Source organism: Phasianus colchicus, chromosome 24, assembly GCF_987193195.1.
Source record: "Phasianus colchicus chromosome 24, bPhaCol1.hap1.1, whole genome shotgun sequence".
Classification (NCBI taxonomy): domain Eukaryota; kingdom Metazoa; phylum Chordata; class Aves; order Galliformes; family Phasianidae; genus Phasianus; species Phasianus colchicus.
The window spans coordinates 2,657,338-3,158,361 of record NC_143459.1 but is presented as its reverse complement, the minus strand read 5'-3'; the positions used below and the strand labels follow the sequence as shown (position 1 = coordinate 3,158,361).

At 55.9% G+C, this 501,024-nt stretch overlaps 34 protein-coding genes, 4 long non-coding RNA genes and 1 other non-coding gene across 97 annotated transcripts; 20 read left to right on the top strand and 19 right to left on the bottom strand.

The window, feature by feature from the left end:
- Positions 1 to 9,896: 9,896 nt before the first annotated feature.
- Positions 9,897 to 11,907, bottom strand: LOC149915126 (uncharacterized). Its single transcript, XR_016459813.1, has 3 exons — positions 11,797 to 11,907; positions 11,167 to 11,213; positions 9,897 to 10,048 (listed from the first exon to the last, which is right to left on the bottom strand). It is a non-coding gene; the product is annotated as an uncharacterized LOC149915126 (long non-coding RNA).
- A 459-nt stretch (positions 11,908 to 12,366) lies between these two features.
- ID3 (inhibitor of DNA binding 3) lies at positions 12,367 to 14,036 on the top strand. The gene is made up of 3 exons (XM_031594675.2): positions 12,367 to 12,867; positions 12,976 to 13,047; positions 13,324 to 14,036. The coding sequence occupies exons 1-2, from the start codon at positions 12,547 to 12,549 to the stop codon at positions 13,030 to 13,032; spliced, it is 378 nt and encodes a 125-aa protein (XP_031450535.1). The 5' UTR covers positions 12,367 to 12,546; the 3' UTR covers positions 13,033 to 13,047; positions 13,324 to 14,036.
- A 6,489-nt stretch (positions 14,037 to 20,525) lies between these two features.
- On the top strand, positions 20,526 to 28,069 carry E2F2 (E2F transcription factor 2). The gene is made up of 6 exons (XM_031594985.2): positions 20,526 to 21,174; positions 24,873 to 24,960; positions 25,257 to 25,476; positions 25,562 to 25,720; positions 25,883 to 25,997; positions 26,258 to 28,069. The coding sequence occupies exons 1-6, from the start codon at positions 20,920 to 20,922 to the stop codon at positions 26,726 to 26,728; spliced, it is 1,308 nt and encodes a 435-aa protein (XP_031450845.1). The 5' UTR covers positions 20,526 to 20,919; the 3' UTR covers positions 26,729 to 28,069.
- Positions 28,070 to 29,418: 1,349 nt separating this feature from the next.
- On the top strand, positions 29,419 to 46,047 carry ASAP3 (ArfGAP with SH3 domain, ankyrin repeat and PH domain 3). The gene is given in 27 exon segments (XM_031594986.2): positions 29,419 to 30,211; positions 32,948 to 33,020; positions 33,324 to 33,469; positions 35,434 to 35,508; positions 35,689 to 35,738; positions 35,978 to 36,104; positions 37,529 to 37,614; positions 38,278 to 38,353; positions 38,443 to 38,529; positions 39,236 to 39,345; positions 39,622 to 39,691; positions 40,322 to 40,409; positions 40,634 to 40,682; positions 40,776 to 40,963; positions 41,038 to 41,171; positions 41,582 to 41,676; positions 41,892 to 42,072; positions 42,341 to 42,429; positions 42,514 to 42,629; positions 42,714 to 42,781; positions 42,878 to 42,985; positions 43,402 to 43,642; positions 43,766 to 44,075; positions 44,528 to 44,577; positions 44,580 to 44,656; positions 44,837 to 44,959; positions 45,127 to 46,047. Coding segments are annotated over 27 exon segments (3,018 nt in total). The 5' UTR covers positions 29,419 to 30,085; the 3' UTR covers positions 45,202 to 46,047.
- Positions 46,048 to 46,233: 186 nt separating this feature from the next.
- TCEA3 (transcription elongation factor A3) lies at positions 46,234 to 52,497 on the top strand. Of its 2 annotated transcripts, XM_090123786.1 has the most exons (14): positions 46,236 to 46,893; positions 48,321 to 48,383; positions 48,475 to 48,580; positions 48,703 to 48,868; positions 48,974 to 49,042; positions 49,186 to 49,254; positions 49,344 to 49,418; positions 49,607 to 49,684; positions 49,768 to 49,922; positions 50,317 to 50,378; positions 50,860 to 51,009; positions 51,464 to 51,610; positions 51,708 to 51,779; positions 52,014 to 52,497. In XM_090123786.1, exons 1-14 carry the CDS (start codon positions 46,825 to 46,827, stop codon positions 52,020 to 52,022), a joined length of 1,290 nt encoding a protein of 429 aa, XP_089979912.1. In that variant the 5' UTR covers positions 46,236 to 46,824; the 3' UTR covers positions 52,023 to 52,497. The 2 variants fall into 2 exon arrangements, with proteins under 2 accessions (XP_089979913.1, XP_089979912.1); XM_090123787.1 differs by lacking the exon at positions 48,974 to 49,042 and having other exon boundaries at positions 46,234 to 46,893.
- Positions 52,498 to 59,501: 7,004 nt separating this feature from the next.
- Positions 59,502 to 67,277, top strand: OPRD1 (opioid receptor delta 1). Of its 4 annotated transcripts, none has more exons than XM_090124203.1 (3): positions 59,502 to 59,826; positions 63,115 to 63,464; positions 64,065 to 67,277. In XM_090124203.1, the coding sequence occupies exons 1-3, from the start codon at positions 59,621 to 59,623 to the stop codon at positions 64,595 to 64,597; spliced, it is 1,089 nt and encodes a 362-aa protein (XP_089980329.1). In that variant the 5' UTR covers positions 59,502 to 59,620; the 3' UTR covers positions 64,598 to 67,277. The 4 variants fall into 4 exon arrangements, with proteins under 4 accessions (XP_089980329.1, XP_089980328.1, XP_089980327.1 ...); XM_090124202.1 differs by having other exon boundaries at positions 64,062 to 67,277; XM_090124201.1 differs by having other exon boundaries at positions 59,502 to 59,841.
- A 373-nt stretch (positions 67,278 to 67,650) lies between these two features.
- On the bottom strand, positions 67,651 to 70,119 carry LOC149915125 (uncharacterized). Its single transcript, XR_016459793.1, has 3 exons — positions 69,975 to 70,119; positions 68,814 to 68,881; positions 67,651 to 67,737 (listed from the first exon to the last, which is right to left on the bottom strand). It is a non-coding gene; the product is annotated as an uncharacterized LOC149915125 (long non-coding RNA).
- Positions 70,120 to 70,931: 812 nt separating this feature from the next.
- On the bottom strand, positions 70,932 to 76,228 carry RCC1 (regulator of chromosome condensation 1). Its single transcript, XM_031595005.2, has 10 exons — positions 75,788 to 76,228; positions 74,937 to 75,176; positions 74,673 to 74,860; positions 74,213 to 74,392; positions 74,022 to 74,118; positions 73,370 to 73,492; positions 72,997 to 73,143; positions 72,589 to 72,708; positions 72,003 to 72,155; positions 70,932 to 71,468 (listed from the first exon to the last, which is right to left on the bottom strand). Exons 2-10 carry the CDS (start codon positions 75,004 to 75,006, stop codon positions 71,293 to 71,295), a joined length of 1,254 nt encoding a protein of 417 aa, XP_031450865.1. The 5' UTR covers positions 75,007 to 75,176; positions 75,788 to 76,228; the 3' UTR covers positions 70,932 to 71,292.
- A 396-nt stretch (positions 76,229 to 76,624) lies between these two features.
- On the bottom strand, positions 76,625 to 118,335 carry PHACTR4 (phosphatase and actin regulator 4). 10 transcript variants are annotated; one of them, XM_090124196.1, is made up of 17 exons: positions 118,235 to 118,335; positions 109,059 to 109,105; positions 107,454 to 107,524; positions 90,946 to 91,122; positions 90,461 to 90,541; positions 87,697 to 87,861; positions 87,224 to 87,580; positions 84,225 to 84,804; positions 83,407 to 83,633; positions 82,811 to 82,961; positions 82,220 to 82,275; positions 81,402 to 81,463; positions 80,701 to 80,838; positions 79,986 to 80,062; positions 77,999 to 79,621; positions 77,785 to 77,827; positions 76,625 to 77,198 (listed from the first exon to the last, which is right to left on the bottom strand). In XM_090124196.1, exons 4-15 carry the CDS (start codon positions 91,085 to 91,087, stop codon positions 79,606 to 79,608), a joined length of 2,052 nt encoding a protein of 683 aa, XP_089980322.1. In that variant the 5' UTR covers positions 91,088 to 91,122; positions 107,454 to 107,524; positions 109,059 to 109,105; positions 118,235 to 118,335; the 3' UTR covers positions 76,625 to 77,198; positions 77,785 to 77,827; positions 77,999 to 79,605. The 10 variants fall into 10 exon arrangements, with proteins under 10 accessions (XP_089980322.1, XP_089980324.1, XP_089980323.1 ...); XM_090124198.1 differs by having other exon boundaries at positions 107,454 to 107,508; positions 118,235 to 118,310; XM_090124197.1 differs by lacking the exon at positions 118,235 to 118,335 and adding an exon at positions 112,712 to 113,616.
- Positions 77,505 to 77,709, bottom strand: LOC116230172 (small nucleolar RNA SNORA73 family). Its single transcript, XR_004167174.1, has one exon. It is a non-coding gene; the product is annotated as a small nucleolar RNA SNORA73 family (small nucleolar RNA).
- Positions 118,336 to 121,139: 2,804 nt separating the features above from the next.
- Positions 121,140 to 128,927, bottom strand: SESN2 (sestrin 2). 2 transcript variants are annotated; one of them, XM_031594997.2, is made up of 10 exons: positions 128,720 to 128,927; positions 126,449 to 126,514; positions 124,695 to 124,892; positions 124,296 to 124,478; positions 123,835 to 124,044; positions 123,501 to 123,651; positions 123,287 to 123,402; positions 122,959 to 123,149; positions 122,672 to 122,816; positions 121,140 to 122,562 (listed from the first exon to the last, which is right to left on the bottom strand). In XM_031594997.2, the coding sequence occupies exons 1-10, from the start codon at positions 128,795 to 128,797 to the stop codon at positions 122,476 to 122,478; spliced, it is 1,425 nt and encodes a 474-aa protein (XP_031450857.1). In that variant the 5' UTR covers positions 128,798 to 128,927; the 3' UTR covers positions 121,140 to 122,475. The 2 variants fall into 2 exon arrangements, with proteins under 2 accessions (XP_031450857.1, XP_089980060.1); XM_090123934.1 differs by lacking the exons at positions 126,449 to 126,514; positions 128,720 to 128,927 and adding an exon at positions 125,966 to 126,321.
- Positions 128,928 to 132,979: 4,052 nt separating this feature from the next.
- Positions 132,980 to 149,370, bottom strand: FAM76A (family with sequence similarity 76 member A). 5 transcript variants are annotated; one of them, XM_090123882.1, is made up of 10 exons: positions 149,058 to 149,362; positions 146,136 to 146,200; positions 145,281 to 145,335; positions 144,562 to 144,714; positions 143,578 to 143,771; positions 142,980 to 143,066; positions 142,201 to 142,332; positions 138,001 to 138,136; positions 137,422 to 137,523; positions 132,980 to 135,016 (listed from the first exon to the last, which is right to left on the bottom strand). In XM_090123882.1, the coding sequence occupies exons 1-10, from the start codon at positions 149,226 to 149,228 to the stop codon at positions 134,930 to 134,932; spliced, it is 1,182 nt and encodes a 393-aa protein (XP_089980008.1). In that variant the 5' UTR covers positions 149,229 to 149,362; the 3' UTR covers positions 132,980 to 134,929. The 5 variants fall into 5 exon arrangements, with proteins under 5 accessions (XP_089980008.1, XP_089980004.1, XP_089980006.1 ...); XM_090123878.1 differs by having other exon boundaries at positions 143,578 to 143,735; XM_090123879.1 differs by lacking the exon at positions 132,980 to 135,016 and adding an exon at positions 135,992 to 136,203 and having other exon boundaries at positions 149,058 to 149,370.
- A 1,823-nt stretch (positions 149,371 to 151,193) lies between these two features.
- On the bottom strand, positions 151,194 to 158,146 carry LOC116230088 (digestive cysteine proteinase 1-like). Of its 3 annotated transcripts, none has more exons than XM_090123773.1 (11): positions 157,404 to 158,146; positions 156,738 to 156,797; positions 156,553 to 156,645; positions 156,296 to 156,468; positions 155,842 to 156,082; positions 155,166 to 155,367; positions 154,893 to 155,086; positions 154,706 to 154,797; positions 154,475 to 154,636; positions 154,092 to 154,281; positions 151,194 to 153,921 (listed from the first exon to the last, which is right to left on the bottom strand). In XM_090123773.1, the coding sequence occupies exons 4-11, from the start codon at positions 156,437 to 156,439 to the stop codon at positions 153,734 to 153,736; spliced, it is 1,413 nt and encodes a 470-aa protein (XP_089979899.1). In that variant the 5' UTR covers positions 156,440 to 156,468; positions 156,553 to 156,645; positions 156,738 to 156,797; positions 157,404 to 158,146; the 3' UTR covers positions 151,194 to 153,733. The 3 variants fall into 3 exon arrangements, with proteins under 3 accessions (XP_089979899.1, XP_031450853.2, XP_089979900.1); XM_031594993.2 differs by lacking the exon at positions 157,404 to 158,146 and adding an exon at positions 157,120 to 157,349; XM_090123774.1 differs by lacking the exons at positions 154,092 to 154,281; positions 157,404 to 158,146 and adding an exon at positions 157,120 to 157,352.
- A 93-nt stretch (positions 158,147 to 158,239) lies between these two features.
- On the bottom strand, positions 158,240 to 162,580 carry LOC116230087 (digestive cysteine proteinase 1-like). The gene is made up of 11 exons (XM_031594992.2): positions 162,484 to 162,580; positions 161,849 to 161,908; positions 161,513 to 161,605; positions 161,225 to 161,397; positions 160,440 to 160,683; positions 160,170 to 160,365; positions 159,892 to 160,085; positions 159,705 to 159,796; positions 159,474 to 159,635; positions 158,812 to 159,001; positions 158,240 to 158,583 (listed from the first exon to the last, which is right to left on the bottom strand). Exons 1-11 carry the CDS (start codon positions 162,536 to 162,538, stop codon positions 158,396 to 158,398), a joined length of 1,647 nt encoding a protein of 548 aa, XP_031450852.2. The 5' UTR covers positions 162,539 to 162,580; the 3' UTR covers positions 158,240 to 158,395.
- Positions 162,581 to 164,212: 1,632 nt separating this feature from the next.
- FGR (FGR proto-oncogene, Src family tyrosine kinase) lies at positions 164,213 to 173,377 on the top strand. 3 transcript variants are annotated; one of them, XM_031594994.2, is made up of 13 exons: positions 164,213 to 164,386; positions 167,658 to 167,715; positions 167,829 to 168,077; positions 168,174 to 168,276; positions 168,414 to 168,512; positions 168,633 to 168,736; positions 168,806 to 168,955; positions 169,277 to 169,441; positions 170,139 to 170,318; positions 170,449 to 170,525; positions 170,614 to 170,767; positions 171,959 to 172,090; positions 172,175 to 173,377. In XM_031594994.2, exons 3-13 carry the CDS (start codon positions 167,840 to 167,842, stop codon positions 172,381 to 172,383), a joined length of 1,611 nt encoding a protein of 536 aa, XP_031450854.1. In that variant the 5' UTR covers positions 164,213 to 164,386; positions 167,658 to 167,715; positions 167,829 to 167,839; the 3' UTR covers positions 172,384 to 173,377. The 3 variants fall into 3 exon arrangements, with proteins under 3 accessions (XP_031450854.1, XP_031450856.1, XP_089979901.1); XM_031594996.2 differs by lacking the exon at positions 169,277 to 169,441 and adding an exon at positions 169,546 to 169,701 and having other exon boundaries at positions 164,214 to 164,386; XM_090123775.1 differs by lacking the exon at positions 164,213 to 164,386 and adding an exon at positions 165,024 to 165,745.
- A 2,540-nt stretch (positions 173,378 to 175,917) lies between these two features.
- Positions 175,918 to 180,429, bottom strand: LOC149915124 (uncharacterized). The gene is made up of 3 exons (XR_016459805.1): positions 180,159 to 180,429; positions 176,649 to 176,831; positions 175,918 to 176,577 (listed from the first exon to the last, which is right to left on the bottom strand). It is a non-coding gene; the product is annotated as an uncharacterized LOC149915124 (long non-coding RNA).
- AHDC1 (AT-hook DNA binding motif containing 1) lies at positions 178,038 to 221,346 on the top strand. Of its 7 annotated transcripts, none has more exons than XM_090124233.1 (6): positions 178,038 to 178,226; positions 178,714 to 178,807; positions 214,392 to 214,554; positions 215,930 to 215,970; positions 216,083 to 221,130; positions 221,248 to 221,346. In XM_090124233.1, the coding sequence occupies exon 5, from the start codon at positions 216,160 to 216,162 to the stop codon at positions 221,086 to 221,088; it is 4,929 nt and encodes a 1,642-aa protein (XP_089980359.1). In that variant the 5' UTR covers positions 178,038 to 178,226; positions 178,714 to 178,807; positions 214,392 to 214,554; positions 215,930 to 215,970; positions 216,083 to 216,159; the 3' UTR covers positions 221,089 to 221,130; positions 221,248 to 221,346. The 7 variants fall into 7 exon arrangements, with proteins under 7 accessions (XP_089980359.1, XP_031450870.2, XP_031450868.2 ...); XM_031595010.2 differs by lacking the exon at positions 178,038 to 178,226 and adding an exon at positions 178,233 to 178,372; XM_090124231.1 differs by lacking the exon at positions 178,038 to 178,226 and adding an exon at positions 204,955 to 205,064.
- An 11,034-nt stretch (positions 221,347 to 232,380) lies between these two features.
- On the top strand, positions 232,381 to 261,291 carry WASF2 (WASP family member 2). Of its 5 annotated transcripts, none has more exons than XM_031595012.2 (9): positions 232,381 to 232,516; positions 245,778 to 245,931; positions 249,758 to 249,892; positions 250,405 to 250,558; positions 251,644 to 251,761; positions 252,903 to 253,033; positions 254,466 to 254,621; positions 256,352 to 256,872; positions 257,357 to 261,291. In XM_031595012.2, the coding sequence occupies exons 2-9, from the start codon at positions 245,802 to 245,804 to the stop codon at positions 257,512 to 257,514; spliced, it is 1,503 nt and encodes a 500-aa protein (XP_031450872.1). In that variant the 5' UTR covers positions 232,381 to 232,516; positions 245,778 to 245,801; the 3' UTR covers positions 257,515 to 261,291. The 5 variants fall into 5 exon arrangements, with proteins under 5 accessions (XP_031450872.1, XP_089980466.1, XP_031450874.1 ...); XM_090124340.1 differs by having other exon boundaries at positions 232,393 to 232,516; positions 245,783 to 245,931; XM_031595014.2 differs by having other exon boundaries at positions 232,396 to 232,531.
- Positions 261,292 to 265,382: 4,091 nt separating this feature from the next.
- Positions 265,383 to 267,978, bottom strand: GPR3 (G protein-coupled receptor 3). The gene is made up of 2 exons (XM_031595015.2): positions 267,871 to 267,978; positions 265,383 to 266,711 (listed from the first exon to the last, which is right to left on the bottom strand). The coding sequence occupies exon 2, from the start codon at positions 266,689 to 266,691 to the stop codon at positions 265,717 to 265,719; it is 975 nt and encodes a 324-aa protein (XP_031450875.2). The 5' UTR covers positions 266,692 to 266,711; positions 267,871 to 267,978; the 3' UTR covers positions 265,383 to 265,716.
- An 899-nt stretch (positions 267,979 to 268,877) lies between these two features.
- CD164L2 (CD164 molecule like 2) lies at positions 268,878 to 273,296 on the top strand. 3 transcript variants are annotated; one of them, XM_090124234.1, is made up of 6 exons: positions 268,880 to 269,067; positions 269,920 to 270,012; positions 270,149 to 270,226; positions 270,327 to 270,392; positions 271,447 to 271,612; positions 272,881 to 273,296. In XM_090124234.1, the coding sequence occupies exons 1-6, from the start codon at positions 268,983 to 268,985 to the stop codon at positions 272,885 to 272,887; spliced, it is 495 nt and encodes a 164-aa protein (XP_089980360.1). In that variant the 5' UTR covers positions 268,880 to 268,982; the 3' UTR covers positions 272,888 to 273,296. The 3 variants fall into 3 exon arrangements, with proteins under 3 accessions (XP_089980361.1, XP_089980360.1, XP_031450876.2); XM_031595016.2 differs by having other exon boundaries at positions 270,324 to 270,392; XM_090124235.1 differs by lacking the exon at positions 272,881 to 273,296 and having other exon boundaries at positions 268,878 to 269,067; positions 270,324 to 270,392; positions 271,447 to 271,616.
- A 1,724-nt stretch (positions 273,297 to 275,020) lies between these two features.
- MAP3K6 (mitogen-activated protein kinase kinase kinase 6) lies at positions 275,021 to 284,574 on the top strand. 8 transcript variants are annotated; one of them, XM_031595023.2, is made up of 28 exons: positions 275,098 to 276,385; positions 276,912 to 277,051; positions 277,527 to 277,550; positions 277,866 to 278,050; positions 278,144 to 278,312; positions 278,430 to 278,536; positions 278,626 to 278,796; positions 279,056 to 279,168; positions 279,254 to 279,413; positions 279,513 to 279,663; positions 279,733 to 279,840; positions 279,911 to 279,960; positions 280,052 to 280,147; positions 280,360 to 280,438; positions 280,509 to 280,642; positions 280,715 to 280,842; positions 280,920 to 281,056; positions 281,151 to 281,256; positions 281,329 to 281,486; positions 281,570 to 281,750; positions 281,828 to 281,975; positions 282,352 to 282,505; positions 282,579 to 282,764; positions 283,580 to 283,685; positions 283,777 to 283,885; positions 283,972 to 284,221; positions 284,308 to 284,384; positions 284,471 to 284,574. In XM_031595023.2, the coding sequence occupies exons 1-28, from the start codon at positions 276,130 to 276,132 to the stop codon at positions 284,556 to 284,558; spliced, it is 3,771 nt and encodes a 1,256-aa protein (XP_031450883.2). In that variant the 5' UTR covers positions 275,098 to 276,129; the 3' UTR covers positions 284,559 to 284,574. The 8 variants fall into 8 exon arrangements, 3 of the variants coding, with proteins under 3 accessions (XP_089979950.1, XP_089979949.1, XP_031450883.2); XM_090123823.1 differs by having other exon boundaries at positions 275,095 to 276,385; positions 281,180 to 281,256; positions 281,329 to 281,750; XR_016459682.1 differs by adding an exon at positions 275,021 to 275,080 and having other exon boundaries at positions 276,052 to 276,385; positions 281,180 to 281,256; positions 281,329 to 281,750; ... (1 more) ...; positions 283,580 to 283,885; positions 284,471 to 284,532.
- Positions 284,565 to 293,278, bottom strand: SYTL1 (synaptotagmin like 1). 4 transcript variants are annotated; one of them, XM_031595026.2, is made up of 15 exons: positions 293,096 to 293,276; positions 291,343 to 291,494; positions 290,333 to 290,478; positions 289,577 to 289,679; positions 289,455 to 289,494; positions 289,294 to 289,387; positions 289,085 to 289,179; positions 288,471 to 288,578; positions 288,216 to 288,382; positions 288,017 to 288,119; positions 287,765 to 287,926; positions 286,794 to 286,872; positions 286,623 to 286,722; positions 286,316 to 286,521; positions 284,565 to 284,834 (listed from the first exon to the last, which is right to left on the bottom strand). In XM_031595026.2, exons 2-15 carry the CDS (start codon positions 291,468 to 291,470, stop codon positions 284,689 to 284,691), a joined length of 1,677 nt encoding a protein of 558 aa, XP_031450886.2. In that variant the 5' UTR covers positions 291,471 to 291,494; positions 293,096 to 293,276; the 3' UTR covers positions 284,565 to 284,688. The 4 variants fall into 4 exon arrangements, with proteins under 4 accessions (XP_031450886.2, XP_031450884.2, XP_031450885.2 ...); XM_031595024.2 differs by having other exon boundaries at positions 289,294 to 289,494; positions 290,370 to 290,478; positions 293,096 to 293,278; XM_031595025.2 differs by having other exon boundaries at positions 289,294 to 289,494; positions 290,370 to 290,478; positions 291,343 to 291,475; positions 293,096 to 293,278.
- A 2,046-nt stretch (positions 293,279 to 295,324) lies between these two features.
- TMEM222 (transmembrane protein 222) lies at positions 295,325 to 301,869 on the bottom strand. The gene is made up of 6 exons (XM_031595030.2): positions 301,716 to 301,869; positions 300,063 to 300,147; positions 299,639 to 299,670; positions 299,352 to 299,448; positions 299,095 to 299,225; positions 295,325 to 298,171 (listed from the first exon to the last, which is right to left on the bottom strand). The coding sequence occupies exons 1-6, from the start codon at positions 301,829 to 301,831 to the stop codon at positions 298,084 to 298,086; spliced, it is 549 nt and encodes a 182-aa protein (XP_031450890.1). The 5' UTR covers positions 301,832 to 301,869; the 3' UTR covers positions 295,325 to 298,083.
- A 4,691-nt stretch (positions 301,870 to 306,560) lies between these two features.
- Positions 306,561 to 329,629, bottom strand: WDTC1 (WD and tetratricopeptide repeats 1). Of its 2 annotated transcripts, none has more exons than XM_031595034.2 (16): positions 329,422 to 329,629; positions 324,507 to 324,654; positions 322,221 to 322,304; positions 321,310 to 321,356; positions 320,000 to 320,111; positions 319,431 to 319,618; positions 318,880 to 319,062; positions 318,486 to 318,580; positions 317,309 to 317,424; positions 316,819 to 316,894; positions 315,251 to 315,347; positions 313,895 to 314,068; positions 310,986 to 311,221; positions 310,476 to 310,644; positions 309,864 to 310,056; positions 306,561 to 309,709 (listed from the first exon to the last, which is right to left on the bottom strand). In XM_031595034.2, the coding sequence occupies exons 2-16, from the start codon at positions 324,612 to 324,614 to the stop codon at positions 309,512 to 309,514; spliced, it is 2,076 nt and encodes a 691-aa protein (XP_031450894.1). In that variant the 5' UTR covers positions 324,615 to 324,654; positions 329,422 to 329,629; the 3' UTR covers positions 306,561 to 309,511. The 2 variants fall into 2 exon arrangements, with proteins under 2 accessions (XP_031450894.1, XP_031450891.1); XM_031595031.2 differs by lacking the exon at positions 329,422 to 329,629 and adding an exon at positions 328,756 to 328,828.
- LOC149915123 (uncharacterized) lies at positions 328,828 to 335,786 on the top strand. Of its 5 annotated transcripts, none has more exons than XM_090123999.1 (4): positions 329,670 to 329,753; positions 330,494 to 330,600; positions 331,998 to 332,082; positions 333,747 to 335,786. In XM_090123999.1, exons 1-4 carry the CDS (start codon positions 329,687 to 329,689, stop codon positions 333,965 to 333,967), a joined length of 480 nt encoding a protein of 159 aa, XP_089980125.1. In that variant the 5' UTR covers positions 329,670 to 329,686; the 3' UTR covers positions 333,968 to 335,786. The 5 variants fall into 5 exon arrangements, 3 of the variants coding, with proteins under 3 accessions (XP_089980125.1, XP_089980127.1, XP_089980126.1); XM_090124001.1 differs by having other exon boundaries at positions 332,677 to 335,786; XM_090124000.1 differs by having other exon boundaries at positions 332,295 to 335,786.
- Positions 335,787 to 335,958: 172 nt separating this feature from the next.
- On the top strand, positions 335,959 to 354,493 carry SLC9A1 (solute carrier family 9 member A1). The gene is made up of 12 exons (XM_031595036.2): positions 335,959 to 336,356; positions 347,356 to 347,816; positions 349,060 to 349,310; positions 349,712 to 349,929; positions 350,217 to 350,419; positions 350,627 to 350,716; positions 351,083 to 351,153; positions 351,506 to 351,679; positions 351,782 to 351,896; positions 352,266 to 352,367; positions 352,677 to 352,746; positions 353,341 to 354,493. Exons 1-12 carry the CDS (start codon positions 336,041 to 336,043, stop codon positions 353,661 to 353,663), a joined length of 2,394 nt encoding a protein of 797 aa, XP_031450896.2. The 5' UTR covers positions 335,959 to 336,040; the 3' UTR covers positions 353,664 to 354,493.
- Positions 354,494 to 361,321: 6,828 nt separating this feature from the next.
- On the top strand, positions 361,322 to 366,596 carry TENT5B (terminal nucleotidyltransferase 5B). Its single transcript, XM_031595037.2, has 2 exons — positions 361,322 to 361,717; positions 364,233 to 366,596. Exons 1-2 carry the CDS (start codon positions 361,547 to 361,549, stop codon positions 365,250 to 365,252), a joined length of 1,191 nt encoding a protein of 396 aa, XP_031450897.1. The 5' UTR covers positions 361,322 to 361,546; the 3' UTR covers positions 365,253 to 366,596.
- Positions 366,597 to 380,298: 13,702 nt separating this feature from the next.
- Positions 380,299 to 382,405, bottom strand: TRNP1 (TMF1 regulated nuclear protein 1). The gene has a single exon (XM_031594676.2). It carries the CDS (start codon positions 382,309 to 382,311, stop codon positions 381,772 to 381,774), a length of 540 nt encoding a protein of 179 aa, XP_031450536.1. The 5' UTR covers positions 382,312 to 382,405; the 3' UTR covers positions 380,299 to 381,771.
- A 3,691-nt stretch (positions 382,406 to 386,096) lies between these two features.
- KDF1 (keratinocyte differentiation factor 1) lies at positions 386,097 to 394,253 on the top strand. 3 transcript variants are annotated; one of them, XM_031595040.2, is made up of 5 exons: positions 386,097 to 386,175; positions 386,753 to 386,916; positions 388,700 to 389,806; positions 390,705 to 390,779; positions 391,431 to 394,253. In XM_031595040.2, exons 3-5 carry the CDS (start codon positions 388,711 to 388,713, stop codon positions 391,511 to 391,513), a joined length of 1,254 nt encoding a protein of 417 aa, XP_031450900.2. In that variant the 5' UTR covers positions 386,097 to 386,175; positions 386,753 to 386,916; positions 388,700 to 388,710; the 3' UTR covers positions 391,514 to 394,253. The 3 variants fall into 3 exon arrangements, with proteins under 3 accessions (XP_031450900.2, XP_089979895.1, XP_089979896.1); XM_090123769.1 differs by lacking the exon at positions 386,097 to 386,175 and adding an exon at positions 386,188 to 386,271; XM_090123770.1 differs by lacking the exon at positions 386,097 to 386,175 and adding an exon at positions 386,286 to 386,386.
- A 3,162-nt stretch (positions 394,254 to 397,415) lies between these two features.
- NUDC (nuclear distribution C, dynein complex regulator) lies at positions 397,416 to 406,488 on the bottom strand. The gene is made up of 9 exons (XM_031595041.2): positions 406,323 to 406,488; positions 405,121 to 405,198; positions 403,020 to 403,214; positions 402,598 to 402,681; positions 402,135 to 402,248; positions 401,546 to 401,740; positions 400,673 to 400,756; positions 400,249 to 400,367; positions 397,416 to 398,515 (listed from the first exon to the last, which is right to left on the bottom strand). Exons 1-9 carry the CDS (start codon positions 406,416 to 406,418, stop codon positions 398,464 to 398,466), a joined length of 1,017 nt encoding a protein of 338 aa, XP_031450901.1. The 5' UTR covers positions 406,419 to 406,488; the 3' UTR covers positions 397,416 to 398,463.
- On the top strand, positions 406,485 to 410,304 carry NR0B2 (nuclear receptor subfamily 0 group B member 2). The gene is made up of 3 exons (XM_090123772.1): positions 406,485 to 406,911; positions 407,428 to 408,517; positions 408,956 to 410,304. Exons 2-3 carry the CDS (start codon positions 407,992 to 407,994, stop codon positions 409,234 to 409,236), a joined length of 807 nt encoding a protein of 268 aa, XP_089979898.1. The 5' UTR covers positions 406,485 to 406,911; positions 407,428 to 407,991; the 3' UTR covers positions 409,237 to 410,304.
- Positions 410,305 to 411,462: 1,158 nt separating this feature from the next.
- On the top strand, positions 411,463 to 415,960 carry GPATCH3 (G-patch domain containing 3). The gene is made up of 7 exons (XM_031595038.2): positions 411,463 to 411,855; positions 412,089 to 412,528; positions 413,846 to 414,020; positions 414,368 to 414,427; positions 414,689 to 414,810; positions 414,952 to 415,079; positions 415,621 to 415,960. Exons 1-7 carry the CDS (start codon positions 411,498 to 411,500, stop codon positions 415,838 to 415,840), a joined length of 1,503 nt encoding a protein of 500 aa, XP_031450898.2. The 5' UTR covers positions 411,463 to 411,497; the 3' UTR covers positions 415,841 to 415,960.
- A 657-nt stretch (positions 415,961 to 416,617) lies between these two features.
- Positions 416,618 to 421,633, top strand: GPN2 (GPN-loop GTPase 2). Of its 2 annotated transcripts, none has more exons than XM_031595043.2 (6): positions 416,618 to 416,788; positions 417,120 to 417,555; positions 419,107 to 419,263; positions 419,461 to 419,621; positions 420,374 to 420,504; positions 421,002 to 421,633. In XM_031595043.2, exons 2-6 carry the CDS (start codon positions 417,139 to 417,141, stop codon positions 421,072 to 421,074), a joined length of 939 nt encoding a protein of 312 aa, XP_031450903.1. In that variant the 5' UTR covers positions 416,618 to 416,788; positions 417,120 to 417,138; the 3' UTR covers positions 421,075 to 421,633. The 2 variants fall into 2 exon arrangements, with proteins under 2 accessions (XP_031450903.1, XP_031450902.1); XM_031595042.2 differs by having other exon boundaries at positions 416,775 to 416,814.
- A 3,698-nt stretch (positions 421,634 to 425,331) lies between these two features.
- SFN (stratifin) lies at positions 425,332 to 426,333 on the bottom strand. Its single transcript, XM_031594677.2, has one exon. The coding sequence runs from the start codon at positions 426,149 to 426,151 to the stop codon at positions 425,411 to 425,413; it is 741 nt and encodes a 246-aa protein (XP_031450537.1). The 5' UTR covers positions 426,152 to 426,333; the 3' UTR covers positions 425,332 to 425,410.
- A 1,932-nt stretch (positions 426,334 to 428,265) lies between these two features.
- ZDHHC18 (zDHHC palmitoyltransferase 18) lies at positions 428,266 to 440,038 on the bottom strand. 5 transcript variants are annotated; one of them, XR_016459698.1, is made up of 10 exons: positions 439,752 to 440,038; positions 438,957 to 439,117; positions 436,267 to 436,416; positions 434,884 to 435,021; positions 434,348 to 434,396; positions 433,787 to 433,889; positions 432,283 to 432,392; positions 431,555 to 431,654; positions 429,209 to 429,311; positions 428,281 to 429,009 (listed from the first exon to the last, which is right to left on the bottom strand). XR_016459698.1 is itself a non-coding variant. In XM_090123896.1 (9 exons), the coding sequence occupies exons 1-9, from the start codon at positions 439,994 to 439,996 to the stop codon at positions 429,273 to 429,275; spliced, it is 1,095 nt and encodes a 364-aa protein (XP_089980022.1). In that variant the 5' UTR covers positions 439,997 to 440,038; the 3' UTR covers positions 428,266 to 429,272. The 5 variants fall into 5 exon arrangements, 2 of the variants coding, with proteins under 2 accessions (XP_089980022.1, XP_031450905.2); XR_016459699.1 differs by having other exon boundaries at positions 428,297 to 428,921; XR_016459697.1 differs by lacking the exon at positions 429,209 to 429,311 and adding an exon at positions 429,342 to 429,434 and having other exon boundaries at positions 428,298 to 428,921.
- A 1,264-nt stretch (positions 440,039 to 441,302) lies between these two features.
- Positions 441,303 to 446,112, bottom strand: LOC149915122 (uncharacterized). The gene is made up of 3 exons (XR_016459709.1): positions 446,007 to 446,112; positions 445,289 to 445,630; positions 441,303 to 444,225 (listed from the first exon to the last, which is right to left on the bottom strand). It is a non-coding gene; the product is annotated as an uncharacterized LOC149915122 (long non-coding RNA).
- On the top strand, positions 445,857 to 452,212 carry C2 (complement C2). Of its 2 annotated transcripts, XM_031595046.2 has the most exons (16): positions 445,859 to 446,079; positions 446,336 to 446,521; positions 447,471 to 447,644; positions 447,992 to 448,087; positions 448,162 to 448,298; positions 448,587 to 448,725; positions 448,801 to 448,947; positions 449,022 to 449,111; positions 449,843 to 450,063; positions 450,443 to 450,554; positions 450,682 to 450,832; positions 450,921 to 450,997; positions 451,306 to 451,397; positions 451,528 to 451,663; positions 451,779 to 451,828; positions 451,916 to 452,212. In XM_031595046.2, the coding sequence occupies exons 1-16, from the start codon at positions 445,914 to 445,916 to the stop codon at positions 452,099 to 452,101; spliced, it is 2,160 nt and encodes a 719-aa protein (XP_031450906.2). In that variant the 5' UTR covers positions 445,859 to 445,913; the 3' UTR covers positions 452,102 to 452,212. The 2 variants fall into 2 exon arrangements, with proteins under 2 accessions (XP_089980031.1, XP_031450906.2); XM_090123905.1 differs by lacking the exons at positions 449,843 to 450,063; positions 450,443 to 450,554 and having other exon boundaries at positions 445,857 to 446,079.
- Positions 452,213 to 452,772: 560 nt separating this feature from the next.
- On the top strand, positions 452,773 to 481,896 carry RLF (RLF zinc finger). Of its 2 annotated transcripts, XM_031595048.2 has the most exons (8): positions 452,773 to 453,924; positions 459,044 to 459,198; positions 464,963 to 465,044; positions 471,177 to 471,309; positions 472,656 to 472,858; positions 473,577 to 473,713; positions 474,641 to 474,782; positions 476,779 to 481,896. In XM_031595048.2, the coding sequence occupies exons 1-8, from the start codon at positions 453,772 to 453,774 to the stop codon at positions 481,474 to 481,476; spliced, it is 5,703 nt and encodes a 1,900-aa protein (XP_031450908.2). In that variant the 5' UTR covers positions 452,773 to 453,771; the 3' UTR covers positions 481,477 to 481,896. The 2 variants fall into 2 exon arrangements, with proteins under 2 accessions (XP_031450908.2, XP_089980028.1); XM_090123902.1 differs by lacking the exons at positions 452,773 to 453,924; positions 459,044 to 459,198 and adding an exon at positions 459,205 to 462,765.
- Positions 481,897 to 485,477: 3,581 nt separating this feature from the next.
- ZMPSTE24 (zinc metallopeptidase STE24) lies at positions 485,478 to 499,717 on the top strand. Its single transcript, XM_031595051.2, has 10 exons — positions 485,478 to 485,643; positions 487,469 to 487,615; positions 488,242 to 488,328; positions 489,996 to 490,112; positions 492,872 to 493,024; positions 494,414 to 494,555; positions 495,792 to 495,952; positions 496,650 to 496,754; positions 498,478 to 498,621; positions 498,949 to 499,717. The coding sequence occupies exons 1-10, from the start codon at positions 485,527 to 485,529 to the stop codon at positions 499,171 to 499,173; spliced, it is 1,398 nt and encodes a 465-aa protein (XP_031450911.1). The 5' UTR covers positions 485,478 to 485,526; the 3' UTR covers positions 499,174 to 499,717.
- Positions 499,718 to 501,024: the final 1,307 nt, after the last annotated feature.

The window sequence follows — 501,024 nt, the reverse complement described above, 5'->3', positions numbered from 1 at the left end:
GGGCTGTGCACCAACTGCACTGCTCTGTGGTCTTTGACATGGCCTTTGACACGGTCCCCCACCACATCCTTCTCTCCAAACCGGAGGGATGTGGATTTGATGGGTGGACCACTTGATGGATAAGAAACTGGTTGAAAGGCCGCAGACAGAGGGTGGTCATCAATGGCTCCATGTCCAGGTGGAGGCTGGTAACGAGTGGCGTCCCCCAGGGGTCTGTCTTGGGACCGGTGCTCTGTAACATCATTATCAGTGACATCAATGATGGAATTGAGTGCACCCTCAGCAAGTTTGCTGACGACACCAAGCTGAGTGGTGTGGTTGACACGGTGGAAGGACGGGATGCCATTCAGAGGGACCTCGAGAGGCTGGAAAGGTGGGCTGGGTGAACCTGATGAGGTTCAACACGGCAAAGTGCAGAGTTTTGCACTTGGGCTGGAGGAATCCCAGGCATCCCTACAGACTGGAAGGAGCGGTCCTTGAGAGCAGCCCTGTGGAGAAGGACCTGGGGGTCTTGGTAGACGAAAAACTTAACATGAGCCAGCAGTGTGCTCCTGTAGCTCGGAAAGCAAATGGGATCCTGGGCTCCATCAGAAGAGGGGTGGCCAGCAGGGCCAGAGAGGTGATTGTTCCCCTCTACTCTGCTCTTGTGAGGCCCCATCTGGAATACTGCGTCCAAGTGTGGAGCCCCCAGTACAAGACAGACAGGGAGCTGTTGGAGAGGGTCCAGAGGAGGGCCACGAAGATGATCAGGGGACTGGAGCACCTCCCCTATGAGGACAGGCTGAGGGAGCTGGGCTTGTTCAGCCTGGAGAAGAGAAGGCTGCAGGGTGAATCATTGCAGCCTTTCAGTACCTAAAGGGAGTCTACAGACAGGAGGGGAATCAACTCTTGGAAAGGGTGAGTGACAGCAGGACAAGGGGAAATGGTTTTAAGTTGGGGGAAGGGAGATTTAGGTTGGATGTCAGGGGGAAGTTCTTTACAGAGAGAGCGGTGAGGTGCTGGAACAGCTGCCCAGGGAGGCTGTGGATGCCCCGTCCCTGGAGGTGTTTAAGGCCAGGTTGGATGGGGCCCTGGGCAGCCTGGTTTAGCATTAGGTGGGATGGTTGGTGGCCCTGCGTGTGGCAGGGAGGTTGGAGATTCATCATCCTTGAGGTCCCTTCCAACCCTGGCAATTCTGTGATTCTGTGGTGTCGTGCATTGCTGTGCATGGTTGTGTACCACTCTGCAACTGCTCTGGGAGGTTGTGCATTGCTGTGCAGGGTTGTGCATTGCTGCCCACTGCTGTGTGTACTCGTGCATGACTGTGCACTGCCCTGCGTGGCTGTGCATCACTCTGCACTGCTCCCCGTGGTCGTGCATTGCCGTGCACTGCTTTGCAAGGTTGTGCATCGCTCTGCAGGGCTGTGCATTGCTGTGCTCTGCGCTGCTGCATGGGATTGTGCGAAGTTTTGTATCTCTGTGCAATGTTCTGTGAGCCTCTCCCACCTGCTTTGGGGCTGCAGAGCCTTGTGCTGGATTTTGGGGTCCCTTCTGCCTCCTGTCATTCCCCCCCCCCCCCCCCTTCCCCAGTGTGTGCAGCCTCCAGCTTGGGAACCAGGGGTTTCAAAGGGCCCTGGGTGCATCCCTTTACCATGGTGTGCCATAGGGCTGCTCCTTCTGGCCGTGGTTTTAGCATCTCCCAGCAGTGGGCTGCCCCCCACTTCGTCATTCTTAATGGTGTGACATGAAATCAAGGTCTGCAGTGAACACAAAATGCTGGGGCTGATGGCTGGGGGAGCACAGTGCTGTTGGGGGGGGGGGTCCTGGGGTGTCTGGAAGAGGGGGAGATTTGGGGCTGCTGCTTCCTTTGTGCTCTCCCCTTGGGGGGTGATTTGCTGTGGACCTCCTGTCCCTGAGGATGCCATGCGAGGTGGGATGGGGACATGGGGGAGGGGGACAGAACACAATGGTGAGGGGTCTGTGGGGATCCATGGGCAGTAGGAGACCCCCAGAGGTAGGGAAACGTGGGGATGGGGGATCATGGAGATGTGACCCATAGGGATAGGGGTGCACGGGGATGGGAACCTGCAGGGATGAGGACCCGTGGGGATGCAGGGTCCATGGGGACGGACCTACAGGAACGTGGGGAATACAGGACGCACGTTGGGGACCCATGGGGACAGGGATGATGTGTGTAGGGGTCACAGCAGCACGCCTTTCCTTTCTCCTTCCATGGTGGGAGCTGGGGGCACTGACTGATGATGTGGGCTCCAGCCCCCAATCCTGCATGAAGTGCAGGGCACTGGGTCTGTCCCACGGTGACCCCAGGGCGCATTAATGGTTGACAAAGGACCCGGTTTGGGTCCACTGCCCCACGCAGTGGATTCTCTGCTGTCTGTAGGGGTTGTGCAACAGCCACTGTGCTGCATCCAACCGGGCACAAAAACCCCATTGTCCCCAAAAGGAAGGAGAGCCACAGCAGCCCCGTGCACACAAGACATGCACGCTGTCCCCATCTCCATCCCCCTGTCACACATCAGCCCTTTTTGTAGCCCCGTGTGCTCACACAGCTCCTGGCTTTGCCTGCGATGCCCTGCTCCCTCCCAGTGCTCCCAGTGCTGCCAGGGCTCAGCCCAGTCCAAAGTCACAGCGGTGGCACAGCACAGCTCTGGGGTGGCCATGCTGGATCTCCAGGCGCTCCCCGGCCCCAGCGAGGCTCTGCCAGGCAGAGCAGAGCGGCTGCACGTGGAAGGTACCCAGAGGGTTCCTTGGGGTTGGGGGGGGGTCCCAGATCCCAAATCCCAGGGAGAGGGGATGCAACCCCTCTGGGGTTTGCATCCCCTGACCCCCATCCCCATGCAGCCACTCACGCTGTCACTGGGAATCCCACGCTGCCTCCATTCCCCCCTGAGATGCAGACGGCGATTTTTGGTGAGTGCTGCCCCCCAGCCCCAAACCAGGAACCCCAATGCCCTCTATAGGGTCACCCCACTGCCTTCCTCCCCCCAGGCATGGGTTGCTTCTGGGGAGTGGAGAGGCTCTTCTGGGAGATGCCGGGGGTCTTCTCTACCCAGGTGGGATATGCGGGGGGCTTCACCCCCAATCCCACCTATGAGGAAGTGCGCTCAGGTACCCAGGGGGATTCTGTCCCCAAAATGTCCCCATTGTGGCTGTCATTTACCTTGGGTGTGCCCCCGTGATTTGGGTGTGGGGTTTGGGTGGGCAGGGGCGTTCCATGGGGTGGGGAGGTTTGTCCCTCTGTCCTCTCTGTCCCCAGAAGGGAGGGACTTTGGGGGCTGTGGGGTGGAGGGGACTGGAGTGTCCCTGCAGGGCAGACGGGGCACGCTGAGGTGGTGCGGGTGGTGTTCAACCCCAACAAGATCAGCTATGAGGAACTGCTGAAGGCTTTCTGGGAGAACCACGACCCCACACAGGGTATGGGGAGAAGGTTGGGATGGGGTGGGATAGAATGGGGGTGGGGGTGGGGATGGGATTGGGACGGGATAGGAATGGGAGTGAAATGTGATGGGATAGGGATGGAATAAAATGGGAATGGGATGGGGATTGGTGTGGGATGGAAATGGAAATGGGATGTGTTGGGATGGGGGTGGGGATGGGGATGGGGATGGGGATGGGGATGGGATGGGGATGAGGATGGAATTTCAGCCCTGGTGGCATCTCTGGAACCCTGACCAACCTGGTTCAACCCCAAACACCACACCAGCCCCATCTGAGCTCCTTTGCATCCCCATCCCTCAGTGCTCACATAAACCCATTTAGCAGCCTCCGCCTTCCCCGTGCCTCGGTTTCCCCATCTCCATCACCATAGGCTGAGGCCACACAGTGCCTGTCAGGGTCATTGGTGCCCCATAACCCCCAGGGATGCAGCAGCAGGAGGACGTGGGCACCCAGTACCGCTCTGTCATCCTCACACTGAACCCCCAGCAGCAGGCAGCTGCACTCCGCAGCAGGGATGCTTACCAGAGGGTAAGTGGGACTTGGGGACCCCCTTTGGGGGCACCAGATCCTTCCTTGGAGACAGCTGCTTGGGGACAGCAGGACTCTCTTGGGGACATTGGGACCCCTCTCTGGGAACACAGGCTGCCATCCCCTGTCTCAAGTGTGGGGCAAAGCCCCGCTATGGCAATGCCACGCTATGGGGTGGTGGGATGGGGAGGTCTGTCCTGGTGTCCCCAACTTGTCCCCACCGTGGGGCTGTGCCAGGAGCTGAGCCAGCAGCACCGAGGGGGCATCACCACCACCATCGAGCCAGCAGGTGATTTCTACTACGCCGAGGACCACCACCAGCAATACCTGCACAAAGTGCCCGGGGGGTACTGCGGCCTGAAGGGCACCGGGGTCCCCTGCCCTGTTGTGCCCTGAATTCACCATGCATCCCCAGCACGACGTCCCCACATCCCCGCAGTGCCACCCAAGGTCCTTGCCGGGAGATTAAAGCTGCATCCCCTCCATCACCCGGTCCTGTGCTGTCCCACGTGTGCCTGGGGGCGAGGAGACAGATCTGGGGGTCCATGTCTATAGGGTCGGGGGGGGGGAATACGTGGTTGTAGGGCTGATGCTGGGGGATCCGTGCCTATAGGGCTGATGCTGGGGGGCGGTGGGTCTGTGGGGTTGGGTTCCGTATGGTGCAGTTCCGATGTTCGCCACCAGAGGGCAGCACCAGCGCGGGTTCGGAGCGGGTGGGAGATGCGGGGGTCTCGGCTCCGTTGTCGCCGCGGTTCTCACGCGCAGGGGGACGCGGGGCTGCGAGCGGGGGGGACACGAGTGTCCACAACACACGGAGCCGTCGGGACGGCGAGGGGATGAGAAAGGACGGTGGTAACGTCCTGTGTTGGTGGGGGGTGGACACCGATGTGACTCGGACGCACGGACACACGGACGCACAGACACACGGCCGGGCTGCTGTCCCCACGCTGTCCCACGTCGCAGGGTTGGAATTGAGCCCAGCATGGGGGGCAGCTGAGTATTATATCCCCAAAAAAGGGGGGTGGAGGCGGGGGGAGGGAGGAGGGGGGGTGCGGTACCACCTCTTGTTTAGAAAGTGAAGTTCCCGGGTCAGTGGAGAATGAACAAAAAAACAAAATAAAAGAGGAGAGAAAGCGAGGGCAGGTCGGCATCCGGCCCCGGCACCTGGCCTGCAGCTGTGGCACCGCGTGTGTGTGCTGAGAGCTGAGCTGGGCACCGGGGGGCGACGGGGGGACAGGGAGGGGATGGGGACAGAACATGGATAGGGAGGGAGATGGGGACAGGGATGGGGACAGAATGGATACAGGGGTGGGGATGGGAAAAGAGGTAGGGATGGGGACAGGGATGGGAATGGGGACAGGGTTGGGGGCAGAGATGGGGACCAGATGGGGACAGGGATGGGGATGGGAACAGGGATGGGAACAGGATGGGGACAGGGATGGGGACAGAATGGAGACAGGGATGGCGATGGGAACAAGGGTAGGGATGGGGACAAGGAAAAGGATGGGAATGGGGGCAGGGATGGGGACAGAGAGGGGGACAGAACATGGATAGGGATGGGGACAGGGACAGAGACGAGGATGGAGATGGGGATGGGGGCAGGGATAGGGATGTGGACAGGACAGGACCTCCAGCCTATATGAGCCCCCGGCTCGTGATGGGGTTTGGCACACGGGGTGACGGATGGGGCTGAGCACTCAAACGTGAGGATCTCCATCCCCTGCGCTGTTCAGGGGGCCAAAGGGACTCAGCCCCCACCCCGCTGCCCCTCACCTGGCACCTGCTGGGCCGGATGGAAATTCTGCGTCAGAGGAAGCGGGGAGGGGGGACAAAACCCACTGCCCCCCCCCCCCTCCCCATCCCTGCACCCCCATCAGCCCCCACCCCATGCTTTGCTGCCCGTTGTACCCTTGCTGCATCCACCATCTCTGCCTCAGGGGGTTTGGGGTGATGGGGTGTATGGGGGGAGGGGGGGTTGGGGATGAATGCAGCTCTGGGAGGGGCTGCAGCGTTATTTATACTGAGATGCGAAGGGTTCTCTGTGCCGAGTGAAAGAAATAACAATTCAGGTTCGAAAAGAGCCGAAAACCACACGACAGGAAACCCAAATTGTACAAATGCAGATGCGAGTGGAAAATGCTTCGCGCCGGGCGAGCTGCCTTTCACCTCTGCTAAAAATAAAGCTGCCTCATTAGGGTCGATGGGGCCGCGATAAAGCCGTGCCTTCGCCCCATCTTTTTCCATGGGACGCAGCTTTCTGCAGGGGGGGGGGGGGGTTCAGCCCTTTTTGGGGTGGATTCGGGTGATACGGAGGGGTGAGTTTGGAGGTGGGGTTTGTGTGGGTGCTCCCCTCCCTCACCCGTGCTGGGGTTGGTGTGATTTTGGGTGGGCAGCGTGAGCCAAAGGGGTGTTGGGGTGGGGTGGGGGGGGTGGGGGTGGGGGTGAGTTTTAAGGGTGTCTGTGGGTGGAACGAGGCAAAGCCACATCCTGCGGCTGTGTGGGATGCGGGGGGAGGAAGGTGGGAGCTGAGCATGGTGGGGATGTGGGGGGTACAAGCAGAGCCCCCCCCCCCCCAGAGCTGCCCACCCCCTCGTCATGCCCATCCCCCTCAGCCTCAGTTTCCCCAATCAGAGCTGCAGTGCCCCGCATGCATGGGGATGGGGGGGGGGTTTATGGGGCAGGCCGTGCCCCCCCCCCGCCTCCCTCACCACCTCCCTGGGAGGATATCGTGGGAGGAGGGTGGCAGCGAGGCCTGTGAGTCACCCATGTCCTCACCCCACACCTGCAGACCCCACTGAGTGCACCTGCATCACCAACCCCCCCGAATCCCCCCACTATTGCAATGGGGAACGATGGGCAAGAGAAAAAGGAAGAGAGATCCATGGGATGCAGGTGGGGGGGGGGGTGAAGGGATGCTGAGTTTTGGGTGCACCCCAAAGGGTGGTGGATGTGGTTTGAGGATGTGCTGAGATGGGGATATAGGTGCCCAGGAAGGGGGGAAGGGGGGGGATTCTGCTTTTCCCTGTGTGCCACAGTGCTGTGGGACCCCCATGTGGGGCTGCATCGGGGTGGGTTGGGTGGCACAATGGGCCCCATTGGGTCCAGCTCCAGCCCCCCTGTGGCACTGGGGAGCTCCAAAAGGGTGGAGGATGGGGGAGGAGGAGAAGGGGGGGGGGTGGGTAGGAATAAAACAGCCCAGGGGATGCAGCTGGGAGGTGGGAAGGCTGCAGCAGGGTCAGGCTCAGGGTGGGCATCTTGGAGGGGAAGCAGGACCCCGGGGGGCTCCGGTTGGCCTTGGGGGCTGCCGTGAGAACAGTGGCCAGGGCTGGGGGGAAAACAGCGCAGGAAGCGGCTGTGTGGGGGGGGGCTGCTCCCGGCTCCCCCAGATGTGCCCGTGAGATAGGGAGGCAGGAAGCAGCTGTGGGGAATCCCGGTGCTGGGAACGGCTGCTGAGGCCCTGCAGGGCTGTGAGAACCCCCCCAAAGAACCACCCCCCCCCCCAGCCTGGTGTGATGCTGAGGGGGGGGGTGGGTGGACAAGGCTGCCTCATGCAGTTGTCGTCCCCCCACCCCCACCCTGGGAGAGCCTGCACTCCTCTCCCTGCCTGTAAAGGTGATGCATCTCCGTGTTCACTCTGAACCCTAATGATGGCTCAGTGCTGTGCTCCAGCTTGGGCTTTCCTTGGGGAGGAGAGCCCCCAGTTTGAGGCACTGTTGTCCCAAGGAAATGGGGGTGAGCCCCCAGCCCCATCCCTGTGGTTTTCCCTCCTGGCAGCCCCACGGCTCGTGCCTCAGTTTCCCTTGAGCTGGGGAGAGGTGGGGTGGATCCCTCCTGCTCATGCTGCAGGGAAACTTGCACCCTGCCAAAATAATGGGGTGTTCCAGCATGGGAATAATACAGAGAGAGGAAACTGAGGCACAGCACGGAGAGGAGGAGCAAATCACTCTTCATAAGAGGGTTTTGGTGCTGGAAGAGGTGTGGATTTGAGCCCTGTGTGTTCACAGTGCTGAGCTCAGGTCTGAGCCCCTCCCAGGTGAGGTCAGAAAGGTTCACTTTGGGATTTGGGGCTGCTCAGCACTGGGTGCTGCATGGGATCCCAATGTCCTGCAGGAGCCCAACCCCAAACCTGGGAACCCCCATGACCTCTATGAGCAGCCCCCCCCTCCAGCAGCACCACGGCTCACTATGGGGAAGGCTGGGGAAACGGGGGGGGGGCTGGGCTTTGGCTGGCTATGGGAGGGAATAATGCTCCAACAGGGGGTCAAGGTGGGGGCTGGGGGTAATCCCTGCACAAACTGTGCTCCCAGTGATGGGGTTGGGGGACTCGCTGCTCATTTTGGGGCGCTGGGGAGCACAGCCCCAATGGGAACACTCAGGAATTGGGGCATTTGGAGCCCAGTGCCCCAGGGAGGAGCGCGGTTACCAAACCTCACCGGCGTGGCACCGGGTTGGGTCCAGCCCTCGGGACAAGGTGGGTCGGAGATTATGGAGGTTAAGAAGTAAAAATCCTTTTTTCCCCTTTAGCATCCATCTGCATTTCTCCTCCGACCTTCTTCTGGTTGCAGCAGTCCAGGGTGAAGGACCTGAGAGCTCAGTTTTGCTCAAAGCATCCCCAAAACTCAATGGATGGATGGACGGATGGGTGGGTGGGTGGGTGGAGGGATAGGGGGATGGAGGGGGGGATGGATGGACGGATGGACAGATGGAGAGATGGATGGATGGGTGGATGGAGAGATGGAAGGACGGACAGAAGGATGGATGGGTGGATTGAAGGGGAAAGGGAGGGAGGGAGGGATGGATGGACAGATTGAGGGATGGCTGTTGGAGGGAGGGAGCAAGGGAGGGATAGAAGGATGGATGGATGGATGGATGGATGGATGGATGGATGGATGGATGGATGGATGGATGGATGGATGGATGGAGCAATGGATGGATGGAGCAATGGATGGATGGAGCAATGGATGGATGGAGCAATGGATGGATGGACGGACGGACAGCTAGACGGCTGGATGTGGTCACTTTGGGTGCTGCTGGTTTGTGTCCCCTCCAGCCCCTACTCATGAATTAGGGCTGGTTAAAAAGGCCCTCTGAAGATCACAGAAGGGATTTATGCCCCGTCCTTGTCCCAAAAGTGAATCCAGATGACCACTGGGGAAGAGCTGCTCTTCCTTTGTAGCTCACTTGGGTTCTTGCCACGTCTCTGTCCCCCCCTCTCCCATCCAAATCACTTCCCTGGGTGGATGCAGCACTTCCAGGCAGCTCTGCCATACAGAACTCCAGAAATTCTCCCAAAAGTGCCAGCGTTGCCCCCAAATTTGGGCCCCCCCCCCATCGTATCCCTCCATTTCCACCCCGCTCTGCATCCTCTGCCTCCTGCCACCTGCGTGGGCTTCTTTAGGGAGGAATCACCTCCATCAATATCCTAAAGAACAGCAGCAGGAGGCGACGGCTGGGATGTGGGGAGGGGGTTATGGGCGTCCCCTGCGACACTCCCACAGCACCCTACAGCTGCGGGGCCGAAATTGTATGGGATGAACGAGATGTCCTGTGCTGGGAATGGGAACGAGGGGGGAAGGTGCTGTAGGGGAGAATGGGGGGGGGTTACATGGGTGCCCCCCAGCTCTGCATTGGACCCACGCTGGGGGGGGGGGGGTGTTTGAACCCCTCTCTCTGAGCTTCCAACTCTATTTTTTCCCCTTTTTGGTTTTTTTTTCTTTTAATAAAACACACAGTGTGGGCCCTTTTCAACATGAAATCATTGCACTCTGGAGCATTCCCTCTCCCTTCCCGCCCCCCCCCCCTTTACACACACACACACACTTTTCCCTCCTCCGAGCCAAGAATTCCTCCTCCCATCCAAAGGAGGGCAGGGCTGGGGGTCGGAGAGGGGGAGGACGCATCGATAACCCTTCCCCCCCCCCTAAAAAAAAAAAAAGATCCACCCCCCCACCCCCTCTTTCTCCTTCCCGACCTCCCCCGCTATCTGGGGGGCCCATCGGACGACGGAAACGTCCCCTCGCTGCCGGCTGGGCTCGCACGCTCCGTGGCCATGGCGCGGGGAGGTTGCCTTGGCCACGCATCCCTGTGTGAATGCATGACGTGCACAGGGCTGGCGCCAGGCTGTCTGGGGCCGGGAGTTAGATCAACACAGCTGGAGGGCCCGAGCCACAGCTGGGCAAAGGCAGCGGGTCCCGCCGCCCCGTTCGGGCCTGTGGGAACGGCCGCCAACAAAACCCCCTGCAAACAAAAGCACCCCCCCACCCCCACCCCCCACCCCATCATCCCCTCCTCCCATCCCATCCCGCCCCCCAACCCCCTTCAACCTCTGGTTCTGCCCTGTCAGCCTGGTGGGAAATAGGGGTGTCACCCCGCCCCCCCCCATCATCATCATCATCATCATCATCATCATCACACTGCGGGGATGGGAACAGAGTGGGGACCCCAAATTTCCCCTCTCCCCCCCCCTCATCCCCCATCATCATCATCATCATCATCATCACACCCCGGGGATGGGAACAGAACCCCACATCCTCCCCCCCCCCCCACCAATCTCCCCATCATCATCATCATGCTGCAGGGATGGGAACAGAGTGGGGACCCCACATTTGCCCCCCCTCCCCCATCCCCCATCATCATCATCATCACACTCCGGGGATGAGAACAGAACCCCACATCTGCCCCAATCCACACCCCCTCCTCCCCATTGGGAACAGAGTGGGGACCCCACATTTGCCCCCCCCCCCCATCCCCCATCATCATCATCATCATCATCATCGCACCCCGGGGATGGGAACAGAACCCCATATCTGCCCCCCCCCCCCCATCTCCCCATCATCATCATCATCATTAACACACCCCCACCTATGGGAACACAGTGGGGACCCCACATTTGCCCCCCCGTCCCCCATCCCTCGTCCCCTCCCCATCATCATCATCATCATCATCATCATCACACCCCAGCTACGGGAACGCAGTGGGGACCCACATCTGCCCCCAGCCCCTCCCTCCTCCCCCCACCCCCAGGAAACGGTTTGGGCTATCTCAGCTATTTGATTGTGTTCTGTTTTATTCTGCTTCGATTTTGTTGTTTCGATGGGGTGGTTCCTACGTGACCCCCCCCTCCCTCACGGCCCCCCCCCCCCCCCCCCCCCATCCCAAGCACATTCAAGAGAGGTTTAGGGAGCTGGGGGGGCTGCTTACCCCTATGCTGCACACTGAGGTGATTTCCCAGGGAATTTGTAACGAGGCTGAGATGGGGAAGAAGAAAAATAGAAAAAATGCGTCCCCCCCCCCCGCTCTCTCCATTCCCCCCCCACAAGCGCTGCTCTGAGGGGTTGGAAAGAGGGAAACAAAACCCTGCACTGCTGTCCTGGGATTGGGGCAGCTCCGGAACAAATCCCTGTTGCTTGGGGGGGGGGGGGGAGGCAGTGATTTGCTCCAGGTGCTGCTGCTCCCCCCCCCTCCATTTATCTGGATCCCAAGCAACCGAAGCCTACGAAAGTTCCCCCAAACGCCCCATAGATGCACGGGGGGGGGGGGGGGGCACTGCCCATTGATTTCAATGTTGGGGGGGGGGGTTGGAATCACCCCTCACAGCCATCCACAATGCGGCTCTCACGGGAAGCTTTGCTCCCCCCCCCAGTGCCACCCACTGCGGGCACACACGTGGGGTCCGCCCCCCCCCCCACGGCCATACACCTTTGGACTTCAAGGTTCGGGGGGGTCCTGCTGCTGAAATCAGCCCCGTGCCCATAAATCTCACTCCCCCCCCCCCCGTCACCCCCCCCCCCGAAATCCCTCCCGCCCGCTCGCAGGAGCGCCGTCGCTGACCTAAATCTGGTTTCTCCATCGTAACCTCAGCTTTACCGCAATTAATTTTTTTCTTCTGGTCACAAGATAATTCCTGACGCCAGAAAGTCTGGAGGTCATATGAGAAGCGAATTGAGGAACAGGGCGGCACTAATTTCCTACGAGATCGCCCGGCAGAAAGTTGATGGGGGGGGGGGGGGGGGGCGGATAACACATCGCCCTCCCCAAAAGCTGGGGGCCAAACCACTCCGAGATGGGGGGCACAGATTGAAGGGGGGGGAAGGGGGTCTAATGGAGGGGGGAGAGGGGTCTGCGGTGTTGGGGTGGGGGGAGCGGGGTGACGCTGTGATGCGGGGGGGTTTGGGGGTGATGCTGTGGGGTGGGATGGGATCAGCGTGGCTGTGTCCCCTTGTCCCCATGGGGCCACCAAGGGTCATCGGGGAGGGGGGTGAGGGGGGGGGAGCGGAGTTCCTTTTGCTTCATTTACATGAGTGGGTGGGACTTAGGGGTTCGTTTGCATAAAAGAGGGTGTGGTTTGGGGTTATTTGCATACAATGGGGGCGTGGTGAATAGGGTGCCCATATAGACGGCAGCGCTGGGCCGTCCCATCCCCAGTGCGCCAGCGAGGTTCGGGTGCTCGGAGCAGGAGGGGTCGGAGGAACCGGGAGCGAAGGAACCGGGAACGAAGATCCGAAGGGTGAAGAAATTCTCGGTGGTCCCACGCTCAGCCCCATCAGATTCAACATCCCCCCGCCCCGACCACCCCCCACCATGAAAGCCATCAGCCCGGTGCGGTCGGTTAGGAGCTGTTACGAGGCCGTTTGCTGCCTTTCGGAGCAAAGTTTGGCCATCGCTCGCAGCAGCAACAACAAGAGCCCGGCGTTGGAGGAACCCATGAATCTGCTGTACGATATGAACGACTGCTACTCCAAATTGAGGGAGTTGGTGCCGGGCATCCCGCAGGGCACCAAGCTGAGCCAGGTGGAAATCCTCCAGCACGTCATCGATTATATCTTCGACCTGCAGATCGTGCTGGAAGAGGGGGCCAAGGGGCGAGACCACTCCTCGGAAGCCACCCTGCTGTCCCTTAAGGTACGGGGGTGTTTTTTCTTATTGGGGATTGGGTTGAAGGGGGGGTTCGGATAGGAAGGGGCTGCCTGGGTGCTGCGGTAGCCCTGACCCTGTGCCCGCTTTCTGCAGGCAGCTGAGCTGGCCTCCGAGCTGTGCTCCAAAGACGAAAGAAGTTTGTGTCACTAACGCCTCCTCCATCAGGTGAGTGCCACCCCCATCCTGGGAACCCCAAAACCCTCAGCACGACACCGCCGTACCCCAAAAATACCCGCACACCTCTTCCCCCTTTGGTACCCCTGTACCCAAAACCCATCCCGTACCGCTTCTCCCTCCCCCCCCCTTTGGCACCACTGTACCCCAAACCCACCCCGCACTGATTTCCCCCCTTGGCAGCGCCGTACCCCAAACCCGCACCGCTTCCCCCCCGCCCCCATCTCCCCGAATTCTCCCTATAATCGCTCTTTTCTTCTTTCCCAGTGCCAATTAGCAAACACGCACCGACCGTCGGTTCCCGATTCGTTATCAGCCGGAGGCAACGAGCCGCTTCCTGCACGGCGCCGGGCGGCTGCGGCCCCCCCCCCCCAACCTCCCCCGGCCCCCCGCTTCGTGCTGTGCTATGGGGCTGCGGACCCCCCCGTGCTGTGCTATGGGGCTGCACCCACCTCCCCTCACCTCGGGGGTGCCTTCGATACCCGACGATATCCAGAAATCGGGAGAGATGCGGCTGCTGAATCCCAACCGGAGCGACTTTTTGGAGCGGCGCTCCCCGAATCCCGGCTTTCTTTTAGGACTTTTTTTTTTTTCCCTTTTTCTTTAGGACTTTTATGATGATTATTTTTTTTTTTCTTTTCCAACCCGCTGATAAAAACGAGACACTTTCTTCGACAGACTGGTGAAGATGCGGTTGTCTGTATATTTTTGGATTATAGTGAGCGAGTCCTTTGTAAAGGTGTTTAATGGGGGGGGTGGGGGGAGGGGTGGGTATGGGGTGGGGGGGATTGAGGGCGGTGTTTTGTGGGGAGGGGTCCTCAGATGCGAACCAAACTCTGGGGCCACGGCCTCGTGTATTGTGGAGCTCTATACTAGAGTATACCGTTTGTACCTTTTGTGCAGGAAGGTGAATTTCTGCGGACGTGCCTTGTACTTGCTTTATAAACTTTTTATAAAAGTTACCGTTTTTATGTAATAAACCTCGTCTCGGTGCCTGTGCTTTTAACCCTGCCCCCCCAAATCCCCTCCTTGGCCAAACCCCGCTGCCACAGGATCGTAACTTCTAGGGTTACGTTAGGAATCTCATTAATTGTTTAATAGCTTTGAAATGTCAGCTCAGGTATGGGAGGAATTAACCCCCGGCTGCCGTCTCCCAGCAGAGGTGTCTGCCAGCTATTTTGGGTGCTGCTCTCCTTATCTGATATGGAAGCTGTGGAGGTTCCCCCCCCAACCCCCCTGAGCATTGCTGAGCCCTGAGGAGCAGTAGAGGGGGGGGCTTTTCTGTGTCTTTTGCCTCATCTCAGAGCGGTGCTGCTGCATCTCCCTGCTGGGGTATTCTGGGGATGCTGCTCTGGGGTGAGGGGACTGTGTGACATCCCCCCCCCCCCCCCCAAAGGAAGGGATGCTCATGGGATGCAGCTGCTTCTGATTAGAGCTGCTCAGAGCTGTGCCATTCCATGGGGGGGGGAAGCAAGCTGGGGGTGCCCCACATCTGTCCTGGTCCCTCAGGAGGTGATGGGGGATGCTGGGAGCCAAAATGCCTCCACTCCCTGGATTAATTCCCTCCAGCCTCCCCCCCCCCCCCCCCCCCCCGAAGCAGATGTGACCCAAGCCTGGGGCTGGCTCAGCTGTGGGGCGGCTGCAGCACAGCTGGGCTCAATCCTAAATCCTGCTCTCTGGGGAGTGCTCAGGCTCTGCTGCCCAAATATCCCCTCACCCCCCCCCCCCCCCTCCTTGCACGGCAATGTCATCCTCTGCTCATGGGAACAGTGCTGGCATTCTCTTAGTGGCACCTGGGTGTCCTGGTGGCCTCCAGGTGAGCTGGAGCGAGGAAGAGGAGGAGGAAGGCACAGAGGTTGGGGGAGGCACAGAGCTCTTCCCACGAGCTTTAATGTCCCCCAGCAGCATCTTGCCGGCGGCAGCTATGGGTGGGGTGATGCAGGGTGACACGGGGTGACACAGAGCTGCGGGTGTCCCACTGAAAACCACTGCTGGGAACTGGGCTGGCCTTGTGCTGACAGCTAAATATAGGCTCCAACCATCCCTGCTCACTTCGGGCTGGGAGGAAAAGCTGAGTGAAGGTGGTGGTTGAAGGGGGGGGGGATGTCCCTGTGTTCCCCCCCCCCTTCCCCTTGGCACTGGGGATGGAAAGGTTGGGCTGGGTGGGAGAAGCACGCTGGAAATGGGATGGGGATGGGTGTCACACACAGCTCCTGAGGGGTACTGGTGTGCCCCAGAGCTCTGGGTGCACTGGAGTGTTGAAGGAGGGGAATTGGGGGCTCAGGACACCCCTATGCCACTGTAGCTGGAGGCACAGCGGGCCCTCATTTCTGATGGTGCAGCTGGAAAACAGCAACGAGCAATCAGCAACGAGCGGGATGGGAGAGAAACCCCCCACCCCCCCTCCAGCTCTGAGCCCTGGACACAGAAGGACGGCGGTGAAGGATGGGGGCCGGATCGCAGCTCCCCCCCCCCACCAAGCAGTGGCGACAAACGCTGTGCCGGGTCCCCAGCCACACGCCGGGCTGTGCCGCGGTGCTTTCCATGGAAAAGCATCATGATTTATTTTTTTTTTCCCCTCAATTTTTTAAAATAAAATACTCAAAACAGCCCCCATCCCAACTCCCCCCAAATCGCGGGGGGCTGAGACGGACCGGAGGAGCACATTTCTGGCCAACCCCCCCCCAAACCCCAACAACAACAACTCGCGGGTGCTGCGATGCGCACCGCTTTCATCTCGAGGATGGGAACGGAGCAAGAAAATATATGAAAAAAAGGGGGGGTGGGGGGTGGGAGGGGGGGGGTTCTGGGAACACGGCCCCGAGCGGTGCCGTGGCCGGGCCGGCTCCTGGCAGCCTGCAGTCTGATGCAATCGGCGGCGTGACGGGGCCGCTCCGGCGGTTCCCCACCTGTATTTGCCATTGTGTGCCCGGAGCTGTTTGCAGGTGTTTGCTGGCGCCGCGCTGTCTGAGCCGCACTTCCCTCCTCCTCCTCCCTCTGCCGGCCCGGCCAAGGCCTCCCGGCCCGCAGCCAGCCAGCCCAGCAGAGCTGGGAAACGGCACACGCGTGGCCTCGTGAACGGCTGCACGGCTCGGGGTGCAACGCGCGTGGGTTTGCACGAGGGGTTGGGGTTGCGGGGGTGGTGTGTGTGCGCGTGTGACTTTAATGCAGGCGTGTTTTTGTGTGTGCTTGCGTGCACTTTTCCCCGTGCAAATGCGTGCGGCCACCAGCGTGCTCTGCTGGCACACACGTGTGCACGAACGCAGCTGCGGGACAGCACGTATGTGTGCACGCCCCTGTCATAGGAACACAGACACCACACACGTGTGCACACACCGTAGGAGCAACACCAGCACCACACACGTGTGCACACACCGTGGGAGAAACACCAACACCACACACGTGTGCACACACCGTAGGAGCAACACCAGCACCACACACGTGTGCACACACCGTGGGAGCAACACCAGCACCACACACGTGTGCACACACCATGGGAGAAACACCAACACCACACACGTGTGCACACACCGTAGGAGCAACACCAGCACCACACACGTGTGCAAACACCATAGGAGCAACACCAACACCACACACGTGTGCACACACCATAGGAGCAACACCAACACCACACACATGTGCACACACCGTGGGAGAAACACCAACACCACACACGTGTGCACACAGCATGGGAGCAATACCACCACCACACATGTGTGCACACACCGTAGGAGAAACACCAACACCACACACGTGTGCACACACCGTGGGAGCAACACCACCACCACACACGTGTGCACACACTGTGGGAGCAACACCAACACCACACACGTGTGCACACACCATAGGAGCAACACCACCACACACGTGTGCACATGCCATGAATAGGGGCACACGCACCCTACAAGCGTGCACACCCCTTTAATAGGGGCACAAACACCACGCACGTGTGCACGCCCTGGGAATAGGGGCTCACACACCCCACAAGTGTGCACCCCTCCACGTGCACCCCTCCCCACGCATGCAGCCCTATGCATTCATGCACGCGTGCATACATACGTGTGCACACACACACGTGTGCACATCCAGCAGGGGCAGCTATACTCCCATAAGCATTTGTGGCCACTGCTGTATTTTGGGTTCCAGCTCTGCCCCAAAGCTGCCCCTTCCCCTCAGCCCCCCACCCCAAGACCAAATGGACCCTATGTGCAGCCCCAATGTTCACAGAGGTAACAGGGAAGCAAAGGCTGGAACAGAGAAAGGAAGGTTCATTACTGCTAATTAATGGAGTTAATTGCACATGGAGCTTTGTGGTGGGCTCAAGCCTCCTTGGTCACACAGGGTAACCCAAACTGCCCCCCTCCATGATCATCCTGGGGGTGGGAACCATGCGGGGCCCTGTTGGACATGGGGATGGGGAGCACTCAGGATGGGGGGGGGGATGTGGGGAAGGTTGGCCCCATGGTGGGGCTGGGGATGGCCACAAAAGGGCTTTGTGTCCCTCAGCTCCCCCGTGCCTCAGTTTCCCCATCTGCAGCTTCAGGAAGCACACTGGGACGGGGGAGGGATGCTGCTGGGATAGCTGGGAATGTTCCTGGTGACACTGGAGCAGCACAGCTCTAGGAGTGCTGGTGCATGTCTCACATCCCCTGTCCTTTTCCACCAGTGTCCCTCTGGCTCCAGACTGGAACCTGACCAGTTTGAGACTCCACATTAACCCCTTCACCTCCGTGATGCTGCTCTGCCTCTTCCAACTCTCACCCCTCCTCCTGTCCCCACTGCAGCCACCACTGATGGGGTTGAGTGTGGGACCACGTCTGCAGCCCGTTGGATGTGGGGACACCCCCAGGCTTCCTGCCATGTCCCCCCTCCAGGACCCCTGGGACAACTGGGAATACATCTACAAAATAAGCCCAGACTGTTTGCTTAACCACCCCAGCATCAAGTTCACCACGTCTGTGCTCATCACCACTGACATGGGGATGATCCTGATCAATACCTTGAAGCCCATGGAGGTGGTGACCCCCACAGCTCTTTCCCTCACCTTCACCTTTTCCCCATCTCTTTTGGGGCTGTAAAACCCCACAGCTCCATTTGCAGGAGTAGCATTGCCCCAACGAGCACCACGTTCCCATCTGGGCAGGGAGGCTGTGCATATCAGCTGCTGGAGAACCCACCAGGTGTCCTGGTTTGAACTCTTGGGGACCCTGCTGGTGCCCTGGGGTGGTGGCCCTCGGTCCTACCCTGTGTCCACTGGCACAGAGGTTTCTTTCTGGTTGTTCTGGAAGGTGAGGGTTGTGATGAGCCAGGCAGGAGGGAGGCCTTCAGCATGTCTCCATCCCCGTGTCCCTCCATCCTTCCATGTGTGCACCCCCTGTCCCTGCCCCTCCCTGACTGCCTCCTCGTGTCTCTGCATTTATGAGTCCCTTAATCCCCCCATCCCTCTATGTGTCCCCCCATCCCTGTGTCCCCCCATCCCTGTGTCACCACATCTTTATGTCCCTCGGTCCTTCCATCTCTCCTTCCTTCCATCCCTCTATTATTGTGTCTCTGCGTCCCTGCATCCCTCCATCCCTCTATCCTTCCATCCCAGTGTCCCTGCATCCCTCTGTCCCTCTGTCCCTCTATCCTTCCATCTCCATGTCCTGCATCTTTATGTCCCTTTGTCCTTCCATCTCTCTGTCCTTCCATCCCTCTATCATTGCGTCCCTGCATCCCTTTGTCCCTGTGTCCCTCTGTCCTTCCATCTCCACGTCCCTCTGTCCCTCATCCTTCTGTCCCTCCATCCCCACATCCCCGCGTTCCTCCATCCCTCTGTCCTTCCATCTCTATGTCCTTCTGCCCCTCCCTTCTTCTGCCCCTCCATCCATGCATCCTTCTGTCCCTCCGTCCCTCCGTCCTTCCTTTGCTATCTCCTTCCATCCCTCCATCCTTTCGTCCTTCTGTCCTTCCATGTCTGTGTCCCTCTATCTCTCCATCCTTCCGTCCCTCTGTCTGTCCATCGCTGCATCCTTCTGTCCATCCATCCCTCCCCGCTTCCCCGCCGTTCCGAAGCGGTTCTCAGCCCTCTGCTGCCGTCTCCAGGACAGAGAGGGAAGAGCCGCTCTCGGACACGGTTTAAATTTTGGATGGTGCTGCGTATGGATCCAGGAGCTGCACTGAAAGATCCCAGTGGATCCCACTCGGGATATTCTGTGGTTCTTTGCTGACCCTCACATGGGGTGGCACTCAGCCCCCCTCCTCACCCCGCAGCACTGCTGGAACATCTTCCACTTCTTCCTGGTGGCTTTCCTTGTGCTGATCCTTCCCTGCATCATCTTTATGGCAGGGAAGGCACCGACATTTATCACCTCGCCGTTGTCCATGATGATGATGGTCCTAAATGAACAACTGAAGGTGAGATGGAGCAGGAACCCAGGGCTGGAGGGGTTCCTCTGTAGAGTACAGAGGTGGGGGCACAGCCTGCCAGCTTCAGCATCTTCCACACTCCAAATCCCCCATCCCAAGGGTTGACACCTTCCCAAACGGCCCCGATTTGGCTGAAGTTGGCATCAGTTGCCACCTCCCCATGGTGGGACGATGGAGGTCTGGCTGAGCTGAGCTGCCAAGCCGTGCCGTGCTGCTGCCAAAGGGACGTGGTGTCCTGCAGTGCTGGCAGCTTGGTGCCTTTGTGTGCTGCCCCAAAGTCCCAGGGCTGCTGTAGACAAATATCTGCTCCGGGTTGGAGGATCAGGGCAAGATGTTGGACCCTGAGCTGGGTCCCCTGTCTGTAGCAGGGGCTGTGGGGCTGGTGGGTGCTTGTGTCCGTCTGTTGGGTTTGTAGGTGGCTTATTTGCAAGAAGGATCTTCAGTGGACGTGAATGATAGCAGCCAAAGACTGGGAGAGTGGGGTGAGAGCAATGAAAAGGATGACAGCGATGAGGAGGGGAAGGAGGAGGAATAAGAGGATGAGGAGGAGAACGTGTCCCACAAAAGGAATCTAGCTGTTGAGTGGCCTCAGGATTATACCGTGGGTCAGTTGTGGGTAAAACTACCGAGATTTGGGATCTTGGGGTCAGATCTGATGCTGAGTGCCCCCCTCAGGCTCCTGTTCAGCACAGAGCATCGGTTCCCCTCAATCCCTGCGCTGCGTTTGGGGCGGGCGAGGGGTGCGCAGCCCCCGGGTAGGAACTCACCGGAGTTCGGGGTGGGGGGGGGGCCTTAAAACAAAGGAAAAAACAGATAATTCAGTCGCGGTTCCGATCCCGATCCCTTCCGCGGATCCCGAGCAGGTGGTGCCAACGAGGCCCCGCCCCCTGATTTGCATACGACGTTTCCCCGCCCCTCCCTCTCCGCGCGGCCCCTTTAAGGCCCCTCCCCGCCGGGCGCCGCGGGCTGCCGGGGGGCGGAGCTCCGGAAGTGGCAGCCAATCAGCGCGCGGCATTTTCCGCGGGAAATCCGAATTTCGCGGCACGGCGTTTGGCGCTTAAAGGGAGGAAGGGAAAAAAAAAAAAAAAAAAAAAGAAAGCGAAGGAAAAGGACAAGGAAGGAGGGGACCGGGAAGGGGGGGGGACAGCGAACCGCGCCTCCCCCGGGCCGCTCCCGTTGCTTCTGGTCCTACCGGCCCCATCCGGGCCGAGCGCGGGCGATTTTGGGGCAGAACGCGCCTTTTCCGTCCGGTTCTGCCGCCGGCCCCCCCGCCCCGCCTCCCTCCCTTTTGACTTTCCGGGCTGCTCTTTTTCCGCGTCCAGCTGCCCCCCCCAGCCCCAAAATGCAGCCGGAGAGGTTGTGACCCCCCTCCCCCCCCCCAACCTCCAGCAGTGCTTTGTCGTGTTCCTTCCCCCCCCCCACCCCGGGGGCCGGGCTCTCGGCACGCACCTCGCCATGCTGCGGCTGCCCCGGGGGCTGTCACCCGCTGCGGGGGGGGGCACGGCCGTCCTGCCCCCCGCTCTCCACCATCACCGCCTTCCGAAGAAAACGGCGATGGGATCGGCGGAGCCGGGGGGGGCTGCGGTTTTGGGCAGCCCCCCGGTGCCCAACGCCTGCTGTAGCCGTCCGTACCCCCCCCGGCTCTACGCCACCCCTCAGGGACCCCCCCAGCTCAGGACGCTCCGATCGGCTTCTGCGGGACGGCTGCCGGTAAGGTGCCCCCCCCCTCCCCACCTCCATCCCCTCGTTCCCTCTTGCAGCTTTAGAGGGCTGTTGGGAAGGGTCCATAGGGCTGTGCATGGAGGGAAGCGTGGGGGGGAGGTCGGGCCGCGCAGCCCCCCCAGATGGGCTGTGCTTGGGGTTATGCACCCCCCGGGGGTCCCCTCGCAGTGCTGGGTGGGGGTGGGTGCGGCTGGAAATCAGAAGTGGCCGCGAAATGGTGCGGGTGTTGCTCAACTTCCCCCCTTCCCCCCCCCCCCCCGCCCCGTCCCGGCTTCCTCTTTGCGCCTTTATCTGCCCTTTTCTCTCTCTTGTTGCGCCCCCAAACCCATCCGAGCTCCCCACGTGCTAAGGGATATCACCCCCTGGGTGCACCCCGACCCCCCATGGGATGAGGGACCGTGAATGCTGGCAGGGGGGAGCTGGGCTGGCTGGAGGCATAGGGGCTTTCTGGGGTGGGGGTGCTGGTGACAGCTGTGTCACCACGTCCCCGAGCTCCGGGCTGTGCTGTCAGCCCTGTGCCCCATATCGGGGTGGGTTCTCTCGGGGGCCCCGCTGGCAGCTGGGGTTGGCATTTAATCCCGTCGGTCCCCGGGCGTTCGTCCAGCCTTCTCTGTGCTCCTCTGTTCTCCTGGAGCCATCCCAGGCCCCGCTGCTGCCGTCGGGTTTGCAGGGCTTGGGGTCGGTATTCATCCCCCTCCTGCGGCCGCTGCTGCTCGGTGCCAGCTGGGGAATAAGGGAGGGGGATTCTCTTCCCGCTGTGCTGTGCGTGGTCCCATTGGGGGGGGGCTGTAGGGCAGCCCGTTCCTTCCCCTCCCCTCCCAACACTTGGTTGCCTTTGTTTGCAAACAGCATGGGATATTGAGAGACACACGGTGCTCCCCCCTCCCCAAAAACACCCCCAAGTGCAATGCATGCAGTCCCATGTGCTGCTGCAGAGCTTGGTTTGGGTCACGTCCCACCACGCACACCGTGCCCCATAGGCAGGAGATGCTCAGGGTGCTCCTGTCCCTTGTGTGGGGGTTTGGGTGATGTTTAGGGACCCTGATGCTGGCTGGTGGCTGTGATGACATGGCTGTGCTCCTGGGTGCAACCTTTGTGTGCAGAGCTGGGGCAATTGGATAAGAAGCTTTTCCACCCCATTCCCCAATGGGGCCATTGCAGCCTCTCCTACTTCCTTATGGGGTTGGTTCCACGTCCATGGGGACCCCATAATTGGGGTCCCACCCTGGGCTGTCCCACCCCCATGTCCTGCTAGGGGAGACCAGCACAGTGTCTCATGATGTCTGATTTGGAGACCCTGGGGTGGATAAATGCATCTTCCCCCCATGAACGAGTTTATCCCAGAGCCATTCAAGCTGTTGCCAATCCCATCTGCAGTATTTGCCATATGGGATCTCTATAGGGTCTCTATAGAGGAGAGTGGCCCTTCTCTGGTGGGGGGGTCCCGGCCTCCCCTCCCCCTCTATGCTGGGAAAAGGGGGTTCAGAGTCCATTGAGGTTTCAGTGCCGCCCGTGCAAAGAGCAAATAGGGGTGGGGGGGAAGGCAGCCCTGGGGCCCTTTCCCTGCTGGGGGGGGGGGGGGGGGGGGGTGGGGAATGCTCAGCTTTGTGCTGGGAGCAGCTGGGGGACCCCATCTCACCGAGAGATCCTGGGAACGGCTTTTCCCTCTTTATGGGATGTGGGGCTTTCAGAAGGGACCCCAGATACGCCTGTAGCTGGGGGCGGAGGGGGGGGGGTGACCCCAATGTCACCCCAGCACTGCATCCCTGGCATGTGCAGAAAGGCTGTGAGCCAGCACGGTGCCAGGACCCCGGGGTACAGCCCCCCAAACCCCCACCAGCACCACGTTCCCACGCCTCCGGGAGCACCGGGGGTCGGTGGGGTTGGGCTGGGCTGGGGGGGGAGGTACCGGGTTGGCGGTGCAGGGCAGAGCCCGGGCAAGCCCTGGGAAGGCAGGAGGTGTTGGAACGCAGCACGGGCAGGAGGAGCACCCACAGCCCCCGGGGGGGTTGCTGTGATGTTGGGCTGGGCGTTGGGTGCAGCTCTGGCAGGAGGAGCTGGCGGGGGGCCCGACCCCCTCCCCGACATCTCGCCCCCACGTCGGGCTCTGGATGGAGCTCCTTTTCCCACCTCTAGCATTGGGGTGTAGATATACAACCCCCCCCCCCTTCCCCAGGCAGCAGTGGGTGCTGTGGGGGGGCACTCTGCCCCAGATGGGGGTGGGCGCAGGGTTTTGTTGGCTGCTTTGCTTCATCCTTTTCCCCCCTGCTCCCCTCCCCGCTGTGCCCAGCTCAGCTGTCGTGTGCTTAATCCTGCCCGGCCAGGAGGGAGCAGCTGGGATGCAGGAGGGACCCCCTTGTCCATTGTCCTTTATGGTCATGTCCCTTGTAGACAGGGAAGCAGCAGGTCCTCATTGCCCCCCCACCCCACAGCCCCCCAGGTTGTCCCTCTTTGCTGTTTGAGAGGGAATGGGGAGCCCTGGGTGGCTCTGTGCCTCAGTTTCCCCATTACTGATGGTGACACTGACACACGATGGCCCCATCTGGGAGTGTACAGAGTAGGATGGCCCAGGATATACCCCTCCCCCCCCAAAAAAAATCTCTGGCAGATGCTTGAGGTCTGATGTGGGGCAGGTGTTTCCCATGCACCCAGCTTTAACCGTTGGGGGGGCAGAGCTTTGGTGAGGTGCTGGGGGGAAGGACAGAGGGAGGGAGGGAAGGAAGGAGTGCATTCCCACAGGAGCTCGGGATCAACCTGGCTCCCTGGGGGGGCTGGAAAACAGCCCCCAGCGTTCTCCCGCCGGCCCCCTCGGGTGGGCACAGTGCCCAGCAGCCCAACCCCTCCCTGCAATGCTGGGTGAGCTCTGAGCAGGAGCTGTGCTGAGCTGCTGCTGTGGGACCCCACTGCCATGAGGGACGTGCTGGGGGGGGCCCTGTGGGACAGGGAACAGGTATTGATTTGGTTGGGGGGGATGACAGGGTGAAGGGGAGGTGCTGGGGGGGGTTGCTTTGTGCTGTTGGGTTATGTGACCCCCCTTTCTTTCCCAACAAATTGCCTTGCTTGTGTTTAGGGATGTGGGGGAAGGGTACCATGGTGGGGTGGGGGGGTGGTTTGCTGACACCCCCAGCTTCTCTCTGTGTCTTTCTGCTGTGCCCCCTTCCCCCAATTCTGGGGGTCTCTCATCCACAAATGATGCTGGGGGTGGTATTTCAAGGAGCTGCTTGGTGAGGCGTCCCCTCTCCAATGACCTCCATGGTGGGGTGAAGGAAGGGGATGAACCCTGGGGACCCAGTGGGGCTATGAGAGGGGAAAGGGGGGGGGTCAAGGATCCAGCCTTGCTGTCCCATCCTGGGAATCCCCCATTCCTACAGCTCAGCCCCACAGAGCTGTGCCAGCAGCTGGGGGTGAGGGGAAATCCCTGCTGCTTCCCCACGTGGGCTCTGGGGCTGGAACAGTGGGCAGGAAGCAATTGTAGGGCTGGGATCCCCCCCCCATTTCCCCTTCAGTTCACCCCATCACAAGCACAGCAGTGTCACTGTGGGAACCCTTCCCAATAAAACCCCAAAAGTGGTTTTGCAGAGCGAGCATCTCTCGGTCTGTGGTCTGGGACCATGCAGTGCTGCTTTTGGGGTTGGGGGGGGATGGCTGGGGCTGTCCCCACATGGGGTTATTCTCTCTTTCTCCAGGCCAAGCGCAAACTGGACCTGGAGGGCCCTGAGCTCCACACACCAAAGGGGAAGGGCAGGACTCTGGTACAGGTCCCCAGCCCCAGGAGTAAGTTTGGGGCTTTGGAGGGCAACGGGAAGGGTGTGGGGTGGGGGGGAGGGGGGAGCAAAACCCATTTCCCTGCGCTGTGTCCCTTCCAGCACTGCCTGAGGTGACCCCAGGAGCAGCACTCACTGCAGCTCTGTGTGCTGTTTCAGTTCATGGGCGCAGAGCTCCTGGGGCAGGGGGAGGCAGGGCATGTCTGGGGTATTTCTCCACCAGTGGAGGGATTACGCTGGGTTTAAAGGCCCCAGCATCCCATGCTAAGGAGGCGTTTTGGTGGGGGGGGGGTCCTCTCCTTGCAGCCCCCAAGTCCCCAGGTGAGAAGACACGCTATGACACCTCGCTGGGGCTGCTCACCAAGAAGTTCACCCTCCTGCTGAGCGAGTCACCCGATGGAGTGCTGGACCTCAACCGTGCCGCTGAGCTCCTGGAGGTGCAGAAACGCCGCATCTACGACATCACCAACGTCCTGGAGGGCATCCAGCTCATCCGCAAGAAGTCCAAGAACCACATCCAGTGGATGTAGGCAGAGCTGGGGAGCGGGGGGAAGGGATGATGGGGTGATGGAGGGGGTGTGGGGTGCTCAGGGGACCGTCTCTGCTTGCAGGGGGACGGGGATCTTTGAGGATGCGGCGGTGGCAGCCAGGCAGCAGGTGCTGCGTGGGGAGCTGGCTGAGCTGGGCAGAGCAGAGAGGGCTCTGGATCAGGTCCTGCAGGAGTGCAGCCTGCAGCTGCGGCAGCTGACAGATGATGGAGCCAACCAGAGATATCCTTTTGCTGTGGGAGATGGGGCTGGAGGGCTTGGGTACAGCCCTCTGAGTTCCTCTCCATCCCTGGGTGGGTGTCTGTGTGTTTCTGAGGTTGATGTTTGGGTGGGGAATTGAGCTGTCCTGCTCGTGGCCTTGTTTTTTCCTATGCCTCGTCCCACGCTGGCATACGTCACCTACCAGGACCTCCGTGCCATCAGCAGCTTCCAGGAGCAGACAGTGATTGCTGTGAAAGCCCCCCCGGAGACGCAGCTGGAAGTGCCTGACCTCAGCGAGGTGTGCATGGGGTCAGGAAATGGGGTTGGTGCTGGGATGCTGCCATACAATCCCAACCCTGGGCCCCGTGGGTGCTGCCGTAACGCCCTGAGCAGTGTTGGGGTTTCTCAGTGGGTTTTGGGGTTGGGTGGTGCTGCGTGGGGCTGGGGGATGGACTTGGTGATCCATGTGAGTCCTTTCCAAGTGGGGATGTTCTGTGATAGTCTAAGGGTGTGGGGTGGGCTCTGGGCACCCGCTGAGCCCCCGCTCTGCCCACCCAGGACAACCTGCAGCTGCACCTGAAGAGCACCAATGGTCCCATCGAGGTCTACCTGTGCCCAGAGGAGATCCCGGAGGACAGCCCTACCAAGGACCATGATGTCCCCTCCAGCCCTGTGCTGCGGGACAGCAGCACCCGCCCCTCCCTTCAGAACAGCCCAGAGCCTCCCATATCCCTACAGCCGCCCGATGGCCACCGTGCCCCATCCTTATCCCCATCCCCTCCCCTCTCCAGCCCTGAGGAGCCCCACTCGCTGCTGGAGGTGGGCACGGGGCTGCTGGACTCCCCCCATCACCTCTTGCAGCAGACAGAGGACCAGCTGCCCTGCGCCCCTTCCTACCTGGACTCGGTGCCCTTCATCCCCTTCTCACCCCCCCTGGAGCAGGATGAATACCTCTGGGGGCTGGAGGGTGGCGAGGGGGTCAGCGACCTCTTTGAGGCATATGACCTGAGTGAGCTGCTGAAGGACTGAGCCTCCTCCGTTCCCCGCTGCTCCATCCCTGTCCCCACAGATGGGGAAGGGGGCACAGTGCCCTGGGTGGCTTTGCTGGGGGTTTGGGGGTCTCCACCCCAACTGCTCCATGGGTTGCTGGCAGACCTTTGGGTGCTTGGGTACCCCAGGCCTTTGGGTATGGGGTTGGGGGCACCCACCTAGCAGTAATGGGGCCCCTGCCAGAAGGAGCTGTGCTGGGGAGTGGGGAGAGGGTCACGTTTTGGGGGCACTCCAGTTGCTCCCCAGTTAGAGTGGTGCTTTGGGGTGATGGATGCTCGTTTGGAACCGTGTGGGGCACCTCCAACTGTGTGGGTTGGAGCTGATGGTCAAGAGGCACTGAGCAGGCACTCCCCCTTGCTGTCACTGAAATATCAATAAGGAATAATGAGCCGAGATGGAGGCAACTTTTCTTCAAGAGGGGGATGCTCAACTTGGGGGTGGGGGCACTTCGCCTGCAGCCTCTTAAAACAGAGCCATGGGCAAATGGGGGCATCCATGTGCCGTGATGGTGCTTGGGGGGGATGGACACTGGGGCTTAATGGGGCAGAAAGGTGGCAGCTGGTACCTGTGGGGGGGGGGGGGGAATCAGGAGCAGTGTGGGACAGATCAGCTTTTCCCAAACTGCATCACTTTCCCCTCCTCACTGTGGAGGCTTTAGCATTGCTGGGGCTGTGCAGAGGTTTTCCCCTGGATGGCATCAGGCTGGGTATGGCCGTGTGGGTTTTCTCCATCTTGGTGATGTGGGGTCAGCATGGCCCCACCAGCACAAAGGATACACCCCAGGGAAGTCCTCCCCGTGGAAAAACATGTGTTAATTATTGCACTGTATTTATACAGGACCCACCTCTGACACAGTGCTGTTGGGGGCTCGGGATTCAGTTTTTGAGCGTATTTAAGTTGTCCTTTTTGGGTTTGCTCTGCTGCGGTTTGGTTGGGATGCGGTGTGGGTGAGAAATGTGTGGCATGTGGTGTTCTCTGCCTGGGAGGGGATGAAAGGAGATGAAATAAAACTTATGAGTTGTCAGCCAAATACTGATGTTGTTCATGGTGTGTTTTGGGTGTTCGATGTCTGGTGGTACCCAGTGATGTTGGGTGGTACCCAGTGATGTTCAATGTCTGGTGATGTCCAGTGGTGTCCAGTGATATCTAGTGATATCTGATGGTACCCTGTGTTTTCCAGTGATACTCAACATCTGGTGATGCCCCATAATGTTGAGTGGTATCCCGTAATGCCCAGTGATGCTCAGTGTCTGATGATACCCATTGATGTTAGGTGGTACCCAGACATGCCTGCTGATGTCCAGTGGTATCCAATGGTACTCAGTGATACCCAGTGATACTCAGCATCTGGTGATGCCCAGTGATGTTGAGTGGTACCCAGTGATGCCCAACGGTGCTCAGAGTCTGATGATGCCCAGCAATACCCAATGATGTTGGGTGGTACCCAATGATGTCTGGTGGTACCCAGTGATGTCCAGTGATACTCAACATCTGGTGATGCCCAATGATGTTGAGTGGTACCCAGTGATGCTCAGTATCTGATGATGCCCAGCAGTACCCCATGATGTTGGGTGGTACCCAGTGGTACCCAATGATGTCTGGTTGTAACCAGTGATGTCCAGTGATACTCAGCATCTGGTGATGTGCACTGATGTCTAGTGCTGATATCCATTGGCACCCAGTGATGCCTGCTGGTATCTGGAGCCACAACACTGGGGTTGCATTGCTCATCCGGAGGAGGAAGACGAAGATGAAGTGGGCTGGGTGAGTGGCACAGAGCGCTGTGCCCACGGCCCCATCCCCGTATCCCCGATGCTGGGCAGTCCCCGTACCGGCCGGGAGGTGGCGGGGCCATCCCAGGATAGGGATGCTGCGCTTGGGGTCCAGCCTCCCTCCACGCCCTGAGGATGCCCGTGTTTGGTGGGGGATTCCCAGCCAGGACCCGCCAGCAGCCCCCACATGTCTTCCAACGCGGCAGCCCCACTGGACCCGAAATCTCTTAACCCTGTGCCTGCCAGAGCCCTGCCGAGGGAAACGTTACCCAGTGAGCAGTGTGAGCTGCCGGGAACGGTCCTGCCAGTGCCAAAATCTGCAGCAGAACCGGTCTGAATGTTTGTTTGCAGGACCGGATGTTTGCAGGACGCTGCAGGTGCAAGAAATAAAAGGAGCGGGGGGTTGGGGGGTGGTAGGCGGGTTTAGGGGCTGCGTGGTTTGGGGAACTGAATGGGGCCCAGGGTAACTTGGAGAGAAGGGAAGAAAGCAGATGGGGGTCTGACCTTCCCCCCCCCCAAACCTGCCCTAGGGGAAGGGGCTCCCATAGAGCAGCCTTATGCTCGTGAGCCCCCCCGTTCCTGGAAAACCAAAGAGACTGGGGGCTTTTTGCCCTCTGCAGTATATTGCCAGCAGAAGTGAACCCAGAAACAGAGCAGTGGAGGACTTGGGGAATGTCCATTAGTGTGTCCCCCCGTGCCCCCTCCCTTCTGCTTCTCCTTATTTCCCAGCAGCTTCTCCTTTTTCTTCCTCCCCCCCCCACCCCCAGTTATTATTCCCACTCTTCCTCAGCTCTCACTTCCCTGCGGGGATTTTTTTTTTTTTTTGGAGCGAAGCCACAGGGGCAGCATTGTAAACACGGGGCAGGGTTCAGCCCTGGAAGGTGGTGGTGGGGGGGGGGTTGCACAACGTGCCCCCTGCTCCAGGTCCGAGCAGAGGAGGGCAGGATGGGGACAGCGCTGTGCTTGGGGAGCGGGGCTGGGATTTAATATGGATTTAAACCCAAACCCTCATGCGCTGGGGCTGATCTACAGGGGAAACTTTGCCCTCCAGGTCTCCAACTCACGATATCCACAAGTGGGGAGGGTGCCCCTCCCCACACTGCCCACCGCCCCCCCCCGCCTTGCTTCCAGGATGAAGTTTCCACGCTTCGGACCCCGGCTGCGTGCGGCGCGGCGCATGGAACCCCCGATACTCCGAGTTACATCGGGGTCGGGACGGAGGGGAAAGGGAAGGGGGTGAGGAGGGGGGCGAACAGCGGAGCGCTTCGCCTTTAACCAACGCGGGGCGGGGGGGGGAACGGGCGGCACCGCCCCCACGATGGCGGCAGGGAAGGAACGAGCGAGCGGGCGGGCAGAGGGAGAACCTCTCCGGTGCAACCCGACCGGTGTGCGGGGCGTGGGGTGCTGAGCCGGGGTCCGGGACCCCCCCGGTCCCCACCCGTCCCCACCGGCACCGGGGCGCTCCGTAGGTTCCGGGCGTTTTCCCGGCTCAGCCCCCGCTGCTCTCCCGGTGCGCTCCCGGCTCAGCCCCGCACCAACCAACCCCCCCTTCCATCATCTCACCATGCCCGAGCAGCTCAGCGTGGCCGAGTTTTTGGCCGTGACCGGCGAGGATCTGAGCTCCCCCTCAGCCGCCGCCTTCGCATCCAAGTTACAGAAATGCCGGGGGGCCGTGGGGGCTCTGGAGGAGGTGAGTGGAGCTGGGTTGGGTTGGGGGGTGGGTTTGGGCTGCGCTCCCTTCTGAGTGCACTCCTTGATTCTTTATCCCGAGCGCTGCTGGATGCTGCTGTGGGAAAGCAGAGCTGAAGGAATTTGGGGATGGGGGGCTTCTGTTTGTGTTGCTCTGAGCGCTCGGGGATTCCCCCCCCCCCCCCCGCAGAGCTGCTTTGGGACCCTTGAACTGTTGGCATCCTCCAGCCCACTGGGTGACATCTTGAGGCCAAGGGCTGCGGTTTGGGGCCAAACTTCCCCGTTTTACAGCCCGACGGGTCCTCCAGCTCTGGGCGCTGCCCGGGGGGCTGGCTCTGCCCCCAGCATGATGGCTCAGGGCTGAGAGCTGCTACACCCCGATGGGCTGCAGGGCCTCACTGCTCTCAGAGCCAGGGGAGGATCTTTAGCCCCCTCTCTCCCCCTCCCCAAAAGACCCATCAGTATTGGTGGAGCTCAGGCGGGGTGCATTCATCCCCCTCTCCCCACTCCTGTCTCCAATAGAGGCTGTTCCCAGCTGGTCCCGTATCCTCTGCCAACTTCTCTTAGCAAAGGAATGGCTTTGAAGGGCAGCCAGGCCTTACAGCCCCCTCCTCCCCCTGCAGCCCCCAGGCTGGGAACCCAGGGCTGGATGGTGGGATGGTGTGGGGCATCCCGAATTCTGCCAGCATGTGCTCTTGGCTGGCAAGGGGGAGGCAGCTTCGGGCAGGAGGAAGCAGCAGGAATTTCACTTGGCTGCTCAGCTTCCCCAAGGAGGCTGTGATTTAGGGGAAGGGGGTTTGTTTGGGGGACTGAGTGCTGGCACTGGTGACAGTGGCTCTGGGGTCTTTGGGGACAGAGGCTGCAGGGAAGGATGCGTCCAGCTGAACTCTGATCCACCTCATCAGCACCCCATATTATTGCTGGTGCTTTGGGATGCAGGAGGGAGTGAGGATGCCCACTATGGTGCTGCCAGGTCTGAGCCCAGGATGTCCCGTTGGGAGGGGACAGCGTGTCCCACCAGCACCCCAGTGTGCTGAGAGCTGAGGTCTGTGGGGCTGCTGAGCCCCCCCCCCCCCACCCTTCTGCTTGGTTTCTGGAGCTGTGCCGTGCCTCAGTTTCCCTCATGGGCTTACAGTGGGCTGTCCTGTCCCCTCCTGAGGGTCTCGCGTGTGGTTTTGGGGTGATGGGGGCAGAAGGTGCATCCCATAGGGGCTTGGACTTGGAGGGAAGAGTGGATGCAAGGCATGGGGGCCAGGAGGCCAGGTCTCTGTAGGGTGGCTGTGACCACGGAGCTGGTGGCTGCATCCTGCGGTGCCCATCACAGTGTCAGGGCTGCATCCTGCCCCACTCTGCCCCTCGCAGCCGGGGGGGGATGCACCCAGCACCCAGCACTGCTCCTTCTCCGGGCGGCACGGAGAGGGGGGGGACCAAAGAATGACCCCATTGAGCAGTGTGTGCTGGGTGAGGGTGGCTGTGCTGCAGGTGCAGGTCCGTCCCTCCCTCCATCCCCATAGGGAATCCCTTGTCACCGATGTGGCTTCATTCCCTTCCCCACACTGTCCTTGATTCTTGCTCTGTGCCACCCTATGTGCCCCGTGTGGGGGGGTTGCCCCCATCCCAAAGCACTGGAGAGGTTCTGTCCCCCAGATACGCAGTGCCTGTGTGCACCCCCAGCCTCCGGCACTGCCTCAGTTTCCCCTCCCTGAGGCTGTGCTGGGATGCTGTGTGGTTGAGGGCAGAGCTGTGCCTGGGGACTCACAGGCATCACTGATGGTGTCCCCCCCCCAAACCCTGGGCTGCTCTGCACTACTCCGTGGTACAATAATGAGGAGCACAGAGGCAGCTGCCAGCTTCCCCCCAATGATGTCCCTATGAGAACCCTGGGGGGGCTTCTGCCTTCTGCTTCTCCCTGCTCCTCCCTCCCCCCTCCCCATCCTGGCAAGGAGGGGCCTCTGTGCTTCCCAGGAGTGGAGCCAGGCTGACCCTGCTGTCAGGAAACGGACCTTGACATCAGCCCCAAAACCTTCACAGAGAGCAAGAAAGGGGAGAGAGAGCTCTTTATTGCAATTCCTCCGCGGTTTCATCCCTCGCCCTTCTCGCTGTTCCACGCCCTCCAAATATTTCCAGCCTGTTATCATGCCTCTGCTACCTGCAGTGCAGCCAAGCCACCCTTAACCCTTTCCTGCTGGCTGGAGCTGCTTGCACGGCTCTGCCTGCCTCTGAGCAGCGCTGTGGGGCTGGGGTTGGTGTTGGGTTTTGTTTGCAGCGAGGTATGGGGCTGGAGGAGGTGAGGGGGGGATGCATCTGAACCCTCGCACCAGGGGATGGCAGAAAACTGCATCCCATCCCGTGGGATCTGCGTTGCTTCTGTCCCATCAGCAGGATGTGGGGCTGGGGTTTGCTCTGCCCCAGGTCCCTGCATGGAGCTGGGAGCCTTGGTGTGCCCCTTGTGCTGTGCCTGACCCCTATGGGTATGTGTGCTGCTGTGGCAGGGACAGCCTGATGCAGCTGTGCTCCTTGGTGGGATACCTTCATTTTCCCCCTCGGTTGGAGTGAGCCCCTGTGGGAGCTCTGGAGGCATTTTCACAGCTGTTGGGAGCTTGGATCCAAACAAATTGGGGCTGCAGCATCCTCAGCACTGATCCTGCCCTGCTGGGTGCCTCCTGTCCCCGTACTGCGCCCACCCTGCTTGGCAGCACCCCCCAGACTGACAGGGTTTGGTACTTTGCTTTCTCAGAGCCTGGATGGGGACCAAGCCATACTGCAGAGGATCAGGAAATATGTGAAAGCCATCCACGTCTCCGGGCTCAGTAAGTGGTGCTTTGAGGGTTGTTGGGCATCCCTGCTGTGGGACAGTGCCATCCTCCAGCCATGCCACAGGTGGTGGCCCTGGGGACGTGGGGTCTTGTCCCATGCAGCCTGACCTCGTGTTTGGCTAAAAAGGGCTTTGCAAAGGAAATCTTGGGACAGTGGTTCAAGGGAGCTGCCATCCTCTGCTCCAACCCCTCTGGGATGTGGTGATGGTGCTGGTGGCACCTCGCAGCGCGGTCTCCTGGGGTCAACCTATGGCCATCCCAGCCTCACTGTGTCCCCTACCCCCAACCCTGGCACAGCCCATGTGGAGAACGAGGAGCAGTACAGTGAAGCCCTGGAGAACTTTGGCAACAATCACCTCTCACAGAACAACCACGAACTCTCCACTGGCTTCCTCAACCTGGCCGTCTTCACCCGTGAGGTCACTGCGCTCTTCAAGAACCTGGTGAGCACAGGGGGGGGAACCATGCATCCCTACATGGCCCTCCCCATCCCACCATGGTGAAGTGACCCCATACATCCCACCTTGGCCCTCCCCATCCCACCTTGGCCCTCCCCATCCCACCATGGTGAGCTGACCCCATACATCCCACCATGGCCCTCCCCATCCCACCATGGTGAGCTGACCCCATACATCCCACCTTGGCCCTCCCCATCCCACCATGGTGAGGTGACCCCATGCATCCCACCTTGGCCCTCCCCATCCCACCATGGTGAGGTGACCCCATGCATCCCACCTTGGCCCTCCCCATCCCACCATGGTGAGGTGACCCCATGCATCCCACCATGGCTCTCCCCATCCCACCATGGTGAAGTGACCCTATGCATCCCACCATGGCCCTCCCCATCCCACCTTGGCTCTCCCCATCCCACCATGGTGAAGTGACCCCATGCATCCCACCTTGGCCCTCCCCATCCCACCATGGTGAGCTGACCCCATGCATCCCATCATAGCCCTCCCCATCCCACCATGGTGAAGTGACCCCATGCATCCCACCTTGGCCCTCCCCATCCCATCCTACACTCAGGGTCACACTTACAGGACACCCCGTTCCCCCTTTGCTGCATTTTCCATCTCCGTCTCAGGGCACCAACGCTGCGCTTTGCCATGCGGTTGGAACTGGGGTTTTTTTGTGTGTTTTTTTTTCCCCTTTTTCTTTCTGTTTTTATTTTTTTCACATCTCTGATCTCGCTTGCCAAGAAATAAATCAAAGCCACGCCGAGCCGCGCAGTGGGGCCGTGGGGAGCAGCAGAGGCAGCTGGAGGGGGCTGTGCTCTGCCTGGCGTCTCTTTGCTCCAAACCAACTTCTTATTTCACTTTTCCCCAGCACTATGAGCTCAAGATCTGGGATCCTGTTTTTGTGCTGGGTGGGATCTGGAGGGAGCTGGCTCTGCCTTGGGGCACCCCGTGCTGCGTTCCTGCTGCTCTCCTCTCCAACCCCTTTTCTGAACACCCCCCCCCCTCTCCTAAAATGGGGTCTGTAGCCTTTGGCTCTGCTTAAGGAACAGATTTGTTGTTGCTGCCCTTCCCCCAGCAGGAATTTCAGATTTCGGCATCCTCCTCTCCCAGTTACCCCAGCATGGGCCTCTCTGCTCCTCTCCTTCTCCATCCCATCCCATCCATCCCAGCCGGAGCCCCGCGATCCCTGGGCTCCATGGGGAACCCATTCAGGGAAGGAGCTGAACCGGTTCCCTGGCTGAGGGCAGTGCAGCATCACACCCCACGTGCTGCAGCCATGGGAGCAGCTGCCCACAACCCCAACCCCTCCTGGGGCTGTGAGGTCCATATCCCTGCACACCTGGAAGGATGCACCCCATTCCCCATCCTTCGGGGACAGATCCTGCTCCCAGAGCTGGGCTTCTCTTGTGAGCAAAACCCCACTGGGAATTCTTTATAAGGGCGAGCAGGATTGTTTTGTGGCATTGGAGCTTCCTATGTGATGCCACCACTGTGCAAAAGGACGTCAGCATTGCGCTGAGCCCTGCTGGGTCATCTGAGCTGCTCTGACAGCCCCCACGTTGGTGCAGCCCCATGGGCTCGATGTCAGAGATGGGCACTGAGACAGCCCTGTCCCCCTGCCCAAGGAGGGGATACCTTGGGAAGCCGTGTGACATCAGGAGGGCTCTGGGACCGGTGGCACTGCGGGATGCGGGGGGACGGGGCGGTGATGGGGGGGAGCAGCTCTGGTTCTGGCAGCCACAGCGCTGATGTGGTTTGTGGGAAGGGCTGCACGTCAGACATCTTGCAGCCAGCTCCAGCAAGCCCCAGCCTGCTCCGCCAGCAGCTCCCAGCCTGCTTAACCCTTCCTGGGGCAGCCCTGAGCTGGGAGGGTCCCAGCTAGAAAGGACCCTGCATTCTGGTGTGGGGACACTTTGGGGTAACCCTGTGCCCATCTCTCCCCTTGCCAGGTGCAGAACCTGAACAACATCGTCTCCTTCCCCCTGGACAGCCTGCTGAAGGGGCAGCTGAAGGACAGCCGCATGGTGGGCCCCCATTGCATGCTCCTTGGTGTGGGGAAGGCACAGCCCTTGAGGATCTTTTGGGAGATGCAGTGATGCAAAGCAAAGTGTCCACACCTGGGGCACTGCTTGGGTGCCACCGGGTCACTGCCTGTCCCTTCGTCACCTCTAAGGGCTGCCGTCCCCTCTCTCCTTTTGCCACAGGACTCCAAGAAGCAGATTGAAAAGGCCTGGAAGGATTACGAAACCAAAGTGTAAGCGACCCAATTCCTCCAGCAAAATCCACCTAATCCCCCTCTGCACAAAGGTGTTTTGTCCCCTACGGGTTCTGCTCCAGCCTTGCTCAGCTGGAGAGGCTGGGGATGCTTTTAGTCTATCCCTGCCCCATCCCAACCCCTCTGCAGCTCCGCAGGGATCCCCCTGGTGCAGGGCCATCCCCAAGGTCCCCTCTGGTGCAGGGCTGCCCCCAACCCAGCTTGGTGTCACCCTGCAGGGGGAAGATGGAGAAGGAGAAGGAACGTGCCCGCTTGGCGGGGGTCATCCAGGCTGAACCGTCGGCAGCAGAGGTGGCAGAGGACACACAGAAGGAGCGGAGGCTCTTCCAGCTCCACATGTGTGAGGTGGGGGCTGCGCCGGGGGGGTCGGGGAGCGCTGTGATCAGAGTGCTGTAGGGAAGCTGGAGGCATTTCCCATCCCCACCATGGATGCGGTCCCATGTAGACACGGCGCGGGATGCTCATCTGTCCCCATCCATAATGTTTCCTTACGGGGTCCTGGCTCAGGGACCCTCCTGTCCCTTCCTTGGGGATGTGGGTCCAAATGCCACCATTGAGTCATCCAGTAGCAAACTGCTGGGGATTGCCCCCACATCCCATGCAAAGCCACAGGCTGGCGTTTGGGGCAAAAAGTGATCCTTATTGTTAAACCCCCCCCAAAAGAAGCACTTTAACTTTGCTGTTTGCACTGTTTGCCCAAGCAGGGAGGCTCACGAGTGTCCCCAGGTACCGATGTAGCACAGAGACTCAGTGCCACCCGTCCTCCCCAGCACTGTCCCCTCCCCTCGGGGAGCACAGGGCAGGGTGCACGGGGAGGAGGCTGCACTCGGGTCGGGGCTGCTGCTGGGGCTGGGCCTGATGAGTCACTGCTTTGAATAGCACCACTGTGAAATAAATAACAGCACATGGAAACGCAGCCTGGCTGGGGAGGGGCTGCTTGCAGAGAGTGGCTGCGTGGAAGTGGGGTGCAGCTTTACTGGGGGCTGGCGTGTGGGTGCTGTGCTGTGTATGGGGGTTTGGTGCAGCTGGGGGTGCATCTGCACGCACTGCAGGTGGGAGCATCCTCGTGTGGGTCTCAGCCTGCTGTCCCCATTAACTTGGGATGTGGGGAGTCCCCACGAGGGTGCTGTCACCCGTGTGCTTCTCCAGCCATGGGGAATTGTCACCATCCCTCCTGCTCCCTGCTGATGGGACGTGGGGTGCCCCCAGGGGCTCCATCCCACTGCTGTTCCCCCATGGAAGCTCCCACAGCTGGTGCTGGCTGCCTTCTCCTCCACTCACCTCTGAAATCACAGCACAGGGAGTGGGGGGAGCCCGGCTCCACAGCTGTGTAGGGCTGCAGCCCAGCTCACAGCAGGAAAGCTCTGCTTTTGGGGCTTGTGTGCCCCATTGGCTCAGGGTCTGTCTGCCTGCAGGTGATGGCAGGGTTTGATGCACAAAAACATCATTATTTTTTTTTTTTTCTTTTCTTTTTTTTTTTTTCCCCTCCTTGAACCGAGTTGTGTTTGGGTTATTTATTAACTCCAGAAGCAATAAGCAGTGAGAGCAGCCTGCTCAGCTGCAAGCACTGGGGCCCGCCTCGCTCCTTCAGCTTCCCAGGGCTTGGAGGTTTTCCAAAGCCAGGTTTCTGGGGGTGGTCCCTGCCTACAAACCCACCTCGTGGCTCCGCTCCTTGAAGCCCAGCCAGCAATCTAACCCTCCTGCCTGCAGGGTGAGGGCTGCTCCTCATCCCATTGCCTACAACCCGCTGCCTTCTGCCCCCCCCCCAGTACCTGCTGAAAGCCAGCGAGAGCCAGATGAAGCAAGGGCCAGATTTCCTGCAGAGCCTCATCAAGTTTTTCCATGCTCAGCACAAGTAGGTGCTCATCCCTGGGAGCGTCGGTGGGGCTCTGGGGATGCTCCTGTCCCCATTGTGGGGACTGAGCAACCCCACAGAGTCGTGGGGAGGATTCTGGGCAGGGCTCGTTGCTGTCTGGTTGGGATTGTTGGCTCGGGGAGCTGCAGATGTGTCTGTAAGGGCTGGGGGAAGGGGCTTGGCTGGGGATGTATCCGATGATTTGGTTTCTGGATGGGTTTCCAGGGATGAGTTCAGCTGTGCTGTTAGCTCAGAGCTCGCAGCGTTTGGGGCACGGGAATGTCTCCTTTTTTTTTCCTGCTGTACCCTGGGGCTGGGGGGTGCTGGTGCCGTGTCGACTTCTCCAGTGGGGAAACTGAGGCAGAGAAGGAGTGGTGGCAATGCCCTCAGCTGCGATGCCAGGCTCAGGATCTGAACTCTAGCAGAGAGAGATCAGCTTGAGGCCAATGCTGTCCCAAACACCCCAGCTATTTGGGGTACCTGAGCTCCACAGGCCTGGATTTGGGCTTCAGCAGCATCTCTCCATCTCCCATTCGTAGAGGAGCTGCAAACAAGAGCAGCTTCCCCAGGCGGCTGCAGCCATCCCTGCCATGTCCTCACTAAATAACCTCTTTTTCTCCGTTCTCCCCATTTGCATCTTAATTGCATGAAATAAATGCCCAGTTTCTTCCAAGACGGCTGGAAGGCTGCCCAGAACCTCTACCCCTTCATCGAGAAGCTGGCTGTGTCCCTCCACTCGGTGAGTCCCCCCCCACCTCCCATCCATAGGGGGACGCGTCCCTGAGCTGCCACCACCCCCCCAGTGACAGCAGCCACCTCCCATTCCAGCTCCACCAAGCACAAGAGGAGGAGGTGAAGCAGCTGACGCAGACCCGTGATGCACTCCGCAGCATCCTGCAGCTGGAGAGCAAGGAGGTGAGAGCCAGCTGGTGGGGCCATGGGGTGCCAAATGAGTGCCCTTATCTTGGGGACAGGGAAACGAGAGCTGGGGGACATCCTTGGAGGAGCGGAGCAGGAGGGAGACATCTGTGGGAGGAGGACATCCATAGGAGGATGTCACAGGGAGGAGGATGTCCACGGTAACAGAGCAGAAGGGATGCTTGGAGGAGAGTATCCATGGGAGGATATCCACAGGGAAGGACAACATCCATACGAAAATATCACTGGGGAGAGCATCCATGGGTGCAGAGCAGAAGGGATGCTTGGAGGAGGATGTCCATGGGAAGACATCCCCAGTGAGGAGAGCACCCATACATGGGAACAGAGCAAGAGGGATGCTTGGATGAGGACACTGATAGGGAAGAGGATGTCCTTGGGAGCAGAGCAGGAGAGATGCTTGGAGGAGGACATCCGTGGTCCTCCTGAGTAGCAGGAAATACGTGTGGAGAACGTGGAAAGGAATCCACGGGGAGGAAGGCATCTATAGGAGGACACTGTTGGGAGGAGGCTATTTATGGGAGCAGTGCAGGAGGGATGCTTGGAGGGGGTGGGGATCTCTGCCCTCCAGAATGAGATCCCCCAGGAGTTTGGCCACCTCTACCTCCCTCACAGTGCTTTTTAAATGAGTCTTTTTGCTTTTTTTTCTTTCTTTCTTTTTTTTTCTTTTTCCTGATGAGCTCAGGAAAACCTGAGCAGGAAGAACTCTGGCAGTGGCTACAGCATCCACCAGCACCAAGGGAACAAGCAGTATGGGACAGAGAAGTCAGGATTCCTGTACAAGAAGAGTGATGGGTGAGGATGAGTGTTATTTACCCTGGCTGTTCTAATGGGATGCCCCAGAGCTGGGAGACCCCAAAGTGGACTTATTTGGATGAGGGTTTCAGTGTTGCCAGACCCTCAGGAGCAGTTGGTCCTGTCTGGTCTGAAGCTGTGCGCTCTGTTAGAAGCACAACCCCAGATCCAGAAAGCCATCAAGCCTCTACTGGGGGGCTGCTGCGTGTCGTGTGGGGGCAGATGGATGTGGTTGGGGTTGCGTGATGAGTCCTCACTCCTTCTCTTCTGCCTCAGGATCCGCAAAGTGTGGCAGAAGAGGAAATGCGGTGTGAAGTACGGCTGTCTGACCATCTCCCACAGCACAGTGAGCATCCAACCCCATGTAAACCACAGGGGGGAAATCTGGGGTGCTGTCAGCAGGCACAGGCCCCGGGATGATGCATAGTGGTGCATCCCAAGAGAGCCCAGTTTGCATCATCTTCTGCTGAGTACTGGTGGGAGTTGTGCAGTGTGGGGCTGGAGGATGCCCAAAAGCCACGCAGCACTCACTGCTCTTTGGGAACGTGACTCCGGGTCTGGGGCTTTTCTCTATTCAGTCCAAGTGTCCCGTTTGCACCCCGTGTGTCCCAGCAGCCAGTCGAGCCACCAGCCTGTGCTGCACATCGCTGCAGCTTGGTGGGAGGGAATGATGTTCTCCATAGGAGCAATGAGACGGGCGTTGAGCGTCCAGAGGGGCCCAAAGAAACTGGGGTGATTTGGGGGGCGTGCTGCCCTCTGGCGGTGGAGGCTGCGAACTGCAGCAGGGACAGGGGATTCCGTGTCCCATTGACGCGTTCCCATCTCCCATCCTACAAAGGGAGAGGGACCGAGCCTCTGCTTGTCCCAAGAGGGCCCAGCGGGGACGGTTGCGCATGGTTGGTGATACACAGCACGTCCCTCATCAGCTCCCTTCCCCCCACATCCTTTAACCCGCTTCTGTCCTGGTGCCTGGCAGATAAACCGTCCCCCTGTAAAGCTGAACCTGCTCACCTGCCAGGTGCGGCCCCACGCAGAGGAGAAGAAGTGCTTCGACCTGGTGACACGTGAGTGCCACCGCTCCATCCCTGTGTGTGTCCACTTGTGGGTCCCTGCAACAGACCTGTGGCCTGGGACACGAGGGCACGTGAATGGTTGTGAGAAGAGAGGTTGGGTGGTGGTGATGGTAGAGGGACGTGCAGTGATTTTTCTATAGCGGCCCTTTGCAGTCTCTTCTTGCAATTTTGTCCTTTTCTAAACGCCCTGCTCCCCTCTTTCCCCGGCCCTGCAGACAACAGGACGTATCACTTCCAAGCAGAGGATGAGCAGGAGTGCGTTGTGTAAGTATTGCAAGCGTGCAAAAGCATTGCAGGGCTGCAGCCTTTGCTCCGAGCAGTGCCCTCCTGCATCCCCGCTCTGCTCCCCCTGCTCAGGTGGGTCTCGGTGCTGCAGAACAGCAAAGATGAAGCCCTGAGCAATGCTTTCAAGGGTGAACCAAATGGCGGGGCGGCCTCAGCAGGCAGTGGGGCAGATGGCAGCGTGCAGGAGCTGACCAAGCTGGTCATCAGCGAGGTGAAGAACATGCCAGGCAACAAGCAGTGCTGTGACTGCGGGGCGCCGGGTAGGTTGGGGCTCTGGGATGCAGGGAGGGGTGGGGGGGGCCAGGAGGTGATGCTGAGCCCCCCAACCCCACAGACCCCACGTGGCTCTCCACCAACCTGGGCATCCTGACGTGCATTGAGTGCTCTGGCATCCACCGGGAGCTGGGTGTGCACTACTCCCGTATCCAGTCCCTCACCCTGGACGTCCTCAGCACCTCTGAGCTGCTGGTAAGGGGCTCCCTGCACCTGGGGGGGGGCCTTGCATCCGCTGGGTATCATCCTCTGCTTGGGGTCTGGGTGCAGATTTTGACCTTCCCCCTCCCCCTGCTCTGCACCTGCTGCTCACAGCTGCCCTCATTTTGCCCAGCTGTGACTTACAGTCCCCCATGTGGTGCTGCAGGGGTGCAGAGAGCCCTGGGAAGTGATGAGGGAATGTTGGCAGCACCCCCAGGGCCCCCTCCCTCCTCTAACAGACTTCTATGAGAGAGGCTCATCCCTGGGGGTGGCAGATGGGAAGATCCTATATGGACCTGGTCAACTCCCCTCTCCGGGATGAGGAAGGGCAGGGGGGCAGGATTTGGGGACGTGGGGAGGTCCCTCCATGCCTTGTGCTCACTCCCTCTGCCCTATCACCCCAGCTGGCTGTCAGCGTTGGGAACACACGCTTTAATGAAATCATGGAGGCCACGCTGCCCACACAGGACTGCCCCAAGCCCTCAGCTGGCAGCGATATGTGAGTCTGGGGGAGCACAGGGTGGGTGGATGGGAAGCTTCCCGCTTTGTCTCCCCCCCCCCAAATCCCTGTGAGCAAGCTCAAGGATGGGTCACCCTGCTGTCCCCACTGCTCTTTGGATCCTGCACCTTTTGCAGAAGTCTCTCCCTGCTATGACACTATGGGAGGAGGCAGGAAGGTGTGGGGGTCCCACGCTGATGCTGCCCTCCCTGCAGGAGCGCACGCAAGGAGTTCATCGTGGCCAAATACATGGAGAGGCGCTTTGTGCAGCGGGGGGGGGCCAGCGAGCCCCACCGCCTCCGGGATGCCATCCACAACCGTGACCTCCTGGCCCTGCTGCAGGCCTTTGCTGAAGGACACGACCTGGCCAAACCCTTGGCCAGCCCTGAGGGCCAGGTGAGCTGTGTGCATCCCAAACATCTCCCCAAAGCCCAGCTCTGGGGGTTCTGCGGGCTGGGAGCATCCTTGGGTTTGGGGTTCTGCCCACCCTGCGGGCTGCGAGCATCCTTGGGTTTGGGGTTCTGCCCACCCTGCGGGCTGCGAGCATCCTTGGGTTTGGGGTTCTGCCCACCCTGCGGGCTGCGAGCATCCTTGGGTTTGGGGTTCTGCCCACCCTGCGGGCTGCGAGCATCCTTGGGGTCAGCCATCCCCTCCCTCCTCGCAGCAGGACACAGGTGAGCTGGCACTGCACATGGCCGTGCGCTGCGCGGACCGGTCGTCCCTCCCGCTGGTGGATTTCATCATCCAGAATGGGTGCGTCCCATCGTGTCCCACTGCCACCCTGCATGGCACTGGAGCATCCCCACGAGGTGCTGAGCTGCTCCTGGCTCTGTGCAGGGGGATGCTGGACCGGGTGACGCAGGATGGGAACACGGCGCTGCATTACGGAGCGCTCTACAACCAACCCAACTGCATCAAGCTGCTGCTGAAGGGCAAAGCTGCCTTTGGGATGGGTATGGGGCTGGGATATGGGGGGTTTGGGGGTTGGGGGGCAGCAGGGTGCTCTCCAGGCTGCAGCCCCCATCCCCTCTGTGTAGTGAACGCAGCGGGTGAGACGGCGCTGGATGTGGCACGGAGGCTGAAGCACAGCGAGTGCGAGGAGCTGGTAGGGAGGGCGTGGGGATGGGGCTGGTGCAGGGGTAGGGGGCACCCTGGACCCCCCCACCTCCCACCCTGTGCTGAGACCCATGCTGTGGTGCAGCTGGAGCAGGCGCAGGCGGGGAAGCTCTCCCTGCAGGTCCACGTGGACTACGACTGGGAACCACCCCAGGAGTACACCTATGACAGCGAGGATGAGCTGGAGGAGAAGGTGGCAGTGATGGGGGGGCAGGGAGGGGAGACCCTGTGGGCACAGCAGTGGGATGGGGTGGGGGGCAGGAAGGGGTGTGGGTGGGATGGGGAGAAGTGGGAGGGTGTGGGGGTACAGAATTGGGATGAAACAGTGCAGGTGGGTTGGGGGGGCTGTAGGGATGCAGAATTGGGATGCAGTGGTGCAGGTGGGCTGGGGGGACTGGAGGGGTGCTGAATTGGGGTGCAGTGGTGTGGGTGGGTTGCGGGGGCTGCGGGGGTGCAGAATTGGGGTGCAGTGATGCGGGTGGGTTGGGGGGGCTGGAGGGGTGCAGAATTGGGGTGCAGTGGTGCAGGTGGTTTGGGGGGGTTGTAGGGGTGCAGAATTGGGGTGCAGTGATGCAAGAAGCCCACCAGCATCTCTGGGTCTGGCTGTAGGTGAGCCCCCTGCAGCGTTCATTCAAGGGCCCCTCATCACTGGCTGCCAGCCCCCCACCCGCCTGCCCCCCACCACCACGCTGGAGCTGCACAGGGATGGACATCACCAACCAGACCTACGAGAGCATCCTGGTGGCTTCACGTCCCGCACCACGCCGGGCTCACAGCGAGGAGCTGCCCCCTCCTCTGCCCCTTAAAAACCCCACACGGGGCGGCCCCCGCTCTAAGCACAGCCCCACGGGTGAGTCTGAACGGGGGGGAACGGAGGAACCCGTGGGATGCTGACGGTGCTCGGTGCCGTGCCGCCGGCCTCGCTGTCTCCATCACGTCCCCATCATGTCCCCGTTGTGTCCCCCCACCCCAGAGCGCCCCGAGCTCCCCCGGCAGACGTCAGAGCCGCACTTTGCCGGTTTGACGGAGACCCCCGCGCCGCGCAGTCTCTCCTCTTCCTCCTCCTCATCCTCCTGCAGCGCGGGGGCTCTGGAGGGCACAGCCGTGCCCCCCCCGCCTGCCAGCACCCGCAGCCCCCCCGAAGCCCGACGGGCGGCGTATTGGGAGACGCGTTCGGAGACGGAGAGCGGAGGCTCGCGGAGGGGGACGGAGCTGAGTGGCCCCTCCCCCGGGCAGCCCCCGCCGGGTGTTGTGACCCCCGATGTCACCCCCGTCAAGTTTGGGTATGGGGGGCACGTATGGGGGGTGTTGGGTGGGGGTGCAGTCGTTGCATGGGGTTCAGGATCCCACATTGCGGTGTGGAACCCCAAATTGTGCATGGGGGGGCTGGAACAAAGAGGTCACCGTTCCACTGCCAGGGGTTGAGGACGTGGGAGGGGACAGGGGCAGCGTGGGGGTGGGGGGGGTTGTGTCCCTAGAGGTGCTTAAGGGGGGGACACCAATAGGGCCAGGTGGGAAGTTACCAACATTTTATTCTATTCCTTTTTGGGAAGGTCTATTCCTTTGAGGGAGAGTGGGGGCTGCTGGTGGCTGTCAGTGTCCCCCCCCTCCTACAATAAAAGTCCTTCTCCGTCACCACCTCAAGTGACACTTTACTCCCTTGGGTCCCATCGTGGTGGGGGGCAGACAGGGGATGGGGGGGGAGGGACTGATGCGGTCCCCAATGTCCCCTCAGCTCTGAGAGCACCCGCTCGTACCGGCGCATCAGCAGCGTGGTGGGCAAAGCCACCCCCCCCCCCAGAGCCCTGAGGACCCCACACCCAGCAAGGTGCCCCCCGTGCCCATGCCACGACGCTTCGCTCCGGTAGGTGTCACAACCTTGTGGGGGAGGGAAAGGGCTCAGAGGGGGTACAATACATGGGGGAGCATCCTTGCTGCTCTCTTTTTGTGGGTGGAGGGACTGGGGGATCACATCTAATGTAGATGTGGGGTGGGGGTGCTGCTGCCCCAACCCCCCCCCTCACCGATCCCATTCCTGGTGCAGGCCAAGGGGAGGCAGAAGCGGGTGAAGGCGGTGGTGGACTGCAAGGGGGACAAGGCACGGGAGCTGACCTTCTCCAAAGGGGAGGTGATCGTGGTGACACGGGAGGAGGATGAGCAGAGCTGGGTGAGCGCTGTGTGCCACTGCCCCCACCCCCCACCCTGCTGGCCTTGCATTCCCTTCCTTCTGGAGCATGCTGCTGGGTGATGCCTCATCTAGGGGGGGTCACCTGGTGACATTATGATGCACAACGTGACCCCCCCACCCACTGACCCCCTTCTCTGCACCCCCAGGTTGGCTTCATTGAAGGTGACGGCTCCCGCACCGGTGTCTTCCCCGCCAGCTTCGTGCACCTCCTGCAGGACTGACTGCATCCCCATCGCCTGCTCCATCCCCACGGGGTTGGTGGCACACGGGGTGGGCTGTGGCCATCCTCAGTCCCCTCTCTGCTGCCATCCTCTCCACCTGGCATCGGGTCCATGACATGGCACCGTGCTGGATGCTGCCCTCCAGGGGGACTTGGGGACCCCTGTGTTGGGAAAATCCCCCCTGGATGGTGGTGTTGGAGAGCCCAAGGGCTGTCATCCCCCCTGTGGCTGTCGGGCAGAAAATGGACACGCTTGCTGCACTGGTGGCATAAGGTTTGTGGGCTCAGCCCATCCCAGGGCTGCAGGGATTTGGGGCTGGGGGCTGCCCTTCACTCTCCTTTCCCCGAGGGGGGAGATGGAATGCAGCCCCCAGTCCCCATCCTGCTGGGATCAGCTGCCGTGTGTCACCTCTACCACAACTGTGAATTGGTTGCAATTGGTAGGAAACAAGATAAGGCTTTTCTCCATCATTTTAGGGATTTGAGGGGGAGGGTGCAGCTACAGCCTGCCCCCACCTCCTCTCCTATCTCTGAGAGCCCTCCAGGGCAGCAGGGCTGGGAAATGCCTTAACACCTCTCCAAAACCCCCAACCATCCTTTAGGTGGGTGCTGGTCACCGCCTGGCCGTGGGGATTTCAAGGTTTGGGGAGAATGAGGGGTGCTCCATGAGGGCCTTCTGCAGCTGCTTTCTGGGACCAACATTCCCCCATCCCTGTGATTTATCCTCACCCACATCGTCGTGCGTCGGACGTTTCATCTCAAAGAAAGAAAACTTTGTGTTTGTTTGTTTGTTTGTTTTTCACGTTCTCTCTCTCTCATTTCTAATAAAACCATCATTTTGTAATAAGTGCCCGGTGCGCAGCCCTCACCCCTCACCCCACCCCATTGGGTGATATCCCTCCATCCTGATGCTGGGGTCCCTATTGGGGTGGCAGCAGGGCGCTGGGGTGCACCAGCAGCACCAATGGCTGGCTGTGTGTCTCCATTGCAGCAGCATCCTTCCCTCCCAGCTCCCTGCTCTACCTTCGCTCAGTGGATGGACTCTGGGCTGCGGAAACACCAACAGCACCTCCGCCCCAGCGCCGTGCTGGGGTATCCCTGCAGCTCAGCCCCAGCCATGGGGACGTCGGTGCCTCAGGACAGCGCTGCCACGGGGTGAAGTCCAGGCTCTCCCCACCATGCAATGTTTGCAGCAAGTTGCATCAAGCCCGCGTGGCTGCGGGCAGCACAGAAGCCACGTCCCAGCACCCTCCCAATGCCAACCCTGTGCTCCAGCACCTCCTGGAGCCCCCTGAACCTCTCGGCCCCAAAGGGCGCAGCGTCCCCATTGCATTGCCTCCCCCAGCACTGCAATCTTTGTCCTGCTCTTGCTCTGGGCTATATTTAGCCCTGCCCCGTGCTATTTCGCTTGCCTGGCAGGAGTTTATAACTGGCCGGGACAGCCACACCTCCTTTCTGCTTTCCTCCCTTGCCTTCCTTCCTTTTCTTTTCCCCTTTTCCTCTCCTTGCTCCGCTCCGTGCCGCTGCCCCATGCCAGCTGCGCCCACCTCGCACCCACACCGCAGCCACCAGCTGCAATTTGCTCCTGCGACCACCAAAGCCTGGAACATTGCAAGCTGCCAGCATGGGGCCTGCTGAGGAGCTGGTCCGGATTGCCAAGAAATTGGATAAGATGGTGGCCAGGAAGAGCACGGTAAGGCAAGGCAGGGCTGCGAGTGCAATGTTTGCACGAGCGTGCAGTCGCTGTGCGTATTGCAACGATTTTTGCACGGGTGTGCAATATTTGCACCTTTGTGCCTGTTTGCATATGGGTGCAAGATTTGCTCGCCTTGCCTATTTGGACACGTGTGCAATCTTTGCAGGCTTGTGCGAGCGTGTTTGGAGGGTGCAGCAAGGCTTGGGATGGGGAAGGGAGGAAAAGCACAGGTTTCCCTAAGGTGGGGCGGGAGGAGGAGGAGGAGGAGGGAGCTTTGCTCTGCCTCCACTGCTGTTGCTCACAGCACAGGGAGTGCTGAGCACCCCGGGGTGCTGCCCAGCCTGGGGCTGTGGATTTGGAGCAGGCATCCGTGGGTGCACCCCATCGCTTGAGGTCATGGGGATGGGGTGTTGTGGGGGGGGTCCTGGGTGAGGGCTGGTGGCTCTGAGCACCCCTTGGTGTGGGAGCAGTGTGGGTGACAGGTGCTTGGAGCCCAGCCACCAGCACCCAGTGTGGGTTAGGGCTGGCACCACAAGCTCAGCAACGTGCAAAGGAAAAACAGGGGGTGGGAGCAGCACCCCCAGCACCCCAAGTGCAGCTGTGCCTTTTGTAACCATGCAAAAGGATGGGGCTCCCCTGCAGCCCAGGGGGTTTGGTGCCATGACCCAGCCCTGCTCCCTGTGCTCCAGGTAAGGACCCATGGTGATCTGGTTCCATGGGGGGGGGGGAGGAATGGAGGAGAGCCTAGCCCTCAAGGTTAATATTTGACTTCCAACAGGACTTTGCCCTGGCAAGGCACAGGCTGCCCTGTGGGGCTCATGGCAGTGCCATCCCCCCAAACCCTGTGCTTTTGGGGATGCTAAAAGTGCACCAACTCAGACTCCTTAGCAGCCATGTGGGCAGTTTGCTCTTCCCTTTGCAATTACCCTTCTCTGCAGTTTCCCTTGCTGGGAATGACCCCATGGCTCACAGGGTGACCCTGCCCAGCCTCAGGCTGTGGTTTCGGCCCCCCAGCACTCCTGCTTTACCCCAGTTTGGGGAGGGAATGGAGCTGGAGGACAGCGTGGGGATGTCCCCTGAGCTGGGAGCTCTGAGCAATACAACTCTGCCATACTACCTGCACCCTCCATCTGTTCCTGCAGCTCTAAAAATACCAGGGAGGAAGATGACCCCATGCAGAGCCATGCTGGGATATATATAACCCCACAGGCACTGTGTGCCCGAGGGCCAGGCTGGGAACCTGGTGCCATGTGGCCCTTGGGGACACACTGCTATCCCCAGCCCTTCCCCTGGGTGCAGGTTTGGGTTTGATGGGAGCATCATTGGTGGTGGACACGTGGTCCTGACCACTCCAGGGGCCCCTCGGGTGTCTTCACTTTGGTGGTAGATCCTCTATGGGTCTTGTGTTCCTTCCCCTGCCATAGGAAGGGGCTCTGGACCTGCTCAAGTCTCTCACTGGTTACACCATGACCATCCAGCTGCTTCAGGTGAGAGGGGTCGGGGGGATCCTGGAGGGATGGTGGTGCTCATCCCAGCCCCCCCACCTGGGGAAGGTGACCCTATAACGCCCATCCCCAGACCACGCGCATCGGGGTGGCCGTCAACTCGGTGCGGAAGCACTGCTCGGATGAAGAGGTGGTGGCCTCGGCCAAGATCCTCATCAAGAACTGGAAGAGACTGCTGGGTGAGAGGGGCAGAGCCTCCCCCAAAATGCCCGTAGTGGGGTCTTGGTGCCCCCAGCTCCACACCCCACACTGGGGTGAGGTTCGGTGCGTGCCGTGCCTGTGACCCCCACTCCATCCCCAGAGTCCTCTGCCCCCCCAAAGAAGGAGAAGGACACGGATGGGGAGAAGGAGAAGAAGGAGAAAGAGAAGAGGTTGGATGTCCCCAGTCCCAATGAAGGGGCGAACCCCCATCCAGCGAAGCACCCCAAGAACCCGACCGAGAAGCACAGAGAGAAGCACAAGGAGAGGTGTGGGATTCAGTGCACGGTGCAGTGCCATTTCCCTTTCCTTGTGCCAAAGTGGGGGCTGTTCTGGGGCTGCTTGCTGAGCCACCCCACTCTCTCTGTCTGCAGGAAGCCCAGCAAGTCCAGCTCCCACGCAGCCCCCACAAAAGGCCACCCCACTGACCCCAACCCAGAGAGGTACCTACCAACCCCCCCCGACTGCAGGGCACTCCGGGGGGGCTGGGGAGCACTTTGCTGATGGGGCTGGGCAGGACCTGATGACACGGGGGTGCTGGGAGCTGAGAGCATCTCCCAATTTCCTTTTGTGCTTTGCCATGAAGGGAGCCCAGCGCCGGGCGGAGCCCCACTGCGCCCTCGAAGAAATCACCTCTGGATGGCAAGAAGGAGAGGTGGGGGCCCTGGGTTGGGCTGGGGGGGGACTCCAGACCCACCACTCGGTCACTATTGCTGTGCACTGACACTGGGCTGCTCCTGCCAGGAGGGACTCTGCCGACTCGCGGTCCTCAGCCGCATCCTCCTCTTCCTCCCCGCAGAAGAGACCCTCAGGAGAGAGGTACGGAGGGGGCACCCCCAGCTCTGCATCTCCCAGAGATGGGCTCAGGGATGGGCGCTGTGGTGGTGGTGGCTGCCTGTGCCAACCTCCCCATCCCTGGCGCTGCTGGGGATGCTCTGCCCATGGGGCAGGCTTTGCGTGCCCCACTGCTGGTGTTACAGCTGCCGTCCCCCCCATGTCACCCCCAGGAGACCCTCAGTGGGTGCCAACCCCTCACCAGCTCCCAACAGCTCCCGGCGCAGCTCCAGCGACAGCAACGGGGACAGGTAGGACCCATCTGTCCCCCCATTAAGAGACTGCCATGCCCCCAAACTGTGCGGGATCCCAAAACCTCCCCATGTCTCCACAGAGCCAACAGCAGCAAGGGCAAAGCGGAGACACCGCGGACCCCCAGCAGCCCCTCCTTCTCACCCAGCATCTGCCTCCTGCCCCCCTGCTACCTGACCGGGGACTCCGTGAGGGACAAATGCATTGAGATGCTGACAGCTGCGCTGCGCATGGATGGTGAGTGGGGTGGGGGGGTGAGGGGTGTTTGGTCCCAAAGGGGAGGAAAAGGAGATGCAGGGGGGTCTTGGGTGAGGGGTCTGGGTGTGGTCATTAGAAGGGGTTAAGTTTTTGGAAGGACAAGTTTGGGGGCAGAGCCCCCAGGAAGTTTACATTGAGTTTCTATTGACTTTCCCACTGGATGTCCCATTGGGTACCTGTTGGGTGCCCTATTGTGTGTCCCATTGGGTGTCCCATTGGGTGCCTCATTGAGTTTCCCATTGGGTTTCCCATTGGGTTTCCCATTGGGTTTCCATTGGAGATGCTCCATTGGCTGCTTTGTTGGAGCTCTGTGGGTGCAGGATGAGGCCCTTCTGCTTCCAACCCCATCGCCACCCCTCTCCTCTCCCTACAGATGACTACAAGGAGTTCGGTGTCAACTGTGAGAAGATGGCATCCGAGATAGAAGACCATATCCTTTGTGGTCCCCGGGCTGCTTCTGCTGCGGGGTCCTGGGGTGGGGGACGGGGACAAGGTGGTGGAAACAGGGACAGGGACGGGGACAGGGGGTGAGGAGCGCAGCCAAGGCCTGCCTGGCCGCGCTGCCTGCAGAGGGAGCCCGGAGCCCGTACTAAAGGCTGATGCTGAGCATCCCCAGCCGGCTCCATCCCGTATGATCCCGCCCCGGTGCTGCGCGTCCTCAGTCCTTCTGCGTGGGGACCTGTCTTTCTCCTTAGGGAATGAAATAAGAGCCCCTTCCCAAGCCCGAGGCATCCTTACTGCTGTGGGTGCCGGGTTCTGGTCCAGCGCAGCGCCTGGGCTGTTCCATTCCACTGGGACAGGACCACCTCCTGATCACCCCCAACTTCATGCTTTGGGGTCTCCACCTCGGCCACGATCAGCCCCAGAAACCATTCCTCCTCCAGAAATTTGATTTCCTTGACTGGCCCCACATATCTTCCAGGAGTTGAAGAGCACGGACATGAAGTATCGCAACCGGGTGCGGAGCAGGATCAGCAACCTGAAGGACCCCAAGAACCCCAACCTGCGGAGGAACGTGCTGTGCGGGGCCATCGCGCCCGCCCTCATTGCCCGTATGACCGCCGAGGTGCACAGAGCTGTAGGGTTGAGGATGGGGTGCTCGATTCCCTGGGTGGGTTTGAGTCCTTTAGCAAGCACAGAGAACGGGATGGGGTTGGATATTAGGAAAAAACCCAATGGCAGCGCACTGGAATAGGATGCTCAGGGAGGCGGTCACTCTGGAGGTGTTCAAGAACTGTGGAGATGATGTGGAAGTTGGGGGTATGGTTAATGGGTATGGTGGTGGGCTTGGGTTGGGTTGGACTTGGTCATCTTGGAGGTCTTTTCCAACCTGAATGCTTCTACGAGTGGCCACGGTGGGGATGGACTGACGGTTGGACTTGATGACCTTAGAGCTCTTCTCCAACGGTGGTGGCCCTCTGGTCACCCCAAATCCTGCAGAGATAGGAAGATGAAGTCCTACAGGGGTTGGCGCTCACGGATGGTGACCAAACGGGTGCTGACTGGTCCCCTTATGGCAGGAGATGGCCAGCGATGAGCTGAAGGAGCTGCGCAATGCCATGACCCAGGAGGCCATCCGTGAGCACCAGATGGCCAAAACGGGCGGCACCGTCACCGACCTCTTCCAGTGCGGCAAGTGCAAGAAGAAGAACTGCACCTACAACCAGGTGAGCCCCGGAGCTCCACGCACCCAGGGAAACCCCAACCCATAATTTAGGGGAATCATCAATGCCTGCTGACACGGCTGCCCGCTCCCTCTCCCAGGTGCAGACACGCAGTGCTGATGAGCCCATGACGACCTTCGTGCTGTGCAATGAATGTGGGAACCGCTGGAAGGTGCGTAGTGGGTGGGGAGGAGGGCTCAGCATCCCCCCAAAACTTCCCCTGCCTCATTTTAGGATGCTGGTCCCCCTCGCTGCCCCCATACCCCATTGTGGGCACTGATGTGGCGCAGCCACCGTGTGCTCATAGTTGCTCCAGGACCCCAAAGTGGGGGTGGCAGGGCCCCCCCAGCACCTTCCAGCAATGGGACTGGCTGCCCCCCAACCCTGGGCTCTGCTTCCCTTGCAGTTCTGCTGATGACACCCAGTGGGGCTGAAGGGGACGCGGCAAGGATGGGACGTGGTGACAGAACACTGGGGTGGGAATGAGAAGCGATGGGGTGGCCTCAGCCCCTCCTGCTCCCCATCCCATTGCACTGCGTTCCCTAGAGCCTCCCACTGGTTTGCTTGGGAAGAACCCAGTGAATTTGAGCCTTTTGTACTGGGAACCTGGATTGGTGCGGTTTGGTTTGGGGGCAGGAGGAATGCTGCCCCATGGATGTAGGGCTGGGAAAGGGCCCCAAGCCCTTCCTTCCCCTTGTCCTATGGAGTGCAATGGGAGGACATGGAGGTTGGTGGCAGCGGTGTCTGGATGCTGGTGCCATGCTGCTGCATCCCTCTGCTCCGTGCCATATGGACTGTCCACCCTGCACCTTGGGAAAGAAGAAAGGATGGGAAGAGAGGAGTGGAAAGAAAGACTCCAGCTATGGCAATAAAAGCATGAGCTGTCTCTAGCACTGAGTGCTTTCTGAAGGGAAAATCAGTGCCTGTGCCTCAGTTTCCCCCAGGTTGCTCCTCTGCCATGGGGAGGTGACGTGGGATTTAGCTCTGCATTGGGTTTGCGCAGCCAGGGGTGGGGGACTCCATGGGCAGAGTGTTTGGGGGAGAGAAAGCACATCCCTAAAGGCTCAAGGATGTTTATTCCCAGATTTGGATGCTCTTACCCCATTCTCCTACACCCTGGTGGTTCTGAGAGGGGCCACGAACCTTCACACCCCTGGGAAAACACCTTGGGCTTTGGTACTTGTTAGCATCCCAAGGTCATTAGCGAGCCAAGAAAGCAATTAGTTCCACTTGTGAAATGTGGCTGCAATTAAGGAATACGGTGGATGATAAAACGTCGGTGCAGCTAACAGCACTGCAGAAAGGCCCAATCAAGAGCAGAGAAAGCACAGCCCCACATCGTTGTGCCGTGGGTAGCAAAGCCCCAGCACCCACCTGTGTCTGTCTGTCCCAAAGCAACGTGAGCGTATGTCCTGCCAGCACCAGGAGGTTGGGAACAGGTGATGGATTTATTGCTCTGCTCAGAATTCTTGTGCAGGGCTGTAAATAGCCACGGGCAGCTGCTGTGGGAGCTGATGGGTGCAGGGGTGTCGTTGGGCAGGGGGCAGTGAGGGTCCCTCTGGCCACGTGCAGGGGTTGACATGGGCTATGGGCAGCTCTAGGGGGTGGTCCCAGGGTTGAGCCTCCAACCCATCCCATGGGAGGCTGTGCACACCTGTGTGTGCTGGAAAACCCAGTGCCCAACTGCGGGTCTCCAAAGCAATGGCATTTGGGATCTGATGTTTGGGGTCTGTGTCACCCCCTGAGGCCATGCAGGTGACATTCCCAGGGCTGTGCCCACGCAGCTGGCAGCCCCCTGACCTGCTCAGCATCCCCCAGCCTACTCAGGAGGAGACTAAAATGTGTTGATTCCCCCCTCAGGGCTGCACCTGCAGCATCTCACTGCTATGTACATCAAGGCCCTGTGGTTCCCAAAAAGAACCTCTACAGCATCTCTCCCTCCCCCCTCCCTCCTTCCACCCATTCCTCCTTCCATCCCTCCCTTGACCCATCCCTCCATTCCTCCATCCCTCCACCCTACCCTCCACACCACCCTCCATCCCTTCGACCATCCATCTCCCCATCCATCCATCCCTCTATTCATCTCTCCATCCCTCTACCCATCCCTCCACTCATCCACCCACCCATCATCCGTCTGTCCATCCATCCATCCATCCTTCCATCCATCCATCCATCCATCCATCCTTCCATCCATCCATCCATCCATCCATCCTTCCATCCATCCATCCATCCATCCATCCATCCATCCATCCTTCTATCCATCCACCCATGCATCCCTCCATCCACCCACCCATCATCTGTCCATCCATCCATCCATCCATCCATCCCTTCATCCATCTCTCCATCCCTCCACCCATCCATCCTGGCAGTGATGCTGCCCTTCTCTCCCACTCCTCCATCCTTTTTTTTCCCCCCCCACTCTTGACAAAAATAAGCAAATAAATAAATAAATAAATAAATAAATAAATAAATAAATAAATAAAAATCAGTGCTGGCAGTTCATTGGTTTCCATGACAACCCCATTTCCTGGTCCTTTCCCCTGCGGTCCCCAAGGCTCTGCAGGGATGGGTGCCCATCCGCGGGCTTGGAGCAGAGGAGGGGAAATCCATTCTGTGGGATTCTTGGGAATGAGGTGAAGCAGTGGGGGCTGCGTTGTGTCTGCATGTCCCTGCTCTCCCCCCAGGGATGTCCCCCATCCCCCCCTTTTGTTTTTTCATCCCTTTCTGTGGATGGGTCGTGCTTTCATTTGCAGCTTGAGGTTGGGGACTCAGCACGGCCATAGGGCTGCATTAATGCACACTGCCAGGTTGGGCACTGTGGGGGTTTAGGAGGGAGTGAGGACCTGGGGGTGGCACTGAGCTGGGGGGGGTTGCATGCTGTGCAGTGCAGGGACACAGCTGCTGTTTGCCCACACCTCCATCAGCACTTTTTTCTCTGTCCTTTAATGTCAGGAGGCTCTGACTTTGGGGGAGAGCAGACCCCAAAGCGCCCATCCCTCATCCCAGTGCAGCGATGCTCCTTGTCCTCCCAAGGAGTTGTCCTCCACCTGGAGCTCATAGGCATCATTTCCACACTGCATCCCCTCTCGCACCCCCCCACTCCCCCCCCCCAAGCACATCCCCATCCCCGTGCTGCACTGTCAGAGATTGGGATTCACACCTCTGGAGGGGACAAAGGCACTGTGCCCATCTTTGCGGCGTGTGATGTCTCCTTTTCTTTTCTCCTGTTTGAAAATCACGGGGGGAAAAAAAATAATCAGTTTGTCACCTGCAACCTTTGTGAGGCGCCGGGGGGGGGGGGGGGGGGAGCGGGCTGAGCTGCAGGGATGCCATCCTGCAGTGCCACACTGTCACCCCCCCCACCCCTCCCTGGATGATAAAAATGCATCTGCTCAGATAACCCCGACCCAAAGCTTTGCTTGGAAGGGTGAAACGCATTGCATGGAAAATTACAGGATTTACACGATTACAGAAGGTTTTCTTTCCCAAAAGTAGACCCGGTGTGTGGTGATTCCCCTGCTTTGCTGACTCCACACAGCCTTCCCAAAATCTCAGCGTTGGCTCTGCCTCCAAATCCTGACACAAAGCAGCCACCTCCCCCCTCCCCCAATTGGGTTAACCCCCATCCCTGTGCTTTGCATAGGGGTTAGGCGACCTAAATAATAATGGGAGAAAGATTGCAGCAGCGTTGGCTTCTCCACCTGACGCTGTGCTCCTCCCCACCAGGAGCTCTCAGGCACTCAGCAATTAAGAGCAGCAGATTGATCTGTAGTGATCTCATGAAGCACCAGCACTTGAGGGAGCCGGGCTGAGCGTGCACCCATTTATTTATCGGGGTTTGCCTTGCTCTGGGCTGGGAGCTCACCCTGATGTCCAGTCCCCACATCCTCTGCATCCCATCCATGCCATCCACACAACGGGACAGGATTTGTGCTGCATAAGGGAAACGTTTGTATGTTTTCCAGCCTGCCTGCATTGCCCCCAAAGCAGTATCTCAGGATGCCCTGGCCGTGCACAGCCAGCACAGCACGGCCCATGCTGACCCTACAGCTTTGTTTTGCTCCCTCTGCACCTCTACTCCATTCCCCCGAGCTCCGGATGAACCCCAACACGGGGCTGCACCATCCAGCAGCCACCCTGCCTTCCGAATCCAGCTCAGAAACAGCTCGTCCTGCAGCAAACCCATTACCCGCAGCAGCCGATTTGCTCCGAGTCTGGCAGGGTCAGCAAGCGCCAAGGCTGCAAACGTTAATTAATTGCACTCTGCAAAGCAGCCTGGCCTTGCAGGGTGTGTAATTAGGGAGTTAACCGCCGCTGCTAGAGGGTTGTGGAGCTGAGCTCCTGCTTTTGGTGGGGGGGGGTGGGGGTGGGGTTGGTTTGGGGTTGCTGCCCTGCGGTCCCAATGTCACCTGCTGGGCCGGCACCACCTCGCTGCCCCCCACCTGGCAGCAGGACGTGGCATTTCCCGAGGGCAGAGAGCTGAGTGCGTGCGGAGCGGAACTGCTGGCGAAGGGCGATGAGGAGCCGCGGAGCCTCGGGGGGAATCGTGCGCTGATGCTCTTACAGCGCTGCCGCCGCCGCCGTGACTCATCCCGGCCCGCCGAGGATGCGCTTGGATACGGAGGAAAGGAGAAGCACAAGGAGAGAGAATAATTGCTCTGCTCCGAAGGCACCTCCGCTATGGAGAGGGAAATTCGACCCCCTGTCGAATTCCCGTGGCTCCAACCCCACGGCCACGTGCTGCCGGCCCAGAGCCACCTCCCCCAGTGCCACCACCCCTCCTCCTGGCACAGACACGCTGCCCCAGAGCAGCATCCAGAGCCTGAGCCCTCTGTGTGAAGACTCTTTTCCCAGTGTCCAACCTGCAGTCTGCCCCGCTGCAACTGGAGACAGTTCATCCAGGAGATGGGTTGGTAGAACTGTCCTGCATCCATGGACACTGCTCTGCACCTACATCTGTGGGTACTGCTCCTGTATCAATGGGTTCCACCCCTACATGTGTGGATACAAATCCTACATCCATGGGTAACGTCCCTACATCCCTGGGTACCATCCCTATGTCCATGGGTACCACCCCTACATCTATGGGTACCACCTCTACATCCCTGGGTACCACCCCTACATCCCTGGGTACCACCTCTACATCCATGGGTACCACCTCTACATCCCTGGGTACCACCCCTATGTCCATGGGTGCCACCCTACATCCTTAGGTGTCACTCCTACATCTATAGATACCACTCCTGCATCCATGGGTACAGCTCTTACATCCATGGGAATCACCCCTACATCCATGGGCATCACTCTTGCATCCACAGGTGTCACTCCTGCATCCATGGGTATCATTCCTACACCTATAGGTACCACTCCTATATCTGTGGGTACAGCTCCTGTATCTATGGGTACCACTCCTGCATTGCATCCATTCATCTGCCCACACCCGAGCTTGGCCTTTTTGCTGCACACTGGTCATGCAACCACAGAGCCATGGAATGGGTTGGGCTGGTAGGCACCCAGCTACCTTTCTGCAGGAGGAAGGGCTAAAAAAAAAAAAGGATGAAAACCCTTGAATCAGCATCATTGCAGCTAAGCCTGTGGGTTCCCATGGCTCGCCTGTGTTGCTGGATGCATTGGAGCTACAAGAAGGGCTTTGCACATCCAACACAACCTCCCCAAACTGCTGCTGCTGTTAAAGCCAACCGGGACTGCTGGTGCTCCACATTTCTGCCCAAACACAAATCACAGCCAAACACTCCCGTGCTCTGACTTCCCCTTCTCCCAAAGCCAACCCCATCAGTGCAGGGCGAACAGCTGCAGGCACATGAATAAGTAAAGGGGAGAGCCTGGAGTGTGGGGTGGGAAATGGGATGGGAACAGAGCGCAGCTCGACGGGAGAGCAGTGGGGATGGATCTGGGTTAGTGCTGACCTGAATTCCCCACATCAAAGCCCACATCCTTTCCTTCCCCGGGGGAGGTGGGTGCGTGGGCTGAGGATGCGGGGACGGAGGAGCCACAGCTGAGCATCCTCGTGTCTGGGCATTGGGGTGGGGAAGCAAAAAGAAAAAGGGAATGCTGTGTATGCCTTCCCATGTGAGCAGGAGAGGGGTGAGCCGGGGGTCTGACGGGTCCCCCAGGCAATGCACGGACATACAAACCGTGTGCAGCCGTAGGGAGACAGGCACACAGCTGCGGTGATGTCCTTTGGAAGCTGTGCCTCTGCCCCCCCCCTCTGGATGTCTCGCTGCCCGATGACTCACTCCATGTGAATGCTGCAACGCATGGAAGCAGTGCAGGGGGAGAGCAGCTCCCCAAATCCGGGCAGCCTCTGCCAGTGTGCAATCAGAGCTCCATTGTCAGCCTGAGGGGAGGGAAAGGGGGGTGTGAAAATACCAAAATAAGCGACAACCAGAGAAAAACAAATCTCCCATAGGGGCTGATGGGTGCGCGGTGCTGGCGGTGCCCTGCGCCCTTCCCCGCTACGGGGCCAGGCACGATGTTGGGAGGGGTGGGGAGGGGTTTGATACCCCCTCTCTGAAGCAACCACCTTCAATTCAGACTGATTCTTACGTGTTTTTCATGGGGATGGGTTGTAGGGCAGAACCACCGATGCGTCCTGCCTCGGGGCAGGCTGGCGCTGCCTCTAGGAGGTGAGAACACCTCGGGGACACCGGCGGCATCGGTGACACCAACGCCATCTGCAACACCAATGCACCGGCAACGGGTTCCCCATGCAACCCCCCGACCCCACCGGAGGGGTAACGATGCCCAAAGCCACCGAGCGACACAGGGAAGGAGCTCAGCTGCTTTGGTTTCCCCTGACGCCGGGCTTTGTTCTCTCCCAGCAGCTGCCCCGAGAGGTAGGAGAACACTCAGAGCTGTTGACGTAGGAAAACAAACGGCGGAGCTCAGCCCGCGTTCCTCTTCAAGGCTGAGTGCCGGTGTGGGAAAGGCTCAGCGGCTGCGGAGCTCCTCAACCTCTTTCCTGCAAACCCCAAAGCATCCCGAGAGCTGAGGGGTGTGGGGTGATGTGCTGCTCCCAGCCCGGCTCCGACCCACAGCCAGAAGAGCTCTGGGGGAAGCAAATATCCCCACCAAAACGAGCTGGGCGGTGTGGGGTGCCTCCATCCCGCTGATCTCCGGGGTTCCTTACACCCCACGAGAGGAGCAGAGGTCCCCCAGCACAACCCATTGGGTTTCCAGACGTGGTGGAGCACCGATCCCATTTGGAGCCCTGATTCCATTCAGAGCTCTGACACCATTTGGAGCCCCGATCCCACGTGCAGCCCCATTCCTATGTGGAATCCCGATCCCTTTTGCAGCCCCGATCCAATTCAGATCTCCAACACCATTTGGAGCCCTGTTCCCACGTGCAGCCCCGATCCCATATGGGAAGCCCCAGCTGTTTGCCCTCCCCACCCCATTCCTTCTGCTTTCCCTTCTGCCCCCCTCCCCCCCGCCCTTCTTCCAAACAAAAGAAAACCGCATCAGTATCGCCGTGTGCACCGAACCCGATGTCCCCCAGCCCTGAAACCCCCCCGGGATGTTCGGAGCCCCTCAATGACTTCGGAGGAAGGCAGCAGGGAGTGGGATGGGGCAACAGGGAGCGGGTGTGGGGGTTCTGTAGGAAGATGGGGAGATGCTGCAGGAACCGGGGGAGGTCCGGGAGGGACGAGATGATGTAGGGACCGGGGTCGGAGGCAGCAGGGACACGGTGTGGGGGCGCAGCGGGAATCGAGGTGGGGGCGGCGGGGACCGGAATGGGGCAGGGACCGGGAGGAGGGATGGGCTGCGGCACAGGGCAATAAGATTCGTGCTGGGAGGGGTCTAGGATGCAGGTAGGGACCGAGGGGGGGTGCTGGGGGAGGCGGCAGAAGGCGGCAGGGCCGCCCCCGGCCCCACGTGGCTCGGGACACACGGCGGCCCTATAAGGAAACCGCGGGAGGCGGCGGAGCCGGGCGGGAGCGGGACTCGAACCCGCGGCGTTGGGTCTGAGCGGTGCGGGAGCTGCGGGGCATGGAGCTGAACACGGAACTGCCCACGGAGCCGCTCGCGGTGTGGGATAACCGCACAGCGTGGGATGTCCTGCCCAGCGGAACCGGCGGCAATGAGACGGGACCGCCGAGGACCAAAAACGCCACGTCCATCCTGATCGCCATCGTCATCACCGCGCTGTACTCGGTGGTGTGCGTGGTGGGGCTGCTGGGCAACGTGTTGGTGATGTACGGCATCGTGCGGTGAGAGCGGGCACGGGGCTGCGGGAGGGCGTGCAACGTCGTGAGCGTGGGGTACGAGCGTGTAAAAGGTGTAAGAGCGCGCGGGGGGTGAGCGTGCGCTGAGTGTGAGAGCAGCACGGCTGTGTGTTGTGCTCGAGGTGACCGCAGGAGTGCGGCTGGGTGTGCGCCGGGTGCGGTGAGCCCAGCGGGAGCTCTGAGCTGGGTGTGATGCGGCCACGTGTGAGCACACACGTGTGTGCAAGGCGCAGGGGTGAGAGGGGATGCAGAGATAGAGCAGCTGTGTGCGTGTGAAGCAGCACGGGGGTGCGGGAGGTGGTATCCGGGGGTCCCATTCCCGTCCCTCCTGCAGGCACGCTGTAGGATCCTCTTGCTGCCCTTCATGGCTGGGTGGGACCACAGAGAGCCATGCGTGTCCCCCCCTGTTCATGCAGAACGGGGCAGCTCTGTGGACCACAGGAGCCCTGCCAGCAGCTGGGGGTTGTGTGGGATTCCCCATTTTGTCCCATTTCCCCTCCAATCCCAACACTTCCATCGCACGGGGTCAGCGGCGTGACCTTCCCACCTGGCTCCTGGGGCCCCCAAAATCAGTGGTGTGAGAAGGAACGGCATGCAAACAATACGCCAAAGCTCAGAGGAGGGACAGCATCACCCTGTGGATGATGTGGAACAAAGGCAGCTCCTTCCTGCAGCCCTGTGCCGGGCAGGGGGCACAGACACAGCACCAGCAGGAGTTTTTCACCCACTCAAAGCAGCTGTACAGTTGACCCTGGAAAGAAAAAAGCAGAAATCAAGGGGAAGCACGCAGTGAGGGATGCACATGGTCAGCCCCCTTCTGCTGCCTGAGGCAGGGACGGCATTTTGAGATAGAAAAAGCCTGAATGTGCAAACAGCATCCTTGTCAGCAAACTCATATGGTCACCTAATTGCTGCCCGTGCTTAACGAACGCAGCCTGGTGCAGCAGCCAGAGCACATAGCCACGGTTTCAGGGCCCCCACTCCCTGACCCAGATGCTGTATCTCTGGGGGATGGGTGTGCATTGTCCTCTGAGCCCCTCTGATGGTTCTTGGAGGGCTTCTCTGGGGTTTGTTGCATGAGGTGGGGGCTCAGGCTCGCAAAACTGAAGGTCTCAAAGCTTTTGGCATCTGTGTGCATTCAGCAGAATGCAGGCTAAGGACAGAGCAGTTTGCTATATGGGTGGGTTGCTCTGTGTTGGGTAGGATTTGTAGGGGGAAAGCTGCACGGGATGGGGCTGTCAGTGGGATTGCAAGCACAGTTTGGATCCAGATCCCTCTGCAGGGGTGTTAGTGGCTGGAGTGCACCAGCAGGACTTGGGGACATGGGGACCCAGGGACATGGAAACACGGGGACCCCATTCCCCAGTGTGCTGTGGATGCTGGTGAGTGAGCCCATGGACCCTGTGCACAGCCCAACACCTCCACCCCTCCACCCTGGAGCCCATCCAAGCCAAAACCCAAAGCCCAGTGCAGCCAAAACGGGAGCCCACATCCAGCACCCGGCCACCCCCCAACAGATCGCATTGTCTGCAGTGTTTAAGCCCCCCTCCAGAAGCACTGGTGGCACTGGCAGCCTGGAGGGGATGCTCACCACACTGGACCCCCACCCTGGGCTGAATCCTTCCCCAAAACCCTCTGGAGGAGGGGGCACATCTGGCAGCAGCTGCAGAAGCGCTTACCCAGCACTGTGCTGCGCAGCCCGAGTCACACATTTGTCCTCTTTGTGCAAAAAAAGCAGAGATCAAAGAAGTGTGAATCTACCTGGAATGGCTATTTTTAACCTGGGTGAGGCAAAACAAAAACTGACAGCAAACAGAAATCCTCGGGTTTTTGTTTAACCCAGAAGGAGATGTGGCTGAAACGTGCGTTCACCTAAGAGCAATGGCACGGGAAAGGGAAATGTCTCAAGGAAATTTCAAATTCATTTTGTGCTTAAAGAGCAAATTCAAATTAGATGTTCTTCTCCCCCGCCCTCCCCCAGGCAAGGGGCTGCAGCAGGAATGTGCTCCCTGCTGTGCAGAGCCCCATTTCTGCAGCTCCATCTCTGACAGCGCAAACCTGGGGCTGCACCCCCCCTCCCAGTGGGGTCTTGTGGTGGATGGTTGAGAAAGCCAAAGGAAACAGAGCCCTGTCTCGCCCCAATTTGCTCCTTGCATGATGGAGTCATTCTCTAAGCTGAGCCCCAACAACCCAAGGATCATCTCCCCCCACGCCCCAGAGCCAAATCCATCATCCACAGTGCAGCACCCTCCCCCAGTTCTCAGCCTGACCCCCTATGGATGCTTTATCCACTCACAGAGATGCTTTGCTAATCAATTAGGGGGCACCTCAATGAGCTGGGGGCTGCAGAGGATGCTCTGAGGTATGGGGCTGCCTGGAAAGGAGCACATGGAGGGGATGGAGCTGCAAGCACAGCCCTGACCCCAGCACCCCACAAACAACCCAGTGGCCTCCCTGAGCACTGAGACCTTTGGGGACCTTCAGCTCTCAGCACCGGGTCCAGGCACTGCTCCTATCACGATGTGATGAGGACCAGAGCTGGCGTGCTAGCAGCAGAGCCAATGTCCCCACGTCCCTGTGCCATGCGTGGGGCCAGGCTTCCCCAAAGGCTCCCGTGGAGCAGCTCTGGCCATGCTGATGCTGCTGCTCCCAGCTGGGCTCTTTCCGGGGTAATCGATCCAATTTCTGCAAGGAAACTCGACAGGGAAGCAGGCTGGATAATCACGATTTACTGGGTGGAAAATCAGATAGAGGAGGTTTCAGGAGGTAAAGGACATTGTGCAACCGATTCGGGGAAATGGAGTAAATCGATTTAATTGGAAAAGAGACTTATTTGAAAAAGCTCTTCGGAGTTGCTTTGATCTCCAAGTAGAGGCAGGCAGATGAATGAGTGTTGTTTCCCTGGCCAGGCATGTGGGAGAGGCTCCTTTGGCTTCACCCAACGCAGCAGCAAGTCCCCAGCCCTTCCCCACATGAGCACATAGAATCGTTACAGTTGGAAAAGATCCACTAAGATCATCCAGTCCGATCTCAGCCCATCCCACCGTGCCCACTCATAGAATCATGGAGTCATTCAGGTTGGAAAAGACCTCCAAGATCCCCAACTCCAACCCCAACCCAACCCCACCACCGTCCCCCTCAGTGCCACGTTTGCTCAGCAACTCACTCCACCCCGCTCAAATTCAATAGGAAACCAAACCAGAAGGATTTCTGGTTCCCTGAGCACCCGCCAGCCCCCACCTCTGCCCTCCCCTTCAGGTACACCAAGATGAAGACGGCCACCAACATCTACATCTTCAACCTGGCGCTGGCCGACGCGTTGGCCACCAGCACGCTGCCCTTCCAGAGCGCCAAGTACCTGATGGAGACCTGGCCTTTTGGGGAGCTGCTCTGCAAGCTCGTGCTCTCCATCGACTACTACAACATGTTCACCAGCATCTTCACCCTCACCATGATGAGCGTGGACCGTTACGTGGCCGTGTGTCACCCGGTCAAGGCGCTGGATTTCCGCACACCGGCCAAAGCCAAGGTCATCAACGTCTGCATCTGGGTGCTCTCCTCTGTCATTGGGGTGCCCATCATGGTCATGGCAGTCACCAAGTCGAAAGGCAAGTGGGCTTTTGAGGAAAGGTCCCATCTGTGCTTCCTGGGGTGACCCTACTGAGCCACTTGGTCCTGTCCGTGTTTGTGCTCCGTTGGTGGTCATCCCTCAATCGTGATCATGGTGGAAAACCAGCATGGTGCTGTTTTCCACTTTGGTTGCAGAGGTTGGAAACAGTCCCAGGTGTTCACTGTTGGGGTGCAGAACAGGTGCCAATGCCCAGTGCTTGGGGTATAATGGGTATACTGGTTATATCGTGAGGTCCCCAGTGAGTCTGCAGCTCCCGTTTGGTGGCTGCTGGCAGAAATCTGGGCATCCTGCAGAAGCAATCAGCTTCAATGGAAGGTGACATGGGGATGTGCCCGCCGCAGGGGCTGGGATGCTGCAGAAGGCCCTGCAGGGAACGATCCCCTGTTTGGTGGCACCTCCTGCATCCCACAGGCACCCCAAAAAGCTCCAGGGGAATGAGCAATGAGATGGCACGTGGGCATGCATCTCCTGGTGGTTTTAGCACGGATGGAGATGCTCTGCCACCACGGAGCAGAAGCATTCAGTTCCCAGCAGACCCTCCATCTGCTCTCCCTTGTTTTAATCCCTCTTCTAGCAGATGGAACGGTGCTGTGCACGCTGCAGTTCCCCGACCCTCCCATCTACTGGGACACGGTGACCAAAATCTGCGTCTTCATCTTCGCCTTCATGGTGCCCATCCTGGTCATCACCATCTGCTATGGGCTGATGATCCTGCGCCTGAAAAGCGTCCGTCTGCTCTCAGGCTCCAAGGAGAAGGACCGCAACCTGCGGCGCATCACCCGCATGGTGCTGGTGGTGGTGGCAGCCTTCATCATCTGCTGGACGCCCATCCACATCTTCGTCATCGTCTGGACGCTGGTGGACATCGACAAGAAGAATCCCTACGTGGTGGCCAGCCTGCACTTCTGCATCGCTCTGGGTTACACCAACAGCAGCCTCAACCCCGTCCTCTACGCTTTCCTGGATGAAAACTTCAAGAGGTGTTTCCGTGAGTTCTGCCTGCCCTTCCGAGCCCGTGTGGAGCAGAACAGCTTCTCCAGAGCTCGGAACACCACGCGGGAGCGCGTCTCCACCTGCGCCCCATCGGACGGCCGCGGCCAGCCGGCATGACTAGGCGTGGGGGAGCAGCGGGGTGCTGGGGATGAGCCACGCTCAGAGGTCACCCAGGAGACCACCACAGAGCTTTAGCCCTGCTGGGACTGAATGCAGACAGACTGCACAGAGTTTTCTTTTTGGTGAGGCTCATTGAGCCATAAGAGGACGCCCATTGCGCACGTAGGGTTTGGGCTGTCTTTCTGCCTGTGGAAAACACATTTGTGAGCAGTGGTTTACTGGAGACCTCCAAGCCAACTCTGGCCCCAGAGAGGACTTTTGAGTTGATATTATTGCTGTGTTATTGGGATCTCACTGGCAACCCTGCCCACGGGTGCAAAGCTGGCGATGCAGGCGCAGCATCCCCAGCCCAACCCCATAGCAACGCTGCATTCCTGCATCCCACAGGGCAGCTCCCATCCGTCTGCTGCCAGAGACAGCCAGCCCGAGGAAGATCTCATTACGGAGCAATTGGTGGGGACTTGAGGAGTTTCTCGCAGCGCTAACGCGATTAGGGCGGCGCATCCATCCCTCGTCCTCTCCAGCACTGACAGTTTATGCACTCGCAGCCATGCGAGGCAGAGCCCAGCCCAGGGTTGGGGTTTTGTGCTCAGCCCAGCCCAGGGTTGGGGTTTTGTGCTCAGCACCACATGGATGGACGCCCCCATTCCCCAGCAGCACCTCGATGGCAGCGCATCCTGCAGCAGCCATCAGCCCCGGGGCTCTGCACTGCATTACCACCGCTAAACAGGGACAGATGCATCCCTGGTGTCTCTGACCTTCCGTCCCCTCCACCTCCTGCAGCAGCTCTGTGCCCATGAAGTCACACAGCCCACGGAGGATGGGGCTCAGAAGGAGCACTAATGGCTTTTATTGGACAAATTGATGGTGCTGGAGGAAGCAGGCGGGCGCGCGGGTGCACCTGGGGCACGTGGGCTGGAAGGAGAGGCTGCCTCCTGGCTCTGGTTTTTTTCCAGTTGCATCAATTGAGCCTAATGAAGGTCATTACCTCTCCACACCAGCCTTACCTTGCTGCAGAGCTGCTGGGAATTGCAGCCTGCCCTTTTGCAAGGCAGAGCTGACGAGGCAACAGAGACCAATTCCTTCTTCAAAGGGCCAAATGGAGCAAAATTTTGGATCTCAAACCAAGGACCATTGGGGCACCCTCGCAATCTGTCTGCAGTGCATCCCTCCCACCTGAGCAACACCTCAGCACTGCAATGCTTTGTCTGCTTGTGCCTCCCTCTGGGCTGGGCGTCAGCCCCGTGTGGGATTTGGGGTGTCCTGAAGGTTGTGCCTGTATGGTTGGGCTGTCCTTGTATGGTTGGGCTGTCCCTGTAGGGTTGGGGCATCCTGGAGGGTTGGGATGTCCCTGTAGGGTTGGGGTGTCCGAGTAGGATTGGGATGTTTCTGTAGGATTGGGCTGTCCCTGTAGGGTTAGAATGTCCCTGTAGGATTGGGGTGTTCTACAGGATTGGGATGTCCTGCAGGATGGGGATGTGCCTGTATGATTGGGCTGTTCTTGTGCCGTTGGGATGTCCCTGTAGGGTTAGAATGCCCCTGTAGGATTGGCGTGTTCTACAGGATTGGGATGTCCTGCAGGGTTGGGGTGTCCATGTAAGACTGGGGTGTCTCTGCAGGGTTAGAATGCCCCTGTAGGATTGGGGTATCCTACAGGATTGGGATGTCCTGCAGGGTTGGGATATCTCTGTAGAACTGGGATGTCCTGTGTGGTTGGGGCATCCTGCAGGCTTGTGATGTCCTGCAGGGTTAGAATGTCCCTGTAGGATTGGGATGTCCTGTGGGATTGTAATATCCCTGTAGGGTTGAAGTATCCCTGTAGAATTGGGATGTCTTGTTGGGCTGGGATGTCCTGGTGTGGTATCCCTGAAGGACTGGGATGTCCCATAGGGTTGGGATGTCTCTGTAGGTTTGAGATGTCCTGTGGGGTTGCAGTGACACAGGACTGGGGTGTCCCTGCAGGGTTAGAATGTCCATATAGGATTGGTGTGTTCCTGGAGTGCTGGGATGTTCCTGCAGACTTGGAATGCCCCTGTAGGATTGAGATGTCCTGTAGGGTTGGGGTGTCCCTGTGAGGTTGAGGATCCCCTGTAGGATTGGGGTGTGCTGTAGGGTTGGGGTGTCCCTGTGTGGTTGGGATGTCCCGGATGATTGGGGTGACCCTGTGTGATTGAGGAGCCCTGGGTACTGCAGCACAAGGGACACAGGGGGGGGGAGGTGACCCCACCACCACAGCTCCATCCACGAGGCCACAGTGCTGAGGACCATTTCCCACCCCACAGGGCCCCGCCGTTCTCTCAGCCTGCTGGAAAATGTGCTGCAGTGCCCTTAAAGTGGGTTAAAAGGCTCTTGGTCATTATTTTTTAAACTCACCCACGCTTGGAGCCCAAGGATGCAAGAGGAGAAACAGAAAGCAGAGGAGAAAACTTAACCCTGCTTCCACCCCCAGCCAGGATGCTCACGGGGAGGGCACTCTGCACACTTATACATTATATATATGTACATGGCTCTATCTATAGGCAGACCCCACGTCCCCATCCCTGTCCCCACTGCTGTGTTCCCAGGGATGGCACCGCTGCCCCCAGCCCTCATCACTCGGTGGCATCGCTGTACCTTCGGGGAAATAAGAGAGCCAAGAGCTTCCAGCGCTGCTTCCATTCCCCAGAGCTGAAAACGAGAGGGGATGCTTTGGGGGGGAGGGAAGGAAGGGGGGGGATGGGGAGGGTCTGTGCCCCCCCAGGGCTGCCGTATGGGGGGGATCTGAGCGCACGGTGGCACCGACGGGTCCCTCTGTGCTCATTATTGCAGCGCAGCACCCAGCCCCGGCCCGAGTAATCTAAATGCAAATGAGGATTTAGCGCAGAAGCGAATGGAAACGGGCGTCGGAGCCCGCACTGAACGAGACGTTGGGTTTGTTTGTTTTTTTTTCCAAGCCTTTATCGCTTTCTGTCACCTCAGTGGGCTCAGAGGTGGGGAGCAGCAGAGCCCGGCGGTCCCGCAGCCCTATGGGGGGGATCGGGGGGTGCGGAGGTGTTGATGGAGGAGCAGAAGCAGAAGGGATGCAGCGATGCCACAGCCCTGAACGGTGCTTCCCCACGTGCACCCAGAAGGCAATTCCAGAGAACAGCATCTGCAACCTGAGGAGACGTTTGCTATTAAAAAGCTTCCTTTTTTTTTTTTCTTTTTTTTTTTTTTGCTGTTTTGTTAATTAATCCATTAAATAACGAGCCCTCATGCAGCACACTTGACTCCAACGTGTGTGATTGATGACGCGGCCGCTGGGTTCTTTGTCTGCAGCAATGCCATAATTGCATTATTACGCACGTGGCCATGACTTCGTGGTGCGGATGCAGAGCTCTCCCACCCCCCGCAGCAGCCCAGGATGCATTCCGGCTCTCAGAGACACTCCTGGCTTCACTTAGAAACCCAAATCGTCGTGAATAATGACTGAGGTTTTCCATTTCGTCTCCCTCTCTTTTCCCAGCTGCAAACCCCGCACAGCCCCAGCGAACGATGGCACAGCCGTGTGCTGGGTGTGGTGGCTGCATTCTCCCCGCTGATGCCATGCAGAGGGCTCAGGGGGGCGCTGCTGGCTGTGCACCTTCTGCTAAAACCCCTCGGTGCAATGGATGCACGTTTTGCTTTTGGATGCAAGCCCCAGCCGTGCACCAAACCCAGACCCCATGTCCACTATGGGGATGGAGAAAGGCTCACCCCCCTCTATCCTACCCCAGCGCCCAAATTCCTCCTCCTTCACCCCCCCACACAGCAAAGCCACGTTAATGAGACGTTTCCCTTTCCTCAGTTATGCTGTTTTCCTTCACCCTCCCCATCCTCGGAGGCACATCCTTCCCCAAATCCCACACGGCATCCCATTGAAGTGTCGCTCCTGCTCCCAAGACAACGCGAGTTGATTCATCGCTGCTGATAAATTTAAACCCTTTTGTTTGTGCCATTGTTCTCCCCATCCGTGTTTTCCTCTCTTTCTCAATAAAGCCCCCTCACTCTGATGAGCTCAGGCTCCTCGCTGGCTGGGGGACGTTCCCTGCCAGGAACAGGATGGGAAATGCTGGGGTTTGTTCCCAAATGACTGCAGCAGCTCTGGACTTGGGGACCACGTAGGGCAGTGGCACCAGCCCAGTGCTGCATGTGCTGCAGTTTGGCCCCAAACAGGAGCTTGGGGTGTCCAAGATGCCGAGCTCAAAGCCCTCACCTTTCATCTTTCCTAAGAACATTTGCCAACTTGTCAAGATGCAGCACCTTCACAGGGCATTATCCTCTCTGGGAGGCATTCACACCACCAAGGAATGCATCAGGAATCCAAACCCAGGCTTATTGGTGACTTAACCCAACCCAACCCCATCCCAATCCCCAAACCAAATCCCATACAACCCCATTCCATCCCAACCCCAACCCAAATCCCACCAGACCCCATTCCAATCCCAATCTCAACCCCAACCTCCTCCCATCCCAACTCAAATTCCATTCAACCGCATCCCAATCCCACTCCCAACCCAAATCCCATCTGATCCCATCCCAATTCCGACCCCAACCCATCCAGACTCCATCCCATCCCCACCCTAAATCCCACCCAAACCCACCCCAATCTCACCCCTAACCCATCCCCAACCTAAATCCCATCCAAACTCAATCCCAACTCCAATCTCATCCCATCGAACCCAAATCCATTCAACCCAATCTCACTCTGAACCCAAACCCGTCCCAATCTCCAATGTAAATCTCATTCCATCCCATCCCAATCCCATTTGATCCCATCCCAATTCCAACCCCAACCCATCCAGACTCCATTGCATCCCCACCCAAAATCCCATCCAAACTCAATCCCAACCCCTATCTCATCCCATTGAACTGAAATCCCATTCAATCTCATTTCAATCCCAACCCCAAACCCATCCCAATCTCCAACCTACATCTCATTCTATCCCATCCCAATCCTAACTCAAATCCCATTCAATCCCATCTGATCCCATCCCAATTCCGACCCCAACCCACCCAGACTCCATCCCATCTCCAACCTAAATCCCATCCAAACTCAATCCCAACCCCAACCTCATCCCATCGAACCAAAATCCCATTCAATCTCATTTCAATCCCAACCCCAACCTCATCCCATTGAACCAAAATCTCAATTCAATCTCATTTCAATCCCAACCCCAACCTCATCCCATTGAACCAAAATCCCAATTCAATCTCAATTCAATCCCAACCCCAAACCCATCCCAATCTCCAACCTAAATCTCATCCCATCTCACCCCAATCCCAATTCAAATCCCATCTGACCTAATTCCAACCCCAATCCCATCCCAACCCCATCAGACTGGAGCTGCATCCTTCCACCCCTGCTTCCACGCACCCTCCTTCCCAGCACAGCCCCGGAGGATCCCCACGTCTCCCTCGATTACATCCCTCCACATCTCTGAGCTATTAATAGGGGCAGTGAGGTGACGCAGGCAGACGCACATGGGAAGGAGCCACCCCAGCCCTGTGTCACAGCAGCATTGGCGGGCGCAGAGAAGGGCTGCAAAGCATAAAGGGGGAAGGGGGGGGGGGTTGCTATTTTTGTTGGAAGGGGTATAAAAATAACAGTGCTTTTCACCCACCAGGTCGTGCTGGGTGATGGAGGAGCACTAAATGGAGGGTGATGGTCCCCAGGAGCAGTGTTAGGTTGGGGTGAGCGCCGCTGGCTCAGCCTGCTGATGGTGATTTGCAGGGAATGGGCTCCTTGCAGGGCAATGAGGGATGATGCGTGGGTCCAGACACAAACCTGCTCTGTGGTGGTGGGAGAGGAGGAGCAGAGCTTCGTGCTCAGCCCCTAATTGCACCTCCAAGCTCATCCCTCCCAGCCCAAAACGTGCAGAGCAAAAGGCCATGGGCAGCGAGCCCCCCATAGCATCCCACCGAACTCCCACCCCCAGCTGGAGCCTCATTAAGGAACCTGCTCCCTAACTTAATTAACACCAAACAGACACCAGAGGTTGGGGCCACGCCACGATGCAACCCATCAGCTTCGACACTCAGCTCCAGCCTCTACCAGGATCCATTCAGCCCCAGCTCCCTGTGGTGTCAGGGACAGCGCGGGGTGAGCAGGACCCCATGGGGACCCTTCCCCTCCTCACTGCCATCCCCAGCGCTCCTCCCACTGCTGCCATCCTGCGGCCGAATCCCACAGCTGCACACATGAGCTGCGTGCAGCACCGTGTGAGGTGGCACTGCCCCCCACAGCACCCTGCCCTGCTCAACACAGAGGGAAACCCAGCACTTATCAAAACTCAATTTATTCCAAACGTTTAGAGATTTTTTTTTTACCCCCCCCCCTTCCCCTCCCTCTTCCTCAATCAACCAAAATACTTTACATTTTCTTTAAAAAAATTCAACGTTAGCCACTGTACAGCTCCCAGGCTCCTGACCAGCCCCAAGCACACACAGCTTCCCTCCCCCTATTGCTATAACTTAATGTATAAAATCCATCCTCGCGGTGCCTCCCTTCCTAATGCAGGGAAGGCAACACGGAAACAGAAGACGGGGCACCTGAGAAGGCTCTGGGAGCCCTCTGCCTTCCCCCACTGTGGTTTGGGAGACAGCAGAGCTGGGAAGCAGCTCCCCAATGTGGGGCTGGTGGCAGGAGGAGACGCCCGTGGGCCCCGCGATCCCACTGCGCCCCAACGGAGTGATCAGCTCCGTGCCTTGTCCTGGACCAGCAGGACTGTGTGTTGGCCTCCGCTGGACACAGCCAGGACCAGGCGGTTCTCCAGCTGTTTCCCTGTCATCTCCACGGGGCTCCAGACATCCTCCTCTTCGCCAGTTCCCAGCTGGTGGTTGGTGCCCATTCCCCACGCGAATGCCCGTCCTGCAAAGGAGGTGATTGGGCTCTGGGTAAAAACAGCATCTGGAGCTGGGCAAAGGGGGTAACCAAAGGGTTCCAGAGGGGCAGGCAGGGGGGGGAGAGGAGGGAGGAGGCATTTGGGCCTCTCACGGAGCAGTATTTCATTGCATGGACTGCCTTAAAGCCAGCACTTCGCCCCCAAGGAGCAATGCCAACGCACCAACGTGCTGCCTGTTCTCACACCACAACAAATCCTTCCTGCAGCTGCAGATGCTGCATACAGCCCACCAAGAGCTCCCACAGCAGCAAGTTCACAGCTCAGTTCTCTGACCAGCCCCACTGGGTCAGCACGCTGTGACAAACCCCGCTGTCAAGTGCCCACAAAAACACGTGAGCAGCTGCTGCCCCTGGGCTGGGTGCTACCTGGGGGCTGCAGGAATGGGCTGAGTCCCAACCCAGTGTGTGATGGAGCTCTGGGAAGGGATGGGCTGGGAGGGGTGAGGAAAGGGTACAGGGCAGCTCCTGAGCCCCCCATGGCAGGGAGGCCCCAGCACTCACCATCACTGCTGACAGCGTAGCCGACCGATGCGCCACACGCGACAGAAGAGATGCTGGGGAGGTCTGGGATGACAGTGGGTGTGCTCTTCTCTTCTGCCCCTTCCCCGAGGCCCAGCCGGCCGTACTCAGCCCTGCCCAGGCTGTAAGCTTTACCTAGGGCACAACAGAGAGCAGAGAGGTGAAGTGAGGAGGGCAGAGAACACAGGAAGCTGGAGCCAGACCCTTCCTGCCCCAGGTCTGACCCTGGAGGAGCTGGGAGCATCACTCCTCCCTCCCACATCCCTCAGCAAACCCTCGATCCTACCCTGGGCTCCCCAGTGGGATACAGGACTCTAGGAGGGGGGTTTCTGTCATCATCCCTGCTTTTTGTTTCAAATCTGAGCCACCTTTTCAACAAGAGTACATTTCTGCAAAAGCCAAACAGCCCCTCCAACAGCTCACCCACAGACAACCACCACGCTGCCTCGGACACGAAGGACTCAGCACATTTCAGCATTTCACCTTCACCCCAACATCTCCCCAAAGGGATTGGGATCCCCGGGAGCCCTGCTCTGCTTGGCAGCCCCTCCATCCCACTGGTGCTCACCCTCTGAGTCCACGCAGACGGTGTGGTGCTGCCCACCAGAGAACCCGACCCAGGACTTGGTGGAGTTCTTGAAGGATGTCAGGTTCTGCGGGGAGAAGCAGGGCTCGGTGCCCTGGGTCCCTGCAGGGCGAGATGCACAAAGCCCAGCACATCAGGCACCAGCACTGAGCCATCCTCACAGGGCTGACCCCACTGATGCAGCCCAGCCCAGCCCAGCCCTGCTCCCCCAGTCCCAGTTAGCAAATTTCTCCTCACATCCACCAGCTGAAGGGGTTGGGAACTAAACCCCAAGTGTAATTTCCAGCTCCCACACGTCCTGCAATGGGCACTGGGTGTGCAATGTGGGCTCAGGGCATTTTGGAACCCCAGCAAAGGCAGGAGATCTGCAGGGATGCAAACAAAACTCACCCAGCTGGTGGTAGTTGGAGAGGCCGAAGCCATAGATGTGTCCTTCCCGTGTGATGGCAAAGGTGAAATAAGCCCCACAGAAAGCATCCTGGAAGCGCATCTTGCCTTTGCCTCTGACAGGGACACGCTGGGGGACCAGCAGGCGCTCTGGGGACAAGAAACAAAGCATCATATGAGAGCTTATGATTTACAACCTTTTCCTCTCCTCTCAGTTGCAAATCATTGAATTTAAGCAACCGATTTGCAAACAAGCCCTCGAGTAGCCAAGGAAGAGACAGAGTGCCTCTGCTCCTCAGCAAAGCTCTGCACAGAGCCCAAGGACACAGCCTGCTCGCCACAGCCCCCAATGTTTCTGAGCACCAAAGCCACTCACGCAGCCCCTTGCGTCCTCCTCTGTTGGAAAAGAGTGCTGGCACCCTGCCCAGCTGGCCCTGCTCGCCACAGCCACACGTGAACAGGTCGCCATCCACCGTCAGCATCACCAAATGGTCGTTCCCTGCAAAGAGACACTGGAGGTGAGAGCAGCAGTCACCCTCCAGATCTCACCTTGAAGCCCTATCCAAGCTTTCCAGGATTCTGTGACCTTTGGCAGCTTTAGGATCGTTTGACACACCTAAGATCTCTTCTTGGCAGAGGTTCCCCATTGGAAAGTTTCAGTGCATGGTTCAGAGGCACAGGAGCCCCCCAACCTCACCTGGATCCTGGACAAACTCCCTGGCTGCTCTGCTTGGCTTCCCCAGATCTAGAGAGGGCGAGTGCCCTGACCCTGTGGAGTGACGGGGCACTGCAAAGCGTTTTCAACCAACTGTTAAGCTAAACTGTAGAATAACTCTTAACTAACTGTCAAACATGTTAATATTTGACCCAATCTGAGTTTAAACCACCCCTAAGGCTAGAAGACACAGCGAAGCCCATCCTTGCACCCAGCTCAGTGCAGCTAAAAGTGGAAATAGGAAAGGAACTCACTGGACCTTCACCCCTTGCCCAAGGCTGAACAACCTGCCCTGCGAGCAGCCCTTGCTGACCTGAGACAATTTTAACAACGGGTACATTGAGCTGAAGCAGCGCAGGAACGGTGCTCTTCTTCATGGGCTCCAGCAGCCCGATCACCCCGTTGTTATCCTGGATGGAGAGACGGGTGCACAGAAATGAGTCACTGACACCACCCAGCAACCACCAGCAGAGCTTCCAGTGATTTTCCAAACAGCCAACGCACCCGGAAAGAACCCCAGATGAAAACCCTGCCGTCATCCGTCAGCGCGGCCGTGTGGCTGTCCCCTGCAGAGACCTGCACCACCTTCTCCTGCAGCTCCACGGGTCCTGGGGTGCACTCTGACCCTTCCTCCGAGGTGTCGCGCCCGAGGGCGCCTTCGTCATTGCAGCCAAAGGTGTAGATCTGTAACGAGAGAGCTGTGGTTAGGATGGGACGCAGAAGCTCCACGGGATGCATGCGAAGCCACGGGACAGGGACCCACCAGGCTGAGTTATCCCTCATCACCCCAAAAATCCCGAGGTCCAAAGAGGAGCCGGGGGGGGACAGACTGCAGCCCCAGCCACACTTGTGCAGAGCGAGGTGTGATTCAAACCCTGCTTCGGGACACAGCCAGGCTCCCTGTGCTTGCAGGGGGAGCTCAGCCCCCCACCCAGCCCCCCAGCAGCCCCCGAAGCGCACTCACCTTGCCCGTCTCGCTGAGGCACACGGTGTGCATCCCTCCTGCCTCCACCTGCACCATCAGCTCCGGCAGCTGCACCAGGGCCGGCTTCTTCCTCTCCATCACATCCTGCCCCAGGCCCAGCTGTCCCACGTCCCCCTGACCCAACACGAGCACCAGGCCGGGCTGCGTGCGGTGCGACGGGTGGCTGACTGAGGGCAGAAAGGACGGATGGAGCAGGAGGGAAAAGCACAGGGAATTATAAACCTACCCAAGGAGTTCTCTTACTTTTAAGTTTCTTCCTTTCGGGAGACTGCTCCAACACGGGGCTTTTCTTGGCAGCACGTTTTCCAGACATGTCGGTTGGGATCTGAGCAATGAAAGCTGCTCTGTTCGGGCTTTGCCCAGCCGGCAGAGTGCAGCTGTTGGTTGGCCTTCCTGGAGACAACCCCTGCGTGCCCCCTCCGCTGCAGTCCGGCTCCCGCTGACGGCACTGCCTTAGCACTCACACACCGACCCGTCCTCCCGCTTTGAGAAAACACAGATCGCCTTTTCACATTCGATCCCATTGCACTCGTGCGGAAATGAACCCCCTGCACTTCTTTGCACCGCGGAAAAGCTGCAGAGCCAGGCTGCGCCCCAAGCTTTGGGACTTCGAGTGCTCTGCCCAAAGCCCCCCCAGCACGCAGCGGCATCCCGCCCGGCCCCGCTGCACGGCTCGGGAGGTGGAACGGCCCCGGGAGGTGGAACGGCCCCCGGTGCGCCGCGCATCCCGTCAACCACGCCGCCCCCATCACGCGGGTTGGGGAAGGGGCCGGGGGGGCTGCGCGGCTTTTTGCTGCCAACCACGCAGCGCCCACACGGCAGGAAGGACCGAGGGCTCCGCTCCCAGCCCAGGAACACGCGCGGAGCCGCGGATTCGAACTTCCCGCTCGCCCTCCCCCCCCCCACCCCAAACTCCGCCGCTTCCCCTCCCCACGTGGGGCAGCGCAGGCCCGGCCTTTCCCGAACGCGAGCGGACGGCACGGCCACGGGAGCGGCACGGCCACGCGGAGCCCTCCCCCACCCCCACCCTATTCGACCCCCTCCTGCAGCCCCGCTCCGCGCCCCGACCCCCCGCCCCGTAGCCGCGCACCCACCTCCGCCGCTCCGCCGCCGCCGCTCCCGGCCCCGCGCTCCCCGCCCGGAGCATGCGCCGGGGCACGGCGGGCGTCACAGCGCCCCCTGGCGGCCGCGGAGGTCCGGGACCGCCTGCGCAGGGCACGGGAGGCTCCGTCCCTCCCATCCCGGGCCGATCGTCGCAGGAGGAGCCTAAAAATCCCCCAACACCCCGCGCTAAGACGGTCAACGTCCGTACGGCGATTCTCCCGGCTCTCACCTGATCGCGCTTTTCCCCCCGGAACGATCCGAAGAACCGCAGCGCACCGCTCCCCATCCTCCCCCACCCCAACAGCGAGAAGCCCTCGAGTTCTTTCTCCCCACCCTCGGCCATTCTCCCCTCGTTTCGCTCACCCCAAGCCCACCGCGTCCCCCTTTCCCAGCACCACAGCCGGGTGCTGCTCCCCGAACCACGCGGGGAAGCGATCCCACCAAGCAGAGCTACTTACAGTCCGGTTCCGAACGTTCAAAGGTCCAATAAAAGCAGCCAGCGGGTATAAAAGCAGCCGTTAAGTCCTTCGTTTAACAGAGGGAAACAACGCCTAAGTACGCTTACCAGGAATTACAACTTCTATCCCTAAAATAGGTCTAACGCTCCCCTCCCACCGCCAATGACCCGCTCAGCTCTACAGCACGGTACCAGAACACGTGGAGCATAACGACAGCAGGGCTGTGAGCTCCCTCTGCCAGCTCCAAAGAGGGGTGGGCAACCCAACCACACAGAGCCTCGAAATTTGAGAGGTTTTGTTGGTTTCTTGAGCTTCAGAGGATGACCCAGCAGCTCGCAGTCACACCACAGAAAATAACCACACAGCAGCGTTTCAAAGTCATTTATTTGTCAGGCACTGATGCAGATACATCTCAGAACACTCGCAGAAGAAATTCAGACCTCCCCAAATGGACACGCAGCACCTGCTGTGCCCATCTTACACAGCACGTTCCCACTGCAGCCCTCCTCCCCCAGCACCGGTTCTTCCTCAGCAGCTGCCTCTGCTTCTCAGCCTCCTGGTTGGGTGGAGGAGCACACAGTGCTGCTCAAAGATCTGCTTCTCCCAGCCGGTTTAACGAGGCACCCACCGAGCCCAGCGGCTCCCGTATGCTCTCATCACAAGGGCTCAAAACCCGCTGTGTTGGACCACGCAAACCCCAGGTGCAACAAGGGCCACCTCTGTACCAGCACTGCTTGGAGTGGGGGCAAGGAGCAGCGTGAAGCACGTGGTCTGAGAGCACCCCAACAGCCCCTCCCACACCGCTCCCAACTGCGCAGACCAGGTTGGATCGCACACTTCCGACATTCGGTTTTTTTTGCCACCACTCACACCGCTGTGCTCACTACATACTCACCGTCACGGCAGACAGAGCTGCTGACATTCAACTACAAACCTTCAGCGTCTGCAACAACAAAAGCATCAAGCAAACTTAATTACTTCACGGATTTTACTCCTTTTTTTGCGTGGCAGGAAACATACGATCCGTTCTGCTATCCCATTAGAGATGTGCTCATCAATTACAGCACAGCCACGTGCTCCCAGTGCACGCCCACCATCCCCCCCACCCCTGCACAGCACCCATATCCCAGCACTACACTCCATTCAGAGCACACAGCGCTGTGGGGCTGACCCACAACCTCAACAGCGGCTATCTTTAATCCTATCAGCACAGGAGGAACTCTACAGACCCCAAACCCGTTCGGCAAGGATGTGTTTCCTGCATGGTTTATCTCCTCTGTCACTGCCCGAGGGCTCAGAGAAGCAGTAGGAATATGCAGGCTGCAGGCACGAGGCCCGGCTTGTTCTCCAACGATGTGGAAGGGGAATATACGTCTCAGGCCCGAAGGCCTACGCTCCCGTGCGCCACACGGACAGAGCCGAGAGAGAGCTACTTCTCCGGGTGTCCTCGTTGGGTCATGGCCATATGGCGCCTCCTCCCCCCTCCGGCCCCATTCCCCTGCAGACAAACGGAACGCAGCGATACTCACAGCGGCAGCGGGCGGGGTTGGGCCGCGGGGCAGCACGACAGGCCTGGGGGAGAGGAGAAATGCTTGTGAGGGCCGGCGGGGCCTGGAGCATGGGCCCCCAGCAACCCTTATAGCCACCACAGTACACACAGGTAGAAACTAAAGCAGAAAATACGAACAATAAAAGCAAAGCCATAACAGGCCGCGCCCTGCCCTCCTTCCCACTACTGCCTACCTGCTCACGCCGCCGCTCACCGCCAAAAGAGAGCGAGCGCTGCTCCGCGCCGGTATTTATAGAACCAGTGGGGGCGGAGCCTGATCGCGCAGGCGCAATGAGCAGAACGCAGCGGGCCGTGTGCAAAGCGGCACGGCGGAAGGGAGCGGGCGGATTACGCGTGCGCAGTGCGAAAGCGGGAACGGCGGGCGCGCATGCGCAATAGGAAGGCGGGAACGGCGGGCGCGCATGCGCAATAGGAAGGCGGGAACGGCGGGCTCCTCCGTGAGGGGCGGTAGCGCTCCTGAGGCAGCCCCACACGCGTACACAAAGAAAGTCATCCGAAACGCAACCGGGGCAGCAGTTTAAAAAAAATATATAAAAAATAAAAAAAAAAATCCTAAAATACTTTTATTCAATAATTAAAATCTGTTGAGGAGACAGATATACAACGCAAATGATTGTAGGCTACAGCCGTGCTGTATGTGGGGAAGCTGTGAGGGCTCAGCAGGGGCAGAGCCAGGCCAGGCCTTCCCCTCCCCACAGCCCTGCAGTGCTGCGATCCTCCCTTCATGCTCAGTGCCATCATGTTTGTTTTGTGCACGATAACAACTATTTTTAAGGTCACTTTTCAAACCTCCTGCCCACACAGTGATATCATCAAGTTTCCAGTAGGTTTTGCTGTAAAAAATGAGACAAGGCAAGTTCAACCCTGATTTGGGAGAGTAAAAAAGAAACATCTGAGAGGAAGCAGCAATAAAAAGCACTGGCTGCTATCACAGCTTCCCCAAATTAAAGAGTTCATAAAAGGCAACAGTCATTTCCTGCTTCTGTCGTTTGTTAAATGAGCACAATTATCTCAGTACGATCCATCAGCATCACAGCGAGTGTGAGAGAGGAGGGAGGGAATGTTTTATGTCTTTGTGTTTTCATTTTGCTTGGGTTTGGTTTTTTTTTGTAGATTTTTTTGTGTTTTTTTTACAAAAAAAAAAAAAAAAAAAAAAAAAGACGCAGCATATGTTAATATCTATACAATTCCCTTCCAGGACAACAAACCGTTGGTCAGTAGTGATTCAGGACATGAAAGATAATGACAGACGTAAGCAAAGCCAAAAAAAAAACAACGAGTCTGATGTCAGTCGTCTGCCAGGACAGCGCCTGCACACAGCAAATACACACACGTGTCTCCTAGCACATCTCCATTCCTCAGCACTCCAGCACCAGAGCTGCTTTTTCTCCTCTTGGTAAGGAGGACACAAAGGGGTTGCTCCTAAAAGGAGTACGTGCAGCTGAGAGCTGGGCCTGGCACCACAGGAAGGGAGCTGGGGAAGGAACTGTTTGCCCATGTGTGCACGGTCTGGCAGGGATGCTGGAGCCAGAAGAGAGGCGTATTGCTGAGCTGCACGAGGTATAGTGTTCAGTTCCAGCCTGATGGCACTCGAGACGTGTTTGTTCCAGTGAAATGCTACATTCAGACAGGATCCCCCTTCCCTGGCTGAAAGCCCTTTTCTGGATTCGTTTTGAAGGCAAATCTTGGAAGAGTCGAGGTTCTGCCCTCGCTGTATTGCCTGGGAGAGGGATGCAGAGAACTTCCAGTCCTCTTGGGTCTCTTGTTCCCTCTTGGAAGATTATGGTCGGTGGTACCTAAAAGCCAAGTGAAAAAGCCAAGTGTCATCCTTGGAACTTGGGTTAAGCAGTTACTGAAGCATTACAGATCGCTGATAAGAATAAACTGAATGAGCTCTGAACTTTCAGCCCTCAGTGAAGCTGTTAACATCCAAAGTTTTCACCTCTGCCTTAGAAAGCTCTTGTGCTCTGCAAACGCAGCTCAGCCACGGGGGGCCACGATACACAGGTTACTTCTGTCTAGGGAATGTTGTTTTTCCTAGATAAGCAGGCAATGTGGAGCCTAAAAGCAGGATCTCAGCATTCCGTGATCCTTGTGGAGGTACAGTGCACCCTGCTAGGGTTGATACTATAGGCACCATAATGGTATGTGCTCACTCACCGTGTGAACTGCTTGCTCTCCTCATGGACTTCCATTTCACAGCTCTTAAACTCATTTAGCTCCTTCCGGATGGCAGCCTGCATGAGAAGAGAGAGAGCTGTTATCTCCTGCTAGAGCATACCACCCTCTCTCACCATTTTAAGGGAGCTTTAGACATGGGAAGAAGGCACTGTGGCTCCAGCATTCCTGCTCTGGGCTGATATCATCTTTTGGTGGTAAAGTGAAGAGTAACAGCAGATTTTAAACATAAGCCTGAATCCCTCAGCATCTTTAAGTAGAGGAAGAAGCTCAGATTGCAGCAGCCACCCCCACCTTTCACAGTCACTTCACACCAGGCTGTTTAACCTGCCCCACCTCCTCCGCACCCAGGGCTGGGCAGTCCCACAAGAGGCCAGGGAAGGTGACAACAGGTATCTTCCCTGCCAGCTTGCCTTAGCCTGCTTCAGCCTGTGAGGAACCACACTCCTCCAACCAACACCCTGCACCCTGCATCCTCAGAAGCCAGTGCAGGGCAGACGTGCAGGTTCCGTGTCCCCTTGGAGGGGACAGGAAGCAGGGCTGAGTCCAGCACACAAGGGCGAACGGGCACTGCTGGTAGTGGGTGGGGTGCCAGAGGTGGAAAGAACAAAGCAATTCACCTTGGCTCTCACCCTTTTGTTTGGGACATCCGATCTGACTCCCTGCCCCTCCCTGGGGCCAGGGCACTCCCTGTTACCTTGTCAGCAGGTGTAAGCTTTGTCCACGGCTTATCTGCTCTCCGGTCGTAGTCTTGAGCATCTGTTACTTCCACATACTCGTTGAACCTCAGGATCTTCCTGGCCTGCAGCTCTGCCACTGTAGGCCTTTGGCTAAGCTGAACACAAGAATGAAAGCAGTTTGTGCCTTGTCCCCAGAGCAGCTCAGGACCAGTCACTCCATGCACAGCAAAGAGCGGTTCCCTCACTGGTCCTGAACCACAGATACTGAGCTCCTACTGGCATTCATGGGAAGCTTTTCCCCAGCAATGAGTCACAGCAGAGTGTAACCTGGGCACCATAGCTAAAGCAGCCGTTGCTCTGCACAACTTCTCTCAAGCTGCTGTTACTTTGGAAATGGATTTGAGGAGCCTGATGTGAACATTGTAGCCACTGAATTACGGTTCTACAGGCAGGCCAGCATCCCTTTCAAGTGCCAGGTGCCAAGTTTAGTTCCCATCTAGCTTGTTACACTTGATACCAGCTCAAATCTGTCAGTGCCAAACCTGTTTGTGGTGCCAAGAGCTCTGACAACCCACATTCCAAAGTCACCGCGGTCAGAGGGCGCTGGGGACAATGGCACAACAGCCCCGTGACTTCACCCACAGCCAGGCACCTCACGGCCACCGCCAACCCCCACAGCTCTGCCAGATGGCCATGGCAGCACGGCAGCCTGCAGTACCTTTCTGGTGAGCCTGCGTTTGATCTCTCGCTTCTCAGCCTGACGATCAGCTTCATTTTTCGCTGCCAAGTGGAAAAAACAAACAAACGTTTTTTTCCCCCCCCTCTGTAAGCATCGCAAGCTTTGAGAAGTGCCTTCTGTCAATACCCTTCCTCACCAGCAGCCCACTGAATGACAGTGGTCCTGTGGGCCTTAACGCAGTGTGAATGAGTCATTCTCTCCAGCTTTCTGTGTATTTAAGATTAATGGCCATTCCCTCAAAACCACTTTGCAGATTACTCCTCCCCCAAGCTATTATAGTAATAGTTTTGAAGAGAAAAGCAGTGCAGATAAATATTTAAAACTTCCTGAACTAACATTTCCCTTTCCCCAATATGTTTATTTAAAACTTTTGCAGAACAAGGTATGGCCAAAAGAAACAGCGCTCACTGAACAATGAACTTTTTGGATCATGCAGGACAATGCTGTAATGTCTGGGCCACAAAGAGAAGTCTAGTCCAAACAAAAACTTTGCTGTGCAACTTCAGAGCAGTCTTAACCAAATTTGCACACCTTTCCCTGAGCTATCAGGCAGGGGATGGGCAGCCTTTCCATAATGTGGTGCTCTGAGCTGTACTGTGTGCTGTGCCTGCTACGGTCTGATTTTCACCAGTCAGTAAAAATCAGCAGAACTGCTTTACCACAGTGATATAACCAAAGCACAAGCCTCCATCGCTACGTTTCAAGCAGAATCCACGTAGACTTGGACTAAAATGTCAGATGAAAAACAAGGCAGCTTTTACTTCACTACTTAGAGCCACTAGAGAAGTGCTACTCACGCTGAAGTATGTTCCTCTGCTCCAGTTCTTCTGCTGTGGGCCTCTGACTCAGTCGCCTAAAGAAAAGCATGGCAAGAGCATCGTGTGTTATCTGCTCATCCATCAGCAGGGCACAAAGACCACAGCCTCTGCTCTCCTGCTCTCGGCTCTCCTCCCCTCCATTCCATCAGCAGCTCACCCACAAGCCCAAGACAGGAAGGCACTACAACCTGTCAGAAGCTCATGGATAACTTCTAGTGCTGTCAAGCAGACAGGCTGGAATATCAACAGCCTGAGCATCAGCAGCCTCCAGCTGTTCACATCTTTATATGCCAACTGTATTTTACAGCAGTAATGCTTCTGTAGTCCTTGAGATTCTCCCTTCCCAAGACATTTAACATCTGTAAACAGCACTGTTAGGAGACATTGCTCAACTGCTCTGCTCCAGGAGAGACTTCCAGCCTTGGTAACTGAGGGGAAAGCAGTGCTGAGCCTCCAGCCCTGACCCAGAAGCCCTGCCCAACCACCTGCCATGCTGCAGCAGAGGCTGCTTGGACAAGCAGCAGCTTGTGCCCACGGTTCAGACACACCACCCTCCTCCATTCCTTGTACCTGATCAGGGTCGTCCCGATCTGCTGCCGAATTTCATTCCACTCCTCTTTGCTTTTCCGAGGGAAGACAATCTTTTCCTCCTGCACTGTGGTGGTGTTCCCCAGTTTTATTGCCAGCGTGTCTTTCCTCTTCACTTTGTTAGCCAGCGTGCCTGCGGGGAGGGAGAGGGATGGGATGGGACTGAAGACTGCAGTGCCTGAGAGCAGTGAAATGAGCCACTGGCAGTTGTGCTTCCCCTAGGGCTTGCTTTCCCAGCTCACTACAGCTCCCAGCTTGCTGGGTCTGATCACTACAGCAACAGCCAGCATCCCTGTGCCGTGCCCCTCCAGCTGAAGGGGTGGGACAGCACAGGCCACCTGCAGCTGGAGGGGGATCAGCAACCTGCAGCCAGAGGGGCAGCATCTTGTCAGATGAGCATCCAGGTTTGGCTGCCGTAGCCTTTGAAAAGGTAGGGGAGAGGACACGTGGTGCATCATGAAACCAAGAGCCAGCTGCTTTGAAGCGCTGTGTGAACTGCTCTTTGATACCGAGCTCAATACAGCCAGGCACAAGCTCAGCAGAGAAAAAAAAGGACAGCTGCAATGTCAAAGCCTTACTGTTATGGCTTTCATCTTCTTCCTCATCCTCCTCCTCATCTTTGTACAGGATGGGCCCTTCGGAGTCAGAGTCACTCATCCCTTCCTCTCCCTCCTGCTCCTCCGGCAGGACCTGGGGCACCAGCATTGGGATGATGGTGATGGATGGCACGTCCCCGATATACACACGTGGGCCTGAATTCTGCTCCTCTTCCTGGTCCTCCTCTTCCTCTTCCTCATCGTCTGGACTAACGAGAAGCACACTATTACATCTCTTTGCACACCCCACAGATGATGCCCTGTTGGCTCCACTCAGCCCACTGAAGGCGGGACGATGAGGAGCCCAGGAGCAGGAAGAGCAGCCCCAGCCTTGTGATCCCCCAGCATCCCCTCTCCTCAGAGCACAGAGTAAAAGACAGAGACACTGCAGAAAAACCCAGCCCTGAGACTTTCGAGTTCAACTCCGTTATAACACAGGACAGTCCTTCTCCCACTTCTGTTTTGCAAAAGGGAAGACTAAGCAGGCCACAAATGGATGAAATCCAGGATCTTGTTTTGTCTTAGCGCAATTAAAGCCAGCCCAGATCCCTGGCACCAGCCTACATTTGTACTCTGGAATACATTTCCCTTTGTGAGTGATGAAATACCAGAATCAGGGTTAATTTCCTGAGAAGATGTATCAGGTTCCTAAGAGGCTGAAACGGATTCAGCCAACAGGCAAAATGGCTGCAGACAAAGCACCCAGCCCAGCACACGGTCTCTCACCATCACAGCCCTGCGGTGCCAGCACTGTGCCTTGCTGTGAACCACCACCACCACCACGCACCACAGCTACTCACACTTTCAGCATCTCGATGGTGACCGGCAGGGACCTCGTCCTGCCCAGCGTGCCGTTGTCCTCCCCAAGGCCATCGTTCTCAAAGAGCAGAGAGTGAGCTCTGTGCGAGCCTTCGGCAGGGGGGGTGACGGGCAGGGGACTGGCCAAGGCCTGCTGGATCCGGATGTGCAGAGGGATTTGGGGCAGACGGGGCAGCCCAGGAGGTTCACCAAAGCCTTGCTCTGCCGTCCGCTTCGATGCCTCCAGGGACCTGAAGTCTTTGGGAGGAGGGGGGGTCTCCTTGGGCAGGTCCAGGGAGCGCGGGGCATCCACGATAGGGGTGGAGTTGGGCAAGGGCATGCGTGGAGGTTCTGGAGGGATGTGTGTGGGCAGCGGTGGGGATGGTGAGGGCGGTGGGTACGTGGGTGCCATGTGCAGTGGGAGCAGTGAGGGACGGCTCGCTGTCACTGTCCAGTCACCTGGGGGCTTGGAGGGGAGGGCTGTCTCCGGTGGGTTGGTAGGCAGGAGGCCTCTCTTCGGTGGGAGAGGAGGGGAAGGCTTGGACAAGCCTGTGCCACTGTTTATTGCTTGAGAAAGTTCCGCTGAAAACAAAACAAAACAAAATACACAAAGGGTGTTTGCCAGATTCCCTTTGCTAGCATGGAACAAGCATAGCGAAGTGCACAGGTGCCAGAAATAAACAGATTGCAAGCCTCTACTGCAGCAAAGGTGAGACTTGGGAGAGCAGCCAGAATCAAGCAGGCTGGGAGAGGTCTGGGCATCCTGCTGCTTCGGGGAGAACAGCAGCAGCCCTCCAGTGACAGCAGATGGAGCTCGACCTGATCCAGCTCTGCCTCAGCCAAGGTATGCAAAGCACTTTGTGGCTGTATTCACAGTTTTGTTTGCAAAGGGATCAGAGACAACCATGGCAACCCAGACTCCAGCTGTATTAACAACTCCCTCGCACATTCAACAGCTTTGGGGAAATCTCACCTGAAGGCAAAAGTCAGCAGAACTGAAGGCAGCAAGATGCTCTCCACCTTTCCCCTCACCTGCCAGCCCCAGCCCACGGACACCGTGCCACCTGCAGGTGATGGTCACAGAGTGGTGGCCCTAAGCAGGAGCTGGAGGAACCTGCAGCCCCCGGCACCACGAGAGGGTGCTGTGAGCAGGGAGAGCTGCGCTGAGATAAGACTGCATAGCTGCAGAGAGGTGAGCACATTTTTGGGATGTTTTGCATTTTTAGACTTCCCTTTTGTAGATTAAGAGTCAGATTGTGCAAAACACCGAGTGCCCTCAGCTCCCATCAGCCTCAGCCCAGAGAGTTTCAGGATCCTCTCAGCAGTGCTCCAAGCTGGTGGGACCAGGCTCGAGTCACTCTTAGGAAAGGGCAGACAGATTTTGAAAGGGACCAGATGGTTGGCAGAAGGAAGAGGAGATGGAGAAGGGTCAGGTGCCACTCAAAGCATGCCCTCCATGAGAAGAGCCCCCTGTACGGCACAGCTGCTGCCCCAGCCCTCAGCCTTGCTTTCAGCTCCTGCATGCCTGGAGTCAGAGCGTGCATCAGAGACCGGCAGAGAGCTCACAAAGCCAATTCCACTGCTGCTGTTTATCCACAGCAACATAACAAGGCTTACACAGCAGTGACAGCACGCATGCTGCAGTTACAGCCCATCATGCAGGGAATGCGCAGCCCTGCAGAGAGAAGCAAAACCTCTCTGCATCTGCATTTGCACCCAGGCAACACTGCAGGTCCAGCTGCTCCCCTCCACATCCCTGCACCCAGTGTGTGGGAGAGGGCTGGGGCCGAGCACAGGTTTGACAGACTGCTGTCTTCAGCCACGTTTTTTGTACCACAAGTACCTCCTGCAATTAGCATCGGGGCATTTCAAATACCACCTCTGATGTGTGCAAGCAGCTTAAAGAAAACAAGAAAGTATTTCATCAAGCGCTCAGGCATGGTCAGACTAATCAAGCTGGTCTGGCATACGGGAGTGTTTAATACCATAGCAAAGTTGCTTGCAAAACCTGCTAGAGCAAGAAGCCCCAAACAGAACGGAGGGATGCAGCCCGTGCTCCAAGCAGTGGCTCAGGCTGCTTCACACAGTGTAGGCTCCCAGCACTGCCTCCCCAACCACACCTGGGTAACGCCTCCAGTTTCTGTGATAACAATGCAGATGTGTCTCACTGATTGGCTCAGGAACCTCCCTCCTGACCTGCACTAACTGACCCAACCCAAAGGTCAGCAGGGCTGTGCCACACAGCAGCTTATCACATGGACTGAAGTTGTCTCATTTATCCCAGCAGTGCTGCACCTTTAAGGCCTATAAAGATCTTGAGCAGAGCAGGACCTCGCTCTGCTTTAAGAAGCTCTCTCCAAATCACCTCCTTGGAAAGCTGAAGAATTAAATATCTCAAAGTGTGAAGATTCATCTCGAATTACACAAGAGCATTCACCCGTGGGACTGGTCATAGGACTCGTGACTAACATGGCAATATCCTGTACAGACCTCAGAGGAGGTGCCTGACTATAACCAGTAAGTTTGAACCACCCCTGCCAGCACCTGGCACACCAGCCATAGCACACATTGCTCAGCATGATGTGGATTTTTGTTTAATTGATGCTAAATGCATTGATTCTCATTGACTACAGCTCTGCACAGCAAAAATCTCACACGCCATCTACCACTCCCAGCTGTTCACAGATGAATCCCAGCTCTGAGTGAAGCATCAGCATTTAAAGACAGTCTTAAAACTCCTTGCACTACTGCAAAGCAGGCAGGGATTCCCTCCTGCAGGTAATGCTGGAGGAGTGCATGTCTGACACACTGGATGGCTTATGGCAGGTAATGACACTGTCCCAGCACACGTGTGCCTGGGCTAAAACATTTCAAGTGCAGGCTGGGCTGCTCTGGGGAAAAACTGCCCGACATTCACGATAAATCCACACCGTAATAAAGGAAGAGATTCTCAGAGGGAGAGCTTGAGAACGCCCACTGCAGCAGCTTTGGAGGCACTTACCTATCACGGAGCTGCTGTTCCTGTTGGTGGGTTTGGGTGGGGGGACAGGGGGCTGTTTGGCAGGGGCTGTGCTGGTTGTACTCGTAGGAGCAGTAGTGTTGGCACTGGTGAGAACAGGGGGCAGAGTCCTGGGGGCTGGGGAGGGGGCAGCTGTGGAAACGACTGTCTTTGCCACGGCGGGAGCTGCAGTGGAGGGGTCAGTTTTTGCAGTGCTGCTGGCAGGTGGGGGATCCTTTCCCTGCGGCTCATTTGCCTCCTGGGAAGTGGAGGGAGGTCTTTTGGGAGGAAGCAGAGGCTGGCGGAGCTGTGGCTCCTGAGGCGGCTCTGATTCGGAACCAGGATGGCTGCTGGACGAACCTGCAAAGAGATGCAGTATAAGAGACCAGAAGGCAGCGAAGGAGACGAAAAGAATCAGATGAGAGTTCAAAGCCAGCGCTGTAAGAATCCCATTTTGCATGCAGCTGGTTTCTTACTGTGTCTTTTCTTCGGTTCCTCAACCAGAACAGACTTCCTAAGGCTGGAGGACCTCGTGGCCTCCTCTTCCTGGCTGTGCAGGTTACCGACCCCAGGACCACCAATGGGCACCGTGTGGCCATTCTTCAGTGCAGACGGATTCACCTTGTCTGGTTCTTCACCATCTGCGAGGGGTGGGAGGAGAGAAGCAAACAGAAAACATTCAGAAAGCGCAAGACAGAGGGGACACGGCTGAGGTGAGCTGCTATCGATCTGCACCACTTTCTCCCTGGATTCAGGAACAGCAGATCTTCAGTCTGCCTTCTGCAGAGGAGAGCACAGCAACGCCAACTGGAGCTTGAGCTGAGAGCTCTTTGTTTCATTAGCAGCAAGCAGAATAGTACAGTACTGTACCCCATCAAGCAGGGCTTTCTTCAGCAGCTCCTTAATCTCCCACCTTATTTAGAAAGAATGCTACCACACTTAAAAACCAATGGACTAGGAAGCTGCCATCACACCTCCAGCAGCTTCCACACCAACTCACCTCAGCAGAAATCACACATTCTGTGCTGCAATGCAAAATCCAGCACTAGCCAAGTCACACACTGCACATGAAACAACAGATGCTCACAGTGCCTTAACGTGTGTTGAACCACCTCTATTTTCCTTACAATTCCAACCCTGAATTCGGCACAAAGATCACGTTTTGCTCTATGCAAAACATCCCACATCCACTCTAATGGGGCAGTGCCTGTTCTGACTGTTGGGTGCCTGTCTGGGTGTTGTACTGAGGGATGGGGGTTAGTGAGGAAATATTTGTGGTAGGTGGACGATTGGATGGGATGATCTTGGAGGTCCTTTCCAACCTTGGAGCTTCTATGATTCTGTGACTAGTTTCCTTCTTAAAGTAAAAAGAACCTTGGCATTTTCAGCCTGCCATCTCTCAGACAATTACAGCTCAGCATTAAGTGCCTGCCAGGTGTCAGACCTACTATGTGCTATTCCAGCTTCGGACTGATTCCCCAGACCTCCTTCCCCACACCAGGGAGCTGAACACAAAGCACCAAGCTGAAAGCTCGCCAGGTTTTCTTTTCTGCAGCAAAACAGCATTGGTTCCTGCGAGGAGATGCAGAGCAGCTCTGCCCTGAAATGCAGGAAGCGCAGACAGCAGCAAGAGGGAGTTTCCTCCCCAGCCAGGGCTGAAACTCAAGAGATGAGCTGCAGCTTTTTATAGCAGTAATTGCCTCTGGCAAGCTGAAGCTTTCAGCAGAGGAGGCAGACCAGCACGATCTTGCTTCCCCTTAGTCATTCACACCTGGCATGCCCTTCTCAAGCAGAGCAGGGTGTTCCTGCTGCCCTCCTCACACCATTTCACCCTGCACTCCACTTCCAGGGCCACCACCAGGCTCAGGAGCAGCAGCTCGGGTCTCCTCCCTAAAAGCTTCTGGATTTTTTGGCACTACCAACTTGCCTAAGAAAATTAACCGACCTCGTAAGAGCGGGTTTTGAAACTGCAAATAGAATAACCTACCTCCATCATCTTAATGACTGCCCCGCTGTCTAAAAATCATGGAAGTGAGGGATTAAGATAATGAGCTTTCTAATCTAACCCTCCTGACAATATTGATTGCTCCCTCATACCTTGGGTTTATGCTTTATTCAGATTATAATCATCTTCTGTTTCTTAAGCCCGATCAGATGACTGAAAGCAGAAAGCAACCCCCCCCTGCAGCCACGCTTCTGTTACACCCTCACAGTTTGGAAGACCTCTCTTCTGCCACCACTGCTTGGAAGTTTGTTGCACAAAGCCTTTGATCTCTCTTCCAGTTTCACCCCATGACCTCACATGCTTTTGCACCACAGTGAATCCTTCCTGCAGCCCATCACTTACACCCTCGGGTTGCTGTGGGTGGCTTTTATTAGAGGGCAGCTGCAAGCAACCCTGTTAGTTTTAACTCCAGCATTCAGTAGCTTGGACTGAAAACCACTTTTTCACTTCCACTTTTGTATCTTCCTTAGAAGAACCCTAACATTTGCATTAGGTTAAGTCTGCAGCATGGCTTTCGAGGTAGCTATACACTGCTCTACTCCACAGGCCACGCTGCCACCCAAAGCAGTGCCCAACACCTCCCAGCACAGCCAGGTGAGCAGATCTGCTTGAAAAGGTCTCTTGACAGCATGGCCCCAACTCAGCCATCGAGGATGGCAGAAAGCAGGGAAGGTTTCTCTGAAGGCAGGGAAAGCTTAGCTGTGATCAGCTGTAACACCATACCACGAAGGTTCCCATCTTCAGCCCCTGGAGGAAAACCAGGCAGCCTGAAGACATCAGATGGTTTCTTTTTCCAAACCCGGAGCCTTCAAACCTGAACTCTGAGGTTTGCCTCTCCTGCAATGGATGGAGTGCAGCTTGGAGCACGGACAGAACAAACCAGAGAGGGTGAGCCCGTGGTGATGGGGGGCTTGGCAGGATGGGGCAGGGCGGCTGGAGCAGGACAGGCACGAGAGGACAGGATGGGGTGACACAAGGGACGGCCCTGCCCTCCCCACTGGCAGCAGGACAGGTGCTGCACTCCCTTGGGAACATCCTCCTAACTGAGCACACTGCCTTCCCTACCAGGACAGTCAGATGAGAGAGCATATTGAAAAGGGTAAGACAGACAGACAGGAACCACACCAGCAAAGATCCCTTAAATTCATCTCCCAGAAGGGCTGAAGAGTTTTCCCAGTGGAAGGTGAGCTACACAGAACACAGACAGGTGAGGATAAGTTTGTTTGCAGACTCACCCTGCTCAGGGTCTTCCAACAGAACCCCTCTTTTTACCAGCTCCTCTCTTGGCTTTCGCATCGAAATCTTTCGTTCTAAAACTGGTATTAAATTGGAAAAAAAAAAAAAAAAAGCACTCAGAAAACAGGGCAGGATAGAAGTTCAAGAAGATACGTTGGTTTTTTTTTTAAAGGATAGGTCCTGCAGAGGAAATAAAAGGGCTTCAGAATTCATTGTATGGTACAGATTAATGAGAGGGCGGAGGGACTGCGCGCTCAGGCCTGAGCAATCCCTCCCTCCCCACAGCAGCCTGGGGAGGTTCCTTCCAGGAAGGAATTTGTTTGTCTGAAACTGCAGCTCCATGGCAAGGTGTTCTGGAGAGATTGCAGGTGCCGGCCCACCACCGATTCCTGCTCTGCTTCTCACACGTGCCAGCCCTCAGGCCTCCCCTCACTAGCTGCAGGTCTCCCAGGTGGAAAAAGGGACCCTCCCACCCCCCCTTTACCTTCTGAAGTCTCTTTAAATTTATCACTGCTTTTCTTTTTCCTCCACTTCCAAGGTTTGAAGATCTTGCCGAAGCCTGAGAACTTGCTTTTCCTCTTGGTAGGAGGTGTGGTGTCACCCGATTCCAGCACGTCGACCCCCATACCCGCATCACTCGGGGGGTGATCCACCTCTTCAGCTGCAGGGAAAGGAGCACAGCAGTTACCCCAGTGCTGCACACAGCTGCTGCCAGCTCCCAGCCCTTGTGCACGGGGAAACGGCGCCGCACGCTCATGCAAAGAAGGTAGCGAGGTTCCATGCCTTCACATAACCATCAGCAATTGGCATTAGCTTGGGGAGACAAGGGGGGTTTCCCAAGTTAACGGCACAGGGGTGACTGAAAGGCAGCTTCCTACCAAACCAAGGACCTGTGTCAGTCAGCAGTGTGACAGCTTCGCCCGCGTTGCTTTGCTGCAGTTGCAAACCTGGTGCAAGACACGCTGAACAACACGAGCACGGATGCCTTGAAGCCCACCTCTATCTGCACACAGGGAAGCTAGCAGCCCCGTTGCACCAGCTGCTGGTGTTGGACTGAGCCTCGCTGCTTTTTTCCTCTAGAAACACAGCCAGCATCGCTGGCCAAAAGCAACAGCTCCACAGGAAAGCAGCACAATGCAGCCTGCACTCCACCTATGGCGCTCGAGGTCTCTGGAGAGCACCACGAGAAGGACACACAGGCAGGAAGGGATGCACACAAAGGAAAAGCCCAACTCACTGCAGCAGAAAGCTCCTAAAGAAACAACCTGCGAAGCAGAACCAGAGCACAAACCCCTGTGCTGGTGGCTGTTCGTGGGGTGTTTGATGTACCGTAGGAGACTGCTTGCCATCAGCACAACCCAGAGCTGCCTGCAGCAGACATCACAGTGCACACAAGCAAAGCGAAGCCAGCTGGTGGCCTCAGTTTGCAGAGTGAGAACCCCACAGCTTCAGCACTGCAGAAGCACAATGCTCCATCCAGGAGCGCTCGTGGTGTGCAGAACAGACTGGGACTGACTGCACTTGTGCATCTCGTTTCGGAGCCTTCCAGCCAAATGCTCTGCAGTTTGCAAGCCTTCTGGGATCACAAAAGCCCTTTCAGTCGGTCTCAGGCAAAGCCTGCACGGAGTGCTGCAGAAAAGACAACACCCCCTGGGCCACACGGCGAGGTCAGCCAAGAATCCCTTCTCCCAGGGCTAAGAGATTGGGAAAGGAATTCTAGGGGAAAGCCATGCTGCATGCAGAACAAAGAGCTCAAAACGTATTGTTATATCACATAAATACCCACCATGGAGGTAGGCTCCAATGTAAAAAGGCAGCTCCCTGTCAGCACAGGGAAGAGCAGGCCAAGGACAGGAAAGAAATCAGGAAAGCCCCAGAGCTGACGTTTGCTGGAGCCCTACGTGCAGCTCTGCCCAATGTGGGATTCTGGGCCCTGGAGCAGACCCTATGCACACCATGCTCTGAGCACTGCTGAAATGAAGATGGGGAGCAGAGGAACAGCACAAGGAAAACCAGAGGGAATTTCAACACTGGGGATCCAGATCCTGTGTGAGTAGCACAGTATTGAACCAAACGACGGAGCAGAAGAGGAAATCCAGCCCAGGATGCAGGTTGGCAAGGAAAGGATCCACTGCTGTGCAGACTGGAGGGGAAAAACGACCTTCAGAGCCAACTGCGGCCATTTCAGACTTTACCTACAGCACTCAATGCTGCCCAGGTTCCTTTCCTCCAGCTCCACATTTCCCACAGCCGAGGGTGCCTGGGGGAGAACTTTTCCTTTTCTAATTTTTTCTCCCCTTTTATTACGTTGTTTTCTTTTTTCCCAACCAACCCCTAACAGAACTCACTGAGAGGTGGTAAAAATCCAACGCCAGCCAACTTTTCCTCAAAGAAAGATGACCAACGTGATGCCTGAGCTGAGACTTAAGAGAGAATTGAGATGGAAAGCAGCACGCATGATGTCAGCCCCAACCCAGCATGTCCTGCAGCTCTACCCTGCAATTTTTCTGCTGGGACAGAGGGTGGGAAGGAGGAAGGACACAAAAAACACACCCAAGAGGAACCGTCCAGATGCTCAGAGGCCCAAGTACCACCCAACAGGTTGCTGAGCCTACAGCCTGCGCCCCAAACCTCCCCAAAGTGCAGAAGACACAAATTCCTGCACCAGGAGCAGCTGAACAGAGGGGAAAAGCCCCCGAGTAAGATTAATCCCAAGGGGAGGAACCTGCTGCTGAATGCCATCTCAGGGTGGAGCTTCGTGCCAGGCGTGCAGGTGAATCCAACAGCCAGGTTTTGCTGTGATGTTCAGCACCGACATCCAGCGCAGCAGCTCTGCCTGCCATGCTGCCCCACCAGCCTGTGGGACTGCACTCAGAACCAGCTCCCAAACAACATGAAAACAGTGGGTTTTGGTGCTTTGTGCTCAGCTCTGTGCCTAACAGCAGCGGTGCAGGAGGAGCAGAGGGGCAGACACTGTGCCAGCGTAAGATCACAACCATTGTTTTCAGCATCCCCTTCACCCTGGGCACAATGAAGTCCAACACAGTGTGACCACCTTATGGCACCTCCAGCCCATGGGGTGACACTGATGCCCCCAAAACCACCCCCCTAAGTCTATATGGATGCATTCTGCCCCGTGCCAGGGCCAGGCTGCTTCCAGGAGGACCCACAACCCACCATCCCTTCCACTCTTCCTTCTACCATCCCTTAATTACCACGCGGACACGGGCATTTAAAATAGCCTGTTATGATGCAATTATGAATTAACATTCGCTGCTAATTAGCAGGCAGATCAGCTGCTGTAGGTGTGCTTTTAGCGATCTGCGTTTTAAATACCCTCATTGTTCAGTGATTGCTCATGATAGTGCTCACACTGCCCTGGAAAAGGACTTTTGTGCCAACCACAGCCCATTTCCAGCTCAGATTTCCACCAAGGGATGTGGTGGGCCTGGCTGTGCTCAGCACCCAGGCTGAAGGAACCTGCCCCACTGCTGTCCCAGGCTGGTAAACCTGTTTTAAATTTCTTACAAAGGTTAAATGAGGTCTTGGAGGCCTGGGTGAAGCTGGCAGTCCTCATTAGAAGGTCAAGAGCTTTCCAATAAGCAGGTCTCAGTGTGTCCCCGTGCTGCAGAACGACCCACTTTAGCCATTCTGCAAAAGCTACAGGGAAATGCCCACTGCAGGAACACAGCCCTGGAGCTGGGGGAGCCCCCAGACACCCCCCCTCCTGCACAGGAAAACCTTGGAATAAAGCCTGCTGCAGCAGTGCATCAGGCCCAGCACTGCCAGCGAGCGAGAGGAGGGGACTGTTCACTGCTTCCAGCCATTGGTGGTGCTGTGTGGGGCAGGCATTGGGTTTGGGGGGCCACGGGGGTCCCTTCCAAGCTGGGGGAGCCTGTGGTTCCACGCCTGCCTCAGCCCATGCCTCACGGAGCAGCAGGTGAAGGAAGCTGTGCCCTGGGGGCTGTGCCCTACCTCCCTATCCGAAAACAACCTGCACCTTCTCCCAGCAAAACAGACAGGTGAATGGGAGCTGTCCAAACAGCAGATCTGTGTTAACCAAAACTCTGAAACTGAAGCAAGCTCGAGATCCATCACAAAATTGGCAGCTTTCTGCCTCTTCCTGCATCCCCGGGCCGTGCCGACAAGGAGGGATGCAGCTCTCCTCGGGCATGGAGGGGTCCAAGAGCTGCCAGCTGCCAACCCTCCCCTCTGCAAACTGCCACTCGTTTGTGCTCCACTCCTGCAATTAAAATGCCATCAGAGAAAAGCTCTCCTCCTGCTGCACCCCGAGCTAGGTGTGAGCTCTTGTGCAAGGCCGCCCTGCTGCAATGTTTTTCCTGTGTCAGCGGGAGCAGCTGGAGCCTCGCAGGTGGGCTGCAACACGTCATGGTCAGCAAGGGGCTGCGTGCCATCCGTTCCCAAAGCTGCCATCAGGCTCAGGACTGCGTCACCACTGAGGAGAGCGAAGCTTTTCCTCCTGCCATGGCACAGTCAGCTCTCATTGGCTCAGAGTGGCAGAGCTGTGATCTGCGGGGCAGTTGGAAGCACTGTGTTGTTCACAGCAAGCAGTGATGGGGCCAGCCTTTAGGAAACGTGAACCTTTGTGTGATGGTTTGATGGCCTCACCGCCATCCCAGGCAGGAGGAGCTGCTGTGAGCAGGCAGAGCTGACCCTCAGCTTTCAAATCAAGCTCCAGAAGACACTTTGGTACAGTGCCCAGCACAAGGCATGGCACCAACCTCTGGAAAGGGCTGCAGCTCGGAGGGAAGGTACCTGCAGCGCTGGTGGAGAGCATGAGAACAGTTACAATGAGAAGCAAGCTGTGCTGAAGGGCGGTCAGCACAGGGAGGGTCCTGGGGAGTTTTCAAACTGCTTCAATTTGGGCCACACAGCACCACGAGCAGCACAGGCAGGAAGGAGTTGGTGTTGTTTTCGGCTGGCACACCATGACACGAGCTGCAAATCACTTCAAGACCCGAACAAAGCACAGCTGAAGGATGGGAGGAAACCAAAGCATCCCTAAACAGATGCTGACAATTCATCCTGACAATTCATCCGACATTCCCAAATGACCCAAGGGGAAGCTGCTCATCTCACGAACAAAGTGGCACAATCCTCCTTCAAGGAGGAAGGGTTGGCAAGGCCTGGGACAGAGCTGCAGGATGAAGCTGTTAGGAGGAGGCTGAGAACACACTGCTTTCCTTCCCCAAACCCCTGCAGAGCCCTGAGCTGCTCTGCCCCCATCATCTCAGCACACATTTCTGATGGAAATACTGTTAAGGCTGAATATAAAGAAGCTCTTTGGGTACATGTTGCTAGCTTCCGAGAGCAGCCTGAAAAGCTTTGTGTCCACTGCCTGAATGGCCCAGGGAAGAGGAGAACCCCGACCTTAAACCACTACAACTGCACTCACAGAGCAGCTTCAGGCAGCCCACGAGCAGAACCCCAACCCACAGTCCTACACCAGGAGAGCCCCTTCCCCCAGGAATCACCAATATCTGGTGCTTGGGGTGGGAGAAAGAGCAGATGGGGCTCCTGATGGCCCCCAGACCCAAGGGGATGCTGTTAATGGCTCCTGATGGTACGGAGGAGGCTGAAGTCCTATTTCTCCCTTCCACTCTCCCTCAGCACCACTTATTTTTAGCAGCTCTTGAACACAACCAGCCGGAGCGACCCGGGGGTGGCAAAGAAAAGCCACCAGTTTCATCTGTGCCCTAACAGCACTTGGGAGGCTCAAAGTTCCAAAAGTGAAAAAGAAAAAAAAGTAGTCCCTTGTTGGGCTGGGGGGGGGGGGGGGTGTCAGCTGTTTCACTACAAATATCAGCAAATTCCATGCTAGGGATCGGGGAGAGCAAGCAGCTCAGTGTGAGGTGACAGCATCGTCCTCATTTCTGTGCATCACAGCCCTGGAAATAGCAGTGCTGCATCCAGCACAGGTCAGCAATCCGTGTCCAATAGCTCTCATCCCCTAAAACTCAGACTCTGAGATGCAGAAAGCAGCAGGCAGGTGGCTGTCGAGGCCTTTCTCCCCCCAGCACTGTCACAGCTGCCCCCCAAGGGCTGGGAGAGCCTGCACTGAAGGAAGCAGCCCTTGGAAGCCCTTGGGGCTGAATCCCAGCGCAGCACCGGGGGAGTTTCACCGCAGCACCGGCGCTGGGCGAACCCTGAGCCACGCAGGTGAGGGATGAGCCATCCCAAAAACGCAGCCTGCAGCCCAGCGCTGGGGGAAAGAGCGAAAGGAAGCAGAGCTGTTGCTGTGGGCTCTTCCCAGCTCCGCATCCCCCCAGCTCCCACCACCCCGACCCACCTGCCTGCCCCACGTCTCCGCCGTTCCCTCGCCCTCCATTACTCACCCGCAGCAGCTGGATGGACCGGTCTGGAGAAGCGCGGCTGCCCCATGAGATCCCTTCCCAAGCCGCTCTCCGGGAGGCGGCGGGAGGAGAAAGGAAGGAATCCAAACCCTGGGAGAGCACCGGGCTTCTCCAAATGGGTCACTCCACACCCGAGGGGTCCGACACGGCGTGAGCGGAGCTGCCTGAGGACAAGCAGCCGTGGGGCGGCCCGTGGGCCACGCGGGTCCCGCTCCCTGTTCCCCAGGCACTTGATTCTCATAAATAGGCGCCCATGCCAGCTCCCCTGGCGCAGGAATGCCTGTCATTCCAGAGCTGTGCTGGCTGGGGCTGAAGCTCAGGAAGGGGAGGAGACAGCCACGCTCCAGCCACTTAGCTGCACAACCCAAAGCATCAACACCCCTCGCTCCTTCCTCACCGGGAGCGAGGAGAGCTGGGGCTTCACTACAGCACAAACCCAAACTGCACCATCCTGAGTGAGAAAGCTTGGCACTCCGAGCAACGGAGAGGTTGCACTGCTCTGAGGTTAAAGGGGATCTCAAAAAGAGCGCTGGAGCTGACGCGCATCGAGGTAGATATGCAATAAAACGCAGTTTAGTGTCAATTCTCTCTCTGCTAAAGTTCCCAGGAGGAAGGAGGAGCAGGGAGGGCACCTTTTCTTTCAATCTCACAGAGGAAAACTGCTCTTTAAGAAGGAAAATAGGAGGGTTTCTTTTTAATTCGTGCCGTGTCTCGACAGCTCCAGCTGCAAGCATCCCCTGACCCTTCGCATCGCAGCAGAGCTCAAGCACAGCCACTTGGATTCTTTTTGGTTTTCCATCAGAATTTGTTAGGATCCCAGCGACCTACAGCTGGGAGCAAGCAGAGGAACCCAAAGGAGCACCTGACCCACGTGTGGGCTGGGAGCTGGTCCCAAAAGGAAGAAGGAAGGGGACAGCTGTGACATCTGAGATCTCCACCTGAGTGACAAACACACCTGGGAAACACCGGTGCCTTCAGCCCCTCTGCTGCCATGCAACGTGCCAGCACACAGCCTGCTCCACTGCCTGCTGAAGCACAGCTGCAAGCACATGGGAGGAAGCAGGAGTGCCCCACATCTCTGCCAGCAGCAGGGCAGCAGCAGCAGGTGGAAGAGCGATGGATCAGTGCACAGAGGTGGGCGGACCAGCAAATTCCACCGCCTCCATCGGCTTCCCAGCACGGCTGCTCTTCTCACCCACCCACCTCCGGCCCCATCTCTGTGCTCAGATAGCAGCTTGCCCTGTCACAGCAGCCCGATGGGGACAGACGGACTCGCATGCTCTCTCCACCTCATTTCAAGGCTCTCTGCTTTGTCACAAAGGAAAAAAAGCCATTTTAAGGTCATTTAAATCCACTGCCAGCTGGTGAAGGCCCATAAAGCTCAGAGATGGGAGGCTGGATGCCTTCTCCAAACTGTGCATCAGCTGCACACCCTGGGAGGAGGTGGGAAGAACCTCCCTGCTGCAGAGCAGTACACTCACTCTGTAGTTGCCCAACTTCCAGAGAGCCTCAGTGCATTTTCTGCTGCATTTGTAGCAACCAAAGAGCACACGGCTTGCTAAAGCACAGCAGCGTATCAACACCCAACCCTTACTTCTACATCAGTAGAACACCATTAGGTTTCAAGGGAAGGTTTCCATTTGCAGTGGGGCAGCCCACAAGCTGGCACAGCCACAGAGATTCAGTGCTTCAGTGACTCTCAGGGCTGGGAGGGCACAAAAGCAGGCAGCAAACCACTGCCACAGCCCTGCATCACTGATGAGGTCTCATGAACCATCAGTGAGACTTCACCAGCGTTGCCCACTGATGCTTGCAGGGCTGTGCTGCTCAAGGAGCAAAGATCTGCAGATCTGCAGCTTTGGGCTTCAGGCACTCGAAGAATAGCAGCTGCAACTCTTCTTTCAGGGGGAGGAACACCAGGAGGAGCACAGCAGAGCACAGAACAGCAGAAATTTGACCCAAAAGCAACATCAGCTTTTAATGTGGACACCTGCCTCAGCACAGCATGGGAGCAGCCCACTGCTCCCCCATAGGGCATGGGACAAACCTGTGGCTGCCCACAGACAGAACCACGCCAGGGCTGCACAGCTCAGCCCCCAGCCAACCACATCCAGGTGAAAGAAGAGCCAAGCTTGGAGCGAGGATACGTCACATAGGTGCTCCCCTCTCAAGTTTCCTTTCCTCTCCACCCAGAGCAGCATCCCATTAAGACCCAGCACTGCAGCACTCCCAGTCTGTCCATACACACTGCAGGAGGAACTCTTCCTGATTGTTTCACTTTAAAAATCGAATGAAACCTGTAATGAGCACAAGTATTATTAGCTGCTCTAATAGAGACACTGTTGTTCACATTTCGGTTCGCACCGACGTGAAACACCGCATTCATCTCCAGTGACTCAGGCACTGACATCCCATGATTCAGCCATGGGCACATTAAGGACTTTTGCATTACCCAACCCTGCAGATGGAGCCGGTGGTGTGAGCCCAGCAATACTGGGCGTTTTCCTTCCCAGCCCATCAGCAGTCACTGCAGGAAGCCCAAAAATGCTCCTGCTTGAAATACCAATGGGAATTCCCAATGCCCAGGGGAGCATCTCACCGGGGCTGAAGGGAGGAGAAGAGGGGACAGCCAACTCTGGACGTCCTCCATCGCAATCTGTTCACCAAGCCAAGCTCAGCAGGTTGGCAGAATGAGGAATGAGGGTGAAAACAACACGTAGCTGCCCACGGAGGTGAGCATTCCTGGACTGTGCTCGGGAGATGTGGAGGAGTTATCCATTACAGCCCGATGGTTCGGGCTCAAAGGTCACAAGCCGACAACGTGACGCTCTTCCTTTCCCCTCATGTGGTATTAAAGCCATCCTGGTGTGGAAACGGAAGCACGTTTATTTATAAGCCAGCTGGCACTGCATTGTTCAGGTCCTGCATGCTTTGATGAAAGCTGCTGCGTTGGATGAGACAGAGCAGTGAGGTAAGTGCTCCCAAGCCACGTGATTTCCTCCGTGCTTCCTGAGACTTTTCCAAATGGGACACTCCCATGTCGCAGAACATTCCCACCCCCTCATCCCCACCAGTGGGTCGGTGAGGTGGTGATGGGGCTGGCACACCAGGCACCCTGATGCCATGTGCTCCCTGCTGGAGATGTCAGCATCCCACAGCCAATGTGGTCCTGTGCAGCCCAGGAGCTGAGCGTGGCCATCTCATACTGGAGAAGAAGCCCAGCTGGAATCCTCACAGTGCAGAGGAACAGAAGGAGCACCCACCTGTCCCAGGGAGCAGGGAAATGCTCTGTAACAGCTCTATGACAAGGATGTGAGGTCAAGGCACCCCCTGGCCTTGTATCCCAATGGAAGACGTGGGACTTGCAATGGGAGCACTGAAAAAACATACCTTCAATGCCTCCTCACCATTCGCCCTAATTACTTACCACATATGCTAAATATTTTCCTGTTTACAGATGAGGGAATGCTAAGGAATGTAATCCTGAAAATTAAAGATTCGGTCCCATCTCAGCTAACTCGAGGGCTGCGGTGATTCACAGCCAGGCTGTCCTTCAGCAAGGGAACCTCCAAAGCCAACAAATGACTTTTTGGAGCACCTTGAAGCAGCATGAACAGGAGCACTGGTCAGAAGCCAAAGGAAGCACAGATACAGGACGCATTCCAGCAAAGCATCAGGCATCAGCAAAGCAACAGCATATTCCCAACAGCGAAGCACTCGGAGGCGAGATGCCCATCTGTCACTTGCAGCTATATTATTAGGAAAACGTTAAGCAAAAACATGGAGAACATTACATTCATTATTCTGTTGCTTAAGGAAGAAACAGCATTTAGCTTAACTCCCATTTTACCCATTAAAACCCTTAGACAACAAAAAAACAAAGAGAAGAACCCACCAACCATCGTCACCCAAGGCTTCGTATTGCACAGCACTGGAAGCAGACAGACAGAACTCCACAGCTCTGGCACAAACACAGCACATCCCTCTCCTTTCAGAGGTTGTATGGGGTCTGCTCTGGCTCAACACCTCTCCCACTGACTGGGATGAGTGCACACACTCAGCTGGTTGCCCTCCTGGGCAAACCCAATGCAGTCAGCATGCCCTGCTCCAACACCTCTTGGCTTTACACTGATGTTATGGCAAGCAACCGAGCCCTCTGGCAAAGGGTCACCTGTAAAGCAATGGGACAGGACAGGCTCAGCAAAGCACTGCAGGCTGCAGATGAACAGCAGGAGGGAGCTCTGCCCACGTTCATCTCAAGACTCGCCATCCCAAAGCTCTTCTCCTACCCCCAATCCTTGCAGAAGTGCCAGTGAGCAGGGCAGGAGGATCAGCAGCAGCCTCATTTCCTCCTTTTAAGGTCTGGTAGAAGCCCCAGAAAGCACACACACCCCTCATCCCCCAAAATCCAAACTGCAGCACGGCGTTTCAGCACGTCCTCCGCCTCACAGGGCTCGCTGCAGGCACCAATTACCCTTCAACACCTCCAAGCCACGCTCTGAAGTCACATTTTTTCCCAATTACCAGCAGGCAGCACCGGTGCCAGGGCATCCCACCGCCCCTCGCTTGGCTCTGCCCAGGGAGGCTCACAAAAGCCCCATGGTTCTGCTGCTGGGGAACACCCAACTTCCACCGCACCTGCTCTGCCCTCATTATCGACCGGGCCAGAAACTCCTCATTAAAATGCAAGGCGAGTTTGGCACACAATCTCAGCTTCTGATCATCTCGAGCAGATTCGTTTGGAAGAGAAAACCAAGTTTCCTGCCACGGCGCAGGAACTGGAGGGCACAGCAGAAGATTTGGCTTCGGTCCCTTCGAGCCAACTAGAAAAATACTACTTTTTTTTTTTTTTTTGCACCCATGCAACTCAGAGCTCACATACAGTTGGCATTTCTTCCTAAGTGCTGCTTTAGATGCACACGCCGGGCACAGCAGCTCCTTCCAAGCACGCTGCGCCTTGTAACGACAGGCCTCACCTCTGACTTGCACAAATCTGCCTTCTGAAACAATGCGGATAAATATTTGCTCCATACGAGAAGACAGCTCTGAGAGGAACCATTCCAGTTTATCAACTTTGTGATTCACGTTGATACAAGCTTTGTTCTCTATTTAAGCACCGAGATAACGATGGGGAGCTCAGTCCCATGGGGCTCCCAGGGAGCAGTGGCCCATCACAGCAGTCCCACCCCTCCAGCACCCTGCAGGGCAGCAAAACCCAGCCCCACACTGCTCTCATGCAGCACCCGAGCTGTCAGCTGAAGTTTGAAACGTGCCAAGCAAATGCTTTTGTGCCAGCAGGATTGCAGCGTGGTTCGGGGCTGCAGATCATCACCTTCCTCACCCCCTTTTGAACTCGATTGCCTGGGAGAGGGCAGTGAGGGGGTTTCACCCAGAGGTGAAGCTGGACGTGAGCTCTGTGTGCCCTCCAGCAGCACAGCCCCACGGCCTCAGCTTTGTGGCAGCACAGGGCAGGGCTGGCAGCACGGAGCACACAGCCCATGGAGCATCCTCTGCTTTACTGCGTCCAAGTGTGGAGCCCCCAGTACAAGAAAGACAGGGAGCTGTTGGAGAGGGTCCAGAGGAGGGCCACGAAGATGATCAGGGGACTGGAGCACCTCCACTATGAAGACAGGCTGAGGGAGCTGGGCTTGTTCAGCCTGGAGAAAAGAAGGCTGCGGGGTGAATCATTGCAGCCTTTCAGTACCTAAAGGGAGCCTACAGACAGGAGAGGAATCAACTCTTTGAAAGGGTGAGTGACAGCAGGACAAGGGGAAATGGTTTTAAGTTGAGAGAAGGGAGATTTAGGTTGGACGTCAGGGGGAAATTCTTTACAGACAGAGTGGTGAGGTGCTGGAACAGCTGCCCAGAGAGGTTGTGGATGCCCCATCCCTGGAGGTGTTCAGGGCCAGATTGGATGGGGCCCTGGGCAGTCTGGTCTAGCATTAGGTGGGATGGTTGGTGGCCCTGCGTGTAGCAGGAGGTTGGAGATTCATGATCCTTGAGGTCCCTTCCAACCCTGGCCATTCTGTGATTCTGTGAGCACACAGCCCAGCTCTGGTCCCCAAACCCAACACTGCTCACACATCATCTTTGACTCACAGTGCTGCACAGACAATGCCATGGCAATTGTTTACAGTGTCAAGGACATTTCATATAATTAAAGGAAACGGCCCAGGATTAGATAATACCAACAGCCTGGGAGGCACAGCTCGTCATCACCTTGCAGCAAGCTCTCCCCCTGAGGTTGTTACCACAATGTGAGTAGGACCCCCCCTCACATCTCCCACACCAATTCCTCCGCCCTGATGCTGCTTTTGGGGGCCAACACAAAAGCATCACGATCCCAAAACAGCAGCTAAAAATCCCAAACTGAGACCACCAAACACTGCAGGTGGGACATATGGATAAATGCAAACAGGGCTGTTTATCACAGCCCGCTGGGACCGCCTTTGGTACAGCCAGCTCCAACTGCAGCCTGAGCCACGAGCTCTGCAAATATTTGCTCACCTTCTCAACTGGTGCAGCGTTAAGAGTTACAGCGTGCTGCTATTCCAGGTATGTGAGCTAGCAAGCTCACAGCCAAGCCAAGCAGGCTTGCTCATTAGGGCCTTCCTCTCCTCGCTGCCGGATCACCTTGGTTCTCGTGCTCTCCTGACACAGCAGTGGATCACACAGATGGCTTAGGGACCCTCAGCACAATCCTTCTGAAGACCCACCAGCAATTGGTGCCCAGAACATCCCCGCCTCCCGCAGCCCTTCCCCATAGCAGAGGGCTCCATCCTCACAGCATCCTCGTGGCTCCTCAGCACTTCTCACCCTGCGACCCGATGCTCTGGGGACGCAGTGCCAGGAAGGAGTGACAAACGGATGCCTCGTTTCATCCTCGTCCTTCAGGTCTCTGCCTTAGAGATGAGCTCCAGGGATCTCTGCTGCAGAGGAGGGAATGGCTTCTCAAGATGAGAGGATGCTCTGCGTCAAAGCTGCTTTTTCCTCCAAAAGAAATACTGCAGTGCAAAGCACCCAAGGGAAGGCTGCTCAGTGCTGATCAATGCTTCACCCCGAGCAGGCAGGGAATGTCAGGGGTGCCACTCACTGCAATAATCCCATTACAGAGCTATCTGGAGCAAGCAGTTTCCTCCATATTTGCAAGATAACGGGATTAGCCTCGTGTTCAACATCATTTCAGCCTAATAATTGCAGCATCATTCCTTAGGCCCCGCTGCCATCGACTCAACAGGGGATTTCCCCCCCACCCCAAACAGACCCAGCTTTGAAAGCCCTTCATTAGCATCGGCATCTTAAGTTAATTACTCGGAGAGATTTTCCATTCCTCCCCAAAGTGAAATGCAACTCAACCAATGCATCTCACAGCGCTCAGACAGAGCCGGCCGCTGTGCTCCTCACAAGAAGACACACTGCATCCCCTAAAGCCTCCCCTTATTATTCCCGACCTCCCCAGCTCCTCGCAGCCCCATTTCCCCATTATTTCCCCCATTATTCCCCCAAATATCACCCGGAGCTCCGCCGGCCGCCCCCCCCCCCACGGCCGACTCACGGTCGCCCCCTGGCGGCCGCGCCGCCGCACTGCAGCGCCCAGCCGGGAGGAACGGCGCTGTGCCACCCGCAGGAGGCAGAAGGGAGCTGAGGCGCTCAGCGTTTGTAAGGCACAGAGGAACGAAACATCCCCGTAACCCCGCTGCCAAGTCCTTCAGAAAGCCAGCAAGGACAGCCAGGATGGAAGGCTGCTTTTCCTAAGCTCTCCTCACACCCATTAACCTGTGGTTATCACCTGCCTGTCTCAGCCCCGCACTGCACGAAGCCAGCCCAGGACGTGGGCTTCATGCTGTGTGTGAGGAGACAAAAGCCACCTCCAGAAAACAAGAGCCGGGCTCCTTCCCAACGCTGTGCCAAAAGCAGTTTTGTTCAGCTAACCCCACCTGCGAGGGCAGCAGCATCACTGACAGCATCCCTCCCCAAGGGCTGGGTTTGCCATTCATCCACAGGCACTGCTGCTGTGTGACCCAAAAAATGCTAACAACAATGGCTCCATCTAAAACGAGCATCCATACCTCTGCTTCCAGACAGGCTTCTCTCCCAGCCCCAATGAGATCCACTACTGAAATCAGGTGGCAAATGACACAGAACAGCACTGCAGAGGGCGATGCGAGCGTCAGGTCTGAGCTGAGGCCCTCCAGCAGTGCCCTACTTACAGCCACGTCCCAGAGAGTCAGCCTGGATTGATTACACGTCCTATAGAGCCTTATCTCTCAGTACAAGGAAACTGTTCAACTCAATCTGAGCGCTGCAGCAGGTGCAACACCTCTCACTCAGTGCCAGCCTCCTCCCTTTACCTGGCTCCTGCCAGCCCATCACGCCAGGTATCACATTCCCACAGCAGAGCCACCAGAGCACAACGAGCTCTGCTCTCTTCCAGGCAGCACAAACTGAGCACCCACAGCTTTACAATAGCCCAGAAAGGGGTGCTGCAATGCCAAGGTCACCTGCAGAGGCAGAGCAGCGCAGGCATCCCACGAACCACCCCATGCACCCTGGGAACTGCAAGCTGAAGAACAAAAGAACATCAGGGTTGTGTCCCAAAGGCTTTTGCTAACCTGCCAAATGCACTCACCTACTTACAGTAATGCTTTCAGGCAGGTCAGCCAGTGCTCTGTGCCGCACCTCGTTTAAAAGTCAAATGGTCCCAAATGAGATCAGCACAACCCTGCAGGAAATGTGTCTCAGGCACATTTGGCCTCTCGCAGCACAGCACACTTCAGCCATAATTAAACGTTTAATCTCAGGCACTTTGGCCACTTTGGCTCTTCTATTGTATTGCACTAAACAGTTACACTGCTGTATACATAATATATTGCATCTCATGAGGGAACTGTGGCTCGTGCCTTCCTGGAGGACAAACCTTCCCTGCAGGGCATTACCCAAAGGAGCAGCGTGGCTGTGCTTTGAATCAGAGGCGATCTGCAAATCCATCTGCTCGTGTGATGATCGTGCACTCATTTCCCAAACTCTGGGGCATCTGCTGGCATTTGTTCAGCCACGCATCCTGCTGGGAGCAGTGCTGGTAGCACAGCAGCATTCCCAGCCCCTTCCTCTCCTCGGACTCCATTTGGAGGCCCAGTGTCCAAAAGCAGCAGATCCATATCACGCTGGTTTCCTTACGAGGCACGCAGCCCAGCAGCCAGCACAGATGATGAAACAAACTGCTGCTTTGTCTACACAGAGCTTAAGAACTCAAGGAGTATTTCCTTTTTTTTTAGCTGGAAAAGAACTGGCAAAAAAAGTAGCACAGCAGGAGACGGAGGGGATGAAAGTCGGTCTTGAATAAAGAAATAACTGCAGAATATCCTTCAAGCATCCATAAACTCCAAGTGTTATTCTAGAACAGCGTGTGCAAGAGGCTGCTCACGTTTTCCCAGTTCTCTCAGCAGATGCCTTCAGCTGCCCAAAGGGTCACCCCAGTGCCACCAGCAGAACCGTAAGTAGAGCACTGAAGGTTGAAGGAGAGCAAAACCTTCCTTGGAGGAAGGCTCAGAGCCTGCTGGACCAGCAAGCTGCTCGTTCTGGAGCCCTTGGCCTGTGTCCTCATGAGGTCACAGCACCACCACTGCATCACTTCCCTGAAGGAAAGGGCTGAAATACAGTTTGTGCCACCTTGAGAGGGGAGCAGCTCATGGGAGAGGGCAGCAAACGTGGTGCAAACACCCTGAAAATAGAATGTGATGCTGCACCTCCCTGCAGCAACAGGAGGATCTGAACGGGGTGAGATGCTGCAGTGCCATTTCCCTTCAGCAGATAGCTGTGTAGGTGGGACCCTGGGATGAAGGGAAGCTCAGCCCTGCACCACGTGTGTATTTAGAACCCAAGTGTTGCTCTCACCACCTCCATCCTCACGCCGATGGCTCAGCTCGGGCAGTGCTCAGCTTCACACAGACCCCAAATCACTGCCAGCTCACAGTGCCATCGCACAGCACAGCCTGCTGTTAAATAACACGACTTTGCTCCATCCATCCACCCCAGAGAACAGCAGCCATCCCACGCTGCTGTGGCTGCAACGCACGCACGTCCGGATCACCACGGAGCAGCTGTAACCACCTACAGACACTCACTCAGGGCCACAGCCCAAAAAGTTCCTGGATGCTCTTCTCTGTACTTGGAAAAATAACCCAGGGTAGACTCGAGAGCAAATTTGAAGCTGCATACCTGCTCTGAAATGTGCACCAACAAGCTTGAAGCCTCCCTGTAGCCGCACGGAGACCGTGCTTCCACCAGCCCTGGGGGGCGAGCACGAATTGAAGTCTGAAGACAACAGCACGCTTCATTTTTAATTAGCTGGGGCATCCAGCCAAGAGGAGCTCCCCCACCCACTGTGGCCAGCGAAGCCTGACAGCTAAAAAGGATTTCTGCTCGACTGTGCAGTCCCAGTGGCCATTCGAAGCACACCAGCTCTGAACACGCGCCAATGCGGTTAAAACAAAAGCCAGCCATGCAGCATTGGGAGGGCAGTTAATATACAACCAGGTTAAGGACAGCATCAAAAAGCACCAGGCTCTGCAGGAGCAAAGGGCACGGGCTTCAGCTCCTGCACGCAGCTCTGCCTTACCTCATCTCCAGCCCCAGTGCCCGGAGCAACCCTGGAGTCCTGAGCTTAGCAGCACCTGCAGAATGAGCGTCCTTAAAAGCAAAGTAATTAAAAAAAAAATAGCAATGAGAGACCTATTTGTTTACTCTGCTTTGAGTACGGGGCTTTCAGCTCCCAGCATCAAGGACACAAAGCTTCACGGTCAGCTCTGGGGGCTCTGAGCGTGCAAAGGTTGAGCCCAGGTTCTCCATCCTGAGGTGGAAGCAGTTCTACTTCAGCTGATGTGAGCAGAACGTAAGGCCTCTCACATCCCAGGCCCCAGCACTGCTCCCATCAGCAAACAGAGCTCCTGGCAGCCCGACAGGCTCCAGCACACCGACACGAGGAGCAGGGAGGGATGTGAAGCTTTGTGACACGAACGCAGCCAGCCACGGGCAGCCCCAGCAGAGCCCACAGTGCTGCTCAAAGCCATGAAGGCTGGAGGGATGGAACAACTCGCCCTGCTGCTGCCTGCGCCCCAGGGCCGAGCAGGGAGCTGCCATCTGCACAACCACTGCTCCCACCTCCCCAGGAAGGCTTCATCTGGGATCAGTTTGCCACAAGCAAAAAACTGCAGGGGAAACACCACCGCCAATTAAATGGGCACCTTGCACCAACAATTAGAGGGCACGGCAGCAATGCTTGCCACCAGGATTATAAGCCTGATGTGACTTCAGGAATGTGCACTTGGCTCTCTCCAAGCAGGCCACTGGGTTCCAGCCAAGCAGCTTTGCACGAAGGCGAGACCTGGCACCCTGAGCACACCATGCTGCTGTCACACACACTGCTCCTTGAGCTCAAAGGATGGCATCACCTGATTGCACAGGAAGAGTCTGGAAATCACATTTGTGGTCACAGAGCTGCACAAGGCAGGAGTCATCGGCTGCCACAGTGTGGTCCAAAGATGCCTGTGGACGTGGGCTGCCCACCATGCAAGCCCCATCTCAATGGGGATGGAAAAAAGGGTAATGGAAGGCACTGTTTTTTTCCACGACCCTTTTTGGCACGTGGTTGGAACACTCACTCAAGAACACTGAGTCAAAAAACTGCTAGATTTAGAGAAAACCAAATTCTTGCATTGGTTAAAGCTGAAAGGAAGGAGCGTGCTCGCCTCAGGGCAAGTGGTAAGTAGTGCCTAAAGGAAGAGCTTTAAAGCCAAATTTCAATTAAAAACTTCACATCTTCTGCAAGACAGAGCAGCCCAGGGAAATTAATACAGCAAAATCAGGAGCTTCCAGGAGCTGATTCCTCCTTCTGACTTGTCACTGCCTTGCTCCAATCACACACCAGCTCAATGCTCCTGGCCTCCTCCCTGTTAAGAAAAGGGATGCTGCTTGTTTCCAAGAGCTTGGGATACTCAAGAGCCCAATTCCAGCTTGCAGGGAAGGGAGATTTCAGAAGAGATCCATCGGCTCCAGCCCACACCATTTGTGCAGCAGAGTTGCAGCTGATACAAACCATCTCATTTGCTAATCATCTGCCTCAAATTAAAGACGTGAGGCTCAAAATAACGAGGTTCACTTGCAGTGCTTATCCAAGGAAGAAGGAACAGGCTCACAGCCTGTGGTACAGCATCACAGTACTCACCAGAGCTCTCCTCCATTCCTCCCAACCACTGATGCTCTGAGCAATTCCTACGAAAACAGGAAACAAAAGTGACACACAGATTAGAATTCCAAGTGTGACCCAAGCCCACGTTTAATTTCACTTCTTCACCAGCACAGCACAGCTGTTGTGCAGAGAACACAGAGCACAAATCCTCCCCAAAACACCCAGACAAGAGAGTGGCACCATTCCTCTGAGATGCACACGGTGCTTGGGGAGGAAAAGTGAGACAAAGCAGAGGTGCAGCACTCACAAAGCTTTGGTCCTTCACGTCTGCATCTCCAGCAGGACACCACATGCCTGCTGCAAAGGGAACAATGGAGCAATGAGAGCAGCACGTGCACAGCTCTCACACATGGCAGGGCTGAACGTGCTGGGGAAAGAGGACCACAAGGAGGAACTGGGATCTCAGTAGGAAGCCCAGCTGTTGTCTGGGGAGAGTTCTGCAACGAGGTGTGAGAGGAACTGAGTTTGGGGAAACGGGGACACGCCTGGATTCCAACAGAAACACACTCAGCAGTTTGGAAATGCTCTGCATGGATCAGCCAGGAACAACGCAGGCTGCTCCTGCTGCTGCCAGAACACTGCTGCAGGACTCCCAGATAGGGAGAACTCCCAGATAAAGACATCAGTGCTCAGAGCATGGCTGGGAACCACAGCTTGTAAACAGCTTAGCAAGGGGAAGTGTGATCCGTGAGGACTGTGCACAGCAGGTCACCACCCAGAGCATCCCGTGGTGCTCATTTCAGAGGCAGCTTATCCTGAAGTCACTTGAGAAACACCCCGAGAGCCCCCCCACTTTAATCCACGTAACACACGCGTGTTTCAGAGCTGTGATTTTAGCACATGCGTTCAATAAAATCTGCTCTAAATGCTTCCATGAGCAAGGACACCACGTGCAGAAGCCACAATTAGTGCTCCTTGTTGAGGGGTCTGTATCTCCAGGCACCAACTCAGCACCTGCACACAAACCCCCCCTTAGCAGCAGCCCCACAGCACAGCACGTCTGCAGCCTCACATCTTTTGGGAAAGGGAAGCAGAAGAGAAGCAAAATCAGACACCTCAAAACCTACTTCATCCTTAGCAGAGATGACAGCAGCCCTGCTGCTGCCCAAAGCCACCGGGGAGTTTGGCTTAATTTGCCTTTCAAGGGCATTCCTGCACAGTGCCGAGCTCTGCATGTTACCAGGGCTGTGCTTGTGCCTGGAATACTGATGCAGGCAGCATGCTCAGGGCCAGACAGCAGCTGTGTGCACCAAGATGTGTCACCAGGGGACAGCAAGGCTGGAAGCATCTCCACCCCAACCAGAAGGGATCCCTCCAGCTCAAGGCTAAACCCCAGCACCCAGTTATTAACCTGGTTAGAGCAGAGGGAGCAACATCAGCACTGCTGGTGCTCCCACCAGGATGCCAAAGCAGGCACACACGTCCCTGCCTTGCTGGGAAGGTTCTCAGCAAGGCAGTGGTGATGCAGTGCCAGCTGGGAGCTGCTGATTTGGCAGCTGCTCTGCACTGGACAATGGATAACCTGCCCTGCAGGATGGAACTTACTGCCACCTCCCACTGTCAGATGCTCCATCTTCCCTGCAGCCAGCAGATGTGCAGGCCTGAGAAAACCTGGATGTCACTGCTTTTAGCACAGCACACACTGCAGGTCCATCACACATCCTTGTATGAGCATTCAGATGTGAGATCTCTCTGCACCATGAGCCACGTGCCAGCACTGCCCTGGGATGCTCACAACCCTCTGCTGTGCCACCACCCATCCTCGGCTGCTGCCATCACAGCCTTGGCCCACTGAGTTCAAATGTTGCTTTTTTGTACCTTTTTTCAGCTTTCTGTACCAATCTAAGAATACATCTTTTTCCACTGACCCTGCTCTGATCTCGTGGTGAGGTGACAGCTTTTTTCCAGCTCTGCAGCAGAAATGAGGCACTGCCACGCTGAGTTCTCAGCACTATTCTTGTAGCTCAGAGCCTGCAGCAACCAGACACAACACAGCCCAGCCCTGCACACCTGCCTGGTGCAGCCCTGCAGCAGCACAGGATGGGCTGCAGCCTCCCTCCTCACTCCTGCAGCAGTCAGAAGAATGAGCCAGGTGCACAGCAAGCAGTTGCAAGAGGCACAGTGCGGGCTGGGGGGGACAGGACCTGGTCTTGGTGCTGCTTTCCCCCAGCCCCAGGCTTTGCTGTACCACCTTCATTGCTTTTTCACATCCCCATTTGCAGCAGCCCATGCCTGGAGCACTTGGATGCTCCATAGGCCATCACAGTGCAGCTCATTAGCTGTGCCACTCTGCCCTCATGCAGGTTCTGATCTCAGGCTGCTCATCTCTGCTCCAACACCAAACAGCATCTTTCAAAAGACTGAGGGATGCTTTCAAGTCCAGCCAGAAGCAAAGCAGTGCAGGGCTCGTTTTTATTCCCAGCTGATGTACAGCTGTGACACCCCCAGGTGGGAGTGGGGCATCACCACCTGCACCCCCAGCTGCCCTCTGCCAGCCCAGCTCCTGTCCCCATTCCCAACACGTGCCTGACAGCATGGTGAGGCTCTGCTCTAGCGAGCTAAAAGTGTGCTTTCCTCCCTGCTTTAGGAGAAAATCACACAGAAGAGAGCCAGGATGTCCTTATAATGGTCCCAAACTACACCTGCTGTGTCCCCATAGCAGGGCAGAGGACTGACCCACACCCAGCAGCCCAAGGAACAGAGTCCAGCACTGATGCACACCAGAAGCACCCACAAAATGAAAGAAAACAACTCGAGGCACAGAGCAGCTCCTGAGGGCAGCTCAGAGCTCAGCTGCAGATAAGAGTTTAAACCCCACGAGAGAAACCCCTCTGGGCTGCAGTTGCTGCAGTGTGCTTTGCTCACATCCTTCACTTATCACCGTTCCATCATCATCTGCTGCACTACGGTGGAACTGCCTCCACCCAGGACACAGTTTGCAGCTCTGCAGCTGCTGAGATGGAAGGGCTTTGTGGAAGAAAGGACAAACACAGAAACAGAGCTGCAAATGACAACTGCACATGCAACTTGCACAGCCAACAACCAGGTGGAAGAAATCCTCATAGAGCAGCTAAGGAAACCAGCAGCTCCTCGTTGCAGATACAGCACTTGATAGGGGCTCCCTGAGAAAGCAGCAGTTATCTTTCTGTGCTGTGGCAGCTGCCTGTGGGTGGCACAGCGATCCAACACTGCCAGCATGGAGCTGGGAAACCTTTTAGATTAGAGGAAGACATACATGAGTCACTGCAATGGACTGAATGAGATAACTTGCTTGCAGAGATCAGAGATGAAGCAAAGCAAAAGATGAAAACAATGCCAAGGATTACAGCTGATAGAATTAAAAACAGGATGTTAACGAGGTTCTGGTCATCCATAGAATGAGAACACAGCACTTTATCAACACATAACATCACCAAGATGTGTGTTAATGAAGTGAGATAGCAAAGAGTGTGACTTCATGTTGTCACCCCAACAAACCAACCTGCCCACCCCCCTGTACCCCCAGCAGGCAGCACAGCACCAACACAACCCATAACGTTCCTGAATGAGAACTTCCCCTGGAGAAAAAACCCCAACCCTTTGCTCTTTCCATTGCAGCACACTGATGCTGTGCACACCTCAGACCCAACCTGCACTGCTGGGCCTTCCGTGGGGCTTCAACACAAGCAGATGGCACTGCGAGCTCTGACTTTCTGCTCAGCTCTCCCCCGTTCCACTGCTGTGTCCTTGGCCAGGAGAGCAGCTTTGCTGACCTCCCCCTCCCCCCCCAGCACATCAAAGCTGGTGTTCTGCTTGGCACAGGCAGCCCCCTGATAGGTGCCAGCACCACTTACAGATGTACCCAATCCCCCCCGCCCACAGCGCTGATCCCAGCCAGCAGCACACTGAAAGGCTCCTGGATGTGGCAGCCAACCCCAGCAGGACCCCAAACCACAGCAATAAGAACCAGAAACAAAGGGAAAGCACTGCACTTTTTCAGACTCCGGAGGCAGAGCTGCCTCCTTTGGGAACGCAGGGCTATTTGCTGGGAGCTGTGGCTCTCCATCCCCTGGGAGGGGGCAGAGCTCGGGGCGCTCAGCTGCAGCACTTCCATTGCTCCATCTGCATGTCTGCAACCAAAGGGAACAAAGCAACCACTTCTTCACCTGGCTCCCAGTCACTAAGGCTCCCTGCAGGCTGGGCTAGCTCTGGGCATGGGTTATCTTACTGCAGAAAGAGCAGCAGGGGGCTTTTATCACAGCCTTAACTAACGAGGTCTGTGTCCCTCATGCATGCACAGCAAAGAGCTGCGACAGGAATCAAAGCACCTCCACTTCTCTGCTGCCTTGCAGTACCATCACACTAATAAATCTGTGTGAGCTTTGTGATGCATCCACCTGGGTGAGCCAAAGCAAGGAGCAGCTGCCCATAAGAATTAAGAGGTGAAGAAGAGCCCCATAGCAATACAAGGGACAGCACACAGCCCAAAGCCAGACCCAAGGAACCCCAGATCCTTGCTCAGAAGGAAGCAGAGCCACGGGATCCCTGAGCCCTTCCACAGCCAGCCCAGGGCAGCAGCAGCAGCTGGTTTCAATCCAGTCCAGTTCCTCAATCTGTTGGCCACGTGGCCATGAACAAACACTTGCTCAGTGTATGAGAAGGGAGTGAAGGCACACAGTGCTCCTCCAGCACACGTAGTGCTTGGAGGTGTCGTACAGAGCCCTGCACTGGAGGGAGCACCATCTGCAGCCACACTGGGGTTACCAGTGTAACCCACAGCCTCACCTCTGCCTGAGCTGCTCCAAGATCCCCCAGCATCCCAGATTTGGGTGAGACAGGGCTTCCTTCCTCACGTCTATAGGATGATTTCGGGTCTCTACTTCCAAACTGTTATTCAAACCCCTCCAATGTGCTCAGGAGCAAAACCTGCAGTGTCAACAAACGCCAGCCCAGCACTGTGCACCCCCTGCAGCCTGGCATTCCAGTTCTACCAGTTCCCTCTGCCCCTCGTTGCTCCCATTATTCCCCGAGAACCAACAGCTCTGTGAGCCGTGCCACAGCAAACCACCTGCTCCCTGCACAATTAAAAGCATTTCCAAACTGCAGCTCCCATCAATGGCACAGACAGATGGGCAACGCAGAGCAGCTCTGCTCCCAGCACTGCTTTTGTGCTGCAGGGATGCAGAGCAGAGCACAGCCTGAGCAACAGCTGTGCTGCCAAGGGACCTGCAGCCACCAGAACTGCTCCAGCTCACTCACAGACCAACTAAACTCACAGTCTGCTCAAGCACACGCACTGACTTCTGAGGACAGCCCCTCTCCCCCAACAGAGCACATCCTGCCATCATCTCCTACAGGCACTCACTGCCCTGGACAGTGCAGCAGTGAATCTCAAAATGCAATGATGCACCAACGCTGCTGCAGCTGCTGTGTGGCCTGCCTTGCTTGCACACCCTCCTCCTGCTCCACACTGCACTGCAGGAAGGAAATAACCCTTTTACAAAGGAAGCAATAGCCTGGAGAGCGGGCAATAAAACACTCAAACCCACCTTGTGGGACCTGCAGCCCTGTGGTCTGTGGGCACCTGGGGGCAGGTCTGACTCTCAGCACTGTGCAAGCAGCGCCTGACTGCCCACCTTCCAAACAGACACAATCTGCTGGTGCTGCCAAGGCAGAAAACCAATGCAGGAGGTGATCCCTGCCATGCTTTGCAACATGCACTGAGTGCAACGAGCATCAGGAGCCACGAATCCCCCCTGCTCTGCCTAGCCACCCCTTATTACTTCTGCCCATCCAAATGAGTCTCACCCCACTGAACAGCCCCTCTGGTTGCCCAGGCTCACAAAACCTATAAAACCATCCCACAAAACCCACCTGATCTGCTCAAAAGGCAGAAGGGCACTGAAGGAAGCTACCTGCCATGCAGCTGCTTTGCACACAGCCAAACAGCAATTGCAATGCATCACAGCCCTTTGGTCGGCTCATTCCAGCAGGTCATTCCTGAAGGTAGGGGATACCAATCTGAGGACCTGCACTGTGACAATGGTGCAGAAACAGAGCTTTAGGAGAGCTCACACCATCTCCAAAGCAACTGCAGTGCTATTTGCTTGGCAGGGCAGCCACCTCGAGGTACTGACACTGCTCTCCAGCACTCATGTGGTGCTCTGAGGTCAGGCTGTGCTCTGACAGGGTGTGAGAGCAAGAAGACAGGAGGCTGGAAAGGCACGGAGCTGCTGTGCTATCTCCTTCATGCAAATCAAACCCCTCACTGCTGGCATGGAGATGGGAGGTTCTGATGGTTGCTGCGAAGGTCACCTTGGGAGCAGCAAACAGGAGGGGTTGCAGCGAGGTGGGGTTTGAAGCAGCCTTGCTGTGGCCAACAGAAGGGGCTGCGTGAAGGCAAAACCCACCAGGGTGAGCAGCAGGGAGAGCTGGAAGGACACAGCACCATCCATCCATGTGTGATCACACAGCTCTGCTGTCCTACCTGGCAATGGGAAGGCAGGGAGCTCACACCCACGTGAGGAATCCTGCTCCTTAGATAAGCAGGGCAGTAAAACAAGCAAACAGCCCTCACGCTCGTGCTGAGCTGCCACAAACGCAGCAGCCCCACTGCCAGCAGCTCCCTGCAGGAATAGCTGGTGTATAAAACTGATCCATGTAACCACAGGCATTGGATGCTGGAGGTGCTGCACTCCTTCCTCCTGCTTTCCTGACCCGATGTGCTCACATCGCTCCCTCCCCACCTCACAGGCAGGTGGCCATGCACAGAGTTTGCCAAACCAGGCACCTCTCTCCATCATCAGAAAAGAAAACAGCCCAGTATTTATAAGACAAGTGAAATGGAACAAGAACAGCAGCCAAAACCATTGCTGGTGATGCTGGGTGCCAGGCTCAGTTAGCAGCTGTGAGTTTCCCCATGTCACCCCTCCATCCTCACTGCATGCTGAACAGGTGACCAAAAATCAGATGGCCTCGAGTCATGGATAACTGCTGAACTGCTGGAAAACAGCACAAGCCCAGACAGCCTGACAGCACTCATCTGACAGCTCCACCCCAAAGGTGGAGATTGCTCTGAGATGGTGCAGCTGAGCTGAGAAATGGCCTTTAAAGAAGCCTGCAATCTCATCAGTGCCTTTTGGGGTTGGTTTTGGCTTTTTCTTGGTTGATAATTAAAGGGCTGCACGTTCAAAATGGATTTGGAATAGAAGGTTAAATCAATCAGTAAGCCTGTGACCTCGCTCAGCCTGGAGCAGGATGCTCTCAGTGCCAAATAGATGAAGCCCACAGATGTGCCACTTCTCTCCTGCCTCTAATCAGAGATCTAAGGGACAACGACTCAGCTTCTCATTAGTCCTCTTCTGGCATCATGCAAGCACCATCCAGGGGAAGAAACCCTGGTGGAATAACAGGCCAGCAGGAAATGACACCGTGCAACAGATGGACCACACTTAACATCCCAGCAGCAACACAGCAACCTCATAATGCACTCAGCCCAGCCCTCCTTTCACTGATGACTATTTCCCCTCAGTCCCCACAGCACAAAGGCAGCTGGAATCTCACAGCTCTGTCACTTTGCCACCAGCAGTGCTGCTGTGGTGCATCAGTTCATGGTCTGAACTTCACTGTGCAGCAGCTCCAGGCTGCTCTGCCATCAGCACACTGCAAGAACAGAAGGACTGAGTTAATCTGCTTTCTCTCCTCCTCCAATGGATTGGGAAAAGCAGATCCTATCTCCAGGACACCCGTTTGGACTGCCTTCCATTTTCTTACCTCTGCCACAGCCACTTTACTTTTCACACAACCAATCCAGAATCATAGAGCAGCCCGGGTTGGAAGGGACCTCAAGGACCACGAACCTCCAACCCCCCTGCCACACGCAGGGCCACCAAACTCCACATTTCACACCAGCCCAGGCTGCCCAGGGCCCCATCCAACCTGGCCTTGAACACCTCCAGGGATGGATGAGCATCCACAGCCTCTCTGGGCAGCTGTTCCAGTACCTCACCACTCATAGCAAAGAACTTCCCCCTGACATCCAACCTCAATCTCCCCTCCCTCAACTTCAAACCATTTCCCCTTGTCCTGCTGTTATCTCCCCTTTCCAAGAGTTGATTCCCCTCCTGTTTATAGGCTCCCTTGAGGCACTGAAAGGCTGCAATGATTCACCCTGCAGCCTTCTTTTCTCCAGGCTGAACAAGCCCAGCTCCCTCAGCCTGTCTTCATAGCGGAGGTGCTGCAGCCCTCGATCACCCATTCAAGCCTCCCTCTGGAGGTCATCATCCCTCCCACCCCTTCCCAGTGAATAAATGCAACCAGGGATGTGCAGCTGCAGTTGGAGGGCTGATAACTGGGGCAGCAGCAGAGCAGCACCTTCACACTGTTGATGCCTTCCTGCACCCCCGCACGGCCACCACCACCCCGATGGCTGTCAGCGTGAGACAGCAGCACCAGCACAGCTCCCACCACAATTTACTCCCAGCCCCAACACCAGACTCGGGTTTTGTTGAGCACCACCTAACAGAGCCACCTCAACAGCACCAAACGCAGCAGAACCCGATGGAAACAGGAGCTGCATGCAGGCACAGCCCCGCCCGGACAGACGATGCTCTGTAGCAGTGCAGGAGTGCAGCTCAGCACCCAGCAGAGCCCCTGGGACGCGGTGACACAGAGCCCCGCCGCCGGGCACCCGCACGCCTCAATTCCGGCCGGATGGGCAGCTTTCATCCCCTGCGTTACAACGGGGGGATGCTGAGCGTTAAACCAAACCGGCGCACCGACAAAATCCCACCCCCAGCGGCCCCGCCGCCCCCCTCTCTGCTCTCCCACCGCTCGGAAAAGGAACCCGAGCTCCGCAGAGCCGCGGCTTTGGCTCTCACCGACAACGTGAGGCAGCTCAGAGTCAACCAAAGGGCACGGAGCGGCCCGGGGAGCGCGGCCCCACACAAAGGCCGAGCGGACGGGAGGAGCCGGCGGACAAAGCGAACCGAGAGCCGAGCGCGGGGGGGGGACGGAGCGGAGCGGAGCGGCCCCGGGGGCGGAGGGGCGCGGCGGGGCCCGGGCACGGAGCTCGGAGCCGCCCTGCGCTTGGCTGCCCCGCAACCCCGCACGGCTCCGCTCCTCGCCCAGCTCCCAGCGCAGCACCGAGCGCAGCGCCGCCCGCCCGCCCTCACCTGCCGCCCGCCGCCGCCTGAGCTCCGCCGCTCCCCAGGGCCGGCCCGACGGAAACCGGGCGGCGCGCGGGGCATGCCGGGAGCTGTAGTCCGCCGGGCGGACAGACCACGCCCCTTCCGGGTTAGACCGCGCCCCTTCCGGGGTCAGAGAGTCCCACCCCCTGCATCAGACCACGCCCTCATCTATGCTAGGCCACGCCCCTGCCACGATCCCAGAACATGGCCCTGTACGAGGCCACGCCCACATTTGTGCTAGGCCACGCCCCCGCTGCGGGACCCAGACCACGCCCCTGCGTGAGACCACGCCCTCAATACATGTTAGGCCACGCCCACCGCGCGGTTAGGCCCCGCCTTCGAGCCAGCTTTAAGCCACGCCCCCACGATTAGGCCACGCCCCCTGCGTGGGGTGAGGGTTGTGGGAAGGGGATGGAAATTGGGGTGGGGGGGAGGTTGGGTTTGAAGTGGGGCTCGTGGAGGGGTTATGGGGTTTGGGTTAAGGGGAGCCGGGGGTTTGGGTGGGGGTGGTTGAGGCCGTGGGTGCTTGGGGGGCTGTGGGGTTTGGGTCAGGGGGTCTGGGGGTGGGAGGTATGGAAGGGGGGTATGGGGTTTGGGGGTTCTAGAGGGATTATGGGGATAGAGTGGGGATAAGGGGAGCTGTGGGGCATTGGGTCAGGGGGTTTGGGAGATGTGGAAGGGGATATGGGGTGTGGGGGGATTCGTGCTGGAATGGGGGGTGAGGGGTCTGTGAGGTTTGGGGGATGGGTTAAAGGGGGTCTGGGCTTTGGAGGTGGATAAGGCGGGCTGTGAGTCTGGGGGGGATGATGAGAGGCGTTGGGAGTGGGTCAGGGGGGTGAGAGCAGTGTTTTGGGGGCTGGGATTTGGGGTTCAGCCGGGATGCTGGGCGACTGTGGGGTTTGGGGGTGGGGAGGCTGTGTGGTTGGGGGGTTGGGGCAGGGGATGGAGGGGGTGCTGTGCCCCACTCGGATCCTCCATCTGCTGCTGCTGCCCCCCCACCTCCCAACCCCTCCGTGCAAAATTTCCCTCGTGTTGCATTCCTTTCCACGGCAGCCTCGTTAATCGCTGCCCTCCGTCTCCCAATGAAGCTCTGGGAGGGGCTTCCGTGGCTTTGCGACGGAGATGCGGGGCAGCTTTGCGGCAGGGCAGGATGCAGCAGCCGGGTTGCAGCATTCAGGGTGCAATGCAACGCTCCGGTTGCAGCAGGGCAGCCTGCAGCTCTGCTGTCCGCCTCCAGCGAGTGTCGCTGCCGGCCCAGCAAAGCCCCGATCCTCCGGGAGCAGCGCTGCCCCATAGCAGCTCAGCGAACCCCCCTCCCCCCCACCCCCCTCCATCACCCCCTGATGCCAACCAGCGATGCTGCGAGCTTTGGGTGCGAAGCTCTCCCTCTGTCCACTGATAGAGCTGATTTTGACCCGTAGGATGCTGACACCCCCCCTCCTTCCCACCTCCTGCTACCCATGGATGCCCCCCCCCTCCCCAAGCTGCACCCTGCTGGGGGCAAAGCTGCTGCTCTGGGCAAAATGCAACAGCAGCACTCGCTGTGCTGTGAATGCAATGCCACACGTGCAGCCCACAGCACCAACCCACCAACACAGCACCCAGCTCTGCTCCCGTCGTTGCACCGCAGTTTTACAGAGCCCTCCCCCATCGGCGCCCATTATTTTCCCATCGCATCGCTGCGTCGGAAGCTCCTTGCATGCACTCCGTGTTAATTGGAGGGCAGTTTTTGCTCGGCCTCTGCTTTCTGCTGCAGGAATAGGGAAATGGGGAGGGGGGAGGAAGGGGTGGGTGCAGCACCGTGTGCATCTCTGTGCGCTCTGACCTTGGGCTGAGGCGCAGGAATTGCTGGGACTCACAGCAAAGCCCTTGGGGTTGCAATAAAGCGGTGCTTGGCAGATGGAGGGGGGAAATTCAGAGGTCAAACCCCAGCATTGCAGGAACGGAAGGGATGTGGATGTGCAACAGGGGGAGAGGGGCAGCGGGGAGGTGGGGTGCAGAGCTGGGACTGCACTGCATAGGAGCTCTGTGCTGGGAGCAATGCGAGATGCAGCAGGGATCTGCAGGGAGAAAAGGGGAGCTCTGGGGTTGGACACAACCAGAGGGAGGTGGGGACATCAGGGTTCAGCTGCAGCCCCATCAGCAAAGACAAACCTGGGGGTGCTGGCTCCCCCCAGCTCGGTGTCACCCCATGGGGTTCCATAGAGAAACGCAGCCCTAAAGCAGCTGTCAGTGTTTGTAGGGCTGGAAAAGCGCCGGGAACTATTTGGGGGCTGTGAGTCAGTGCAGAACAGCGTGGCCCCATACGCAGCCCTGTGCCCCCCCCCCACCCAATTTCCCTCTGCAATCCCCATTCCTGCAGTCTCCACTCCCCCTGGACCCCCATTCCCACAGCCCTACTCCTTCAGGACCCCCATTCCTGCAATCCCAACCCCCCAGGGCCCCCATTCCCACAACCCCACTCCTTCAGGATCCCCATTCCTGCAATCCCAAACCCCCAGGATCCCCATTCCCGCAACCCCACTCCTTCAGGATCCCCATTCCTGCAATCCCAACCCCCCAGGACCCCCATTCCCACAACCCCACTCCCCCGGGACCCCCACCCCTTTGGGATTCCCATTGCTCCCCCCCATTACTGCAGCCTGGTACCCCAGCAGCACGCAGCCCTCCCCATCTCACAGGGCTTCCCCTGCACCCACAGCACCACAGGAGGTGTGCAGCTGCTCAGTGCCCCCCCAGGCTCTTATCTGCAGCTCCCAGGGGCTGCTGTGTGCTGATAAGCACCGGGTGCTGCTGCACGCTGTCCCCTATATCGCAGCATGGGGGGGTTGGAGAACGAAGCTGAGCTCGTGGGGGCAGTTGGGCAAAAGAACGACAACCACCCAATAATAAATAATAATAAAAAAAGAATTTATTTTCTTTTTCCAGATGAGATCCGTAGTGAAGTCCCACTGTCGGCTGGGGGCCCACGTAGGAGCGCATACACTCAACAACCAGAAATAAGTTAAAGTGGAGCTGTGGTGCAGCAGAGCCAAACCCAGGGTGGTGCTGCAGCATTGGGGGGGGGGGCTCCCCATGGCTCCCCCAGCGACCCGCACTGAGGGAAAAGGCACATGGGGGGGGGGTGCCATGGGTACCCCATATCCCAGCACAGCAGTGCTCCGAGGGAACCCCCCCTGGGCAGCATGCTGTGCAATAAAGTGCAGTGAGGGATGGGGGGGGACATCAGGGGACCCTCGTGCTGCAGGATGAGGGCAGCTGAGCCCCCTTCCCAACAGCCCCCCCCCCCAGCATTGACACGCTTTGGAGTGATGGGCAGGGAAAGAAGTGCTGCCCTTCTCTTGGTGCTGAGCCCCACAGCCCCAGAGGGACCTGGGGCAGGGGGGGGGGGGGCAGCAGCAACCCCCCTTGTCCTCAATACAGGCAGGAGAGCAGAGCCAAGAGCACCATGCATGGCATGGGGGGAGTTTGGCACTGGGGGTTGGTTGGCTATGGGGCACCCAGAGGGAGGTGGGCAATGGGGGTATGGAGATACAGAAGGAGGGAGTGAAGCCTCACCTCAGCAGCAGGCAGGGAGAGATGGCACAGGATGTGTGGATGCAACACAGACCCCCCCCTCTTCCCCCCTCCCCAGTGGCACAGAGCAGGCAGGGGGTGCATAGGGGGGAGGCAGGGGGGAAAAAGGCACTGCAGGTGCTGCAGCCCCCACCCCAATCCCTGCCCAGGGCACAGGTTCAAGGCACTTCCAGTCCCCAATTGCAGGGAGCTCAGGCTGAGCCCTGGGGTGGGGGGGGTGCAGAGGGGGACACCGGCACCTCTGTGCCTTCAGCCCCCTCCAGTCCATGTGCAGGAGGACATACCTGAGGGTCAGGATGGGGCTGGGGGGGAAGCACAGCAGCATCATTGCTAACGTCACCCCAGGAAAAGGGGCTCAGCTCCACAGGGCTCCCCCCAAACAAGGCACACAGCAGCCCCACTTCCACCCACCCCACAGGGACACGGGGGGGGGGGGGGGGGGGGAGGGGCACTCAAAGACCCCCCCCATCCCAGCATAAGGGGCACAAATACCCCATTTTCCCCCCCATATCTCTACATCCATAAGGCAGGAGGCAACATCCCAGTCCTCACAATGTCAGCTCCCCCCAGGTCCCAGCCCCCCACCCCCATCCCTCCAGTAGGAGGAGGAGGAGGATGACCGGGGGGGGGGGGGGGGACTGGGGGGGCTGTCAGGTCATGTAGCGTGTGACAGCACGCAGGGCATACAGCAGGGCAGCCTGCAGCCGGGCCTCCAGCAACAGCAGGTTGACGTGGACCTACAGCAGAACAGCGGGGTCAGCACATGGGGTGGGGGGGGGGTCAACCCCAGAACCCCAAAGGAGGGGGGAAAGCGGGAGGGGGCAGGGGGGGGGAGGGGGACAGCACCTTTTCTGAGTGCTTGAAGTGCCTCCAGAACTGTGCATACATCCTCTTGGTGGTCTTTTCTGGGTAGCAAGCCACTGTTTTGATGTACACCTTCAGGCTGCGCTCCAGCAGCTGGTTCACCTCTCCGTAGTCGTAGTCGTCATAGCTGGAGGGGGTGATGGAGAAGGGGGGGGACATCAACCCTGTGCCACAACCCCTCACCCATCGGGGCACCCATTTCCAGACCCACATCCCCTCAGCTGAACCCAGGGGCTGCTGCAGGGTTTGTGGAGCACGCAGGGACGCACCGGATGCCGAAGACGCAGTGCACGTAATTCCAGATGGCGCGGCGCAGCATGGAGGTGTCGACCCCGCAGTGCATGGCAATGGTGTTGTAGGTCAGGTTGTAAACAACCTGGAACTTCTCATCCAGCAGCTGCCCCACGTCGGGGTACAGCCGGTTGATGAGGGAGAAGCCGTGGTCCTCCCAGGTGTAGTCCTGAAGGGAGAGAGCGCACAGGGAAGATGGTCACCCCTCCATCCCCCCTAAACCCCCAGCTACCAACGCTGCTGCTTTGGCTCCAGCCCAGCCCTCAGCCCCCGTGCTGCCCCGTGTTTGGGGTGAGTGGGACCCACCTGAGCACGGAAGGTGGGGGGTGCCTGCTCGCCGCGCCGCGTGAAGTCCTTATAGCCAAACTCGGGGTCCTCCACGAAGCACAGCACGCCGGATTGCAGGGCGTGCTCTGTGACATCTGCAACGTGCAGCTGTGAGCACCACCGGGATGGGGCCGCCCCGCAGCCCAGCAATAGGGCCAGCATCCCCTGCTGGGATCCCTCCCCCTCCTCCTACCCGATGGGGCCACCAGCAAACTCTCTGTCTTCTCCATCTCAAAGCGCGTGGCCATCTCCTCCTGCGTGACGCCCTCCTCCTCCCTCTGGCTGTCCCGCAGCAGCTGCATCCTCTCCATCAGTGCCTCCACCTCACGCACAGCATCCCTACCCTGGGGGAAGCAGAGGGGCAGGCTCAGTGCCACTGGGGGGCTGCAAACACTGTGCCCTCCCCCCCCCCAAAAACCTTTGTACAAGGGGCCGGCCTGCTCCCCATCCCTTGGGGTTTATGGGGGAAGACCCCAGCAGGATGGCACCACCCTGAATTGTGGGAATCCCCCCCCCACACCTCTTACCCCTGAGCACCCCGTGCTGTCCTCAGCTGTGGGGCTGCTGTCGCTGTGGGGTGAGGGGGGTCTGCAGCCGTGCCCCCCATCCTGCCCTGCCTCGGGGTTGATGCCGCAGCCGAACACGAAGGAGGCAAGAGAGTGGTAATGGGTGAGCAGCACCAGCGCCTGCACCAGCTCTGCCAGCGACCAGCTGTGCTCCCCTGTCTTCAGCAGCGCCTGGGGGGGGGGAGGTGGGGGAGACAACCAGGGTCAGGCTTTGTGCCCTCACATCCCACGGTGGAGGTGGGATGGAATTCGGGACGCTTCCCCCTACAAACACCACGTGCTCCCAGCCACCACCCCTTCCTCACCCACCCACCCGACTTACAGCCCTGAAAGGGTTAAACCCAAAGAGCAACGTGACCCCCCCCAGGACCACCAACTCCCCCCTCCTTCCCACAATATGACTGCATTTTGGGGTCTCCCACCTCGATGTGCTCCTTGGTGATGAGCCAGGGGCGGTGTGCCAGCAGCTTGTTGATCTCGTTCAGGTTCCTGAGCTTCTGGGGGGCACAGTGCAGCCCCTGCAGCCACGCCGGGTTGCCCCCCGCCTGCAGGAACTCCCCCATGTGCAGCCCCACCAGGTAGGTGCACTGGTGCCGGGCTGCTGCCTGCAGGGACAGCAGGATGATCAGCCCCAACCCCAATGCGAGCCTTTGGAGAAGCCACACAGGGACCCCACCACCACCCAGAGGGGTTTCCCTGGTGACAAAGCTCAGACACAGGGGGGGGAAAGCTCTACATCTCTGGCTGTAAAGGAAGCTGGGAAGCCCCAAAAGTGGCTTTTGAGGGATGGCATCGCCTGCAGCTGGGGGTCCCACGCTCACCATGATGGCGATGTAGTGACGTTTGTGGTAGGGGAGGGGTCCGTCCATGCGCAGCAGGAGGTACTGAGTCTTCCAGAAGCTGCTCAGGTACTGGGGGTGCAGCCCCATCACCATCGTGATGTTGTCCACGCGGCCGGCAGAGACGAAGGCTTCGATCAGCAGCTGCCGCCGACTGCTCTCAATGCCCTCCTGCAGGATCTGGATCCCCCAGGCCCCATTTAGGGCTGCTGCTTCCCCCAAAGAATGCCCCCCCCCTCCCTCCCTCCAATATAAGACCACTCACCCCAAAGGATGTTCCCTCCATCCCCCATATAGGGACACTCACCCCCAAAGATCCCCTCCAGCCCCCATTTAAAGCCCCTCACCCTAAAGGATGCTCCCCCCAAGCCCCCATTTAAGGTTGCTTCCCCCAAAGGATGCCCCCTCCCCCCAGCCCCCATATAGGGCCACTCACCCCAAAAGATGTTCCCTCCCAGCCCCCATTTAAACCCCTCACCCCAAAGAACAACCTCTAGCCCCTATATAGGGCTGCTCACCCCAAAAGATGCCCCCCCAGCCCCCATATAGGGCCACTCACCCCAAAGGATGCCCTCCAGCCCCCATTTAAAGCTCCTCACCCCAAAGAACACCCTCTAGCCCCTATATAGGGCTGCTCACCCCAAAAGATTCCCTCCAGCCCCCATTTAGAGACACTCACCCCAGAAGATGCCCCCCCCAGCCCCCATTCAAAGCCCCTCACTCCAAAGGATGCCCCCCCCCAACCCCCATATAGGGCCACTCACCCCAAAGGATGCCCTTCAGCCCCCATTTAGAGACACTCACCCCAAAATATGCCCCCCCCCAGCCCCCATTCAAAGCCCCTCACCCCAAAGGATGCCCCCCCCAGCCCCCATATAGGGCCACTCACCCCAAAGGATGCCCTTCAACCCCCATTTAAAGCCCCTCACCCCAAAGGACACCCCGCAGCCCCAATATAGGGCTGCTCACCCCAAAAGATTCCCTCCAGCCCCCATATCAGGCCACTCACCCCAAAAGACACCCCTCAGCCCACACAGGGCCACTCACCCCAAAGGATGCCCTCCAGCCCCCATTTAAACCCCTCACCCCAAAAGATTCCCTCCAGCCCCCATTTAGAGACACTCACCCCAAAATATGCCCCCCCCCAGCCCCCATTCAAAGCCCCTCACCCCAAAGGATGCCCCCCCCAGCCCCCATATAGAGACACTCACCCCAAAATATCCCCACCCCAACCCCCATATAGGGCTGCTCACCCCAAAGGCTGCGCCCAGCCGCCCGCCTGCTGCCCTGAACGGACACCTCCGGCCATTCCCACCACCTGACCCCCCACCCCCATGGGGTGAGCTGGGTTCGGGGGACCCCATGCCAGCCCCACGCAGCCCCTCTCAGCACCGGGTTGTTTATGCAGTGGGGAGGAGCCGACGCTCAGCCTCCCCCCCCCCCGGCAGGGTGACGAAAGCACAGCCCTATCTCTGCCCGAGGAGGAACCATCTGTGTGTCGGCACCCCGTGCTGCGATAGGGCTGCGGGGATCCCAGCTTTGGGGTGGGAGGAGGGCACAGCCCCAATAGCACACAGGGAAGCACCGTTTGGGCGAGCAGCGACGCTCCAGCCCCGCATCCCACCCCTCTCTAAGCCAGGTATCACCACTAAGAGCCCCCACCCCAATAGGGCCGCGTCCCCATCACCCATACGGGATGCCCCCCCTGCTGGCAGCGATGCCCTTTCCCCTCTTACCTCCTCTGCAGGGATGAAGGCGCTGGGTCCCCTCCCCAGCTGCGGGGGCACCGCGATCCCTCTGTCCTATAGGGAGGAAAGGGCAGCGGTGTCAGCCAGCCCTGGCAGTGCTGGAATGGGGGGGGTGACGTGGGGTTGTCACCGGATGGGTGACTCAGGGTCGGATCCCCCCCCCCGCAGCCGTGGCCATCACTGATGGGTGTTGCATCAGGCTGATGAAATCACAGCTGGGTGTTGCTGGGAGGTGTGACAGCAGGACGGGGCCAGGAAGAGCTGCAGGCTGCACGGCCATGTGTGCACCATCGGGTGCCTCAATGGGGAAAAGCAAAATTCAGAGCCTGGGGGGGCTGTGGGGGTGCTGGCTGTGTCACGTCACCCCACATCCATGCCCACCTGCGCTGTGGGACTGGGAATCCCACACCCTCCTGTGGGTTCGCAGTGCTGGAACACAGGGATGCAGCAGAGTCTGAACCCCCCCATGCAGCCCCACACTGCTGGGCTGCCCCCACAGCCCCCATCCCATTTTTGAACCGGTGGCAGAGGTGCACAGCGCTGCTGCTGCATGAGGGGGAGCACACCCAGCAATCCCCCAGTGCACTCTGTCAGTGGGGCAGCAGTGGGACAGCGGGACCAGCAATAGGGTCAGGCTGTGCTCCACCACCTCTGCAGGGACTCCTGCAAGCAGAGGACGCAGTGGGATTCCTCACACAACAGATCCACACCTCGTGGGGCTGAGAAGGGTGGGATGCAGCCCATACAGAGATCCCACATCCCCTGCCCTGAATGGGATCCCTGCAGCATCGATCAGAGCGAGCGCCTCTCCCAGCTCTCCAAAACCACCCTAAAAGCACAGCTGTGCTCCTTCAGCCCACTGGCACAAAGCTCTGCCCCACGCCTGCGCCCCACACGCCTGCAGCCCTACACCTCCCCAGCAGCAGCACATCCACCTGCAGGACCCGGGACGTGGCACAGCAGCACCCAGGGCTCACCAGCAGCGTCACGGCGCCGCTGTGCCAGCTGTCCCCATAGCACTGCAGGGAGGCAGGGGGGCACAGCACCCATCCCAAATAGGATGATGGGATGGGATTGGGGGGGGTGACACGAGGTGGCCAGGTGGCAGCTGTCAGTGCAGCCACGCGCTCCCGGCGTGATGGGCAGGGTGTCACCATGGGGCAGCACAGCCCCACATCCCACAGCCCCAAGTGCGTGGGGCACTCCTGCCCTGAGTCACGGCGGAAGCAACACGGGGTGACAGAAGGGTGACAGCGAGGTGACAGCAGAGCCAGGCTCGTGCCATTAGTGCTGAGCACCGCTCTGACTCACAGCAGCCAAACCGGTGGTGAAGGAGCAGCTCAGCGGGCCGGCGAGCAACGGAGAAACCCCATAAAACAAAGCTGCAACCCCCCGAAAGCAGCCGGGGCTGAGCACAGCTCTCCCTGCTGTGACAGCTCAGGGTGACCTTTGGAGGTGCATTTTAATCATTGCTGTAATGTTTTGCTGCGTGAAGCAATCCTGAGCTTAACCCCTGCCGTGCTGCTGTGGGGCAGCACTGCGTTCTTCAGGGGGGGGAAACTGAGGCACGGCGGTGATGTGCTGAGCTGCAGCAGCCCCAAAGTGCACAGCCAGGCTGCGGGGGGAAGCAAGGGGGGGGCAGGGGAGGCTCAGCCCCAAATGGAACACCCATGGGAAGGATGGAATGCCCACAGAGCAGTGCCAAGCATTGCCCCGTGCTGCTGCCAGGGCTCGGTCAGGTGTTGGAAAAATCGCTCCTGATAAGGAGAGGTTAAACAAACAGCCTGCAGAGACCCTCTGAAAACCATCCCACGTCTCCGGGTTGGGGGCTCGGCGCAGCCCCGCTGATTGCTGCCCTCACCTACAGACAGAGGCAACTCCCAAACGCGGGGAGATGCAGCAGGACGGCCCCGCAAACTGCGTGGACACCCCAGGACTCCCAGTGCAAACGGCCCTGAGTTCCGTGGGACCTTTCCCAGCCCTTCGAGCGGCCCCAAACCTCACGTGGGACCTGGCGGGCTGCTGCCCTACACCTGTATGGTGACCCAGACCCACCGGGATGGGGATCGAGAGCCGTGGGGACTCAACTGGGGGTCGCACCGCCCCGCTGCCCCACGCAGCCCCGGCACAGCGGAGCACCCGCACACAGCCCGGCACCGGGGCGATGCAAAGAGACGCACAGTGGGCGGGGATCCCAAACCCCAAAACTGCGCACGGCCCCGCGGGTCGGGCAGTGGGGCGGCGGCGCTCCTTCCTTACCTCCTCGCCCCGCAGAGCCCCGCATCCCAAACGCTCCTCCAGCCCCGGAGGGCAACACTGCGAACCGGCCACCAGCATGACGCCGCAACGGGGACACCGTGAGGGCGCCTACGGAGCGCTCATAGCCACAACACCGCGAGCCGGGGCCGCTTTTTGGGGCCGCAGCGCTTTTTGGGGCCGCAGCGCTTCTTAGGGCCGTGGGACCCGGAGCGCTCTTTCATAGAGGGTGTGAATGGGCGCCGGCCACGCCCCCTCCCGTCGTCTCCACCAATGGCGTTGCGGGGGCGTGATCGACGCTTGCCCGCCCGCCAATCAGCGATAGGCGCGCGGGGCATGCTGGGAGCTGTAGTTTGTTTTGCTCCTCTCGCAGCCCCTTCCCCTCCCATCCCCCAGCCGAGCAGGAGGGCACGGAACGGCTGGGATGCGGCGAGGAGCTGCGGGACGAGCCGAAATAATACGAAACTCATTAAGCAAGAAGGACAAAAGAATACGGTATAACGAAAATAATGGTACCGACAGCCCCCCGGCAGCCCCAGACAGAAGCGCTGATAACAATCTGCTGCTCCTCGGCGGCAAAGTCCAGCAAACAGCTCTGGCTGCACAAACAACTCCGGCTTTGCCTGGTAACAGCCTCCTCCTCCTCCTCCTCCCGCTCCTCCAGGCGCTGCCAATTAGCGGCAGGCAGCCCGGCTCGTTGGCGCCCTGCCGGCTTCGGGAGGGGTGAAATGCAGAGCGGGCGGCTGCTCCGCTGCCCCTTTCCTTTCACGGTGCTTTGGGGTCTGCCGACGGCCCCACAAAGGCGTTTGGGGTTTGGAGGTGGGCATCCCTGCGTCTGGCAGCCCCGGTGGTGAGGGGGGAATTTGGGGATCGGATCCTGAGCCGGTTCAGCTCTGCTGGGAGCGGCGGCGACTGCTTGGGATGCGATGTAATTAACGGGCTGAGCAATTAGAGGGCTCTGTGGGGCTGCACGCAGCCCGGGGCGCTCCCAAGCTCTGCCCAATGATGAACACCTGGAGCTGCGGGTGTCCAAAGTCCCCCTTCTTTCCCCAAACTGCTGGGATCCCGACCCTCCCCGTGCTGGAGATCCCTCCGTTCCCAGCCCCAAATCTGCAGGATGGAAGCAAGGAAGGGAACAGAGAGGCTGCAGCCCGAGGTGACCCCACGCTAGAAGCATTTGGGTTTGTCCCATTTTGGAGGGGAGGGGGCTGCCTCTCCTTCCCCCTTCCCCAAAGCCCCGGACACAAACTGGAGCACAGCGGGGCCGTGGGCACACACCAAGCAGGGCCGGCTGTGCTGCCAAGCATTAAACCCAAAAATATCCCCTCTGAGGGCCACGAGGGCTGCACCAGCAGGACGCTGAGCCAGCGCTGGGCTGTGCCCTGCTGCGTGCTGTGCTGCTGTGCACTCACTCAGCAATAAGGAGCTGCACACCGTTCCCCATCTGCTCCCCAGCTCCGGGTCAGGCGACCCCAGCCTTCCCTGCAGCCTCAGCATTTTTCCTGTTCTGTTTGTGCTGCTCCTTCCCACGCAGCAGCCGGTGTGGGCCGGCAGCAGCTTCACACCCTCGAGAGCAGCCTGGCACAGTGAGCTGCCCTGTGGGCACCTCCAGCCCTGGGGGTTTCTCTGGCCCCATCCCATGGGGTCCTGCTCCTCCCCCAGGATCACACTGGCAGCATCCTAGGGATAACACCCACGGGTCCCTCACTGCCCACCCCGTGAGCTGCTGTGGAAAACCCAGGTGGGGTTTTGCCCCGTTTTGAGCTTGCTAGGAAATAAAATGGGATGGTGTGGCATTAGCCCTGTGCTGGCTGATCCTGCTGCATTCGCTGTGCAGAAGCAGCTCGGCTCCTTGTGGTGCTGATTGGAAGCAGGGTGGCAATGAGGAGCAATGTTTTCTCGAGGGGAAAACCCAGCATGGGACTGAACACCCCGCTTCCAGATACACAGCTCACTAATTACACAGGGCCTGAGAATGCCCTAGTTAACAAGATGCTGACTGTACAAGTCTGTTGATTTAGTTTAACAGCATGCTGTAAGAAAGCTAAACAGGAAGGCGAGCCTGATTGCCTCAGATAAGTCAGCTGAGAGCAAACAGAGGGCGGTGTGGGGTGAGCTGCTGCCCCCTGGGACCCCGAGGATGGGGAGGGCAGAAGTGGGGCTGCCCAAGGAGCAGGGAATTGCTGTGCAGGAGCACCCAGAGGGGACCTCACCCAAAAGGCAGAGCTCAGCTCTGCAGCAGCACAAGGATTCACATGGGAGCCTTTGGACTCGTGCACCTCCTGAGGCTTCCTTTGGAAGAAGGCAAAGGGCAGCAGAAGGAGAAGCAGAGTGCTGGTGCTCGCCTCCCTGCGTCAGGAACAACACAACTTTCTGATGCTTTAAAGGCTGTGAAGAGCCCGAGTTATGTGTTTTAAGACACAAACTTGCTGCCCTCAGGGCATGCCACAAAGCCAACGCTCCCAGAAAGCCCCAGCAATTAGGCAAGGAGTGGAAGGGAGCGTGTTTGGGGCTAATTACTGGCTGGGGAAGGCAGTTTGCTTCTGCTGCGGGTTCACTCCTGCTGCAGGTACGTGTTGTCAGGCTGCAAAACTGTTTATTCATTCCTGTATACAAGTTGCAGAACTTTGCCAAGGGGCCTGCAAGGTTGGAAAGCAGTTTGCTGCAAGTAATTACTTGAAAACCAAACACACAGCACTAATCCTCTTGGTTAGATCTCCAGAAACGCTTTGCAAGAGGTTTTTGTCTTGTCCTGAAGTCCCACCTCCAGCTGCACAGGTCAGCACTGCTGAAACTGCAGCCCTTGGGCTTCGAGGTCTCTGGGACAGGAGACTGGGAGCAGCCAGGGCAGCTAAATGCCTGCCCACCTGAAACCGGGCTGAAATGGAGCAGCACTGCTCCAGAAGTCTCATTTTTGCCCCCAGTTTCATTGGCAGGGATCAGTATGTAATACCCCTTTCAAGTGCATTCAGCCGCTGTCAAAACCCCCTTTTTCCTGAGGCTTTGAAATAGAAATGGAGCTATCACAGCCCCAAATAATAAATATACGTGCACAGATGCCCTTCTGCAAGCATTCAAAGTGCTTCAGAAGGAGTGGATGAGCTGCAGCGAGGAGGAAACGCGTGCTGGCAGATAGATAAAGGCAGGAGCCACTCGTTGCTCAGCCAGGCATTGCTGGGCATTGCACACATTGCCCCTTTGAAACCCTCTGCTGGAGGTGCAGAGCTGGGGGCACGGAGGCTGCAAGTGCTGAGCCTTGGGTAAATCAAATCTTATCTGCCTCCCTGCCTGCTATAAACGGGGCTAAGTGGGCAGGCTCAAGGATACGGCCGGGTTTGCGCTGCGCTCAGCAGAGATAAGGTGAAGCCCTACTGGCACACTTCTGTGGTGCTGCCTGGTATGGAAACGAGCCCAGATTGCTCTGCGAGCTCACATCCTCCAAAGCTGGAGAGAAAACCCTGAGGAAATGGGAAAACGGCCATGGAAACAGCTCAAGCCTTCCCCAGAGAGAGGAGAAGAGAGCTTGTATCCAACCCTGCCACGAGCCTCGTTACACCCATAGGGGTAGGAGCAGGTGGGGGCACTTCCAGGTTGGAATCACCTTTGGCTATTGCATTTCTACTGGACACTGCTGAACAGAAAGAGACCTGTTTTCCTCTCAGAACAGCCCCACGTGTGGCTGAGAGAAGGGCAAGGCCTCAGGAGCAGCACTCTCACATAGAATCACAGAATGGCCTGGGTTGAAAAGGATCAAAATATCATCCAGTTCCAACCCCCTGCTGTGTGCAGGTCGCCAACCAGCAGCCCAGGCTGCCCAGAGCCACATCCAACCTGGCCTTGAATGCCTGCAGGGATGGGGCATCCACAGCCTCCTTGGGCAATTCACATCTGTACCTTAAAAGAACCACAAACCCTTCTCCTCTCGGTTTCCTATGGAGAAGATATTGTGCCTGTGCTCTGTCTCTGTCGGTGTGGTTGGGGAATGAAGCAGAGATGTGGTCTGATAGCAGCAGGTTGGTCCTGGGAAGCGGGACGTAACCAAGTAACGCGGATCCTAGCAACAGCCCTGATTGGGATTTAAAGATAGAAACAAAAGTAGGAGAGGAGCAAACAATGGAGAGCAGCATCTCCTTCCCAGGCACCCAAAGCCTCGAGGCGTGGGGCTGAACCTCAACCTGCAGGGGATGGAGCAGCGCCCGACCTCGGTGCTTTGCTTTAAGGCAAAGAGAAAGCATCAGAGAAAGCATCAGACACACAGCTGAGCATTTTGGAAAACGCTTTAACATTTGTCAGAGTTTGGTACAAATCAAAGCATCCCTTTTTTAAAATCTCCGTTATTACAAACATACAAAGAAAACGATGTTGTTACTACAAATCAGCCGCTACTCAACTTTTTTTTTTTTTTTGTCACCATTAAAAAAAAAACAAAACAACAGAAAACCTCAATAGTGTACACAGGGCCTCCCTCTCCCCCCCACCCCCCCGTGGGTCTGATTGGGGAGGGAAGCAGGAAAAAAAGCAGAGCCCCCGTTTAAAAAAAATCCCACCCATGCACCTCATTTTCTAAAAACATGTGAAGTATAAAATTAGATGAGGATTTTCCAGCTGTTGCACTCTGGCAAAGCATAACAACCCTTTTTTTTTTTTTTTTTTCTTCCCTTTCCCTCACATCAGAAATCTCTTGGAAAAGAAAAAGAGAACAAAAAACAAAAGATGTGGCAGTGTCTGATGCTGCAGCGTGTGCTCCTTCCATGCCGGAAGCCAACATCATCAAAAAGTGCCTTTAAGTAAAGTCATCTTTAATAACAACAAAAAGCAGGAAAAAAAAACAACAACAACAAAAAAAAACACCCTATCACAAAATCTAGTTAAAAGCTGAATAAAAAGCCCAGCAGAGCAAGCAGCCCTGCCTCGGAGGGCAGCTTCTCCTTTTCACTACCTACCCTCAGTGCTGCTCCACACTAAGGGGTCTCCCCCTCCTCCTCTGCCCCGAGGGGCTCCGAGCCCTGAGCTGTTTCTTCATGCCCTGCATGGGGCTGGGATGCCATGGAGCAAACTGCTGGTTCCTCCCATTGCCAAGTGCTTCTGTGCCCCCCCCTGAGGTGCCTGGGGAGCACCCACCCCCACCAGGCTCAGCAGAAGGGGCTGTGGGCTCCGCTCATCCTGTTTCTGAGAAGCACAGGGAGCTTTCGTAGCCCTTTTATTCTGCTGGCTTTGGGTTGGCAGTGAGAAACGTCCCTGGAGAGCCCCAAGAAATGCTTCCTGGCTTGGGATGCTGCCTCAGTAAGCACTTTCCTAGAGCCAAGCTGGCCCCTGCTTCTGCATCTGGAAGGGAGCAGAGGGGCAGGGGAAAGGGGGGGGGAGGGTGAACTCAGTGCGGGGTCTGAAGGAGTGCAGGAAACAGCCAAGCCTTGAACTGTCCTCATGTAAAGAGATGGAGTAAATGCTCGATCACATCAAGCCCCAGAGGCCACGAAGTGACCGGGGTGCTGGGGGATGAAGTGGGTCTGGGGAGGTACTGTTACCCTCTGGCTCATAACCCAAAAGCTATCGTAACCAAAACCAAAACCAAGCAGTCAAGTTTGTCAAGCTGACGTCGGAAAAATAAAAGAGGGGGGAAAAAAATAAAGAAAAAACACCAAAAAAAACCCCCCAACCCTCCAAGATAAATACACAGCCCCCATCTTGGAAGCATTCTCAAAAGGATGGACGAACCGTTCTCAGCAGTGGCACAACCTTCCATAACAGCTGTTGGGCTGGTGATGTATCGGCTTCCTTTCCAAGAGGGAACAGTTCAGAGAAATCAAGCTCCCACCACACAGCTCCTGTCTCATCTGCAGAACAACTGGCCATGGCTATTGCCTCACAGCAGCAGGTCTGAAACCAGCAAGCAGTCTGTAATGCAGCAGGTTCCTGTTTGCTATTACAAAGAGTTGGCAGTGGTAGTAACTGGTCAGTTCTTCCAGTCAGCAGTACTTCGGGGGGATTTGGGGTGCTGGGACCTCTCCCCATGGATCGCCATGATACAGAACAGAATTCAGAGACCAGACACACTCAAGCATGCTGTCGAAAGGCAACACACCCCAGGCGTTTCCATCGAGTCCACAGCAGTGGGATAGTGACAACACTGAGGTTTTGGCTTCCAGCGATCAGGCAGGCCTCCTAGACTCCTTGGCTAATGCTGGGGAAAGCTCCCACACTGGGGGTTTGGTTTTAAGGGGAGGTTATTGCTCCCGACTTCTCAGGTTTTTTGCCCTTGGATAGGGCAGCTGCTTGCTTCAGGAGTTCTCTGTTCTTGGCCTGAAAACACAGTGAAAATGGGTATTTAATCGAAGGGATCACCATCAGTTCTCAGGGTCCACGCAGTGCCTGGACAGAACTGCTGGCAGAGGAGGAAGGAGCGAGGTGTTGCTGTGTGGCACCACAGCACACGTCAAGAACCTCACTGCTACCACTTAGAAAGGGCTCTTCCCACCCCCTCCCCCTCACATCCCCCCGCTGTAACTGAGACGTGGGCTGGACCTTAACAGCTTCCACAGAGAAATGTGCCAAACGCACCGAGCCAGCCAAGGACACTCAGCAAGGTCAGCAGGGCTGGCTTTCCTTCCTTCCCTTCCCTTTCCATCAGCCACTGCGCTTTGGCAGCACAAGAAGTGGTGGAGAAAAGTTCCTAGTGACTCAAGCTCCCATCTCGACTCTTGTTTCAGCAAGTCAGAGGCAAATGTCTCCTATCTCACACACACATCCAGAGGGCAGGGAGGAAGAGCTCACTCTGCTCTCCCTTATTTCACCCTCAGATGCTGCCAATGTTTTACCAGGATTCAGCACTGCACTGACTGCATGCCCACAAGAACCTTCTGTGCACATCAGACAACCAAAACACGACCCTGCCTCATCTGAAACAAATTAAAAACGATGGCAACTTAGAAGCAAGGCTCTTCAGCCTCTTTGACCAAACTTCTGAGCTCACTCACCTGCAGCCTATACAGTAATTTATGCTATTTCAGCAGGATAAAGGGAGAACCCATGCAAAACCAGATACAGCCCCTCTGCACTGGTATGCAGTGAATGATTGGACGTGCAAACGTTATTAGAGCAATTAAACCCTCAGCTCTAGTGCTGCGTGTGGTAAAGCAGCTTCTTTTGCCTCCTACATACTGGAGAACACAGTCCCCCTGCTTCCCCCCCATGAAAAATAAACCAGGACAGAATAAACCAGGAGCACATTCAAAAAGTGAATGATATGAACACTTTGAGGCACCTACAGCACACCAAGATGATTCGAACTTTTATTTTGGAATCAGTGAGGAAAGTTTCCAGAGCCTCAGTCAATAGCAGCTGAAGTAGCAGCATTCAGACAGCAGAAAGGAGGAGGTCAGGGCAGTCCCACTGAGCTAAGGACAGGACAGCACCATGGGGACAGACACTCAGCAGAGCAGGGTGGCAAATCCACTTGTGGATCTGATGCTTCCTCTTTCTGTTCAGAACTGAGCAAGTTTAAAGCTGTTGGAAGGTGTCTGACAGCTTTCAAGACAGATATGCTCTTCTAACTGCAGCAATCAGGATGTACTCCTCACATACACAGAGTGACCAGCCTGCCCTGTCTTGGGAAACTGCAGCATGGATGGAGGTCATCTCCCAGTTGGGGAGGCAATCAGAACGTGGAGGTTTGTGCTAGTGGAGAAGTGTCTGTTCAGAACAGCAAGTCACCCTTTGCAGGCCACCCAAAGATCTGAGATAGGAGCAGCTCAAGGCTGAAGCAGGCAGTGCAGGATCATGGAAACAGAACACAGACCCAAGGCTTTGGCTGCCATCAGTCCCTGAATTACAACCCAACCGTGCTGCCCTGGGTAGCACACCCAGCCCCCTGCACACCTTGCAGACATCCCAGCTTTCAGACAGGCTTCACAGTGTGCAGTGTGATGGACACCTGCTTTCTGACAAAAACTGTAGCCTCCAAAACCAGTCATCTTCTCTAATCATTAACTTGGGTGTGTGCTGACGGAGGAGGGGCAGCAGGAGCATAAGTCTTTTGTCTCATCCCCTCCCACCTCTCATTGCTAGGGCTTTAGATCATTATAAACCCCGGGGTAATTAAAGGGGTGCAAAGTTCATTTCTAAGTCTGACTTCTTCCCTGTAACCAGCTCCCCTTTGACCCCATCTCTTCAGTGCCTCGCAGTGTATTCATGCTGATAGTCTGGCTAGTGTTTCCATGGCCGTGACAAGAATCCTGCTCTCCCTGTTCCCTCCAGCTCAGGGACTTCTTTATTTGGACTACAGATACAGCACTGAAGAAACTGCCAGTTGTTTCTCGATCTTTGTTCCCTTTGGTTACTGGTCACATAAATCACACTGAGAGCTACGTGGTATGAGGAGCTGACAAAGGTTCTACAGTCTGGAGGAACAGGTTTAAACCTGATTTTGGCAATAAGTCAAAGGAGTTTGACAGTTCCCATCTAGCCCCTAGGGGACACAACACAGCGCTTTACAATGCAGTGAAGGATGTAAGTAGGGGGTACAAGGCACTGCAGCCTGGTGCAGAGCTGGGGGATGGCTTGCCAGGCAGAGCAGAGACTGGAGGACAGGGCTGAGAAGCATTAGCAGAGCTGCGTGTGCAAAGGTTCATGGCTTGTTCCCATAGGAGTGTCCTCAGTCACTCCTGGGTGCAGCACAGCTCAGCAAATTAAAACAAAAATGCTGTCACCTGTAACTGCTCCATGACCTCCTTGTGAGTCTTCTCCATTTGGTTCATCTTTGCTCTCATCTGTGACTCCTGGTACTGCAAGTCAGCCTTCAGCTCCGTGATCTGCAGACACACCAACAAAGAGTGCATGAGATGGAAGAAGTGGCTGCTCTCACCCCACACCCACTCTGCCACAGAAAAGTGCCTCTAGAAGTTGAGACCAGATGAGTTTGGAAACACACTGATATAGTAGGGGGAGAGCAACAGGACCAACATTGCATCTCAGAGCTGCACAGAGCAGCAGAAACACCCTGGGTGCTGCTCTTGTTCTGTGCAGAGCTGTAGGTTTTCTCTGGGTCTTGCCCCCACGTGGAGGGATGAGAGAGAGAGAGTGGCTGGAAAATGACCCTTTATGAAATGAGTTTCCCCCAGGTGGGTCCCAAAAGCCTCTTCAGCTTTGGAAAGGAGGCAGCCTGGAAGCAGCCAGAAAGGCTTCTGCTGGCTAAGGTATGAAAAGCTAGACTTGGTTTGAGTGTGATCTGTGTGAACATGCCAGCTGTCAGCATGCTGGGGGTGGGGGAAGCAAGCCAAGGGCTGTACCTTCTTCTCCTTCTCCAAAATCATCTGATCTTTCTGGTGCAGCATCTTCTTTAAAGTAGCCACCTCCTCCTTCAGCTGGGCAATGATAACAAAGTGGTCAGTGCCAGGAGAGTCCAGGGCGAGGTCCGGGGAAAAACTGCAGCAAAAACAGGGAATGGCTCTCATCACAACCCCTTCTCTTCACTGAGGCACAGGAATTCCCACAGACGGCACTCAAAGAAGAAAGGGAATTGCTCCAGGACACGTATTGTGCCCTGCAACCATGGTCTGGAGTGTTACCTGCACACCTGCCCTGAATGCCACAGGGAATTCGGGAAGCACAACAAAAATGAGCAACAGTGTGATAAACTGAGTTGTATTCTTGCACAATCAGCGGGGACACAGGGCTGCTACGGGTACACATCAGTTGGCATCTGCAGCAATCAAATGGTAATGATCTATTTTCAAACCAAAGAGCTGAGGACAGCAATCAGAGAGCTCATGAAACTTTACGTAACCACTCTGGAACTCTCTTTGCTCACAGGCAGCCCTTGGATGTCCAGCAAAACTTCTCACTCAATGTAAACAAACATGTTGGCAAGGAGGGAACAAGAAAGAGAAACAAACAACCTCCAAGTTAAACAAACAAAGCCAAAACAGACACCTAGATTAAAGTCAGTGCTGTCCTCAGCAAGGAGAAGGGGAGAAAGACACACTGGACTTTTGTATTTTGATTCCTCCATGATACAGCAATGTAGGAAGAAGCTTTGTTACCACTGCAGAGCAGAAAGGACTCTCTCCAGGAAGACAGAAATAGCTGAGGACCTGCTCAGAAACAGCCTAGGCTAAACCAAAGCAACAGCTGAAAAGCCATCTGGATGTAAATCATCCTGCAAAGGTAATCCACACATCTCCCTGTCAGACACCCAGCAATCAGGGCAGCCATCCACAGCATCGCGCTACAGCTGCATTTCAGATCATAAGATATGATAAGCTGCAGCCACAGGTCCAGAGAGCTCACCTGATCTTTGGCTGCCTTTTGTTCCCCACCGCTGTAATGGTAAGCCTGATTTTTATCTCGTGGTGCTAAAAGGGCAGCACGCTCCCAGCCCCACACACTTGAAATTGCTGTGTATAAAAATGTAACAGTAATAAAAGCGACAACAAAGTTCCACCTAAAAGGTGACTTCAGGTCTGCCCGTTATCAGACAGTACCACTGCTGTAAGCAGCCCCGGATACCTGAATGCTGCCATTTTCTGAAAACCTCCAGAGCAGATCAACACACGTCCTGAAGCTCACGTTCAGCACTAAGACTGGGAGCTGCAGCACCTGGAGGAAGGCACTGCAGGTCTGAAGGCAAACACAGCTCCCCCAGTGCTGCCTCTCAAGCACCTCCAGGCTCCCAGTTCCCAGCTACACACAGAGCCTGGAAATAATCCATTTTCTAATTAAAAGCGTAGCCTATGCTGATTGGATTGGAAAGCAAGAATGTAGCAGAAAACCTCTTTCCACCACTGTGCTGGGGGTTTACAGAGGGGAACTAAGCACAGGCAGCAGCTTCACCCACCTGAAAGCCACAGGTCAGACCTGCAGCACTGAGAGAAAGCTTGGCAAAGAGAAAGCCAGAGCTGGGGAGAGATGTCTGCAGAGGACAGCTTGCTTTGCAAGGCTGCAGCATGCTGGCAGCAGAGTCTGCTCCATGAGGATGTTGCAGGTCTCTGGGTTTGCTATTGGCTTGTCACACTGCAGCTCTTGAGTGCAGATGTCCATACGTGCAGACTGCACCTCTGTTTTGAAACCACACCTGAGTGCAGCTCCCTGAAAGCAGAGCTCTGCGATATGATGTGGGTTTTCCAGTGCCTTTCTAACAGTAGCTTTTATGTCCCACTCAGTGCAAAGGGAGAAGAAAAAGGAGGGAAAGACAAAAAAAACCAAAAACTAGAGGCTGCCATCAACTCTTCCTCACTGAATTCTTCTGGCCCAAAACAAACTCTGGCTTGCACCAATCCCTTGCCCAGGCAAGCTTCCCTGCTGCCATGCCCTGGGGTGACGCAGAGTGCTGGGAGATGCTCACGTTTCCCTGAGCAGCTCAGGCAGGAACAGTTCATTCCCGGGCAGCTTCCATTGCAGCAGCCATGGAGTGAGAGTGGCCCTGCCACCCAGTGGAGAGAAGGGACAGAAAGGCCACCAGCCTCCTGCAGAGCAGGAGGAAAAACGCCAAAGGCACATCTCTCCCCTCTTTTAACTATCAGATTAAAAATTACATCAACTAACAGACCCCAAACATGTTCTCTCTATAGCTAAACTCCATCACCAGGGCTGCAGCCCTTTGGGAGAGGTCAGAGGGATGTGTGCTCTCCACGTGTGAGCAGCCTAAAATTCATGCCTCTAATTAAAGCAAATTGATGAGCTCCCATTGCTTCCGTTGGAGATGGAGTTAAAAATGGAGCCCTTCCAACAGCACCTGCCTCTTTCCATTGAGTGGAACAGAATGCAAACTGGCTGCCTTACACTCAGCACCTGTTAAATGAATGAAATTAGGCAAAATAAATGCCAAGCTTAAAGGTTCTGCTATTCAAGGGGCACAATGTGAGCTGACCAAAGCAGCATCCAAATATCACCTGTGACAAAAATACACTCAGTTCTCAAAAGTCCATTCAGGGGACGAGGGGCTGAGGTGAAGCCAGGGTGATTGTGCATGTATGGGGATGGGCAGAACAGTGAGGTTTGTAAGGCAGGATCTGCTGGGAGCTGCACCCAGAGCTGCTGCTGGGGAAATATTGCTCTGTGTGAGGCAGTGCTGCTGCTGACTCCTCTCAGAGCCCACCCAGAATCACACAAAGCTGCCCATTAAACGACTGCTGAAAAATGCTCAGCCCCCTTGAATGCAGGCACTGAGAGCATCCTCTGCTCAGCAACATGAGAACGCAAATGCACAGAGCTCAGAGGCAGTTCAGTAGGACACAGAACAGAAATTCCCATTGCATCCACGAAGAAGCAACAATTTTGGGTAAGCTGGACCTCGCTGAGGGCATTACCATAGGAAAGAGTCCAGGCATGCCCAAATTTTGCCTGGCTGAAGGCTGCACAAGTTTGGCTGGAGCCAGAAGCTGAGACACACTGTAAGAAAGGTGCAGCGACCTCAGCAGGGAGAGGTGCTGTTAACAAGGCCAGCTCCAAGCTCCATACCCAGCCTGCAGCTCCAGGAGGGCTGTGGGGTGGAAACCATCACAGAAAGTGGTGCAGGGATGGGGGCTGCTGGGGGCTTCGTCCTCTGCAGCTCCACAAACACAGTGAAGCACCATTATTTTGCACTCAAGAAATCCAGCCGCTGGTCTATTTAAGGCAGTTGCAGCATCTTCCACAGCACGATGCTGGAGCTCTTTAGGAGCTGCTAAAATTACACATAGTTTGTTACTGGGATTCATCAAAAAAAGTTTGTGGCAAAGAGCACAGCCTTGGCAGAAGCCACGCTGACAGCATCTGACACAAGCAAATAGAAATAAAGGCATTTGATTCTTCTAATGCACGCTCCTGATTGCAAACAAATGACTGAGCAACTGATGACAGAACACAGAACTTTTTGCTCCCTGGATATTTTCAAGCCAGAGGTGGATTTGTCTCACCCCAGGCTTTAGCAAGCAGGTGAAATCACCTGGTCCTGTCCTACAGCCCGGACTGCAGCCTCAGGAGGGGTGCAGGGGGATAAAAGGGCTCCAGAGGGAAAGCAGTACAGATGGGCTACACCTTGCTGCACAGATCTGCCTCCAGTCTCTCCTCCAGCTCCACCAGCATTAAAAGCAGTCAGATGAATTCTCTGAACATTTCATGCTCAACTGGAGCTCCTAAGCCACAGTTAAGTCTGATTTTTTTCCAACTTTTAACTGAAAATTCTGTTCAGGTGATAAACGGTCTCGCTGACTGCTCTGTGGGAATCACTGCCTTCTAAAATTATTCTATTTCACATAACAGCATTTTGTATATTAACAAACATTGACTAGATATCAACAGTGTCTACAGGAGAGATGTAATGTGTGACTGTGAAGAAAAGACCTCCAGTTACCAGCGGTTTAACAGACCCCTGGGCACTGAGAAGCCTGCACCACGCTCCCATCTCACTGCTGTTTGGAAGCAGATCCATCGAGAGGGACAGGTTCCATGTGTGAGACAGTTCCCAGGGAGGGAGGGCAAGAGGGGGAGAAAACAACAGGTGATCTCACTTCAGGATGTCAGTGCCTTGAGAAACAGGACAATGGTGGGCACCGAGACTCTGTTGGGAAGCAGCCCACTGCGCCAACGTGGACGGGGCACTCTGGATAGGGGGGCAAAGCATCTCGGGAGAGGAAGGAACGCTGAGAATCAGAGAGGAAAGGGAGGAATGAAAATATGCATGTACAAGACCATTAAAAAAAAAAAAATCCATCTCAATTTCCTGTTTTTTTGCTAGTGCCTCCCATTCTGCTGCACGTGCAGTCAGCAAAGACAGCATAAAGTGTGACAGCAGAATGGGACTGGCTGCTTTCAAGCAGAGCCTGATTGCTTGCCCCACCCCCAGAAGGCAGGAGGGGAAGTAGGAGGTGGGCTTTGATCCTCTCCTCTGAGGCTATCTCCTGTCAGTTGGTCTGAGAGCCCAGAAAGCACGAAAACCACACAATTCAACTGTACAGTGCAGCCAACAGCCAGCCTTCCCCTGCAGCTGCACGGGGAGGATACAGTTGATCGGGTTGCAGTTTTTGTAACTGCTGGGGAGCTCAGCCAACAAGCAGCTTCTGTTCTAACAGGTACAGGCACTGGGTATTATTTTCCTTTCCAAAGCTGTCTAAGTGCTCACTAACGCTGTCCTGTTGGATTCTGGAAGCTGCTAAAGCAGCCCCTTGAGGTCCCAGAGCCCCAAATCCCTGCTCTAAGCATCAAGTTTCCCACTGTTCACACAGAACTCATAAAACTTAACAAGCAAGACCACCCACCCACCCCCAATTTCCCCAGATAACAGGCTCACCTGTCACCATTGGCAGATATGGCATCAAACTTGGCTTTCTTCTTTGGGATTTCATTCTGAATAGAAGAGGTGGATAAGGTTTTCTGGCTAGAAAAACAAGGAAATTGTATGTCAAAGCCTGGATGACTTGAAGTCAGAGACAGAGGAGCAAATACATATTCCCACCCACTTTCAGCCTATTAAAACAAGATTTCTTCGTGCAAGAAAGAACAATAAAAAATTCACTCCTTGAAGAGCAGCTGGAGACTGAAAATAAACAGAAACCAACGTGTCAGTCCAATCAGTAGATAGGAACTCATGCTTAAAATCCGTATTTCAATCATCAGATTTTACAAACCCAACTTAGCTTTAACTGCATACAAGTCCAGTAAGTTGAATCACTAAGAACCGTCAGATCACAAGTCTGCACCACAACAAGTGTTTGTAAAGGAGGAGGCCTGACTTAGCCACATTCACCCCAACAACAACCAACTGCCAAACTGCTGCTGATGGCCAAGGTGCTGCTCCACGTTACTTGGAGGTGTGTGGAGCAGCCTGGCATTCCCTTTGCTCACCCCAGAGGAAAGCCCTACACAAAAGAACAGCCTGTGCAGGCTACCTGTTGTAATGGCTGCCGCTGCTCAGCCTGCTGTACTGTTCCTTCTCTTGCAGGCTGGCTCGGGAGGAGCTGCTCAGGTGCTTGCACTGCTCTTTGGTCTTCTGTAGGACCCGTTTGTAGGACAGTGTGCATAACCAGCAGAGCAGCTTTCCGTCCACCTGGAGGGCACGAAAGAGACATTTTTGTCTTGCTTCCTGCCCACAAATAAAGCAGAGAAGACAAGAAGCACCTTCAGGCTTTAAGATGACATACAAATGAGCAGCAATTCAAAAAGGATCCCTTGAGTGCTTAGAAAACCACTTGGCTGTGCAATGCTCTCATTAACAGCAGCTAACTCATCCTAACTTCAGTCTCTTTCAAGCTTTGCTTACAGATTGTCTTTTAACACCCAGGACATCATCAGGACAGACCAATTCCACTGGGATTTCTGTCAAAGGAAAGCCAAGGAATGGCAGATGACAGGGCAGTCACTGGAGAGCACAAGAGCCACAGTTTCTGCTCAAGGAGGACCAGCAGGAGGACAGGATTCCAAAGAAACAATAGATCTTTATAGCCTGCAGAAAGCAGGCTTTAGAAATACACAAGTAAGAAGCTCTTATGTTATTTAAATAAAGGATGTGCAGGAGCTGGGACAGCTGGGAAGGAACACATTTCCAGCACCTCAGGCTACAGCACCAGTACTGCTTCCATCCCTCCCCCCTGTAGGCACCTCACACTTTGCTGAGAGGCCCCACCTCCTTTGCTCCCTCACCTACCCTCATGCCAAATTCAAGAGATCTTTCTCAGAAGATCTGGCAAAGGAGCAAAGGGGCACAAAGGCTAAACAGCTCCAAAATACGGCTCCCAAAGCAAAATTCAACTCCAAAAACTATTTTACACTCAAGAGGCATCCCCTTCAGAAACACTAGAGATCTGTGAAAGGAAGGTAGAGCCATTGCAATCAGCCCCTTTACCTTTTCAGCCTCCTTTAACAGAGATACTGACCTTCTTTCTGTCATCCTTCCTGTCAAAAGCACACTGCTGCTTGCACTGCTCACAGGAGTGTGGAGGTCCATACTTCTTTTCTGAGTTTGTGCAACGCTGACACTTGTTGCCAATAAACGCTGCAATGATGTTGCAGTACTGGCAAGGTTTTGGCTTAAAGAAACAAGAAAGATTAATATAGCAGTGCTTTCTAGTGACATTATTGCACTGCTTTTTCCCCTTCCCCCCAGCACTCCTAAACATCTATTTCCCTATACCCAGCTAACTGTAACACTGATCCAGGAGACATAACTACGTTTGGACCCCTGGTCTCTAGCTGAGTTTATTTAGGCACAAAACCTTCACCCTTGATCAAGTGTTAGGAAATCTTCAGAAATAATTATCACCAAAACAGAAACAATCCAAGTCTCTGTTTCGGATTTCACACAAGCAGGAAAACAGATTTATCACTGCTTCCAGTAAGCAACCTCAGTTTGTACGACCGTGTTCTTGTTTCAATTGGATATGGAATGGTTCATTTCCTGACCTAAAACGATGTGGAGTTGCTCTTTTTCATACTAAAAGAAAAGGTAAAAGCCTCATGCTTGAGAGACCTGCATATTATTGATCAAACATGCTATTACAACAGAGTCAGCCCATAAACTGCTCTGGGACTCAGCAGGATAAAGGCAAGAAAGACGAAAGGAAAAAGAGGCTGAGAATGAGCCCCACTCACTTACTGTGCCATAGAGCTTCACATTCTGAGCACACTTCTTGCATATTGTGTTGGTTTTGCTGTGAAGAAGGACAGACCATGTCATTAACACCTCCCCAAAGAAAACTACACCACTGTGATCAGGATCCCAGGCTCCCCCAGGCTCTGCCTCTAGTGGCAAGACTGCATTCATCTTCACTATGGACCCTGATATCAAAGTGCATTTCCTATTCCTATCTGGTTGAGGATAACCTGGCAAAAAGTGGTATTACTAGGAGGTATCTTTTAATTAAGGCATCCCCAAATGACACCAGTTTTTAGTCCTGACAAATGCAGGCTTCTGATCTCTGGCTAATTGGCAGCAGGCATGATTCAGCACTGGTGACAGCCTCACTTCTGGAGGAGGTCTGTGCTCGATTACAAGGTTAAGGCAGGTCAGGCACAGAGGTATATTTGTCCAACAAACACAGGAAAGAACACCCCCATGAAATGTCTGCACAAGTTATGCTCATCAGCTCCTGGGTTCACCTATCCTTCCTCTGAATCTACACAACTCGCACAAGGTAGAACCACAGCTACAGAAAGCATACCAAACAATTTTTAAATACCAGAATCAGGTAGGAGAAAACTCATGGGAAGATTCCCCCAGATCCTCCACTGGAAGATGCTGGTGAGTGCTGACCAAACCAAAACAACAAGCAATAGGTGTAAATCTAAGCACACTGCACAGGCACACCGACTCGCCCAGCAGACATTTAAGGGCAAAGGTCTCCCACAACAACAACCAGGCTCAGCCATCAAAGGTGTGGAAACATCACGGTTTGCCAGGTGCATCCGTCCTAAGGAAAACATCAGCCTGCCCAGCATATCAGTCATTTACCTTTCCTGCTGGAATTCAGTCCTGCAGTAAGTGCATTTAACAATGGGATGTGCAATCCGGCACTCCTGCAACAATACAGCATGCTGTGAGGTGCAGTGCTTCTCCCACACGTCGTTTCCCCAGACCCCAGGTCTCCTGCTGACCTCCACCCCCACCACACACACTCACACTCATCAAACTCCAAACGTTTCCTCCCTGTACAGTCAGGGCTGCTCTTAGAAGGGCTGAGAGCAGAGGAAGGGTGACAGGAAAGGCATGTGTCACGGGTGACCCAGAAGTAAACCGTGATTTGTAACAAGGGCTATTTGTGCCCAACGCCCACAGACAAGGCTCACGGCTGGCCTCACCTCCGGTGCAGAACACGCAGTCCTATCACAGTTATTCACCTCCCTGCTCTCCAAAGCTTCCTGTGCCCAGAGTGTCTCCAGCTCAGCTCTCTTCTCTCCCCGGCACACTCAGGAGGTTTTCCTCCATCTGCCTGCATTGCCCCATTCCTGTCACCCACCCTAGGGTGCTCCATTTCATCCCTGATCTCATTCTTCACAACTCAGGTTGCCTCCCAAGATTCATCTCCCCCCTTCAAGATACCATAAAACTGCTCCTAAATGTCCCCAGACTCCCCTCAAACACCTTGGAACCCCCAGCTGCCCCACGCCTCTAGTCTTGCTATGAGCCACCCTTTCAAGCAGTCCTTCTGATGTCCCCAGGCCTTCTGACTCAAGTGCCCACTCAGTACTCCCAAGGCCACTTGTCTCAAACCTGTCCCGAGATGCCACAAGGAGCCCGCAGTGACCCACAGCTCCCAGCCTCCCCCTCCCCCCCCCCCCAAATAAGCCTAAAACATCCTCCCAACAGCTTTGTGACTCCCTCTCAAATGCCCCCCCACTCCTACACAGCCTTCAGTGCTTTCCAGTCTCCCCAAGGAACAGCCCCTCATAATCCCTCAACACCACACCCCTAAGTCCCAGGCTCTCCCAACTGCCCCCTTACCCCTATCTTTCCCCAAATGCCCCCAGGACCCCATCCCCACAGCCCTCACCCACCCATCCACCCCCTTCTATTCACCCCAAGCCCCCCCAACTACACTTCTTCTTGATGAGTCCCAAAAAGCCCCCAGTCTAAGACTTCAGCCACCCTAGACACCCAGGGCCTTCCCCCAAGCAGCTCTCTAAACGTCCCCAAGCCCCCAACTCCCCTCCAAGCTGCCCTCACTCAAACACAGCATCCCTGCTGCCCCACCCCCTCCCCACTTTCCCTCAAGACCCCCCAACTCTCCTCAAGAACCACCCCCCACAGGCCTCCCACCTTAACACCAAGAACCACTTTCCCTCAGGATCCCCCCATTACCTCTGCACTCCCCACTTTCCCTCATAGGCACCTCCATTACCCCCTAAGACTCCCAGTTTACCTCAGCACCTCCTCTTTGCTTCATTACTGTCCCACTTCACCTCAAGACCCCCCACTTCACCTCAGGATGCCCCACGTCCCCTTAGAACCCTCCCAGTTTTACACCTGAACCACCCCCCACTTCACCTCAGATCTCTCCACCCCAATTTACCTCAGGAACCTCTCTTCAACTCAGGGACTCCCCTCCTCTCCCTCAGAGGTGCCTCTCTATCCTCAGTACCCCCCCAGTTCACCTCAGGATCCCACCCCTGCTTCACCTCAGGACCCTCCCCCCCCTTTGCCTCAGGACTCCCAATGCACTTCAGGGCCCCCCTTCCCTTTACCTAAGGACCCCTCACCTTACCTCAGGACCCCCCAATTCACCTCAGGATCCCCCCCCCCCCTTCGCCTCAGGACTCCCAATTCACTTCAAGGCCCCCCTTACCTCCACCTCAAGGCCCCCCCTCCCTTTACCTAAGGACCCCCCATCTTACCTCAAGACCCCCTAATGCACCTCAGGACCACTCCCAATTCACCTCAGGACCCCCCACCTTCACCTCAAGACTCCCAATTCACCTCAGGGCCCCCCTCACCTTCACCTCAAGGTTCCCCCCCCTTATCTCAGGACCCCCCCCCCATTACCTCAGGACTCCGCAATTCACCTCAGGACCCCCCTCACCTTCACCTCAGGACCCCCCGCCTCCATATAACCTCGGGACCCCCCAATTCACCTCAGGACCCCCCTCACTTTCACCTCAAGGGCCCCCCCTTTACCTCAGGACCCCCCAATTCACCTCAGGATTCCCAATTTACCTCAGGGTCCCCCTCACTTTCACCTCAAGGCTCCCCCCTCCCCTTATCTCAGGACTCCCCCCTATTATCTCAGGACCCCCCAATTCACCTCAGGATCCCCCTCACCTTCACTTCAAGGCCCCCCCCTTACCTCAGGACCCCCCAATTCACCTCAGGACCCCCCAATTCACCTCAGGACCCCCTAATTTACCTCAGGGTCCCCCTCACTTTCACCTCAAGGCTCCCCCCTCCCCTTATCTCAGGACTCCCCCCTATTATCTCAGGACCCCCCAATTCACCTCAGGATCCCCCTCACCTTCACTTCAAGGCCCCCCCCTTACCTCAGGACCCCCCAATTCACCTCAGGACCCCCCAATTCACCTCAGGACCCCCTAATTCACTTCAGGACCCCCAGTTCACCTCAGGACATCCCCATTTCCCTCCCAGAACCCCCTCCACCAAAAAATCACACCCGCTTTACCTCAGGACCCCCCTTTTCCTTCAGTACCCCCCGACTTCACCTCAGAGGCCTCCCACGTCCTTACCTCACAGTCTTCACACCTCCCCCCCTCACCTCAGTCCTCCCACCCCCATTTCACCTCAGGATCCCCTTTTACCTCACCCCCCCCCTCCCCCAAACACGCCTTTCCCTCAGAGGCCCCCCAGCCTTTAACTCCGTCACCCCCCGGCCTCCCCCTCCCCTCAGCCCCAGCCGCTCCCCCCGCTGCCGGCCGCCCCCCGGACCTTGCAGAGCTGCTGGCCCTGGCTGAGCGCCTCGAAGGGGAAGCGCTGGTGGCACTTGGTGCAGGCGTACAGCGCCGCCATCCCGCCGCCGCGCTGACAGGCGCAGCCCAAACCGCCGCGGCCACCCGCCCTCTGGCTCCGCCCCCCCACCGGCCGTCCCGCCTCTCTCATTGGCTGCTTTCCGCATCGCTCACAGCGATGCGGGTTTTCATTGGTTCGCGCGGACGTCGCTCTAGAAATGGGGCGGGGCGGAGCCGCCGCCGCCTCCTCCCCTCCGCCCTTTCCCCTCCGCGGGCGTTGGGGAAAGGGAGAGGAACGCTGACGTCACGCGGGGCGCGTTACTGTGATGTAACCGCCGCGGGGGCGCGCGCGGGGCGACGGGGAGGTCGCGCGAGACCGAGACGGGCGGGGGAGGCCCAGAAGGCATTGCGCGGGGTTGGGGTGGGGGAGGGGAACCGGAAGCGGAAGTGGGGCGGGATGGGGCTGGGGGCTGAGGGCAGTGGGAGGGGAGGGGAGGGCAGGGCAGGGCAGGGCAAGGCAAGGCAGGGCAGGGCAGGGCCTGCGTGAGTGCAGGGGTGCGGGAAGGACTGAGCTGGGGCTGGGGCTGAGGCTGAGGCTGAGTGCAAGAGCTGAGTGCAGGAGCTGAGCTGAGTCTGAGTCTGAGTCTGAGTGCAGGAGCTGAGCTAGGCCGGGTCTGGGTGCAGAGCTGAGCTAGGCCGGACCTGACCAGGGGCCAGTATGTGCCAAAGGTGGAGGAAGATGAGGGCAGGAAACAGGGCCTGGTTCTCAACCTGGGTCTGTCCAAAAACGAGAGCAGGGCCAAGACTGGACCAAGGACTGAAGGATGGGGAAAGGCATCGCTAAGCTCAGTGAGAGCCATAGCCGTCCTGTGTGAGGGTGGGAGCGGAGGGCTCAGGGCATGGGGTGCTGAGGGGCAGTGAGGGCTGGGGGAAGAAAGAGCAGGAGGCTGCAGGGTTGCTCAGCCTGAAAGTAGAGGCGGGAGATGGCTGATGGATGCTGTAGTGCAGCCACAGCTGTGCCTAAAGGGTGGGATGTATGAATTGGAGGAAAAGGAAGGGAGAGTGAGGCAGGAGGTGGCATCTGCAGCAAAAGGAGAACTTCCTCGCGGGGTTGTTTCCCTTTTTGCACCAACTGCAGAAGTTGGTGGTTGCTGTGAGGGCAGTTGCACGTCTGCAAGCCCCAGGAGCAGCCAAGGCAAGCTGTGATCTGCAGGGGTGGATCTCCTCACGTTTGGGGCAGAATAAGCAATGCAAATTGCAGCTTGCTGTGTTTACACCCCGGGTTGGGTGCTGCAGTTTGCAGCTTGTGCCGTTGGGAAAATTGCCTCTGTTTTGCTATGGGTGTGAGGTGAGGGCAAACCATCTGCTGTGCAAATAGTGGGGAATTGCTCTGTGTTTTAAATGGAGCCTTTGTCATTTTTACAGTGTGACATTCACAGGTGCTGCGAACGCACAGCCCTGCTGCCTGCCCAAACAAATGAGGGAATTAAAGCACTTTGGAGTTAAAAGTTCACTCTGTAAATCCAAGACAAAGCAAATGCATAAAGCAGCAACTACTGGTGGTGTGTTCATAAAGGCACAGCAGCGTGATCCGGTTGCTCTGTGTCTGTGTTGTCTGACATTCCTGAGTTCTCAAACCCCTCTCACTGTTGGGCCGTCGGGGATACCTTGAAATCTTTGGGAAACTTTATTTTCCCACCTTTTTGTTTTTTTGAACAGTGGATTACAGAGTATTCCCAGTCGTGGTTTGTGCAAGTGGTGAAGCTGAAATAGGAGATGCTCACCGCAGTGCTCAGCCTTTCCCGAGAAGGACCGGGGGAGTGTCTTGGGTTTTTAGTAAGGCTGCGTGGGTGTGCATATTAAACTGAAATTCTGCTGTGCTTGGCTACCTCGGGGACTAGTTATAATCACTGGGCAAATATGCTGTGTGTAGGAGAAATACTTAATTTCATGAAATTTGTTGCACTGTGCTGCGTGCTGGATGGTGATTGGGAAATAGCGGTGGGTGAGAGCAGAAGGCAGAGCTTGGCAGAGGCGGTGGGTAGCGTTAAACAAAACCCTCCCCGTTGCCCAGGGGGCTGGGATGCTGTGAGAATGGTTTCTTAGGGAAATGGGGTGGAGGTGGAGGACTTTCGGAGGGGTTTGACAGCACACCTGGAAAACGTAAACGCCGCGAGCGGTTCGTTACAACGAATGAAACCTCCAAAAAGTCCGGGGGGAGGGGGGGGTGGGTTGCAAATCTCTCGAGCTGAGCAAGAAGAGCAGTTCATTTTAGAACAACAAACCTGCCAGAGCAGACACAGTCGCCAAGGGAAGGACGTTTGGCTAAGGAAGAGCGTTTGTAAAGCAGCTACTGAGGGAAGTGTAAGAAGAAACGTTTAAAAAGCCACTGCCTCAGTGATTTTCCAGGATATCCTCGTTAGCAACAAAGCAGCTTTGAGCAAACTATCTTGCAGAGGTCTTGCAATCACTTAGGTCTTTCTGGATGTGATCACTTGTGCCCCCAAATGCTGTGGTTTGTGTGGTAAAAAGCAAGCTTTCCTGCCCCGAATCGTACTCTTTGTCCTCATGAAGCCAAAGGGCTGTGCAACACATGTCCTGCTGTCCGCAGAGCGACCCGAGGAGCCCTGACCCCAACTGGGAGTTCAAGACAGCCCCGTTCAGATGGAGCATCTGGGAGCCAAGGAATTGCCAAACCTGCTTTGATCCAGCTGCTGTTCTCCGACTCTGTCTGTGGTTCTCTAAATCACTCACAGATAATATTTTCAGATGCTGGCTCTCTCCGTGTCCCCCTGCTTTCTGAATAATTACCTTGTTTTGTGTGAGCCACCAGAGGTTTTCACAGATAATTCATCCAGCGCTGAAAGGCAGCCAGCTTTGGGGCTGGAGAGTGTTTTGTGGCCACCTGGCATTGCTGCACAGAGGTCTGTGCCGGAGCACAGCTGTCTCTGGAGGGAAATGCAGCATCCAGCACAGCCCAGGGCAGGGCGCAAAGCAAACCCAGTTGAAATCCCCACCACCCTCCCTCAGGGGATCGTTTACCTTGGCAAACGCAGCCCGCCCCGAGTTTCTGGACGTGTGGACAGATTGATCCTGCAGATCTGGATGCTCTCACCCGCAGAATGCACATTTTGCTGGAACAAAACAGCCTCGGAGTGTGGGAGGGGTGTTGTTTGAGGGCTGTGCTGTTTCATCTCGCTCCATGTCTCAGCCAGCTCAGGAATCGGAGCGTGTGGGTCAGAGCCCAGCATGGAGCCAGGATCATCCCCCCCAGGTTTGTGTCATCATCATGGGGACACTGTGGTGGCACACGGCCTGGGGTCACAGAGGGGCAGCCAGGAGGCTGCCAGCCCTACTGGAAGTGTACCACAAAGTCCTGCTCTGCCTCTTCTGGCTTGGCAGAGTGGAAACAGTCCTTGCTGAGATGAGAGGAGAAGCTCAGAGCCGTCTGCTCCCCAGCCATGCATGCTCACGTGGCCGGGCATGTGAGGACCCACCGTGCCAAAGGACAGCCTGCCATCCCCAAATCTCACCTTTTTCTTCTGCAGCAGTGTGGTTCCAGGTACCAGGTAATGATGTGGGGCTGGATGGGGGAGGGAGGGAGTGAAATCACGTTTCACGCACAGGGCAGCGCTCGCTGCCTTCAAAGCACACCAAGCTCAGCTCTGTTTCCCCATCCAGTACCAAATCCAGGGTGTTTCCCCCAGAACTACTCTGGGATGGCAGTTCTGCAGCAGCAGACCTCTTCTCAGACACCTCCATCCCTAAATCCTTTTCCAAAGAAAACAAACCGACCTTAATTTAAAGTCCCATCCCTGCTCAACAACCCCCGCTTGGAGCTTCTGCTTTCCCCAACGCCACAAATGCAAAATTTTCAGCTCCTGATAAATGCTTCTGGGGGTGCACAGCCTGCAGCTCCCAGAGCCTCCTGCGTGTTCAGCAGCAAATTCACAGCATCACCCATCCAAAGGGAGCCTGAAAGTCACGGTTCTCTGAAAGTCAAAGCGTGTTTTATTGACTGCAGCCGAGAGAATCAAAGATCTGGAGACCCAGACTCCCACAGAATAAACCACATTATTCCTACACGGTGATCGTTTCTCTCCCAGATGTGAATTCGAGTCAGCACCCCTGCTGGGAATGATTAAAGACCACTTCAGAAATCAGTGCAGCAAATTGTAAAATAAGCAGGTGAACAAGGGAAGGAAAACAAGAAAATATTATGACCTGCCACCCTCAATCGGGAGCAATCAGGGAAGGACGTGGCTCCGTGGTGAGGGAGCACAGCAGCTCCCCGGGCCATTTGCTGGGCACAATAAGGGTGTAGCTGTTGGGCAGGGCTGCTCTCTGCCACCACAGCCCATTTTTGGGAGGATGCAGCCCATGCACACGCACAGATACAAGGGGATGCCATCAGGTGTAGGGGGTGGGCATTGCAGGTGGGTTAAGGGTGACAGAGCACACCCAGCAGGATGGATGGGATCACTTCTCTATAGATGCTTATTGCTGTATTGATAAAATACCTCAACAGAGCATCGTCTGCCCTCCCAGTAGGGCTGCCCTCCTTCACCCCACAGCCCCGTATCCCTCTGCTATCCCCTCAACTGCATAGAGGGACACAGTGGGGACAGTGCCTGCAGGGGCTGTCCCGTCGTCCCATCAAGCCAGGATGGGGAAGGAGGCAGCAGTGGCCACGCCACAGTTGTTGTCCTTCATGGCCATGAGGATGTAGCCATCGTTGCCCCAATAGGTGGACCAGGAGTTCTTGATGAGCCAGTAGCTCTTGCCATGCAGGACACCGTAGCCCACAGCCAGCACTGCATGGTCCAGCTCTGATGTCTCATTCCCTAGCAGGAAAACAGAAAGAAGACATCCCCATGCCCATCTCCACCCATCCCCATCGCCACCCATCCACTGACCCCCGTCATCCCCCTCTCCATCCCCATCATCCACCATCCCTACCTCCATCTCCATCCCCATTTCCATCATCTCCACCAGGTTCCACCACCCCCCTCACCACAGTGGGGCTCCTCGTAGACCCCGTTGGCATAGAAGGTGAAGGACTTGTGTGAGGCATCAATGTTGACAGCCACAGGGCCGTGCTTGAACAGTGCAGCTTTCAGAGCTTCAGCATTGCCTGGCTCCACGGTGACGTAGCCGGTGAGCGGGGCCACCAGCTCTGACTGGTTGTAGTGACAGTAGCCATTCTGGGGGTGGGGGACATTGAGGTGACATCATGGTCCAGGGCAGGTTTGTAGGGGATCCAAACCAACCCAGCAAAGGATAACCAAACCAAAGGGGAGCGGCTGACAAAGAGATGATGGCAGATTTGGAGGAGCCTCTCCCTGCACCCCATATCCTGGATGGGAGGATGGGGTGTGCGGACCCCCAGCTCCTCACCTGTCCCAGGTAGGGCCCGTAGGACTCGGTGCTGGCGATGCCGCCGTGCTTCTTGATCCACTCGTAGGCTCTCCACTCCTCACCCCCATCACACGCGTAGTTCCCAAAGCCCCAGGAGCAGTCGATGAGGACTTGTTGGGACAGCGGGGTCAGCACACCGGTCTGCGGGGGGACACGTTGTAGGGACAGGAACCCTCTGGCCACCCCAAAGCGTTGGGTCCCCGCTCCCACCTTGAGGAAGAGGGCCCCCTCCATGGCACCCGTGGTGGCGAAGCTCCAGCAGGACCCACAGACAGCCTGGTCCTTCACGGGGGTCACGGCACCTGGGGACAGCGGGACAAGCGATGGGGTGTGAAGGGAAACTGAGGCAGGAGGTGAGGGCTCCCCATGCTCCCAGCCAAGCCGGGTCCCTCCTCACCATACAGCCTCCAGTCCAGGCTCTCAGGCAGGATGAGACCGGCGTAGAGCTGCATGGAGAAGGGCAGCCCATGGTTGGGGTCCCCGCTCCGGCGCCGTCCCCGCATTGCAGCCATCTCCTGGGGCGTGCGGTCGGCCAGGTGGTTCAGCGCCAGCGAGTAGGAGAGCGCGGCACGGTTCTTGGAGTGCACAAACCTGGGCATGGGGAGAGATGCTGTGAGTCCAGGGGAGCCCCTCTGAGCCCCCAGCTCTCCACCCGCCGCCCCATATGCACCGCATGTTGTGGATGAAGGTTCTCTTGCGGTGCTCGTGCTCCTCCTCGCTGCTGTAGCGCTTCCCAAACCTCTCCTTATAGTGATGGAAGAGGTGGTGGTGGACATGCTCCGTGTCTGGGGCAGTCCCCACAAACTCCTGCATGGGGTTGGCCATGATGCGGTGCTCGGGGCCGGCTGTGGGCCACTGCTCACACTGCACACCTATGGGGCACAGAACGGGGCTGCAGCCTCGGGGCATGGACAGCAAGCAGCTCCTGACCCCGCAGCAGGGTGTATGGCACCTGCAGACCATGGGGTGCCCACCCTATATAGATATCTGCATGCAGGGGCTGCACCCAGTGCCTGCCCTCTATAGGGGTCTGCGTGCAGGGGCTGCACCCAGTGCCCTCTCTCTATAGGGGTGTGCATGCAGGGGCTGCACCTGGTGCCCACCCTCCATAGGGGTCTGCATGGGGGATCTGCATCTGCAACCAGAGCTGCAGCATCCCCTCACTGCACCAAAACAGGGCTCCCCAATGCTGACATCACTGCAGTTATCATTTTCACATATTTTCCCACCTATTGACCCAAATTAGAGGGTGCACGCAACTTCATTAAAGCAAGTTAAAGAGGAGGACACAGAGTTCCATGCAGGCACATCCCCAGCAGGGCTGCGGGGTGGCAGCAGCGACTCACCTTGTGGGAGCTGGAAGATGCTGGGGTCGAAGCGGTGCCCGAAGGCGCTGTACTCGATCTCGTATTTGTCATAGTGGGAACCCAGCAGGCTGTTGTAGCCCTGCACCTCAAAATGCAGGGGCACAGAGCCGTGCATGGAGCTGCCCACCCGCAGCGTGTAGACGTTCTTCTTATGGCCCCAATAGGAGATGTTCTGCCATACGGTGCAGTGCTGTCCATGGAACTGCTCCTCCCGCAGCCTCTGGGCACGGAATGTCAGCAACACCTCGCTGCCACCGCGTCCCCAGCTGCGCACTGTGCCCCTCAGAATGCCAAGCCTGGACCTGGCCTCGCCTTTGTCCCGTTCCCAATCACTTCTGCCCTCTCACTGGGAGCTCCGGTGGCACCCACCATCGCCCATCGCCGTCCCATCCCCTGCCCTGTCTCGCCCCCAGTCACCATGCCCAGGGCTCACCCTGAAGTGCTCCAGGCTGGGGAATACACTCTGTGGGATGATGAGATCCCCGTCGGTGCCGTTGATGCGGAAACATTTGCGGACGTTCAGCTCCGTCTCCGTGGTCTCTGGTGTCACCTTGAAGCTGGCACCAAAAGGTCCCATGGAGCCGAACTGGAAGGTGAGCACTTGGCCTGGGGATGGGACAGCACTGGGTTCCAGCCGTGGTGCTGCCATGGGGTGGCTGCGTGGGGTGGCCACGAGCTCTGTGCACCCACCATTGTAATAATCGATGCGGCTCTTCTCCCCGGTGAGGTTGTACCAGGCTTCAAAGGGCTCCCTGATCTCGGCGTAGGGCAGGCTGATGGCTCCTGTGGGCACCCCATGATGTCACCCCACTGATGCCACCCACAGCAGCCAAGCACTCAGCAGCACCCAGAGGTGCCAGACCCCCTAGCAGTACCTTTGACATGGTAGACATCTCCAAACGTGGGTTTCTCTGGAGGAGCTTCGCTCTCTGCTCCTGGAAGGGAAAAAGGGAAGCAATAATTTTTAAAGCCATTTAAAATGCTCCAAAGGCAGGGCTGGCAGCTGAGCTGGTCCATGGCTCAATGCCTGCATAAAACCCCAGGAAGAAGAGACAGAGCAGGGGGGGTGCAGAGGAGGGCTCCCACTCTGCCCATCCAGGACAGAAGCAGAGGATTCTGAAGCTGGGGGTCTGTAGGGAAGGGGTCCCCACTCCTCCCTGGCATGGGGACAGAGCAGAGCTCAGCACCACCCGGGGGGCATCTCCCCATGAAGAGAGCACAGCCATCACCCCTTCCCCCCCCACACTGGGCACTCACCCAGCAGCACTGCAGCCTTAAGCACCAGCAACCACCCCCAGCCCTCCATCCTGCACCCACCCACCCTCACCCACTGCCCTGCTTAAATAGGACCACTGGGTGGGCAGGAAGCTGTTGGCAGCCAACAGGCACAGCCCTCCCAGAGCAAGGATGGGACCATGGGAGGGGGGGAGAGGTGTGGCTTTGGGTTGCCCCACCATGAGCACCCAGGGGTTGGGGGGGTTGGGGAGACCTCAGTGCTCCCTCCCAAGGCTCTGCTGCCTGTAGCTTGCAGCAGCACTTACAGCAGTGCAGGAGCTGCAGATGAACGTCATCAGCTGCCCTAGGAGAGCAAGAAAGCAAAGCACCCTCGGGTGCTCCCACCCTCCTGGCAGAATGTCCCCACCGAAGCCATGGGGACTTTGCATTCCTGCATCCCTCTGGATAAACCAGCAGCACAAACCCAGGGGCTGCAGTTATGGGAGTTAACTGGGGAAAAAAAAAAAAAAGAAAAGAAAAAAAAGGAGGAAAATACAGATCCCATCTCAGGAGCTACATGGAAAAGAAAGTCCCAGCAAGGAGAGCAGCACTGTCCCTGCAGTGATGGCCTTCACCCCTCCTGCCTGCAGCACATCCAGCTGGAGCCCTGCCCAAGGTGACAGCAAACCCCAAACAAGGCAGATAGGAGCTGGGTGCTGGGGACATGTGTGGGTGGTGCCCTCCGTGCTGCAGCATTCCCCAAAAGCCCCAGCCCTATGAGAGCAAAGGCTCTCCCTTTGCACACCAATGAGCAACGGTCTGAGGGTATAGCAGAGACCCCCAGAGAGGGGAGCAGCCCCCCCAGGGTGTGGAAAACACAGTGCTGCCTCGAGTGCCACCATCTCGCTGGGCCCCAGCACAGCCCAGGCATTGGGGCAGAGGGTGGCTGCTCCCCCCGTGCATCAAGAATGTCTCTGCTCAGCAGAAATCCTGGAGTTGTTTGTGCTCCACCTCAAGATAAGGCTCCCCATGGGGAGCTGAGATGCTGCAAATGCCACTGTCCCCTCCCCAGGACGGCCCTGCGGTCCCACAGGGCTGGGAACAAGGAACTGTGCTGAGCCAGACAGCCACCAACTGAATCCCTCCCATAGAAACCAAATGGTGTTTTTCCAGGGTCTTTATTGGCAAGCCCATGGCTGCTTTTCCAGCACCCCGCTGTCCTGTCCCACCATGTCCCCATCTTCTTCCTTCACCATGAGGTCCCACTAAAGGTTCCGATCCAGAGCACCACCAAAGGCTCTGCCCTCAGGGAGGTGTTTTAGGCCAGGATGGGGTAGGTGGCCTCGGTGGCCACGCCGCAGTTGTTGTCCTTCATGGCCATGAGGATGTAGCCATCGTTGCCCCAGTAGGTGGACCAGGAGTTCTTGATGAGCCAGTAGGTCTCTCCCTGCAGGACGCCGTAGCCCACAGCCAGCACTGCGTGGTCCAGCTGTCCTGGCTTGTTTGCTGCAGGGACAACAGGGGAAATGGTCTTTGGGGGAGAGCAGTCCTGGGGATGCTTATCATTTATGTGATCTGTGATCGCAGAATTTCTCCTAATATCCAACCTGACCTTCCCATATGGGGCCGCTCACCTCCTCCAGCCCTGCCAAAGCCTCTCAACAGCAAGGCGGGGGACCTGGGAGTCTTGGCATCACCCCCAGAACCCCAATCCCTGCATGCCACCCCACTCACCGCACTTGGGCTCATAGTAGATCCCGTTGGAATAGAAGGAGAAGGTCTTGTGCGAGGCATCGATGCTGACAGCCACGGGGCCGTGCTTGTAGATGGCAGTTTTGACAGCTGTGATGTTGCCCGAGGTGACATTGACATAGCCTGTGATCTTGGCCAGCATCTCAGACTGGTTGTAGTGGCACAAGCCATTCTGCAACACCAGGGGGGGGCTGCATCATGAGGGGCACCCACGTCCCCTCGCTGTGCCCCTGGCTGCCCCTTGCTCTGACACAGGGGCTGATGTGGGGTTGGGGCTGTGCCAGCATCCCTGCTCCAGCTCCTCCTGCCCAATGTCCCAGACACTGCACCCAGCCCCCTTGCTCTGCCCTGTCCCTGTCCCCAGGCAGCCCTGCTCTGTCCCTGCGCCGCAGGGATGCAACACTCCCATGGGCGGAGGAGCATCGTGCCTGTTTTGCAAGAAGAGAAACTGAGGCAGTGATGAAACCTGGCTGAGCCGCAGGGCTTGGCTTCAGCCTGCATGGAACCATGGGGACTCTCGTGCCCTCAGGTAGTTTCCCCAGCACCAGAGCCTGTGAACATCTGATGGGGACCGTCTTCAAGCAGGGCTCACAGGGCACATCCCAAAAGCAGGGGACCCAACCAGGATGTGGGGCCACCCTCACCTGCCCCTTGTAGGTGCCGTAGGACTCGGTGCTGGCGATGCCGCCGTGCTTCTTGATCCACTCGTAGGCTCTCCACTCCTCACCCCCATCACACGCGTAGTTCCCAAAGCCCCAGGAGCAGTCGATGAGGACTTGTTGGGACAGCGGGGTCAGCACGCCGGTCTGCGGGGGGACATGTTGTAGGGACAGGAACCCTCTGGCCACCCCAAAGCGTTGGGTCCCCGCTCCCACCTTGAGGAAGAGGGCCCCCTCCATGGCACCCGTGGTGGCGAAGCTCCAGCAGGACCCACAGACAGCCTGGTCCTTCACGGGGGTCACGGCACCTGGGGACAGCGGGACAAGCGATGGGGTGTGAAGGGAAACTGAGGCAGGAGGTGAGGGCTCCCCATGCTCCCAGCCAAGCCGGGTCCCTCCTCACCATACAGCCTCCAGTCCAGGCTTTCAGGCAGGATGATTCCAGCGTAGTGCTCAGTAGGGAAGGGCAGCCCATGGTTGGGGTCCCCGCTCCGGCGCCGTCCCCGCATTGCAGCCATCTCCTGGGGCGTGCGGTCGGCCAGGTGGTTCAGTGCCAGCGAGTAGGAGAGCGCGGCACGGTTCTTGGAGTGCACAAACCTGGGCATGGGGGTGGCACCTCACAGCCCACCATGTCCCCAGAAGGGTGGGGGTCTCCCCCGTGGGTCCCCCCTGTGCCCGTACCTCATGTTGTGCACGAAGATGTGCTGCCGGTGCTCCAGCTCCCGTGCTGAGCCGTAGTGCCGCCCGAAGCGCCGGCGGTAGTGGTGGAACACCGCATGTGCCCACGGTCGGTGCCGCCCCACCAGGTCCTCCATGGGGTTTGCCAGCACACGGTGCTCCGCCACGCTACCCGGCAGCAGCCCACATTTCTTCGTCTCTGGGGTGCAATGAGGGAAATGCCGTCAGCCCAAGTTCCCCCCAGCACTGAGGTGGGGTCTCAGCCCCACTCACCGTTCACCGGGATGTCGAAGATGGACGGAGGGAAGCTGTTGTCAAAGTCGGTGTAGGAGATCTCGTATTTGTCGTAGTGGGAGCCCAGCAGGCTATTGTAGCCACGCATCTCGTAGTGCACCGGGGCCACCCCACAGCTGGAGTTGGTCACCCACAGTGTGTAGATGTTCTTCTTCTGCTCCCAGTGGGTGATGTTCTGCCACACGGCGCAGTACCGGCCCTGGTAATACTCCTCCCGCAGGAACTGGGGGGATGAGGATGGGTGTTTGGGGTGCCAAGCTTGCATGGACCCTGAACTCATGACTCCATGGACACCCGACATCTTTTGGGGTAGCCATCATCGCTTTGGGCACCCATCATTGTTTTGGGTTCCCATCATTGTTTTGGGCACCCATCATCGCTTTGGGCACCCAACCCATGCCAGACTCCTGGGACAGATCCAGCAGCTGAGTCTGTTATGTTCCCCACACAGGATGCTGTTGGTGCTGCCCCAGAGCCTGCGGACATCAGGAGCAGAGCCTCCATGCAGCGACTTGCCCAGGCCATCCCAACATGCCAGCATTTGTGTGGGCTGTGGCACGTCCCAGCATTTCTCAGGGTTGGGAAAGGAGTCGTGCGTCCAGCCCCGATGAGGGTGGGGAAATGACCCTCCCTGAGCCCGTGGGTGCAGGATGTGCCGCAGCCTGCCCAGCACCCTGCAGGGATTGGTGCACTGCACAGCGCCCATCCCAAGGGATGCTCCAGGCAGCGGCCGGCTCCAGGCTCCAGCACCTCCCACCCCTCACCTTGAAGCCATCCAAGCTGGGGAAGACGCTCTGAGCTTTGACCACATCCTCCTTGGATCCGGGCAGCTGGAAGCATTTCCGAACGTTCACCTCCTTCTCGGTGGTCTCAGGGGTGATCTTGTAGCGCATCCCGTAGGGCTTCACCCCAGCCAGCTGGTAGGTGATCACCTGCCCTGCGCCAGGCAGGGGAAACTGAGGCACGGCGATCCCACCTCAGCCTTGTGCACAGGGACAGGCACAGCATGGACAGGCACAGCATGGACAGATGGGTGCACCCAGAGCACTTACCCCCGTAATACTGGATCCGGCTCTTGTTCCCCGTCAGGTTGTACCAAGCTTCAAAGGGCTCCTCGATTTCAGCATAGGGCAGACTGATAACCCCTGCAGGACATTCAGCTCAGCCCCAACACCCGGCGTCCTTCCCCAAGCCCTGACTGCACCTCATGCACTCGAGGACGTGGAGGATGCAGTCCTGCAGCCAAACCCAGCTGCAGATCCCTGCAGTCCCCCCACCAACACATGCAGTGAACCACCCCCATTTTGGCACTGGGACGGCTCAGCTCTGAGCACCCTGCTCTCCCCCCGCAGAGCAGGGTGCTGTGGGTCCTGCTGTGGGGCCGTTACCTCGCACGTGGTAGACGGAGCCAAAGTGTGGGTGCGGATGGGAGAGCGCATCGTCGTGCCCTGCAAGGCAGAGCGGTGGGGTGAGCGCAGTCTGTGGGGTTGTTTGGGGCCGTGCTTGGGGCTCAGGGCTTGTGCAACCCCACACCAACACACCCCGCTGCCTTCCCCTTCACAACACCTTCTCCAGGATCTGTTAAGGCTCTGCTGCTGCTGCACCCAAATTCTGGGGCTCCCCACTGCGCCCTGGGCAGGCGGTGCTGGGGATGTTGGGAGCAGCAATGGAGCCAGCAATCCTATGAGCTGTTCCAAGCACCTGGGCAGCACAGTCCCTCTCAGAGGGGCATGGACCCTTCCACTCTCCCCTCTCCCCTCCCTTTGCTTCCGGCAGCAACCTGCCTGCCTCACTGCAAAACAGGGAACCATCCAGTTACAGCAGCCTGCCTCAATGCAGCCCTATTTTCACACTTCCCCCTTACCAAAGCACTTTGCCACCCCGCAGCTCTCCTCCCTTAAGGGCTTTGAATTTAGGAAACCCCACAATGCACGCAGGAAAAACCCCTTTCTCCCCTCCCAACAACGAGGAGATGTCACCCCCAGCTCCCACCCATGGGTGTCCCCAAAGGGCACCGACTCACCCTGCACAGAGCTGCCAAGTGCGGCAGCCACGAGCCAGCCCAGCACACCCATCATCACAGCTCCTCGCTGGGATGAGCTCGGCTTTAAGCCCAAACCTGGGCCCTCCCCGGGGGAGGGAAAGAACTGAAATCATGTGGTGCACGGGGCCGGCTGGCAGCGGGGTGCTGTGTGTTGGGAGAGATGCAGGGTGCTGGCTGGGGATGGGCAGCACGGCCAAAACAAGGTGCAGCTGGGGGACCAGAGAGCACTGGGGATGCCTCTTATGGGGTGGCTTGCAGGGCTGGGGGCTGTGGGGCAGAGGGAAATGCTGGCATCCTGGACCCCACAGTTTGGGAATTGGGCTGGAAGGGGGGGAAACTGAGGCACCATTCTGCAGGTGGAGTGGGAGATGCTCTTCCAGCAGCATGCAGAAGCCCCTCATCTTCCTGTGCGCCTACCTGCCCCCAAGGGCTCTGAGGTCCCCATGTGCTGCTGGGAACTCCCACAGCTGCCCCATCCCCCTGTGCTGGCTGCACTTATCCTGCACCAGAGCACCGGAGCTCCCTCATGGGCACAGTGTTAAGGACAGCACCTGGGGCTGCAGTGTGATGCCCAGGTGCAGTCTGGAAGCTCGTGGTGCTGCACCACTGTGAGCAGTCACCATCCTGTGGTGTCTCGTCCCCACTGGGGGCTGAGCCCCTCAGGACAGCAGTGATGGGGCCACATCTCCGTCCCGGTGGGGGCCTGTGACCCAGTGTGAGAACAGGAAGAGCTTTGAGGCTGGACTTGGTGTCACACAGGAAAGCAGCCATCCTGCAAAGGCCACCGTGAGCTGCACTGGGGGGAGGTGGGGGTAGAAAGGAGGGGGAGGAAGGCTCTAGAGGGACAGCAAAGGGCCTCCATCCTCCAAAGCAGCCCAACTGGGATGCAGCAGCTCTGGGCTGAAGCTCCATCCCCTCCCCATGCACCATCACCCCTTGGAAGCACAGCCCCATGGCAGGAAACTGCGGCGGGGGTAAAAATACCAGCAGCCCCTCGTCCCGTCCCTGGGGTCAGACCCAGGCAGAGCTGCACTCCAACCACAGAGGTTATTTATTTCTAGCTGGGGAGGTTTTGCTTTTGGCAGGCGGCCTTCCTCCAGGTCAGCTGTGCAGCCCACCGGGACCCCACTGCTCCAGGGCTCGGATTGCCAAAACTCACGAGTTGTCTCTGTAAGGAGGATGCCAAACTCAATCCTCATGGGGAGCCTGGAGTGGGTGTGGGCAGGGTAAGGGGTCTGGGAGGGCTGTGGGGATCTGGATAGGATGTGGGGGTCTGGGCAGGGTGTGGGGGACTGAATAAGGCGTGGGGTCCCAGCGGGGTGTAAAGGTCTCAGCCGAGGTTTGTGCTGTTGCATGGTTGGTGCCAAATGTTGAGTTCCTCCCACTGGCACCTTCATCCCACAGATAAGGATCTGGTGTCGGGTGCACCACCCGCAGGGGACTTTTTATCCCAGCCCGTGGCCCCGGTGTCCCCATGCTGTCCCAGAGGGTCGCAGTTTCCCGATTCTACGCACGCCTCCTTTGGGATGGGAGCGGGAGGGCGACCATCCCACCCAAACCTCTATAAGCATTAAACAGCCCCCGAAACAGCGTGGGACAACCCGGTGCCACCACCCCGCGTCCCCCCGGACCGGCGCTGCACTGTTATAACGAAGCATCATCTCGGAGAAGGGGGGTGGGGGGGGGCGAGGGGAGGGGAGGGGAAGGGAGAGGAGGGGAGGGGAAGCTCGGCGCGGCGGATAGAGCCGCTCAGAGGCACCGGGGGAACCGCACGCACCGCTCCGCCTCTCCCCGCACTGTGCCCCGCAGCGCTGTGCCCGGCCCCGGTGTGGGGGGGGGTCGGGGTGCAGCCCCGGGGGGCTCCATGCGAAGAGGGCTGAAGGTAAGAAGGGAGCGCGGGGGGAGGGGAGGAGGGCAGGTGGGGGGCACGGCCGCCTCTTGTGTTATGGGAAGGGGGGGGGGTCTGTATCCTCTCGCTGTGTGTTTTAGGGGGAGGCTGTGAGCTGCCCCCCATCCGAACGGTGAGAGGTGGGGGCTTTGTTGCCACTGTGTGTGTGTGTCGGGGGGGGGTCAGTGCTCCCGCAGTCCTGCGGTGAGGATGGAGGTGTGTGTTTGAGGGGGTCAGGAGACCCCCGACTTCTGCTGTCTGCGGGGGGGGGGGGGGGCGATCAGCCGCAGCTCACCCATCCGCAATGATCGGCCGCGGGACAACCGTGCATTGGAGGGGGCATGGGGAGCCCCCCCCCCAATCTAAGGACACCCGCTTCCCCCATACGGTTCCGCAATGCTGAGCCCCCCCCTCCCCAATAGCCGGGCTGGGAGCAGGGGGTGCACGCAGCCTTCACACGTGGGGTGCCCCAACCCCCCGCCCCCCCCCCACCCCCCCCAATCCCGCGGTGTGTCCCGGGCAGGAACTGGCCGTTTCCTGCCCGCACAATTCCCTCCCCGCCCTGCTCCTCCCGGGACATTGTATTTGCAGCCCTGGCAGGGCCTTCCCCCCCCCCTGCAGCCCCCTCGGATCCGGGAATTGCTCTTCTTCCAGCGGAAATCCTGCCCTCATTGCCAGCGGTGGGGCTGGGAGGTGGGGGGCACAGCTGTGAGACGGGCATCACCTCTGGGGAGGGGGGCGAGGGGCAGCCCCAGCTATGGGGCAGGGCAGGTGGGTCTGCTCAGGGCCGAAGGCTTTGGGGTGATTCTCATTGCTCCCGCCCCCAGGGTATTTGTGGGGGGGCAATGCAATGCCCCACTGCTACCTGGGGAGCACACTGGCTGAGTGGGGGGCCAGCAGCCCCCATAGCCCTCACAAAGGGACGGGCAGGGGAAGGGACTGCTTGGCTGGAAAGTATTGCATCCAACCATGTCCCCATTGTGCCCTACCATATCCCCATTTGGGTGTCACCACGTCCCCATTGGGTACCACCACGTCCCCATTGCCACCACCCCGCTGGGATGGCTGATCTTGGGCGATGCTCTCGTGCTGTTCCATCCTGGCTGCATCCCACCCCACCATCTCTACTGCTCTCCCCACATCTTCTCATCCCCTCCCCTCCTTCACATCCACCTGCCCCACAGTGCTGGTCCCACAGCTGGGATTGGGGTTGGGAGCTGTGAGATCTGGCCCTGTGGGTGCTGTGTGTGCTGTAGTGTTGGTTCCTCTTCTCCAGGCTGGGCTGCACCACGGTGCCCAACACCTCTGGGGTTGTAGGGCCACGCAGGAGGACGTGAGAGTGTGGATATGGAGGTAGCATGCAGCTTGGGGTGCTGCCTCTCAGCCCTGCTGGGATCCCTGCTTTATTTCCCAACCCAAAGCCTGGGTCCATGCCTGCCAGGAGGTTCCTTTAGAGGCTGCAGCTCCTTCCCCTTCCTCCCCTCCTCCTCCTCATTGCTGCACTTGCCGGCTGCTTCCTCCTGCCCCGCTGGAGGTGCTTGTGGGGCTGACGTGGTTCCTCCTGCTGCTGCCCACACGTTCCCAGGAGCTGAGGCCACCACGCTGTGCACCTTTGGCCCCATTCCCTCTCCCAGTGCAGCCTGTGGTCATGGCTGAGCTCTGCGTGTTGATCACCATGGAGTCCCCAGGGCGCATGGGGTGACCCCACTGTGGGTCCCCCCTGTTCAGGATGTGCCACGATCCCACAATTCTGTGATCAAACCGTGGGGCCGAGGCTGGCACTGCACCCCATGTGTGCCCCCACTGCTGGTGGCCGTGTGGCTGAGCAGCTTTGGGACCACAGCCATCCGACACCAGAACCTCCCCGTGCCATCAGGCCCTGGAAATCGGAGCAGATGGATGGGAAGTGGTGACGATGCTGGACCCGTGGTGCTGGGGGTGATGGAGGGCACGGCGCTGGCAGCACGATGGCACTGGGGCAGGTGGGGCCGCCAGGAAGGGCTCGGTGGCCATCTGCTGTAGGGCCAGGTGCCAACACGTGGCTGTGGGGCACGGGGATGAGCGCATCCCCTCCCCAAGGATGGGAGCAGGGAGCTGTTTGGGGGGCTGAGCTTTGGGGTGGGTGCGATGCTGTGGGGCAGCCCTGTGAGTGCGGGGATTTTTGGGGGTTGGTGCTTTCCTGGAAGTTTGCCCTTTGCCTCCGCTGACCCTGGAATCTGTCAGTTCAGTGCAGACATGGAGTGAAATGGGAAGCTGCTGTGAAGGGGAGGGTGCTTCCCATGGTGGGGGTTTGTCAGTTGGAACGCTGACCCCATGTCTGCAGGAGGAAGCCCCAAAGAGCAGCCAAGCACTTTGGGTTTGGCAACGCTGCCCCGTCAGCAGCAGCCCCCGTTGGTTTAGGAAGTGGATGAGGAGAGCCAGCTCTGCTTCTGCTTGGTGTTCTGAAACCCTCTGCCAAGAGAGGGAAGGGAGAATCAGATACCATGATGGGGAACCCCCCTCCCCTCCACCACCGCTCCAGGCTCTCCCACCCCTGCAGCAGGACCGCAGCCCCCACCCCCCCGTGGCACTGCCGTGCTGCAGGCTGTGAGCCCCCATCCCCAACCCCGTGCACCTGGGGGAGGTGGTGCCAGTGCTGGGGACACAGCTGTCCCCACCAGGAGCCTTCCTCCTCCTCGCTGGAGGCTCAGCATGGAGAAGCACGGCCACAACCACAGGGAGCCCTTCCTCCCACGGCCACCAGACCCATGGCAGCTCTGGGGACAGAGCTGGGGGCTCTGTGTCACCCTGCCCTGCTCCCTCCGGCCCCTCTGCTCGGACGGAGGTGGTCGGTTCATTGGGGACACGACGGGATGTGGTTTCAGCACACACACAAGTGCTTCAGCTCCTGCAGGGCTGTTGCAGAGACCTTGCAGCCTTTGCAGGAGGATTGCATCCTGTGCAGGGCTCCTGGAGACACAGCAGAGCCCTTGTGGGGGTATTGCAGCCTACCTGAGGTTTTGTGTCGGGTTCTGTTAACCCACGCAGGGATGTTTTAGGCTGTGGAAGGGTATGGAAGTCCGTGCAGAGTGTTGCAGCCCATGCGGTGTTGTTGCAGCCCATGCAATGGTGCTGCACAGATATTGCAGCCAGCGTGGGGGTATTTCAGCCGTGCAGGGTTGGGTTGGGCTATGCAGGGGCACTGCAGCCCCGTGTAGGGGTAGTGCAGCCCCCCACACAGGGGCATTGCAGGGCTCTGCCCCCCACCTGATGCCTCTCCCTGCAGGTGCCTCTCTTCCCCGAGCTGACATGGAGCAGCTGAAGTGACCCGAGGAGCCGTCACAGTGAGTGGAGACACCACGGGTGGCAGCACCAGTGGGTGCTGGGGGGGGACACAAAGCCCCCCACCAGGGCTGGGCAGGGGTTGGTGGATACACTGTGTCCATCTGTCCCACAGGCCGTGCCAGGATGGGCTGTGTGCACTGCAAGGAGAAGATGTCCGGCAAGGGGCAGGGGGGGAGCAGCACGGTGACCCCTGCACACCCCCCCTCCCAGTACGACCCCGACCCCACACAGCTCAGCGGTGCCTTCACCCACATCCCTGACTTCAACAACTTCCATGCTGCAGCCGTGCCCTCCTCTGCACCCTTCTCAGGGCCGAGCTTCTACCCCTGCAACACGCTGCAGGCACACAGCAGCATCACAGGTCAGCGGGGTGTGTTTTAGGGGGGGGTGGGCTGCACCCATGGGTGCTGGGGTGGGCTGGGCTCAGCCTCAACCTTCCCCCCACTGTGTCCTATAGGTGGGGGTGTGACGCTCTTCATTGCCCTGTATGACTACGAGGCCAGGACGGAGGATGACCTGAGTTTCCAGAAAGGGGAGAAATTTCACATCATCAACAACACGTGAGCTCCCAACACGTGTCACGAGCTGGCCGGTCTCAGCAGAGCAGGGTTGGGGGATGGGGTTGTGGTGCTGCGTGTGGGGAAGGGATGGTCTGTCTGTCCATCCCTCCTCCTCACTGTCTGTCCCTCTGTCCCAGCGAGGGTGACTGGTGGGAGGCACGATCGCTGAGCTCGGGTGCCACGGGTTACATCCCCAGCAACTACGTGGCCCCCGTGGACTCCATCCAGGCAGAAGAGTGAGTATTTGGGGATGGGGGCGGTGGGCACCCCTGGCAGTGCTGCAGTGATGGCAAAGTGGGGCTGCGGTGCTGGTAAGGGGACCCGAAGCACCCTTGGGTGACAGCAGCCCCTGACAGGTGGTACTTCGGAAAGATCGGGCGCAAGGATGCAGAGCGGCAGCTCCTGTGCCATGGCAACTGCAGGGGCACCTTCCTCATCCGTGAGAGTGAGACAACAAAAGGTATGGGGACAGCAATGGGGCTGGGCCTGCGTCCCCCCCTGCCCCACTCCTGATTTCTGCCCTCTGTAGGTGCCTACTCCCTCTCCATCCGGGACTGGGATGAGGCCAAGGGTGACCACGTGAAGCACTATAAGATCCGTAAGCTGGACAGCGGGGGGTACTACATCACCACACGGGCACAGTTTGACACCATCCAGCAGCTGGTGCAGCACTACATAGGTATATGTAGGTGGGGAGGGGAGGGGGGGTGGGTAGGAGGGGTGATGGAACCCCCAGCTGGTTGACTGACTGGGTGTAACTGGAGAAGGAGGGGGACCCCCAGGTGTGCCCAAACCTCTGTTGGGAAGGAGCACCCAACCTCTCCGGAGCAGGTAAATGGCCCCCGGGTCTGGGTGGGTGTCGGTGGGGTTGGTAGGGATGCAGGGCTGGCCCTGCTGGGGGGAGCACCCCGTGCACATCACAGAGGTGAGTGCAGCTCTATGGGGGGCTGATGGCACGGACCCCCCTTCCCTTGCTGATGCCTGCCCCCTCGGTGCGCAGAGCGGGCGGCCGGGCTGTGCTGCCGCCTGGCCGTGCCGTGCCCCAAAGGGACCCCAAAGCTGGCCGACCTGTCGGTCAAAACCAAAGACGTGTGGGAGATCCCCCGCGAGTCCCTGCAGCTGCTCCAGAAGCTGGGCAACGGGCAGTTCGGGGAAGTGTGGATGGGTAGGGCCCGCGTTCCCCCCGCTCGGTGTGCATGCTGCCTTCATCCCATGGCATCCCCTCCCTCCCTCCTCCCTCCCCTCCCCCCCTTCCCTGCGCCCCTGCAGAGTGCAACGATGGGTTGTGCCATCTGCTAACCCGAGCGTGCCCCGCTATGAAGCCTCAGACCCTGGGATTAGCTAAGGACGCCTGGGAGATAGAGCGGGAGTCCATCAGCCTGGACAAGAAGCTCGGCATGGGATGTTTTGGAGACGTGTGGATGGGTAAGGGGGGGCTGGGGGCAGGCAGAGCCCGGTGCCACGGCAGGTGCCCACCATAGGGGAGACCCCCGCATCACTGAGGTGTGGATGGATGGGGAATGGGATAAGGCTGCTGTTAGCTGAGCCCGTGGGGTGCCTTGTGCGGCAGTGAGGAAGACTCCTTGCCCTGGGTTGGGTATGATGATAGCATGGACCTTTCTTGCCCTGCCCTGATGCCCTCAAGTCGTCCCTCCATCCATGCATCCATGCACCCATCCCTCCATCCATCCATGCACCCATCCCTCCATCCATCCATGCACCCACCCACCCATCCATCCATCCATCCATCCATGCAACCATGCATGCCCCCATGCACTGCTGCATCCTTGCACCCCTCCATCCTGGCCCCATCGGGGCCGGCTGTCCCCGGGGCTCCAGGTGACCCCGTGTCCCCAACTCAGGGACGTGGAACGGCACCACCAAGGTGGCAGTGAAGACGCTGAAGCCAGGCACCATGTCCCCCGAGGCCTTCCTGGAGGAGGCTCAGATCATGAAGCGGCTGCGGCACGACAAGCTGGTGCAGCTCTACGCCGTGGTGTCAGAGGAACCCATCTACATCGTCACCGAGTTCATGAGCCAAGGTGAGGGACAGCAGAGCTGCTCTCCCATGGGCATCACCCAGCATGGCTGAGGTGTGCAGGGACCTGGTCCCTATGGGGGTGGGCATCCCCAGGGGGGCACAGCACTCCCAGTGCCACCCTCTGCCCACAGGCAGCTTGCTGGACTTCCTAAAGGATGGAGACGGTCGCTACTTGAAGCTGCCCCAGCTGGTGGACATGGCTGCACAGGTATTGGGGTGGCTGGCGTGGGGTGGGGTGACCCATAGGGACTGTGCCCAGTGCAGGGGGGGGGTCCTCAAGGTTTCCCCACCTGCAGATCGCCGCGGGAATGGCTTACATTGAGCGGATGAACTACATCCACCGGGACCTGCGTGCTGCCAACATCCTGGTGGGTGACAACCTGGTGTGCAAGATTGCTGACTTCGGCCTCGCCCGCCTCATCGAGGACAACGAGTACACGGCACGCCAAGGTCAGCCCCACGGCTGGGCTGCTGGTGTGGGGATGGCTGTCCTGTCCCCGCTGTGCTGTGTCCTACCCCGGATCTGCAGCTGGTCACAGCCGGTGCTGGGAGCCTTGGTTGATGATGGGTAGTCCAAGTGATGGGTACCCAAAGCTATGGGTACCCAAGGCTATGGGTACCCCAAGTGATGGGTAGTCCAAGTGATGGGTACCCCAAGCTCTGGGTACCCCAAGTGATGGGTAGTCCAAGTGATGGGTACCCAAAGCTATGGGTAGTCCAAGTGATGGGTACCCAAAGCTCAGGGTACCCAAGGCTATGGGTACCCCAAGTGATGGGTACCCAAAGCTATGGGTAGTCTAAGTGATGAGTACTCCAGTTTATAGGTACCCCAAATGACTGCTATCCTGGTTTACAGATACCCTGGGTTATAGATATCCCAAGTGTTGGGTTGCCCAAGTGATGGGCGCACTGGGTTATAGATACCCCAATTTATGGGTGCCCTAAGTTAGGAGTATCTGAGTTTATGGGTACCTCAAGCGATTGGTATCCTGGGTTACAGGTTGTGGATATCCCAAGTAATGGGTTGTCCAAGTTTTGGGTACTCTGGGTTATAGGTACCCCTGTTTGTGGGTATCCCAAGTGATGGGTATCTTAAGTGATGGGTACCCCAGGTTGTGGGTACCATTATGGGAACTATGGCTGATGGGGACCCCAGGTGAAGAGTACCCAAAGTGATGGGTATACCTCAAGTGATTGGCCCCCTGTGTTACAGGGACCATGGGTTATGGCTATCCCAAGTGATGGGTTGTCCAAGTGTTGGGTACCCTGGGTTATGGGGGACCTTAAATTATGGGTACCCCAAGTGATTGGTACCCTGTGTTATGGGTACCCCAGGTTATGAGGACCCCAAGTGATGGCTTGCCCAAGTGATGGATATCCCTGGTTATAGGGACCCCACGTGAAGGGTATACCCTGGGTTATGGGAACTATGGATGATGGGTACCCCGGGTTATGAGTAGCCTGGGTTGTGTGCACGGATGATGGATACCCTGAGTGATGGGTTACCTGGGTGCTGGGTATCAAGATCCTCTCAGTGCACAGTTCCCCATATGTTGGCTATCCCAGTGCTGGTGCAGGGTACCCCAGGTGCCGGTGCCGTGAGGTGCCCAGCCAGGACTCACCTGCCTCCCACCCCTGCAGGTGCCAAATTCCCCATTAAGTGGACAGCCCCAGAGGCAGCCCTTTTTGGGAAGTTCACCATCAAGTCAGACGTCTGGTCCTTCGGCATCCTGCTGACGGAGCTGGTGACCAAAGGCCGGGTGCCCTACCCAGGTACAGCCCCATCCACACCCCCACGTGCCTCAGTTTCCCCCACTGCTGCTCACTGATGGCGACGGGGCGTCCATTGTCTCACAGGGATGAACAACAGGGAGGTGCTGGAGCAGGTGGAGCGGGGGTACCGCATGCAGTGCCCGGGTGGCTGCCCCCCATCCCTGCATGATGTGATGATGCAGTGCTGGAAGAGAGAACCCGAGGAACGTCCCACCTTTGAGTACCTTCAGTCCTTCCTCGAGGACTACTTCACAGCCACCGAGCCCCAGTACCAGCCTGGGGATAACCAGTGACCCCACGCTGGGAGGGCTGGGGGGGGGGCGCCAATCCTCCCCTTTCTGCAGGGGGTTTGTTGCTCTCATCGCCTTCATCCTCTGTGAGTGCCTTTGAGGCTGTGCAGGGGGTGCCCCTGGGGGGCTTTGCACAAGGATTTTGGACTCAGGGGGCTGCGCTGTGCCCAGCTGTGCCCCCCCTCCCCCAGCATCTCTCTCATTGCCTTCACAGCCAGCTTTGAACCTGAGAAGTGCTTTGGATAGGGGAGGACCCCCCCCCCTTCCTCCCCCCCCCCCACCTCCAGCACACAGGTGTGCTAAGGATGCCCCCTCCCCATCTCATCACCCAGCTCAGCTCTGTGCAGCTGAGGGGTTCGGACCCCAAATCCTAGGGAAGGTCATCTCACCCCCTCTTCGTATTGTCATTAATTTATAACCCCCCCCCCAGCAGCTATCTCCCCCTCAGAGACCCCTATACTGGGGGAAGGGGGAGAGGGGGTTGGGGGGGGTTCTCCTTGCCTCACCCGCTGCTTTTTTCTCTTCTCCTTAAAGCAGAACCAAAATCTTGAAAGCCATAAACTGCTGCTGCACTGAAAGAGGGACGTAAGGGGGGCAGGGGGGGACCCAGGGCAGCTCTGTCTCAGGGGCCGTTTGTTGTGGCCCCATTGCCTTATTTGGGAAGAAGGAGGAGGGGAGCATGGGGCAGGTTTTCACCCCCATAGTGCCTACAGGGGCTCATCTCAAATCCCTGCAGTGAGCATTAATTGGGGAGGGGGGGTGGGTGGAGGGAGCAGTGGGGGAACACAGGGCACAAAGTGAATGTGATGGCACTGGGGGGTTTGGGGGGCCCTCCTCATGGCCAGGAGCCCCTTAGGATGTGGGGCAGAGCTGTGCACTCAGGCTGTGCCCCCCCTTGCCCCCCCCCCCTCAGGAGTGCTGGGGGGAGGGGATGGGAAAGTTTTGTTGTTAATTTTTTAAAAAAAATTCCATTTGTAAATAGAGAGAAATAAAAACCTTTCTAACAAACGTGGGGGGGGGGGGCTGGGTCCTTCTGACCCTACCTGGGGGGGAACCCCTATGTGAGGGCGGGGGGGGGGGGGGGGGGTTATATATGTGCGAGTCTGGGGAGGAAGGGGTTAATTTCCCCTGCAGCTCAGCCCCCCCACAGGGCCCAGCTGTGGCTGCTAATGAATTCCCCAGCACTGATGGAAGGGGCCTGGGCTCAGCCCCACATGGGGGGGCTCAGGGCTGGGGGTTGGGGACGTGCTGCCATCTCCGTGCACCTCTCATCTCCTGGGTCAGCACATCACACCCAGGGGGGTGTCTGCACCCTGCGGGCATCGCGGTGCCTCCATCACCCCCCCCTGCTGCCTGCTTTGCCCCCCGGCTCTCACTGCCTGCACTGTGCACGTGTGATGCCGTGCACGCGTGCTGCCTGGCCCTGGGTGTGCAGAGCACAGTCGGTGTGCACGTGCGTGTGCAAGGTGCAATCCTGCCTTACCTCTCTGTGCGCACGCCTGCGTGTGTCTGCATGTTTGCACGCCCTGCCACTCGCTGCGTGCGTGTGCACGCACACCCATCATCCCTAAACTGCTTGCTGGGAGCACATGGCACACCCAAAGGATGTGTCCCTCATCCCCATAGCGACAGCTGGGTTGTCCTTTTCTAATCCTGCTGCAGGCCCTGCTTGCAAGGAGGGCTGGTGCACCCCTAAATGAAGCAAGGTGCCCGCAGCACCCAGGCAGTGCTGGGCAGGGCACATCTGCAGCTCAGCCCCAGCAGAAGCAGCCTCACTTGGCAGCGAAGGGGTTAAAGGGCGCAGTGTGGCCCAGCGTGGCTGCAGGCTGTGGGGAGGGCATCGATTTGATGTTAATGCCATGCTCCATCGACCAGTGAGCAGTGGGTGGAGGGACAGCCACCAGCCCCCGGGGTGGGGAGGGCAGAGCACAGCACCCAGATGGGGGCTCTATGAGGTGGCCCCTCCCCGCTGCCCAAATCCCCACGGCATCTTTGGGAGGGGAAGGAAAAGAGCTCAGCATCACCTCCTGTGCCCACATCCCATGGAAGCGTGGCATTGTGTCTCCCCACTGCTCCCCTGGACCCCCATCTCCCCTGTTCCTCCTAGATGTGCCACCCTGCTCTGGGTTGGGGGGGGGATGTTGGGTTGGACCAAGGCTGCCCACGCCGTGCCAAGAGATGGGCGCAGGTGTGAGATGGCTGCAGATGGCCAACACTGCAGCCCTGGCACCACGGAGCTGCCACCAACCCCCACCATGGGGACCCTCACCCAAAGCTGCCACCACCGAGAGCCGCTGGGACGGACCATCCCCACCCAGCACAGCACTGGGGGGTGGCTTCGTCCCCTTAGAGCTGAGCTCCCCAGGGATGGCAGCACGTGATGCTCCCAGGTCGTGCAGCAGATCCGCGTCCCTGCGGAGGCGATGACCAGACAACAGTGGAGAGTGGCCAAGAACGCAACGCGAGGCTTGGCTGGGTGCAGCAGCTCTGCTCCAGCAGCACGGGAGCCGTGCCCATAGGGGAAACCGAGGCACGGAGGGACCCATCTGCAGTCACCCCACGGCTCAGCAGCAGGCGCTGGGAGGGGACGTGTTTTTCCATGGATGGAGTGGAGGAACAGCCACGCACCGGCCTGTGACCGCAGCTGGGGAGCACGCCAGGCTGTGCACAGCTGCTCGCCTCCTGCCTGCGTTAATGACGTGGCCTCCCTGTCCCCACCTCTCCCCGCAGCTTCGGCTCTCCGGCTTCACGGCCCCATTGATGGGGGTGTGAGGTGGGATTTGGGAGCGAAGCGAAGCGCGGGGCCGTTTGGGGCTGCGGGGCGTCACGGGGGGAGCGGCGCCCGGCCGGGTGACGCTCAGCAATGTTGGCAGCTGAGCCAAACCCGGGGTGGTTTCGCTGCCTGGGGAACGCCCTGCTCTGCCATTTCGGGGGTGGTTGAGTCTCTTCCGCTGTGGTGATGGGGACAAAATCAGGACGGCCGCACGGCCGGAAGCCCCCAGCCTCAACTGGAGCTGCAGAACCAGCAGTGCTCCCCAAAGGCAGCTCCCACATCCCTGCAAGCCCCTCTCGCCGTCCCCTCTTGCGCCCACCTCGCCGTCCCCAAACCTCCCCCGACTCCCAGGGTCCCCCCTCGGCGACCTGGCGCTGGCTTTGGGGGTCCCAAGCGCTGCCACCGGCCACAAACTGCGGGAGGACCAACACTGCACGGGGATAAGGGCTCACCGGCCCCCCGATGTCCTATAGGGCTGGGATGGGGGTTCGGAAACCGGGACAGCCGCCCACCGCCACGACACGAGGACACCCCCACGGCGCGGGGACGCGGGGACAGCGGTGGCCCCGCGCGGCGCAGCAGCCGCTAGATGGTAGCGTAAGCCCAAGGCACCGCTGCTGACACAGCACCGTCTGCGGGAGGGACAACGCGTCCGGGTGACCCGGGTGGCCCTGGGGAGGCGGCTCCCTCCCCCGCTCCGCAGCCAGGAGGAGCCACGCGCGACGCTGCGACACGAGCGGCGCGGGCGCTGCTCTCCTCCCCGACGACCCCCAGCACGGCCCACATCCGCGGCTCTGGACCCCACTCCGCGCTCCCCCCCCTCCAGCATCTTCCCTCCTTTCAGCCCAACCCCAACCACAGACCCCCGGGCGACCCCACCCGCATGGACATGGGGGTGCTGCCCCCCCCCGCGGATCCGGGCAGAGCCCACCCGTGGGGACCCCCTGCCTTCCCCCCCTCCACTCCCAGCCCAGTGAGGAATCCGTGCCAGACTGATATCTATATATATTTTATGATAACTATAGAGATGCACTTCAAACCTGACAAAGGACTTTGACAGTTTTAAGCATCTCTTTGATTAATACATGACCTTTTAATGCTTCGGATTAAATTAATAAATCTTTTACATTCCAACCCATCCTTGCTCGCAACGTTTTCCATGCGACCTTCTGTGCAAAGCCGCCGACCTGACCCTCCGTCCCAATGCACGTGCAGGGCAGCTGCAGCAGCACATGAGGCAGGTACAGCAGTACAGATAGGGGCAGGTATAGCAATATTTATGGGGCAGGTATAGCAATATACATGGGGTGGGTACAGCACTATATATAGGGGCAGGTGCAGCGATAGACGGCCTTGCAATATTCACGTGGCGCAAAACCCGGCGAGGTGAGGACGGAGGGATCCTCCTCGTGTCGGAATCATCCCTAAAAATAGCAAGAAAATTCAAAGCTGACATTCAGGGCGAGGGGATGAGGAAGCCTGCAAAGTTGCTCACTCAGCCACCAGCGATTGCAGCGATCCTGTCTGCGTGTGCAGATTCCTCTGCTGACCGGGCTGGAGCGCAGGGCTGCTCCTCTCCGCGTGGTTTCCAGGAGGTGGCAACGATGCGTGCGGGTCTCTGTCCTCTTTCTGTCCCTCATCCCTGTGACTCCCATCCCGTTGGGGTGCAGGGATGGAGCTGATGGATTTAGAGGTGTGATAATTCCGTGCTGGAGGGCTCGACCCCAGCAGCTGACCCCCTTCCCCTGCCTGGATTTGGGGTCAATGCACGCGGCAAACCCCGACCCTGAAGGCAGAGGGCTGCTGTGCAGTTGGGTGCTGTGTCTCTCCCTGCACCCATGTGTTATTCCGGCGGTGACTCACATGTTATTAGCAGCCAGGCAATATTCCCAATTCCCTGGAGTTAACCCTTTGCTTCTCACTCACACAAACAGTGTCACAACAAACAGCAGCAGCATTATCTGCTTTAATGAGATTGGATCTACTGGGCTCTGGGCACGTCAGTGCTGGAGGGGAAGCAATAGGGAGATGCTTGGGGGATGGAGATCAAGGGAGTGAGGGGCGGGAGGGGGGGCTGGGGGACAGCCCAGTGCTCTGCCACTGCCATCCTGGGGCTTTGGGCAATGCTCAGCCCACCAGAGCCAAAGATGAGGGGATCCTCGTGCGTCCCCACGCATGGAGGATTAGGAGAAATTTCTTCCCAGACAGAGTGGTGGTGTGTTGGTACAGCAGAGCTGGTACAGCTGCCCCGGGGGGGCGAAGGGGTTCACTGCCTCTGGAGGTGTTCCAGAACTGTGGATGTGGCACTTAGGACAGTGGGAAGTACTGGTGGGGATGGGTTTGGGTTGGACCTGGTGGTCTTGGAGGTCTTTTCCAACCTCAATGATTCTGTGGTTCCAGGAGTTAGGAAACAGTGGGGAAGTTTCCCGCACCGCCAGACCCTTGGGACAGCATATAAGTTAAAATAATAATAATAATAGTAATAATGATAATAGTAATAGTGATGATGATGATGATTAGGACATTTAAAAATTAGGGGGGAAAAAAAAGGAAAAGGGTGCGCGCATGGGGCAGATGTGCGCTCCGCGTTGTGCGGGTGCAACCCAGGAGAGGGCAGCAATGCCCCATACATCCCGCTGGGGAGGGGGGGGGAGGGGGGGAATCCCGGGGGTGCAAAGCACCCGAAGGGGGAGGGGGGGGGGATCACCCACCCACCCACCACCCCCCCCCATCGCTTAGAACCCCCCTCCCAAAATCGAGCGCAAAAGCCGCGCACCCATTTGCGCCCTTCCCCGCCTCCTCTGCGCGCTTCGCAGCAACGGGGAGGAGAAAAGCGAGGCGGGGGGAGGAAAGGAAGGAGGGAAGGAGCTGAAGGGGGGGGGGAGAGGAAGGACTACAAGGCCCGGCATGCCCCGGCGGTGCTGCGCGGCTCCCCGGGGTGCCGGATGCTGGCCGTGCCGCTGACAGCGGAGCGGAGCGCGGTCCCCGCCGCGCACGGAGAGGGCAGGGCGCGCCGAGCCGCCGGCTGCGCTCCCCCCGCTCCCAGCCCCCACAAAGCCGGGAGCGGCAGAAGGCAAGAGCGAGGGAGGAGGAGGAGGAGGTGGAGGAGGAGGAGGAGGAGGAGGAGGAAGGGGGGAGGCAGCGGCAAGCAGGGCTCTGCTGCGCTGTGTCTTTCTTTGCTTTCCGCAGGCGGCTGAGCGGCGGAGGCGCAGAGGGGAGGTCGGTTCCCCTCCGCCTCGCGCTCCGCTGCCTTTTGTGTGTGTGCGAGGCGAAGGGGGGGGGGGGGGGCGAAGGGGGGGTTGGGAGGAGAGAGGAGAAAAGGAGGAAAAAAAAAAAAAAGCGGAAAAAAAAAAAAAAAAAAGCGAAAAAGCCGAGCGGCAGCGGGGAGAGAAAAGCCAGGAAAAATCACATAGAGAGGGGTGGAGGGGGGGAGAGGAGAGGGAAGGAGGAAAGCAGAGAGGAGAGAGCAGGCAGGGGACGGAGGAGGGGGCGGGCTGGCAGGAGAGGAGTTGCCTTGGGGAGAATGTGAGCAGGAGGCGCTGGAAATGCTCTCGTTGAAGGTGGCGAGCGGTGCCGAGAGCTCCGGGAGTCCCGCGGGCGGTCAGGACGCAGCCCCGGCGGACGGCGCGGGGCTCGGGGCGCTGCAGCCGACGGGTGAGTGCCCCTTTGTGCGGGGCTGGGGCGGGGGTCGGGGCGGGAGGGGGCGGGAGGGAGGGGGTGTGGGTGTGTGCGTGTGTCTGTGTGTGTGGGGGGGGGGACACCCCGCTTTGGGTCGAGGGGAGGAGGGTGGGAGGGGGGCACCCCCCTCTCCCCCCCAAGCGTCGTCCCCTCCGTCGAAGTTGCGCGGCGAGTTGGTGCCACAGCGCGGAGTTTAATGGCACTTGGGGAGGGGAGGGGGGGCCCCGCGAGCCCCCCGCCGTGCGCCGTGCCATTGCCATGAGTTCAGCCTTCCCCCCCCCCCCCTCCGCCGCTTCCCCCCCCCGGGCTGCGAGCGCTGAGTGACAGCTGTCAGAGCCGGCTCCGTCCGCTAGAAGGCGGAACGGAACATGTCAACAAAATTTGGGGTTATCCTCGCAGCCCGGGGGGGCGTGCGGAGCTCCCCCCCCTCGCGACCGCCCCGACCCCCGCGGCTGAACCGCCCCCGGTTGCAGCAGCACGGGGAGCTGCGGGATGGCACCGGGGCGGGGGGGGGAGGAGGGGGGAACGACGACGGGGACGAGGGGAGGGGGTCCCCATCCCCGCTGCCAACTCGCGTGGTGCGCGATGCCTTCGCTTTGCACTTGTGCCGCCCCAAAATGTTGTCGGGCATCGGATGCTCGGAACCTCCCCGCCGCCTTCCAGCTCTGAGCCCCTCGGCGCGTCGCGTTGGGGACGGCAGGACCTCGGGGGGACCCGGGATTGCGGCCACCCCACCGGGTCACCCCGTCGCCGACCCCCCCCAAAACCCCCCCGAGGGAGGTGGGGGGGGGGCAGGTGGAGGCACCCCCGGGTCCCCGCTTGTTTACTCGCCGTGGGAGGAACTGGCCCCGGCCGCGACCAGGTGGCCTTGTGCATAAAGCCACTTGGCCGGTTGCTGTGAGAACAGCAACCAAAAGCCACAGGCTGAGCTCATTGTGTGCTGGTGCGAGCCCCGGCGCGCTGTGGAGTCACTCCAGATTTATCCTGGCGTGACAGAGAGCAGAAGCGAGCCCCGAGGGCGCGGGCATGCATCCTGCCCAGCTGGGGGGGGTGAGGGGGGGGGGTTACGGGGTGCGCGGCCGAAGCGGGGCCCCGCGGCCCTTCGTCCCCCCCCCCCCCCCACCACCACCCCCCAGGTGTCCCCTTACACTGCTGCTCTCAGGAATTTGCAGGGGAGGGTGGTGGTGGTGGTGGTGCTGGTGGTGGTGGTGGTGGTGGGGAGGGGAGGAAGGAGAGGGGGGGGTGGTGGTGGTGAGGGGTGGTGGGGGGGGGGGGCTGGAGAAGGGATGGCGCGACGCCAAATTCCGCTCTGCCATGTCTCTGTAACCTGAATAGGGCCAACTCCATCCCCGGTGTGAGTCCCCCCGTGGCTCCGCCGCCGCGCTCCGATGCAGTTGGGTTGGAGGTGGCATGCTGTCACCCCCCCGGCTCTGCCCGCTGTCATCCCCCCCTCCTCCTCCCCTTTCCCCCGGGTCTTCGTCCCAAAGCTGTGCCGGGGGGAGAGGCTGTGGGCTGGCACGGCGTTGGGGACGGGGGAGCCAAGGACATGCTGGGAGCGGGCGGCCGGAGGAGGAGAAGAGATGGAAGCCCATGGAAGGTTATAGGGAGCCTGGGGGGGCCGCGCTGCCCTGCCCTCCTTAGAGCAGGCTGCAGGGACCCGGGGCGGGCTATTTCTGCTGAGATCCCGAGGAAAGCTCTGGGAGAATTGTGGGCTTCTATAAATAGTGTGTGTCAGCCGAGTGGAAACAGGGCCTTGAAATGCTCCTGCTATTCTCCCGAGTGCTTGGAACCAGCTCTTGGTAAACAGGGCAGCGCTGGGGAGGGCTGTTTCCTACTTCCGGGCTCGCAACGGGAGCGTTTTGGGGGGAGCAGGAGGAACGGGGGGGGGGTTTGGCACGGCGATGGAGCTTGGCTCCCCATGGGGCCGGCCGGCTGCTGCAGGGCCATAGCGGGGCTGTCTGGCTGTGGGGCGGCCCCTGGTTGCATTGAGACCCCCCTGCCCCCTCCCCAGCACCGGGGCTGCGGTGTGTTGCACAGTGCTGGGGGCTGCAGGTGCCATCGGGGTGGGCTCGGCTCTTTGGGGGATGCTCTGCAGAACACCCCTGAAAGGTCAGGGTGGCTCTGTGGGCTCTGTCCCTTGGGGTGCAGCCCCAGTGTGAGAACAGGGTGCTGTGCACCGTGGTGTGCTCCGCGTTTGGCCCTTCCTTGTCGAGGTCGGTGTTAGTGCTGCTGCACCTGGGGTCAGTGGGATGCTGCCCTGCACCATGCACGTGCGTGGCAGGGCAGGCATTGCACCCCTGTTGCACTCCTCTACTGGGGACCCCATCCCTCGGGGGCCTTTGCATGCAGAATGGACCTGGGGCATTAGCCCAGCTGCAGGGCTGCATCCCAAATGTTCCCCCATAGCGGTTGAAGCCCTTCTGTGCATGGCAACTTACTCATGTGCAGGGCTTTGCTCCTGCTGTACATCCCGAGGCATTGCACGAGGACCCCACTGTGCTCGTGCATCACACCTGGTGCACAGCCATGCACGCCAGCATTGCCCTCACTCTGCAAAAGGTGCACGCTTTGAAAAATACCATAGCAGGGAAACAGCCGGGATGCTGCTGTGAGTTTCTGATGCCACGCACAGCAGGGCTGGGGGGCAGCTCAGCATCACAGAGCAGTGCAACTGGATCTCACCGCCTGGTTTTGGGGCTGCATGGTTGGGGTGAGGGCTGGAGGTGCCGATGAGCAAAGCAAGCAGCGCCGCGTGGGTGGGAAGGGGCGAGCTGAGCTGAGTCCGTTTTGCTCTCTGCTTTGCTTCTTTTTTTTTTTTTCCCTTTTTTATTTTTTTTTATTTCCCTCTCTGTGGGTTGAGCGTTGGGGCGACAGACAGGGAAAGTCTGAGCAATGGTCTCTGCGCTGGTGCTGTCTTCAATCACCGCGTCCCAGAATCCCTCGCTCTGGGCCTTCTAGGCACAAGGGCTTACAGCGAAAATCGGCAGCTGCAGCTGCGAGTGAAAGCACAAGAGCCCGGCTGGGTCTTTGGCATCGGCAGGAGAGCAAAAAGCTGGGGGAGGCGGGGAAGGAGCGGGGGGAGAGCAATGTGCCCTGTGGTTTTTTTCCAGCTCTGCCACCGAGGGGTTGTGTTTCAGAGCAACGGTTCCCGGGCACGGGAGGGGGGTGCGCGGCGATGCCTCCGGGGAGCTCATTAAATCTGCTGCCCCCCCCACGTTGTGCCTCACCGGCCGAGGATGTGGCAGGGAGAGACGTGCTGGGCGGAACAGCACCGTGAACCCGCTGCCCGGTGGGGACAGTTACTGGCCCAGGCAGGAACGCTGCCCTGGGGGCTCACCTGTTGGAGCACGTAGGGCGGGTGTGTGCCAGCAGGGCCGTGACAAAGGCAGCCGTGTGCCGAGGATTCCCTTTGCAGTGGGGTGAAGCCTACGGGGACACCGGAGTGACTTGAGGGCTTGAGGGGAGCCATGGGGCAGCAGGAGGGGTAGGCGTACGGGGCTGGTGTGTAGATCACAGGGAGCGAGGTGTGTGACAGCGGGGACACAGCACTGTGGTGGAGAGCATGGGGACCCCCGCTCCCATCCGAAGCCACCCTGCGCAGGCGTGAGGGCTGCGGCAGCCTCGCGAGGCAGGAAGCCGAAATGTGGTATTGATCCTCGCGGAGGGAGAGCTGAGTGGTTCTGGCATCCGCCAGCCCCAACCTCTGCCCTTCCCGCGGCTCAACAAGCTCCAGGCCGGCAGCAGCATCCCTTCCCTGCGCCGCCACCCCCGGGGCCCCGAGCCCTGCGCACGCTCCTCGCCTCCTGCTGACTTCAGCGCATCGGCTTGGGCTCGGCGCCTGTAAATTCCTCGCAAAACCTGGGCCTAAAATATCTGGAGGAGGAGGACGGAGCGCCTTGGGCGAGGGAGATGAGATCTTCAGCTGCGGGAGAGAGGGAGGCAGCTCCGGGCTCCTCCAGCTGCCGGCCCCCGGGAATTCGCTGGGAATAAATCTCACCCGGCCAACTCGGTGGTTGGGGTTGGGATGAGGAGCCAGGGGCACCCGGGGTGGTGGCATGGGAGCGAGCTGAGGAAGGACAATAATGAAATAATAAATGCTGAGAGGGAGGTGCCAGGCGGGAGCCGTGTGAGAACCAGTTTGCGAGGTCCAGATTGGCAGCAGATCCTGAACCAGGAGGAGCCGAGCATCCATACGGCCCCTGCCGAGATCAGACGAGACGACAGCGGCTTGGTTTGGGGGAAGAAATTGGAGGCGGGGGAAGCTTTTTTGCTGAAATGAAATTTGAACCCCGAAGTGGGAGGGAAGTGGAGGTGGGGGGCACGGCTCTCTCCACATGGTTATTACTGCTGTTTTCCACCCAGCTGAAAGGAGAATGTAGCTTAATATGGACCCGCGGGGAGGAGAAGCGATCGGGAGCAGGGATTTGTCAGGAGGGAGCTGGGAAGCAGCGAGCAGAGTGTAGAGGTGAGAGCGGCTGGCGGTGTGCCCCAAGGTGATGGCTGCTGCCTGGCCGTGGGTGCGGGTCTGACACAGGGCACCATTGTTGGCAGGGGCCAGCTGTGGCCCCCCCAGAACTGTTGCCCTCAGCATAAAGCTTGAGGAGTTGGTGGGGAGGGAAGGGAGTACTTGCGGGTTAGCTGTCATGGTGTCAGGGCCTGGTCTGGGCCTGGCTGGGGTGTCTGGGGCTTGATCGGGGCCTGGTTGAGGCCTTCAGGGCCTGGTTGAGGCGTGGTCAAGGCCTGGTCAAGGCCTGTCAGTGCCTGGTTGTGGCATTTGGGGCCTGGTTGGGGCCTTCAGGGCCTGTTTGAGGCGTGGTCAAGGTCTGGTCAAGATCTGGTCAAGGCCTGGTTAGAACCTGGTAGAGACCTAGTTGTGGTGTGCTCGAGGCCTGGTCAAGGCTTGGTTGAGGCCTAGTTGAGGCCTGCTCAAGGCCTGCGCAAGACCTGGTCGAGGCCTAGTTGAGGCCTAGTTGAGGTGTGGCCAAGGCCTGGTTGAGGCCTAGTTGAGGCCTAGTTGAGGTGTGATCAAGGCCTGGTCAAGGCCTGGTTGAGGCCTGGTTGAGGCCTAGTTGAGGCATGCTCATGGCCTGGTTGAGGCTTGGCCAGGGCAGCAGGTGAGAGCTGGGGGTAATAGCAAGTGAACCTGGATGAGGAAAGGGATGAGTGAAAGGGATGGCAGCAGGGTGAGTTGACCTCTCTGTGCAGCCCCTCTTGCCTGTTAGTTTCCCCAGCACGCTGCCATCCACATGTTACCACAGCCGGCCCCGCCATTGCTCCCTTATTGCACTGCACTTGTCGCACAGAGCTGCTGGCTGCCGGCGTCAGCCCCTGTGTTGCTGCAGCTGCTGGCTGTACCCCAGGCCATGGCGGTGCTTGGGGATGCCCCAGGGTGCTGCAAGCGGAGGAGGAGGAGGAGGAAAATGAGGAGGTGTGTGGTGGGAGGCTGTGGCCGTGACGGGCAGTCCTTGGGGTTGTCTGAGTCCTCTTTGTTAGCCCCCTGGTGAGGAGCAAGCCAGGCCATGTGGTCCCCCTGGGCCCAGCTGGGAAGGAGAGAACACCCCCCCAGCCCTGCAGCCTGGCATTTGCTCCCCATCCCCCATGTTCCCACCTCAACTCCTCTCTGATGCTTCAAATGCAGAGATGCCCTAAAGGCAGCAGAAGCACCTTAGCAAGTGCACACTAAATATTTGAACACGCATGGGTGGGTTTGGGTTTGCTGCTGCTCTTGCCCTTCCCCAGCCGTGACCCTGTTGCTGGAAGTGGTGTGTGCTCCTCTGGAGCCTACAGATTTGGGGTACCCACGGGTAACAGGCTTCTCCTGTTTCAAGGCAGGATGTGATATTTGCTTGGCAGCTCTCACTCTGAATTATTACATCTGCTCCAACAGAACCAGCATGGTACTGCTGTGCCACCATGATTGCCATTGCATCCAATGTGAGCCACGCTGATGCCGCCCACCTCCCCAGAATCACAGCCAGACCCCCGTCCTTCATTCCCACACCCTCCTCTTCCTCCCTGCAGCAGCAAAGCACCCTGCAGCCGGGCCCAGAGCCCATCGGGAAGGGGGAAAGCTGTGCTCCCCTCCCCTCCCCGGCATTCCTCGGGAGTGAAACACAAGAGCTGGCAGGGCACTCGCGCTTTCTCTGGCCTCCGCTCCTCCAATTCCTGAACAAAGCCTCCTGCCTCTCCCGGGAGCTTGAAACAGGAGAGGTGGTTGCTGCTGGACAGGAAAGGCGAGCTGTCCCCTTCTGTGCTGTGTCAGGAGGCAGGAGGTAGGACGTGTGTGGGTGGTGGTGGGCACAATCCTCACGGTCCCTGTGCCACTCTGCAGCATCACCCCAATGCTCCACCAAGCAGTAAAACCCCACTGTTTCAGAGGCCTCCTCCAAAATGCACCACCGTGGGTGACGTTTGGAGGTCTGGCCCGAAGGACTGGCCAAAGGGTTTCCCATTCCCTCTATCTCATTGCAGGATGCACATCATATTGCTATGGAAACTGAGTCCTGGAGGGGTCCAGTTCACACCTAGAAGGAACCACTTTAGCCCCACAAAGGACCGACTTGTCCCCACTCCAGTCCCAGCTTGGTCCAGGCTCCCAGTTACTGTGCTGGTAATATGGGTTGGAGCATCCATGTGCCAGCTTCACTCCCATGAGCCAGGATGATGGATCCTGCGGTTGGGTCCCCATCCACCTTCCCAAAAACCTGACCCCTTCCTGCAGAACAAAGCTCTCCCTCCCCACCGCCCCCGGTGAAACAGGCCCCTGTCGGAGCGCAGTCCCCGACAGCGAAGGTTATTTTAATGGATGCATTACTTTAAACGAACCCTCCACCATCTGTTCCACCCCCTAATTACGCATGCAAAAAAAGCCCATCTCACAGCCAGCGCAGGAGAAAGTAAAGATATAAGTGATTTAAATGCATGTATCCCCAGCTCCGCTAGCAGCTGGGATGGGCTGCGCTCCCCTCCTTCCTCCTGGCTGCCAGGCAAATGGTGCAAGTTGCGGGGAAGGAGGCAGAGGGATGGGTCTCCTGGGTTTGGTGGCGGTCGCTGCAGATGAGGAGGAGGAGGAGGAGGAGGAAGGGGAGGAGGATGGCGGCTCTGATGCTGGCAGAGGCAGGGGTGGGAGTTTGGGAGCAGACTCCCCTCACCAACCCCTACAGGTTGTCTGAACCCCTGTGGTGGTGGAGGCTGAGCCTTCAAAGCTTGGGGACACGTGGCTGTCACGGAGCGTGGTGGGGAACTGGGGGGACACTGCAGTGTCAGGTTGTGTTCAGTGACGTTTCGTGTGAGTGCAGGGTCCTGCAGCGTGGTGTTGGGCTGTGCATATTCCCCATGGGTGATGTTGAGGTCTTTGTCTTGTGAGAGCCTCAGCTGGGACCCAAGGTTGACAGTGGGATAGCTCCAGTGTGACAGCAGGGTCAAGTCCCAGCTCCGTGCCCTATGGTGGGGCTCATCCTCACAGCCCCTGGGTTCTACCCGTGCACGGAGGGGATGCTGAGGAGCACCAGGGATGCAGCAGGGGTGGCTGGGGTGTGCTCAGCATGTGCATGGTGAGTGCTCAGCACCTCCATGGTGTGTTTTCCCACCATAGTTGCATTGCATGAGCTGTCCCAACATCCGTGGCCCTGGATTGCCCCCAGGCGATGCTTATGTCCCGCATTCCGTTCCTCAGGGCTGCAGGGAAGCAGAGGGTGAATGAAAAGGGCTGATCGAGAAGCCTCCTCCACCAAGGCAGAACCACAAATATTTGGGGGGGAAAAAAAAAAAAAAATTAGGTCAACCTCCTGGTGATGGGGTCCAGGCAGTGTGTCAAAGGTGACAGCACATCAGGGCCCTGGTGCAGACCCCATGGCTATCCCGAGCATGACTCAGTTTCCCTCATTCCCAATACAAACCCTCTCTGGTGATGGGTGGCCGGTGTGGCTTTGGGTGGCCCTGAGTGATGTCCTTGGGGACAGGGACACAGCCACAGAGTAGTGCCACCACATCCTGGGTGCCGTCTCCCCTCTCCCTCCATCTCCCTCTCTCCGTGTCTGACTGCAGCAGATGCGCCAGCTCTGCAGGAAGAGGGAATTAAGTTGGGCTGGAGGAATTTTAAAGATTGCTGCAGGCCTGAGGGTCTTAGATACCCCTGTGGAGATGGGCAGTCATGCAGAATTAATCCTATCGGCAGCCTGGCTCGCCTTCAGCCGGTGCAGATCTCCAGGAGAGCGCGAGGGAGCGCGGGGGGCGATGCTGGGGGCAGCTGGGCGAGCACCGGCGCCTCTCGGCGTCGATGGGAAATTAATAATGAAAAATTAAAGCCCGAACTCAGCCTTCCCGCAGCCCAGAGGTGGGACTGGAAGGGGGGAGGAGGAGGCAGGCGAATTCTGCTAGGCTTACAGAAAACCTGTTTGCCGTAGCAGACGGAGCTCGATGGCACGAGCAGGGGGCTGGGGTCACATCCTGCTCTGGGGGGGCTGCATGGGGCTACACAGGACTGGCTGGGCACGGGGTGGGGGCAACCCTTGGCTGGACCCAGAGCTGTGTGCAATGGGTTCACTCAACAGCTCGGGGTGCTGCAGTAATAATGTGGGGGATGTGGGGACGCACTGGACGTCCCCACGTGCCGCAGCAGCCACGTGCTGTGCATGAAGGTGGCATCTGGTCACCCCGTGGCTCTGCCAGCCCCACAGGCACTGTCATCCCCATTGTCCCTGCTGGTCACCGGGGCTGCAGTGCCACCAGGCCGCCATGCTCGATGGCTCCGTGACGCCAGGCGGGGTGGCAGCTGCTGCTGAGCCCTCTGCTCCTGTGTTTTATAAATAATGCACCGCAGAGGCGTGTTGGCAGCGCTGCACACACGCCTGCAGCCGAGCAGCCCGCAGCGCCGGGCATTTTGGGTGCTGTCACCACGGCTGGGTGACACCAGGCCACCGCACCCAGCAGGGAGAAGGTGACCCCCAACGTCCCCCTCACCCCCTCTCCCCCCAGCCCCATGTAGCACGGTGGGGTCGTGGCTGTGATGGGGGTCCGTGGTGACCCCACGTGCCATTCCTGCGCCTCGTGGCGGTGGCGCCGATGGCGGCGCGCAGCTTGCATGGTTGCCATGGTGATGTGCTGGCGCTAACGAAGCCGAGTAAACATTAACGAGGGAGCCCCGCGCAGGTCGGGGCTGGGGGCTGCGGGAGCAGGGTGGGGGCTTGGTGCCATCCCAGTGCTGTGTCCCTCAGTCCCTGAACTGTCCTCCCCCTGCGCTGCATGGTGCTGGTGCTTTAAGGTCCCCAAGGGTGGGACATCTGTGTTCCGTTCCAGTCTGGGGGAACCCGCTGGATGGCCCAGACCCCAGGATCCCATACAGGGGACGGACATCACCGTGGTATCGTGAGTGTCTCTGCAGCACAGCACCCATGGGTGCGGGGTGGCACTTTGGCCGTCGCGTGTCCCCAAGAGCCGCCCGGTGCTGGCAGTGAGCTCAGGGCGTTCCTCGGCAGCTGCCACCGCTGCAGTTGTCACTGTGACTCAACTCCCGCGTCCCTCCCTTTCTCCTCGGCCATGGGGAACCCACAGTGCAGCTCAGATAGGGGACAGCCCCCACGTCGTGGCCCCATGATGCCGCAGCCGAGGGCCCTGTGCCGGTGCTGCAGCTCATTAGAAGGAGGTGCAGGTGCCCCGGGTACCTTGGTCCTCCCAGAGGGCTCTTAATGAGCGGCTGCTAACGAGCGCCTGTGCTCCCCGTTCTCCTCCTCAGCCGTGGGAAGAGGCTGATTGGTGAGCAGGCACAGGGGAGCTGTGCGCAGGCTCTTTTTGGGGGCTCTGTGGGGCTGAACGACCCAACCCGCTGCTCCTTCCCTATGCGCATTAGCACTGTGCATCAGGGCCCCGTGGTCCCCATCCCCTCTGCTGGGTTTGAGCACGGTTCTGTAGGTCTTTTACCCTGGGAGGTGTTGCACCCCTTCCAAGTGCCACCCTCCTGCCTAGGGACGGGGCTGTCGCTGTCTCCCAAGCGTGCCAGTGTGGCAGTTCCACATCTCTCCTTGCTCAGCGGGCTGTTGCATTGTGAGAACTTGGTCCCTGTGCCTCAGTTTCCCTGCCCAGGCCCTGGGGGCAGGCGCTGGATGTGGACGTGGGGAGATCAGGAGCCCTCTTTTTACATATTGTGTGAACCTCCATGAGCCTGCCTATTTCTGGAGGCCCGGAGGGTCGGGGAGCTGTGCCTCCCCTGCTGACACCCCAAAAATTCCCCACTGGTGTTGGCATTGGTGCAGTGATGGGGGCAAATCAGCGAGTGCCGCAGGGGGCTGCATGGCCGGGGGGGGCCCTGAGGCTGTAAGAGAGCATCTCATCCCCCCACTCCTCCCCCCCCCCCCCAGCTGCTCTAATCTCCTGCCAAACCTGCTCTTCCTGCAGGGCCGTTAGTGGGGCTGCGGGTCCCAGCTGCTTTGGGGGCTGTGGGGAGTTCAGCCCATCCCATCCAGGCCCATCACCCCACTGGGGCTGGGTCCCCCACCTCCCCGCCAAAGGGAGCCCTAATCCTGCATGACACGGCGCCCAGCCCCGCAGTGGCTAATTGCAGCATCCCCAGCTGAGGATTATGGTTTAAAGCGGGGAAGGAGCAGCGGGAGCAGATGAGCTCCTGAGCAACAAAGCTCCCGTTTTCCTGCAAGCCACTTTTATTAGGGGCGTAATTAAAAGCCGACAGGAGGGAAAAATTATAGGGAGGGCCAAGCCGATGGAAGGGGGCCACCCAATCCTCCTGTACCCCTGGGGGCTGCCTGCCCATAGGATCTTGAAGTGCACTGAGGAGGTGGGAGGTGGTACCTGGTGCTGCCCCACTCACATCCCAAAGGCCAGGACAGAACCGGGCGCCCGTCCCGCTCCCACCGCAGCGTTCCTCCCCGCCTCACCGTGCTGGCAGGGCAGGAGGCAGCGAGGTGCCGGGCTGGTGGAGGAAACCCAAACTCAACTCCCTATGAAAGGGGCTTTGTGTGCCCAGGAAGGAGCAGCTCTCCTCCTCCTCCTCTTCCTCCTTCTCCTCCTCTCCACGTTGCAGGAGCGTGGGTGAACCCTCAGCACTGCTGAGTTGGGATTTCAGAGGGGGTGGTGGGAGCTGCCCCTGCGCTGCCCGCTGCTGGCACCCCCACCCCATGGGCAGGGGACACCCTGGGTGCTGCAGGGAAACTGAGGCACCGAGCAGCCGAGCTGTCCTGCGGCCTCCTACTCTGCTCAGCTTCCCCGAAGGGCTTTTATCCATTGCTAGTAAGTGTGGCAACAAGAGGGGGAAAATGCAGTGCGTGACTCAGCCCCCAGGGCTGTGTGGCTGTGCCAAGCCATCATGGGCACCAGTGTCCCAGCTGGTGCCGTCCCAGTGGGGTCCCTGTGGCTGGGGCTGGTTGCTCTGATGCTATCAAAGGTGAGAGACACAGGGACATTGTCCCACATCCTCGCCCTGCCACCAGCCTTGCCCTCACCCCTGCACCACCACCTCCCTCAGTTTCCCTTCCCATTTACGCGTGCTGCAGGTCCAGCCCAACAAACCCACGTTGCCAACCCCAGCAGTGCCCAGGGAGGGGACACAGCACAGCGCTGGGTGCTTCATGGTGCCCCACAGGACCTCCCACACACCTGTGGTTCCCAGCAGGGCACTGAGGTCCCCCAGTGAGTGCCTGGCCCTGGCTCCCGCGCCCTGGCTCCGGCAGGGGGCTTGTTCTCTGCCTGGACAGGAAGACGAATGAATTCCATTATGGGATCGCGATTTTATTCCACGTGTCAGGGAGCCTGAGATTAACTTGCTCACCAGGCTGTGACAAACCCAGACATCCGCGTGCACGCGCTCGGGCGCTGGGGCTCTGCATGCTCGCGGGCACAGAGCTGTCTGAGACCCCACCACACCTCCTGCAAACCCAGAGGGCAGCAGGGCTGTGCCCATCCTCCCTCTCTCTTTGCACCTGGGGCGGATCTGTTTGTCCTAGAGGTCCTTTGGGAACCCAGGGATTTGGGTTTGGAGCCAGGTGGGGAGCACAGCATCCTACCTGCACATGTCTCTATGCCAGGATGCCCGTGTGCCTCCAGAAATCAGGCAGGGAGCAGGAGGGAGTGAGGAAAGGGGAGCTCGAGTGGTTTGTGGGGCAGAGTGAGGCCTCTTGCCAGAGCTGGGGATATGCCAACCTCATTTCAATCCAGTCAGCCCTGGGAGAGCAGGCTGGGGCCATGTGCATGGGGCTGTGCCGTGCCATGCGGCACCATGCCACACACCACTGTGCTGTGCCACAGTGCATTGTGCCGTGCCATGCACCGTGCCGTGCTGTGCCACGCCATGCAGAACCATGCCGTGCTGTGCCACCCCGTGCCGTGCCACCCTGTGCCGTGCCACCCTGTGCTGTGCCATGCCGTGCCATTCCGCACCGTGCCACGCTTTGCCATGTGGTGCCATGCTGTGCCACGTGGTGCGGTGCCGTGCCATGCTGTTCCATGGCACTCCGTGCCGTGCCGTGCCGCGGGGCCGGCTGCTCTCCCCTCACCGCCCCCCCTGCGCGGGCGCAGGCAGCTGGCTCTGTTTGCTGGAGGCTCTGCACATTCCAGTTCTTGGGTCACTCGCCTTCGAAACCTCTCCGGGGACGGAGGCAGTTGGGAGCTGTAACAAACAACCGAAGGGCTCCGATGACGCCCGCGCCCAGCACTGAGTGCCAGCATCGGGGGGATCCGGGGGGGGCAGCCCCCCTCTCCTCTCACCCAACAGAACAGAGCAGGCTGGGGAGGTCCTGCCACAGTCCTGCGGTGCTGGGGCTCGTGGTCAGGGAAGGGGCAGCTCCTTGCAGGACGTGGTGACTCCTAGGGGAGCAGCGCAGTGCGCAGCAGCGCTGTCACAGTTCCCAGCACACGGGGCACCGAAGCCCAGCCTGCGTTTGTGCAGGGAGGGGTGATGGAGCCCAGCAGGCCCAACAACAGTGGGGCCACCGAAGGTTGGGGCTGGTTAATGTGTCTTGGAATGTGTGCCGGAGCCGTCCCGGGGAGATCAAGGGTCCGTGCGGGGCTGCGGGAGCGCGCGGCTCTCGGGGGCTGCGGGGCCGCGCGTCGGGAAGGCTGGGCGGCGCGGGAAGGTCAGGCTTGGCCAGATGCAGCCACTCCACCCTCCTCCAGTGCTTTGCACATTAATGCAAATGCACTGGCCTGAGTGGTTCATTAGCAGCATGTGGAATGGAATAATGCATCCGCATCCCATTAGCCTAATGAAAAAAAGGGAGCCGGCACCTGGAACAAAGCTGCCGACTCTTGGCGAGTGCTCTGGCTCGGCCATGCTGGGCCGTGGGGCCCCCCCTTTCTTCCCCTTCCCTTCCTTCCCTTCCCTTTCCCTCCGCCGCCCCGGCCGCTGCCTCCGAGCATCCTCCCACCCGAGGGGTACAGGGCTGTCCCCGTGGCGGGTGCTCGTAGCCCCCAGTTGGAGACCCCCGGGGGGCGCTGCCAGTACTGGGGGGGGGGGGGGTTGGCGGCCCCCAGTGTCGCAGCGGTGCTGCCCGGGTGTCGGTGCCGGGCGGAGCGATGTCCCCGCGTCTCTGGGGCTGGGAGCGCGGAGCCTGAAGGATTAGAGGAAACATTGCCAAACAAACCAGGCTGTGCCGGAACCAATTAGCCTCCAGCAGGCAGAGTTTCAGATGCTGTTATTTCTGCCTCTTCTCTTTCTCTGCCTCCTTCTGTCTCCCTCTCTCCCCCTTTTCCCCCTCCCCGGCCCTCCCCAGCCCCTCCTGCCCGCCCCCAACATCTCTGCCGTCTCCATTCCTCTCCGTGTCGGAGCTTGTTTTGGGCACTGGCTTTGGAGTGAGTCATGCCGCGCGTAGGGGATTTTAAAAGCTTTCTGCTGTCGCTGGGAGCCGGTTTGGGCTGCTCTGACACTGGGGGTGGAGCGCGGCGCGGTGCAGACAGCCCTCGTCTGGGGAGCCCAAAAATCCCCCCGAACCGCCGGGGTCCCGCGGCCCCACGTCGGGGCCAACCTCGGCCACCCCAGCCAGCGGCTGAGTCACAGCCGAAAACTTTCGGAACCGTTGGAGCTTCCTCTGCGAGGCCCCTGGGCGAGGAAGTGGGCTGCCGGGGCGTCGAAGCTGCGGGGCTGGGCGCGCAGGCGCGGAAAGTGGGAGCCGGGGCTGAAAGCGTGGGAGATTTCGGAGATTTTGGAGATTTCCGAGGTTTCGGAGATTTGGGGAGATACTAGAGATAGGTCGGAGATGGTGGAGATTTCCACCCTCCGCCAGCCCCGGGGTGGAGACCCCACGGCGTGACCCTCCCGCCGGTCTGCAGCTGGCTCCCTTCCTCCTCCTCCTCCTCCTCCTCCTCCTCCTCCTCGCCTTGAGCTGTGCTGCTGAGGGACTGCAGCTCCCGTGGATCAGGAGGAGATTTAGGTCAAGCGCTCGACTGAGTCGAAACAGCCATCTGTGTGCGGAGGAAGCGGCCACCCAGAGCCCAGGAGCGGCTGCCCCACCGGCGTCCCGCGCCCTCCCGGCCGGCACGCAGAGCCACCTTTGTCTGCAGCAAGCAAATAAACGGGGGAAAAAATAATCACCCCCTCCTCCCCCCCTCCCCGCACACACCCTTCCTTTGCCCTCTGCTGCCATCGTCCTCCACCTCTGCCCGCTGGCATCGCTGGCAAGCGAAGGGGAAACCTGCCAGGGCGCGGGGCCGAGGTTGCGGTGACCCGCTGCGGGACGCGGTGTGCGGGTGCGAGGCCGGAGCCGATCCCAGTGCCGTGTGCGGGTGGGAGCGGCGGTGCTGGCGATGCGCCCGGCTCTGGGGCTCGTGGGTTCCTGCAGGAACAGGGTGGAGCGGGAGGAGCTGGAGGAGCTGGTGTCATCCCGGCCACAGCGCTGGAGAGGGCGGGGGTGCAGAGCCGCCCCCTGCGTGCCTCAGTTTCCCCTACGGGGGGAGCGGCTGTGGGACGCGTGCGGTTTGCAGGCAGTGCTCACACCCCCCCCCCCCGGGCTGGGGGCGGCCCCAAGCTCTCCTGCTCCCCACCTGCACGCTTCTTCTCGCTTTCTCTGTTTCCTTCCGGAGCTTTTTTGCTCACCGGTGTTTCCCGGCGCACACACCCAGCGTGCGGGGAGAGGAAACGGCACCAGGGAGGCCGGGGGGGCTCCGAGCCCTGCGTGGTGCAGCTGCGGGGGGGGGGGTCCCGGCCCCTCGCACCTTTCCATAAGGAGCTTTGCCCGGCGCTGCCGCCCATTCATCCAGCCGTAGTTACGGGGATTGTGAGCGGTGGGGCTTTTGGAGGTGGTGATTTTGCGCGTTGTGCCGTGCAGCGCACAGCAGGAGGAGCGGAGCTGCGAGCTCAGCCTCTCCTCCTCCCTTCCTCCCTCCGCTCCCTCCTCTCCCTCACTGCTTCGCTCTCGCACTGCAGCCACGTGCAGCCACCAGCAGGGCCACGCGGCGGCACCGGGGTGTGGAGACGAGGCGTGTGGGCACGGGGTGGGCTCTAATCGGGGGTCCCGTCCTCATTTCCCCACGGCCCCGCGCCCCCCGGGGGTGTCGGAGGGGGCTGGTGGATGCCGGGAGCTCGGCGGTTCTTTATGGTCTCAGAGGGCTCCATTAATTCTTTAAATATCCAGCCTTTCCAGGTGGGTTTTGTTGAAAATTAATTTCCGGAGCTATTTTAATTTTGCTGTATTTAATTTGCTGTTTATTTTAATTAATTAACGTCGGGAAAATCTCTTCTCCCGAAGCATCCTGCAGCCGGCTGGGGTGGAGGTGAGAGCAGGGGCTGCCGGGGGGAGCACCCACCCCATCCCCAATGTGCCCACCTGTCCCTGCAGCACCCACGAGGCCACCAGCACGGCACTGCGTGCCAGGAGGGGACGGGCAGCGCCAGGCTGTGTGGTGTGGCTGAGCTCTGTGGGCATGGATACGGGGGGGGGGGGGTGAGTTGGGACCCTGCCCAGCTCCATCCCTGGCCCTGGGAGCTTGCTGCTGGCTCCCCCAGGATGGTCGGGATGGTTGGGATGGTTGCTGCATCTCTTGTCTGGGAGGTGGGTTGGGTGCAGCTTGCTGCTGCCTCTCTCCTTTCCCTTCTCCCTGCCCACCCTGGGGGTGTGGTGTTGGGGCACCCATTGTGTGGCACTGTGGTTGTGCCGTGCCAAACAGCACCGTGATGCTTCCAGAGCCTCCTGGTGTGTTGGGATGTAGGGCAGGGCTCAGCCTCACGCTGAGCATCCCCACACCCGGCGATCCCTGCTGGGAAAAGCAGTGCTGGGGCGGCTGAACCCCGTGCCAAGGCTGGGAGGGGGGGAGGCGGGGAGGGGGGAAGGGACTGAGCCGCCTTCCTCCAGATCAAGGCCTCTGGTCTCTTGCATGTCTAGACACTGCCACACACACCTAATGTGGTTCTTGGCAGCAGCCGCGCTGCTCTCCCGAGGTTAATTGCTGCGCACAGCAGTGCAGCAGATCGCCGGGCTGTGCTCTGCCCCGGGGACACCCATGGGCTGCAGGGCCCCGTGCCCACCCCCAACCCAGCCCCGGGGGTGCCCAGGAGATGGGAGGGGTGCATGCGGGGCGGTTGGGACGCAGGGGTGAGGAGGAGCGGGGCATGCCGGATGGCTTTGGGATGGGGCTGGGAGAACGTGCACAGAGCAGAGAAGAGTTAACAGCCCCGGGAGATGCCGCACGGCCTCTCCCTGCTCACAGCCTCGTGGTCTTGGCAAGGCGGCCGGGCTAGATAAGGGGAAGCACGACGGGGGGAGCCGGACAAAGGCAGAGCCTTATTCAGCCTGCGTGGCCGGATCCAGGCTCCGGAACGGGAGCTGCAGAGCAGGGCCTGGGGTGGGGAGGGCCATTCATCCTGCAGCCGAGCATCAGCTGCGAGCACTGGGTGCTCCAGGGGGTGCTGGCACCCCGAGATGTGACACACAAGCCCTGCACAGGAGCTCAGAATGGATGGAAACCGGACAGAACCCCTGTCCATCTGGCTGTGCTGTATGCAGAGCAGCTCCTTCTCAGCTCCGTGGCACCGGTTTTGATGTCTGGCAGTGCAAAGAGGGGATGGGAAGTGGTGGTGTCACCCAAAGGCGCACGGAGGGGGAAGCAATGTTGGTGGGTGGAGAGGTCCCCGTGGCACTGCTTCCCCCATGGCACCGCTTCCCCCACAGTGCCCAGCCCTGGGACCTGCCCTGCATGGCATCCCTGGGGAACCAGGCGAAGGTTTCGTTCCGAGCTGTGTTTTGGTTTGGGGTTTCGTCATGTTTTCATGGCAGGGAATTTCCGTTCCTAACCAAAGATGAGGGGAAAAAAAAAAAAAAGAAAGAAAGAAAGAAAGAAAAAAAAAAAAACCTGCCTTGAATTTTGGCCAAAAAAATGGGATGTTTCCATTCTTGTTTTGGCTTTTGGCAGCCCCAAACTGCAGCCAATGGAAGAAACTGTCTTTGTGGAAACGCTGCTGGCCTCCTTTGCGCGCGCCATGGCTGTGGCACAGCCCTTTCCTGCCCCTGTGGCCAAGCAGTGTGGGGTGCCCAGGGGGGGTTTGGGTGCACCGGGGGGGTTTGCAGAGGGAGAAACTCGCAGGGAGCGTGAGAAGGAGCGCAAACCTCCCCGAGCAGCGTGGGGAACCGTTCTGTTTGGGTCCAGCTCTCTCCTCCCCACGGCTCTGCTGGATCCGCCTCGCGTTGCTCTCTGCCTGTTCTGCAAAGGACATTGCCATGAGAACGGGATCTTTGTTTGGTGGGGAGCATCGACATGAAGCAGGCGAACGGCTGCAAGGACACCGGTGGCACGGAGCGCGCGGTTCCCACTTGTCCTTGCAGTGGGTTGCTCTCTCCTCCCCAGCTGGCGACGGAGCCACGTTTAGCTGTGCATTGCCGTGCACCGCTGTGCATCACCTCCCCTCCCAGCTCAGCCGTTCCCGTGCCACCCTGTTCCATGCTCCGGCTTTCGGGGTCCCTCTTGGGTGGGATTTGCAGAAGCAGCAGCCTCTGCAGTGCTTAAATGAGGTTGCTTTTTTTCCCCTCCCAATCCATGCTAGGAAGAATTACAGTAGCCCAGGCATCTGTTCTGGCAGAGCCCAGCTAAAGAGCTTGTCCTGGGCTTGGCAACCCAGGCAGCGCAGCCGGCAGCTCATCCAAGGGCAGCCTTGGCGGATGCAGAGCACTGGGTTGACATTGCAGGAGGAAGAGGAGCCCTGCAGTGCCGGCCCCGTGCCCCTCTCCTCCTGCCATAGTGGTGTTGGGTGGGTGATGGGCTGCAGGGAGCTGCCCACACCCCACGGGCACTGTGCTGTGGTGTAAGGGGCGCAGCAGGATGCGGCTGTCCGTGGGGAGTGGTAACAGAGGGTGAGGGTGGGTGCTTGGCTATTGGCTGCCAGCTGACCCCGGGTGGGCACGGATGGCAGGATGGTGGGGGCTGGAACAGCTTCCCCTGCTCGGAGGGCAGAGTTCGGCCCACTTGTGTGCATGCTAAGGGCGTGGAGGATGGCTTGTGCCGTGCTCTGTGCTCGCCTCAGGCAGGGGGAGAGCCAGGAGCCACGGGGCTGGGGGACAGGAGCGGATCCCAGTGAGCTCTGGGGGACCCACGGGGCTCCTCGGCGCAGTGCTGACACCCAAACCTGCATCACCTTTTGGTGCTGTTCCCCACTGCAGTTATATTTCATGCTACGGACACGGTGACAGCACGGGGCTGAATCCCCGGCACCGCGCACCCCCTGCCCCGCCGTGCCCCCCCCCCCCCCTCCGTGCCCAGGCCTGCGAGCACAACTGCGGCGCGGGTAATTAGCAGTAAATCTCCGTCTCTGCTAATCAGCCGAAGGGAGCTGGGCTTGGCGGCGGCTCTCCTGCAGCACAGGGGAGGGTCGGGGTCGGAGCAGCCTTCGCAGAGCTGCGGTGTTTGCAGCCGGTGCGCAGCGCTGCACCGTGTCACCGCGTTGGCTGCAGCATCCTCGGCCCCGGAGCGGCCCCGGCAGGGCAGAACAGAGCCGTGCGCGGAGCTGGAGCGTGGCAACCGCAGATGGGATCGTTAGCGGTGCTAAAATCACCCGGCCCCTATTAAAAACCCGGCGCAGCACCGCGAGCGCGCTGCACCGATTCCCTCCGCGATGTTCCCTGCCCTTCATCCCAGCCAGGACAGGGCGGGGTGTCCGGCATAACCCCGCGTCACCCGACCCGTGTTCCCCTCCCCCCTCCTCCATGGCACGGATTTTGCCCCCCGCGCACCGACCCCGCGGGGTTCCCCCCCCCCACGGCACAGGGCGCACCCCAACCCGGCCCCCGCGCCGCAATCCCTGCGATTTCCTATTTCTCTCTCCTGTTTGCTTTCTGAACTGCAGTAACCACAAGAGGGAAGTTGCAGAGCGGTGCACCGGGAAGGGGAACGGAGAGGAGCAGCACCGCATCGCCACCGGGGGCTGCGGGCACCCCGTTCCCACGCCCGAATCTCCCGCAGCCCCTTCCCCGCACCCCTGTGCTCAATGTGGCCGTGAGTGGGGGGCCGGGTCGAAGCCACCGGAGGGGCTCGGGCCCCCCAGCGCCGATCGATCGCTTTTCTCGCTCCCTTTCTCTCTCTCTCTCTCTCTCTCTCTTTTTTTTTTTTTTTTTCTGTTTGTTTGCAGCCGCTTGAGGGCTCTTGTGATGAATCCAGCCTGGACAGATTTCAAGAGCAGCTGAAACGCAGCCCGTTGTGGGGGTGGGAGTGGGAGGTTAGCAGGGCCCGGTCAGCACCAGAATGCAAAATGGTGCAGCGCACCGCGGGGACGGCAGAGGGGACAACACCGCGTCCCCAAAGCTGTTGGCACGGTGCGATGCAGCGGGGCCGCGGCGCGGGGCTGGGCTCGGCTCCAAGCATCCCATAATATGACAGCCGCCCGATGGCCTCGGCGAGGTCACACCTGCGCGGGGCTCCAGGTGCCGTCCGTCGGGGAGAGGGCGGCCTTCGAGCTCCGTGAAATGGCGGATCTGTAATAAAATGAGGAAGGGGCGGAGGGAACCCTTCCAAAAAGCAGCGGGAGCCGCAGAAAGGGGGGAAAGGAGCGCGTCGCCCTGCGCCCCGACAGCACCCACCCAGCCACCAGCAACGGCACCCAGCGGGGGTCCCACGGCCGTGCCCAGGGGAGCGAGAGGCCAAAAAAGCAGAGGCTGGGCTGTGGCGGTGCTGATTGGCATCAGTGCTGCCATGGTGCTGGGTGCTGTGCTGTGATCTGTGCAGCTGCGGGGCCGGGAGGCAGCAGGGCGCCTGCGCGCGTGCACGGGTGTGCGTACGAGTGTGTTGCGCACGCAGGAGGAATAATTAGTTCCTACTCCAGCACTTCTCACTCAAAGTGCTTTTTAAAAGCCTCCATTCATTAGGCTGCACGGCTCCCCTGGGGTGTCGTGTCCTGGTTCTCTCCCCGCTTCGGCTCCCCACCACCTTCCCCTGTGCCAAAATGGGGGTCTTGAGGCAGGGAGCTCCGGTGGCGCTGGGAAAGCCCACGTGGGGCTGCGGGGCCGATGGCTGCATGTGGGTGTCTGTGGGGTGGGATCGCTCCCAGCACCACCACGTTGTTGTGAAGTTCTCCATAGGGCCGAGCTGAGAGGTGGAGAGGAGGTTCAGTGGGGTCACCGCCACCTCCCTGTGCCACTGACCGCAGCAGCGCGCGGTGAGGCCACCAAGCTGAGCGTGGCACTGCGTGTCCCCAACACCCGCCGTGATTTGGGCTCCCGAGGTGGGAGCATGGGGGATGTCAGAGCGTGCCGTGGCCCCGAAGCACAGTGTGTGTGCGTGCCCACCGGCTGGGGGGTGGCAGGCGCTGGCAGAGGGCCCCCATGCAAACCCTAACCTTATTTTCCCAGGTCCGACGCCAGTTTCCATGGAAACAGCCGGGAGCAGAAACGGGAACCAGAATCCAGAAATGCGAAGCCTCGAGCTCCCCGCTCGCCTTCCTGGATTCCTGCTCCCAGCAGCTCTAGGATGTGGGATTTGGGACGTGGGGGTAACCTGGGGAAGGGGGCTCTGGGTTCAGGGTGCTGCTGTGGGGCGCAGTGTGGGGCAGAGTGCCGGCGATGTGCGCGGTGCCCAGGCGGTGATGCGCAGCACGGCGTGCAGGCAGGCTGGGACGACAGCTGTGCACATCTGCACGTCGGGACGTCGCACGCTGCTGCACCCACGTGTGCACCGTGTGGCTGCAGAGCTCGGCGGTGCTGCATTGCCGTTCTGTGCTGCTGGCACACGGGGGGACACCGAGACCACAGACACCGAGCGTCTCCTCGAGCTGCGGGCCAAGCGGTGCGCACAGCTCCTGGGTGCGGCGTGGGGTGCTGCAGGCACAGCCAGCACTCTGCTGTCGGGGGGGCTCTGAGCCCCCAACAAGCTCCGGGGGGTGCATCCCCCTCACACCGTGCTGTGCTGTGTGCCTGGGGAGCACAGAGCTGCCCAGGGCTGATGGCACTTTGTGGGCATCGCTGCGTCCCCAGGGGTGTCCCAAAGGGTGGCTGAGCTCTGCCCTGCTGCCTGTAGGGTGGGATGGTGACACTGCACAGCAGCATCCCCCCACCCGGCCCCGACACCATTGTGTGTGCACGCCGTAATGCATCATTTACAGACGGACAGGTATTAAGATACATTATGGATAACTCACAGAGAGAGACGCTATTAATAATACAGACACATACAGAGGGAAGAAAGTGCACACTTGATTTCCATGCTGCTACCAGGAGTTGTGAGGCTGCTCTGGCTGCCTCTTCCCACACGTGACTGCAACACAGTGGGTAGCTGACAGCCCAGAGAGCCTGGCTCGGGGCCAGGAAAAAGCAGAAAACACAATGTCTGTGCATATCCTCTCTCTTAAAATAACACTCCAACACCGTCTGAGACGAATTAAAATAAGATCAGGAGCGGTCTCGCGGAGAGAGGGAGACAGAGGGAAAGGCAGGAGGGGAACGGCCAGGGCTGGGCTGCTCAGCGCCGTCACCGCCAGCGAGGGGAGGGAGGAGGGGGCTCACTTTACAGGAGTTGAAAATAAAAAGGGAGAGAAGGAGCGGCGAGCAGAGAGCAAATCCCCGGCGGCTGCGGGGAGGGGAGAGATTCCTGTGCCGTCGTGTGCGCGGGATGTCCAGCACATGTCTGTCCTTTGGAGGGGAGCCTTGGCAGGGCGGGGGATGCAGCCTGCATGATGGAGAGCATCAGGAATTTCCTGCAGCTGAGGAACACACCAACGAGCAGAGTGCAAGGGAGAGCGGAGGGGAGCGGGGTGCCGGGGGGAGCGGGGCGGGCAGCGGGCAGGGGGCTGCGGGCGCAGGGCTGGGAGGGAGGAGGGGGGGGATGGTGCTGGATGGGGGGGGGTTTCCATCTGCGTTGGATTGGGTTGGGGTTTTTCTTCTTTTCCGTTTGCTGTTGGGAAGCTGATGGTGCCCTGCGGAGCAGCCCCGCCGCCCTGCCCTCCCCTCCCAGCGCGGCTTCGGGATATTTTGGGGCTTTTACGTCTTTCCTCCCTTCTTTCCCCTCCGCTTCTCTGGCGCGGCGCCGGCGGACGCGGGGTCGACAACGTTGGGGCGTGAGGACGGGGCTGCATCCCACATCCCACATCCTATATGCCACATCCCGCATCTCCTGTCTCGTACCCCGTACCCCACATCCCTCATCCCACGGGGTCAGAGCTGGGGGTCGGGGCGCACTCGGGGGGAGCAAAAGCGGCCGTCACACGTGCAAGCAGTTTGCAGAGGAGCCCTTCGTCGCTCTCCCTCCTCTTCCTCTCGGGTCGGGTTCACCCCGTCCCGGTGAGGCACTGCGGCCAGGTGCAGGCTGACCTCTCCCTCCCGCAGCCCCCCCGCAGCCATCCAGCCCGGCTCGCACTCCCTGGGGACGCTGTGGGGCCGGAGGGGAGGAGAGATCAGAGGGGGCATCGAGCACTGCCGGAGCCAGGTAGCCAGAAGGTCGCACTGAAAATCTGGAAGTGGAGTTCGTAGCTCGGCAGAGCGGTGCGGAGCTGCCTTGCTTTAGGGCAGAGAGGAGGAGGAGGAGGAGGAGGAGGAGGAGGAGGAGGAGGAGGAGGAGGAAGGTGCAGCGCGGGGCAGAGCGGTGTCCCCGCTGTGTGTGCGCGGTTCTGGGCATTCCTGTGCCCCATAGCGGTGCTGTTTCTTGCTGCGCTCTGCAGAGCGTTCCTAACGAAGCGGATGGGGGGCACTGGGGGGAGGAGGGAGGGATGCGGAGCGCTGAGCATCACCGGGTTCCTCCCGTCTGCATCCATTCCGTGCCACGCGGCCCCCCCGGCCCGGGGTGAGCCGTGACCCCACACCTGACGGGGCTGCGGGGCCTGGGGCTGCGCTGAGCTCATTAGCGGGCTCCAACCTCCCCAGCGCAGGGGTCAGGGAGCACAGCCCGGGGCAGGGGGGCACGGGGGGCTCGGGGCCGCGGGCGCTTTGTGTGGGCCGCCCCGGGGGCCCCCCCGGCCCTCCTGGCCCGGCACGGATGAGCTCTCCAGGCCCTTTGCGTGACGGGAATCCGTCCCGGCCCCACTGCCGGCCCTTTGATCTCCAGCACCGGGGCCACGGGCTGCGTGGAGCGGCCCCGGTGCCCCCACCGTGGGACTCGGTGTCACCTTACCCGGGTGCGAACCGCGTGCTCGCCCCAAGCGTGGAGTATCTCATTAGCCATCTGCTAATTGTCCCCTCTGCAAAGTCACTCCGCGGGGGGAAGGAGAGGGGGAGGGGGGCTCCGTTCTGCCCGCGGTCCCCGCGCCCCCTCCCCGCTGCCCATTTCTCCCTGTGCCGCTTTGCAGGGCGGGCTGCGGCGAGCCCGAGCCTGGCATCTGCCGAATGTCACCTTACCCAGGCAGCCCGTGCTTCCCTGTCTCCATACCAACCGTTCTGCTCCAGCCACCTGCGGGGGGGGGGTTGGGGGGGGGGTTGGGAGGATGGCAGGGAGTGCCTTTGGGGCGGAGGCGAGCTCTGTGCGCGCTCACAGCCTCCCCACAACTCTTCCCCCATCCCCAGCGGTGCCGTATCCCGAGCCATAAATCCGCTCCGTGCTCCTTGACCCGACCCGAGGCACGTGGGATGTGCGTGGGACACGGGCTTGACCCCAAAGCGCATTCCTGCTCTGCGTGCCTCAGTTTCCCCGCTCCCCCAACCCCGTCCCGCTCCCCCCCCCACCACACACCCCGCTGAGCCCCAGCGCAGCTGCAGCGATGGGGGCTTTGCAGAGCTCCCCCCCCCCCACCAACCCGCACGGCCGGGGCCCCTTCCAGCAGCTCTGCACGTTTTCCCGGACTGTCCCTTCTTCCCTGCGAGCAGATGTTCGCAGCTTCTTTCTCCCCCCAACCCCCCCCACCCGACCCTCCACCCCCCCTCCGCACGGCTGCAGCCATAGGGACATCGCCGGCCGCATCCCGCAGCCGGGTGCCGGCGCTCGGGACGGCGAACGGTGCGGCGCTCAGCCCCGATGCGCGGCGCGGGGAGCAGCGGAACGGAGCGGGATTCCAACGTGTGTGCGGGGCGCTGCCTCGGGGCCGTGTGGATCGGGGTCCCGAGGATGTGGGATGCTGGAGCTTTCGGGATCCTGAGGTTGTGGGATGCTGGAGCTTTTGGGGATCCAAGGTTTGGGATGCTGCAGCTTTTGGGATCATGAGGATTTGGGATGCTGGAGCATTTTGGATCCTGAGGTTGTGAGATGCTGGAGCATTTAGGATGCTGGAGCTTTTTGGATCCTGAGGATGGGGGATGCTGGAGCTTTTGGGATCCTGAGGATTTGGGATCCTGGAGCATTTGGGATCCTGAGACTTTGGGATCCTGGAGGATTTGGGATTCTGAGGATGTGGGATGCTGCAGCATTTGGGATCCTGAGGATGTGGGATGCTGGAGCATTTGGGATCCTGAGGTTGTGGGATGCTGGAGCATTTGAAATTCTGAGGATTTGGGATCCTGGAGGATTTGGGATCCTGAGGATGTGGGATGCTGGAGCATTTGGGGATCCCAAGGATTTGGGATGCTGTAGGATTTCAGGGTCCCGAGGATTTGAAACCCAGGAGGATTTTGGGATGCTGGAACATTTGAGGATTCTGGAGCATTTGGGATTCTGGAATGTTTGGGGATCCTGAGGATTTGGGATCCTGGAGGATTTGGGGATCCCAAGGATTTAGGATGCTGGAGTATTTTGGGATCCTGGAGCATTTGAGGGTCCCAAGGATTTGGGATGTTTTAGCATTTGGGATGCTGGAGGATTTGGGAACCTGAGGATTTGGGATCCTGGAGGGTTTGGGGTCCTGGAGCACTTGGGATGCTGGAGTATTTGGGGATCCCAGGGATTTGGGATCCTGGAGCATTTGGGCATTCTGAAATGTTTGAGAGCCCTGAGGATTTGGAATCCTGGAGGATTAGGGATGCTGGAACATTTGGGGTGCTGGAGCATTTCAGGGGCTGCTGGAGCCTTTATGGGGATGCTGGAACATTCGGGGAGATACTGGAGCATTTGGGATGCTGCACGATTTGGGGTGGCGTTGCGCTGTTTGGGGACGCCGCGCTGTGTGGGTGATGCTGGGACACTGAGGGGACACTGAAGCATTTGGGATGCTGCAGAATTTGGGGATGCTGAAGTTTTCGGGGGGATGCTGTGCTGTTGAGGGGATTCTGTGCTGTTTGGGGGCTGCTGGAGCACACGGGTGGTGCCGCGGCGTTTGGGGATGCGCGGTGCTCCTGTGCACTTTGTGCCCAGGGTGGCTGGAGGGTTGTGCACAGCCCTCGTGTGTGCACACGTGTGTGCAAGGCTCCAGCTGAGCCATGTGGCCATGCAGTGGGACGGATGGACGGACAGATGGACGGATGGACGCGTCCCTCCTGGCTTGGAATTTCCCCCCAGCGCCTGAAGGAGGGACAGGAGCGAATTGACCTTCTCACCCCTTTTCCTACGGGGGGGGTGGGATTAGGGGCTGCTTCCTGCTCCGTCTCTCTCAGCACGGGTTCCATCCTGCTCTCAGAGGGGGGGGACCCGTCTTAGGGGCTGTGCTCCGGCCCCATCTCTCCGTCCCCCCCTCCCCTTCCTCATCCCCTCTCCCCATCTCAGCCTCCGGGCGCAGCGCCGCGCGGGGAGGAAGGTGGAAAATCGCTGGGAGGAAGGAGCCGAAGGCGGGAGTGATAAATATTGAAAGGGTGGGATTTCGATGTAGGCTGCAACAGCTGTGCTGGTTACAGTGTCACACTATCTCTCCACAGGTTTACTGACCCATTTCCATTCACACGGCTGCCAGTATCTTAGCAACTGCAACAGTCCCCCAAGAACAGGCGTATTGCCTGCTATTAGCGACTGCTGCAACTGTGTCAAGGTTAGCTCTCTCCTCCAGCCCTGCGGGGTCTGCAGGCTGCCCACCGCCCCACCGGGCTGTGCTGGGACCCCCCCTCCCTGCAGGCACCCACCCGCTGGGCACCCCCTGCAGCACAGCCCCCGATGGGGTGGGGTCCCGTGGGTGGGCGCTGAGGTGGGGAAACTGAGGCACAGATGGGAATGAATCTGCGTCCTTCCATCAGGGCGTGTGGGTGCAGAGCCAGCCTGCTCCTTCTCGGCACCCCCAGGTCCTGCAGCCTGCTGTACCCCTCCTGCCCAGCACACGGTGAGGGAAACTGAGGCAGAACCCCCCTCCAGAACCCAGCTTTGTGTGCTGGGACACGTGGGGTGCAGCCGGACCCCCCCCCTCACCCACCCCCTCCCGGCAGTGCTGCAGACAGCAGGCTCCACGCGAGCGCAGCCGCGGGGACGGCGGAGAGGGAAGCCACAAAAATGATTTAAGGGGCTGGCGGGATTGATTTATTAAGAACAATTAAAAGCGCTAAATACGCTTAGCTCAGCCAGACGCCGAGCAGAGAGCCTGGGGGGGGGCGGGGGGAGGGGGGGGGGGGAAGAGACCTGTCTGATGTATCCGGAGGGTGAGGCTGGCAGCACGGAGGGGGGGGGGGACCGGGTGGCACCGGTAGGATGGAGCAGACGGGGAGGGAGCAGAGTGCTGAGGGTGTCCTGGGGCTCAGCATCCCCCTGCTGGGTGCCCACAGGGATGGGTTTGCACCCAGAGCTGCATTTGCACCCAGAGCTGCATTTGCACCCAGGGATGGGTTGAGATCCAGGGATGGGTTTGCACCCAGAGCTGCATTTGCACCCAGGGATTTGGCGCCCATCGATGAGTTTGCACCCAAGGATGGGTTTGTTCTCAGGGATTTTGCACCCAGTGCTGGGTTTGCATCCAAAGATGGGTTCACAGCCAGGACTGGGTTTGCACCTGAGGATATGTTTGTGCGTGGTGGGATGCGAGGAGGCAGGAGATCCTCAAGGAATGCTGAAAATGAGGCAGTGCTTCCAGCCATTGCTGGCTGTGGGATGCCCAGTACGCCCAGTGAGCTGCACTGGAGAGGCCTTGCTGTCTGCAGCACCGACCTGGCATGCAGGGATGGAGCAGGGAGCATTGCAGCAATGCAAGTGTATGTCCCAAGGCTCAGGAAACCCCAGCCTGTATTACGAGGGGATGGGAGAGTCCCTGGTGCTGCAGGGACCTGCCCAGGGTGCCCATCCCTGTAGCTGTGTGCAGTGGGAACACAGCCTTGTCCCCATTCCTGTGTCCCCCCACCTATGGATGCTTACCAAGGTGTGCATCCCTGCCATGGGGACAGCAGGGTGGGGTGGCACTGTGGGGGTGGCAGTTTTTTTTTGGGGGGGGGAGTGACTGCGGTGTTTTCCCATCCCAGCAGCGTGGCACAGGGCTCACCCAAGGCATCCCCCCATAGTGCTGCACCCCTTGGCCGGAGGGGTGGGACACAGCCCTGTCCCACCTGGTGCTCCCCACCTTCTCAGCCCTGCACTGCTGCACATCCAAAGCCCACGTGGCAGCGCCCAAACCACAGACACCCCCTTGGGGGGGGGGGGGGGATCCCAGCAGTCACCCCACAAGCTGCTCGGAGCGCTGTCACCAAACCCCACATCCCCACCCAAACCCCACGTCCCCAACCTCGCTCAGGTGACAGTCGCTCCCTCCGGCATCGCTCCGGCCGCCCAAGGGTTAACGAGACTTTGCTGCTCCTGCAGACAATTAGTGACATCTCTGCTGACAGCAGCACACTGAGCTGCCCGTCGCCTCCCCCCGGCCTTGCCCGCGCCCCCCGCACCCCGCCATCGCCCGGCCTTCGCCCCGCGCCCCGCCGGCTGTTTCGGCTGCGGCACAACCGCAATCCGGCGCAGCAGCAGCTCCCCTCGCTGCCCTCTGACCCGCTGTTGCTGTGGAAACTGCATCCGACATAGGATTATGGTGCCTCAATTTGCAGGCTCCAAAGTCTTCTCCCCCCCCGCACCCCCACCCCCCCCCGAAAGCCAGACCGTGGTGAGGCGGGGGGGACTGGATTTATACCCCCCTCTCTGGTTCCCCCCTGCACCAGACACGCACACGCGCTCCAAAAAAGGAGGCACTCGGGTTTGGGAGCTCAGGGCTGGGTGATGGAGGAGGGTGGGATGCTGTGATGGTGCCAAAGGTGCTGTGGCATCACCGCGAGGCTGTTTGTTCCCCCCTCTGTTACCCACGAGCATCACCTCCCCATATCCCCCAGCCCCACATCCCCCAGCCCTTCGACCCCAATCCCCGCACCCCCCATGCCTGCATCCCTTCATCCCCCATCCACATATCCCCTATCCCTGTGTCCCACATCCCCCATCCCTTAATTCCCCATCCCTGCCTCCCCTATCCCCACATCCCCCATCCCCACACTCCCCATCCCTTCATCCTCCATCCCTCTGTCCCTCATCCCCTCATCCCCCATCCTTTCATCCCTCAACCCTTAGTTCCACATCCCCGCATCCCCCATCCCTGCATCCCCCATCCCTGTATCCCCCATCCCTATGTTCCCCATCTCTTCATCCCCCATCCCAGTATCTCTCATCCCCGCATCCCCCATCCCTCCATCCCCCATCCTTCCATCCACCATCCCCACACCCCCCATCCCCACATCCCAAGGGCTTGGGGTACCAGGAGATGAGCCACACAGAGCCCCTCTGCCAGCTTCTCCCAAAACATCCCAAGGAGGGAGATTGGCCCCAAGGGCCCGGCCCCAACCGTGTGTCCCTGACACCTTCGGGGTGGCACCCAGCAGAGTTGGGCTCCCAGCACCCCATTGTCCCCCATTGGCACGGCAGGGACGGATGGGTGCTCGTCCCTCCGGGTTTGGGGGAAGGGGTGCGTGGGGGGAGAGCACAGCCCGTTTTGGGAGCTCTGTGGGCTGCGTTTGTGTCTCAGCATCTCTCCCTGCCACCCGGGGAGGTAGGAGCTGAATTAATCGCGATCAATTAGTGCTGCTTGCAGTCACCGGTCCCTCCCTGCGCCAGCTTTGTGCCGGCACGGGGGGCCGGGGAGGGGGGGGGGGACCCTCCACACCCCACGTTCGCCCCATGGTTGGGGACAGGGGACACGTGGGGACAGCACAGCGAGCCGTGGGGATGCTTTGGAACGCGGCCACGGGTGCTCTTGGAGGGGGCGGCGATGCGTGGGGACGTGTGGGTCCCTCACAGCCCCACTGCTGCCAGCCCCACAGCGGGGCGGCGGGGGTCCGGATCCTGCAGTATACTGCAGCAAACGCCCTGCAATCTGCATCCGAATGAGTCCCACCTTCCTTCCCCCGCAACGTGCTGCCCTGGGCTACAGCTAATCTATTGTGCGCTGGGCTGCAGCCAGCACAAGCTGCAATACAGTAAATCCTTCTGCAGTATCCTGCAAGGGGACCGAGCCCAGCCGCAGCCGCTGCTCCTCCCAGACAAAGCCAGGGGCCCACGCAGGGCCGGGGCGCAGCGCTGTGCCCTCACCAGGGATGGGGACGCGGGGTGGCGTTGGGTGCCATCATGCTGGTGAGGACTCGGCCACCTCCGTCGGGGTGGGAAGTTCCCCAGGGACTTTTCGAGGGACTTTTGGCCCTGTGGGATGTCCCCGCGTGGCTGCAGCCCCCCTGTGGTGTAATGCAGGGCTGGGTGTTCCCACTCTGTGCCTCAGTTTCCCCACCGGGATGGGCTCCCCGTGCTGCTCGCCCTCCTCCTGCCCCGTGCCCGTGGCTTTGGTGCGGGTTTTGCCGTCGGTGCCCGTGGTGCTGTTGTTGTTACTGGGATGGTGTGGGGCTCTGCGGCTGAGCCGGACCCGTCTTTGGAGAGCGAGGCATCCTTCAAAGGGAAGGCGCTCCGTCACCGCCCCACAGCAACTGCGTTCTCCTCAATTAGAAGAGGTAATGAAGCAATTTATGGGCATCTACAAAGTGATGTGTGAGTGACAGGCTGTGTACGATCCGCGCCTGGGCTCTGCCGGCAAGTTGCGTTCTTCCAATTTTAATGGAATGCTCCCAGTGAGGAGGGGGGGGGGGGCACACGTGGGTGGAGGTGTGTGAGATGTGATGCTCGGAGCCCCTCGGGATGAGGAGCGGAGTGCTCAGTTCCCATCCTTGGGGGGCTCAGCCCCATGGCACGACCCTAACCTTGACCCTGACCCCGTGCCACCCCTCTGTCCCAGTCCCTGGGTGGGGTGGCACTGGGACATGGGGCCCTGCGCAGGCATTGTGTGCACTGGGGGTTCCTTATGTACCCAGGCACAGCTCAGGAGCATCGCCCCACTCCCTGCCTCAGTTTCCCCCCCCCACACACACACAAACACCCCAGCCCTGCGCCCAGCCCTCCACTTGCAGTGCTGATGCTCTGATTTTACAGGGACGAGCCGCCTTAATGCTGAAAGGGCTCAAAAAGTGATCATCATAATCATCATCATCAAAGGGTTAATTGCACTTCAGGGTCACCTGCTGCGCTCAGAGTCCGGCCCAGAGGAGCACACCTGGGGGGTGGGCAGCTGGGCCTTGGGGGGGGTGGGGGTCCCCATGCATTGGGTGCTGCCTGGGTGCCCAGCAGGGTGCAGGTGCTGTGCACTGGGTGGGCTCAATGCCACGCGTGCAGGGAGGGAGGGGGCACCTCTGTGTGCGTGCATACCTGTGTGCAGCCGTGTGTGCACGTTTGTGTACCTGTGTGTGCACCTGCGTGCCTGGGTGTGCACCTGTCCTCGTGCCACACGCAGCCCCGCTGCTGTCCCCATGCCTCCCATTTCCAGCTCGGCCCCACGCTGCCCCACATCTCCCAGGATACGGGACCCACCGCCGGGAGCTTCCGCTCCTCTGTGCCTCCAAAAGACAAAAAAAAAAAAAGAAAAAAGAAAAACCTTCAGAGAAAAAAAATAAAAAGAAGAAACACCCACCCCGCCACCAGCGCGGCCGTAAATCCTGCCCGGCCCTCTGCCTTTCTTGTCTAGCCAGTTTCTAAAATTGGCCGAGGGAGGCAACTGGCGGCTCCCCCCACCCCCCCATCCCCGTTATGGACCCCCGGCCCCACCGGGGCTGCACACACCTGGTTGCTCCCCGTGGGGCTGCGGGGGGGCGGCGGGGTGACCCCGCACACCTGGCTCCCCACCTCCCCCCCGTGGAGCCGAGCGCTCGGGGGTCCGCGGTGCCGCGGGGCGTGCGGGTGGGTGCGGGTGGGTGCGGGTGTCCCACCGCCCTCTGGGTGCCCCCCGGCCCCTCGCGCCCCCCCCCCCCCTCGTGCTGCGGGCAGCCCCCGGGCCCGGTGCTGGGGGACATCGGCTGTGCCGCCCGAGCCTCGGCACGGGCACGCGTCCATCTGGCGCCTTCCAAATGTTGCTGGCCTCGCAGCATCCCGGCCCCGCTCGGCGTTAACCCGCAGCGCTCCGCGGCCCCGCAGCTGCATGGGGGAGATGGGGAAGGGGGGGTGGGGTGGGGGGGAGGTGAGAGGGAGTAGGGGGGAGTTTTGTCCCCAAAGCCCCCGCTGAAGCTGCGGGGGTTTTGCGAAGGTGGCACGGTGTGATTTGACCCGGCGTGGCCGGGCGCAGGGCAGGGACTGTGAGTCATGCTGGGCTATAAGCGGGAGACCGAGGGGGGGGGGGGGGGGGGGCACGGGCGGCACGCGGGGCGGGGGGCACGCGGAGCTGCGTGGCACCGGGGATGGCACCGCGTGGGGTCACGCCTGCGGAACCCCGGCCGCAGCACCCGGCACCCAAAGGCCGGGGGTTGGGGTGTCCCCATCACCCCCCCATTGGGCAGGGGGCCGAGGGGGGGTCGGGAGGGGGGGGGGCCGGGCCGGCTGCTGCCTCCCGCGCCGGCTCAGCGGGGCGGGGGAACAAAGCTGGCACCGAGGGAAGCGGCTAAATTTAGCCCGTTTCCCTGCGAGCGCTGAACCGCGGCGCTCGGCTCCAGCCGGCCGAGGTGCCACCGTCGCTGCCGTCCATCTGTCGAGAGCCACACGTCCCCAGACCCCCCCCAACAACACCCCTCGGAACCCATCCCCCGCCCCAGCACGGCTCCCCCCCCGTGCTGGGGAGGGGAGCGGGACCCCTGTGGGGTGAGGGGTGGGGGGCAGAAGGATGGGGCGTGAGGAGCGCTGCGCCCGGGCTGGGGGATGCCGTCGGGGTTTGGCCATCGGGGAGGGGTCCTGGGACTCCCGGAGGAGAAGGGCTGTGTCCCCACGGCTGTGTCCCCACGGCTGTGTCCCTATGGCTGTGTCCCCACGGCTGCATCCCCCCTGTCCTGTGTCACCCCAGCAGTGTGGGCTGTGCCATCTGTGCCCGCGGGCTCCCCGCCTCCCCTCCAGCCCCAGGATCTCGGAGATGTTTTGGCACAGGGATTTTCCCACCGTGCCTTGCAGCAGCGGGGTGTGGTTGGGGGCTGCCAGCGGCCGCAGGTACCCAGCAATTATGTCCTGTGGGTCCCAGAGCCCCCCCAAATTCTCGAGCCCCCCGGGATGCCTCGTGCAGGGCTTCCCCCTGTCCCATCCCGCAGCTCCATGCTGCCTGTGCCCCCCAGCAGCCAAACCCTTTATGGTGGTTTCCTCTCCCTCCCACAGCATCACTGGTCCCGTGATGGGGGGAGCATTGCCTGCCAACCCCCTGCCTTGGGGGTGCCCCAAAAAACCTTTCTGCTCTGGTGCCCTACAGAAATGGGGATGGGCAGTGGAGCAGCTCCCTGGACCCGTTACCTAAGATGGAACGCAGGCACCATCTGCTCTGGCTCCTAATTACCAATGGAGGGGGTGAGGCTGAGGTGGGGGGGGAGTGGGAATGAACGTCATTGCGTGGCCATAGGAGCACCGACCCCCCAGCACCCCCAGTCCGAACCCATCACTGGTGGCACTGGGGATGCTCTGTGGGGTTATGGGGTGTGGGAGCCATGCGCTTTGGGGACGGGGCTGTGATGGCGTTGGGGTTGGAGTGGGGTGAAGTGGGGTCTGCCCGACCCCCCCGTGATGCTGGGGAGGGGGGGGGGGGCTGGCCAGGGAACACGGAAACCCTCAGCAAGCGCCTGCCAGGAAGCTGTCACTGGAGGGGATTTTCCATTGGTGTCAGCAGGAGCAGGATGGGCTGGGGGGGGATTTGCAGGGCGGGGGGGTCCGGGTGCGTGTGAGAGAGCAGTGTGAGTGTGAGAGCGTGCGAGGGATGGGGGCAAAAGGAGGGGGGGGGGACACATAGGATGGGCACCCCCATGGTGTGTGTGCAAGGGGGGAGAGCCCCTGTGTGTGTGTGTGTGTGTGTGTGTGTGTGTGTGTGTGTGCAAGGGAGAGGCAGCGCCCCAGGGCTGTGCAGGGTGTGCGTGTGTGCAAGAGTCTGCGAGTGCAATGGGGGGGGCACATCCCCAGAGCCCCCCACGTCTGTGTGCGTGGGGCAGACGTGACCCCCAGCGCACAAAGCGTGTCCCCGTGTCCCTCTGGGATGGGGGCATGGAGGGGGGGGGGGGGGTGCATTTGGGGCCAGCGCAGCCCACCCCGCTGGGAGGTGTGGGGCCGCCGCGTCCCCATCTGTGTGGCGGTCCCCTCCCGTCTCCCGGTGGCATCTCCGGCCCCACCCCGACATCTGGGTGGCCTCAGAGCCGGGCAGCAGCCCACGTCCGCGTCCTGCGGGGCCGCAGCGCTGCCAACAGAGCCCTTCTGGGAGGGTCCGGGCGCCGGCAGCCCCCGGCGGGGGGCGGTGGGGGGCGGGGGCGACAGGAGGGACGCAGCCCCCCCCCCCCCGGTGCCACCTCTCCCAGCCCGCGGCCGTGCCACCCTGCCTGCAGCCTGCGCCGAGCCCGAAACCGTTAAACTAATTAAAGCTTTGCAGCAGCGGGATTAAGGCCGGGCAGGGGAGGTGGCAGCCCAGGTAGTCGATTAGTTCACCAGGCGCGGATATTGGATTTCTGCGCGGCGAGTCAGCAGTCTTCGGGGGCTGTTATCTTTGCGAGGCTCCAGGGGTCAGGAGGTGGATGCAGGGGTGGCTGTGAGTCCCCCCCCCCTTGCTCTCTTTCCCCCCCTCCCCTTCGCCCGCCGCAGCGCCGCTCCCATCCATCTCTCTCCCTCCATCCCTCCTCTCTTGTGTGGTCTCGGATGGTGTTTTGTAACCAGCAAAAGGAAAAAAAAAAAAAAAAAAAGGGGAAAAAAAAAAAAAAAAAAAAAGAAGGAAAGCGGCCCTACCCCTGGCTAGCAACCCAGGAATGGCGAAGTCCAGAGCGCCTAATGCGAAACATGTGGCAGCTGCCTGGGGCTGAGCAGAGGAGGTGAAAGTGAGCGCGGCGGCGCGGCGAGCATCCCGACCCGGTGCTGCTGGGGGCTGCTGGGCGCTGCCCGGCCCCACGGCTCGGGGTGGGGGGCTGCAGGTGGGTTTGTGGGGTTGGGCACTTGCGTGGGGGGCACCGCTTCGTCACCGGCCGCGTGGCCCAGGGCAGGAGGGCAGCGCCGGGCGGTGCGGGGCTGACGGTGTGCGCGTCCTCGTGTGCCAGGGCGTGCCGGCGTGGGGAGGGCCCCGCGCCCCTATGGATCTGGGTACCGTACGGAGCCCTCGTCGGAACCCGGGGCGCAGAGCGGGGGATGTGGGGTGGGGACACGGGATGGGGACGTGGGACGGGGTCGCGGGACGCGGCTGTGCCCCGTTCTCCCCGTGGAGCCGTGCGCAGCGTGTGCGGCGAGGACCGGCTCCCAGCGGCTGTTCTGGAAAACCTCCTGTTTGCTTCCTTCCTGCCTGACTCCCCTCCAACAGCTCTCAGCTCCGGGCACATTAGCAGATTCATCAGAGACTCGACCGGTCTTTCTAGCACATATTTTCCTGCTCCACATTGCCCTCGGTGTAACTCTACACCCGGCAGCAACAGGGGCGCGTTTCTGCGGGGCTGCGCCCGGTGCCAGCGCCGCTGCGCCCGCGGGAGAGCGGGGAGATGGGAGGGGGCTGAGGACGGCCTGACAGGTTTGAATTCTCCTTCCCTGCCTTGTTGATAAGTTGTCACGCTAATCCAGACACCGGGAACAGCCTGGATCACGGCGAGCCGGGTGTGTGTGTGTGTGTGTGTGTGTGTGCGCGCTGGGGGGAGGGAGGGAACAGGCAGAGCTTCACGCAGGGCTGTGGCACACGGCTCCATGTGTCTGCACCCCTTGTGCCAACGGGGTCCCCGACCGCCGGCGTCATGGGAGCTGCAGGAACAGCACGGATCCGTGCAAATCCACGCACACACACACACACAAGGAGATGTCCCACCCCGCACGGACAGACCCACAGTGCCGGGGGTCCGCGGGCGCTGCGGGGCCGATGGGCTGACACGTGGGGGTCTCTGTGCTTGCTCGGCAGATGGGAGCTCGGTCGCCTGCCAGCCCGGCGCACTGGAGAACGGTGCCAGCCCGCCTGCAGAGTGGTTCCCACGTGCCCAGGGCCCCCGCCAGCCCAGCAGCGACGGCGACGGCCCCGAACGCGGCTTCCGAGTGAACCTGCACTGCAAACACCCGCGGCCCAGGTAGCCCGGGGGGGGAGGGAGGGGGGGGTCCTCGGCCGGGGGTGGGGAGCAGAGGGTGCAGAGGGGTTGGGGGGGCAACGAACCGCAGCGCTTTGCTTTGCTTCAGTGGGAGGGGGGCGAAGCGTCGCTCAGTGGATCCCTCGGCTTGGGGGTGGGGGGTGGTGGGAGGGGGGTGGGGGTGCTGGGTGCCCCTTCCCACTGTTGGGTGCCGGAGCCGTGTGTCCTCGTGTGGAGCTCAGAGGTGTCCCCGCGGTGCCACCCACTCGCAGCAAAGGGAAACTGAGGTGGGGGTGGCGGGGGGACGCTGTGGCTGCTGTCACCTCATGTGCTGCCCCACTGCAGCTGGCTTAGGGTAGCAGCTGTGCGTGGGGTGGCCCCGGGGGGGGAAGGGAAGGAAGCGGGGAGGGGTACGGAGTGGGGGGCCGGGGGGGGCAGCACGCAGTGGCGCTGGGCCGGGGTTGCCAAGGAGCTGAGCTCACTCTTTCCAGCCTCGACTTTCCGTGAGCTGTGTTTGCAGGCGGGGGGGGGGGACGAGGTGACAGCCCCCAGCTTTGGTGCCTCACCCCCTTGGGTCGTCCTTTCTGCACCAGCACACGTCCCCACGTCCCTTCTGCTGGCATGCCACGAGGGGAAGCCCCCCAGCCCCCCCCCATGGCACCCCCTGGGCACCCCATCCCCCGTACCGAGGATGCACCAACAGCTTCCTGCCTCCCATCTGCCCTCGAACAAAGAACTTTCCTTCTGCCCACCCCGACCCCATCTCGGCCCCATGCCGCGCCGTGCCGTGCTGTGCCGTGCTGAGCAGGGCTGAGCCGTGCCATGCCGTGCTGTGCCGTGCCGTGCTATGCAATGCCGGGCCGTGCTATGCAATGCCGTGCTATGCAGTGCCGTGCCATGCAATGCCGTGCCGTGCTACGCAGTGCCGGGCCGTGCCGGGCCACGCTGAGCCGTGCCGTGCCGTGCCGGGCAGCTCTGCGGGCGGGCAGCGCGGCTCGCCGGGGACACCTAGCGGCAATGCGGCCGCAGGGCCCCCGCCCGCCCCGTTCCCGTAGCCCGGCACCCCGGGGCACGCCGCAAAGCCCGGGCTGCGCGTATGGGGTGGGGCTGGGGAGGTCAAACCGAGCATCCTCGGCCCCGCAATCCGTTCCGGCTCCGCGGAGGGGCCGGTCAACCTATCCCCTCTGTCCCCAGATCGCAGGCGGCCTCCCCCGGCCCCTGCCCCGCGCCAGGGTGATGGGCACCGGCCGTGCCGGCTCGGGAGCACCCCGGGGAGGAACGGCCCCTGGTACGGCCCTCGCAGGGACTGGCGCTGGCACGGGGGGGCACCGGGGTCCCCCTCACCGGGGGCTAACCCTCTGCACCCCTTCCTTTGCAGAGAGCTCAAGTGCAATAGCAGAAACAGCAGCAAAGCCGAGGGTAAGGCGTGGCCGTGGTGGGCGGGGGGCGGGGGGGGTCTGCGCCCCGAGAGGGGGCGGGGAGGGCGCGGGTGGTGCCGCGGGATCCTCACCGTCCCTCTCTGCCCCTCCAGGTCCCCGCCTCACCTTCCCCGACCCCCATGTCAGCACCTGCTCAGCCCAGCGGCACGCGGGGGAGGAGGAGGTCAGGATGCGCGTGAAGCCCCCGGGCCCAGTGGTAACGACCAGCGTTGTGCGAGGCTCGCCCGACTACGTCCGAGAGCCCAAATTCTACCCTCCGGGGCACCCGGCGCAGCAGCCCCCCGCTTGCCCGGCGGAGAAAGCCTTATCCTGCAGCGTGCTCAGCTTCCCTGAGGGCTCGTGCCCGGCGCTCGGCCGGGAGCACCAGGCGGGTTCGCTGCTGCACGGCGACCCGGCCGACCGGTGCCAGGGCGTGCACGGCGGCACCAAGGAGGCCGAGGAGCTGCTGGGCTGCGCCGGCGAACCCCGGATCCTGGGGGGCAGCGCGGAGGAAGCAGCCGCCCGCGATCGGGCGCCCGACACCTTCCCCAACGCGACGCTGGCCTCGGGCCGCTGCAACGTCGACAGCATCGTCGCGCTGCTCCGGAGCAAGTGCGGCAACGGGCACATCAACCTTCACCCCGTGGTGCAGCTCATCGACATCATGAAGGACCTCAACCGCCTCTCCGAGGACCTCAAGAGCAGCGGGGTGCATCTGGACTGCGGCAGCCTGCGCGGCAGCAGCGGCAGCGGCGGTGGCCACGAGGACGGCCGGCTGCTGCCCGCCGACCGCGACCTGCAGTACAGCTTCTTCTCCTCGCCCTCCCTGGCCAACAGCATCCGCAGCCCCGAGGAGCGTGGGGTGCTCTGCAAAGCCGAGCCGCCGCGGCATCCCCGGCCCCCGGCCCGCGACGGGGAGGGTGAGGGCGGTGGGGGGAGCGCCCCGCAGCCCCCAGCCTCCGGCAAAGCGCCCGCCGAGGAAGCGGGGTGCTCACAGCCCGACGCCGGTGACTACTCCGAGCTGGCCGAGGCGGACATCCTCAACGAGCTGGCCTCGCTGGCGTGCCCGGGGACGCAGCTGCTGGAGTCGCAGCCGATGGAGCCGCAGCCCCAGTTGCTCCCGGCTCAAGAGCTGGACTCCCAGTCCCGGCTGCTGGATTCCCGGTCCCTGGAGTCGCAGCCCCAGCTGCTCGATGCGCAGAGCTTGGAGCCGCTGCCGGAGTCGCTGGAACTGCAGAACCTGGAGCCGCTGGGGCTGCAGTCGCTGGAGCCGCTCTCTGAATCCTTGGAGCTGCAGTCTCTGGAGCCGCTTTCCGAATCGCTGGAGCTGCAGTCGCTGGAGCCGCTGGCCGAGCCGCTGGGGCTGCAGACGCTGGAGCCGCTGCCCGGAGCGCTGGAGCCGCAGCTCCTGGAGGCGCGAGCCCCGCTGCTGCCCTCCGAGCCATCCCTGCTGCAGCCGCAGCCGCTGGGCCCCGTGCCGGAGCTGCTGGAAGCGCAGCCGGGCGCCGGGGATCCCCTACGGCCCCACAGCCTGCAGCCCCGCCTGGGGGGCTGCCCGCTGAGCGGCGTGGTGAAACGCGGCCCCTGCGGGGGTCGGGGAGCCGGGAGGTGCGGAGAGGACCACCGCAAGTACGCGCTGCGCCGGACTGACAAACCAAAGATGCTGTGCCGCCGGAGGAGGGCAGGGCGAGGGCGGAGGGCCGACGTTGTCCCCGAGAGCCGCGTCCTGCCCCTCGCCCTGCCCGCCGAGCTGCCCCCCGGGCCTGAGGAGCCCGGCACCCCGCTGCTGGCCCCCCCGCCGCCCCCTGAAGCCCTGGAGCCCGATGAGGTGCCCAAGACCCCCGCGGCAGCGGGGAAGAAGAGCAAGTGCCGCGGGGTGCGGAAGATGGTGGTGAAGATGGCCAAGATCCCGGTGTCCCTGGGGAGGAGGAACAAAACCACCTACAAGGTGTCGTCGCTCAGCAGCAACCTGAACCTGGAGGGCAAGGAGCTGGCGGCCAGCAGCTCCATGGAGCCCACGCCGCTGCTGAAGATGAAGAACAACGGGCGCAACGTGGTGGTGGTCTTTCCCCCCGGCGAGATGCCCATCATCCTGAAGCGCAAGCGGGGCCGGCCTCCCAAGAACCTGCTGCTGGGCCAGGCCAAGCCCAAGGAGCCGGCCCCGGAGGTGAAGAAGAGGAGGAGGAGGAAGCAGAAGCTGGCCTCGCCGCAGCCCTCCTACATCGCCGACACCAACGACAGCAAGGCCGACTACTCGGACGTGTTGGCCAAGCTGGCGTTCCTCAACCGGCAGAGCCAGTGCTCGGGGCGCTGCTCCCCGCCGCGCTGCTGGACGCCCAGCGAGCCCGAGTCCATCCACCAGGCGCCCGACACGCAGAGCATCTCCCATTTCCTGCACCGCGTGCAGGGCTTCCGGCGGCGCGGCGGCAAGGCGGGCGGCTTCGGCGGGCGCGGAGGAGCCCACGCGGCCCGCGCCTCCCGCTGCTCCTTCAGCGATTTCTTCGAGGGCATTGGCAAGAAGAAGAAGGCGCCCGCCGCCCTGCATGCTGACCCCGTGCACCCGCGCAAGAGGGGCCGGCCGGAGCCCGACCCCGTGGGCAAACCCAAGCGCAAGCGGCGGACCCGCAAGAACGGGGTGCTGTTCCCCGAGCAGAACCCCGGGCAGAGCTTCAGCGACAGTGCCTCCGAGTGGGCCGGGGAGAAGGGCAGCCCCTGGGCCCCGCACCACGGCCACGCCGCCGGCCAGCCGGGCCGCAACTGCGGCTACCAGGGGGCCGAGGCCCGGCCTTTCCACGCCGCCGCGCTGGAGTCGGGCTCCTCGGGCCGCGCCGGCTTCTACGCGGGCGGCGCCGGCTCCTCGCAGGCCGAGGTGGGCCAGGAGCGGCACAGCCTCTTCACGGGGTACTTCCGCTCCTTGCTGGACTCGGACGATTCCTCTGACCTGCTGGACTTCGCCCTCTCGGCCTCGCGCTCCGAGTCCCGCAAGTCGGCTGCCTACGCCGCCCCCCCCGGCGCCATGGCGGCCCAGCGGGGCGGGCTGGCCGCCTACCCGGCACGTGGCGGCAAGGTGCCGGCGGCCGCGGGCCCCGGAGCTGAGGCCTTCCACGCCGCCATGCAGGCCCGGCAGGCTTTCCCTCCCGGCCGCCCGGCTGCTGGTTACGGCGTCGGCCAGGCGGGCTCCTCGGAGTGCCGCGGCGCCGAGGCCTTCCCCAAACTGGTGCCGCCTTCCGCCGTCTCCCGCTCGCCCACCGCGCACCCGGCGGGCACGGCCGGCTACCCGCAGTACGGCGGGTACAGCGCGGGGCAGAGCGTGGCCCCCGCCGGCGTCTTCCCCCCGGGGAAGCAGTACCCCCCGGCGCAGGACTGCCCCACCAGCAAGGACTGCAGCTTCGCCTACGGCAGCGGCAGCAGCCTGCCCTCGTCCCCCAGCAGCGCGCACAGCGCCGGCTACGCGCAGCAGCAGACCGCCGGGCCCAGCCTGCCGCTGGGCAAAGCCTCCTTCTTCAACAGCGCCGAGGGCGGGCAGTTCTCCAGCGCCTCGCACACCCCGCTGCGCTGCGACAGCCGCGCCAGCACCGTCTCTCCCGGCGGCTACATGGTGCCCAAAGGCTCGGCCTCCTTCCAGCCCTCCCCCGAGAACTGCCGGCCGTTCCCCAGCGCGTCGCAGTGGGCGTTCCGGCAGGGCTACGGCGGGCTGGAGTGGAGCTCGGAGGCGTTCAGCCAGCTCTACAACCCGGGCTTCGAGTGCCACCTCAACGAGCCCAACGTCATCCTGGACATCTCCAACTACACCCCGCAGAAGGCCAAGCAGCAGACAGTGTCGGAGACCTTCTCCGAGTCGTCCTCCGACAGCACGCAGTTCAACCAGCCGGCCGGGTACCGGCGCGCCAACAGCGAGGCCTCGTCCAGCGAGGGCCAGTCCAGCCTGTCCAGCCTGGAGAAGCTGATGATGGACTGGAACGAGGCGTCCTCGGCGCCCGGCTACAACTGGAACCAGAGCGTCCTCTTCCAGAGCAACTCCAAGCCCGGCCGGGGCCGGCGGAAGAAGGTGGACATGTTCGATGCGTCACACCTCAGCTTCTCGTCCTCGTCCTCCTCCTCCTCTGTCTACCCCTCCAAGCGCAGCACGGGGCCCCGGCAGCCGCGGGGCTCCCGCGGGGCGTGCGCCTCCAAGAAGGAGCGGGGCACGGGCAAGGCCAAGTTCCCCAGCAAGGCGCAGGCGGTGAACCCGCTGTTCCACGAGAGCACGGACCTGGGCTTGGACTACTACAGCGGGGACAGCAGCATGTCCCCTCTGCCCTCCCAGTCGCGGGGCTTCGGGGTGGGCGAGCGGGACCCCTGCGACTACGCCGGGCCTTACTCCATGAACCCCTCGACGCCGTCGGACGGGACGTTCGTGCAGGGCTTTCAGAGCGACTCGCCCGGCTTGGGGCAGCCGGAGCTGGAGGGCAAGCACTTCCCCGCGCTGCCCCACCAGCTGGCAGCCCCCGGGCAGCAGGCTGTCTTCGAGGCCGGCCTCCAGAAAGCCTTCTCGCCCAACTGCTCGCCCACCCTGGCCTTCAAGGAGGAGCTGCGGGCGGGCGAGCTGCGCAAACTGCCCGCCTGCGACTCGCTCAAGCACAGCATGCAGGGGGGGGCTCTGCCGCACGGCCCCCACGTGGCGTGCCGCGACCTCGCCATGCCGCAGCCGCACTACGAGTCCCCCAGCTGCAAAAACCCCCCGTATTGGTACTCGCCCACCGCCAGCACCCGCAGCCCCTCCTCGTACGACGGCAAGGCGGGCGCCGGCATGCTGGTGGACTTCATGGGCAGGACGGACCCCTCGTGTCTCAACCCCCATTTGAGCAGCCCCGGCGGCCCCCACCCCTCCAAGGGCGAGAAGGAGCCCTTGGAGATGTCACGCGCCCACCACCGCGCCCCCTACGCCTGTCCCCTGATCAATGACTTGAACATCTCCCCCGTCCCGAGGGACTCCATGCTGCAGCTGCAGGACAACTACAGGTACCCCACGTTTGCACCCCAGGGGCACCCCGTCATGGCCCCCGCCCAGAAGAGCGGGTTCTTGGGGCCGATGGTGGAGCAGCACCCCGAGGACACGTTTACGGTCACCTCATTGTAGTGCCACTGACGTGCCAAGCGGACAGCGAGGTTTTGTTACAGGGTAGGTGAGGTGTGATGCTGGGGGCGGGGTGGTGGGGGCACAGGGGGGCACAGGGCCCTTCTCACCCCTCTCCTCCCCCCCTCCCCCCCCCTTCCCCGTGTTGTGTTTCTCTTGCAGAGGTAATTTAGCCAGCACTTTTTTTCTGGAACACTTTTCAAGTTCTGTATTTAACTGGGATTGGAACCGTTTGTTTGTTTTTTATGAAAAGAAAAAAAAAAAAAAAAAAAAAGATTAAAAAAAGGCAAAAAAAAAAAAAAACCCAAGAAAAAAAAAAGGCAAAAAATAATTATAAAATATGCGAAACAAAAGGAAAAAAAAAAAAAAATGGAAGAAGAGAAAAGGAAGAAAGAGACAAACCCCATTTTTCCCCTCCACCCCCCTTCGTACTACGACCGCTCCGTCTCACCCCAACCTGGCGCTGCTTTCCGGACTGCCCTGCAGAAGGACAATCGGACGGACGGACGGACAGGGGGGCAGCGGCCCGGATGCCCCCTCCCTGGTGCCGTGGGGACCCTCGGCTGCCCTTAAGGGGGGGGGATCTGGTTTGTTTTTTTTTCTTTTCCCTTCCATTTGCTCACTTGCTGGGGGTGTTTTGTCGTGCCGGACGGTGCTGAGCGCGGAGAGCTGAGCGCCAGGAGACTTGGGCAGCTTCGCCGTGGGACCCTGAGATGCAGCTGTCGTCCAGTAAGTGCTGTATGGGGGGGGGATCGGGGTGCCACATCTGGGGTGTGTGGGTGTTGGATGGAGGTGAGCACGGCCCCTGAGCCTGAGGTAGATAGGCAGCAGACCCCTGGGTATGTGGGTGCCAAGATGAGGTGACCGGGACCCCAGATTCCCGGGTAGGTGGGCGCCAAAGCCTTGGCTGTGTGGGTGTTGGATGGAGGTGAGCAGGAACCCAGAGCCCTGGGGAGGTGGGCATCAGACCCTCAGGTTTGTGGGTGTTGGATAGAGGTCAGCAGGACCCCAGACCCCTGGGTATGTGGGTATTGGATGGGGGATGTGCAGGACCCCTGACCCCTGGGTAATGGGCACGAGACCCCCGGGTATGTGAGTGCTGGGTGAGCATTATGAGGACCCCAGGCCCTCAGACGTGTAGGTGTCAGGATGAGGTGAGCAGGACCCCAGACCCCAGGTAGATGAGCACCAGACCCCTGGATATGTGGGTGACAGGGATTAAGAGGACCCCAGACCCCCAGGTATGTGGGTGCCGGGATGAGATGAACAGGATGCCAGACCCCCAGGTCGATGGGCATCAAACCCCTGGGTATGTGGGTATTGGATGGAGGTGAGCAGGACCCCAGAACCCTGGGTGGGTGGGCACCAGACCCCTGGGTATGTGCATGATGATGGGAGGGAGTGCAGGACCCCAGACCCCCAGATACGTGGGTGTTGGGTGGGGGATGTGCAGGACTTCAGACCCCTGGGTGATGGGCACCAGACCCCTGGGTATGTGGGTGCTGGGTGGAGGTGAGCAGGACCTCAGACTCTCAGTAGATGGGTGCCAGGCCCCTGGGTAATGGGTGTTGGATGGAGGTGAGCAGGACCCCAGGGTATGGGAGTGTGACAGATTCCTGGATATGTGAGTGTTGGGTGGGGGTGAGCAGCCCCCTGAGCGCTTTGGGTGAGGGGAGAGAACAGGACCCCAGAGCCCTGGGCACATGGGTGTCAGACCCCTGGGTATATGGGCTCCAGACTGGGGTGATGGGGACCCCAGACCCCTGGGCACATGGGTGTCAGACCCCTGGGTATATGGGCTCCAGATTGAGGTGATGGGGACCCCAGACCCCTGGGCACATGGGTGTCAGACCCCTGGGTATATGGGCTCCAGATTGAGGTGATGGGGACCCCAGACTCCTGGGCACATGGGTGTCAGACCCCTGGGTATATGGGCTCCAGATTGAGGTGATGGGGACCCCAGACCCCTGGGCACACGGGTACCAGAGCCATGGCTCTGTGGCTGTTGGATGGAGGTAACCAGGACCCCAGACCCCTGGGTATATGGGTGCTGAATGGGCATGAAGAGAACCCCAGATATACATGTGCCAAACCCTTGGGTAGGTGGGTGCCAAACTGCTTATGGGTGAACCCCACACCCCGGGCATGCGGGTGCTGGGTGGTGGTGGTGGGGGGGTGTTCAGGACCCTCATTACATGGGTGCCACCCATTGGGGACACCCACCCACCCCCTCCTCTCCCCACAGCCCCCCCAGCAGCGCACCCTGTGCCCTCCGCCGGCCCCAAGAGCAGAGAGGAGAGGAGAGAGGAGGGGGCTCCGCTTCTCCCCGCCGCCTCCCCCCCCCTCCCACCCTTATCCCTCCCCCCCCCCCCACCGCCAGAAGCAGAGGGGACTCTTCGGATTTCGAAATGATTCTTATTTTTTATTTTTTATTTTTTATTAAGTTTCGTTTTCTGCACAAAAAAAAAAAAAACCAGCAATTGTAAATACTTTTGAGGTAAAAAAAAAAAAAAAAAAAAAAAATTAAAAAAAAAAAAGAAAGAAAAAAGCAAAAAAGGCAAAAAAATTCATTCCCTCCCCCGCCTTCCCTCCCCACCCCCCCCCCCCCCCACCCCGGCCCCCCCAAAAAATGAATAAAATAAAATAAAAAGGGGGGAAATGTGGAGAGATGGTGGCGAAAAGCTGAAGCAAAAAGGGGACAATGCGGAGAGAAGAGCAGCATCCCTTCGGTGTGCACTGAGAAAAACTTCTTTACAGATCGACCGAGGGGGAAAAAAAAAAAAAAAAGAAAAAGAGGAAAAAAAAAAAAACTAAAAAAAAAAAAACCAAACCACACACACACACAGACAAAAAAAAAAAAAAAAAAAAAGAGAAAAAAAAAATGGAAAAAAAAAAAAAAAGTGACAATAACCTATTTATTGTATATAATGTTTTATTATAAATCGTGTCTTGTATATTGCATCCCCGCGCATCCACTGTGCTTTTGTGGCTTGCGGCTTCCTGGGGGGGGGGGGGCAGGTTGGGGGGCTCAGCCCTATTGTAGCCTATGGGAGTGGGGGGGGGGGGGCAGTGAGTGGGGTCCTGGAGCATCTTCATCCCTCCAGGGAGCACGGTGCCCCCCCAGCACCCATGGGTGCCCTCCTCGCCGCTCTTCAACTTGTAGGGATGGGGCTCAGCCCTGCAGCAACCTTTGGGAGAGGGGGGGGGGGGCTCAGAGGTGCTGCAGAGCAGAGCTGTGCGGTGCTGGGGGGGGATCTGGGAGGGGGGGGAGGAAGAGGTTGCTATGGAGAACAGCACACAGTGCGTAGTGATGGACAAGGGGTGAGGGGGGTGTCTGTGTGGTGCCATGTGAGCCCCTCCCCAAAAATAAAGGTGTGTGGGGTTGGAAGGGTGACCCATAGCTCAGCTCGTGTCCCCTTGTAGGGTCGGGATGCTGGGAGTGAGGAGGAGGCGGAGTGCAGCCCCCCCCCCCATCAGGCAGCCCCCCCACCCCCCCCCCCAGTCAGGTGCAGGAGGTTGGGGTTCGGAGGAGGCATTGCTGTGGGGCAGGGCGCAAAGTTGGGGGGGTGGGAGGGCTGCTCTGCAGTGTCTGCAGCACCCAGAGTGCTCCCCAGGGTCCTTGGGATAAAGCGTGGGGGGGCTGTGGGTGGAGAGGATGGGAGAGAACTGCTGGTATCTGGGGGGGCTGCAGCATCACCACCTGCATCCTGGGGTTGTCCATTGCATTCCCAGACCACCTCCATCCCATAGACCTCCACCCCATCCCCAGGGACCACCCCCATCCCACTGACACCCACCAGAGATGATCTCCATCCCATGGCCATGCAGGTTGAGCTGTGGGGACCCATTGGGTCCAGTGCCCTGTGCCCACCCCGGTGCCACCCAAACTCCAGGATCTGCACCGTGCAGGAGGGCACCGTCCCTCCACTTTGCCCCAATGCCATTTTGGGGGCACGGTGCCCCCCAGGGGTTTCGGACACCCTCCCCTCCACCTCCTTCAAATTAATGGCAGTGCCGTGAAGAAAATTGAAGCCATTACTCTTCCCTCCCGTCCTCCATACCCACGAAGCTCACCCACTTGACATGCTAATCACAGCTAACGAGGAAGGGAGGCCATTCCCCACATCAGCCTGGTGCAGCTGGCATCACCCCACCGAAGCCCCCCCAGCTCTCAGCAACGCCACCCTCATCCCTGACCCCATTATAACACGGGGGGGTGGGGGGTGGGCAGGGGCTGCTGGAGGTGTCCCCACTGCAGGGAGGGCCTCAGCTGCAGTGCTGCTTTTCCCAGAGGAAGGGCCAGGCCCTGGGAAGCTATTTCCCCCCTCCATGACCCCCCCTCTGTGCTCCTTCCGCTCCTCCCGCAGTGATTCGGGCTCTGGGTGTGATGGTGAGTGCGGTGCTGGAGGACCCCAGCCCCATTTTGGGGTCCTGCTGAGCCCCGACGCACTCACCGCACCCAGCAAGATGCAGCTGTGCCCATCAGCCCCACATCCACGTGCTGGACTCAGCCCAGCCGGGCAGAAAGCTCTGGAGCCCATTAACATTCCCCTGAGCCATCTCGTCCCCTCTCTGCCCTGCCTCTGTTTTAATCAAGCCCAGCCTGGCGCCGTGCAAATAACCGGGGCGGTCGGCACCCTGCGAACCCACAGCGCTGCTGGCGCCGGGCACTGCTGCCCTGCTGTGTGCCCACATCCCTCGGGGCGTGCCCACCTCCCTGCTGTGTGCCCACCTCCCTGCTGTGTGCCCCTGTCCCCCCAGTACGTCCCCATGCTGCTCACACACCCCAATGTGCCCCAGCACATCAGTGCATCCCCAGGTCCCCCATGTGTCTCCATGCCCTCGGTGTGTCCCCATGTTCCCAGTATACCCCCATGTCTCCAGTGTCCCCATCATGTCCCCAGTACATCCTCATGTCCCCAGTGCCCCTCTGTGTCCCCAGTATATCCCCACGACCCCAGCGTGTCACCAAGTCCCCAGTACTTCCCCCATATCCCCAGTGCATCCCCAAGTCCCCCATGTGTCCCCATGTTTCCAGAGCACCCCCATGTCCCCAGTGTGTCACCACATCCCCAGTGCACCCCCATGTCCCCATTACGTCCTCATGTCCCCATCATGTCCCCATGCCCCCAGTGCACCCCCAAGTCTCCACTGCCCCCATGCCCCCATGTCCCCAATACATCCCCATATCTGCGATGTGTCACCATGTCCCCAAGCCCCCCTCGTGTCCCCAGTGCCCCCCACGTCCCCAGTACATCCCCACGTTCCCAATGTGTCACCATGTCCCCAGTGTCCCCACATGTCCCCAATACATCCCCTTGTCCCCATTGCATCCCCATTTCCCCAGTATGCCCCCAAGTCCCCCATGTGCCCCACGTGTCTCCAACGTGCCCCCGTGCCCCCACTGCAGCCCCCTGTCCCCCTCACGTCCCCACGCCCCATTGTGCCCCACATCCCTGCACATGGCAGCACTGTGGCTGCCCATCCCGGGGGGCAGTGGGGGGGCTGTGTGGCCGTGGGAGGGGGGGGGACAGAGCCTCACACAGATCTTCACTCTCTGGTAATTTTCACAGCCGTGCTGGAGCCGGAGGAGCTGAGATCAGCAAAGCGAGGGCCAGGAGAGCAGGGGAGGGAAGCGAAGGCTCTTGCCAGGCTGGCAGTAATGTTTGCTGGGTGATGGAGCCGGGGGGGGGGGCTGCATGCCCACCCCCAAGCACAGCCTCCAGTAGGGCAGTGGGGTTTGGAAGGTGGAGGTTTGGGTTCCCCTAGACATCCAGGAACTGGGAGGGGATGGGGAACCCCACATCAGTGTGTGCACACCCCGCTCAGTGGGGCGGGAGGCAGTGCTCCTTTTGGGGGTGCAACAGGGGGTCCTGACCCCATAGGGTGGGGGCACTCGGAGCACATCCCCATCATTATGGGGAGCTGAGGGGTGCCCAGCCCCTGGGGGGGCTTCTCTGCAGGGGAAGCAAGAGGCATCAGGAGGGTTGTAGGGGCATCGAGGCGTCGGGGAGGGCAGCTGGGTCCTACAAGGTTAGAGCTGTCGGGGTTATGGTGGCCCTGTCCTGTAGGAAGCAGGCAGGAGCGAGGCCAGGTGTGCCCACATGGGGCTGGCAATGGGTTGTGGTCCTTGTGGGGTTTGGGGTGGGAGCTGTATGGGGTACGGTGCCAACCCCACCGCTTGTTTTTCCAAGGGCCCGGGCTGCTATGAGTTATCAGCGGTGGCAGAAGCGCGGCGCTTCCTGTCTCGGTGTGCACGCCGGCTCCTCAGGGAGGGATTAAGGGGATTATATTATTATTTGTTATCACTGAGGGGGGAGAAGGGAAAAAAAAAAAAAAAAGAAGAAGAAGAAGGAAGAAACCTCCATTGCTGGGAACTGTGCCTAATCAGAGCAGAGATTAGCTCCTGCCCTGCGCCTTGCGCCTCGCCCACGGACTGCAGGAAATGGGACCACGGTGACCTGACCTGGGATGGGGATGTGGGGGCTGCCCCGTGGCTCTCATGTCCCTCCCACTGGGGTAATGTAGGGCCAGAGGTGAGCGATGCCCCACTGCCAGCTCAGCCCTGAATGATTGAGTCAGATGGAGCAGCTGGGGGAGGGTGGGTGTGCCGTGGATGTGCCATGGATACACAGTGGATGTGCCATGGATACACAGTGGATGTGCCATGGATACACAGTGGATGTGCCATGGATGTGCCACGGTTGCACCCATGGATGCGCAATGGATGCACAGTGGATTTGCCATAGATGCACCCATGGATGTGCCCATAGATGTGCCACGAATGTGCTGTGGATGTGCCCATGGGTGCACCACATCACCATCCCACGGTCCCCTTGCTGTGTCCTGGTCCTCATCCTCACAGGGATGAAGGCTGAGCTGAGTCACGCTGCACTGGGCCACAAGAGAGCCTGTGGGGCTGGCAAGGGCTCTGCCACCCTGCCCAGAGGGAGGAGGATGCTGTGGCTGAGCCGGGGGCACACAGCCAGCAGAGCACAGCATGTCCCATCCCATTGTCTCTGTTCACTGCTCCCTGCCCTGTGGTGCTGCCAGCATCCTTCTGGAGAGCAGAAAAGCCCACCAGCCCCAAGGCACAGGGCTGGGCATCTCAGGTACCAGCATAGTGCAGGCTCTGAGGCGGGAGCGCTCTGTGCAGAGATCTCTGGAGATGGCGTTGGCTTTTTCATCCCTTCCACAGCTCTTCCTGCCGGGCAGGAGCTCCCCAAGGCCAGCCTTGCTCATTACATTGCAGCTCACCTACTCCTTCCCACTGCAAACAAGCGCACGTCTCAATTTATTTATTGTTTCCCTCTTTCCAACCCCCCCCCCCTTTCCCAGTTCTGAGCAACCGGAGGCTGATCCGGGTTCAGATGTGGGGTGTGGGCGTGGGGCAGCCCCAGCTCCAACCTCACCTGGGCTGCGATGGGGCTGGAACCACTGACAGCACACAAAGCCCAGCGTTGGAGCTGCCTCTGCTCACCCTTTCACTGATGGACCGCGCTATTTTCTTTAGTCTTTTATTTACACTTTATTGCTCTTGTTTTTGCACCGGCAAGCGCTGCTGGAGTGCACAGAAATCCTTCAGATCTCGGCTGGCAGCAGAGCTCTGCCTAATCATAGTCATTATCTGGAAGCAGGTAATGGGCATCTTTCCCATGTTAATTTGAAAACAGAACCGGAGAGAGCAGGACGGCGGCGACAGAGCGGGATCTGAGCTTTGGGGTGGGGGCACGGGGTGCACCCCATGCATGGCTGCTGCCCGGGGCTTTGTGCTCCATATATCCATCAGGAAGCAGCAGTGCTGCTGCAGCCCCAGCATCCCCAGCTCTGGAGGATGCCGCTCGCCCTCCTCCTCCTGCCTACCCTCAGAACTTGCCCTCGGCTCGGCCCAGCAAGGCTCAGCCCTTCGTTAGCAAGGCCTCGTCCCTTTCATCCCCGGCTGCAGGAGGGGATGGGATGCGGGGTGGCGGGAGGATGGCTCCCATGGGCGATGCTCCCCCTCGCCGGGGCCGGGAGGGGAAGGCTGGGTGGCGTTGGAGTTTCGTTTGCTGAGATACCATTAACGAGTGAGCAAAGGTTGCGGAGTCTCCATGGAGACAAGACAGCAAGCGAGACGAGCGGGTGTGCAGCCGAGGTTAGAGCTGATTAGTAAATGTCAGCAGCACAGCCACTGCCCGCTGCTGAGCTGCCCAGCAGCACCCTGTGTGTCCTGTGTGTCCCATGCACCACGGGCACGGCGTACATCCCATGTGCTGCACTGCATCCCATGCACCATGGGCACCCTGTGCATTCCATGCGCACCCCATGTGCTGCATACAACCCGTGCACCATGGGCACCATGTGCTGCATTGCATCCCATGCACCAGGGACAGTCTGCGCATCCCATGTGCACCCCCATACAATCCACGCACCATGGGCACACCGTGCATTCCATGTGCTGCATTGCATCCCATGCACCACGGGCACCTCATGCATTGCATGTGCTCCGTGCACACTCAGTGCAGCATGCATCCTGTGCATTTCATGCATCCCACGTGCATCAAATGCTGCTTGCACCCCATGCACCCTGCAAGCCCTAGGCACCCTGGGCACTTCATGCACTCCAAGCACTCTGTGCACCCCACACCTTCTGTGCACCCCAGCTTCCCTCTGCAGCCCAGATTGATGCTGGTAGGGCTGTGACTCACGAGAAGCAGAGAAGCAGGACAAGCCCAAAGCATGTCATTGTGTGTCTGTTTCCAGAGAATCTCTGCAGCTCTGGTGCTGCCAGCCCTGGCTCCCTTCCTGCAGGGATGCAGCTGGAGCCGCTCTGCCTTCACGCTGTGTTCTACTCAGCCATTTTGTGTGCAAGGACAGCACAGGGGCAGCCAGCTGGGGACAGGCACCCAATGTTCCCCCCCCTTTCCCCTCCCCCAGCATCCCTGAGTGAGGACGTGGCCACGGCCCCACGCAAGGCTGGGCAGCACAGCACAAGATAAGCTGGGAGCTCATCTCTTCAGCCAAGGATTTCTGCTCATCCCTGTCTGTGGGGTGAGGAAAGATGAGGCTGGATCTGCTGGATACCGTCTGATTTTAATGAGGAGCAAAGCCCAGGCTGAGGAGAGCAGGGGTGGGATGGAGCCAGAGGGGCAGCAATGTGGAGAAGGGCCCTTTTAGGTGAGTGGGGGTTCGGACATTGCTGGAGCCCACCCAGGGGAGAGGCAGGAGCAGCCTGGCTGCCTGTCCCTGGCCCCCAGAGCATCATTTCTTTCCAGAAAACAGCACCTGGCAGGCGAGAGCATCCCTCTTGCAGAGAAACAAGTGTCAGGGGGTACGGCGGGGGGGCTGGATCCTGCAATTTAGCAGGTATTATTCGGCAGCTATAAACAGAGCCTCTCACACAGGCGGGGAGAGATAAAGGTTGCAGCGCAGATACAGATTAGGTGGTTCCCTTGAGGCTGTGACACCTTGAGATAGAAGCAGATCTTCTTCAAGGCAACGGCTGGCTGGCAGCCTGGAAAACCTGGAGCCCACAGCCTCCAGCTGTGCCTTGAGGCCCCGTCCTCGTTCCCACCCCCGTCCTTGCACCCGTGGATGTTGCTGATGGGTGGGGGCTGCAGCTGAGCATCCCAACCCAGGGCGCCGTGCATGTGAGAGAGGTGCAAAACAGGTGAGAATCAGCCACTTCCAACACGTGCATGTGCCCATCTCAACCGGGAGGTGTGAAAGGAGGCAGAGGTGGAGATGAGATCCCGATGCCCAGCACCGCAATACCTGGGTTGGTTGGATTTGGGAGCAATCCATTTTAAAGCCCCCAGCAGAGCTGCCTGCACCTCACACCGTTCATTTCGCTTCCAGCTTCTCCAGGCAGAAATGAACCCAGCGTTCCTGTTTGTAATCAGGCAGGGGAAGAAAGATTTAATGCTCCAGGTGCACAGACAGAAGCGCTGCGGCAGCGGTGCACCACGCTGTTAATTTTTGATCAAGTATTTGCTCCCGCAGTTTGGGACAATGGAAATCTTTGTTCTCTCTCTTCCTTTCCCCCTCGAGGGTGTCTCCTCCAGGCGGAGGATTACTGCTCTATAGCAACCCGTGCTGTGTGCAGACCTAAGAGGGGGGGTCCCCAGCATTGCCACCACCCTGCTGAGGACCGGCAGGATGGTGAGCAAGGCTCAAGGGTACCCCTGTGCCCAGTACCCCCAGTACCACCACCCTAATGTCCATGCTGAGCCACTCTGGGCCTGGTATCCCCATGCTGAGCATCCCCATCCCCAGTGCCAGGCACCCCTGGGCCCTGCACCCCTAATGCTGGGTATCTCTGGGCCCCGTGTCCCCATGCTGGCTATTCCCAGGCCCTGTGCCCCCATGCTGGCTATTCCCAGGCCTGGCACTTCCATACAGTGTACTCCCAGGGCTCAATATGTCAAGTGCTGGGTGCCCCCAGGACCCAATATCCCTAAAGCTGGGTGGCCCTGGGCCTGATACCCCTGTGCTGAGTACTCCTAAGTTTGGTATCCTCAGTGCCATGTACTGGTGGCCCAGTACCCCCATACCAGGCATCCCCATACCAGGCACCCCCATACCAGGCACCCTCTGGGCCTGGTACCCCCATATTGAGTACCCCAGGCCCTAGCAACCCCCCCCCCCCGTACCCCCAGCTCCCAGTACCCCCATTCCCTGTACCTCCAGGCCCCAATACCCCCACACTGGGTACCACCAACCTGGTACCCCCAGCTCCCATACCCCCAGCCTGGTCCCAGGGCTCACATGGACCCTCTGGGCTGGCCCATAGCTCCAAGACCCCCCAGCCTCACCCCCCCTGTCGTCCCCCTCCCCACCCCCCGTTGTCCCTGCCCCGACCCCCGCCCTGGTGTGACACCCCCACTCCCCCAGGTGGAACTTTCCTCCCAGGCCGCCAGACCATAGAGGCGAAAGGCAACACCCAAGTGCGGCTCTCGGAGGTGGAGGGAAGGGGGGGAGGGTGGAAAAAAGACGCTTTTCCTCCGAAGCCGCACGGAGTTTTGCCGTGATTTCACCATACAGAACACAGAGACGTGTTTTCAAAGTGCTGTAACCGTTCGTGGAGTCGCGACTTTCCCTCCTGTCGCGGGGACGCGTTCCAAAGCCTCCCGGACCCCCCCGTCCCGTCCTCCCCGTGGTACGTTCCGCCCTGTTTACTCTTTTTGCGCGACTCCTTGGGTGGGGTTCCCCTCTTGCTCCAGTTTCGTACGTAAGTGGCGCAGGGCGGCTTTGATAGACAGCCGCCCTCAACCAATGGCGTGGCCGTATCGCTGGGCGGTGATCCAATGGCGCCGCGGGCCGGCGGCCGGGAGGAGGCGGGGCCAGGCCCAGTCAGGGCAGGGAGGGGGAGCTGTGGAATGGCGGACGGCCGGGCTGGCCCGCCCTGGTGGTAACGAGCCCGGGGGGCCTGAGAGAGCAGCACCGGAGCGGGGTGAGTGCGAGAGGGGTGAGTGGCGGCTCTCCGGCCCTCTCGGGCCGCCCCGTCCCGCAGGAGAGCGGCGGAGGCGTTGGGGTGGGCCGCTGGGCCCTTGCTAAATAGTGAGCTCTCGCATTGAGGCGGTCAGCGTTTCCTGCCACATAGTGAGCTCCGGGCCTCGCCGCCCCCGGGGGCTGAACGGCTCCGAACCGGGAGCGGCGGGGCGGGGAGGGGGGCTGCGCTGGGCCGGGGGGGGGGCAGGCCGGGGGAGGGGGGGGCCGGGGCTGTGCGTGGGGCCGCCCGCAGGCCTCGCTGTGAGCCCGTGCTGGGGCTGGGACCGAGGGCTGGGGGGTCGGGGGGGTCGGGCTGGTGGTGCTGGGCAGCCTTTGTGGCAGGGCTGTGCTGCGTGGCTGCATGGCAGCACGAGGGAGCGGTGCTGCGAGCAGCCTGCCGGGCTTTTCCCCGTGTCAGAGCAATGCCCGGTGCTCAGCTGGCTGCTGCTGCTGCTGCACGGTGCTGTGCTGTCACCCCGTGTGCCTCCTTCCTTAACGCTTCCTGGAGGTGTGGGAGCCCCATAAGGACACGGTGACCCCCCTCACCCCCCCCCACAGTGACCCCCTCCCCCCAGGGGTGTCCCAAAGGTCGGGGTCAGGCTGCTGTGTTGGAAATGCTCCCTCCTCTCACGCTCTAAACAAGCTTTGAAAGCTCTCATGCGATCTGGTGGGGAAGTTTGGTCGAAGGCACTGACCTGGCAGTGACCTCAGCCCGTGCTCCTTTCAGAGGTGGAATAAGCTGCTGGTGAATGTCCTCAGGGTTGTGCCTCACTGGTAGTTAGGCTCGTGTTGGGGCTGCTCCTTTGGGATACAAATAGCAGACGCCCTTTGGTGAAAGGTAAGGGATGGCAGCTCTTCCCTCTTAGCTATTATTTGACCCCAGAGAGCTGCTTCTGCTTATCCCTTCTGTAAGTTTCACATTTGGCACTGCTGTTCTGCTTTCGTTAGCAGCAGCAGCAGGATTGCATGCTTTCCCATTGATCAGACTGCTGGTGGGGCCATACAGTGGGTTAAGAGAGCAGCAGAATGCCTGCTTCTGAACACCAAGTTGGCCTTCAGGAGCTTCATTTGTGCGGTGACATCAAGCCATCAGCGCTGCAGATGTTAGTGGATGTGAAATAAGATCAGTGATAATAAAGTTGTATTAAATCCACCTGCTTCACACAGGGCTGTGGTTTAGCAGACCCTCACACTCGTGTGTCCTCCCTTGGGACTTGTGAGAACGGAAAAGTCGGGAGCAAAGGACACGACAAGCCAGCAGTGTGTGTGTGTGAGTTTCCTTGTGGCAGAGCTGATGCATAGCATTACTCTGTGGGAAGTAGTGAAGTGTGTGAGCTCGGTCACATGAGGAGGGGGACTGGTTGTGTTTTCCATCAGTGTGGGACGTCTGCAGGATGGGTTGCTATGAGTTGTGAGCGCTGCACAGCAGCGTTTCTTGCTCTGGTTTGCCTCATGTTGACCTCGAGTGGGATTTTGTCATCAAAACTGATAGAGTTTCATCCAAAACTTAGTTAAAAGCAAACCAAAGCTAACATCTACCCACTGAAAACACAGGCAGCGCGTTGATAAGAGTGGTTTTGACAGTCTGCTTGCAATCACAGCCAAGGACAAGCTTGATCTCAGAGCTCGGGTGCAGTAAGCAGTATGCTTTTGTTTTCTTTCCTTTGCCATTGTGAGGGCTGTGCTTCCAGAGTTTGGATGAGAGAGTGTTGCCCATGCTTTAGAAGCCACCTAACCCTGGTGTTTGGTGGACCATCTCTGTGCAGGTTGGTGACTGCAGGGATCAAACTCAGCCCTTCTACCTTCCAACCCATCAACTTGTATTGGTGATGGGAGTTTAGGTTGGATATTAGGAGGAGGTTTTTTACCCAGAGGGTGGTGAGGCACTGGAACAGGTTGCCCAAGGAGGCTGTGGATGCCCCATCCCTGCAGGCATTCAAGGCCAGGCTGGATGTGGCTCTGGGCAGCCTGGTCTGCTGGTTGGTGACCTGCACACAGCAGGGGGTTGGAACTGGGTGATCATTGTGGTCCTTTTCAACCCAGGCCATTCTATGGTCTGTGATTCTAAAGCCTGGCTGTGTGCAGATGAGAGCAGGTTTCCCTTGCTGTACGTAATGTGAGTTGTAAGAGAAAAGCCTTCTGATTGCAAACTGAGTGCCAGCTTTTCCTCCTAACTGCACTTTTGCACTGCTTTAAAGCCTAAATGTGGTTTTCATTGTTTTCTTGCTTTGCAGCAAGCTCAAAACGCAAATTCCCCCAATTCCACCCTTTCCAAGTTCTGTGCTGCTGCTCAGGCTTTCCCAAGGTCCTGCTTCATTTCACTGTTCTCAACCTCTGCTCCCAACCCTAAGTAACCAAAGGGGCAGCAGAATGCTTTTCCTCCCCTTGGCCATGGGCTCACTCGTGCTTCTTGCTGTAGCTCTGTGTTCTTTTGGAGCAGCACAGAAGGCTGCTTCCTTCGTGAATAACACAGCATGCTGAGCACAACGGTGCGTTTTGGAGTCGTGGTTCAGAAGGTGTTTGCAGGCAGTGGTGATTCATGATGAATAATAGAACCCCTGTGATAACTGCCAGCCCAGTTTCTCAGCATACTTGGGATGTATCTCATTCTTCTGGGCTGGTCTAGGAAAAGCTGATTTCATTCACAAAGCTTAGATAATCACAGAGCGTGGGTGGAGGGGTTAAAACTGCACTGATTGCCTCATGTGCTCATGGTTACGTTGGTAAATTCAGCTTTTTTTGTCTGTTTGTTTGAAATGATGATGGGTGAACAAAGGTGAAGATGAACGCTCCCACCAAATGGATGGACTGTAATAAATAAGGTCCCAACAAGTGCGAGACTCTGCTTTGATCCTTGTGGATTGCTGCTCTTTGTAGGCTTTCCAGACTCATTCTCAGTGTAGGGTTTCTGTTTTGGCAGTGGGTTTGGTGGTGCTTAGCCCTGGGTGATGCAGCTGTATCCAGCAGGATGGGGTGCTGCATCCAGCAGCATTCCTCTGGGAGCCCTAGGAAGGAGCTGTGTGTCTGTACCGGCTGCACAAGGGTAAATATTTGTGAGATCAGGCCCTTGGTTACAGCAGATTAACGTTTATTTAAATATTTGGGGTATTTATAAACACCGTGGAGGTGGCTTCTGGGTAATAAGCAAATGACTGCTCAGAGCAGAACCACCCTGGTGGCATTCACTTCCTTTGTGTTTCTGCAACCCTGTGCAATCAGGACGCCGTGCGTTTCCTCTGTGAGGAGGGGAGGCTTCACTGCAAAGGGCACAATGTGAACAGGAGCTTCTGCACGGGGTTGGAATGAAGCCTGGTCCTGCTTCAGGCGTGGTTTGCTTCCCTGGCTGAAGGGCAGCAGGATTTTCTCCTCCCAGCAGTCCCTTCCCAGATCTCAAGCTCAGTGTTCCAATGAGGTGGTGCAGAGTGTTTGCCCTGGACTTGCATGTGGGAGAAGTGTGGGGCTTTATGGGATGCTGTGGTTAAGTTCTTCATGGAGAGAGTGGTGAGGTGTTGGAACAGCTGCCCAGAGAGGCTGTGGATGCCCCGTCCATCCCTGGAGGTGTTCAAGGCCAGGTTGGATGGGGCCCTGGGCAGCCTGGGCTGGTATGAAAGGTGGAGGTTGGTGGCCCTGCATGTGGCAGGGGGTTGGAGATTCATCATCCTTGGGGTCCCTTCCAACCCTGGCCATTCTGTGGTCCTGGAGAGTAGGATAGGAGCTGCCTGCGAGGTGGCAGAGCTTGGCACCTGTTCTTAAGGCTTAGTTTCTACATGGCAGGCTGCTGCTCTCCATCACTGCGGCTCTGAGATGGCTGCTGGCTTGGAGGTTTCGGTAAGGTGTGCTGCAGGGGGTGGGAGGGACAGCACACACAGATCTCCACCAAACCTGAGCCGTGGGCTGATCACTTTGGTTTCTGCTGGGAAGTCCTCTGTAAGAGCTGAGCCTTTCTCTTGCATTGTCTGCTGCAGTCAGAGGACCTTCCTGATGGAAGGCACCCATTCCACGCGCACGGTGATGCATTCATTTGGCCAGTTTCCATAGGAAGCAAAGATCCTCTTCTTGCCACACGTGGATCTGAATGGTAGCATTCCTTCAGATGGAGGAGGGCAGTGGGCAGGACTGCTGCTCTGCACTCACCCACAGTTTGGCTGTGCTCTGGTCCATGTCCCCCAATGCTGGAGTGGCTCTCAGTGTCGGTTCTGTGTCCTGTTTGCTTGCTGATATTTCCTGTGATGTTCCGGAGCAACGTTGCCAGCTCCCATTCCTCCTCATCAAACTGGGCTAATGATTCTGACCTTTTGTTTGTAAAGCAGAAGGAAAAGGCTCAACAAAATACTGGAGCTTATTTACTATCATTACCTCAATGATGAGCAACGCCACTTTGCGGTGCTTCAAAGAGGCTTCGCTTATAAGATGCTGGAAATCCCGAGAGAGAGAGAAAACGTTTCAGATGGAGGAGGAGGAGGGGGAAGGTTCCTCCCAGCCCAGTGCTGTTAGCATACATGAGGTAATGCCTCCAGCCCTCGCCCTTCCATCTGGCTCCATGCAAGAGCTGCTCACAGCCTTTGCTTCCCTGCGCAGCAGCCAGGCTGGTTGGTGTGACTGCATGGGAGTGAGCTCTGCCTAAATCTGCTCTCTCACACTGCACAGTTTTGCAGAGCACTTTGTTGACCTCTTGTATTACCGCTAATAAGATTGAATGTGGTTTTAATTTCTCGTTTCCTCTTTCACTGGATGCCCTTTCCTTCTTTCTGAGAGCCTCGCTTCAACTCCGCACGGCGAAAGTCTTTTTCTGCTGCTCAAAGAATGAATGATGCTTTGCTTTCAGGCGGCTCCGTGCTGGAGGGCTTGAAGTGGCATTCAGAGAAGGCTATCAGCCACAATATCTGATGTATTGGCGTGGCCGTGCTTCATGCATGGAGTGCAAAAAATGGGATTTAATTGAGAGGGAGGGGGAACGGCCTCCCTGGCTGAATGGATGGGTGAAAGTTCCCCGACCACCCCTTAGCCCAGCACAGTGTGCTGAGTGCTTGCCAGAGCAGGAGGAGTTTCCTTTCAGGCACCCTGCTTTTGTGCACCGTAAGAGACACAGCTCATGTGTAGGGTTTGGCCATGCAGCTGCAAAAAAAAAAAAAAAAAACCAACCAGGCACAAAAAGAAAGAACGGTGCACACACCCAGATCCTGCTCTTTGAATGGCAACAGCTGCTGAGCCAATGGTGTGCTGGAGGAAGGCGTGTGGCTCTAAATGCTGCTTGTGTCAAACCTTTACCTTCTGTAGCAGCCACTTCCCTTTCCAGGTGGAGGCACACAGCATGCATGGGACGGCCCTTGGGTTCCTGTTGAGGATGAATGTTGTATCAAGGTTACTTGTAGGGTCTGCCTTCAGTTGGAGGTTTCCATAAAGCAGCTTATCACACAGCTTTGATAGAAACACTTGTATCTTTAGCATCCCTAACGCAGCCTCATCTCTCCCGCAAAGATCAGCACAATGAAGTGATGCTTTCAAACTCTCTGCAGTAGTTTGGGGGTAGAGCCCAGGGTTGCACAGGTGAGGTGAGGTCACTGCTCCGAACACAACATGGAAGCAGTGATGGTTCCAGGGCTGTTTTTCAGGCTGATGGCCACCTGTGTAACCCCACATCCAATGTGCCCAGGTGGGCAGATCCATCCCTGCACTGCTGGAGCAGCTGTTGGAATGGGGAAGCAGAACCCCAGGATTGGGGTTGGGGTCTATGGGCTGAGGGGCTCATCTCCCCATCATGGATGGATGCATTGCCCTCCATCCATCTCCTTTCTCCATCTCTCAATTCCTTACACCCAAAAAACCCCATGAGGGCTCCGAATGCAGCATCACACACAGCACTTCTGCCTCCTGCAGTCAAAAAATCTCACGTGTTATTGTGACTTTATTAAGGTGCCCTTTGCAAACCGTTTCAATTCAGATGCTCCAGGCTGTCCTGTTGTTTTAGTTTGGTTTTTTGTGACAGAAATCCCAGCACACACACAACACTCCTGCAGAACATCAGGGCCTCTCTCTTTATTTTTGCTCGTGTCAAAGGTTAACTTAAAATATTAATGCTGCAAAGATTCGTTTAAGATATTCAAAAATGTTCAGGCAAGAATGCATGTACATATTGTAATTACTTCCTTTTTCTTACAATTAAAGTAATTGGATTATATTTAATGAGCTATTTACATTTAATAATTAAGAAAAGACTTATCTTTGCAGTATTCCCCAAGTGCAGCAGAAGGGTGGGGGCACTCGGAGCTGTGATATAATTATCCAGGCGTGAGTGGAAACTGAAAGAGCAGTTGAGCTGTATAGAAAACACTTGGAACCGGGTTGTTCCTACACTCCTCCATTAATCCAAAGAGTTGAGCGTGTGTTAAAGGAGTGGGGGCTGAGCTGGGGTTTGTCTGCTGAAATGCATTTGGAGTTTGCAGGTGTCACCACGGCGCGGCTGCCTCCGTGCTCCTGGGGTAAGTGAGAACCTCAGAGGGGCTCCTCTGGCCCTGAGCACACCAAAGCTACCTGTTGATTGAGGCTGCATTGCTGCTGACTTTGTGTCCTTGCCAAAATCACTCCTAGGTTTAATGGGGAGTGCTCTGCTCCTGTTTCCTAGGAGGCATCAAAGCCGGAGCAGTGCGCACTGAAGGAGCCCAGTGTCCCTCCTGACGTGTATCCTCACAGCAAAGACCTTGAAACCTTTCTGTTTCTGAGCTTTAATTCCTGTTTAATCAATAGTTCCGTATTCTGAGAATGAAACCTCTGACAGCTCTCTTTAATTGAACTAAACTGCCTTTCTCTTGGCACATCTCTCCTAGAGTTCCATTTCGATGCGTTCGTTCTGCCCGTGCCCCATAGGAGCACTGGGTGACCCTTTTTGTTTAAAATGTTGGTCAGCTAAATGAATGAAAGCATCCGTGAGGGCAACAGCTTGGTTTCAGGAGTGAAAAATGTCGAGGTCAGCCAGCTGGCTCTGCTTGCAGCCAGGCAGAGGCCTGGGAGGGGGGATGGGGGGGTGGCTGTGTGTTCCCCAGTAGCAGCAGCACCCGGCGAGTCCCTTTCCAACAAAGCAACGTGGCTGTTTGCTGCCCCATGGCATGCTGTACAATGCTGTTATTCTGTGAGAGCAGAGCTGATGCTTCCCAATGTCAGAACATAGCCCTGGAAGAGTGCAGTGCTGCTCCTGCCCCCGTGCCATTTGTCTGCATGGCTTTTTGGTAACGCTGCTGCATTGCACCCCAATTGGGTTGTGGGGTTGGTGGTTGGAGTGGGTTGGTTACACATGGAGGGTGCTTTGGAGGTCCTGCTGCAGGGAGAAGCCGTGCTTTGGGTTGGTCCTGCTCTGGGAAAGCTGTGTGTGCTGGGGGTGAGGAAGCAGCCTGCACACTGCAATGGTAGGAGATGGTGGGGATTTACCGTGCATCTCCCCTGCGGCTCATGGGGAGAATAGACCACTGTGAAAGGAAGCAGCCCTGCAGCTGCCCTTCACTGCTGACTGCTGCTCAGCTGCTGGCAGGCTGGGCCCTTAATGACAGATGAGCCCGTGACGCGTTTTTGGGAATGAATCCTTGTTACAGCTGGCAGGATGGAGTTTGTGGCATCGCATGGCAGTTTGCTCTATAATTTTGCTCCCTATTGCTCGGATGCAGCACTGATTGCTGGGTCTCTCTCTGAGTGTGGAAGCGTAGCGTTTCTGATTGCTGCATCCCACTTCTCTGTGGCTGCATTGTGAGCTTGGATATCGCCCTGAGCGCTCAGCAGAGCCTTCTGCTGATTTCCCCCCCCCCCCCAGTTCTCCATGTGTGTGTGTGGCTGCTGCTTCCCTTTCTGCTCGCCTTTTGGGGTTACATAAAAGCCAGTCTCTTTCTGGCCATTACAGCTGCATGGGGGAGTAGTTACTGCTGAGAGAAGCTTGAAATTTGAGGCAGAGTTGTCACAGACATTAGAAAGAACAGTCAGTCTGCGTTGGCAAGCTCCTGAGTTAAGTCTCATTTCATACTGATGGGAATTTCAGATCTGATTATCTCCTTCCTCCCTCATTCCCAAGCCTGCTGCTGCAGCTCGTCCCCCCATGGGCACTCCGGAAGGCTCTCTCCAAGGCTCTTGCTATGCTTGCCCTCACTGCCTGCTCATGTCCAGGCTGTGACTGTTGTGAGCCCCACTGTGTGCACGGCGACTGCTCACCCCCATGGACCCAAAAAATGCAGCTCTGTATTCCTCCCCTTCCCTAAAAATGGGTTCTGTCCTCCCTAGGTGCTTTGTGCTGCACCAGACACTGTGACAGATGATATCACTGCCGGGGTCCAGATTTATTTGCAGATGGTCCCTGATCTGAGAGGTGGTGTGTCACATTGAGCAGGGAATTACCCAGGTGACTCCCACTAATGCTATGCTGGCCGGTCAGATACCGGCGAGAAGAACCTTGCCAGGTCTCTGTGTCGAGCTGGGCTGTTATTTACAGCTCTTTGTGTGCACTGCACACACATCTCACCTTGCAGCCCTGCCTGCCTTCCCCGCACTGCTGTGCTGCCTGTGCTAGATGCAGAAAGCAGCTCCTCTCTTGCTGTGCAGTGCTGTTTTCTGCTCGTCTCCAAACTGCTTGTTAAGGACTATTTGCTCTGAGTTGCTGTTTTCAGTTGACAGAACTCGCGTTGGAAAGCAAATGCTCGATCCGAAAACATCCCTGCATTGCTCCCCAATACTTGTAATCAAAGTCTGTCTCCTTTATTGTTTGTAACAATGGTCCAATTTTACTGTGCCGGCCCTCTTTATTAAAAATAGTCAATAAGACGTGGCTTTGTGTGAGGGCTTTATAGAGCGGCGGCTCGTGTGTGAAGCAAACCAATTGTGCTTGATTCTAATCCAGAACCAGGATTCCTGTGTGATCCGCTACAGCAGAGCTCCTGGGGAGAGCAGTCAATGAGAAACCCTACAGCAGCGTGCTTGTCTTAAATGTACCTTGTGCTTCCCTCAAAGTGCTGGATTAGGAGAAGCAAAAACTGCACGCTGTGGTCTTGTTTTTCCCTTTCCCGGCCCGTGCTTTGCCACACTTGTTCCCCAGCACCTCGAGAGCGTTTGCAGGAACGACTGCCACAGTCAGAATGCACTTAAAATTTGGTGTGTGAGGTGTTAAAATGTGGTGAGCAAGGCGTTCCTGCTTGCTGTGCTGGGTACAGGGACTCGGATAGGCAGCACTGTGCACAAATGCTGCTTTCCTGCAGCAATGCGAAGAGTCCGAGGCTTCATGCATGCGGCACAGGTGCTGAGGGAAGGATGGTGAGGTGCCAGTTGTGGCTGGAGGATTGCTAGGAATGTAGGAGTGGGGATCTTGCCTTGCACAGCTTTTGTCGTGCTCAGCAAACTTTCCAGGCTGGCTTAGGGCTGTGAGCAGCCCGGCGCTCAGCAATGTGTGTGTAAGCGCTTTGGGAGAGAGGGGAAAGGATGAGGAATGCTGGCAGTGCCCTGCTGGACGTGGGGGGAGGCCAAGGGGAAAACAGGGCTCTTGGAGCCTTGGTTTTTAGTCACTGCTGTCATGACAAGGCTTGGAGCCTTCTGTGATTCAGGCCATGGCTCAGAGACTGGAGAAGAAATGCTTGCCTGGAGCAGGTAGGGATGTTTTGCTACAAGAGAGGGAGAAAAAAACATTGGTTCACTTGAGACAAACCCTTCCTTCTTGTTCCTGAGAAGGTGTGCAGCACAGCAGGTAGCAGGACGGGCGTTCTGAGCATCTCTGGATGCCCTGACGTTGGTGGGTTTGGCACAGGAGCAGCGATTCCCTTCCACTCTCCAACCAGCAAAGAACGCTCCGCTTTCTCACTCACAGCTCGAGCTGCTTTCAGTTTGATGCCCTGCTTTTTTTTTCTCCATATTCATTACAAATCTGTTGCAGGCAGCCAAGTTTCATAGAGGCACTTTGCTTTTACCATACTCTGTGTCCTCCCTGCTTGCAGCAAGGCTGGGGAGGTGCTCTGTGCCCCCTGCACCCCGAACGGGCGTTACAACAAATCAGATCTTCAGCATTAATGAGCACGTGGAAATGCTTCTCTTTGCCCAAAAGATAAGGGTTTTTCTTTTTGTTTGTTTGTTTTTATTTTATTTTTGGCCTCGCAATTCATTTAACTTGCTTCTGAATGGCAGGATTTAGTTATAATATATGGTCTGCAGTGGTTACGTGACAGGGACTAATGCCTGATGACCACTCTGGCTAGCTGGGGTGGAAAACTGCTGTGCTGTCATGCCCTGACTATGGAAAGGAAAGCAGCTTTGGATGGCCCTTGCTGGTAGTGTGCTGTCAATCAGTTTCTTAATGATTCTCTTAAAGAATAAAAGCAAGAACCTCCTGGAAAGCTTTTTTTCTGTCTGTCCCTTCCTTGTTTCGTGTGCTGTGTCCCTCCCCTGCCCCCAGCTGCACACCTCGTGCTGCCTCCAGCATTTTGCTTCCTCCTTCTCCCTCTGCTCTCAGACGTTCTCCCTTCTCCACGCTTTATTTCCTGCCCCTCCCGGCTGCTGCTTTCAAAACACACCACTTATTTTCCAATCCAGACTATTAATCTTTGTCCCACCTACTCATGAGGCATGAAGGTTTTACAGGAGCCCATTAGCTGTTATCTCTATACCTTCCCACCAAAGGCTGATGGGGGGAAAAAGGAGGTCCACCAGGGAAGCTCCTTCTTGTGGGGGCACTGCTCTTATTGCTGGGCTCTGGAGGTCCCTGATTTCCTCTCTCCGTGCTGTGAAAACACCTGAAATCTCAAAGCTGAGATGGGGAGTTGCTTTCAGTGCCTCATCCCGGCGCTGCTGCAGGAGCACAGGGCTGTCTGCCTGCTGCCATCCCATCCTTCCTGCCTCACTCATCTCCAGTGCTCTGCAGGGTTAATGCCTTCACGTCTCACTGCTGCTTGCCAGCTCCTGGCTGGGGCTGGGGGCAGCAGGGCCGGCCCTATTGCCTTGGGAAGAAGCAGCACTGCTGTGCTGTCGGAGCCATCACAAGGGCGAAACTCTTGATTCTGCAGTGGAGTGTGGCAGGCTGTGCTGGGAGGGTGGGGGTGGCTGCCAGGATGAGCTAGGCTATAAAGGGAGTGTTTTTCTTAGCCCTTATCGCTGCTGGCTGTCTTGCACTGGTGCAGATTCGTGCTGTAGTTGTGCAGTGCTGTTGTAAAGAGGCGATTTGCACCGCTACTCTTTGCCTTTAGTTGCAGAACAGGCTTTGAAGCCAAGCACTTTGGGGGTAGGGAAACTATAGACAAGGTACAGGTAGAGGCATACTTCAGGCTGGTGTTTCTGCATGGGTATTTGGGGGTGTTACTGCATTTTTCTGCCCTCTTCTCTATATTCATGCAGAGACGAGTGCTTCTCTCTGACCCAGCACACCTATCACCTTTTGTGGTTGTTTTTTTTTTTGGTGGTGGTGGTGGTTTATTTTATTTCCCTTTATTCCATATGCACGCTTGCATCTCTCCCCCTTACAGCCCAGGCTCAGTGTCTGTCCCAGCTCTGCAGATCCCACCGAGCCCTGGGGAGCACGAGGGAGAAGCTCGATGCAGGCAGCCTGCAAATGCTGCCTTGTTTATGAGAGCTGCAGACTGCAGTCTGGGGGGAGCTGGGAAAGTTTGTCTGGCTTAAAGCGCTAAAGCTGGCAAAAGATTGCAGGGCTTGGGCTGTAATCAATAAAACACGGGGTGTTTGGAAGCGAAGGTCAGAGTCCTTCCTTGGTTCACCCTGTTCTTTAAATATCTCAGCAGTTACAGTGGCTGCTGCAGCGCTTGGACACGGCGAAGAGCAGCACAGACCTCAGTCTTTGGAGAAGCACAGCTTTTATTTACCTGGAGGCAAACCCTGCTCCCTTCTGCTCCGAGGTTTATGGTTTTGGGGCCCTGGCCCTGGTGCAGGGCTGTGTGCATGCAGTCCCTAGCTCAAAATGGCATCCTCCATCTGCTTGTCCAGGAGATAGCCCTGTGCTGCAGCACTCCAACTCCTCTGCCTTAATGGGTCACATTTAGCAATTCAAAATCTGGCTTGTGAGGTAATTAGGAGGGATAATGCCCACTTCTTCCTCTTAACACCCTGATAGAAAAGCATCCAGGAAGGACTCCTGGACCTCAAAGATAAGCTGCCAGCTGCCACAGAGACTATCAAAGGGTGGCTCAAAGTCAAGAGCAAACAGCTGATTTTTTATGGTTCTTGGTTTTTTGCTGTTGGTGACAGGAAGCCATGTTCCCCAAGCTGTTAGCTTCCTGTTTTATTTTTACACCCAGCCCAAGCAGATCAGCATGCCTATCACATGGGAGCTGGCTGCTTCTCTTGGGCTGCTCCTCAGCTGACCTAGAAAAGTGATTCTTTCCCCTTCTAAATTAATCACGAAGTTGGGCTGTATTTGCTTTCACTGAGTTTTGAAGATTTCAGGCCTGTGGCACTGCTTGCTCCGAGCTCTGCTTAGCCAGGCATCCCTCCATCTCAGGGGCAGGCGTTGCAAGAGGGATGTTTGTTGCTTGGACACTTCAGCCTGTTGGCAAAGGAGAGTTTTGCCTCTTGGAAGGGCTGACCTGCGCCCGAAAGCTCTTTGTCCTGCTTAGGGCTCCCTTACCATTAAACACCCCCAGCACAAAAAACAATGGCCCAGTGTAAACCTCAGCCCTGGGGGATTTCCTGAGGGCCGTTGGGTGCAGCCTGCAGGATGAGGAACAGTCAGCAGAAAGTTTCCTGGTCAGCTGCGAGCGCTTCCTGTTGTTCAGCAGAGCCGCGTTGTGCCGCTGCGGGAGGAGCCGCGCTTTGTTCCCCCCCATCTCCTGCCCTCGTCCTCTGGTTGAAGCCAAGCCATCGCTCTCCGGTTTAACAAATTCCAGAAGAAGGGTTTTCAGGCTCTCTGAGATGCTGTGTGTGAGCAGGGAAGGAAGGAGGCTGCGGATGGGTAGGAAGGGAGCGGCGGCGGCGATGCCGGCAGCACCTCGCGTGTGGGCGAAGCTGTGTAGTTTTCCATCTCTGCTCCATACCTGAGCCGGTGGGACTTTGCTGTCACTGCAAGTCACAGAACAGCGGGATCTTTATTTCTGAAGAGCCAGTATTATAAGGTCGGGGAAAGAGGGGGGGGGGGGAAAGGAGGCTTATAAATAAAGCCATTTGAGAGCAGGAAAAACGAACACCATGGTTCTGGTGTGCCTGGAATTTGCGGTTGAGTAATCCTTTCCTGTTTCTTTTTTGGGTTGTTTTTCATCTTTCAGAACAGTGCCTGAAGCAGGTCCACCATGCCGTTAGTAACGAGGAACATTGAGCCAAGGCACCTGTGCCGTCAGACGTTGCCTAGCGTTCGAAGCGAGCTGGAATGCATGACCAACATCACCCTGGCAAATGTCATTCGACAGCTGGGCAGCCTGAGTGAGTACCATGGCGAGCCTGCGCGTTGCCCTCAGGAGTCGCTAGTGCTCTTTATTTAGCTCCCTTTCTACTCTTGTGTTCCTATTTCTCCCCCATCTGCCTTCCCCGGGTAATGCTAAAATGTTTTCCTAAAGAAATCCGATGCTAATTTCATATCCCTGGTCCCACTGCCTTCCCCATCTAGAAGAAACTGGGGAGGGGGTGTGCGCATGTGTGTGCGTGCGTGTGTGCAAGGCTGCGGCGAAGCTGCAGATGGAAGGATGGAGCACAACTCAGGCTTGTAAAATGGGAGGCTCTCAGAGCAGCCAGGATCTTGTGTCAGAGAATGTGCCTCTAATTGCGTGCGCTACTAAATGGAGCTTGACTGTGCCGAAGCTATGGCGTGTAAGTAGTCTTCTTTTTAATGAAAGATAATTAAAGTGCCCGTGCAGAAGCAGCCTGTTTGCCCCTGCTGTTTGCTACCTTGGAAGACCCAAAGTCCCCAAGCATTGCCTTTGGAGCACTGGGGGCTCAGGGCTGCTCGCTCAGACGGCAGCACCGAGCTCAGCTCTCCGGTGGGCTGCCCCATAGCCTTGGAAAGGCCGCGGGAAAAACGTGGGCCTGCATGCCATGGGAGGAGAGAAGAGTTAATTGTGGTCTCTGTGGGATGGCTCCATACTCTCTTGAAATGTTCTGGCTTCTGATTAGCCACCTTTACCCTTGAAGCAAGTCTTTGAGAATCAAACTAATATACTGTTGAGCTTATCGGTGGTGTCTGCGAGCGCTTCTGCTTGCTCTGCAAAGTAAGCTCCTTGCCTAATGTGGCAGGAGAACCTCGGCTACAGTCTCTTTCCAGCAGTGAAAACCGTGGCTGCCACTGAAATTGGGGCCTGTGATGGCTGCCAGTCGGTGCCAAGTTCTGTTTTGGGCTGTGGAAATGGCACTGCACTGACAGGACCTGTCCATGCGCTCACCTTGTTGGTAATTTGGTGGGTCTGGTAGCCAAGATGGTTGTGGAGTGCGAGGAAAATCCATCTCGTGCATGTGAAATGAGGAGGAAGGAGGCAGTAAAGCTGTGCAGATCTCAGCTGCAGAGAAAGCTAATCCCAGTCCAAAGGCATGCGGCGGGTTAGTGTGACAGAGCCCCGGTGAGATCCTGCAGATTTAGGCCGTCTTTGCACAGCTCAGATATTCAAAGCTTTTCTGTGTCTGCCTCAGCGGAGACAGCAAAGCACTGGGAGCCAAATTGCAGCTGGGTTCTTTTCCTGGGAAGGTGCCCTGGGATGTCTGCATGGTGCAGGGAGGTGTGTGCAGCCGGGTTCCTGGAGGAGAGATGGCTCCAGCTGACACTGCGTGCCTCTCTGCACAAGGGGGAGCAGGGCATGCAGGGGGGGATGATGAGCACCATCCCTTATCCGCATCCCTGGGGTCAGCAGTGTTTTAAATGAAGCTATTTAGACTCACTGCTGCAGAGCTCTCACACCCAGGTGACCAAACTCCTGCCCCCTCTCTTACTTTGGAGGAAGAAATCCACTCCTACTTCGTACGCTGAGCGTTGCAGGAATGTGAAGCAGGTTCAGTAGGCTGTGACAGCTCTGTCAAGTGAATAATCAGCCATGCCTACTGCACCGCAGTCTCTTTACAAAGATGCAAACATAAATCTTGTCAAACTTTCATATTCCAGTGAGTTTACCCTTCGTTACTATCACAGCTGGTAGCTCTCTGTGTAAGCTGGCTGTGCAGTGTTATAAAATCCACGAGCTAAAGATGGAGAGACCCATTGAATCACACTGTCTGTCTTCCTGCCAGTGCATGACAAAGGTAATTCTGATTGTGAGTTGCACTGTTGCAACAGTCAACGTAACTAAACCAAAAAGTAATCTCTGCCTTACCCCATCTGAAACTGCACGTGGAGCACCAAAGCGTGTGCAAGATCCTGAATGTTAACTCAGGACTGCTGCACTCACACAGGTGAGGGAACACAGACCATCCCTGTTCCTTACAGGGTTAAGGACACCACGTGTGATGCTCTTTGTGTTATTTTATCCTTGAAACTCAGCACCACGAGCCAAAGACTTGGTATCTTCCCTTCTACTTGTTGCAGTTCCTTGTGAAATTTGGAAATGATTCTCAATTCTCGTTAACACAGATCCAAATTACAAGTTCATGAGTTATTGCTGGGAGGGGCAACAAATTATCACGGAGATAAGTGTTCACTTCCTTTGGTCAAACAGCAGAGCTGGTGCTGATGGTGAGCACAGGGTGCCTCGTGGAACCTGGCTGCAGTGAGAGCTATCCAGCCCTTGGGTCTCCAGGGCTACAGTCCTGCCCAGGAGACTGGGGAGAGCTGGGCTTGTTAGCAGAGCATATGTGGGAATCAGTGCTGTCCAGGAGAGCCGAGGGAGGAGGTCAGCTGAAGTTCACATCCAGCATTTACCTTCTGCAGGCACTTGAAACTGGCACTGCCACCAGAAAGGGTGGAGGAGGTTGATTTTTAACCTGCCTCATTCTCCGTGCTTGGCGGTGTAAGGGGAACTGCATGGCATTGTGAACAAGTCACTGATAACAGGGGGAGGAATGAGCAACCTCTGGTATGGGTGTCAGCTCAGCCCTGCTGGAAGGGTTTGCACAGGCTTTGGTGGCTGCCATTGCTGTGCTTCATAGGAAGGGATCTTTCCTGTGTGACTCGTTGCAGACAGCCTCATTTTCCAACATTGCTGGTAAAGTTTGGCTTCTCACTGCTTATCCTTTCCTGAATGTCGGAGAGGATCTCTGGGAGTAACAGATTCCAGAACAAACTGCTGACCATACGATGGTGCGCTTACAGAACCACACAGCTGATTGGGAGCAGCCTCGTGCTCAGCAGCCGTGGCTGGAAATGTTTCCCATCAGTGGAAACTCGGTGGGCCTGGCTGCTGTCAGTGCCAAGTCTGTTCCCATCACTGCTGTCCTCTGCGTGGTTATTTGGGGTTCCCACTTTCAGGTTATGCTGGAGAGCGGAGCTTTAAGGACGATGCTCCTTTTAGCTGCTTTTTCTTTCAGTTCACTCATCTCTGTCCACCTGTGGTCATCTCTCCTTGTATATGTAGATTTTAAAGTCTTAAGGACAGGGGACATCTTTTTGTTAGGCTTGTAAGTGGTGCAGCGAGCTTCTGATCCAAGCCCCAAGGCGCTCTCACCATCCAAACGATGGATGATGTTTGTTATCACAGCCCACTGGGCAACCCAAGCTGTTACAGAGAGAATATTCCTGTTGGAGAAGTTCCCTTTTGGTTTTGATTTAGAATAAACGTGAATGCATCAATTTTTCAGACACTGCCACCTGAAGGAACAAAAGGGTCAGTGCTTTTGTCTGTGGTTATAGCTCAGGCTTTAGGATCAAGGACTGGGTCTGCTCTCTGGTTCCAGAGCTCTTTGAGCTTGTAAATATGTGCCAGTTACCCTGGAGGCAGGCCTGCTGGAGACCAGGAGCCTTTGAGCTTCTCCAGAGCAATAAAAGTCTGTGTTGTCTTGTCTAATAAACAGAACAGCAGTGAATCTTAAAGGACCTACAGACCCATCTGGATTCAGACCACTGTTACGTTGTCAGTCCTCTTTTTCATTACTTTAATACTGACTTGAAAGTATGTCTCAGTTGTTTCTTCGTGGCCTAAAGATCCCTCAGAAATGTCAGGTTTTGGTGGAAGGGAGCGTTGTCCTCCTGGATGTTGCACCCAACCCTGGCAGACTTGAAAAGAAGCATGGTTCATTCTTCTTTCTTTCTTCAAGAAGACAAAGTGGGAGATCGCATGTTCGCATGTGGTTTGATGTGGCTCGTGAGGATAACGTGGTCGCTTTAATATTGCAGGTAAATTTGCAGAAGACATATTTGGAGAGTTGTTTACTCAAGCCAACACTTTTGCCTCCCGGGTGAGCGTTCTTGTCGAGAGAGTTGACCGCTTGCAAGTCAAAGTCACTCAGCTGGATCCCAAAGAGGAGGAAGGTAATGGAGTGCAGCACAGTCCCTGCAGACAAAGCGTAGTGAAGGTTCTCTTTGAGTGTGGCTGATTCGTGGCCCTACGATGAGCATGGTGCTGTGATTGGTGTTAGAATGTCTTCTCTTGGACTAGGAGGGACTGTTTCACCCCTCCCCAAAAGCCCAGTGCTGCCATGTAGGCATCCATCTGGCTGAGGAGAGACTTGCTTTTAGCAGGTCTCTGCGTGGAAGCTTGTTCTTCAGCAGTTGGGTAGCCATAGACTTCCCAAGTCTTGGTTGCAGGGGTTTGAAACCACACTGGCGGCTCTCAAGCCATGTCTGTGCAGCAGCAGATCTTGTCACAGCATGGTCTGAGATGTGCTGGGCTTCCCAAGAGATCTGTGGGAAAAGGAACCTGAGCTTAAGGAGTGCTAAGCACGCCAAGAACTCCAGCTGAAATCAGATGTTTGCTGCTTGATCCTCAGTGCCATTGGCCTGGGTCAAGCTGCTCTTCACTTGCTCTTTTCTCTTTTTTACAGTCTCCCTGCAGGGCATTAACACCAGGAAGGCCTTCAAAAGCTCCACTACTCAGGACCAGAAGCTCTTCGACAGAGATTCTCTGCCAGTGCCTGTCCTTGAAACCTATGGGACCTGCAATACTCCTCCACCTCTCAACATTCTTTCCCCTTATAGGTAACACCACAACACCTCCAAAGGCATTTGTTCCCTGACAGAGGAAGCTTCTTCCTCCCAGCCAGCTGCGGTCATTTCCCATCCCCTGATGTACTGAAGTAGCCATCTTTAATTGGAAATAGATTTGGAGATCCAGCGGGAAATCTCCATCCTTTGGATTACATGAAACTTTGCTTTTGAGGCTGTACAAATGAGCATAGCTAGAAAATTATACGTTTGGTTACCTGCTGTCACTTTTGTGACTGCCTTGGGGCAAGGCTTGGCTTGCACTGCATAAACATGCTAGGTGTTGTGCAGATGATGCATTTTTCTTGTGCTTCACTGTAGCCCTGTGGCTTCTTTCCAGAAAGCCGCAGTGCAAACTGCAGAGCATCCATCTGTGTGTGGCTCTCACTCAGGTGGGTGCAGCAGGCTCCTGTAGGTCTGGAAATGCTTCCCATGGCCTCCCATGCCTGGCCTGAGACATCTGATGTGACCTAGGTGGGCTTTGTGAACCTTTCTCCCGAGCGGTCCTGCTGTGCCATTTCATCTTGTCCATAGAAGAAGTAAGGGGGTCAGAATACAGAGACTTAGCCCACATCCATAAATATCTTTTGAACAGGTAAAAAGTAATTACAGATAGCTGGAGGCAGCTGTCTTCTGCCAGACGCGGCTGCACTGCAAAGTAGGAGAGTGAGTGTGCACACACACATGAGTTTCAAGGACGCTGCCGGTCTGATTTAGGGTTCCCGGGCTGGAGAAGATTTTTTCACACCAAAAATACAACACAAACAAGTGGGAGTTGGAGTGAGAGACCTGCTGCTCTCCTGGTGATTGCTCAGAGCAGCCGAGTTCTTCAGGAGCTGAAATCCAGAGTTTGTGTGAGGGTGAAAGAGATGGCAAGTGGGAGTGCTGGGACAAGTGGTGGCTGCTGTGGGTCTGCTGCCTATTTTTAAACGGAGGACAGAGGCGAGAGCAGAGAGGTTGACCTTCTCATTGCAGACTTTTAATCTGTTGTCTGAGCTGGTGGCTTTTATTTTCTTTGGGCTGCAAACAATTGCATGACTTGGCCTCTTTATGTGTGTGTTTTCTCCTCCCTGTTCTAGGGATGATGGCAAGGAGGCACTTAAATTCTACACAGATCCTTCCTATTTCTTTGACCTTTGGAAAGAGAAAATGCTTCAGGACACCAAGGATATTATGAAAGAGAAGCGGAAGCACAGGGTGAGGAAATGGGAGATCTCTGCCATTTCAGCAGCATGTCGGGGTGGGAAAGGAGGTGGAAAGCGTTAATGAACGGTGGGCTCCAAAGTTGCTATCCAAAAGTGAGGTTTACTCTCTTAAGCTCTTTGGGGATCAATTCAGAGAAGTTTTGATCTGCTTTACTTTCATCGCTGTTAATTAAAAAGAAGACAACAAGGATATCCTTAATCTGTTTTTCCAAATGCCATCTTCTTTGTGTTGTTAGAAGAGTTTAATTTGTTGTCTTCAAACAGCACTGATGCAGTCAGCAGAGCAGGGCTGTGTCAGTCTTCTCTGTGCTTGTGGTGTTGCATGGGGGTCTGCTCAGTGTTGAAGCAGTGCAAATCCCACTGCCCCAGCACCACGCTTTGCCAAGTGCTGCAATAAATTCTATTGTGGAAGAGTCAAAAAAAAAAAAAAGAGAAAACTTTCAGGACTGCCAGAAGAGGCCACGATGTTAAATGAGCAGCCATCAGGAGGCTTAGCAAAGTCATGTAAGCTGGAAGCACCAGGTGAAGCTCCTGGTTTTGGTTACTGGGAGATTTGAACCAATGCTGAAAGTGACGCCATAAAAGCTTCGGTTTGAGCATACTTCGTTTAGCTTTTCAGCAACCAAAGTCCCAAATATCAAAACAGATGCTGCTCTTTCCATGTCAGAGTAACAAAGGAAGGAGCTAGGACGTGTCAGAACACAGAAAATAAGGCTCACAAAAGCACAGTTCTTTGTGGGCAGGCGTCCACGCTGCACACCCAAAGCGTTAACACCAGCAAGGCGGTGGTGGAATTTGGCAGCCTTGACACACAGGCCAACAGCAGAATTGATGAGGGGAAGTGGAGCTCTCTCTGCCCCCGAGGTGGTCGTGCCAGGCTGTAGCCCTGACGTCATGCTGAGGAAGCTGGGTGGTGTCTTTTGCTGCTCTCTCTGCTCCATCTTCTTTGTCTGGGAGGACGTTGGAGCTTTCAGCAATCAGGAAAATGAATGGGAAATCTTGGCCCTCTCAGAGAATGTGTTTTCTTGAAACTGCTGCAGGTCTGTCCTATCCCTTCCTGTTCCCAGTGAGTTTAAAGCAAAATAAGGCTTTTGTTTGATTCCTCCTCCCTTTCCTTTCCTTTCCTCCTGTAGAAAGAGAAAAAGGAGAATCCGAACCGAGGAAATGTGAACCCACGGAAAATCAAAACCCGGAAAGAAGAGTGGGAGAAACTGAAAATGGGACAAGAATTTGTTGAGATAAAGGACAAACACGGTCCTGCTGGGTAAGCAAGTCCAGGGCTCTGCTCTGCTCCCCAGCAAGGGGTAGCAGGCAGGCAGTGTTGATTGTAATGCAGTTCACCCTGCTCTGCAGCTTCTCCAGATCTGCTGCACAGTGCGGATCGATACTGCCACTAATCAGATTCTCCAAAGTAAATCCATCTGCGGATTTAGAATTTGCTAAATAAATCAGGGAGCTACACGGCTTGAACGAGGTGGCAGGAACAGCCTCAGCAGCACGGCTGCTCCCATCTGCCTGCCTCGTGGGCACGGAACACAAAAAGCTTTGGCTCCATACCCCGTGGCAGTGCCCTTCCCATCACCCCGAGCTCTGGGGCTGGTGCTGATGAGCAGGGTGGCATCTCGCTGGTGCTGTGTGATGGCTTTGTTACATCTCACAAACGGCTCTTCACGCCCTGAAGTTGGAGCGGGGGCAGTTCCCATCCAAGTGTTCCAAGCTACAGATCTCTTTAGTGCTTTTGGCTTGGGAATTCATTTAACTTTTGACACCAGCTAGGCTGGAAGCAGACTGAATTCCCCACAATGCACCTCTCTCTTGCTTGCTCCTCGCAGCTTCCTTTCATACAAGAAAAATCTCTCTTTAAATCACACTCTCCAGCTAAAAATAAAACTTGCTCTTAGTTTAATAGGAGGACAGGTTTGGTTTCTAGCAGAGGAATCGAGCAGCACAACAGCACCGTTTCCTTGCTCCTCTGTTTTCTGGCATCAATGTGTGTATGCATTTGAATGCTCCTGAGGAGCAGTTGCAGCACCTTACCCCATGGTGAGATGAGCCCACTGAAACCTGAACAGCTGCAGTCCCTTGCTTAGCAGTGCTTCAGCTTGGGATGCTTGCTTTTAATGGCATGTCATATCTTTTTAATAGCTCTTTTTTTGTCACTGACGATACCCAGTGTAACTCGGAGTCTTTCAAGGCCAATTTGGTCAAAATGCACTCTTTTTATTTTTTCTATCATCGAATACTTCAAAAATATTTTTGGTTTTCTTATTGTTGCCTAAAATACATAATCATGTTCTGATACCTGGTAGCAGTGACCAAGCAGGAGAGGATCCAGCAAAAGGATTACACAGAGTAAACCGTACGTGATTCTTCATACAGGATGCTTTGAGAAATAGAGACTTCTTGTTTTTAACTGTTGCTTTAAGGTTTTGCTTCATGTGTCCTGTTGTGGTGGTTGATAAGGTCCCACCTCAAGGCAGGTCCAGCTGTGCTGGGAAAAGCCTTCCTGCTAGGAAACCTAATTTCTGAGCCTTGCAGGTTGATCCATCTACTTGGTTAATATTACTGGTGCAACTGCCGCACAGCTGTAATGCTGTAACCCTTCTGAGAGGCAATGCTCTTGTGAGCGAGGGGGAAAATGAGTTTGAGACGTTACTTTGAACTCTTTAAACACAGTGCTTGCCTTCCTCTCTCAGGTACCCCTCTAACATGGTGTATCAGAACGGCAGCATTGGCTCAAATGAAAGCATGGACGTGAACTGCTACCCGCCACCGCCGCAGACTGACTCTATTGTGCCTCCACCTCCTTCGTTCCCAGATGACAGCCTGCCTCCACCCCCAGTGGAATTTAGGTAAGCCTACGGGATCCCTTCTGTCACCAGGGAGTAGTAGGTGGTGTAAAAAGATGACAGGAGACGTGAGATGGCACAGCAGAACTTCCTGACGGGCGCTGTATGGGAAGCAGCGTCCTCCTGTCTGGAGGGAGGTGCAGCAACAGAGCAGGGCAGAGCTGCAGTCAGCACAGCACTCTCTGTGCTTCTCAGCCACTGTTGTTGTTCGTGTGCAGGAGGGGAGAATGGATTTGGAGGAGGACTCAAGCAGAGTTGTTCTGCTTTCTAAAAGAGCGGGGTCACGTTTAACGGTCTGGCTCCATGGCACGGGTTGGATCAGTCCCTCTTTTCCAGTACAGTTCTTCCAATATATATTTAGGTTTACATTCCTGATAGAGCTTTGCAGAGAGCACTTTCTTCCACTCTTGATTTTCTTTGCTATTGCCATTTGCCCTGTGATTTCTGACAAATGCATGATGTGGGCGCTGAAGATGTAGATGTAATAAAATTTGAAGGACTGGAACACACCAGCTGGCTCCTTCACAGCAGAAGTTCAGTGTAGCTGCTTTGTATCAGATGAAATGGTGACTTCCAGTCACCTCCAGAGATGAGAGCTATGGTCCGGCAGTGGCTTGAGACACAGATTGAAACGAGAGAGCAGCTTTTTGTTTTTTCTTAAAGGCAGTAACAGTATGTCTGATAGACAGGACTGCGTTAGCTTGTCTCCATCTTATCCAGAGGCAGCAGTGCTGCAGAAAAGGCTCTTCTGATGTGTCAGAGAGACCAAGCACTCCACTCTGCAGCATGTTCCTCTAGGGCAGAGCAGAAATGAGCTTTCAGATGAAGCTTAAGCTGCCTTATGCAGTTCCTTAGATCTCTGCCCAGCCACAGAGATCTCCTCCTCTCTGGTGTTGTTTTGGTGGTTTGTTTTTAAAGAATCCTGGGAGTGAGGTTTGATCTCCAGTGGTCTGTCATGGATCAGCGTTTGTGCACTGCCAAAAACTGTGACATTTTTGTGGCAAACATACCAAACCTCTTCTGCCTTACAGTGCAAGATGTCGTCAGCTTAGGGCTTCCTTTACGCGCAAGTAGGATGCTACAGTCTCTTCTGGGTAGTGTTGTTCTCTGCTATAGCACGGCTCCCATAAATGGGAACTCGGTGTTCTCCCTAAGAGCACACTGGGTGCTCATCCCTTAATTCCCCACGGTGAGCTGTGAGACGTGGTTGCTGCACTCCAGCTCTGAGCCACGGAATCCAGTGAAGAGATCTGTTCCTAGCAGGTGTTGAGAGCATATGTTCTCCTGGCGTACCCACCAGCCCCAGTGCCATTTATCACAGTAGATGTCCCTGCTTGGCGTGTCAGAAGTCTGACCTCAGCTTGGAGGGATAGCAGCTAGCAGTGCTGCAGGACCTCTTAAGCCAAGAGGCTTCTCTGAGCTCAGATGTGACGCCTGGCCTTTGGCAGGGAGGTGAGATGGCTCGTGTTCTTGTCAGCCTGGGAGATGGGACAGATGATAGCATTGCTGCCAGTCCCCAGAAGCTCTCCTTTGTTCTGGTGGTGGTGGCCAAAAGAAACCCTGCAAGAAAACTAAAACCCGAGGAGCGAGGTCTCATGGAAACACCAGCTGAAGCTGGAAGTTAGATTTTTGTCTGGACTGCAACAAACACACATGATTCTCATTAACATGGAGCCTGTACGGTCTGACCTCAAAGCTAACAGCCTTATTTGTCTCTCCTTCTTTTGCAACAGCTATCCTGTAGACAACCAAAGAGGTTCTGGTTCTGGAGGGACCAAAAGATCCAGCCTGGTTAGCCCAAGCCACCCACCACCAGCTCCTCCGATCGGATCCCCCGCCGGGGCCAGGCCGGGCTTTGCTCCCCCTCCAGCACCGCCTCCACCACCACCAATGATGGGCAGCACCCCTCCTCCACCACCCCCCGTGGGCTTCCCATCCCCAGGGACCCCACCACCACCCTCTCCCCCTTCTTTCCCCCCTCACCCCGAGTTTGCTGCCCCGCCACCACCGCCGCCCCCTCCAGCGGCCGAATACAGCAGTGTGCAGCCCCCTCCTCTGCCCCAGCCGGGCGTTGGGAGCGCACCACCTCCTCCTCCCCCTCCACCACCTCCTGGCCCCCCACCTCTGTCTTCCAGTGGCCTCGATGGGCCCCCAGCACCGCCTCCACCCTCAGACACCTCCACCTCCAAGCCCAAGTCATCCTTGCCCGCGGTTAGCGATGCCAGGAGCGATTTGCTTTCAGCGATTCGTCAAGGTAAGATTGTGTTTCAGCTCCAGCTTTCTCCATAGCCTCTGGAATACCCACGGTGTGCTGGGTGAGAACGTGTGGGAGCTGCCTCACGAGCGGGGCTGTGGCTGCCCCACTGTTGGAGGTTTTTTGCTGTGGGCTCTCCTTGTCTGCCCAGCCAGATGATGGCCTCGATGGTTGCGTGCCTCTGCCTGCTCCTTGGAGACGGCAGTACCAGATCTGCCGTGGTCCAAGTTTGCAAAGTGGGTTGAATGACAGTGGTGTAACCCTTCAGAGGAGCACAGAAACGATTCAATTCCCATTCCACCTGCCCACCCAGCCTGTCTTGGCTGTCATTCACCATCACTGTTATTCCATAGCGTGTCCAATACTTGCTGGCAGAGTACGGGCTGTCTTGCTCAGAGGATTTCATCAAAGGGATGGCTGCTTTGGGGATTTCAGTGTGACCAAAGCCTTTGAACGATCCCCTCTGTTGCCTTCTTCCCAACAGGCTTCCAGCTCCGCAAGGTGGAAGAGCAGAGGGAGCAGGAGAAGAGGGACGTTGTGGGCAATGACGTGGCAACCATCCTGTCGCGCCGCATCGCCGTGGAGTACAGCGACTCTGAGGATGACTCTTCAGAGTTCGATGAGGACGAGTGGTCGGATTAACCACGGCCCCATCCCCTCGGTTCCCTTCCCTCCTGGGTTAACGGCTTCTTAAAGAACCAGGTGGCCAAACCTTCCACCGTTTCCTTTTCATCCTGTAACCAAAGATGTGCCAAGGGTTTTCAGACAACCACCAGCATATCTCCCCTCTCCCTCCCCCCCGGGCTTTGGCAGGACTTTGTGCTCTGCCTTTCCAATAGGTCTCCTCGCAGGCAGTGGGGATGGAGGCGTTGGGATTTGGCTGGAGGGAGTGGAACGGTTGCTTATTTAAGAGAACTAAACCTCCAGATTCTCGATGCCACCAGACAGAGCACACAAAACCCCTCCGTCCTGAGGGATTTTTAAAGCAAAGATGGATGATCCTGTTGTGGCCACGCGGCCTTTCAGATGAAGGACATTTTCAGCTAGTTTCCTCATTGCATCAGCAGGCAGTTGATCTAGTGGCTCTTCCTTTCCAGTGAATACTGGAAGTGCTGCAAGAAAATGGGCTTTAAATGTCTGTTCTCTGCTGCATCCCACTGTCACATAATCAGTTTTCGGCAATAGTGCACGATTCTTTCCCCTCTGACCCTCCTCAGTATTTCCAGACTTACCCCCGTTGTGGGGGGCACTCCTGGCTGTAGGGCTGCAGAGTGCATCAGGTGCAATGTGAGGAGGGCTGTGTTCTTTTTTAAAGCTGCCTTTACCTTCCTCAAAAACCTCCAGGGCTGCTTTGCCACAAGGGAGCCTTGCACAAAGGGATGCAGAGCTGCAGCAGGATGGCTGCTTGGCTTCCTGCTGCAGGGAGAGCAGAGCTGATGGCTCCACTTCATGCTGGGAGCTTGCTTAAAAAACAAAGCAAAAGCCAGAAGTGCCTACAGCAGGGAAGCAGTGGGGAGGGCTGCTCTGAGCACCAGGCCCCATTTGACCAGTTGGAATAGCTGCTTCTCTACTGCAGTGACCACATTTTTGCAGAGAGCATTGCTGCAGGAGTTGCTGGTGTTACTTTTGCTTCCTCCTCCCTTTCACTTCAGGATTAGGGGGGGTCGTGTGCCTAAAACCACCTCGTGTGTGTGAGCTGAGTTGCCCATTGGTTCCATCAGACCTAACCCATGTTGTTCCCCATGTTTTGTTACCATAGTTGATTAGTTAATTTTTAAGAACATTTCTTCTCCCAGCTAACCCTGCGGATTCCTAGGCTGCTCACTACAGGCAGGGGGAGAAAATGGAGAACTTGAACTAGCTGACCTAGGTGTTACTGCTGTTTTATATTACATAGAATATATGCATATCTTGGAAATCTAGAAGCAAATATCCCAGTGCTACAGATGTGCTTTTTGTATTTTAATTTGAGCACAACTGTCTCAGAAAGCGATTCCAAAGCCTTGTGGCTCAGGCTGCTGTGGGCTGGGACCATTAAGACCAAATCTCCAACCTCTTTGCCTTTCTGATTGTAAAGTATTCTGTGCCTGTTGTTCCCTCTCCAGCTTGCCTTGTTTCATGGTGTTGCTGATAGCTGGGATGCCAGGCCCAGCCGGAGGCTGCTGGGTTGCTGAAAACCTTTCTTAGGGGTTTGATTGATGATTTCAGTTTGTGCCATCGAGTTCTTACTGATTTCTCGCGTGTGTTGGTGCATTTTTAATGTGTGCCAGAGCAGATGAGGGCCTGGAGGAGGGGCTTTGCTGGGGTGTGGGTCAGGCTGAGATCTGGCTCAGCCCTGAGCACAATCAGGAGAGATTCACCAGGCTCTCCACCATTACATTTCTGTCTTTGAGTTGGCTATGCAGAGGACATAGCGAGGCATCCCAGCAGGCTGGGAACATCTGAGCAGCGCTCATTCCAGGTTCTGGAAGAGGGAAAGAAACCCCTCGAGTGCCAGCAAGCCGTCGTGCAGCGGAGGGACTTGGAAATGCAAAGTGATCAGTGCTGCACGCTGGGTGAGGGGGGCTGGAGGAGAATCGCTGCCTCTGTTTTTCTGCTCCTTCTGTAAGCATCCTCCTCTGGCTTCTCTTGGAGACAGGTTCCTGGGGAAAACAGACCTCTGAGCTAAGCCAGGCTGACAGCGTTATCACACAGGGAAGCGCAGAGCTCACAAATGCCAAACCTGGGTTAATTTTAAATTGCCTTAAGTAGATTTGGCCCCCTGTTGGGAAAGGGGAGCGAGAATTTCTGTCGTGTGAAATCCAGAGAAGTGCCACGCTCCTTGCAGCCCAGCATGTGGGGCAGGGCTGTGCCTCGGGGTGCTGGGGATGTGGTCACCCCACGCCTATGGCACAGGGATGCTGTGTGGGTGAGCGGTGCAGCTGCAGGTGGAGCACAGTGCTCCTATGCCTCGCCTGCTCTGGAGCCTTACTGGCAGCAGGAGGGATGCTGCTCTGGCTGTGCAAGCCTGCTTTTACCCACGGCTGCTTTCAGATCCAGGGTGAGAGGCAGAACTGCAGGATCCCAAGCGGAGGGATTGCAGATATGACAAAACAACGGGTGTGAGGTGCCCATCTGTGAGCAGTGCTGCAGAATTGCAGAGCGCCGGGCCACTGAGCGAGCCTCGTATTTCTGAACCCAGCAGGGGAGGAGGAGAGGTGCCAAAAACAACCTTTGCAAAGCAGAGCAGCTGTGCAGTGCTGCAGGGCCCAGGCCCTGTGCTTTCCTCCTGCCATCTTTGCTTCTTGTCGTGGCAGCACCGCGCTGGGCTGGGTGGAACAGAGAGCCTCGAACGTTCTGCACGGCCAGAAGCAGAGCTGGCAGCCGTGGGCCTCCCCTCTCTGCCTGTCCCCATGGATGTCTGCATGGAGCTGGGGCAGCCGCTGCCCTCCTCCCCTGCTCAGACATTTCTCCTGCTGCCTTTGCCCGCAGTGCTTGGCTGCTGCTGCTGGCAGCCGCTCCCCCAGCGCCCCTCCTTGGCGCACAGGGATGGCTGTGTCCCCACTCCCCGGCCTCAGCCTGGAGCCTCGTCTGCAGCCGGTGACCTTCACCGCTTTTTCCTCTCCTTATCAGACCCGGAGCACCAGCCCGGATGGAGGGAAGGGGCTCTGTGAGGTCCCCGTGGAGCCGCACGGTGTCATTTCAGGGAAGGGATATTTCTGTCCGTGAGCTCATGCACGGTGCTGTGCTCTTGGAGCCTCTCACAGGGCAGGTGCTGCTGCCCCATCTCAGCTCTCCGTGCTGCTGCATTTCGGGGCTGCTTTTTCCCCTCCTTTTTTTATTTCTTTAAACAAAGCCTTGAAGTGGGGAAGTGGATTCGCTGGATTTTATTACCGTATTAACATTCATTTAAATCCATTTCAGAAACTAACTCCTTTCTCTTCCTGCTTAGAATGTCTTAGGCAAGCTGTAACCCTTCCAAAGTGCCTTATTTTTCCTATATGACATAAATATATTTATAAGAACTATGCTGTGTGTGTGGCTGGGCGCACTGCAGAGCAGAGCGGCGTTGTGGACCGATGCTCTCAGGGTGCCGGGGGGGGGGAATTGGGTTACTCACTTCAGACCAAAGGAGTTTCAGCACTGAAACTCTGCTTAAAGAATTAAAAAAAAGAGAGAACCACCACCTGAGGAGCAGAGTGCTGCCTCCTTGGGGTCAGTTCCCCTCTCAGAGCAAATGCTGATGGCGTGTCTGGTGTAAGCCGGGCTTTCCTGCTGCCACTTTCAACCCCTTGGATGATGATGATCCTAATTGCAATTTTTATTTTATTTTTTGTAACGTAGACGTGGAAAAAAAAAAACAAAAAACCAACAAAGCCAACAAACCACGATGGTCCTTATTTTTAAAACCTCAAACTCGATAAAAAACCTTTCTATCCATTGGTGCCTTCGTGTGTTCTTGTGGGGAGCCGTGGTGCTCCTGCAGCGCATGCTGAGAGCTGCCATTCCTGCTGCCATTCCTGCTGCCCTGGAGAGCCACGTGAGAGCCCTGCAGTGCATGGCTGCGCTGTCCTTTGGGGATGCTTGGAGCCCATGGCAGGGAGCTCAGCATGGCAGAACCCCCATCCAGAAGCAGTGCTGCAGTGAGGAGCCGCGGCCTCGTTCTCTGCGCCGTGAGCTGTGCTCTGCCCTTGGGTTCTGCCTCCATCTCAGCTACACGAGGTCCCTCTGCTATCAGGTGTGCCTCCTGGGCTCGGTGTGAGCCCGTTCTTGCTGCTGGATGGAGAGTAACAAAAAGACCGTGCTTTGCCTGCATGCTTCACCGTGCCAAATCCCCTCAGCTTCCCAGAGCCCCCCGCGCGCTCGCTCTGCAGCGCTGTGCCTTTCCTGGCTGACAATAGTCCCTGGCTGCAAAACCTCATTAGATTAATTGGCCTCGCCAGCTTCTGAACCAGCAAGTCCTCTCCCGTGCTGGGGCACGGAGGGCAGGGAAGGAGCAGCTCTGGACTCTGTGTCCCAATGGCTGCGGGCTCCATCTCGTGTCGAGCAGCCGGGGAGCTGCGGTGCATTGGTGACGTTTGGGGCTGCCTCAGTGCTTTTGCTTTTGCTTTGCAGGGCTGCACGTAGCACTGGGGGAACAGCCTGGTGTGTGCATGCACGTGGTGTGGGGCAGCTGGGGGAACAGCCCTGGTGTGTGCATGCACGTGGTGTGGGGCAGCTGGGGGAGCAGAGGGTCCTTCCAGCAACGCGGGGCTGAGCTGTGTGTGGGGAGCAGAGCCCAGCAGTGAGATGAACGGTGTGTTGGTGCTCTGCAGCCCTGAGCCCTTTCTGTGAGCTGCAGTTTCCTATGGAGGAGCTGCTGGGGCTGTGCCTTGGCACTGCAGCCCCGTCTGATGTTTGTGTGTCTGTCTGCCACGGCGCTGGGCACCACATCACAGCTCCGACTTCGCGGTCTCCGAAGCAGAGCTTAATTCTCTCCTTGGAGGTGGTGTGAGCAGCACCCCGCAGCCTCTGCCCAGTGGGCTGCTGTCCTTCCCACGGCTGACGTCAGCTCCTCTCCTTCGTTCCCCCTCCGGGACCGATGTGCTGCCAGCTCCCATCAGCGTTCAGCCCTGCCTGGCAGTGCCAATGTCACCCCGGCACGGCTGCAGTGCTCCCTATGGAGGGCCCAGCACTGCACGGAGGTGTGCGAGATGGCAGCTCAGCCCCGCACAAATGGCCATCCATCTCCTTCCTCTCTCTCTCTCTCCTTTTTCTGCCTTTTTTTTTTTTCTCTCTTTTTTTCCCCTTATTATTTTATTTTTTCTCCCCCTGCCCACGCGGCGCTGAGCGGGGAAGGCGAGCAGCTCCCGTGCTGCGGATGGCTTTATCTGCAACTCCTCCATCTGCTCACAGCAGCTCGCAAATAACCGCGGGGTGCCAGAGGAATTATGGATTTGGAGCTCTGGTTCTGCAGCCTGCCAGGGCAGCCTCTGTGCCGGCCTTGGCTGCCTGCACCGCCTGCGTGAGGCGCTGGGGCTGCAGGGAGGGCTCCATCCCATCACCCAGAGCTGCGTGTGGGTTGGAGTTGCGCATATGAGGGCACGGCCTGCAGGTCACCCTGCATCCCTGCTGCACAACCTGGGCTCAGAGCAACGCTGCAGGAATTGGGGGATGCTGCGTGATGAGCAAACCTTCCCACTTCCTGCTGTCTGTGCGGTTGTTTCCCAGTTTCCTGCACTCCCGATGGGTGAAGCACCGCTCCTGGATGCTGTCTGCACTTCCAGGGAAGCAGAATCCCCAGCACCAGGGCAGAGGATGCTTATTTTGGCAGAGCCCAGGCCCACGATTACAGCTGCTCAGCCTCTGCATGGCATTCCAGTTCAGTTCCCGGATCCCTGACCTTTGCTGGGGCTTTGGGGGCTGCACGGCCCCCCTCCTTCCCTCCCCCCTCCCGTTGGTTTTGGCAGTGGGATGGAGGCCGTGCTCGTTAGCGCATTGCTGGGGGAGCAGCCCTGCCTTTGCCATGGTTACTGCCAACCCGGTGGCCTTGCTGCTGGGCACGTGCTGAGCAGAGCTGGGGAGCAGAACCCGCAGCCCTGTGCAGCCCTGGGAGCAGTGCTGGGGGGCCGGGGGGGGCTCAGAGCACAGCACAGCCCTGCTGGGAGTGAGGGCTGTGTGCCAGATGTGCTCACAGCTGGAGCAATTCGTGCTGTCCTGCTAACAGCAATCCCTGCAGCCCTGAGCTTCCCACCCCCCCACCACCAGCAGCAGCATGGGGGGGTGGGGGTTGTGGGGAGCTCTGCTTTCTCCCACAAGCAGGGATTGGTATTTAGAACCCCCCCACCTCGCTGTAGGACTCACATTGGGTGTCATCTGTCTCAGTGCTGGGGGGGTCCCAGCATGGAGCTGAGTGCTGTCCCAATGTCCCCGTGCTCAGGGAGGTGACAGCAGCCCTGTGACAGTGGGGGAACCACTTGGGGTACCCAACCCCCCCGAGCTTTGCTCCGTTCCCTTAATTGTGATAGGGCCAAGAAAAGCCCCCAACCCACCCCCCAACCCCCAGATGTTCTCTGTGTCCCCATCACCCCATAAGGAGGAAGGACCCCTCCTCTTCCTCCCCTCCCCAAGATGCCACATCCCCACGTGCCCACGGCTGCTCCGACGCCTGGAAGTGACCCAGTGCCCCCAGGAGGCACCAAGGGGGGGTTGTGGGGCACAGAGCCCAGCACCCAGAGGGGACAAGCTGCCCTAATTAGCGCTGTGATCATTAACCCTGCCTTTCCTGCGCTACTGCTGTGTGTGTGTGTTCCCCCTCCCCATTTTTGCATGGCATTCAATGCAATCGACCCCTGCCCCCCCCCACCCTACATCACCCTGAGCCCCCCCCCCGCGGTGTCACTGGCAACACTCGCATTTCCCAACCACTGAGGGCAAAGGGGGGGGACACCAACCTGCCACCCCCCCCCCCCAGCATCACACAGCCACATCTGATATCACAAATCACTTTTATTCCCCCCCCACTCCAAAATGGCTGCAATCAACCCGACTCCCCCCCCTCCCCACCCCCCAGAAAAGTGCAAATCCACCCCCAGTGCAAAGGGGTGGAGGTGTGGGGCAGCCCCAGTGCTCTGGGGGGGGGGTTATGTGGGCACCCCCCAATCCCGAAAGCAATGGCAGCAGAGGGCAGTGCTGCGCCACCAGAATTGCCCCCAAAAAATAAATAATGGACCCAAAAATAAAGAGATTAACATGGGAAGGGGAGGGGAGGGGGGGTCCATCCTGCAGCCATTCCCCCTCTCCTCCATTTGAGGTAAAAAATGCAAAGGGGAGTGAATGCCCCTCGCCTCTCCACCCTTCCCCCCCCCCCCCCAGTCTCCCTTGTGCACATGTACATACTGGGTCTGTTTGGGATAAAAATACGTTTTCTTGTATGTGGAAAAATAGAGGGGGGGGGTTGTGCACAAAAGGACGGGGTTGGGAGAGCTGATGGGGGGGGGAAGAGAAAAACAAAACCCATCCCCAGCAAAATGGATGAGTGAGATGGGCAGGAGGGCGGGGGGTGGGATGGCTGTTAGTGGGGGACAGACGGACATCAGTGGGGGACAGACAGATGTCAGTGGGGGCAGCTGCTGCTGGGCAACAACCAGGTGTCAGCAGGTGACAATCAGATGTGATGGGCTGACAGACAGCTGGTGATGGGTGACAACCAGATGTCACCAGATGGCAACCAGCCACCACCAGGTGACAACGAGACGTCACTGGGTTACAAACAGGTGCCATCAGGTGACAGTAACACCTCACTGGGTACAACCAGATGTCACCAGGTGACAATCAGCCATCAGTGGGTGACAACCAGGCGTCATCAGTGACAACCAGATGTGACCAGGTGACAACCAGGTGTACAACCAGCCACCACCAGGTGACAACGAGACATCACTGAGTGACAAACAGATGCCATCACGTGACAGCAACACCTCACTGGGCACAACCAGATGTCACCAAGGGACAACAGCGCATCGCTGGCTGACAACCAGATGTGACCAGGTGACAATCAGACATCAGTGGGTACAACCAGCTGTCACTGGGTGACAACAACACATCAGTAGGGGACAACCACCCACCACCAGGTGACAATGAGACATCACGGGGTGACAAGCAGATGCCATCAGGTGACACTAACACCTCACTGGGTACAACCAGACGTCACCAGGTGACAAAAGCACATCACTGGATGACAACCAGACATCACCAGTGACAACCAGCTGTGACCAGGTGACAATCAGCCATCAGTGGGTACAACCAGGTGTCACTCGGTGCCAACCCCGCTCCCCTGGGTGCCAACCAGACGTCACCAGCTGGCGCTCACACGTCACTCGTGAACAATCACACCTCGCTGGGTGTTTGGGAGCGGAAGCTCATCGTGGCAGAGCAGCACCCACAGCACAGCGCCCGCAGGACCCTGCGGAGCTCGCTGTTACGGAAGGCGTAGACGAGCGGATTGAGGATGGAGCCGGCGGCAGCGGGCAGCAGCAGGAGGTGGGCAGAGCTGCGGTGACCCCGCAGGCAGAGCGCGGCGAAGGGCAGCCAACACGCGGCGAAGGCACCCAGCGTGAGCGCCAGCGTGGCCGTCCCTCTGCACGCCGCGCCGTCGCCCGCCTGCCCTGCGAGGTGCCTCTGCGCCGCCACGTGCTGCGCGTGCCGCCGGGCGATGCGGCAGATCTGCGCGTAGAGCTGCAGCAGCACGGCGAAGGCGGCCAGGAAGGAGATGGAGAGGGCGGCGAGGTGATGCCGGCCGAGCGGTCGGATGGAGCCGCAGGAGGACGGATCCCGCACGCAGTTCCAGCGCAGGGCGGGCAGCAGCCCGCAGCACAGCGATGCTGCCCAGGTGAGCAGCAAGGTGAGCCTGGTCCGGCCGCCCGCCCGCACCGAGCTGTAGGTGAGCGCGTGGTGCAGCGACACGAAGCGCTCGGCGGCGATGGCCAGCACGGTGCACACGCTGGCGGTGAAGGCGGTGAGCAGCAGCCCTGCCGTCCCCAAACCCAGCGCCTCCGACGGCACCAGATAGATGGAGGAGAAGCGCAGGATGAGGCCCAGCCCCACCAGCAGGTCGGCGGCTGCCAAACTGCCCACGAGGAGGAATGTGGGCGCGTGGAACGTCGGCGTCACCGCCAGCACCGCCAGCACCGCCGCGTTCTCGCAGCTGATGACGGTGCCGGAGACGCACAGCACGACGTCCCATGGATCCAAGGGCAAAGGTTGGAGCGTGGATCGCAGCTCTGAGGACTGAACGCTGCCATTCTGTGCCTCGAAACCGCCGTGCTGCGCCGTGCTTGCACTGGGGGGCCACAATTCCATCATGGTGACGGGGTGGGGGTCACCTGTGGGGGATAAAGCCAGAGGTGACCCTCGGCGCCCACCTCCAGGGCAGCACCTGGGGATCTGAGAGCTGTGGAACGCGGTGGATAAATCCTTGGGAGCGGCACCGGCCCCATTGCCTGCCCGCCCCACCTCATGGCCCCACCCCAAACATAAGGAGGGAAGGTTATGGGGGCAGCTCCACTGCATGGGTCTGACCCCGCAACCTCAGCACCCTTAGATGGGGGGGGGGGGCTGCTTTGGGGTTCTGAAGGGGCATTGAGTGGGCAGCACAGCCCTAAGTGTGCTGGGTGCCCTTCCCATGGCAGTGTACCCAAACGGACTGACAGCCCAGTGCCCTCATCCCACTGCCAACCCCATCCCAGTGCCCACATCTTCCCCAGTGCCCCCCATCCCATTGCCTTCCCATCCCAGCCCATCCCAGTACTCTCTAATCCCATCACCCCCCATCCCAACACCCCTCTATCTCAGCATCCCCTCATTCCAGTGCCAAACTCATCCCAGTGCCCTCCCTTTCCAGTGTCCCCCATCCCACTGCCCTCCCATCCCAGTGTATCCCAGTACTCCCTCATCCCAGTACTGCCCATCCCAGCACTCCCCATCTCAGCATTCCCCCATCCCAGTGCGCCCCCCATCCTATTGCCTTCCCATCCCAGTTCATCCTAGCAACTGCATCTCAACACCCCCCCATCTCAGTGTCCTCCATCCCAGTGCCAGCACCTTCCCCAGTGTCCCCCATCCCACTGCCATCCCATCCCAGTTCATCCCAGTACTCCCTCATCCCAGCAGCCCTCATCTCAACACCCCCCATCTCAGCATCCCCCCATCCCAATGCCAACCCCATCCCAGTACTTTTCCAATGCCCCCCATCCCTGTGCATCCCAGTGGTCCTTTATCCCAGCACCCCTCATCCCATTGCCAACCCCATCCCAGTGCCAAACCCAGTCCCAGTACATCCCAGTGCTCCCCCCCAATGTTCTCCTCCATCCCAGTGCCCCCCCCTCCCAGTGTCTTCCAGTGCTCCTCCATTCCAGCACCCCCCATCCCAACACCCCTCCATATCAGCATCCTCCCATCTCAGTGTCTCCAATCCCAGTACCCCCCCCAGCCCCAGTACATCCCAGTACATCCCAGTGCCCCCCCCCCGTTCCAGGCACTCACCTGCCGGGCTGCCGGACCCGGTCTGTGCGGTGCCGCCCCGCAGCCATGGGCGCTGCCGAATTATAGCGACCGAACCCCTCCGAGTTGTGCGGGGGGGAGAAAAACAGGGGGGGGCAGAGAGGTGTGAATCACTGCCCCCCCCCCCCCCCCGCAGCCCCGTGACGTCAGAGCACTGCGGGGCCAATCAGAGCTCCGAGATGCGGCGCGGGCGCACGCCGCATCGTAATCGCAGCGAGGCGGGAGCGGCCCATTCATAAAAACAGCCCCCGCCCCTCCCCCCCACACCCAGCCCACGCCCGCACCCCCCCCCCCGCAGCCCCTCACCTCATGACCCGGGTTCTCCTCGCCACATCTTTGCCAAAGCCGTTGCGGTTCCGTGGGGGAGCCGGGAATAATTATTTCATCCTTCATCGTGAGCCCTTAATAATTAATCACCGGGAGCGCCGGGAAAGACCCGGCGTGGGGCTGCGGGAAGGGCGGCGGGCGGGGGGGGAGGAGGTGCGTGACCCCCCCTTCGGGACCGCCCCAGGATCGGGGGGGCGGGGAGTGGGATTCGCAGTGCTGAAGGTTCCCCCCGACGGCGCTGCCTCGAGGGGAGGGGGCCTTTCGCAGCCCCCAAGTGGAACCCATCGGAACGGCGCCCTCCCGCTGGCTCCGGTCACGTCCCGGGATCCCGTGGGAGGGGGCAGTGCGGGGGGGTGCGGGGGGAGCCGCTCAGTGCTCACAACGCGCAATGTGCGCGCAGGTGCAGCGCCCACGCAGCGCGCAGCGCACGCAGGACGGGCATTCCGCGTATCCACAGCGCACGTGGTGCGTGCGGTGCGCGGGGTGTGCAACGAGCGTGCAATGAGTGTGCAACGAGCGTGCAACGCGTGTGCAATGCGCTCCGTGCGCGCACCGTCCCGCTGCCCGACCCGCAGCCGCCGCTTTCCCACGGCCCCCCCCCCGCCCAATGGAGGGGGCTGGGGGGGGGCGGGGCAGAGCGAGGCGGGGCCGCCCCCCCTCCCCTCCTTCCCCCCCCGCGGGTGCGGACGTCCCCGCTCCGTTCAGCCCTCCAGGGAGCTCCGCCGCCGCCGCCGGACCGAACGGAACGGAGCGGGTCGGGCCGGGCCATGACCCCCCCGTGCGCCGGAGCGCTGCGCTGCGCGGTGCTGTGCGCGGTGCTGTGCGCTCAGGGATCCGCCGCCACCCGCGCAGGTACGGAGCGGCACCACGGGGTGGGGGTGGGGGGGGCTGAAAGAGAGGTGGGGTAAAACAAACTTTGGGGACTCGCCTTCCCACGCTTCTCTTCCCCCTTTTCTCCCCCCCCGCCCCCCGCTTCGTGCCCAGAGCGCGGTGCCCACCTGCCCACCTCCCCCCGATGGCAGCGCTTTGGGGCCGCGACCTGCAGGTGCGGGGTGGGAGCGGGGGGGGCCGCACCCAATGGGGTCCACGTGCTGAGAACCCACAGAGGGAGCGAAGCAGCTCCGACCCCCCCGCGTGCAGCTCAGCATCAATAATGCACAGCCCTTCTCCCATCCTCCCACCGCTCCGGATTAGCGGTGCGTCGCAGAGCCCCCGGGGGGGGGGGGGGTGATCACCTGCTGACCCCGTTGTTGCTGACCCCCATCAGAACGGTTCCGGGCCCCGTCCTGGGGTGGTGCAAACACCGCTGGGATGTGGGATGGGGGGGGGGGGGGCAACCGGAGAGGGGCCTCACTGCTGACACTGCCTTCAATTAATGATGAGTGCGTGGGGGGGTGGGGGGAGAGCTGGTGGCAAAGCAGTGACTCACAGTGGTGGGGTGGTGGGCAGTGGGGCTCCGGGGGGCAGAGGGGCACTGGGAGGCAGAGGGGCATCAGGATGGGGTGGCCCTACAGCGACCCCAAAAAGATCCCCGTCCTGCAGCTGCGGGCAGTGGGGTGAGCGCTGTGTGCCATGGGGTGGTTTGGGGTGAGGGATGTCCTCCCTATGGGACTCTGCTCCCCACCAGGAGGGGCCACCAGTCCTTCCCAATCAGAGGTGGGGAACGGACCCGGCCCTGACCCCACTTCTCCCTTTGCTTTGCAGAATGCAGCGAGCTGCTGTCCTGTGAGCTGTGCACAGCCACTCCTCCAGCACCCAACGGCACCGGCTGCCTCTGGGGGGGCTGTGGGGCACCAGGTGAGTGCTGCACCCCTCACCCCTCCCGGTGCCACCCATCCTTCAGCCCGGGGTGTGGGGTTCCAGGCCTGACTCGGTCCGGGGGAGCAGTGAGCCCCAGGACCCCCATGGAACCCCCTGTGCCATTTCCCTGCAGAGACGTGGAGCTGCATGCACAGCAGGGCGGCCGCGCGGGACACATGTGTGCTCTACAACAGCACTGCCCTGTGCCCAGGTAACCCCACAGCCATGGGGTCACGATGGGGATGGGACCACGCGTGGCTGTGCCCCCTGCATCCCTCCTCCCTCCTGTCCTCTGCTGTTGTCTCCAGCAGCACTGAAATCCCCCACCAAAGAGCCACCACGGTTCCCTAGCAAGGAGCCGACAACGCGTTCCCCACGTGAGTGGGGCTGGGGTGGGATGGGGTGGGATAGCATGAAATGGGATAGGTTGGGATGGGATGGTTGGGGTAGGATAGTATGGGATGGGTAGGATGGGATGGGTAGGATGAATTGGAGTAGGATAGCATGGGATGGGATGGAGGGGATGGGTTGGGATGGGATAGGTGGATTGGGGTAGGATAGCATGGGATGGGGTGAGATGAGGTGGGATGGGATGGGATGAGTGGGTTGAGGTGGGGTGGGGTGGGATGGGATGGGATGGATAGCATGGGATGGGGTGGGATAGGATGGATGGGTTCGGGTAAGACAGCATGGAATTGGATGGGATGGATGGGTTGGGTTGGACAGCATGGGATGGGATGGATGGATTGGGGTAGGATAGCATGGGATGGGGTGGGATGGGATGGATGGGTTGGGGTTGGGCAGCATGGGATGGGATGGGATGGGATGGGATGGGATGGGATGGGATGGGATGGGATGGGATGGGATGGGATGGGATGGGATGGGATGGGATGGGATGGATGGGTTGGGGTTGGGCAGCATGGGATAGGATGGATGCATTAGGGTAGGATAGCATGGGATGGGACAAAATGAGATGGCATGACATGGCATGGGATGGGATGGCATGGGATGGGACCACCCACTTCCCTGTGCATCTTTTGTCCCCGGGGATGAGCAGTGCCACCCTCTCGGGTCACATCACTGAGCTCTGACCCCCAGCTGTGCTCACAGTCCAGCCCTGCCCCAGCCCTACAGCTCTGCACCCCGTGCTGCAGCAGTGTAGGATGGGCTGGGGGCCCTGGGGAGCAGCAGCAATTCCTGTGCGGGCAGCTGGGACGGGGCTGGGAGTGGAGATGGAGCCTCTTCCAGGAAAAGGGAACTGGAGAGCACTGGGCTAAATGCAGCCGTAACCGGAGCTGCGGCTCTGAATTATTGATGCCTTGTGCTGCTCCAGCAATGGAAGGGGCCGAGCCCTTCTCTCCCGCTGGACCCCATCCTTCAGGAGGGGGGTTGGGTTGGGGTCGGTCCCCGTAGCCCCACGCTGTCCCATAGGGAGCAGCACCACGCGTGCCCCGCTGACGGGCAGCCCCGAGTTCCAGCCTCCAGGCTTCGACACGGCCAGCTTTGTGGGCGGCATGGTGCTGGTGCTCAGCGTTCAGGCCGTCCTCTTCTTCATCCTCAAGTTCATCAAGTCCAAGGACAGCACCTACCAAACGCTGTAAGGCTCCCTTGCTCCTCTGTGGGGTCACACCGATGCTATAGGGCAGCACCACCGCATCTCAGCGTGGGGCGCTGCGTCCTCCCGTGGCTGTTTGTCCGTCCCCTCCCGTGCGGGTGGGGAGGATCTCATTTCCTGGGGTGCCCTCCCTCGTTTCCACGTGGAGGGTTTGAATCCTTTCTGTGTCCGTCTGTCTGTGTGCTGCTGCCCTGCCGCACCCCATAGGACCGTGCAGCCCCCAGACCCACCCCGTGGGGGTCCAATGCTCTCCCAGCCCCTCCTCGTGCCCACCGTGGGGCTTCTAACACGGGGGGGTCGTGCCCCCCTCTCTTTCCTTGCACGCTGCCAGAGAGGACAACCAGTAGGTGCTGAGCGCTGCCAGAGGATGGGGAGGGGGCTGCCCTGCTGCCCCACAGCTGCCCCTGGGGGAAGGGGCTCATTCCCACCTTCTGCTTTGCATGGCGGGGGGGGGGGGGGGTTCTCTGCTGTGTGCTGTTTGTCCCCGGGGCTGTGAGGTGACCCCACATCCCCATCCCTTCTGCTGTGTCCCAAGAAGGTGGCAGGCAGCCCCCGTCCCATTGAGCCCCTCGCTGGGGTGGGGGCTTCCCCCCCCCAGGAATTGCTCTCTAATAGAGCACCCAGCAGCGTGCGTCCCCCCCCCAGCCCCCTCTGCACCGTGTGGGGTCCCCTCTTGGTTCTGGCTCCAGCATCCCGGTGCCATCGCATCCTGCAGGGTCCCAGCCCCGCATGCTGTCCCCTCCTGTCCCCCCCCTCCCCCAGCCCTGAGCCCCCAGTGTCCCCCCCCCTCCTGCAGGAGCAGAGCCGGGACCTTGCTGTGTGCTTTTGTTGTGCCTCTGTGTTCCTCGGTGTGGGGGGGGCGGGGGAGGGACACGATGGAGATGGAGGTCCCTGTGTGTCCCCCCTCCCCCTGTGTGCTGTTTCTTTGGGGGGGGGGGCTGCGTGCTGTGTGCTGTGGGCTGAGGTTTGTCGCTCCCGCTGCCCCCATTAAACTCTGCCAGGTGGTGTCCGTGTGTCAGCCCCACCGTGTCCTGGGGGGGGGGGGCATAGAGGTCGGGGGGGGGAATAAGCCTGCAGAGCCCCTGTGCCCCCCATCCCTTCCCTGCAGCAGCTCCCATTCTCCCCCTCATCCCAGATGTGGGACCCCCCTCTCCCATAGGTGGGAGCAGTGGGGTGGGGGCAGTGGGGTGGATGCTGTGCCCCCCCCCGGGCCCTTCCTGCTATGTGCTTTTCTCCACCCACTGCTGCAGGATCTGAGCTCGGAGCGATGCTCCCCTCACCCCCCCGGGGAGGTGGAGAAGAGACAACTGCTGTGTCTCCAACCCATGCCGGGACCACCCCAAAGCCCCCCCCAGCTGTGGGACCCCCCCCCCCCGCACCACAACTATGCAAAGCTGGCTCTGCTCAGGGGGGGCTGCACCTGGGGGTGAATGGGGGGGGGCTGGGCCGTGTCACCAAGTCACCCAGCAGAGCATGGGATGCTGTTGGGGTGTTCCCAGTGCTCCTCGATGGCATGGGGGGGCTCATCCCACCCAGCTTTGCCCCCCTCCACACACACACACTGCCAGGAGGAAGCTGTGGGGGTAGGAGGGTGGGGGCTGTTTGCCCCCCAACCCAGGGCTGGCACTGTGGGGGCAGAGACCCAATAAAGGACTTTCCTCCCATGCTTGGTGTCTGTGTCGTGGTTACCCCCTCCTCGTGTCCCCTCTCCTCGTTAATGTCCTTTAATTGGCCATGGGGGGGGAGGGAGAGGGATGGGGACACTATGGGGCTGCATTGATGGGGAAATGATGGAGATACGATGGGGACACACATCATGGGGACACCATGGGGATGTGATGGGGACACGATGGGAACAGCATGGTGACATGATGGGGGACATGATGGGAAGGGGACAGCATGGAGATGTGATGGGGACACGATGAGAACAGCATGGTGACATGATGGGGGATGTGATGGGAACACCATGGTGACATGATGGGGACACACTGAGAACAGCATGGAGATGTGATGGGGACGTGATGGACACCACGGGGACACACAGGGTGGAGAACCTGTGGGGATGTGTTGATGGGGACATGGTGGGGACGTTTTGGGGGATGTGATGGGGACACAGGGGACACTATGGGGTTGTGCTGATGAGGACGTGATGGGGGCGCCATGGAGTCACGATGGGATGTGATGAGGACGTGGTGGGCACACAGGGCACTGCCCACCCCCTTCTCCAGGAAAACCACAGCTTCTCCTCACCCCACCCATGCGTGCCTTGCAGCAGCAGCAGCAGCAGCTCAGGGGGAAGGAACTCGCCGTGGCCCCACAGCTTCCCCTTTCCTCAGCACCTCTTTTGCAACTGGTGCCACCAGGATGGGAGCAGCACCCGGTGCTGGGGGTCCTATAGGGTTCCATCCCATCAGGTCCTATAGGGTTATGTCCTGTCCCACCAGGTCCTATAGGTCCCATCCTATTGGGTCCTTTAAGGTTCCATCTCATCCTGCCAGGTCCTATGCATAATGTCCCATTGCATCCTACAGGGTTCTGTCTTGTCCCATCAGGTCCTATAGAATCTCATCCCATTCCAGTTGGTCCAATAGGGTTTTGTCCCATCCCACTGGTTCTTATTAGATCCTGGCCTATCCCATTAGGGCTCTATACTACAGGGTCCCATCCCATCCCATTGGGTCCTATATGATCCCATCCCATCCCATTGGGTCCTATAGTATTCCATCCTATAGGTCCTGCCCCACTGGTCCTATAAGGCCCCGCCTCATCCCATCAGGTCCTGTAGTGCAGTTCCATCTCATCCCATCGAGTCCTATAGGGTCCCATTCCATCCCACTGGGTCCTTTAGTGTCCCATCTCATCAGGTCCTATAGGGTTCTGTCCTGTCCCATTGGGTCTTATAGATCCCATCCCATCGGGTTCTATAGGGTCCTGCCCCATTCCACTGGGTCCTATAGATCTTGTCCCATCCCATCACGTCCTGTAGGTCCTATCCCATCAGGTCCTGTAGGGTTCTGTCCTGTCCCATTGGGTCCTATCTGTCCTGTCCCAACCCACTGGGTCCTAGGGGGTTACATCCCATCCCACTGGGTCCTATAGGTCCTGTCCCATTAGGTCCCATCAAGTCCTATGGGATCCCATCCTATCAGGTCCTACAGGCTTCCATCCCACCCCATCGGGTCCTAAAGGGTTCTGTCCCATCAGGTCCTGTGGGTCCCATCCCCTCGGCTCCTGTTGGCTTCCATCCCATCCCCTCGACTCCTATAGGGTTCTGCCCATCCCATCGGATCCCATAGGTCCCATCCCGTCCCCACGCGGCCGCGCTGAGTCACTCCGGGACAGGCGGAAGCGGTGCCGGTGCCCGGGGCGGGACGGGGCGGAGCGGAGCTGGGGAGGGGGGGGAACCGAACCCAAAGAGCACAGCCGGCACGGAGCGGGGCCGGTTCGGCGGTGGGGAGCGGGGCAGCGCGGGGAGCGGGATCTGCTGTGCGGGGCGGGGTGCGGGGCTGTCCTGGTGCGGGGTTTGGGGTGTCCTGGTGCGGGGTTTGGGGCTCCGTTGGTGCGGGGTTTGGGCACTCTGGGTGCGCGATTCGGGGCTTTCCTGCTGCTGGATTTGGGACTTTCTCGGTGCAGGGTTTGAGTTCTCCCTGTGCGGGTTTGGAGCTGCCCCAGTGCGGGATTTGGGGCTGTCCCCGTGTTTGGGTTCTCCTGGTGTACAGTTTGAGTTTTCCCAGTGCAGTTTTTGGCTTCTCCTGGTAAAGAATTTGAGGCTTCCTAGCGCTGGGCTTGGTGCATGGCTTGAGTTCTCCCTGTGCAGGGTTTGGGCTCTCCTGGTGTGGGGTTTGTCCTGTCTCAGTGCAGGATTGGGGCTCTCCTGGTGTGGGGTTGAGGCTTTCTCACTGCAGGATTTGGTGCTTCCTCAGTGTGGCTTTGGGGGTCTCTCGGTGCAGGACTCAGACCCCCATGGTGCAGGGTTTAGAGCTCTCCCAGTGCAGATTTTAGGGCACCCATGTGGGGTTTGGGCTCTGCTGGTGTAGGGTTCAGGCTGTTCTGGTGCAAGATTTGGGCTCTCCTGTGCAGGATTTTGGGCCTTCCCTGGTGTGGGGTTTGTTCTGTCCCAGTGCAAGGTTTGGGCTCTCCTGATGTGGGATTTGGGGCTCTCCTGGTGTGGGGTTCGGTCTTTCACAGTGCAGGGTTTGGTGCTTTCTCAGTGTGGCTTTGGGGTTCTCTTGGTGCAGGATTCAGACCCCCATGCGGGGTGCAGGGTTTGGAGCTCTCCCAGTGCAGGATTTGGCCTCTCCTGGTAAACAATTGGAGTTCTCTCAGTGCAGGCTTTGGGGCTGCCCCGGTGCGAGGTTTGGCCTTCCTCACTGCAGGATTTGACGCTTTCTCACCACGCCTTTGGGGTTCCCTTGGTGCAGGATTTGGTGCTCTCCCTGCGCTCCCTTTGCGCAGCGCAGATTTCGGTGCTCAGCATCACCCCGATTCCTCCACATCCCATGGCAGCTCACGGAGCCGGCAGCTGCTGGCAGGATCCTCTGGCGGTGGAAGGCACGATGTGCCGCCCGGTGTGCGGGACGCGGTGCGGGCGGGCGCTGAGCGTGGTGTTCGTGCCGAGCTGCCAGTCGGCTCCGTGCCCGGCGCTGCGCTCCCTGCGGGCCGCCTGCCGCCAGCTGCGGGGCCGGATGCGCACCGTGCCGTTCGGCCGCCTGGCGCTGGGGGACACCGCAGCCCTGGATCTCTTCTATAACGCAGGTGAAGAGGAGAATCATCACTCCTCCCCACCCCGCCGTGCTCGTTTCTCCGGATGGGTGCCTCGGTTTCCCCGCTCGGGGCGGTGCTTGATGCCGTCCTGTTGAGGACAGGATGAGGGAGCTGGGCTTGTTCAGCCTGGAGAAAAGAAGGCTGTGGGGTGAATCATTGCAGCCTTCAGTACCTAAAGGGAGCCTGCAAACAGGAGGGGAATCAACTCTTGGAAAGGGGAGATAACTGCAGGATGAGGGGAAACGGTTTGAAGTTGAGGGAGGGGAGATTGAGGTTGGATGTCAGGGGGAAGTTCTTTGCTATGAGAGTGGTGAGGTGCTGGAACAGCTGCCCAGAGAGGCTGTGGATGCCCCGTCCATCCCTGGAGGTGCTCAAGGCCAGGTTGGATGGGGCCCTGGGCAGCCTGGGCTGGTGTGAAATGCGGAGGCTGGTGGCCCTGCGTGTGGCAGGGGGTTGGAGATTCATGATCCTTGAGGTCCCTGGCCATTCTGTGATTCTGTGATTCTGTCCTGCCCAGATGTGGCCGTGGTGGAACTGAGTGATGCCGTCTGCCAGCCCTCGCTCTTCTACCACTTGGGGGTCCGTGAGAGCTTCGATATGTCCCACAACGTGCTGCTCTGCTGCCACACGGTGCTGCCTGCCCTGCGGGCCCTGCAGGTGAGCAGGGACCACTGAGCAGCACCTGGGGTGGGGGGTCTGGGGGGTGGGCATCTCAGTGCTATCGCCATCCATCCCCACGCTGAGCCCACATGGGTTCCCATGGTTGCACCATCAGGTGCCCAAAGGGGATGAGGAGGGGGTGATCCCCCATGTGTCCCAGGAAATCCAGGAAAATTCAGCTTGCTTTCCTGGGAAACACCAAACCAATGGGACCAGCGGGAGGGCTGCTGGGAAGAAGTGTGGAGGGGAGTGCATCTAAATTGTCCCCAAACGTCACTGTGACGTGAGGGAGCACAAGGGCACCCGTTCAGAGCCCCTTTTTCACAGTGTGGGGTGGGAGGGCTGTCTGTGGCCCTGCCTGGGGTTGGGGCCATCGCCGGGTGACTTTGACCCCGGATCCTGAGATCAGCTGATTTCTTTTGTGCCAGAACTCCTCATTAAGTCCCTCCTCCCTCCCTCCCTCCCTCTCCAGGAGGACATCTGCCAGAAGAACTCGGTATGGTTCTCCGCTGCTCTCACTGCTGCCATAATGCTGGGGGGGGGGGGGTTTGAGCTCCCCCAGCCTCGGAGGGGTGGGCAGTGCATGTGGGGAGCGAGACCCCCAACCCCAGCTGCTGAGTTATGGGGAGGGGTGGTTCAGAGCAGCACCAGGAAGCACAAGGACGGTTTGGGATCAGCCCCAGAAAACCAACGGGACCATTCACTCTGGAGCGTAATGATGGCAGTGGGGCCCAAAACCCAAATGATGGGGGGTGGGGAGTGAAGGGGGACGGCATTGCCACTCAGCCCTATCTCCCCCCGCCCCATCCAGGACCTGTGTGGCAGTTATACCTTCATCCCCTACGCGGTGACGGCGCACGGAGAGGTGCTGTGCTGTGAGAACAGCACTGAGCAGTGCCCCACTGAGCTCCCCCAGCCCAGCTGCGACACGGAGCCCTTCACCCCACTGACAGCACGGCTCATCCGCCTGCTGGAGGCCATCCCCACCAACTCCTGGTACCACCACCCACCCCGCTGTGGGTGATGCACTCGGAGGAGGGCAGCCAGCCACGTAGCACCGCTCAGCCCCACATCTCTGCCCCCTAACAGTGGGTATTTTCGGGAGACCCTCCGCCGTGACATCCGCCGGGTGCGGGAGCTGTTCCGGGGCGAGCAGCTGAGCCGTGAGCTGAGGAGCATCCAGCAGCGCCTGGACAGCGTGGAGCTGCTCAGCCTGGACATCGTGGTCAGCCTGCTGCTGTCCTACCGTGATGCGCAGGTGGGCACCGCATCGCCATCCCCGCTCCTCGTCGTCCCCCATTGGCCCCACAACCCCCAAACCGTGGATGAACTGAGGCCGTTCATCCCGGCTCAGCTTTTGGAGATGTCCCCGCAGGATTACGACTCCATCATCTCTCTGGTGGACACCTTGCACTCCCTGCCTACCTGCGACGTGGCCGAGCAGCCCCACGTCCGCTTCCATTACGCCTTTGCCCTCAGTCGGTGAGTGGTGATCCCGGTGTCCCCGTGGGGCAGGGGGGCCATGGCCCTATTATGGCTGAGCCCTATATATGGCTGAGCACCATACGCAGGCGTAACCGTGCTGGGGACCGTGAGAAGGCTCTGTCAGTGCTGCTGCCTGCCGTGCAGCACCGAGACACGGCGGCACCCGACCTGCTCTGCCTCTGTGGCCGCATCTACAAAGATATGTTCATCAGCTCTGGCCTCATTGACACGGAGATGCGGGACCGAGCGTTGTACTGGTGAGGCTGGGATGGAGCTGGGGATGCACCCAGGGCTGGGACCCCATGGGATGTGTGTAGGTTCCCATTCAGATCCCCGCAGCAGGGCAGAAGCCTCAGTTCTCTCTCCCCTTGCACACAGTCAGTGCCTGGGAGATCTTAGAGGTCTTTTCCAACCCTCACTGTTCTACCATTCTATCTCGGGAGCCCCGGAGAGGTTTGCCTGGGAGGTGGGAGGTGCTGTCCCCATCACCCCATTGGGATGATGGCTTCTGCTCAGGTACAGCAAAGCCTTTGAGCTGGAGCCCAGCCTCCACGCGGGCATCAACGCTGCCGTCCTCCTCGTCGCCTCCGGCCATCGCTTCGACACCTCGCTGCGGCTGCAGCAGATCGGTGCGCCCCGTCCTGCACAGGGACCCTGCAGGGAGCTGCTGCCATCGGGGGGCTGATCCCTGATGGGTCACAATCCCACATCCAGGCGTGAAGCTGAGCTGCCTGCAGGGCCGTAAGGGCAGCCTGGAGGAGCTGCGGCACTACTGGGACGTGGGCTTCTGCCTGGGGGCCGGAATCTTGGCCAACGACCTGGGCAAAGTCATCCAGGCCTCCGAGAAGCTCTACAAGCTCAACGCGCCAGGATGGTGAGCGCCGGGGGCACGGCTGTGCACAGCCACCCACAGTCACCCTCTGCAGTCTGTAGGGTCCGTGGGACGTCCCCACTTGCAATGCCTGCCGTGCAGGTACCTGGTGTCCGTCATGGAGACGTTCCTGCTCTACAAACACTTCCAGGAGAGCCCAGCGGTGCCATCTGCCCGGCAGGAGCTGGTTGACTTCTGGCTGGGCTTCCTCCTCACCTCCTGCCAACCCTTCGTGCCTGAGCCGTGCTGCCCGGTGGGGAGCAGCCCTGGGGACCTGGGGACAGGTGGGGGGACACGGGGTGACCGTGTGTGGTGGCTGCAGGTCCTCATCCTGGAGCATGGCAAGGTGCTGCAGCCGGCGCGGCTGGCGGTGCGCAGTGCAGCAGAGGAGCCCGCTGTGATGCTCACCCTCGTGTGCCCCACGGAGGAGGTAGGGCCGGGTTTGGGGTCCTGGGGGTGTCCTCCTGTCTCCCACCCACCCTTTCTCTTTCTTCCTGCAGAAAGCGGCGTCGAGCTGGGAGTTCCCACCTGCAGCCATCCGGGGCGTCAGGTGAGAGTGTCCGCAGTTCCCCCTGCCCTGGGGGCTGCACCCCAGCCCCACTGCTTATGGGGGGGTGATGAAGGGGGTCTTTTCCTCGCAGCATCTGCAAGAGCGACGAGCGGGGCTGCTTTCTCTACGTGGTGCACACAGAGGAGGACTTCCAGCTGTACTTCCCCTCCCAGCAGCACTGCCAGTGGTGAGTGGGGGGCACAGGGACCCCACGCTGCTTTTGGGGAGGACCCCCAAATGCCTCCCATGGGGGCAGCAGATTGTGCCCTATGGCGGAAAGGGGACAAACCAAAGTGGCTTCAGCCCTTGTGCCAGGGGGGGAGGGCGGGGATATGATGCACAGGGGAGGGGGGTCAGTGGTATCAGTGGGACTCAGCACCATCCCCTCTCCACACACAGGTTCTGTGAGCGGGTCCAATCCTTCCTGGTGGAGCAGGGCGGTGAGGAGCTGCCCAGCAGCACGCAGCCCATCCTGGAGGTGAGGGGGGCACAGCGGGTGGCACGGGGTGCTGGGCGGTCCGACTGCCACCCCACGTCCCCCCCTGCAGTACAGCTATGAGTGCACCGAGTCGGGTGAGCGTGTGGTCCTGGGCAGGGGCACTTATGGGGTCGTCTACGCCGGGCGCTGCCTCGGCACCCAAGTGAGGATTGCCATCAAGGAGATCCCAGAGCGGGACAGCCGGTGGGTCCAACGGTGCCGGGGTGGGGGGTGGGGGTCTCTGTACAGCCCTTCACTCTGCTGCCCACCATGCAGCTACTCGCAGCCCTTGCACGAGGAGCTGGCCTTGCACAAGCGCCTGCGGCACAGGAACATCGTGCGCTACCTGGGCTCCATCAGCCAGGATGGCTTCATCAAGATCTTCATGGAGGAGGTGCCCGGAGGTGGGCAGCACTGCGAGGCTGGGGGTGGGGGGAGTTGGGGACCCATAGGGTGAATGTGGGTGCTGCCCTCTCCCCAGGGAGCCTCTCTTCCCTGCTGCGCTCCAAGTGGGGTCCCCTGAAGGACAACGAGCCCACCATCATCTTCTACACCCGCCAGATCCTCAACGGGCTCAGTTACCTCCACGACAACCACATCGTGCACCGGGACATCAAGGTGGGGGGGGGGGGGGTGGGAGCTGCCCTCCACGCCCAGCCCCAGCTGGGGGATGCACAGCTCGAGGCTGTGGGGTTTTATTTTGGGATTCCAGGGTGACAATGTCCTCATCAACACATACAGCGGCGTGCTGAAGATCTCCGACTTCGGCACCTCCAAGCGGCTGGCGGGCATCAGCCCCAGCGCCGGCAGCTTCACGGGTAGGAGAGGAGTGGGGGAGAGGGGCTGTGGGGCATCACGGTGGGCTTCATTCCTCCCACCACCTCCCCCAGGCACCCTGCAGTACATGGCCCCCGAAATCATCGACCAAGGGCCGTGGGGCTATGGGAAGCCAGCAGATATCTGGTCCTTGGGCTGCACCGTCATCGAGATGGCCACGGGCAGACCGCCCTTCTACGAGCTGGGCAGCCCCCAGGCAGCGATGTTCAAGGTACCCACAGGTTGGGGGGTGAAGGGGGGAGCCCTGAAATGTCATCCTTTGTGTGGCTGGTCCCTGTGCAGCCCATCCTGCAGGTGGGCATGTTCAAGGCACACCCAGAGGTGCCCAGCTCCATGTCGGATGAGGCCAAGGCTTTCATCCTGCGCTGCTTCGAGGCTGACCCAGCCATGAGGGCAACAGCATCTGCGTTGCTGCAGGACCCGTTCCTGGCTGGTGCCAGGCGTGCCGGCAGCCAGAGGGTGCCCACAGCGAGGGGTGAGCTGGGGAGGGGTTTGGGGGGTCCCAGCATGGCTGCCCTCTGACCTTCCCCCCCTCCATCCTCTCCCTGGCAGGTGGTTCACCCCGCTGGGAGCGCCGCGATGGGGACGCAGTGGGGACCGACAGCACTGAGGGATGTCCTGCCATTGGGGTTGGGGTGGGGGGCGCAGCGGGCGGCACCCCGCTCCCACACCACCACGGTGAGGCAGCGTCAGGCCACAGGTATGTGGGGTGGTGACATCCCGGGGTCCCACGGGGTTGGATTTCGGTTTCCCACTGGTGAGTGGCCCTCAGATGCCCCCACACAGTGCTGGTGGCACAGCTGTCCCTGTCACAGACGGCGGGGGCACAAAATGCTGCTGGGTCACTGATGTGGTGCTCAACACCCAATGTGCTGATCCCCCCATTAGCCCCATAACCCCATAACAGCTCCAGTGCTTTGGGGAAGGCCGAGCTGGTGTGGCTCCTGGTCACCTTCCCCCATCCCTTCCTGTGCTGGAAATGGCTTGGGTGGCTTCCCCGGGTATCAGCAGGGCTCCACGATGCCATGTGTGCCACGGGCAGCCCCCAACCCACCGTGCCCCACACTGCCCCACAGCAGCACCAGCTCCGACCTCACCCTGCGCTCATCCTCACCCGAGGAGAGCGGGGACAGCTTCGTGCTGCAGAAGGACATCCAGCACCGCACCACCCTGCTGTGCATCCTCAGAGCCGAGGCACCGGGCATCACTGCTGCCCTGCAGGAGAGCCAGGTGGGGTGTGGGACAGGCAGCAAGCAATGGGGATGGGATGGAGCCCATCTCAGGGCTTTCCTCTCCCATGCAGAGCGCGGTGGGACCACGGCTGAGCTCGGAGCACATCGCCCAGCTGCTGAGCTGCCTGCAGAGCTACATCCAGAGCCCCCAGCAGCCCCAGCTGCGCCACGACCTCCTGCAGCTGCAGGCACGGCTGAGGGAGGATGGGATCAGTGTGCAGCGACTGCAGGCACCACTGCTCCACTTCCAGGCTGTGGTGAGTGCCTGGGATACGGTGTTGCTCCTGCATGGTGTTGTTCTAGCACAGTGTTGCTCTGGCATGGTGGCACTCCTGCTCCAACACAGTGTTGCACAGTGCCATTCTGGCACGGTGTTGCACACGCACATTGATGCTACAGAACTGTGTCGCTCTGGCACAGTGCTGTTCTGGCTCAGTGGTGCTCTGGCATGGTGACACTCTGGCATGGATTTGCTCCAACATGGTGTTGCTCCAGCACAGTGATGCTCTGCACAGTGACACCCTAGCACGGTGTCATTCTGGCACAGTGTTGCTCAGGCACAGTGACACTCCAGCAGTATTGCACCAACATGGTGTTGTTCTAGCATGGTGTTGCTCTGGCACAATATTGCTCTGGCACAGTGCTGCTCTGGCACTGTGTTGCTCCAGCACGGTGTTGCTTTGGCACAGTGTCGCTTTGGCACAGTGTCGTTCTGGCATTGTGTTGCTCCACCATGGTGTTGCTCTGGCACAGCATTGTTCCTACACGGTGTTGCTCTGGCACAGTGTTGCTTTGGCACAGTCTTGCTCCAACCTGGTGTTGCTCTGGCACAGTGTTGCTTTGGCACAGTGTCTTTCTGGCACTGTGTTGCTCCACCATGGTGTTGCTCTGGCACAGCATTGTTCCTACACGGTGTTGCTCTGGCACAGTGTTGCTTTGGTACAGTCTTGCTCCAACATGGTGTTGTTCTGGCACGGTGTTGCTCTGGCACGGTGTTGCTCTGGCACGGTGTTGCTTTGGCACGGTGTTGCTTGCCCATGGTGACACTCCAGCCCATCCATGCCCTCCCCAGGTGACACGGGTGTTGCGCCAGCACCACATCAGGCCTCACTGGGTGTTTGCTCTGGACGCTGCCATCAGCCAGGCAGTGCAGGCAGCTCTGGCGGTGCTGCTGACAGGTGGGTGGAGTGGGGGGGGGTGGCCAAGACACGGCTTGAGCCCCCAGGGATGGCTGTGGGGTGGGCTGTGCCGCACGCTTTGCTCCCACAGAGCTGCAGGAGGATGGATCCGAGGGTGACAGCCCCACGGAGAGCAGTGCCAGCCAGAGGTGCTCAGTGCTGCTGGCACAGCTCCGCCGCCTTCGCGCACAGACGGGCAGGTGGGGCCGGGCATCCGTGGGGCACAGGGATGGGGGGCAGCACCGCGTGCCCCCCAATGCCAGCCCCCATCCCTGCTGCCCCCCAGGCTTCTCCGGCAGCTGGCTGAGAAGGAGCAGGAGTGGCAGCAGTTGGCACAGCAGGTGCTTTGCTCGGTGGACACCACGCACCCCAATCTCCCCCCACACTGTGGTGAGCAGGGACACAGCGGGGAGGACACCGCCGTGGGGCAGGGACCCTCAGCCTCATCCCTTGAGTGCAGCCCCGGGGCCCAGGCTGACCCACTGCTCCTGGAGTGGCTGCAGCAGCACGGCACAGACCCAACCACCACAGCCACGGTGAGATCCACAGCCGCATGGAGCCCCCCAGGGCTGCACCCCACTGATGCCATGGGGCTGTGCCACCTCACCACCGCCTCCCACAGCTCCTGACGCACGGCTTCACCCTGCGGGACCTGCTGGGCAGCGCCACCTGCGACGACCTCTTCTACACCGGGATGAGGTGCCCACCAGGGTTGGGAGGTGGGACATGGGGTGACACATCCCTGTGCCCCCCCCCCTCCAGCCCCATATCCACCCCCCCAACAGGCGCGGCTCGGCGTATCGCCTGTGGGCAGCCATCGTGCAGCACCGCAGGGATCACAGCTGCGGAACAGACAGGGGGGGAACGCAATAAACACCATCCAGGAGAGAGCGTGCCGTGCTTCATTGCAACCCAAGGGACAGCGTGGGCACGGCCCCATATGTGTGGGGCACATCCCAAACCTCCCACCCCCTCCGTCTCCATGCCGGGGGTCTCGCTGTGCTCACGGTGCGGTGCGGGGCACCAGGTCGGTGCGCAGCGGTAGCAGCGCTTCCACCCAGCGCCCGGAATCCTGCAGCACTCGGCCCCACAGCGCCCGCTCCTCCGCCGTCGAGTCCATCCAGCCCACGGGCAGCCCGTAGCTGCTCCCTATGGGGATGGGGGAAGGAGATCCCGCTCGGTTATGGGGCCGGGAAGGGGGTTGGAAAGGCACCCCAGTGCCCAACGAACCGCGGCCCCACGGACCCCAGTTGGAGACGTGCCTCGGGGTCGGGGGATGGGGGTGTGGGAGGTCCTGTATGTACCCTTAATCCCCCCAGAAGCCCCATAACTCCCCACAGATCCCATCAGGACCCCCATAGAACCCGCTATGATCCCAACAGACACCAATAGAGTCCCGTATTTCCCCTCAAAAACCCCGTAACTCCCAATATTCCCCTGCAGAACCCCCATAGAACTCCCCAGGACCCTAACAGACACCCGCAGAGCCCATATCTGCCTCCTAGACTCCTTATAGACTCCTATAACTCCCCATAGATCCCCCTCAGGACCCTATAGAACCCCCTAGGACCCAAATAAACACCCACAGAGCCCCATATCTCCCTGTATTTCCCCTCTGAAATCCCATAGACCCCCCACAGGACCCCACAGAACCCCCCGGGCCCTAACAGACACCCTCAGAACACCATATCTCCCCCTCCAGACTCCTCACAGACCCCTGTAACTCCCCATAGACCCCCCTTAGGACCCATAGAACCCTCTAGGACCCAAATAAACACCCACAGAGCCCAATACGTCCCCATATTTCCCCTCAGAAACCCCATATCCCCTTATATTCCCGTCCAGAACCCCCAAATAACCCCCCCTAGGATCCCCATAGCCATTCATATCTCCCCATATCTCCCCTCCAGACTCCTCATAGACCCCCATAACTCCCCATAGAACCTCCTCAGGACCCCAGAGAACCCCCCAGGACCCTAACAGACACCCACAGAACCCCATATCTCCCTGTATTTCCCACCAGACTCCACACAGACCCCTATATCTCCCCACAGACCCCCTCGGGACCCCATAGAACCCCCCAGGATCATAACAGACACCCACAGAACCCCATATCTCCCCCCCAGACTCTCCATAAACACCTATAACTCCCCATAGACCCCCTCAGGACCCCACAGAACCACCATGACCCTAACAGGCACCCACAGAGCCCCATATCTCCCCCCCAGACTCCTTATAGACTCCTATAACTCCCCATAGACCCCCGTCAGGACCCCATAGAACCACCAGGACCCTAACAGACACCCACAGAGCCCCATATCTCCCCCCCAGCCTCTTCATAGATCCCTATAACTCCCCATATACTCCCCTCAGGACCTGACAGAGCCCCCCAGGATGCTAACAGGAACCCACAGAGCCCCATATCTCCACCCAGACTCCTTTTAGACTCCTATAACTCCCTATAGACCCCCGTCAGGACCCCATAGAACCCCCCAGGACCCTAACAGATACCCACAGAGCCCCATATCCCCCCCCCCCCAGACTCCTTATAGACCCCCATCACCGCATAGACCCTCCTCAGGACCTCCCAGAACCCCCCCAGCTCTCCATCCCCATCTCCCTCCCCTCACCTGTGCCCAGGCTGAGCCGCAGCCCCCCCAGCTGCCTCTTGGCGAAGGCATCCCTGTGCCATAGGGTGCACTCAGCACAGGCCTGGGCCAGGTCGTGGGGCTGGAAGCCATCGTACACCATGGTGTGGTTGAAGATGGGGCTGAGGCTGCGTTTCACCACCCGTGTCTTCTGCCGGCCAGCCTTGCTGTCATCAGGCAGCACAGAGCTGGGGGGGGGGGTCAGCAATGAGATGGTGGGAGGGGGCTGGACCCCCATGCTGTGCCCACCCCCTTCCCAGCCCTCCATGTGCTGCCATGCAGCCCTTACCACTGCACGAAGGCATCCACGGTGCTGCCATGCAGTGGGACCAAGCCCTGTGCTGCCTTAATCCAGATGTGCAGCTCACCTGTGGGCGGTTGCCCTAAACCTGTGGGGTGGGGGTCCGGGTCAGGGCCTGGGGGGGGGCTGCACTGCCCCATCCTCACTGCCCCCACTCACCTTCAGAGCCGGCGGGGATGAATTTGAGTGCCAGGTTGAGGTGACCTCGGTTGGGGAGGCTGTCTGGGGGTATGGGGGTCTGTGGTGGGGGGGGGAGAGGGGTTATGGGGGTGTGGGGCAGGGAACAGGGCTACGGGGTGGGGAGGATGAGGGAGGGAGCAGGGTTATGGGGAGCTATGGGGTGGGGAGGGGGAAGGATTATATGGTGGTATGGGATGAGGAGGGTCAGGGAGGAAGCAAGGTTATGGGGGTATGGGGGCTATGGGGTGGGCAGGAGGCAGGGTTATGAGGCAAGGAGGGTCAGGGGAGGGAGAAGAGTTATGGAGAGCTACGGGTGGGGAGGGAGAGGGGTTATGGGGGGCTATGGGATGGGGAGGGTCAAGGAGAGAGCAGGGTTGTGGGGAGCGATGGGGGGGAGGGAGCAGGGTTCTATGGGGGTATGGGGGGAGGATCAGAAAGGGAGCAAGGTTTTAGGGGTGTGGGGCAGGGGTATGGGGGCTATGGGATGGGGGGGAACAGGGTTATGGGGAGCTATGGGATGGGGAGGGGGAAGGGTCATATGGGTGGAGAAGGTCAGAAAGGGAGTGGGGTTATGGGGATGTGGGGCAGGGAGCAGGACTATTGGGGGCTGTGGGGAGTTATGGGGTGCAGAGGGGGCATGGTGATGGGGTAGGGAGGACCAGGGAGGGAGCAGAGTTATGGGAGGTGTGGGGCAGGGGTATGGGGGGCTATGGAGTGGGGAGAGGATTATATGGGGGTATGGGGTGGGGAGGGGGCAGAGTGATAGGGTGGAGAGGGTCAAGGAGGGAGCAGGGTTACGGGGAGCTATGGGGTGGGGAGGGGGCAGAGTTACGGGGTGAGGAGGGTCAGGGGAGGGAGAAGAGATATGGAGAGCAATGGGTGGGGATGGAGCGGGGTTATGGGGAGTGGGGGGAAGGGGGCAGGGCTATGGGGCTGCGTGCGGGACTCACACGGGGCTGCAGGTTGAACCACTCGGGCTGTGTGTTGGCCCAGTCCCACTCTCCCAGCTGGACCTCCACCTCCCCCAGGAAGAGGTTCCGACCCAACGCGTCGTGGTGCCACACGGACAGGTTGAGCGTCCGACCCCGCAGCTCTGCCTTCCTCACGTTGTACTGCAGGAGGGGATGGGGGAAACGGTGTGAGCAGGCGGGGGGGGGGGGGGACGACACCACACAGCGGGACCCCCCCGACCCCAAACACACCTTCAGGGTCTCGTTAAAGACGGGGTCCAAACTCCGCTTCCGAACCGAGGTTTTGCGCTTGCTGCGGTTGGACTTATCGGGCAGCAGGTAGGTCTTGATGTACCTGCAGCCGATGGGGATGGGGAGGTCGGGGTGTTGGGGGGGGGGGGGCACACGGTGGGTCACGGTGCCCCCCTCCCCTCCCTGGTGTCACACTCACGGGTCGGAGCGCTGCCTCTTTGCCTCGGCCAGGTGCCGGCACCGCACCACGTGCACCCGCAGCTCCTGAGCAGCCGCTTCGTAACGCAGTGAGAACTGAACGCAGCCCCGCACCGGCACCCGGCGCAGCTCCCAGTCGCTGTAGAGGCTCAGCAGGCTGCCGCTCAGCTGAGAGGGGAGGAAGGGGGGGAGGTCAGGGAGGGGGGTTTTGGTGTGCCCAGCATCCTTACGGATCCGTACCCAAAAGGCGTCGCACCGTGGAGGAGTTGAGGCTGGAGATGGAGGAGCTGCTGCTGAGCGCGGCGCCTGGAGGAGCGTGGCTGTCCTGCGGGGATGTCCGTCCGTCTGGGGGGGGCTCTGTGCTCTGGGGGGGAAAAGGAGAGGGGTCTGCCTGGGGTGTGTGGGGGGAGAGCATCCCTAGGGCTGCATCCACTGTGTGGGGTCCACGGAACGCTGCTCCGTGAGCAGCTTGGGCACACAGCCCCACTCAGCCCCACGCTGCCCCATCCAGACCCCACACAGCCCCGTATAGACCCCACAACCCCACACCACTCCACTCAGCCCCCCACAGCCCCACTCGACCCCGTACAGACCTCACAAATCTACTCCATCCCACTCAGCCCCACACCGCCCCATACAGACCCCACAGCCCCACGCAGCCCAATACTGACCACACAACCCCACACCACCTCACTCAACCCTACCCAGCTCCACTCAACCCCACACAGCCCAATACAAACCCCACAGCCCCACACTGCCCCACACCACCCCACTCAGCCCCCCACAGCCCCATACAGCCCCACTCAACCCCATACAGACCCCCACAACCCCACGCAACCCCACACATCCCTCCACAGCCCCCCACCCCACCTGTACAACACCAGGACTGCTGTGTGCAGGGTTGGGCTCCTCCTCATCTTCCTCCACACTGGAGGTGCCAAAGGGGTTCCCATCCACTCTGTCACCTGGGAGGGCACAATGTGGGTGGGGGTCCCAACACAGCAAGGAATGGATGTAAGAAGAGGGAAGTCCCCTTTTTCCCTGAATCCCCATAGATTTTCCCTGCAGTCCCATATCACCTGGCTGTCTGGGGCTGTCCTGTTCCCCTGCTGGGACGTCACCCTGCTGCAGAGATGGTGACACCGTTGTCCTTTCCGGGGCAGCGGGTTTGGGCTGTGGGTGGCACAGTGGGTGAGACTGAGCCCAGCAGCGCAGCACTGCATGCCAGCCCAGCACCCACCTGTGGCTCCGTGGCTGCCAGGACTCCATCCTCATTGGGGCTGCGAGGAGAAGTGGTCAGCAGATCTCTGTGCTGCCCTGGAGGAGCACTGGGCTGCAGCCCCCTGCCCGCCCTCACCTCACCTCTCCTCCCGCGCACCCTCCTCATCCTCCTTCTCCTCCAGCAGCCACTCCCTGATGGCCTCCAGCTCACCCTGGCTGAGCCTGCACTCCAGCTCTGCTGCTCCTGGGGACAGTGGGGACCTCAGCGGGCTGACACCCATGTACCCACCCACCCATCCACCCACCCATCCACCCATCCACCTACCCAACCATCCAACCATCCATCAATCCACCCATCCCTTCATCCATCCATCCATCCATCCATCCATCCATCCATCCATCCATCCATCCATCCATCCATCCATCCATCCATTCTCCAATCCACCCATCCACCCATCCACCCACCCATCCACCCACCCATCCCCCCATTCATCCCCCCATTCATCCCCCCATCCATCCATCCATCCATCCATCCATCCATCCATCCATCCCTCCACCCATCCACCTATACACCCATCCCTTCATCCATCCATCCACCCATCCATCCACCCACCCATCCCCCCATCCATCCATCCATTCATCCCTCCACCCATCCACCCATCCATCCCCCCATCCATCCATCCATCCATCCATCCATCCATCCATCCATCCACCCACCACCCACCCATCCATCCCCCCAGCCCCCCATCCTTCCATCCCTCCATCCATTTCCCCACCCTTCCTCCATCCATCCACCCATCCATCCCCCATTCCATCCATCCATCCATCCATCCCTCCCTCCACCCACTCCGCCCATCCATCCCCCACTCCATACCTCCCCCCACCCATCCTCCCTACCCCACGGCCGCCTCCTGCGCCGGATGGACGCACGGACCAGGTCGGATCCCAGCAGGTTCCGATGGCGCTGGGCGCGGACGTGGCAGAACCATTCTCCTGTCAGGGTCCGCAGCCGCGTGGGGTCCGACACCGACTGGCGCAGTTTGCTGCTCGGCCATGGGAGCAGCACTCAGCTCTGGGTGCTGCTCTGAGGCCCCTCATCCCATCACAGCCCCAAACGGTGGGGGAAGGGGACGGGGGGCAGGGATTGGGATGGGAACATGGAATGGGTTGAGGACACAGGTCAGGTTGGGGACACATGGACCACATTCAGGACACAGGTTGGGGACATAGACCGAGGTGGGGAAGGTGGACAAAGTGGGGAACACTGACCTGGTTGAGGGGACACAGATCAGGTTGGGGATATGGGTCAGACTGGGGGCATGGATCAGAGTGTGGGGGGGGGACACAGATGAGGTTTAGGGGACGCAGACCACATTGGGATCATAGACTGGGGGAACATGGGTGAGATTGAGGAGACATCACAGACCGGGTTGAGGGGACACAGATCATGTTGGGGTCACAGATCAGGTCAGGAGCATGGATGAGGTTGGGGACACAGACCAGGTTGGAGATATGGATCATGCTGGGGGGGGGGATACAGATACAGATGAGGTTTAGGGGACAGAGACCAGGTTGGGAATGGGCCAGACTGGGAGGACATGGCATGGGTGGGGGACATCGATCAGATTGGGGACATAGATAAAGTTTGGGACATGGAGCAGGGAGGGGACAAAAGTTGGTGAAGGATCAGAATGGGGGAACACAGGTGAAGCTGAGGGGACATCATAGAGCAGGCTGGGGACACGGGGCAGGTTGGGGACACAGATGAGGTTGAGGGGACATAGATGAAGTTGGGGGACACGGCCCAGGCTGGGGACAGCAGCCATCTCCCATAGCGTTCGGGACCCCCACCCCCCCGGGCTGACCCCACATCTGTCCCTGCCCACAGGTGACCCTGGGGGTCCCACCTGACACGACCCTCCTCTGCGCGGCGCAGCAGAGCATCGCGGTGCAGCACCTCAGCGATGGCACAGCGCTCCGCCTCGGTCAGGAAGCTGAGGTCCAGCAGTGCCTCGGGTCCCAGCTCCAGCTCCATGGGTGCTGCGGGATCGGGGGGGGGCTGGGGAGGGGGGTGAGCACAGTTCAGCAGTGCGGGTGTGGGGCGGCGGGGCTGCAGTGGGGTGGGCAGCACGCGGCATCCCCACCCTCTGCGGTGAGATGGGGGCAGCTGGGCGCAAAGAGCCCCCCCACCAACCTCACCGACCCCCCCGAGCATGGCACGGACCCCCCCCCATGCCCCTCCTCCCTGGCACCGTGCCAGCCCAGCTGCTGTTTGCCAAAGGCGTTTGTTTCTGCCCCTCCCGCTGCCAGCAGGGCTCCCAAGGGACAAAGAGGGGCACAGAAAGGGGTGCGGGTACCCAGACCCCCCAACCCCCCCATCCCAAAGAAATCCCACTGGGATGTCAGTGCCAGCACCGTGCAGCCGTGTGCTGACACCAAGCGCTTTTGGGGGGGGACTGTGGCTGCCATCTCAGCCCCACGTGTGTCCCCATCCCAGCCCTGGGGGGGTCCTCGGTGTCCCTGAGCAGGGTGAGGTGCTGGCTGGGCAGCACGGGAGCCAGCACAGGGATTGTGCACAGGGGGGACAGCGAGTGGTGGGTGCGAGTGCCACCGCACCATGGGCACCACCATGGCACACCATAGGGACCGTGATGGTGTGGGGACCACAGTGCCACACCTTGGGGGCCACGATGGCACAGGGAGTATGATGGCACACCATAGGGCCTGCAATGGCACACCGTGGGGGCTATAATGGGAGGGGGACCATGATGGCACACCATGGGGACGACGATGGCACAGGGAACATGATGGCACACCATGGGGGCCGCAGTGGCACACCAAGGGGACCACAGTGGCACACTGCAGGGACCGTGATGGCACGCCATGAGGACCATGATGGCACGGGAACCATGATGGCACACCATGGGGACTGCGATATCACACTGTGGGGACCACAATGGCACGCACTGAGGACCCCCCCCTATCCCAGCCATCCCCCCCCATTTCCCCATCTGCCGAACCCACTGCTGATCCAATGCCACCCCACGCCCCTCCTGGTGACCCCACGCTGTGTTGTGGTGCTCAGGGGTCTGGCAATAGGATGGGGCCCTATTCTTCCCCACCCCCCCCTCCCCACGCTGGTTCCATATCCTGTTTACACACAGACCTGGCCCATGGGGGTGTCCCGTCCCCCCCCCGGAGCACAGCAGCACCCAAAATATCACTGTGTCACCGAAGATCAGCCCACACATACGTGCGGTTTCCCCCCATCCTTTGGGTGGCATACAGCAGGGGAGGGAAGTGGGGGGGACGTGGGGCTGAGGTTTGGAGGGGGTGGAAGCTGCAAACCCCCCCACGCGTGCAACCAGTCCAACCAGTTGCAGCTCCCAGCAAGCTGCAGGACGGGGGTGCACAGCCCTTTTAGTGGGAGTGGGGCGACGGGTGGTGCGAGCACAAACATCCCCCCACCCAAAACACCCCTGAGTGCCCCCCAGGACGGGCAGCCCCCCCTTTTCCCTGCTCTCCCCTGCACCCCTTGCAGGCAACGCGTGCCCAAAACTCAGAGCAGAGCGGAGGGGCAGAGCGCAGCCCCCCACCCTCAGAGCAGGAGGAAACCCCCCCACAAACCCCAAAATTCTCCACATTTGGGTCGGTTCCTACCTCACCCAGGGCTGCGGGGGGGCCATGGGCCGCACGGTGCCCGCTGTTGCTGCAGCCCTAAGGCTGAGTCAACCCCAGCAGGGCAGGAACCTCCGCACCCGGCGGTGCCAAAGCTGGGAGTGGAGCCAGAGGTGCGCAGCGGACGGGACTGGGCTGAACTGGGCTGAACTGGGAGGCGTCAGGTGAACTGGGAGGGGAATTCACTGAGAGTGGTTGGAGGTGGTGATGGTGGCGGTGGGTGGGGGCCATTGCCAACACGATGGGGGGAGGAGAAAGTGGTGTGGGGAGGGCCCCCGCTGAGCCCCAGCTTTGGGTTGCGCTGGGGGGGACTGGGAGGACTGGGATGGGGGACTGGTGTGTGCCAGCCCACTCTGCCAGCTCAAACCTGGGGCACTTTGGGGCCTGGGGGAGGGGAAGGACCCCCATCGATGGGTGCACCCACAGCCCCTTGGCTCCCACCCCATGGCTCCCACTCCATGGCTCCCACCCCATTGCCCCCCCAGCCCCTCAAATGCAGCCACCTGGCAGTGCTGCACCCCAGCCCCTCTCCTCACCCTGCGCCCCCACTTTCCATGTTGGGGGTGGGAGTGGGGGAAGAGGGGGGTGCAGAGTTCAGCCCCACCAGCAAAGAGGGGATTTATTTTTAGTGCTGTTTCTAAGGAAATGAGGCTTCAGCAGCGGTCTGTCTGTGTGTCTGTGTGTCTGTTTGTGTGCTGCCCTCCCCTTCCTCTCCCCGTGGGGAGCTCAGAGCTGTGCACACGTATCCCCCAGCCCCACAACACCCCCTTCCCTCCCCCCTCACTGCTTTTCCTGTGGGTACAGCAGAGATGCAGTGAGCACAGCCAGGTCTCTGGGGCTCAGCAGTCCTCGCTGCAGTGATGGATGCATTGGGGTGATGAGTTTGCCAGGTCTCAAACCCGTGCTGGAGCTGAGCTCTGTTCACTGCAGTGGCCAGAGACAGGCCAGGCATCCAGCACAGGAGCATCCCCAGTGGGTGCTGGGTGTGGGATTCTGGGCTCTGGGTGCAGGATTCTGAGTTCTGAATATGGGATTCTGGGCTCTGGGTGCAGGATTCTGAGTTCTGAATGTGGGATTCTGGGCTCTGGGTGCAGGATTCTGAGTTCTGAGTATGGGATTCTGGGCTCTGGGTGCAGGATTCTGGGTTCTGGGTGTGGAATTCTGAGCTCTGGGTGCAGGATTCTGAGCTCTGAGTATGGGATTCTGGGTTCTGGGTGTGGGATTCTGGGTTCTGAGTATGGGATTCTGGGCTCTGGGTGTGGGGTTCTGGGTTCTGGGTGCAGGATTCTGGGTTCTGAGTATGGGATTCTGGGTTCTGGGTGTGGATTCTGGATTCTGGGTGTGGATTCTGGGCTCTGAGTATGGGATTCTGGATTCTGGGTGTGGGATTCTGAGCTCTGGGGTGGGATTCTGAACTCTGAGTATGGGATTCTGGACTCTGGGTGTGGGATTCCGGGCTCTGGGCGCTGGCAGCCACCCCGCAGGCGCCCAGAACAGGTTCTGCCTCATTTCTGCACCGGGTGTAGGGAGCGCATGGGCAGAGCTGAGCCAGGTTTTGGGAGCAGATCCCAACCCCACACCCACCCCACTGCCTCACATTCATCATTCAGGTCTCAGTTCTCCAAGGGGGAAACCGAGGCAGGGAGCACAGGGCAGCTCATGGGTGGGACACCCTGGGGACCCCCAGGAAGGGCTGGGGGGGCATGGAGGGAAACTGAGGCTTTTAAGGTGGCTGTGAAGGATGGGCACGCAGGGATGGAGCTGTGCACACCCAGGTGGGGGGATTTCAGTGCATTTTTAGCTGCTGCTCTGCCCCTGAGCAGGGTCTGCTCCCCCCACATGGGGCCATCCCGGCTGTTTGGGGGAGAAACAGGCTGAGCTGCAGGAGCATCCTCACAGCCCAGGGCAGTTCTGCAGCTCCGCAGCTTTTGGAGGCCTGGCATGAAAGCCCTGGCACAGCAGCTGGTTCTGCCTGCACTGCAGCAAAGCTTTCCTGCTCTGCAGCAATCGCCAGCCCTGCTGCTCCCAAACCTCCCTGCACCGCAGGGCTGTGGCTGCTGCCATCAGCACGGGCAGCTCCATGGGATGGAGGGCGTTGTGCTCCCCAGTGCAGCTCCTCGTGGTGCCTTTGGGTCAGAGCTCAGCTCACCCAGGGGACAGCATTGCCTCTTCTGAAAGAGAAAAGCCTCGGCAACAAGAGAGGCACCTGGAGACATCCACAGAAGTTTATTTCCCCTACCATCAGGATTATGAAACCACAGAAGCAGAGTTGAAATATTTACAAAGTAATCCAGCGCCCCACAGAGATCAAGGGAACAAAGGAAGGGGAGATGGAGGGATGGCCCCCGCCAAAGAGCAGCAGCAAAGCCACGCAGCTCTGCAGCAGGGGGAAAGGAGGGGAGGGTAAAACTGTAAGGAAAGGGACAGAGCCAACCTTTGTGGCTGAGGGCTGGGGGCACAGTGAAGGAGCAGGCAGGGGGGATGCTGAAGGATGCACAGCCCTTGTCTGCTCGCCCCTCTGTCACCTCCCAGCCTTGGGGACACAGCAGTGGGTCTGCCTGCACTCACATGGCTGTATGTCACACCAGCAATGTGCTAAAGCAATAAAAGTGAGAGTCCAGCACCGTGCCCGCATCCCGGCTTGCAGGCTGTGTTCTGTCCCTTCTCTTCCATGGCAAAGATGGCTCTGTGTGCTCGGTGAGGGCTGGGGCAGCTCTGTGGGACCTCTGCTTCATTTCAGCCCAACAGAAGGCAGGGCTCTGCTGCTGCTGCAGGGGAAGAGTCTCTGTTCAAAACTCAGATTTGGTACAAAAGCACTGGGAATGGCACTGGACATTGTCAGGGATCCCAGAGTGGGGACCCCAGCCTCCCCCAGCAGCTCCAAGCCTCAGCTTTGGCAATGCTCATACAGCTTATCTCTAACACATGGGGACACAGCCCTATGAGTCTCTAGGTTATTGCTACTGATAAGATGGGTTGGTTGGTTTCAGCCCCACGGCTCCTGGCACATCCTTGGAGGGTCTCAGACTTCCATTCAGAATTGGGGCACGTTGGGGCTCATTTCTCCCATCCACCTGGGGCACATCAGCTCACAGCCAGGCAGGGCAGCTCAGCAAGGCTCCACGCTTCCCTTGTCAGGTTCTCTCTGATGGAGATCTCAGCCCTGCAGCCTGCTCTGCACTGGGCAGGAGGTGACAGAGCACAGAGACAGCAACACCTCCGGGTGTGGGGATGTGGGGGTGGGCACTGAGGTCTGCACACCCCCAGCATGAGGTGATACAGACAGCTGGGGGGCATGGAGAAGGGAGGGGTGTGAGGAGACACTGAAACAGGACCATAGGAGAGGAGGAAATACAGAAATAGACACCCAAGGGGAGTCCCTGTGCAGCTGGGGAGTGCAGTGGTGGAAGCAGAGGGGAAGCACAGAGGGAGCCAGCAGGGACCTGGAAGGGGCTTTCACATCAGAGGAAGCCACAGGGATGGTGTACAGACAAAAGAGCTCCCTCCTGGCCACAAGCACTCCTCGAGACTGAAATGCAGCAGGCAGTGGAGTACAGAGCTGGCCTATCAGGACACATGTGGAAAAGCTAACCCTCCCTCAGCCATCAGAAAGGATCTGCCAATGGCACATCACCTCCAGTGACACTTTTACAGAAAGCAACCCCACAGAAAGCAGCACCTGCAGCCCAGCACCTCAGAGACCCCACATCCAAACCCACCTCCTGCTCAGCACTCCTATTCCCCAGCACCCATCCTGCCTGACCCGGTGCACAGGAGGGCCATCAGATCCCAGCACTGTGAGAACAGCATTCCTCACACCCAAGCCAGTCCTGTAAAGCCCTTTTACCCCAAGTGAGCTGTGCAAAATACACCACACCTCCTGTTCTCCACGTTGGACAGAGGAAAACCAGTGCCTTGCTTGCTGCTGCAAAGCCCCAGAAGAGCACGTCTGCCTTCCAGGCCCTCTGTCTCTCCTTAAACCTCCATCAGCCCCACAAAGCTCAGGTGCTGCTCTGGAGGCACGGATGCTACCACAGCCCTACACGAAGCCTTCTGTCCCAGCAGCACCCACCCACTGCCACCTCTGCAGGCAGGAATTCTGTGACATGCAAAGCATGGAGGCTCAAAGGAAAGTTAAGGAGCTCGTGAGAAGTGCAATGACAACTTCAGGCACTCAGAGCACCGGGAGAAGCAGGGAAGCTGTATTTTCTCTGGCAGAAGCTAAAAGGGATTTGGCAGCAGACTCCCAGCTCTGCAACGTGCTGCTGAAAGCGTGCAGACTGCTATGAGCCGTGCCCAAGCCAGTCCATCCACTTTCCTGCTTTTCTGGGCTCACCAGCAGGACCAGATGGATCTGCTCTGCCACAGAGCGATTCTCTGTGTTTCTCCTCAGAGGAGTGCTGAGCCACCAACACCTTGCTGTCACTGCTGGGGACTGTCAGCATGTGCTTGGCAATGTACAACCCCAGGAGGAGCCCCAAACCTCCACTCCAAAACGTGTGCTACAAGAGAGTCGTGCAAGAAGGACACAACCCCTCCTTGGGAGCTGGAAATCTAAGGAACATCTGATGAAGTGTGGCAGGAGGAAGGAAGAGGTGATGGGAGAGAACCCCAGGAGGTGTAACTACTGGTGTTCCTGAACCAGCAGGCGGGGTTTGCCTTGAGGCTCTGCCTGTGCTGAAAGCAAAGGTGCCCACACCTCTCTATTCCCAACTGCCAAATTGCAGAGGGAACAAATTCAGGGAGAAGTCAGGAGGCTTCGGGAGCCCGGCACTGAGACACAGCAGCGACAGAACAGAAACAGAAGGGTAAGAAGGCAGTTCCAGGAAACAAGGATGAGCTGTTACAGTGGAGTGGAATTGCAGCCTTCCCAGAGTATGCCTCCCGGAATGCCGTGCCTGTCTCACTGAGTCAAGCAGTCACAGTTCCCTCCTTTGTGTGCCCACGGGGTGAGGAGCTCACAGCTGTTATCACCGCAGGTGAAGCGTCAGAACGACCGTCAGGATCGCCCCCAAGAAGAGGACAAAGGGAAGCCAGGTCTTCACAAATCCCCCTATGCTGTAAGACAAAAAGAAAAGGAAAAAAGGAAAGGATTTAAAGTCAGCAGAGGAATACAGGAGGAACAAAAAGAAGCAATGATAAATGGAGAAATCAGAGGGATACAAGTGCTTTCCCTATCCACTGCTGCCACTGATGCAGATCATGTCCAAATTCTGATATGACATGGGGCCCACAAAGAACTGTATCATGAATCACAGGGCTGAGCTCTGCTTCCAGCACAGATCCCACTCACAGACTAGCACGTGTCACATCTATGCAGTCAAACAATGGAATGCCATTGCAGTCAGTTTCTCTGATCGGGCTGTTGGTGTATTTAGCTGGCACAGCAGGGACCACAGCTGGAATTGCTGTCTGAGAACAGGCTGGACCCAGCAGAAAGGAAGCAATGCCAAAATGTTATGCAGGGCAGCTCTCACAGAATCTCCTCTCCAGGCCCAAGGAGTTGAAATGGAGACTAAGTGCCCATCCTTTATAATAAGGAAAGTTTGGGATTTCCCTCTCCGCTCAAGTTGGAAATCAGGCTAGTTCTAATGTAAACAAGATTCAAGAGGGAAGAGAAACCAGTGATCCTTGGAGACAAGCCATCCTGTGACCTTCTGTTCTGACCTAACCCAGCCAAAAGACAACACAAGGGAAGATCTGCTCTAGCTCGCATTTCCCAGATTCCTGGCACCCTAAATTATTTGTTAGAGGCAGAATTCTGGGAACAGCGTTCAGTGCAACCCAGCAAACACTCTTGGTTCTTCCCCTAAGAAGCAGCAGCAGGCAGTGATGGCACCAGGACCTCTCACCCATGTGTTGGAGGGAGGGGGAGAGATGCTCCTCCCTTTTCCATGGGACAGGCTGAAGCTCAGAAGGGATGGAGGAATGAAAGAAGAGGATTCAGCTGCCTGCTGAATCCTGACTGCTCCTCAGCTCACCTTACGTACTTCCCATAGAGGAGTGAGAAGAAGCAGAGTTTGACCATGTTCCAGGAGGTGCTGTTGTCGTATCTCATCAAGTTTAAGGCCAGAGCCACGTGAGAATGGCAGTTATCACAGCAAAGGTTGTGCTGGAACAGAGAAAGAAGCACAGCGTTAGAAACACTGTCCTTGAGGCTCCCCACTCCCACACACTGCACAGGTCCCACCCCTACAAGGGCCACAGAGAGGGGAGAAACCCACACACAGAGCTGTACCATTCGGTGTTTGTACTCCTCCGAGGCGTCGTGCACAGCTGTGTCCCATGCGTTGGGGCTGCTGGAGTACACTTTGCCAGGATCCAGCTTCCAGTACCTGGAAAGACAAGAACAGATCAGATCCCTTTGCTGCTGCTCCTTCACAACAGGTTTACAAAGGCCAGGAGTCTCTCCTCCACCCCCATAAAACAGTAACGAGATGCAAGCGATGGCACTTCATCAGCACAGCACAGGCACCACTTGGAACACCTGTTGCTATCACAATCTTTGAGTGTTTCAGCACTTACTTCACTGGCTTCCCAAACGCCATGTTGTCTTCCTGCAAAAAAGGGAAAAGGGTTTATGAGGACAATTGCTGTGCAGCATTCATGGCTGAACACCCCCCATCACTCAGCCATGGAAAAGCCACATTGCCCCAACAATCTCAGGATGCCAACAGGCAATTGCAAAAGGATTTAGGCCCAAAATTCACATGAAGAGCACAGACTATGAGATTCTTTCCTCCTGCCCACAAACCAAACCAGCCTCCGTTTGTCAAATCCTCCTGCACTGGACCAACGATCCACAGAGTAATGGCAAAGATGAGAGACATCCAACACCACTGCTCTGCAGAACCACGTGCTGCAGGACACAGGGGGTGGCTCAAAGCTCACTGAGATGCAGACCAAGCCCAGATTTTGGCTTATGCACCAAGAGCCATCTGGTACTTACTGAGACAAAATACGGCCCCGCAAAGTCCCGAATGACTCCTGTCGACGTGCAGATACCCATATGGCCAATGATGGGGAAGAGCCACCTGCAGAGGGAATGGGTGAAACGTCAGGTTGAGATACGTGCCCCCAAATCACAGCGTTGTGCTGCCAGGAGAATGCTGGAATGGCCACACAACAGACAGCCAGGAGGTGACAGCAGGTGAGCCACTGCCAGGTAGAGATGCAGGAGTGCTACAAACAGGGAGAGCACACAGGGAACAGCTGGAGCTGTGCTGCCCTGACAAGCAGACCCAGGGTTGGCTCTTCCATAGGGCGCTCAGGCTCCATGTTTTACCAGCTCTGTGTTCCCACGTAAAAGGGTCGGATGCAGAAGAAGCAGTCCTGGGATAAATCTGGACTTTTTCCTTTAACAAACGAGGGATAAAAAGGCCATCCTGCCCAGCTGCCCATCCACACTGCAGCCTTTCACTGCAAACCAGGTTTGGGCACCGCAGATAGGAAATGAGGCTCCTGGTGTTTTCCCTCATCCCTAAACACTCCCCTTGTTTCAAAGGCTTCTCCTCACCCCCAGTATTCACAGATAGCAGCAGGTCTGAATCCCAGCCACCCGTGGTCACGGTGTAACATCACTGTGCTCTCCCACAACCTGCAGCCTCCCCAGCTCTGCTGACCTCTCCCATTCCTCACCCATTTCCCCACACCAGGCTGTGCCCAGTAACAACCTCAGATGGCAGCACAGCAAGGCTACACAGGAACAGACTCTCAAACCACAGCTCAATTAGAGAGAGCCTAAAGTGACCAAAACGAGGAAACAAACCCCGCGTGCTGATAAGCACAGCTGAGATAAACTGCACACATCTCTCATCAATAATGGCACCCTGCAGCACGGGGGCAATGCAATGTTTCACCTTCTGCACTTGTACCACTTTGCCCCCTCCTCTGCCTTTCCCTACCTGGCGCAGTGCAAAGCAGGCAGGCATTTCCCAGTCTGCACAGAGCAGCTTCTGTCAGCCAGGAGGAGCACAGTGCTGTCACAGCATTGCCCCCTTCAAAGGCGCAGACTTCGTTCCTCCCTTTTGTTTCCCATTCTCCTCTCAGCGCTGCCTACCTTTCGAGCTTCCCGATCCGAGGATGACAGGAAATGTCAGAGGGAGAAAATTGGAGCAGTTATGCAATCTAAAGAGAGATTTTGCCAAATAACAACGCAGGGATTTCCGCCGCGGAACAAAACCGACAGGAAGATGCCACTGCTTCCCCGGGGAGGGAACCCAAAGGGAAACACGGGGACCCGGCAGCGGGGCAGCACAGCTCCGAGCAGCCGACGGGGGAGGGGAGAAAAGGGGCGAGAAGACGAAAGCGGCGTGAAACCCTCCAGAACTGGAAGCGCCGTTCCCAACCCGCTCCACATCTTCCTCGCGGCCCGCAGCCCGGCCCAGCAGCGCTCCTCATTGGAGGGCGAGGCGGACGGGGAGCAGCCCGGAGCCGCGCGTTGCGGCCTCGCCCGTTCCCGTGCCCCGAGGCCGGCAGAGCGGAGCGCAGCCGTCAGCCCCGCACCGCCAGGAGCCCCCGGCCCTCCCGCCCCGCACGGCGCCCTGCCGCGACCGCAGCCCCGGGCCGGCCTGCCGCTCCCGCCGCCCGGCCCCGCACTCACGTCAGCACGGGGATGGGCGTCCACACCACGCAGTACGGGAAGCGGCCGCGCTCCGCGTCCAGCCCGGCCCCGCCGCCGCCATTGAACTGCTTCATCTTGGCCTCCGCTTCCGCCATCACCTGGGCCCGCCCCCCCCCGGCCGGGCCGTCGTGGTGATGACGTCACTTCCTGGAGACCGCGGCAGCTTCCGGTTGCGGCTGGTAACCAGGAAGTGGGAGAGGCCAGGAGGCCGCGCGGGCGGGCGGGGCTCGGGGAGCGGCGGCGTTAGGAGGCGGGGAGGCCGCTGGGCTTCGCTTCGCGGGCACGGGAAGCGACGGCCGCGTAGGGCCGCGGCGTTTCATCGCCTGCCGTGTGCGGCCGCACGGCCCGCGGCCCCCCGCTGTCCATCCAGACGTTGTCCGTCCCCTCTGGCTCCCGGGGGAGAGCAGCAGGACGCGAGGGGTGACAGCGTTTACAAACGAAGCGGCAGCTTAGAAAAAAAACAACAATTGCTTTATTAAGAAGTTTAATTCAAACTACAGGAGGAAGCTGAAGAAGGAAGGCGTTCGTTCCGGATTGCCGCCCTCACGACGCAGGGGGGGGGCTGGGGATGCTGTGCCTATGGGGCACATCCAGGCTCCGCGCTCCTCTTCAGGCCCTTCCCCGCTCCTCCTGAAGCTGCTCCTTTCCTCCTCCGCAGATGCTGAGCTGCAGCTGCGTGGCTCGCAGTCCCAGCTGTGAGCTCAGGCACTGCAGTGCCAGGGGTTGCGAATAAAACTGCCTCACCCCCAGCCAGCACAGTGTTGTGCCTCCTCCGTGGAGGCACTGCGGAGCTGAGCACGGCGCTCACGCGAGGAGCTGGCTTTTGGTAGCCACAGAGCAGCACTGGGAGCAAGCAGAGCCGCATTGCCAGCAGTCACCATGAGGTCATGGCCTTCACAGAACAGTCCCATTTTTTCTTGTAACCCCTCTCCTCCATCAAGTAATTCTCTCATCGCTACTTCATGCGCTCTGCTTCCCAGCACCTGACTTAGCTCAAAAATTGAGCTGAGCCCAGCCTTTCACATTCGTCAGCACATTCTCCCCAAGAGCAGCACTCCGGGGACAGAACAGTGCTTACGTGCTCACACCATTTTAGCCTAGTGAAGCTTTCAGTGTGAAAGCCCAAGAGCTCAGGCTCCTCTATCCCTGGGAGAGGCACATCAGTGGGGACACCATTCTGGATCTGCCGCTCCAGCAGCAGAAAGCATTGGCTAACAGGCTGCTTTAGAGGTGGCCTTCCTGCCCTCCATGCACACTGATGTCACACGAGTACTCAGGCTTCAGCTCAACTAGCTCAGTGGTGCACTGCAATCAATTTTCTCACCTCTACCAAGCCCTCAGGAGATCATCTACCATTAGTTCACAGCCTAGACCACATTTTGGAACAGACCTTCCCAGGAGGGAAGGCTTCAGCAGAGCCACCCACCCCAGTGCTTGCAGGGAACAGCTCAAGTCGAGCTGCAGTGCAGCACTGGCTCAGCACGACCTGTCACTGCATCAGAGCTGATCAAGAGCCCGAGCCCGTGCTCATAATCTCACAGTGAAGGGATTCACAAAACAGTGCAGGTCCAAAAGAGAGAAAGCAAAGGAAAAACAGACACTCCAGAGAGCAAAGCCATGCCTAATGCTTTGGTTTCTGAAAGACGCTTCTTATTTTGGCACTTCGGATAGAAGATACACAGAGGTTCTGTGTGTTCCAGTGAACACCTTTTGTTCTACAAAGAAAAATATTTGCATTGATCTGCTCCAAGCTAACGTAAGTACCAGAGATTGTTGAAAGCCATGAACTGGGCCCAACATTTACATCAGCTCACACGGTCCTGGCACGTCTGTCAGGTTAGACAATGGATTTGCTCTTCCTGCTCGTGGCTCGCAGGCTGCTAAGCAGCTATCACCAGGGACCAGTTCTCTTGGCAAAGCCACACAGGAGGGACAACACTGACAGCCTCCACGGGACACGTATCGTCACAGTGCTGCTGCACACCTTCCCTCCCAGGCAGGGGCCATCTCAGGCAGCTCAGTTTATTGCTTCTTAAACCAAATGCAGGAAGGCAAATCCAACTGCTGGAGCACAGAACAGCATTTTCCCCAGGCTGGATTTGAAGAAAAAAAAAGAAAAAAAAATAAAATCAATACATCACTCCTGTGCTGCACAGCTTTCTTTGTGTTCATCAGGCTAGCAGAAGGGCTCTCCATCCCCAGCACTGCACTGGCAGAAAATGGGTGAGCAGTAGCTGACAGCAGGGTCTTCCTAGTGACAACTGGAAAGCTGCTGCTGTTGTTCTGCTATTGATCTAAGCAGAATACAAAACACCTGAAGTCAGCAGGGAAAAATAGCTGCAGTTGGAAAAGAAACTGTAGGGGGGTGGGGAGCAGGGGTAGAGCAGGTAAGAAGTTTTCCATGCATAAAATTAACAGCCAGGCATTTTATTGCAGCTATCTTGCCCAGCTACAATAGTGGATTAACACAGGGAGCAGGAACACTGCCACCATTGTTTCTGCAGTCTCTCATTTGATGAGAAACAAAAGGTTTCGCTCCCATTTCTGCCAGCAATTTGCCACCAGTGGCTCCTCTCCTGTTGTCAGCAAGGAAGCAGCTCTACCTCCTGTGGGCCCAAGATGTCCTCACGACAGCAATCTTTGCCTGCTTACTGCAGGCACCAGTGTGACATCCGCACCCTGGAGACACAGAGCATCCCTGAGAGCGTGGGAAGGAGGAGCTCAGACCCCACACCACCCTAGGCTTACCCCAGTGCATGCCATCATTGCTGCAGCTCAGCCCTGGGTTACCTCCCCTTTCTACCCTGGCTCATCTCTGAGCCTGAGAGAAGCAGGCACCCAGCCAGCTCTCGTTCAGCAAGCAGCTTCCTTGGGAACCTTCCCTGTTGTGACAGCTCAAACATTGCAGGGACTGCCAGGACCAAACCACTCAAGGAAGAGATCCCCTCCCCCTTCTGACATTGACAACCACAGCAGCAGCAGGCAACACGGCGTGCAGGAGCCTATTTAAAATGTCACCCAGACACAGGCTGATGGAGGACACCAAGGCGTCCTTCCCCCGCCCTGGAGGTGATGCTGGGGTGGGTTGCTTGGTGTTTTTGTTGTTCCTCTCCTGTGGTCTGCGCCTGCTGCAGTTTGACAGTCTCTAATCACTCAGCGTGAACCAGAAATGTCACTCTCATCTGTATTGATGATGGTGCTACTCACCAGCACAAGAACATACACAGCTTCAGCCACCCACCCCAAAAGCATGCCTCTAAGCCATCTCACCCCTCAGCTTTAACCTTCGGGTCTTTTCTGCCTCCCTGTCACTTGAAAGCTGCATTTTCCTCCTCCCTCACAGACACAGCCAGTCTACAGGGCAACTTTTATGTTTAAAGGGAAAGCCAGCAGCTTCTCAGGGACACAGGGTGGAAGAGCTCTAAGAGCCAAGTACAGGTCACAATGATTTCTCAGCTGTGAAATCACAAAAAAAAAAAACCACCTCACCTTTCCTCCTCACCTTCCCTAGAGGGGTTGCCCATCAGCCTCATCTCTGCAGCAACAAGGCCTGAACAAGGCACAAGGAGCACAACATGCAGAGGACTTAATTCCCCACCGTGGCAGCAGGCAGTTCTCTGACATCCTGCTCCCATTTTGCTCAGAGACAAGAGCCATCTTGAGCCCTTTGCAGACTTGTTCCTGGCACTGCAAACAGTTACAACAGAACAGTGAGCTCATCGACACGGCCGTTGTTCCACTCCCCCTCCAACCCAATCTTCTTACTCGAGTTACAAATGAAACCCATTTTCTAGGTCCTTCTTGCCATTTCCACCCACAATTCAACCACACGGCTTCCCCTTCCATGCTTCCTCTTTGTCCAACCATTCAGGCCAAGAGCTGACCTAATTAGCTGATTGCCAATTCCAGCTGTGGATGCACACTGCTTTGTTAGAGCAGAGCCATCTTTTAAAGTCATAATTTTTATCAGACAGGATTTGAAATGAAGAGACCTGAAAAGGCCTTCAGCTGAAAGGTGTCTAACAGGAATTTCTGAGAGAAGAGTTCAAATGGATTCTGAAAATAGCAGACTGGCTTTCTAGCTCAAGGCCCAGCACTATGCTTGGAGGGCAGGGAAGTGTTTGGGAGGCTCTGCAGCAGGGGCTGAGTGCCAGATGCTTTAAAGCTTATTGCTTAAGTGCTCCAGAGAGCAGCACTGCTGCACAGAGCTGTGGGTACCCCATCCCTGGAGATGCTCAGGGCCATGGATGGGACCCAGGGCAGCCCGACCTGGTGCTTGATGCAGCAGTCAGCAGCCCTGCCTGCAGCAGGGGGTTGGAACTGGATGGCCTGCGAGGTCCCTTCCCAACCCAACCATGCTGTGATTTTATTAATTTTATCCTCTACCCTGGCATGATTCCGAGAAAACAACTCCATTACACGACCATTAGTCTTTCTGTAAGACGTGTGCATCACTTTTTCTTCCCTAGCACATTCCAGGCAGCCCCTCTCACCCTCACCCCAACATTCACAGCTTTAGTTCTAAACCACACCAGAGAGAGACTCTGCTCCCAGCACAGCACTGGCTCTCACTGCACGGTCTCAAGTCCCCACACCTGGCTGAGCTAACACCACACATCACACAGCAGCTACCCGCATTTCAGGCTCCCCAGCCCCCCCTTCCCAAATGAGTTTGCAGGGAGTTTTATCCTCCACCAGAACAGACAGGATCCAACCCAACCAGGCCACCCTCCGCCCACCCCTGTCCACCTCCACAGAGCAGAAAGGTGGAACAAAGCCAGAACAACCCCCCCCCCCCCCAACAAAATGACACCAAGAAAGAACTAGAACAAAGAACTGTTTAATTGCTTAACCCTTTCTCTTCCAGGGACCAGAGAAACAAGTTTTCTGCTCCTAACGAGGGCAGTAAGGCTTGTGTGTTACCTCTACAACTGCAGGGGCAAAGTTTACGAGATGATCATCTTTAGTACTCGAAAAGGCTACAAATAATGGTCATTGCAACACTAAGAGAATCCTAGAGTCTCCTTACAGAGAGTCCATTGCTAGAATACAAAAATAAAGGAGGCATCCCTGTATATCCCAGGCTAGAAAGAGTTAACCAGAAAGAGCAGGAAGAAGCTTTCCCGAAGAGGGGGTCGAAGTAAACAGCAGAGGTCAATAAAGCAACATCTTCTCCCTACTTCCCCAGCATGTTTTTTCCTTCACCAATAAATACAAATTCCTCATTAACAAGCGACAAAGCAGGCGATCTGCCTGCAACAAGGGGGAAAGGGGCTAGAGGCAGAAAGATTTTTCTCTCCCCTTCTCTCCCATTATTATTTATCTTTTTAATCAAAGCAGCCATTAAGAAAAAGCAATCCACTGCAGAGGCAGGGAATCTTATAGCTCTCACACTGCAACTGGCAGGTAAAAAGAGCTGCACTGTCTCACAAAGGTAAAAACAACAAAAAATAGCTGCCACAGCAAAAGGTGAATGGGGAGGGACAGGTCTGTTCTTTTCAGAGCTTTCCTTCTCAGTCTCTGTTTAAAAATCAAGTTTGTAGACATTGCCTACCGAAAGCTGGAAAAAAAAAGTTTGATTGGGGTAGGGGGATGCATCTAGTAGGAAAGCCTTAAGCAAAAAAGAAAAGGCCAGACCACATCAAAAAGACACTCAAGTGAGAAGAATTTTCTGCTGCCTCTGGGTTTTGAAAAGCACTGAGTGCCAGGGCACACCTGGGGTGGGGGAACCACGTACGTAGCCAAACAGGTAAACTGAGTAACAAGTCGCATCTACTGCACTGGTACTGCATGAAAACAAGCAGATGTGCCCTCAGCAGCCAAGTGGCAGTGACCATCTGTCCCAGGAGAGCTCTGCTTCAGCAAGAGAAGATGGAGGGTGAGCCCGATTGAACCAAGAAACAGAAATCTGCCATCCCGGCTCAGCAGAGCACGAGGGCAGCCAGTTGTTTCCTGGTGGTAAAGGGCACACTTCCACAAGACCAGGGCTTGCTAAGGTTCTGCTTCAGCCACACGTGATGGAGCAGATGGACATTTTTGTCTGAGGGTAGAGATCAGATCCCAGTTAGCTTCACTGCGACTGCAAGGAGAGAGTGGGGAGGGGGGGGGGGGGGAGTATCTCTCTGCAGGGAACAACAAGCATCCTTTGAGAGATGCTGTCAGCTATGAGACTGTGACCTCCTTCCCTCCTGCACAAGGCTCACTCATCTCATAAAGACTGTTCTGGAAGGGAGGAAAAGCCAGTTACCTTGATCAGTCAGCAGTGTGCAGTGTCTCTCACCAACGCCTGGCAGCCAGAAGCAGCCAGAGGAAGAAAGGGAGGCCTCTCATCCTTCCACAGCAGGAACAGGAAGACCAGGGATTGCACCACATGGAAGAACAGCCCTAATGCAGCACACATACATGCTCACATACTCCCAGACACACATCTCACCCCTGGGACCAAGGCTAGCATGTTCAGACCTTCAGCAGTAAGAGACACAAGACAGTGCAGAGCAGTTAAGATCTCCAGGGGCTCTTTGGTCTTAGTTGATAGTCCTAGAAAAAAAAACAACCTCTTCAGATTCGGTTGTAGCACAGCTGTGTAAGATCTATTTGATATTTAGTGTTTGGCAACTGCAAGAGGGGAAAACTGAGCTGCATGTTACACGAGAAGGTAAGGAATGGAAGTACAGTGCTGCATTTCTAGGCGTACTCCTGGCCTTGCAGCCAGAGCCAGTGTGTGGAGAACGGGAAGAGGAAGGAGGTTTTCCTGAGAGGACCACTAATCCATCAGATGTTACACCAGCGAGGCAGAGCAGGCCCACCTTGGCCAAGACAGAGCAGCCAACTGCATAGAAACACTGCTATCTAAAAGCTCAGAGCATTGGGTGCAACATATATGTGATGGTAAAGTTCTCAGCTCCAACACCGGTGACAAAGAGAGTAGAAGGTGAACACAGCTACACACATTTCAGGCAATAGAGAGAGAAGCTCTGCAATAGTGCTGTTACCAGCCCCTGTCCTCAGCAGCTTTAGCTGCACAAGTCCTGGGCCTCTGATCAGACCTGCTCCCATTACTGTCACCTTTCTCCACAGGTTCACAGACCACAGAAGAAAGTATCAGAGCTGGGCAAACACATCCTGCCCTGTGAGCTGCCCTGGCTGATTCATCAACTAAGACGGACACCCAGGGACAAGACAGGCAATATCCAGTCCTTAACACAACACAGCCACGTATGATGGCAACATGTTAGAGATGGAAGCCAGAAGACAGACACTAAGGGACAAAACAGGTGTTTCGTGGCCAACAACCCTAAACCAGGGGCCTCTAGATAGGCTGGTAGCATAAGAGCAGAGTCAGGCTTTCAAGACCAAGATCACTGCAGTAAATCCATTCTATTACCCCTGCCCTAGGTTTGCATTTTATTCAGGAATTTAACATCCCTTCTGCAAATGCACGAATGCAGGCAACACTGCTCTGTATCAGGTCATACAGCAGCTCTGGAGGAAGTCAGCAGCTTACACTGCTTACGGACAATTCAAAGATCCCTGCTGGGACTAAGTTCCACTAAAGGCAAACCCCAGACTGCACTGCCATGCTGCTCAGCAGTGTGATGGGAGAAGGAGGAGGTGGTAGTAATGGTTTAAGGAGACGGCTGCTCCTGCCCCTGCCAGTTTGTCCTACTCTGTGCATAGTGCGATACAGTGCAGTCATTCATCAGAGAAAGTTCAGGACCAAGGAAACTAGGTTCCCTTTCAGCCAAACAATTAGAGGAAGGAGAGGCAGTTCTGTTTTAGCTGGGCCGGCACTGGACTTGCCCCTCTGAGCTGTCTTCATCATCTGAGCCTCCAGCCCCACCACTGGTCAGTCCTGTAATCCGGTACCCCATGTTCAGCAACATCACCTCCAGAGGGTCTGCATTCATTCGTCTCTGGTTAGCTTGGGAAGCACCTTCCATGTCTACTACCACACGGCCATTAAGGGTTTCACTCTGCAAGACAGGAAGGGAGAGAACTCAGCAAGGCAGGGATAGGACCAAAGAGGGGCTGCTACAGCTGCTGCAGCCATCGAGAGATCCAAGTAGGAAAGATCGGGTCTGTGTTACCTCTCATGTCACCAAGACTGTCTTTTCCTGCAGCTCTTACCTCTGGCCGGGGATTCCACAGTCGTACAACTGGGTCAATGCCACTGGTGGCCAGGAAGCAGTAACTGGGATGAGGCTGGAGACAATTCACAATCGACTCGTCTCCCTGCAGCACTCTAACGAGGTTGGTGGTTTCTTTCTCCCAGATGAAGAAGGAGCCGTCATCTGACCCACTGACTATGTACTGTGCATTGCTAGGGCAAAAGGAGCAGAGACTGGAGATCACAGCTCAGAGCCAAAGCTAGTCTCCAGCAGACATGAGAATCCCAGTTGGCTTTCATAATCAGTAGGCTGCTACCCTGATGCCTATGGATCCAGATAAAGTTTTCTCTGTTGGTTCCCTCCATCCCCAGGATTCACGTTTTCAATCCTAGAATGGCTTTTCTGAAACAAGAGCCCAACTGAGTCCTCTGTGGAACTGCTACTGTACCCATTATTCATGCAGCCACGCAAGGATGAGAGCTTGTCACCTTTCTCAACCCTGCAAACCAGGGCCAGTGCCACTTTATGAACAGTCACTCGGGCCTGGCACGAGGCTTTATCTGATGGACGAGAACATTCTGCTGCTGCTCATACACTTGTCCTGCATCCCTATTATGCTCTGCCAACATACCTGCCAAAGAAATTGGCCTCTTTGATGTCTGTGGTAGTGTTACAGTGGCCACAGTATCGGAATTTGTAGTCGTAGCTGCGCTCCCTCAGCACCATCTCATCCTCTGAGATGGAATCCTTGCGGCCTGTGGCTCTCAGCCGAATGGGGCCACCCCCTTTCTTGTCCTCAGCTGGAAAAAGAACAGATTTTCCTCATCACAATCTGGGGAGGAACACATTCTGCACAACAGAAAGCATCCTGAACAACTCGACAATTTTATCAGGGAAAAGGGCTTAGAGCACAAGCTTCCTTCCATATCATCTCCTAGATACAAAAGACTGCCATGTACTGTCCTCTCGCTTAAGAACAAACCAGGTCCAGATGCAAGGAAAAAACAAGCAGTTCTCGTGCACAGAAACCATCTCTCAAAACTTGGAGCTTTACTGCATAGAGGCAGGCGAAGAAAACTCCTTGTCAATTCATTAGATCTTACAGTAACCTTGAAGAACCCCACGGAACAGCAGCACTCACCATTATCACTTTTGGAGAAGAGGGCTGCGTTGATGTCTCTGTCCAATGCATCGCAGGCACTGCTGTGTGCTTGTTCTGGGAACTTCCCTTTAAAGTCATCCAGACACTCCAGCGCTTCCGCCACGTACTTGAGTTCAAAGAGACAGCGAGCAAGACGGAAATGGGCCTTCAGGTGGCATGGATTCAAGGATATGGCCTTCAGGCAGTCCCTTAAAGCGTCATAATGGTCCCCATCCCTGAAGAAAAGGGAAGGGTGGATTAGATAGCCCGGGTAGAAACAGCATACATTCTCCGCTGCCACTTCCCAGCCCTTGCTTCACTCCAAAGCTTGCTGTTTCCAGCACTCTCTGCAAGCAGACACACCACAAGCTCACGTTAATGGCATTTGCTGTGTCCCAGGGGCACCATCTGACCGAGGCCAGCTTCTTGAACGCACCTCCATGCGTACACAGGCAGCCCTGCAAGTGACCACACAGGCAAGCCTGGCAAGCCTTGACCTGCCATTTTAAATCCTGCAGAACAGAGCTCACTGATACAACACATTTAGGGAAGTCCTTTGAAGATGGAGGATGCAGGAGCCCTCTGGCCAAGCAGAGGCAAGGTCTCTCCTGCATGGTGAGCGGGGCTGCTTGGAGCACAGCAGCTCACGCGTGCCCCTTTGTGGACGCTCAGCGTGGCAGCACGTTTGCCTGCCCACAGCCACTCACAGCCCTTGGGGAGGAACTAAAGAACCACCATGCTTCACAGTCCTGGTGGGTATGTATCTAAAGCAGCAGCCTTTTCCCACTTTTATGGGGAAAAAAAAAAACAAAAATCTTGAAGTATGGGAAATAAGCATTGCAGCAGATTGGTGTTGTAACGAAATTTTTATGTCCTATTTGCTGTTACTGGTGACTATGCCTATTTCCCCAAATTCCATGGTGGTAGGAGTACAGGCATCTCTGCTTGTGCTCTGGAAGCAGGAGAAACATGACAAGCCTTGTGTGCTGGTTCTCAATTCAGATTAATAGAATAGCTGAGATATCTAGGTGGGTACTGGCCACCAATTACAGTTCACATGTACAGCACCAAAGGTGAAGCACCTTGTCCACAAAATCTGCAGCAGAGCAGAAAAAACTTCTTGAGGTCTGTATCTACCTTTGCAGTACTGTGTGTGAAGCCAGGAGACCAAATGCACAGCATCACCCTGTTTTTATTCTAATAAAGAGAGAATGGAGTTTACCTGTTGAGATGACAGATGGGTATCTCACATTTGCAGAGCTGGTGGGGCCATTCACTGCTCCACCACCCTCAAAAACCCCTCAGACTGAACTGCAGCCACAGACATCCCAACAAACTGCTGAAAGCAATCTACAGAATGATGCAGCTGGCTCTTATGAACAAGCTTTCAAAGGACAGTCTTGGAAGTGCTGTCAAGTATGCACAGCATCTTAAGGAAGGTGAGCAAGGAAAGGTTAGGAAGTCAGAGCTTCCTTTTCCTGGATCTCTCCGCTACTCAGAATGAGACAAAAGCAAGACCTGCAGTGATCTGCAGGGTGGCTTATGGCTATTCCTGCCCTGAACATCAAAAACACCTTAGAGATTTGGGGTTGTTCAGTGTCCAACTGCTTCACTCTTCTCCGCAGTGACATCCCAGCCTTCCTCTGCCATTTACCAGTAGCTGTTCCTAGCAGAAACACACATCTCTGCACCTGAGAAGGTATCAGCTCAGCACTATTTGCATTCTAATCACTGCACACCACAGAAACCCTTTGTGAATACATTTTCACATCATCCTGCTACTGAAAACTGTAGCAAGCACTAGCTGACACGCAGAAAGGTTCAGATCTGCCAACAAACTTTGGGAAAAAAGATGCCTATAAGAAAAACATCATTCACTGAGATCAGCACTAAGCTTCTGTCTTCTATCCCCTTAATTCCAACCTACTATTGTTCTCCCTAAGAACATGGAGGTCTTTCTGAGGCATATCCCAAATCTCTGCTACTGCAAACCAGCCAGCAGGCCAGTTACCAACAGTCACAACAACTGCTGGCTGCTCTTTATCTTGGCAAGAAGATGGGAAAATTCAAACCAGGGACTTCCTCCTCACAAAGCAAATGTGGATGAAGGACCTCAGTTATTTTAAGTATGTTAATAGTGAGCCACACTACTCAGTCTTACTCTGCTCAAGGGGACAGATATTAAAATAACTCAGCTGTACCTTGCAGATGCAGCCCTGGCTATTGGTCAGAAAGGACATTACCCACTGCAGAGGCTAACAATGTGTTTTACAACAATTCAGACAGAACCTCTCCCAGACTCTGAGGCACCAACTGCCACCTTGCCTAATCCCTCAGAGAGGTCTGCTTCCAGCTGAGAGGAACACAGGTTAGCTGGGGTAACATGGGAACCACCACTGGTGTCTCCAAAGCCTGGGTCAAGCAGCAACCAAAGCAACTCAGGCAATCCTACAACAATCTGATATCATGACATATTACAATATAAAGTAACCAGTACCTCATCTGTTGAGAGCAAGTTTACAGACATATTCTAACGCAGAACAGAGCTATCAAAAGAAACACCAACACCCTGGGAGACATTCATAATGCTCTTGTTCAGAAGTGGATTTTTGGTTTCCTTTCAAACAGGAAAGGAACAGAACATTACTCACCATACCAAAATGATGAGCTACTACCAGGTGTGCTTACCTGTACAGTATCTCTGGCTACAATTTCTCCAGCACACACTGCTGTACAATCTCCTTGTTCTGTGCCAGAAGCAATGCACTTCAAGCTGGATCCAACAACCATAAGGCATAAGGAAGCCTGACGCTTCCCAGCAGACAGCATGGCATTTGTGGTACTTGGAAGTCAAACAGCAGCACTGCTTGCAACACTAAGCTCTGATATTCCATGCTCTGCTTACTTACCACTTGCGCTTCATGTAGGCAGCAGCTCTGTTTCCATACAGCATAGCATTGTTGGGGGCTTTCTGAACTGCTTTGCTGTACAGCTGGATGGCTTGAGTCCACAGCTGGCAAGCAAAGGCCTCGTTGGCTTGCTGCTTGATTCTCTCCAGATATGGAGGCAACTCCACCTGGGGACTGAAGGGAAAGGAGGAAAGTAGTACAGGTAAGTCTCACTTGTTAACACTCTGGCCCACTTAAATATCTGCTGTGTTTTGTTCTAGCTTAGCAGGTGCCAGCAAGCATTACCTCAAACTGGAAGTTTCAGAGACCCTGCACCTGAATAACATGAACTCAGGAAAAAGGCTTCGTTCTGGCCAGTTTTTCTTCATATACAGAAATATACTCAAAATTTAATAGTGGGTACTTCAAGTGTGTCATTCTTCAGACTTCATAGACACATCTTTGCTTTGACTGCTTTATGTATGTACACACACACACACACACACCCCCAAACTTCCTTCAGCAGTGTATAACAGATTGCAAATTCAAAAGGCAACCAAGCATCTGAGTTCACAGGGCTGCACCAGGCCCATGCTCAGCAAAGCAAAATGAGCATCTCTGCTGCTGTAGTGGAGGGGCCATCTAGAGGAAGCAAGCTGAAAACACTGGAAGTGACTTTGGTAGAACCTAGACGATCCATATATGGTATCAAGTGACTGTGTCTTGACTTTTAACCACATCTCATCTGCCGGAGGAAAACCAGTCAGCAAGATGTGCTGTATGTCTGCTTCTGCTTCATCCCAACTGCAATTTGCTTTTAAGGTGCAAAAAAAATAGCAGGAACGGTAAGAAGGAGGAATGCTCCCACTATTCCTAGCTCACATGCAGACTGCAAGAGTGAAAACACCACTGCCGTTATGGTAAAGAAATTGTCAGCTTCAGTTTGCAACAAGTTGGTGCCAAAAAATAAAAACCAGCCAAGGGAAGCAAAGCTCTTTCAGCCTGACAGCCACTCCCATATCTGACCACAGTTCCTGTTAGTCAGGAAGTAAAATTGCTCAGGACAACTAAGTACACCTTGCTTTCAGGCTCAAAAAGGCATTTTTTTTAGTTTTGTCTGCAGTAGTTCTTCACAAGAGGTGATGAATTCTAATAGACCACACTTCTCCTGGAATGCTTCAGTCTGATCTGACTCCTGTTCATTGCCCATACAGCAGAAGCAAATACAGCCCCTAAGACAGAGACCACCTGACAATCAAGTCAACACAGCAAGTGGGTTTGCACTTCTCACCTTCTTTAGCAGCACCTAACCCTGCAAAAAGGAAGAGGATGTGACCAAAGCCTCATGCTTTCATTTAGGTAGATCTATTGCCTTACCTCACATGTGCTCTTCCTTCTGACAGGCGGAAGCCATTGCTGTGGAGATGGATGCCATTCGACACACCATTGGTAGAGGTTTTTCCATTCTGCACTTCTAAAGGTTAGGGAAAAAAAAAGATACAAACGTGCTATGCATCGATGTGGATTATACAGACTAATCCCTGAAACTCTGGGGTTTTACTTTACAGCACAGCTGAACCAATGCCACAGCATCATTCAGAGCAGAACGAAACAGACTTCCATGATTCCATACACCCCTGTCTTCCAGCTGTTTGGATTTGATTTGTCTGCTTATATTTACCACAAAATCTCAACAGAAATAGAACAAAGAGGATGAATGGAACTACTGGAAAAGTCTAGTGAGGGAGTTCCAGACACGTTTCTTTCTTTCCTCACCCTACTGCTCACTGGGTGTCATCCAGCCAGATCATTTGCCATTCCTCTAGAAAATACTCAAGTTTTATACACTGTAATCTGTATTGCAGCTGGGAGTGCTCCTGCAGCCACTTCAGAGGCTGGGAAACTGAGGACACTGTCCAACTGCTCAGCTGAACAGCTCAGAGCTTTCAGTGTGCAGAGACATGCACACACACGAAGTGCAGGTGCTGCCTTTTCACAGTCCTTACCTGAACTTTTTGTACCCAGAAGGGTGGAGCATTTGCTGAAACTGTACCACTACAAACCTGTTCAAACTTTTTCCTGCCATGTAAAGCATGACCTGACTGGATACCACAGTATAGATCACCTGCAGGCATTCAGGACAGAAGAACAGCAGGCAGGGCATCTATTTGCTACCAGGATGTGAGTGCTAGATTAAGGCCCAGGGCGAGCTGAGTACACAGACTGAACTCTGAGAGCAGAGCTGGGCAGGGAACACTCCCTGATAAGAGAGAGTCGGCCTCTGCCTCAGGGATAGAGCACTAGGCATTCACTGCATGGTGCCTGCAGGATCTGTGTATGAACAGGCCCTGTAAGAATCAGGGCCAGGAATAAAAAGGCTCTTGGATTTACTTATTTGTCAACTAAATGGCTTTTTGAATCAACTAGCTTACCAGCAGGAGGGAGATTAATGCCAGGCCAGATTCTTAGACCAGGAAAGAGATTGCTCTGTCTCCTTCCTAATGAGTGCTTAAAGGGATAATGGCTGCATTCTACATTTTATATAAAATAAAATAAAAACATTGTACTTTTTTTTTTTAATGTCTGTCTACATAAAAAGTTTTTTCCCCTTAGTTAAAGGCGAGGCACTAGGACTTCAATCACTCTACAAAGTCTGCTTTATCCTTTAGGTACAGCTTTAAGCATCCTCCTTAGTTCACACATGCAAACAATTCTCAACAGCTCATTTCTCCCCTCAAGACACACATTTTCACAGAATTTTGTCACCATGTGTAAGAGTTTAAGAACTCAGAGTACAAGCTGCAATGCAGAAATAGCCCAGCAACAGCTATGCCCTACTTCCTTTCCTTCCTGCCCGCCCAGATGGGGGCTGCACCCTGAAAAGAGCTGTGTAGTACATGGTTTCACTCTGCCTTCCACTTAATTGATGACAGCATCACACTTACCCCCTGAAGTATGGCATTTCTTTGGGAGGAGGAAAGTGTATGGCCGCTGTTTGTATGTGAGATCAAACAAATAGACCTAAGAAAAGAAGAAAGAAGTTGACAACAAAAAGTCAGTGATACACGGATGCTCAAGGGACAGAAATAAAACAAAGCTAGATGGTTCCACATTGGTGTTAGTAATATTTCCCATTTTCTATCTTGTTTATAGACATGTGCACATAAAATAATGGCAGTACCAGTGTCCTGTTGCATTCCAGCACTGGGTTTATAAAGGATGCCACTGACAAACAGGAGCCTTGTCTTCCTCTTAAGGTTCAAACCAATCAATTCAAAAAGTTCAAACTCCACAAAGATATTTTAACCATTTAATTAACACAGTGATCATAAATAATGGCAGGTAAGAAGCAGTCCACTAGAGCTTGGGTCAGTGGTGAGCCAACAAACACAACTGTGTGTGAAGCTTCCTGCCAAACTCTTGCCCACTTCTTACCTGCTCCCCTCCCATGTTGACTAAGAGCTCGGTGCCATCAGGACTGAAGGTGACATACGTAGCCACAAGAACCCTCAGCCTGTTGTTGTAGTCTGGAAGCTTCACTGGAAGGTGTCCTGCAGAGGGAAGAGGTCCACAGGATTAGAGTAACTCAGAACTGTTGTCTTTGTTCCACACCAGCCCCGTGCTTTTACAAGAGGTTGTTAGGAGAGCAAAAGCACAAAGCACATGCACCAAGTGATCTTCCATTTCCTACCACTGCCTGCTGAATCCTTCCACCAGTAACCCAAACACTCAGATGTATGGAGCTGCCTTTTCATGTGCTGCACGTGCTATTTCTGCAAGGCTATTTCCATGTGAAGGGAAGACCAGATTACAGCTAGCTTGCTAACCGAAGGCTGCAGAATGCAGCACATCCTGGTTTTATGGATTCACCAAGGATTTAGCTTCTGTGATTTGTGACCAGCCGCAAACAAACACCTCCATTTCTGACTGTCTAATCAGGTTTCCTTAATAAAGCTCTTAGCACAATCAGGCCAAGGCTCCTAAATATTCAGCTCACACAAGGGTTCTTTTGCTTCAGACAGCAGATGTGTTGCATGACCAATTCAGGGGACCTACGAAATCCTCCAGTGGGACTCATCAGAAGCAAGGCTGTCAACAGTGGTCTGTTGGATGTGTCGGTCTAAGATATTAATAAAAAACAACCACCACCTACAGACATTTTGGGAAAAAATCATAAACAACGAGCACTGGAGAAGAATGCCTTCTATGCTGCCCAGACAATGCATTCCTGACTCCTCAGCTGCAGGATGAAGACAAGCCACTTCTGTGCCAGGAAGATTTTAAACAGCACCCTTGCTGGAACCAGTTCCAGAAGGATGTCTAGACTCCTCAGGTTATCCTTGACTTTGCAATAAAACTGACAAAAAGACATTGAAGACATTTATGCTAAACAAAGAGAAAGGCCAGCTCACCAACACACATCGCTGCCAAGTCAGGGAAAGCAGGCTGGTAGCACAAGAATTCACAGCACAGAAACAAAATAAACTACAATTCTGTAGAACACCCCTCTATTAGAGAAGCACTCTTCCAAGCAGTGGTTTCTCGTGTGAAGGGTAGAAGGCAGGCATTAACCTAAAGCCCCATCAGTCTCTCCCAGTACACATCCCTGTACCTGCCACGTAGTACTGTGCTGCGCCATCCGGGAGAGGCTTCTGCCGGTCACAGAACGTGTGCACTCCAGCTGAAGGACACTGCTTCATGCTTTTTCTAGCCAGAAAGAAGACCAATCTTACAATCACAGCACTCAAGCTGGAAGCCTGAGCTCTGCTAACACTTTCTATTCATACGTAAGCAGAAGCCCTCGCACCTGTGCAATCACAGAGCTGCCTCGCACCACCCCATGTACTTTTCTGTCACTCTGGGTGATAGAAAAGACTGAGCAAAACAGCACAGCGAGACTCGTGAGTGACAGACCACTGCAACTCCTCCTCCCCACCAAAGCCTTGCACAGATTTCTGTACCACTCAAACCTGCCAAGAAGGACCACAAAGGCCAGCTGCTGTTACCTGTGGTTGTGGATCATGCGTATGTCATAGAGCCGCACAAAGGGGCCACTCGCCCCCACTGCTAAGTAGTTGTTATCCTGGGGGTTGACTGTGAGGCATTTGGCTTCCACCAGCTGCCCACAGTACTCTGTCAGGTCTATCAGGACTTCTGAACGCTTGCTGTTCTCTCGCAGATCATACTGCCTGCAAAGGGAGGAGAGAGTCAGGCATCCATGTCACCAGAGAACGGCAACAGGAGGAAGAGGAGTGTAGCTTTCCATAGTGACCAAGCTGAAGGCCACTCAAATCACCACAGTGGTGTTGTTATCTGCCTTCCTCCTTTCCATTTGATACAGCTATTCCTTCCTCGGGTTCACTATCACAGGAGGAAAACAGATCAGCTGGGTAGCATATTTATCAAATGCATCTACATTTCAAGATGGTTCCTTTCAGTTGCAGGAAAGAGAGATGAGCTGGAGCTCATAGTATTGAGATTGTCTTTCAATTTATGCCTAGTACATACTGCAATGGATTACTATCCATTTCCCTTCAGGGCAGAATGAGTTCTGTACCTGATTAGCCCATCTTCTGCTGCGCTCCAGAAGGTGTTGGGCCACATGGGAGCTGTGGCAATCCGCTTAACTCTGTTGGTGTGATCTCCAAACATGTGGATGGTCTCCTTGACAGTCAAGTCATGGACATGCACCTTGGAATCTGCAGCTCCTGTGATGAGGATCCGATCCCCCGAATGCGGCAAGAACTGGGGAAGACAGATGTGACATTCAAACTATATTCTACATATGCTGCTGTGCACTTTCAAGAGCCCCCACTGACAGTAACACACCAAATGGTTTCTTCATCACGTATTTTTAGTTCCTGATTAGCTACAACCATCCCCTCTGACTTTATAGAGATGAGGAGCCGAGTTCTGGAGCTGCATGAACTGAGAGCATAAACTAAGAAGGACAGGTAATAGATGTAATGCCATTTTTCCTCATGTTAGAATTATTAAATGACTGGGGACGGGGGATTGGATTGCTTGCATTAAAATGCTTCCCAGCAGCTTCTAAGGAGCTACCCTCTTGCTCCTCTGGTTGCCCATTCTCTTACCCACCTAGCCCTCCTTATCACATTGACACACCTTGACAGAAAAGATGTTTGCAGTATGTCCTGTGTGCATAGAAAGAAGTTTCTTGTGGTGCAGAGGATCCCACACAATGGTATGCTGATCATCTGAGCCAGAGGCCAACAAGCTAAAAGAAAGAGAAAAGAAGTGTGCAGCTCATATTCTTCTGTTCTGAGCTGTGATCAATTCCTAAGACTGGTTTGAGCACAGGCAGTCATTAAGCTAATTCAGATCAGAGAAACCCCTCTTCCTCCCTCTTTTCACAGCTATGTTTTCTTTATGCTTCCCACATACCAGCCAGCCTCAGGAAGCTAAACCAGCCAAATAGCAATTCCACTGAAAATAAAGCAAGGTTGGTTTTTATCTTCATTTAGCATCCTGACCCAGCTCACCACAGGTTGAGATGTCACAGCAGAAACACCAGGAGCATTTGGTCAACAACAAAACACAGCACCTCCATTTTCATTATCAGCCTGGCTGCATTAAGTGCTCCTGCAGCACGCCCAAACTCAAGCCAAGCTATTCATCCCCGGACTTTGGATGTGCCCAAGCAGTCCCAAGGCAGGGCTCACTTAGTGACTCATAGACTGCTTTTTAAGCACAGGGTGTGGCAGCAACATTACAAAGCATTCATACATCTATCTTTGCCTTATACATCTATGTTCTGTTAAAGCAAAAGAATCTGACTCCGCACCCCCAGCTGTTCTACACTTATTTCCTTGGAGCCAGAGCTCTCACAAGTACATGAAATTTCCACTGGTAAATAATTTTGCAGACTATCAGACAGCAGGCTTGGGTTTTATAAGAGGCATGTCAGGAAATATAGGCTCTCCCTTCCATCCAGTTATTTCTCATGCAGATACTCTTTATTTCACTCAGTTAACTGAAATGCTTAGCATTGCTCTAAAAGTGCAGGGAGGAGCAAATGCTCTGCCTCCTTTCCTGATGTATCTGCTCCCAGCAGCAGCCTTTAACAGCACGGTGAAGGGGGTAGGGAAATGTCACTTCTCACCAGCTGAGCAAATCCTAAAGATCCATTATAATCCATAATACCACTTAAGAGAAGAGAAGCAGCCTTCAATCTCCCCATTTTAGTCTGATCATTTCCCTGACTAAAGGGACACTTCCAATAATGTACAGATATAGTTAACAAAATTCAGCTTCTTTGATGTGAGAGCTCTACTACAGATTGAAACCTGGAGTCTGAGCCTTCACCCACTTCACCAGGAAGTGAAGGGAAGCAGATGCTTATGATTACATGACCTACATCCAACTCTTGGGAGGACCTGGGCTCTCAGATTCCCCAAAACAAGCTGCATACTTACTCTCCTTTTTCGTTCCATTCTAGACAGTTGACACATCCAGAGTGACCCTGAGCAAAAAAAAGGGGAGACAGAATTACACAAACTTCAGAGCTGCTCTAAGACAACACACAACTTCTTCCAATACACACAGCTTTTTTCCAACCCTGCTAAAGAACACCCACGTGGCAGATGAGCACCTCTGGAAAAGACAGACTTGCTACAAGCAGCTGGAGCAGAAAAGGCAAAATGAAACAAAAGAAACAACAACGTAGCACTGAATATAATGGCAGTTCAGTCTCAGAGGCTACTGATGATATCCTGCTGTATGCACAGAAAGGTGACTTTGCTTCAACAGCCCTTGGCTAGGCTGACAAATTACACGTACAGGTTCTCTGGGATTGCAAGGAAAATGCACTTCTGATAACGCTTTTAGAAGCACCTTGCTGCTGGGTGACTGCATCATACATCTTCAGCCAAATTAGCTCACAACTGCAACAGGAAAGACTCAGAGAGCACTGAGCAGCATTTGATATCAAAGCTGTGGTTGAAAAGGGAGACTGAGGAATTCTTTCTTCCCTCAAATTAAGACAACCCTAAGATTTGTGTTAGGTTGCAATCCTATTCTTTAGACAACGCTACGCTTCAGCGTTACAGCTGAATATCTTGAGCAGCTGACAGTTGCCCACTCCACACACCACTGCTGGGGTTAGCTGATGCACACCAGCTAAAGGCTCTTGCAGATGCATTAGGTAATGCAGAAAGCTCACACAAGATCTTACAGAGCTATTCCTGGTTTTAATACAGTTTAAGGGACTAAGCAGTCAGCATCCCTTTCTCATACAAGAGAGAATTCCATACACTCCAGCGTGCTGTGCTTTTTCTGGTAAATTGAACAAGTAGCTCTATTTGCTCTCTGAATGCTGCCCACTTACCTGCAGTTCTGCTTCCAGGCCCAGGCGTCGAATGAACGGGTCGGTGACATGATAGTGCCTCTCAAAGCCCAGTGCACCCCGCTCCTGCACGCAGCAAAGAAGGGTTGCACTGATTACAGCAAGCAAAACACGCATTTTTATTTATTTATTTTAACTTTATGAGAAAAGATTCAAGAACATTACAAAGCAAGTTGAGACCCTGCCAGGTATTGGGGTGCCCATAGCACTGGGGCATGGCCTGTTGTAGGAAGACATTGCTCACATCACAAGGCAGGTCGTTTGTAATCCTTGCACCTGGAGTGGCTTGAAATGATGTCTACTTAATTACCAGGCTCCAGATGGGCAGCCAAGATGAGGATTGAAGGTGCCCACATCAAGACAAAGCTGAACACTTTATGCCAGAAATGGAAGATAAAGAGGTTGCCCATCTTAAATCCTTGGCAACTATTCCAAAACCAATGGACTCCTGAATACTCCTGAGTCCACAGCACTGGATTATTGTTGCTCAGAAGTCTGGCATCACACGGGATCTGTCCTGAAGCACAAAACATCACTTTGCAACCTGAGTCAAGCCCTTGTAACCTCAGCAATTCCACGTCATCCTCACAAGTCTACCACCACCAATGGGAAATGTACTGGGGAATGTAACAGGACAGCACCTGAGATGGTAATTTCATCAGAAATGGGGCAGGAGCACGTAGCTGCAGCACCACAGCACGGCCTGTTCTACTGGGAAGAGAACAGCTGCCACAGAACTGCGTCAGTACAAATGAAGGTGAAGAAAAGCAGGACAGTTGTTTCCCCTGTGATCTCCCAGAGTTCACAGATGCGTTAGCAGATGGCTTCAATGAAAGAAGGCCGATCGCAGAGAAAAGGGAACAAGTCATATTTTGGATGGAACACCTAACATGTGAGGAGAGCCTCCCTCCCAGCACCCAACTCAGCCCCAGCCCCCACCATGATATGCTGCAGTCAGGTGAAGACGACCTAAACCTTAGTTATCACCACCTACAGGTGACAACACTGATGTCAAAGCTTGTACCTATGGTGCTGGGAACACGTTAGCAGTTGTAGAGTGGACACAAAGAACGAGTGTGATACATGGCAGCTCTGCAGATCACTGTTAATAATGACCTCCACTCACTGTCCCAAAATGGAGATAGGCAGAAGGATATTGGAAACAACCAAACAAACTCACACGGGCTTTTGTAATAACTTCCATGATAAACTTCAAAGCCTCAGACATATTTTTAAGGGTAGCATTCCCAAAACACTCCCAGGTCCAGAGCGAGGTGCTGCAGTTATAATTGCCTTGCTATTGCAACCTCAGGAGCTTTGAGAGCTCTGTGCAGTCAGATATTGCTTTTTCTACAAGGAACTGTCAGACTTAGCAACCTTCCCAAGGTCAGACATGAAAGTCTTTCAGAGCAGTCGGTGTGAAGAAGTCCCAGGCTAACACAGAACCATCCCTTCCTCGTTAGGCAGCAAAATATATCTTTGCACGTGGATTAAATTACAGGCTTATCATGCAAAGGTTGGTACCAAACTGCACAGTGAAGTGGGGGATGCAAGCTCCTGGTGCCTCATTCCAGTCACTTGCAGTCCATTTTCATGAATGCTGATTACCAGAAAAGCTGCAAACGCTTTAAGGCCTCCCAGTCTAAGCAATAATTGCCTATTGTGTCTGCTGTAGCTGGTCCTTTCACGTTAGGAGATATTTCACTAATGCAGCCATCAGATGACTGATCTGACCACAGCTGAAGTTTTTTCCTACACAGAGGAAGCAAAAACACCACTTCTTTAAAGAAAAAGAAAGGCAGCAAGCAAAGGAGACAGAGATAGAGAGAGAGAGATCATTAGCCTCACTACAGTCAGAAAATACCTTTGATGGCAAGATCACACGAAAAGAACACAAAGAAGTAGGCAAAAAACTCATGAGAGAAGCTAGCTAAGGGTCCTTTGTGTTGCCCAAACACAAGTAGCCAGGTCTCTGTCTTCAGTGCTGCACTCTAAAGGAACTGATCTGCTGATGTTGAGCCAGCTTGGTGCGTTCCTTCCAGGGAGAAGAACCGTATCCTTGTTATGCCATTCTGTGCCCCAGTGCCTCATTAAGGAGGATGACAGGCCTTGTACATTTGTTCTGTTAAGCTTCTTATGCAGCTTATCAATATGCAAGTAGCAGAGATCCCTTCAGAGGTGAAGGCAACATGGGTGCCTCACAACCCAGCAACAGTGCTGACTGCTGAGTGCTCTGCACCCAACGCAAGGAACGCAGCTCACACACACCTTGATCTGCCTGTGGATGATGTCACGAGTTATGTTTGCTTTCGCCATCCTCTTGCAGTGGGGTGGATGAGGAGAAGCTACTGGAAGAGCAGCTGTGCAGCCAAGCATGCCAACAGAGCAGAGATCCACACCACGGGCATTTAATTACCTGCAGAACAAAACAGGGAGGGAAAAAAGACAGGCAAACAAACGTATCAGGTCACTCATATGCAACAACAGACAGTAGTGAGCACTTCCTTGCCCTCCCTGAAACCAGCAGTGGCCAAGAACTGAAGTGTTCTGTATGGAGGCTGTTGGAGAAACTCAAGGATGGGAAGAAGCAACAGGGAACTGAGGAGCACCCAATTCAGAAGTCCAATTCTCTGGACTGCAAACAAACTCAGAATGAGCACAACTCCAGCCTAGAAAAGCAACACTGCTATGCCTGCAAAGACCCTACGTGTCCACACTGGTGCTGTTCCACAGCCTCTCCCACTTCTGTCCGATTTCACTCCTCTCATTACACCATGAACACACAAAGCACTGACATTTCTGGCAACCTCTCCCCTCTCATTTGCTCTATTCGATCACAGTAACTATTCTGTTGTAAATAATCAAACACAGGCGCTCCTTACAAATCCTAGCAGCTCATCATCAGGTGACACAACCACCAGAACACCCCATCACACGAGCAATAGAAAAGGGATGATCTTTTTAAATGGTGTTGCTGAGAGAAATTCAAGGTTTCCACACCGTTTTGCCCTACATAAGCCAAGGGTTCTGAATTCTCTTTCAACGAGCACTCGCAAGCAGAACAAGCCAAAAATGCTCTTGAACAAGGAAATGCTGATTCACTGAAACGAGACCATTTCATGGTGACAAACAGCCCTGTGACCCTGCAGGAGCATCACTGAACCCACAGACAGCAAAGGAACAGCACACGGGCAAAGCAAGGGCCAGATCTTCTCATGGCAGCCCCCTAAGCAGCATTTTTAGAGCTCTCAAATACAATGTTGAAAAAGGCAAAGCTGTTTGCAGGCCGGTGAGCAGCTCTCGTGGTTGCATTAAGCCCTGTGGTGTACTGCTGCAATGAGCTGAGCTTCTGCTGAATGCCATCACCTGCTGAGTGAAGGGCACTCAACCAGGGCTCCCCAAGAAACCAGCCTGAAACTGCCCCAATCACCAGCAACCACGTGTCTGTCCAATCTGCATCACATGTGTATTTAATCAACGCTTCTCATACTCCAGAAGCAGCACCAGCAAGGCTGGCACACACACACACAGGAAGACACCTCACGTTTTAAGCATCCTTAGCATTATTCAGTCCCGTGTTAAGTAATGGTTGCTCTACTCTCGGGCTTAATAGCAAGAAGCACCACTGTGAGTGCATTTCCTCATCAATATTTCACACTGATCCTTGTAGTGGGATGACTGAGCTGTCAGATTTTGATACCTGCTCTCTAGCTTGCCATGCAGGCTTAGAATTGGTTTTGTCCTGCCTGTTCACGGAGAGCAAGTCTACAAGGGGACAACAGCAGCAGCAAACAAGCAGGGCTCCCTCTCTCATGCAGCCCAAGCCAAGGCAGACCCAGGAGCACAGTACTTTGTCTGCAGGGCAGGTGGGTCCTGCTGCTTGCAGCACAGAGGTTTAAAGGGAAACCAGGACAGTGCAGCAGATTCTCATGGCTGAGGCCAGCTTGCCACAACCATGCCAGCCATGCTGAACAAGCTATGCTGCTGGACACTACTGGCAGAACACGGTTTCCAGACCCCCTCCTGCTAAGTTCTGCAAGCAGAAGAGGACTGCCAACACAAAAAGCAGCTCCACACCCAGGCAGGCTGCAGGGATGAGTGCTATCTGCAATCTCTCACCTCTGTTTCCCTCAGACACCTTTCCAGCAGGCCTCCACCCACCCTCCTCCCAGCCTGGGTCCCCACCAACCAGCCTCACATCAATCCTGCACAGGGCTTCCTCCACCTGCAGACAACAGGGCAGCGACCTGCCATCCCCCTGCAGCACAGGACAGGATACTTGCCATGCAAGGCCCAAGGTCTCACACCTCAGCTCCCCTCCTCCTCCACACAACCCACGGATTGCAGCAGTCACACACTGTGTTTCCACAGTGCTCTTCTGCAGGAATCTGTTGAGCAGGGGCTGATGACAGTGAGAGAACTCTTTCCAGACAGGTGAATGATCCATCAGCAGCACAAAGCACAGCATAAAGAGATGGGATTCCAGCAGATCCCAGTGTCCCAGTCTTGCTGGAAGCTTTCCACCCATCTTAGAGCTACTAAATGAGAGCAAGCAGCCTGGGCAGCCCCTCCTCTTAATGCACAGCTCAGTTTTCTATGGATCTTTGGACACCCAGCAGACCAAGCAGCAAAGCAGGCGGTCACCTCCCCGCTGACAAACACCCAAAGCTCTCTGAAGTACTTTCCATAGCCTTGGGAGCACTTTTAGCAGATCTCTTAGCTCTAGTCACGCTCCTTTCTACCCAACACATATCCACAATGAAAGTTCAGCAAGTGGCCCAAAGGATGCACACAGCAAAGCAAGACACTGTGCTCTGCACACACACACAGCCCACACCAAGAAGCCCATTTGCTGCTGAAGAGGCCACAGCAAAACCATCAGCACACTGCCTGTCCACTCTGTGACTGTACAAGCAGCCTGGTCAGAGGAAGATACAAGCATCAGCACACCCCAAAAACCTCTGTCCCTTAAGGCAGATTCCCTTGCTCTCCAATAGTCCTGCCACAACACTGCGCCCATTCCAGAATTCTGAAGCACACCTTTTCTGACAGAGCACAGCAATGCTCTGCAGTTTGGTATCTCAGTGATTTGGGATTACAGCTGTGCTGTGGAGCATCCCAGCATCGCTCAGCAGGTCTCAACACATCTCAACTTTAGTTCCTAAAAGGTAAAGGTCAACATAGTCACGGATGAAGTCGGCCCTTTGGTTGACAAAGTGGAATAAGACAGAGTTTTAAATAACATATCCAATGCAAAACTGACTTTTAACATGCTCTTACCAAGGCCAGGCACTGGCCATGTGCATCTAACACATGTGAGATGGCCCAACACAAGCTTTCTAGCATTTGACCATTAAACACAACAACAACAACTCACAAAAAGAAAGGATCAAGGTCCAGTGACAAGGAACAACTGAGGATAAGTCTGTGCTGTTGCTACCAGCGCTGATCACACAAGCAGCTTCACTTTCCTGTGCCTCAGAGATCACCACAACCTGTACTGGTCCTGTATCAGACGACTGCTGGAGCACGTTTCACCATCACCTTTCAACAGTCCCTCCATGCCCAGTCTCAAACCAGAGGCAGCCTTCCCTCACCCTCACTGTGCCAAATCCACCTGGGATATACCCCACTTACAGCTGCCACCTCATTCACCCAACAGCCTTTTGTCAAACATAAAGAGGTTTGTCCCACCTGTGTTGAGCTGCAGTCCACTTGTCTGACTCTCCTGTTCCAGCCATGCAAAGCTTTAGAGGAAACAAACAAAAAAAAAAAAACACCCCAAAACTTTCGCAACACTTGGCCTTTAAAAATCTGCAGTCAAAAATTAACAAGCCCCAGATTTCTGCAGGCTGTGGTCCCAAGATCTGCTAGACTGTATTTACACTGACAGCAACTTCAGAGCCCTTTAAGCTCCTGGAAAAGTGCTCTTCCAAAGATGTGCTGGGAAGGGAGGGTTACCAGATTCTCTCACTTTCCCCAGCTGGCTCTTCTAGTTTTCCTGAAACACTTGCTCAGAGTCTAGGAACAAAGTGTCAACATTCACAATACAAACAATTCAGCTCTTTTACTATTGAACAGTCCCAATGCAGCCAGAATTTGGGGGTCTATTCTTTTGCTTGAATGCGTTTTCCTTTCACAGCACCCCCCACACAGCCCTACCTCACTCACACCTGCAGCAACGCAGCGACACAGACAAGTTCTGCTTCCAAATCCAAACCACACGACCTGCTGCCCTTCCGAAAACAGCAGCGACACAGCATCTCCACCAAGCAGCCTAACGAGCAACCTGTTTCCTAACTGTTTGGATGAGCCCAAGTTTTTCGGTCTTCATGCTCAAGGTCATGGAGAAAAAGCAGCACTTTGTGCACAACGAGGCTTTGCAGATACGTGATTCATCCCAAAGGAAGATTCCTATGACCCTCCCCTTTAGCATCTATAAATTACTTCACTCATCCAAACACCACTCGGAGCCCAATCCCTCAACCCAGCAGGATTCTTTAGACTCACAACTTACTTCCTCTATACCTTGACTTCCCGAGAGGCCGTGGGTCAAATCAGAACATATGCATATAGATTTATTAGCAAACCTAGAGGAAACGACAGCAGACAACGAGTAAAAGGAAGGTTTTGCTCCAGCTGAAGGTGCTGCCAGGAGCAGCAGTCGCTCCCCAGGCACCGCACACAGAGCCAACAGGAGATGAGCAGCTTGCAGAGGAGCGCAGGTAAGAGATGAGACCTGACGGACCAGGAGCGGAGAGCGGCATCAAGCAAACTTCGAGCGGCACCGCAGGGTGGGCAGATCGACAGCAGCCCTCCGCCCCCCCTCCTGCCAGCGCTATGGGGATGGGGCAGGGCAGCAGGAAGGGGAGGGCAGCCCTTTGGGGAGCGGGGCAGCGGGGCTAGGAGAAACTTTCCGCCTCGGGGAGGGAGAGGTGAGGGCAGAAGGGGGGGGGGGTAACGCCGTAATGCTGCTATGGGGGGAGAGGGGGGGGGCACAGGGCTGTGGGACGGAGGGGTGCGGGTGGGGGGGGGGTGTAGGCCGGGAGCTGGGGGCTGAGGGCAGGAGCGGGGCCTGGCTGGGGAGGGGCTGCTGACAGCACAGAGCGATGGGGGGGGCAGTGACAGGAGGGGGGGAGGGGGGGCTGATAGCGCTGGGGGAGGGGCAGGGCCGGGCCGTTACCTGTCAGGCCTCCCGGCCGCGGGCCTAGCGGGCGCTGCAAGTTGTGATGAGGCTCCATCCCCCGCTGAGCGGGGCCGAACGCTGAGGGGCGGCCCGACGGGCCTCGAAGGCTTCGAGCGCTGCGCTCCGGGCGCGGGGAGGCTCGGGGAGGGCCCTGAACGACAGCCCCGGCCGTGCCCCCCCCGGCCCGTGCCCTGTTTACCCCCTCAGCTGTCCGGGGCTCAGCAGCACCCCCCGCAGCCGCTCGCCCCGCGCGGTACCGCGCATGCGCCACGCTAACTGCGCCACCGCCTCCCGGGCACCGGCAGCGATCGCGGCGCCACGCAAACGGCGTAAGTCGAGTTCGGGAATACTTCCCCCGGACTACCCTCCCGAGCGACGCCGCCTCCCGTGATTGACGGCTCGCTGAGCCAACGGGAAAGGAGAGAGCGCTTCGGGGGGGGGATCGGCCAATCGGCGAGGGGAGGGGCGGTGCCGCGCGAGGGCTGCTGGGAGTTGTAGTCGCGGCGGAGCCACCGGCACTGCTGCAATCCCCGCCCGTCCGCCGAGCGCGGCTCCCCGGCGGCACCGGGAGGGACGGAACGCGGACGTGCGCGAAGAGCCGGGGGGTGGCGGTGTCGGCAAAAGGCTGCATTGGCACGGAATGGCAGCGGGCTGCAAAGCGCTGCGGGCGGGCTGGGTTCGCTTCGTGCGCGTCCGCAGCGCAACGCCGGGGGCTCCGTTCACAAAGCTTTTCGTTTAGGGCTTCGTTTGGCAGCCCGTGGGTAACCCCGGCAATGAGCGCCTGCCGCCCCGTTGTGCGAATGGCTTTTACATCAGCAAGGGGCGGAGGACGGAGGATGGAGGATCAGGAATTCCCCGCACAGCTCGCCTCGCGAACGGCAGCTCGACCATTAGCCTTAATGATTTGCCTCCATCTCACGAGCCATTAATTTCTTTAGCTGCGGTCAGAGTTCTTACGGAAGATAATTAATTGTTGCCTTCGCGTCTGTCCAGACTCTTTTAATTAAACAAATAACAATCGGTCTCCGTCCCACCAGCCTTACGGCGGGGCTTTATCTTCTTTTCTCAGATGCCATCCGCACGGGGACCTGGAGCTCCACGCAGAGCAGGCGGGCTGCAGATGCCCTTGACGTGGAAGAGGAGAGGAAATTGGGGCAGAGGAGGCTTCGTTTTTGTGTTGTTTTTTTTTTTTTTTTTCCCGAGCTGGTGGCAGAGATAACCAAAATGGAAGGGAGCTGAGGGGAAGCGCTCCGTCTGCACGGCAGTTTAAGGAGCTCACTGCAGTCACACAGGGAACTGGAAGCACGGTGGGGAATGTAAACAAGGCACTGTGCTCCCAGAGCCCTATAAACACCCATCAGGGAGCAGCCTCACGGCACGGGGCTGCTGGATTTTCGGTCTGAAGTGAGCAACTGCCTGCGAGCTGCACTTGTTCTGCCTCCAACACGTAAGGGAAAGCGGTTTAAGTCAGATAGAAGGCACTGCTTCATGCTGGCAATAAATACAGAGCTCCCATTCTGCCCTCAGTTTACACAGAAAAGAAATGCAGTGTGTGTCGATACGTATGCATACATAAAACTTTAGGAAAATAAGGAGAGAGTTCAGCTTGCACTGCGTGTCACAGTGAAGGGGTCGGAGCACACGTGTGCAGGCTCACAGACATCAGCCCTGCTTTGTGAGAGAGAAGCTGCACGATGTGCTGCAGAACATCTGACCAGGGTTTGTTTGCAAGTGGAAGTGCTTCGAGCTGAAACGAAACGTAATGGCATGCAGCCTTTATTTGCCACTTCCCTGTGCTGACAGATCAGAAGGAAAAAGAAAATCACGTGGCAGGGAAAGCCTGATGTGCATCCATTTTGCTCAGCTGGAAGTGGGGATGAGGGAACAAAGTGCAAACACGGAGCTGATGGTGCTGAGTTGGTCTTCATCAAGTAAATACGCAGATGAGAAAGAAAGGGTCTAATAGAGAAATAGGCTATAAATGTATAAAAGCTCCTTTGGAGCCCATGTGGCCTTCAGCCAGCCAGGTTTGCGTTCCTGGTTTCTTTGTGAAAACCTCCAGCAAACACTTTCCTTCTCCTTGTGTGCCTGCCTGGCTTTACCTCCCTGCAACAGCATAAATGATGTTTACCTTCTGATGATTAATGTCTGCAGGGAAATATTCAGATCAAAGGTCCGATGGAACAGCAGAGCTTTGCTGCAGACTCTGTCGATAAGAGCAGTGGGTTCTGCTTGGCTTTTGTGTCAACACAACTGCAGGCGTGTGCTGGGTCCTGTGCTGGGCTGTGCTGGGTTATGAAGGTCTGTGCTTCCACAGCCTGGAGGAGGGGGGTCAGAGCAAGCAGGTGCCAATGCACGGCTGCCTGGAGGAAAGAGGGGAATGCATTTCCAGGGCCGTGTTTGTCTTTCCAGGGGAGACAATTATGATGTTAGATATGGAGCTGTATCCACAGGGTGTGATTTTGCTCTCTGAGATGCAACAAGCTCTGGTGTATTGTAACTTATCTAATTTGCTTGATTGGACATTTTTAAAGTCTGTCCTCTCATGCAGCTGCATTGCTCTCCTTTTGCAGGCTAAGCAGCTTAAGCCTCATTATGCTCTCCTGTGCAAGTTCCACGACTCGCACAGAGCATCTCAGCCGGGCCATAAAACTGCAGGTAAGTGTGCTGCTCCCATAGCACAGGAACTGAAAAAAACCCCACCAAGGCTGGTGGATATTCGGGCACTTGCCACCATCACAGCACTGCAGCGTTGGCCGATTTACCCCGGGACACAGATTGAATCTCCAGGTCTTCATGTGCTGATGGGGGAGCAGCAGGAATACCTTTCCTCTTTGTCACCAAGTTGCACAATTTCAATCATTTCCCAGGGTGCAGAAAGTTCAAACTTACTGCACAGTGCAGCAAAGGAGCAAGCAGTCAGTTTGCTGCTGCATCACATAATAGCTGCGTGCCGGACAGTTGGTGCCAACCCACCACGAGTGCTGCTCAGTCCAGGAGGGAGGAGGTGGAAGAATCTGACCCTGTTATTTCAAGGCGACGCTGTACCAGTTTTAGCTTCTCTTAATGGAAGAAAACCAGGGCCAGTGTTTGCTCCTGAACAAGCGTGTGGTTGTGTGTGAGCTGCTGGTGCAGCTCTGCTCCTGCTGAAAGGCAGATTAACTGCTGCCACCTCAGCCAGGCCTCTCACCCAGATGGAAAGCAGCACAAAGCGAGGAACATCCCGCATTTCTCACTTAATTGGTAAAACAGATTCATTTGACTACCGAGACCTGGAAGAAAGGAACTGACACACCTCGCTGGTGATTCACGTTCATGGATGGCTCGCGCTGATTATTTCCACCAGCAACACTTCCTGCCCAGCTCTGCCAGAGGACAAACGTCGCCGTTTCCTGCAGCCTTCCCCGAGCAATTTGGGAACTGATGCCATCAAACATCACTGATGTAACGCAGCGAGCCTAACCTTCCTTCCAAAGCTCTTGAGTTCCAGCTGCCGTGCCAACAACCCGTGTGTTTCCCACTCCAAGGGTCAGGGAGCGCATCTCTAACCAAAGGCTCGGTGCCTGTTTTGCTGTTAAATCAGCTCAAATCTCCCGCCGGCTCTGTGAGTTCCAGTCACAGCAGTGACGCTCAGGAAGAGCACAACGGAGCCAAGAAATCAGGCTGGCAGAGCTGAGCAACCCCTCGTGCTACGCCTGGGGTTTTAGTAGAACCTTCTCAGATTTCCTGGTGACTCAAACTACGCTGCTGACCGGGACGAAGGGCACCAGCAAGCACAGATGGGGTTACAGCAGCGTGCTGGCCCAGAATAGCAGCCAATGCCCACCAGCTCTGCCCCTGCTGGAAGCAGCTTTGCATCCCCCACTGCCCCCTTCCCCTCTGCGAGCAGCTGCTGCGCTCTCCCAGTGCCCTGCAATCCCCAGAGCCGGGCATTTTCTCTCTTGCAGTGTCTGCAGCCCCATATAGCACGCTGTAGCACCCTGCTGCACCCTTCCAGCAGCAGCACCCACTGGGCCTGCGCCCAGCTCCCCTTCTCCCCCTTCCTTTTGCACCTTGCATTACGGCCCCTTCAAACCCTTGCACCCAACACAGCCTCCACGTACATCCCCTGTGCTCTGCACCCCAGCACCTCACCTTGCACCCCACTTCCCTGCACCCCTCTTCCCTCTGATGCTTGCAGCACAGTGTGCCTCTCCTCTGCACACCTTTCAGCTGCACCCCACCTTGCTTTAGCACCCCCCTTGTCCCACAGCAAGGGCTGCTTGCACACCCAGCACCCGAAAACCCACGAGCTGAAACGCACTGGTTAACTTTTATTTCAGGTCTTTGCAGAGTTGGGTGCCAGGCAACGGTTCTCAAAGCAAGCACACCCAGAGCTGGGTGCCAGCCTAAGCAGACATGGGATCATCCATTGGTTCTCTTTATGTTACTTAACTTGCTGGCTAACACGCGTGCGCGAGCTGGGTGCCAGCTCATTAACCTCAGGTGGTTGCTCATTATCATGTCAGATCTCCACCCAGAGCTTATCACTAATTACGCATAGCTCAGGCTAGAGAACATCCTTGCTTCTTTTTTTTGTTTGCAGGCTTCTAGTGAAACGCTTGTACTTCCTTGTCCTTGCAATGTTTCACCATAACTTTTTGCTCCGGGTCAACTACAGCCCCCCGCTTCCCCACGCCCAGCTTTGCACTGCACCTCTGCACCCCTTTGCAGTTGCACCCAGCTTTGCACTGCACGTCACCCCTGTGCAACCCTGCTTTGCAGTGCACAACCCTCAGCCCCCATCTGCAGTTTTTTTCAGCACATCCCACCTCGCACTTGCGCCCCTCGCTCTCCTCTTTACAGACTGCACCTCGCTTTGCAGCTGCACTCTGCTCTGCACTGCGCTCCGTTTTGCACCACGCTCCTCACCTCCCATTCCCACTGCTCCCCTTGCAGTCACACCCTGCTTTTCAGCACCCATTTGTCCTTGCACCCCTTACCCCCTCCTTAAAGTTATACCTTGCTTTGCATCACTCCCCTCCCATTCCCATTGCACTCACTGCAGTTGCACGCTGCTTTTCAGCACCCCCCCTTTGTGCTTGCACCCCTCACCCCCTCCTTAAAGTTATGCCCCACTTCACAGCGCACCATTTTGCAGCTGCACCCTGCTTTGCACCACGCTCCCCACCTCCCATTCCTATTGCACCCTTTGCAGCTGCACCCTGCATTTCAGCAAACCCCACTTAGCAGCTGCACCCCGCTTCACAGCGCACCATTTTGCAGCTGCACCCTGCTTTGCACCACGCTCCTCACCTCCCATTCCCACTGCACCCCTTGCAGTTGCACGCTGCTTTTCAGCACCCCCCCTTTATCCTTTCACCCCATTCCCCTCCTTAAAGTTATACCCAGCACCCCTTTGTCCTTGCACCCCTTATCCTCTCCTTAAAGTTATACCCTGCTTTGCATCCCACCCTTATCTCCCATTCCCATTGCACCCTTTGCAGCTGCATGCTGCTTTCCAGCACCCCCCCTTTATCTTTTCACCCCAACCCCCTCCTTAAAGTTATACCCTGCTTTGCATCCAACCCTCACCTCCCATTCTCAGCACACCCCACTTCACATCACGCCCCTCACCTCCCATTCCCACTGCACCCTTTGCAGCTGCATGCTGCTTTCCAGCACCCCCCATTTATCCTTGCACCCCTTACCCCCTCCTTAAAGTTATACCCCACTTAGCAGCTGCACCCCACTTCACAGCACTCCATTTTGCAGCTGCACCTTGCTTTGCATCCCACCCTCACCTACCATTCCCACTGCACCCCTTGCAGTCTCACCCTACTTTCCAGCACCCCCCCTTTGCCCTTGCACCCCTTGCCCCCACCTTAAAGCAATACCCCACTTTGCATCCCACCCTCACCTCCCATTCCTACCGCACCCTTTGCAGCTGCATGCTGCTTTCCAGCACCCCTTTCACCCCAACCCCCTCCTTAAAGTTATACCCCACTTTGCATCCCACCCTCCCATTCCCATTGCACTCACTGCAGTTACACCCTGCTTTCCACCCTTTATCCTTTCACCCCAACCCCCCCTTAAAGTTATACCCTGCTTTGCATCCCACCCCCACCTCCCATTCCCATCGCACCCCTTGCAGCTGCATGCTGCCTTCCAACACCCCTTTCACCCCAACCCCCCCCTTAAAGTTACACCCTGCCGTGCATCCCACCCTCCCCTCCCATTCCCACTGCACCCCTTGCAGTCTCACCCTACTTCCCATCCCCCCCCCCTCCATCCTTGCCCCCTCCTTAAATTAATACCCTTCTTCCCCCACCGCACCCCACGCAGTCGCACCCCGCTTTCCATCCCCCCCCCCTTTTACAGCCGCACCCCGCTTTACCCCCACCCCCTTTACCCCCCCGTTCCCGATGCCCCCCGTTTCACCCCGCCCCGCCTGGCTCTGCCCCCGCCCCACCCCACCGCTCCCCCCCCGTTCCCTCCCAACGCTCAGCGTTCCGCCTCCGCCTCCTCCCCGCGTCCCCCCCCCCCCCCCCCCCGGCCGCCCCGGGATGTACGGACGCTCCGCCGCCGTCCCATCTCCTCGCAGCGTCTCTGCGGGGCGGCCCCGGCTCCCTCCGCCATGGGGGCCGCGGCCCTCCGAGCCCTTCATTGGGCTCTATTGCTATTGCTGGGCCCTCTGCTTCTCGGCCAAGGTTTACAGGCCAACGCCACTCGTGTTTCCGAGCAACCGTGGGGAGAAGCCGGGGGTATCACCGCCGCCCCCCTCGCCACGGCTCAGGAGGTTCACCCGCTGAACAGACAGCAGCACAATCACTCGAGCGATGGGCATTCCAAACCCCGCAAAGCTTTCCCCGTGCTGGGCATCGATTATTCGCACGTCCGCATCCCCTTCGAGATCTCGCTCTGGATCCTGCTGGCCTGCCTGATGAAGATGGGTAGGGGCTGGGGGCTGGGGGGGGGGGGGAAAGATGGGGAGGGGGGGTTTGGGGAGAGCGGCGGGGTGGGAGACCCCCGGGAGGGACCCTTAGGGTGTGCATGGGGTGGGTGCTGTGAGCACCTCGGCTGCACCCCCTGAGCACCCCGCCGTGACCCCTGAGACCCCCGATTGATTGCAGCCCTATGAGCTCCTCCATGGGGATTGCTTGGGAACCGTAACTGCAACCCCACTGCCACCCTCCGAGCACCCCATTGTGAGCGTCTGAGCGCCCCGCTGCAACCCCTTCAGCACCCAATTGCAACCCCCTGAGCATCCCACCTACAAACCCTGAGCACCCCATTGCAGCCCCCCAAGCACCCCATTGCAGCCTCCCAGGAGCCCCAATGCAGCCCCCCAACCACCCCATTAAAACCCCCAACCACCCCACCTGCACCCCTGTCCTCTCACACCAGCCCCCCGGTGCATCCCTATGCTGATCCCCCCCCGCACACCCCATACAACCCCCCCCTCCATCCCATGGCAGCAGTGGGCATCCCTCTGTCTCCCCACGACCTTGTGTTTGCCGCAGGCCTGGCAGGGGCGCAGTGCCCCCCAACCCCACAGATGGTTCCAGTGCCACCTAACAGCAGGGTCTCCCTGCACCCTGACTGGGAGCAACGTTTTCGTTTTGCTTTTTCCACCGGTGGGGAGGAAGCTTTGTTCGGTGCTTTGTTTCCTTTCCAAACCACGCTGTGCCTTTTGTAACCTTGGAGAAATCCTTTCCAACAGCTCCGTGCTCCCCTTCCCTCCTACCCCTGCCTGCAGCAAAACCCGCTGGGCAGCGCAGTGGGGCTGGGGGTGACGGCTCAGGGCTGTGGGGCACAAAGTGACCGTGGTTGCCTGATGGTTGCCTGAGTGTTTTCCAAGCTTTGATAGTGGGGAAATCACCCCAGAGTGGGATGCAGTGCAGCAGCCCCAGCTGAAAGCAGTGCCCAGCTCCAAGGGTTTCTTTGCGCTGTTACCTTCTCCATGCTGGGAGGGGGTGAGGGGGGAGAGCAGCTCTGTATCCCCATGGTTTTTTTGCACCTCAATTCCCATCGGGTTTAACAGCAGTGTTCCTCACGGGGTGCTGTGACTTAATGGTGCTTTGGGTGCTGAGTGTTCCAAACCCTGCTGCTCAGGCCCAGGAGACCCCCATGCACACCATGCCCAAACCGTACCCCCCCCCCCACGCTCCATGTGCACTGCCCAGTCAAACCCCGTGTTCTGCATGCTTTATTTACAAGGAAAAGCATTCCAGCCCCAGCAACTCAATGCATTTCTGGAACAGCACAACCAGCACAACCAAGCAGGAGGTGCAGCTCCATCCTTCGTGGCTTAGGGTGCGTAAAGAGGAGCCGCACGCCAGGAAATGCAGCCATCAGATCCCCAAAACCACGCGGCCTCTGCTGAGTGCTGGGGGCTGTGGCACTGCGTTGGTTGTCATCCTGCTCGGAACGGAATGAGTGATGAAATCCGGAGTGTCTGTGCGGAAGCTGGAGGAGAAAGGAGGGGCCAAAAGCAAGGCGGCACGCAGGCTGTGAGCAACGCCGCAGCGTGGAGCCCGGCAGCTCGGGGAGCTTTTTCCCTTTGTGCAGTCGTTCCTGGCTATGAGCTGAGCACGGTTCTTTTGCATCGAAAGCGTTATGCAAGGCTGGGGTGGAGGGGTGCGTTCCAGGAGGAGCAGCTTTGCAACTTTGCAAGGGTTCTTTTGGGGACAACGTCTCCCCTGGGGATGCTGAGGGAGCCCAACCCGTCCCTTGGCACATCCAGCAGGGCTTTGCAAGCAGCTCCTCAAAGAGGGGAATGAACACCGGGCTGGGAATTAACAGCGTGGCTTTAATTGCAGCTCCTGTTGTCCACCTCTCCCAGCCATCCCAGCGTTGCAGGAGCTTCCTGCAAAACCGCTGCAGCTCCATGAACTGAGCTGGCAATGGGGCTCAGTGCAGAGGTTTGTGCTTTCTTTTTGCTGCTGGCTGGCTGCAGGCATTCCTTTCCTTCCTGGGGGCACAGCACTGATGTGTGACTGATGTGTGTCCCACAGGCCTGTGCTGCTTCTGCTTCCCCTCATCCCACGCGGAAGGGGAGGCTGCTGCTGAGCACCCGAGTGGTATTTTAAGGCTGTGTGGGAGAAGGAGGGGGTGAGGGACAGACGCAGCAGTGCCGTTCCTGCACCCCCAGCTACAGGCTGGCAGCTCCCAGCACTGGCTGTGCTGGTGGAGGTGGAGCAGCATCAGCTGGAGCTGCTGGGAGCACTGCAGCCAGACTTTGTCCCAGAACCGTCACAGCGCAATGTGGGTTCAGTTATAAATGTTTTTCCTTTGCCAGGGGGAAGGGAAGGAAGGAGCCAGCAGTGTGCCAGCAGGCTGCAGTGTGGTCCCTCTGCTGGCGTGCCGTGGGTTGGGGCTGGTGGTCAGAGCTGTGCTGCTCAGCTCCCAGCTGTGTGCTGCCAGCCTTGGGGAGGAATCAGGCTCAGCTCCATCTCCAGGGCACCCCTCAGGCTCTGCCTTTTAGAACCACAAAGCACAGAGGTGCTGTTCCCATCCTGTGTGAGGACTGAGGTCTGATGGACCCCAGCCCTGCTGCGTCCCAGAGCTCCACCTCCCCTCAGCCCCACTTCAGGGAGCAGCCACGCTGCTGTGCCTTGCAGTGCAAATGGCTTCTGGGGCTGTTATTTCCTACAGGGTGCTGTGGGGTCCCTGCACGGCCCTGAGCTGTGCCATCCTTTTGCTCACTGCTGCGTGCCAGACGTGAATTCGGAGCCCAATGCAGCGCTCAGGTTCTGCTTGGAGCCTGAAGTAATTACTGAGTCATTGCTCCAGTGTCTCTTCCCTGCTTTGCAGCGCCTGTTCTGTCCCTGTGCCTGATGTCCCTGTGCCTCCCCGCAGCCACCACTGTCCCTATGCAGGAAAATATTATATGCTCCGTATCAGCGTGGTGCAAAGCAATCCAGGCAGTGCATCCCTGCAGGGCAGAGAGGTGCACGCTGCAGGGTGACACGGGGCTGCTGTGGGGACAATGCTGCAGTCTGGGGAGCGGTGGGATGGAGGAATTCCCCAGGGATAGGAGCTGGGAGAAGCAGATCAGAGCACAGAGGCTGCAGGTTGGGCTGCGTGCCCTCGCGATGCGCTGCTTCCATTGCCAAAGGACCATTTTTAGAGGCTGACAGCTGCTGTCTGACAGCCAGAGCTGGGTGCTAGAAAGCCTGAGCTCTTCCCAAATGCCACCCCCTTCTGGTTTTGCACGTGGATGAAGGGTGAGGTTTTGCTGGGGGTGCAAATGGTGGCACCTGGGGATGCTGCTGGGACAACGATGCCACCTGCAGGGCTTGGGGAGGAGACGGTGAGGAAGCAGCCAGCTGTGCTTCCCCAAAACCTGCATCACCGTGCTGGAAAGGGGCCGTGGTGTGAGCACAGCGGGCTGGGACAGCTGCAGGGCCTGAGTTCTGTGCTCTGAGTCTGTGGGACTCTTTGATGTGGGATTCCCACATCCTTCAGGCTCCTCCAGGCTGCAGACATCGGGTGAGATCACCTCCAACCACAGCACATTCCCTTTGGTATCAGCTGGTGGCTGTTCTGTTGTTGGGAACAACAGGAAAGGATTTGAAGCACTGATGCAGCTGGTGCCACAGAAGTGTAAAATTGCCGTGCTAATTAATTGAAACAGCCCCTGACTAATGCAGACTCGCTGTGTTCCCATTGCCTTGTGGGGGAAGGATTCAAATGCTGTGCTTTGCCTTCACCCTCTGCTTTGCTGGCTCAGGAAGAGCAGCCATGGCAGTTAATTCTCCTCGCTCTGCCTGTAGCTGAAAGCTGAGCAAGAAACCACCCAAAACTTGAGGGGAAAAAAGCTCCTCATCTGCAAGATGGGGCCAGACACTGCATGGAACTGCTTCAGGGGCTGCCCTGGGTGCTGGGGCTGCTCTCAGAGCATCCTTCCGTGTGCTGCTGTGCAGGCAGAGCTGTGGGCACTGAAAGAGGAAACTTGAAAGTAAGCAATGATGAATTGCTGCAGCTGCCTTGTAAACATTCGAGTTCTTTTTTTTTCTTTTGGGTCCCCGAGGCTTAATTTGTTCAAATGAAAGCTGAAATCCATCAGTGCTGCCAAAGCTCTGAGCATCCCTGCTCCTATCCCTGCTTGTCAGGGCTGCTGTGGCTCTGCAATCTCAGCTGCAAAGTGCAGCAGCGGAGCTGAGAGTTCAGGAGTTTCTTTGGCCACGTGTTGGAGCTCAGTGCTGCTCGAGGCAGCGACTGCCATCTGTGCTGGGTGAGATCTCGCTCATCCCTCTGCCTTCCCTTTGGTTTTCTGACATCTGTGTGTTCATTGAGAGGTGGAAATCTCATCGCTTTCTGTTCTGCTCTTTCCTCGGGCAGAGGAACACACGTTGTGCTGCTGCTTGGGAACAAGGATGTGAAATGCAGACCCTTGGTGGCACACACGTGTGGCTGCACGTTGGGTCGCTGCTGCGGTGGGAATGGAGCAGCTTTGCCCATTCCTGCTTTGCTTGCAGGGCTCCATCCCCGTGGGATGGCTTTGGTGGGGACAGCAGTGACCAAAGGCTCAGCACATTGCTGGGGGGGGGAGATCCCAGAGCAGAAGGATGAAGAGCAAATAGTTGTGATCAGAAGGGGACGGGTGCATCTCCATGGGCTGCACAGCTGCAGTGCAGTTGGCCCTGGGGGCATCTCCTGAGTTCCATGCAATGGGTGGTGGTGGCAGGGAAATAAATCCCCTCTTTCTGCTAAGCCTGCAGGAGGCACCTTTGCAGAAGCAGGCTGGGCTCCCTTTGCACCTTTACAGAATCACAGAATTGTAGGGGTTGGAAGGGAGCTTCTTCCAGTGCTTAGGAATCACAGATGTTTGGGGCAGGGCAGGAGGGAAGGAAGGCAGGTGGGAAGGAAAGGAAGGCAGCTCAGAAGGAAGGAGAAGAAGGCAGCTTAAAAGGAAGGAAGGTAGGTGGGAAGGAAGGCAGCTCCTCGCCCTGGTGCTGCAGGTGGGGTTGCAGAGCAGAGCGCTGTGCCTCTGGCTGTGCCGTGCCTCAGTTTCCCTGGGGAGCTCCTGTCAGGAAGCACTGATGCAGGCTGACTCTCCCAGCTCACTGCTGTCGTGTGCTGCAAATTACATCGCTTTGTTTCGGCCGCCGAAGCCCGGCAGTAATCAGGGCAATATTGTGGCCACATCCTCCCTGCGATCGCAGAGGACACCAGCAGGTTGTTTCCTGAAAGGCTTTTGTTTGTCTTTCCTGCCCGTGTTCCTGCGAGGAAATCTGCCCTTCCTGGGAAAGGTAATTGGCACGGAGGGCTTTGCCCGTGGTGCTCACCTTGGGCTGCCCTGGGATTCACTCCTGAGGCTCCAGGAACCATTTGTTCAATGCTGCCGTGTGTGCAGCAGTGTGGTTTTAGGCATCTCCTGCTCTGGAGCAACGCGGTGCCTTCGTGAAGGTTTGGCTTTGTCCCACGAGTGGATATGATGCAGGTGGGGTGATGGTTGGGCTGGGTGACCTCAGTGCTCTTTTCCAGCCTTGGAGGTGATGCAGGCAGTGGTAGTGCACTGCACTGATTTGTGCATCGCAGCAGCTGAAGAGCTGTGGGCAAAGTACAGCTGTGAGCAGTCCTGCTCCCAGCCCTGTTCCGTGGGGCTGGAGGTGTTTTTTGGAGCCCTTCTTCTATGAAAGCCATCTTAAAAAAGCTCAAGTGCTGCTTCTGGAACCTTCCTGATGCAAAGGCTCGTCCCATCCCAGCAGTGCTGGGTGAGCTGCAAAGCCATCCTGCAGTCGTGTTGATCACATCTGCAATCCAGGAGTGGCTCTGGAATGTGCCCGGGAGAGGAATGCAGTCATTGAGTCAATGGCTTTGCAGTTCCTGGAGTTACTGGGGCTTTCCAGCAGCAAGCTTGGCATGTGATGCATTTACAGCATCCCAAACCCTTCCTTGGCCCCTTGCTCCAGCTCTGTACAGCAGCCCAGCCCTGCTGCTTGGAGTCCCCGTGTTTTCCTCCCTGCAGGCAACTCTGGAGCAGTGGGTGCTGCTGCAGGGTTCTGTGGGGTGCTCCTTTGTGCTGCACCAGGGATGTGGGTTAGCAGGGAGATGCTGCTGCTATGTGGGCAGTGGGGTTGGATGATCTCAGAGGTTCTGTTCCAACCTCGGTGATTGTACGATTTGGAACCCATAGATCTTCCTTACAATCTGCTTTCCTTGCAGAGTGTCCTTGGCTTTTCTGCTGGTTTGAAGGAGCGTTATCTAAACATAGGGCTGGAAATTGGGAGCTGTGGAGCTGCTCGCATGCTGTTCACTGGGGGACACGGGCAAGTGCATTTAATGCCCTTTGTTTCTTCATTCCTCTTTACAGCCGGGAGGAAATTAATACCGGCTCTGTAAAAGACTCCCAGTTGATCTGTTAATTTCTTGTGAGTGCTTTGGAGATAAAACCAGGGGACGAGCCTTTTGTTGCATCGCCTCTCCCTGCTCTCTCCAAAGAGCTCACAAGGCTCCTGCCTGCGGATTGCCACGCTGGTGCTTTGCTGCAGGGATGCTTTTTGCTGGTACAGTGGTACGATTCCCCCTGCACTGCCTGTGTGCTGCAGCAGTGCTCAGCTGGGGCACGGCTGGGAGGTGATGGGGGTTGTCCTGTCCCCTCCTGGAGGCTTCTTTGAGCACTGTGTGCTGCTCGGGCATCAAATCCCACGCACAGTGGTTGGGCTGAGCCACGTGGAAGCGTGCAGAGTGATGCAGCAGGAGCAGCATTGGGTCCTTCCCTGCTGCAGCACTCCTGCATGGCTGTGGTTTGCTGCTCAGCGCAGTGGGGCGCAGTGTTTCATTTCAGTTCATCCTGATTAATTAGCCAAGGGGAAGCGCTCGGGTTGAGCAGGTTTTAATTGGGATGAGGGCACCCTGAGTTTTCCAGTAGGAAATTCTCCTGGGCTCCAGAGCCTGCAGACGTGGGGAGGCTCAACCACGGATCCGTGCACCTCGTTATGGCTGTTCTGTGCTTTGCATCAGCTTGTTTGTCAGCTCAGAGCAGCCCTGGCAGGCTGACATGCCCGCTGCCTGCAGATGAATCACAGCTCTCCGGTGTGCCAGGGTCTGTTGCATCCTCCTCCTGTTTTGCAGCACTGCAGCAGTGCTGGTGGGGTCCCAGGGCAGCTGTGTTCATCTGGCAGCACTGCAGTGCTGCATCCTCACTCCTGCAGGGCTCTGTGCACAGGGAATGGGGCTTTGCCCGAGGCGAAGGAGGAGATGGAGCCACGAGGATTTGCTCCAGATCAAACAAAGAGTTGTGCTCGAACCTCATTACTTTCTCGCTGCTAATTAGGAAGAAAAGCCGAGGAATGGGAACGTAATTAATTGATGCTGCTTTTGGTGACTCGGGGCTCTGCACAGAGCAGGGCAGCATCCGTGTGCACAGCCTGGGCTCCTTGGTGCCAGCCCTACCAGTCCCATGGCAGTCAATAGCCATTAAGGCCCGTTGCTATTTGCCAGAGATACAGCCCTTATTATTTTTCAGAGCTGATTTCCCACTCTTACTGCCCTCAAACGGAGCTCAATGGTTGCTCCCCCCCCCCCCTGCACTGAATCACCCCTTGTTCCCCTTCCCTGCCCCTCGTGCTGCAAACAAATGAATGGAGGCGGTTTGGATAGGAGAGCTGTGGCTGCCTGGCACAGCCCTGTGTGAGAAGGTGACCGATCCCGAGCTGCTGCTGTGCAGGAGATAAGAGCAGTGCTGATAGCTCTGGGACGGCCCCAGTGAGCCCAAACCTGAAAGGTACAGAGCAGCAAGCAGACACTGCCAGGTACAGCTCAGCCCAGCCTCCTCCCCCACCACCTCTGCTCACTGCAGCCCTTCCTTGTGCAGCACAGCATTTCTTGCTCTGAGGTGCAGGTTTTGGGGTCACCAGAAAGGGAAAGCTGAGCAGCAGTTGGAGAGCTGCCCCAGCCCTGCTTCTGTCCCTCTTTTCCCCCATCAGGACCCACCCTGCTGCATCCCCCAGCCCCAGCAGTGCCCCAGTGCTGAGGCTGTGCTGCCTGGTCTGTGGCACCAGAAGGGTTCGTGTGGCTTTCAGAGGGGCTCTGCTGGTGCTGAGCCACACGTGCCCCTACAGCCTGCGCTCTCTGCAGTGTCCTTCAGAAGGGCAGCCCTGCAGGGCAGACGTGAGGGCTCAGCTCCTTCCAAACATGGGTGATTTTTAGGTGTCGGGGGGTTCCGTGGCTCCGACTCGAGCACAGCCCCAGGGGTTGGAGCAGAGAAGTGCATAAAGGCTTCACTGCTTTTTTCTTTCACCGTAAATGCTCTTGGAAAGTATTTGATTAAAATGTTATTAAAACGTTCTCTTCGTGCTGCTCAGGGAGAGGTCTTTACATCTACCAAGTGCTGCCAGAGCGATGACTAAGCTGACCTTGGGTCCCATGCTGGAGAGCTGCACTGCAGCGCTGGGGTGATGGGAGGGGGGGGGGAAGCCTGGATGGATGGGATGGAGCTGTGCAGGGGGGCAGATGGCTGCACCCCAATGGGAGTGCAGTGCCCGTGGCCTCAGATTTCCAAACGGCTGGGAGCAGCAGGGGGCAATCAGATCCCCTCTTTGAGCTGCATCCCTCCCTGTTCCATCCCTCTGTCCTCAAACCCTGTCCCTCTGTATCCTTCCCATCTGGGCAGCTTGGGCAGAAGGCAGCTCGGATATGGCAGTTTGGGGCCAGGAGGCAGAGAAGGAGGACACGCCATGGGATGGAGCTCACATAGCATGGGGCACAGCATCCAACCCACCCGCCGGCGCTGCCGTAACACAGCTGAGGAAGGTCAGAGCAGCGTGTAGCTTGGAGCCTGTCCAGGGTGGTTGGGTTGGGAGTAAATGTTTACGTGGCCACGCATCCATCAGCATTGAGGGCCTGGGGAAAGGCAGCCAGGTCCTGATTGTCAGCACGCGGGTGGACCTCCGGGAGCTCTCGCTTGTGGCAAAGCTCATGGTTTGCCATCACCATTCACCTCTCTGTGCCTGGGGACCCACGGATGCTCACCGTGAACTTGGACGGCCTCTTTGAGCATCCACAGCCTCTGAGCAGCAGCGAGAGGAAGGCTCCCTGCACCAGCAGCTCTGCAGGGCAGGAGTTGTGTTCTTGCCCTGCACCGGCTGTGCTGGGATTGAAGCAGCTCCATGCAAATGTTTTGAGACCAAAACGAAGGCACCCAGTGCTGATGAGCCGCGGGGCAAAGTCCTCTGCAGTGCAGGCGATGCCTCACAGCAGCCCCAAATCTCCACAGCAGTGATTTCACCCTTTTTGGAGCTTGAGCTGCACTTGACCTTGGCTGGCATGAAGGCTGCAGAGCCGGTCCCACCACCCTGCCCTGCCCCAAACCTCAGCCTGCATTGCAGCCCCATGCTCACCGTGCAGCCAGACTGAACCCATTAGCTTGCACATTTCCTTGTTTGCTCTCAGGGCTGGTGTTTACCCAACCGTTCTTGCTCTGGATACACACAGTGTTTGATAGCAGAGGAGCTGCCTCCACGGAATCAAAGGCATGATTAACATGCAGCCCGTGTGAGTGTATTTTTAGGGACCTAAAGCACCAAATTCACATCGGTGCACGAATGTTTCAGTTTGATGGGATCCAGGGGCCCGTGGGGAAGAAGTGAGAGATCCTTAAATTTGTGTTTTATTCATGCTGGGATGTGCTCAGTGAGTGAGCACCGGTGAGCTGCAGGCTTCGTGCTGCTTGTGTAGCTTTCCATCTGGTTGTGGCCAGGGCTGGCTTCTGAGTGCCATCTGCAATGAGCTGTGCTAGGGGAAGGGATTACTGTGCACCGTGCTGCTGCACCTCACTTGTGTGGCACCTGCAGAGGTGGTGGGAGCGTGGAGCAGCTCCTGGTGGGGATGGGCTGAGAGCCCTGGGGCTGTTCCCTGCAGAAAGGGAAGATCTGAGCAGCACTGACTGATATCTGTAAGGGGGCAGTGAGGAGGATGGGGCCGGGCTCTGTCCAGTGGTGCAGAGGATGCTCTCCTGTATGATGTGCTATAGGGAACCTGCTCTGGGGGACTGCTCCTCTGCCATCCTCAGGCTTTGCTCTGGCAGTGCTGCTGCAACAAAGCCAGCACAGAAAGCAGGCTCCTTACCCCTCATCACAGCACCTGAGACCTTCCAGAGCCACCAGAGCCCCGTGAGGCCATGCCAGACCCATCCAGGCTGTGAGGAGCACTGCAGTCGGAGCTCTGCTCCATCCTCGGATCCAGCAGCTGACTCACTGCTGGGCACAGGGGGGAGGCATTTTGCTTTCCAGACATGTTTGTCCTGCACCAGAGGAGGGAGGGACGAGCTGGCAGTGTGATGGTGCAGAGCCGCCCGCGTCGCCGCCGAGGGTTTGAGTCCACAGCGTGCAGATGGTACAGCCAGAAGGAATGATGGAACACGGTGTCAGCGGTGCCTGATGGGAAACCCATCCCTTTGCCAGGGAACAAATGTGCCTCGCTTCAAAGTCATCCTTATAAATCCTGGGAGACGATCCAGGGAAGCCCTCCCTGCGTCTGCAGCCCTCTGGCAGGGATGGGGTTGCATGGACCTGGGGGCTGCATTGACCCCAAGGCATCCTAAGGGATGGGACGTTGCCATGGGGCACAACGTGAGCCCCGCGTGGGTCTGATGGGAGGTAAATGCAGCACCTACGTGTGCTGGGAATGAGTAATTCTGTTGGGAAGAGCTGGAGCCAGCAGCAGCTTGTGTGAGCACTGTGCGTGCTGCCAGCGCTGGCACGGGGCTGGGGGTCCACTGAGTCCCCCCCCATCAGCCTGGGCTCTGTGCTGTGAGGACAAGCAGTGGTACTGTATGGCAGCCCAGCTTCCAGTTTCCACTTCACAGCTTGGGAGCAGGGGGCAGAAAGGGGAGCTGAGGCAAGCAGGAGGTTCTGAAGATCACAGGGAAGGCTGGGGAGCGGTCCCTCGTTCCCACATCCTCCGTTCCCATAGCCAACGTGTGCTCTGCTCTCTCCTCTCCAGGCTTCCACGTGATGTCCTCAGTGTCCAAAGTGGTTCCCGAGAGCTGCCTGCTCATCGTGGTGGGCCTTCTGGTCGGCGGGCTCATTAAAGCCGTGGGCGAAAAGCCCCCCATCCTCAAATCAGACATCTTCTTCCTCTTCCTTCTCCCTCCCATCATTTTGGACGCCGGTTATTTCCTTCCCTTGCGCCAGTTCACGGAGAACCTGGGCACCATCCTCATCTTCGCCGTGGTGGGGACGCTCTGGAATGCATTTTTCCTGGGGGGGCTGATGTATGCTGTGTGCCAGATCGGCGGCAGCGGCCTCAACCACATCGGTCTGCTGGCCAACCTGCTGTTCGGCAGCATCATCTCGGCCGTGGACCCGGTGGCAGTGCTGGCTGTCTTTGAGGAGATCCACATCAACGAGCTGCTGCACATCCTGGTCTTTGGGGAGTCCCTGCTGAACGACGCCGTCACGGTGGTGAGCGGAGGTTGTTGGGGTTTGCTTTGGGGAGGCACCAGGATTGGTGCCTTCGGTCTGCGGGATGCTGCTGGCACAGGGCTGGGTGGTGCGGGCTGCAGGGCTGCAGTGCTGTGCTTGCTTCTGAACTTCTGCAGGTGCAGAGATAAATATAGCAGCTGAAAACACTGCAGAGGTGCTTTGAGGTGATGTGCTTCGCTTGACGGGTTGGGAAGGCCGGGAGCGTGTGCTCAGAGCTCTGCTGCATCTCAGGGAGCTTTGCTGGCTCGCTGCCCCACAGCTTCATCCCACAGGGATGAGGGGATGCTGCTTTCTGACCCCAGTGCTGAGGTCCTGCTGTCACCCAGCAAAAGCAATGAGGGGCACAGAGGATCCGTGCTGTCCCCAAAGGACAGCTGTGTCCAGGTGCTGGCATGGCTGTCGTCCTCCTGCCTGCAGTGCTGACCTCCACGTTTACTCCCAGCCCACTGCTTTTTCCTGGCTCTGCTCCCACGCCCCATCTGCTCTGCTCAGCATGCTGCAGAGGGTGAGGAGGAACGTGCTGTCCCAGCACAGGGCTTTTCCCAGGAGCTTTTCTCCCTTTTTGCCCTGGGCTGTGTCCTCGCTCCCATCCCTAAGGAATACTTTTGCCTTCTGATCTCACATCTGTCCCAGCCCGGGCCCCAGGAACCAGCTCTGGCATGCTGGGCCTGGCACCCTGCCCTCCCCCTACTCCAAGTACCCTGCAGGATGCTCAGATTCCTCTTCCTGCTTTAAAATCTCTCCAGTAAACACATCCAGAAGTGAGAGATGCAGCCCAGGGTGGGCTCCTTGCAAGGCTGCCCTGTCAGCTACAAAGCAGCATGAAGGTTTGGGCCGTGCTCTGTGCTGAGCAGGGGCAGCTGTTGGCTTTTCTCCCCACGTGGCCGTTGGGTGTCCTCATTTATCCATTGGGAGGTGGAAACGATCTCTTGATGGGTCATCCTTGCCTGGAGCCCCTCCAGGGATGGCAGCTGGGTCTGTAGTGGAGAACAGAGCTGTCCTGGATGTGTGTCCAGCTGTGTGACAGCAAAGCACCGCCAGCTTTTTCTGCTGGCTGAAGCACGGGATGCAGCTCTGTGCTCTGACGTGGCCAGGCTCCCTTGGGTGTCTGCATGCATCCCTGCTATGCTCTCCTAAGGATGGTCCCTAAGCAGAGCTCTGAGGTGAGGGGATCTCTTACCAGCAGGGCAGCTTGAAACCCCCTCTCCCTTCTCGTTCCCAGGTCCTCTACCACCTTTTTGAGGAGTTTGCCAACTTTGAGCAAGTGACCATTATCGATATCATCCTTGGCTTCCTCAGCTTCTTCGTGGTGTCTCTGGGCGGCGTCTTCGTGGGCGTCATTTATGGGCTGATTGCTGCCTTCACGTCCCGCTTCACCTCCAACATCCGTGTCATCGAGCCCCTCTTCGTCTTCCTCTACAGCTACATGGCCTACCTCTCTGCTGAGCTCTTCCACCTCTCCGGCATCATGGCGTGAGTTGGGTGCGGTGGGATGAGGTGCCCTCCTACCCCAGGACCCCGCTTTCGGGGGATTTGCCCTCCATACAGTCCCAGCATGGCCAGTGCACACCTGATGAGGGCCAGGGCTGAGTTTGGGCACAAAGGCAGCGGGGAGAGAGTCTCACTTGGGCTGTCCCACAGATCCCAAAGCACTGACGGCCCATTTCCCACTCCTCCAGGCACATGGTGGCAGGCAGGCCCTGCTGGGTGCTCACAGCACGTTGGGTTTGTGCTGCCTGCTTCCAGGCAACCAGGGGGAAGGAAAATCCTTCCGTTGCCCTCCCTGGATCCCTGGCATCTCACAAGCCCTGTGCTGCAGGGCCGTGGCTTGGGGCTGCCCCCACTGCTGCTGAGTGCCCCCTCCTTGCCCCTAGGCTCATCGCCTCCGGCGTGGTCATGCGACCCTACGTGGAAGCCAACATCTCCCACAAGTCCCACACCACCATCAAGTATTTCCTCAAGATGTGGAGCAGCGTGAGCGAGACCCTCATCTTCATCTTCCTGGGTGTCTCCACCGTGGCTGGTCAGCACTACTGGAACTGGACCTTCGTCATCAGCACGCTGCTCTTCTGCCTCATCGCCAGGGTTTTGGGTGAGCTCTTGGGTTGTGGGCTCCTCTCAGGGCCACCAGGTCCCAGTTTGCCTTGCTGGGAAGACTGGAGTTGACTGGGTAGCACTGCTCCACGGCGGGCATTGGACTTTTCTTGTGGTTGGCTTTATGGGAAGATGGGGGTGAGGTTTGTGCTGGGTGTGGGGTTGGGATGAGCGTGCACCCAAGGGTACGAGGAGCATATCCCTCGTGTTAAAGGGTACAGCACTGCTCTGGCGGGGTTTCTGCAGGTCTGGGGGCTTCCTTCACCATCTCTGTGCACTCCCCAGGCGTCCTGGTCCTCACCTGGTTCATCAACAAATTCCGTATCGTGAAGCTGACACCAAAGGATCAGTTCATCATTGCCTACGGGGGCCTGCGGGGAGCCATCGCCTTCTCCCTCTGTTACCTCCTCGACTACGAGCACTTTAACATGAGGGACATGTTCCTCACGGCCATCATCACCGTCATCTTCTTCACTGTCTTCGTGCAGGTTGGTGGCAAGTGGGTCCGGAGAGGCAAAGAGCCCTGTGGGGGTGTGGAAATGATGAAAGCGAGGAGCTGCCACTCATAGAATCATACAACCATGGGAGGGCTGAGGTTGGAGGTGACCTTAAAACCCACCCAGCCCCAACCCCGTGCTGGTTGCTTCCCACCACATCCATCTGCCCGCGCTCTGACCCTCCTGCCCCGTTCCCAGGGGATGACCATCCGGCCCCTGGTGGATCTGTTGGCTGTGAAGAAGAAGCAGGAGACGAAGCGCTCCATCAACGAGGAGATCCACACTCAGGTAACGCCTTGTTCCCAGCCCTTGGCACACATCCCTTCTCTGCCTCAGCCCTCTTCTTTCTCTGCTTCTGCCACCTCCACCGCTGTACCCAGGCGGGTGCACGGAGCGGGAGCTGCCCCTAAATGGTACCCAAGGTAAGGGGGCACGGAGCGAGGGCTCTCCCCTTCTGTGTCGTCCGATGCCCGCTCCGCCCCACACCTCCCCTCTCTGCCTGAGCTGCGTAGGACCGCCCGCCCTCCCGAGGCCCCCCTGGACCCACAGCCCTGATGTCACACCCCGCCGAGTGCCGTCACCCCGTGTCAGTGTGGGGTGGGGAGGGGGAGAGGCGGCGGCAGCCCACCAGCTGCCCTGCACCTTCTCTTGCAGTTCCTGGATCACCTTCTGACGGGGATCGAGGATATCTGCGGTCACTACGGGCATCACCACTGGAAAGACAAGTGAGGAGGGGGGTTTGGTGGGAGCTGGGGGTGAGATGGGGATGGGGTTGAGTTGCCGACTGGCAACCCAGGCTTGGGGTTTTCCTTAGGCTGTGGAAGCTGCATGCACTCCTCCCAGTGAATCACAGTGCTGGGCTGAGTGTGAGCGAGGTGTGGGGCTGCACCGCTTTGCCACGCTGCGTGCAAAGGGGGGGGAATTCCTGCAGGATGCCCCATAGCAGCTCGAGGCTGTGGGGTCTGCCTGGCTCCAAAGGGGGACCCAACCGGATGATCCGCAGGGGTTGGGTGTGCTGGGGCAGGGGCAGATGTGATGATGTACCACCTCTCCTTCTTTCCCCACGTTGTCGGGAAGGCTGAATCGCTTCAACAAGAAGTATGTGAAGAAGTGCCTGATAGCAGGAGAGCGCTCCAAGGAGCCGCAGCTCATCGCTTTCTATCACAAGATGGAGATGAAGCAGGCGATCGAGCTGGTGGAGAGTGGGGGCTTGGGCAAGATCCCCTCCACCATCTCCGCTGTCTCCATCCAGTGAGTTCCCAGCCACCCTGTGCTGCCCGTTGGTGGGCAGGCTGCCTTCAGCCCTGCCGTGTGCTGTGGCACTGTGAGTCTGAGTGCTGTCTGTCCCTGCAGGAACATCAGCCCCAAGACCCTCCCTGTGGAACGTGTCATCCCGACCCTGTCCAAGGACAAGGAGGAGGAAATCCGGAAAATCCTCCGCAGCAACCTGCAGAAAACCAGGCAGAGGGTGAGGCGTGCCCCGTGCTGTGCCCTCGCCCCACGTTTCCCCTTTGCTTCCCTGGGGTGGCCCTCAATCTGCAGCCCTCAGCGCCAGCTGTGCCCCTCTGCCCATCCTGAGCTCAGCCCCATGTGTTCCCAGTCTCTGTTCCCTCCCCAAAAGACACTGGGATGGTGCTGAGGGGAGGCTGCCTTGTTGGCTGAGCCCTTCCTGGGCTGTGGTGGGCGAGATGAGACATCCCATGGGATGAACCACAAGGGGATGGAGGTGCTCTGCCCACGGGCAGCTGTTTCATCCCATCTCCAAAGGTGACGGTGCCGTGACCTCCCTTTGCCTTCCCATTTTTCACCCATCTCCTTTTCTTGGGTGTTTGCACAGCTGCGATCCTACAACAGGCACACGCTGGTGGCTGACCCCTATGAGGAAGCCTGGAACCAAATGCTCCTGAGGAGGCAGAAAATCCGGCAAGCTGATCACCAGGTCAGGAGGATCAGGGGGACTCTGGTGAGGGACGGGGCGGGCATGGAGGTGGACGGGGCTTCCAGCCTGGGAAGAGCATCACTGTCCTGCACGGGGTTCCACTATAGCTGTCCCTGCCCTCTGGTCATTGCAGCATGAAGGCAGATGCAGAGCAAGTCTATGCAGCATGGCTGGGAGGATACATTTACCCTCTGCATCCCACTGCTGCTTCTTGCTCATCCCTGAGGCTCGGGATCAATTCCCCACTTCCCCGGGGCCGTTTGGCTGCAGGCAGTCCCTCATGCTGCTTTCCCTGTGTTCTGGTTGCAGAATGCCTACCTGACAGTGCCAGCCAACAAGATTGATTCTCCCACCATGTCCCGGGCTCGCATCGGCTCAGGTAGGGTGGGATGGAGCTGGGGGGACACACAGGTGTTGGTGTCATGCTGAGCATCACTGGGTGTGCAGGTGCTCAGGGGTTGTGCTGTCCTGTATCCCTGTGCTGTCCTGTATCCCTGTGCTGTCCTGTGTCCCCTGTGCTGTCCCATGTCCCTCCTACTGTCCTCTGTCCCCTCTGTTGTCCTGTGTCCCTTCAGCTGTCCCATGTTCCTTCTGCTGCCCTGTGTCCCTTCTGTTGTCCTGTGTCCTCTCTGCTGTCCCGCATCCCCTCTTCTCCTCTGCCCTGTGCATCCTTGGGGACAGCAGCTAGGCGGCAGGAGAGGAACCATCGAGCAGAGGCAGCTCTGCGTTGCTGCTTGCTGAAGCAGTGTTTGCTCAGCAGAGGGCAGCTTCGCCCCTTTCAATCCGTGCAAGCGGAGCTGGGCTGGCCGGTGCTTTCCGAACGGGATGCGCAGATCAGAAAAAGGCTCCAAAGTCAGAGTGAGCCCGGGGGGGCGCAGACCCCAAAGACCTGCAGTGCATTAGCTGGTGGTCCCCCCCCGGCACTCCCCAGGCTGACCCGATTTACCCACACCCCTCTCTGCCCCCCCCCCAGACCCGCTGGCCTACGAACCCAAGCCGGACTCGGAGAACCTCCCCATCATCACCATCGACCCGGCCTCCCCGCAGTCCCCGGAGTCGGTGGACCTGCCCAACGAGGTGCCCAAGGGCTGCGGTGGCCTGCCGCCCTCCCCCGAGGAGGATGAGGAGGGGTTGGTGATGCGGCCCAAGGAGCCTTCCTCCCCTGGCACCGACGACGTCTTCACCCCGGGGACCGGCGACAGCCCCAGCAGCCAGAGGATGCTGCGGTGTCTGAGCGACCCGGGGCCGCGGCAGGAGCCGGAGGAGGGAGAACCCTTCATCCCCAAGGGGCAGTAGTGCGGGGCTGCCCCTTCCTTCCTCTGGTTTCTCTCTCTCTCTTCGTTTTCTTTCTTTGCTCCCCCCACACTTTCGGGTTCCTCTATCACTACACACCGGGTTTGGGAAGGGGGGACCGTCCTGGATGGATGGGAGCTGTGGGAACAGCTCTGCCCTGCGAGCCGTGGACCGGCTGAAGAGCAGGATGGAGCCCTGGATTTGGGACACCCGGCCCTGGGGTGAGGACTCTCCCTGGGCTCCAGGGCTGGCAGTGCTGCAGGGGGCTGTGCTGGAGGTGACCCCAACCCCCAACAGTGACCCCATGGGGCGGCGTTGGGCTGTGGCTGCAGAACTGGGGGCGCACGGCTTCACCTCTCCTTTTGCTTGCTGCATCTGCACCCCGTGAGCCCAGGGGTGCAGCGCATGGAGGTGGGGGGCCGGGGTCTGCATCACCACTCCCCCTCCACAGCCTCATTCCCCACAGGGCCACCCACCCCAGTGCTGCTGGGTCTCGCTCAATAAATATCCTATAACCACGCGGGGGTCCCCGCTCCCCTCGCGCCCTGCAAAACCTGAGCCTCTCCGTCCCTCCTGGATGCCGAGCATCCCCAGCCCCATGCATGTCCCCTTCTTAAACCCCCACACAGGGGTGGAAGCAGAGCTGCTCCTTAACCAAAGAGCCCCGGGTTCGGCGCAGCACGCAGATTGTATTTCCCATGCGCCGTCCCGCCGGCGTGCATCGTGCCCTGCTTCCAGGAGGGAGAGAGGAGCAGTGACAATTCTCTTGTATAGCAAGGAAAAAAGAAACAAAAAAAAAAAAAAAAACAACAAAAAAAAAACGCCACATATGTAAAGAGATTCTTTTTTTTTTTTTTTTTTTTTCATGACTATTCTAATAAATTAATGTTAATTTGTCGTGTCGTTTGGGTGGATTTCTTGCCCGGACTCCCACTGTGTCTCAAGGGTTGCATTGTTGGTACTCGCATCCCAAACCTGGTCCCAGATTGCTGCCCTGCTCTGGGTGCAGGAGATGACAGCAGGTGGAGGGGGGGGGGGTGTCATTTCTATTGCCAATATTGCTCCTTTTTTTTATTTTTTTAATAACTGGGAGAGGGAAGTGTGTGGCATTGTGCTGGGGATGTGTCACCCACCCGGTCAGGCTGGTCCCTGCCTGAGCTGTGCTTCGTGCAGGAGTGGGGGGGAAATGCTCCAGGCCATGAGGATGGGAAGCCAGCACGGCTATGGGGACACCAGCACATCTATGGGGACACCAACATTGCCATGGGGACACCAGTATTGCTATGGTGACACCAGGATGGGTATGGGGACACCAGCACATCTATGGGGACACCAACATTGCCATGGGGACACCAGCACGGCTATGGGGACACCAGGATGGGTATGGGGACAGCAGTATGGCTTTGGGGACACCAGCATTGCCAAGGGGACACCAGTATGGCTATGGGGATCCCAGCACAACCATGGGGACACCAGCTATGGGGACACCACCATGGCCATAGGAACACCAGCACAGCCATGGGGACACCAACACAGCTATAGGGACACCAGCATAGCTATAGGAACACCAGCACGGCCACGGGGATACCAGTACAGCTATGGGGACACCAGAATTGCCATGGGGACACCAGCATGGCCATAGGAACACCAACACAACAATGGGGATCCCATCACAGCTATAGGGACACCAGCATGGCCATCATGCAGGGGAAGGCATGAGGATCCTCTGTTCCCCCCCTGGTGCTGTGAGCCAAAGGTGAGCTCACAACAAACGCCCTTCACCTGGCTGGACATCAGGGATGATTTCTCCATCCCCCACAGCTCTTGGGGCTGCACCAGCCCTGAACCCAAAGCTCACAGCCTGCAGGGTGCACACACCCTCCCACCCGCAGGGAAGAAGCAGAGCCCCTCTCTTCAAAGCAGCCAGCACCAGAGCTGCAAATTAAAGCTGTGATTCAAACGAGGCCGTGACTCACACGTTTGCCATCCCATAAGCTCATAATGGCTGGCGTTGCTCATCTGCTTCACATACCTGAAGCTCCAGGTTCTCCCCCCCCCCCACCCCATGCCCTCAGGATGGGTTCAGCCCCCTGTGCATCCCGTAGCTGTGTGGTTTTGGGTGCTGTGGGTGCTCGGGGATCCCAGAAGTGCCAGCCCAGCCTGGCAGCACCGACCCCCAGCACGGGGTGGGACGGCCCTGGGTGGTGAGACGAGCATCCACGTGCAGGGCAGCATCACGTGCAGCCACCCTCACGGCTTCAGTCATCACCTGAACACCACAAGTCTCCAAACGGAGGCATTTCCAGGATATTCTTGTGTCTGTCTTACGGGGTGAGTAACTTCTTCTAATGAGGGAGGACTAACGATCCCTCCAGGGATGGGCTGGCACTGCTGAGCAACCGCCAAAGTGCACGAGGCCATGGGGTGGATGGAGCCCAGGATGCGTCCCCGTGTCCCTTGTACCCTTACTGCCATGCCATGTCCCCATGTCCCCTGTGCTTCCACCCAGTGCAGCCATTCTGCCAGCACCAAGGCGAGGACAGAGATGGGGCAGCAATGGGGCAGCAATGGGATGGCAATGGGATAGTGATGGGATGGCAATAGGGCAGCAATGGGATGGTAGTGGGGTGGCACTGGGGCAGCAATGGGATGGCAGTGGGACAGCAATGGGGCAGCAATGGGATGGCAATGGGATAGTGATGGGATGGCAGTAGGGCAGCAATGGGATGGCAATAGGGCAGCAATGGGATGGCAATGGGATGGCAATGGGATAGTGATGGGATGGCAGTAGGGCAGCAATGGGATGGCAATGGGACAGCAATGGGGCAGCAATGGGATGGCAATGGGATAGTGATGGGATGGCAGTAGGGCAGCAATGGGATGGTAGTGGGACAGCAATGGGGCAGCAATGGGATGGCAATGGGATAGTGATGGGATGGCAATAGGGCAGCAATGGGATGGCAGTGGGACAGAAATGGGGACAGCAATGGGATGGCAATAGGGCAGCAATGGGATGGCAGTGGGGTGGCACTGGGGCAGCAATGGGATGGCAATGGGACAGCAATGGGGCAGCAATGGGGTGGCAATGGGATAGTGATGGGATGGCAATAGGGCAGCAATGGGATGGCAGTGGGACAGAAATGGGAACAGTGATGGGATGGCAATGGGGCAGCAATGAGATGGCAGTGGGATGGCACTGGGGCAGCAATGGGGTGGCAATGGGATAGTGATGGGATGGCGATGGGATGGCAATAGGGCAGCAGTGGGATGGCAGTAGGGTGGCAACGGGGCAGCAATGGGATGGCAGTGGGACAGCAATGGGGTGGCAATGGGATAGTAATGGGATGGCGATGAGGCAGCAATGGAATGGCAATATGGCAGTGATGGGATAGCAATAGGATGACAAGGGGATGGCAATAGGGCAGCAATGGGATGGCAGTAGGGTGGCAAAGGGGCAGCAATGGGGTGGCAATGGGATGGCAATGGGACAGCAATGGGGCCGGAGTGGGATAGCAATGGAACAGTGATGGGATGGCAGTGGGATGTGATGAGATGGAAATTGGACTGCGATGGGATGGCAATGGAGCAGCAGTGGGATGGTAATAGGATGGTGATAGGGTGGCAGTGGGACAGAGGTAAGATGATGGTGGGGCAGTAATGGAATTGTGGTGAGACAGCAACGGGACAGAGATGAGATGACATTGAAACAGCAATGGGATGGCAGTGGGATGGCGATTGGCAGTGATGAGATGGCAATGTAATGGCAATGGGACAACGATGGGACAGTGCTGGGGTGGCAATGGGATGGCAATAGGACAGTGCATGCCACCACCTGGAGCCACACTCAGTCAGCACTCACAGCCTGAAAAAACCCAAAGGGAAAGGCCGGCAGGGTTTCCTAGCAGTCTCCAACTAACAGCAGCCCTGCAGATGGCCGTCACTCTTTAAAATCCCAAATCAAGCCAAGCAAACAGTGCTACATCACCAGCTCACGGGTTGCTATGGGCGCTGCTGGGAGAACACCGTGTGGTTTTGGGTTCCCCCGCTGCAGATCCAGGGTCACCACGGGGGTTTGGGGGGCAGAGTGGTGACACCATCGTTGTCACCGGATGGGGCTCGATGCCAGCGCTCCCGGCATGGCTCTGGGGGTGCTTGGGGCTGCAGGGCTGTGTGCAGCCCGGGGAGGTGACGGTGCCATTCCCCAGCTCTGTGTCAGCCGTGCTAATAACAACCTGTGCTCCTGCACTGCCTTTCATCTCAGGTCCTTGGAGGTGGCCCTCGGTGGCTCACAACACCTCCCTGGGGTGGCATCACGGCCGTCATCCATCAGTGTTATTTCCGGAAGCCAAAGGGGCTGTGGGAGCCACGCAGGGACCCCTGCACCGGGTGAGGATGGACTCAGCCTTGCCTTGGCTGGTATGGGGACATCCTCTGCAGTGGTGGCACCCAGGTGTCACTCAGCCAAGGGTTGGGGGCAATAGGAAAATGCTGGCAGTGCTGCCCGCATCCCCTGCCTCAGTTTCCCCACCCGCTGCCCAAAACCCTCTGCCCAGACCTCCACCTCCTCCTCCTGTTGGCTTTTGGGATGGATGAGCCTGAACTCAACCAACCCCTCCTCCTCCCTTCCTTCTGCCCCACAGCCCAAGCAGGCAGTGCCCACCGCCCCACATTATTCAGGTTGCCAGGCATCTCTGTGCTCTGCTGCAGCTCCCAGGAGGGATAAGGCCTTCCTCCTCATCGTCCTCCCCCCTCCTCATCCTCACCTTGTCCTTTTCATCCTCCCCACCTCATCCTCCTCATCCTCCCCTTCTCCTCACCCTTACCTTCTCTTCCTCCTCCTCGCCTCTTCCTCCTCATCCTCACTTCCTCCTCATCCTCACCACCTCCTCTTCCTCATCCTCATCTCATTCTTCTCATCCTCACCTTGTCCTCTTCATCCTCACCACCTCATCTGCCTCATCCTCACTTCATCCTCCTCATCCTCACCACCTCCTCATCCTCATCACCTCCTCATCCTCACCTTGTCTTCCTCATCTTCACCACCTCATCCTCTTCATCCTCACCTCCTCTTCCTCATCTTCACCTCATCCTCCTCATCTTCACCTCATCCTCCTCATCCCTACTTCATCCTCCTCATCTTTACGTTGTCTTCCTCATCCTCACTTCTTCCTCCTTATCCTCACCTTGTCCTCCTCATCCTCATCTCATTCTTCTCATCCTCACTTTGTCCTCTTCTTCCTCACCACTTCATCCTCCTCATCCTCACCTTGTCCTCCCCATCCTCACAGCTCCCCTGAGGACGAAGCAGTGCTCTGGGAGCTGCAGGGTTCCAGCAGTGCCACAACTGCACAAATGGTGCAAGCAGGAGGCAGCGGGGAGCTGTGTTTGCCGAGGGAGGTTGCAGACACAGCTGGGACCCACCTCCTAAATCCACAGCAGGCACGGGGCAGCAGGCATGTGCATGGGGACAGCGTGGGGACGGTGACCTGTTTGTGTAGGGACAACAGGTGAGCACCTGGAAACAGCTGGCACCTGCATGGGGATGGTGGGATGTGTGCATGCACAGAGTCAGCGCCGTGCACGCAGGGACAGCTGGTGTGTGGCATGGGGACAGCAGGGCATCCACGGGGCTGGGTGCCAGGCGACAGGCAGTGCACACATGGGGACTTCTGCCACGCACGAGGGAGCGTTGCTGCTGCTTGCGGTGACGTTTGGTGACGTCGGTGGCTCTGGAGCAGGGCTGGGTCCCTGCTGCTTGCTCAGGGAGGCGGCTCACCTGCGCAATGGCAGGCAGGCAGCAGTCGGTCCCACGCAGTCAGGGTGTCCCCAAAGCCTCTCCTGACCCCTCGGTTGGGCTGTTCCCTCCCAGCCTGGCTCGGTTCCCCCCAGCCCTGCACCCAATTCTGCAGGTGAGCATCCCACAGGGGCTGGGAAAGAGCCCCCAATGGGGTGCTGCTCCCTGCAGTCCCCTGTGCCCAACTCCTGAGCCATGTGCCAAGGGATTCTGCCAGGGCACCACAGTGCCACAGTTTGGGCTCCAGGAGCGGGTGCTCAGCTCACTGCTGTCGGGCACTGCAGTGCATCCCATGGCATCACAGGGCCCATGGCATCACAGGGGCCACTGCCCAGACACCGGGCACTGGGGGCTCAAAACAGGGGACATGGGACAGGGGAAATGAAATGTGGGGTGTGGGGCACGAGATGTGGAACATGGGACATGGGAACTGGGACACAGGATATGGGAGATGGGACGTGGAAAATAAGGGAGGGAGGGGATGCTCTCCTGATTTCCTAAGCACTTTGACTCGTCCATCAGCATCTTGGGAAACTTCCTGATAAAGCTCTTCTGTCGGTGCCACCAAAGGGGTTTTGCAACAGCAATATTTGCAGAGTTCCATGGAAAATTGCTTTCACTCCCTGCACCCCACACCCTACACCTGCCTGGTGGCCTCGCAGTGCTCCTGCCTCAGGGCTCACCCAGCACACCCAGCCCAACCCCATGTTCCCCCAGCAGCTGTGGGCACCCATCGGGGCATTATGGGGCACACCGAGCTCAGTCCTGGCTGCCTCACAAGTTGAACGTCTGCCCTATTCTTCACCTTTTGCACAATGGCTTTGTGGCTTTCCAAGGAACCATGCAGCACCCTGGCACACGCGTGGCACCCTGGCCGTGTCTTGCTTTGGTGACGCCCTGCTGGCAGCTGCCTCGTCTGCACACCAGGCATCAGCAGCAGCAGAGCTTGGTACCCACAGGGAGATCTCCAGTGTCCAATGGGAGAGCAGAGTGCTGATGTGGGGATGGGCTCTGAGAGAGAACCCAGGGCTGGGGAATCCCTTAGGAGAAAACAGCAATGGGACACGAACTGGGGTTTGGGCTCCCGGGGTGCAGCAGCACTACATGACCTTGTGGGCTCCATGATGGGAAACCAATGGGGAATCAATTTGGTTATCAATTGGGCATCCATGGGTGGTGTATGGAATATCAGTGGGGCATCCATGGGGCATCAGTGGGATGTCAGGCAGGTATCAATGTGACACTGGTAGGGTATCAATGGGGCATCAACTTGGTATCAATGGGCCATGAATGGCATGCCAGTGGGACATGAAAGGGATGTTAATGGGGCACCAATTTGGTATCGATGGGACACCCGGGGTTGTGAATGGAACATCAAAAGCACATCAATGGGGCCAACAGGAGTATGGATGGAATGCCAGCAGGGTGGTTAAGGGGCATCAATTCAGTATCAATGGAACATCAACAGATGTCAATGGAATGTCAACAGAGCATCAATGGGACATGAGTGGGGTGTCCCCAGCGGGACATCAGCGCGGTATCCCAGGTGTCACGGCTGGGTGTCCCCACAGCCGCCGCTCCCGGGCGCGGTCCCTTTAAGCCGCCGGGATCCCTCCACGCCGCAGGCCGTGCCAGAGGGCGGGGCAAGCCGCCGGAGCCCCGCCCCCTCCCTCTTCACCCCGCCTCTTTCTTTTTCTCCTCTTTCCGATTGGCGCTCCGTCGAGCCCCGACCTTCCCTCTGCACCAATCAGAACGCAGGAGGGGATGTGAGACCCGGCAGCGATTGGCGGCGGGGCCGGGCCAATGGGGGCGCGGCGGGGCGCCTATATAAAGCGGCGGCGGGGCGCGGGCGAGCGCAGTGCTGAGCGCAGCCGGCGGCGGGCGGGAGCGCAGCGGCGCGGAACGGTTCCCTGCAGCACCCCCCCGGGGTCCGCCTCCGCCCGCAGCTCCCCCCGCTCGGCACCGGCTTAGGGTTTTTTTTTTTTTTCCCTTCACTTTCCTTCTTTTCCCCCCCCCCCATCACCACCACCTCCCAGCCCGGTATTTCCGGCTGATTTCCGCACCGCTTCCGGGGGGAGCTGCCGGCGGGGCGATGCTGGCGGCGGAGGCTGCGGGCTGCTCGGAGCAGCGCACCGGGGAGCGCTTCAGCGTGCTGACATGGGAGCAGGTGCAGCGATTGGACCAGATCTTGGGCGAGACCGTCCCCATCCACGGCCGCGGCAACTTCCCGACGCTGTCCGTGAGGCCCCGAACCATCGTGCAGGTGAGAACCGGGCGGTACCGGGGGGCTCTTGGGGTTCTGCCGCGGTCCCGGGGGATGGGAGGGGGGGTGGGGGATGGGAGGAGCCCCGCACTGCGCTCCCGGAGGTTCCCCCCCCCTCTGTGTGCCCCGCACGTGGCGCTGCCCCCGGTCCGCACGGGGCTCTCGGTCTGATTCCAGAGTTCTGTTGGTTTAACCATAAAGTCATAACCGTGTTTAATATTAAACTGACAGCGTAGTTCAAATAAGCTGATGCATATTCATGTTTGGGAGGCAACTTCGTTCTTCGGTAATGACTCATCAAATGTAAAATCGGGCATGTTGGCTTCTAATTACAAAGGAGATTCGCGAAGCCGAGCCCCGGCCGGCTCTCCCAGCACAGCGGCGGCTGCTGCTGCGTTCGGAGCTCGGCTGCCCGACGGATGGATGCCTCCCCCCGGCTGCCCCGCTGTGGTTCTGTGCTGGTTTCCTTCTTTCCCCGATATCTTTGGGTTTTTGAGCTGTTGCGTGCAGCCCAAGGAGCTGCTGTGGGGTTGGGGCAGAGCTGGAGCACCCCTCATATAGCATCCCCCCGCAGCTGTGTCCCAAAGGGATGCTGCTCGAGCTCCTTCCCGCAGTGTTTGGGGCTGAGTAATTCTGAGGAGTAACCAGAAAGGCACTCGTTGACAGTGGGGAACAGCAGGTAGGGTTGGGGTAGGGCTGGCTGCCTGTCAGAACCAATTAACTCAACCACAGTGGAGGTGAGGTGCGGGTTTGGGAAGCAGGTCAGCAGCTGTGTAACCCTCCAAATATCTGCCCCTATGGGGAAAATCACATTCCTGCCCCCACTGCAGCCTCCTGTCCTTGGGGGGGGGGATCTGCTGAGCACTGAAGCTTTGGGGTCAGGGTGGGGTTGTTCCCCCCTCAATGCTTAGCAGAGCTGTCAGCCCTCAGTTATGGGGCTGAAGCTCTGTAGGTTCAGTGTAGGATTGAGCAGCCATCCTTGGGCTGTGTCTGGGAAGTTAAATTGGAACGAGACCTTCCCCCAGCTCTGCTCTGGTATCTCTGTGATCTGCATCTCACCTCAAACCGAGCCCCACAGAGCAGCAGTGCTGGCAGTGTGCATGGCTCAGCAACAGAGAGCTCGTGTGGGTTCAGCTCTCTGACAGCTGCTCTGCAGATAAACCACTCCTGGATTTTTTTAGGAGTAAATTCCTCTTTTAGAGGACAAATGTGTTCATATGCTGGTGGGGACTTGGGACTTCCGACGGCGAGCAGCTCCCTGGTTAACTGTTGCCCAGCATGTGACCATCGCCGTGGGGCTGGCATTGAGCCTGGGCACATCTCCAGCCTGAGCAGCAGTTCCTAATGTCAGAGAGCAATGGGGAAATGCCAGCATTGTAGCTGCATCAGGACACCGAGCGGCCTCCCGGGCTTGGGATTTAACAAGTTTTAGGGCAGTTGTAGGAGCATTTTTTCCAAACGTGTCTCCCTGCAAGGGCAGCTCAGGGTCAGTGCGGCTCACTGTGGTCCTTCACCCCGGTGCTGCTTCTAAACCAAAGGATGGAGCTGCAACATGTGGGTGTCCCTGGGAGAATGGGGTGCCCTGCTGGGGTAACTGCTGTCTGTACCCCAAAGTTGGGTTCTTCCAAGCTGCCTCCTCACATCCAGCACCAGGTGAGCAGGCGGAGGTTTGCAGGGCTCTGTAATTGCAGGAAGGAGAAATGAAAGGGATGGGAGGGGGGTGAGGTTTGCATCTTCCTGCAGCAGCTCATCCTGCCTTCCCGAGATCTGTGAGCTCTGTTAAATGACAAGCTGTGTCCGTGGCAGTTTATTGTATGGTCTTAAGGTGATTCCAGTTAAGTAATCAGGCAAATGATTCAGCCTCGTACTCAATGAACAAAGCTCTGCAGGTACGGGTGGGTGTGCCAGGGCTGAGCATTAACACTGCTGGAGTAACACCCGTCAGATGAAAGCTGCCTCCTGTGCTTGATAGCACGCTAAGTTCAGCACGAAGCTCTGACACACTGGAAATTGTTAGGATACACTTACTAGTTAGGACACGAACTTGCATACACCTGGCCAAGGCTTTTGAGTGCTTCTGGCATCTTGATTTGCCTCTAATTAATCTTGACAGGTAAAAGGGGACGGCCGGAATGAGTGAGCAGCTCTGATGAGATCAGCAGGGACGGCAGCCACCCCAGAGCCACCGGGGGGAACCTGGGGATGGCTGGCTGCAGCCCCAAAGAGCAGAGCCTGCTGCCCAGGAGCTGCTGGGATAAGCAGGGAGGGGAGGGCACACAGATGTGCTGGGAGACCCTCAGATGTAAGGACGCGGTGTGGGAGGCATCCAGAGCTGTGCCAGCAGCTGGGGTGGGTCTCCCAAAGTGACCTATTTCTGCTGGATTAGCTCTTCATTTTGCTGTCTTGCACTGGGGTGACCCATATAAGTGTGGGGAGCGGATCCCAGTGCTGTCAGAGGGCTGCCCTGGGATCGGGTGCTGGCTTCTCACCTCCGTTCTTCTCATCCATCCCTCAGGTCGTCCGCAGTCGCCTGGAGAAGAAGGGGATCGTGGTGCACAACGTGAGGCTGAACGGCTCAGCAGCCAGCCACGTGCTGCACCAGGACAGCGGGCTGGGCTACAAGGACCTCGACCTCATCTTCGGGGTGGATCTGAAGACGGAAGACGTCTTCCAGCAGGTGAAGGATGTGGTGATGGATTGCCTCCTCGACTTCCTCCCCGAAGGGGTCAACAAAGACAAGATCACCCCCATGACCCTGAAGGAAGCCTATGTGCAGAAGCTGGTGAAGGTGTGCAACGAAACCGACCGCTGGAGCCTCATCTCCCTGTCCAACAACAGTGGGAAGAACGTGGAGCTCAAATTCGTGGACTCTCTCAGGAGGCAGTTTGAGTTCAGCGTGGATTCCTTTCAGATCATCCTGGATTCCCTTCTGCTCTTCGGGGAGTGCTCGGAAAACCCCATGGCTGAGAACTTCCACCCCACGGTCACCGGGGAGAGCATGTATGGGGACTTTGAGGAGGCCATGGAGCACCTGAGGAGCAGAGTCATCGCCACCCGGAACCCGGAGGAGATCAGAGGTGGGGGGCTCCTGAAGTACTGCAACCTCCTGGTGAGGGGCTTCAAACCCAAATCCGAGGTGGATATGAAGGCTCTGCAGCGTTACATGTGCTCCAGGTTTTTCATAGACTTCTCTGACATCGGCGAGCAGCAGAGGAAGCTGGAGTGCTACCTGCAGAGCCACTTCGTGGGCATGGAGGACAAACGTTATGACTATCTGATGACCCTCCACCGGGTGGTCAATGAGAGCACGGTCTGCCTCATGGGACACGAGAGGAGGCAGACCCTGAACCTCATTGCCACGCTGGCCGTGAGGGTCCTGGCTGAGCAGAACATCCTCCCCACTGTCACAAATGTCACCTGCTATTACCAGCCGGCCCCTTACATCAGCGAGATCAACGTCAACTACTACGTGACCCACGTGCAGCCCTTCCTGCCCTGCAACCAATCCTACCCCACGTGGCTGCCCTGTAACTGAGCTGGGATGAACTTCAGGGGCTGCCCTCGAGGTATTCCCTGGTTTTGGGGAGCCAGGAGTGGGGGTGACCTTCCTAGAACTGCAACGAAAGGAAACTTCACTCTTGCCCCCCCAGCGTGTGTTGCTGCTGGGGTGGTCAGAGCCAGGCCTGCAGGCTGTGATGGGCCGTGCAGTGCTGCAGGAGCTCAGATGGGAAGATTTATTGTAGGCAATGGGGGGGGTGAGGGGGGGGTGTGAGGGGAGATTGTAGAGTTCCGGTGAGGTAGATCTGCACTGCCCTGAAATGGATCTGAATCTTTTTTTCCTTTTTTTTTTTTTTTTAGTGCAGGGGGTGTTATGGGTGTGTGCAGACTTGTGGTTTCTGATGAGAGAAGCCAGAGTGGCTAATTTCCTGTGAACGGACCAAAGAATCCTGTTTAAGTGCCTGTAACAACATAAACACAACTGTACTGTAAACCTGATATATAGATATATATTTTTTGCAGGGGTTGACATCCCGAGAGCTCGAAGAGGGGATGTCCTGCGTGGAAAATGTTTCTGTTGTATGGGTGGGAGGGGGAGGGGGGGGGTCATGAGATCATTTCTAGTAGCCTTGCTGGAGGGAGAGTGGGATCTGGCTTGGATTGACTGCGTGTAAATGCCTGAAATGGGGAGGATGCTGCTGGGGGGGTGCGTGGGTTGACTGAAGCTCCCCATCCTGTGGTGCCTAAAGGTGAATTTGTCCATGGAGGATGATGCAGATCGGTGTGGGAGCCCCAGGCTGTGCGGGGTGCTGTGTTTTCTAGGGGAATTGGCAATGCTGCTTTTCTTGGCATGCAGCGTGGCATCACGTTTGGGGCTCTGTGGGAAGAGCAGGCTTGTCCTTGAAGCACAATGCATTCAGGAGGCTGTTATCTCATGGTGGGGGCCGTGTCCCTGGGGAGGGGGGGGGGATGCACAGCCCTCTCCCAGCACCCTGATCCTCCTCCACTTTGGAGCAGGTCCTGTTCAGAAGCAGCTGCCGTGATCCCAGCTGTGTGAACCATTGGAACTCATCCTCTAGCTGGAAGCTGGGGTCCCACGTGAGGGGTGGTTGGTGTTAGGAGAAATTCTGTCTTCCAAACAAACCCTGTTGTGTCTTAAGGGCCCCGGGGTGGTTCTGCTGGGTGTGCAGAGCCTTTCCCTGTGCTGCCCCTTCTCACCGAGCATCATCTCAGGCCATCTGTGCGTGGATGGGGCGGTGGGAAGGCAGCTGGGTGCTCCCTCTGAGGCTAACAGACTCAGTATCTCTACTAACTCATTTGTGTTCCTGTGACGACTGTACCAGGCGGGCAGACCTGCTAAATAAAGTCTAGATACTTGGAATGTGTCTAGCCAGATTGCTGCCTTCTTTGGGGGCAGGGGTGATGTGGGGTGGGGATGCCGCTGGGGGCTCCTTGCACTTAATACCAACTAACCAAGTTTCCCATTGGTGCAGCTTTGCTTCCTGCCCAGGAAACCCCATGGAGGAAGCACTGGTGATGCCACAGCAGCTCCGGGTGTCACTGTGGCTTTTCCCACGGGGCAGCTTTGCTTTCACAGGCACGGCTCACCAGCAGCCTGCAAACTGCCTGGTGCTCTGCTCCACGCAAAGCTGTTCCAAGGGTGGCTTCGAGATCCTGACCACCATCTCCCATTCCAAGCTCCACGCCGTGTAGCATGCTTCTCTTCATTCTTACAGGCTCCTTACTCTCTACCCACAGAAACAGAGATGCACTAAACTGAGATTTTGTTTTTTTTCCCCCTCCTCCCTATTGCAGATGTGTTTCCCTACAGCTGACAGCTCGACTTACGTTGAGATTGCACTTTTGGTTTGTGGAGTGCGTGTGGTGGGACTCTGAATGGGTTGAATCTGAATTTTCTAGACCTTGCAGTGATACTGTGCTGCCTCCTGTGAGGGGGCATTGGGAAGATTCCAGTAGCTCAAATGGCACTTGATTTTGTTTTAAGTGTTTTTTTTTTTCCTACACCTGTATCACTTGTCATGCGATGGGCTTGACATAGATTCACTAGATTCTTTAGAATCTGTTTAAAAATAAATACAGTGTATTCAAATCTGTTGGTTTTTTTTTTTATTTGCTTGTCTATTAGGGCAGGGGGGTGGTATTGGTGCTGTCCTTACTGGAAAGAACCAGAACAGATTGATGGTGTGGAGCAGCTCTGGCTTCCTGATTCTCCCTCTGCTCTGCCCCAAAGCCTGGTGGCACATAGCTGGGAGCTTCCTATTCTTAATGATGTCCCATGGGTGTCCTGTTCCTGGTGGTCCCATGAGCATCCTGCTCCTCGGTCACCATCTGGGGTCCCATGGGACGATGCTGGGTGACCCTCCCTGCTGCTCCTGCCTTCCCATGAGTAGCATCCCCTGCTTGTGGTCACCGACACCGCGTTGCTCCTCTGCTGTAGTGCTGCACCCTGCAGCAAGGTGCTTCCCCTTGGGATGGGGGTCTGGGAAGATGTGGGGGGGCTCCTCTTCTAGCCAAGCCCTGTGCCCAGCCAGGTTCCTAGTGGTGGCTGGGAGCTGGGTGTGAGCTCCTCGTTGCCTGGCTGCCCTCCAGCCGGAGCTGCAGTTTCATTTCCCCTTGCAGAGCTACAGGCAGTTCTGGTTCCACCGCAACAATCATGCTGACAACATGCCAGTCCTTGTTTGGGACAGACTTGCTGGCTCTGCTTCTCCAAACTCTGGCAGTCGTGGGGCTGTGAGCTTCTCTCTGACATCAGCCCTGGGTTGGAGCAGGGATCGTCCCCAGCGGCCGCTCAGGTGGGAGCTGCTCTGGGTGAGCTGATTTCCCCTCGTTGGCACTGAGCTGCCTTTCCCCGAGCGTTTGCTGGGCCTGAAAATATCTGCCAGGTCTGTCGGCTGCTGCTGTGACCCTGAGCGTGGCAGCAAAAGCCCTGACAGCACCGGCTGTCATTGTTGGGGCGGATCAGGCGGCACAAAAGGACGCGAGTGGAAAGTACTAGCTGTGAGCAGAAAGGAAATGTTTACCAACCCGCGTTCGGGGCTCTCTTTTGTTGATTGTCCAATAAAACCACATCTCTCTTTATTTATTTAATTGTTTATTGCCCTTTGCAGCTTGTATCTGCCTTCTTTTTTTTTTTTTTTTTTTTTGCTTTGGGCAGGGGGTGATGGAGCAAGTGGGGTTGGAAGTGATGGGTGACCCCCTGAGCCAGGGTTGGCTGTGTGTCCTTCCCCCTTCCCTTCCCCCTTATCCCTTCCCCCTTCCCTTTGCCCTTCCCCCTTCCCTTCCCCCTTCCCTTCCTCCTTCCCACCTCCCCCTTTCCTTCCCCCTCTCCCTTTCCTTCCCCTTCCCTTCCCTTTTTCCTTCCCTTCCCTTCTTCTTCCCCTTCCCTTCCCTTTTCCCTTCCCTTCTTCTTTCCCTTTTCTTCCCTTCCCTCCTTCCCACAAATGGGAGCACCGAGTAGTTTGGCTGCTGGGGTTCCCTGCTTTGCACAGCTCCTGGCTCTCCTCCTGTTTTTGCACCCTTGCTGTGATGCTCTGAGTGACTGACATGGTCAGGGGAGGGATTGCTTGCTGAGATCTGCATGCAGAGCATCACACGGTGGTGCCTCTATGTGCCTAAAGCCACCCTGCAGCTTCGTGGCCCCACTACCATAGAATTGCATGGGTTGGAAGGGACCTCAAGGATCATCAGATCCCAACCCCTGTGCTGCAGGCAGGGCTGCCAACCCAGGTCTGCAACTGGTGCTGCTACCAGGCAGCTCAGCCCCCCAGGCACAGCGCAGTGCTCACAGCCTCAGCCCTTTTCCTGGAAGCAGGTCTGGCCAAGCCCGGGGCTTGGAGGAATGGGAGGAATTTGTCTCAGGTTTCCAGAGTGCAAGAAGCATCTTGCTCCCACCTTTCAGCTGTCCTTAATCTGCTCTGCTCTGAGCACCGTCCCTCTGCCTGCTGGCGGCTGGGTTCGGGTTGGGGTTGGGTTGGGGTTGGGATGGGGGTGGGATGTGGATGGATTTGAGCTGAGTTTGGGTTGGGTTGGGGATGAGTTTGGGTTGAATTTGGGCTGGGTTTGGGCTGGGTTGGGGATGAGTTTAGGTTGAATTTGGGCTGGTCTGGGGCTGGGTCAGGGCTGGGAGTGGGCTGGGTTGGGGATGGGCTGGGGATGGATTGGATTCAGGCTGAGATTGGGCTGGGTTGGGGATGGGCTGGGGATGAATTGGTGCTGAGTTTGGGCTGGGTTCGGGCTGGGTTTGGGCTGGGTTTAGGCAGCAGTTTGGCCATCTCCAAGATTTTGGAGCTCCTGCATGTCCTCGGGCAGCGCGGGTGTTAACTGTGCTATTTGAGCTCATGCCGGCTGAGAGAACAGCCTGTCTGTGCGGCTCCTCTTTCCATTTATAGCTGTGTTTAGGCGATCCAGTGCACGGACCCTCGCGCTCTGACGCCTGGTGCCAAGCACGAGACAAATGCTTCATTGATACGTGCATACCGGGAGGGCAGCGGGGCCGGGACGGCGCTGAGCTGGGTGGCACGGGCTGGGGCTGGGCAGGCTGAGCACAGGGTAATGCCCACGAGTGGGGAGGAACGTGCAGCACACAGCTCTGCTGTCTCACCTGCCGGCCCTGAGTGCTGCCTGCTGGAGCTGAAGGATCACAGGTGGGGTTTCTGAGCACCTCAGCTCAGAGTTGGGAATGCAGGTGTCCCCTTCCCTCCTGAGCGCACGGAGGTGATGTCAGAGGTGCAGAGCTGCTTGCACACACCAGCTCAGCTCCCCATGTGCACTCACAGACCAACCGTCCCCGGTAGAACCATAGAATATCCCAAGTTAGGAAGGACCCATATGGATCCCTGAGTCCAACTCTGGCAGTAAAAAGGGTTTTGCGCTTGGAAAACCTGGTGCATCCTCCGGAGGTGCTGAAGGTTTGCTGGGTGGTGCACAGCAGAGCAGAGGGTCTTTAGGTGGGAGCGTGGTTCTGGAGTTGTGCCTGGTGATGATGAGGCAGATAACACCCCACACAAAGCACAGCGTGCCCTCTCACCTTTAGGGCTCACATCTTTTTGTCCAGAATCTCAGAGCCAAAGGGCCGCCCCACCTCCCCTTCCTGCCCAGGGAGTGACATTTCCCTTTGCTCTGTGGATGGGACATCTCTCTGATGAGGACATCTTTGCCCACCCATCCAGGCTGGCTGATCCTTGCCCCTTGCTGCCACCACAGCAATGTTTACCCTGCTTATCTCACTGCTCCCAAACCCCTACATCTGACAGGAGCGGTGTCACCCTGCCTTCCCAGTGCCATCAACACGCAGCGCTCCCCACGGCATCGGTGTGCCCTACATTTCAGCCTGCTGTTTTAATGAAGGGTGGCTGCCTCACACCCCGACGGCCCTCCTGCCTCTCCCTGCAGCACCCAGAACGATTACACCAAGCATCCCTTCCCCTCCTGCACAATTACAGCTCCATCCTGCCTAAATCCGCATGGCCGCGGCGTGACTCACCTAACGACAGCTCCCCTAATGAATCCTGGGTGCATTCCTTCCAGGCTGGACGTGATGTTAACGTGCCATTTAGTAACCAGCCACCCTTTTTCATCGTCAGCACAGCGAGTCGAGCCAGTTTCTTCCCCTGCCCCTCCTCTGCCACAGCGGGACGGGCGGCTGCAACCTGTCCATGTCAGCATCCAGGGCGTCATTCCCTTTTGTGGAGGGGTTTCTCACTGCTGCGCTGAGGTCCAGCAATCTGCATCTGCTCTGGGAAAGGAGAATTGCCCACGTGTGTGTATCAGGTAAGCTGAAATAGAGCCCTGATTGGGGCAGAAGGGATGAAGGTTTGGGGTTGGAGGACACAGGGCCTGGAGCTGCCCAACGCTGCAACATGGGGTTGTGGGGTTTTCTTTCTGTTTGATTGCTGCTCAAGGGTTTCTCCTTCACAGAGCCATCAGCAGGTGCTCCCAGATCCTGAAAGCAGCAGCGGAGGAGATGGTGATGGAGACAATACAGCCTCTGCCCCTCACAGCCTGGGGCTGTGCTCCAGCATCACACAGCCCAGCACTGAGTGCACCTGGAGCAGGACTGGGATCCCAGTGCACATCCCCAGTGGTTTCCAGCTGTGTGGCACACCTGCCTGCACATGGCACTGTGTTGGGCTCCCACAGCGTGCCCAGCCACTGCAAATCCCCAACACCTCCCTGTCCCCAGCCCCAAACAGCCCTGAGCTTCACCAGACCACAGTTTGAAGAAGCCCATCGTCACGCTCTGTGCCTGCCCCACTTGGGGGTCAGCAATGCCCTGTGAGCAGCTGCCTGGTGGGGGGCAGCTGGAGCTGCCCTGGGGATGTGGTGTGGGTGTGCTGGTGTGTGTGCCCAGAGGATGGGGCACAGGGATGGAGCAGAGCCCTGAGCAGGATGCTCTGAGGGGGATGCTCGGGGGCTGCAGCGTGGGGAAGCGGTGAGATGGGATGGGGTGACAACAAGACAAACGTTTTGTGTCACGTGGAGCAGAGCCTGGATTCAGCCTGGAGCCACTCCAGCTCGATGAGCAGCGTGTCCTGCAGCGTTGTCCAGGGCTGTTTCCAGGGAGCACTTGGCTATGAGACAGGACAGCACTGAGACCATTGCTGTGGGTTTTCCCTCGCTGCAGGACACACAGTGGGGTCTCTCCCTGTGTTCTCCCCTTGGTTTCTGCCCAGGTGTGCAGGTTCACCTCACAGAGCCTTCAGGAAGGATTAAGGAGTTTGTTCTGCTGTGTGATTTCTGGATGACAACTTCCAGCTGCTCTCTTATTGATTGGGAGGGTATTTAGTAGCCTGGAGCGTTAAGGGATGCCCTGAACTGTGGCTGTCACCTCTGAGATGTCTGAGACATCAGCCTAGATGGCTGTAATTCAAAGCAAAATGGGGAGCCCAGGGTGCTGCCAGGCACAGCCCAAGCGACAGCATGAAATCTGGGTGCTGGGAAGGGATGCAGAGCTCATGGCTCTTTTCCTGCCTCATCCTGCCAGTCCCAGCAGCTCTGTCAGCACAGATGTGCCACGATGCCTCGCCCCCTGAGCCCAGGGCTGGCCCAGCATCCATCAGGCTGCCAAGCCGGGGGATGTCCCCAGCCCACCATGGTCCAGAGAGCCAATATGGGGACAGCAGGGACACAACTCCCTCCCAAACCGGCCTGGGCAGCTCTGGGAGTCCCCACGCCGTGTGTCACCCCTTGGGAAGACACTAATTGTCCCATCACAGGAGAAGGGCTGGAAAAAGGAAGTAACGAGGAGCTCTTTGTGACACCCATCTGCTCCTCTCCAGCAGACGTGGCTCCAGGAGGCTGCTGTGGCAGTGCCATGTGCCGGTGCCATGTGCTGGTGCCATGTGTTGGTGCCACGTGCCAGCCAGCGTGCGCAGAGCTGCAGGATGGACAGGTGAGATAAGGAGCTGTGTGCACGCACACTGTGCTCCAGCACACCCAAGCTGAGGGTGATCTGCTTCTCCTGCATCCAGGGCTTGGGATACACCAGCACATGGACTGTTCTGCTCCATGCCCTGAAAGCTCAGAGCTTTGCAAATCCTGAAACGCTGCTTGCAAAAAGCACCGGGAAAACCCCAAACCTGGAAAGCAGCAGCGATAAGGGGCTGACGGGGCAGGGAAGGAGTGGCCGTGGCAGTGCAGTGTTTGCTCTGGGCTCACCGGCCTCAGCTGGAGCAGAGTCTGATGGCAGGTAATAAATCCAGCTGGCCATGCCCTGTTCTTCGAGTATTTCAAGATTACTGCAACCTTTGTGTCCTGGCTGCTTTCTCCCAGCACGGGCTGCGGGTGCAGTGCAGGAGATTACAGCCTTTCAGTGTTATTTATGTGCGTAACTCCGGGGTTATCAGGAGAGCCTAGGAGAGGGAGATAGCACATTAAAACAGCTTTGCTTTATACTGCAATTATAAGGCTCAGCAGATGATTTCTAGAACGCACAAGCCACCCTGAATGCAACACTGAGCCAAGGGACCCCGTGATGTGAATTGGAGGAGGGAGGTGTGTGCACCGAGCCCCATTTCAGCCCCCAACAACAGACACAGCATCTGGGGGCTCACGGTACCCATCAGATGGAGGGAGCAGAACTGCCCCAAACCTCAGCAGGGATCGTTCCATCCGCCGCCCCGCGCTGCAGATCAAACCCCCGCTGACCTGCAGGGCTGACAAAGGGACAATGGTCTCTGGGCTTTGTTTAATGTCCCTGGGGCTGGCAAAGGACGTTCCCAGCTGCTCACCTCCCTTTGTTCCCGTGTTGACCATGGCAGCATGGAGCTGCGGTGCCCCGGGGTTTGTGCCCACGGCTCCATGTCCACACAGCTTGGCCCTGTTGGTTGGATAAAAGCTGTTGATGTGGGCTGCTTTGGAAGGTTTTTGGTGCTTTTTAGGGTTCTGACTGTGGAAGGGGATCTCTTCTTTGGGTTAGCACCCCCCACCCGATGCAGAGGGTGCAATGATGGGAGCAGAGGGGCTGCCCTGAATGGATGCAGCAGAGTCCAGCTGGATGTGTCCCACAGTGTGGGCACTGGGTGCCACCAGGATGGAACAGAGGAGTCACCACATCCCCAAAAAGCTCCCACCCCCTTCCCATATAGGATTTTGCAGCACCTCCCCTGGAGCATTGTCCACACCAAGCTGGTCCCAGGGCACATTTATCAGCACCGCTGCCTTTCGGTCATGGGGGTAAGAGCAGGGGAGCAGTGTGCCAGGTGCCAGGGAAGGCAGTTTGCTTTGCCTATCAGGAGGGAGAGAGCAGAAAGCAGCAGAAAGATAAATGCAGCCCAGGTGCCTCTGGCAGTGCTGGCATCAGGGAAAGTTTCCATAGGGGTTGGTGGCACTGGGTTGTACAGCTTCACCCCATCCACACGTCCTCTGGCTCTCCTCACCTACATCCCATGGATGTGGGGAAACCCCACCAGCCTGGCCTGAAACCCATCCCAGGGGGCTGCCCACCCATCTGCTAGCACTGGGCACAGCCCGACCTGGGAAGGTGATGCTGCAGTGGTGGCCACAGCTCTGCCCCCCCAAACCCCACCCCATATGGGGCTGCTCCCATAGGGATGTGGGTCCATGACTCCGTGTGCTTAAAGCCATGACCATCCATCCCTGCAGTGTCCTGGTCCCTGTCCCGCAGCGCTGACAGCAGTTCCCATTGCATGTCTCATACAGGGCACAGGAGATGTGGGTTAGGATCCCAATTCTGTGCTAGGAATAGGCTCTTTTGGGATGCACCACGCCACGTCACAGCTTTACTCAGCTAAAACCAAGAGGCAAATCAGTGTTACAACATGTATTTCATGAGGACTCACTAAAACAACCCAGAATGACAAGGCAAAGCCCCAAACCACAACCTAAACCATTCCCATGGGGTTGCATTCCCAGATAACCCTTCCTTCCTTCCTTTCCTTCCTTCCTTCCTTCCTTCCTTCCTTCCTTCCTTCCTTCCTTCCTTCCTTCCTTCCTTCCTTCCTTCCTTCCTTCCTTCCTTCCTTCCTTCCTTCCTTCCTTCCTTCTTCCCTCCCTTTCACCCTCCTCCCCTCCCTCCCTCCCTCCATCCATCCATCCATCCATCCATCCATCCATCCCTCCCTCCACACATCCATTCATCCATCACCCTATCCATTCCTTCATCTATCCCTCCATCTCTCCATCCATCCCTCCATCCATCCATATATCACTCCACCCATTCCTTCATCCCTCCATCTCTCCCTCCACCCATCCATCTATCCATCCATCCATATATCCATCTATCCATCCATTCCCCCATCCATCCTGCCCTCCCTCGCTCCATCCCTCCCTCCCTCCCCCATCCATCCATCCATCCATCCATCCATCCATCCCTCCATCTCTCTATCCATATACACATCCCTCCATCCATCCCTTCATCCTTCCATCCCTTCATCTCTCCATCCATCTCTCCACCTATTCCTTCATCCCTCCATCCATCCCTCCCTCCTTCCATCCATCCATCCATCCCTCCATCTCTCTATCCATACACACATCCCTCCATCCACCCCTTCACCCCTCCATCCCTCCATCTCTCCATCCATCCCTCCATCCATCCCTTCCTCCTCCCTCCCTCCATCCCCCCCCCCGTGCGTATTTCTCTTGGCAGGGCTGGCAGCCGCGGGCAGGAATGTTTCCCTCTGCCGAGTGAAAGTGGAGGCAGGAATTGCTGGAATAGCGACAGGCTGAGTAACAGCGCTAACTTTATTCTCTGAAACAAAGGGCAGTGTCCCAGACACCGAGGGCTGTTCCAGCTCCCGGCGGCCGGCAGCACGGAGGCCAGGGCTGGGGAGCGCAATAAACTGCAGCTGACGGCAGCCCTGCAGCCCCTGCCCCAAATTTCCAGCCCCAAAACCAACCCCCTCCCACTGGTTCCCACTGGTGAACCCTTCCCTTGCTGCAAGGGGAGCTGAGAGTGTGCTGTAAGAGAGGAGAGTTGAAAAAGCAGCCCCGAGGGGTGGGATTTCTCTCTAGGATCATAGGACAGCCCTTCCTCTCCTTTCCGTAGGGATCCCTGGATTTTGGAGGGCTCCCCATGGGGTGCAGCCGTGTGACGGCCCCGAGCAAGCAGGGGGCTGCAGGGGGGTCCCCACCACAACAATCTCTCCCATTCCCAGGGCTTCCTGGCTCTGGGGGTTCTTTGGTGGTGGCTGAGGGGTGGAGGGTGAGGAGGAGGTGAAGGAGGAGGATGAGGAAGACAGTGAGAGGAGGAGGAGAAAGAAGAGGCAGAAGGTTTTCTCATTGGGAACTCTTGGAAAGGGGAGATAACAGCAGTACAAGGGGAGATGGTTTGAAGTTGAAGGAGGGAAGATTGAGGTTGGATGTGAGGGGGAAGTTGTTTGCTGTGAGAGTGGTGAGGTGCTGGAACAGCTGCCCAGAGAGGCTGTGGATGCCCCGTCCATCCCTGGAGGTGTTCAAGGCCAGGTTGGATGGGGCCCTGGGCAGCCTGGGCTGCTGTGAAATGTGGAGGTTGGTGGCCCTGCATGTGGCAGGGGGTTGGAGGTTCATGGTCCTTAAGGTCCCTTCCAACCCTGGCCATTCTGTGATTCTGTGGAACTCTTCAGTGGCACAGATGTTCCAGCATCTCCCCATCCCACCCCCAGCAAGATCCTGGACCCCCAAAGAGCATCCCAGGGCACGAGGCTGAACCTGGGCTGATTTTCCTTAACCGTGTGGTTTTGCATCTGAGCAGGATCTCTCCTGGTTGCCCAGTGCTAGCAGCTGGGGACGGCCTTGGCTGTGGGGCTCAGGGCAAGGCAGCGCTTTCCAAAGCAAATATTTGAGCAGCACAACAACACGTGGGAAAGAGCAGGGGCGTTCACTTCCCCCCCTCACTGCACAGCAGTGGCTCCAGAGAGCTGGACCCTGCCCGGGGGGGTTCAGCCATGCCCTGACCTGTGCTGGGCTGAGCTGCTTGCAAACCTCGTTCTGCCCCATGGGTTTGCACAAAGAGGCTTTAATGTTAAAAGGGCATCGCTCTTGGATGGTGCTGGGCAGCAGCAGGGCAGGCAATGCGGGGAGGAGTGAAGCCACAGAGGTTGCTGTCCGTGCCCCAGATCCACCCCAAAACCCATCTGTGTGAGAAGAGCGCAGTGCTGAGCTCAGGAAGGGGCATCACTCATCACCTGTCCTCAATGCTGGCCATGTTGGCTGTGAAATGGCTGTGCCAGCTGGCCGACCCCACCCAACCCTGTACAACACAAAGCAATGCAGGTCTCCATCGATCCCTCCGATGGTTGCAGCCAGAGCTGCTCCCTGTCATTGCATTCACCCATTTCTCCTGCTGCACGCGCACAGCTCGGCTTCACCACTCTATTCCTCTTTGCTCTATTCCTATTGGCCTCAATATCCTTCTCTCTGAGCGTCGTTTGGCAGCTTGCATTTTACTGCAAGGAGCACAACACCCAGACATCCCAAACCTCCCCCCAGGGTGGGAGCAAGAAGGGCACCATTGCTGGGAATGGCACAGTCCTCACCCGCGCCCACGGTTTTCTTGGAAGCCACACTGGAGGTGGGAATTGCACCCATGGGAAAGGTGAGGGCTGATTCACAGCTACCAGCCCTGGCACGCCGGGCACCCAGCAGCACTGCTGCCATCTGCTCGTGCCCACGTCACCTTTGGCAGGGCAGTGCTGGCAGCCCATCCCCGAGCACCGGGGGTCAGCACCGAGAGGGTGTCAGCAACTGCTCAGCAGCCCCACTCTGCCTCCTCCTCCTCCTCCTCCTGCTCACCAGCAGCCATGGAGACGGTGTCCCCATCACAGCGTCCCCATCGTGTCCTATGGGGCCCTGCGGGGAGGCTCGTTCGAGCCAGGGCTTCCCCAGGGCTTCTCCATAACGGGAGCTGCTCCCTCCTGCTCAGCTCCATAAGAGGAGAGGCGGCTGGGAGCGCTGAGCACAGCTTGGCTTCCCCCATGGATTCCTTTCCTGCCCGTCACTGACAGATATAGTGCCCACGTCAGCACGGCCATGTCAGCCAGGTCTCGGTGCCCAGGATGCCACGAGGTGCAGGGGGTCCTTTTGGCATCATCCCTCACCCCCTCCTCGCATTGAGGCCAGCAGGGGATGAGCTCACAGGTGTTAAACGGGATGAAAATAAGGGCTGTGGGTGCAGTGCTGCCCTTCACCTCTCTGTCTCGTGTGTGTTGGTGGCACAGCAACGCCTCTGGTTTCCCCTCGGGTGGCTGCAGTACTGCTGGGACAACTCGAGCTGCTTCAGGCATCACATCTGCCAAAATCTGGGGCTTTTCTCCTCAAACCCCAAAGCTGTGATTACAACCCAGGTGTTACAATGCTGATCTTTGGGTACAACCATCCCTCACCGCACACAGGGACCAGGATGTGCCACAGCCCGGAGCGCTGCCTCGCTCCCCTCCGCCTCTGCAGGGCAAAGCCCAATCCCCAGAGCCCTGCTCCCTTTGTGCTTTGGGGCTGACATCCTCACAGGTCACTGCAGCAGGGAAGGGAGCACCCAGGGGAGCCGTGACCGCAGCCAGCGAGTCAGTGCTTTGGGCAATTAACCTCTTTAAAACCCTTAATGAAGCGTGATCAGGTTACAGGTCTCCCATCAGGTCGGGTTGCTGTGCAGACAGCCCTCCTCCATAGGGCCCAGCAGCTGTGGGCTTTAACATATACGTATATAGGGTGCGTGGGGACCCGTTCCCACCTCCTCCAGCCCCAAGGAGACAGTGAGCAGGGCACAGCCCCTCGGTGCACCTTGCCCTTTGAGGCTGCATGCTGCACACGTGGTTGAGTTATTTTGGGGTCCCTTCCCAGGGCTCCCAGCAGGGGACACTTCCCACAAGGCGCAGGTGCTGGGACGCTTGGTGTCACCCCCTCATTGGGGTCACATCTGATGGGGACGGGAGGTGGTGGCAGGACCCTGCCCAGCATCTGTGGGAGTTGGGTGGGAGCTGTTTGAATGCCAGCAAAGCACAGCATGGATGCTTCCCACCGCTGCCCAATGGAGCAGAAAGAACCTCTGAGAGCTGATTCCATCAGTCCCACAACACAAGGGGCCAAATGCCTCTGAGCATGGGAGGAAGGCAGCTGGGAATTGGCCCAGGGGCCACTTGCAGCAGGAATGGGTTCCTGAGACCTGAAAACTTGCAAAGGGACAGCATGGGGCGGCAGGGGGGACGACAACAGAGATGTCCCAAATGGCCTCGGGCAGCAACAGCTTTGCCCAGGGGATGAGGTGGCTGCAGACCCCATGGTGACCTCGAGTCTGGGGGTCTCAGACCCTCAGTTGTGGGTTGGGGGCAGCAATGGGGCAATGCAGTTCTAAAAATGGGATTTAGTGACATTTCTCTGTATGTCCAAATGGGGGGCTGAAGCACGGGGGTGCAGCTGCCACAGGGAAGGGTGGGAGATGGAACTTTTCACGGGCTCAGAAAGATCCCAAAACACCACGAGGTGCCACCTTCATCCCCACTGCTACCACAGCTGGGCCTGGATGCTGGAAAAAAGAGCCTGAGAACCCACTGTGGTGTCCCCCACAACCCCCAAAATCCTGCAGGCTGGGCTCAGGTGCTCTGAGGGGCCAATCGGGGATGGAAGGAGCAATTCCCACCTGCTCTGCCTGACTGGGGCTAATTGGGGTTAATTGGCTTTTAAGGGAGACCAAGATGGAGGGCAGGGGGATGGAGGTGTCCTGAGAGAAAAGGGGAACCATTTCAGGTGGGGACCCCGAGGGGACACCGTGACACCGCATCTCACCTCCCCCTCCTTTCAGCCTCCCCCCATCAGCCCCATACCTCAACCCCCCGTGTCACAGCCCCCCATCAGCCCCACATCTCCCCCCCCCCTCCCAGCCCCACACCGAGCTCCGTCGGGCTGCACTGCCCTCTGCTGTCGTCGCTCCGCAGCGGTACCCGCAGCCCCACGCGTGTCCCCTCCCACGGCTCTGCCCGTGCCCGACCCAAAGGGATTCGGAGGAGAAAACAGAGCTGAGCATCCCTCGGCGCCGCGTTTGCCCTACAAAGGGAAACAAACCGAACCATCTACCAAAGGCACCGCAGGAGCACGCAGCACGATGAGGCTGGGATTGTATGGAGAGAGCAGGGCGTGGGGAGGAATCGCTGCACCGAAGGGCTTTGAATGATTTTATTCTTACTGGTTTAATGGAGTGGATTATTATTATCATCATTTGCTTTTTCCTAAGGTCTCTCCCCGCCGTTCCTGCTCTAATCAGGTCAAAAGCTGATTTGGAAATAATCACCAGAGAGCGTATGTGTGTGTGTGGGGGGGGAACCAACCAAGAGAATTAAGCCCAAGCTGTGCATTTCATATTATTAATTGAAAGCCTGGCACAGATAACGCATCCCTTCTCCAGGCTGAGCCCCATAAGCTGCTCCAGCAGCAGCCCCTGTCCCTCTGTGGGGTGTGCAGGATTAGGGCTGAGCACGGGAGGGCAGAAAGCAGGGAGCATCCAGCAGGGGAGGGTGAGATGCAAAAGGAGGAGCACACGCACAGGAGCCCATCTGATAGCACGGGTTTGATTGCGAGGTGTTATTGGAGCTCGTTTGCTCATCCCTGCTCTGATCACATCAAGACACAGCTCGGAATGAGTGGAATATATCAAAGTTTACTTCTGGCATCGCCCTGCCAGGCAGGGACAGGGCAGCACCCGCAGAGCAAAGCGCGCACAACAGACCTGCTGTGTCACAGGAAGGTACATTCATGAGTCAGTGAGACCCTCCCCCATCCCCCCGACCCCTCAAAACAGAGGGGTTTTTTTATTCTTTAAATTAAAAAAAAAAAAAAAGCAACACAAAAGCTGAGCTGTGATTCTTCCAGCAGGATTCACGCAGCCTCTGAGGAAAGCTGCAGCAGAACGAAGCGCGGTGCGGTGAAGCAGGAGCCTGGGCTGCAGCTGGCAGCGATCCCAGCAGGATGGGGACGGTGCTGCTGTGTCCCAACCCTCCATCCCAAGGCTGGCTCAGGGCTGGAGGGGTGCAGGGGGGGTTCAGTGGTCCTGTAGAAGCCTTCTGCTCAGCCCTGAGCTCAACTCCGAGCCTCCTCGGAGCTTGCAAGGATGGACTCTGCCGCAGGGTGACATTGGGGTGCCTGAAGGATGCTGGCTCAGTGTGTCCCCACGCTTCCAGTTCTGAGCATTATCTGCCTGATGGCAACCAGAGCAGTCCCAGCCGTCCTGCTGAGCCCTGCAGGATCCACGTAGGGTCAGCGTTGCAGTAAGGACCGGTCCTCTTTGCTCCCTGCCCTCCCAGGATGCACAGTCTGAAGCTCAACCTGGGGCTGGCGGATGTGGGGTGGCCCCCAACCCCCTCAGTTCTGCATGGGGCTGCACTCAGGCTCAATGTCAGCACTCGTGTCCCGATGTGAGGGAAGGGGCACAGCCCCATTGCGGCTGCTGCTTCCAGAGGGTGCCGACAGCAGGTTCCCCTTTATTGCCTCCAGACCTTGTGATCTTCCAGGGAAACCCCCAGCCCTGCAGGATCCCCCAACCCCACAGAAGTTCCCAGACCTGCTGGGTCCTCCCCACCACGCACTCAAGGATCAAAACCCTGCTGTGTCCTTCAAGCATCCCAAACCCCAAAGAGTCCCCCAGGGACCCCTTCACCCTCATCCTTCAGGGCACCCCAAGGTTCCAGACCTTGCTAAGTACTCTGGAGCTCCCCAATCCCACTGAGCCCCTTAAGGAACTCCAAGCATCCCAGCCCCCTCCCCATTAAACCACCCCTAAGGACTCCAGATCCTGCTGGATTTCCTCCTCACTCCATGGACTCCCCCTGACCCCGCAGGGTCCCCTCACCGGAGCAAGCTTTGTCAGACCCCAAAACCCACAGAATCCCCCTAACACCTCCCCAGCTCACAGCACCCCAACCCATCAGTCACCCTCACAGTCCTGCATCCCCCTGTGCCACGTAGGACCCCCAAACCCACAGCATTCCCATGACACCTCTCACACCCCCTCCACACCCTCTGCTCCCTCCGGCTCCCCAAACCCACAGCGTTCCCACGAAGCCCTCAGCACCCCCACGACTCCCCCCCACCCAACCACCCACCTCCCCTCTTTTCTAAGCGGGGCTGCGCGGCGCAGCGGGCAGCCTCCTGCTGGGCGTGTGCACGGAGGAACGCCGCGATCTCCCGGTCGCCCAGGGCACGCAGCTTCGGAGCGCTCGGGCCGCGGCAAGCAAAGCACCGGGTCGGGGACGAGGGCGGCGGCGGAGCCCCTTCTGCAAACGCTGCCCCTGGGCGGCCAGCGCCAGCTGTGCCTGTGCCACGCCGCTCCCCAGCCGGCTCAGCGCCTCGGCTCGGGCGGCCAGGCGCAGCTCGGCGTGCCGCAGCGCGCAGTGCACCTGAACCACGCGGCCCTCCAGCTCCGCCGCGGCTCTCCGCCGGCACTCCGCAGCCACCAGGCGCCGCCGCGCCGCCGCCAGCTCCAGCGAGCCGCCGCTTCCTCCTCCTCCTCCTCCTCCTCCTCCTCCTGATGCCGTTCCTCGTGCTGATGCTGTTGCTGCCGTTCCTCCGCCGGCCGCCGTGCCGGTGCTGCTGTCGGAGCGCTCCGGGCGCTGCTCGTCTGTCGGAGCCGGGGATGCGGCGTCCGCTGTCGCCATGGGGAGGAGACGGGCGGAGGGAGCGCTGCGCTGCGGGTAGAGCGGAGGGGCGGGGTGATGCTGCACGGAACGGCACCGGGGGGCGGCACCGACAGCGGGGAGGGTGGGACGGTACCGGCAGCGGGGTGGGGAGGGGATGGGGGGGGTGCTGGGGAGTAATGGGAGGGAATGGGTGGGATACTGGGGGTGCTGGGAGGGGAAGGATGGGATACTGGGGGTATTGGGAGGGGATACTGGAAGGTATTGGGAGGGGTTGCATGGGATACTGGGGGTACTGGGAGGGGATACTGGGATACTGGAAGGTATTGGGAGGGGTTGCATGGGATACTGGGGGTACTGGGTGGGGAAGGATGGGATACTGGGGTACTGGGAGGGGATACTGGGATACTGAGGGTATTGGAAAGGGTTGAGATGGGATACTGGGGGTACTGGGAGAGATTGGATGGGATACTGAGGGAATTGGGAGGGGAAGGATGGGATACTGGGGGTATTGGGAGGGGATACTGGGATACTGGAAGGTATTGGGAGGGGTTGCATGGGATACTGGGGGTATTGGAAAGGGTTGAGATGGGATACTGGGGGTACTGGGAGAGATTGGATGGGATACTGAGGGAATTGGGAGGGGAAGGATGGGATACTGGGGGTATTGGGAAGGGATACTGGGATACTGGAAGGTATTGGGAGGGGTTGCATGGGATACTGGGGGTACTGGGTGGGGAAGGATGGGATACTGGGGTACTGGGAGGGGATACTGGAAGGTATTGGGAGGGGTTGCATGGGATACTGGGGGTACTGGGTGGGGAAGGATGGGATACTGGGGAGTAGTGGGAGAGACTGGATGGGTTACTGAGGGAATTGGGAGGGGTTGCATGGGATACTGGGGGTACTGGGAGGGGATACTGGAAGGTATTGGGAGGGGTTGCATGGGATACTGGGAGTACTGGGAGGGGATACTGGGATACTGAAAGGTATTGGGAGGGGTTGCATGGGATACTGGGGGTATTGGAAAGGGTTGAGATGGGATACTGGGGGTACTGGGAGAGACTGGATGGGTTACTGAGGGAACTGGGAGGGGATGGATGGGATACTGGGGGTACTAGGAGGGGATACTGGGATACTGGAGGTACTGGGAGGGGATGGATGGGATATTGGGGGTACTGGAAGGGTGTACTGGGGATACTGGGGGGACTTGCAGATGTTGATGGGATACTGGAAGGTATTGGGAGGGGCTGCATGGGATACTGGGGGTACTGGGAGGGGATGGATGGGATATTGGAGGTACTCAGAGATGTTGGTGGGATACTGGAAGGTACTGGGAGGGGTTGGACAGGATACTGGGGGTACTGAGAGGTGATACTGGGATACTGGGAAGGTGGGAAAGACTGGCTGGAATACTGGGGGTAGTCGGAGATGTTGATGGGATACTGGGGGGATACTGGGAGGGGATGGATGAGATACTGGGGGTACTGAGAAGGGATACTGGGATACTGGTGGTTCTGGGAGAGGTTGATGGGATACTGGAAGGTACTGGGAGCAGTTGGATGGGATACTGTAAGGGGATGAGTGGGATACTGAGGGGGTGGTAGGAGGTGATGGATGGGATACTGGGGCAGGCTGAGTGGGATGCTAAGGGGGGGTCTAGGAAGGGATGAGTGGGATACTGGGGAGTAGTGGGAGAGTATAGATGGGATACTGGGGAGGACTAGGGGTACTGGGAAGGGATGAATGGGATACTGGGGGTACTGGGAGAAGTTGGGTGGGACACTGGGAGGGGATGTCTGAGATACTGGGGAATAGTGGGAGGGACTGGGTGGGATACTGGGGGAGTACTAGGAGGGGAAGAATGGGATACTGGGGGTACTGGGAGGGGATGGGTGGCATCCTGGGGAGAAGTGGGAGGAGTTGGATTGGATACTGGAAGGTATGAGAGAGGCTGAAGGGGATGCTGGGGGTACTGGGAGGGGAAGAATGGGATACTGGGGGTACTGGGAGGGGATGGGTAGGATGGGGAGTAGTGGGAGGGACTGGATGGGATACTGGGATGGGATGAATGGGATGATAGGGGTACTGAGAGTGGCTGGGTGGGATACTGGAAGGTATAGGAAGGGGGTGAGTGGCATACTGAAGGTGTAGCAGGAGGGGATGGATGGGATGCTGGGAGGACTAGGGGGGGCTGGGTGGGATACTGGGAGCACTAGGAAGAGATGGGTGGGATGCTGGGGGTACACTGGGAGGGACTGGGGGGATACTGGGACAAGATGAATGGGATAGTGGGGATGATGGGAGGGGCTGGGTAGGATACTGGGGATTATTAGGAAGGGCTGGCTGGGATACCAAGGCAATGCTGGGAAGAGTCAGTTGGGATACTGGGGAGATTCTGGGAAGGGGTTTCTGGCTGTGGCACTGGAGATTATTGGGGAGGGTGAGGTGGAATACTGAGGGGATACTGGGGAAGGGTGGGCTGGGATGGGATATGGAAGGATTTGTGTGGGCCTGGTGGGCACAGGGGGGTGAACGGGGTGGGGAACAAGGGGAGTGAGGTGGGTGGGGAGGGACAGGAACCTCAGGGAGGGTGTCTTGAGGACAGGGCTCTGAGGGATGGTGATCCAGTGGGACAGGGATGCTTTGAGACTAGGAATTTGGGAATGGGGATTACAGGGACAGGGAACTCGGGGATAGTGAACATCAGGTGTGAGGACTGTTTGAGACACAGAGCCTCGGGGACAGGGACCTCAGAGCTGGGGATCTCTGAGGGCAGGGGTGCTTTGGGACAGGACCCCTTGGGGACAACAATCCATGGGGACAGGGATGCTTTGAGGTGAGGATCCTTGGGGCAAGGAACTTGGGAATGGGGATTTCAGGACAGCAATCCTTGGCATCAGGGGATCAAGGCTGCTCAAGACAGAGACCCTTGGGGACAGGGACCTTTGGGGACAAGGATTCTCAGGGAGAGGGCACAAATGCTGTTTGAGGTACAGACCCTCGAGGACAGGAGATGTGGGATCTTTGAGATATGGGCCTTCGGGGACAGGGATCTTCAAGAACAAGGATACTTGGGGACAGGGGATGAGGGCTGTCTGAGATACAGACCTTTGGGGACAGGGACGCACGGGGACAAGGATCACTGGGGACAGCATGGAAAAAGGCTGCTTGAGAGAGAGAGAGACCTGGGGCAGAGATCTTTGGGGACAAGGATCCTTGGGGGCAGGGGAACGAGTGCTGAGATACAGCCTCTCAGGGACAGGGACCTTTGGGGACAAGGATCTCTGGGGACAGAAGGCAACAAGGGCTGCTTGACGCAGAGACCTTTGGGGACCTCTGGGACTTTCTGGGAAATAAACAAATTTTTGCTACTTTTTTTGTTTGGTTTTTCGGGTCTTTTTTTTTTTTTTTAGATTTTTATACTTTTGTGTGTGTGTGTTTTAAGTGCTTAAATAGTGGAACTGGAATTAGCCGCACAAGAAAAAAAAAATTCAAAAAAAAAATTCAAAAAAGGGCTGGGATGCGATTTCTGTTGGCTCCCTTCGGTTCAGCCTGATGAGGTGTGTCAGAGTTCTGCTTGAGATACAGAGCCTCGGGGACAGGCTCCTACTGGGACGAGGATCCTCAGGGACAGCAGGGGACGACGGCTGCTTGAGACGGACAGAACCCCTCGGGGTGAGGGGCTGAGTGCTGTCACAGACCCTGAGGACGCGGACCTGCGCTAAGGAACGTCGGCGCTCAGCCGCAGCGCTGCGCTCGGGTCGGGGTCGCACCGCGCTTCGCGCTTCGCACTCCCGTGTCCCTCGCGGCGCTCCGTCGGGCGGGTCACGTGGGCTCACCTGGCCCAGGTGGGGCGGGGCCGGCGCCGCTCCCAGCTCGCAGGTAACGCCGGGACCCCGCGCGTCCCCCGCAGCGGCACCGGGAGGAGGGGAGCGGCCGCGGCCCCTGCCCTGCCCGCCCCGCTCTGCCCGCCCCGCGGTTTGTCCCCTTTCTCCCCGCTCCAGAGCCGGGCCCGACCCCCGCCCAGGCCCCGCAGCCGCATCCAGGCCTCCTCTTCCTCCTCCTCTTCCTCCTCCTCCGGTCCCATCGCGGGGTGCGGCGGATCCTCTGAGCGCTGGGAGCCCCAACCCCAACCCTCGTTGTCTGCGTGCCGTCCTACGGGCGGCGGGGCTGTGCTCCTCGCCGGCACCGTGCGGGGTGGGGGGCGTCGGTGGGGCGGGGGGCTCATCGTGCAGGCCGTGTGTGGTTGGGGGCTGCAGTTCCTCCTGTTGGTCTGAGCCGAGTTTGCACCTCCGTGTCGGTATTTTCCCCTGCACTGAGCTCCTGCTGCTAACGGGATGCTCTGATTTCCCCCCCCACTCCTCCGGCATGGGTGTGGTCGAACCCGCGGGGCCAAAACCCCCGTCTGGAGGATGCTCACAGCTTCGTTTTTTTGCTTTGTTGAAACCCTTTTTTAAAGGAATCTCCTTCTGCTGAACAATGACGATCTTAGACCCCGGCTAACTGACACAGCTCACGGCTCCCACGCTGCTCCTCCCAGGCAGATGGTGGAGTCCTCCGTGAGGATCGTCTCCGTTCAAACCAGGCGCCTGTGTGAGAAGAGGGAAAGCTGCCAGCTGCCCCGTGAGTATCAGCTCTGCTGTGCATTCAAGATCCGTACGGCTGCGTTAAGCTGCTCTGTCAGCCCCTATGCCAAAGAAACCCATTGAGTCCATAGGCTGTGTGCTCAGCCCGGCGTGCTGCGGGCACAGAGGGGTGTGCTGTGACACGGAGGGGCTGAGTGCAGCATTTTGGGGCTGGAGGTGTTTGTGAGTGGGGATATCATCTCTGCAGTGGCAGCTGTGCAGGGCCTGGGTTGTCCTTTTCTGGACACCAAAGATGCTTTGAAAGGTCAGAATGTTGTGGGTCGTTACGTAAGGGATGGCTGCAGTCTGTGTGTTGGATCTCGGGGGAGAGCTGGGTATTAAGGGAAGCATCCCATTAAGCAGTGATTAGATCAGCTCAGATGGGTTTTGTTCGTTGGTAAATTCTGAGCTGAGTTCTGAAAACAGTGAAGCTGAGAACGGAGTAGGACTGCTGTTCTGAAGTGAAAGCAGTGGAACTCTCTGTTCACGCTCTGTCTGGAGAGCTCTGCCTGTTTGGCACTGGAATTGGGGCTTATATTTAATACATTGTCCAGGAATGTGCAAAGGAACTCCAGAAACATGTGCTGCTTACAAATTGTTATAAGCTAATGGAGCCAAAAGGTTCCTGGAAAGCAGCGATGCGACACAGCTGCCTGGGGAGTGTTTTCCCTGTGCTTCTTTCTAAGGGCAATAGTACTGTTTCTTTTTGTTTCCCTTTTTCTTTTATTAATTAAAAAAAAAAGGCAGCGATCTAACAAGGGCAGATATCTGTGCTTGAGTTGCCCTATAGAAAGTACACAGCAGGGACAGTCCAAAAGCACTTAAGCTATGGCTGGGCTCTCACTGTTTATTAATTGACCTAATAAGTATTTAGGAGGATCTCTTGGGGGTCCTGGGTGAGAAGTTCAGAAACCAAGGACAACTTAGGGGCCCAGCACGGCCTGGAATAAAAGCAGCAGCAATGAAAGTAGAGTGACAGCCTTGACCCAGCATCCCTCACTATGGTGTGTGGTGGCAATGAGAGCAGCTTGCTTTAGGATTCCTGCAGCACAGCTCTGTGGAAGCTTTGCTCCCACGAGATGTGATTTGAGAGAGGATCTTCAATCCAGATGGAGAGGTTGGTTTTCTCAGCAAAGTCCAGGACGTGACATGGCCGTGACTGGCAAAATTCATCAGTGTTAGTAATGCCATCATTGCTAAATCCTCTAAATGTGAATGGTGGCAAATGATTTGGAGTATGAATTGACAGTTGCATAATTGATTACTTGTCATCTCCTCCTAGGCATAGTGTGTTTTGAAACGGGTGAGTGCTGTCAGGTAATCCCAGAGAATGCAAGGCAAAGGGGAAGCTGATGAAAAGAGGATGCTTTCCCTTTGGAGCCTGGCAACCAGCTCCACCTGCAGCTGCACTGCGCATTTATTGCTTGGAGGCAGCAGCTCTGCAGCCTGACTTCTGTAGCAGCACGAGGTGAACCTCTTCTGAAGGCCACGGGGATTTTGGTGCCTTAAAGGGGCCCTTCTATGACACCTCTTTCTTGGTTCAAGCATTGAGTGAAAGCAAGCAGTGTGGTTTGGTAGATGGGGAATCTGAACTGCACAGCAGCCTCCCTCTGGGTGCAATGAATGTGCACAGCTTGAGTCCTAGTGCCAAGTGGTTCTGTAAGTACACTGAATTTGAGATGGAGCCTCACTGACTTTGGATGTTGGGTCCTTCTTGTGTTACTGGCAGCTTGCTAAGGTGGCAGATGCTTGGCTTGACTTGAAACCTCCTTGTCCTTCAGGTGCTTGAGCCATGCTGGGCCGAAAAGCAGGACCCCCCCACAACCTGAACAGCCACCGCCAGAAAAACCAGTCCTACCAGCAGGCTGTGCCCCCGAGGAGCCGACCATCCAAGGAAGCCGAGGTCGGGCTGGAGGTGTTGGGTGGTTTGACTCCTGAAATCAAACAGAGCCGCACCAGAGCCCAGCAGATGCGGGACAGGAAAGGTCGCAAAGCTGACCTCAAAGACTCTAATGGGAGAGAGGCAGAAACCATTACCTTCATCTCTGGTACGGCAGAGGCTCCTGCAAACCAGAGCTTCTGCTGTTCCTCTCTGTCTCATGCCTGGAAAACGTACAAAGCTGTTTTCTGTTGCATAGTGACCTGTGGGGGCTGCTTTCAGGACTGCAGTGTCTGTATCCCCTATCCAGGGCCTGCTGAGACCTCCACCGACGATGGGAAGAATGGAGATTATAATGGGCGACTGCCAAACAGCCCTGCCAACGTCTCTCCCACCGAGAAGAATGGGAACCAGATCAAAAAGTCCCACATGGGCAGCAGTTTCAGTTACCCAGATGTCAAACTGAAGGGCATTCCTGTCTATCAGAACAGGAGCCTGGGCCACCATCTGGAATCAGATTCGTGCTTCAAAGAGCTGCTGCCTGAGAAGCCCCTCAGGAACAGCATAGAAAAGCCACCGCTCCCCAGCAGCCACCGGAGTTCAGAGGAGTATTATTCCTTCCACGAGTCTGACCTGGATATCAGCGAGCTGAATGGCTCCATGTCCAGCAGGGAGATCGACGTCCTGATCTTCAAGAAGCTGACAGAGCTCTTCAGCGTCCACCAGATCGATGAGCTGGCCAAGTGCACATCAGACACTGTCTTCCTGGAGAAGACCAACAAGATCTCGGACCTGATCAATAGCATAACTCAGGACTACAACCTGGATGAGCAGGATGCTGAATGCAGGCTGGTCCGAGGCATCATCCGTATCAGCACTCGGAAAAGCAGGGTCCGGCCCCACATTTCTGTTCCAGCCAGCCAGAGCCATGAGGAAAAGTCCAGCAGAGGCAACGCACCAGATAGTGGGAATGAAACAATGCTGGAGTCCACGGTCATCAGCCAGGATGGTACGTGCAGGTTCCTTTGTGTTCTGCAGCTTCAGTACAACAGGGCTGTTTTATCAGGGCTGTGAGATGTGATGGAGTAGGGTTGAAAACTGATGGCTGTCTTCAGGGTGGGCTGCTTTTCCTGGGGTGTGTCAACGGGGGTCTTTATGTATTACCACAGAGTTCTGCTTGTCACCAGTCATTGCTTTCTTGATGGTATCTTTCACTGTCAGGGAAGTTTGCACTGAGCAATGGAAGGGCTCATTCTGTTGCTTCCTCTGCACCTCTATGCTAGGCAGAAAGACCGTGAGTCAAACTTAACTGGTATGACCAGACAAGCTGGCTTGTGCCAGAGGATGTCCAGTTACCAAGCTGGCTCTCTACCCCATGTTCTAGCACCGTTCTTGGCAATACCACCCTTAAACCACCAAGACAGAGTGCCTCGTTGGAGCTGAGACTTCCTACAGGAAGGGTGAGGAGAAGCCAGCAAATAGCCCTGCAAAGAGGGGGGAAGGGCTTTTGCCACAGTGTAGGTGTGCACACTTATTTCAAGGACACTGTCGTCTGGAGCAGCCTGAATTGAGTGACCTCTAAAATAAGCAGGAGGAGTGTTGTAGAAAGACCTGGAAAAGCTGAGTGTGGGATCAGGAGACATCCAGAAGCCACAGAGGAAACTGGGTGGCTGTCACGCTTTCCAGCTCAGCAGTGAGGTTGCTGTTGCTTCCTGGTATTTATAGCTCACATTACTAGGACAATGGTGGAAGCAATCTGAAGAATAAGACGCTACCTCTGCTGCTACCTGAGGGTGGTGCCTTCTGAAGGAGAGCCTCATACATTCCCTGACAGGTGTCTTTACTCTTGAGTCATAGCTGCCCGTCCTTTCCTGTCTTCTTCCTGACCTTCTTGGTTTTTATTGCAGATTTGGCCGTGCAAATATCAGAGGAAACACCAGCAGATGTGCTGGCCAGGAATATGAGGCGGCACAGCAGTGCAGGTAACGTGCCTGGCCAGAGGTCTTTGCAGTGGGGGCACTGCAGGAAGGGGAGGTTTGGCAGGAGTGAGCAGAGCACCCTGAGCTCCTCACACTGTGTGTGGCTTCAGTTTTCACCCTTTGCTGAGGTGACAGCTGCCTCTTAGGGTGTTTCCTTCTCTCAGGAGTGAAAGGGGCTCAGAAGGCTGCGAGCTGCCCAGGTTTGGTGGGTCCTTCTGAAAGAGAAGGGAACCCACGTGTAGAGCTCTGTCTGTGCTCAGTGTTTGCCCCAGGAGCTTCCAGTCTCCAGGTATCTTGACAAAGTCTGGGGCTCTGCCTGGGACGTGACCAGCTAAGGTTGGATCACATGGGAACTGTGCAAAGGGAAGCAGAGGAGCTCAGTCCCCTGAGCTCTGATCCTCGTGGCATGCATGCTACACTCCAAAGAGCTGCCCAGGGCTAAAAGACAAGTTTTCTCCTGCATAATAACAGATCTCTCCTAGAAGATGGCCACAATGCAGGCAGGGTTGTTCCCTGCCTGTGGGCTTTGTGTGGCTTTCTCCTCCCTCATGATACACAATGCCTTTTGTGGCAGCTGCTTGCCCAACTGCCTGGCACTTGGCTGCTATAGTTCATCATGTCTAATGTCACCATCTCTTCTTTTTCCTCTCCAAGGCTCTCCAGCAAGCAGAGATTCCTCTTTCCAAGACACAGAGACTGACTCATCTGGAGCACCTCTGCTTCAGGTGTATTGTTAAGAAAAGGGACCCAAACAGCAGGCAGGCATTGCAAGGCTTTGCTGCAGATTTCTCCTCTTTCCATATGGAGCATATTATGTCACTTTTTCCCCCCAGTCTACCCACATCCTTTGTTGAAGCCAAAGTTCTCCTACTGTCTGAGTTTCACTGGGAATTTTTTTTTTCTTTGGACAATATAGAACATTAAGGAAGTGAACTGTGGAGCTAATGCACTTGGGAGGTGGAATGTGTGCCCAGGGAGGAGAAGATGGACAAGGAAGTGCTCGATGATTTTATTTCCAATCTTCACATTTGGTTCCAGCAATCTCAGTGACCCAGCTCCTTCCCTGCTTTGACAATGTGCTGTACATTTCTTGCTTGCTGGCATTGCAGAAGTTAACCTGGGGATAATCAGATGGTGTCTGCATTAGTGACAGTGCTGAGGCAAAGGCCAGGCACCTGCTCTCTAAGGACCCAGATCTCTGTGTAAAGAGCCTGGGTTGGTGGTCCCAGAAATACAAGTCCTCTATCTGTGGCGTTGCAGATCTGCCTTCTTCCTGCTGCCCTGAGTGTTGTTTCCCATTGCCTTTTAAGGAGAAGGTTCAGCTAATGTGGTTTGTTTCAACTTTGGCCTCTTGGCCCCTCTTCCAAGATAGTGCCAGCTGCAGGGAGGCGATACTTGAACTGCTGCCCTCCTCATCCTCCCCAGCCACTGCCAGTCTGATCTGAGCTGCACGCATTGACCTCTGGCTTGCATGCCAGCCTGCTCTCCTCACTCACCACCAAGCCCTGTGCATTTCCCCATCGTGCTAGTTGTCAGGCTGGCTGCTGGGGCAGCCCTGGAACGTGGGTTATATGAGGTATGTGAGACGATCCCTTCATTTCTAGTTTTATTTCTAATGAAGAGTTGGACTGTTTGACTACTCTGCCAGAAAATCCCATCAAAGTGTCTTAACTTGAATGAAAGCCTCCCTCAGAGAGCATCTCCAGAGGACCTGGGAGAAGCTGCTTGATCCTATATACTCCTGTGAGTGCTCAGCACCTTCTCTTTCCTTTGCTCTTCTTTCACAGCCACATACAGCTGTGGCACTGCTACCCCCAGGGCACAGAGCCAGATGACCTTGAGGGCTACAGTAGGAGGAAGCTGTATCTTGCTGGTGTTGCCACTTGATTTTTTTATCAGAAGGTAAACACGCGAGGCCATGGGACTTGTTTATACTTCAGGTGCCCTTGGACATGACTAGAAAATGTTGGGTTGGATTTCCCATCAACGGAATCAACACACCCACTGGTTTCTGGGGAGGGGGAAACCAAAGTAGGTCCCATGCTTTGGTGTGGACTGTGTTTGTGCGCCTTAATTGAACTGAAATGCGCCTTAATTGAACTGAAATGTGCCTTAATTGAACTGAAACGTGCCTTGAGTTCATAGCCTGTGATTACTCTCCCAAAGGTTGGGTAGGGGGAAGAGGATTAAATTCTTTACGTAAGCAGTCAAACTTATTTAAGTGGCCAAAGCCCTTTGAAATGTGCAGTCCAAGTCCCTGTCAGAGCCTGTTTTTGTAAACTGCTCACATTTCCCAGTGTGATTTCATGAATCATGGACATCACTGAGACCACACCTTGAGACACTGACTGAGATATTGGCAATAAAGGGGTCTGAGACACTGGTTTGGCGTGCCCTCCTGGTGTTGTCATCGGTGCTGGCTGTGAAAAATCCTCTCCATGCAAGGAAGAGACGTGAAGCAAGGACAGCACGGGGCTCGGAGGGGCTGTGTTTGGTGACCTCCTTCAGAATGCCACATGGACCCACTCTGCTTCCTGCTCCTGAGTGGATTTGCCCATACCTCTGGGATGAGTTTCCATACACCTGTACAGCACTGTGGCTCATGCAGCCCTGTGTGCTTTGCGGTGGAGATGAGGGGTGAGAATGAACTTGCAAAGAGCTGCCAGCTGCTACTACAGGTGCAATGGCACTTCTTTATGCTCAGTCTGTATATTGTGAGCAAATGTGTTTTGCAAGCTTGATCCATACACACCCAAAAAGCAAAGTCATCAGGCAGAATACTGTCCAGTTGTTGGACCCTGCAGCTGATGCACCTGTGGTGTCTTATGGGATTCATTTCCCTTCCTCACCCTTAGCATCTGATTCAGTCTATTTTTTTTTTTTTTAATATAAAGCAGGAGATGTGCTCTTTATCTGTGCTGTCTTTTGTGTTCTTGCTTCCATTGCTTATGAGGGAGCCTGGGCTGAGAAGGAAAGCTGTTCTGCCTTCCCAGCAGTGTGTGCACAGCGGTGGTTCTGTGTGTGGGGGGGCTGTTCTGAGGGCTGAATGCAGGGCTGGTGTGCAGGGCACAGGGAAGGGGGGTGCAGGTGGAGGACCCTCTGTGGAAACACAGGCTTTCCCTAGGGGCTGATGCTGGAACTGAGCTCTGGGAAAACTCAGCCTGGGGGGAGAATTTCCAAGGTTGTGAATGCTTCTTGCTAGAAGGTGCCACGAGTGCCAGCTGTGTTTTGTTACACGAGGATTGCAGTTCAACCTGACCACCCTTGGTCAGCAGGCAGTGTCTCGTGCAAGAGATGTGTTTCTTGGAATGGCTTTAAGCCCACGAATGGGTACGTGCTGCCTTCTCTCAGCTGGAAACTGTCTGCCAGAATGGAGCTGCTGTGCCTGCAGTGCTCAGAGTGGCCCATTGCTGCCCCAAGGGCAATGCAGCCAAGGCTGCCTGCAGCGCTGTGCTGGGACGTGGCTGTGTCACTGCTGTCCCTGCCATCCCCACCTGCTCCTGAGCTGCCCTGCTAGTTCCTCCTGCAAGCCCAGGCCACGTTTCTTTGCCCTCCGAATGCCCTTTCTGTAAGTTCCTGCAGCACTCTTCCTGGAAGAGATCAGTCTTCCTCCTACGTGAATCTGGGCAGGGGATGGCACAGGGTGTCTGCTCGTGATGTACATCCCAGCTCCTGCTTCCCCTGAGGATCCAGGGAGGACACTGTGGTTCTGTCTGCTGGATGCACCAATGCACAACACAGGATCTCATCCCCAAACCAGCAGCGTTGTTCCAGACCGGTGTTGTGAGACCACTGCCATTTCTGTAAAGATTTTATAACTTTGCATATAAAACGATGTACACACAGCTTCTGCATCCCTGCTGTAAGCTCTGTGCTCAGTAACCTGCTTCGAGTTTGCTGCATCGATCTGGGTTTGCTCACAGCTGCACAGGGAACCGTCCTGCTGCTATTTTCTGTCTGCTGAAGGTCATGTTTGCCGTTGACCAAACTCTCTGAGTTGTTAATGTAATGGTTGTTTTTTTGATTTTTTTTGCTCCAAGCAAAAAAACACTGAGTGACCTGACATGGTGGCTATAACAGCCTTTCACCCCAATGAAGGTGCATGGGCACTTCCTTCTGGGAGTGTGACTCAGCACCGCCGTTCTCCTGAAGGCTGTGATGTTGTTGGGCTCAGCTGTGCAAGGAAGGTCCACGGGCACTGCTGTGTGCGTGTCCTGGTGCTGCAGGAAGCTGTGTCCCCCCCCCGTGCAGCAGGGGTGGGATTTCAGCACAGCTTACAGGTTGGAAAGCAGACGATCTTCAGCCCAACTTTACAGCCTGGTCCTTCGTGGCGGAGGAGTGGTGGCTTTCCTGCAAAGCAAGCGGTGATGAGACAGATCTGCTGCCTCTTTCCTTCCTTGGGGTTCCCAAAGCAGCCTGGGTCTGTTCCTGAGCAGCAGTCATTATTAAAAAGAGCTACAGCAAGAGCTGCTGTTGGGAAAAAGAAAGACCGGGAGACACTTTTGGCACAGGAAAGCCCATGTGGGTTTAGCATTTTGCTTTTAAAAGGCAGGAGGAGGAGACTTTGGATCTTTTTTGGGACTGGGACCACCCTGCTGGGTCCCACAGCATTGCTGGAGCAGTCCCACCACGTCAGACCTTCTGCCCCACTCCAAGCCATGGGTGAAGGGTGCAAGCTGTGCCCCCCCAACCTGGCTGTTGCTTCTTGGAGGCTTTCCCTAAAGCAGAGCAGGGCCTCAGCTGCAGCTCCGGTGGGTGGCAGCACTGACACAGCTTCTGCAGGTGTGACACGGGTGTGATATGCCAGGGGACCTCCGGTGGCCGCCAGCCCCAAACACACCTCCTCCAGGAGGTGAGCATTTGCTGGGAATGAGGAGAAAGAAATATTTGTTGGGTTTGGTCCCTGATGTCCTCTGTCACAGTTACTTTCCTGCACAGGTCACAGCTGGGAGCTGCAGTCCGGACTAACTGCTCACACTGAGGTTTTGTGCTCTTTAAGCCACTTCTGCTGCCAGACCAGAGCTGTCCTGCCCAGTTGGCTCCAAAGGAAAACACTTTCAGGAGCCAAAGGGTGTTGGGTTCAGCTCAGCCCGTGTGGCTGCTGGGTGCCATGCAGGGGACAAGGCCAGCAGGAGAAACACCTTCTGTTCCGCTGGCCGCAGGGGTTGAAGTCCAGGGGCAGTTCACAAACAGTGCAGGGCATTCACCTGCCAGCAGTTCAGAGCAGAGCTGGGGCTGCTTCTCCCAGGGCCGTTTGCATTTCCTTTCTGTGTCCAAAAGAAAGGCAAATGGCATTGTTTCCCTCTCTCCCCACTCCCCAGGCCCCAAATTCCCCCACAGCTTATTCTGGGGTTGCTGCTACCTACTGTTCTTGGTGCTGTTTGCTCTTAGCTGCTCCCCTGCTTGCCTCCTTGCCCTGACACTGAGCAGCATCAGCCCCAGCTGGAGCACTTAGGAGTTCCCCAGCTGTGGTTATACCAGCCCCTGCTTCAGGCTCACACCAGCAGAGACCCTGCAAGAGCTGAGGGCAGAGATGCTGGGTTTGGTAACAAAACAGAGCCCCATGTGGTGACAGCAACCCATCAGGGTGCATTTAGGGTGCCAGGCTAGCAGGTGAGGAGGTGTTGGGGAAGTAAGGAGGGTTGGGCTCAGTAGTGGTTATGAGCAGTCCCCAGGGCCTGCCTGTGCTTGCTCTGCAGGAGGGGCCGGCTGCAGGTAGGGAGCCCAGCCCCACCTGCTCACCCTCAGCTCTGGGAACAGCCTCACTGCTTTGCTGTGAAACAGGGAGAACTCACTGCACCCCCAGAACAGCAGCTCAGCTCCCAAGCTCACCCACCCCCCCTTGTATTTCAGAGCAGGGTAGGCTCACGGTACAGTGACACAATGCCCTCTGCTGTGTTCCACTGCCACCAAAAGGAAAGGAGCACAGGGTTGGCTGCAGAGCAGCCTAGAAGGACCCAGAGCAGAGCAGACACATCCCAACAGGTGGCGACGAGGGCAGGCTGGAGGCAGCTGCCTCAGGTCCTCGCTTTCCCACAAGGTCATTGCTGAACTGGGTGGGTGCTGCTTTTTGAACTTGAGGGCCTATAAAACTGGGAGAATGAATGCACGCACTGTCCTGTTATTCAAAAAAAAAAAATAAAACCTGGTAAGCCAGGTGCAAGGCCAGGCTGGACTTTGCCCAAGCAGGATTTTCTGCTGTTTGTGCCCACTCCCTCTGGCAGGAGGCAGAAATACTTTGTAGTGGCAGAGACAAGAACGCCAGAAGCAGGATTTTGGGGTAGCCTCTAAAGGGCAGGCAGGAACAGTGGCTTTTGTCATGCTTTCCTCCTATGCTTGTCATAAAGCAGACCTGGGGCAAGGGTGGCTTTCTCAGTGCAGTCACGCGCTGCTACGTAGAGAATGGGGAGCCTGAAGCAATGAGCCTTGGTCAGCACTCCTGAGCAAGACACAGCTCCAGCCATCTCTCTTGAGCTGGGGAGCAAAAGTTAGGAGTGAGGAGCCTGAGAGGACCCAAGAAGCACCCAGCAGGCAGCCACCTCTCTCTGGGCAACTTTGTGCCCCCTCCCAGCTTATATTCAAACCACACAGCCCCTCCACAGCCCTTCTGCAGGAGGAACCACACGCTCTACCCACAAATTTGACACTTTTTTCCTTTATGTTGCACTGCAGTTTTAACGAAGATATGAACCATGCAGAGTAATGCCGCTTGTCAGCAGGAGCTCAGAAGAGAACGCAGCAATGCCTGTCAGCAAGCGGCAGGGAGAGGCTCTTGGAAGAGAGGCAGGTGAACTCTCAGTAAGAACATTATCCCAAAGACCCCCCACACCCTCCCCTTGCCCACAAACACAGACCCCTAGCCTTCCCTTGCCCTAGAGCAGCACATCACCCTCTCCAGCTGGAATGGGAGCCCTTCCTTGAGCTGTATGGGGTCAAGTTCTTCTGGCAATAGAAGCAGCAGCAAGGATGGAAGGCACCTGAGTGCAGCTCAGCCACTAAACCCTCTGTTCAGATGTGATTGAACCTAGAGTCTATTACAGGTGAGAAGAAAGGAACCAGTTTTTGGGCAGCAGCACAATGCTATCTGTTACCTTGAATTGATGGGTTAGAGCAATAAGGAGGAGCATTCTTTCTCTACTGCAAAGACTTTTTAAAAAAAAAAAAAAACCTGCTGTTTTCCCTGCTCAGGAAAGCAGAAACGTAATTATTTCCTAAAATGAACTGCCTCTTGTTTTCACAGAAGAGCAGGAATGCCAGAGCAAGGGGGGAGTAAAAACTCAGGAGCACCTGCAGCCAGAACTGAAATGGCAAAGCAGAGGTGAACAGCTCCAAAGAGCCAGGAGATTAAGCTAAGCAATACATTAAGGATATGTCCTAAAATCTCTCAAGTCTGGCTCTTGAAACCTCAATGCCCTTTTTGCCCTAGCCCCTCCTTCTCTCCTAACTGCTGCTTGGGAATTGCCACAGATGGCTCTGACTGGAACTGCTGCAGACTGGTTCTGTGGTCTTACATTCTGTTCAACACAGGACAACTGAGGACGACTTCATGGAGCTGCCTCCACAGCAAGCTCAGCTGGGGATGCTGCAAGTGCTTACTTGCCCAAGGTAAGGGATCCCTACTTATCCAGCAATACATTTCCTGTCCCATTCAATGGGCTGCCTGAAAGAGCAGGGAGAAGGATTGGAATCAGTTGAATTTAGCCTTTGAAAAGTCCATTTCTGGATGCTGTTCCATGAACCTGCAACGAACACAAAGACAACAGCTAGGTTATAAGTCAGCAGAAGCCAAAGAAAGCTCTCCCCAGGGACACACAGCGAGTACCTGAGAGGCTCAGCACTCCCTCGACTCCATTTTAACTCATTCATTCAGCCTCTTCACCTTCCACTTTTCAGGTGCAAGGCAGCCCTCTCCCAAGGGGTGAGGCATCCCTACTTCCTGCACTATCAAGTTCACTTCCTCTCCACATCCTCCACAGCAGGGATTGTTTTACTGAGCTCCCCAGGTCACGCTCTCCAAACTACAAATGGTTTTTCCTCAGGTCAGTAGTATCAGCAATCCTACCAGCCATCAAGGTCAGCAAGCCCACACACATGGCAGTTTTTTTTTTATCAGCTACACACCCTTAACTGCTACCTCTCGGACAGACACGTAGCAGCTGTGACAGATTGTGGGGCAGAGGGGAGATTATAAAGCTAGATTAGGATTTAAGCTTGAATGTGTTACCTTATGCGTTACTGGAGACATGGGGAATATCTCCTGTGCAACCTGAGACTAAGCACAACCTGATTTCAAATGTACTGCAGTCTCAGCAGATACGACTATTTGGACACAGATTGCCACATCAGAAAGTTCTGAGAACTGAACTGTGCCTACAGGAGATCAGGAGTAGGGTATTAGGGCACGGAGATGTCCCTGCATTTCTCCTCTGCCCTGCACTTCACCATGGGATACAACACAACCATGTGGGGGGGGTGTATGTATGAGGTGGAAGGCCAGGGCAGGCATTTCCACTTTCCATCTCCATGGAAATATGCACTGTGAGAGCAGCATCTTTGTTGAGCAGCCAGGAGGAACTCTCCAGCAGAGATCAGAACCCAAAGTCATTCAGCCCACTCTGGTATGAACAAAGTCTAATCTTCCTATCCATTCTTACCAGCCAATCTGCACATGGGCCAAGCTTGCAGAGCACTGAACCAGTGGTCTCACTGAGGTATCCTGTATGTGCACCTTCCAGCAGGCAAGGACTACCTGCCATTCCACAACTCCTTCAGATACTGAGGAAGTCTGGTCTTTAAAAGTTACACCCTACTCTAAACTCAGCGCACCGCTCAGAGCAAAGCTTCTTCCAGAACAGATAAGCTGAGGAAGGAAAGGAGCCAGGTGCAGAAGGAAGGCCTGCTACACCAATCCTCCCTCCAACCCTGAGAGATGCGGGTTTGCACTTTCCAAGGAAGATGTCTGACTCAGAACTGTCTCCACACCTCCCTGCCTGGCCTTGGGGGCTCCATGAGTAATTTCCCTGCCAAGGTGCGTTTGTGCCAAACAAGGCAATAAAGGCATAAAAGGACTATTGGCTTGGAGACAGCTGTCTGGTGACAGGTGTGTAACGGAGATTATCTGGGCTACTGAGTAGAGGGAGATTAGAAAACAATCAAGACCATGTTAAAGTTCACTAGAGTCAGTACTTCCATGCTCAAACATGCTTTCTGGACTTGAAATCAGAAGATTAAGACAATGCCAGAGCTGGACTATTCCCAGAATTTCCCATTATGTTATCTACCTCCATTGGCTTTTATAGATGCTGGTGGTTAGCCAACAATTCAGTGACTTTGTAACTGTAGATTTGAACTCAGGTAGAACTGAAGGGCAACCTGTTCCTCGCTCAGTAACACCGCTACATATTGGTGTGAAGGAAGAGGAGGAGAGGGGTATGGGAAAGCAAGCACCCACAAATCAATTGGCTATACCCACTTTTTCAAAATGTCTTGCTTCTTCTGTTCATCAGATGTGGGGAGGCCCATGGATTTCTGTCGCTGATCATACATCATTTTCTCCACCATACTGCGAGTCTCACTGTCCAGGTCTGACAACTGAAACCAAGGAATTCCATCAGAATTGAACTCACTTTGCTCAACACACACACAAGCACACGCTGCTTGCACAGAACACAGATATTTTGATGTACACAGCACTGTGTGCACAAACTAGAGAAATACTAGACACTCTAACTTATCTCAGCTTTGTTTAGTTGAAGTTTTGGGAGCACTTATAGTATCACATGCAGCAGTGCTGCCAGTGTTGTTTTTTTTTTCTGCTGGTAGAACAAAGTTACAGAAGCTGAATGTGAATTTGTTTATGAGAAGGCTACATTCATTCAAACAGAGGGAGTTCTTACCTTTGAGTTTTCTGGATTGATTTTCTTGGTGTTGATCTCAGGGTCTGTGGTGACTAACTTGTTCCACCATTCCATCTTGTTGATCTGAGGGAATGAAGAAGCAAAAATTATTTCTTTTTCCTGGACTTGCTCTTAGCATGCTATGTCTGGAATCAAACTTTATTTGACAGTTCTCTAAGCGTCAGTAAAATCTGAACCTGGATAAAGGGCATTACTTTCATTTCTAATCACTTCAGCTATCTAGAATTTCCACAACTGACAAATCCAAGAGCATATTAGATGTCATGGTTGGCACAACAAAATAGGATTGCAATAAAAAGTTGCCTGTAGAGGCCAAGAGGGGACATGAAAATCCAAGGACAGACCTTATTGCTGCTCGTGTCACTAACAGATGTGAAAGAATAGCATGAATGCACTAAGGAGCAACTTCAAAATACTGATTTCCCTCAGATTCTCCTGAATTGCTGAGAAATTAACTGGAGATCCCAGATTATAGAATCCATCATCCAGAATCCATCATAAAATCCTTAGGATTGGAAGGGATCCTTAAAGGCCACCTGGTCTAACTCCCCTGCAGTGAGCAGGGACACTCACAGCTCCATCAGTGCTCAGAGCCCTTCCAGCCTGACCTTGAGTGTCTGCAGAGATGAAGCACAACCACCTCACTCTGCCACTGCCTCACCCCCCTGCAGACAGGCTGCAAACAGGACCAAGTGGCAATACCCTGGCTTCCAACAGCATCTCTGACATTGGACCAAGGACAAGCACTTCTGTTCCAGCTTATAAAGCCCTGTGCTTTCATGAGTTTGGTGACTGATTTCACCAGGGAAGAGGCAGACAAGTCCCAGCCCTCCCCAGTTAATGCTGCTTTACCTTCTCCAGGTGCACGGTGACTGTTTTACCATCTTCAATCAGCCAGGAACTCTCCTCCACCTTCACTTCATTGAAAAGCTCTCCATCAATAACAGGAGGATGGCCTTTCAGGCCAACTCTGAGGCGTCGTCTCTGGATATCCACCACCACATCCTTCCCCTTCAGCCGGAAGGTCACCTTGAAAGGGATGGCCAGCTGGAACAGACAAAGGTCAGATGTGAGGAGCTGAGCAATTAAGTCTCTCCTTGCCCTCTTGTGCTGCTGTTGTAAGACTCTTTGCCTTTTGCCAGAGTAAGATACGATAATTCTTGTTGGTCGAGCAAGAGGTGAAAGGATACAAGTGTAAATTCAGCAACAGGGTGGCTATCTTTAAGGAAGGGAAGCAGATTTTCATGTTCTGTTCTAACTTTGTTTGCCAAAGCTTGGCAAAATTAACTACAGCTTCTGGGAATTTAATTTAGTTACCAGGCTGTCCCCCAGCTACTGAAATGTTGTCATTAAGTAAAATTAACAACCACTATTCTTACCAACACCTACTTTTATTTTGTGGCTAAGATCCCTCAGACCCTTTATATAAGGCAGTACTTACATCCAGCTCTGAAAGAGTCTGTGTCCACCTGTAATTTGGGAGGTCAGCTCCATTGCCAGTGTTGGGTTTAAGTTTTCCTTTATCGTTCTCATCTTTATCTTCTTCATCTGTTTCCTAACCAACCAATGTAAAGTGAAAGGAAGTTTTTCAGGTCTCTGTATACCCTTCACAATTCCAGATTTTTATGAGTTTCAGGTCAGTCAAACATATCTGATATTTGCATATGTTTAACCCAAAATGAAAAGGTGTTTTTGTTAAAATAAAATCACAAGCAGAAAAAAAAAAAGGCATTGCAAGGAATTAAGCATTGTTATGACCAGGGCACAGCACAGAAGAGAAAATAGGCTTCAGTGCACATTCTCAAAGAAAGGCAGGCAGGACATCCCCTAATCACAAGAGTTCTCATGGTTATCCAGGAATATATTTCTCTCAGTCTAAAATGAAATCCATAGATGAGTTTTACCTGTTTGTTAGAATCTGAAGAGTCACCTTCATCCTCTGAGGATTTCACCGGGACATTATTAACCTCTTTTTGTGCCTCTTTCTTCTGTTTAAAAAGAAGAATTAACACATTAGGATAGTTGACACTTTGTGTTACTTGCTCATCTGACACTAGGCAGCTTCAACTTCTATAGCAGAAGGTACTGCAATACCTTGTTGAGGGCAGAGGGACTCACAGGCAAACCCACACCAAAATCTAACAGTTGTTCTAGAGTGCTTTACTTCAGAAGCACCCCACCTGCTCCCATCAGGAGGTTCTGATGCTGCAAAGGAGCGAGTCCAAGCCATTTAAACAACTCCCACTACTTGAAACATGCATACTGGCAATTTGAAGAGACAGCCTGGACCAAGCTGGTACCCATATGTGCCAAGTGAAGCTCTCACCTGATTGATTTCCAGCTGCAGTCTTTCTGCTTCCTCGTCTGTAAGTTCCTTAATCCTTGGCTCATTTACTTCCTGTTTTGCTTCTTTGGCAAGTTTTGCAGCTCTCTCTGCCTTTTCCCGTCGTTCTGCCTCTTGTCGAGCCTTCTTCTCCTTCCGAGCCAGTTTGTTGTGATGGTTGAAGGAGTCTGTGATCAGCTGGAAGACCAAAGGGTTGAAAAAATAAAGAAATCACCCTTTCTTTTTTTTTTTTCAAACCCAAATGAAGCCAACTCACTATATACCAAAGTTTTTTGCTTTTTTGTCCTTTGTGCTATTCCACCTGACAGCTACTCCATACATCCAGGAAAGCTGGAAGAACGGAGACATTGGAGTAGTTTTTATGCCTACTTCTGACCTCTCCCACAGCTGAGCTTTCCCCAGGCATATTAATGTCTGGATTACAAAACCTTTGCCATAAAGAGTTTCTATAGCTCCTGGAAATATTGCTACCACTGCAACAGCAAAATCTAGCAGAAATCAATAAGTATCACAGTTTAACAGTGTCATGATTTAGAGGAGGAAGTTTTGAAAAGCTCATTTTACTGAGGGTGAAGTTCCAACCGAAATCTTTGCTTCAAACCTAACTTCAACTTCTCATAGTGTTGTGTCCATGAAAAGCAAACTCTCAAGGTCTCTGAAGCAAACAGCTGTGTTGCTCAGAGGGAAAGCTCAGTACACAGGCAGGAAGCCAGAGCAACTGCCTGGTGCTCAATAATGCCAGAGAGCACTGTGCAAAGCAGCACGGATGAGAACTGCTCCAGAAAACAATGCAGACAGAATCTCAGAAAAGAAATCAGAATGGAGAGAGTTCTCAGATGTAGGTGTCAGGTACTTCTTTATGTACATCCCAGAAATCCAGCAACAAATCAGCACCTTTCCAGAGAAACTCAAAGCAATCAGTTTTGTAACCAACCACCAGCTATTTCTGCTTTGTTTTTAAAGGGTAAAAACAAGCTTTATTTACACAACCTGAGTCTGGTGTCTCCTAGGACACAGAACTCAAGACATGCATCTCCCAGCCTCTGTTCCTAACTGTATCCACAGGGAGCAAAGCTATTTAGCTACATAAATTCCAATAAGAGCAGCCAGGACCCCCAAAAGCACCCATCAGAGCTCATCTCCCAACTGCTACTCAGAGTTTCATTTCCTGGGAACACAGAATCCCCAGGACTCTGAGGAGATACGTCCTCTACTGTAAGCGAAATAGCACTAGACTTCAGTTCATTCTTCCTTTGAAACCATCCATTTTCCCATCCCTTACCTGCCTTAATTGTTACTTTGGAGACTAGAGAGAGTACATTCTGCTCTCTATTAGCAATTAATGCCTTCCCTAATACATTTACCATGGCAACAGCACCTGTTTTGCTCACAGGAAGTTCTAGCAGTCCAGAAAGTGCTTACAAGTTTTTTTCTCTGTTCCACACTGGCCGTGGGATCTAGATGCATCAGACCCTTCTACAACATCAGCTTCCCTGTAATCCCTTCAGCAATCACCCAAAGATTGTATGCAAGCAGGGCAGAGAGCAACACAGCATCCAGCCAAGCATTACAAAGCAGTTCACATGCTAAGTGAGGGGGAACAGCAAGTACAACTGAGAACCCTTCAGAAAGTCTGGCTAACTTTGTGCTGGAACGAGCCAAGGCACGCTCAGTCCTTACAGTTACAGCAGCCCAGAGACAAAGGTGCAGCTGCTTGTGTGCAGATGTGGACTTTGAGCTTTTTCTGAGGTGAACAAACAAGGCAACACGCGGTTATCGGCACTGCAGTGTCTGTCACCGTTCAGTCAGTGTGTCTGGCAGATTTGCTTTCCAAACAAGCCTTTGGCCAGAGTATGGCAAATACCTGCACCACCAGCATCACCTGAGCAAGCAATCGTGCCTCACCACAGATAGGGACAGCTCACTGTTACCTCGTTTCAGTGATGTGTTTTATTACAGACCGCTCACTCCCAAATGCATTAGAGGGTTTTAAGATGTTCAGGAAAGGAAGGCTTAGCAAGGCATAAACATGGCTGACACGTAAATCAAAAGACATAACAACTTGCAGATTGTGGTTTTTTACCTTCTCTGCTACGCCATCTTCTCCACCAGTGAAGAAATCTGTTTTACGCCTCAGGAAACTAAAGAATGTGTTCACAAGCTGGTAACAAGGAAGGGGGACAGAAGGGTGGGGAAAAAAAACCAAACAGAGCAATGAGACCACATCACTCCAAGGCACCTCATGCTTAGTGAACAGTCTTTATTCTGCTCTTCCCATCTGTGTCAGGATCATAATTCTATGATTCTATAATGAAACCCTCTGACTGTTTCCCAGAGAAAACATTCAGTGGCTTATGTGAAAATCCACTTCCTGGCTCTCTGTTTTTCAGAGGAGACATCTATGTGATTTACATTAATAGTTATGTTATTCTCAAATGCATGTTATTCTCAGATCACATTGAAGACACACCTATGTGGACATCCCAAGCTGCTAATTAGAACCACTTGATGCAGGACCACAGAGCATGCACATATCCATACACGTGTATGTGTACAGGTTTACACACGTACTGTATTTTGCTGCCTTGCATGTCTAACTCCTCAAGGCACACAAGCCCACCCTTCCCAGCTCTGTGTCCCGTTTACTTTTACAAAAGACCAAAGTCCTTTCACTTCCCACTAACTGCCTTGCTATCTGCCAAGTGTTACTGATGAATGGAAATGCACTCTCTCAGAGAATACTGTTTTTTTCTCCTTGTATTTTTTTTTCTCCCACCAGGAATTACACCTTGTCGGTATTCCAACATGAACTTTGAGGACTAAACAAGGAGATGTTTTTAGCACCACTTCTCCAAAATTTTGGGATGTGAGGATCCTCCCATACACCCCTCTTACAGCTCAGCTCCGGGACGCCAACTTGAGCTGCCACGTGAGGAAAAGCGAGGCCGCACCGCAGCCTCAGAACCCAGCGAGGAGGGGCCAGGGGGGCCACTGCCGGGTGGCTGAAAAACGCGGCTCCTTCCTCCCGCTCACATCCCCGCCCTCGTGCACCACGCAGCGGCGCCGCGGCCGAGAAAAGGGGATCCGCACGCTGTTAGTAGCCGCGCCCCGCAGCTCCTCAGCTCCTCGCCAGCACCACGCGCCCCGCAGAGCCGCTGCAGCCGCCACGGCGGGGCCGGAAGTCACGCGCTGCCCCTCCTCCCGGGCCCGCCCGCTCCTCCCCCCCCCCCAACCACCACCGGGAGCACGGAAAGGCTTTGGCCGCCTTGGGAACGACGGTGCTACCTCGCACACGCCGCCTTGGTGCTGCTGCGCCATGGCCAGAAGGATGCCATCGAAGCGATCCTCCTGCTCCGCCGCTTCCTCCGCGCTCAGCCCCATCCTGCCCGACACCGGTCTCCTCAGAGCCCTCACGCTACTGCTAACCGGAACCGGAAGCAAGCTAAGAGGAAGCGGAAGGGCGGTACCTCCCCAAACAGCCAATCGCAGCGCTCGGCTGCGCTGCTGCCTTCGCGGATTGGTCGAGGCAGTAGCCGGAGTGGAGAGGCGGGAAGAGTGGCGCGGGGCTCGGTTGCTATAGCGACGGCCGGGCCTGGGCCTTTCCAGAAAGCTCGGCGGGGTCTCGGGGCTCGGGGTCGGGTAGCTTTGTTTACTTCCGAGTATTTCCTGTCTTTGCGCAGGGTTTGGCTCTTCCCGAATCCCTTCCAGTCACCATACGGCTCAAAGAGCCGTTCGTCCAGGCCCAAGCAGGGCCGAGGGTCTGCAGCCTGCAGCAGGGAGAGACTGCGCCCGTCCTGCTGGCTGCGTGGGCCTCTCCTTCCCCCTCACTGCTGGTTTCACTCCTCCTTTGCACCAAGAGCTGTGTGTCCTTAGGGTGAGTTGTCCTTATCCCCATAGGGTGCCTGCTGCCCAAGGTCCCCCTGAAATCAATCAGCAGATGCTGCCAGTTTCCCAGACTGACTTGTGCTGGCCAACAGATGCAAATATCTGGGTATTTTGTGGTGAAAATTTATGAACGTGGCCCTCAGTTCCCTCTTGTTTGTGCACCAAGAGCTGTGTGCCCTTAAGGCATTTGTTCCCATCCTCACAGGGTTCACCAGGCCTGAGTGAGGAATTGCTCACAGGCCCCCCTGAAATCCATAACTGTGTGCTGCCACTTCCCTTCTGCTGATCAAAACATACAAATTCCAGAGCAATTCAAGGTAAAAATCTGTAAACCTGGCTCTCACCTACCTAGCATTTCTCCTGCAGCACATGGGGCACTGCCTCAGGTTTAGTCTGGCTTCACTTATTCACTGGCTTCACTTATTCACTGGCTTCCTTAGCTGTAACAGCACGAATCTCCTGTCAACAAGGTTAGGCAAACATCTGCTGATAAAATGACTTCCAGGTTGCTCTTTCCAAGGCCGGAGCACACAGGCCATTTGCCATGGGGTCCTCGCTCCAGACGAGCACTGTGAGTCTGTGTGTGTGTGTGAGTGAACTCCTTGGCAGCGACACCTGCCAGATAGCACGGCCTGATTGCAGCGTGGGGCCTTGGTGCCATGGTACAGCCCGGGTTAATGACTTTGTTTATACTGTTTGGGTAATTGTGATAAGGCTGCCCAACCCGCCGCCCCATCCCTGCGCTGCGGCTGCTGGTGTTTCATTGAGAAAACGGCCATTGACGCCATGCTGAGATCTTGCTGGTCCCAGCCAATCAGTCTGGGGACAGCTGGTTGTTTTTTTTTTTTTTTTTTTCCCTCTTTTAATGAGGACCGCTTAATCACAGAGCGGTCAAGGCTGGGAAGGGGTGTTCCACTTGTGACCGAGCCTTATAAGAGCTTGTTTGAACAGCCATGTGCTGGCAGAGCAGAGGGGACAGGTCACTCCCAGACTGAGACGGGGAGGAAACTTACAGGTCTCTTCCATCTGCGGAGTTTCACAGAGGATACGGGCTCCCAGTTCTGCTCTGATGACCAGTAGCATGGACATGGACTGCGAGAGGTGTCAGTGCCAGCATGAAGACAAACACTCAGCCATTCTCTACACCCTCCTGAGCCAGAACCTGAGCCACAGCCCACCCCACCAACGCTGCCTGTGTCACCAGCGCTGGACCGTCTGCCTCCGGACACCCCATATCACCTGCCAGGCTGCCTCTGATGTGTTGGTGAAAACCATCAGCTTCATGAAAAACCTCCCTTCCTTCCACCTGCTGCCACGGGGAGACCAGCTCCTGCTGCTGGACAGCTGCTGGGTCCCCCTCTTTCTCCTGGGGCTTGTCCAGGAGACGGTGACGTTTGAGGTGATGGAGACCCCAGCCCCCAGCATGCTCGAGAAGATCCTCCTCGATGGCCAAAGCAAAAGGCAGGAGCCTGAGTGGACGCAGCCCATGCTGGCTGCTGTGCAGTGGCTGCAGTGCAGCCTCAACACCTTCTGGAGCCTGGACTTGAGCCCCAAAGAATACGCCTACCTGAAGGGAGCCATTCTCTTTAATCCTGGTGAGTGCTCAACCCTCTCAACTCTGCCTGCTGGTGGCAAGAGAAAGCCCTGCATGAGTTAGCACTTGAAAACACAGCTCTTGGCTCGGAGTTACTTAGAGTTTGGGCAAAAGCGTGTGTGAGAGCAGGGAGAGCTGCTCACATTATCATTAGCACCAACAGTTTACAACTGGGACTCAGGGAGGAGGGATACTGAATGCAGTGTTTAAAAACAGAGACCTCCTCACCTTGCAAACAAAGAACCCTGGGACTTATTCTATAAAGCTTATGTTTGCCCTGTTAGCTATATTTACTCCCTCAACACAACAGCCCTGAAATACATGTCATTAGTTTGGCACTCGGAGGTTTTCTCCAAGATACGGGGAAGGAGATGGGAGAAACCTAGAACATTTTTTCCAGCCTTCCTCTTCACATGCCTTTCCTCCTTTCTCTTGGCAGATGTCCCAGGGCTGACAGCCTCCCTGTACATCGAGAGCCTCCAGCGGGAAGCCGAGCGAGCGCTTCAGGAGGTGGTGCGGATTCTGCACCCCGAGGACCAGGACCGCTTTGCCCTCATTTTGCTCATCACCTCCACCTTGAAATCCATCCCTCCTGCCCTCATCACAGACCTCTTCTTCCGGCCCATCATTGGCAATGCAGACATTGTTGAGCTCATCGTGGATATGCTGTATGAAATTACCAGCTGGCAGCCGGCTCCCTCACCGCACACGGCTCTCTGAGCTGCTGTGCTCTGCCACAGCCCTGTGGGTGTTTTCCAACACCTGGCAGGGCAGCAGAGAGGACTGGGGAGCAGGCATTCAGGACCACAGAGAACTGGCTTTGTGTGTGCCTCTTGCTAGGCTGTAGGGCTCAGCAAGGTTTTAGCAGAGCATGCAGGAAAGCAGCCTTGATTCAGCAGATGTCTGTGGCAGCTCCTGCTCTACCTCTGCCTGTCTGTTTCAAGGAGTGTGAGTATGTGTGTGTGGCTGTTTCCCTGTTCTGCAGCTGGTGGTACTCAGCTGCTAGCAAGCAGGCCAGCCCTGTGACACAGGGCAGATTGAGTTAGAGCCTGCTCCAGTTTTTTTGTTTGTTTGCTTTTTTGTTTGTTTGTTTTTTATCTCAGTGAATCCTCAGTTCAATTAAAACCAATGTGTGTTTTGCTGTTAACTCCAAGAGATGAGGTTTGACCTCAACTCACTGCCCATGACAGCTCAACTCTGTGGTAGTGGTATTTAGGGGTGCTGAGTATCTTCAGTGGTATCACTTGTAGAGTATAACCAAGTGCAAACAGTAAGAAATTAGATCTTTAAGTATTGGCCAATGTCTGTTGTGCATGAAATCTCAGAAATATTCATAGAGAATCTTCCTCAGGCAGCAAGAGGGAAAAGTATAAAATCTTACAGGGTGTGCAAGCCAGCCAAATTAACGCCTTCTGCCTTTCATCAGATTGCATCTTCTCTCCATTATGCCACGAGCTGCAACAGGATTGCTCACAGAGCAATGGATTACCTAAGAGCAGTGAAATGTATGGCAAATAATGCTGCATGAACATCAGGGAGTTCATCCTACCTGTACACTACAAAGGTGCTTTTAGCAACATTGAGAATGGCTCAGGCTGTGGGCTTGCCTCTGTTCCTGTGACAGCAAGGAACACAATGAGCTACAGATACTGAACAAACAAGCAGAACTGTTGGTGGCAGAATAAAACATCCCTGCCTTGAGTTACAGCTGGTTAAACATGTAGCACGTCTGGAAACCTCGCTTCTCCTGTCTGCAGCTTTTGTGAAGCATTAGATGTCAGTATTTTATGGGTGGACCTTCTTTTGGTTTGTATATAAGATACAGTAAATTATTTTTTTAATAAAATGTTTTACCTTTTGGAAAACGATGGTGACTTTCAGGGAGGGTGTTACATTTCTGGGATTCTGGGCTTAGAGAAATACCGGCTATAAGCCTGGTATGGAAAGGACACCTGAAAGCAGGGCCAGAGCCTTTCCCCTCTCAGTGAAATCCTTCTGCCTCATCATCACAGGGGAGCGTTGCGATGTGGTCACAGAAGTGTCTGATTCACAGCCCCGTGGCACACCTCTGTGCACCCAGCAGAGAGAAATCTGCAGAGGCAGCAGAACCGCAGCCTGTCTGTACACTGCACCTTCCTTCATGCACGCAGCCTCACCCGGAGGTGCTGAGGCAGGAGGTGGGTGCTGACTCACCTGGATGTGCACACAGCCGTCAGCAGGCACGGAGACCAGCCTGTGTGCCACGCATGGCCCTGCTGAGGTGCCTGCTGGAGCCACGCAAGGTCTCCTGATTCCCCATCACCCTGAAACACATCGCATTTGAACAGGAGCTTGGTGGGAGAACGGCGCGTCCTGCCCATCTGTCCCTTCACCCCTGCTGCCAAACCATATTAGGCTGCTTCCAAGGCGATCTCAGCCCCTGACAGCCATTTTCCAAAGGGAAGGAGACTGTGAGTCACCGGATGATTTCCGCAAGCCCACGCCAGCCACGAGCTGCTCAGCACAGTGACACACGCGTGAGTCACTGCACGCAGGGCACCCAATAGCCCCGTTGGCACAGTAACCCAGCAGCAGGCAGGCAGGTGTCTGGGCACAGGGAACAGCCCCTGGTGCCTCCATCCCACTGCTGCTCCCAACAGCTCCAGGAAACAGGAGTGCCCCGTGCATGGTGGGGCAGCACCTCACTTCAGCCTATGACACCACAGCATCGCTCCTTTTCCCCGTCTGACACACAGCTCTTAGAGCTGCTACTTTACCTAGCAGAAAGGAAAACTAAAAGGAAAAAGAAAAGAAGGAAAAGTAAAAACAAACAGCAAGACCCCCCCGGGGTTGGGTTGCACGTGGGAACCCCCAGCAGCACCGACCCCAGATCCTGCAGTTCCCCTCCCCGCCACGAGGCGGCGCCCTCCCCCCCCACAGGTCTGTTGGTGACGTCATCACAGCGCGCCCAGCCCCGCGTGACGCACCGTTGGGCGGACAAGATGGCGGCGCCCAGTTGTGAAGTCCCTAATGGCGGCGCCGCTGCCGCCCGTTATTGCCTGGTAAGCGGCATCCCGGCTGCGCTGCGCTCTGCCCATCTCCGCGCCTACTTCAGCCAGTTCCTGGAGGCCGGCGGTTTCCTTTGCTTCCACTACCGCCACCGCCCCGAGCGCCCGCCGGCGGGAGGCAGCGATGGGCAGAGCGCAGCGCCCAACACCTGCTGCTGCCCGGTGGCCGTGCGGCCCGGCCGGGCCCGGCGCTTCGTCCGCATGTACTCGGGCCGGCGCTGGGTCGGGCCCGGCGGCACCTCGTTGCCCGGCCGCTGCCGCGTCCGCAGGGTCCGCCTCCGCCCCGGGTCAGGTACGTCTGGGCCTCCCCTGTGGGCCCGCTGAGCGCAGGGTGTGTCGGCCCCCCTCCCTTTCCTTCCCTCTCCCTCCTTTTTCCCCCTTTCCCTCCCGGTGGAGTTTCCTTAACACATTACATCCTTTATGGGGCAAGCAGAGTCAGTCTGGGGGCTGTTCCTCTATCTGGGCCTTCCCAGGAGGGCCCCGATTTGCCTCTCTCTGATATAGGAGTGTGTTTTACCTCCCCAGATCACTCCTTCCCTCTTGGGGGCACACAGACGTTTCCCACTGGAGTGGACACGAAGGCTGAGGGTGAAACCGTCACGGAATCGGACTTGAAGCGGCTGCCTGAGTTCAACCCCCCTTCCTTTATGCCTTTTGGGAACGTGGGCACCCCTCTGAAAGTCTTTCTGGAGCTGATCCGTGCCTGCAGGCTGCCTCCCAGGATCATCAAGAAATTACAGCTGGATTTCCCAAAGACAGGCTCATCCCGGAGGTATGGCAATGTGCCTTTTGAATACCAGAACACTGAGACGGTTATAGAAGAAGAAAGAGTTTACACTGCCACGGGGGATGAGATCACAGAGGACGAGGGGCCTGTGGCAAGATCTGAGGTGACTGATCCAGCCAGTGCTGAGGAAGATGAGGTGGAGCAGGAAAAGGAGGAAGAGGAGTCGCACTCGGATGATGTGAGTGGATTTTTGTAGTGCTGCCTGAGGTCAGGCACTGCGCTGCAAAGCTGAGAGAGTTGATGTAACTCTTAGAGCTAATTGTTAATCTTTTAATTGTATTGTGAAGTCTGCTTGTCTGAATACGGTGTTAAATGTGGTTGTTCACATTCTGAGCTCCTCGGTGAACGTAGTTCACTACGTAGTTAATACTACCAGAGCAGCTTGTCCAAGTGAAAGTGCTTTATGATGTCAGCACAAAGAGCTCAGTCCAGAGGATGGAGCCCAGCTGGTGGCTGGTGCTGCAGGAGGGCACCTCTGCCTGCTGCGTGGCAGGTTGGTCTGGCTCTGCTCGTAAATGAGATGGCTGGAGACTGGGGAGCACATTAGTGTTCTGGAAATGACATGCAGAGTCGTGCAAATGGTTGACCTTGAATGCTCCTGCAATACAAATTAGTCATTTGGAGAAAAATGATTTTCTTGACAAAGACTTCTAGAAAACTGGGCTGGTCTGGCTCTCCAGAGATCATCTTGCTCCCCCTGACAGACACCTGTCTAGCCTGTTCTCCCAAATCTTTGTTATTACAGAGGCAGTGCAGTCCTGAGGCAAGCCATTCCCGTTCTTGGCTGTCCTGCCATTATACACCAGAATTAACTTGTATGTCAAATCTTTGCTGCAGTTTTATTCCATTAGATTCTTCTAGCAACAGCAGGCACAGAGAATATTTTGTTTCTTCCTTTAAAAACTCTTTATTCAACAGCTGCTTTCAGTCTTTTCCAGCCTAAGCAAGTCTGCTCCTCTGGCCATTTCTCAGGCTCTGTTTCCCGGATCTCCAGCTATTCTCTTGGACATTCCTCAGTTGGTTAATGTCTCCCTTGAAGGGCTGTGCCCAAAGCTGGGCAGACAGCAGTAAAGCTGTCAGTCTGATCTGTAGCTGTGCCAGCAAACTCCTTTTCTGGAACCGATACAATCTCTTTAGGGATCTAATTGAGTGGAATTAATTTGTTGCTAGTGCTGACTTTACCTACAACACACCTGCTCCTTAAATGGACATCTTTGCGTTACAGATCAGGTACAGTGCTGAAAGCATGCTGTGAAGTGGGTGTGATGTGGTATTTTTCACCACTTCTGTCTGCTGACTCTGAAGATGGCATTAGTCAGGGGAATGAGGTCATCAGCACTGGTCATGTCAGTGCCTGAAAACAGCAGGCTGAGACGAGCTCTATTGACAAAGGTGTTCTATAGTAAAAGCATTGCAATGGACCGTGAGGGTCAGGGAAGTGAAAAGGAGACTTTGTGCTGCTGCTGTCCCCCACCTTTTGCTGGTTTCTTTGCAGGACAATGATACCTGTGAGGAATGGGAGCGACACGAGGCTCTGCATGAGGATGTGACCAAGCAGGATCGTGTGGAGGAGCGGCTGTTTGAGGAGGAGATTGAGCTGAAGTGGGAGAAAGGTGGCTCAGGCCTTGTCTTCTACACAGATGCTCAGTACTGGCGGGAGGAGAATGGAGGTAATGTTGGTGTCTGTGTCACTGCACTGCAAACTAACCACCACAAGCCTGACAGAAGCAGATAAATCAAGTATAAAACCCTTCCAGCTCAGCTGCAGAAATGGGCATCTGGCGATCAACTTTTAAGCCTTCCCTTGATGACAAAACCTGCAGAGGTTCCATCTGATGGCTCAAGGACCTGCTGGTCATATTAGCAGCCTATTCTGAAGCCCTGTGGCTTGTATACCCTAATATCTGTTCCTTCCCATTTTGTTAGAGAAAACAGGGGATCGACTGCTAGCTAGCAGCTCTTCTGTGTCAGACATCCACAGCCATTACCAAAACCGGTGCTTTTCTTCTCTTGGCAGACTTTGATGAGCAGACTGCTGATGACTGGGATGTGGACATGAGCATCTACTATGACAAAGGTATTTGAGCTTGGAAAAACTTCATAGGAAACAGGGGAGGTTGGGAAGTTCTGAACCTGCAGAATTTTTGACTTGGGGAACTCAGTCATCCTTTGAAAGCATCTGAGACGTCACTGTACTTGAAAGAACATTTTTTGGCTGTGAGAGTTGCCAAAAAGAACAGGTTCTGCTTCCTTGCTGGGTGGTGCTCTGGGGGAAATCACAGCAGGAAATAGCTTTCCTGAGCTGTTCTACTCTGACTCTTGCTTCTTTTTTCCCTAGATGGAGGTGACAAGGATGCTCGTGACTCAGTCCAGATGTGGCTGGAACAGAGACTTCGAGATGGTTTGGAGGATGGGTCTACATCAGGGCAGCAAATTGGCACCTTTGAGAGATACACCAAGGTGAGCTTTGGATACAGAGTGGATGGGGAAAGGCTACACTGGTGATGTTCAAAATATGTGCATCTTGTGGAGGGAGGTTCTGGGAAGATGAGAGTGGGCTTTGTCCAACATCTTTATGACTTTTTTTTTCTGCTCTTCCAGGGCTTTGGCAGGAAGGTTCTGGAGCAGCAGGGCTGGACGGAGGGGCTGGGACTGGGGAGCAACAACTCTGGAATGACTGAAGCTCTAGACAACGAGGGTCAGAATCCCAGGTGCAGGAGAGGTCTGGGGTAAGTACCTTGTCTTCCCCTGCCAGCCTGTGTTTGGAGCCTCTGCCTGGCATCTGCAACTAACTGGCTTAAAAAGACCAGACTGTGAACCAGAGCAGTTAGGCTGTGTCTTAGGGACCTGCCACAGCACTCCAGAGCTGACAGCTCTGCTCTTCCTGACAGTGCAATACTCTTGAAAGGGCTTGTGTTGTTACACTAAAAGAACTGGAACCGTTTGCAGGTTCATGCAGCACACGTAGAGGGAAATCTGTGCTCAGGAATTAAAGGTTACCTATGCTACGGTATTTCTGTAAGAAAAGCTCAAGTGACCTGAGCAAGATTTGTGTGCCATACTTCTGAATTCTCTGTGGGCTTTGCTCAGTGCCTTGTCTCATTGCGAGGGCTGCTTCTTGTTCATGTCTATGAGATGGCTCTAGGACAGAACACCTGCACCATTTCTGCCCATTCTTCCTTTATAACATGTGGTGGAGACAGCCTGCATCTGCAGGGGTGTCCCACTGCCTGAGCACTAGTGAACCCAACACTATCTGCTTCCCTCTAGGTACCATGGGGAGAAACTGCCAGCCTTCAGCAAGGTGAAAAAGCCACGGAGAGAAACGCCTGTCCTCATCTCAACCATCTACGATGACCCTGAGCCTATGGACAGTGGTGACCAGCTGCTCAGGCGCCAGCCACCCACTGCCATGAAGTACAGACAGGACGTGCCTTTCGTCCGGGCGTTGCGTGGCACTCTGGAGAGCTCCAGCACTCAGTCACACTGAGCAGAGACTATCAGAGCCTTTTTACTGCTCCTGTTGACCACAGGCTGGCTCCTGCTGGTCTCAGTATTGAAGTAGTTTGTTCATATATTTATTTTTGGAAGAAATAATTTGTAACGGAAATTGCCCTGATTATTATTATTATTTTTTTTTACTCCTTCTTGAGCTATTAAAGTGAGGGGAGATATTAATGGTCCTATTTGTTCACTGGGAATGAGGTGGGAATTGCATTTTTATGCCAGAGCTTTAAAGCCAATACTGCTGCCTAGATCAGCAGAGCTGCTGTGTTAGGTCCACAGCCAGCTCAGCCCAAAAAGCAGAGCACATAGTTCACAGCTCCTTGAGACCTAGGGCAGGACAAGTACAGACAGGGCCAGCTGTGGCAATGTAACTGTCCTGCAGAAAGTTTGCTGTTGGTTCACAGCTTTGTCTTGCTTGGGCGTGACGATCCCACAGTCCCAGCAGAAACTCACTGGGATGAAAGACATGTCCTGGCAGCCTTCGGGAAGGCGTCTCCCTGTGGTCAGGTATAGCAGCTGCTTCCTTCCATGCTTCTCTGTGACAAAGCCTGGGTTGCAGAGAGCCCTGGGCTGAGAGCTTTCATCCGTGTGACCTGGCGTTGTGGTGTTACGTGTGAATTAAGTCTCCTCCGTGTCAGTGGGCTCCAGCCTTTTCCTGCTGCTTACTCAGCACTTCTCATTAGGTGTGGCAGAGACAACGTAGAGAGTCATTTCTCTGTTTTTGAAAGCGGAGGTGCGGGGGGTTGGGTCTGTGCCTGGAGGAAACGGGTGGAGCGGGGAATCGAACCCGCGAACCGACGGCACCCTTCGGTCCGCTGCGCCCTCCGACCGCTAGGGAGCGCTGTGCGGGCCGCTGCCGTTCCGGGGCCGGAACGCGGTGAGCGGGGCCCTGCGGGCACCCGGACCCAGAGCTGCGACACCGGTGGTGGCGGTGAGCGGAAGGGGGAACACGTGGGGGTACGGGGGAGGCGTGGGGGGGGTTGGGGGATAGGAGAGATGGAGGAAAAAGAAAAGGGCTGGGAGTGGGGTGTGGGGAAGGATGTAGGCATGGAGGGTGGGGGTGGGGGCGGGGGGGAGAAGGGGAATGGGATGTGGGGCTGGAAGAAGGGACGCAGGGAAGGACGCAGAGCTGTGATGCTGGCATTGGGTCCTCACGCTGCAGCACGCTTCCTAATTCGCAGCCACGGGCTCAAGGCCCAGCTGACAGCGTTCGTATCCATGGAAATAAAGCTGTGAATGAGAGCTTTCTATTTCTTGCTCAGGAGGAGGAAATGAGCCGCCATGTCTGAGAGCAGCAAGGGGAGCCCGCTGGCCTTTGGCCAGGTTGTGATCGGGCCTCCAGGCTCCGGCAAGACGACCTACTGCCATGGCATGCAGGAGTTCATGGGCAGGATTGGGCGCACGGTGGCTGTGGTGAACCTGGACCCAGCCAACGAGGGGATGCCCTATTCCTGTGCTGTGGACATCTCTGAGCTCATCACCCTGTCTGACGTGATGGAGAACTTGAAGCTGGGGCCCAACGGGGGGCTCATCTACTGCATGGAGTACCTGGAGGCCAATTTTGACTGGCTGCAGGAGAAGCTGGCTGCCTTCAGAGGTCACTACTACCTGTTTGACTGCCCAGGCCAGGTGGAGCTCTACACCCACCACGACGCCCTGAAGAACGTCTTTGCACAGTTGGCCAAGTGGAATTTCAGGGTGGGTTCGGTGCTCTGTGGGCACTGCAGATGTGCAGGGGGCTCAGGTGCTGCACACCGTGCAGTTGGGGCTTTTTGGTTGTGGATGTGGCTGCTGATGGTTGTTTTCTTCACTGTCCTGCTTGAGAAAGGGTTGTCCAAGGAGGTTGTGGATGCCCCATCCCTGCAGGCTGGATGTGGCTCTGGGCAGCCTGGTCTGCTGGTTGGTGACCCTGCACATAGCAGGGGGTTGGAACTGGATGGTCTTTGGGCTCCTTTTCAGCCATTCGATGATTCTATGATTTTATGCTTGGTGGGACAGGCAGGAGTAGCTTGTTCAGGATGTTTAACACAGTGCCACTATCCTAGGCAGAAACATGGGTTCCTTCCTCCCAGATTCTCGCTGCTGGAAGGTTTGTTCTGTATTTTATTTGAGTCAGTGCTGTATTTCAGGGCAGGGAATGCAGTGTGCGTGCAGAGCGAGTGCAGATCCTCTGCATTGAACTGTGAGAAATTCAGGTGTCATCTCAGGCCCTGCCTGCTGCTCCTGCAGCCAAACCAAATCGCTGTGCACGTCGTTAGACGTGCTCTGTGCTTTCTTGCACAATGGAAGATGCAAATTAGGAAGCGCGGGTGAGAAGAGTCCCATAACCACGCTAACTTGCCTACGTTGCATTTGTTTTGCATTTGGGCCAAACCATGAATGTGCAAACCACATGTGGTGCGAGCAAGAAGGGCAAGTTCGTTTGCTTGAGAGTGTCGCTGGGAATCTGCACATTAGGATTCATCTTTATTCAAATAAACATCCACGAAACTGTAGTTACTAAAAAAAGATGGTTATGCTCCTGTTTTGATGGGCACAGGAGTGCCTACACCTGCCTGTGAGCTTTGCTTTTTTCTTTTTTTTTTTATGCTGCAGAAGCACGGCTGTGACTCAACCACCCTCAGCTACAAAGCTCTGCCTGTGAGTTGCATTGTGCAACAGACAGCAGCTTAGTAGAGATCGTAGACCACATTGTTACAGCCGCGTGAAACGCAGGGAATCGAGCAGCTCGTTAATTTAGTGATTAATTATTATTTCAAACCACAGAGCGCTTGCTTCTCCTGGCACAGTGTGGTGTTCTGGAGTTACTGCTATTGAGCTGGCAAACGTTCCTGTGGGGAACGTGGAAGCATTGAGGCAGTTGTGTAGCTCAAAATGGGGGTCACCCCCAACTCCCCCCAAAAACCTGCAGAGTGCAGCCAAGCAGGGAACTGCTGCTGCAAAGAGAGATGTCCTCAGAAACGTGGCAGCAGTTGGGGTGTGAGGGTGGCCTGCAGTGCTGCAGCCTTCCCACAGCCCTCCCTGCACACAGGGAGCCCCCACGGGTGTGAGGGTGGAGATGATGGACCTATCCATGCATTGTATAGGTTGTATATCCATATGTATATCCATAGGATTGGTGTTTTATGTACATGTGATAGCTTTCCCCCTGTAGGAATCTGTGGTTAGTTAGATCTGGGTGGATTGTCCTTCTCAGAGTTTCCCAGGATTAAGCAGAAGGATTTTCACCTTTGTGCCTTTGCTCCCCAGCTGGCTGCAGTACATCTGGTGGATTCTCACTACTGCACAGACCCTGGCAAGTTCATCTCCGTGCTCTGCACTTCGCTCTCTACCATGCTGCATGTGGAACTGCCCCACGTGAACGTCCTCTCCAAGATGGACCTGATAGAGCAGTATGGCAAGCTGGGTAAGCACCTTTCAGAGAGGGAGATGTGGAGTCGGGTGGTGTCAGATGCAGATCAGCTGCCATGGTACAGGGCTGTTTTGCTGGGAGCTGGTTGGGAAAATGATGTAAATCTCGCTGGGTTCTTGCTAGCAAGCCTTGGCCAGGGAATCACCCATATCTACAACAGGTTTTCAGAGCCTCTTGGTGTTTCCCCACAGCTTTCAACCTGGATTATTACACGGAGGTCTTGGACCTCTCTTACCTGGTTGACCATTTAGCTTCTGACCCCTTCTTCAGAAACTACCGCCGCCTCAATGCAAAGCTGGTGGAGGTGATTGAGGACTACAGCCTGGTGTCCTTCGTTCCGCTCAACGTCCAGGTGATGCAGTGGGAGGAGAAGGGGAAGAGAGAGCAGGGAGCGCTGGCAAAGCAGCCAGGATGTCTGGGAGCAGCTGTGTTGCACGTGGGCATGCAGAAAGTGGGGGAAATGCCCCCAAATCCCATATTGCCTCTGCTACTTTTCCCTCTGCCCCCAGAACTTGCTGTAACAAATGGGACATGGGGGCTGAAAGGCTTTACAGTGGAGAGACTCAAGGATGGAGGAGGGCAGTGAAATGCATCCAGACTTTGCACATGTTCTGTGGCAGCCGAAGGAGAAGGAAAAGCTAATGGGCTTGGAGCTATGTGGGCCTCTTGTCCTGGGGTGGGGAATTGAGACTCCTTCTTCATTTAACACCCGCATTTCAATTCCAAGCCATTACCTAAAACACTTTTAAATCAGGGAGAGCAAAGTAATTTGGAGATGGGAGGAACGCATTTGTGAGCAAGGACTGAAAATGTTAATTTTGCAGTTTGCAGAAGTGTCAACAAAGGGAGATGGGCTGAGATGAGCAGTGATGAAAGGAAGCGAGAGGGCGGAGGGTGTCAGCCCATCGTGTATTCAGACCCAAGGGGGAGCTCCTCCTTGTCCTGTTGCCCTCTGGGCTCAGGGAGGAGGCAGGCAGTGTCATGGAGGCTTTGCGTGTAGTTTAGGTGGCCCACAGCCTCAGAGAAAATGGGCGGCAAAGGCCAGCGTGAGCTCTTGCCCCTGGAAGGACCATGTTCCCTGTGTGTCACCTCTCTCCCTTTCAGGATAAGGACAGCATGCGGCAGGTGATGCAGGCAGTGGACAAAGCCAACGGCTGTTCCTTTGGGGACCAGGAACACAGGAGCCTGGAAGCTCTGATGTCAGCAGCAGTGGGAGCAGATTTCCACTTTACTTCGTATCCTTCTCCACCAATCCTGCCTTGTGTTAATTTCTCCTTTAGACACTGGGCAAGAAGGGCTGGAGGTGGGGCTGGCAGCTTGCAGGTTGTTCCTGCCATCATCTGATGCTGTGTTGTGATGCAGATGCTCAGCCCGGAGCTTAGCAGGCAGTTGTCCACACCACAGCTACAGCATGCATTGCTAATTGATGCTGTTACATGTGGGAGGAATCTTTTGACAACTTTCCTCTCATTCACACTCGCTTGGACTGTTTCTTTACACCCTGTCCAAACCATACAATTGATTCTCCTGTACTTGTCGGGTCTGGGATCAGCCAGAGCCAGAAATAACTCAGGTGATGCGTGCTGCTGCCAGCACTGCTGCCTTCCTGCCAGCCTTCAGGCACACACAGAGTTGGGGTTGGCTCCTCGCTGAGAACGTTAGAGCTCCTTGTAGAAGGGAGTGTTTGAGCCCTGCCCTGCTGCCTTGTTTTCCTTAATTAGTGCGTTATCAGCACGCTTGCAGTGCAGGAGAAGTATGTGCAATCTCAGGACAAGACGGTGGAGGAAGAAGTGATGGATATGTAACACACCCAGCTCCGCCGCAGCCGCTCTCTGCTTCGCCAGCTCTCCTTTTGCTGCTGAGAGTTCAAGGGACTCTCCGTGTTGTGTGACTCAGAGCAAGTGAAAGTCTCTCCGGGCAGAGGTCTGACTGCTGCACTCCCTCACTGTGGGAATTTGACCTCAGCCCCACTGAGCAGCAGTGGAATGGAGGAGTTCTGGCTGAGGACAAAGCAAGTTGGGTCTTTTTGGAGCAAGAGAGATCTGGGTGGGGGTTGTGAGAGAAGCAAGGGAGACTGAGCTTTGCCACGTCTCCTCTTCCCCAGTGTGCCCAAGGTAGGTCTGGGGAAAGAAAAATCAGCTTCTCTAGTGAGACATGAGACATGAGTTCTTGGTTTACTTCATAGGAGGAGGTGTACGTGGCCCTCGTAGTCAGGATTATCCAGGCTAGGAAGCCTCCAGTCTGTCTCAGGGAGGACAGAGAGATGGTTGTTTTTCTTTTTTTTAAATAATGATGGACTCTTTCTTAATAAAACACTTTGTCTCGCTTTCATCTTGGGAGTTTGCTGAACCTGAATAAATAAAACCAAGTGCTATAAAGCCTGGAGCTAAAAACCCTCTGGTGGGAACGTCACAGCAGGGCTGTTTGCAGCATTGTGTTCCTCTACCTGGGAACTGTGCAGGTCCTTCTCCAGCTGGAAGTGGGGCTGGGAGCCAACCTGACCAGAGTGGGAGCTGAAACTCCATCCTCATGCCTTGCTGGTGTGGGTTTCCAGCCCAATTTCTGAGCCCCACGTCTGATGCAAAAGGGACAGATGATGTGCTCATAAAAAATAAGCTGATTTATGGCGGATTTTTCACTGCTCTGAGAGATTTGGTGGCTTAAAGGGGTGCTGTTGGGTCGAGCCAGAGTTACCCAAAGCTTTTGTAGCCGCTCAGCTTCTGCTGGTTCTACCCATGCAGCACCTGCAGCCCCAGCCCTGCGGTGGGGAAGATGAAAAATCAAAGAGCTCTGAGCCCTGAGGGGAGCACTGCCATGTCCCACAAACCGGGTCCTTCTCCTGCACGTCCCCACGCCGGGAGGGGACAGATCCCGAGGGCTGAGAAGGTGACAGCCTGGCTCCCGTCGCTCCCGTTGAGCAAGCATTGGGCACGGGGCCAGGATTCGTCACCATAGTGCAGGCCTGGCCCTGGGGTCCTGGCTCCCAGCCCGTGTGGTCCCTCCTGCCCCCACCCCCAGCTCTGTGGGGTTGGGGATGGGGAATAGTTGGGGATGGGGAATGGTCGTGAGTGGGGAATGGTTGGGGATGAAGAATGGAATGGTTGGGGATGGAGAATGTTTGGAAGTGGGGAGTGGTTGGAGATGGCGAATGGTTGAGGCTGTGTGCAGGGATGTGCAGCTCCATCCCCCTGCCCCACAGTGCAGCCCCCTCTCCCCCCCCCCCCAAGAATGGGCTCCAGTGCCCAGGACTGGCTTACTTCAAAGCAGTGGGCTTGGAGCAGGCTGATCCCAGCAGCAGCCCAGGAGTTTGGGGCTGGGACCAACACTGAGTGGCTTCAGAGCCCCCAGGCTGGGATGGGCATCATTTCTGCACTGCCTCAGCCTTGTGCTATTCTCTGTGTGTGGACAGACACACAGACACAGAGGAAGTGGGGCAGAGGTGTCCTTCCAGGCACTGCAGCCATCCCAAACATCTACCCCCACCCATTGTGAAGCCTGGCTGCCTCCCACTGATTTTGGGTTCAGTGAGCTCCGCATCAGGGCAGCACTCACTTTAGGCACCCCAAAAGCTGCCCTGCTGTGGCCAGCAGCCCCTAGGATGGGACTCAGCCTCTGTCACCCAGCCTGGGGACAAAGCTCAAGCCTGGCTGTGTGTCCTGCTGCCCGTCTGTCCTGCTTAGATTGTGCAAGCAATGCCAATGAAGCAGCAGAGATCTATTCCAGTAGCCATAAAGCCATGGCTGCTAGCCACTGGGTGTGGGGCTGTGCTGGGACCTGCTCCCAGTGCCCACCACCTGTCCCCAGCCCTAGGGTAGCTCTGAACTGGGGACATTCCCTGGGCATGGGCACCTGAGTCCCATCGTGCTGCTGCTGCTCAAAAACCCTAAAATCCACGTGCACAGCCTTGCTCTGTTCCTACTGTGGGAAGATAAGGATGGGGAGCCCTTGTGGGTATCAGGGGTCCCTCCCAGCCCCAAAAAGCCTCCGGGCTGTCTGGGAGGCTGGGGAGCAGCGCGGCCCCAATCACACTGCAATTTGGGGCACGGTTATCATCGCTCACTGCCTGCCGTCCCCTCCCTGTGTCCCCAACCCCTGGGGTCAGGGCCAGAGGGTGCCTGCGGCTCATCCAGCACGTCTGCCAGCCCTGCACAGCCCATTGAGCCTGGGAGCAGCTCCCAGGAGGGGTGGGTGCATTCTGGGCAGGACAGAGGCCAACCACGGGAGCCCCTCATTTTCCCTTCAAAGGGAACCGTTGGCACCGATGGACCCCAGCCCCATCCCCATCCTCAGCCCCACGTTCTCTCCTCAGCTCTGGGTCGGGGGCTCCCAGCATTGCCTTGCAGGCACTAAGCCGGCTCTGCCACGGGATGTGGGGCTGGGTGAGCAGGTTCTGCTCCGTGCATCCTCCCACGGCCAGTGCATTCCCACGGCCCCATCCTCCCCACCCCAGGGTCGTGCCTCAGTTTCCCCAAACCCAACATTTGACCGTGCCGAAGCACAGCTCGGCTCAATGTCCCCAATGTCCCCAAGCAAAGACCCCACTGAACCGGCACACCCTGAGTCACACCGCTTCCTCCTGCCACCCCATTTCCCATCAAAGCCGGGTCCTGCCCACCACGGCCCAGCCCTGCTGCTCTCCATCTGATGAGCTCACGGCCCAGGCTGCCGGGACTGGATTTCAGTGTAATTAACTGTTCGTGTTGAAACTCGCGCTTTGAGAGCTGCGCCCTTCGTTGTGGCTGAGCGCCAGGGCCAGAAGTGCTGAGCTTTCTCCTGCGCCGGCACATCTGCACCTCCACGGGGATGTCCTCACCTTGGTGGGATGCTGTCACCTCCCCTGTGACAGCTCCATGTCAGTCCGTGTCACACAGGATGCTGAAACATCCTGAAACGTCCCCTTGTCTGCACAGAGCCCCAGTAGTGGGGTTTGGGATGCTGTGGGTTGTGTGGATTGGGTGGGGGCACCATGGGGATGGAGACATCATGGAGGTGGGGATATCATAGGGACAATGTGAGGATGGGAATATTGTAGGGATGGGGACATCATGGGGATGGGAACACCATGGGGACACCATAGGGATGGGAAGACCATGAGGGTGGGAACAGCATGAGGATAGGGACACTATAAGGACGGGGACAGTATCGAATGGGGGCATCATGGGGATGGAAAATCTATGGGAATGGGAAAATCATGGGGATGGAAATACCATGGGGGTGGGGACACCATGGGTTTGGGAACACCATGGGGATGGAAATACCATGGGGGGTGGGGACACCATGGGAACATCATGGAGGTGAGGACAGTACAAGAATGGGAACAGCACAGGGATGGGGACACCATGGGAATGGGGACACACAGCTGCAGGTTGGAGACCTGGGACACCCTCTCCCTATGGAAAAGCCCACCTGGAATGCCCACCTGGAAAGCCCTTTCTGGGACCTGTTCCTGGGTCTGGGGCTCGCTGAGTACCCCCACAGCCCACGGCAGGGCTGGGAGGGGCTGCAGGCAGCTGGACCGGTGCTTTGGGGGCTCTGAGTGCTCCCCAGCACGGCGTGGCACGCAATGGGACCGGAGCTGGGAGCTTCAGGAGCTGCCTGGACATGTGCACGGGAGGAGAGATGAGGCGACCACAGAGGCAGGCGTGCACGAGATGGTTTATTGGAGCCACACAGAGGCTTCGGCAATTCGCGATCCTCCAACTGGGTGGGGGGGGACATCGGACCCCCCTCTCCTTTTTCCCCATCCCGTCCCATCACCTCCTCCCACTGCCCCCAACGGACCAGTGGCGTGGCTTCAGCCCCCCAAGACAGTGGGTTGGGGTCCCCCTAAGCCACGCTGGGGTATCCCCCAACCAAAATGCTAAAGGGGTGGGGGGAGCATGACAAGAACATGGGGGGGGGGAGAGGGAAAGGGGAGACCCTGCTAAAGGGCAAACATATGGACCCCACTCCTGGAACCGGAGAGGGGGGTGAGAGGGTGGGGGGAGCGAAATTCCTTACCCACCCTTTCAAAAAAAAAAAAAAAAAAAAAAAAAGAAAGGAACAGACACCAAAGGGTTTGGGGAAGGGGAGGAGGAGGCGTCTGGGAGGGAGAGGAGGAGGAAGGAGGTGGGGGATGGACCCCAGCTGCGTGGGGGCCGTTCAGTTCTTGGGCTCTTCGCCAGCCTCGCCGCCGTCTTCGCCCGCGCACTCGGCTGTCCATAGCGTCAGGTTGTCCCTGAGCAGCTGCATGATGAGGGTGCTGTCCTTGTAGGAGTCTTCGCTGAGCGTGTGCAGGTCCCCCATGGCCTCGTCGAAGGTGGTCTTGGCCAGCGAGATGGCCTGCTCGGGGGCGTTGGCGATCTCGTAGTGGAAGACGGAGAAGTTGAGGGCCAACCCCAGGCGGATGGGGTTCGTGGGCTGCATCTCCTTTTTGCTGATGTCCATGGCCTCTTGGTACGCCTTCTGGGCGCTGTCGATCGTCTCCTTGCGGTCGTTGCCAGCGGCCACCTCGGCCAGGTATCGGAAATAGTCTCCTTTCATCTTCAGGTAGAACACTTTGCTCTCGGCGTCGCCGGCCTTCTTGATGAGGTGCTTCTCCAGCAAGCCCAGCACCACGTTGCAGACGCCCTTCAGCTCCTCTTCCACCTTCTCCCTGTATTCGTTCACCAGCTGCGCTTTGTCGTCGCCCTCCTCGGTTTTGTGCTCGATGCTGGAGATGACCCTCCAGGCCGAGCGCTGGCAGCCCACCACGTTCTTGTAGGCGACGGAGAGGAGGTTGCGCTCCTCGTTGGACAGCTCGTCGCCGTGCTCCACCACCGCCTTCATGAAGTCCGCCATGTCCTCGTAGCGCTCGGCCTGCTCGGCCAGCTTGGCTTTCTGCACTTGGTGGTTTCTTGCCATGGCTGAAGGCGGACGGGCGCGGGACGAGACGTCGGGGCGAGGAGTGGAGCCGTCGGAGCCTCTGCTGAGCTTCGCCGCCTCGATTCGCTTTTGGCTGAGTGTCGGAGCCCCGAGCGAGAGCGGGAGGAGTCAGCGAGGCTGAAGGAGCGGCCTCCTCCTCCTCTGCTTCCTCCCCACTGAGCCCGCCCTTAAAAGGCAAATTGCCGTGAGTCATCGCGCCCCGAGGCAGAGGGGTGCTGGGGAAGGGGTGAGCGGGCAGCACCCACCCTGCACCTCGCTCAGGGTGCCGGGAGGGAGAGGATGAGCTCAGGGAGGTCCTGGGGTCCTTGGAGAGCCACCCTGTGTCTGTGGGACGCCCCAGGGGGAGTCTGGGTCTGTGGAGAACTCTGGGTTGATGGGAGATCCTACAGCAGTAGGAGACTCCGAATCAATGGGGAGCTGAGATCAGTTGGGAACCCTGACCCAGTGAGGGTCCCGGGATCAATGGGAGACCTCAGATAAATGGGAGACCTGGAATCCATGTAGATCCCAGATGAGTGGGGGACCCTGAACCAATGGGACAGCCGAGATCATGGGATACCCAGATCCATGGAAGATCTGGAATAAGTGGGGTCCCCTGATCAGTGGGAAACCCCAAGGAAATGGAAGATTTGGAATCAATGGGGTCCCCTGGTCAATGGGAAACTCTGAATCAATGGGGGACCCCAAATAAATGGGAGAACTGGAATCAATGGAGACCCCAGATCAATGGGGGACCCTGAATCAATGGAGGAACCTGGATCAATGGGGGGCCCCAAATAAATGGGAGACCTGGAATCAATGGAGGAACCTGGAACAATGGGGGACCCCAAATAAATGGGAGACCTGGAATCAGTGGAGACCCCAGATCACTGGGGGACCATGGATCAATTGGGGACCCTTCCAATCTGCCAGCAGTGCTCAGAACAGGGAGCAGTGGGGTCGTCCCATTGGGGTGAAGCAGGAATGCAGCAGCACCCAGTGCTCCCTTCCCAACCACGGGAAACAGCACGGGGTGAGCCTGGCTGTAAAAATGGTCTCCTCTCAAAAATCCGATCACTGTCATTTTTATACGATGATTAACTTGTTGGTAATTGCGAGGGCTTGAATGGCAGGTATTTATTCCCACTGGTGGGGAAATCGAGGCAGGAGGAGCAGCACCTTGCCCAGCACTGCCACAGGGATCGGGGCCAGGATTGGGATCGGGGCATTCCCAACACAGCCGACTCAGGGAGAATTGCCCTGGCACTTGGAAGTACTCAACCTCAACCCCCCCCCAAAGCATTGGGGTGTCCCCAACCCCAGGGCAGCTCCACACCCACAAACCCCACCGGAGCCCCATTACGGCTTCTCCACCTCTCCCCCCACCCCATTGCCACGTCCCCCACCCTCTCCATTCATCCCAGCGAGGCACGTTTCGCTCCCTTCACGCCGTGCTGACAGAATTGGGATTTTTTTTTTAATTTTTTTTTTTTTTTTCATTCTCATTTTTATTTTACTTCTGCCCAGGAGCGCTGGCGGCCCCGATTAGGATCTGCGCTCAGCGTTGCGCTGCAGTTTCGCTCTCAGCCTGTTCCCACACGCCGGCACAGGGCAGGGTGCGGCGGGCAGGCAGCACGTGGGGATGGGGCCAAGGGCTTCACCAGCACTGTGCCAGCACCCTCGGCCCCATCCCTTCCATTCTGTCCCTGCTGGGAGGGCTGGGAGCTGCTGGTCCCAACTTTGTGCCATCCCAGTCCCCATCCAGCCAAGCGGTGGGGGCTGTGGGGTTTGGGGCTCAAAGTAGATCCCACGTGGGCACTGCCTGACCTCACGGATGCAAGGGGTTGTGGTTTTGAATAGAATGCACTTCTGCCCCATCTCATCCCAAAATGGTAGCACCCCCCCCCCCATAGGAGAATATGGGGGCAGGTCCCCCCCGGGGCACAGCGTGGAGCTCGAGGGTTCAGGTGCTGCCAGAAGTATTGAGCTGCTGCCAAATGGTGGCAATGAGCTGAGCAGGAGCTGCAGAAATATTCTGCTCTACCGGTTTTGGTGCAAGTTGAGGGGGGGTGGGATGAAGGGATGAGCCTCAGCTCTGTGCCCTGCTGGGGGCACCCATCACACTCAGAGCACCCACAGCTGCCCCTAAACTCACACAGCTGCAGCAAGGGATGTGGGATGGAGCCCAGCACCACAGAGACAGACAGGAAACGGGAAAATCTTTATTTTGTTACAAAAGTAAAAGGCAGAATCCTACCAGGCTTGAAGCCCTTTGCACAAGGGGAGGGGATTCATCCCCTCCATCAGAGCCCCATAGTGATGGACTGGGGGGTGGGGAGCTCATGAGGAGGGTGAGCGTTGACCATGCACCATCCTACAGGGTCGAGTGGGATGCAGTGGGCAACATGCTGCTGGCTCAAACCCAACCCCCCTCAGGTAGGGCTGGGTGCTGGGAGCCCTGGCTCAGTATATGGCCCATCCCCATGGTGAGAGGGAGGCAGGAGGAACGCAGTATTGCACTCGGGAGGGATGCTGTATGGCTTTTTGGCCCCTGCTGTGGGTGGGGGGGCTCAGAAAGGCTTTGGCTTGCACACGGCTGCTCTCCCCCCTCTCTCCCAGCAGGAAGGGGGAAGGCACAGCGCTGCAGAGGCACAGGTGGTGCTGATGGCTGTCATCATCGGGAGGTTCGTGGGGTCCTGGCTTCCCCGTGGTGCTCCAAGAGGGGCAGAGGGGCTGCTGGCCTGCAGAGCTCCGTGCTGCCCTGAGCACACTGCACAGCCCCAGGACCGGGGAAGGAGGAGAAAGAACTCACCTTGATGGTAGGCACATGGAAGGACAAATGTCACATTACAGGGAAACTGAGGCATGGAGAGATGGAGATAAGGGGTGGAACCACAATGTGCTCCCAGTCCAGACAAACCACAAACATATCCCTGCACTATGCAGGGCACTACTGCAAACACCACGGAGCTGCTGTCCCCAAGCTGGGCTGACCCAATCCAGCTCCATCTCACAGCACTGGGGGGGGGAGGGAGGGAAGCAGCCTGCTGTGCTCACCCAGGCTGCAGGAAGGAGGTGGGAGCATGCAGGTATCAGCACGGCTGGAGGGTGATGGAGGGCTTCACAAGCAGAGCCGGACATGCGGTGGAGATGAGATGGGCTGAAGGAGAAAAAGGAAATCCTTTCTTACCAGCCAGCCCCCAGAATGCAGGGCCAGGGGCAGAGGAGAGGGCACGTCCCATCAGGCTGTGCAGGAAACAGCAAAGTCCTGGCAGGCATCCTCCTGGGGAAGACACCAGAGTTACGTGCCGCAATGCCAGCGGGCACGGGGTGTGTGAGCTGTGATGGATGGAGTGCGGGGCCCAGAGGGAGCTCAGCTCCAAGCAGAGATGCACGAGCAGGGTGACAGCTGGCCCTGCCCTGAGACCTGGGAGCAAACCCCTCCCCAGCTTCAATTGGTGCTCAGTGCCCCCCCTTCCCTCCCACAGCCCCATCCTGCGGGAGGGCATCCAGACGAGCCCTGTGACTAACACACCATCCAACGTCAACATCCTCTTTTGTCTTAAAGGAATAAAATAATAATCCAAGCAATTAACTCTTTAAAAATATAATTTTATTACAACGAGTAATCAAGGAAACCGGTTTCAATAAGAACAGGAAGGAACCTGGGCCCCGCTGATGCCCTGCACACCACTCTCCTGGCCCCAGGTCCTCCTGCTCAGCCCTTGCTGGCAAGGACAAACCCCTGGGACAGCTCTGCAGCACTGGGGACGTAGGGGCACAGCAGCCTCTCCAGATGCCAAGGTGGCTTTTAGGCTTCCAGGCTGAAGCACGCAGCCCATGGGGTGGCACAGAGCCACGCTGCTCCCATTGCGCTCAGTGAGGGCCATCTGCTGGGATGCAGCAGAAATGGAGCAGCTGCCACGCTCTCACCTGGGTCCCTGGAGCCAGCCGGGCTTTTTGCAGAGGGGAAGGCAAACTGGTGGCCATGGCAAGCTGGCAGCCCTCCACGTGGGCTGGCTCAGTCACCTGCTGCATTCAGCACAGCTCTGGCTAACTCAGCAGAGCTGCCCCCTGCCTCAGGCTGAAACCCCTGCCTACAACTCCCAGGAAACCCAACCAGGCAGCTTGACACAAAGCCCTGCAAGGCTCCGCCCTGGTCCTAACATGCACAACGCTATCTACATCAAATATAAAAACGTTACATAGAAAAAAAATCTACAAATTGTGCAAAATTATCCAGCAGCTTTTAGTAACACGATTCAAGTATTGCTAACAAAGCCTGTGAGTCTCCCTCTACTGCTCCTGCCAGCAACCTGCAGAGCTGGGAGTCCAACCCGGCTCACCCACATCTCCATGGGCTGGGAACGATGCACCAAGGCACACAGGGATCACCCTGAGTTCTCTGCTGGCCCAAAACCCAAAGCAAGAGCACGATGTGAGGCTGTCGGAGATCAGAACCTGCTTGCTGCTCTCCCTGTGTAACCACCTGGGACAGCACAGCCCTTGGGAAGTCACCACTTTCCTGCAGCCTTCCATTCTCCTACAAGTTGGACGCAGCCGGGCTTCCCTGGCAAGTTAAGGATCCCAAATTTCACAGCTGGAGCTTCTCCCAAGGAGAGCTGCAGGATGGTGTATGTGTTTATTCTTCCTCACTACGAGGGTCTTCCTAACTTGTGCCCTTGCTGCAAAGCTTTGTCTTACTGCCAGAGCCAACATGCCAACATCTCCCTGGGTGAGCGGACAGAAAACAGAACCAGCAGCAGGCAGGACACCCAGCCGGCTCCCATGGCTGCACAACCACAACTCAGCAAGGCACAGCAGCTGCTGGAAACGAAAAGCCACTCTGGCAGCAGGTCAAGCTGAATACCTGGCCGCTAAGACACACAACAACCCCTCTGCATTGGCACAGAGGAGCAAGAAGCGTTCATGGATACAGCAGGGGCACCAGGGAGCTTCCACCTGCACCAGCCTAGCAGCACAGCTCCAAGCAGGATCCCTCTCTGCCAGCCCACACCCCATTCTCAGCTTCTCACTGCCCCACGCAGGGCACGCAGCCACTCCCCAGAGTGATGCTCCAGGCTCAGGGCTCTCCCCAGACCCGTTTTGCTTCCCAGGTGCAGGAAGGATCCCTGCTTCCTGGCAGCAGGCAGCCCCCGGGGTGCTGCATCAGTCAGAAGTCCAGGCAGGTCACATCACAGTGAAAGGAAGAAACAAAAATAATAAATAAATAATAATAATAATAATTAAAAAAGGCAACGTGTGGCTCGACCGAGTCTTTGGCAGATTTGCATCACAAGGCTGTCCTGCCTGAGGCCAGGGAGATGGTGAGAAGGGAAGGTACTGCTGGAGATAGGTGCAGGCATGGCGGGCACTGGGCTACACCCCAGCACCACCTCCTACCATGCTGGTGTCAGGTTTGGCTCCAAAGGAAGGGATTTCACTCTTTGGACTGGCTGGCGTCCCCACGTCTGGCTGGATGAACCCTCTTCTGTCTATCAAACTGGAAAACAAAAGGGAAAAGATGCAAGGGGAGGAGGGTTAGGATGCAGGACGTGGAGACTGGACGCACAGCCGCTGAATCAAATAATTTTCAATGATGGTTTCTGCAGACCCTCTGCTGGCCTGGGTTGTAAACCAACCCTGATCATAAAACCAAAACCTTCCTGGCATGCAGACAGCTCACAGGAGGTCTCCACAGCTCCCTGCCCACCACACAGCCAACAGAGAAAGGTCTGGGTTGCCACAGACTCAAGTGGGAGCAGCAAAAGGACTTTATAACAGGAATACAAACTAAATGTGGAAAGAATCTGGGCAAAATGTTGTTGTTCTGCAGCCTCCCAGCACGCAGCTCAGCTCCCTGAAGCCACATTTAGCACTGCTGAATGGCAATGCTGGCATTTCAGCACTTCTGAGGCCAAGGAAGAGCAGTGGGTAACGCAGGGAGCAATGCAGAGAGCTGGACACAGAACGCAGAGCTGCACAGCAGGCAGCCTAACTCTGCCCCATTGCACCCTCTGGTGACAGAGCAGTGAAAGCAGACGCTTGCAGCTCCCCGGATCAACACTAACAGCTGTTCTGGAGAATTTGGTGAGATGCTGCCAAGCATTTCGGGTCATCTGAGCTCTCACCTGGGATGGAATGGTCCGCACAGCACCGCACAGCAGTTTGTGAGGATACTTTTATGGCTGTAAGGATTGGCAAACTCTGAGCCCCTCTTATTTGACCAGGAGCCTTTGATCTGAAAAGAAAGGACACGATGCAGATTAAGGTAGGAAAGAGGTGATGGTGGGTAACGGCGTGATGGGGGGCTTGGTTCAAATCCTCTCTCAGGAGGTGGGAGGTTGGGCTTAATGCAAACCCCCTCCCTCTGTGTGATGAGCAGCAGGGCAGCATGAAGGCAGCGTGCTGCTCCTGCCTCTGCCTGGGCTCAGCAATCAGAAGCTCCAGAGCTGTGTCCCCTCTATGCTGTGCACCACCAGTGCCACCGCCTGACCCTCAGCCCCTCTTTTTTCTCTGCTAGGCTGAAAGCTCTTCAGAGCAGCACTAACGGTCCCTCTCATGCTCCAGAGGTTAAACAAACAGCAAGGGGACTCCCAGGTCATTCTGCAACAGGAGGAAATAATCTCACGTCCCCACCCTCAGCAGCTGTCACAAGGACTCTGATTTTGAAACTCAGGGCACATTCAGCGTAGGCGCAAGCAGGAGGGCAGATGTTGTACCCAGCCTTGGGCCCCTGGCTGCAGTGAACCATTTACCAGCCTGTTTCCTCCTTCTGTTTTTACTCCCCCTCCCCAGATGCAGCACGTGCCTGGGACGTGGGCAGCACAGCTGGAGGAGCTTGGGGTTCATGGCTGGTGGGGCTGGGGTGTGACAGCCTGGTGCAGTCCAGCCAACCACTCTCAGCTAATAGAATGGGGAGGAGGAAGAAATAAAAGGAGGAAAAAAAAAAAAAAAAAAGGGATGCAAACCTGATGGGATGCAGTGCTGGAAGCTTCCAGCAAGGATTACAGGTACTTCTGGTCAGAAGGGTGAATTTTGACTCCTTCTGAGGATCAGACAGATCCTGCTTTTCCATACAATCTGCCCTTCTCAGGAAACTCACTCAGCCCTTTGAGTCTGCATCACCCCAGCCTTCAAGGTACACCTCCTCAGAAGACATCTGTGTATTTTTTGCTTATTAGACACGAGGAACTAATAGAGACAAAGGGACTTGCCCAGGGTCTCTCGGGAAACCTGTGGTTAGACAGGATGCTGAATTAAGATCACCCATGTCCCAAGCTAACACCCAAACCTCAGGGGCCTGCTTTCCTTTTTTTAACCTCAGAACTCCTCATTTTAAGCAAAGCCACATACAGAATGGAAAAAAACCCACACATGTGACCCTTCTGAGTTTCAGAGTGCTGCCTCCCAACCTGACACCAATGCTGTCCTCCCACCATGCTGCTGTTTGCTGCTGTTCCCCTGCTCAGCTCTCCAAACAGGAGCACAGCTGTTTCCTTGTCAAAATGCCTCACCCAGGTCCTGCACCATGGCCAGGGGGTCCTGGGGAGCATCACCTCTGCTGAGAGAGCAGCAGGGCTGGCAGCCCCCCAGCAGATTTTGGGGTGGAAAGATGAGGGTTTGGCTACTCACGTCTTCATTCGTGGTCAGGTTCGAGGCAACTAAATAAGTGTGAAAACCTGAGAGGCCCAAAATAGACCAGACTGAGAAAAAACAAATCACCAGCTCCAGCACAGTGAAATAAAAGTCAAGGAATTCTCAGGGAACGAAGTCACCCATACAAGCTGTTTTGGGGGGGTTCTCACAACTAAGACCACACCAACTGGGCCATGAAAACACCCCAGTTACCTCTCCATCCCCATGCCATTCTGCAGGCATCACCAATATACAACTTTCTCCAGATGTTCCTCTTTCTACAGAACCTTGCAAGCTGGGAATCAAGTTTGCTACCCAACCTTAATCCCTGGCCATGAATTAGAAGTGGGAGTAAAGATGTAACCAAACTGGTGATGCCAGCAGACTGTGAGTATCTGACACCTGTCTGCCCCAACCTGGCACCTGGGACTGAATTAAACCATGGGAAGTACATCAGGCCACCCCTACGAAGAGCCAGCTTCCCTTCTCTGCTACACAATTAATTGTTGCTGCACCAGTGCTCAATTGTCCAAGCAGATGTTGGCACCAAAAGGATATCTTGCAGGTGTTGTCTTCAGAGTGGTGAGGAATCCATCTCTCTGAGAGCCTGCAAGGCAAATGGGACAAGGAACCACGTTCCACCAGGCAGCCTCACACCTCCAGGCAATGTTTCACTCCCCAGCCACCCCCTGCAGGCCAGAGGGATCTGTCTGGCTGCCCAAAAACACCTGCAGGCTGCAACTGTGCAGAGATGCCAGCAAGCAAGTGCAGGTCCAGGAGATTTAGAGCTGAAAGAGAGGTCACCTCCTCTGCAGGGCTAAGTGAAGACACACTTAAAGCCCACCCATTTGGGACAGCACCAAAGGCATTTGCTCTGGGGGGGGGATAACCCTGTCACCAGCTCTCAAGGTTTCTCTGCAGAGAGGAGAGGAGTGAGTCTGGGCTTCCCTGCAACGTGAGCCCCCATTTATTTGGGATACCTGCGCTGGGAAGCCTGGCTTTAAAGCCACACAGCAACCTTGTGCTGCCCCAGGGCCCTGAGCTGCTTGTCACCTCAAGCAAGGTGTGCTGCTGCTGCTGACAGCTGGACTTACGCAGAGTGAGGTGGGTGACGACGCACGCGAAGATGAAGGCTGTCAGGAAGGAGAGGGAGAGGATGAAGGCGTAGAAGTAGCGGTAGTTGCGCTTCCCCACGCAGTTGCCCACCCAGGGGCAGTGGTGATCAAACCTCTCTGAAACACAGGAAAACAGTGAGGGCTGCTGCTGCCTCCCCCCTTTGCTGCTGAGCCTCTGACAACCAGCTGAGATCCGAGCTTGCACCCACTGCACCGAGATCAGCAGCTCTCAGCAGAGCATCACTGCTGAGAAGCTTGAAGCAAACCCTGCAACCTGTTCATACAGCCCTTTTTAAAAATCATTTAAGGTCAAAACTTTCCTATCAGCATGCACTGCGAGCTTGCAAGCCTTGTGACTGGTAACATCTCCCATTACTAAAACTGAAAGAGAGCAGGGAAAGCGTGGCAGTTTCTCCAGCACCCAGCAGCACTGGGTGTGCACACGCAGCATTGCTGCTCTCCCTCTGTGTGTCTGTTCCCTTTGCAGAAAATAATATACAAAGTTATGAAAATATGGCTGTACAATCCAAGAAAATGCCTGGGAACCCAGGGCAGGTACAGTATGCTTGGAAACACTCCCATCTTCTAATGAAAGGGCTGGATTACAGACTGAAGCTCTGCTGTAACCTTGCTGCAGGGGACACCAACACAAACAAAACTCTGACACAAAGTCAGTGCATGCCTGCTCTCCCAGACTGTTCCTCCCCAAACGCTGTCCTGCCTGTGGCTGCTTTCCAGGCAGCAGATCCAGTGCAAGGAGGAGCCCCAGCCACCCACAGCTATCCTCAGACATGAAACACATGGGAGCTCCCAAACATAATCAGGGGTTCTGCTGCTCCATCTGCCCCAGTGAAGTGCAATTCATGGCTCCGGGGTCCCACGGGGCCTCACTCAAGGAGCAAAGCCTCTGCTCATGCCACTGAACCCTGTGCCACCCCACTGCCTGCTCACACCACTCCCTGCATGGGGCCTGGCTGCATGGAGCCCTCAAGGGCTTTTCTTGTCTTCCTTCCCTCCTGCCCCACTGCAGCCAGAGGGCACAGGGTGAGTGCACAGATGAGCTACACCACAACCTGCAGCAGTTTCTGTACCACCCGGAGGCCAGAGAGAGCCTGGAGCCTGCTGCAAACCTTGTGCTTGGTGAAGCCTTAACTCACATCATGGAACACTCCCCTCCAAAGCGAGGGAAAGAGACACAGAGCACTGGACGTGCTGAGCTCTCAACCCGAGCCACTTCTATTGAAATGAGGACAGACCTCTTGCTATCTCACTGTATAACCCCCTGTGAAAAGCAAAAGCAGTCTGCTCAGGAATATAAACCCCTACACCCCTGGGATGGGCTCTGCTGCTTTCGGGACTCACCGACGCAGTTGTCGCAGACGCTGCAGTGAGAGGTGCGTGGGGGACGGAACATTTTGCAGGTGTAGCAATATTTGAGCTTCACCACGTATTTATTGATGACCACTTCCATCGTGCGGGCTGGCAGGCGGTACGTGGAGGTCCCCATGGCATCTGCAAGGGAGAGGAGGGACAGTCAGAGCAGTGCAGGGGGCACCTGACCACCCCAGGACCCTGCTGACACCCCCACGGGACCCCAATCTGCTGCCAGGCACAACAAGGCATTGCCACATCCCCATCACAGAGCAGCACAGCAAGCATGTCTCAGGTGCTCCAGGCAGATTTCACTGTCAGATTTCACATCAGTAGCACAGGAGGGTTCCTCATCCTGATGGATGAAACTGAGGATTTGCAGAGATGCGGCGTGTTTCACCCCTGTGTTGTGCACTTGGAGCTGGCAGCTAGAAACTCATTATCACCTCAGCAAAATTGGGAGCTGGAAAACCTCTGTGCCATGTCTGCAATTTTGGGTTGTTTGTTTGCCTCAGCCACTCTTGAAAGAGCACCTTTCCCACTCCTGGAGAAGGCTTTGAAAATAGAGATGTAACAGAGCAAGGTAAGAGGAAAATAAATGGATTATATTACCAGCAACAGCTGGTGCAGCAGGCAGCATCTGCAGCCAGATTACTGCTGTCAGCACTTATAAATAGAAACACAGATAACCACTCTGAGAAGATTTTCAAGCCAGTTTTTTAGTCAAGTACAGAATTATCACCTTGCAGCTGCCCTCAGTGGGCCAGATGGCAAATGGTCCATGTCAGCTTTGCTAAAGTATTTCTTACTGAAGGTCACACAGACCATGGGTGCACACACCTTCCTGGGCACTGCAGCACAGCAGATAATGGCATTGATGCAGTGAAAAGCAAAGAGCTGGGGGCTGAGCCCATCACATCACTTGTGTCCAGGTCTGGAACCCCCAGGACAAGAAAGACAGGGAGCTGTTGGAGAGGGTCCAGAGGAGAGCCATAAAGATGATCAGGGGCCTGGAGCACCTCCCCTATGAAGACAGGCTGAGGGAGCTGGGCTTGTTCAGCCTGGAGAAAAGAAGGCTGCAGGGTGACCTCATTGCAGCCTTCAGTACCTAAAGGGAGCCTACAAACAGGAGGGGAATCAACTCTTGGAAAGGGGAGATAACAGCAGGACAAGGGGAAATGGTTTGAAGTTGAGGGAGGGGAGATTGAGGTTGGATGTCAGGGGGAAATTCTTTGCTATGAGAGTGGTGAGGTGCTGGAACAGCTGCCCAGAGAGGCTGTGGATGCCCCGTCCATCCCTGGAGGTGTTCAAGGCCAGGTTGGATGGGGCCCTGGGCAGCCTGGGCTGGTGTGAAATGTGGAAATTGGTGGCCCTGCGTGTGGCAGGGGGTTGGAGGTTGATGGTCCTTGGGGATCTCTTCCAACCTGGCCATTCTGTGATCACCTCACCCTCCTTGCAGGGCTCAGGCTGCTCAGCCCAGCTCTCACTATCTGCAGGATGCTTAAGCAGAGATTTGTCGTGGTTTACCACAGGCAGCTCTGAAACCCACTAAAGCCTCCAGGAGGGATGGTCCCACTTGGAGTGAGCACACAGGTTAAGGGCTCCATTCCTTCTCACATTGGCATTCCAAAGCATCCCAGCACTGGACATCAGCCCCCCCCCCCCCCCCCCACACACACACACTTCTGGCTGAGTGCTTCCACGTTCCAAATCCACAGTGCCTTTACTACACCCCAAGTGTGGATTCCACCCCCCAGGTCCATCCTGCTCTCTCATCTCCTGCTGCACAGCCTCTCCACCTTCCCAATGCTGACTGGAGCAAGGAGAGGCAGCTCAGCATCCATCACAGCAAAATTCCTGCTGCAGAGTGACCCCACCAACACCAGCGGGAGGGAGGGCAGTGGAAGATGGGACCATGCATCAGTACAGACCACCCTCACTCACACTGAGATAAAATGACTGAAGGACCACTCTCTGTGCAGCTACAATCTCCATCTCAGCACTGGTTTTAGCTCAACTGCAGCTGTCCCATGAAAACAGAAAAGAGAATTTCATTCCTGTTTGTTTTTAGAAACACTTCCTTGATCCAGGAACCCTACTCAGGACATTCTGCCTGTCAAGTTCTCCCCCCAAATCCCAGATGATGTGGGGATAAGCACATCATCTAGGGAAGCTTTTTATCTTCCAAGCGTGCCTCTTGCTTTAGGCAGCTTTCTAAACGCTGCTTGGTTAATCCTCATCAGCTTTCTGTCTTGTCAGAGTCTCTGCACTACAGTCACGTCACAGAAGTGCCGAGGGGAGGAACTCAGGTAGCACAGAACTCTTCCCAGAGAGGGAAAATAAACCGAGGTCTGTAGGCTCAGCTGGAAACCAAATCCTCAGAAATCCCAGCCCCAGATCTGAACTACGGCACAGACGATGAACGCTCTGCCTGTCTGCCTCCCTGAGTGCAGCAGCGTGACTCTGAATGGGGACTTTGTGCACCCCCAGCTGCAGCACAGCTCAGGATGCTGATGCCGTGAGCTCTCCTTCATCTCAGCTCCGTAGGAGCCGCAGCCTGGCTCGCTGCTGTGCTACAGGCACAGGGCTTTGCCTGGGAAAGCCACGGGACAAAGCAGAAAGGAAAGCTCCCAGCAGACAGCATGCAGAAGCACCCACAGCAGGGGGCCCAGCTGTCTCACCGATGCGTTTCTCCAGGTCTGCAGCCTCGCTGGGGGTGGCTCTGGGCAGGATGCCGGGGTCCCTGCAGCTCGTCTGGAGGAGGCAGCTGATGACGAAGAAGAAGAGCACAGCTGCGATGATGGGGATGGCCAGGGTCAGGTGACGGGCAAGGAAGGGACAGCTGTGAAACGACCAAAAAAAAAAACCAACTCAAACTTACTATATAAGCACTGTTACCAACCATCCCTTCAGAACCAGCTATCGTTTATTACACAGCACACTACAAATTACCCCGGGGGGGGGGTGGGGGGGATGAAGCAGAGACCTCACAAGCAGGAGCCAGCACAGAACGCGTCCTGTAGCACAAACCCTGCAGCACCAGAGCCGTGCGGGGCGGACAGCCCGGTGTTCTCCAGCACCAGGAGCACAATCTCCGCCCTCCTCAATCGCAAGCATCACCGAACCGCAGGATATCCCCGCTAGGAAAGAACCCACGGGGGTCACCGAACCCGACCCCCCCACCCCCGGAACGCGGGTTAAGCAGGGATCGAACACAGCACGAGCTTTGCCCAAAGGAGCGCCTGGTCCCCTCCGCTTCGGGATGGCTCAGCACCGAGCTCGGCTGTCCGGCACGGCGCATCTCCCGCACAGCCGGCACGGAGCTCAGCGCTGCCTCCTCCTCCTCCTCCTCTTTTCCTCCTCCGGGTCCCGGCGGCTCACGCGCAGAACGGGAAGGACGGACGCGACGTCCCGCACCGCACGGCGCAGCGCCGGCCGAGGGACGCAAAGCGGCGCCGGGAGCTGCGCGGACTCACTCGAAAGCGAAGAACAGAGCGCTGGTGGCCAGGATGAGACCGAGCGTGAGGGCGAAGACTCCGCTGTGCCCCGCCAGCATCAACCGGCCGCCGCAATAGAAGCGGTTGCGGCCCGGGAACACCTCCCATTTCCGTCGGGGACGCCGGTTCTCGCCTGGACGCTCCGCTACGACGGGCGGCGGGGAAACGGCGGGGCCCGGAGCGGCGGCACCGGGCGGGATCTGCCGGTACTCGCAGTCCTTCATGGCGCCGCCCGGAGCCCGCAGCGCCCGGCCCGGCCCCGCCCCGCATCGCAGCGCCCCCTGCCGGCCGCGGTGGGAGCGGGGTGTGACCGGACAGCGGCGCTGCGGGGCGGCACGGCTCAGCGCGGGGGGGTCGGGGGTTTCGTTGTGCGGAATCACAGAATGGCCCGGGTTGGAAGGGATCTCAAGGATCACGAAGCTCCAACCCCCTGCCACACGCAGGGCCACCAACCTCCACATTTCACACCAGCCCAGGCTGCCCAGGGCCCCATCCAACCTGGCCTTGAACACCTCCAGGGATGGACGGGGCATCCACAGCCTCTCTGGGCAGCTGTTCCAGCACCTCACCACTCATAGCAAAGAACTTCCCCCTGACATCCAACCTCCATCTGCCCTCCCTCAATTTCAAACCATTTCCCCTTGTTCTGCTGTTATCTCCCCTTTCCAAGAGTTGATTCCCCTCCTGTTTGTAGGCTCCCTTTAGGTACTGAAGGCTGCAATGATTCACCCTGCAGCCTTCTTTTCTCCAGGCTGAACAAGCCCAGCTCCCTCAGCCTGTCTTCATAGTGGAGGTGCTCCAGCCCCCTGATCATCTCTGTGGCTCTCCTCTGGACTTTCTCCAACAGAATCACAGAATGGCCAGGGTTGGAAGGGAGTCAAGGATCATGAACCTCCAACCCCCTGCCACATGCAGATCATCCCACCTAATGCTAGACCAGGCTGCCCAGGGCCCCATCCAACCTGGCCTTGAACACCTCCAGGGATGGACGGGGCATCCACAGCCTCCCTGGGCAGCTGTTCCAGTACCTCACCACTCTAACAGCTCCCTGTCTTTCTTGTATTGGGGGCTCCAGGCCTGGACACAGCACTGCAGATGGGGCCTCACAAGAGCAAAGTAGATGGGGACAATCACCTCCCCATCCCTGCTGGCCACCCCTCTTTTGATGGAGCCCAGGATCCCATTTGCTCTCCAAGCTGCAGGAGCGCACTGCTGGTTCATGTTCAGCTTTTCATCCATCAGGACCCCCAGGTCCTTCATGGCAGGGCTGCTCTCAAGGGCCGCTCCTTCCAGTCTGTGTGGATGCCTGGGATTCCTCTGGCCCAAGTGCAAAACTCTGCACTTTGCCGTGTTGAACCTCATCAGGTTCACCCAGGCCCACCTCTCAAGCCTGTTGCGGCCTCATGGGATTGCAAAGAGGAGCCCTAATGGGAAGCAGCAGCTCTGAGCAGGGCCAGCAGCTTGCTGCCACGCGTTTCCCCTTTTGTGGTAAGGAGAGCAGCTCTTTCTGCTCATTAGATTTTGGAGTTTCGGTCCGAGGGCTCCTTTTGTGAACATAGGGTTTGGGTTTCTACCCTCCAACGAGATGGGAATCTTTCTTATCTTCTGCATAACAGTGGGAGGGAGAGACACCTCTGGTGGCCTGCCAGAGACTGCTGCTTTTCCACCTCATCCCCTACTGTGCCAATGGGAAGGTGGGAGGAGGTGAGGATAACACAACCCTAGAAAAGTAAGGAGACAAATTGGGGAACATGGGGAACAACCCCATGGGTACGGTCCTGGTGCTGCTTAAGAAGAGGTATCCACTCCTACAGCCCTGTGCTGACCAGCCCCTTTTGTTACCATCAATCTGTGAGCACCCATAATGCATAGGATGCTCTTCAAAGGAAGTGTCTTTGGAAGGTGAAGGTACACATTTACATCAGCTGTCCATACCATCACAGAGCCACGTGCCATACTCTTCAGCTACGTGCACTCAATCACTACTTAAAGGAAATTCTGTATTACAACACATGTCACGTAGCAGAGTGTAGCAGGAAAAAGGCAAGAAAGATTCCTCCACGCTGAAGTGCCTTTTTAGCTGTTACAAAAACAAAGAAATAACTCTCCAGGTTCACACTGCATTTCTCAAACGTTTATTTCAGTGCAGATAAGATAACTAATGCAACTGCATATTTGAAAGATAGAAGGAAATGTGTGTTTCAACAGCTTGTTGTATCGGTGCTGTTTATTTTTCTGTAATTACTCTGCTCATATTCTCCAATTTTATGTTAATGAAGTGGCATAAATGTATGCATACACACCTGATAGTTATGCAACTGCTCTCCTGCGTCCTCCTTTACATTACGAAAAATATACCTTTGTTTATTAAGACAGAAACATTACAAAATGAAACTCCAAGAAGTCAGATTTTTGCAAAGAACCCCAATAACCAGTAGGTCATCTTTCACAAAGCCCCAGGAAATCTGACCTTTTCATTGTGGTGGGTCACTGCCAATTAAGTTCCTTACAATATGCTTCTAGCTGTTATCACAACACCCACCACAGAACACACATACCTACTAAGTTGATAAAATCATAGAATCATAGAATGGCCTGGGTTGAAAAGGACCACAGTGTTCATCTAATTTCAACCTTCAATCATCAACCAGCAGCCCAGGCTGCCCAGAGCCACATCCAGCCTGGCCCTGAATGCCTGCAGGGATGGGGAATCCACAACCTCCATGGGCCACCTGTTCCAGTGCATCACCACCTCTATGTGAAAAACTGCCTCCTAATATTTAACCTAAACCTAAAATATTTGCTTTGGCTTTCAGCTCTTTCAACTACTGTTGACAGAAAGCAATGAGTTAATATACTAAATCAGACTGCCACAAAGAACAGCAGCACAAGCAGCCGTGACTCTTTTAGTGTCAATCCCACCATCACCTTGCTGCAGGTAGCACCAGCTAATGAGCTGAGTCTTAACTTAGTAATTACAAACCTGGCCAGTGCTTCTGCTTAAGGTTTACCAATCCCAAAAAACATATCTGGAGACAAGTTAATATCCAGCAGTTTAATAGAGAGGCACTCACCTTGGTAGGGGCAGCTGGCCAGCAGAGTGCCCACACCACCCCTCAGTGCTGTATTTATGACAGCAAGAGACAAGAAAGCATCATTCACAGAAAGCAGGGAGATCTGGTTACAGCTGCAGAGCAGTTGCTCACAAACAAGTTTCTTCTTGCTATGTACAGAAGCAAGAGGCAGTGTACGTGTGTTCCCAAGCTGCCACAAGTCCTTTCTTATGGGCCAGTCACCTGTTTGGGCCTTGAGCTGTGTTGATCCACATGTGATCTGAAATGCAAACTTACCAGGCAAACACACATGATACAAAGGTTGTCTGGGATCAGTGGTACCTGTAGACTTTCCCCCTTTCATTTTCACATTTTGCAACAGATCCTGAAAGAGAGAGAAAAAGTAAACAAATGTTGACATCTTTCAATTCCCCCAGGTGGTTTTGGATGGTGCCTTGTCAGTCTCACTTAACCCCTATTCTCTTCCCAGCCCTCAGCTGCACATTATGCCTCCATGTTGAGCAGGGAGCAGGCCAATGACTTAAGAATTAAGCCCAACAGGTGGCTGGAAGCCTGCAGTGTTTTCCGAGGTGCAGAACACGCACACCTCGCTTCCAACACCATTTGTCACCCACCTTGATGGTGGGAAGTCGAGTCCTAAGATGGCTGCAATTTCTTGTGACATGCAGACTACAGATAACAGACATTTGTAAGCTTGCAGAAATCACCAGCACAATTCCTCTCTGAAAAAGGAAAGCCTATTTCTTTTCAGATCACTCAAACTCTGTCTGTACAGGTTGAAGCTGCAAAGGCAAATATGATACCATTAAAGGAATCACACTATAAGAAGGAGGGATTTTGTATTCCATGAAAATAAAACTGGGAGCAAAGCATAACGCATGAAATGTAAGATATTTATTCTGGGAAAAGATTCATGATTCCCTTTATTTGGCAGATACATGAGCTTGTAGAGGTACCTATTACAAACTACTCCAGAAGAGATTTTCATTTGTCTGTTTTTTTTTTCCACTGGGAAATGTACTGTATCTTTGAGCAAACCACCTCTTTCTTTCATCTCTGTCTGCAACCAGTGGCTGTGTTTCCCTTTTCTAACTCCCAAAGGACAGTACTTCAATCACTGTGTGCACTGAGTCTTCTTTTCATTGGTCTAAAGTTCATTAAATTATTCATGTTGCCTGGTTTGAGTAAAGTACAAATCATGGGCATCAAACAGCAACCAAGCATCCAAGTAACAGAGGGAACTTATTAAGATACCCAAAGCTTTTGACCTCTCCTTGCACCGTTCTCCAAAGTCTGCCTCATTGGTGGTCCTTCTCCAGTGATGCTTTCCCAGTTGTCAGCCTTTAGGGATAACAATCATAGTTCAGCTTAGCACCCACCTAAAATGAAAAAAACAAAGCTTTACTGTCTGTTAGCTGTTAGAGCAGCAAAGAAGATGACAGTGATCGCATTCACATCTATCTTCACAATCACCTGCTTTCATGGCAAGTCAAAATAACAAAAAGATCCATTATTTATGAGCTACAGAATTCTTCCAGAACTGAAGGGATTCACTGAATCCTGACAATTCAGAAATATTTTCTTCAGGAAATTCACTGTTTTAGGTCTTGGTCATATGGTCCTTTCCCATACAAGAAAGTATGCAATTAACACGCTCCATAGGAAGGTGTATATGTTGGCACTGGGAATGTCCCTGTTTTTACTACTTTTATGCTGTCATGCATTGTCATATTTATTTATTTAAATACATTTTCTTTGTATTTCTGAGAGTTCTCAAAATAAAGAAGGAAATATCTCAATGAAAAACGCTGCACTGAAGCCTACATTGAATGATCACATATTTGCATGACAATGAATACACAACAAAGGTGGTTTGTACACCAGATTGAGCTTACCCATCCCTGTTGTTGCATTCATTTTACTAATGATAAGAATTCTTGATCTCTGGTAGGGCCTGGACATTGGGTACCAATGTGAATGTACCAAAAATAAAACTTGATGGAAAAGTGGAAAGGATCATAAATTGCCTTGCCTTGTTAAGTGGAATGTGGAAGAACCAACATGAGACTTGAAACCCTTGGTTAAGAAAACAAAACAAAGTGGCATTGTATGCAATGTGAAGTTGTGGTTGTGTGGACACTTCACTTAGCCACAAGTGGGACCACAGTGACCACACTGGAAGGAATCTGGCCAGGAAAGTACAAGACAGCACTACTTTTGTTTGGCTGGGGAGTGTCATCAGCAGATGTGTTTATCTCCCATGTGACAGGGATGCCCACCCCTCTAAACAGAAATTCTACCTGTCTGAAAAACCTTGATTTGAGTGGAGGAAAAAGCTTCGTCCATGTGTACAAATGGAGCACTACACAAAGCAGAAAGTTAAGGATAGGATCAAGTCAAAGTTTAGAGGAACATCCCCTGCAGACAGACCTTTCTCCTCACCTTTCTCCATATTTGTTAATTCAAGGAAATATTTCATGCTGGCTGGGAGATACGATGTAGCAAGATCCACTCTCAAGGAAATTCAACTCTATGGGGTTAATGGGGGCAATGAGAGAACTGGGGGCAGTGGGGGAATTGGGGACAATTGGGGTAGTGGGGGCAATGGAAGGGAACTGGGGGTGGTGGGAGAGAGCAGCTGGTGATGGAATTAATGGGAGAAACTGGAGGCAGTGGGGGCTACGTGGGGTATCTGGAAGGAACCATTGAAACTGGGAACAGTGAGGAGAAACTGGTGGTGATGGGGGCACTGGAGGAGAACTGGGAGGTCACGTGGGCCTCAACCTGCGGAGAGAAGCCGTCGTGACGTCATCACTGCCCCCCCAATGTCCCTTCTCATTCGCCCCCCCTCGCACTCCGTTGTCACTTCGTGATCATCGCAACAGGATGATGATGATGATGACGCCATCACCCCGCGCCGCACCGCCCCCTTAGCAACGCCCCCGAGGGGCGGACCCACAGCGCAGAGCCGCCCCTGGGGGAGGGCAGGGCCTTCCTTTCGCCCCCCCCCCCCCCCCTCAGCCCCGTTATCCCCGCGTTTCTGCCCCGGGGTCCTCAGTTCCCGGCTATGGCTCTGTGGGTGCTGCTGCTCCTCGCGGTGCTCCCCGTGACGCCCTCCGCCTCTCCCCGCTGCGCTCCGCAGTGCCCCCCCGGCACTTACCCGCATCCCCCGGGCCGAACCCGGCAGCGCTGCGGTCCCCCGAGGGGCCGCTCGGAGCCCGTCCGGTGCCGAGGTGCGAAATAGGTTGCGGGAGGTCGACTTCCGGTTAGGGTCGGAAGTGGCGGGCGAATTCCGGGCTAGGCAGGAAGTGGGTGCACTTCCAATAGGGGCCGGGTAGGAAACAGTGATGAAAAAATGATTTTCCTGCGTTTGGGGTTCCCCACAACGGGGCATTTCCACAGGGGTCCTCCGGAAATGGGGTCCGGGGGGGAACAGAACCCCGGGAGCGATTTGATGCGGGGTTCATTGCCGCCCCTCACCCCCCGCAGCGCTCCGTTGCCCCGCGCCGCTCTCTTTCCCTCACGGCACCGTGGAGCCGCGCTTCCCCGCGTACCCCTCCGGCAGCGTCCTCCGCTTCTCGTGCGACGACGGCTTCGTGCTGCGAGGGGCCGCGGAGCTGCGCTGCAGACCCGGGGGTGTCTGGAGCGAACCACCCCCCGTGTGCGACGACGGCGGTGAGTGGGAGAAGCCCTAAAGCCCATCTAAAGGGCCCGAGGTCCCTCCAAAGGGCCCCCAGGCCTCCAGGAAATGCCCCAAAATTCTTTTGGGGGGCCAAAATACCTCTGGGAGACCTCAAAATCCCTCTAAGAGACCCCAGAAATCTTCAACAAGGCAGCTAAATCCCTCAAGGTCTTCAAAATCCCTTTTAAATGCGTCAGAGTTCTTGGGAGGTCCCCAAATCCCTATAGATACCCCAAAATACTTGTGGGGGAGGGACAGAATTCTCCGTAGAGATTCCCAAATACTTCTGGTTTGGGGGGAAAATCCCTCATGAAGTCCCACAAATCCTTCTGGAAGTGGCAAAATCCCCATAGAGATCCCAAAGTTCTTCTGAAGAGGTGGTGAAATATATCTGTGGGGTGGGGCAAATACTTCAAAAGCCCTAAAATCCTTCATAAGGGCCCCAAAATCCTTCCCAGAAGGGGAGGTTAGAGTGTGGGCAGAACACTTATAATCAACCCCAAATCTCTCATTGATGATCCAAAATACCCTGGGGGGATGAGGGGGGAAGGAAGGGTGTAAAGTCCCTCTTATAGACCCCATTATTCCTCATAGAGTCCCCAGAATTCTTCAGGAGAATGGGGGGGACGGGTCCTTATAGGGCTGAGGGGGGTAAGGAACATGAGTCTGGGGGACTGGAGGGCGGGGGGTCTTCATGGGATGGATAGCTGGGTTGCTTGGGGAGGGAGGAGGGGGGAGGTGTGACTCAGGGGTCCCTGTGGGGCTGAGGAAAAAATATCTGGGTTAGGGGGTCCTTGGGATGTGTCAAGAGTCTCTAAGGGTCTTGGGGGTTGGGGGAAGACAGGACTGGGGGGATTCCTATGGGGTTGGAGTCATCCTTATGAGGTATGTGGGTCCCTTGGGGTGGGGGTCAAGGGCTACCTCCACTGATTCTCCCCCCAGAAGGTGACTGTCCCCCCCCTGCGACACCAGTGGGGGGGGTGACAACGGGCGGGGGACGGCACCACGGAGCCGAGGTTCGGGTGCAGTGTGGGGCAGGGCTGCAGCTACTGGGACCTTCCCGACGCCACTGCATGGAGACTGGGAGGTGGTCTGGGCCTGAACCCACCTGCCGCCGTGAGTGGCACTGTGTCCCCATGTCCCTAATCCATGTCCCCAGTATCCATATATCCATGTCCCCAAATACCCCCATGTCCCCCCAAATCCTCATGTCCTTATGTCCTGTATCCCCATGTGCCATATTCCCATGTCCCTAAATATCCTCATATTGTTCCCTTTTTCTTGTGCCCCCAGGTACGCACGTTCCTAAGTCCCCAAATGTCTGCATGTTCCCAAGTGTCCCTGTATCTCCACATCCCCATAATGTTCGCAAATGTCCTCATATTGTCCCCACGTTCCCACTTCCCCAAAATGTCACAATTTCCCACGTCCCCAAATCTCCACATCCCCAAATGTCCCCACAGACCCCTACTCCTTCGACCTCCCTGAGGACATCAGCAGTGGCCTTGGCTCTTCCTTTGCCTCCATCCTTGAGCTGGCAGGTGCCCATGCTGACAAAGGTGAGCTGGGGGATGCTGTGGTGACACCACAGTGACATCATCACAATGACCTCACGGTGACACTGTGGTGACAGACACGTCCCTGGGACGCCGCATTGTACTGAACCGCAATGAGTCCCTCCATGTCTACGTGCTACTGGATGCCTCTGGCAGTGTCCAACAGGACAACTTTGAGCTCTTCCGGCAGAGCGCGGTGGCCATCGTGGATAGGGTGCGAGGGGACAGCAGGGTGGAACCGTGGGGAGATGGGGTGGGACCATGGGGAGACTACAGGGAGATGGAGGGATGGGGAGGGGAGATGGGGTGGGACCATGGGGAGAAGAGGTGGGACTATAGGGGGATCATGGAGAGATGAGGAGATGGGGTGAGACCATGGGGACCGATGATGGGATGAGATGGGACCATGAGGAGATGGAATGGGACTACAAGGGTAGGTCCCAGAGGTTGGAGGTCTGGAATGGGTGCCCTGAGCTGTCCCCATCCCCCTGCTGCCTCACAGCTCAGCAGCTTCGAGGTGCCCCTCAGGTTTGCCATCGTCTCCTTTGCCACCCACACGCATGTCATCATCTCCACCATCGAAGACGACGCTTCCGATGCTGACGAAGTCATCGCGCGCTTGGAGGCCATGAACTTTGATGGTACATCCCCAAAGTGGGCAACCCCAAAGTTGGGAACGCATTGGGGACACAGTGACATGGTGTTTGTCCCCTTAGTGCACAGGAACGCCACAGGGACCAACATGCATGGGGCGCTGTTGGAGGTCTACCACATGATCCTCTTCCAAAAGGAGCGGTCAACACGTGACGGCCAACCCAACGTGTGGCGGAACACACGGCATGTCGTCATCCTGCTGACAGATGGTGGGGACAATGAGGGGACAATGCTTGGGTGGATGCTGTGGAGCTGGGCTGAGCTCCATCGTGCTGCCCCTTAGGAAGGTTCAATGTTGGTGGACATCCCCGGGATGCGGTGGCCAAGATTGAGGATGTGCTGGAGATCAGAGAGGACCGCGAGGAGTACCTGGGTGGGTGTGTGGGGACACCAGCAGGGAAATGGGGACACTAAGGTTGGCTTTGTGGATCTCTGAGGTGGATTTGAGGATCTCAGTTGGCGTTTGAGAACACCTGAGGTAGCACTGGGCACCTTAAAGGTGATTTGGAGGACCTCAGAGGTAGACTGGGGACATCAGCGGGGCCATGTGGACACCAATGGGGACACTGATAGGGGTGTGGGGACATCAAGGTAGGCTTTGGGGACCTTGGGAGTGGCTTTGGAGAGCTGAGGAATAGGGTTGAGGTGTCCTCAGTGGTTCTGGGGACCCGAGTTGGGCTTTGGACATCTGGAGGCCACCGTCTCCACATCCCTGCCCCCAGTGTCCCTTTGCCCTGGCCACTATTTGCTCTTGCACCAGCAGTGAGGTCAATACCCTGGTTTACTCCTATCCCCAGGGCCAGTGCCCCATCCTGGGTCACCAAACCTCTATTTGGTTCCTCTAACCCCGTACTCATGATCAGACCCCATGGCAGATGGCCCAAACCCCATTCTAGGGGCCCTTAACCCTGTTGTAGTGCCCTGAACCCTGTTCTAGATGCTCCAAGCCCTGTTATACGTGCTCCAATGTTCATGTGAGACATCCAGACCCCATTTCTGAGGCCTTCAGCCACCTTCAGTGCGCTCAATCCCAACTCAGGTTCTCCAAACCCCGCTCCAGGTGTCCCCTGCTCCCTTTCTCACCCCCTGACCCCTCACCCCCAGACATCTATGCTTTTGGGGTGGGGACCCTGGAGGTGGACATGGCCGAGCTGGAGGCAGTGGCCTCTCACCGCCGGGATGAGCGCCATGCCTTCAAGCTGGCAGATGCATCGGCACTACGCCAGGCACTGGAGGGAGCGTTGGCTGCCACTGCCATCGGGGACCTCTGCGGTGTCATCATCCCTGCTGGCACTGTCCGACCACCGTGGCATGTTGTACTGAGGGTGGGCACTGGGGAGGATCTGTTTGGGTTGAAGATGATCCACTGGGGGCGATTGAGGATGGAGGGGAACACTTTGGGTACCATCTTGGATGAGGGATCCTTTGGGGAATGTTGGGGTCAAAGGAATATTTATTGGGGATTCATTGAGGATGGAGGGGGGAACCACTGGAGACTAAGGGATCCATTGAAGATGGGGGGAATGTATTGAGGAACCACTGGGGTTGGGGAGGATCCATTATGGATCGTTGGGATCCCTTAGGGACTGGGGGGAAGTCACTGGGGGGTGGAGGAGTCTATTGGGGATGGGAGGACCCAGTGGGGACAGGGGATTCCAATGCAGACCCCATGTTCTTGCACCCCCTCCCCCGGTACTCTCCCAGACTGGAGTGCAGCAGCGTTGTGCAGGGACCCTTCTCGGGGGCCGCTGGGTGCTGACAGCTGCCCACTGCTTCCTGGGGGGTGAAAGCCCCCATGACTGGAGTGCCCAGCTGGGTAAGGCCCCAAACATGGGGACTCCCTCATCCTGATCCCAGAGTCTCCCAGCCTACTAGGACCCCAAAATCCAGGACCTCTCCACCTCACTGGGACTCCCCCGATTCCTGTTTTTGGGGGTCTGCAGCAGGGGGTCAGGAGGTTTCCATCCGGGGGTGGAAACTCCATGAGGACTTTGATATCCGGGCGAGGGTAGCACGGGGGGTCCCTGAATTCTATGACTATGATGTGGCTCTGGTGGAGCTGGAGAAGGAGCTGGGAGACACAGGGGCCCCCAGGTGAGTGGGACAGTGGGGTGTGGGGGGGGCAGGATGATGTTGAGGGGGGTTCTGACCCCCCTAAAAATCTAATTCCCCACCAAAAAAGACGCATCTGCATACCCTGCACTGAGGATGCGAACAGAGCTCTGAGAATGGCACCAGGGACCACATGCCAGAAGCAAGGTGGGCGCACCCAACATCATCCCCACATCCCCTCTTCCATGTGTCCCTATACCTCCGTTCCTACATTGTACTCATATTGCCAAATGTCACAATGCCTCATATCCCTGTATCTGTACCCCCCCAGTATTGTTGCCATGTCTCCCTATCCATACATCCCCATTTCCCCATCTCCACATTGTCTCCAAAAGTCCCCATTTTATCCCCGTAAACCCAAATTTCACAGTGTCCCATAACCCTATGTCACCACCCCACATCCCCAGCCCCCCATACATCCCCATATTATCCCCATGTTCCCAAATGTCCTCCAGAGGTGGAGCTGTTGGGCCGCACTCGTGTCCCCGCCGAGTTTGTGTCGCTGGAGGGCAAGAGGTTGAGCGTCAGGATCAAGGAGCAGGAGGAGGTGTGGGGCTGCCCCAAGGCGCAGCTCTACCCCATAGTGGGCCCCACACACCCTCCACAACAGGGAAGAGTCCAAGCAGGGCTCTGCCCCACAGCAGGACCCTGCCCCATAGCGTGGCTCTACCCCACAGCGTGCCTCCTGCCTGGGGGGTGCAGTGCAGCCTGGGATGCCCCATGCTAATGCCTCTGTGAAGGATGTGGTGACAGAACGGTTCCTGTGCAGTGGGCAGGAGAGCGGCAGTGAGCAGGAGGATGCTGCCTGCAAAGGTGTGTGTGGGGGCCCCAAATATCCCTATCCCCACATTCCCATGCCCCCATATTGTCCCCATGTCACCATACTGTCCCCATATCCCCATACCCCAATGTCCCTAAACATTCCCAGGTGAATCCGGGGGTTCCCTCTTTGTGGAACGCCGCCACCGTTTCGTCCAGGTGAGTGCTATAGGAGGGGGCCCTGAATCCCCCCCACCTCAGTCACCCCCACCCATTTGGAGGTCCCCAAACTTCCCCTCCCTGTAGGTGGGGATCCTGAGCTGGGGCACCTTCAATCCATGCTACAGGGGGGGCCGCAATGCCGAGGGGGGGCTGCTCCGTGCCCCAGCCCCCCCCGGCCACCACCCCAGGGATTTTGCCATCAGCCTCTTCCGCATTCAGCCCTGGTTACGGCGGCACCTGGGGGGGGTCCTGCGCTTCACCCCCCTCTGACTCCCCACCATGGCAGGACTCCCCATTGGACTCCTATAGGAGCTCAATGGGACCCTCCCACCCCAATCTGTATCCCTCTCAATAAAGTTGTGTCCCCCCTTATTTTGTGAACTTCCATGGGTGGTTGAGATGGGATACTGGGGCGGTATGGGGTGGTGGGGACTTTTGGGGTACCATTGGAGGAGCTCACTAGCATCACTGTGCTTAATGAGCTTCAGACTTAACAAGGCCCCACCTGTGGGGAGGGGGGGTAGACTGTGTCCAACCACTCCCATTTCCCATAACCTGCCCAGTGGAGACAATATTACACAACCCTTACCCTCTCCCAGCTCCAAACTCTGACCCACAGATCCGGGACCAATGGAAGGAGCTGGACCCGGACCCATGGCCACAGTGCTACTCACTCTCCTGCCATCGAACCTTCCCTCCCCAACACCGGCTGGTGGGTGACCCCAACCCCAGCCCCACAGCTCTGCACCATATCTCTGCCCCCATAACTGCCCGATAGCGCTCCCTCTTGGCTGCCTAATTACTACCTCACGACCGTGCCCCACAGCTCCATCCTGGAATCCTCCTGGAGGGCTGCTGGGAGCTGACTGCCACACACTGCTTCCTAGGGGGGAGAGCCCCCGTGCCTGGAGTGCTGAGCTGAGTACGGCCCCAAATGTATGGAAGCCCCTCATCCCGCCTCCACAGAATGGCCAGGGTTGGAAGGGACCTCAAGGATCATAAATCTCCACATGCAGGGCCACCAACCTCCACATTTCATACCAGACCAGGCTGCCCAGCGCCCCATCCAACCTTGAACACCTCCAGGAATGGGGCATCCACAACCTCTCTGGGCAGCTGTTTCCACCACTCTCATAGGAAAGAACTTCCACCTGACATCCAACCTCAATCTGCCCTCCCTCAACTTCAAACCATTTCCCCTTATCCTGCTGTTATCTCCCCTTTCAAAGAGTTGATTCCCCTCCTGTTTGTAGGCTCCCTTTAGGTACCGAAAGGCTGCAATGAGGTCACCCCACAGCCTTCTTTTCTCCAGGCTGAACAAGCCCAGCTCCTGTCTTTGTAGGGGAAGTGCTCCAGTCCCCTAATCACCTTTGTGGCTTCCTCTGGACCCTCTCCAACAGCTCTATCTTTCTTGTACTGGGGGCTCCAGACCTGGACGCAGTTCTGCAGATAGGGCCTCACAAGAGCAGAGTAGAGGGGGACAATCACCTCCCTGTCCCTGCTGGCCATCCCGGCCCCCAGAGCCGCCCAACATGGGGATTCTCCACCCAGACCCCCCGGCGGCCTTCACGCACCATCACCCGAACGGACCCATCAGGAATTTCCTCCGCCTTTTATTTCCGCGCGGGCGCAGAATTACGGATACACCCACACAAACGCGGCGAAATACCTCGCGACACGCGACAACTCCGACGTTAGGGCTGTGAGGTCATCGGCGCCGTTACGATCTGAAACCCTCTCACATCCGCACTTCACCCCACAGCAACACACTTCCGGCCGCCCCGGAAGAGCTCACCCCGCACCCTTCCGCTATTTCCGGTCACGTGCTCAGCGCCGCCGTGCGTCGCGTCACGTGCGCGTCACGTGCCGCCGTCCCGGGCCGCTGAGGTCGGCGGCGCCGTCACGTGACCCGTGCCTACGCGCGGCGGGGCCGAGCGCAGATGGCGGACGCTGAGGCCGAGGCGGCTCCGCGGGCCGAGATGGCGCGGCTGGTGGCGGCGCTGCGGGGCCGGCTGTGGCAGCTGCAGACGGAACTGTGCGAGCAGGAAGTCTCGGAGGCGTCGTCCCGGGCCTACTGCCGCGGCTTCTGCCAGGTACGGGCCGCGCCGCTGGGGCCTCTGAACGCGGTGAGGCCGTTGCGAGACTTCGGTGCGGCGGGAGTGGGCGGAGTGCGGCGGGGGGGGCGCTGTTGCGGTGTCGCCGTGCGGGGCTGCCGCTGCGGTGAGGCGGAGCGCTGCGCCTTCGGGCCGCGCGGGGCCTCGGGGGGGGTTGGGGGGGGGAAGGGACGGGACGTTCTGCGTTCATCGCGGTTGGGAACGGCGCCGTGCAGGAGCCCGGCCGGCCGGGCTGCCCGTGTGCTGCGTCCGGGTCAGCGCTCGGTGTGAGCGGTGGTTTAATGCCGGTGATGAACGATTTTTGAATTGAATGATTAAATTCTTGAGCTTGGTTAAGTGCTGTGGGTGAGCGTTGCTTGTTTGCGATATAGCAATCTGTGCGGTTAACGAGTTATTGCTTCCTGAACGGCGTCTGTTAGTGAGAGCTGTGCGGTTACATCATCTGTCGTTGTTGGGTTCGGGTGCTTTTTCTGTTCAATCCGAAAGCGTTCTGTGCTTAAAACCCGACCTGCCAGCCTGTGCTCTCATTCCTTGCTGAATGGAAGGGCAACACCAGCTGCTGACTGTGGCTGACAGCCTCATGGGGGTCTGAAATGTGGTGTTAGTCATCACAGGGTTGTTTTACACCTGTAGGCTGTGTGCGTGGCCGTGCTGTTCTTTTGGGGGAAATCAGAGAATCAGTAAGGTTGGAAAAGACCTCTAAGATCGTTCAGTCCAACCATCCACCCACCCACCACCGTATTGCCCATGGACCGTGTCCCTCAGTGCCACCTCCCCGTGGTTCTGGAGCACCTCTGGGGATGGTGACTCCACCACTCCCTGTGCAGCCTCTGCCATTGCATCAATGCTGATTCTGAGAAGATCTTCCTAATACCCAACCTGACCCTCCCCTGGTGCAACTTGAGGCCATCACCTCTCATCCCATCACTGTTACCAAAAGCAGAGGCCAACTCCCACCTCCCCACAATCTCTTTTCATAGAGAACAGTGCGGTCTTTCCTGAGCTTCTCTTCTCCAGGTGGACCCATCCCATTCCCTCAGCTGCTCCCCAGCACTGTGCTTCAGACTCCTCAGAGCTCTGTTCCCTTCTCTGCACACACTCCAGACCCTCTGTATCTTTCTCACAGTGAGGGGCTCAAGGCTGAGCACAGCACTGAGGTGCAGCCCCAGCAGCACCAGCACAGAGGGATGGTCACCTTCTGCTGGCTGCATTGTTGTTGACAGCCAGGATGCCATAGGGCTCCTTGGCCACCTGGGCACCCTGCTGGCTCACATCCAGCTAAGTGTCACCAGCACTCCCAGGTCCTTCTCTTCATATCTCTTGGCTGCTGTGCCCCAAGCCCACGGCATTGCATGGTGCTGTTGTGACCAAAGTGCAGCACTCAGCACTCTGTCTCATTGAAGCTCATTCCATCAGCCTCAGCCCAGCAACCAGCCTGCCTAGCTCCCTCCATAGCACCTTCCTACCCTCAGGCAGATTGATGCTTCCCTGAACTTGATGCTGTCTACAAACTTAGTGCGGGTGCTCAGGATTTACTACAGTGCTGGAAAGGTTTGTTAGGTTCTGGTATTTGTGCTTTGCAAACTTCAGGGTACGGCTCACACATTCTGCAGTTTATCTCCCAAGTGCACTGAAATTTGTGACCATGCATTTACATGGAAATCTCTCCAATCTCTGTTACTTCTGCCTTGTTTCAGGCTTTACAAAAATGACCACCAGTACTGTTTATTGCAGCCAAGCGTTGGAACAAGGATTTGGCAGATGTTTGGCAGATACTATCAGGATGACCAACATGTGTATTCATTTGGTCACCCAGAATAAACTTATCCATTGCTGTCACCAGTTTTGGACAGTTCTGATTGCCATGATTGTTCTCTTAGAGATCCAGGGGAGGACATGCAGTTGTTGGACTGTCACCCAGCCACTTCAGTGGGGTGTGAGTTTGTGATGTTGTTGTGCTGTCAAACTTTGCTATGGGAGGGTATGATTTTACATCATGGTTTCCCCTTCTAACTGGGGATGTTTGTGGATATGGCACGGAGCTCTAGTGATAAAACTTCTCAAGGACCGAATGTCTGCTTCCACATTAAACTTAATAGAAAGTTGAATTGAGGTACTTAGCAGCTTGGAGGCCACCATTCATATCTTGTCATCTGCTCATTGAACTGCAGCAGGTCTTGCCTAGAGAGAAACTTGCTTCAGTTGTGTTTAAGTAGGGTCTGGAGGTGTAGTTGTGGTGAGGGCCATTAAAATACTTTGGGATTTGCCATCCTGTGGGTACATCTGGCACTGTGGGAGCGACTGATGCTGTCAGGGCACAACAGATGGTGAACCAAATAGTATCCAGACAGCTCTGTGCACAGAGAAGCAGCGTTGGTAACACAGAAACTTGTGCAGCTCTTTCTGGGAGCAGTGTCTGATGATGCTGCCTTCTTGGGCAGGAGAGGAAGATGATTGTTGAGGATGACACAACTAAGTGTCTTGGCACTAAATAGTGGGTTGGCTCTGCAGCTGTTGTGATGCACTGCACGTTCACATTATGAGGAACAAGTCTGTTGGGGTAAGTCTATATACACAGACACCAACTGGTAGGGTCAGGTTGTGTGTACATGAGGTTGCTCTGTTGTAAATATGAGCCAGTATCAATGAGGCAGAGCGTGCAGCATCTCAAAGAATCTCATCTGCTGATCCTCAGCACCATTTGGGTTGGTGAAACTGTTGGAGGACTTGCAGTTGTGGTCAGGTCTGTTAAAGAGGAGATATCTTTTTATTTATGTTAAACTCAAAGCTGGTGTAAGAACAGCTTTGTGAGAGGTGCACCTACGGCCTGCAGTGCTGCAGTACCTGCTTGGGAATCAGTGCAGAACTGAGGAGCTGGGTTAGTCTGTGGGTTGTGCTTGTGGCCTCTGTTGTCTGCATCCCACCCACTCTGGTTACATCTGTGACTGTAGTCAAAGGAAAGAGGATGTAGTGATGGTTTCAGTGTTTATCTGTTCCAGGAGAAGTTCCAGCTCATTGGCTGCTCAAAGAATTGCTAACTTTAGATGACCTCAGTGGTAAGATAGCACTAAGGGGAAGGGTGTAGTGTTTTCTAGCAAATGTGTATACTTTTGGGAAACATTGTAGAACGTTTTACAGGCCTTGTACTGTCATTGAATCATAGTCACTGAATTGTTTGAGTTGGAGAGGACCTTTAAAGGCCATCCAGTCCAACTCCCAGCAGTGGGCAGGGACCCCCACAGCTCCACGTGGTGCTTGGAGCCCCTCCAGCCTGAAAATGATGTACGTGCCTGTCATAACCAAGTACTAAATTGGGTAAGTTGCCATGAATGGATGTACTTTTAGACAGGTACAGTGATCAGTATATTCTGTTTCTGCAGTCGCTATAACGATAGACTCCTAGCAGGGTTTCTGAATAGATGATTTCATGGTAGTCATCAGTCATTTGAGTATCTCAAGGAATTACGGCTTGACAGCCTTTGTAATTCTTCTAATGCCTTATTTTGTTTATGAAATCCTCCACTAGTTTCTTAGAGAGGCACTTACATCAGTAAACAATCATTAGTAACTCACTGCTTTTGTTAATGAGCTTTGTGTGGTTTTTAAGGATGGTTTCTGTAAACTTCCAGCCTCCTTAAAACTGTTAACATTGTGGTTTGGGTTAGTTTATACTTGAATTCATACAGGGGTTATATTACTGAGTTCTGGGAGAATAGCCTGCAAAACAGTCTTAGTTTTAGTACTTCCATAGATTTCATTGTTAAATATCACACGTGGTTGTGCTGCTTGAGTGGATGTCTGCATTCTTTATTTTTTGACCCTGGGACTATTAAGGTATGAGTTAGATCACTGACACAGCATTGGGCAGTGCACAGAACAGCATGGAACTGGCTGCTTATTTCTTGCTACATTGAACACTTTAGAAGTTTCTGACCACTGTAATGACTGCATTTATTTTAGCAAGCTCACCATCGTGCCTGGTCAGCAATGTCCTGCCACAGTCTGATGTAATCACACGTTATCTCGAGGTGTCAGAGGCACAGCCTGAAGTGATAGGACTTGACCAAACCTCTAACTAAACTCTTCCCATACAGTCTTGGCCCTGAGGATTGCCCAAAGCTCAGCATCGTTGCCTTTTTTTCTTTGCAGCTGACCTTAATGTTGGTAGTTGGTTTGGACTGGAGGAGGTTGTAGATGGTAAGAACACCAGCTGTAGGGTCCCTGCCTCCAGAGAGGAGGTGCTGCCTGGAAGCAGGATGCACTGTCCTTAGCTCAGCACCCTGCCTGCTCTGTGTTATGCAGTGGTTGGTAGGAAAACAACGCACCACTGATCAAAAGTTTAAGAAGCTAAGGAAATGCTACTGTCAAAACTGTACTATTTTTCTTAAAGTAGGCTGGATTTTAGGTGGCTTCTTCAGTACTGTGCCTGTGTTTGGAATGTGGCTACATAATGGTATGATCTGGGTTCTGTAGTTCTCTACTGATGGCCTCATGTTTGTTGTATTGATATATGTGTGTCTTTAATACAGTACAGCTTGATAGATGTTCTTAATCTCAGTGATGGGATGTTTTACTGAGGGATGTGGTTTTGTGGGAAGTGTTGGTGGGAGGTGGTCTTAAACTGAGACAGGGGAGGTTTAGGTTAGATATCAGCAAGAAGTTTTTCACCCAGAGGGTGGTGAGGCACTGGAACAGGTTGCCAAGGAGGCTGTGGATGCCCCATCCCTGCAAGCATTCAAGGCCAGGCTGGATGTGGCTCTGGGCAGCCTGGGCTGCTGGTTGGTGACCCTGCACACAACAGGGGGTTGGGACTGCATGATCACTGTGGGCCTTTGCAACCCAGGCCATTCTTTGATTGTAGGTGGACGGTTGGATTGGATGATCTTGGAGGTCTCTTCCAACCTTGGTGCTGCTGTGATACCATTGCTACGTATGTGGATCTGCCTTTGTGACACTTGCACAGAAGAAGCCCTCCTTTAGAATAAGAATTCACTTTCAGAATTCACCCACCATCTCTACTGGATATTGCACGTTGATATTTGTTTCTTAAAGAAAAGTGTACTATGAGACCTTCTAACAAAAACCCATTTTCTTTCAGACACTTCTTCACTACGCTGGCAGTCGGGGTGCATCAGAACATATTTTACCTTTTTTGGAAGTGTATCGGATCTCCATCCAAAGCTTTGCCAATGCACGGCCTTACTTGACCACAGAATGTGAGGATGTTCTCTTGGTGCTGGGCAGGCTGGTGCTGTAAGTGTTAAGTTGATACATTTGTGTTTTAAAATACATTTAAAAAAAGGACATAAACAACACTTAACAAATGAACAGGTGACTCGTTGAAATGCAGCGTAATACTTAACTTGACAGCTGTGTTTAAGATGTATTATCTAGTTCCTCTGTACCTGGGTAGGTGTGAAGGTATTAGAAAGACTCTGTTCCTTCATAAAAGTTCTAACAATTATTTTCTTAGTAGAAAAAGCCTAGTTCTCATTGAACACAAGCTTTAATGCTAGACTTTCATGCCCAGATGAAGAAACCTGCATCGGTCTCGGTGCAGTTGCTGCCTTTGTGTGTCCTTCTGCTTGTAGTGCAAGGAAGTTACGAGGAGATCCCCTTCTGAGAACAAGAAGCTGTTTGTGTTGGTTACAGACTAAGTTTTGTGTATGGGATAACCACGTGTGATTTAACCTGAGCTCTCTGACCAGTGTCTGTAGGCGCTCGGATGATTTAAAGCAGAACGATTCTTGTAAAGCAATTCTCCTTTTTATTTGTTTTTACTGCTGGAAGCAAAGTTGGAATTTCTCTTACATTTTCACAGACACTTTCAAGTGCAGGGATGCTGCTTGTGATTGTGAAAACCGTAGTGTAAGGGCTTTCAAAACCACCAGTTAACAACCTTAACTCCAGAAGGATAACAGCACTGCTGGTGAGGTTTTGTTCAAGGCAGAAGGGCAAAGTTTCTGAACTTTAGCTGTAAAGCTCTTTGTAAAATGTGAGTAGTTTAGTCTTTCAGTGGGCTTAGTTTTCTGTTTTGTCTGTCAGTAGTTGGCTTGTTTGTGTTCTGAAGTCAAGTGTTGTTTTTGAGAAGGCTTTTGCAAGACGTTTTGTAATGTATGAACTTGAGATATCAGTCAGAACCAGATATCTCCTTATGATGCTTTTTCTTTTTAATATTTGGAGTTACGAGAAAATATGAACTAGCAGTGGTTTATTTTTTTTCTACTTCTGTCTAGGAGAGAAAAATACATAAAATCAGATTCCTTCCCACCTGAATTACTTTACAGTCCTCTCCTTGTTTGTTTAATTTAAGATGCTTACATGGAAACTGAAAGCTTACACTGTAAATAGTTCAGCTTCTGGCCTTGTGGTTTCCTGGCCTGCACTGAGTGAAGAGGAATTGTCTTGGGCCTCATATATAATATCCCAATGTTGCCAAAAATAACTTGTTTTAATAAAAAATGTATTAGAAAATAAGAGCAGCGACAACACAACAAAACTAGTGGGATGTGTGACCTTGTAGCTGTGAAACCAAGCATCAGTGGTTTGATGGCAGTGGTTGGAGCTCTCAGTGAACTCTCAGGGTGTTGTTAGAGATTTCTGATGAAGTTTTACTCTTCCTGTGCTTCATCCATGAAAGCAAAGTTGTTGACAAATGGATGTGCTGCCAAAAGGTGATGGCATGAATAAGGTGTGACTGTGAAGTGAGGGGTATCTTCCTATGGTAAGAGGCATAGTCAGGTTTTTGAGTTGATTTGCAACTCTACACATTCCTCTTAAAGACTGGCAGGTCAGATATTTATGTTGAATGAAAATGGAGTCACAGATATACAAAAAATAGATGTCTTTCTCAGCAATTTTGAAAACTATTTTCAAATTCCTTTATCAGAATAGAAAGTAGGGCTGCATGTTTTCCTCTGTTCACAGGACTGTTTGGCCAACACATTAAAATGCATGAAATCACTTGCCATAACTTGAGCTTGCCATAATTCAATTTGGTTTGAAGCATAACACTGAGTTGTTTTTTGACCCCAAAGACACGTTTCACTCATTTAAAGGAGTGGTCAAATCCTCCCAAAATGTCATCCACCCATCTGCCATTTTTAATCTTCAAGTTCTGGCACAGAATTTCCCTCGGATTCCATAAATGCTTTGATTTCATTCCATAAACTGTAAAATCTTTTGAACATTTTACCCCAACTTAGCCACCTTCCTTCAGAAAGATGAAGAACGGCCCATAACCAGCATCTGTACTTCTAAGGAACTCCAGGAGCTGGCGATGATTCAGTCCCTTGTATTGATGACATTCACAGCTTTGATGATGATTTGCATGGCATTATCCATTTTTAAGCTTTTGCAGATAAATTTTCTTGATGTACGACGTGATGATATTTAACCAGACGTGAGTTGCCGTGGCAATTGCATCCTCTTTATTAATTTTGTAAGTCCCACTGTTTTACCAACCACCACTGGGGCACCGTAGAATATCAGAAATTGGAAGGGCCCACAAAGATCATTGAGTCCAACTCTTGGCTGTATACAGGACCACCCAAAATTCAAACCCTGTATCTGAGAGCCTTGTCCAGATGCTCCCTGAACTCCAGCTTCAGTAGCTCTACCAGATCTGCTGACAAATGTTAAATAAAATGGCTTTAATGTAATTTTTTTACTGCTTCATACAAATCAAGAGATTTAGTTGTGCATTTTAATGGCAACAAAGAAAGCATTTCATTATCAATACCTCTAATGAGAATGGAGCCGTGTCTGTAGCATCAGTATTTTCACTTACTGTCAAAGCATGCTATTTAAAATTAGCTGCTTTATTCTCCATATTTCTTTCAATAGCTTTTCCTATTTTTCCATCTGTTTGGCTGCAGTCTGCTGATCTTAGAAACATTTTTTATTAGCATGAATTCTTGTCACATTGCTTATAGCTGCTGCCTTGATGGTGTGGGGCTGCAGGCCAGGCAGGCTGCCTCAGCTGGCGCCCAACACGTCTCTTTGCAAAACACCTTGACAGTTTCCACTCTGTCTAATTGTATTCTCAGTATTCCCATCCTTTTTTTTTTTTTTTAAATCATTATTCTGCTGGTTCCTACTCATTTAGCTTTAAAAGTTTGCCTTCTGTCTTTGTATGTGGGGTCACTGATGCCTGGAGTACAGCTTCTTTCATCTTTCAGGGTGCAGCTTGTATCCTTGGCTCACTTTGTGGCTGATGTGGTAGAATCATCCTGTTCTTGTTACGGTTACAGTTAAGAGGAATCTGAAGAATAAAAGAGGCAATGTGTGAGGTCATGGGTAGTTCTGTGTCACGGGTTGTTAGGTGTGCTGTTTTCCCACTCTGAGCTCTCCCATCATATCTTTACATAAGTTTAAACAGGAAGGAGAGAGGAGCTGAGGCAGGGAATTAGAGGTGAAAGTTAAGTTCTATGGGGGAGGAAGAATGTTACTTAGGGATATGGAAATGTGCTGTTCTGATGGGACTTGTGGGAGCTGTCATAGACACACAGTTTTCATACTCCCCTCATCCCTGAAAGTTGATGCTGGTGCAGTGTGAGGATGTTCTGGTCCATTGCCTAACGTTAGAAAATAGAAGGAAAGCTTGGAGTGGTTGTGGTGTGCAGGATGGGTGAGTGAATGTGAGGGGGAAAAAGAAAGGCCTTCATTGTGACCCGTGGATCAAATAGAATTCAGGATGCTCATTTCCACTACAGCAAAGCACAGAATCATAGAGGCTGGGAGGAGTATCTGCCCAACCCATCCCCAGCTGTTAAGGCAGTCATTTGAAAGGGGAGTTCAGCATTTCCACGTCTTCAGCAGGTGTTTGATGTACTTTTTCAATCACTGGAAGAAAGGAGATCTGAATATCTAAGTAGAAATAACTGTGGTTAGAGCAGTGAGTCTGATGTGTGTTGCTTCCAGCAGGAGAGCCCTTGCTTTTCATAACAGCTCTGTGAGGAGGCAGGTGTGGTAGTCCAGTATCTTTGCATGTCTAACACAGCATTATTCTGTCTAATAAAGTGTTGTAGTTTAATTCACTGACTCAGATGCACCACTGCTGGCTGTCCTTAAGGGTTAATTCAACTCAGAACAAATGCAGAGTAATTTCTGGCTGCAGGTGGATTATTCCTGCTGGTCTTCTAACACAATTAAATTGCTGTCTATAAAAGTGGTAGTATAATAATTGTATGCAGATATGAAGCATTGGGTTTACTTGACTCAGAGTTGCTCTGTAGAATAAAGAAAGTGAAATCAGGGAGTATGTTATGGGTAGAAAGCATGAAATGAAGGAGAAACCCCAAGGCCTTGTTGTTTAACAGAGCAAAGGAGTGGGAAGGTTGGACAGCTTTCAGTAGAGTTACACCATGAAACTGTGCCTTTGAATTGTACAGAGTGATGTTAGGAAGAACCAGGAGCATTCTGCTGAGCTAAAGCCAAAGCTGTTCTGTTCAGTAGCAGTTGACTTTCTCTTTGAGAAGAATGGCAACTTCTTCATTTTGTGTTCTCATCCTGAGTTACACTGAATGGCCGTTCCTCCCTCTTGCTTCTAAGGGAGGACAGAGAGTCTTTGTGCAGCTGTACATGAGTGACTTCTAACAAAAAATTAAAGACAATGACTTGTTTTTCTTGGCAAAAAAAAAGAAACCCAACAAATCTCTGATGGGCTTTTGTGGTTGTGCTGTAAGCTGTTATGTGCTGGTGTACTCCTGGAGCTTCACACTTCAGAAATGACTCCAGGAGAAGACTGCAGGATTCAAAGATTTCTTGGCTCAACTCAGTCCTGGGTTGCTACAACAGATGATATTTTTCTAGGTATAAACTCAGCCCTTTTATTTTCATAGGCTGATATCTCAGTCTATATTCACATAATGCTTTGGGAATCATATCTAAAAATCTCTCCATAGGCCAGGTAGCACCCAAGTGCTTAACTGCAGGAAAAACTGTGTGAAACCTCATTTTGCTTGTAGTTTAAGCCTGCTATCTTTCTGTAACTAATATATATATGAAAAAATATTTTTACAGCAAGCTTTTTTCCCCAAATTAAATTAGTGGAAGTAGATAGGACAGTTGGGTCTTTAACAAAATGAAATGTGCAGCAGAAAACTTCAAAAGCACACTGACAGCAAAGTTGGGTAGTACCCAAACTCACATTTGCTTTATGGTCATCTCTGTCTTCTCCCCTTCCCCACACTTAGCTCTTCTGTCTCTGGGAGCAGTGTGTTGTCCAGTCATGTCTTCTACTTAATATTTAAGAGTGGAGGTATTTAGCAATAATTAGCATGAATTAGAACTATTGAACAATGTAGGTCTAACTTAGAGCAATAATTTGGTGTGTTTCTTGTATGGGAGCCCTCGACTGATTTTCTTTCTCAATGTTGATGTGAACTGTGGGATTTTTTCTGCTGTACGTCAGTCCTGTGGTTTCTCTAGATGTTGCACTGTGGTTGATGTATTTAGTTTGACTTGGTGACGTTGTTCTGTGCAGCACTTGGGGTTTTTGTTATCTACTTGCTCAGTGTAAGCTTAGATAACTCCCATTTGTGAACAGTGTAGGCAATAGTGTTAATGCTTTGTGTCCAAAGAAATTGGTCAGTGTTAATCAAGATAAAGTGAATATTCTAAATGTGTATGGTCATTTCCTTGTTTTTTTCTCCTTTAAAAATTAGCATTAGCCTGATGGCTTAAATGAAGGAACAGCAATTAGGTCTGACTTTCTCCTCCATTTCAGAAGAGTAGAAATTCTGTAGTGCAAAGTTCCTAAGCTGCATTGAACAGACTTCCTTTTTGATGATAGCAGTCTTATCCCAGGAAGGCTGTGCATGGTGAAAAGGAGTACTCCTCTGTATTGACAACTGATGCCCAACTCTAGGGCTGGTGTTGGCCTTTAATTGATCTATGCAGTCAAATGTAGTTCAGTGTTACTGTCATTTCTCTGTTAAGTAATGTCTGTCACAAACGTTATCTATCATAAAAACAGAATTTGTTCAGGTAGCTTACTTGCCTCTTACTTTTCCAGGAGTTGTTTTGAGCTGCTCCTTTCAATTCCTGAAAGTGAATTGCCACATGAGGTGTGGCTAGAATTCCATCAGTCCATACAGGTAAGTGTTCTGGATTTCTTTTTTTCCAATTTTACATATTTTTTTAATATATGTTTTCCTTTTTAAAAAATCCTTATTCAGCCTTTACTCATGTTCAGTAACGTATCTTATTTTAAGAAGAAACACACAGCACACTATATATTTTGATCCAATTTAGCACGTGATCTCAGATGTGAGTAGAGATGTGCTAGGGAGGAGTTGCTGTTAAGAAGACACACTGTTCACTTTGCTTGTTTGGGTTGCTGAATGTCATCATCTGAGGGACAGCAGCCTTCTCAGGAGTACAACTTCAGCCTTGCCCAAGTTGATAGTTTTGTTCTGTAGTTACATCTTGCTGCAGGGGAGGCAGCAGATGATGTATGTTTACTGTGCCTAAGACAGTGGCTTCTGGCTCATCTGGAACATGAAACACAGTAGCAGAGGGGCTTGGGATAAGTATCACTAAGATGCAGCAAACCTTAGCTGCTGTAGTATGATGCTCAAAAATGTGCTTGTCTTCTTTGGCACTTGTTAATTGGAAAGTGCTTTCTGGGTGTAACACATCTGTCCTCAGAAAAGATAAATCTGTGTATCCAGGAATTGTCTTTTGTGTTTGGGTATCTTACAGAACTGTGCAGAGCTCAAAACTCTGTAGTTCAGATTCTTTCTCTGATAAATGGTTCTGGGAAGAGATATTTGAGTCACACTGCTGCATGTAACGCATGCTGAGAACTGGTGACTTCCTAAAGCTGTCTCTTGCAGTGTTGCTGCATTAAGCACTTGTAATTTAAGAGATTCTTCTTTGTCTTGTGTATGTTACGCAATTTCTCAACAGTAAGAGCTGTGAATATCTTGAATTACGTGCTTCTGTTCAAATGATGCCACAGGAATTGGCATAAATTCTCAGGACTTGCAGTAAAACTGTTAGTCGATAGTGACATCCATGGCAGCACCTTCTTTGCTATCTGTCCCCTTCGTGCTCACCCCAAGGCTCTCTGCCCTGGCATCCCTAACAGCAGGGAATGTACAGTCTGATCCCTTTCCCATAGGAATGTTTTGAAAAGAAGTTCCTGGTGTCATACTGCTGAGAAAGATGAGAAGTGGGAGCTGTCAAAATGTGCTTGTACTTTTGTGGATAAGATGCAGGGTTTGCTAGCACATCTGTAGCAGTTCTCTTAATTTCCCAGTGATGTTTGTGGTTCCTATATCATCACATGTACAGCTCTCCTAAAGCTCCAACCTGAGCATTTTTGGGCAGCAGTGCTGACTTAACATGTCACTCACCTGTCAGATTCTACTGGCCACCATCTAGCTGTGTATAAAGTGGGGAATTGATCTTGTGTTAATCAAAAATAAATATTAAAAAAATCTTCCCTCTGAGACTCTTTCAGATGAATTTGTTTTCAAACTGTACAGGAAGGGAAGACCTGAGAGAAAGAGCAGCTGTGTCAGCATGATGGTTGCTTAGGTCATTTTTGCAAATGCTTGAATACCCCATGAAACTTTGTGTGTTGTAACTTTTTTAGGCTCTTAGCACTGCTTAAGAGCTCTTGAAGCTCTGGTTAAGGGCACTTAAAGTCTCTTGAATACTCAGGGTGTGACTGTAATGTTGAATTGGTTTTCTTTGACCTTGTAAGTGACATTTCAGGCTCAAGGGCAGAAATCAGTTACTGTAAGCATCACACATCTTTGAATCTGTAAATTAGCACCAGCTCTTCTACTGCTATCAACAGCTGATTTTTGAGATGGTCTTGCAGACAGGTGTCTTGCTGTTTAGCTTTCTGAGTAATTTTTAGAGGTGGCTTAGTCTTTAATGATGAACTTCAATTACTGATCATGCTTGGAGGTCAGAGCTGGGAATGTGGACTGTATTTCCATCTTTGGACAGAACTTTTGCATTCCTTCTGTTAGCTTGCTTTATGTTCTTGCTCTCAGAGTAGTCTCAGGTGGAAGCACTATCTCACACTTCCATGTTCTTGCAGTACATGGAGTAAATGCACTGGACGTGCAGCCCTTCAAGCTGTCTGTTGTGGAAGAGTTGTGGTTCAGCTGGATTTAGAAGAGAGCTCCAATTTTACTCTGTAGGACTATTTTGGATCAGGTTGCTGAGGGTTCTCCTTCTCATTCTTAGTCATGTTAAGCATCTCTAAGAATTTAAATACCAAAATGCTCCAGTGAGCACATGCTTTATCAGGATTTCCCTTTATTATGACTATTCTATTGACTCTTACAATTAATGAAGAGTTTAGTTCCATCTGGCTTCTGAGTATTCCCCCTTCACTCTGTCCTCCTGTGGTTGCACACTCCTCTGAAGGCCTTTGCTGGACTTGATCCACTGGCAAGTGTGTTGTACTGGAGAGCCCCAGTCAGTGTGTTGTACTGCAGTAGAGCCTCAAAAATAGCAGACAGAGGGGAATAAACACTTGACCAACCTCTTAGTCATGCTCTTGTTAAGGCAGTTCAGCATAGGTGGCCTTGTTTGCTGTAAAGGCTCATGGCAGACTGATGTTTCCCTTACAGACCCTAAAGGCCAGTTCTACCAAGCTGGAACCAATCTAGTTGGTCACCAGCCTCCACAGATACTTAACATAAAAATCATAGCATGTCCTGAGGCAGAAGAGGCCCACAGGAATCATTGAGTCCAACTCCTGGCTCAACAAAGGACTACCCAAAATCCAAACCGTGTTTCTGAGAGCATTATATGAATGCTTCTTGAGCTGCAGCAGGTGACTTGGGGTGTTCTGTGCCAGGTGCAAGGCTTTGTGTTTCCCTGTGTGGAACTTGAAGTCCTTGTCAGCTCCTTCCCACAGCTTGTTGGAACTCCTTCTGTATGACAGCTCTGCTCTGCAGCACGCCTGCTGTTCTCCAGGTTTTGTGTGAGGTACAGACCAGCAGAAAATGTATTCTTCCACATTATTCAGCCCATGAATAAAGATGTTGAAAATGTCAGCCTAGCGTTGACCCTTGAAAAATGCTAGTAAGAGACAGCTGCTCTTTAGTCTTTGTATAGTCACAAAGCTTTTGAACCTGACAGTTGAGCTCATTTTACCACCCACATTATTCTCTCCTTTTCCATAGTGTAACAAGTTAGTTGTGGAGATGCTATGGGAGGCTGTTTAAAGTCTTGCTATGCCTGTGTGAGCAGCACTGACTGCTCTCATGTCATCTGCAGTCTGTTGTCACAGAGTGTATTCAGGTTGATCAAGTATTACTTGCTAAAGTAAGTCCTTTCTATTTCCATTCCCACTGTTGTTGTTCTTTATGTGTCTGAAGATCATTTTCAGGAGAATTTGTCCCACTCTCTTGCTGAGGACATTGACTATGATGACTGATCTGTAATTCCCTGGGTTCTTCTCCTTTGTTTTGGAAAATGAGGGCAATGTGATTTTGTTTTGTGGTTATTTTGTTGTTTTTTTTCTTCCTGTATGCAGCAGGAGCCTTCCCACAGTAGTCATGCTCTGTCTGAAATGAGCAGCAGTACTCAAAGCTGTTGTTTGAGGCTAGCTGGTTACCTCCCTGCTATACTTGCATGGTAAATTGTTAATGCAAATCTCTGTAGTTAATAAAACAGCACGAAATGCATTCCTAACTAGATTGGGGAAGCACAAAACATGTATTGCTTGTTCCTAGTCTTGTGCTTCTTGTGACAGTAAGATCTCCTACAGATGGAATGCTTTTTGTTACAGACCAAGTTGCAGAGCACAGGGTTCTTCCTCATCCTCTAAAATTATGCATATTATGTTATGTGAGCATGGGAGAAGGTGGTTGCAATGAGTAGTACACACATCTTTCTGTTGGCCTTTTTCATTATTGAGTCTTTGTGTAGTTCTTGCTGGGAATGTTTTTCTCACAGATTTGCACACATTCTCTGTTAACTGACAAAGCACCCCAAAGTCAGCTGGATGCACAGCCTCCTTGAAGAGCCTCGTGCACTGAGTCCATCAGTCACTAGAAAAACAAAGCTGTCAAGGTGATGCATATGGGTCAGTATAAGCTTAAAACTGGACACAGGCTTTGGTGGTGAAGTAGTAATTGTTTATCCATTATAGATAAGGCAGGGAGGTTGGAACTTGATCCTTGAGGTCCCTTCCAGCCTAAGCCATTCTGTGATGATGAGTATGCTGTGGTCCACTCAGAGCAGACATGTATAATTAGAGGGGGAAGAGGTGAAGGTTGCCTGTCGGCTGTGTTTTTAATTTGGTGTCTCTTAAGTAGCTTGTGGAGTGGTATGGTTTTATTAGGAATCCTTTAAGAAGCTTCTGAGACTCTGACAGCTGTGGATCAATGTAAGTGAAATCTCTCTGCAGGAATGTAATTTTCTGCTTATGAATCTTTTACTGGGAATAAAGCTGCTCTCCTCAGTAGATGGGTGCATCACCCAAGAGTTAAATTTAGGTTTTCCTGTGCAGAGACTTAGGGCGTGAGATTTGCTGCAGTATTAGAAATGGAAGTGATATCAATAGTTGGTCTGAAATGAACATCTGATAACTAGAGACTGCTGAACATCTAATGTATTGAAGGATAGCTAACCATGAAATGCAAAGATGTCTTTTACTCTGAATGCCTAATGGAAAAGTCCTGAGGAGAAGAACTTGGAGGTTTTGGTGGACAAGAAGTTGAAGGTGAGCAGCCAGCAGTGTGTGCTTGCAGCTCAGAAGGCTGACAGGCTGCACAGAAAGCAGTGTGGTGAGCAGGCTGGGGGGAGGTTGTCCCCTCTGTTCCTCTCTTTTGATATCCCACTGTGTTCAGTTCTCAGCCCCAGCACAGGAAGGATGTGGAGCTGTTGCCATGGGGGTGGAGGAGGCCATGATTCTCATAGGGGAGCACTGTACCCTATAGAGGGAGACAGGAGCTGCAGTTTTTCAGCTTGGAGAAGAGAAGGCTCTGGGAAGACCTCAAAACAACCTTCCAGTACCCAAAAAGGGCTTCTAAGAAAGCTAGAGAAGTTTTACAAGGGCCTGGAGTGACAGAACAAAGGGTACCAGGTTTAAACTGAAAGAGGGGAGGTTTAGACTGGGTAATTGGAAGAAATTCTTGGTGGTGGTGGTGGCAAAGGCCTGGCACAAGATGCTCAGGGTTAATGTGGGTGCCCCATGCCTGGAGGTGTTGGATGGGGGTTCTAGAGGAATGTGTCCCTGCCTGTGACAAGAGGAGGGCTGGACTCTACGGGTCCTATGTTGTATACTGTGTGATTAAGAATACTGCTAATTGTAAGCACAGCTCGTTAGAACTAGAGTCATGTAATCATGTGTCAAATTCTCTGTTAAACTGGAGATGTGGTGTGACTGATGAGAGAAGCACTTTATTGCCCAGGAAGCCACCAGTTGCTGCAGTTAATTGGTTTCACTTTGTCAGTTTGGGGGAAATTCTGCTCAGTGATACTGTGAGTTTTTCAGAGATAATTTTCCTGCTAGAAACACAAGTGCTGGAATCTCTGAGAGTTCTTTCACAGGTGCTCCCATTGCTCAGATCCTTCCATAGCTTGAGGATGGTTTTTCATTCATTGCTTCCCTCAGATGAGCAGATAGATGAACACCACCAGCTCCCCTTCCTCTGCATTAACCTTTAGGGTGTGTTTGTGAATTTGAACTTCATACCAATGTGCTTTAATACCTCTCACAGAAACAACCAGCTCGTCTCACTAGCATTAATGGTAAATATAACATTTGAGGCTCACAATACTTCAACTTCATGTTTAGAGCTGTTTAGTCTTAATTCCTGTTTCTCAAATGGCACTCAATGCTTTGTTGTAGAGTTATCCTTCATCTCTTATATTGCAATTTCTTTATTTCTTTTTATTCAGAGCTAGAAAATAGTGGTAGACTTAAATGTGAGGGCAATGCTGCACACATTCAAGAAGAAACATGAAAATTGCAGAGTTACAACTGGAGAATTGATTATTATTTTGAACTAAGAAGTCAGTTAAGTTTCAGGACGTTGAAATTGGCAAGCAGTATCACAGAATTAGAGAAATGTACATGAGAAAGGATGTTGTATTGTTAAAAGCCCAGCGCAAGCACCTCAGAGCAGTAATGGCTCTGAAGAGTGGTGTGAAATTGTTAGAATGCAATGAAATATGAAGATCTGTAATTAAAAATTATATGATTTTAATGTTTGACAAAGACTTTTAATGATTTATTTCTGTTTTTTTAGGATTCACATGATGCTTTACTGGAGTTTGGGAATAACAACCTCCAAATACTGGTGGATATCACAAGGGAAGGAGTATGGAAAAATCCAGTTCTTATGAAAATTCTATCCCAGCAACCTGTAGAAACAGAGGAAGGTAAGCAGGAGGTGTTGGCAATGAGGTGGGGTTGTTAAGAAGTAACTCAGTGCACTTTTGGTGGGGAAACTACAATTTGAAGTCAGAAAGGAGTTAGAGTTTCAATTGCTTTGTACAGGACGTGTACTGTGAATATTCATGTGCTTCTGAGTTCTGTTTATGATTGAAACTTTCTCCTTGGCATACTGAATGATGCCTCTTTGCTTCCAGATCTGCACTGTGGCTACACTACAAGTGTCATTAATAGGAATGTTTTCAAAAGGAATTATTTTTTCCACTAAAAGGAGAGTTTTTGCTTTTGTCAAACTGCTCCTGCAGTTGTTTGGCTGCAGAACGCTGATTCTGTCATGTAAGAATATTTCAGGAATTCTATCACTTCTTCTCTGTTTCATCATACAGCACTCATTCCTGGATCTTTGTGTATGATTATATGCAGTGTAAGAACACACTGGTTTCTTTCTCCTAATTGTCAAGGGTCTTTCAAATCAAGTGTAGATCTGGAGACTATCAAGCTGTCTTTTTGTAGATCTTAATGACTTGGAAATAATCCCATAGCTGCCCTGAAGCATATTTCTTCAGTTAAGGCCCAGTACGTGCTGCATACCTCAGAAGAGAATCAAACTAAGTAGCAAGATTTTTCAGTCGGATGTCTTTTGATCCAATGTAAAAATGGCTTTAACACCTAATGCAGCTCCTTTGTGGTTTTGAACTTCACTGAATAGATTTTTGCTAACTAATTACAGAAAAATCACTAGGAGTTGCACTCCTAATATTGAAGGAGCTTGCAGTCTCTTGCAGTGACCAGTTGTATTTGGTTGACCTAGACCAAAAGGCTGGCATGTCTCAGGGACTGGTTTTTAAAACCCCAGAAATAACATTTTCATTCGGAAATTCATTTTGTGGCAACATGGGAGTTTTTAACAACTTGAGGTGGAAAAAAAAAATACTTGATTGAAATATTCTGCTGCTTTGGAATATAAAGCTGTAATTAAAAGTTGAAGGTGCTGAATCTCAGCCAAACTGGTGGAATCCTGTTCAAAATAATCTGATCAGTGCCCTTTGGGCCCTGCTACAACATAATTCCATGCCTTAAGGAATGCTGTCCTTTGGTCTTATTTCTACCCCCACTCCCTGTAGCCCAGCATTCCCTCCCTCCTGAGTTGTTGGGAATTTGTGTGGGAGAAAATACTCCACTTGTTGCTGTCCCTTTTTATCATCCACAGTGTTCTGGAAGGGAGCTGGCCACATCGCACAGCGTTGTAATGAACTCTGAGTGCAGGGAGGCAGCTTCAGGGAGGTGTCAGCTGTGAATTGATGCATTCTCAAAGGCTTTTTTCTTTTCCTAGCTAATAAATTGATTACACGAGAAGGGCCTTCCTTTCTGCAGATGCGAATAAAACATTTGATGAAGTCCAACTGCATCCCACAAGCCACTTTCTTGTCAAAACTATGTGCAGATTCTCCAGATATTGCAAATGTTGCATCTTTTCGCCAAGCCTACATCACCTGTGTGTGTTCTATGCTGCCTAACGAGGACTCCATTAAGGAGGTAAGTAAATCATAGCTCCTCTTTATTGGGTGTTTATCAGTAATTTTCACATATATTTGTGCAATACTGAGAACTGAGGCTGAAGAATGAGTGTTGCAACTGAATTCCAAAATATCCAGTGATTTTTTGGAGATGACAGTAGTAACTGTTTTTCTCCTCATCAAGGTAGGTGGGTGTTTCTCTTTTGACTTTCACTGTGAAAGCTTGATTTGAGAAGAAAGGCTGAAGGAAATCTCAGGTCTTCCTTGCCTTGCAAGCTGTCTCTCCTCTATAAAATACCATTTCTGGTTTAGTGTCATGTTTTGGAAAATGATTGTTTGGAATTCATGCTTATGGACAGACGGCATGAGATTGGCTTTTTTCAGCAGATCTCTTGACCTTTTTGGACCTGGATTTTAATTGCCAGAAGGGGGGGAAGAAAAAAAAAGAATGCCTGCAAAATGCAGAGTTGGGAGTTTGGATAGCATTGCCTTTATGTTATATAAGTACATTTTGCTAACTGCCCAAACGGAAAAGGGTCCTAAAGAAAAGTAAAACTGAGTAGGTATCAGAACTCACTCCTACCAACTCTTGACACCATTCTGTAGCTGAAATGTGTGATGTGAACTCTGTGTATTAAAAGCAGACAGTGTTTTGTTTGTGTGCTTTGAGACAGCTTCCTTTGACAGAGTAAAGATGTATTTGTCTTGTAAATGTACTCTTAATTTATTTTCTTTAGATTGCAAAGGTGGATTGCAAAGAAGTACTGGACATCATATGTAATCTGGAATCTGAAGGGCAAGAAAACACTGCGTTTATTCTTTGTACAACATACCTTACTCATCAACTTCAAACAGCAAATGTGTATTGCTCTTGGTAAGTAATACATATTACTGCTGCTTTTCATTCTTCTTCACTTAGTGACTTTTGTGTGAGAGAATTAAGCTAATAAAGTACAAAAAATACATAGTGGAAGTGGATGCATCTTTAACTTAAGAAATACATCAAGCTAAAATACTTGTTTAGATAACTTATGACAAAATAAATAAAAACTACCACTACCACCAATACTGCCAACTAAACCACATCCCTCAGTGCCACATCCCCGTGGTTCTGGAACATCTCCAGAGAAAGAAACTCCATCACCTCCCTGGGCAGCATATTCCACCACTCTGCTGCCCTCCCAGTAAAGAAGCTCTTCTTCGAATTTGTATGGAGCTTTGTGTTGCAGTTTTTTTCCTTGTTGCCCCCTGTTTTGTTGCAGCACACAAAAGAAAAGAGACCAGCCCCATCCATTTCACTCCTGAACTTCAGATATTTGTAAATCTCAGAGATTTAGAGTCTTAAAGCACCGGGGAAGAGTTGTATCATTGGAATGCAGATGTCAGCAGCTATGCTTCGTGCCCTGCGGGAGAGCTGTATTGTGACTCATTGTGCCCAGTTTGAGTTTCTGTATAAAAAGTTAAGACTGCGATTGTGGGTTGTGTTGGTTTTTTTTTTCTTGACTATAAAGGGAGTTTAAACAATTTGTTCAACTCTAGATATCTGTATTAAACAAAATAAATCCTCTTGTCTTTACCGATTAAATAACAGGAGGCAAACTGTTTTCATCCAATGCATGCATGGAAGTAAGGCACAGTAACTGTTCTTGTCAGCATTTCTAGGAGATAGAGACCTGATGGAAGTGTGCAGTGTGTTTTGGTAACACTTAAATTACTGTGACATCAACTTTAAGGTGTGTAGACTCCATGCAGGTTCTGTATATCAGCAATGGACTTATGTTCTGTTTTTAATTCTTTGCAGGGAGCTGACACTCTTCTGGAGCAAATTGCAGAGAAGAATAGATCCTTCTTTAGATTCCTTCTTGGAGAGATGTCGTCAATTCGGCATCATTGCCAAGACACTACAGCATTTGTTTTTCTTGATAAGAGTCATACAGTCTGAAGTAAGTATACTTCATTCCAGAGGCTTTGGATGCAACTAGAATTGTTTAGATGAATTTACTGTTCTCTTAATAATTCTGCTGATTTGCTGTGAAACCATCAGACATCTGACTTTTTAATGATTAAGGTCTACCAGTGATGAGGGATGGAGATTATGACTGAGTTGCTCCATGGAGTTGTTTCATGTGACCCTAAACTTGTGTACAATTTGTTGTTCCACCTGGTTTTACACAAGTCCATTGGGCCCAATGGGATTTGTCCCAGGGTACATGGAGTTTGCTGATGTCATCACAAAGTCTTCCCATTATTTTTCAGCTGTCTTGGGAATCTGGATAGGTCCCAGTTGACTGGGAGCTGGCAAACGTTTTTCCAGTTTTCAAGAAGAGCAAGAAAGATAACGCTGATAGTTACAGGCCTGTCAGTCTCACTTCAGTGCCTGAAGAAGATTATGCTGGAAGTTATTGAAAAATATCTGAAGAACAAAATATAGTCATTGGTCACAGCCAGCTCTGGTTCATGAGGGGAAGGTCCTGTTTAATTAACTTAATTTCCTTTTATGACAAGTTCACCCATCTAGTTTACCAAGGGAAACCAGTTGTTGCTAATCTTTGTGGATTTCAGTGAAGCTTTTGATACTGTTTCTTAGAGGATCCTTCTGGACAAAATGTCCAGCTTACAGCTAGACAGAAACATAAAGGATGAGCATTGGCTGATGGGTTGGGCCCAAAATGTTATGGTAAATGGGGTGCTGTCAGGCTGGTGGCCAGTCACTAGTGGGGTTCCCCAGGGCTCCATTTATGGGCCACTTCTCTTCAAGCTTTTCCTCAATGACTTGGATGTAAGATTAGGAGGAGTTTTGAGCAAGTTTACATTTAATACTAAATTGCTAGGAGCTGTTGACTGTCTCAAGAGTAGAGAGGCCTTGCAGTGAATTCTTGACAAATGAGAGAGCTGGGCAGTCACCAGCTGCATGGACTTCAACAAAAGCAGCGCCAAGCTCTGCATTTGGGAAGGGCAGCCTTGGCTACACGTGCAGCCTGGGTGATGAGATGCTGGAGAGCAGCCCTGTTGAAAGGGGTCTGGGGGGACTTGGTCAGCAGCAAGTTGGTCATGAGCCAGCAGCATGCCCAGGCAGCCAGGAGGGCCAGCTGTCCCATGGGGTGCATCAAGCACAGCACTGCCATCGAGTGAGGGAAGGGTTTGCACTGTGTGGCCTCACCTTGAGTACTGTGAGGATCTTGGGACATCACAGTGCAAAAAAGGTATAAAACTGTTAGAGAGTGCCCAAAGGAGGACTATGAAGATGGGGAAGGATCTGGAGAAGACATGAGGAGAAGCTGAAGTCCCTCAGTCTCCTCAGCCCAGAGGAGACTGAAGGGAAACATCACTGCAGCCCACAGCTTCCTCATGATGAGAATAGAGGGCGGCACTGATTTCTTCTCTCTGGTGACTGTGATGTGACGTGAGGAAACAGCATGGAGCTGTGACAGGGGAGGGCCAGGTTGGATTCTTCACCACAGGGTGTTTGGGCACTGGAACAGGCTCCCAGGGCAGCGGGCACAACCTCAAGCTGTCGAAGCTCAAGGAGTGTTGGGACACCGCTCTCAGATGTATAATGTATAATCTGATTTTTGAGTTGTCTTGTGTGGAGCCAGGGTTGGACTTGATGATCCTTTGGTCCCTTCCAACTTGAGATCCTCTATGATTCTGTGCTCTGACATCTAAACTAGTTAGTGTGACTTCTCCACAGAATGCAGTAAATGTGAGATGGATCCCCTCACTTAAAGAGTAGATGTTCCTTACATAAAGTAACTTAAAATATTGTAGGCTGATGCTGATGGACTTGGACGTGTAACACTCAGAAGTCTGAATACATTCCGAGTCTACTGGATACTACTGTCAAATAGTTCTTTTAGAGAACAGCTCTGGAATGCATGTACCTGTGAAAGGAAAGTAACATTTGTGGCTATCTGATTTTTTCTTTTTTATTTTTAACAGGCAGAAGAAGCGGGACTTGCTGTATCTGTTCTTTTGTGTGTGAGAGCCCTTCAGATCAGATCGAACGGAAGTGATGAAATGAAGACATCGGTGTGTAAAACAATAGCATGCCTTTTACCAGAAGACCTTGAAGTTCGAAGAGCTTGTCAGCTCACTGAATTCTTGCTGGAGCCAACTTTGAGTGGATTTAATATGTTGGAAGAGCTCTATATGCAACCAGATCAAAAATTTGATGAAGAAAATGCACTGGTTCCAAACTCGCTCCGTTGTGAGCTGCTGTTAGCTTTAAAAGCATATTGGCCATTTGATCCTGAATTCTGGGACTGGAAGACTTTAAAGCGACATTGCCTTAAACTGTTAGGGAAAGCAGGTTCTGATTCTGAGGATGATGCAAGCTGTAATATGTCAATCAACGAAACCGACATGTTAGAAACTTTCTTCAGTGACTGTGATGAGGCAAAAGACCACAAATATTACGATGGGAAAGACCCAATAAACTACCACAAAGAAAAAGCAAGAGTGAAAAAACCAATTGGTTCTTCAGAACGATACCAGAGATGGCTTCAGTACAAATTTTTTTGTGTGCTTTGCAAAAGGGAATGTATAGAGGCTAGAATACTGCATCATTCTAAGATGCATATGGAAGATGGCATTTACACGTGTCCAGTCTGCACAAAAAAGTTCAAGAGAAAGGAATTTTTCGTACCACATGTAATGGAACACGTTAAGATGCCACCTAGTAGAACACACAGACCTAAAAAGAAGATAATACTAAAAAAAGAGAGATCGCCACAAAAGACAACAGCTTCCAGCAGTCCCACTCCGACACTTCCAGAGAAATCGCATCAACCAGAGCTCTCCGAAACCTTTGGAAGTGATGCACATGAATATGTCACATTCAGCCAACTGGAGAATTGCCAGCTACAAGACAGAGACATCTACCCGTGTCCTGGGACAGATTGCTCTAGAGTATTTAAACAGTTCAAATATTTAAGCGTGCATCTGAAAGCTGAACATCAAAACAACGATGAGAACGCAAAACACTACTTGGATATGAAAAACAGGAGAGAGAAGTGCGCTTTCTGTCGCCGACACTTCATGACATCCTTTCATCTGCGGGAACACGAGCGCGTGCACTGTGGACCTCAACCATATATGTGTGTGTCGATGGACTGCTATGCCAGATTTGGGTCAGTTAATGAGCTGCTTAATCACAAACAGACACATGATGATCTTCGTTATAAATGCGAGCTAAATGGCTGTAACATTGTTTTCAGTGACTTAGGGCAACTTTACCACCACGAGGCACAGCACTTCAGAGATGCTTCATATACCTGCAACTTCTTTGGTTGCAAAAAGTTTTATTATTCAAAAACTGAATTTCAGAATCACCTTGCAGTGCACAATATTGCGGTGTCCAATGGGGAGGTGAAGCAAACGGTGAAACTTGAAGAGTCTCAATTGCTTGAACAATCTGAAAATTCCCATCAGAATGAAACCTTGGATCCCGCAGGATCACAGGAAATCCCCCAGATTAAAGAAGAAGCTCTCTCTGATAGTGAAGATCTAGACAGCGAAAGTAATTGCAGTCTTCATTGTGGAAACCACAGCGGGACTGCTGCAGTGAACGAAGGCCAGGTCCCTCCTTTACTGATTGAAACACTGGCTCACGGTCAGACAGTTCCAAGCTTTCTCATGTCCCAGGAAGGAGTGTTTCATTCAGCAGATGTGAAACAGCAGTGTTCCAATGCAGCAGTTTGCTTTGATGAAAAGAAATTTTCTTGTGGCTTTGAAGGCTGCTGTTCCGCACACAAGAACTCCAGAAGTGTGCACAAACACCTCCGCAGGGCTCATCCATATAACTTCAAAGGGAAAAAAGGTATGGAAGTGAAAACTAAAGACTTTCTTGATCTGTTGAGTGATGCTCCAGAAAGTCAATCCCCTACAGACATTAGTACAGAGTTAGGTCATAAGTCAGACAGAAATACTGACTCTCCAGAAAACTCATACTGCAATATAAATGCTAAAGGAAACAACAGCTTCAAGGAAGAAACATATCCTTCTTCTCCAGAAACATCTTTTTATGACAGTTCTAAAGAATCAAGTATTGAAGATAACATGTTGGAACTCATGTTAGGCTTAAAACATCTCAGTTTAAAAAACTCTAACATCCAGAGTTCTTCAAGAAATAAGCGTGTTTTGGGCTCTTTACAGTCCTGTTCATCTAGAGACACCAAGTGTCCCGAGTCAGGAGTCGATGCAACTACCTCAAAGTTTCAGTTCCAAGAGCAGCAAGATAACTTGCCCAGCCAGTACCTTACTCAGCTAGCAGCTAAACCGTTCTTCTGCGAATGTCAGGGGTGCACGTGTGAATTTGTGACGAGAGAAGCTCTCTTAATGCATTATGTTAAAAAGCATAACTATTCCAAGGAAATGGTTCTTCAGCTAAATATGTTCCAGCATCGGTATTCGCCTTTTAAGTGTCATATTTGCCAAAGATCATTTACGAGAAAAACACACCTTAGGATTCACTATAGAAACAAGCATCAGATTGGTTGCGAGCAGGTGGCTCACAAGGTGTGTTCTAATGAAAAATTTGATCATGTCAGCTTGTGTACAGACAACGTGCATAAAAATGGTGGTGTTCCAACACCTGTCTGTCCAACCAAGGTTGAGTTCATTGACCGTTCCGAACAGCGGTGTCATCCTAAGAAGGAGGAATGTAGTTCTGAGACAGATTTGGAGTCCAGTGAGGAGACGGATGGTAACGTAACAAGAAAATCATCTAAAATAGCAACTCTGGACAGCCATAGGGAGGAACTGGAAGCAAGGGAAGGGAGAGGAAGTAAAAGAACAGTTGCTAAAGGAAACTTATGTTATATACTGCATAAGTATCACAAACCATTTCATTGCATACATAAAAGTTGCAACTCTGCGTTTACCAACCAGAAAGGTTTGATTCGCCATTATAGGACTGTTCACCAGTATAATAAGGAACAGCTTTGCTTAGAAAAAGACAAAGCAAGAACAAAAAGGGAACTTGTCAAATGTAAAAAAATATTTGCATGCAAACATAAAGAGTGTGGTAAGCGTTTTTTCTGTTCTAAAGACCTCGCAAAGCATTGTAGTGACTTCCACAATGAACACTTGGATGACCAAAAGCTGCTTGCTGGGACTGAATCTGCAAGGTTTGCTTGCAATCAAGCCCAGTGTCCTGCTGTGTTTTGTACCTTCAGTAAGCTGAAACAGCACCTCATAGAAGAACATGCCAGCGGAGAGAAAATAAACAAAGATTTTGAAATCCATTGCGACCTTAACGGCTGTAATCGGATTTTCACAAACTACAGTCACTATTCTCAGCACGTTTATTTCCGACACAGTGAATATTACGACGATCTCTTTGGGAATCAGAAAGAGGAGCAAGATAATCATGACAAAAATAAAAGTGGACAAAGTTGTGTGAAAGGTGGTTTTGGCCTAAACAAGCAGAATGGAAAGAGGGTCAAAGACAAACCGAAAAGAACTAGCAGAAGCAAAGATAAGCATTTGCTTAGTTTCAAAACAAAAGAGGAAGCCTTGCAAATGTGTCAGGAGAATTCTAACCAGACCCAGTACCCGTGCATGGTTGTGGGATGTCTGTCTGTTGTAAAGTTGGAAAGCAGTATATTGAGGCACTATAAACGCACACATCAGATGACCAACATGTACATAGAGCAGAGGATTCAGAAACTTGTTCTTTGCGTTAAATGTGGCACAATGACTGAAAAGCAGTCCTGCTCTGAACCAGCTTTAGACTTGGATAAAAAAGACCTAGAAGTGAAAGAGGAGAAATCGGCTGATCCTGAATGCCCGCAGGAAACGGAGAAGTCTCTTGTTTCAAACACTGAGCATCAGGATGTGAGCAGCGAGGAGCAAAAGCAATGTCCATCGAGCAGTGAGAGCTTCAATACGAGTGCCTTTATGTATTCGGGCACTTTAAACTGTAGCCACAGTTCCAAAAGCAGCTGTTTGGAAGAGCATAACGTCAGGGAGTCAGGCATGGGGAACACTGAAGAGTTTTCTGAAAATAGTGAAAGAGAAAATAGCTCTTATTTCTCCAGTTTACAATTAGAACTGCCAAGAGAGAAAGAACCAGAAGGATGCGAACATAGCGCGGTAAATCAAAACGCAAAAAGAAATGTGCTTTTTGCTACAAAAGACAAATTTCAGAAGCCTCCAGTCTCCAGACCATTTGATTTAAAGACATATAAACCAATGGGGTTTGAGTCTTCATTTTTAAAATTCATTCAGGAAAGTGAGGGAAAAGATGACGATGACGATGACGATTTTGATGAGGTGGTGGAATGGGAGTCCCCGGAGCAGCTGCCGATAGACAGAGCATTGCAGAAAGAGGGAGAGGGTCAGAAGGATTCCCCACTGAATGGCTGTGCGAGTGACAAAAGCGTCGTCATACCCCAAAGTGATCCTGGGCAGCTCACAGAAATGCAGCCCTTGTTGGCAGAGCCCTCATCTGCCCCTTCTTTAGAAAACCTGAGGGCAATCTTGGACAAGGCGCTGACGGGCTGCGGAGACCTTGCCTTAAAGCAGCTCCATTACTTAAGGCCTGTAGTTGTTCTTGAAAGATCCAAATTTTCCACAGCCCTTATAGATTTATTTCCGACAAAAAAGGCAGATGAGCTCTGCGTAGGAAGTATGTGAGCAGTTCTGCTTGGAGCAGCTTGTCTGCACTGCTGCTATTGGGGAGAATTCACGTCAGAGCAGTAGCTGTCACAGTTCACACTGTTTAGGTTAGTTTAGACTGTTTAATTACATGAATGTATAATATCTGTCAAAAGCATTGGCCAAGTTAATTTAGCTCCCTCCTCCCTCCCTCTGTTTTTTTTTTTTCTCCAATGGACTGCTGATTTTGGTGCTATTTAACACATCAGAGTACTGGAGGCTTCCTCCTGCAGCGTACATGTGCATGACTGTGTATGGAACAGTGCTGGGGTACCAGGGTTTGGGGCGATGGAGTTGACTTGAATGTGCACCCGAGGGTGCTTTGTGTAACATATTGTACACTACAGCATCTTATATTTTTTGAGTTATGAGTTTCAATAAATTACAATTTTTCACCCATTTATTTACTGTACAGTAAATCTTTAGTGTGGCCTCCTTGTTTTTTGACCTCCTGCGTCTCATTTCTCACCTTGGAGAGATGGCGTTTGGTTCCTTCATCAGTGTTTTTCTCCCAGTCTCCACAAGAATGGCAGCGAGCAAACAGCAGTGCCATCCCTCAGCAACTCAGAACTTGGAACAGTGATTTGGGCATCTTCAAAGAATGCACTGGAATCAGAATCCTTGGAGTTGGAGGAGAGCTTGAAGGGCCATCTAGGCCAACTCCCTGCAGTGCACAGAGGAGTTGTGCTCCAAGCAGCAAGGGTCCTTTGCTGTATCTTTCCCATCTCATTTTGTTGAAACTGTGAGAGGATATGATGTGTGAATCCTCTTGTTAGGTTTTAGGAGAGGAAAGATGAGGTCAAAATGTTAAATCGTGCACTGGGGTTGGGTGTCTGAAGTAAATAAAGCATCCTCCAAAATGGTTGCTGGTAAACAATATCCAAACAGATGATGGTGGTATGGCAGCAGAGGTGGAATCTTCCCACCATCCTCCCACAATGTTTTGTTGCTGTGCAATAGGTGACAGCAGAGGGGCAGTCTAACAGAACAGCGTATTGACCTGTACTCAAGTTTGATTGTAATGAAACTCTATTCAACTTGTTTCTTTCCTTTTCCATTGCTGCTTTCTGGTCCATAGGAAGCTGTGTTCGTAGATGGACAGTGAACATCCTTGTGCAGTTTGTGAATTAGTTGTGGGTTTGGTTTTTTTTTAATAAATAAAGACAAATCTAGGTCCACAGAATTGTCCAGCTGTACGAGGGCTTTCTGCTTGGCATGGATGGAGCTCTTCTGTGTGACAGAGAAATGCATCACAAGAGTTTGCCTAAGACAATGGGATAAATTGCTGTGGAAAGGCTTCTTGCAAACGTCCATCTCCAGTTGAACTCAGGGTGCATTGATTTCCCTCTCCTGAAATGAATGTGGGAACAGTTACCATAGACAGACAAAAGTACAGTGCACAAAATTCTGGCTACTGGGGAGGTATTGCTGTCCTTGCAGTGTGATTAATGAGCAAAAGAAAACAAAGTGCACATTGCTGCAGCATCACCTCCCCCTCCAGAGCGTGGTTTCCTATGTCCTTACGTCAAACTTCCAAATCATTTAAAACCATGACTTTGACTGAGTTTGCATTTTTTATGTGGTTTATATAAGCTCCATTGTAAATCCTTGTTGTCAAAGAACTCTGTCTCTACATGAACTGCTGATGGTGCATCTGGATCCCATCTATGTCATTGAAGTTGTTGAGCACCATTCCCAGGCAGACTCCTGGGAGATGCCACTTATCATTACCTCCACCTGAACATAGGGCTGAGTGTTAGTAGATACTCAGAGAAGTTCTGTTGTACTTTGGATCAACTCAATAGATATTTGTTTCCTGGTAGGACTGCCAAATTTTATTTGCTTTCTATTTCTTCAAACTTGTTCTGTTGTAGAAAGGAGGGGATGGGATGGGGGGGGACTTATTTGACTTCCCAATGAACTGATAAGAAATGGCTTAAAAACCAAATAACTCATCAATTTTAAAATATTTTACTACAAAACCATGTAAATATGTGAGCACGGAGGTGGGAATGGGAGAGAAAGGTTGTTATCCCTAACTTCCTGCCCAGTGTGCATGGCCAGTGCCATAGTAGTGCCTGCTCCCCACTCTCTCAAATCTTCTCTTCTCTTCTCTTCTCTTCTCTTCTCTTCTCTTCTCTTCTCTTCTCTTCTCTTCTCTTCTCTTCTCTTCTCTTCTCTTCTCTTCTCTTCTCTTCTCTTCTCTTCTCTTCTCTTCTCTTCTCTTCTCCTCTCTTCTCTTCTCTTCTCCTCTCTTCTCTTCTCTTCTCCTCTCTTCTCTTCTCTTCTCTTCTCTTCTCTTCTCTTCTCTTCTCTTCTCTTCTCTTCTCTTCTCTTCTCTTCTCTTCATCCTCTGAGTACACTTCTCTGATTCTGTATTCTGATCTTTGCACTTCTGTTTTCTTCCTGTGGTATAATCCACGCCACCTCTCTTTACAGGAGGAAATGCAGATTTTGAATTGTAGAAGATCCCACCTTCTGGGAGTCCCTGCAGCAGAACCTCTATGTGCTGTGGTTGGTCCCAGCACAAGAAGCCGAAGAAATGCACGGGATGTGTTGTGCTGGGTGGCCTGATTTCAAAAAGGATTTAACAGAGCTTACTCCAGTAGAATTGAAGACAATAAATACTCCATTGCAAGGAGGAGAAAATAAGGAAAGGAAAAACTGGAGCTGGTGGGAGGCAGCTAAGAGACATCCCTCAGTAGCATTGGGGAAGAAAGCAAAGCAACTGGAACTCTGCTGGAAACTGGAAGAAGAGTAACGTCGTCATAAATGATTATGTCCTGGAAAGTGGTGTTTTTTAAAAGCAGCGGGGGAAAGAGACTTCTGTGAGCTCATAGGGCTGAATGGACACAACTGGCTTCAATACTGAAAACTGCATCCATCCAGTAGGGTGGGATTTCCTTTCAAGCTCTGCTAAAGTCACAGTAAGAAGCTGTGTGGGAGTCAAATTTCTGCTCCTTTGCATTTTAGGTTGCTAAGAAACTCCTTGCTCCTTCAATCATGCTGAAATTCTTGGCTTTACAGCAAGCTGAGGGGCAGGAGGGAAATGCAGAAAGCAGCAACGTGGAGTTTGGGAAGGTAATCCACCTCCAGCATGAAGTTCATCTTGGGTAGAATGGCAGACGTGAACAGGAATGGGGATTTCTGAGCAGAAGCAGTAGAAACCAGCAGGAACGGGTGGCAAAGATGGGCAGAAAGATTCATCCCAACCAACTGAAAATCCAAGAAGGGTTGAGCAGGAGATGGGGTGGGAGCTCAGAGCTGTGTGGGGTAACAGCACAGCGTGGGCTGGGTTGGGTCTTCAGGCTGCAGAGTGTTCCCACTCCAACACTGAGCACTGGGATTGCTCCCTGCGGGCAGCCAGCCCTGACCCAGCCGCGCTCCATGCACCAAATCCACGTCTCTGATCTGAAGGCAGGGATGTGATGTGGGACAGCATCAAACGCTTCACACAAGTTGAAACGGAGCTTTGGTGATTAACTGCTGATTATCCTGATGAATACCTCTGTGCTGATGCCAGGCCCAAGACGTGCAGCTCCACCAGCAGGAGTTTCTTTACCTGGGTGCAAATGTCCATCCAATGCTATGATGGCTTTGGAGCAGATGGAAAAAGGACGGAGGGCTTTGTGGCAATGCTGTCTGGACGTCACTCGCTGGATCTCTGAGAACAGCCTGCCCACGGTCCTACATTCATTTTGGTTAGAAAATCCTGAACACGCCTTGTTCATCCCACCAGCTTCAGCTTCCGCTCAGCCAGCACTCAGGGCTGTGTCCACCGTGGAGCCCCTGCTTCCCATGTCCTGCGCAGTGGAAACAACATTTCCTTCTGTTTAGATGGGACTTGCCGTGCGCTCCCACCGGGCAGCCCGGCTCCGTCCGTTCCCCGGCTCAGCGCTCGGGTTTCCTCTCATCCCTCTCGCCGCCTTCGCCGCAGAGCCGGGCTCACCCCGCGTCGCTCCTCCGCTCCGGCAGGGGGCGCTGCAGCGCTGGCGGCGGAAGGAGGAAGTGCGAGCGCGGCGCGGGGCCATGGCGCTGCCCGGCGAGCTGTGGGCAGAGCTGCCCGCCGAGAAGCGCATCTTCTCCTCCGTCCTGCTCTTCTCCTGGGCCGTGTACCTGTGGGAGGCCTTCCTGGCGCACCGGCAGGTCGGCGGGGCTCCGGCGGGGTTGGGTCTGAGCTGAGACGGGCGGCGGGCGGCGCGGGCCCGGCCCGACGGGCGGAGCTCGTTTCCCTTCACGCGGTTTTTTCCCGGCACGGCGGGGCGCGGAGCCGCTCGGTGCCGGTGTGCGCCGTCCTGCCGTCCTGCGCGCTCGCTCCTCTCGGTCGCAAACGAACCCGTGCGGTGGCGGCGCTGTGCCACGCTGAAGGCCTCCACGCCGCGGCTCAGCGTCCCGCCTTCCTCCGCCGCGTGGGTTCGTATTGCTGAGCGCGATGCCCTGCGGTGCGGGACGTCATCAGGAGGGAACCGGGCGGGACGAGCAGCGCGCCCAGCTCGTGAGGTTCAATAAATCCACGTGCAAGGTCTGCACGTGGGTCACAGCGACCCTCTCGCTGTCAGTGTGAGCTGGGAGATGTAAGGACGGAGCACAGCCCTGCCCAAAAGGAGGCACTGATGGATGGCAGCTGGACATGAGCCAGCTCTGTGCCCTCACAGCCCAGGCAGCCAACCGTACCCTGGCTGCATCCAAAGCAGGGGATCTGCCCCTCTGCTGTGTGCTGAGACCTCACCTGCAGCACTGCGCCCAGATGGGGGGTCCTCAGGACAGGAGAGACGTGGAGCTGTTGGGGAGAAGGGCCACAGAAATGCTCCCAGGGATGGAACACCTCCCTGCGAGGCCAGGCTGAGAGCTGGGCTGTGCAGCTGGATGAGGGAAGGCTGCGGGGAGACATACAGGTCTGTCAGTGTCTGAAGGGGCTGTAAGAAAGGGGACAGATTCTTTAGCAGGGCGATAGGACAGGGGAAAATGGTTTCAAAGAGGGGAGATCTGCGTTGGATATAAGTTGGAATACAGTAAGGGCAGTGAGGCACTGGAATGGGTTGCACAGAGGAGGTGGTGCCCATCCCTGCAGACATCCAAGGTGAGGCTGGAGGGGCTCTGGGCACTGATGGAGCTGTGGGTGTCCCTGATCACTGCAGGGGAGTTGGACCAGATGGCCTTTAAGGGTCTCATCCAACTCAAATGATGCTATGGATACCCCTTTGCCCAACTGTGTCCTCTCCTGTCTTGCTGTGCATCCCCATTCTCCATGCCTATGGGCAGAGAGAGGGGCACAGTGCACCTTGATGCCATGTTGGCACATCCCAGCAATGCACACAGAGCATAGCACTGTAAGGGCTGCTGTAAAGACAGCAAACTGCATCTCAGAGGGGAGGGAGCAGCAATGGCAGCTGCTGTGAGCCACTGGGTGATCTGCAGCCTGATCCTCTGCTTGAGGGAAGGAGATAAGTGACAGAGCTGAGGAGCTTTTCCTTGGAGGAGGAACAAAACTACTGAAATGAGACAAGGATGGATGGAAGAATGGCTTGCAGACTTCTGAAATTTACAAGTGAAAAGTTCTTGACTGAAAATGAAATCGCACAGTGCATGCAGCCAGCCTGTGGGGATGATTTCACAGAGGATGTGGTGTTGGGTTTGAAACTCTGCTTAGTCATAATCACAGCACTGTCAGTCTTATCCCATGGAAAGAATTACTTTCTGTGATCTTTATATAGCAACTTTTTATGTTAGAAATGGGTAAGGCAAGCAGCTCGGTTTCTGGGTCTGGCAGTTGTCCTTTGATTGTAGATTTGGAACATCATAGAAAATAAGAACTTTATTTGTTTTCCTGTGGGGTTTTCCAGTTTTGTTTTTTTTTTTTTTCCTTTCTGGGGTCGCTGGTGAGCATTTGCCATGTGATACTTCTTTCAGTCTTATTTCTCCCCTTCAGAATACTGGAAGTCAGTTTGAAGTTTCTTTCTCTCTTTGTCAGAGACGGGTATACAGAACAACAACACACGTGCCATGGGAACTGGGACAGATCATGGACTCAGAAACGTTTGAAAAATCTCGTCTGTATCAATTGGACAAAAGTACTTTCAGCTTCTGGTCAGGGCTGTACTCAGAGCTGGAGGGCACTGTAAGTACCAGAGCTGCTTCCACATCAGGTGGTGATTTTCATTGTGAAGGAACTGAGAAGTACTTTGGTGCTGTTGGCATTGTGGCATCTCATATGAAACTGAAATTTGAATGGTTCAGGCTCTGTGTTTCTTGTTTGTGGCTATATTGCCTTGTGAAAAGAAGAGATTGTTCAGGTAGCAGGTAATTTCTCTGTGCAGTGCTGAATAATACTGCACAGCTACAACCCGTATCGTTATGCGTTGGGGCGCAGCTGACCCATGCTCTCCAAATAATTAAGGAGTATTAGAATGATTTTCAATTATTACAAATACAACCCCTTTCTGTGTTTGAAGGGCTACAGCTGTTTTGTTTCTTAGGTTCAAATTAAGCAGGAAATAGAAAGACAAACCTATGAGAACAGGAGGAATACCAATAGGTCCTTCTGGAGCTTAAGAGAGTTACATTGGGCAACGAGTGCTGTATGGAAAACATAGAGCTAACGTCAGGGGAAGAGAAGGGGGAAAAACCTAATTACAAAACTCTTCTGATTCATTCTTATAAGTCACTTCTCATGCTGAAATCATAGCAGAACAAGGTGACAGCCTGCTTCATGTGGGCTCTGTGGTTTGTGTTTTTGCTTTCCAGATGATTCTCATCTGCGGAGGAATTCCTTTTCTCTGGAATCTGTCTGGTCAGATTTCAGGCCGTGCTGGGTTTGGACCAGAATATGAGGTAAGCAGTCTTGAAATGCTACAGAAAGTGTTAAACCACATCTCAGCGCTGCTTCGCCTAGCTGAGGTGGCAGATAGGGCTTAAGGGCTTTTTTATTTTAAGTATTGTAGATGTGATTTTCTTTACTTCAGATTTTGACCAGAGCTTTGTTTGGACCTTCAAGCTGTCCAGAAAAAGCTTCTGCTCACTTTGAACAAAGCTGTTCTGTGGTGTCAGGGATGTTTATTAAGATGGCAGCACAGGGGGGTGTAGGCTTAGGGGTTCTTTGTTCCCCCCTCAGGACCAGTTTCTGATAGATGAAAGCTGTTGCCTGTCACAACATGGGATATAAAATATAGGAGAGTGTGTCAGACATCTCTGCTGTCAAATCACAATAGTGGCTATTACTGCCAGCTCTTCCATGGTGGGTACTACGAGCAGCATTGAGGGGGGAGGTTGAACCTGGGGGGTTATTTTCAGTGGCTGAGTCTCAAAGACAACATGTGATGGCCAAGGTGTCCAGTGTTGCATGAAATGTCCTTTCTTGACCATTTTCTTGAGAAGTTGAAGTCTCTCTTTCAAATGAGAAAGGAGGAGTTCTGTTCCAGACACTTTCCTATTCTAGAGAAGATTTGACTTGTCAAGAAAACCCCTGCATCTGAGGCATTTTTGATGTGTCATACTTTTTCCTGCTTGAATCACTGAAGCCCTAGGTAGTCTATTGAGATAATCCCCACAAATAAATAATGTGCCTTCTTTTTTATTTTTGTCTTAGAGGGGGAAAAATAAATAATCTGTGCAAAGGAAGTGTCCATCATACCTTCTGCTCCCATAGCTGGGTTATCATCAGGTGCCCTCAGTTTAGGGTAAGGAAGGGTTAGTGTCCTCTGCTTCACTCTTAGGTTGTGTCAGTTCTGATGTTTATCTCCTCTGCCTGCTGCCTGAGTGAGCAAAATAGAAACACATTTCTTGAAAATCTCTCTCTACCATCATAAAAACCACTTGAAAGCTGTGTGATCGCAGGGAGGTGGTAATGCCAGTTTTGTCTAAGGTGTTTTTCTTTAAATTACATGGTGAGATTTCCCCAAAAGAAATAGTTTAGTCATTATGGATTCATTATTCCTCTACTCCAAACGTTCTGCGGAAGGCACATAAATAACTTACGAGATTTAAAGCTATTGCTTTTTGGACAGTCAACCTCTGTTCCATTCAGAAGTCAGTGGTAAAAAGTTTCCTTTCTAAGCAGACCTGAGCAGTGACCTCTCTTATCTCCAGCTGCTCCATGAGACATCTGAGATGCATGGTGACATCCTGGTTTGTATTCTGAAGAAGTTCTGAACAGTACCTACACACTGCAGCAATAGTGTGAATGTAGGGGAACATCCACCTCTGTATGTGCTATAAGCTAAGATCAGAAAGGGCTGTTCTCACAATTCAGCTGAACCTACTGCTTAACACAATTTCAAAGTTTTTCAAGCATCAAGCACCAGATCCTTTATGAGAACAGTTTGCTTTGGTGTAAGGGAGGCTGCTCCAGCATTCAGTAATCTAACACTCAGAAATGCTGTTCCTGTGAATGCATCTAGCTTTAGCTTCTAACCAGCTTCAGTTACACTGCTGACATTTTGACAGCAGAAATATTAAGCCATATAGGTCAGTAAATATCAGATCTTTTGTTTTGTTTTCAGATTGTTCAGTCGTTGGTGTTCCTGCTGCTCGCAACGCTGTTCAGTGCCCTGACTGGTCTCCCATGGAGTTTATATAACACTTTTGTCATAGAAGAGAAACATGGCTTCAATCAGCAGGTATTGTATAGTGGGCAACCTGTATACTGAACTAACATCTTCAATAGCTTTGGTAGGTTGAGTGGGCTGAGGTATTTTCTGAAATGAAGATCTGCCCTGTGTCGTGCCCACAGGCTGCACAGGGCCAGCCTGCTCCTCCATAAGCCTCACCTGGACTGCAGGGAACCATTGCTCTGTGCCTGGAGCACCTCCTGCCCTCCTTCTCTATGCTGGCTGTAGCATCTACCTAATTAATTCTCTCAGTTTCTCCCTGCTCTCTCCCATCTGCTGTTGCTCTCCCAGAGCACATGGCATTACTTGCAGCTCAGCTCTGGCAGCAGCTGAGCCCTGTTGGAGCAGCTGGGGCTGCCCCTGAGCTGATGTGGGGGCAGTGCTGTGCTCTGCTTGCACCAAGCACAACTCCAATCCCACTCCTCCCAGAACTCTGCCTCATAAACCCAGTGTGGTGGTGCACCCTGTGTTGTCTTTGTCCACCTCTATTCTGTAGTGGTGTACTGTTTTCTTTCTGGGGAAGTTCAACTTTGAAAATGGTCACTACAATTCTTCCTTGACAACTGCAGTGTGTGTTTTCTGAAACTGTGCCAATGGCAGCTGCTACTCCAGTGTGTAGGAAGCAAGACTGTTCTGGATAAGACTTAAGCTTGTGACCAGCTCAGAACTCTTCTATGCTCTGTTCAGCTCTTGTTTGAGATGAAAACATGTCCTTCTAAAAATGTTGCTCCAGGAAAGCTGGAATATGTGCATCTTTTAAAAATATTTTTCTTCTCTTCTTCATACTAATAAGGAAGTACTAATTCTCAGAGTGTTGATGTATGTGGTCATTTGTATCTGAGTGAATCTGAATTACAGAACTAGAGGTTCCCTTCTCTTCTGCAGACTTAATAGGGAGCTCCTGTTGAGGGAAGGGTGAATGTCCCTGTGTTTCCAGAGCACGAGGCTGGTGTTTTTCTTCTGGCAAATGCCAAACCAGAATATCTATTCAATGTACTTGTTCTCTCTCTGTCCCTTCTGTTCTGCAGTCCTCAGGGATTGTAAAGGCTGACCAAGTCTCAGTTTTTGCAGTATGTTTATGGCCTGGCCTAGCCTCAGACATCCCTTTGATATTCAAAATCCTTGAATATCCATCAGAAAGCATCTTTGATTATCTCTCATGTCAGTCCTTTGTAGTTGCATCAGACCTGTACTTGGATTGTCTCTTACCTTAGTGGGGAATAAGTTCCATCCTGGTTCCAGTTCTGCAAGCTTGTTTCAGGAACACAAAAGTCCTAAGACTGTCAAAACTAGGACCTGTGATGCACTAAAGGTAGAGCAAACTGGTAGACCAGCTGATGGATGGACAGCTTCACTTAAATATCAATAACCCTGCAGAGTCATAGTAAGCTCACAGCACTGATCAAACCCTTTGTCTGTAGGGAAGCAGAAGGCCAAATACTGACCTTAGCAGCTCTTTAAAACTGCCTTGAGACAGCTCACAGAAGCTCTGTAGTTTCTCTGTATGCTTTAATGAGAGTGAGGAGGATTGAGCTGCCTTTCCTTACGTCTTTTTTCTCCATTATGGTCCTCATGCCAAGAACTGAATGCCAAGTCTGGCTCAAATCCAGTCTGTTATAACAGCTGTCTTCCAAACAACACTGATTCTCTGCCATTCATTTCAGACCACTGGGTTGGCTCCTTTAGTGAATGAGCCAGATTCACACCTGGTAATTTGCAATTGATCTTCAGGCAGACTCTTCTTCCATGAGAATGACTTGGTGGAAATGAGTTTATTCTCTTGAGTTTATGCCTGCTTTAGAAAGGTCAGAAGAGATGGAGCAAAGTCAAAAAAAAACCATAAAAATGTATAGCTCTGTTTCTACTAGATCATGGTGCTGACATTAAAGAGAGAGTTGAAATCTATCCAAACTATTGCCCCAAGTTGTTTCACCAGTTGTTTTTTTTTCCTTTCCAGACGAGTTCCATATCTTTAACACAGTATGGGGTTTTTAATGCCTTGTTGGAAAGGATCTGTACATAATAAACCCTTCACTTCTGTGCCTTGCAGATAGCTGTAAGTACTGAAAGAACATTTTCTGACAGAGCTTGCTGGGAGTGTAACTGCATTGCAGAATCACTCATGAAGTTTGATTCAAGTAGAGGTCTTTGAAGCATCCTTTAAACATCTATGAAACATCCATCTTGATAAAGTTATTCTAATTTTGATAGGGGTAAAAGGCCCAGCTGCTACCTACAAGTCTTCGGGAGGACTTCTGTCCCTTTTCCAGGTCAGACAATCAGCTTGGTGACTGAGTTGAGATGAATTGAGACAACTGCTCAAAGACAAAATATCCTACAGTAACTTTGTTTCTTTCCACTTCCCATTTCTCTAAAACTCCATGATATCTGGAATACATACCAATATGAATGATTGGTAAATGAGTTAAAGGACAGATAAACTTAACATTTTCCTTTTCATCTGTAGTGAAGGATATACATGCAAGAAAGTTCAGGTTTGGGTCAGGTCCTGCTAACGAAGTGTGCAGCCATGTGGCCTCAAGTCCAGGTGGATATGTGGAGCCACAGCTGCTATGAGCAGAGCTGAAGAGGTTCTTCTACCCTTTTATAACTGACTGCTCTCCTTACCACGCATTGTTATTGCCACTTGGTTGTTGCATGATTTGTCTTACTTTGTTTCTGCTTGTCCAATGTAAGGATCAGTTCATTGACTGCTGGGACCCATTGGTGTTTACACTGTAAATGTCATTGCTGTCCTTCCTTTGCAGACACTGGGATTTTTTTTTAAGGATGCCATCAAGAAGTTTATCGTGACGCAGTGCATTCTGCTGCCAGTGACATCCCTTCTGCTTTATATTATTAAAATAGGGGGAGACTACTTCTTCATCTATGCCTGGCTCTTCACGTTAGTTGTGTCCTTGGTGAGTATGAGGGTATGTTTAGATTCCTTCCAAATGCATGGCTTGGTGTGCTGATCTGTACATAATACATAACTGAAAAGAACATAGGAGAAGAATCTGCATCTGCTTTAGTGCCTGCAGTGTTTAATAAATATTTTGTCATGTTCACACTGCACCTGTTCAGGAGTAATATCTCATATTACTTGCCCATGCTAATTTGATATCTTAGATTTTATTTATTCTGCATTGGTTCAGCGAAAAATAAACATTTAAAAAACTTTAGAACAGATACTGGAATTAAAATGCTACGTAACGATAGGATGGTTGGACTGGATGCTCTTAGAGGTCTTTTCCAACCTTGATGGTTCTAGGATTCTGTTTTCCTTTTTCATACCTATAGAAAGGGAGCCAAGACAATGACCACTGGTTTAACAAGACAAGACAAAATGTGCTTTGGTCAGTAACATTTCCACAGGGCTTCTTTTCCACGTAACCAAACACCAATTTGCAGTTGTTTTGCTTTACACTGAGACAATTAACAGGTCTCCATTTCTTGCCCTGCTGATATATCTGCTTTTATATACTGAATTGGTAATTGAAGGATCCTTTTGTATTCATTAAAATGATTTCATGTTTGATGTGGAACTCCATGGTGACATATAGTATAGTAGCAGCAGTGCCCCACTGAAGCGGTGAGTCTAACTCACAAGTACTGCTCAGGGATCTTTCAAGGTTTTTTCTTTGTGTTTCCCTCTTCTCCCACCTTCCCCTTCTCTCTTCCCTCTTCCTGAGGGTTAAGTCCATGCCCACACCACTGGCTCTCTCCAATTATTTTGCAGTGCCACTGCAGCTTTACCATGGCATTTATTCTGCTTTGATACCTTGATGTATGGGTTTGAATGGTCTTTGACACACAGAACATTAAGAGGCGCTAATTGTTACGCTTCAGAGATCTCTTCGGGGGAAAAAAAGGTTGTAATTGCATTTGATTGCTGGAATTGCATCTTTCTACCAGTCTGTTAGTCCTGCTGATATCAAGAGATTACCCAAAGATAATAGCGGATAAGCAGATGGTGGGCAAAAAACCACACAACTGTATATGTCCATTTGTTTCTCATGCTTTGTCCCTTTCCTATAACTAGAACTTAAACTTCTTCCCAGCCCAGTCCTTTTCTTAAAAGAAAAAAAGGGAAAGAAAAAAAAAAAAAGAGCTTTGTAGGTCCAGAGACTAAGGGAAAGAAGTTCAGCTTTTCTTTCTGCCAGAGTGTTGCTCTAGCCCTGGCCTTCTTGCTCAGTCTGCATCTGGTACCAATGGCAAGAGATATGGTACCTCACAGCAAGGTTTTGTGATAAAGACCATCAGTTCCTTATCCTGTAGTTAATACTAAACACAATTTTGGCTTTTTTCAGGTGCTTGTTACAATCTATGCAGACTACATTGCTCCTTTGTTTGATAAATTCATTCCACTTCCTGAGGGAGAGCTCAAGCAACAAATTGAAGTAATGGCAAAGAGCATTGACTTCCCATTGACGAAGGTGTATGTTGTTGAAGGTGAGAGTCTGAAATCTGTGGATTTTTAGTTTTCTTTTCCTGGCATCCATAAGAGCGTTGAGCCCCTGCTAATCTGAGGACTGGTATATGGATGTCTTTCCAGCGTTTCACTGCACTGTGTCTTGGCACTCTCAACTCCATAACCAATAGGTGATCTGCAACAAAGTCTGTTAATTTCAGGGTTTGTTCAGTAACAGGTAGGTTACAAAGGTTCCTTCTCTGCAAATGCTTGGTTTATAAATAGAGGTTGACATGTTTTGCTGCATTGTAGCTGATCTTGGGATTTCCTTGATGCAAAGGGACTGGATGCTGAGGCCTCGTGCTCTGAGCAACCTCTTCCTCTGCCCATCTGTCATGGTTGAGTGCTGAAGTTACCGTGTGTATACCTTGGGTTGACATGCAGTGAGATATTTTATGTCCTGAGGACTTGATGCGGCTAATAAACATACAGTGAGAGCATGCCTTCAGCCTGAGGTACCTTATCTTTTGCTGGAATAAATGGAACCAAATTCCACCTCTTCTCCCATGGAGCCCTTATTCAGTCTGGATGTTGCAATGGCTCCTGTCTATAGGCAAAAAAAATAGACAAATTGAACAGTTTCTTTGACCTAGACAACTTATTGGGATCAACTGCAGCAGTATGAGATGATTTTACTGGCATAAATTCTATCAGTAGTAGAAAGAGCCTGTAGATCCACCATTCAGGTGATTTAGATGAAAATAACTAAAAATTTGCCTATTTCAAACAATTACAAGGGACTGCCTGACCTCTGTTTTTCATCTCTTCATCTTATCTTTCCTTATCTGCTTCTACAGCTTCAGAATTGTGAATAGTCTTTTTTGTCACTTTCAGACAATTCTGAATGAATCCATGACAGGTACTTTGCTGGGGGAGCAGCACAAGTTCTTTGCAGAATTCCTTTCTCCCTCCAAACCTGAAATTACAATAGACATTGTTTTCTCTTTTTTGGATAGCAGATCTTCACTTGGCTGTTTTGTTTTTGTTTTGTTTTTAACAATGAAAAATGTTATTTCTCTATTGCAGTCAGTAAAAGAGATAAATTCTACTTAAAATACACTTCAGCCCATGAAATCATTTGCTTGAGTATGTCTGTACTGTATCAGGACTTTGGCAATTCCTTTAAAAGCATCTATTCTGTCTAAGATTTTATGTATAAGCTATAGTGAGCAGGATTATCTGAATTGTGGTCTCTAATGTTAGTTCTTCCCTGTCAGGTTCTAAGCGTTCTTCTCATAGCAATGCTTACTTCTATGGATTCTTCAAGAATAAGCGGATAGTGTTGTTTGACACACTCCTAGAAGATTATTCTGCATTGAACAAAGAACCAGCAGAAGGAGAAGAGGGTGAGAATGAAGAAACAAAGTCTAAAACAAAAGTGAGTTATGCTTCCCTACCCTCCCTTTGTTTTTTATTCTGTTATTTATGTGTACTTACTGGTGAGATTATCCCTTGTGTTCTAAAGGTCCTAAGGGGGATGTTGAAATCCCAAATTCCATCATCAAAGTATCCCTGAATCGCTGTGAAGTGGAATTTCTGGCGTTGACAGTGCGTGGGTGCCAAAAACACTAAAGAGACCTTAGAAGTCCACAGGGGCTTCAGCAAACCATTGTTTTCTTACGTAACAAATAGGTTTTCCCTGCGACTGATGGAATGAGGGACCTGTTTGGGTTTTTAGCTTTTGTCTCTACTCTTGGGATTGCTGTACCTAAGCTTCCCTTTGAAGGGAGTGCTTTTGCTTATCAGTGCATCATAGGAGTGTCTCTTACTGCAGGCAAGAGCTTTGATGCTTTGGAGAGAGTTTGGAAGGCAAATTTTCCAGCATTGTTCCAGGTCTGCTGAGAAATGTCTGCAGATAGAAATGAGACATCGCTGCCTCATGGAATAAAGACTGTTAAACTCACAACTTCGTATTTTCTGAATATCATCTTGAAAAAGTCTCACTAAGAACTTGTATGTGTTGGAAGAATGGAAGAGAATAGCAGTACTGGTCTTGGGAAACTTAAGTGACTTAAGAAAACAATAAGTGAAAAATATGTTCAGTTGTGCTCACTTTGACTTTCTTCTTCCCTCAGAATAAAAAGCAAGGATGTAAAAATGAAGAAGTTCTGGCTGTCCTTGGTCATGAATTGGGTCACTGGAAGCTAGGTCATACTATCAAAAACATCATTATCAGCCAGGTAAGTTATGACAAACTGGTGGTGGTGATTGTTTCCTGTTTTTTTCTTTTTTTTTTCTTCCCCTTTTATTTTCATTTTTGTATCTTTATGAGCGTGTGGTACCGCCCCATTCCTTCGTTGCCCTATCTGGTTGGTGGGTAGTGTGAACCAGAGAATTGATCTTGCTCCTTGCAGAAGTATGGAGGAACATGATTGCCAGTTATGAAATCTGACTCAGAGGGTACTTCTATTTTACTTATTTATCTTGTTTTGTCCTGCCTTGTACGTTGGTTATTGTTAATAACCAATTGCTGTGTGCCCAAATCAGGATTTAGTATCGAAGCAATCTCTGGAGGTTGGCCAACTTCACGTTGGAATGAAAGGAGCCTGATGGTCCATTTATTCATGCATGTCCCTGTGGTTGTAGCACACTGCAAGGGAATTCCTTCCCCAACTATCTTACATCCTAATTTCAGATGTTTTGATTTCCAGTTCACAGCTATCTACTGTATGTTAATTATTATCAAGTCTATCATAGTGTAATCTGATTTTTTCCATCTTTTCAAATTCCCAACTCTTTTTCTTCTTTCCCTCTCCTCCTTCTCCCTCCCCTTCCCCCTCCTCCTTCCCCCTCCCATTTCCCCTTCTCTTTCCCTTTCCCTTTCCTTTTCTCCTGTTGATGAGTGCAGGAATGTTATTCTCTTGTTTTTTTCCCTAGGGCTATTCATGCTTCTTTTTTTTTTTCAGGCTACATCACTGCTTAAAACAATCTCTCTGATTCCATGCTATGTTTTTCTTATTCATGACACTAAACCCTCCAGTGACATTCTTTCCACTTTGATTAATGCAATTATATTCCAACTTTTGATGTTGGTGTTGATCCCTACTAATTATAAAGTAATGACTGTGATGTTTTTGCCACTATTTAGATACTATTTTGCTGTAATAGATAAACTTTGAAGGAAACTTTACCTTCGCTTCCTGAAATTTTCACCAATTTTTCTGCAATGTCTTATGTTGATTTTTATTGCCACTCTCTCTCTTCTGTCCTGTATGTTTGAATAATGAGTGTTATTTGCCACGTTCCACATTACTCTAAAAATAGCTATTTGCAGGAATGGAAAAGGCACTAATCTGCTTTCCTACACACCATGGTAAGGCATGGGGCTGCTTCTGGACAACCTACAAAGCAATGGGCACATACTGGATTGGATGGAAACATGCATTGTTGCTAGGAGTAGTCATATGATGGAACAAACAGTAGATACTGCTTTGAGTGATGTGCGCACACATGGTTTATCCTTAAACATGTTGGAACCCACACTTAAATGCAAGGAAATAGATCATCTTCAGTGTTCCCTCCTCGGTTGTCTTGTTGTGTTGCCTTTTTGTCTTCCTTCGCTACCAGAGGCATTTTTTTAGGTAACTGACAGAAAAAAACATGAAGTCACAGAGTGGTTGAGGCTGGAAGGGACCTCCAGAGGCCATCAGGCCCTGCTCTACCAGGGACACATGGAGCAGGTTGCCCTGGACCAAAATAATGTTTTTTTTAATTGCATGCACCCCCAGAAAGCTGGTGAAAGCCAACTGCTTGCTCCTCTGCACATCAGTTCTGAAGTAACGTGTTTGGATTTCTTTTTATCTTTCCTGTGGAGCTTATATGCAAACCAGTTATATTTTAGGGCATATATTAGACTTGAATGAAAAGTTCATCTTAATCAAGAATGCTGTTACATTTCTCTAGATGAATTCCTTCCTCTGCTTCTTCTTGTTTGCTGTTCTGATTGGTCGAAAAGAACTCTTTGCTGCATTTGGCTTCTACGAGACTCAGCCGACCCTGATAGGCTTGATGATTATTTTCCAGTTCATTTTTTCACCTTACAATGAGGTATGGTTTTGAACTTGTCTTTCAGATGCAGGTGCTGAAGTATTGTCCTATTTAAACAACAATTTTACATTGATTGTATTACTACTGTGGAGAAAAGTTGGAAGTTTTTAGTAGCTCTGCTATTCCTGTTTCATAAAGATTGTTACTGCTTCATGTAAGACTCCCAGTTGTGGGTATAGCCTGAACAAATCTTAGTGAGCTCCATCTACAGCCACAGTGACATGTGGGATGGGGGAGGGAAGGTACAGCAGTGTTTATTTACTGATAGTGTAAAGAAAGTGCAGGTGGTTGAATTTTTAGGTAATTTTAATGTATCTCTCTCCACAGATTCTCTCCTTTTGCTTGACTGTATTAAGCAGACGATTTGAGTTTCAAGCAGATGCATTTGCCAAGGAACTTGGAAAGGCTAAAGACCTATATTCTGCTTTGATCAAACTAAACAAAGATAACTTAGGATTTCCTGTTTCTGACTGGATTTTTTCAATGTGGCATTATTCCCATCCACCCCTTTTAGAAAGACTTCAAGCCTTGAAAGATGCAAAGCAAGAGTGACAGGAGCCTGTGGGGCAGACAGCACTTCTATCCAGAGGCAAAGTTAGGAGCATCTCTTAAAAACGGGTGTGATGTTAACAGCACGACAAATCCAAGAATCCTGAAACAGTATTAAATTATGACTTTTTAAACATAAACAAAGTGGTGGAACTTAATTTAGAATAAAGTCCTGGGTGAAGGCCACGCCTCCTATGCCTTGGCTTTTATCTCCGTATAGATTTATAAGGGGAGAAAAATATAATATTTTGAGGCACCTATTTCTTAAATTTTACATTGGTTTTGATCCTTTTCCCCTTCTTGGTGTTTTGTGAACTTTCTCTGTCTCCACCTTCACTCACAATGAAGAGGTTTTGAATGCTGTGGTTTCTTACATCATAACTGTACTAGCCGGTCACTGTGTTTAAAAAGAGTTTAATGCAGGTATGAGCCTTTCTGCTGGAGTTAAATCCATGTCTGTCATAAAGGAAAATGCTGTTCCTCTGAAATGTGGCAATACGGATGAGTCAGAGCCAAAGAAATAAATCATGGCCTACTTGAAAATGAGGATTAGTCTGTATTCAGTATTGGTATAGGGGGATTGGGCTGTCCTCTTCTCCATTCTGCTTCTAGGGGTACAGAAGAATATTACGGAGAAGTGAAGGCAGGACCCATGCATTAAAGAAAATTGCAAGTTCTTTGGTCTTCCTCTTCTTGCTTGTAAGCATAATGGTTAACAGCATTTCCACACCTCTGTTCCTCCATTTCTGTCAACTTTTGCCTATAATTGTGTATATGGAAGAGGTCTGATGCTTGGGCAGCACGTCCACATTGAACTTTAATTCTGAGGTCTGCAGAGGGCTTTTTCATTCATATGGACTTAACTGAAACAGTGCAGAAACTCAGAAAATATTGCTCGTGATCATTCTAATACAAGTAATCCAAGATACGGTTTGTATAGGTTGGGGAAGGGTAAAGGGGTAATTGGAGAAATGGCTTCTGCATCTGTTATCGCAGGTGAGACGTGGAATTGAATTTACTTTTGTTGAATAAAGATAGAAATTAAATGTGGGTTTGTACGTGCCATTAGAGTGAACTGAATGCAAATACTTCATATAAAAATCTGGCTTCCTTTATGTTTTACATTGAAATGCTCTTCTCAGTTCTGTACAGAGACAACAAATCAAAGCAAGATCTGATCCTTTTGAGTGCCCGAACGTTCTCCGAGACTTCACTATTAGCTTACATTTGCTTTTCTGATCACAGGAAGAAACGCATTCTGAGATGGTGGGCATGATGATGCCTCAGGAGCAGTAAGGTAGATGATGATGTATGCTTTATTTGTATTTATAAACTAAAGAATGTGAAGCAAAACTACAGATAGGGATTTAAGACAGTTTTAGAGGAGAAGCCTATAATATTTTTGGAAATAAAAGGGTTAACTTGAATCATAGAATGGCTTGGGTTGAAGGGACCTTAACAATCATCCAGTTCCAGCCCCTCCTCATGGGCTGGGTGCCCCCCACCCGCCTGAGCTGCCCCGTGCCCCATTCATGGCCTTGGGCAACTCCAGGGATGGGGCACCCACAGCTCTGGGCAACAGTGCCAGCACATCACAGCCCATTGAGTAAAGAATTTGCTCCTCACATCTAACCTAAATCTCTCTTAGTTGAAAATCATTCCTCCTTGTCGTATTACCACCAGACCATGTAAAACGTTACTCTCCTCCTCTTTATAAGCTTCCTTCACCTACTGTAGGGCTACAGTAGTCTTTACAAGCTTCCTTCAACTAATGTAAAGAGGGCTCCCAGGGCCTTCTCCAAGCTGAATACCCTTAGCTCCCTCAGTCCTTCTCCGCAGAGCTGCTCTCCATCA

Bases quoted from the DNA above. Each gene is read 5' to 3' on its own strand.
- ID3 (XM_031594675.2), top strand. From the start codon at position 12,547: ATGAAAGCCATCAGCCCGGTGCGGTCGGTTAGGAGCTGTTACGAGGCC. The intron at 12,868-12,975 runs GTACGGGGGTGT...CGCTTTCTGCAG, and splicing joins CCACCCTGCTGTCCCTTAAG to GCAGCTGAGCTGGCCTCCGA.
- E2F2 (XM_031594985.2), top strand. From the start codon at position 20,920: ATGCTGCGGCTGCCCCGGGGGCTGTCACCCGCTGCGGGGGGGGGCACG. The intron at 24,961-25,256 runs GTAAGTTTGGGG...CTCTCCTTGCAG, and splicing joins ACAGGTCCCCAGCCCCAGGA to CCCCCAAGTCCCCAGGTGAG. The intron at 25,721-25,882 runs ATATCCTTTTGC...GCCTCGTCCCAC, and splicing joins GATGATGGAGCCAACCAGAG to GCTGGCATACGTCACCTACC.
- TCEA3 (XM_090123786.1), top strand. From the start codon at position 46,825: ATGGGGCCTGCTGAGGAGCTGGTCCGGATTGCCAAGAAATTGGATAAG. The intron at 49,043-49,185 runs GTACCTACCAAC...TTTGCCATGAAG, and splicing joins ACTGACCCCAACCCAGAGAG to GGAGCCCAGCGCCGGGCGGA. The intron at 51,010-51,463 runs GTGCACAGAGCT...CCCTTATGGCAG, and splicing joins TTGCCCGTATGACCGCCGAG to GAGATGGCCAGCGATGAGCT.
- OPRD1 (XM_031595006.2), top strand. From the start codon at position 59,621: ATGGAGCTGAACACGGAACTGCCCACGGAGCCGCTCGCGGTGTGGGAT. The intron at 59,842-63,114 runs GTGAGAGCGGGC...CCTCCCCTTCAG, and splicing joins GTGATGTACGGCATCGTGCG to GTACACCAAGATGAAGACGG. The intron at 63,465-64,061 runs GCAAGTGGGCTT...TCCCTCTTCTAG, and splicing joins GGCAGTCACCAAGTCGAAAG to CAGATGGAACGGTGCTGTGC.
- RCC1 (XM_031595005.2), bottom strand. From the start codon at position 75,006: ATGTCTGGAAAACGTGCTGCCAAGAAAAGCCCCGTGTTGGAGCAGTCT. The intron at 73,493-74,021 runs GTCAGCAAGGGC...GTCTCTTTGCAG, and splicing joins CGTTGTTAAAATTGTCTCAG to GGAACGACCATTTGGTGATG. The intron at 73,144-73,369 runs GTGAGTGGCTTT...TCTTGTCCCCAG, and splicing joins AGGAGGACGCAAGGGGCTGC to AGCGCCTGCTGGTCCCCCAG.
- PHACTR4 (XM_031594989.2), bottom strand. From the start codon at position 97,076: ATGAGAATCAAGTGCCTGGGGAACAGGGAGCGGGACCCGCGTGGCCCA. The intron at 87,581-87,696 runs GTAAGAAACCAG...ATCTCTTTGCAG, and splicing joins GGAACCGAAGAAAAGACACA to GTTCGTCCAGCAGCCATCCT. The intron at 80,839-81,401 runs GTACTGCAGGCT...TCTTGTGTTCAG, and splicing joins AACGCAGGCTCACCAGAAAG to CTTAGCCAAAGGCCTACAGT.
- SESN2 (XM_031594997.2), bottom strand. From the start codon at position 128,797: ATGCTGGTGGCCGGTTCGCAGTGTTGCCCTCCGGGGCTGGAGGAGCGT. The intron at 123,403-123,500 runs GTAGGAGGAGGG...TGCACGTTGCAG, and splicing joins TTTGCTGGTGGCCCCATCGG to ATGTCACAGAGCACGCCCTG. The intron at 123,150-123,286 runs GTGGGTCCCACT...CTCTCCCTTCAG, and splicing joins CCCCCACCTTCCGTGCTCAG to GACTACACCTGGGAGGACCA.
- FAM76A (XM_090123882.1), bottom strand. From the start codon at position 149,228: ATGAGAGAGGCGGGACGGCCGGTGGGGGGGCGGAGCCAGAGGGCGGGT. The intron at 143,067-143,577 runs GTAGCCTGCACA...TTGTTTTTCTAG, and splicing joins AGCGGCAGCCATTACAACAG to CCAGAAAACCTTATCCACCT. The intron at 137,524-138,000 runs GTACAGCCCTTG...GTGTGTCTGCAG, and splicing joins TTTTGGAGAAGGAGAAGAAG to ATCACGGAGCTGAAGGCTGA.
- LOC116230088 (XM_031594993.2), bottom strand. From the start codon at position 157,168: ATGGAGGGCTGGGGGTGGTTGCTGGTGCTTAAGGCTGCAGTGCTGCTG. The intron at 155,087-155,165 runs GTGCATATGGGG...CCCCATGCCCAG, and splicing joins ACCTTCATCCACAACATGCG to GTTTGTGCACTCCAAGAACC. The intron at 154,798-154,892 runs GTGAGGAGGGAC...CGCTGTCCCCAG, and splicing joins CCTGGACTGGAGGCTGTATG to GTGCCGTGACCCCCGTGAAG.
- LOC116230087 (XM_031594992.2), bottom strand. From the start codon at position 162,538: ATGATGGGTGTGCTGGGCTGGCTCGTGGCTGCCGCACTTGGCAGCTCT. The intron at 160,366-160,439 runs GTGAGTGGGGCT...ATTGCACCCCAG, and splicing joins CTTCGACATCCCGGTGAACG to AGACGAAGAAATGTGGGCTG. The intron at 160,086-160,169 runs GTACGGGCACAG...CCCCATGCCCAG, and splicing joins ATCTTCGTGCACAACATGAG to GTTTGTGCACTCCAAGAACC.
- FGR (XM_031594994.2), top strand. From the start codon at position 167,840: ATGGGCTGTGTGCACTGCAAGGAGAAGATGTCCGGCAAGGGGCAGGGG. The intron at 168,078-168,173 runs GTCAGCGGGGTG...TGTGTCCTATAG, and splicing joins GGCACACAGCAGCATCACAG to GTGGGGGTGTGACGCTCTTC. The intron at 170,319-170,448 runs GTGAGGGACAGC...CTCTGCCCACAG, and splicing joins CACCGAGTTCATGAGCCAAG to GCAGCTTGCTGGACTTCCTA.
- AHDC1 (XM_090124229.1), top strand. From the start codon at position 208,866: ATGGTGTGGGGCTCTGCGGCTGAGCCGGACCCGTCTTTGGAGAGCGAG. The intron at 208,981-214,391 runs GTAATGAAGCAA...CTTGCTCGGCAG, and splicing joins GTTCTCCTCAATTAGAAGAG to ATGGGAGCTCGGTCGCCTGC. The intron at 214,555-215,929 runs GTAGCCCGGGGG...CTTCCTTTGCAG, and splicing joins TGCAAACACCCGCGGCCCAG to AGAGCTCAAGTGCAATAGCA.
- WASF2 (XM_031595012.2), top strand. From the start codon at position 245,802: ATGCCGTTAGTAACGAGGAACATTGAGCCAAGGCACCTGTGCCGTCAG. The intron at 249,893-250,404 runs GTAATGGAGTGC...TCTTTTTTACAG, and splicing joins GGATCCCAAAGAGGAGGAAG to TCTCCCTGCAGGGCATTAAC. The intron at 251,762-252,902 runs GTGAGGAAATGG...TTCCTCCTGTAG, and splicing joins AAGAGAAGCGGAAGCACAGG to AAAGAGAAAAAGGAGAATCC.
- GPR3 (XM_031595015.2), bottom strand. From the start codon at position 266,691: ATGATGGAATTGTGGCCCCCCAGTGCAAGCACGGCGCAGCACGGCGGT.
- CD164L2 (XM_031595016.2), top strand. From the start codon at position 268,983: ATGACCCCCCCGTGCGCCGGAGCGCTGCGCTGCGCGGTGCTGTGCGCG. The intron at 269,068-269,919 runs GTACGGAGCGGC...TTTGCTTTGCAG, and splicing joins ATCCGCCGCCACCCGCGCAG to AATGCAGCGAGCTGCTGTCC. The intron at 270,393-271,446 runs GTGAGTGGGGCT...GCTGTCCCATAG, and splicing joins GCCGACAACGCGTTCCCCAC to GGAGCAGCACCACGCGTGCC.
- MAP3K6 (XM_090123823.1), top strand. From the start codon at position 276,130: ATGGCAGCTCACGGAGCCGGCAGCTGCTGGCAGGATCCTCTGGCGGTG. The intron at 281,976-282,351 runs GTATGTGGGGTG...ACTGCCCCACAG, and splicing joins GAGGCAGCGTCAGGCCACAG to CAGCACCAGCTCCGACCTCA. The intron at 282,765-283,579 runs GTGAGTGCCTGG...TGCCCTCCCCAG, and splicing joins TGCTCCACTTCCAGGCTGTG to GTGACACGGGTGTTGCGCCA.
- SYTL1 (XM_031595024.2), bottom strand. From the start codon at position 291,470: ATGGAGCTGGAGCTGGGACCCGAGGCACTGCTGGACCTCAGCTTCCTG. The intron at 289,180-289,293 runs GTGATATGGGAC...GTGCCCTCCCAG, and splicing joins GGACAGCCCCAGACAGCCAG to GTGACAGAGTGGATGGGAAC. The intron at 288,579-289,084 runs GTGGGGTGGGGG...TTTCCCCCCCAG, and splicing joins GCAGTCCTGGTGTTGTACAG to AGCACAGAGCCCCCCCCAGA.
- TMEM222 (XM_031595030.2), bottom strand. From the start codon at position 301,831: ATGGCGGAAGCGGAGGCCAAGATGAAGCAGTTCAATGGCGGCGGCGGG. The intron at 299,226-299,351 runs GTACAGCTCTGT...TCTCTGTTCCAG, and splicing joins AGGAGTACAAACACCGAATG to CACAACCTTTGCTGTGATAA. The intron at 298,172-299,094 runs GTGAGCTGAGGA...TTTGTCTTACAG, and splicing joins CTCTATGGGAAGTACGTAAG to CATAGGGGGATTTGTGAAGA.
- WDTC1 (XM_031595034.2), bottom strand. From the start codon at position 324,614: ATGCTTGGCTGCACAGCTGCTCTTCCAGTAGCTTCTCCTCATCCACCC. The intron at 322,305-324,506 runs GTGTGTGTGAGC...TGCTGCGTGCAG, and splicing joins TCATCCACAGGCAGATCAAG to GAGCGGGGTGCACTGGGCTT. The intron at 310,057-310,475 runs GTATGTTGGCAG...CTTTTGCCCTAG, and splicing joins GAGGCCAATTTCTTTGGCAG to CAATGCACAGTACATAGTCA.
- LOC149915123 (XM_090123999.1), top strand. From the start codon at position 329,687: ATGCGCCACGCTAACTGCGCCACCGCCTCCCGGGCACCGGCAGCGATC. The intron at 330,601-331,997 runs GTTGTTTTTTTT...CTCCTTTTGCAG, and splicing joins AGAGGAGGCTTCGTTTTTGT to GCTAAGCAGCTTAAGCCTCA. The intron at 332,083-333,746 runs GTAAGTGTGCTG...CTTTTATTTCAG, and splicing joins GCCGGGCCATAAAACTGCAG to GTCTTTGCAGAGTTGGGTGC.
- SLC9A1 (XM_031595036.2), top strand. From the start codon at position 336,041: ATGGGGGCCGCGGCCCTCCGAGCCCTTCATTGGGCTCTATTGCTATTG. The intron at 349,930-350,216 runs GTGAGCTCTTGG...TGCACTCCCCAG, and splicing joins CCTCATCGCCAGGGTTTTGG to GCGTCCTGGTCCTCACCTGG. The intron at 351,680-351,781 runs GTGAGTTCCCAG...CTGTCCCTGCAG, and splicing joins ATCTCCGCTGTCTCCATCCA to GAACATCAGCCCCAAGACCC.
- TENT5B (XM_031595037.2), top strand. From the start codon at position 361,547: ATGCTGGCGGCGGAGGCTGCGGGCTGCTCGGAGCAGCGCACCGGGGAG. The intron at 361,718-364,232 runs GTGAGAACCGGG...TCCATCCCTCAG, and splicing joins GGCCCCGAACCATCGTGCAG to GTCGTCCGCAGTCGCCTGGA.
- TRNP1 (XM_031594676.2), bottom strand. From the start codon at position 382,311: ATGGCGACAGCGGACGCCGCATCCCCGGCTCCGACAGACGAGCAGCGC.
- KDF1 (XM_031595040.2), top strand. From the start codon at position 388,711: ATGCTGGGCCGAAAAGCAGGACCCCCCCACAACCTGAACAGCCACCGC. The intron at 389,807-390,704 runs GTACGTGCAGGT...TTTTTATTGCAG, and splicing joins CACGGTCATCAGCCAGGATG to ATTTGGCCGTGCAAATATCA. The intron at 390,780-391,430 runs GTAACGTGCCTG...TTCCTCTCCAAG, and splicing joins GAGGCGGCACAGCAGTGCAG to GCTCTCCAGCAAGCAGAGAT.
- NUDC (XM_031595041.2), bottom strand. From the start codon at position 406,418: ATGGGGCTGAGCGCGGAGGAAGCGGCGGAGCAGGAGGATCGCTTCGAT. The intron at 405,199-406,322 runs GTAGCACCGTCG...CCTTGTTACCAG, and splicing joins ACCAAGGCGGCGTGTGCGAG to CTTGTGAACACATTCTTTAG. The intron at 400,368-400,672 runs GTAAGAACTCCC...CCTTGGTTTCAG, and splicing joins TCAATCCAGAAAACTCAAAG to TTGTCAGACCTGGACAGTGA.
- NR0B2 (XM_090123772.1), top strand. From the start codon at position 407,992: ATGACCAGTAGCATGGACATGGACTGCGAGAGGTGTCAGTGCCAGCAT. The intron at 408,518-408,955 runs GTGAGTGCTCAA...TTCTCTTGGCAG, and splicing joins AGCCATTCTCTTTAATCCTG to ATGTCCCAGGGCTGACAGCC.
- GPATCH3 (XM_031595038.2), top strand. From the start codon at position 411,498: ATGGCGGCGCCCAGTTGTGAAGTCCCTAATGGCGGCGCCGCTGCCGCC. The intron at 411,856-412,088 runs GTACGTCTGGGC...TTACCTCCCCAG, and splicing joins CCGCCTCCGCCCCGGGTCAG to ATCACTCCTTCCCTCTTGGG. The intron at 414,428-414,688 runs GTATTTGAGCTT...TTTTTTCCCTAG, and splicing joins GAGCATCTACTATGACAAAG to ATGGAGGTGACAAGGATGCT.
- GPN2 (XM_031595043.2), top strand. From the start codon at position 417,139: ATGTCTGAGAGCAGCAAGGGGAGCCCGCTGGCCTTTGGCCAGGTTGTG. The intron at 419,264-419,460 runs GTAAGCACCTTT...GTTTCCCCACAG, and splicing joins AGAGCAGTATGGCAAGCTGG to CTTTCAACCTGGATTATTAC. The intron at 420,505-421,001 runs GTATCCTTCTCC...GTGCGTTATCAG, and splicing joins GCAGATTTCCACTTTACTTC to CACGCTTGCAGTGCAGGAGA.
- SFN (XM_031594677.2), bottom strand. From the start codon at position 426,151: ATGGCAAGAAACCACCAAGTGCAGAAAGCCAAGCTGGCCGAGCAGGCC.
- ZDHHC18 (XM_031595045.2), bottom strand. From the start codon at position 439,996: ATGAAGGACTGCGAGTACCGGCAGATCCCGCCCGGTGCCGCCGCTCCG. The intron at 439,118-439,751 runs GTGAGTCCGCGC...GTCGTTTCACAG, and splicing joins GCTCTGTTCTTCGCTTTCGA to CTGTCCCTTCCTTGCCCGTC. The intron at 433,890-434,347 runs ATATCCTTTTGG...CTTTTATTTCAC, and splicing joins CTGAAGACAACACCTGCAAG to TGTGCTGGAGCTGGTGATTT.
- C2 (XM_031595046.2), top strand. From the start codon at position 445,914: ATGGCTCTGTGGGTGCTGCTGCTCCTCGCGGTGCTCCCCGTGACGCCC. The intron at 450,998-451,305 runs GTGGGCGCACCC...AATGTCCTCCAG, and splicing joins GACCACATGCCAGAAGCAAG to AGGTGGAGCTGTTGGGCCGC. The intron at 451,829-451,915 runs GTGAGTGCTATA...CCCTCCCTGTAG, and splicing joins GCCGCCACCGTTTCGTCCAG to GTGGGGATCCTGAGCTGGGG.
- RLF (XM_031595048.2), top strand. From the start codon at position 453,772: ATGGCGGACGCTGAGGCCGAGGCGGCTCCGCGGGCCGAGATGGCGCGG. The intron at 471,310-472,655 runs GTAAGCAGGAGG...TTCTTTTCCTAG, and splicing joins ACCTGTAGAAACAGAGGAAG to CTAATAAATTGATTACACGA. The intron at 472,859-473,576 runs GTAAGTAAATCA...TATTTTCTTTAG, and splicing joins ACGAGGACTCCATTAAGGAG to ATTGCAAAGGTGGATTGCAA.
- ZMPSTE24 (XM_031595051.2), top strand. From the start codon at position 485,527: ATGGCGCTGCCCGGCGAGCTGTGGGCAGAGCTGCCCGCCGAGAAGCGC. The intron at 488,329-489,995 runs GTAAGCAGTCTT...TTTTGTTTTCAG, and splicing joins GGTTTGGACCAGAATATGAG to ATTGTTCAGTCGTTGGTGTT. The intron at 493,025-494,413 runs GTGAGTATGAGG...GGCTTTTTTCAG, and splicing joins TCACGTTAGTTGTGTCCTTG to GTGCTTGTTACAATCTATGC.